General features: G+C 40.6%; 9 protein-coding genes and 3 long non-coding RNA genes across 33 annotated transcripts; 4 read left to right on the plus strand and 8 right to left on the minus strand.

The window, feature by feature from the left end:
• Positions 1-1,725: 1,725 nt before the first annotated feature.
• mad2l1 (MAD2 mitotic arrest deficient-like 1 (yeast)) lies at positions 1,726-10,838 on the minus strand. The gene is made up of 5 exons (XM_047386246.1): positions 10,667-10,838; positions 8,928-9,074; positions 3,065-3,185; positions 2,296-2,399; positions 1,726-2,204 (listed from the first exon to the last, which is right to left on the minus strand). The coding sequence occupies exons 1-5, from the start codon at positions 10,728-10,730 to the stop codon at positions 2,032-2,034; spliced, it is 609 nt and encodes a 202-aa protein (XP_047242202.1). The 5' UTR covers positions 10,731-10,838; the 3' UTR covers positions 1,726-2,031.
• Positions 10,839-13,254: 2,416 nt separating this feature from the next.
• Positions 13,255-27,968, minus strand: LOC124881107 (secretory phospholipase A2 receptor-like). Of its 4 annotated transcripts, none has more exons than XR_007041530.1 (4): positions 27,739-27,968; positions 25,519-25,663; positions 25,325-25,398; positions 13,255-14,401 (listed from the first exon to the last, which is right to left on the minus strand). XR_007041530.1 is itself a non-coding variant. In XM_047386617.1 (4 exons), exons 1-4 carry the CDS (start codon positions 15,727-15,729, stop codon positions 14,337-14,339), a joined length of 825 nt encoding a protein of 274 aa, XP_047242573.1. In that variant the 5' UTR covers position 15,730; the 3' UTR covers positions 13,255-14,336. The 4 variants fall into 4 exon arrangements, 1 of the variants encoding a protein (XP_047242573.1); XM_047386617.1 differs by lacking the exons at positions 25,325-25,398; positions 25,519-25,663; positions 27,739-27,968 and adding exons at positions 14,774-15,127; positions 15,219-15,599; positions 15,705-15,730; XR_007041532.1 differs by lacking the exons at positions 25,325-25,398; positions 25,519-25,663.
• A 17,490-nt stretch (positions 27,969-45,458) lies between these two features.
• On the minus strand, positions 45,459-48,945 carry LOC124881108. Of its 2 annotated transcripts, XR_007041534.1 has the most exons (3): positions 48,807-48,945; positions 45,803-46,169; positions 45,459-45,726 (listed from the first exon to the last, which is right to left on the minus strand). It is a non-coding gene; the product is annotated as an uncharacterized LOC124881108 (long non-coding RNA). The 2 variants fall into 2 exon arrangements; XR_007041533.1 differs by having other exon boundaries at positions 45,459-46,169.
• A 71-nt stretch (positions 48,946-49,016) lies between these two features.
• Positions 49,017-73,853, plus strand: arsj (arylsulfatase family, member J). Its single transcript, XM_047386616.1, has 2 exons — positions 49,017-49,337; positions 70,771-73,853. The coding sequence occupies exons 1-2, from the start codon at positions 49,024-49,026 to the stop codon at positions 72,170-72,172; spliced, it is 1,716 nt and encodes a 571-aa protein (XP_047242572.1). The 5' UTR covers positions 49,017-49,023; the 3' UTR covers positions 72,173-73,853.
• Positions 73,854-101,617: 27,764 nt separating this feature from the next.
• camk2d1 (calcium/calmodulin-dependent protein kinase (CaM kinase) II delta 1) lies at positions 101,618-244,985 on the plus strand. 15 transcript variants are annotated; one of them, XM_047386736.1, is made up of 20 exons: positions 101,746-102,068; positions 105,401-105,495; positions 167,826-167,885; positions 192,428-192,482; positions 198,823-198,888; positions 205,024-205,096; positions 212,287-212,389; positions 214,368-214,451; positions 219,111-219,205; positions 220,692-220,814; positions 220,908-220,991; positions 221,143-221,185; positions 224,538-224,578; positions 227,395-227,454; positions 230,522-230,566; positions 234,252-234,300; positions 240,676-240,751; positions 240,854-240,948; positions 243,350-243,578; positions 243,665-244,985. In XM_047386736.1, exons 1-20 carry the CDS (start codon positions 102,007-102,009, stop codon positions 243,666-243,668), a joined length of 1,542 nt encoding a protein of 513 aa, XP_047242692.1. In that variant the 5' UTR covers positions 101,746-102,006; the 3' UTR covers positions 243,669-244,985. The 15 variants fall into 15 exon arrangements, with proteins under 15 accessions (XP_047242702.1, XP_047242703.1, XP_047242705.1 ...); XM_047386737.1 differs by having other exon boundaries at positions 101,748-102,068; positions 224,541-224,578; XM_047386746.1 differs by lacking the exons at positions 205,024-205,096; positions 243,665-244,985 and adding an exon at positions 201,844-201,916 and having other exon boundaries at positions 101,618-102,068; positions 243,350-243,582.
• Positions 244,986-246,826: 1,841 nt separating this feature from the next.
• On the minus strand, positions 246,827-417,492 carry ank2b (ankyrin 2b, neuronal). 3 transcript variants are annotated; one of them, XM_047385949.1, is made up of 52 exons: positions 375,911-376,267; positions 341,667-341,768; positions 338,074-338,172; positions 335,037-335,135; positions 334,770-334,868; positions 334,460-334,645; positions 329,426-329,449; positions 325,455-325,463; positions 323,794-323,892; positions 319,662-319,760; positions 319,090-319,188; positions 315,230-315,427; positions 314,979-315,077; positions 314,391-314,489; positions 314,121-314,219; positions 313,804-314,001; positions 309,871-309,969; positions 309,409-309,507; positions 306,256-306,453; positions 306,069-306,167; positions 305,197-305,295; positions 305,021-305,119; positions 304,843-304,941; positions 303,577-303,649; positions 297,586-297,727; positions 295,552-295,563; positions 295,045-295,132; positions 294,478-294,581; positions 293,624-293,662; positions 291,142-291,366; positions 289,675-289,773; positions 286,378-286,532; positions 286,061-286,272; positions 285,630-285,834; positions 285,440-285,536; positions 285,088-285,316; positions 284,376-284,501; positions 284,139-284,261; positions 281,378-281,410; positions 281,066-281,087; positions 276,056-277,615; positions 273,017-275,062; positions 272,449-272,526; positions 272,187-272,318; positions 270,393-270,545; positions 270,055-270,289; positions 268,805-268,865; positions 254,506-254,589; positions 254,255-254,419; positions 252,885-253,073; positions 252,608-252,699; positions 246,827-250,107 (listed from the first exon to the last, which is right to left on the minus strand). In XM_047385949.1, the coding sequence occupies exons 1-52, from the start codon at positions 376,037-376,039 to the stop codon at positions 249,903-249,905; spliced, it is 9,513 nt and encodes a 3,170-aa protein (XP_047241905.1). In that variant the 5' UTR covers positions 376,040-376,267; the 3' UTR covers positions 246,827-249,902. The 3 variants fall into 3 exon arrangements, with proteins under 3 accessions (XP_047241905.1, XP_047241903.1, XP_047241904.1); XM_047385947.1 differs by lacking the exons at positions 295,552-295,563; positions 375,911-376,267 and adding an exon at positions 417,325-417,492 and having other exon boundaries at positions 273,017-277,615; XM_047385948.1 differs by lacking the exons at positions 252,608-252,699; positions 295,552-295,563 and having other exon boundaries at positions 249,961-250,107; positions 273,017-277,615; positions 375,911-376,270.
• LOC124880683 lies at positions 256,379-264,938 on the minus strand. The gene is made up of 2 exons (XM_047385950.1): positions 258,293-264,938; positions 256,379-257,924 (listed from the first exon to the last, which is right to left on the minus strand). Exons 1-2 carry the CDS (start codon positions 263,759-263,761, stop codon positions 256,971-256,973), a joined length of 6,423 nt encoding a protein of 2,140 aa, XP_047241906.1. The 5' UTR covers positions 263,762-264,938; the 3' UTR covers positions 256,379-256,970.
• A 55,445-nt stretch (positions 417,493-472,937) lies between the features above and the next one.
• LOC124880684 (basic salivary proline-rich protein 2-like) lies at positions 472,938-478,603 on the minus strand. The gene is made up of 2 exons (XM_047385951.1): positions 477,412-478,603; positions 472,938-473,362 (listed from the first exon to the last, which is right to left on the minus strand). The coding sequence occupies exon 1, from the start codon at positions 478,254-478,256 to the stop codon at positions 477,624-477,626; it is 633 nt and encodes a 210-aa protein (XP_047241907.1). The 5' UTR covers positions 478,257-478,603; the 3' UTR covers positions 472,938-473,362; positions 477,412-477,623.
• Positions 478,604-483,766: 5,163 nt separating this feature from the next.
• On the plus strand, positions 483,767-485,308 carry LOC124880685. The gene is made up of 2 exons (XR_007041430.1): positions 483,767-483,887; positions 484,115-485,308. It is a non-coding gene; the product is annotated as an uncharacterized LOC124880685 (long non-coding RNA).
• Positions 485,309-497,403: 12,095 nt separating this feature from the next.
• aco1 (aconitase 1, soluble) lies at positions 497,404-526,572 on the plus strand. Of its 2 annotated transcripts, XM_047386310.1 has the most exons (22): positions 497,404-497,474; positions 497,563-497,631; positions 498,179-498,311; positions 498,404-498,572; positions 503,118-503,255; positions 503,375-503,444; positions 503,522-503,705; positions 504,878-505,017; positions 505,116-505,287; positions 505,503-505,603; positions 505,783-505,899; positions 506,149-506,308; positions 506,408-506,543; positions 506,784-506,868; positions 510,291-510,447; positions 517,809-517,933; positions 518,027-518,131; positions 521,258-521,400; positions 521,552-521,699; positions 521,879-522,001; positions 525,064-525,249; positions 525,327-526,572. In XM_047386310.1, exons 3-22 carry the CDS (start codon positions 498,203-498,205, stop codon positions 525,441-525,443), a joined length of 2,685 nt encoding a protein of 894 aa, XP_047242266.1. In that variant the 5' UTR covers positions 497,404-497,474; positions 497,563-497,631; positions 498,179-498,202; the 3' UTR covers positions 525,444-526,572. The 2 variants fall into 2 exon arrangements, with proteins under 2 accessions (XP_047242266.1, XP_047242267.1); XM_047386311.1 differs by lacking the exons at positions 497,404-497,474; positions 497,563-497,631 and adding an exon at positions 497,652-498,053.
• On the minus strand, positions 509,034-510,299 carry LOC124880901. Its single transcript, XR_007041492.1, has 2 exons — positions 510,175-510,299; positions 509,034-509,151 (listed from the first exon to the last, which is right to left on the minus strand). It is a non-coding gene; the product is annotated as an uncharacterized LOC124880901 (long non-coding RNA).
• A 16,801-nt stretch (positions 526,573-543,373) lies between the features above and the next one.
• paqr9 (progestin and adipoQ receptor family member 9) lies at positions 543,374-549,617 on the minus strand. Its single transcript, XM_047386913.1, has one exon. It carries the CDS (start codon positions 548,655-548,657, stop codon positions 547,512-547,514), a length of 1,146 nt encoding a protein of 381 aa, XP_047242869.1. The 5' UTR covers positions 548,658-549,617; the 3' UTR covers positions 543,374-547,511.
• Between the last annotated feature and the right edge of the window lie 18,834 nt (positions 549,618-568,451).

Consider the following 568,451-nt stretch of genomic DNA (forward strand, 5'->3'; position numbering starts at 1 on the left):
TCTGAACAGTGTGTTATATTGATATTGGACAGTTACATTTATTTTTACATGTTAGAGCCATAAACAGGACCAGCAGCTTTAAAGGTTCTACAGGTTTCCACTGCCATGCTTTGGTAAAATAGGACCAATCCACAATCAAAAGTAAAGTAGTTTCTCATCATCTTTCCTTTAACCAGCCAACCACAAGCTGATTTAACACAATTGTTTTATTTCCCTGCTGGAGTGGAGGAATATCTGTTAAACTGTGAGTCCCATTAGTCAGTCGGCTGAGTGATGTGAACAAGCTAATAATTTTGGATGTGGATGTTGTCTAGCTTTATGTACATTTGAAAGGATACAGTTTAAGTGACTAACTGTTTTTACATCCATTGCTCATCAGATGGGGTCCCAGACTTGCTTACGTACCATCAGAGCACTTTCTAATCAGTTGACTAGTTTAGTTTGATTTGACAGTAAAACTCAGTGACATTTCTGGACTTCCACAGCAGTGGCCCTGTCCAAGTCCAAACTAGATTTCCTCAGAGCTCCCTTAAAGCTTTTAGAAGTCCCCTTCCTACAAACGTGCTGACAAAAGCAGCTAAACACCAGGTTAAAGGATGGGTTTATGTGGAACAGCAACTAGTTGCTTCATTGTCGGTTTGCATGGAGCTGGGAATTAGTTCCAGACAAGGCACCAGAGGGCATCGGTGGTGTTACAGGTTACCAGGGCATCTCATAGGGGTTTGGGGATGGCATGAAGGCAGGTGGTCACATCGTGCAGCTGTCTGGTATGTGAGGATGATAGCAGGTGCCTGGGTTCCAATATCTGTATTCTAAGATTTTGATGAGTTCCACCTAATAGCCTCAAGTAACTTCCACATGTGATGCCAACAAAATCTGTCAGGTGTTAATAATAGTGTCTAATGATCTTTACTCACGCTCAGTTGCCAAGATGTTCCAGCTGCTGGTTGCAGCACTCAGGGTGCCAACAGTTATGTCTCTTGGTTTCTAGGTGTGTCAGCTCCTTCCCAGGCAAATAACTTCTATGTGTTTAGCTGGTTTTGTCCTCGAGTGTAAAATGTCTCAGCTAATAAAACAAAATGGATCATATGGGCAGTTTATATGGAGCAAAATGAGATTCCCTTTCCATCTCTGTAGGTTAAGGAGATTAGTGAATGGACTGAATAAAGAAAGACTGTTTAACCATTCCTTGAAACATTTTACACTCCAACAAAAATGTAGTCCTCTTATAAACACAATAACAGGTGTCCATTTAAATGTAGCTTCATTACAGACTAACTAAAGCACTTTTGTAGAAGCACACTCGGAGTTCTTTGTACCAGTGGTTGTTTTGTATTATAAAGTCCCCAGGGCTGTGCTTCTTTTTACCTCCTGGATATCTCTTTCTGATTTCCCATGTTACATTTTTTTCTTTTTCTTTTAAAAGGTGGATTTCTAAACATTTTGACATGTTATAAGCTGATACATTATCATAATGGTGTTTCACATCTGTATCTGTCACCACTGAACACTGTGAACCAAGTAAACAGTCCAGCTGAATAAATAGTGCTTATTTTTCATGCTGTTTGTGGATTTAATTTAAAAGAGCCATCTACACCCAGCAGCCATTGAATGAGGTACATCTAGTTAGTCCTGCGTTGGACCTAGAATTGTCTTAATCTTTGTTCTAATTTAAAGATTGGCTGCAGACTCCAAAAACAGTAAAGCAAAAAGAACAAAAAAACATCTGGGAAAAGCAGAAGCTATTTTATTTGTGACAGTTTTTAAAAGTTGGACATATAAAGCACTATCTGATAAAACAGAAGAGGCTGAAACTTTGAAAAAACAGAGGCATTAAAGAAAACAGCTGTTCATGAGAAATATTTACATCAGAATGGAAAGAACAGAATTTCTCCATGTTGAGTCCAGACAAAATGAGGTTCAGAACAGAAAAACAAGTTCTATGTCCATCCATGAGGTGGACTGGGGACAGTAAAATCTACTTCAACCAGCAGGTGGCGGTGCCATTTACAGCTTGTGTGGTTCAGATAGTCACACCGAGTCGGTTCTCTTGTAAGCCACCATGCTGTTCACCTTGTGGATGGAGGTGGTGAAAGAGCGCAGACGCACCTCTTCTGACTGGTCAATAATCTGCGGGCCGGACTCCTCCCACTTATCTGGAACTACCAGGTCTTTGTCAGTGTAGACCAGGAGATCAAAGGCACCTGCAGTGGTAGGGTCAGAGGTCAGAAATGAACAGGCTCACAACAGTTTAATCCAAAAGTGAGCCTAGTTAAAGATTTATTGCAAACTCACATGGCGTCTCCAGCAGAGGGAGGAAGGTCACCGTGGCTGTTATCTGTCTGATGACAGAGCGGATCTCATCCTGAATGGTCTTGATGGATTTCTCCCTGGGAGCACTGGGTAACACATGACAACTCTGTGAAGTCACAACTAAATCACACACGTAAACATCCTTTATTGAACAGCTTTCCTCATCTAAACAGCTGCAGGTCATGGGAGGTTTTTTACTGCCCCCCTGTGGCAACAAGTCCACCCTGTTTGCCCCCTCTTCTGCTCAGGAAGTCTGGCTCCTGGTAATCGTTTCAATGCAAACAAGATGATTCTTTTATTTTATTTACAAATATTTAGTGGAATTTTCATTCTATAAATAATACATCAAGTCAAATATTTCAGTGTTGAATCAAAAAAAAAATGTAAATACAAAAGCTGAGGAAAATTCCCCTTAGACCAGGGGCCCCCCTTCCAGTCCTTGAGGGCAGCCGTCCTCCAGCTTTCAGATGCATCCCTGTTCCAACACAGATGAATCACATGAAAGACTCGTTACCAGGCCTTTGTCAAACCTGATGACACGCTGAAGAGGTCATTCAATCACTTGGTTCAGGTGTGTTGGAGCAGGGATGCATCTAAAAGCTGGAGGACAGTAGCTCCAGAGGACTAGAGTCAGAGACCCCTGCCTTAAAGCAATTTTAACCAATAGTTGCTTTCTGACTGAGGTATGACATGCAATGCACTTTGGGTACTGGAGTCTCTAAATGTAAAACTCTTTGAGCATTAAGCTGACCTGCTCTCCTTGGCTGACTTGTCACACTCGATGTCAAACTGCCATCTCTCTAGCACCTCGTTGGTTTCCAGGCACGTGATGACCAGCACCAGCTTCTGCACGGTGCACTCAAACAGCCACTCTGTGAAACACAGTCTGACAATGATGCACAAACACTGCAACCGCACCTTCTTGATGATTTCAGGTTCATAAACTGTTGCTTAAAAAACATGAATCAAGGAGAACGTCTGTAAAAAGAAGCACTGATCAGCTTTTCACAGGCAAACACTGATTCCAGCTCATCTTTGGAGGTCAGGGCTGGTTTTCACCAAAACCCTGAGGCTAAAAGTAGCTCCTAGTGACATCGTTCAAAAAAAAAATTAAAATCTTGGAATTTCTTTCATTTTAAGATTTTTCTTAGAAGAGGGTAAGATAAAAGTTATTCATGAAGCATCTTAGACCTTAGAGCTCCTAACGGGAGCAGATGTTAATAGTAGTGAGGAGGACTTTTAGAAAAGTGTCTTAAGCAGAGAAGATGGTGGAAAGACCGAGAGATATTCTCTGAATTAATAAAACGCTACCAGCTCGATCATGCAGAGATCCACCCCATTAATAATCAACTAAATGAGCACATAAACTTCTATAACAATCAAACAATTATTACTATAGAGATAAGGTCAACTTTAAATGAACTAGTTTCAGCGGCAGGACAAATTAAAGGTCAACTTCTAGTAAGGTAATATTAGGAAGGATAAATAATAGAAAAATAACAACAATGAATAAAAAGTGAGCAAACTTACAAACAATATAGTACAGATTAGCATTATTTAAATATTTACAGACTGTAAAATGCTTTCAAAAATTATTTGGAATGAAATGGAAAGATAAATTTCTCAATAGATTGATCCGTCTTAAAATAAATGCTTAATAATAATATTCATATGATTAAATAAACATAAAATGCAGTAAATAAATAACTGCAAATTATTCAATGAGACATACATGTATACATCTAATTTGATTAGCTGCTTTATTCGTTCAGCTTTATCCATTACAATTTAACTTTATTAATGACTTATTTTTGAATGTATTTATGTATATGTTTTAATATTTTCTGTCCATTTTATTTTTCCTCCATTTGTTCAATGTTATTTATTTTTGCCTCATTATGGAAATAGGAGGGACTTTGTCTTCAGGCGTCAACTTCTGCCGAACGTCTGCTTGCCGAGGTCATCATTGCTAAATGCTTTTTGGTGGGAACATTTTTACAAAAGCTGAATATATAAGGAAGCTAATTACATTAGATATATACGTTTATTTCACATTGAATTATTTAATTACTGCCTACATTTATTTATTTACTGCATTTTCTGGGAATTTAATCGTATGCTTATTTATTTATTACTGTATATATCCTTAATTACGGCAGGATTGGTCCTACCTGTGAGAGCCGGTAACTGGTTGTTAGGTGATTAAATACATTTGTCATCCAACAAAATGCAAATGACCTAAAAATCACACAATGTGATTTTCTGGATTTTGTTTTAGATTCCGTCACTCACAGTTGAAGAGTAACTATGATAAAAATGTAAGACTTCTACATGCTTTGGAAGTGGGAAAATCTGCAAAACCAGCAGTGTATCAAATACGTCCAGCATGGCGAGTAAAAATAATAAGCAAATCAAAATAATGATTAGGATGTACTTAAGCTACGTTCGAACATGTTGATGCTAGGTTTCATCATCATGATTTACACATTTCTGAATCCAGTCTAAATTCTATCATTGGTTCATTTCTCTCTATTAATCACCAGGAGTGCATTTTATTATTATTTTTTGTTTCTTTTAACAACCAATCACAGCTCTTAGAAGATATCGTCACACCTAGCAACGGGGTCAACCACATCTCCTCCCTAAGAAAGAATTTCTGTCCTCTCCTCGCTCAGAGTTGCTTTCAGCAGAGAACTGAATCCTACAAACTAGGAGCCCTAGCCAAGAATTTTCAGACTAAGATAGAAGCTCTCTGAGAATCTCTGTGAATACGGGCCCTTTTCTACCAATGTTCTAATGTTCTTTCTATAAACTTAACACACACAATAGTTTCTGAAACATACTTTCAGTTTAACAATTCAGTCTAACCAACATTAACCATTGTTTAAAACATTAAGATGCGGCACAAAGTTTTCTGGAACTTTCAAAATAAATTGCATTTGACCTACTTCCAGCACATTTGGAAAAGGGTGGTAACAGCGGACTTCCCATGATGCCACTACCCGTATAAAACCCCCACCTTCCCAAGGAACCGATCTCTTCCACGACGGTGATGGCCAGGAGAGGCCCAGCACGCTAATGTCTCTTTGCTGGCAAACAGACATAACTCTTCAACTGGATCAGAGAGTGTCATATGATCACTGATCCTATTCATTAAGTACGGATGAATTACTGTGTGTGTGTCCGGTATTCATTCATGAACGGGGGTAATAATTAAAGTACAAGCGTGGCGTGACTTTCCTCTCTGAGGTCTACAGAGATTACAGAGAGTTCCCAGCACGACGCCGAGTGAAGCAGTTTCCCAAGGAAGGACAACGGAACGTGTCACCATGGTAACATGCAGTTGGCCGGCGACATAAGCCCCATTTCTCCAGAAAGATTTGGCTCTTTTCCAAAATATTTTCTTAAAGATTTTACTATTTCCTTAATAATATTTCTTTAAATATTATTTTAATAAATAAAGGCAGCTAATAAGACCCCGTTGAGAATTAGTCATCCAGAAGGTTGGTTTTATTCAGCAGATCATTCTTTAAACATCATTTTATGAAATTAATATTTTATCTGATTGTGAATGGTTGTCTAAATGTAAGTTAGTTCCAAGACTAACTTAACTTCACTTCCAGATTCTTCAAGATAATCTTTGGTTCTCAAACATAAACATTGCATGATAATGTTGCATCACTCTTTTTGGTCAGGGTTTTCAATCATCTTTAATCAACTTGTTTATATTGTACATAGTCCATTAGTCTTCCCTATTCTTTAATTCTGCTTGGTAGTTTAGTTGGATTGTTTTAGCATAGTAAAGAGTTTGTTGATTGAAATATGTTTGACTTTGAGTTGACTTATTTTTGTTAATAAATTCTTGTATTTTAAGAAATTGTGTGAATTCATTCCATGAGTTTATGCTGTTCAGTAATGTCAGAGCTCGTCTCACACCTTTCTATTTTGTCCTAATACCATCACCTTACTGGGCTGATATTCACAGGACAACCCTTAACAGACCAAAATATTATTTGATAAAATATTAATATTAAATAATATTTTCAGATTCATTGTCACAACACCATAAAAGGTAACGATGAGCTGCAGGTTCTTTGAAATCCTACAGAAAAAGAAGAATTAGAAGATAATCCTTATTTCTGCATCGAAGCATCCGTCTATAACCCTCGATTGATTTTAATAAAACTGAAAAACTGATTTAAAGATGATGTTTATAGGCTAATTAAAGGGTTTAGCTTTCCAGTTTTCACCACCTGATCTGTGGATTCCAGGTCATCATAGATCGAGGGAAAACTGGCCAACTGGTTGCTCCGTCACTGGTAATGTGACTTTTGACGGTTGATCAATCTCAGATTTCCTATAAATTAGCCCCTCATGATTTAACATGAGGGTGCATTTTTTTTTTTTTTTTATAAACACTGAAAACCCAACTTTAGAAAATCCATTTTAACATGGTTTAATGCCAGACTTCCAGCAACATTTCCTAACACCAGTCCCGAGTTCCTGAACACACCACCAGGCATGTCCATAGACCACCCCTGAAGCTGATGCTTCAACTGCAAACTTTACTTTGACTAGCCTGGATCATCAAATCACACATAACCATAACCGTACCTTATCTGCCACCTACTGGCTGATAATATTACATACTTTTACTTTGGTGTGTGAATTACTGAGGGGAACAGGCTCTGATCTGGTTACTGATAATAACTATCTACCTTTAAGTTTCTATAGGAGCCTGAAGCTGAAGGCTGAGCAGGAAAAACAACTTGTGCACTCGGCAGAGCAGTGGTGGTAGAACACTAGAGGTATTTCTATTGGGACCTCAGGGACCTATGATACCGTATTAAAAATACAGGTCCTTCTCAAAATATTAGCATATTGTGATAAAGTTCATTATTTTCCATAATGTAATGATGAAAATTTAACATTCATATATTTTAGATTCATTGCACACTAACTGAAATATTTCAGGTCTTTTATTGTCTTAATACGGATGATTTTGGCATACAGCTCATGAAAACCCAAAATTCCTATCTCACAAAATTAGCATATCATTAAAAGGGTCTCTAAACGAGCTATGAACCTAATCATCTGAATCAACGAGTTAACTCTAAACACCTGCAAAAGATTCCTGAGGCCTTTAAAACTCCCAGCCTGGTTCATCACTCAAAACCCCAATCATGGGTAAGACTGCCGACCTGACTGCTGTCCAGAAGGCCACTATTGACACCCTCATGCAAGAGGGTAAGACACAGAAAGAAATTTCTGAACAAATAGGCTGTTCCCAGAGTGCTGTATCAAGGCACCTCAGTGGGAAGTCTGGGAAGGAAAAAGTGTGGCAGAAAACGCTGCACAACGAGAAGAGGTGACCGGACCCTGAGGAAGATTGTGGAGAAGGGCCGATTCCAGACCTTGGGGGACCTGCGGAAGCAGTGGACTGAGTCTGGAGTAGAAACATCCAGAGCCACCGTGCACAGGCGTGTGCAGGAAATGGGCTACAGGTGCCGCATTCCCCAGACCTGGGCTACAGAGAAGCAGTACTGGACTGTTGCTCAGTGGTCCAAAGTACTTTTTTCGGATGAAAGCAAATTCTGCATGTCATTCGGAAATCAAGGTGCCAGAGTCTGGAGGAAGACTGGGGAGAAGGAAATGCCAAAATGCCAGAAGTCCAGTGTCAAGTACCCACAGTCAGTGATGGTCTGGGGTGCCGTGTCAGCTGCTGGTGTTGGTCCACTGTGTTTTATCAAGGGCAGGGTCAATGCAGCTAGCTATCAGGAGATTTTGGAGCACTTCATGCTTCCATCTGCTGAAAAGCTTTATGGAGATGAAGATTTCATTTTTCAGCACGACCTGGCACCTGCTCACAGTGCCAAAACCACTGGTAAATGGTTTACTGACCATGGTATCACTGTGCTCAATTGGCCTGCCAACTCTCCTGACCTGAACCCCATAGAGAATCTGTGGGATATTGTGAAGAGAACGTTGAGAGACTCAAGACCCAACACTCTGGATGAGCTAAAGGCCGCTATCGAAGCATCCTGGGCCTCCATAAGACCTCAGCAGTGCCACAGGCTGATTGCCTCCATGCCACGCCGCATTGAAGCAGTCATTTCTGCCAAAGGATTCCCGATCAAGTATTGAGTGCATAACTGTACATGATTATTTGAAGGTTGACGTTTTTTGTATTAAAAACACTTTTCTTTTATTAGTCGGATGAAATATGCTAATTTTGTGAGATATGAATTTTGGGTTTTCATGAGCTGTATGCCACAATTATCCGTATTAAGACAATAAAAGACCTGAAATATTTCAGTTAGTGTGCAATGAATCTAAAATATATGAATATTAAATTTTCATCATGACATTATGGAAAATAATGAACTTTATCACAATATGCTAATATTTTGAGAAGGACCAGTATGGGGGAATGCATTGGGGCATTTTTCAAAAGAAGATAAAGAACATTAGGTGTGGGTTATGCAAAGGGTACCAGTTCTCTGAGGGGTCCACACAAAGATTCAACCTGGATACAATCTAAGTTCAGGTGACTTGTGCATGCCATCTCATGGGTCATTCCTCTAAGATGGATAAGGTCACAAGAGCAGAGGTACCTTTGAGCTGAGACACCACATTGGTCAGATAGTTCTTCAGCTTGGGGTCAGAGGTGAGCTGAAGGCTCATGTCATAGTGTGTGACTCTGGAGAAGGTCTCTGGAGGGTAGATGCCCCGCTGGTACAGGATGCTGTTGATGCCGAACGCTGTGGAGACATTTTGGGCCAGATCAGAGGAGATTCATCTAAACATGGCTAGAAACAATGGCTAGTGCAATATCAGACCCACTGGGAACTGCATGAATGCAATATTTGGTAGACAATTACATTTCAACTGTGAAGCGTTCTCACTCTGCATGCAAAATATATTTGGCCTGTTGGATGAACTTTTCCTTCCCTTGATGTTCACACTTGATCTAGACTTTAGTGGCTATAATGTTAAAGCTGAAAGAGATTGATGTGACATCATGAAGATGAACAATCATATAGAAGAGTGAGAAAAATGTGGGTTAATCACAGCTTACGTCACCAAAGTACGTTCTTCTATTTTATGCAGCCTTACTTTGAGGTCTAACCTGTTGCTTGAGGCCCTAATCTGAATTTCTTTCCGTAGACTACAACCCACACAAACTCCTTCACCAAAAAAGGAGCCCATACTGCAATAATTACATTCTAAAGCTTGACTAAATGTTGCAGCCGTTTAGGCTAGATGAACCATGGAGAAAAAATGCGACAAAGATTGAGCTGTTTGACCACAAAGACTCAAAAGAATAGTTGGAAGTGTGAAGGTGAGGCTTCCAGACCAACAGACCCCAGCACCTACTGGCAAGCACGGTGACGGTAGCATCATGCTGTGGGACTGTTTCCCTGCTTGTGGATAAGGTGGATGGAAACTTCATCTCAAATCAACAGCTAGATGGTTGATATAGAGTCATATTCAGTAAATTAAAATATGGGTTCAGTCGAGGCTCGTTTGTCACATTAAAAGCACCCTTTGACAAATAACCATTAAGCAGGTATTAAACATATTCTTCATTAAGTTCATGTTTCTGTATTAACAAATGCTTTATTTTTATTGATCTGATGTAATATTCTAATATTATTTAGCTGCAAGTAGAAAATAATCATAATGAACAGAAATAAAGGCTTGAAAACATCAGTCTCTCTGGAATGAATCTCTATGATGGGTTTCACTACCTGAACTGAGTTAATGAAATAAATTAACTTTCCAATAATATTCTCATTTATTGAATATGACTGCAGAGCTGCTTGTTCCAATGTGTTGTACAATTATCCAAAGCTGGCAAGATAATATTTCAATCGTTGTTTTGAGTTTTCTTGTTATCTGTTGTGCTGCTTTAATTCGACTTCACTTAAATCAGCAAACCCACCGCAGCTCTGTGCTGATGCCTCCTGCTACAATAAACTACTTAAACACCGATGGAGAAATGTATCTCCTACAGAATTCAGGATGAATATTATGTTAAAATATTAGCGTTAAGCTCTTTGTTTGCTTTTGTTGCGCTCGACTTCGCCACCAGCGTAGTGCAGGTGGGCGGTGCACGGACAAGTTAAAACTGCATAGAAATAGTTAAACGCGTCAGCTGCTCCAACAATAAGTTGCTTTTATAGGTCCGAGGCCAAACACGCTGCTTTCCGGTGTTTTATTCCACCTTGAACGCTGAGTGTAACAAAGCGACACAGCAAAGGCCCAGCAGTAGCACGTTAGCACAGCGTGTCGTGAGGAAGCTAAGGGAAGAAATGAGCTACTAAGCGATGAATTAGAACTGAATACTTACAGAAGAACTCAGCCACCAACTCTGCGCTTCCTTTAAGCGTGATTCCCTTCAGAGTACTGGTCATGGTACCAACTATCACTAACAGATTCTCCTCTAAAAGGTCTTTGTGACGCTACTCTCTTCTCCGCAGACTTGTGCTACCCGCCGTTCAGTTTGAAATTGTCAGCTGCGCATACACGCATGCGTAAAAGCATCTTAAGTTGCGTTTCCATTTCTTTGACGTCAGGGGGCAGTGCATAACAACACAACGTAAACGATTACTTTTCAGCGTTTTTGCTGCACTACAACCTGGAATTTAAACTTCAGATCTGATGTGATACTGATCATCACAGGACCTTCCTACAACAACTTCCTTTAACAACTATTTGAAAAAAAACTTAGATAGTATGGATAACAACATATCATTTCCATGTGGGATTTGGGATTGAATTGAATTGAACAAGTTCTGCAATGACTGCTGATTTTGTGAAAGACAACATTCCGAGAATAAGACCATCAGGATGGGGGTCCACCTCTGAGAAGCTGCTGATGTCTCCTGTGCCTTCAGAATTATGTCAGCAACTAAAGATATGTAATAAATTGGATTATGTATCTTTGACAGAAACACGTAATAACCTTAAATACACAACTTGTTGCTTTGATTTGTTGCCCACCAGATTTTAGCTATGTTGACCCTGAAATATTGAAGATTGTTAATATCCACAGGCCCTGAAAACCGCAGTTATCAGACTTCTTTTAAACCAAATCTAGATGCATCTAAGTGATTATAGGCCAATATCCAATCTAAAATGTCTGGGTAAGGTCATCGAAAAGCCGGTGTGTGAACAAATGTTCCCCCCTAAAGATGTAAAACATGATGTCTTCATTGTTTTTCCGTCAGGTTTTGGACCAGACTACAGCTCTGAGACTGCATTGTTTTGATCAATATGGGCTTAACAATGAATGGTCTAAAACCTCTGCTCTGATCTCAGTGCTGCGTTTGATGCAGTTAATCATAATATACTGTTTGATCAGCTGAAAAAGTTGTCAGGTACTGTACAAAACTGGTTCAGATCTTATTTGGCAAAGTGGGATCACTTTGTGTCATTTGGGAATTCTAAATCAGGGGGAACAAAAATTAATTGTGGGGCTCCTCAAGGCCACTTTTATTTAACCTCTATATGATCCCCCTAGCTCAGATTATAAAGTACTTCAGCATTTCTTACCATATGTGTACTGACGACACACAAATCTGGATCTCAGTGTCACCACATGACCCTAGTCCACAACACCAACTAAATATGTATGTGCATAATATCAACGAGTGGATGGGTCCTCCAGCAAGCTGAAGTTAGCATAAGATTTGTAGCTTCGGACAGATCTGTTTCACTATTTGTGTTTTCCACCTGAAACAGCTACGAACTGATGTTAGAACGGCCGTTTTTGAGCTTATCTGTAGAATGGTTGCTGTACAATGATTTCATCTGTGAATAGGCCAAAAGGAGGTCATACCAGGTCAAAAATGGAGTAAAAATAAATATCTTTGTACTGCATATCAGGCCCATTATTACTTACAGTTTGTATCCTCTTGTTGGCCAAAAAGCCAAAGTTTGATCATTTTAACTATTAATTTGTCTTGTTAAGTGTGATCAGAATTTGACTCTCTGCTTAGTTTTTCTGTCAATTAATTTAATTAACTTTCTTACTTTTACATGAAAATAAGTTGTGAGATAAAATATATTTGATGGTAAATATAGTTTACACAATGAACAAAGACTGCTTTTTATTAAAGTTTTCTACATAACATATTAAAGCTCAAATAGACTGTGTCTGCATAATTAAACCTTTAATATATACAGCTGCTACCCCCCCTTCCCCTGACATTTTGGGCTGGGAGCAAGGGAGGGCACCAAATTGGTTCAGGGTGCATGCCTTAATTTTCCTTAGGTTAGATCACTGCAGCAGTGTCTTGATCTCTGTCAAAAAAAAAACCAAAAAAACAATCAGGCAGCTGCAGCTCATCTAAAATGCTGTCCTAACAGACACCAGAAAAATGGATTATATCAGAACCCGTTCTTAAATAACTACTCTAGTTTCCTGTTTTTGAAATAATTCATTCAAAATTCTGCTACTGGTCTTTAAAGCACCACATGGTAATGGCCCTAAGTCTATACCTGAGTTGCTGGTCAAGCATGAACCAGACAGACCCTGGGCCTTTAAAGACCTGCTTACTCTGTTCCCAGGACCAGAACTAGGTGAGGCACTGATGAGTTTTTTGGTACTCATCTCTGAAAACCTGAGATGTGCAGAAACTGTTGGTTCCTTTAAATCAGAACTGAAAACATTTTTGTTTACAGCAGCTTTAGAGTGACTGAAGTTTGTTTTTAATTTCTTTCTTATCATTTGGGTAAAGTACTTTGGATTTCATTGTGTATGGTATTCTATTAATAAACTTGCTCTGTACAACAAGTACAACTGTTTACTGTTGTAAAAATGGGTTATTTGAATGATGTCAACACATCATGTCAAAATAATGCTGAACTGCAGAGTCACAAGAAGGGTACCATCAAACAAGAGGCCCGATCAAATTAATTCAGCCTGGTTTGAAATTCAGGTGCAAGGATTTTATTCACAATTTCATCTTTAAGTTCCAGCCAGTTTTGTTTGTTTAGTTTTCGTGTACCTCGTCCAGAACAATCCAGCTTATCCAGAAGTTTTTTTGAGTTGGTTATTGAATTCAGTTGTGAATCCCAAAGAGAGGAATTGCACCAAAGCAATACCTGTGCCAGATGAAAACAGCTGGTGCTTCTCTGGAGATGCAGCCTTGAAGCGAGGTCGAACAAAGAGATCCTCTTATCCTCTGAGCTGAGAAATGGGACAACCAGAATTATAGGTCCAGGGACTCTGTCCAGGTCATTGAGAGGTGACACAACAAGACTGCCCCAGTTATGAATTTACCTCTGAATACAAATGTGTAGGATATGTGTAGCAGGTGCAGTGTCCAGAGCGTGATCAAAACTGCTGCATGCCTCCCTGGACCCTAACTTTGTTGTGTTGGTAAATGCTGCATGTGTTGCTGCTCCATATGCTCTTTCTACAGTGTTGTTTCCCCAGCTTCTCCTCTACCTGCCCCACAAAGCAGCCAACAGTAGAGCTGCTCTCTTTCAGAGTCATCAAAGAGGAGTGTACAATGTTTCTGCGCACACCATTTGTTTTATCTGGTGGAGCTGGAGGTGATCAGAATGTGTGAGATAACATATCACAACCTTTTCTGAGCATTTCATAAGACATTTCCAAAAAAAATCAACAGCAAAGGAAAGAAAAGAAGCTACAGTTGTGTCTTTCCTGAACATGTTAACTAAAGGAAGCACCTGTCAGTCTGCAGACATGACAAGGAACATTTGTTTTATGCAAACTGGTACAGAGCCTCAACAGAAACAGCTATCCAGGAAACTGAAGATGAAAAATGAGGAACAGTTTGTGTTCACACATTATACAACGTACATATTACAATCACAGAAGTAGGAATTAGTTTTGATAACATCAATAACAGATTATGGTTACCATTTGGAGCTGGTTATTCAATTTGATAGCTGACGAGAAATTCACAGTACATATTGGTATCCAGTATGGATTTATATTTCAGAACTCAGCCCGTTTTCTTTTTCTCTCCTTGTGTAGGACCTCTCCATCACGCTGTTCTCTCCACTTCAGGGTGACTCCACTCATTCTGTTGTCTGTCAGTCTGTCCTGAAGCTGGGAGACAACAATATTTGCCATTATTAAAGATTACATTTGAAACCAGCAGCTTTTGGGACTTAATTCTGTTCCCAAAATTTAAATAATGTGAAATGTCTGACTTGCATTTTTCAGGATGTTTGCTTTCAGAACTGGATCATTCAGATCCATAGAATTTTTCATGTTCAGTCTCAGCTTCACTATCTGCTTCCTTACTGGTTCTAAATGCACAAGAGTCATCAAATGTCCTTTTACTCCCTGTTATTCCACATCTGATCATGTGAATATGCAAGCATAAAATGTATAGTTATATTTGTGTTATTCTAAATACTCTCTAAAACTATTATTCATCTATTTCTGCCACATACTACAGGTCAGTCAAACACTCACCAGCACTGCTGTAACAGACAAACTGTAATCGTATTTGAAAGGGCCTGAACCTCCACAGTCCTGATCTCTGGACAGATGTAGTTCCACATATGACCCGCTTGAATCTGATTGGATTGCTAACATCATCCCAGGTGGTGAAGAGGACACTGCTGCCATCAGACCAGTAAAAATTTGGATCTCTTAACATACCAATCCATGCGCTGTAACCACTAGACAACAAGCTCCTGACCCTCTGGTTCTCTGTGTCGTTTCTCACAGTAGCCAAGTTTATGTAGTTTTCTCTGCAGAACCTCTGAGCACTGGACCAGATCATTGTTTTATTCACAAGAACAAAATCAGAACCCAGTTGTGTTCCTGTGGTTACAGCAAACAGAGAAAAGCATGATTTCAAAATTCCAACTCATTTCATTCTAAAGACTGAAATACCTTGATGCGCTATATTTACCATTGTAACAAATAAATCGGTGGCTGTGGTTACAGTTAATATCCCACCATTTTCCATAATTATCCATTAACACACAGAACTGATTGGCTGAAATAAAATCAGGCTCTTCATCAGAAGTGTTCCAGTTCTTATAGTCTTCCTTGCTCCCTGTGAAGCCATCAGACCACCTCCAGATGATTTTACTATACAGACCAATCCAGATCTCAGACATGTGACCAGCAGATGAAAGTGTGTTAAGAAGTTGCTTGAGTTCTTCAGAGTTGTCGATGGTGGCCAGGTCTGTGTATGTCTGTCTGCAGTAGGTCTGAGCTTCAGTCCAAGTTAAAGACTGATCAATAAACTGGTACTGATGGAGGAGGCAGGTGGAGAGGATGAGCAGATCTGGAAACGGCATATAAATGTCTTAGGGTCTCTAATGTCACTCCAATATGACAACAGTTCAGAAGAAAAACTCACAGAAAGACTTTTAAAAAATGATTCACTGACCTGAGAGGAGCAAGAGACCTAACATGATCCTGTTCATCATGATGCTGCTTTCCGAGCTGCAAAACACACCTTTCTTTCCAACATTTCTTTATTTGAATATTTCTGTATTATTTACCCAGGAAAATGAAGCATATGTATCCAGGAAAATCCACCTTCATTTATCTCTCTGAGAAAGATCCTCCATTTATAGGAATTGTGTAAATGGCTGGCCAAATGTTTGCATAGCTGAACACCACAATAAGTGCATCAGAAAGTTACTCTGACCAAATATGCTGAAAAAGTATTTTACTCTGTCGCAGAGCTTGTTTCACATAAAATCCCACTTATAGCATGATACGGTGGTCACCAGAATAAATAGATTCCGGGTTTACAGTAGTGTTTGCACAATTTGTTCTAAAATGTTTGAGAATAGAGCAATGTTAAAATAGTAGAAATGCATTTCTGAAACCCCCCTCCTCTGATTAGCTATTAGCTTTAGCCTTTTGAATCGAATCTTTATTTCAACAAAATTACTAGAGCTTAAACGTGTTCACAGTTGCATCATGAGATGCATCTCAAATAATCATTCTCACCTTTTTGGTTTTGAATAATATCTACAATAATTGTAAGATGTTTTTAATGTTAAATTATTTGCTTAAAGTCTTCAGTAGTTTTATTTCAGCCGTGGAATATCAGTATTGTGCACTGTAGGAGCCATTGTAGTTAACTATTAATGTTAATTAGTTAAATATTAATGTGTCAGTTGCCAGCTAATAATTACATTTTTACTATACAGAAGCAGAATATCCTTTATTGTAGATTTCATGCTTTGAACATCATCATCATCATGATGAACATCATCAAAATCAATTTGTTGACACCACTGGTGTCAGTGCAACTGGCTGGTAGTCATTGAGGCTGGAAATGTGGGGTTTGTTAGGGAGGGGGAAAATGATAGAGGATTTCAGACAAAGTGGGACATTGTACTGGGACAGGGAAAAGTTAAAACTCTTGGTGAAGACTCCTGTTAGCTGGTCAGCACAATCCCTCAGCACCTGTCTTTGGAGACCGTCAAGTCCAACAGCCTTCCTCAGCTAGACAGCCTGCAGCGTACGCCTCACTTCATGCTCCTCCACATTGAGGGTGAAGATGCTGTGGGCTTTAGTGCATCTACCTGTGGTGGCATGACCTCAAAGCGGCCAAAGAAGAGGTTCAGTTCCTCTGACAGCTAGGCTTCACCGTCAGCAGCACTGAGGTTGGTCTTGGTGAGCTGCTGGATCCCAGCAAGCAACAGGCAAGTGTGGCAAACACTTGCCTGCTGTTGTTGCAGTCCAGGTGGACCTCGATCCTCCACTATAGTCTGAGTTGGCCTTTCCGATGCCTCTCTTCAGGTTTGCTCAGGCTGTGCTGTAGAGACCCTGTTTGCCTGACCTGAAGGCATTGTTTCTCTTCTTTAGCAGCTGCAGGACCACCCTGGTCATCCAGGGCTCCTTGTTGGGGTAGACCCAGGTATGTTTTACCACAGTAACATTGTCTATGCAGGTCTTGATGTAAAATAGAACACTGTCTGTGAATAATGTCTGGGTCTTAAAAAATCCCCCAGTTAGTCCTGTCAAAGCATTCCTGCAGCTGTTGGGAGACATCATCCGACAAACTTTTAACAGTATTTGTAATGGTAAGAACAGATTTCCTGAGAGGTGCATAAGCATGAAATAAAAACTGTCGTCAAACATGTCTAGGTGCTGTAGTGGCCTAGCCTGATAACTCAGCTTGATGTTCCTGTAGACCCTGTCCAGTTTGTTAGCACTGCCTTTAAGTCTGCATGATTGAAGTCCCCTTCTATAATGTGCACTGCATCATTAGCATCTGGTGGGATATAAACAGTAGTTAACAAGACTACAGCAAACTCAAGAAATAGATGAGCCTACATTTAACCATCACGTACTCCAGGTCCGAGGAGCAGTGACCATCACACAGTCACTGTGTTTGTACACTGGCTGTTATTACAGTTTTTCTTAATTGCTGAGACACATTTCTTGAAACCTGCTCTAACACTACATAGAAAAATAGAAAACACAATGCTCACGACATGAAGCTGTAGAAATAAAAATGTGTTGTTCACTGTAGGCTAAATGCATGTTGCAAAACAAAAAACCTGTGTATTTAGCACTTGTATGCAGTAAGCCTACGTGAAAATAAGACAAAAATATACAAATGAGAAGTGCATTACTCAGCCACAGCATTATTTATCTGTACCAGGTCAGGCCACAGGACCTCATCCACATCACAGGCCACATTTTGTCTGGCCAGGTAACAGGGGAAAAACCCCTGGCATGCCGTATCCAAGCTTAGCATACTTTCACACCTATGTCACCACAGGCTAGTTCCATGGCTTGTAGGAGATTTACCTTGGTGTAAGTTTGGTGTTCGTATACCTTCCGCTGTCATGAGGAAAATAATTCTTCAATGGGGTTCAGGAAAGGGTATGGTGGAAGGCAAAGATTGATAAAACCTTGGTTCATATTGAACCACTCTCTAACCTGGAGGGCTCTGTGAAAACTCAGTGTCCCAAAAAACAGCATAGATTGGATGTTAATCCTGCTGCCCTAACAAAGCATCTAGCACGTGAGCTGATGAGTATTGTAGGGCCCCAGGTTGGCATGATGGTGGACAATCCCATGATTGTGGCAGCACACAATGTGACATTGCACCAACAATGGCCCGTTAGCCAATCACGTTACGTCCTCTCTTTGCTCTTTGACTCTGTCTGAGTTACGATCAAAGAGCACTTTGTACAGCTGCTTCATGGGCAGTCTTTTTGCACTTGAGGAGACAATCAACAGTAGAGAGGCTGACACTGTTAATACTCTCAAAATGTACATTGTCCTCAATGAACTTCCGCTGAATTTTACACAGTATAGTGGTGTTCTTCTCACGAACCATGCTGACAATTAGGGTCTCTTGGTGTAGGGAGAACTTACCTGTCCTTCCACCCCTATGCAGCAGTCTTTCAATTTTACAAAAAGAGAACATGTAGTTACAGAAATATATATGGAATACTAGGCCTACAAACAGTTAGACTACCCTCCCTTACAATACTACAGTACATTGGCAGAGTGATGTACTAAAACATATATTTACGTACAGTATACAGTGGTACAGTATATAGTCTATTCATACAGTAATTGCTGTCAACATTTAATTCAGTTCAATTCAGTTTTATTTATATAGCGACAATTCACAACACATGTTGTCTCAAAGCATTTTATAAAGTCAATTCAATTGATTCATACAGATTTCAAGTAGGGTACATATATTCCAATTAATCCTAACTATCAAACAGCGCAGTCAGATTCAGTTTATTATTCATATTGTTTAAAAGTTTTTCTATGTAAGGAAACCCAGCAGAGTGCATCGAGTCAGTGACTTGCAGCATTCACTCCTCCTGGATGAGCATGTAGACAGTGGACAGTCACTGGCATTCCCTTTGACAACCGCTAATACTGAGGATGCATGTAGCGACAGTGGAGAGGAAAACTCCCTTTTAACAGGAAGAAACTGTCAGAGTCTGAGTCTGTGTGTGTGTTGTGTGTGTATTGTGTACTTGTTTATCTAACCATTCAGTGTTACAGTTGGTGCTGGAATTCTCAGGTGTGCTGGATGACAGGTGTTTTCCATCTGCTGATTGCTTGGAGGAGTACTTAAGTGGGAGGCTGCCAGCACTTCGATGCCAGAGTGTTTGCCTTAGTGGTAACAAGCTCAGCCACCACTAATATTGTGCTTTGTTTTTTGAACTCAAGTAATCTTGCATTTTGTTCCCACGCAGGTTTCTACCTGAGGCTTTGTTTACCTTGCTGAGTTTCGACTCCGTTCCAGAGTATCTCTGAGCATCTGGATTATTAACTACTGAGTTAAGGAACTACCTTCTTTTGGATTTCTTTCATTTCCGTCTGAACCTTTTGGACATGGACCAAGCTGGCGGCTCCCCGTTTCCTTCGACTCCAGTACCTAGGCATCAGGACAGCCTGCTTCTTCCTCCTTCTTGAACATCGGCACCTGAGCTCCTTTTTGTTGGCACCAAGCTCACAACAGGGAAGACAACTGGACAATCCTCCTTCGCAAGTTAAGACTCTGAATCTCTCTACCCCTGGCGGTTCTAGCAACAACAATTTAGTAAGTCATTTCTCAGATCTAAGTAATCAGTTGCTTCATATCATTCGTTTGTTCACCAATCCATTCTGCTTCCTTCCCTTACAGTTGGTGTTCCCAGTTCCCGTCCCAGACTACTTTATTGACAATAAAAACCATAAAACTTTTCCTTCTGAGTGTTCTCTGTATGTGGGTCAAATCTATACCGAAAATGACAGAAACCTCCAGCAGAACCAGGCTCAGTGTGAGCGGCCATCAGCTATGACCGACTTAGGGTTTGAGAGAACAGAGCAGAGACACAAAAAGAACACAGAAGCACTGATCCAGTAGTACTTTCTATAGGAAAGAAAAGTGAAACATTAATGATTATAGCTCCTTTAGTGGATTCATCTAGGAGAGAAAGACAGCTAAGCAGATGAACTCTGAGCCAGTTTTCAAGTGTAGCGTATGAAAGAGAGCACTATAGAGAACTATAGGTTTTGCCAAAAGAGTGACTGATTCAATTAGTGGGTTCAGGCAACTGAGCATTTGGTTCAGACAACAGGGTTTAGTGTTTTGGCAATTGAGTAAAACTGTAATGTACACACAGAACCACCCTCCTCTGCTTTTACTGGAGTCCAACATCCCGTCAATGTGCTGTTTAGCACAATTTAGTCACAATGGCGCTTTGTCTCCTTCCCCCAGGGATGGTAATGCATGAAGATCCAGGACTGCTAGCTATGTCTGCCGGGATTGTGTGTGTGTATTTACAAACTCATAACAGGCCATTTAGTCAGAAAGATCTCTATTTTAAGGAGATTTTGCAGACTGTAGATGTTTGTTGCTCTAAATCCCAGGCAACCAGGATGATGGGACATTTGAAATAGGATGGAACCTTACATAACTCCAGAGACTTGTTGATAAGTATTCCACCTTCAGCACATTGTCCTCCCTTGAGGGTAATGATGCCAGTCACTCTGCTGTACACTGAGCTCTTATCTGGATAGTCTGTGTCCACTATTCACTAAACCAATTTGATCGTCTGAGTCTCATTTTTGGCTTAATGATACCCTCCGGTCACTGCACGCCAACCGAGCAGCAAAAAAGAAATGGCACAAATCAAAAAATCATGCAGATCTAATTAAATTCCAGGTCCTCTTGTCATCATTCTCTGCCATTGTCGCTGATTCAAAAAAGGCCTTCTATATTGACAAAATTCACAGTACTACTTTCACCAGGAAACAACACTGCTCAAAAAAATAAAGGGAACACTCTAATAACACATCCTAGATCTCAATGAATGAAATATTCTCATTGAATACTTTGTTCTGTACAAAGTTGAATGTGCTGACAACAAAATCACACAAAAATCATTAATGAAAATCAAATTTATTAACCAATGGAGGCCTGGCTTTGGAGTCACACACAAAATTAAAGTGGAAAAACACACTACAGGCAGATCCAACTTTGATGTAATGTCCTTAAAACAAGTCAAAATGAGGCTCAGTATTGTGTGTGGCCTCCACGTGTCTGTATGACCTCCCTACAACACCTGGACATGCTCCTGATGAGACGCCGGATGGTCTACTGAGGGATCTCCTTCCAGACCTGGACTAAAGCATCTGCCAACTCCTGGACAGTCTGTGGTGCAACGTGATGTTGGTGGATGGAGCGAGACATGATGTCCCAGATGTGCTCAATCGGATTCAGGTCTGGGGAACGGGCGGGCCAGTCCATAGCTTCAATGTCTTCATCTTGCAGGAACTGCTGACACACTCCAGCCACATGAGGTCTAGCATGGTCCTGCATTAGGAGGAACCCGGGGCCAACCGCACCAGCATATGGTCTCACAAGGGGTCTGAGGTTCTCATCTCGGTACCTAATGGCAGTCAGGTTACCTTGGCATGTCTTTGGAGGGCCATGCGGCCCTCCAAAGACATGCAACCCCACACCATTACTGACCCACTGCCAAACCGGTCATGCTGAAGGATGATGCAGGCAGCAGATCGCTCTCCACGGTGTCTCCAGACTCTGTCACGTCTGTCACATGTGCTCAGTGTGAACCTGCTTTTATCTGTGAAGAGCACAGGGCGCCAGTGGCGAATTTGTCAATCCAGGTGTTCTCTGGCAAATGCCAAGCATCCTGCACGGTGTTGGGCTGTGAGCACAACCCCCATTTGTGGACGTCGGGCCCTCATACCATCCTCATGGAGTCGGTTTCTAACCGTTTGTGCAGACACATGCACATTTGTGGCCTGCTGGAGGTCATTTTGCAGGGCTCTGGCAGTGCTCCTCCTGTTCCTCCATGCACAAAGGCGGTAGCAGTCCTGCTGCTGGGTTGTTGCCCTCCTACGGCCTCCTAAATGTCTCCTGGTGTACTGGCCCGTCTCCTGGTAGCGCCTCCAGGCTCTGGACACTACGCTGAAAGACACAGTAAACCTTCTTGCCACAGCTCGCATTGATGTGCCATCCTGGATGAGCTGCACTACCTGAGCCACTTGTGTGGGTTGTAGAGTCCGTCTCATGCTACCACGAGTGTGAAAGCACCACCAACATTCAAAAGTGACCAAAACATCAGCCAGAAAGCATAGGTACTGAGAAGTGGTCTGAGGTCCCCACCTGCAGAACCACTCCTTTATTGAGTGTGTCTTGCTAATCGCCAAAGATTTCCCTTTGTTGTCTATTTCATTTGAACAACAACATGTGAAATTGATTGTCAATCAGTGTTGCTTCCTAAATGGACATTTTGATTTCACACAAGTTTGATTTACTTGGAGTTATATTGTGTTGTTTAAATGTTCCCATTATTTTTTTGAGCAGTGTATTTTCCACCTTTAAAACTTTATTTAACCCTTCATGTCCGCCACCTGCCACCAGTCCAACTGCAGAAACCTTTGAATAATTTTTTACTGACAAAGTGGAAGCTGTAGACAGACAGCTTACTCAAGTGTCCACACCAAAACCTTCCCTAATTAAGATTGCAACCAATTCAGCATGCAGAAGTCCTACTGCATCATCTTCATTACCCCTCTCACCTCACTGAGAACAGAATGACCAAATCTCTCACATATAGCCGTTTGACTGCATGCATGGTGGACCCTGTTCCATCTAATTTACTCCAATCCATAGTTGCTATGGTAACGGCAGCCGTCACACATATGATTAACGCTTCACTAATATCAGGTACATTGCATTTCCTACCACACTTAAACATGTTCGGGTAACACTGCTGCTCAAGAAACCTTCCCTCCTCCGACTCACATAGAGAACTATCAGCTAGTCTCTGTCCTCCCTTTTCTATATAAAACTGGTGAAAGGCCAGTCTTCAAGGAGGTCATAGAATACTGTCTCTGCTGCATTTGACATTGTCAAACAAACTTCTGGTTTTAATTGTTCCTTAATGTTCAGTCGTTCAATGTATCCTAGCTTGATCACATTTTTTCAGCACACCACTTTACCGTAGAGGTCCACCAAGGCTCAGTACCAAGACCTCTTTTCTTTTCCATATACAGATAATCTGACTACGCTGCTTCTCATACCACTATTATGCTTATGAATTCCAGCTCTAGCTGTCATTCCCACCTGATGACTACACAGTCTTCGCACGAGATTCTCAGCAAGACATCATTAATCTATCCTTTGTAAACATATAAGTACCACAGGCTTTTAAGTTTGGTGTCATTAAACGTTCACTTAAAATCTTAGACTCTAGGCCTCTTTTCAAGAGATCTGCTTAAAAGCGACATTGCCAAAATTACACTTTTTAAAAAATTGTTTTGGTACCACAATAAAGGTAACACTAACCCAGAGGTCTAAAAATCTATTCATATGTTGCTGAGTGAGAGTAATAAATGTGGCACACAGTGGGTAATAAAAAAATAAATAAATCATTTTTGCCTAAAATAATGCACTTTTTAATGACAATACAAAGCTCTCCCTTTTAAGATATGTCACTGCAATCCAAAACATCTAACTAACAACTGTACAGAGTCTGACCATTAGCTGTAACAAAATTCACGCAATAAAAGTGAAGCACAAACGTTTTAGAGAGGTATTAGTTGATATAAATCTAGGCAAAACTTCTTAAACAATATGTGTAAGAAGGTTTGCCTAGACATGTGTAATGTCTCAGGTTTTGTTCTTAGGTTTTTATTGTCCCACTCACCATAGATAGTCATTCAATCTAATTGTCTTTAGGGACTGAAAAAATCCACCAAACATGGACATAGCCATAAAAAAACATACAAAAGACCTTGTTTCATTGTGCAATAATAAGCTTCAATTATTTAATATTTAATTAAAAAATATTTTGTCCTATGAATTCCAGACCAATATGGTGGCAATATTAGAACAATTGATGAAAAAGTGATTCGAGCGCTGGCATTCTAAAAACGGCAAACTCTGCACACATATGGAATAAATTCACAACAACGTCTCTCCAAAATATTATATATTAACAAAAAAGTAAAACTCCAATTTAAACATATTGCAGTTAACAAACTCTTTACTAGGCTAGAAACATAGAAACAATGAAACTAAGCTACCAAGCAAAATGAAGCAATAAAGAAAACTAATGGTAATATATACAAATAAAAAGGGGACAAATAAAATTCATACAATGATATGACAGTGGATGTTTATGTTTAAGTACCAAGGTTTATCTTGAGGAATTTAAGAATAAGGTCAAATAAGATTTAAACTTAATTGAGAAAAACAATTGGCATGTTTTTCAAAAAACCAGTCACAATGCAAAATCAGAAGAGAAGTACAACATTATTTTAATAAAACAATATTTTAAAGAATGATTTGCCAAATTATAAATCAATAATCCTTTGGACAATTGTTCTTAATGTTATTCTAACTAGCCATCACATGGAGTAATGCACTACTGAAATGGCAGAGGGGAATGTCTATAGACTCATAAGATTGCGACAAGTCGGATTTAAATATTTGACCTTCCTGGTGCTAGCATAAGTGGTTTCAGCTAACAAAGGAAAGGAGCCTATTTAGCAATCCTATAAGTTTAATCCATACTTTAAATACCATTAATACAAATATCAATTAGTGTACGAGTGCTGACGGCACAGTATCTAATGATTACGGAGCAAATGAAATGAGCTCTGTTTATACAAAGCAGTGTTGGTATAACTAGAGCTACTAGCTTGCTAGCGGAGACAACATTTAGCATATTTTAAACAATATTCCAACCTATTTTAGGCAAGCTAGTTCAAGGAAATTAAGGTAAAACACACATAAGATGGAGCAAGCTCACATTACTGGACCATCAGTGTTTAAAACATGTAATTGAAATAAAGTTTGTATCAACTTCAAAACACAACAGAACAAATAAACTAGCCTTAAGACTTAGAGGCCTGTTCACATTAGCTGAGCAGATAGCCTGCTAGCATTCAAATAGTTCAACTTTAAGCACCACACACAAAAGCAAAACACCATGAAATAAACAATATTTAGATTGTTTCATCCTAAACCAATTTTCTCTGCCTAGACATCACCTCATACATGAATCGTTCTGAAGGATGGGAAGTCCGAAGGGCGATGGGTTGAGTAGCGAAGGTTGTGGCCTGGTCTGGTGGATAGCAAACAAAGAATTCGTCAGTAGCAGCTGGAGTAGCTTATACTGGTTTTGCACGCATCAGGTATGCAGAGCTATGAAATTTTTTTTTTATCATTTAGATGAGTCTCTCACCTATTTTGAGCATGTCTTTATGTTGACTATGTTAGCGGAAATGCTACTGCCCCAGTATTGGGGGCGCTTGGGCCTCCCCTCCTGCTGCCGGTAAGTCAGGAAGCTGGTGATCCATCGATAGGTGGAGCTTGGGACAGGGAGCTTCCTATAAAGGATATATTGGTTGATGGCGGTCAAAGCAGAACTGAAGTCCACAAGCAGAATCCTGGCATATGTCCCTGAGTAGTCAAGATGGTGAAGGATGTAGTGTAGCCCTTTGTTGACTGCATCATCTGCTGATCTTTTTTGCCCAATTGGCAAACGGCAGGTAATCCAACAGAGGGCTTCTCTTTCAGACTGTTCAACATTGGTCACTGCAAGGATTTAATGACCACATACATCAGGACAGCAGGTCTGTTGTCATTTCAGTCATACTCCTCTGGTGGTGGGTTTTTATAGTGACTGGGATGATAGTGGGGCATTTTAAGCAGTAAAGAACGTCTGACACACAAGCTTGGGGTGGGCCAGAACAAACAAGGAGAACACATTGAACAAAACAGTTCACTATATATAAATATAGACTCCAAGGGAAGGTAACATGACTGTCCTAACACTGTGAGCTCAGTACACAAACCTTCATTTGTATAAAAACAGATTTCTTCGGTTTTTTTCCTGAGATCTTTGTGCATTGTTCTGGTCAGAGAAGCTGGAACCCAAGCAACAAAAGTGTACAGTCCAGGTTGTGTTCGCTGAGCCAAGTTTTGGTGAAACTTAAAGTGGCAGATTCGCAAAAGTTTTTAGTTACGAAGCAGCAGTTCATCCATTTGTTTGCCAGGAAGTGGACTTTTGCTTGGTATATAGATGGGAGTGTGGTGTGCAGTCGCTGTTGGTGTATCCTGATGAGCATATCTCAAGGCAAACTTCACTCAATAAAATGCAACATAAGGTGTGTTGGACCATGTTTTGCTGAATATTGGACCATTTGCACATTGCTGGATGCCACCAGGCCTTCTGGCGTTTTCTGCCATTTTGTATACCAGGACAGTCCGCTACTACAAATCCCAGCGGCCACTGATAGGACGGGGACTTCGCAGCTCTGAGGCCACCGTCAACTATATAACAGAGTATGAGACGGCCCACCATTGCTTTTCACGCTGGAAACCGGACCAGCAACTGAAGCGCATCCCTCTGGAGAAGAAGTCGCACGTGCATTTTATTCATTCTCCTCTGTTAGCCAACGAGAAAACTAAGCGAATTAAGCTTACAGGAATAAGAAGGCTTGTAAGTTTTGAACTTTACCGATCGAAGACGTGGGTTTAACACGTAACCAAAAAAACCACGGAGTTTTCAAGGAGACGCAACTTTTCCTCCTTGTTTTTGTACCAGTCGACTAGTGACAGTCCGTCATAATTTTTCTACCTTTCTGCCACGGAGGCCACCAAGGAAGTAAACGGACTGCTTTGCTGAGTATCCGTGCACACGTGGAACTCTTCACCCCCCCCCCCCCCCGCTTTTATTTTTATTTCTTTAGGAATAGCTTGGGTGTGTGTGTGTGTTGTTTGTGAGAGAGTGTTTGATGTAATCCAGAAATCTGCATGTTTTTTTTAGTAACATGTCAGACTAAAGTTTGAGCAGCATCTTAACCACAAAGCCACACAGTCACCATATTTTGACACAGGGCCATGTTATGGTGTGTATGCAGCAGGAGAGAGTGAGCAGCAGTGAACAACTTCTTTTCAGCATGGTCATGTATGGAGAAAGAAGCTCAGTGTGCTGTGCAGCACCATTGCTCATTTATTTGTGTGAGAGCAGCTAGGCTGACACACACTCACACATGTAGGTTTGTACAAACTACTGCCCTCATCAAACATCTCCAGCCTAGAGTGGCATGGACTGGAGAGGCTAAAAATAGCCCAGCTGGTCTTCTGTGGACCTCCTTTGTGTGGTGTCAGTTAGATGTTATTGAAAATCGAGGGGAGGGTTAACTACCCAAGCCCCCCTAACCCTGCACCCTCACCTGCAGACTATCAGTCAGGCACCAAGTCGGCTGCACTGAGCTCTCATGGAGCCCCTTCTGAAGCCATCATACACAGAACCAAGCAGAAAAAAAACTAATGTGTTTTAAAACCTGATACTGTCATAAGGCTGTATTTGTGTGGTGGACCAGAGGCAGACAAGTACGGAGAGAGCAGAGTAGGATCAGTTAGAAAACTCCTTCTTTAATTCTCAGCGCTTACTTACAGGCGAGTGCAGGGCAACAGACTGTCCAGACACAGGCGTTGAAAACAGGACCCAAATAGGGGTAAATCCAAAACTCCAGCAAGACGTGGAAAACGTAACCCAAAGGACATAGCACGAGGACATGGAAGAGACATAACGAAACTGCGTGGAACAAAGGACGAAGGCAAACTTAAACACAGACAAAGGTGGGCATGAAACAATAGGGCAGGTAATCAGAGGAACAGGGAACAGGTGAGACAAGGAGGCAGAGAAGCAGAGAGGGCAGATGAACCAGATAGGGACAAATGAGGACCTGGAGGAGCTAGACGAAGAACAAACTGGAAACACAGAAACCAGAACACAGAACAGAAATACGAAGGACAGGGCAGAAAATAAACTTCAAACTAAAAACGGAGGAACAGATCTAAACAGACAATCATCAAACCCATAAAAACACAGAACCTAGACAAATCAATAAGAAACCCAAAAACACACCTGAAGCATAGAAACTAAAACTACCATCACCAGAAGTAAACAGGAAAAAACACCTGACTTAATGAAAGTAAACAAACACCAAACCAAAAACTTCTAGCTAAAGTAAACAAAAACCCAAAACAAAGTCCAAAATGTCACATCCTGACAGATACGTGATAAAGAGCAGTATATTTTTTATTTATATTTTAAAACCTAAGAACTGACAGAGGGTGTACTTTGATTTACCCTTTACTTTCATTTACCCTTTACGCACATGGTATGGATTAGTGATTCACAAACAATCCAATTCTTTTGAATGGCTTTTACCCTGAACGATAGGACATGATATATATAGGATGATATACAGGGGTTGGACAATGAAACTGAAACACCTGGTTTTGGACCACAATAATTTATTAGTATGGTGTAGGGCCTCCTTTTGCGGCCAATACAGCGTCAATTCATCTTGGGAATGACATATACAAGTCCTGCACAGTGGTCAGAGGGATTTTAAGCCATTCTTCTTGCAGGATAGTGGCCAGGTCACTACGTGATACTGGTGGAGGAAAACGTTTCCTGACTCGCTCCTCCAAAACAACCCAAAGTGGCTCAATAATATTTAGATCTGGTGACTGTGCAGGCCATGGGAGATGTTCAACTTCACTTTCATGTTCATCAAACCAATCTTTCACCAGTCTTGCTGTGTGTATTGGTGCATTGTCATCCTGATAGACGGCACCGCCTTCAGGATACAATGTTTGAACCATTGGATGCACATGGTTCTCAAGAATGGTTCGGTAGTCCTTGGCAGTGACGCGCCCATCTAGCATAAGTATTGGGCCAAGGGAATGCCATGATATGGCAGCCCAAACCATCACTGATCCACCGCCATGCTTCACTCTGGGCATGCAACAGTCTGGGTGGTACGCTTCTTTGGGGCTTCTCCACACCGTAACTCTCCCTGATGTGGGGAAAACAGTAAAGGTGGACTCATCAGAGAACAATACATGTTTCACATTGTCCACAGCCCAAGATTTGCACTCCTTGCACCATTGAAACAATGCAGCTAGCTATCAGGAGATTTTGGAGCACTTCATGCTTCCATCTGCTGAAAAGCTTTATGGAGATGAAGATTTCATTTTTCAGCACAACCTGGCACCTGCTCACAGTGCCAAAACCACTGGTAAATGGTTTACTGACCATGGTATCACTGTGCTCAATTGGCCTGCCAACTCTCCTGACCTGAACCCCATAGAGAATCTGTGGGATATTGTGAAGAGAACGTTGAGAGACTCAAGACCCAACACTCTGGATGAGCTAAAGGCCGCTATTGAAGCATCCTGGGCCTCCATAAGACCTCAGCAGTGCCACAGGCTGATTGCCGCCACGCCGCATTGAAGCAGTCATTTCTGCCAAAGGATTCCCGACCAAGTATTGAGTGCATAACTGTACATGATTATTTGAAGGTTGACGTTTTTTGTATTAAAAACACTTTTCTTTTATTGGTCGGATGAAATATGCTAATTTTGTGAGATAGGAATTTTGGGTTTTCATGAGCTGTATGCCAAAATCATCCGTATTAAGACAATAAAAGACCTGAAATATTTCAGTTAGTGTGCAATGAATCTAAAATATATGAATGTTAAATTTTCATCATGACATTAAGGAAAATAATTAACTTTATCACAATATGCTAATATTTTGAGAAGGACCTGTATTCACTAATGGAGAAAAACATGGAAAAATGGTGAACCTTCCCAAGAGTTGCTGACCTTTAAACATTACTCCAAGAGCTCATCAATGACTTATCCAGGAGGTCATAGAAAGACCCAGAACAAGTTTCAGAGTTCAAGGAACTTGCAGAATTATTTTCTAATAAGCTTTTTTCACCTCTCTAATCCCGCTTTTCAAGTTGTTCCTTTCTTTCCTTAGGTTTCCAGATTGAAAAATGCAGTACCACAAAACCTCTGTAGAGCACGAAGCTTTCTATGAAACATCAACTGCAACCTGTTTTAGACTTTTATCAGTATGGGCTTGTGCTTTTTGTCACTTTTAGACTTGTAAAAAAGGACAATGAAGGAGAATGTTGAAGAAACATAAAAGATTAAGTTTGTCTTATAGTTAATATATATATATATTTTTTCATAATTAGACAGTTGACTTGTCTTCTTTAAATACAAACCCCAGTGCAGGGACAGATGGCACAGTCAAGCTGACAGACATTCAGGTCCAGATTAACCTGTACCTGAAGCAGGTTCCTTGGCTCCACAAAGAACATAGCAAGGGGCTTTTGTTTTTTTAAGTAATAGCAATCCCTTCATCTCATTGCCAAGTCTGATATGTTAGATGTTCTACAAAGGCCATCTGGTCTGTGGTTGGGCCAAACAAAAACACATCTGAAGCCAGAATCATCACTAAAGTCTCAAAACAGAAGCTGGGCAGTTTTAAATCCTGTTCTTCAAATTTTATAGTACATTAAGACGGCAGTTATTGCCACTGAGGTTTTCTGTACTTTCGACGTGTGGGCTTTCAGACAGCTTTCTTGTGAGCTGCTGGGACCTGTTTCAGTGAAAGAAGGGTCTGGTAACTGATGTAAAAACAGGTTTTGTTGACACAGTCATCTGAGTCAGCTGGCTAACACATTCAGCAACAGCATGCTAGCTCGGTGGCTCACTAGGGACCAACCTTGCACTCGTGGAGTGCAGAGTTCACGGTGGAGCAACAGAAAGTAATAGGTATTACAGTGCCTCTGTGGAAGTGATTTACCAGACTGAGCCACTAGCTTATTCATTGTCCAGTCATCGAAGCTTAAAATTAATTGCAATGTGCTGCGCAGTGAATAGTGTAAGGTTATGGTTGCATGGTCATGTTATAATGTAACGCAGAAGAAGTGCTAGCTCACCTGTGTTTGTCTTGTACAAGAGAGGGCTCTTTTGTGTGGGTGGTTGGATAGAACGAGCTGGGTCAGAAACCAAATTTAAGTTGGTTCCATCACTCTGTCGAACTAAGGAATGCAAAAACCTGACCTTAAACATACATAAAAATACACAAAGGAACATATTCAATAAGTTAGAATATTATTGAAAAGTGAATTTATTCAGTAATTGTTGTGAGGCGACATCTTTGGACTTTGTTGTGTTTCTATGTTTTGACTTTAGTTTGGTTTTGTAGTCATGGTTGTTTGTTTATTTCCTGCCTACTAGTGTTTGTTGTTTTCTCTGCCTTCGCTCCTAGTTCCTTTAGTGGTTTCTTTTCTATTACTTGTTATGGCTTTCTTATTATTATGTTTGTTGTTTTTCTAGTTCCCTTGTCTTCCTTGTAGTTTCTAGTTTAGTTTCCCATTTAGTATATCTGTGTTTATTTATGTTTTGTATTTGTTCATCGCTCTTTGTTTACTTGTTTATTTTCTCTGTTCCTCCTCGTCCTGCTTCCCTTTCTGTGGTTTAGGTTTTGTTAAAATACAGTCAGGGTTCCTTTATGGGTTCTTTGTTAATTATTAGGTTTTGGTGTTTCTTCTATTCCTTTTAGTTTCTCAGTTTGCTTTAGTTAATGATTATTCTAGGTTCTTATGTTTATTTTTGGTTTATTATCTTCGTCTATAGTTTTGCTTTGATCTGTTTTCCATGAGTTTTGTTATTTGTAGTTTTGTTTTTGTAGTCAGGTTCCTTTGGTTATGTTACTGTCTAGCTTCCCTCATGTTTTCCCCTCTGGATTTATGTTACGGTTTAGCTCTTGTGTTTCGTTTTGTTTCTAGCCTTGTCACCTTAGCAAATATTCACTTTCCCTGTACTCTACAGCCTGGTCCACACCTGAATTTCATCTTCCCTGATTTCCTATCTCTCATTCTCATTGGTCCATACTCCACTTCCCTCTGTTCATACGCTCTCTGTTCTTGTTTGTTCCTCGCTGGTTCCTTCCGTTCGAATCCCCGTTCATATCTCTGTTCACCTACCTTTGTCTATGTACTTTGCCTACTATGTTCCTGCAGTATCAACTTTGTAAGTTTTTGGATTTCTAGTATGTGCAGTGATTTTGCTACGTTCTTGCTACGTTTGGAAAACCTTTTTGAACTTATCTTTGAATAAAAGAAGAAGACTCCTTTAAACATGCAGCTGCCGAGCTCTTGTCTGTGCTTTGGTCACTCCAAACCTCAGAACGCGACAGTAACCTAATAAGTAAAACCTATTATAGAGATCAATTCCACACAGACTGTTTTTAATCCTTTACTTCTGTTAAGAACAACGATTCTCTGTTTACAGCAAATGAAAACACAGCATTTAAAATTGGAATATTACATCAGACCAATGAAACAAACATTTGTTCATACAGAAATGTGGGTCTAATAAAAAGTTAAATACCTCCTCAAAGGTTGCTATTTTCAAAAGGTACTTCTAATCTGACAAACAAGACTCATCAGAACGCAGATTCTGATATAAAAATGTGACTGTAATTGGGTCTGAATCTAATTGGACTGTTCGAACCGATTTTGAACCATACTAGATTCTGTATATCTGGGGTTTGAATTGGATCTGAGTGTTTTCAGATGACATTGTTATGAACTGGCCCTAGATGAATATACTAAATCTATGATTTCCATGATGCAGAAACACAGAATGAATCATGGAAAAAGCAGGCTCTGTAAAATATGCAGATGTCTTCAAGCAAATCTGTGTTCATCACTTTTGACAATAGAGTTCAAAATGACAAAACAGTAAAAGAGACTGTATTGGCTGCTACAGCCCATGATCTGTGTGATGCAGCCTGTTCAGCAGTCTCATGTTACCCCACATAGGGTTGAAACAACAATCAGTAAAACATCAAAGTGAAGACATTTATTAATCAGAAGGACAACTGTTTTGTTGATTTTTGACCAGGGGTGAATGTAGTTTTAAAATCTTGCCGGTACTTAGGGGCGGAGCTAGAGTGGGGGCTAGGGAGGCATTGGGGGCATATATGCATATATATATATACACTGCTCAAAAAAATAAAGGGAACACTCAAATAACACATCCTAGATCTGAATGAATAAAATATTCTCATTGAATACTTTGTTCTGTACAAAGTTTAATGTGCTGACAACAAAATCACACAAAAATCATCAATGGAAATCAAATTTATTAACCAATGGAGGCATGGATTTGGAGTCACACACAAATTTAAAGTGGAAAATCACACTACAGGCTGATCCAACTTTGATGTACAGGTCCTTCTCAAAATATTAGCATATTGTGATAAAGTTCATTATTTTCCATAATGTAATGATGAAAATTTAACATTCATATATTTTAGATTCATTGCACACTAACTGAAATATTTCAGGGCTTTTATTGTCTTAATATGGATGATTTTGGCATACAGCTCATGAAAACCCAAAATTCCTATCTCACAAAATTAGCATATCATTAAAAGGGTCTCTAAACGAGCTATGAACCTAATCATCTGAATCAACGAGTTAACTCTAAACACCTGCAAAAGATTCTTGAGGCCTTTAAAACTCCCAGCCTGGTTCATCACTCAAAACCCCAATCATGGGTAAGACTGCCGACCTGACTGCTGTCCAGAAGGCCACTATTGACACCCTCAAGCAAGAGGGTAAGACACAGAAAGACATTTCTGAACAAATAGGCTGTTCCCAGAGTGCTGTATCAAGGCACCTCAGTGGGAAGTCTGTGGGAAGGAAAAAGTGTGGCAGAAAACGCTGCACAACGAGAAGAGGTGACCGGACCCTGAGGAAGATTGTGGAGAAGGGCCGATTCCAGACCTTGGGGGACCTGCGGAAGCAGTGGACTGAGTCTGGAGTAGAAACATCCAGAGCCACCGTGCACAGGCGTGTGCAGGAAATGGGCTACAGGTGCCGCATTCCCCAGGTCAAGCCACTTTTGAACCAGAAACAGCGGCAGAACCGCCTGATCTGGGCTACAGAGAAGCAGGACTGGACTGTTGCTCAGTGGTCCAAAGTACTTTTTTCGGATGAAAGCAAATTCTGCATGTCATTCGGAAATCAAGGTGCCAGAGTCTGGAGGAAGACTGGGGAGAAGGAAATGCCAAAATGCCAGACGTCCAGTGTCAAGTACCCACAGTCAGTGATGGTCTGGGGTGCCGTGTCAGCTGCTGGTGTTGGTCCACTGTGTTTTATCAAGGGCAGGGTCAATGCAGCTAGCTATCAGGAGATTTTGGAGCACTTCATGCTTCCATCTGCTGAAAAGCTTTATGGAGATGAAGATTTCATTTTTCAGCACGACCTGGCACCTGCTCACAGTGCCAAAACCACTGGTAAATGGTTTACTGACCATGGTATCACTGTGCTCAATTGGCCTGCCAACTCTCCTGACCTGAACCCCATAGAGAATGTGTGGGATATTGTGAAGAGAACGTTGAGAGACTCAAGACCCAACACTCTGGATGAACTAAAGGCCGCTATCGAAGCATCCTGGGCCTCCATAAGACCTCAGCAGTGCCACAGGCTGATTGCCTCCATGCCACGCCGCATTGAAGCAGTCATTTCTGCAAAAGGATTCCTGACCAAGTATTGAGTGCATAACTGTACATGATCATTTGAAGGTTGACGTTTTTTGTATTAAAAACACTTTTCTTTTATTGGTCGGATGAAATATGCTAATTTTGTGAGATAGGAATTTTGGGTTTTCATGAGCTGTATGCCAAAATCATCCGTATTAAGACAATAAAAGACCTAAAATATGTCAGTTAGTGTGCAATAAATCTAAAATATATGAATGCTAAATTTTCATCATGACATTATGGAAAATAATTAACTTTATCACAATATGCTAATATTTTGAGAAGGACCTGTAATGTCCTTAAAACAAGTCAAAATGAGGCTCAGTATTGTGTGTGGCCTCCACGTGTCTGTATGACATCCCTACAACGCCTGGACATGCTCCTGATGAGACGCTGGATGGTCTCCTGAGGGATCTCCTCCCAGATCTGGGCTAAAGCATCCGCCAACTCCTGGACAGTCTGTGGTGCAACGTGACGTTGGTGGATGGAGCGAGACATGATGTCCCAGATGTGCTCAATCGGATTCAGGTCTGGGGAACGGGCGGGCCAGTCCATAGCTTCAATGTCTTCATCTCGCAGGAACTGCTGACACACTCCAGCCACATGAGGTCTAGCATTGTCCTGCATTAGGAGGAACCCAGGGCCAACCGCACCAGCATATGGTCTCACAAGGGGTCTGAGGTTCTCATCTCGGTACCTAATGGCAGTCATGCTACCTCTGGCGAGCACATGGAGAGCCATGCGACCCTCCAAAGACATGCAACCCCACACCATTACTGACCCTCTGCCAAACCAGTCATGCTGAAGGATGATGCAGGCAGCAGATCGCTCTCCACGGTATCTCCAGACTCTGTCACGTCTGTCACATGTGCTCAGTGTGAACCTGCTTTCATCTGTGAAGAGCACAGGGCGCCAGTGGCAAATTTGTCAATCCTGGTGTTCTCTGGCAAATGCCAAGCATCCTGCACGGTGTTGGGCTGTGAGCACAACCCCCATTTGTGGACATCGGGCCCTCATACCATCCTCATGGAGTCGGTTTCTAACCGTTTGTGCAGACACATGCACATTTGTGGCGTGCTGGAAGTCATTTTGCAGGGCTCTGGCAGTGCTCCTCCTGTTCCTCCTTGCACAAAGGCGGAGGTAGTGGTCCTGCTGCTGCGTTGTTGCCCTCCTACGGCCTCCTCCACATCTCCTGGTGTACTGGCCTGTCTCCTGGTAGCGCCTCCAGGCTCTGGACACTACGCTGACACACACAGCAAACCTTCTTGCCATGGCTCGCATTGATGTGCTATCCTGGATGAGCTGCACTACCTGAGCCACTTGTGTGGGTTGTAGAGTCCGTCTCATGCTACCACGAGTGTGAAAGCACCACCAACATTCAAAAGTGACCAAAACATCAGCCAGAAAGCATAGGTACTGAGAAGTGGTCTGTGGTCCCCACCTGCAGAACCACTCCTTTATTGAGTGTGTCTTGCTAATCGCCAAAGATTTCCCTTTGTTGTCTATTCCATTTGAACAACAGCTGTGAAATTGATTGTCAATCAGTGTTGCTTCCTAAATGGACAGTTTGATTTCACACAAGTTTGATTTACTTGGAGTTATATTGTGTTGTTTAAATGTTCCCATTATTTTTTTGAGCAGTGTATTTTCCACCTTTAAAACTTTATTTAACCCTTCATGTCCGCCACCTGCCACCAGTCCAACTGCAGAAACCTTTGAATAATTTTTTACTGACAAAATGGAAGCTGTAGACAGACAGCTTACTCAAGTGTCCACACCCAAACCTTCCCTAATTAAGATTGCCACCAATTCAGCATGCAGAAGTCCTACTGCATCATCTTCATTACCCCTCTCACTGAGAACAGAATGACCAAATCTCTCACATATAGCCGTCTGACTGCATGCATGGTGGACCCTGTTCCATCTAATTTACTCCAATCCATAGTTGCTACGGTAACTGCAGCCGTCACACATATGATTAACGCTTCACTAATATCAGGTACATTGCATTTCCTACCACACTTAAACATGTTCGGGTAACACTGCTGCTCAAGAAACCTTCCCTCCTCCGACTCACATAGAGAACTATCAGCTAGTCTCTGTCCTCCCTTTTCTATATAAAACTGGTGAAAGGCCAGTCTTCAAGGAGGTCATAGAATACTGTATCTGCTGCATTTGACACTGTCAAACAAACTTCTGGTTTTAATTGTTCCTTAATGTTCAGTCGTTCAATGTATCCTAGCTTGATCACATTTTTTCAGCACACCACTTTACCGTAGAGGTCCACCAAGGCTCAGTACCAAGACCTCTTTTCTTTTCCATATACAGATAAGCTGACTACGCTGCTTCTCATACCGCTATTATGCTTATGAATTCCAGCTCTAGCTGTCATTCCCACCTGATGACAACAGTTGTGAAATTGATTGTCAATCAGTGTTGCTTCCTAAGTGGACAGTTTGATTTCACAGAAGTTTGATTTACTTGGAGTTATATTGTGTTGTTTAAGTGTTCCCTTTATTTTATTGAGCAGTATATATATATATATATATATATATATATATATATATATATACACAATACAGACCAAGTTTGGACACACCTCCTCATTCAAAGAGTTTTCTTTATTTTCATGACTATGAATATTGTAGTTTCACACTGAAGGCATCAAAAGTATGAATTAACACATGTGGAATTATATACTGAACAAAAAATTGTGAAACAACTGAAGATATGTCTTATATTCTAGGTTCTTCAAAGTAGCCACCTTTTGCTTTGATTACTGCTCCGCACACTCTTGGCATTCTGTTGATGAGCTTCAAGAGGTAGTCACCTGAAATGGTTTTCCAACAATCTTGAAGGAGTTCCCAGAGATGCTTAGCACTTGTTGGCCCTTTTGCCTTCACTCTGCGGTCCAGCTCACCCCAAACCATCTCGATTGGGTTCAGGTCCGGTGACTGTGGAGGCCAGGTCATCTGGCGCAGCACCTCATCACTCTCCTTCTTGGTCAAATAGTCCTTACACAGCCTGGAGGTGTGTTTGGGGTCATTGTCCTGTTGAAAAATAAATGATGGTCCAACTAAATGCAAACCGGATGGAATAGCATGCCGCTGCAAGATGCTGTGGTAGCCATGCTGGTTCAGTATGCCTTCAATTTTGAATAAATCCCCAACAGTCACCAGCAAAGCAACCCCACACCATCACACCTCCTCCTCCATGCTTCACGGTGGGAACCAGGCATGTAGGGTCCATCCGTTCACCTCTTCTGTGCCGCACAAAGACACGGTGGTTGGAACCAAAGATCTCAAACTTGGACTCAGACCAAAGCATAGATTTCCACTGGTCTAATGTCCATTCCTTGTGTTCTTTAGCCCAAACAAGTGTCTTCTGCTTGTTGCCTGTCCTCAGCAGTGGTTTCCTAGCAGCTATTTTACATGAAGGCTTGATTCACAGTCTCCTCTTAACAGTTGTTCTAGAGATGTGTCTGCTGCTAGAACTCTGTGTGGCATTGACATGTTCTCTAATCTGAGCTGCTGTTAACCCGCGATTACTGAGGCTGGTGACTCAGATGAACTTATCGTCTGCAGCAGAGGTGAGTCTTGGTGTTCAAGTCAATCACCTGACCTGAATCCAATTGAGCATGCATTTCACTTGCTGAAAACAAAACTGAAGGGAAAATGCCCCAACAACAAGCAGGAACTGAAGACATTTGCAGTAGAGGCCTGGCAGAGCATGACAAGGGATGAAACCCAGCGTCTGGTGACGTCTGTGCCTTCTAGACTTCAGGCTTCTGACTGCAACGGATTTGCGACCAAGTACTGCAAAGGGAAACTTTGATTTAAAAGTATTGCTTTGTCCCATTATTTTTGGTCTAATGTAAAGTGGGAGGCACACATTCAAATGGTTGTAATTCCTACACTGTTGACCTGATTTGGATGTAAATACCCTCAAATTAAAGCTGAAAGTCTGCAGTTTAAGCACATCTTGGTTCTTTAATTTCAAATCTATTGTGGTGGCTTATAGAGCTAAGAAGATAAGAATTGAGTCAATGTCCCAATATTTATGGACCTGACTGTATTTTAGCAAGTTACTGAAAGGAGATGGAGGGAAAACTCACAAAAATGGAGCAAACTCGTTGCCGGACGATTAGTGTTTAAAATCCTCTTATGGCCATAAGAGGGTTCTCTTGCACACAGGGCACTCCCCTCAGCCCATGCTGCAGAGCGACATAATGACCTGCTTCGGACAGCATCTCTTCCACCTTGGTGGCTGCATACATAACTTCCTATGGTCCCATGTCTGGGACCACGAGAAGGACTGGTCTTTGGTTCAGAGAATGGCCTAACAGTAAAAGAAATATAAGAAAAGATAACATAAGTAGAAATTCATACATAAAACAAACAAAATATGTAATATAAGCATGAAAAAATAAGCCAGATAAAATATAAAAAATAAAATGTGAAAAACAATATTTCATTGTACATGAAAAAAGAGAAATTCTGCCTGAAAATTAAATGTTATTTTCTGCAAAATAAATATCTACTGGAAATAAATAAAGAAATAATGCTGCAATGAAGCAGAATAACTTTTAGCCAAGTAGTTCTCTACTGTTTACAGATGGAAAGAATTAGCTTGTATATGAACTTGCATACCCTGATTTGCATGAAATCTGTTGATCCTCATAGTCACTGTCTTTAGCAGTGAGCCTTCTGGGAGATTTGGCGAGTCTGGTTGACTTCCTACACCTGATTTTCAGAATTTCATAAAATATTCCAAACCGCCTTCTGCTGCACTCCTTTTCACCTCGTCATGCAGCCCAATGCTGCACAACCACATTCACTTGCTCAGGCAAACTTTAGCGTAACACATGATACACTCATGCAATGTACAGTTGGAAAGCTCATCTTCTCTAGGTTCAGAAACCGTTTGAATTCTCTAAATTTGGATCAACCATTCAGAAGTTATTGTACAGAGATGCTCATGTGACAAATGACGTGACGGTAACAATTGTCTGTAACATGTCAAGCTTATTATTTGGAGGTCCCTAGGGCTACTGTAATCTATCGTATATGGCTTGAAAGCACTATTTCTCTCCTTTTTGGCACTTTGGGATTTTTCCTGATATCTTGAACGGTTCAGGAATTATGGTAAGGAGAAGTCTGCAAGCCAAATCCTGTCGGCGAAAACAGATTGGTAATTTAAACAACTCTTTGAAATAAAGTATGAATCACCAGTGGCCTCAGCTCTGGCTGGCTCTAGACTAAATGGTTGCTAGCATTAGCTTAGCAGATGACATATACACACAAATCACACCATAAAATAAACAATATTTAAATTGTTTTACCATAAATTAAATTTCTCTGCCCAGAGACTTCCTCTTACATGAACCATTCTGGTGAACAGGAGTTCAGGAGGTCCAAGAGGCAATGAATTGGGTGGCGTACGATGAGCAGAGGAGATGTGGCGGTTGCTCTCAGCCTAGCTGCCTGGGGCAAGCATCTGCTAGTCTACAAGCATGTGTTAGATAGACTACAAGCATGTCTTGAAGACATAAAAACTTGGATGACATTAAATTTTCTGCTTCTAAATTCTGACAAGACAAGTTGTCATCTTTGGACCGTAGTCTTTAAAAAAGAAACTGCTTAGTGAATCACTTATCCTGGATGACATTAAATTGACCTCAGATAGTAAAGTAAAAAACCTTGGTGTTATTTTTGACCAGGACATGTCATTTAAATCCCATATTAAACAGGTTTCTAGGATTTCCTTCTTTCATCTCACGAACATTGCCAAAATTAGAAATATCCTATCCAGGAGTGACGCTGAAAAACTAGCCCATGCATTTGTTACTTCAAGGCTGGACTATTGTAATTCTTTACTATCAGGATGTCCACAAAATGCAGTTAAAAGCCTTCAGCTGATTCAAAATGCTGCAGCAAGAGTTCTGATGAAAATTAAAAAGAGAGATCATATTTCCCCTACTTTAGCTTAGGGCCATGTGGATCATCGGTAGAGGGTGAGCATTAAGTTGTTGCCAGCAGAAGCTTGAATAATGCCCCTCTCCAGAAAGGTGTCACAGGTAGACACAGAGTCAGGCCAGGTTTAGCTTCTAGGAAGAGAAAAGAGAGAGAACAAAGTAAAAGCTGAAATAACAGCAAATAATGCAAAATTGGAGAGTAGTGTGAGAATGTAGCAAAGAGGGTGAAAGTGGTCATTATGTCCTCCAGCAGCTTAAGCCTATAGCAGCATAACTACAGAGATAGCTCAGGATAACCTAAGCCACTCTAACTATAAGCTTTATCAAAAAGGAACGTTTTTTAAGCCTTGCCATAAAAGTAGACAGGTTGTCCATCTAGAGCCCACCGATGGCCATTGTTATACTAAAAACCACAACGATTGGGATACCTTTCTCTGTCAGATTGACCATAACCATTGGAAAAGAGAGGGGGTCCTACAGGTAGCAGAATGTGCTGAATTAAAGTTTTTTTTAAAGAATAAATCAGAATGAAAGTATCTGAGCAACTCCAACATGCTGCCATTTTGAGCAGTGTAATTCTAGAAGACTCAAATAGATTTTTCCTCCTCATAACCTTTTAACAGAACTTAACTCAAAAAAGTTGTTTATTTAATTCTGGTGATAAGTATTAATGTAAACAATTTTAGCAAACTGGATTAAATGTTTTCCAGAAGCAGGGTTTCTATTGCCATGTTTGATTTAAAAGTAAAAATTTCATAGAAACATTTTTGAGTAGTTTCCAAATATGTTTATACTCATTTAAGGATTTATGAATGAGCATTGCTAACATGACGACGTGAAGAGAAGGAGCTTGAAGGAGCTTGAAAACACCAGACCTGGCCACCTTTTCCTTAGCCGAGCAATCTTAGTCAAAAGTACGTGTTCTCCAGCATAAAAAATACTTTTAGGTGGTATTATTTGAGTGTGTACAGTTAATTGTTCAGGAAGAAGAAGCAGAGCCTTTAACTCTTCTGAAACTGTACACGGACTCTTTCTAACTTTAGGACCAGTCTTAGTGAACTGGCAGTCAGTGCTGATTTTGCTGCCACTCAGCCTTCTACTGAAAGGCTTTGACTGGATTTCCCATGATGCATCCCCTCCTCTTTGTTTCTTTTTTTCTTTGTAGTATTGTTTTGTATTTCTGTCCATAAGCTAACTGTGAGGGTTTATTCTTTTTCACAGTATAGTAAAGTTTCTTTGATGTTGTTAGCTTGTGCTGGTTTCCACTGGTGATGAAGACAACTTTTGATTTAAATCATTAATAAAACCAAAGTGAATGATTTAGCTGTGAGCCAAAGTCTCTCAGCGATACATGATGGAAAGTACAACACCAGCTTCACTGTCCCCTGACGTCCCATGATAAAATTAAGCCTAGCTACTCTTTTTTTCTCATGCTTCATGTACTTAGAGGTCTGCCTTTGTGCTTGACATCAGTGACCATACTCAGACTCCAGCTGAGTGTTATGTCTGCAAGTCAAGTATGAAATAAGAGATTATACTTAGCACACATACCTTTGCTTCAACACTCCCACCTGAGGGGACAAGCAGTTGTCATAAAATGTCAGTTTGTCAAGGCAACTGCCAGTGCCATGATGGATTTTTTTCTTTACTTTTTAGGCCTTCACAGCTGTTGCATGAAGCCAGTTTAAAGGGCATAGAAATTTCATCTTTCCATTTCATTGTGCTTGTTTCAGAAAAGTGTTCAAATGAATAAATGAACAACGGAATTAATGTCCTATACTGTAGTGGGGTAGAAGGAATTGAGCCCAAACCCAACATTTTTAATTTACTGTTCCATCAAGATACGAACCATGACTAAGAGAAGGACATCCATGGTTCTTCTGACTTAGAGACAGAATGAGGAGCTCCACTAACAGACAATATGAATGTACTCGTACTCGTCGTCTTCCGCTTTATCCGGTACCAGGTCGCGGGGGCAGCAGATTCAGCAGAGACACCCAGATGTCCCTCTCCCCAGACACCTCCTCCAGCTCCTCCGGGGGGAGCCCTAGGTGTTCCCAGGCCAGCCGAGAGACATAGTCCCTCCAGCGTGTCCTGGGCTGTACCCTGGGCCTCCTCCCGGTGGGACGTGCCTGGAAAAACCTCCTGAGGAAGGTGTCCAGGAGGCATCCGGTATAGATGCCCGAGCCACCTCAACTAGCTACTCTTGATGTGGAAGAGCAGTGGCTCTACTCCGAGCCCCTCCCGGATGGCCAAATTCCTCACCCTATCTCTAAGGGAGTGCCAGGCCACACTACGAAGGAAGCTCATTTCAGCCGCTTGTATCCGGGATCTCGTTTTTTCAGTCATGACCCAAAGTTCTTGGCCATAGGTGAGGGTGGGAACGTAGACCGACTGGTAAATCAAGAGCTCGCTTATCGGCTCAGCTCTCTCTTCACCACGATGGACGGCCCCATTACTACGGCAGCCGAAACGATCAGTCTATCGATGGATCGGTGCAATATCAATGAATATGAATCGACAGACAGATCAACAATATGAATGTTTTGTTTTTATAATTTTACCAAATTCAACAAAAGTAAGATACATTTTTCTTGTTGAACCTAACTATAAACTTAATCAGCAGGATTACGTTTATAGTTTGATTTTCTGCATGTCTATCTTGTTAAAGTTTTACTCAATATTTTACCTTTTTGAAATCAAAAAAGCATCACTTTCTAAAGATCCCAGATTGGAATATATGAAACTGACTGCAAAAAAGTCTTTTCTGTGCCTGCCCAAGCTGAAGCTGTTTAGAAACCTTGCAGTTTTTATCAGCAAGGTACAGACAGATGGGAATGTTTGTTCGCATTCTCCCTCCGCTGCAAGTTCAAAGCAGAATCCACCATGATTCTATTTGAAGAGTACTGATGCTTAAAGTCAGCAAAGCAAGAACAAACGAGGACTTTTCTCCCATTGTGACACGATTTCTCTGCTGAGGCAAGTATGCCCCACCAACCAAACAGTCAGCATTGGAGGTCTGGATGTGATGGAGATGATAAAGCAATTATTTGGGGATCATGTTACAGTCCTCAACATCAGGCTCTGACTTGCTGATGTGTTTGTATCCATTTAATAACAGTAGAATCCTTTCTGAATGTTTTCTTGTTCTAGAATCTAACATTTTATTGGCGTAAAATTGCTGCTAGGCAGGAAATGTTTGTGCCCATTCAGGCCTATAAAACCCAGCAACCAGAGTTGGCAGATCATATGTTGTAAAGCATTCTACTTTTGGTGTTCTTATTTACTATTTGTTAGGACTGCCTGCTGCTGGTTAGAGCTTTTAACACCCTCTAGACAATTACTTTGGAGCATGAATCTGCTAAAAGGTCAAAAGACCATAGAATCATCAGTTGGAGGGGTCCTGTGACTCACAGACTTGGATTGAAAGGAAAAACAAGTTGTTTCCAGATGCTTGCTAATTATGTTTTAGAAAAAAATAACCAACTTATCCTGCATGTGAGACTAAAGAACCTTGACTAAAACATACATAAATCCCACAAATTGTCTTTAAACATTGATCTTCTGAGAGAGATCTAAACCAAATAGTACTTTAATAGCCTTTTTTGTGGTTAGCCTCACTGATTAGTGGTTTTCTACACAGCTGTTCAGTCCCAATCCCTTGAGTTCCCTTCTTATTGTGCGTGTGGAAATGCTCTTACTTTCACTATTAAACATAGCCTGGAATTTGACTGTTTTTCTTTGACTTGATTTCACCAAATGTTTAAGTGATCACTGATCACGATCATTCAGGATTTTTTTTCCGACCACATTTCTTCCTCAAAGACGGTGGGTCCTCACTATCCTTCCAGTTTTTAACTATGTGTTGGACAGTTACTAACCCAATTCTGGCAGTTTCTGCAATCTCCTTAGATGTTTTCTCTGCCTGATGCATGCCAATGATTTGACCCTTCTGAAACAGACTGACATATTTTCCACGACCACAGGATGCGTCTTTCAACATGGTTGTTTAAGAAATGAGAAACAACTCATTGCACCAGTTGGGGTTAAATAACTTGTTGCCAGCTGAAACATAATTGCCCATGCAGTAACTATCCAATGGGAGGCTCATACCTATTTGCTTGGTTAAATACAGGTGGCGACTTTTTTTTTGGCCAGGCAGTGTATTAGTTGCTTATGACCAAACCACTTGTTGCACTTGTTGTTGGGTGCACTTATCTAGAGGCTGATGCACATTTTACTGTCAAACTGGCCAAATGTAATTTTGCTTGGGTGACTGTAATATACAGTATATCATGTTCAAATAGATGGGTCTGAGAGGGACCCTCACCAAATAAAGCAGGAAATCTTGTACAACGGTCCCTAAACTCTGGCAAAAGATCTAATAAAATCTGCTGATCACCAAGGGATATAATAGGGCCTGTGCAGTGTCATACACCTGTGTCAGCAAACCATAAGAGCCATGAGAGGGAGCAAGGACTGAACTACACACAGAACAAAAGAGACTGGTAAAAACTCTGTCAGGAAGGAGGAGTAACATCTGTAATCTCTGTGACATCATAGAACTAGAAAACTCTGGATCCAAAGTAAAGTATGTCTTGCTTTTTGTGTGTAAAGACTGAACCCCGGCCAAAAATAATCCTAGTCAGCTGACCCTGGCAGTCTGAGCCTTTACAGAAAGAATTGGAGCAAAAGATTCTTCAACAAGAGAACAGTTGTGTCTAGTTGTTTCTCTTTTCACTGCCTTGAAGACGAGATTTGAAACCATAGCTCTTCTGTTTGTTGGACCTGCTGAACTCAATGCGCTCTCCTGTTTTTAGAATGGTTCACAGTAGGATGTTGAGTCTGGGCATAGATAATTAGTTTAGGATAAAACAATCTAAATATTTGACATTTAGCTGCGTTTCATTTTTCCTTCTTTTGTGACAGGTTGTTCAGAAAACCAGAAATTTCAACTGGACATAACTGATAAGTTTTAAAAGATTTATTGATCTTTCTGGACTCCTTCAGCAGGAAAACACCAGCCGTGGGCACAGGAACCTCTGGAGACCAAGAGACTGGTTAGTGGCTGAGCAAAGAACTGAGAATGTAGCAAAACTCAGAAATAAAGCCACTAACATTTTCAGAATCCGTGAGAGGATCAGGAAACTGAATATCGGCTCCTCAGTGTGATCGTCAGGAGGCAGCAGGACAATGTCCAACTGCCTGTCAGGTTTACAAACCCAATGACTGAGCAGAAGGCGGCGGTCAGGGGACAGAAACAGGGTCAGAGCCGGGAGGACAGAATCAGATGACAGGATCCGAAGGAGAGGCTTGAATAGTGGGTCGGGGCACAGAAGCAAGGTTATGAACGGGGAGGCAGATTCAGGCATACAAATCCAAGGGTTTGGCAGAGAGGGTTGGTCAGGAGGCAGAAGCAAGGTCGTTTGTCCAGAAAGCAGACGCCAATGACATATCCGACGTGGGCAAGGCAGAGTAGGCAAATCTGTGAATCAAAACGAGATCAGATCAGGCAGACAGGCAAGGAAGGAACGCTGGATACTACTCATACAATGGCCTTCGAAAATATGGCACTGGTTGTCTGTCAAAGAGCTGTATATGAAGGCAGGAGCACAGGTGGAGCAGATGAGGTGTAATTAGGAAGCTGGCTGGGAAAGAGCAGATGAAAACAATCCTCCTAAAAACTGCATCACAGAGCAGACAGACAGAGATGATGCACACAACCACTGCAGAATCATACATCTTTATTGTTTGTTTGCTTTTAGAACTAATTTGGCCTCATTCCAAATTTCTGAAAATAACATTAGCAACATACATATTCACACATATTCACACATATTCACACATACATATTTCAGTTTTATTCCCATTTATTGCTTTTTACTGTTTTCCTGTTATTTATTAGTTTTCCTTATTCTTTACATTTTATTTAGTAGTTTGGATTAATGTTAGAGTTTTTTGAATATAGTATTTTGACTTGAAATACTTTTTAAATAAATTATTGTATTTTTGACAGAAGGAATTCTGCACAAATTCCCTCCTTCATCTATTGTTCACAACTTTGTCATGAAGTGTGTGTTTGGAGTCACACCAAGACAGTAGCTTTTGATAAAAATAATGTATTTATATTTAATTGAGGACAAGAAACTTACAGAAACACAAAGAGAGTAGGACGAGGAACACGGTTGAGTCAAAGGCAGAAGACTGGGGAGAAAGACTGACAACAGGTGTAGAAGCTGGAAATATAACTGGAGATGCCTTGACCTCATAATTTTGATCAAAATTACCAACTTGGGGAATAATTGCCTTTGGCACTTATTAATAGCTATTCATAGCCAGACCAAAAATATTGTTCAACAACAGGACTGTACTCTCACCATTCCATTTCACTCCGTACACCTCAGACTTCCAGTACAAGACAGACTCCTGTCATCAGCAGAAATACTTGGATGATTCTGCAGTTGTGGGGTGGATCAGAGATGGACAAGAAGCTGATTACAGAGAGCTGGTGGACCGCTTTGTGGCATGGTGTGGAAACAATCATCTCATTTTGAATGTGAATAAAACAAAGGAGATGATTGTAGATTTTAAGAAAAACAAGAATAGATCAAACCCTATTTCCATCATGGGAGAAGAGGTGGAGGTGGTGGAGGAGAATAAATAACTCGGTGTTCACCTGGACAACAGACTGGAGTGGAGATGCAACTGTGAAGCCATCTACAAGAAGGGACAGAGCAGACTGTTCTTACTGATGAAGCTTAGGTTATTCTGTGTCCGCAAGAAGATGCTGAAAAATTCCTATGTGTCTGTTGTGGAGAGTGTGATCTCCTCTGCCATCATCTGTCAGGTTAGCAGCATCAGAACTTAAAAAAAGCTCAAGGAGCTGATAAGGAAGGCTGGTTCTGTTCTGGGGATGCGCTGGAACCTCTGGAGATAATTGTGCAAAAGGATGCTCTTAATAAAATGAAGAACATTATGGACGAACCTGATCACCCTCCCCATGAGACTGTCATACACACCCCTACAGGAGGTCCTTGCTGTCCACATCCATCACCATGTATACTGACTCTGAAGAAACTTGTAAATTTGAGTTACAACTTTTATTTTCTGATTAACAAAGTATTTTGAAATTGAACTGAAGTAAAGTAAACTGAATTGATTTGAATATAGACATTAATAATTTGAAATCTTTTACAGTTAACTTTAACAGAAAATAAGAGCTGTAGACTACTTTAAAACAATATAACTTTATGATAATGCTGCACAAAGGGTAATATCTTACTATATCTCGGTTTGTTACTTTTATTGTTATTTTATTGCTAATTTTTATTATTAACTTCATTTTTATTCCCTGTTTGTTTATACCTCTTTTTATCAGTAATGCAGTAAGTACTGTGCACCACTTTTGTCAGTTGAGGTTGTTTTAAATGTGCTCTATAATTCCTTTTTTATTTGAATTTGACCTCAATTACAAGGGAACTACAAATCAAGGCAAAATAGATAAACCACAGATCTAGGAGGCACTAATACTAAATGTAAAAAGGGCCACAAGAATAAAACAAAAAAAGAGGAAGAAAACAGCCAATAACAATGAGCACAGAGAAATAAAGCAAGACCTAGGGAATAAAATAAACGGCAAAAAACTGATGATTAAACCCAAACACCTCCGGATCATTACAGTTTTATCCTGTTAAATGCATTGGGAATGCAGGAAGGTTATAATGGGCCCAGAACACTTCTGGTTTCTAGAAAATGTTCCTGCTGTCGAAACGCACCTTTATGACTAAAAGTCAAACTAGTGCAGAAAACTGACGTTAAAGAGACATGATAAATATACAAACTGCTTGCCATATCATTGTTCAGCGCAGGCAACCTCTCCCTGTAGTTGTTGTGTTTGTGTTCTGTAGGTGCTTTAAACATGGGAGCATTAAGAGAAAGTTGTGAAGGCTTCCTGGCAACGAGGTGTTTTAACTGAACGAGGAAGACTGATATGGACCTGCTTGCTCCTGCGGAACACATCCCGTGTTCGGGCTGAGCCGCTGCAAGCTGGGCAGCAGCTCTGTGGCACAAGACAGCTGCTGTTTCACTGAGGTGGAACTCCACCAGAGTCTGAAGAGCTTACCGGGCGGAGCAGTGACTGACTGCAACCTTTTGGTTTTCCACCATGATCAGTTGCTGCCGAGCATGCTGCTGGTGTTGGACCGCTGATGGAGCAGACTGATTGAATGAGGACCGTGTGTCTGTGCAAACGCATTTCGAACCCGATCTCCAAGCGCTGCTGTCTCCCCTGGAACATGCGCACAGATCACCTCCGCCGCGGTTCCGAGTCTGGGTGAAGCATGTTCCTCCGGTGGCCGCTGGTGGCTTTCCTCCTCAGCTTCATCATCTCTCCGGCATGGAGCGTCCAGCACATGTCGTGGGAAAACTGGAAGTCCACGCTGCGTAACAGGGGAGATGAGTTCGAGGAGCCGACCTCCCAGCCGCATATCGTCTTCATCCTGGTGGATGATCAGGGCTTTCGGGATGTTGGGTACCATGGCTCCGAGATCAAAACCCCGAATTTGGACCGACTGGCGGCGCAGGGAGTCAAGTTGGAGAATTACTACGTTCAGCCGCTCTGCAGCCCGTCCCGGAGCCAGCTGATGACTGGCAGGTAAAGAACCTACCTGTGATTTCTGGGAGTATTTATTCTAATACAGCATCTGAGGCATTTTTCCAGTTTAGTATCAAGACTGATCTTGCTCTATATTAGTGACCCATGCTCATTTAGAACCTGTTGCTGTCAGATATCACCTCCTGCAGCAGCTGCAGGATTGTTGTAAAATGGAAAGCTGAGCATCATGACAGGTCAGGGGTCCTGGGTCAAGGCACCATACCCGCCCCCCGTCCCTCATCGCTGCTTTGAAAAAATTACATTATTACTTGATTTCTAATTCAATTGAACAGATTTATAAACTAAGTAACTAGGAGTCACAGTCTTCTTTAAGAAATAACCACTGGAAGGTTTTTGAGCTTTTTGCTGCATTATCTTGTACATCGCATGGTGTTTTCGAGCTCTAGGTGAAATGTAAACCCATAGGCAGTAGTTATGGTTTACAGCATAGTTGCAACTTCCCCCTGAGAATCCTAACACTTTACGCTGGTGTGTATTCAGACAATATGCAGAAATGCTTAACTGGTATTTCTGCATATTGCTGCCAATGTGCCTAACCAAACAATCTGCACAAAAATGGCATCTAATCCTAAATTTAGTAACAAATATTGTCAGAAGTAAAACTCAGATGACCCAAATTTCCCAGTTAACATGGTCTCAAGATGGCAAAGTAATTTTTAAGTACTTTCATGTTGAGATCCAGTGTTTCCTTCATATCTGTGAAAATTTTCAGTGGGCAGCTGGAAGCTGTAAAGGGAGCTTGGTTTATTATGTGCAGCGTCACAGAAATGCCTGTTGTGGTCTTGTTCTGGAGTACACATTCAAAAGGTTTTTTCTGTTGGACATCCACCATTGCAGGGCTTCTCCACTAGTTCCACTAAGTGCCTTTCTTTTATAAAATCTTAAGAGGCTTTCTGGGCACCACAGGTACTTGGCAAGCATCGGGAAACTTAATGGGAAAAGTGGATGCAGCCATGCAGACTTTCTGCAGTCTCTGTAAGGAGCTAACATCTGCACAGAACTGTAGGTATATGCTGTTTACAGACTTGGGCTCAGAATAAGAAGGTTGCACAATAGCAGGAGCGTGGTGGAGTGTGCACTACAGATGCAGTCTCAACCTTAGAAAATGAAAGCCAAATTTAGGCTGTGAAGTTGTTTAACACATATTACATACACATATTATCAGACTTTACACTTTATTGTCTGCTTGACCTGATAAATTGCACCTTCTCAATAGCTTGTCTGGGCACCAGCTACTGCTGTCATTTGTTTGTAATGCAAGTTATAGAAGCTGCCAAGAGAAGAAGTTTAAGATGGACATAGTTCTGGGCATTTACACTTTGATGATTCAACACTGGATGTCCATTAAATCTGCTGCATGGCTTTATAGGCATTTTAATTTAAATTCTAGAAATTAAAAATATTTGTTTTGAAAGGATTATGAAGACATTTCGAAGACTTTGGGACTCCAAAGAACCACAGTGAGAACCATTTTCCACAAATGGAGGAATTCTGGATCAATGATTCATCCAAGAGGTCCTAGAAGAAACTACAACAACATCTAAAGCTCTGCAGGACCCAAACCCATTGCTGACCAAAAAGAACAAAAAAGTGCATCTCACATTTACCAAAAAACATCTTGATAATTCCCAAGGGATTAAAAAAAACGTCTGTGGACTGACAAGACAAAAGTGGAACTTCTAAGGATGAACTTGTATGGTCCATCAGAAGCCTTCTCCTTTGCTACTGCTATGTTTCAGAATCAGAATCAGCTTTATTGCCAAGTTCGTACATACAAACAAGGAATTTGACTCCGGTACACTTTTCTCTCTGGTTTTGTTTATGCATTAAAGAATATACATATATACAATATACAAATATTCACATATATAAATAAAAAGGTGAACTTGCAACATCTGTATGCTGTTGTTTGGTTCTCTATTAAATGTTCATCAGAGAAACAGCCTGAGGGAAGAAACTGCCTTTGTGGCGGCTGGTTTTAGTAAACAGCGCCCTGTAGCGACGGCCTGAAGGTAAAACTCTAAACAGTTTATGTGCAGGGTGTGTGGGGTCAGCAGAGATTTTGGCAGCTCTTTTCTTGACCCTAGACCTGTATAAGTCCTGGATGGAGGGAAGGTCAGCCCTGATGATTCTCTCTGCATTCCTGATTATTCATTGCAGTCTGGACCTGTCCTGTTTTGTGGATGAGCCAAACCACACTGAGATGGATGAAGACAGGACAGATTGAATGATGACAGTGTAGAAGATGACCAGCAGCTCCTGTGGAAGGTTGTACTTCTTGAGTTGCCTCAGGAAGTACAGTCTCTGCTGGGCCTTCTTTCGAACAGTGTCTATGTGTGAAGACCATCTCAGGTCCTCAGAGATGGTGGTTCCTAAGAACCTGAAGTGGTCCACAGCTGACACGGTGTTGTTGAGGATGGTGAGGGGGGTGTATGGGGGTGGTGTTCTCCGAAAGTCCACCACCATTTCCTTAGTCTTGAGTCTAAATTGCCTCACCGAAGTCCTGTCTACTTCCTTTATATCTGTGACTATCCCACTCTTTCTTTGCTACCTTCTTCCTCTGAATACTTTTTTGCACTTTCTCATTCCGTCACCGACTTTTGTCTTCTCCCCTTTGGCCTGAGGTTTTGCCACACACATTCCTCCTAGGAGTGCCTGATATTGCGATGACGATATAGCCTGTGATATTTGCCTTTTATCTTCTTTCCTCTCCAGCGTTTTCATCAATAGCATTTGTGTTTGGTGTAAGCTTCTGCTGCTGCAGTGAGACTCTAACTGGCTAAATATCACATTTACATGTAAAATGCAAGTTCATAACACTTAGAAAATATTAGCCAACAAATAGTTGGTCTCCAAACAGTCCTTTACAATATGAATATTGCACACATTGATAATGGGATGATCATATATAGTGCAGCTTTAATTCCTATCAGTTTTCGATCACTAAATCATGCTCCTATGACAACTTTCTTCCCTCTAGGCACACATTCTACCACCTCATCTAGTTTGCTCCAGAAATCATTTTTCTCTTCCAACTGACATCTAACTTGTGCTGCATATTTACTAACAGAATTCAACAACACACCGTCAACTTTTAGTGTCGGGATAATGATCCGGTGTGAAAATCTAGTCACCTTTGTGAAACACTCTTCACAAACTGTTCTTTTAAGATGATCCCTATTCCATTCCTCTTTCTATCCAAACCATAGTAGAACGGTTTAAAACCACCTTCGGGGCTCCTTGTTTTTCTTCCATCTGGTGTCCTGGACACATAGAATATCTACCTTCTGTCTTTTCATCATGTCTGCCAGCTCTCTGCCTTTATCTGTCATTGTCCCTACATTTAAAGTCGCTACTCTGACCTCTAAACTCCTGCATTTTCTCTTGTCTTGTTGCCTCCTAACATGCTTTCTTCCTCTCCTTCTCACTGGATGTTAGCCATCAGCGGTCCAGCATCGTTCAGCACCATGTTGGCCAACAGCACTGGATGCAGTCGTTAACAAGGGTCTTATCTGATACAGCATTGAAGTAATGTAAAAATTATTACGGAATTATTTTGGTTCAAGTTTTACTTCGGGTGACTTTCCTGACAAGACACTTGCCAATTTATCCAATCCTGGGACCAGCACTGAGAGGACACATAATATACTTTATTTTTTTCTAACCTTTTTTAAGTAGTTAGATCTTGCTGAGATTAAACATCTCTTTTTCAAGAGAGACCCAAGAACAGCAGCAGCACACAGACATTTCCAATATTTAAACCACAGATACCAAAGCAGAATTAAAATAAATTTAATAATAAAATTAATGTACACTTACAGGAGGAACGAGGATAGGAAGCATGGACAGAGAACTGGACAGAGTAACAGACCATAAAGCTGTACAACACAACAATCCAGCTGCAACAATGAGAAAACAGGAGCTTATATACTGAGGGGAGAAAAAAATGACAAGCAATCCAGAAGAGCAATCAGATGAGATGTGGAGCGGCTGAAGGAGGGAGGCTAATTAACACAGATGAGCTGATCAGAAATTCAAAGAAACTACAACTCAAGGGAGGAAACATACACAGAGATTTGATTGGAATAATACCTAATGTAAAATTAAAGCTGCAAGCAGCATTGAAGGCCTAATGCCTTAACTGCATATTGACCAAATATGAAGCCGATAGCTCAAAATCCCTAGGAGGAGTTCGTTAAAGTCCGAGGTGAGTAAAAGTGAAAAACGGCCAAAAATTGGCCTTTGACCCAAAATGGCTGATTTCCTGTGCGTTTTAGGGCATACCCCCAAGAGACTTTTTTTCTAGGTTTGAGGAGCTCTAGCAGTGTGCCAAATATCAGATCTCTACGACTTACGGTTCAGCCTATCTCACGTCTGGGGGCGTAAGAGGTTTGGCCACGTCCACTGACGACGACACTAAGGAACAATAATTTCACGCAGGGGACAATTTTGGGTAAAATCGTGTGCATCAAGGGGCTTGCCAAAGTCCCCAAATTGCCCCGCAAAGACGCAATGGACCAATAATAAGAAATCCTACGATTTCAGTAGGCCCTTACAGGCCTTCCCGCTCAGGCCTAAATAACAGAACAGAAATACAAAGAAACCCAGGGGACATATTTATTAATGAGCAATAATGAGCACAGGGAATGAACTGAGGAAGGCAAGAAATTGGGAACATAAAAAACACACGCATAAAAGAAAATCAAAGCCTGAACACCTCTTGGTCATGACAGGCTTACTACTGGAACTGAAGTTCAGAAGCTTTGTCATTACTACATTATGAAATGCTTGAAAGAGAAACATTTAAAAAGTAATTTGGACTGCTACTGTTTTTAACTTATTGTAAGGTACAGTCATAACACAAGACTTTAGGGTTAGTCATATTACAGATTATTGAATGTAAAACAGTGGAGGTTGGGATACTCATTGATTCTTATACACCTGAGTAAATGAACGGATCTCCTTCAATTCTTGGTTCTGTATGAGGACATCCCTTGGACATTGTAGTTTCATGTTGTAAAGTAAAGTCCAAAGTAAAAATATGGTAAAGCTTTAAATTCCTTCGAGACGTGGACTGATAAGCATTAAGACACGAAGACAGTGGAGTGGCAAAGCTGCAGAGGCAGTTATGTAGAGCAGCTGCTATATGCCACCATAGCAAAGCTCATTAACCCTCCAGTAACATGAGCCTGGGAACAAATTTCATGCTATAGTCCCTTGGAAAAGCATTTAACCCCCTTGAATTTCTTTAAATATTTTCACATTCCAACCACAACCTTTGGTGAATTATATTGGGGCTTTATGATAGACAGACCCAGAGTAGCGCCTAATTATAAAGTGGGAGGAATTTGATAGATGGTTTACAAAATGTTTTACAGATAAATATCTGAAAAGTGTACAGCTGTAGGTCTTTTGGGGTATGTCTCGACCAACTTTGAACATCTACAGACTGACACATGCTTTGGTCTGAACTATCATAGCTCTGGCTGGATGTTTAGGGTTGTCCTGCTGGAAGATGAACCTCTGCCTCAGTCTCTAGTCTTCTGCAGCTTTCTTCCAGTTTGCAGTTGGTCCATCCTCTCTCCATGTTCAGATGATAGATTGAACAGAGCTCGGTGAGATGTTCAAAGCTTGGAATATTGTGGTAGAACCTAACCCTGCTTTAAACCTCTCCACAACTTTCTCCCTGACCTGTTTGCTGTGCTCCTTGGTCTTCATGATACTGTTTGTTCTCTAATGTTCCCTAACAAACCTCTGAGGCCAGGAAGATATTTAAACTCAGAAATATTTATACTTGCTGCACTGGATTAATTTATGCATTGTAATGAAAAGGAGGATGATTATATTTGAGGGTCACACTTTTCAGATTTGCAAATAATTTCGAAAACCTTGTATAATTTTCCTGTCACTGAATAATTTTACACTACTTTGTGTTGGTCAGTCAGTCATTTTCTACCGCTTATTCCATAGTGTTGGTCTGTTACATAAAATCCAATAAAATGCATAGTAGTTTGTGGGTATGAGGAAGTTAAAGAAGTATGAATACTTTTGCAAGGCTCCGTATCTGCCTGCAGGAAACTCATGGTACAAATCTTTAACCTGGCTGTTTTGCTTTAAGATGCACTGATGAGATTAGATACTTAAAACCAGTGCTTTTTTATAAATCCAGAGTTGAGCTGTTCAACCCCACAGCCTCCCTCCACCATCCCTTCCCAATGCAGAGAAAGACAAGAATGTGAAATATGTCTGAAGAATGTGTCTATGCCATTGTGAGACAAATATTTCTTTCTTAGTGCTCACTTTGCACACACTCCTTTAGCAACTGAATGTTTAAGGCTTGTCCAGACACATCCAGCTTGTGGACCTCCTGGTATGGTGTATGATGTACATTGCAAAACCCTTTGCATTTGTTGCAAAATGTGATCCATAGTATCATTTGTTTGACCATGGAGGTATGCTTACAAATGAATTCAGGCTATAAAGTAGGCATAACACTGAAAAATAATGCTCTCAAGCAATATAACAAAAAAATAAAACACACTTTGTTGAAAAGTAAATAGGGGTCACGCCATTCCAGACGACAGCCATGTAGACTGTACTTCAACTATTTTCTTGTTTATAAAAGTAAATAACAATAGCTATACTGTATTCCATGCAATTGGTAATAGTAAAACACAGAAGAAGTAAAGTAAAACTAAGACACCCAATAGTAAACATAACCTAAAACAAACAATAACTAAAAAAGAATAAGCTTTGGCCAACTTCTGACATTTCAATAAAAATCCAAACAATACTCCATACTAACTACTGCCACTCTATTCATTTGTATATCTGTCCATCCTATTCATTGAGCCAGTGGTTATAACTCAGAAGCAAATGTTTATCGAACCTCTCCTCAGAGAGCCTGTTTTTCTTTAGAGAGAGCACAAGCTTCCCCAGGCTAAACAGTCTCTCTACCAGGGCACTGGACAGGGTGGCTGCCTTATATCGAATAGAAACATTCTTTGAGAGGAAACCCGGGAAGTCCATGCCTTTTGCCCCTGCTTTAAAATACTCTGTCATCTGACTCTCAGCTGTTGCAGAGGTGTCCTCTTCATCCACCTCAAAATAAAAGAATTTGAGTTTAGATGTGCTGCAGTTCTTTATCTAGGACAATTTTTTGGCATTCTGCCAGCAGACTTGCTTTCGCATTGTCCTTCAATTGCTGTGACCAGAGCCATCATAGTTTGAACTTAGGGAAGCTCACAGTGGCCAAGACAGCATCTTTTTTTTTCAATCCAATATCCAATGGGCAGTCACACCAAGACAGCCTTTGCTGTGTGCCATCCAAATGTTTTCAGGATTTTTCTTTTAGCTGGGCACTCATTTTAGTATAACCATTGCTTAAGTATTTTGAAAATGTTTTTTTCTGCACAGGGGGGGGGGGGGGTCTACCTCTCCTCTCGCCAGAATTTTACCAATAAGGCTCTAATGAATTCCAACTCACCTGTTGGCGAGGGCAGCATGTTTTCAAAAACAGACTTGATGGTCAATCTTTTTAGCTCAGTCCGTGTTCTTTTTGTATGGCGTAGGATTGTCAAGTACTGCTCTGACTCACATGGGCCGCAGCAGGGCTCAGGTTCCTAGCCAAGAGTATTGTGGTAGGGAGAGACAATGCGAGGTGCTTCATTAAAATTAGAGTTGCTTGAAACTGATGTGGATTAAGTCTTGTTACCCGACATGATGTGCAAATAACTTTTGCCTTTGATTTCACGGCTTGCTGCTGGAGGACATAATGACCACTTTCACCCTTTTCGCTACATTCTCACACTACTCTCCAATTTTGCATTGTTTGCTGTTATTTCAGTTTTTAACTTTATGTTCTCCCTCTTTTCTCTTCCTAGAAGCTATACCTGGCCTGACTCTGTGTCTACCTGTGACACCTTTCTGGAGAGGGGCATCGTCCAAGCTTCTGCTGGCAACAACTTAATGCTCACCCTTTACCGATGATCCACATGGCCCTGTCTTTCAGTGTTTAACCCTTTCTCTCTCCTAGACATAGCAATTGACTGGGCTTTTACTGTAACTAATTATATGTGCTCTCTTTCAGACTCTAACCTTGAAAACTGGCTCAGAGTTGATCTGTTCTTTCTTTCTTGGTGAAACGACTAAAGGAGCTACATTCATAAACATTTACTTTTCCTTCCCATAGAAAGTACTCCTGGATCAGTGCTTCTTTGTTTTCTTTATGTCTCTGCTCTGTTCTCTCAAACCTCCAGTCGGTCGTGGCAGATGGCCGCTCACACTGAGCCTGGTTCTGCTGGAGGTTTCTTCCTGTTAAAAGGGAGTTTTTCCTCTCCACTGTTGCTACATGCATGCTCAGTATGAGGGATTGCTACAAAGTCAACGCCAGTGACTGTCCACTGTCTCTACATGCTCATCCGGGAGGGGGGAATGCTGCAAGTCACTGACTGGATGCAATCTGCTGGGTTTCCTTAGATAGAAAAACATTTTATCCAATTTGAATAAATAACTGAATCTGACTGCACTGTTCAATGGTTACGATTAATTGGAATATATGTACCTGACTTTTTGTGAAATGCCTTGAGACGACATATGTTGTGAATTGGCGCTATATAAATAAACTGAATTGAATTGAATTGAATTTCAGCGAGTATAAAATAGTATCTATACTTCCAATTTAGGAACGTTGTCTCTGAATTTGAGGGGTTCTCCGCCATTGCCATGCTTATCTTTTTTGTTAGTCTCAGTCTTGTGTGTACATCGTGAACACAAGCCCACCTTGCGCCTCTTCAGCCAATCGACATCAAGTATGCCTCTATCTCGTCACCCCTGCTTTTCTCATGCACTACAGAAACAGCTCCTAAAAAGCTGTTCTCTCCCGCAGCAGTGAGTGCTCTCCTATGAAAAGTCACTTTTAAATGATCGAGTTGTAGTAACGCGCAGCGTTATTTTAAAAATAGGCGTTGCCTAAATGAGAACAGTAATTAGGTGGAATTCTTTGTTACTGAAAAAATAACGCCATTAGTAACTCCGTTATTCTCCAAGGCCATTATTCACTACCAGGGGTCGCGTTAACTGAATATTTTCCGTTTTTTACCGTTTTTTAAAAATGACGTGAAATGTGATAATATTTCAAGTGACGGAAAATCTGAAGTCCATTCGTCATTTTGACAGATTGTAATTTATGCCCCCAACCATGTGGTGGTGAGTTAGCATATTAATTAGTTGTTTGCTACCCTGGGGGTGCTGAAGCAGAGTGCTTGCCGGATCAGGAAACCCCTTGTTCATAGCATAGACATTAATATACAGGGGTTGGACAATGAAACTGAAACACCTGTCATTTTAGTGTGGGAGGTTTCATGGCTAAATTGGACCAGCCTGGTAGCCAGTCTTCATTGATTGCACATTGCACCAGTAAGAGCAGAGTGTGCGAGTCAGGAGGAACGAGTCAGGAAACGTTTTCCTCCACCAGTATCACGTAGTGACCTGGCCACTATCCTGCAAGAAGAATGGCTTAAAATCCCTCTGACCACTGTGCAGGACTTGTATATGTCATTCCCAAGACGAATTGACGCTGTATTGGCCGCAAAAGGAGCCCCTACACCATACTAATAAATTATTGTGGTCTAAAACCAGGTGTTTCAGTTTCATTTTCCAACCCCTCTATATATTAATATATACACATATATAATAATATAATATTAGTATTAATGTCTATGGTTCAGAGAGTCTTGCCGACTTCTGATTACTTCAATTGGAAAAATGTTCCCTGATATCAAAGCTTTATCTGAAGTGGTGCTTGTAATTCCACTCTCTAGTGTGGCGACAGAGCGCAGATTCAGCCTCCAGAACAACATCAACACAGCCATGAGATGTCGTCTGTCCGAGGCAAAAGTCCAAAACCTATGACAATAGCCTCTGGAGCAATCCCACTTTGGACATTTGATTACACACATACAAGTCTGTAATTCATGTCCATGCGGACCAGGAGAAAGATGTGAGACTGTGCGTTCAGGTCACAGCAGGTGATCTGTTCATATTTTAAGTGCAGTTGTTTAATGTCATTTTTTATATGTAGTTACTGGGACCACAGTAAGTGTTTTTTGTCACTGCGGAGAAAAGGTTACATGTATCCATCTGGTTGATGTGAATTCTCTGTTCAGCTTGTTCGGACTGAATTTGATTAATTTAAATGATTGAAAATAAATGCTGTTGAATGTTTAATTATTATGATTTTACAAATAAAGTGATGGGTAAAAATAAATTATGACCGGATTTATTTGACCCTGTCAGTCAAAATGACTGACAACAAAAAAGGCTAGCGTAACCTCTTTTCCCAACACTGGCGACAAGCAACATCTGTTTTAGAGCTTCCTGTCAGCGCTGCACTGGTGGGCTGTTTAACAGTTTTTTATGAGTCTGGACTGCATTGGATCATCCCATTCAAGATCTGAAATGCTAAGGCTGATCAAACCTGAACTGCATGTTTCCAACAGGTTCTTTAAAACACAAAGATTTTTTGTCTTATCCCTGAAAATACAAAAGAGAGAGTTTTCCATAAGTTTGGAAATGACGCTAAATTGATTTATACAAACAAAAAACCTACAATATGTGGATGAGTCAAAACTGGACTGGAATATTATACATTGAATGGAAAACATTTAAAACAATGTAAATGGTTTTTAAAACAGTTACTAAATTTGTAAAGAAAAAAAGGGTCACAATTTCGACCTCCAACCATCATCTAACCATGATCATTTTGTTTTTTAAATAGGCCAATTTATGAAAAAGAAAAGTTGTTTTATTTAAGGTACATATGTTATGTAATCAGGGTGCTTAAATTATTTATTATTTAATTAAATAGCCATTCAGTCTGTCAAGCATTGTCCTGGGAATACCAGCCCTATATGGCAGTGGTATTAGAACAATAGATGATTTGAGCACTGGCATTAATGAACAGCAAAACTCTGTGCACTTATAGAATAAATTCACAACAACGTCTAAAAAATATATGAATTTAACTATAACAATTCAAGTCCAAGTTAAACATATTTCAATCAACAAACTCTTCACTAGGCTAGAATAATTCAACTAAAACTACCAAGCAAAATGAAGGAATAAAGAAAACTATGTACAACAAAAGGAACAAGAAAACCAATGAAAAAATAAAATAAAATAAAAATGTTTGAAAACTATTACCAGTAAAGGGATGCAATATTACCATTCAGTGTTATCTGTGTCTGACTACAAAGGTTTATCTTGAGGAATCTGGAGCCTTCTATGCTGGAATATCTTCTAAAACCTGATTTTAGAAGATAATCTCAAAAATTCAGAAATATGGTATAAAGCAGATAGGAATGGGAAGAAGGGAGTGAGGACGAGGAGAGAAGAAGAATGGGGGAGAGAGAATGTGGTATCAACTATGGCTTTAAATGGTAAATATTCAATAAAATCTACCAGGTACAGAATGCCATGGGTTGGGGCCCATCTAAGATCTTGTGCCAGGCCCAGGCAAGGCTGTCAGCTTGCCTGATCCCAGGGTATCATATATCCTTTCGCTTTTTGGAGCTGGATATGTTGTTACAGCCACACAACTTACAGTACTTGCCAGAAAGGCTTATGGAGTAAACGTATCCCATCTCTGTCCAGTTGGTCAAATAACTACTCTTCTAATGGAAAACGCGTTTAATATTCAATGACATGTTATTGTTGGGTTTGAACATTACTAAATAATTTGTCTGTCAAGAAAACACAAGACAGAGTATGCTTTCTGGACTCCATATGTATTTAGATGCTGGCTGCTTGGAAGGAGAGTAATTAAATCCCAAAAAAGCTCTTCTGTCATTGGTGAACACAAAACTATTTGGGTTGGATTTAATGAACAGAGAGAAGAGTTGGATATTTTTTTTTGCCTAAAATGTATTTATTTCAGTAAAGAAGCTGCTGAATAAAGAGCAAAAGAAGGAGTAAGACCTCAGAGATAGCAAGGAAATAAAGGATGCAGTTGCCAAAAGGAAGAGACAAGCCGCTGGAGGGTTGACTTTGATGGAATGCAGAGTGGCTTAATGTGGGCTGCTCATTTGAACCATATGTAAGAGGCATGTGAAGTAGAAGCCCGGTCAGCAGGTTTGTTTAGGAACTTCTATAACCAAGGCAGTTGGGGAAGCGGCCATTGCACTTGACTTATGGGATGTGGACATGTACCAGCACACTGTGATTTGAAGGTAATGGTGTGATTCATTGGTGTTGTAGATCAGTGCTTGTACAAATAAACCAGCATTATCAGCATGAATTCAGCTGCATGGAAAGTGGATGTGCTGACTCGGACATGTGATCACACATGGAAGTAAGCCACCAGCTGTTTCTCTGCTTTGCTGTCTGCATGCATCAGATAAATAAATGATGCAACAACGCGTAGGCCCTGGACTGTGGTTACCCTTTCCTGTTATGTTTAGTTTTAAAAGACCCATATAAACCAGTCAAGTGAACATATGGAGATCCCGCAGCAAAGGAGAGAGAAGATGTCAGAGGGCAGGAATAACTACAGCGATTGTTTTATGCTCCTGGAAGTAGACATGGGCCAGTGACCCGTATCAAGGTGCACCATGTTCAAAATCACAAAACATTTCCTTCATACCATTTCTAGGATTTACAGTACTTTTAATGTGATACCAGAGAATGTGAAGAAGTCAGTTTTCTCTGGCTGGGCATAGAATAACACAGGGCTCCCCCCACTCTTGCTGCACACTGCCAATCAGCTGCTTCAAACAAGGATACTACACCTTTCCTTCACTTACAGAAAGAGAAATTCTGTTGTTTGGAAACATTTCCCATTAGAAAAACCCAGACAGTCGTGGTATGGAAACTAAAGGAGCACCACACATCACATTTTAGCAGCAACTGCAGTTTTTGTTGATTTATTTTTTTTTGTTTAAATTTGAGCAAATAGAGCATTTTATACATTTATATTTACAGTTTTCTTTCAAATATATTAATACTGTAAACTTTAGGATTTTTGTGCACATTCATCATACAGTAAGAATCTCACACCCATAGACCCATGTCTACCTGGAAGTGTCCTTCATGTTGGTTAAACCCTGTAAAGTCAACCTATGTGCAGTTTGGAACCTATTTATAGCCTTTTATGATTTTCTAGTCAGAGACTGTAGGACTGATTTGTTGAGGTTATGCAGGCAGCAGTGAGCGTGACATTCCCTTTACATGGCTGGAACCTTTAGGTATTATAAAAATCAGAAGTGGAAAAACGTCCTTTTACAAACTGGATTAATTTATGCTGAGATTGAAGATAATTAAGCATATTACTTCCAAGAAGTTGTTTTATGGACATTTATGGTAAAATAATAAGGCTAAATTCATTCTGTCCTTAACTTGTGGAAACTATGTTCATTTTATTGAGTGAAAGCTATTACAAGTGCCCTCTTTTTACAGATATAAATAGGTTTTATATAATACTTTTTATGAAAAACTCTGGTTAGAATTATTTCATGTCATTTTACCGATTTGTTCAATAAGAACAGTGTGCATTGCTGAACATTTTAAGTAACAAAATGTAATTGTACCCAATTGTTAATCCTTCTGCCAGATGGTGTAAACTACAGCAATAAAATCCCTGAGATTCCCAAATATAACATACCTATAAGAGATCTTGTGCACATGCTGCATTCTAGGCAACAAAGCAATCATCATATTGCATATCATGTATATGAAAATAAAATATAACTGTTTTGCATATTTCATAAACCACAAACAAAAACATCATACATACACATATACACCAAATAACACATGCAAACCCAAATATATATATACATATATATATATATATCCTTACACAAGCATATGCATATGTGAACACATCCATGTACACACAGAAACATTTTTACCCTGGCATTCATTGCACAGAGCCTGTCACAAACCCAAATTTAATATGGTTAGTTTCAGAAGACTTAAGACATCCCTTCAAGCAGGGTGTGAACTATACAACAGGCATAAGGGGATCGACCTTTTTTTATCTCCACAATGTGGAAGTCAACCTGCATAATGCTGGACTGGATCTCAGTAAACTGATGTCTTATAACCCATTAGGACTTTTCTTGGTTTTACAGAATATCTGCCATCAGTGGTTTATATCGAGTCCAGCAGTTCATAGGGCCTAAACCACATGTTTGTACTACTTATTTTGATGCTAAAAAGAATCTGAACAGACAACCTGAGCAGACGTATGTTCTACATTCAAAAAGCTCTGTCAACATGAAACAGAGGGAGATAAACAGGATTTTGAGCAATTTCATCTCTCAGGTGTTACACATTTTAAATGTCAGAAAAAAGCAATGTTCCTCACATTTTGCTTCTACTTTTCTGTTTTATTAATAACAATATGTTACGACCCGTCTAGGGGAGGCTCAAATCGTAACATATTATGAGTGATCCCAGTGCTCGACAAATCTCAACAGCCACAACAATTGTAAGTTCCAACAGGCAGTCTGTTGATATATTAAAAGCTGTTTGTTAACACACGTTCTGCTTACAAAGGAGGAGATGCTTAGCCTTTAGAGTGAACCAAGGCCGAAAATAACAAACAAAAGGAACTATCCCCATAAGCAACACTTACCTAATGAAATAACCGATAAACCAAATGACAAGACGTTACCTCCCTAACTAAATAAACAGGAGAAAACCAATGCTACAGAAACAGTGGTTCATTCCTACAAACGTCTCATCACATCATTTACAAGTTTGCTTTTAACAGCAGTAGCAAAACAAACAGTCCTTTATACAGCTGCTGAATTGTATGCTAACTTCAGATGCTAAGGACGAAGCCTACAGAGAGTAACCTAAAATTAAACTAATTTAATGTGCTCACTTTAAGTCAGAAAAGTATGTGAGTGTGTTATCTTTTTGAGCATGTTTTTAAAAATCATACAAACATTTTTTAGGCATCATTAGAACATTTACTTCAAAGAATCTCCATGACCGATCCTCTTCCTCAAATACCCATCCACTTCATTGTTTCCTGCATTTACATTTCAATGTCTAATTATGGACCCACAATGCACTCTCTGTGTACCACTGATCCTGTTGATAGTTGGATTTCAGACTTGCCCCTGGACCACCAACTGACAAGACATTATTCCCATCACCATATGAAACTCTTTCTTTGCCCCCCTCCAGAGTCAGTGGGTTCTCACGATGAGCTCAAAGACAAGGCCATTAACCGAGGTATCAGGTTCCGAACAGTGATGTGTATTACCTTGTGAATAGTTAGACGTCTGAAGGTCCTGGGAACCAGCTGTTCATCTGTTTGGCCCAGTTTTGCAAAGTTTTAAACAGAGCTTTACAGTTTCCTAAGATGATTCAACCATTTTGCAGACATAAACCCAGATGGCATTTTTTTATTTAGCAAATCAGCAGCTGACCCCAAAATACTGTGATAAGTTTGATTTATGTGGATTAGGGTAGCTAAAAGAATATGGTTCTAGCAGCGGTGGTAAGGGTTGACCAACAACTATATTGTCAAAGAAAAGTTTGTTTAATCTAAAGATTGGGGGTCTTGGTGGTTTATGCTGCTGGGGGTATAAACCACCGCCATCTCCTGCACAGCAGGAGATGGCGGTGTGGCTGGGTCGGGGGGCCTTGCTGCCCCATGTCTCACTCTGCTTCTGCATTTTTTTTGATGACATAACTCAGTGCGGGGCGTATGGCTGCCCTGAAGGTGATGCCTTTGTGTCTGTCTGCTTAGGGCTGCTGCAGCCTTCAGGATCTGAGTCAACCTGTCCTTTGCTGTTCTTGGCCGTCTACCGCTCTCACCAACAACAACTGAGCACTTCTAGGTAGCAAACTTGTTTACACACCTCAACACAAATACACTAATTTCTACACATGCGCTCACCCCAGCCCTCCACGCACGCACACACACACACACACACCCATACACAACATAAAAATAATCAGGGTCATACAAACTTGTTAATGTGGCCTGCCTACTTTGACGCTGGATCCAGTCTTGATTTAATAAAGTCAGTCATGGAATTAGGATTCCATTTTGAGATATCCCTTTTGTAGAGCAAATCTGACCTGGCACCTGTAGTCAACCAGCTTCTCAATATGTTATGCCTGAAATGCCTTGACAGGACACTTGAAAAGAAGAAAAATGGGCCAGATGGTCCATATTGTTTGGAAAGTTGTCTGTGAAAACTAATAGGCGAATAGACGTCTCTTTACAGATGATTTATGGACATATGTTAAATCATAAGATACATTTCCACTGTTATGCTGATGATACTGAGATATATTTATCCAAATGCTGATAAATCTGTCTACTGTCTTGGAGACATAAAAACCTGGATGACGTTAAATTTTCTGCTTTTAAATGCAGACAAGACAGAGGTTGGACCAGAGTCTTTGAGAAAGGAAGGGGCTTCAACCCGTAAGTTCAGCCATCAGTGACTCAATGGAAATGAAACAAGTTCCCTGCTGAGTAAAGTGATAGAGCGGAGTAGGGACGTGTGGAGCTGGAACCTTCAGTGGAAAAGATGCATTAGTTTTCAGGCTTTTCTCCTGTGCAACCAGCTCCCAGTTTTGGTCTGTGAGGCACACACCCTGTCTACTTTCAAGCATAGGTTTTAAACAGTCCTTTTTGACACTCTTATGCCCCTTTTCCACTGGCTCGATTTGGCCCTACTCGACTCCACTCGGCTCTCTTGCGGGCGTTTCCATTACTGTTTTTTCGGTACCAGTACCTACATTCGTGGTCCCTGCTCCTGAGCAGGTACGACCGGGGCTGAGTAGGGACTACATGTGACGTGAACAGACTGCTGTTCACTGATTGGCCATGGGAGGAGGAGAAATGAGAAGGTTTTTGTTGAGAGCAGGGAAAAGGGAAAAGTTAATAAAGCTCAAGAACAACTACAATAATATTAAGGACCACTATGGTCGGAGCAGGTCATACATGTAGTTTCACGATTTACAGATAATAAACCATGCCTGAAGGCTGAGAGAAAAGAAAAAGGACACATCAGCTTTCTGAATTACATGCAGGCAGAGTGCTGCACTGTCACCAGATCTAAAAATTATACCTGTCATTATATATATATATATATAATGACAGGTATATATATATATATGTGTGTATATATCTATCTATATATATAGATGGATATATACTGTATACAGATAGATAGATAGATAGATAGATAGATAGATAGATAGATAGATAGATAGATAGATAGATAGATAGATAGATAGATAGATAGATAGATAGATAGATAGATAGATAGATAGATAGATAGATAGATAGATAGATAGATAGATAGATAGATAGATAGATAGATAGATAGATAGATAGATAGATAGATAGATAGATAGATAGATAGATAGATAGATAGATAGATAGATATTGTTTTAAAGCCCCTTGTTTTAAAAATTAAGGTGTGAGAGCGCAGCTTACTGAAGTAGGTCACAGCGCTGAGTGCTGCCACGCAGCTCAGAATCAACTGATCAGCTCACGATCTTGACAGACTATTATTACAATAAATGTAGGTGAGCATTATCTACTTACCTGTCACAAAATGTGCACTGCACACTCGGGCGTGGGTGAGATTCAAGCTGTCCAAATCCACCCTGGATATCTGATTCAGCCACAGTAATAGACATTGTGTACTCAGTGTTTTTGTTTTCTCACACTGATTTTCTATCACAGCTGGCAGATGGTAGAATGAACGTTGGTCTTGACCACCACATGCAGCACAACCCACAATTAAGCAAGTTTTCACCATATATGGTAGAATGGTCCGGAGTTTTGCTTCACTGATCACACTAAAACAAATAAAGCAGGATGCACCTGCCACCCAAAATGGTGATCCCGAGCTGTGGTCACGTGACCGTGATGTCATGTGAAAACCCCCATTAAAGAGCCTATTTACATTTCCACAGATATCTTTAGTGCTGGCAGGGAGTCAGAGGGTAGAGGGGAGGGGGTTGTAGAGTTGTTGGTGGGGGTGCAGATAGTCATTTTATGTGAGAGTGGGGTGTGGGCAAATGTGTTGAATGCCTGTTTTTCAAACCTTTAGAAGAAGGGGTTGAGGTCATCAGCCAGTCGGGGGGTCATCACAGTGTGTGGGGATGTGCTCCTGTAGTTAGTCATGTTGTGCGTGCTCCTCCAAACTACTGTTGGGTCTTTAGCTGAGAAGCTGCTTTTTAACTTTTCACTGTAGCTTCTTTTAGATGACTTAAACTTGGTGAGTGTGTTTATTGCCTGCTCATACAGGGCCTGGTCCACTCTGCTGTAAACGTCTTCTTTGGTCTTCCTCAGATGTCAAGTTAGCTATGTTTTTTGTTGCTGTATGTAAGAAAGGTCTTAGTCTATATGCACTTTCTCACAAAAACAGGTATAGGAAGTGAATGTTTCAGTGAGCTCATTTAGATCAGTGGCTGAAGCTTCAAAATCACTCCAATCTGTGAAGTCAAAACTGGCCTGTTACATTTACCTTGACTCATCAGTCCTAGCCTCTTGAACAGTCCTAGCCACAAGCTTAGAGGTTTTTAATTTAGAGGTGCAGTTTTTCAGCTGCACAGGGAACAGCACAATATGCTTCTGTTACTATTGTGTAACAGTGGTCCAGTGTGTTTGTGTCTCTCATGGGACACTTTACATGTTGTTTGTATTTTGGTACTTCATTAGAGAGGTTTGTGCTAATAAAATCACAAAGAACAAAGAGGGAGTCTGGATGTTTTTCTGCCATGACTGGTTTCCACTCAACAAGCTGTATTTCAGGCTCTGATGTGCAGGCTTGTGGTGGGATGTAAACACCGACCAAAGCACTGGAGTTCTGTTTAGCTATGGCCCCTTCCTAAAGAGGGATATCAGCTAAGCTACTGCTGCCAATAACTTCATGTTCTCTTATAGATGATACACTTGGCCCTGTATCTCTCCTAGACATAGCCATTCAACTTTTTGTATGACTGTTTTTCTGTTTAGCAGTGTTTCTTTCCTAGATAAATAAACTAAAGGAACTATCTGCGGCCATTAACTTTTTGCTTTTTCTTCAACATAGAAAGTACTCTTAGATCAGTGCTTCCTTTTTGTGTGTATGCTTTGTCTTCTCAAATCCCCAGTTGGTGTGGCAGATGGCAGCTCACACTGAGCCTGGTTATGGTTCTGCTTGGGGTTTTCTCTTATTAAAGAGTTTTCCTTTCTACCCTTACAACATGCATGCTCAGTGTGAGGGTTTGCTGCAAAGTTAACAACTCAATGCAAGCTACGCTACATGCTCGTCCAGTAGGAGTGAATGCTGCAAGTCAATGGCTCGATGTGATCTGCTGGGTTTCCTTTCATAGAAAACCTTTTACCTATTTGAATAATGAACTGAACTTCACTGCATTGTTTCATAACCAGAATCAAATTGAAATGTATGCACTTGACTTGGAATCTGACCATACGATTGGACTTGACATTTAACTTTAATCGTACTAATATCGTATCAAGTGCCTTGAAACGATTGTTGTGAATTCCCTCTAGATAAACTGAATTGAATTGAATGGAAAGTTTAAAGTCATTGCAATACCTCATTTGGTGTTTGTGTGACCACAGTAGCACAAGTATTAAAGGTTGTAATCTCAGGTGATTTTATGTATTTGGGTCAGCCTGAGTCACTCTATAAGCAGATCCAACTCTCATTCGAAAGTACATTGTAAAAGTTAAGCAAATGAAGATGTGAAACTTTTTGGCATTCTCTGCCCAGTTGAGCCGAGTGCTCTGGTCAATTCTGGTACCTACTACAAGGATGTACATTTCTCCATCAAAAATGCTCTGACCTAAAACAATCCAAAAACCTGCTAAGATAGGTGTCATTAATCTCAACCAGTTGATCACAAATATATTTCTAAAGGATTTAGTTTGGCCATACAAGCCACAGACAGTAACTGCTTTCAGTGGGTCTTTACCAGTCTGGCCTTTTTGTTTATCAGGACTGCTTCTGTGTTTGGGGCCTTATAGTCTTTTTAATTGGATCATAATGAGACTAATAAACAAAAATGCTGGTAAAAGGGGTTGACAGGTTTTATTGGTGAAGAAAGTTGGAAGAATGTTTAGTTTTTTCCAAATTGTAGGATTGGGTTTTCAATTTTTATAGTTGTGTTTGGAACATTGTACACAACACTTAATGGTGTAAACCTTTGTAGACCTTTGTCTTGTCCATGGGGAATAGTGGTTTCCTAAGCCTGACCAGTAAGATTCTCTTGTAATTTAAACTTCCTTTCTGACAACTAAACCAGATCTTTGTCTTATCCTTTTCTCCTTATGACAGTTTGAGTTCACACCACAAACCTCAGAGGCAAATGTGGTTTAGAACAGGAGACAAGGGTGAAGACACTGTGTTGGTTCTGTGTTTCTAGGGTGTCTTGCTTTCATTTAAAGTTGAAAAAGGGAGTCAGCCAGAATTTAATATGTTTGCTTCTAAAAGAGGCCTCCAGAGTTCCGGTCTGACTAAATGATGACAAGGGATAGCTGAAGAGGATCCTTTATAATAAGACCACAAAACTAAATTGTGGAATTCGGGGTTTCCCCCGAACAACTTGAAAAATGACACCATAATAAAGCCGAGTGTACTCTCAACTATTACTAAAGTCTGCTAAATTGTAACATTGCAGTATCTTATTCAACTACAGTGATTACGTTCACCTGAAATGAGGTGAAGCTGAATCTAGACATAACTGGTTCAGAGGAAAAAATGGCTAGTCTAAATCCAGCTGACTGTTGCGTTCAACCAGCCACCAACACAATGACAGTCTCTATAGCAACGGACATGTGACCTCACACTGGTTTGGTGTCGGGATAAGTCTGTCCCGGTAGGTGTTTTCCCGCAACCAGTGCTTCTATGGTGCATTCAAGTACAACTTGTACAATGGATTTTATGTTCTTTAAAACAACCCCAAAATGATTTCAACAGTTTATCATTGTCATCAATAGTTGACACAGTCCGATTCACAAAATCTTAAGCAACATCACTGACCATTTTAAAGAGGTTTTTTTTTCATTGTGTTTATGAACTGACAAATCAAACCAAATCTCCAGTCGGTCAGTTTTGGACACTTTTGAAATGCTAGAACAAGAAAATGTGAATATTCTTTGTTTACCGTGGAATAAAGTCAAAAAATATTTTGTTTTTATGTGATTTGACATAGTACATAATTTTAGGTGTATGTAAAGTTTTGCAAGGTACTGTAAGAAAGAAAGAGGAAAAACTGATCAAACTGACAGCACCACTATTTGAGGTTAATATCAGCCAAAAGGTGGACTCCATTCTTCCTGCTGCTTTTGTAAATACTTGAGAATTTACTGTTTGTATGTGTTCATCTTCTAATGGTTTTTTTTTTTTTTTTTTTTACAAAGGTATCAGATCCATACAGGCCTCCAACATTCTATCATTCGAGCCACCCAGCCCAACTGCCTTCCCTTGGAAAACATCACCCTTCCCCAGAAGCTCAAAGAAGCAGGCTACTCCACCCACATGGTGGGGAAGTGGCACCTGGGCTTTTACAAACGTGGCTGCCTTCCCACCCAGCGTGGTTTCGATACTTTCTTTGGATCCCTGCTCGGAAGCGGTGACTACTACAGTCACTACAAATGTGAAGGCCCTGGTATGTGTGGCTATGATCTGTATGAAGGGGAAGAGGCTGCTTGGGAACAGGACCGTGGTTTGTACTCTACTGTGATGTTCACTAGAAAGGCTGTCAGTATCTTGGCCAGTCACAATCCTCACATACAACCCTTGTTTCTTTACTTAGCTTACCAGGCAGTTCATTCTCCGCTGCAAGTTCCTGCTCGCTATCTCGAGCGCTACAAGGGAATTCCAAACCCACATCGGCGTAAATATGCGGCCATGGTTTCCTGCCTTGATGAAGCCATTCACAACCTCACTCTAGCCCTAAAGCAGTTTGGTTATTATGACAACACGGTTATAGTGTACTCCACAGACAACGGGGGCCAGCCATTAGCTGGTGGAAGTAACTGGCCCTTGAGGGGGAGTAAAGCCACCTATTGGGAGGGTGGCATCAGGGGAGTGGGTTTTGTTCACAGTCCCCTGTTGGTAAAAAAAGGGTCAAAATGTCAATCTTTGGTCCACATAACTGACTGGTTTCCTACTCTGGTGACCCTGGGTGGGGGCACCTTAGATGAAGATCTAAATCTGGATGGATATGATATTTGGGAGGCCATTAGTGAAGGTCGGCCTTCACCTCGCTTAGACATTTTACATAACATCGACCCAATTTACACCAAAGCCAAGAATGGCTCTTGGAAGGCGGGATATGGTTTATGGAACACAGCCATCCAAGCTGCGCTCCGAGTTGGCCACTGGAAGCTACTGACCGGTGTGCCGGGCTACAGCGACTGGGTGCCTCCACAGACTTTCTCCAATCAGCGGCTAACCACTCGCCATCATAATGAACGTGTGCGTTGGGACAGAGGTAAATCTGTCTGGCTGTTCAACATCACAGCTGATCCTTATGAGCGAATAGACTTGTCTCAGCGTTACCCACATATAGTGAAAAAGATGCTGATGCGGTTGGTGCATTACAACAAGACCGCTGTGCCAGTACGCTACCCAGCCAAAGACCTACGCTCCAACCCTCAGTACAACGGAGGGGTGTGGGGACCCTGGTATAAGGACGAGAAGCAGGAGCGAGAGGATGAGGAGGAGGGATACAATAACTTGTTTAAACACCATTTTGGTAAAAGAAGGTGGAAAATTAAATCAAAGAATAAAAAGCTGAAACGCAAAGCAGAACATTAGCTTAAAGCATTTATTATAAAGCCTCAGACTGCCTTTACTCAGGGATTCTAACTCCAGGCTGCCTAACTGGACTTCACAATACACTGCAGTGAAAAAGTGTTACAAATTTATGCTTTCTAGTCTCACTTAAATATTTCAGATCATCAAACACATTTTAATATCACACAAAGATAACATGATTAAATACAAAAAGCAGTTTTCAAATGATGATTTCATTTATTAACCTCTTAAGGTTAATAAAAGGGGCGTGACATAGCTTTTATTAACTGACCCTTTTTTACAGCAACTTAAACACTCACCTTTCTAACAAGGAATAACTTGTCTTTCTAGCACCTTCTCTGGTGATGTAATTTGCTTGCACATTACAGTCTGCTGGTTGCTGTCTGACGGCTGCTAGCTTGCATGCTACTGCGTTAGCTTTCAGTTATGTTTCCAACATTACATTTTGATGATACACAGGATAAATGTCATAACCAAAGGTTATGTCATATGCAGGACTCCAACAATGGAAATCAGCACATTTATTTGACCAGATTCTCTTTCCTTTTTATGAGGTGAAAAACACATTAGTTAAGGTTTTGGCACCCTTTGCTTAACTGCCATTTCCGTCTGGCACATTGCCCTCTAAAGCTTTTGTGGAACATATATGCTTCAACTTATTCAGTCCAAATTTGCAGCAGTTATATTGAAGATGTGGATGAATGCAACCGGGGGATCTCCTCGGAATTCCATAATGTTTTGCAATGTTCATTTAGAAAAAACTTTTGGCGAGGCTCAAAAATTTAAATTTTTTTCTTTGTTTAATCACAAATATGTCAAACATAGTAACAGTTACAATAGTGGTTCCACTGGAAAAACATAATTTTTTGTCTTACCTTTACACAGATCAAACATTTGCATGTAGGCCTAATAACTGTGAAACTATACTTGATATATTTAAAGTAATTTCTGGCGGAAATTCCTCTAAAACCTCTTAGGGCTTAACAGGTTAAAGGGAAAAAGCTATCCAAAACAACATGACTATATGTGAAAACATAATTACCTCCTAAACATAATAACTGGTTGTGATGGCAACTACTGCCATCAGTAACTGGTAATAACTGGCCCATGCTTTTTTTCTTTATTAAATGAAATCATCATTTGAAAAAAATTACCAAATAATAAAAGCAGAAGAAATCTGAAAGGGAGTACCCTAAATACTTTTTCACAGCACTACAGTGTATTAAATGTGCTGATGGAGCTTTCAGAGTGCCTGACAATGACTTGTTCAAATACTGACGCCATGCCCAGACAGTAAAGACCTCAGTTCAGTGTTTGGAGCATTTAATTGTGGCTTTTTTTTGTAGAATCTATTACATGAATGAACTGTTGTCACTTTAATAATTCATGTTTCACTTACAGTAGAACATCCATTTTTTCTTTTGTCAGTTACCATAAATACAGTGGTAGTAAAGTAAGAGGTAGTTCTATCATGTTGTTCATTGTGGTGCTACAGTATTGTCCTAGCAGATGTAGGATTCATGTGATGTTTGTGATCAAATATGTTGATTTTTATAAGTACACTCTGTTTGTGCTTTAGAACAATAGACTTTGTTCCTTCTTTCAGAAGACTTGCGTTTGGTCGGGCACCAGGCCAACCTGAATCTAACTCAAGGAGAGAAATAAAGCCTTAGGCATTGAACGTTTTGTCTCCTGCTATCTTTTAACATGTCTTTGGTTAGTTCATTGCAGCCAAATGTTCTTTATTCCATTTTTAAAACAGAAGTAATTTTTTGTGAAAAATATATAACAGACAGAAGTTACCACAAGCCTATTCAGTATTTTATAAACAGAAAATTCAGTATCATTGGAGCTTAAGTGTGATAGTCTTGGTCTTCTTCCAAATAGTCCTTAATATTGCCTTAAAATCACCAGTTAAGGTTTGCTTAGATGGTGCAGTTTATGTAAAAGGAGGAATGGAACTAATTACATGGAGCGATCATAAGTTTCAGACTGAAAGGCATCTGTTGCTTGGCACCTATGTAAACAAAGGCCAAACTTTTACACTCAAGATATGCATTTTGCTAGTGAATGATTAACAGGCCAGTTAACTCGTTTGATGATACAAGGTGGCTTAAATGTTCATGACCTCAGAACATCTGCATGTCACCTCCTGTAGGGTTCTGGCCCTGTCTAAAGGATTAAAGTACTTGGGAACAAGCTGAACAGCTGAGGGGCCTTCCCTTAGACTGAGAGCCAAACTGCACACCACATCTTTTCCATCCACCCTAACTGGGATCCCCCTGCTTCTGATCTGTACTTTGTGTCAGATTTTCTCTGAAAATTCATTCACATCTTGTTTAACTATTGTACATTGATACAAACATGGTGCTTTTTTACATTAAATGTTAAAGGAAAAGTTTTGATTTTTTTAACTTGGGCCCTATGGAGAGGTTTGCAGCAGTCGGTGTCGTTCACACAATAGTTAACTCTGGAGTGTTTTTTATTATGGAGAAACACTGTTTAGCCTCAACCAGAGTTCTGCCAACTCAAACACAATGTCAGAAATGGCTCATGTTATTCTATTAACATTCACACCACCATCCTGGTTCAATGAGAAGTTAATAGATATATGCATATATGCTATGATTTAGCGGGCTTGGACTAGTTTGTGTAATTTGGAATATTGTAAATGTCAACAAACAAAGATCACATGTGGGATTCCTCAAGGTTCCATTTTCAGGCCATTGATATTCACTATCTACTATATTCAATACAATTCAATTCAAAAATACTTTATTAATCCCAAAGGGAAATTAAATGTTGTTGTAGCTCATATTATGAAGGTTTCTTCAAAGAGCCATTGTAGATGCTGACGGCTGTGGGCAGGAAGGATCTCCTGTAGCGCTCCGTCTTACAGCACATCTGAAGAAGACTCTGACTGAAGACACTCTGTTGTTGTAGGACAGTCTCATGAAGAGGAAGCTCAGGGTTCTCCATAATGTTATTTATTTTATGAAGAATCCTTCTTTGTACAATGATCTCCAGAGGTTCCAGAGGAGTCTCCAGAACAGAGCCAGCCTTTTTTATCAGCTTGTTGAGCTTTTTTAAGTCCCTGGCTCTGATGCTGCTTCCCCAGCAGATGATGGTAGAAGAGATCACACTTTCCACAACAGACTTATAGAAGATATTCAGCATCTTGCTGCAAACACCAAAGGACCTAAGCTTCCTCAAGAAGTACAGTCTGCTCTGTCCCTTCTTGTAGACGGCTTCACAGTTGCATCTCCACTCTAGTCTGTTGTCCAGGTGAACACCGAGGTATTTATACTCCTCCACCACCTCCATTTCTTCTCCCATGATAGAAATAGTTTTTGACTTATTCCTGTTTCTCTTAAAATCTACAATCATCTCCTTTGTTTTAGTCACGTTCAAAATGAGATGATTGTTTCCACACCATGCCACAAAGCGGTCCACCACCTTCCTGTACTCAGGTTCTTGTCCTTCTCTGATCCACCCCACGACTGCAGAATCATCTGAGTATTTCTGCAGATGACAGGAGTCTGTCTTGTACTGGAAGTCTGAGGTGTACAGAGTGATAATGAATGGTGAGAGTACAGTCCCCTGTGGTGCTCCTGTGCTGCTGGCTACCTGGTTAGACTCTCAACCTTTCAGTCTTACAAACGGTGGTCTGTTTGTCAGGTAGTCTTTGATCCAGGAGATTGTTGAGGCCTCCACCTGAGTCTTCTGGAGTTTCTGACAAAGCAAATCAGGTTGGATTGTGTTAATATACACTATGTTTCTGTGTCACTAAATGTCAAATATCACACTAAACAGAAATAATTGTTTTTGGTCCCATAAATGCAAGATGACAGGTCACAACTCAACTGGTCCTAATGAGGCTAAAAACCAGAGAGCATGCTAGAAACCCATGGGTGTACCCTGCCTCTCACCCAATGACTCAGTTCCATTAAAGCTTGTGTTTGTAACATGATGAAATGGGAAAAGATTAGAGCGGTGTTAAAATCTAGCTGCTTAGCATTGATCAGTGCTTGATTGCACCCATAGGAACAGATTTATGTCTGCTATTATTGCTAACCATGAAGCACATATGCCTCGCTGTTGTAAGCCACAGCTGAGAGTAAAAGAATATCAATATCAGATTCTTACTTGGTTACACAGTGCAAAATTCGCCCTCCTAAGGGCCACAGGAACACTTAAACCCAAGATTCTCAGTGAATGCACATTTTCTTTCACTTATAACCATTAACGCCTTGCCTCTGTAAGAAACTAGAGGTATTTTCCCTGTAACTAAGTTCTAAGGCAATACATGAAGTTTTATTGTTTTACCACTTTACATGACGAATTCTTGGCAGAACAAGATAAAACGTAACCTCATGGACAGCAGACCACGAGCATAAATGCTGCCCTGGGCGAGCCCCTCGGTCTGCAACCCCATCTTCTCAAGTAACCAAACACACAGCCACTCCCCAAATAAAGACCCCTCAGAAACAAAACATCTGTTCCAACTGTATTGATGACCCAAATATACCTTAGTATAGTATTTTAAACTAGGGATGATCAAATGTTGGCCTTTAATTTAGTGCTGTCTTAGAAGCTGTGGATTACACACCAATGTCTGAGTTATGAGCCACAGCCTTTTCTTACAGTGTTTACATGCGGGGGCACAGGACAGTTTGCATGTTTGCATATGTGTGCAGGTGCTTCTGTGTGTGTGTGTGTGTGTGTGTGTGTGTGTGTGTGTGTGCGTGTGCGTGCGTGTGTGCGTGCGTGTGTGTGTGTGTTTACGCACCTTGCCTCTCTGATTGCAGGGTGTGACCAGCAGGTGTGTCCACGCTGCTGAGCTCATTCAGACCAATCTGGAGGAGCTTAAAGAGGAGTGGGTCCTCTGAAGCAGATATCAGATTGTCCTTACAGAGTGGTAGACAGGCCTCCTGTACCTTGTTGCACTTTGTTTCTTATATTCCTAGCTCACATCTTGTGTCCTCCTTCCAAGAACAAAACTCATACTCTAGTTCCATTTACTCTGGATATTCCCATTTTGAAGAATGTGCTCACCGCTCCTCTGCTTGCTCCTCTCTGGATCCCTGGCTTGGACCTCTAAGCATACCAGCACCATTGCCAGTCCAGCCTCCAACGCTCCACTGCTCCATCAATGTCTCCTCTCTCCTGGAACAAGATAACAAACAGCATCAGTAAACCACTCCACACAGCACAATCTATCAATCACAGCCCCTGTGTGTGCACTCAGGTTCCCTCCTTGGAACCTCTTCAACTCTTAACAAACTCCAGTTTCCTCTCAGTCCTCATTATATATTATCAAACTTCACTTCGTACAGTAATCACCTACATCTCCTCCTCAGTGTCATCCTGTTATCTGCTCCCTAACCTGGAAGAAACATTCACTTTTCTGTTGTATCAAAGCGTTTAAACCTTCCTCAGTTATCTGTAGTTGTTGCCTCCACAAGGGTCACATGTACAACCATTATAACAGGATATATTCACCCACTTTAAAAATCAATGGCAAGAGGGTTTTGATCAGACTAAGCATGCAACTACTAGTTGGAACAATTGTTCAGCTTTTTTATGATAGAAAAACTAAATACTTCCAGCGGTCATTGGGGAAGAGGTGGGGTACACCCTGGACAATTCGCAAGTCACAGGGTAACACAGAGACACATAGGAAAAACAACAACACAAACACAAACACCCAAAGACCAATTGACCTAACAGTCATGGTTTGTGGACTGTGGGAAGAAGCCGGAGTACCTTGAGACAACCCAGCCATGGCAAACTCAATACAGAAAGGCTTCGAACCCAGGACCTTTCTGATGCATGCATTAGTACTACCTTTTACTTTTTCAAAATGTTCTTATTTTCTGGGACACTAAATTTTGGGTTTTCATAACCTGTAAGCCATGACCATCAAAATTACAAGTAATAAAAGCTTTAAATATTTCAGTTTATGTGTGAGTTTCACTCTCTGACATGCGTTTTTCAAAATATTCAAATTGCTTTAGATTTACATGTAAGTTCACGATTTAAAGCCCAAATATGGCAAACCATGTGTAGACAGCTAGAATGTGTATACCATTTGAGCTGCAGCCCAAAGAAAAAAGATGAAAACCAGTTAGCTGTTGGTAAATAGATCAGAATTACATGAGAATCAGTGAAATGTACTGTAAAGACCACTCATGTTTGTAACTCAGCCACTCACAGCATTACTCAACTCAGAGCTGCACGCTCTAGCTACTTGGCAGAAGAAGGACATTCCTTTTTGGAGAGGTAGCCCACTTTTTTTCCAAGCTTTTGTACAAGTACACGAAATGGCTGATGTCATTTTTGTTAGTGATGTCACAGGAATGCCTGCCTGTGAAGTGGCGTGCAAGTCAGCATGAAGAGTGCCAAAAAGACAGATTAACCCATAAATTGGCCTGTGAGAAGCACAGGCATAGCTGGAAATTGCAGGCTGATTCACTGTGACACTTACAGGGGCCCATGAGGAGTTTCTAAGTGTGAGAAAAGACTGAAGCGTGAGCTCACTTGATGGTAGATCTTTTTTGGCTTGTAGTCTTATTTCAGACACAGGGATTTCCTGTACGGAACAATTTCTCCCATGCACAGCTGGAACTTTTCTTGGTCTTCAGCGGAGTTCCAGAATTCACACTTTCTCCAGTTTATGACACATGGTCCCACTTGGTGTTTCCCACCAGGCTACTCCCTGTAATGTTGTAATATTCCTGCTGTTTTCTTTCATTAATCGTTTCACAATAACATTCATGGCTGTTCTCACACTCACTCCATCTTGTTTCTCTTCCCCTTGCTCTTCAGAATATTTTATTGGGAGTTCATGTGAAACTTGTGAAGTGAAAGGAAAATGGTACACGCTTTTGCTAATAAAAATCAAAAAAAGTTGTGTATTCATACCTTCTTTACTGTGATGCCCCTAAATAAAATCTAGTGGAAATGACTGCCTTCAGTAAATAGAGTCCAGCTGTTTTTAATTTTGTATAAATGCAGCTGTTCTATGAAGGCCTCAGAGGTTTGTTTAAGATCATTAGTTTTCGACAACTAGTGCACCTCCTAAAGAGTTTATGGAATATCTGTATTCATATCCAGTCTTCTTCCCAGAGTTGGCTGCGGCGCTGGTCGCTTTTATTAGACTTTTTAGTATTCATAACTTCTTGCTATGTTTGAAAGGGTGGCTTTTGTTGACAATTCTAATCTATTTTGGAACCGCTACATCCCATTAAGTGTAAAACTACTTCAATTCAATTCAAAAATACTTTATTAATCCCAAAGGGAAATTAAATGTTGTTGTAGCTCATATTATGAAGGTTTCCTCAAAGAGCCGTTGTAGATGCTGATGGCTGTGGGCAGGAAGGATCTCCTGTTTCGGTCTGTCTTACAGCAGATCTGAAGAAGCCTCTGACTGAAGACACTCTGTTGTTGTACAGCAGTCTCATGAAGAGGATGCTCAGGGTTCTCCATAATGTTCTTCATTTTATGAAGAATCCGTCTTTCCACTTGTTAATCTAATAACAAAAAATTATTTAAATGTATCTTTACCAGCTTTTTATCTAATATTTATTTAATATTTATTTAGTTTATGTCCGATTAAATATCGAATAGTTTTTTTTGTTGTTTTTTTTTATATCCATGTGGATGTTAATGGGAATAGGTTTAATATAGACTTCATATCCATAGTTGGATTAAAAGGTTTCTGTTAAATAGAGTCAGAACCAACTGATTGCCACAATCGCATCCTTGATTTTGTTCTTACCTATGCCACAACAATCAATCGAATGGTGGTGTTTCCTTATAACCCAGAAAAATAAAACAATTAAATGTGGGTAGTTAAACATAAGACCTCTCTCTTTAAATACGTTATTAGTTAATGACTTGATTTGTGATAGATTGATTTATTTTATGTCACAGAAACTTGGCTACAGGAAGAGGATTATGTTATAAATGAGTCAACTCCTTCTAGTTATTCAAGTTTTCACATTCCGCGAAATACTGGGCGAGGAGGAAGAGTAGCAACCGTCATCCAGACCAATTTATTGATTAGTGCCAGGCCAATTACAGGTCCTTCTCAAAATATTAGCATATTGTGATAAAGTTCATTATTTTCCATAATGTCATGATGAAAATTTAACATTCATATATTTTAGATTCATTGCACACTAACTGAAATATTTCAGGTCTTTTATTGTCTTAATACGGATGATTTTGGCATACAGCTCATGAAAACCCAAAATTCCTATCTCACAGAATTAGCATATCATTAAAAGGGTCTCTAAACGAGCTATGAACCTAATCATCTGAATCGACGAGTTAACTCTAAACACCTGCAAAAGATTCCTGAGGCCTTTAAAACTCCCAGCCTGGTTCATTACTCAAAACCCCAATCATGGGTAAGACTGCCGACCTGATTGCTGTCCAGAAGGCCACTATTGACACCCTCAAGCAAGAGGGTAAGACACAGAAATACATTTCTGAACGAATAGACTGTTCCCAGAGTGCTGTATCAAGGCACCTCAGTGGGAAGTCTGTGGGAAGGAAAAAGTGTGGCAGAAAACGCTGCACAACGAGAAGAGGTGACCGGGCCCTGAGGAGGATTGTGGAGAAGGGCCGATTCCAGACCTTGGGGGACCTGCGGAAGCAGTGGACTGAGTCTGAAGTAGAAACATCCAGAGCCACCGTGCACAGGCGTGTGCAGGAAATGGGCTACAGGTGCCGCATTCCCCAGGTCAAGCCACTTTTGAACCAGAAACAGCGGCAGAAGCGCCTGACCTAGGCTACAGAGAAGCAGCACTGCACTGTTGCTCAGTGGTCCAAAGTACTTTTTTCGGATGAAAGCTAATTCTGCATGTCATTCGGAAATCAAGGTGCCAGAGTCTGGAGGAAGACTGGGGAGAAGGAAATGCCAAAATGCCAGAAGTCCAGTGTCAAGTACCCACAGTCAGTGATGGTCTGGGGTGCCGTGTCAGCTGCTGGTGTTGGTCCACTGTGTTTTATTAAGGGCAGGGTCAATGCAGCTAGCTATCAGGAGATTTTGGAGCACTTCATGCTTCCATCTGCTGAAAAGCTTTATGGAGATGAAGATTTCATTTTTCAGCACGACCTGGCACCTGCTCACAGTGCCAAAACCACTGGTAAATGGTTTACTGACCATGGTATCACTGTGCTCAATTGGCCTGCCAACTCTCCTGACCTGAACCCCATAGAGAATCTGTGGGATATTGTGAAGAGAATGTTGAGAGACTCAAGACCCAACACTCTGGATGAGCTAAAGGCCGCTATCGAAGCATCCTGGGCCTCCATAAGACCTCAGCAGTGCCACAGGCTGATTGCCTCCATGCCACGCCGCATTGAAGCAGTCATTTCTGCAAAAGGATTCCCGACCAAGTATTGAGTGCATAACTGTACATGATTATTTGAAGGTTGAAGTTTTTTGTATTAAAAACACTTTTCTTTTATTGGTCGGATGAAATATGCTAATTTTGTGAGATAGGAATTTTGGGTTTTCATGAGCTGTATGCCAAAATCATCCGTATTAAGACAATAAAAGACCTGAAATATTTCAGTTAGTGTGCAATGAATCTAAAATATATGAATGTTAAATTTTCATCATTACATTATGGAAAATAATGAACTTTATCACAATATGCTAATATTTTGAGAAGGACCTGTAGTTAAATAAAGAGGAGGTGTGATTAGTGAAACTAGATGAGTCCAATCAGGGGAATAATGGAACAGCTGGAGGAAAGTGCTGAGAAGGAGAGCGATGGAGATTAATAAACCCAGAGGACAAATAGGACGCTGAAACAAAATACAAAAGTAAAAACCAGTCCAGGGGAAACAGAATAATACTAATCTAAGATAATCTCTGAAAACCAAACACGGAGAAGATCTGGAGGCTGGACGGTTGGCCAGGTAAACCCACAAATGATCTTTTCTGGAGGCTGGCTCGTGGGCTGCAGCAACCTCTGGAGGAGTCCTGGAGAATGGTCCGGAGACCACAGAAACCCACAAGAAAGATCAGGAGTACAGCCTGGAAACCACTGGAACCCACAATGGAGTTGTGGAGGATGATTAAGGGACCTCACTGGAAATAGACGGGGTGCTTCTTGGATACTCTGAAAATTCTGGAACAGGAACATGACGTGATGTCTCATATGGTGGTTGTGGTTGAGACAGCAGCAGCCTGAAGCGAGAAGTGGGCTCTGGTGGTCTAAGACGAAGAGCGGGCTTGCTTGCAGGAGGCCCGATACATCGCTGGGGCAGGAGTGGAGGTGTTTTGGTTAGTTTTTCCGGAACAGAAGCCCAGACCCTCCAGAACAGGAGTAAACAACCGAGCTTACTAATAATAACCTAGAAATTAAAAAACCAGCACAAAAGAAAACCAAAAAACAAACACCCATGGATCATGACACAACCCCAACCCATAAAGCTTCATTCATCTCATTTATATTTATTAAATTTGGTTAGTTTCTAAATTAAAGTAGTACTTTTTTGTTGATATAGACATAGAAATAAACATTGCTTAGTTTCAGATACAGCTCTACATTCCCCCAGTTATGCACTGATGTAATCGTTTATCTGGTCCGGATATTAACTACTCATACAATCACATCCTTGTTTGGGCATCCATTCCACAATAAGCATGGGAGCAGAAACATGAGCTCATCCACCACATGTTAAGAAGTCTGGCTTGTGCTCAGTGTTTGAACATGCTGTTCTGCTGCATTATTTTGATTTAGTTCCACTTTAAAAGGCTTTTGAACACACCTGGTAGTGATTTCCCCACCTAGAAAATAAAGATTTATATCATCACATCAAATTTGGTGGGCTTTTCTTCTGCTTTGTTGTGTAAGCAATCTTATTTAAAATTGTTTCCTGTGGAAGAATTGATCTGTTGATAAAACCCTGGCTTTTTAACTTATAGTTTTATTACAGGACAGGATAAATGAGTCTAAGCAGAAACACACAGACAAAACACAACCCCTCTTTTTTAACTATTTGATCAGATCATAATTTAAGGTTAAAGAGTGTGTTTACTTTGTCATCTATGGAATAATGAGAAATGAAATTGGAATTTGGGAAATGGACAAACTGAATTCGGGATAAAATAAAACCAATCTTACAGGGTCCTTGGTGTACGTTTCCATACATTTATTTCTTGCTACCTGCAAGTTTTAACTCAGTTCTTCAGTTTAATTTCAGTGTAAAGTCAGACACTTTTATTTGTTAAGTCATGAAAAGTAAAGGTGTAAAGGTACATAAAAATCCAAGTTTAGAAATTTTAAAGTCATGGTTCAATACAATGTTGGTATGCATTAATCAAGAAAATACAGGAAGAATATGACTTTTTTTCACCTCAGTCCGCATTAAACAAAATTATTTTCAATTTCTGAAATCATTTAGATTTTCTTATCTTCTACAACTTAAAATAGTGGAAAGTATAGAACTGACTAGAGATTTGGTTGTTTGGTTTCCAGTGAATATAGTATAAGCAGGCATAGCCAGTGCCTGAATAGATAGATCATACAACAATACAACCACTTGAAAATGATCAATGTTAAGGCTTCAAAATGTTTAAATAACACTGTACCAATATTTGAGAATAAACATGTTTAAATTGTTCTGGAGGTTTTTTTATATTTCGACAAGAATCCAAGACGTACCTGAATGCAGCATAAGCAGCTGTTGTGAAAATCCCCTCTCATCAATGGAGATCCCTCCAACTTACATTTTATACAATGTATGAAGCCTGGCTGATTGGATGCTACAGGTAGCCATTTGGTCCTCAGTTGATTTTTCTCCAGTACCAGTGATGTTGACATTTGATTTGACCTTGTAAATAATTTAGTTCAGTTCAGAGTGAGCTAAGTACCTTATTGCTGTTGAAAAACACTGACGTAAGGCTTGGATGTGGTCCACCTTTCTTTCTCCACTGTAGCTGCAAGAGAAACCTTAATGTTCCCAAATAGCAGAGTTTGGCGATAGATGGGACATCTCTGTTTTGTTTTGGTGTCACTTTTTAAAGTTGAGCTACAGAACGTTGCATTGTGCAGCTAGATCCACACAAACACTCTGGATGCATTCAGGTTTAAAACAACATTGTATTTGTCCAGTATGCATTTTTTTGGAGTAAATTTGTTCACCATTACACCCCAAATGAAAAGTAATAAAGTTGGCCAAATTTAAGTTCAAATTACTTTTCTATAGTTAGAGAGCTTGTTGCATTTTACTGTAAGCTTATAGAGCAGCTTTGAGTCCAGAATAAACAATTGGAGGCATAAATGGCCATTTGTTTTGCTTTCAAGTTATAAGTAAATTTAATCAGTAGGATTTGCTCATCCCAGGCCTTCGACCTTAAACAGAAATCAAATAAGGTTAAGATCAAATTTTGAGAACTATGGAGCCAGGGGCGTTTTTAGGGTCTCAAAACATTGGGGGCTTTAGCCCAAATCCAAAATATTTAGATTTCAATAAGACAATTTATAGGTAATTTAAGGTTAAAATAATATAGGACATATTGTACCAGTTCTCTGTCTCGGCTGGTTTTAGACTGAATGTAAATGATTGTGAATCAAACAAAAAAGGTTTGCAATAATTGTACTTTTTATTTTTGTTAGAAGCTGAATGAAGGACACAGAGAAACAGAGTTTAGGCCTGATGAAAAACCATTTTGCTGAAGTAAATAATGACACATTTTGAAGTATTTAGAAAAGAACTAAATCTGAATTTTTGCTGACAAACGTTTTTCTTAAACTCAGATGTTTATTTTGGGCCAGATAAATGTGCTTCTTTTGTCATCTACATAAATTACCTTTTTAAATGTTACATTCTCATCAAAGTGTTCCCCTCCTGAGGCTCCATTGTCTTTATTCTTACATTTCAAAAAAGGAAAGTGGTATAAAGTTGATTTTCCTAAATCGTAGTCAAATGGTAAAATCCTAAAACACATTTATTTTATTATGCAAAGAGCTTGCCAAAGCTTTTTATTAAAATTGTTCCTTCTTTTATGAACCTGTTCTCTTTTATTGCCATCTTTTCAGCCCTTCATTCCACTTCTGGAGAAATGTGGCCTGCCAAAAATAATAAAAGAAACATTTTACAATGCAGTGTTTTGTTCTGCACTGAGCATGTGAGACATTAGTGCAGTTCTTTCTATTAAACACTGAGAGGAAAGGGTGTTACGGTGTGGTGTTTAAAATAGAGCATAGAGCCTCATCCTGGACCTTATCAGTACTAATATTACAGTTATTAATAAATGTATACATATGGTATGTATGTCTCACCTTCAGTAAAACTGTATCCTTGTTTAATAAGTTTAGTTTATATAATATTTCATGTGTAATTCAGAAAAATAAAATAGTTAACTAATCAATGGTCCACCTGTTATTAATTGCTATGATTTATTTCTTAATTATTCTGCATCTTTAAACCCAGAGCTTTATGTTCAGAATCAGCACAGAAGATTTGAAAGAGAAGAGGGAGACTTATTTTTACACTTTCTACTACGTCTTACTGGAACCAGGAGATATTTTCCTGGTTTATTGAGCAACACTTGGTTCTATTTACATGTAGAACTGGACTATAAGACTGGCTGCAGCAATGAGATGCAATGTGTTGATCTGCAGGACCTTTTAATGTGTTCAGCTACTTTAGGATTAAATGCTTTTATTTTGACTGAAGTAAAGGACCAGATATTTTCACATTATGATGCAGATCCAGCTAGAAGCTCACAGAGAAGGTTGCTGCTGTTTTCTATCACAGATCATTTAACTTCACCTGTAGCTCAGGTGAAAGTCCCTGATCATGACCCTGATGATGCTCATTAGAGTGAACCTCCACCTCATGTCATGCTGGGTGAATCAGTGATTAGTTGGAACTTAGAATCAGCCCATTCCGAGTCAGCATTCAGGTTTTACCGCTATCTTCGTCTGGGTTATACCGCTCAGCGTCCACTTGTTCCTGAACACACCCACTAGGCTCCCACTCTTCGGTTGGCTCCACAGTTGCTCTGAAATGAACCCTGTTCGAGGCGCTCAGTGTAACTTTTCAGGTAATGAAGGAGGCAGGTCGAACTGGAGTAAACTGCTGTTCTGGACTTCTCCAGAACGGAGTCCGTCTCTGGCTGTGCGCGTAGTTGCTCATTCGTGGTGCTGCGAGTGCGCAAATAGCTATTTTTTGTCTTCTCCTTTTAACTCATTGTCAGGTTAGGTGGAGCGGGACCTGATTATATGGAACACAACTGAAAAAGTCTGATTGTTTTTAAATAAAAATGTGAAGTCCAAAACCATTTTGTGGCTGCATCTTTTTAATACTTCTAAATTTCTTCTATCAAGAAGTCCGGGCCTATTCAGAAAACATCCGGGGCTTCCGGGGCCTAACTACACGCCTGTATGGAGCTACAAGAGTCTCAATATTCTCAAATGCACAGAACAAGATTCACTCATGTATTTCAGATCCTCACACAAATATATCTTGATTTACAAACTGCTTGTGGTTTGTGAACCTCACTTCATTTGTGTGTGGATTTTTGAGATTCCCCTGACTCCCCCTAACAGGAAATGATCTGCAACCACTCAGGTAGCTTCCTTGTTTCAGCTAATCGCAAGAACACACCTCATGTGTGGGATGATTTACTTATAAGCTAATCACATTAACCCATTCACACAGTGGTGCTGTATCCGTGTGAAAGTCAGACAGCTAAGACCTCAACATGGCTTCTGGCAATGACAGGGGAGCGATAAGTGAAACATCTAACTTAAAAAGTTTAGCTACTTATCTCTTGTTATTAGAAGTTGTTAAATTAGTAATGTTAATCTGTTTAATTCTGCAGCTATCAGCACAAGCTAGTGAGCTAACAGAGTAAGCTACGCTACCTGAAATGGCCTACATAAAAATAAAGTAATGGCTATTCCAGTGACAGACGGTTTAGGCACATTGAAAACCCAATAAAAGTTACCTTTGAAAGCTGTGTTGGTACAAAATGTACATTTGCAATCAGTGCTAAGGCACCAAAGAAACAATCAGACTTGTTTCTATGAACTCTACAGTGCAACACAAAAGACAATTTGTGTTACTACAAAACACAAATTCCTAATTAAGCACAACTACCACATCTCTGTTTACAAAACAGTACCTCTTAAAGAAGCAAAACTGGAAGCATCTAAAACTGCCGTCTAGTACATGTGTCCATGGTCCAACACGCATGAATCAAATGGCTGAATTACCTCATCAGAATGCTGTCAAGTTCTGCACAGACCTGGTAACGAGCCATACATTTCGTTCAGATGTGTTGGACCAGGAACAGATCTAAAGGTTTCAGGACACCGGCTCTTGAGGACTGGAGCTGCCCACCCCTCCTCTAGTCACTTGCATTATGGCTTAAAACCTCCTAGAGAAGACAAAATACTAGTGATCCTTCTGTGTTGGGGCTTCAAATAATGTGTTGAGTAATCCAGGAAGATTGTTGTGCAGTGCATATTGAAGCTTGTGTTGATGACACATGTGGTGACAATCAAAGCTTGTACCACATGACCGATTAATAAACTGGGTTGCCTGTTTGCCCAAATGGCTGCGTCGAGGACTAACAGTGTTTATATATAGTGCGCACGCTCTACCCCTACACCATGCGCCTCACCATCAGAAAAATAACTCGTACTCATCTTCTGCTTCATCCGGGACCGGGTCGCGGGGGCAGACACCTCCTCCAGCTCCTCTGGAGGTGTTCCCAGGCCAGCTGAGAGACATAGTCCCTCCAGCGTGTCCTGGACTGTCCCCTGGGCCTCCTAACGGTGGGATGTGCCTGGAACACCTCCAGAGGAAGGCAACCAGGAGGGATCTGGTATAGTTGCCCAAGCCACCGCAACTGGCTCCTCTTGATGTGGAGGAGCAACAGCTCTACTCCAAGTTCCAGATGTTAACAGATATAATGTGCTTAGTTTTCGTTTGTGTGTCTCATGCATAAGTATGAAGTCTATTCTTGGGTTTTTGTTGTTTTATTCTTGCTGTGCCGCATTACGCCAGCAGATGGCGGGTATTTCAGTCAAGTCATCTGAGCTGTCCGTCCACACCTAGCAACATGTCAGCAAAACATAACTGTTCTACCTGTGGTATGACTGCGTTTTTTAAAGGTGGTTTTAATAATCTAATTCAGCTTGTGTACGCTGGACAAAACCGGAAGTGCGAGTAGGTCATTGGCTCAAAGTTCATTTAACCAAGTAATTTACTTTTTGTTTAAATAAAATTTGAAATGCATCAAGCATTAATTTCTAATTTCTGACATTAAATGTAAAAATTTTCAAAAGAGCATTGAACGTTTGGCAACTTTGATATATGAAGTTCTCACGCAATGTCATAGGGATTGGCTCCACCCACGTAATGACCCAGTGACCTTGTTTTGGCGGTAATTTAAACTTCCCGTTCAAAATTTTCCACTGACCAGTAGCCTTTAAAACATCGAATAGTGTGTTTTTATGAAAAATGTAGGCTACATCCTTAGAATTTTTACTACACTGTTAAATTTGATCTTTGTACAAGGTAAGTAAACTATGTTGAGGTTTTAGATAAAACACTGTTGCCACTGCAATACAGCCCCCGATTAGCAGAGAGGGATGCATGGTTGCATGCCTCACATATATATTTCTGTAAACCCACAATTCAATTACATTTTAAGTCCAGACTTTAAAAAAATTTTGAAACAAAGATTCTGCAAGGCTTCATGTTGCAGCTATTCCATTCATTTTCAGTCATCGATGTTTAGGCACATCAGTAGACTCCACAGAACTAAGACACATTTTTAAAGTTGAACAGATACTTCAATTGAAAATTCAAAAGATAAGACAAGTACTAGTAATTTAAAATAAAAAATAAAAAAAAACATACTATAATTAAAGCACAGCATAAATGGCATACAGATTTGAGAGAAGACTAATTTAAACAGACTTTTTGAGTTGTAATCGAATGCTGGAATATCAATAATATTTTGATTAATGCTAATCAAAGCCTTTTCATTCTTTAACTAGATACTTCGAGGGCCATCAATAGACAGGGATTCCCTTGTTGCAGTTCTCTGCAGTTCAAAAGAGGCTATCCTTCTAAATGGCAAAATAGCCACTTCAGCTGCCACTATTTGGACAGAATTAAGTCAGCAGCTGGAAAACAAGATGTCTCCAAAAGCCCTGTACACTTTTATAAAGTCAAACAGACACAACATCTGGTCATGTTTGGAGATCAGTGAGCAGGAAAGTGATCGTGAGAGCATTGTGGACACATTGTTGGAATCTGGCTCCATTTCTCCTGGACAAGACGACTGCTCAGGTTTTCAGCTTGAAGTTCCTTTTGAGGAATGGATCAAATTTGTACCTGAGAAAGTGGAATATAATGACGGGTTTTCATCATCTGGCAAAAGGGAATATATGTTTTTGAAGCCTGGCACTTTGAGTCATGTAATTAACCATCTGATTTGGAAAGAAATAAACAGCACATGTAAATTTGTGTTCCAGAGAGCAAAGTTAATCCAACTGTCACAAGCAACTACATAGATATCAAAGGCTTCTGTAAAGAGTGTCAAGGCCATATTAAAATGACTGGTGCTAGAGAGCCAACAGTAAACAGCCCAATGCTGCTTCAGTGTTCCATCGAAGACACCGATTTCTCCCTGCACTCTGGGCAATCCAAGAGGTTCATGTCTGGAAACCTTGGTGCACAGATTTCAAAAGAGCCGTGTGAGGGCAGGATGGAGCCGGCTGTATGGAGGTCAGCGAAGGCATCAGATTTGATAGATATTGGAGATGCTGAGCCAAGTCACCTTCCAAATTTGGCTACCCTACGAAATGGTAAGCAGGAGAGAAGAGATTTGGAATTAGGTGACAAAGATCCCATTTTGTCTTTGCAGTTATTAAAATATAGCACACCTCACAGTGGTAGTATAAGAGACATTGGTCTAGACAAGTTCTTCTGCCACTATTGGAGTCAAACACAGCTACATGTGTATAAGGCATTGTCCAAAAAATGCCCCTCAGTAGTTTGCTTTGACGCAACTGGCTCAGTTGTGAGAAGACTGGTGAGACCAAATGGTACATCTGGCCACATCTTCTTATATCAAGGCGTTCTGACAGGGGACAACTGCTCAGTCCCAGTTGTGCAAATGCTGTTAGAGAGACACGACATTAATGCAATTGCAACATGGCTGACAGAATGGCTTCGTACAGGTGCTGCTGTACCAAAGGAAGCCATGAGTGACTTCTCTCTAGCTATTCTTGGTGCTCTGGTGAAGGCCTTCACTCCTTACCCCAATCTGAAGACATACATTAACATGCTTATGTGTGCTACTTGGGAACCAGTCTGCAAAACCTCCTCCTTGTTTTATCGGGGTTGATGTGGCACACTGCATAAAGATGATCTGTCAGTGGGACTGCCTGAAAAACAGGTCACACCATGTCAAAGATTTTCTATGTGCATAAAATATCTAAAAACCCAGCTTACAGAAGACACCATCATCATTCCAGCTGAAGACACAAAGGAAGCATCAAGTGGATCCTTTTGACGAGATCCAGACTGACCTATGTGGCTGGGTAGAAAAAAACTATATCAAAAAAGAAGAAGAAAGCAGCACAAACAAAAATTTCAATGGCACAAACCTGCACAAATGAGGCACTAAAAAATGAGCCCACTCCGGCTCAATTCGGAGCAAAATAGGGGGGTGGTGACCTCTGAATGACCTAAAATATAATATCTCAGAAGCCAAAACAGCACAAGCAAAAATTTTAATGGCACAAATCTGCACAAACGAAGCACTAACCATTCTGTCTATTTACCGAACTTTTTAGTGTGGGTTGGGTGTCAGCTTCACGCAGCTCGGTAGCCAGGGGTTGAAAGCCCGAGTGAGCATGTTGCGCAAAACAACTGCTGTTACAGTAGATGGTCACGCTGCTGTTAACGTTACAGACAAATGTTAATAAACCAAGCTTTTATGAACGAACAGAACAGCAAATAGGAAGACAAGAACAAAACTCCCTGATTTGGGAATATGGGGCTACAGTGTCAACAAGGATCGTCCAAAGTGTAATGTTTTAGAATTGATTGGTGACCTTTGGTTTATATTTCCTGAGTTAGTTATTAGTTGTTTTGCTACTTTCTTCTAGTGATTTGTGAACTCAGGCTGAGGGGTGTTTTCCACTCAGTTTGGACATATGAAAGTTACTGAAGGAGTCAGTAACAGGGAAAGCGAATGAAGCAAGAAGTGCATGAACTGAGAATGATGAGAAGGGAGAGAGCGAATCACCTAGTTAAATGTGCTTTTCTTCTGTTGTATGAGCCTGTAGCTCCAAGTAAAAATAGTTGTTTTTTTTCTTTTTGCTAAATATGGCAATTGTGGTATTTCATCAACTGAGGAAAATAGTTAAATAATTAAAGAAAAGTTAATATTTAAAGGATTATCCTAGATTCCTAGTATCTAAAAATATCCAACTACTAAAGGGTATCTGAAACAAAAATCCTATTTTATTTGTTAAATTGTAATTTTTCAGTATGTTATACACTCTGTTGTTTTTGGAGAGGATTGTGATTACATTATGTCTCTTTTTGAATAGTGAACGCCTAATAGAAGAGGAGAGAGGAGGAAAATAGAAAGACTGATAGAAAGAAGAGTAAAGATTACAGCAAGCCTTCCAAAGTGAATCAATTCCCAGAGGGAATCCTCTCGGCCATCTCTGTCTTCCATCATTCATCCATTCTCAAGTGATCCATTAGGCCCATACTCCCCATTTCTCCTGCCACCCTGAAATAAGCCACACTCTTGGTCTCCTCCACTGTTACTTCAGGTGGCCGTCCCTTATTAAAGATGTACAGGAAAATATATCTGCCTATACCATCTGTGCTAAGAAGAAGAGCTTTTATCGTTCCCATCTGGTCTCCTCCAATCTCTCTTGATGTCCAATCATCAGTTCTCCTCATTTCCAGATATAAACCTGTTATTCTTACCATCATTGACTGGTTTTCCAAGGCTTGCCATCTCATTACTGCCAAACTTCTCGTCCATCATGTATTTAGACTTCATGGAATCCTAGTCAAGTTTCTCTCTGATCATAGACTGCAGTTTATCTCACAACGTTTGGAAAGATTTCCAGCTCTGCCCTAGGAAACATCTGTTTCTGAAAGCTCTCTCCCAGGTTCCTAGGTCTCTTCATCATCGACTCTGTCATCAGTCCATCCATCGTCATTCAATTGACCAAACTAAAAATCCCATCTCACCACTGTGTCCACATTGCCCTCAGTGGGTTCCCCTGAGGCAAATGCCTCATGCTCAGGTGGGGCTAAGAAGTGTTATGCATTTTGCAAGTTAATTTGTTGGTTGGTGAAGTAGTTTGGGGGCGTAAGTGACGGATCTTAGGGCATTGGAAAGAGTTCCAGTAAGGTAAATATAAGTGTGGTAGTCAGAGCAATGACATCTGCAGGTTCTGCATGTAAGTAATGGTGTTTGTTCTTTCCTTCTTCTGCCTTCCAGGCAGCATTTCCATGTGGCAAGGTGAGTGGGGCGTCGAGAAGATGGACAGGTAAGTAGAATAATTTGCTCCTTGTAGAAGGTATGGCAACTTCACAGGTAGGTTTCTTTCATTTTCTCCCCTTCTGATGCTCAGTTTGGACCTAAACAAGTCATCTTTACCATGTCTAGATGGTTGAATGCATTCAGCTTCAGGCATGTGATTGGCTGATTTAATACTTGTGTAAACACCCTAAAACATAACCCTTAAAGGGGCCAGAAATCCTGGCAGAACGTGCTGAGATGTTAAGCAAGATAAGGAAAGAGGAACTCCCTCCTCCTGGTTCCTCCCCTATGCATGTGGTAGCGAGTCAGCCTCTCAGCTGTTCACTCTGCTGGCGGAGTCCTCCACGGCCCTTATTCTCCTCAGTCTGTGCCATGAATAAGGAAAAAATACTGGAAATATTTCAGCTGCAGGAACTTTGAAGCTTTCCACCTGTCACATACCAGGTTGTGTGAGGGAACCATACACAGACAGTGGAACGGTAACCTGCAGCTTCAATATTTCACAACTTCAGGCTCTGGATCTCATTCTATTTTCCACAAACAAGTCTTAAATGGTCTTGCCCCGCCCTACCTCTCTGAGCCTAAATGATTACATTGCCCCTTCCGTTCACTCAGGTCAGATCAGGGCCCCCGGGGGGCACAGAGATTTCTCTTTGACAGCTCCAAGGCTTTGGAGTCACTGCCAGTTGACATCAGACAGGTCTCTTTACAGGGGAATATTAAGTCTGCTCTGAAATATTACTTTTGACTCACCACGAGAGAGCTCATTTTATTTATTCGAGTTGTTTTATAACGTCTTTTATCTGTATTCTTGTATTAGTGTTTTAATGTTTATATTTCATATCTGTTCAACACATTGGTTATGCTGTTTTTAAAGTGCTTATAAATAAAGCTGGCTTGTCTTGGCTTGTGGAGAAAGGCCAGATGTGTAATTGTGTCTATGTGGAGACTTATCCCTTGTTAGGGACCACACTGAGGTCAGCACAGATCCAGTCTGTGCTGACCTCAGTTTGTAGAGTTTTGGTTAACGTTTGGTAAAAGATTCATCCCATAAATATGCAGATCAGGTTGAAATCTTTTTCCTGGAAAATCCAGAGCTAAGTCACAAACAGAAATGTTGCAACTTAACTCTGACTGTGACATGAGTTACAGTCAGGGGCGCTGCTAGACACAAGGCCAAAGTTCAGACCCAAGTATGCTTATGATGGGCGCGGGACATTCCATAGCAGTACAGCGCGTGACACAGATTTGGAGGACTCTGTCCTTGAAGCAGCCATCCCAGGTTTGAGTCCTAATCCCAGAGCCCTTTGATGCATGTCTTCCCACTCTCCCCAACCCAATTACTGACTGCCTACTTTGGAAAAAATTTAAAAAATGAAGGCCACTAGTGCCGTAAAAAAGTATGCCTATGATTCTTTACATCTTTTAAATACAAACATTTGCTCTACTTAGTCAAACTTTACTATCAATAAACTCCAGACACATAAGAAACTTCAACAAAGAAAGCGTTTTGATCTGCTTTAATAATGAACTGAACTGGATCTGAATCACAGGATTCAAGTCCAATTCAGCACATCAAGTGGATTTGGTTCTTGTCAGTTAAAATATACACTTTGACTGACTGACAGCTTGCTGGGCTGGATATGAATATGCAAGATATTTTACATGTTCAGAGAATTGTGCTCCGTTCCTACTTGTCTCTATTCCTGTAGATTTTCCTTCCCAGCAGACCAATGTTCTTGTGATCTTTTAAAGTGTATCTTTGGGTTGTTCATCAGTTAAGGACTTATGGTTATGGTTAACTTATGGTTAAGGAGATCAAGGGGCGTTTTTAGGGTTTTCTACAGAGTATACAAACAGGCTCACTTTACCTTTTTCAGACTGTAGATGGCGCACTGCAAACCACAGAATTCCTGGCTGGTTTTGGTCATTTTAAAAACTATCACAAGTTAAAATGTTATAGATAAACAACATAGATAAAACTTCATTTTAATATGAGGGGCTTAAAGAGTTACCAAAATTAAAAGTAGTTTTGACCCATACAATCATGTTTCAATAAATGAGAATATTATTCAGTAACTCCATCACTTAAATGGTAAGTGGCCTGCACTTGTATAGTGCTTTATCAAGCCTTCAGAGACCCCCAAGCACTTTACACTACAACCAGCCATCCGCCTCTTTACAAACTGACAGTGGAAGGCTACATTGTAGTCACAGCTGCTCTGGGGCAGACCGACAGGAGTGAGGGTTTCATACGATCGGTGCCCAATCGTAACCTGCTGGTTACTGGACGAACCTCGACCACTGTGGCCACTGTCGCCCACTTAGTGAAACACATCATATAGATGAATTCCACACAGACTGATGTTTTCAAGCTTGTATTTCTGTTAATTCTGATGATTTTCTGCTTACAGTCAATGAAAACATGACATTAAAGATTAGAATATTATAAATATATATTACAAATATAAAAAACATTTATCTCTCAGGGTACTGCGGGCTCCTCCACAGTCCAAAAACACAGATGTTAGGTTAAATTGTTACTCTAAAGTGCCCTTTAGACACGAGTGTGCTGACATGGTTTTTTGTCCTTGTGTCTCTGTGTCGAGCTGGTAATCTGTCCAGGATGTACCAGCCTCTCACCCAATGTTCACTGGAGATGGGCACCAGCCCTCCTCTCAACCCTGCAAGTATAAATAGGTATGGACAATGGATCGCTCGTTTATAAGTGATGATAACCAAAAATTCTGTTTGTCAAAAATGTTTATTTCAAATAATTTTATTACAGAATGTGGTCCTACTGATTAGTATGATCATGTAGTGTATGAATATACACTCAGTATTTGGTTGGGTCTTCAGGAAGACCAGTTTGTCTACATTGTCGGTTCTAATGTCATCTTTCTCTTGACAACAGCCCCCTTCTTTCTATGTCTGTGATTTTCTACAATAGTCAGCCTCAAAATAAACATGACAGGAGTGCTCAAAATGTCCTAGTGGACCAACAGCAGCAGATTACCTCTAAGATCATCACTGAATGTGGAAACTTCACACTGGATCTCTACTAGTTTGGATCCTGGGCCCCCTCTACTCCTTTACTCTAATTTGAAAATAGGACTTTGTACCACTGAGCAACAATCCATTCCTTTCTCTCCTTTGCCCAGGTAAGCCCTTTGTTTAGGAGCAGCTCAGCATAGATGTAACAGTTTTAGTCCATGTAATAGATGCATACGTATGTGGTGGATCTTCAAGCTCTGCCTCCAGCTGCTGTTTACATCTTGGGACCCGCCCCCAAACTCTTGAATGGGCTTTGCTTTTTAATAATCTCAAGGTTGCAGTTAACCCTCATTTGTACAACTTTTCTACCACACTTTTTCCTTCTCCTCAACTTTCCATTATTCTTGGATAGAGCACTCTGTGAGCAGCCAGTTTCTTTAGCAATGACCCTTTCTGGCATATCCTCCTTGTGGAGTGAGTTGGTGTCTGTCTGCTTGACAACTCCCCATTACATTCTGACATAACTGAACGTTTCTGTATTAAAATACTTTTATTGAATTGCTGTAATATTCATTTCTGTGAAATCGAATTGCGGTTTTCATTATCTGTAAGCCAGAATCATCTACAATGACACACATTTTTTTGTCTGGAAAAGTCCTCTTCTGTCCCAGGGTGGAGGGAGCTAAGCCTCTGTTATCAAACCAAAACACGTTTCTCTTTTGTTAAAACCATTTCCCACATCCATGAGAACTGCTGAGACTAGTCTGCCTTGCTGCTCGTCTGCTGCAGTCTCACCTAAAGTGGTTAAAGAACGCCCTCCTTCTGTTTTCAGTGTAAAAACAAGCAAGGCAGCAAGTTTCATCTCAAGTCTTTGCTTGTTCATGGCATACAGGCTGTGTAGAAGGGGTTACCTTGTCAATAGTCCCAGGTTTTCCCCATGCTTTATCAACCCAGCCACACCGACAGGGAAGCTGCAAAGAGAAAGGAGACATTCTTTACCAGTGAGCCAGGGAATGCCCTGGGAGCAAAGGATCATCAGTTGGCGTGACAAGATTTTTCCTTTTAAATGGTTTGATTAGATTAAACAATTTATCACAAAAATTTATTTTTGCACAAAATATTCAGCTAAATGCTTTGTCACTACTCAACACAGGTGAAGCTGTGCATGACTCCAGCTGAATTCACTTGATCGTTCTAATTAGAAGACTGATTGCTGTAAAGGAGGTTTTTAGTCACTTCTAAACAAAGGAGCAGTCCATCACTTTGCTTTTAAACAGCTTCAGTTGCAGGAAACTGCTGCTAAAAGAATCGTTTCTCTGGATCATTAAGAATTTCAAGGTGAGAGGTTCAGCTACGCTGTAGGAAATTTGACAATGTCCAGGAAGCACTCAGACTGTGTCTCCCTGAAGCAGTGCACCAGAGAAACATGCCACAACCAGTGAGTAACTTCTGGATGACAACCTTATGACGAAGAAGAGACCACAAAGAACCACATCAAGGGCAGAGTGGAGTTCTGCAGGAAGCCCAATAATGGACAACAGCACACGACTGATACAAAGTGATCCTCTCTGAAAATCATCCTAGTTATTTAGTAAAAGTGGAAAACTATTTCTTCCTGAGAAAAAAATATAAGTGTCTCTATGATTCCTGCATCACCCTAACAGTGAAGCATCCACTAGTTTACAAAATTCTCATCAGGAGGAATGATGGCATCTGCTCAGGACTTTCGTGGGATGCAGCTTCTTGTCATAAGACATACCCTACATGAACATTTACTACTAGGATGCAGGATGTTAAAAATAAGTTCTAATTAATTTGGCCTTTCATGTAGAGTTCTTCTCAAAACCAGTAGAAGTTTTAAACTGAGACCTTTGACTTAAGTCAAATTAATTTACTGGAGTAGAAGGAAATATGAGTATCTGCTAGACTAGGTTAGAACATTATGTAAAGAGGGCTCTGTCATGTGGTTTTAAAACATCGTGTGGAGAACTGTTAGAAAATCACATTCACAATGCCTTGGATAACGAGTCACCAAAAAAAGAGACCTCAGAAATTCCGCAGTTGATGCCTATGTTTAAAACCTTGCCACTAGATGGCAGCAAATTGAGGGACTGTCCCTTCTTTGGAGGCAATTTACCTCCTAAAAATAGCACCTAATCGTCATGGTGATGGTGCTGATTCAGAATTTAGACAGCTTGGGAAATCTTTTCAACAGTAAGAGCTTACAGGCAGCTATTCCTCCCTGAAAAATATAAATAACATTAAAAATGACTGAATGAGTGGAGATTACAAGCCTGACAGCACACATGTGACAGTGAACTAAAGACGATCATAGTGAGGACATACTGTGTCCGAAGAATCCAGGAAGAAGCCTGAGCTTTGTTTTGCAACACCACTTCCTCACTAGTAGATTAGCACAGATTAGACTAAATAGGGATTAATGGAGATCCATCTAACAGGAGGCCTGCAAGGTAAACCTAATGAGACCTCGGAAACATTTCTGCTCTGCTTCTGAGTTGGAAAAAGGTTTTCTGGGCCGGGGGCTTAAAATCAGTTCATTGTAAGAGGTGCATTTGATTAATTTGTGTTTGCCTAAAGACATTTTAATTATTCACAGTTTTTGTAATATCATGACCTAATTAGTTTGATTACCCAGCAGCCTCCCACTGATGACTGACCCAGTACAGTGAAAGTAGTAATCAGCTGAGAATGATATATCAGTAGTGGGCTTGGTGGCATCATTCTAACTAGATGGTAAGAGATGGTTGCTTGTCCTTCTGGAAAGATTAAGAAGGACAATTAAAACCAGGTTTTGTGGCAGCAGTTCATATTATTGTTGGATTACTGTTCAGAATAAAGAGATTTATTATTTTGAAAAATATACAAAACTTTTTTTTTTTTTGCATTTTTGCTCAAATAAAATAATATGTTCACTCATGTCACATCATCAGCACAGGTGAAGTTCTAAAAGAGTCCAGCTGAAAATCTTCTATTTGTCTAATCAGCAGATTGGTTGCTGTGAAAGAGGAGAAGATGTGCTGAAATCACTGTCTTCTAGTAAATAAACATGTTGCAGGAGAGCAACAGCTACAACAGCTGCATCATCCAAATATTTCTGAATATGGCCAGATGCTGACCTATATATAAAGTCAGCAGTGTATAGGCTGAATACACGGTGATGTATTTTACATCACCGCGTCACAAGGCCAAAGTGATAATAAAGTGACTCAAAGATCAGAACACTGACATTTTGAATCCAAGGTCAGGAAACTTCCAGATCTTAACCTCGCTGAGAACTTTGTTGCCCTGGTGACACATCCAGGGAGTACTCTGCCTCTTGTCTAATTGCCACTGGAATCTCCACCACTAACCTTTTTGTTATTTTTTCTTTAGCATACCCATTAAAACATTTTTACTTTTGTCCATGACTGCATCTAAACAATATAATAAGCTAATGAGGTACATTGTGACACATGTTCTAATAAAACATTGTCTTAGTGCTATGGTCATCTTATCACTGGATTTAAAACTCAGAATAATGCACACAAACCCATCTTGGAGGATAAAACATCATCCTTTTGATTTATTAGTCATGTCTTTAATATGAAAAGCTTCCCAGAGGAGTATACTTTGCTTTGTGAAAATGTCTGAAATCATCCTGAAAAATCATTTTATGAGCTCCAAAACTACTATCTACCAATGAAATGATAAAAAGGTTCACCAGAGGTCATGACCACCAACTGCCCTGCTCCTATGACCCAACATGCAGCCCCATATCATCATTAGCTGAGGACGTAGGCTGTGTTTTTACTCAGCCATCTTTACATGTTTTATTGGAGCTATGAAGGTTCCAGCATCAACTCCTGGTTCCACGTAGATGGTAATTCATCTCTAAACATCACTTTCATCCACCACCCAGGATCAGTATACAGTAATAATACTGCATACTAAAGAGAAGGACGTACTGTGGGGGGTGGGGAGATGACCATCTGTGTAAATTTGTTGCAGTCACTTACACTGCCCTCCCTCCAACCCCCAACCCCACTCAAGCCCCCCCCTGCCCCCACGCAAAAAAACACCCACACACACATTATTATATGCATAACAAGATTTTTGAGGTACAACATTTATTACTTCATTTCGGCTATTTATTTGTTCTTCATAATGTATTACTTCCAGATTTGGCCAAATATTTTGTTACAGTTTTGCTTTAGTCAGTGACCCCCTTCTGGCACCCCTTACAAAGTTTTCTGGAGGAAATTCCTCTGTAACAAACAAGTGCACACGGCTTCTCCCCTAGCACTTAAAGAAGTATGTCAAGTTAAGAGTGGCTTCAGCAGCAACTGAAAGGAAGCTAGCTGAATAAAGGAAACTAAACATGAACAAAACTGATCGACACTGCTGAGAAATGAGAAGATGGCGATGGTTCAGCTTGTGGGAAGGGGGTCTGCTGCCTGTCATTTACACCTCTAGAACATTTTGGTATCCAGAGGAGTCCACCCAGTGTCCAGGTCCTGTGGTTGTATGTGTTCTTGTGCAAAAATGGGTTTAGTTTGGCTATTAGCAGCTTTTAATAATTAACATTATTAGAAGTTAGAATATTACATTTTCATTCAGACTAACAAATCGGAGGACCACTGTTGGGCAACAGTGATTTGTTTAACTATTAGCAATTATTAGTATTTCCAATTAACAACTAATTATCAACAGAATTATTACTAGTAAAGTTAGAATATACAATTTTTGTCAGACTAGCAAATTAGGGCACTACCTGATCATAATCATTAGCCAAACAACTTTCAGTTTGTCAAGTAGTGTCCTGTTAATACTGTGGATACCAGCCCTGTGTGGCGGCATTATAGAACAATAGATGTGAGAGTGGACTGAAGCACTGGTGTTGTCTAACAGCAAGCTCTGAACACATATACAGAATAAACACACAACACCTTCTCTCCAAAATATCAACATTTATTAATAAAAAATAAATCAATTTAATGTAAAAATACTTTCATTTACAAACTCTTCTAGTAGACAGGCAACACTTTACATTACAAATAAAAACGAGAAGATTGAGGGGAAGTAACAAGCGACTAAATCTACAGAATCTACAGTGAAATTAATCAAATAAACTAAAATCCTTACACCTGACTGAATGAAACATGCTTTCAGAATGGCTGAAAGTAAAATGACTCCACTGCAGTTTTTTTATCTTCATTCAATACAGTTGTACAGTAGTGCAAAAGTACATCCAAGTACATATAAAATGGGGTCTTTTACTACAGTTAACTGAATAAAAATAAGAACAATACAGTAAATGGGTCTGTTTATGAGATAAAATAAAAGTGTCCAAGAAATGCTATTGTTTTTTCAATTTTCCGATTATGTCAATTAAGTTTTTGAACAGAAGCAAGATGTGTTTTTAATTCAGTTTCTTTAAAATTATTAAACGAGGGAATATTTTATTCCATTTCATCTTGTGGACACAATATTTTGCAAGGATTATAATTAGACTGATTATGTACATTACATCTGAAGAAAAGGCTGAATTGTCAAAGACAAACAATATTAGACATTTTGAAACTATGATATTTTTAGAAGACTTTGCTAAGAAGACTTTGCAAATCCGACCAAAATATTTCAACATAAATGTTCAAGTTTTTCACCCTCACATGGACAAAAAGAGCAGTTATTACTGGCATTTGGAAAGAAACAACACATATTATTTTTTACTTGATAATATTTATGTAAAATTTAACAATAATCTTTGATCCCATTATTTATAAGGCAATAAATAGATTGCACACCACTGTGTTTTGCTGAAATGACTCCATCTATGTGTGCATATGGGAGTAGTTGAGGTACCTAACTGAGCTCTGATAAACTTGTTCGTACATGTCTTATGTTCATACAAGTTCCTTCGGTTGAACCCGATGACTCCAGCGCTGGTCCTTCTGCAGCCCTCAGCATCAGTGCTTTTATTTTGAAGGGTCCCTACCGGAAATGCGACAGTGTACCTGTCAGAGAAACTTGACGGTGTTGAACTGATCTCCAAGTGTGAGCGCAGAGACAAACAGAAAGCAGGAGCGTCGTCTCTGTGGGGTCCACGAACCGGAGCTGGGAGCAGAGACAGCACCGCAACCCATTCAGCCCGTTGTTTTTATTTAAGCTTTAGTTGATTTTTGCTGTTCCAAAAAAGAACCAGAGGCATTCAGGACGCGAAGGGGAAGGTTCCCGGAGTATTAAGACAGCTTTTAGTTTCCCTGCTCACCTGAACATGGCTTCAACCACCTGCACCAGGTTTACTGATGAGTACCAGCTGTACGAGGAGCTGGGCAAGTAAGTTCTGTTCATTGTGTCGCTCTGCTGGGTCAAACTGTGGGCCGTATGGACGGATTGAGGGCTCTCCCTACCCCTACCTGCGCCCACCTGTGGGCGCCCCACGGCTCTGTTTAAAAGCCCTTGTTTTCGGGGACTTTTCTAGCATGGCTTGTTCTAGCTCATGCCCTCAGGGCTGAATTCTGGATCTGAAGTTTTTGTACCGATTCTGGAACATGAATACGTTGATTAGGGGTCAGAACAGGTCGAATTGAACGCGTCCTCCTCCTCACCTGTGTGCCAGCACTGACCGGAGGCGCGGCTCAGATGTTTCACCTAATCAGGGCCGATCATCTCAAGCCCCAGTGTATTTTAGGAGGGCGTGGTTCTCCAATCTCTGCCCTTTGAATCAGGAGCACCTTCTCCTTGAGGAGAGGTCACTTTCTACTGAACTGTTGAGCAGGTAGTTGTCTGAGTGAATTCCAACCAGGAGCTTATTGTTCCTCTTTGTCTTTAGGATTGTGGCTCAGTAGAAGGTTTGGAATTCCCGATGAAAATCAACAAGATATCAACATGTATGGATGTAAGTCTGAGAGCAGCTTAGACTTTAAATCTCATTTCTAAAGAAAAGTTTCCCTCCGGGTAAAAAGATTAGCTCCTCAAAACACCCCTGTGTGTTATTGGTGCTTTGCTGTAACTACGGAGTGGCAAAGAAAAAAACAATAGATCCGTTTCCCTTTATACCATCTTATGTCATTTTTTCCCTGCCTGGTATATAGGTATGTGTTAATGTGGAGCTTGTGCTTCTATCAGAACATCTGAGCCTGTCGAAGGCTGTCCGCAGAGTGCCTGTCTCCGCAGTCACTGGGTGAGAGGCGGGGTACACCCTGAACAGGTCGCTGGGCCATCACAGGACAAACAACCACATTTAGAGTAATCAATTAACGTAACAGTTTTTAGATCGTGGGGGGAAAGCTGGAGTACCCGGAGAGAACCCATGCATGTACGAGGAGATCATGCAGAAAGAGCACAGGTCCAGGATTCAAACCCACGACCCTCTTGCCACAAGGCATCAGTGCTTTGCAGCCCCCATCGAGATCAATGCTTCCCCAACTTATTAGACCTTCAAAGTAATGTTGGAAGAGATTTTCTGACCCCAACTTTAGAAACCTCTGGTTTTGATATTGCAGAATTACATTAAATGGTTTCCAGTTATTAGTGACATTGAACCAATTCAGCTAATTGGTGTTAGTTTTTTTCCTACTGAAGCCTCTACTTTTCAGGGATTTCAGGCTGTTTTTGCTCCAAATCAATAAGAACTACTATAAAACTTTTTAATCACTGCTCTGTAGGTTTCTAAATGCTTCCCAATGTATTCCACTTTTCCTCGCAAGGTTGTATCGAAAGGCTGCAGGCACTGATCCAGATGTGGTTGAACTGGAAGACAAAAGTGGGCCAAGGAGCATAAAATCATTTATGCAACTCTAATAATATGGTTTAGAATATTTAGTGTATTGTTAGATCATACAACAGGTAATTAAATTGTCAACTCTAGGATAACATGTTTTTTCTCTGCATGATTATTTTGTTCTGATTCTGATTCTCTGGCCATAATCTTGAACCAGCCTGAACCAGAACCTGTAGTACTGAATGATACCAGATTAATGCCATCTGCTAATCTGATGCCATGTTACTGCTGACATAGCCAAGACTTAGCAGACGCCTGGAGATGACGTTGCTTCAGTACTTTGGAATGCTGACACAAGAGTTTGATGGCGTTTCACCTTAACAGACCTTCTGTCAGGACTGCGTGGCCGTGTACAGCCTGCACCGCATTGCCACGTTCCCTGGAATGTGCTGTAAACTGGAACACCGCTAACGTTGGGCTAACGCTTGTGACTAAAAATAATGATTGGCAGTTTGAAAGTCTGCACGATAAAACTGTTCAAACGTTCTTTGCGTTGGTGATCTTATCTTAAATGAAAGCTTCTACAAAATGAACAGGATCTGAACATGTCAATAGAATAGAAAACCTCAACCTATGTCGGTGAACAGAACAGTACCTTTTTAGGAGCCTCATACAGGTCTTGTTCTCTTTCTGACCGCTTTATTATTACCCAAGTTTGGTTTTGTCAGTGTATAAAAACCTTCACACTGCAGACCTGCATAACTCTGGTGTTTTCCAGACTGGCGGATTGCCGGTTAAGTTGCAGATCAACAGATTTCAGCAGACAGCCGAGAGATCTTTGCATTCCTTCTTTTTCAGCATGAACATTAATAAAAAGGCAGGGCGAGGGGTCTGCATCACCTTTGGTCTTCTTAGATCAAAGGTCAGTTATCAACATGTGTGTGAATGAGAACAGATTGAGAACCACATGGTTCAATGTGTGGCTTAAACATGGAAGGAACACCTCTGCTGCAGTCCAGTCACAGTTGGACTCGCCACTGGTGGTTGATCCTGTCAGTTTTCGATTCTTTTGTTATGGTCTAAAGAGGACCTCTTGTGTTTTAGTGCAGTTTTAAACATCTCAGTAATTTCTAATCCTACAAAGTCTCTCTCCCTGCACCAGGACCTCCTGAGATGATCCAGTAGTTTCAACTGAACTACAACACATAATTACAGTTATTATAATAATCTTATAAACTGCATTATTTTTTTGCTAGACTAAGTTTAGTAGTTTTGATGAGGGTGTTTTTGCTGTTCTTTTAGTAGAACAACGCTGGGAGTCTTACATGCTAATACTAGCTTGTTTAATAGTCAGGCTGTCTGCTCTGGTAGCCAGCCTGCAGTCAGCTGCTTACAAATGTTTAAAAGTTAGATGTACCTTGGTACTAGTATCTGGCTCATGCCTACTTCAGATTATTTATTTGTCTAATTTCTTTGGGCTTAATAAAGTATTATTTTACTGAATGTATTTCAGAATTAACTCGACTTCAGGATGTCCTCTGAATGAAGGCCCTGAAGATCACCACACCTTAAACAGACCTGATTTTGTTGGCAGCATGCTTGCAGACCATGTTTCAGAGAAGACGGGGCTCTCTGTCAGCCACCATTTCATCCTGTTCTAGACGGGTTTGTTGCTCCCTGCTTTGAGCAGAAAGCTCTTTGTTTGACATGGTTTTGTTCGTGACGTGCGGTTGGTAGTTTTCTCACTGTACTGATATAATCTGAGGAACATGTTTCAGTATTAAAATGCATCCATCTGCTATCCAACAACACTAAATGTTCTCTTTCAGGAACTCATTTCCATAGAATTCCATAAAACAAGGAAGTGCTTGTCTGTGTGAGTTTTGTGCATGCAGTAAATGTTTGAACCCACAGCCACTGATTAGCCACTCTTTGTGTCCTGCAGGGGAGCTTTCTCTGTGGTGAAGAGGTGCATGAAGATTTCCATGGGACATGAATATGCTGCCAAAATCATCAACACCAAGAAGCTCTCTGCCAGGGGTAAGAAGCTCATAGCTGAGGAGAAGACACTGTTGCCGTATAACTTTGGGTAAAGTGAAGCTGCTCCAGGTCATCATGGAGCTGTCGCTCTGCTGGCAGTGCTTGGCTTTTTTAGCCATGTCACCCCTCAGAACGACTTCCTCTTGTGTTTTGAACGCAGGCTTTCTCACGCCTCTGCAGCCTCGTCATGTCTGTAGTAGCAGAAGCTGTTCGGGTTTCAGACTGATGCAGCTGCGCTCCAACCACAGCTCACTCCTACAACTTTAAATTCACTTTTCTTTTCCTTTTTTATACTTCTCTGTATTCATTCGCAGCAACCAGACCAGCTTTTTGTGACTCATTCGTCAAATACAGTGTGACTGACTTGCTGTGGGTGACTCAGTCACATTCCTCACAGACAGCAGCTACTAAAGGCAGAACAGTAAAACTGCTTGTTTCTCCTGTTTTGGAGCGTCTGTGCACACCGTTTTATTTTCCTCTTTTAGTCGTTTTATAATTAGGCGTGCAGCATGGGGAGATGCTCGCTGCTGTCTGAGGTTGCACCGCTGACTTATCCCTGAAGGAGAGGGACAGGCTCAATAGGAACGGGTTGCTTTTACTCTGCAGAGAGTCATGGAGGAGCAGGTGTTTCCTCTCGCCATTAACATCTGCATTAAGAAAAGCAAGATGTTTGATACGTCTGCATGTGCATTCTGTGCTGACAGTAACTGTGAGTCCACATGTCGGGACAGAAGATCATTGGCGAGTTAAAGGAAGCCAGATGTTTATGTGAGGATTCATGAATGTGAAGACCACCAGAACATTCTTCCTGCTTTCACAGCAACCTGGACCGGTGTTAGAAAACCTGCTTGAGTTGGAACTGAGGACAATCCAGGTTTTGCATCCTTTTCTGGAAGATATATTTATAACATTGTTCTTCTTGAGTAGTTTTTACCTACAATATAATTACTACAAAGCTGACATTTGACCTTTTGCACTTACTGCAGGTGTAAGGTTGCCAGGCAACTACCACAAACTAGAAGTCAACTATGTATTGCCAAGAAATGGAAAATCATGGTAAAAATGTATTTTTTGCACAGATAGACAAATACTGCATGTTGATTGGATTTTCAGGCTGTCGGAGCACAATGGTGCAGAAACTTGGTGACCTCTGCACACTTTGTGCCTCAGCATCAGACTGTAACCAGTGCAAGAATGGATCTAAATCTACCTGTTTATTAGGCTCTGCTTTTGATTTGGCACCTAAACATCAAAATAATGTAATACATTGAATAAATATACCACAACAAAATTTTATAGAAAGATGAAATGCCTTGAGCCAACAGAAGTAGAATTAGGTAATGTTTTATTGTTTTGTTTTCCTAACCACTGTGTTTTGATTATGAATATATTATTTAATTTTTAATAATATATTTAATATTATTTAATATTAATATTTTAATATTTTATCAAATAATATTTTGGTATGTTAAGGGTTGTCCTGTGAATATCAGCCCAGTAAGGCGATGGTATTAGGACAAAATAGAAAGGTGTGAGACGAGCTCTGACATTATTGAACAGCATAAACTCTGCACACATGGAATGAATTCACACAATTTCTTAAAATACAAGAATTTATTAACAAAAATAAGTCAACTCAAAGTCAAACATATTTCAATCAACAAACTCTTTACTATGCTAAAACAATCCAACTAAACTACCAAGCAGAATTAAAGAATAAGGAAGACTAATAGGCTATGTACAATATAAACAAGTTGATTAAAGATGATTGAAAACCATGACTGAAAGAATGATGCAACATTACCATGCAATGTTTATGTTTGAGAACCAAGGATTATCTTGAAGAATCTGGAAATGAAGTTAAGTTAGTCTTGGAAACAACTTAGGCAATAATCAGCAAACGTTTAGACAACCGTTCACAATGCAAGATCAGATAAAATATTATTTTAATAAAATAATGTTTTAAAGAATGATCTGCTGAATAAAACCAACCTTCTGGATGACTAATTCTCAACGGGGTCTTATTAGCTGCCTTTATTTATTAAAATAATATTTAAAGAAATATTATTAAGGAAATAGTAAAATAATATTTAACAAAATATTTTGAATAAGAACCAAATCTTTCTGGATAAATTGGTCTTAATGGTGTTTACTTAGTTATCAAGTTTAGTAAAATAATATTTAGGGAAATATTATTTCCTAGATTTAACTAACAACCGTTTTGGGTAAATGATCTTTAGCTGACTCACGTGTTCTTAGCCGTTAGCGGTTGCCGCTAACAAAAGAAGCTTATCATCAGAATCAAACACATACCTTTAAAATACCACTAATAAAAAGGTTAAAATGCATAAGTGTGGATGTCGCATTATGGCCGATCTTCTGTGTTTAAAAATCACCCTTTAAATAAAGTTTGTCTTAACTTTCAAAACACAAACACGGAACACATTAACTGAGCACATGCGCTGAGCAGGTAATCTGCTAGCACTAAGATAGCTGAGTTTTCAACAGAAACAAAACCAAACATCATAAAATGGAAAATGTTTAGATTATTTCATTCTAAGCTACTATTCTCTGCCCAAACACTACCTCTTATGTGAACCATGCTGAGGGGAAGTTGTCCGCGGCGACGAAGTTGAGGAAAGAATCCATTGTGAACAAAGGGTTAACTTGCAGCTAACCCCCCTAGCCGTGGGGCGGGGCGGCTCGTTCTGCCGGGCTGGCTGAACTGCACGTGACTGCTGTAGCCACAGTGGTGCGGTCCTCCAGAAAGAAAAGTCAAGCCACACTTGCACCTTAATTATCCCGTTCATGAATGAATACCGGATACACAAACAGCAATTCATTCCTGCTTAGCTTAGTGCATATGATCACGTGATCGTATGACACTCTTGGATCCAGTTTGTAGAGTTATGTCTGTTTGCCAGCAAAGAGACATTAGCGTGCTGTCTCTCCTTCCAGTTCCGCTGGGGACCTGCGTGGAAGAGGTCTGTTTGTTGGCGCACGGAGTTTTTATTCATTGATGTCACAGGAAGTCCGCTGTCACTCCCCCTTTTTCTTGTTCCTGGCTGTGATGGAAGTAGGTTAATGCAATTTATTTCCAGAAAGTTCCAGAAAAGTTCTTTCTGGCCTTTAATGTTGTAACCCATGTCTGGGTCCCAACAACTGTAATGTCATATAACTGTATATATTGATTTATTTAGTTAAACAGGACTATGCTTTCAGATTGTCGTTCTGTCCCTTGCGGAGGCATTGTAAATGGGGGCCGTCCTGTTCCAGCATTGGCAGTTCGGTTCTATCATGAGCCTTCTCCTGACAACACTGTTTGTGTTGGATAGTTAAAGTTTCTGATGTAAATAAATAAACAAAGATGTGGATATTTTAGTGTTTTGTTTTCTCTCCTGTGCAGAATGTTCAGATAACGAGAAAAATGTCCACTGAAGAGTTAGGTCTAATAAAGAGGAACGTGAAGTTATTTCTCACAGTCCTTCATCTTTTAGATGTCTTCTCCAGCACATCTGATTCCAATGATTAAGTGCTATAGAAACCTGTTAGTCCATTCATTTATTTCAAGTCAGTATCAGTAGAGAAATATCTAATATGGATAGTGGGCCTGTAGGAAAAGGATTGACAACCATTGCTTTAGATATTATAATCTAAAACCGCACGAAGAACGGAATTTAAAACAAAATATTTACTACAGATGATTCCTTCTATGCGTTTAGCGTTGTATTCTGACCTTCAGAGAAGGGAGCAGAGTACAGGCAGAGCAGAAAATAAAGGTCATGTTCAGTGAAGGAAACCCCTCTGTCCCGGCCAACGCTGCTGCCGCATGCTCCGACATCCTAAACAGGAAGCTCCAACAGATTAGTCAGGGCTTCTGTGCAAGTCTTGGCTTTACAGTGCTTTTCCAAGGAAAACTGTTTGGAAGCCAAAGTGCTTCAGCTGAAACATAACCCACTGACAGGAAGTGGTTGATTCCAGAGTTCCTGTCTGCAGACGTTGCTTATGGGACAAACACGCAGCTATAGGTAGTAATGGATCATCAGTGTTGCACATGTTGGCATTTAGGGTGTATTCACACTTGCCACTTTTGGTCCACTTTAAACGGACCAGAGTTCGTTTCCCCCCTTGGTCCGGACCTTTTGTGCAGGTGTGAATACACTCAAGCGAACCCTGGTCCGGACCAAACAACCGGACCGAGACCCACTTTTTGAGGTGGTCTTGGTCCGCTTCCAAATGGACTCTGGTGCGGTTCGCTTATGGTCTGAATACAAACCGGCCCCGATCCGAACCAACTACAAAAAGCGTACGTCTCTTTGGACATAAAAAGCCACCTTAGCTGGTAGCAAAGGTGTGTGTTGTAAGGTAATCATACCTGATAAGCTGTGTGTTACTTAGCAACGCTACTGGCTTGTTGTGGGACAAGGCACATAGAGAACGTCGGTGTTCAGCACGCATTCTCCGACGGGGTTCCAACATTATAAATGGAACGTCTCAAAATCTGTGTTGAATGAGCTGCTCTTCACTCTCACAATAATATTGCAGCTGAAATAACGGCACAAATATGTAAAACAGAGGTGCTGCACGCAGCACGTCTACAGATGTTTTCCTAAATTTCCGGGTCTGTGTTCTGTCCTGCCCCCATCATTTCTGTCCAATGGGAACAATGATCGTCACCCGCGTGGCTTTGTTTACAAGTAATAGTTCACTTGCAAATAGTACAATGTGAAAAAAAACCACATCAAATAAAAAAATAAAGTTCGCTTTTGGTCCGGACCAAACAAGCGGACCAAAGGACTTTCCTGGTGTGAATACACCCTTAGTTAGTGGTGCCTTGGCTTTACCTTCTGTGGACTTGATGCATTTTTCCACACTTTTGAGAAAGATGACCAGGAACACTGTTCACTGAGCTCAGGTTGTGCCCCCTAATGTAAAACTGAAGCTCTTTCTGAGTGTCCTGTTGATTGAGAACGGAAGACACAAACTCAGCAGAATGAGCGAATTAGCTCAGGCTGTTCTCTCTGGGTGGGAGGGAGGTGGTAAGGCATTTCATTTGGTGGGTGGCAGTAAACTCCAGCAGGCTACGAGATGTTTCAGCCGATGAGCTTAGCCCTTAAACATGAGATCCACTTTGGGTGCTTGTTGGTATCGCCGTGCACACTGAGCTTGAGCTAATGGCTGCTTTTGGTGAACAAACTGACAAACAGTGAAACCAAAATATGATACCTGAGGGAAAACAAAGACAATGGAATTAGTGGGTTGAACCACAGAGACTAGCAGCTCTGTATCCTCTTTGGTCAGTCTAGCAGTTAAACCACTTTGGTGAAAGTGGCAGAGAGTTAACATGTGGTTTTTAAGGTTATGGTTGAAATTAGCTTGTGGGAGGACATTCAGCTGCCTTTGAAGTCAGCAGGCCGGCCCCTACAGTTCTAAGAGTTTCTAAGGAGTTCTCTGGCAGGGATCTAGAAAGGAATATGTACAGTGGCAATCAGGTCCAAATACGCTCTGCAAACACATAAATGGCAGCACACTGAATCTGATGAAACGGTTTCAGAGTTGTTTCTGTGGGAAAAAAGCGTGTGCCATGTAGATTAGATCAGAAATAAGAAAAAAAATGCCATGCTGTTTATTACAGTGATGGACCCATCAGTCTTCCAGTGATTACATTATTTTAGTTGACTGACTCTGATCCCAGGTCAAGCTTCTTTTGTACAGTCATAAAAATTGTTAGACATGTAGCATCCGTGAATAAACCTGCCGCGCATTTTCATGCGGATGTTTGAATTTAATTGCAAATTTTGCACAAATGATTTTGCATGTATTAAAGACCTTAAATCTGTAATAGGTGGTTAAAAACTTGAATAAAGTGCCTAAAATAATCAGCAGTTTAATTTAAACACAATCCAGATGTGAATGTGGAGCCTGTGTTCAGTGGCAACACAGGCCTGCAGGAAGGGAAAACTAGGCCAGTGGTTAGCAGACGCATTGATGCTTGGACTCAGCCGAGTGGAAATGATCACTTGACAAACCCACAAGGATGTGGAAAAGCTAGCTTGGGTTAGGGGGGCCGGTCACTTTGTCGTTTCAACTTCTGGAAAATACCCGGGGCCCCAGCTGTATGCCGTGCATTGCTCATTCCCATGGAAAAAAAAACAACTGGAGAGCTAAATATACTCTGTGCTGTAAGAATAGAGCTAAACTGTACTGTATTACTGCTGTTTCATTATACATCTAAATGAACACATTACTTTCACAATGTTAAATGGGCCTTTTTGGTCCAAATGTACCCAGTATTGCGACCTGCATGTTCCCACAAAGCAGCCATGCTCACATTTAGAGGTTCTGTGTTGGCCTGGCTGCTGATGTCAGCGGCTCAATGAGCCATTTACACATTACACTAGGACCAGACATGAAAGATGAATCAAAATGAGACATTGTTTGTGTATGTGTGTGTGTGTTTGTGTGTGTGTGTGTGATTGTGTCATAAGAGCATGAATAGATGTAACACAAAGTAGTGCCATGAGCAGTTTGTACAGTGAATGTGTCTTCATACTATAGCCACAGCCCCTCCATCTGGTTCTGACTGACCCATATGGCCTGGACATGTTGACTCTGGGATAAAAGCATAAGCAATGACACTGTATTCCTGAATGTCCCTGAGAGAGAGTCCCCGTGTTAAAATCTATCAGAATCACATCAAACCATGTTAAAAATCTAACCTTTTATTTGTTTATATTTATTTAGTGAGGAAAAGATCCAGTGTTAAAAATGTCATTCTAGCAAAATCACAAATTGCACAGTTATTAGTATCCTAGCAATCAACAATGTGTACAAACCCCCTTTTCCCAATAGGACAGAAGCATACAGAGAGATGGATCTTTGACTATTCCTCTACACACAATTTTCCTCAGTTACCCAGAATCCAGATTTAGAGTTAGATTTAAGGCCTTAGATGCCTACGGAAGGTTAAGTCATTTTGTCTGAGGAACCATTTCTCTTTTGGTTTGGACATATGTTTGGATAATTATCCTGCTGAAAGACCAGATTAAATAAAACGACCGGGTATTGGTATATGGAGGCCATTAGAGTTATTCTGTTAGAAATGTCCTGGTATCTGAAAGATTTCACGATGCCAGTCTAACTAGGTTGCCGGGAACTTTGGAAGAGTTAGAGATCCACAACTTTAAAGGTCATTCACCATAAACTGGGCATGAGGTACTTTTCCACATATTTAGTATTTAGTTTAACACCAAAGCAAAGTGGAGTGTGCATAGCTAAAATTCATTCTAATGGCCCTTTTGTTCTGGTACCTGCTTGGCTTGGCTCGACTCAACTACACATGGTTCGGGTCGTCTTCCATTACAATTGAGTACCACCTCATTGCGAGTGGTAATGGTAAATGGCCTGCACTTGCATAGCTCTTTATCAAATCAGAGGACTCCAAAGCGCTTTACATTACAATCAGACATCCATCCATTAAAACACACATTCACATACTGACAGTGGTGAGCTACATTGTAGCCTCAGCTGCCCTGGGGCCAACTGACAGAAGTAGGGCTGCCATACAATTGGCACCATCGAACCCTCTGACCACCATCAGCAGGCAAGGAAGATGAAGTGTCTTGCTCTAGGACACAATGACTGAGATTACAAAGACTTCATGACAAATGGAATGCTATAGGAGAAAAAGCTCAGAATATTTTAACAGTTGGATGAATCACTTTTAAATTTGGTCAAAAGAATTCTAAAACATGAAGTATTTGGTTAAAACAAATTAAATTCCATTAAACACTAGCCCATTATCAGGTAATACAGATGCTAGTATAGCATATTTCTTAATGTTAAAGTTTAGTTATGGCTAAAGAGTACGGTTTCTTCTGCACTGGGACATCCCAGAATAAACTTGTTTGTGTAATGATGTCACCTAGTCAGAAAAATAACTGATTTAGGTTACATTTTCTTTAAAATGAGCCATCAATGCACATAAATGTCAATGCCAAATGCCTGGGTTGTACTACTGACTAACATGTAGGGGTTATTCAGATTATTTTGAAGGAGGTTCTGTGAAGTTCTTAATCTCTAAAGGTTTATTACCTGTTGTACAAAGATGTCACGAGTCTGTTGAAAAGCTAAGAAATCCTCAGAGTGCTGGAAGCTAACAGCCAGTCAGATGTCCTCTGTTTTAGCTGACTTCAGCAGTTTAAATGAACTGAAACTGTAAATGTTAATTTCAGAATGATGCAACACTCTGTTAGGGGATATTAGCAGTCTGTTAAATTGGGTGCTGTTTTGATCAGCTGAACATCTGAGTTCCTACGGGAATTATGTTGGTTTAGCTGTATCGATCCATAAGATCGGTCTGGGCCAGCTCCATAAAGAATGCAGCAAACTATTGGATTTTGTTTAAGTTGTGCAGCAGCATTACAGATGGTTTGTTACTGTTGCCTTTCAGGTGTCACAGTTGTTAGAAACTTATCCAGGTAGACTCACGATCAGCTGATGAAGCCGATGTCTGACTAGCTTGTTAGCTTTCAACTCTGAGGATTTATTTAGTTTTCCAGTAAGCCTACAATAAAATGATTCCATCACACGTCAGGAATGGATTACTAAATATAACTTTACAATATTTCTTGTTTTTATTAGAGTCTAAATTACTTCAATGATGTTTACTCAACTAAAATCAAAGGCTTTAGTTTTTAGTGACCTGCTTGAATTCGACATGTAGGGTATTCAAGACATGCCAAGTGAAGATGAAGTCATTTATTTTTGTAATAAGTCACCACAGACTTCTCTTTTCAGAACTGATGCACAGCTGCTTACATGTTTCTGAAAATATCTCATTTGCCCCACGCAAAGCAGCATGAAAAACAGAAATCAGGCTGCCGTGCAAAAGAGCATTTGTCTGTGGAAATAGTACTTCCTCTCTGCCTGCCTAATTTTCCCATCAGTCAGCTGGCAGGGGTTATTATTCTACCCCTTTTTAAATAGTTCTTGATGCTATTTGTACCCATACTTATAACTTATATCAAGCTGTTGATTCAACAGAACAGATGAGAACAGAATGAGAGGGATGGAAGATCAACCACATGCAGCGCTGTGCACAAACCTGGTCTAGTGAGTGGTGCTGACTTTCTGGAGAACCTGAAGGCTCAAGACTACTTTTTTACTCAAGGAGCTTAAACTAAGCTTAGATTACATGGCGTTCGGTTTGGGAGTGAACAGCTCCTGTAAGCTGAGAAGTTTAGAACAAACTATGGCTGCTTTATTTATTTCTGAATTGTGTTTATTACACCATACAGAAGGTAACCAAATGAAGAATATTGCAAGTGAAGACCTTTGTCCTCATTATCAGCTCTGAGAAGATGACGGCAGTTGTAAAGGTGTTAGTCTCGCTCTCTTTCTTCGGACATAGCTCAGTAACAGCTTAACATCAACTGACTGAATAACATGCCACTCAGGTCTTGGAGCACACATGGTCACAAGGACAGCTTTCATGGCAACAGCTGAACAATATGTTCTCTGATCATTCTTCCAAGTTTTTTGTGTAGTGATGCAAATACTCGGTAAGGCTAGCTGCCTCAGTTTCCATATTATTGGAAACAATGTGTGTCACGCAACCTTAGAGTGCAGGACTATTTCAGAAAGGTTTCACATTCGTAGATTTCTTCCAGTAAATTTTGAATTATGTGGCCTGACATCTTCCCTTGGCATTCCAAACACATCTCTTCCTTTATACATCATCCTTCTCAGTCCTAATGTCAAGATGATCTTTTTTCCACTGATGAAGAAAGCTTTCCAACCCCTGATGGGCGACACAAACTATTCATTTTAGTCTGGAACTGAGCAAATGTCTGCTGTGAACCATCTGAGCTTCATGCTTCTGACATTAAGCCATCATTGAAGGTTTCTGAGGATGTCTGAGCACCTCAACCTGTTGTTTCCTCAATCTAGAAGTGTAACTCATTTGCCTATTTATATCTGACATAACTTGATGGTAAAACACATTCACCCTCATACTATTCTAGGGTTGTGTACATCAGATAATTAAAATAAATTACTTGTTTTTTACCAGGTTCTGCAATTATCACTGTCATCATTTCCCAACCAAAGATGAAACCAAATTGAAAAAAGCTATATGTGGATAATAAAGTTCACACCATGAGTCAATGGTTCATTTCACCACCACTCCCACCAATAACCTCAAGTACTCATTTCTCTGACTTTCAGTCTCTTACTTAGTTTGGGGGAAATGTTGGCCAATTACTTGTTGGGTTTTATGACTCATTTTGAGCCAAACTTTAGCTTTTAGACAGATTTCTTAGCATTTGACACGGGAGTACTTTGTGACGTGTTCATGTGCAACTCATTGACTGCAAACTCCCCAAGTTCCGTGCCTACAAAGAAAACCCAAATAATTTCCACCACAATGCTGATGTGCTGTTTGGATGTCTCCAAACGATTTGAAATGCATTATGGCCAAACCTCTGGATTTTGTTTTCACTTGCCTAAAGGATATCTTTAATGAAGTCCTGAAATGTTATTATCTTTAGAGAAAAGATGGTTTCTTGTGGCAATTATTCTAATGAAGTCATATTTATTCAGTACAGTAATTGGACCATCTTGAACTTTACCATTTAACTAATGGAGGTCTGTAGAAGATGTAGCTCTTGGTAAGGTTTGATTTAGGGTTAGGGTGTTCGTAACTTTGGGAGATTTTGAAATGATATTCTGACACTAACATGCTAGAACAAAAGGAGGATGCTTCGTTTTCACTATGACTATGTATGTTTATATGATAATGAAATTAGATACTTTTGCTTCCCTAGCATTGGATTGGATTTTTATATGTAATATTCTGCTTGCAACAATACACCATCCACTCCTAGTAGCAGCTTTTTGTGAAATGGCAGGAATGGCCTTTTTTATACTGTACCAAAAAACTGTTGGTACTTGTTGTTTTGTCCATCCCTCCCCAACCATTAATAAGCTGTTCAGTTCAGTTCTTATGCCTTCCTTCTGTGGTTTTAGAGTTCAGAAATGGAAAACTGGAGATGCCTTCTTCTCTCTGTGTCTGAATCCAAGGTAAAGTGGAGTATTCTCTTTGGGCTTTATTCTCACTCCTCATTTAGCAAAATAGGCCACTCACTTGGGGGAATGCTTGCTTTAATTAGGGCCTATCTGTCTGTCACACTGAGTCTGGGCACACCCATCTACAGATGACATCTGTCAGAGGTGTCTTCTCCTGCCTTTAATAAAGCCCTCTGATGGCACTAAGAAGTCGAGGTCAGTTCCTCTCAGTCTCTGAGGCTTTCAAGCTCCTCAGAAATATGGTCCAGTCTCTCATTTTCCTACCATTACCATTGTTCCTAATGAGGTTCATGTATAAACTTGTTTTCTAAAGAAATCAAGGGAGATCATGAATGCATCAACATATAAGAAACAAGTGTGCTATTGCACGTTTCAGACACCCTTCCTGATTTGAATAATGGACTCTTGCTTTGCTGCTCCAGGGTGAAATGTGTGGAGATTTACATTTTCTTAAGGTTTGCCCTTGAAGAGGGTGAAAAGCAATGAAAAGTAGTCTTTCAGTGTCAGAAACCACTAATTTGCCTCTTCTTCCTTTTGTGCTTTTAGATGTATTGTACATTACTTTTTCAAAATGGAGCAATGTGCTACATGGCGGTGCGTACTGAGCACAGTCCGATTCAGTTTTTCTTTTTTGTTTTATTTATTTATTTAGTACCTGTCCTGTTCAGCAGAGTGGCACTCAGAATTGTGTCTGAGTGCCAAAAAGAAACCCAATAGGGCCACTTTAACAAAAGCTTATTAGAAACTGCTTTGTGATTATTTCAATTGCAATGGACACGGAGATGGAAATGAAACACCTTAATCCAAACCCCTGTGAGTTCAAGTGTGAGCATGCTTGTGTATATAAGGTTTCTCCATAAAAACATGCAATAGCGAGTGTGAGGAGCCAAAGACCTGCCCTCCTGGACCCGAGACAGACATGGAGGAGATCTGAGCCACAGACATCCAAAGGCCCCCCAGAGTATGGGAACCCCGGAAGGGCCATCGCAACCCCCCCAGAGAAGAGCAGAGCAGAGGAGAGCCACAGGGTAACCACCCAGCAGTCACAGTGCAGAAGCCCCAGGGAGCTGCAGTGACAAGCCCACATGCCCCACCGGCAGCCGCCATCTATGCCGGAGCAGATCGCCCCAGAGACCTGGGACCCCAGTGCATATCACCCCCCCCCCCCATAGGCAACGTTTAACAATAGAATTCAGTCTTCTGGGAAGGGATAGACACGTTGGTTTGATCAATACATATACATCCAGGGTTCTCGCCATTTTAGAGCGCCGATACGCTGAAAATTGTAACCGCTAAGCTGAAATTTTGGCTGACATCTGGGCTCCCTCGTGTGGTTTTTATGTCAGCTTTTTGCGCATGCGCTGAGTCTGTTCCCGTTTCCTTTCACCCTGTGCAATTGTAAAACTTTCTAAAATCGTGTCAGCTTCGAAGGGTGGGTATAAACGGGTCGTTATTGTAGCTCCTCAGGCGTTCATTTTACTCATTTTTTTTTTTACTGTCTCGTTTTGCTGCGGTCTATTTAAATGCAAATGAGGCACTTAACACCCCGCACCCCTCCAGGCTGCGAAGCCTTCCACTCCACCTCGTTCGGCCATTGCCTGCCTCAGTGCTATAGACCTCTGAATAAAACAAGTTTCCAGTACTTTACTTTCCCTCGATGAATAACAACAAATGTCCAAAAAAACAAGAAGTATATACAAAATCATTGCACCAACAATGTGCTACGTTTACTAATGCATGAGAACAACAGCACTAAAACTAATATTGTACCTGTAAGCTATCAAATCCAACAAACCGTGATGGTTGATTAACAAGGTTTTGCTGAGCTGCAATCATCTGAATCAGGTGTGTTAAAGCAGGGACACGTCAGGACCTCACGAGGACTGACTTTGAACACCCCTGCCCTAGTAGGCTACATGAAAAATGTAAATTCTTAAACAATAGCAGAGAAAGGTTAAGGAATTCACAGTAGTAACAAAAGTTGTAGTCCCATTACTGATGTTATTGACAATATATTTACACAAACTACATGTAAGATACCTTTTTAAAATATTAATGCTACTGCAAATTGAATGAACACAACTTTTAAACAAGACCCCAACATAGTTAACGCGTTAGCCAACGCTAGCATCAAGAACATTACTGAATGCATTTGGATCATGTGTTTCCCAAGGCAAAAAGGGCAACCAAACAGATTGCAAAACTGTTTGTTTAATATTGTTATTCAAAACACACAATTAGGTGATGTCCATAAGGAGCTAAAAGCAAGCGCACAGCGCTAACATTAGCAGGAGGCATGAAGCTGTGCTAACAAAACAACAGCCAGTAAGTTATATCAACACCTCAACAATCAAGCTTGCTGTCGTTTTACCATTTTCTACAGCTTATCTCTTTGCTCCATCGCATCCATAGACAGAAGGAACTGACCCCTCAGTGTCTTTTGGCTAATTTTCCTTCATTCTGACCGAGGTTGCTGAAACACTCTTCCCTGAAGTGCTTCGTGCAAACGAAGAGATGTCGGCACGTTTCCATGAAAAATAAATTTTAACCAGGCACTCCGAAGAGGTTCTGATCCTGGGAGACGGTGTAATGACTGGTGTGGGTTAATACACCCGACAACAGAACATTTTGATTTTTCCGCTTGCTGCTTCAGCATCCTTCAACTTAAACTACAAGAATACTGTGAGAAAAAAAATGGCGGATTCGCTGGATTGGTTAGCCGGAAGTCCATGACCATCTTTAGAGGTTCCACAGAAAATAGTGTGATGTAATAGAGAACGAAACGTAATAGATAATGGAAAAATTTGAACAGACTGACCAAATATGACCCAAAAAGCATCTAAATCATATCACCGCAGGATCTGGAGTGACTAAATAAAAATGTTCTAGACTTTAGAGACTCCCAATACATACAGTGCCTTGCGAAAGTATTCGGCCCCCTTGAATTTCTCAACCTCTTGCCACATTTCAGTCTTCAAACATAAAGATATAAAATTCAAATTTTTTGTGAAGAATCAACAACGAGTGGGACACAATCATGAAGTGGAATGAAATTTATTGGATATGTCAAACTTTTTTAACAAATAAAAAACTGAAAAGTGGGGCGTGCAATATTATTCGGCCCCCTTGCATTAATACTTTGTAGCGCCACCCTTTGCTGCAATTACAGCTGCAAGTCGCTTGGGGTATGTCTCTATCAGTTTTGCACATCGAAAGACTGAAATTCTTGCCCATTCTTCCTTGCAAAACAGCTTGAGCTCAGTGAGGTTGGATGGAGAGCGTTCGTGAACAGCAGTCTTCAGTTCTTTCCACAGATTCTCGATTGGATTCAGGTTTGGACTTTGACTTGGCCATTCCAACACCTGGATACGTTTATTTGTGAACCATTCCATTGTAGATTTGGCTTTATGTTTTGGATCATTGTCTTGTTGGAAGATAAATCTCTGTCCCAGTCTCAGGTCTCTTGCAGACTCCAACAAGTTGTCTTCCAGAATGGTCCTGTATTTGGCCCCATCCATCTTCCCATCAATTTTGATCATCTTCCCTGTCCCTCCTGACGAAAAGCAGGCCCAAACCATGATGCTGCCACCACCATGTTTGACAGTGGGGATGGTGTTTTCAGGGTGATGAGCTGTGTTGCTTTTATGCCAAACATATCGTTTTGCATTGTGGCCAAACAGTTCGATTTTGGTTTCATTTGACCAGAGCACCTTCTTCCACATGTTTGGTGTGTCTCCCAGGTGGCTTGTGGCAAACTTTAAACGAGACTTTTTATGGATATCTTTGAGAAATGGCTTTCTTCTTGCCACTCTTCCATAAAGGCCAGATTTGTGCAGTGTACGACTGATTGTTGTCCTACGGACAGACTCTCCCACCTCAGCTGTAGATCTCTGCAGTTCATCCAGAGTGATCATGGGCCTCTTGGCTGGATCTCTGATCAGTCTTCGCCTTGTTCGAGAAGAGAGTTTAAAAGGGCTGGCCGGGTCTTTGTAGATTTGCAGTGGTCTAATACTCCTTCCATTTCAATATGATTGCTTGCACAGTGCTCCTTGGGATGTTTAAAGCTTGGGAAATCTTTTTGTATCCAAATCCGGCTTTAAACTTCTCCACAACAGTATCTCGGACCTTCCTGGTGTGTTCCTTGGTCTTCATGATGTTCTCTGCGCTTTGAACAGAACCCTGAGACTATCACAGAGCAGGTGCATTTATACGGAGACTTGATTACACACAGGTGGATTCTATTTATCATCATCAGTCATTTGGGACAACATTGGATCATTCAGAGATCCTCACTGAACGTCTGGAGTCAGTTTGCTGCACTGAAAGTAAAGGGGCCAAATAATATTGCACACCCCACTTTTCAGTTTATTTGTTAAAAAAGTTTGACATCCAATAAATTTCATTCCACTTCACGATTGTGTCCCACTTGTTGTTGATTCTTCACAAAAAATTTGAATTTTATGTCTTTATGTTTGAAGCCTGAAATGTGGCAAAAGGTTGAAAAGTTCAAAGGGGCCGAATACTTTCGCAACGCACTGTAAAAAATGTGTTTAAGAGCTAAAAAAGTGGATTTTGTATGATATGTCTCCTTTAACTAATCTGCAACCTGAATACATAAATTGATGTGTGTGGGTGCTCCATTCACATTAACAATCTGTAATCTGAAATGTGTTTGACATTAGAAACACGGAGAAACAAAGGTTTTTTTTTATTCTTGGAGAACAAAAAAATAGATCAGGTGGCGAGGGGTTATGTGGGTGTGACTAAGGATAATATCAAGTGATGGCAACCCTACATTTAAAACAGTTTTTTGTGTGTGTTCCGGCATTTGTTACAGTCATCATGTTTTGTTGCAGTTGCTCTTAATCATGCGTGTCATAAACCTACAAACGGTTGTCCTACTGATCAATAAATGTAAGTCTTTGCTTTGATATTTTACCGATTGCTTCATGTGGGGTAACGTGAGACTGCTGAACAGGCTGCATCACACAGATCATAAACTATAGCAGCCAATAGTCTCTTTTACGTAATTTTTAACATCATTGTCAAAAGTGATGAACACAGACTGTTGGGGGAATAGTCTGATTTGTTTCATTACATCTGAATATTTTACAGAGCCTGCTTTTCCCACGCAATTTTTCTGTGTTTCTGCATCATGGAAAACATAGATTAAGTCTATTGATCTAGGGCCATTTCATAACAATGTCATCTGGAAACACTCAGATCCAATTCAAACCCCTGTTATACAGAATCTAGTTTGGTTCAAATTCAGTTCAAACAGTCCAATTAGATCCAGACCCAATTACAGTCATTCATTAAATTAGAATCTGCGTTCCGGTGAGTCTCGTTTGTCAGATTAAAAGTACCTTTTGAAAATCACAATCTTTAAGCAGGTATTAAACATACTTTTCATCAGACCCACATTTCTGTATATATACATCAGAAAATGATCATAATTTACATAAATGAAGGCTTTAAAACAATCTGTGGAATCATCATGTGTTTCAGTTAGTGATGGAGTTACTAAAAAATTTACTTTTTAAAAATATTCTGAGTTAAATATGACTGTCAATACTGTCCAATTTGATCCAAGTTCTATTACAGTTCAGTCAAATTCAGTTTATATTGCTCTACCACTGTGATATCATGAAGGGTTATGATGGATTAGTTTTTAGGTCATCATCAAGTTTTCTCAACAGACTTAGAAACTGCTGCGGACAGTAGCCTTAACACCAGCGCAGTGCTGGTTGGATGTATGTACCTAGTCATCTGAGCAATGAAGCAAGTGGACTAGCTGCTCCTCTATTTTTAAAAGCATGTATACATCAGGCAGTAGCAAGTCAGCTTTACAATTATGGAAAAGTTTATTTATATAGCAAGTTTCCACAGACAGATGTCACCAAGTGCTTTACAAAAAGGGTAAGTCCAAACTAGAGGCATGCAGTGTTTTCTATAGTCTGGGTGAAACAGCCTGAAAATGTCGTGGGTGTGGGACCGCTAAAAGCTCTGATTCCTTGACCTCAGATGTTTGGAGGAGGTACATTTTTAAAACAAATCAGCAATACAGAAATTAGCTTTTGATTGCATGCGGCACAAAACTGTATTAGTCCACTAAATATGGCATCCAAGCAGTCTCCTGGGATTGCAGCATTGCACATTGTGGGCGACTGTGGCTCAGCAGGTAGCGTGTGCGCTGACTGGTCAGTATGACTGGAAAAGTGCTATTAAAATTGAGTTATTTTACTATTTACCTATTGAAACTAAAATAATGATGCTCCACTTTAAAGCAGAGATAAGATTCTCTAAATAAAAAATCCAAAATAAGTTTTTCGCTGAAAACATTTTTTCAAAGTCAACAGGCTTCAACTTCTATTCAAATTCAATTCAATTCAATTCAAATATACTTTATTAATACGGATGATTTTCGCATACAGCTCATGAAAACCCAAAATTCATCTCACAAAATTAGCATATTTCATCCGACCAATAAAAGAAAAGTGTTTTTAATACAAAAAACGTCAACCTTCAAATAATCATGTACAGTTATGCACTCAATACTTGGTTGGGAATCCTTTTGCAGAAATGACTGCTTCAGTGCGGCGTGGCATGGAGGCAATCAGCCTGTGGCACTGCTGAGGACTTATGGAGGCCCAGGATGCTTCGATAGCGGCCTTTAGCTCATTCAGAGTGTTGGGTCTTGAGTCTCTCAACGTTCTCTTCACAATATCCCACAGATTCTCTATGGGGTTCAGGTCAGGAGAGTTGGCAGGCCAATTGAGCACAGTGATACCATGGTCAGTAAACCATTTACCAGTGGTTTTGGCACTGTGAGCAGGTGCCAGGTCGCGCTGAAAAATGAAATCTTCATCTCCATAAAGCTTTTCAGCAGATGGAAGCATGAAGTGCTCCAAAATCTCCTGATAGCTAGCTGCATTGACCCTGCCCTTGATAAAACACAGTGGACCAACACCAGCAGCTGACATGGCACCCCAGACCATCACTGACTGTGGGTACTTGACACTGGACTTCTGGCATTTTGGCATTTCCTTCTCCCCAGTCTTCCTCCAGACTCTGGCACCTTGATTTCCGAATGACATGCAGAATTTGCTTTCATCCGAAAAAAGTACTTTAGACCACAGAGCATCAGTCCAGTGCTGCTTCTCTGTAGCCCAGGTCAGGCGCTTCTGCCGCTGTTTCTGGTTCAAAAGTGGCTTGACCTGAGGAATGCGGCACCTGTAGCCCATTTCCAGCACACGCCTGTGCACGGTGGCTCTGGATGTTTCTACTCCAGACTCAGTCCACAGCAGGTCCCCCAAGGTCTGGAATCGGCCCTTCTCCACAATGTTCCTCAGGGTCCGGTCACCTCTTCTCGTTGTGCAGCGTTTTCTGCCACACCTTTTCCTTCCCACAGACTTCCCACTGAGGTGCCTTGATACAGCACTCTGGGAACAGCCTATTCGTTCAGAAATGTCTTTCTGTGTCTTACCCTCTTGCTTGAGGGCGTCAATAGTGGCTTTCTGGACAGCAGTCAGGTCGGCAGTCTTACCCATGATTGGGATTTTGAGTGATGAACCAGGCTGGGAGGTTTAAAGGCCTCAGGAATCTTTTGCAGGTGTTTAGAGATAACTCGTTGATTCAGATGATTAGGTTCATAGCTCGTTTAGAGACCCTTTTAATGATATGCTAATTTTGTGAGATAGGAATTTTGGGTTTTCATGAGCTGTATGCCAAAATCATCCGTATTAAGACAATAAAAGACCTGAAATATTTCAGTTAGTGTGCAATGAATCTAAAATATATGAATGTTAAATTTTCATCATGACATTATGGAAAATAATTAACTTTATCACAATATGCTAATATTTTGAGAAGGACCTGTACATCATGACACAAGACAAGGGAGACGGGTCACTGAGGCTTTGCTGCCCACTCACAGGCGCTGCCCTTGTTAGATGAGAAAAGAGGCCACATTAGGTAAGTAGAGGGAAAAAAAAATCATATTTCACACTTTATCCTTAGCAGGATACAGTTTGAGATTGCAAAAAACCTCAGCACAAAGAAGCAACAAGTTGACAAAACAACATCATGCCGGGAACGGTGAAGGTGGTGTGAGGGGTGCATATGTTTATCTTGAGCATGTGTGTGTGTGCGGGTGAGTGTGTGCAAGTAAGTCCATGAAGCACTGTCACAGAGGCCATTGTCCTTGATGGTTCGTTGGAATGTTCATCAACCGGCCACAAAGTTCTGAGCAGGTCCACAGGTGTCCTCAGGGAAAGGAGGGGGCAGAGGGAGCAGAGCGTCATGTTTACATAACTTCCAGGAGAGGTTGAAGATAGCCAGCCATCAAGGCCGCGCAGGGGAGCCAGATTCAGAAAAACAATAATTATTTGGGTTAGGCTGACTCTTAATTTTCAGTCAGCCTTGAGAGTCTCACTGGTGCTTCTCAAAGGCGAATCCAAACAGCCAAATTCCTGGTCTTTCTGCCAGATCCAAGCGAACAACTTTCTCCAATATTTATCCCATTTCACCCCTGAGTCCAGGAACCGCAACCTGCTTGCGATCCTGTATAAGGATCACATCCAGTCTGCGATTCAGCTCACGTAACATCTCAGTCTGAGTGTTGATCGCTCTGAAGATCCCATCACACATGCCAGGCAGCCTTACAATGGCCAGAACAGTTGCTGACATTCTCAGAATTTCTCGATATGCCAGGTAACCGCTGACACCAAAAAGCAGAAATCCTGATATCAAACATCCAATTATATACACATCTTCCACATCCTCGACCGACATTATCGACAAACACACAATCCTCCACTTCTGCCAGGAGTCCATCGTGTATCCGGAGAAAAATGTCCCGTCCGGGCAAGTGGGCTCTCCCGACCCCTGTCTTCTCGTTGAGAAAATTTGATCAATTGCATTGAGAGACCAGCTGACCAAATCCATATTTGGAAGAATTTGGAAGATGTGCAAAAAGAGGCTCCAAAAAGACAAGACACAGAGCTGAAGCAGGGCAGATATGGGAGGGGTGTGGAGACAGAGGAAAAGCGTCCACCTCCACCGAGAGCAGGAAATATTCAATTTGTTTGTGGCAATTCAGCACCATGCTCTACATGATGCTGAATTGCCATGGCAAGAGATGTTACCATGCCACTGGTAACACACGACTTTGGCCCTCCATTACAACCTCGACACGCAGAATAGCTTTAGAGCTTGAATGTCTTCATGGAAGCAGCACCTTTCATACCCAACCTCATTTTAGGCATTGCTCAGACACAAAAAGTAAAATAATCAAACAATCTTGACTATTTAGAGTAATATCATCATAGTTCAAATCTAATAAAATAGACTCCACAGAATGAAATGTGCTCAGAGCTAGGAAAAAGGACTACATTTTTCCGTCTTTTAGTGAAACAAAGCTGAACTGGAGCTAGAAGTACAATGACGGCATGCAGCAGATTGCGAGATTCCGAGGACAGCCTAAAAGTCTCTCGGTGGAGCAAAGTGGGGGAAAGGTTTAAAGAAATGTTGAGTGAGAGGTTGGAGTCTGAAATTGCAGTTTGAGCCTCGTAAAGAGAAGTAGTAATGTATGTCAGCCAGTGGGAAAATTATAAATGGATAAGCAAGAGTTGGAAGGAGAGTTGGATTCAGTGGACCTGCTATAGCAGAGTGTGGTCCAGTAGACATGTCTGACAGATGGTCCTGGGCTTTCATAGGTTCATGTTTAACAAAACAAGAAATAAGTTTTCCAATAAATGTTTCCCCAGGAGAATCTGATTACTGCAAGGATACCAGTGCTACCTGGCCTTCACCTGGTATGAGACAAGTTATTGTATATGACAAGATATTGTATGACACACACTCGATAGATTGCAGTGGGATCCCTTAGTGATCTATGGTCTAGTTTCTAACCCGTATTATTCTGGGATTTCCCACTTGGGAGTTTTTTGTCCCTCATACCAATAGCTCTCTTTAGCTACTTTAGCATCTTCATGCTCGACTCCAGTGAAGTGTTTTTATATGTAAATGTATCATCAATAGCACATGCTTCCCAAGTAGCTGTCTACCACAGTGACCAAAATGCAAAGGGTTTTAAGTGAATAAAATCAAAGCCAGCAACACATCAGAAGTTGAGTGTAGGTCACAAATGCCTTGATTGCCTGATCTGATAGGTCATCTTAGAAATATTTTTATTTTCCTTTTTATTGAAGCTACTTGGGACTGGTTATTGTCAAACAACAAATATTCCACTCCAACTCCCTCCAAAGCCCAGAGCTGACTGGATAAAGTAATTTCAAATGTATTTTAATGTTTCTTTTCTCTTAACTTTTGGCCAGAGTAGTTATATCTGATTGACACCAATCTGCCAAATGGATTAGATATGGAAATGAGCCAGCTTATCAACACATGTTTTTGCTAATTTTCATCCATATGTAACAAGAATGTAATTTTAACAACTAGTTTGTAAGGTCCAGTCTCCAGGTAGAAAAACATCCTGTTTCAGGAAAGATGCCATTCTCTCATTGATCTCATATCTACATGTCTATGGTACTTTGTTGTTAGAGCTGTTTCTTCAGAAGCTTTCTATAAGGACTGTCTATTGGCTCTAAGTGGACAGAACCTTATTGTTTGAGGGACTATGACTGTGTACATGTACATGACTTCTTTCATCATTAAAGTATCATATTGTGGGCAGATTTTCTGGACCTCAACAGCTCTTCGATGTTAGAATGTAAACGTGATGGTCAGTTTGATCTTTAATCTGGTTATACAACCAATAATTGACTGTCTATATCAGAAATGTTCTTGGCCGTTAGCACATAGGGAGCATCAGTGTGGCATCAACATGTAAACTGAACAAACATGAGATTTTATTAGAAAACAGCAGCCATTCTCAGTTTGGGATCCTTGTTCTGTTTAGGGCGCAGCACCGCCACTCCCTCAGTTTACCTTTTTAACTCCACAAACCATCAGTGTTGAACTTCAGAAGCGTTGTTATTCATCACATTCCTGGCTCTGAACCTTATCTCCTTGGTTACTCATTAGCTTCAAACATGTAGACTGGAGCACAAGCAGTGTTATGTTCACAGAGGGCTATATCTGATGTTGATCTGAAAGCGTTCTGTACAGATTAATAAAGTCCATGTCAAAGTTTCACATGTCAGAGAGGTAAAGTAACTCTGTGGGAACACACACCCTCTGATTGATCTGTAAATGCTGTTGGAGCAGGTGTTCTACGTATCCGAGCCACATCTTGAAGTCAGCTCCTTATTGTTGTAGGCGATAGGAAAGACCACCACCTCTACTGTACAAAATGTACAAAACTAATGTAAGATTTCCTTCGTTTTGAAATCAAAACTATAAGTTTATTGATGGTTTATTGTGCCAGCATTTCTGTTTATCACTTTTATCAATGTAATGTAGAGTTTGAAAAGCTTTATTTTTGATCTATTAAATTTGATTTCTTTTTTTTTTGTTATTATTTTTTGATTTTGCACCACAGGACATAACTGTCATGATGTTTCTATAGTTGAGCTGTGCCTCTGGTCTGGTAGCAGTATGATGGGGGTATCGTTAAAGCCTCCAATGATCTGATACCTTAAAGATGCAAAGGCAGCAAAAACCAATTCAACACGGTAGAATTTATCCCTGCACCATAATAATAGTCAGTAGGAGTTTGGTTTCAAAACCGTCAATTTGTCGCAGTACATAAGGGCAAAGGAAAAAGATGGTTCATGTAAAGGCATAAAAGGATATAAATTATTCTATATCTGGGTGTGTGTGTCTGAACTCCAGTTAACACAGGTATAAGTAATGAAAAATAAAATGTTGTACAATAATTAAATGTCAGACAGAAAATGTGTTTATCGGGCTTTTAGGAAGTGGCCAGTGATCGGATATATGTGTTTTCTGAATTATGACCAATCCACAATTAAGAGACAGTTATGCCGTAAGAGATTAAAACATTTATGTGTTTTAGATGAAATTGTTGAACTCCTGAGTGAATGAAACAGGAGGTGCTTTTATTTTGATATTTCTAGCCATAAGAAAATTCATTAATTTGGAGAGACATTCATGTGATCATTATTATGAAGCTAAAATGAACATGAACAGGTTGTTGCGAGCCATTAACATCCCCTAATAATCCGCCAACCTCACTGGCTAATAATCAAGCTAATCCTTTCACAGTAAAATGTGTGCAGCAGCTGCAGTCTGTAGCTCACATACCAGCTTCCTTGCACTCTTCATTCTTCACATGAGATAAAAACTGTTACTGAGACTCGAGTCTCAGACCAGGAGTCCAAGTCAAGTCTTTAGGACACAAGTCTAAGCTGAGTCTGAAGCCTTTTATTTTTGCGACTCATGTGTGACTCAAGTTGGAGTTTTAAACTTGAGTCGCCATCTCTTGTTGATAGTAACAGGCTTATATGTTATAGCCACACCAATCACATTTATGGGTTCATTAAGATAACCATTTGGGCCATAGTGATCACAGGCGTCACTGACCCTTCCCTCAATTCAGTTCAGAGTTTGCGTTGATGTCATTTGGCGAACCAAACATGTCCCTAATGAATGCCATGTGAGTTGTTTTGGTCACATGTCTCAAAGTGTGAATTATTGTTAGGGCTGCAGCTAATTATTATTTTAATAATCATGTATTCTATTGATTATTCTGACTATTAATTGTGTAATTGGATAAAAAAATTGCCATATGCTTCAGATTTTTAATTTAACTACTTAAGCTTATTTTATGAGTACGGTAATTGAAATGCACGAAAAGAAAACCTAGCATTTCACTTGCAATACCATAGCATGTCTTTAGTCCACACATAAACGTTGGTAGCAAAACCAGCATCTGCAGCTAAAACTTTAACTTTTCAGAAGCTCAGCCATTCCTGGCTGACTGAACATCCATACAGCGCCAGCTGCTTCAGTAGTGAAAACGGTCATAAACAAAAAAGTGATATAGCGTCGCTTACGTATCACTTTCTGGATTTCTAAAGACTTTTTCTTGACATTAAACAGCAAGATGATATCCAGAAGAAATTGAACCCTTTTAGTGTACAAGTGCCAACCGTCATCCAGTTGCGGGCAGCATGACTTTCTGAGTAATTTAGCATTGAAGAAGCCACTGACATTGATTGTTTTTAATAAATCAAGAATGCATTTAGAATTTATTAATTGTTTGAATATGTAAAAGAATACTTACAGGATACATCATAATGTCAGAACTTTTATAATATACATATTCAAGGGAGTGGGTGAAAGTGTAAACCTTTTTATATTCCCACTCATCTATATATCCTTACAGCACCTACATTATGTTACATATATAACATATAAATCCAATATAACATATATAACTCAGTCCATACATAATGCTCACGCATTATTTTAAAATAGTTTGTGTGACTGTGCAAAAAAAAGGTAAAAAATAAGGCACGTCGATTCAGTGTGGGGGTTTGCTCACAACAGTCAGTCGTGGCAGAACTGAGCAGCATGGTGTCTTTAGGTTTAGTTTTAGTTAAACAAGTGATGCTGTGAGCAGCTTCCAGCTCACGTCTGTCTATCCACATCAGTGTCCTTGACTCCTGAAAAACCTTTTAAAACAAGCTGGATTAATAAAGTGCAACAAAACTGTAAGAAAGATTAACTAGTAAGGAATTTAGAACCAGCACAAATAATAGAAAATGAAGTAAAATTGCATACATGGCAGATTTGACATTGACAAGTTGTCTCGTATCTCGTTTAATTGTGTTGTAACAAAGGACATCATCTATAGTTACGTGACTTGGAATAGTTTCAGTTCAGATTTGGTTTTCAAATCAGATTAGATCAGAGTTATGTCTGGTTCTACTGAACATGGTTTCTGTCACATGGGCTGAAACTAATCCAGAATTTTAGAAGCAGGTGTGTTGTTGTTTTCCTCTGTCCTCCAGCAATCCTCTAGAAGACTGTAATAATTCTATTCTATTGTATTCTAGAATTGCACCGCTCAAGGTGGCAGCAGGCTGGAGTATCTCTGTTACCTTTGATTCTGATTTATTCTTTTATGAGAACTATTCCTCTTGTGGTGGATACAGTTGATTTTTTTTGGATGACTGTCCACTCCAGTGTCAGATGCTGTGCAACTTGGAGGATTTTTCTTAATACTTTCTATTTTTGGACATTTGTTATGATGCATTGCCATGGCAACGGGGTTGTTTCTTACAACCGGGAGCAGCTGATTAATATCTCAAAAGCTCAAATAATACTTCAGCTACAACCCCAAATCCCTGATGAGTTGAAAAGGAGACGCATTGGATGCAGAGCAGGAGCTAAGAGAAGAGAGAGAAGGAGGAAGTTCAAACCATCTCTTCCGTCGATTTTGATGGGCAATGTGAGATCGTTGGGAAACAAGTTGGATGAACTCCAAGCCCTACAAAGGACCCAGCCAGAGTACCGGGCATGCAGTATCATGTGTTTTACTGAGACATGGCTGCAGGATCATATCCCCGACTCCAGCGTCTCTCTGCCGGGCTTTTTAACCATACGAGCAGACAGAGATTTAAAGAGGAGTGGCAAATGTAAAGGAGGTGGACTGGCAGTACTTGTGAACAACAGATGGTGTAATCCAGGACATGTTACTGTGAAGTGTCATCTCTGCAGTCCAGATATTGAACTGTTGGCAGTAAGTTTTCGTCCATATTATTTACCCAGAGAGTGTTATTTTGGCAACAGTTTACGTTCCACCTTCCGCTGTTGCTGACACTGCATGTAATGCCATCAGCTTAGTTATTGCTATGCTACAGACACAAAACCCCAATGCTTTTGTGGCAATTTCTGGTGATTTTAACCATGCTTCACTCTCTGCTACACTTCCAACATTTCAACAATTTGTCAGCTGCTCTACCAGAGAAAACAAAACATTGGATTTATTTTATGCAAATGTCAAGGACTCATACATCTCTACAGCAAGACCTCCTCTAGGCAAATCAGATCACAATCTTGTTATTCTCTGCTTGAAATATAAGCCCCTTGTTCAGAGGCAACCTGTAATAAAGAGGACTGTGAGAAAATGGTCACAGGAAGCTGAAGAAGCTCTGCAAGGTTGCTTTGAGGCTACAGACTGGGACGCACTGTGTCAGCCACATGGAGAGGACATCAATGCCATGACTGAGTGTGTAACCGACTATATAAACCTCTGTGTGGATAACATCATCTCCACCACAACCGTGAGATGCTTCCCCAATAACAAACCTTGGATCACCAGTGACCTGAAGGACCTGCTTAACAAGAAAAAGAGCCTTCAGAGAGGGAGACAGAGAATTATTGAGGAGTATACAGAAGCAACTTGAAGTCAAGATAAGAGACAGCAAGGAGGTGTACAAGAAGAAGCTGGAGAGCAAGCTCCAGCAAAACAATATCAGAGATGTGTGGACAAGGATGAAGAAGATCACAGGCTTCAAGCAGACGGATGATCAGACCGATGGAGGTCTGGACAGAGCCAATGAACTGAACACATTCTTCAGTAGGTTCAGTTCAGAAACAAGCTTCGCATCCTCCTCTCCTGCTCACAGCCAAACAGACATTCCATCTTCCTTTGACCCACAGGACCCACAGCTGTCCAGTAACACCTCACATTTTTTATCTTCCACCTCAGCCCTAGACCCTTCTGCTTCTACATGTTTGCCTTCAACCATATCAGAAGATGCTGATGCTTCCTTTGCTTCCCCATTCCACCTGTGTGTCTCAAGAAGTCAGGTGAAGAGACAACTGGAGAGACTGAATAGGAATAAGGCTGCAGGTCCAGATCATGTCAGCCCTAGAGTCCTGAAGGCCTGTGCAGAGCAGCTCTGTGGGATTCTGCAGCACCTCTTCAACCTTAGCCTGGCCCAGAAGAAGGTTCCGGTGTTGTGGAAGACCTCCTGTCTTGTTCCGGTACCAAAGAAAACTCTCCCATCAGTCCTCAATGACTATAGACCTGTTGCCCTGACATCTCACATCATGAAGGTCCTAGAGAGAATCCTGTTGGCCCACCTGAGTAAGCAAACAGTAAACCATCAGGACCCCCTTCAGTTTGCTTATCGCTGTGGAGTTGGAGTTGAAGATGCCGTCATACACCTGCTTCAACAAACCCACTGTCATCTGGACAAAGCCAGTAGCACTGTGAGGATCATGTTCTTTGATTTCTCCAGTGCATTTAATACAATCCAACCTGATTTGCTTTGTCAGAAACTCCAGAAGACTCAGGTGGAGGCCTCAACTATCTCCTGGATCAAAGACTACCTGACAAACAGACCACAGTTTGTGAGACTGAAGGGTTGTAGTCAGCAGCACAGGAGCATCACAGGGGGACTGTACTCTCACCATTCATTTTCACTCTGTACACCTCAGACTTCCAGTACAAGACAGACTCCTGTCATCTGCAGAAATACTCGGATGATTCTGCAGTCGTGGGGTGGATCAGAGATGGACAAGAAGCTGAGTACAGGAAGGTAGTGGATCGCTTTGTGGCATGGTGTGGAAACAATCATCTCATTTTGAACGTGACTAAAACAAAGGAGATGATTGTAGATTTTAAGAGAAACAGGAATAAGTCAAAAACTATATCATGGGAGAAGAAGTGGATGTGGTGGAGGAGTATAAATACCTCGGTGTTCACCTGGACAACAGCCTAGAGTGGAGATGCAACTGTGAAGCCGTCTACAAAAAGGGACAGAGCAGACTGTACTTCTTGAGGAAGCTTAGGTCCTTTGGTGTTTACAGCAAGATGCTGCATGTCTTCTATAAGTCTGTTGTGGAAAGTGTGATCTCTTCTACCATCATCTGCTGGGGAAGCAGCATCAGAGCCAGGGACTTAAAAAATCTCAACAAGCTGATAAAAAAGGCTGGCTGTGTTCTGGGGACTCCTCTGGAACCTCTGGAGATCATTGTGGAAAGACGGATTCTTCATAAAATGAAGAACATTATGGAGAACCCTGAGCATCCTCTTCATGAGACTGTCCTACAACAACAGAGTGTCTTCAGTCAAAGGCTTCTTCAGATCTGCTGTAAGACGGAGCGCTACAGGAGATCCTTCCTGCCCACAGCCATCAGCATCTACAACGGCTCTTTGAGGAAACCTTCATAATGAGCTACAACAACATTTAATTTCCCTTTGGGATTAATAAAGTATTTTTGAATTGAATTGAAGAACTCTAAGACTCTGTAGGCCTCAGTTAGGATGTTAATTATTAAAGTTCATCACTGTGCAATTAGAGCGAATAAGTGTCTTTGATTGAAGGGTTGACAGGGGGATCCCTTCTGCTTAAAACGAGGTATCCTGAGTTTTTCCAGGTTTTGATCCAAATCTGTGTTCTGGACTATTTGTTTTTGACAGATGATACCAAAGTTTAAATGTTTGGAGAAACCCACCCACAGCACACTATGAAGAGAATCTATGGTCCTAAACTGTAAAACAAGATGAGTAGTTTATCAAGCTAAATTCACCTTTCATCATAATTTATAGGATTATGGAGCAGGCCTGGAGTTTTTACAGCTTGGCCACAAGTAAGGGGTAGAAGGCAACCCTGAACATCTCCTGGTAAAGGCCATGACCCAGATCTGTTGCACATTTTAATGTTCATAAGAAAAAAACCTTACTCAAAACACTGTCTACATGTTGCTTATTTCAAGAACCTTTACTTGTTTACTGCCTTCTTTCTACCATTCATTCAATTTATGACATAAAAACACACACCGTTGTTAAATGGAAGCACTACTGCCATATTTCTAACAAGACAGAACCTATATTATCAGATGGAGCCTCATCCTGGAACCTTTCCTGCTCTCTCACTATCAAAGAAACATTGACTATGAAACACATTGCTGCCTAGAATTATTAGCTGGATCCACAGTATTGTGGATATGTGTTACCTTATAGGTTTCTTGGTTTTTGATGTATAATTTGTATGTTACATATACTGTTTAAACAAAACAATTAAAAACAGTTAATGGTTATATTATACAGTGATTACTCCCCATCCTTCATTTCTTTATAATACCGCAAGCCTGTAGCTCATTATCACTTCCAGTAAAACCCGACACAGCATATAAAGCAGAGCATGGGAAGAATCAAATATAACTTATGTGGAAAACAGTTTCAAACTGGTTTTATCTCCCTAAGCCTAGTTTAAACACCTAAATATGACCTCCGTTTGACCTTACAAGCATCTTTTCATGGCACCAGTAGATGTTATGTTTTCTAGGTTTATACTATTATATATTGTGTTCTGTCTAGCTGTAAAAATGAACTGGCTGCAGCAATGTGCTGATCTTCTAAATGGTCTTTTATGTTTTTAGTTAACTTTTTAAAATTTTCTTGACTAGGCAGTATTTTAATTTTGATAGCATTAAATAACATATTAAGTCATAATAAAAATGGAACTAGAAGCTCACTGAGAGGGATCCTACTGTTGTTCATCACTGCCTGGAGACTCTCTCTGTCACTCATCATGAGCAGCAGGGGGTAAACTTCCACCTGGTGTCCTACTGTGGGATGTGGTTGGTCCAGAAGAACTACATTAATAAGTTTCTTTTCTTTGAGCATTTCCTCCATCTTCCTCCTAACTGCTCACCATAACTCTGAATACAAATAGCTTACTGTTCTATGATGGTTTTTAAACCAGTTTTAAGTTCTCTTGCTTCAGTCTCAACATTTCTGTGAACTGGAGCAGGGATGGTTTCTTTATGGGTCCACACTGCTACCTGCTTCAGGATTAACTCCCATAACTGTATCTGAGGGGACATCTTTATGAGGACTTTTCACTGACTTCCATTGACTTCCATTCATTTTCATTCATTTCTATGGCCTAACCCTGAGCTTATCCCTAACCATTACGATACATACTTAACCCTAGCCAAATCTCAATCAGCGCTTTAGTCCTAAACCTAACCCAAGAACAGTATTTAAAAAAGTGAGGAAAATGCCCTCATTTTCCAAACATTTCCTAATTTTGCTGGTAAAATATGAGAAATGATTCTCACACAGCAATAAATACAAGAACACACACACACATATTCCTTGCTGCTGTTAAAGGCACAGCGTCCCCTGCTGTTGTCAGCTGCTAGAGGTGCTCGGTGCAGGCCGACCACCCTGAACGGGGCGGCCGCACTACACTTCTCCAGAAAGGATAGATTGCCAGTCCAACCCTGCTACAGGAACTCCAACCATTTTTAAAGCAGGTTGGACTTCAAAAAGATAGATGAACACCTGTGAAAGCAATACCTGTTAACCAGCCAGTGTTCTTAGACAATGCAAACAGAAGTAAAGACACTGGTGATGGCGCATACACTAGTCACTGGGAAGAATCTTTGCTCACGTTGCTGTTTATCTCCATCATTTAAACAAGGCAGTCTAAAATCACATCTTGGATACAATTACATACTACTACAGGTCCTTCTCAAAATATTAGCATATTGTGATAAAGTTCATTATTTTCCATAATGTCATGATGAAAATTTAACATTCATATATTTTAGATTCATTGCACACTAACTGAAATATTTCAGGTCTTTTATTGTCTTAATACGGATGATTTTGGCATACAGCTCATGAAAACCCAAAATTCCTATCTCACAAAATTAGCATATCATTAAAAGGGTCTCTAAAGGAGCTATGAACCTAATCATCTGAATCAACGAGTTAACTCTAAACACCTGCAAAAGATTTCTGAGGCCTTTAAAACTCCCAGCCTGGTTCATCACTCAAAACCCCAATCATGGGTAAGACTGCCGACCTGACTGCTGTCCAGAAGGCCACTATTGACACCCTCAAGCAAGAGGGTAAGACACAGAAAGAAATTTCTGAACGAATAGACTGTTCCCAGAGTGCTGTATCAAGGCACCTCAGTGGGAAGTCTGTGGGAAGGAAAAAGTGTGGCAGAAAACGCTGCACAACGAGAAGAGGTGACCGGACCCTGAGGAAGATTGTGGTTAAGGGCTGATTCCAGACCTTGGGGGACCTGCGGAAGCAGTGGACTGAGTCTGGAGTAGAAACATCCAGAGCCACCGTGCACAGGCGTGTGCAGGAAATGGGCTACAGGTGCCGCATTCCCCAGGTCACGCCACTTTTGAACCAGAAACAGCGGCAGAAGCGCCTGACCTGGGCTACAGAGAAGCAGCACTGGACTGTTGCTCAGTGGTCCAAATAACTTTTTTCGGAAGAAAGCAAATTCTGCATGTCATTCGGAAATCAAGGTGCCAGATTCTGGAGGAAGACTGGGGAGAAGGAAATGCCAAAATGCCAGAAGTCCAGTGTCAAGTACCCACAGTCAGTGATGGTCTGGGGTGCTGTGTCAGCTGCTGGTGTTGGTCCATTGTGTTTTATCAAGGGCAGGGTCAATGCAGCTAGCTATCAGGAGATTTTGGAGCACTTCATGCTTCCATCTGCTGAAAAGCTTTATGGAGATGAAGATTTCATTTTTCAGCACGACCTGGCACCTGCTCACAGTGCCAAAACCACTGGTAAATGGTTTACTGACCATGGTATCACTGTGCTCAATTGGCCTGCCAACTCTCCTGACCTGAACCCCATAGAGAATCTGTGGGATATTGTGAAGAGAACGTTGAGATACTCAAGACCCAACACTCTGGATGAGCTAAAGGCCGCTATCGAAGCATCCTGGGCCTCCATAAGACCTCAGCAGTGCCACAGGCTGATTGCCTCCATGCCACGCCGCATTGAAGCAGTCATTTCTGCAAAAGGATTCCCGACCAAGTATTGAGTGCATAACTGTTCATGATTATTTGAAGGTTGACGTTTTTTGTATTAAAAACACTTTTCTTTTATTGGTCGGATGAAATATGCTAATTGTGTGAGATAGGAATTTTGGGTTTTCATGAGCTGTATGCCAAAATCATCCGTATTAAGACAATAAAAGACCTGAAATATTTCAGTTAGTGTGCAATGAATCTAAAATATATGAATGTTAAATTTTCATCATGACATTATGGAAAATAATGAACTTTATCACAATATGCTAATATTTTGAGAAGGACCTGTACAGTGCCACTTCCAAAGCATGTAGAAGTCTTTCATTTTTATCATAGTTACTTTTTAACTGTGAGTGACGGAATCTAAAACAAAAATCCAGACAATCACATTGTGTGATTTTTAAGTAATTAGCATTTTATTGCATGACAAGTATTTGATCACCTAACAACCAGTAAGAATCCTGGCTCTCACAGGCCTGTTAGTTCTTCTTTTAGAAGCTCTCCTGTTCTCCACTCATTACCTGTATTAACTGCACCTGTTTGAACTCATTATCTGTATAAAAGACACCTGTCCACACACTCAATCAAACAAACAAACTCCAACCTCTCCACAATGGCCAAGACCAGAGAGCTGTGTAAGAACATCAGAGATAAAATAGCAGACCTGCACAAGGCTGGGATGGGCTACAAGAAAATAGCTAAGCAGCTTGCTGAGAAATATCACATCCATCAGGTCTAATGTCCATAAGTTTAATAATGTTTGCATTCACTAATTTATTTATTTGGTCTCTTATTGCATCTTGTTTTTTCGGATGATGTGATCTGCCTATACTTGATAAATTCTATGTTCTCTGTTAATGCCAAAGCTTCAAACTCCCCATTTAGAAATGTATGTTAGACTGCAGTTTTGTTCACATATGAAACACAGACAGTTCCTATCCTGGCTTTAATCTGACTAAGGTAGTGTTCACAGCAGCCTCTGCAAAGGATAATTTGAGGTTGTGTCACATCATTGAGATTTAACGCCTCCACTTGAGGGTGACTCACTCTTGGAAATTGACGCGATGAGCTACAGGAGAGAGATAAACATGGATGTTGGTCTTTGTTTTCTTGTGTGCTTATTGTTCAGGGTACACTTCATCCAATCCAAAGTGGTCTGTACTCTTGTGTAAGGATCTGTCCATCAAAGTAATTGAACAAGTTTAATATCAGATATGTAACACTTTGAAAGCAGTCATTTGACAGTCTCCCAGGAAGTCGTGTTGAGCAGCTGTATGGGACATGCTCATAATGTATCCAGGGATTGTGTAATGAAGATATTTTGATGCAGCGTTATTCAGGGCAAAGTGAGTGGAAGTAGAATGCGGAACACGTCCAGTGGCGGATTTGTGTTTTTCTGTGCTTGCATGTGTAATCCAGGGTTTATAATCCCAGTCTCGTGCTTCTGTCACTGCATCACATCGAGCACACCTCCTCCACTCTCACATCCACTGGATTAAGGCTGCTCTGCCTTTGTTTCTCTCAGTCATACAGCTTCAGAAAGTGGAGCCAAGGGAACAACAGCAGATTTCAAACTATTGAATCAGGAAGGAGTGATTGGATGTAGTTTTGCCAGATCAGGGTTAGAACTTTAGTTTAGTGATCTCAGTGGTCTGAGGCCTTGGCTCTCTACAGGATAAGGGTGGACTGCTCCTTCCAAGTCTAGGCATAGTCTTTGCCTTGAACCTCTCTGGAGGATTCCTGGGCATGTCCCACTGGGAGAAGACCACAGGGAAGACCCAGAACTCACTGGAGGGACTTTAGGCCCCTTTTGCGGTTAACACCTTTGGATCCCCAAAAAAAAGTTGGGAGTGTCGCTGGGATTCCCTCCTAGACTTCTTACAATCATGATCAAATCTCAAACAAGTGGAGAATAATAGTTATAATTTCAGTCTGATGCATCTGATTAAGCCCATAGTTTGTGCATGTCTGAGACATTCTCTGGCTTACAGTGCAATCACTTTCCTCTTTATTCCTTACGAATGGATCAGATTAGAGTTCTACTCCAGTGTTGGTTCAGCAGCTACTATATGAACTGCTGTGTTTTTGAAGTCTTCACCAAATGCACACTTGGAGAGTGGAAGAAGCTGAAGATCAGGTGTCTGTTTACAGCCAACATGACTCATAATGCAGTCAGTAGATCTCACGGTAAAGTCTTTCATAATTAAGACATGTTGGACAGGTGTTGAAAATTGCATTGGCAATCCAAACCAGAGAGTAAGCGAAACAAACAGTAATTAAGCATACTGGTTTCCCAGCTGGTGATTTCTCTCTGATGAAGCTCGTTGTCAGGAGTTGCTGAGTGTGATGGTAGGAAAAATATGGCAGATATGCATTCCTGAGCCATAACCTTTGGAACAGACATTGTGCTGATGTCTAGAGTAATAACAATTACTTTAGACTGATAGTTGTTGCATGAAGAGACACATTACACAGTTTCAGTCCTGCTGTAAAACCTGTGGAATGCTGTGCCTATTTGCTTCCAACCCATCAGTCTAAAAGTGCCTCAGTCCCAGAAGCCCTGTGAGGCTGAATGATATGTATATATATCGGTTGTTGAAATTCTAAAAAGAGATCCATTTTTCATTAGAATACACTTTATCTTCACATGATGTTAGATTAAATAGACCCACTTAGGCCCATTTAACCTGTGTTCATCATAGTAAGACCTTAGGTTGCCTTGTCATTGTGAGTTGGTCAGTGTTAGCCTCTGTCACAGATTTCTGATCTGCTGGACCAAATTTCTTGGGGTCCCCACGGTGCTGAGGGTCGCCTGCCCCGAAGGTTTCCAATTTCTGCTGGACCAAATTTCTTGGGGTCCCCACAGTGATGAGGGTCTCCTGCCCCGAAAGTTTCCAATTTCATCACTGCTTTTCTCAGATGTGGTTCTGCTGTGGCGCTCGAGGGGCCTGTAGTGAAGTTTTAAGCAGCTTGGATAATAATTGGGACCTTAAATTCTGAGGCCATAGAAAAGAGTGGTTTACCACCTTCAGGTTGGGAATGAGTTACTGTTCCAAATACGGGGGTTAAGTTTAGTTAAAGCCTAGGTATCTCACTAAGCAGTGATGGATGGATGGATAAAAAGCTACATAATGAAACATACAGTAAAATGTGTACCCAGGGTGTGCTGTGACCTTTTACTGTTGCTAGTTCTTAGATGCAAGTTGTCCAAAGTGACGTGGAGAGGCCAGATTAAGTTTTTCTGCTTTACATGAGCAAAGACTCAAGATGGAGCAAAAAGATGAAAGTGAGAGGTGTGAGTGGATGGTGTTGAATAAAGGTCTTTGGCATGGGATGTTCTCTAAGCCATATGTGCCTGGGGTGTGAGTAGCTTGTCATTGCTGCTATGTTTCCAATGTTAACCACCCCTCACCCACCTCTCCATTAGTTACCATGTAAATTTCAATGGTGACGATGGCTCAGGTGGTACGAACTCGTCTTGTAACCGGTGGGTTGCCTGGTCAAACCTCTGCTCTTTCGTCCGTCTTAGTCATTGTGTCCTTGGGCAAGACACTTCACCCGCCTTACCTGCTGATTGGAGGTCCTGGTGGCACCGATTGTATGGCAGCCTCACTTCTTTTAGTCTGCCTCAATATAGCCTACCACTGTCAGTGTGTGACTGAGTGGATGACTAATTGAAGTGTAAAGTGCTTTGGAGTCAATGGACTTGATAAAGCGCTAGACAAGTGTAGGCCATTTTACTTTTAACAATGTGAATTTATGCAGATGTAAAAATGAGTGACAAAGCTTATAGATTCCCGTTTCCATTAGAGGAAAGACTCTAGTTTTATCTCTGTTTAATCTCTTAAACCCTGTTGCAGCAGCTCTTATTGCCCCCTGCGTGTGTGTGTGTGTGTGTGTGTGTGTGTGTGTGTGTGTGTGTGTGTGTGTGTGTGTGTGTGTGTGTGTGTGTGTGTGTGTGTGTGTGTGTGTGTGTGTGTGTTTGTGTGCGCGTGTCCAAACAGCCATGTATTTTCCAGAGAATTTGAGTTTCTTGAAATAAACTGGAATGTTGTCACACCCAGTTGTTGGTATTTTTAGGAACAATTAGTGTCCTGCAGGTACAGGCTTGCAGAGACTTAAAGAAGGCTGCAGAAGGAGTCATTGCTTCCTTGGTGGAGGTTCAGTCTACGTTTGACCTGGAGTTACTGAAGTAAGTTTACAGTGTGTTCCAGTTACTGTAGGGAGTTTTCATTGTGACATTAAGACAACATTAAGACAGCTAAAGAAGATGATTTGTTTAAAATCAGTTGGACTATAAAAATCATTTTGGAAGTTAGAACTGAAAATAACCAAAACTCTTCACCAGCATTAGCTGAAACTGGTGAAACCACCTTAGACCCAAATAACCTGACAACATTACAGCGATTATCTAGTGTTCTGCTCAGTACATTGTGGCTGTGGCGGCACACACTGGAACATCTTCACAGAAACAGGTTTTGTAATCTTAGACTATATCAACACTTATGTAGGAAATATCAGTAACATGTCTGGGCATGCTGTCTGTTTTTTTACACCTTTATTTTAAATGGCATTTTCTAAAATTACATAGTTTTGACTTAGTCTCAACTACTATGGTTACTCTTCCTAACATCACATGTGCTGATGTACATGTGTGATAGAAGACCTTTTAATGGCAGTTTTATGTCAACTCTTATGTCAGAAAGCCTAAAAGATGAGTAAGCTGCTTCATAAATCACTAACTGGACCAGCCCGGTCCTAAACGCATCAACTCAACCAAAGTAGGACTCGAGCTCAGCAGGGTCATTATAGAGCACTGTGGAAAAAAAGGTGTTGGACATCTCCTGTTCTAAAGTGTCAAACACATCATTGATTTAACAAAGCCTCATAAGTGTTGTTCTGTTGTCAAGTATCATTGGTACTGAAAGAACTACCCCTGTCTGAAGTCCAGTGATGTCATGCCTGCCTTTCACTACAACCCACCCAGTGTGTGTTAATGGCAGGTAATGATGTGGCACATTACTACATTGCTGGTTTGTTTTTACCTTACACCCCTGGCCAGCTGGTCACACACACCGGCTGGAGTTCTGTTTTAGGCTCGGATCACATGAAACAGAACAACCATTGAAAAGCAACATTGTTTGGAAAGCTTGCTAATCTGTGGTGGCCATCCACACATAGATCGGACTCTTTATAACACGGTCAGCTCACACTGTTCTCTGCTATCAGCAGGACTGTTGGTTTACCTTCACTTTGCATGTGCTCCCATTAACACCAGGGCATAGATTGCTCCTCTGAGGTGGTGCTACAAGACATGGATGGATAGAATGGCTTACTTCCCTGCTTAACAAAGAATCTAGTTTTGTCTGGTCTAGGTCTGTGTGAAAAATGTTTGTGTCTTTCTTGCTTCAGGGAATTATCTTAAGTCTCAAATGTTAGTGATTTGGTGGACCCTGACAGCACAACGCCCCCTCAGTGACATCCTGTGTTTGCATGCTTTACGGCTCCTGACAAGGCACCCTGATATGATCTCTTGAAACCACATTGCCCAGAAACACACGGTGCACATGTACAAGTATAGTCCTCCTAATGATCATTTCAATGAATCAGTCTGGATGCTTAGCAGTTTTTGAATTTATTTAGTGCAAAATGATAAAAGACAAACCATTACATCAAAGTCTGAGAACCTTTACAGAGATATATAAACAGCTGCTGTTCCTAAGCTTAATATGACACACCCATGAAGGTCCTTTTTAGAGAACTGTAGTTTGAATACAAGATTAAGCAGTAGATTAAACTAAAATCATGATTACTGAACTGATTCTGCTTTCAGTGCTGTCAGAATCGTACTATTGGTCACATCTCTTCCAAATAACATCGAACTAGGAGTGCACAGCTCCCATTATGATTCTGTTTTCATTAAAACACAGCCGTGTCCTAGTCAGCTGCTGAACATGTCTTGTTTTGATGAAAATGTTGTTGCTGCCTGTTTTCACACTTCCTTTCTCTGCATAGTTTGTTTCAGCAGCATGTAAATCAGTGATGCATGAAGTTTGAATATGTGAGGCAGGTGCAGACCTCTTGATGCTTTGGGGATATAGGCAGATCTGTTGTGTTGGCTCTTTGTGCACAAATTTGCAGTTTGAGTGTTTACTCCAGGCCTACCCAGAAACTGATGTCTTCCAGATATCAGCCAACCTTCCGCGAAACAGGCCAGTTTTCTCACCATGACTTTTTCTTCAGTGATCATTACTTCTCTGCTGATGTGTTCTTGTCTTTTGCACGCTTTACTACTAGGTTTCCCTTTTTTTTGTGTGCACATAGAGTCCAGTTAAGATTTTCCTGCTTATGTTTCATCTCAGAGGAGAAGCCCTCATTCTGATCTTTACCAGATTAGAGGAAGGAGATCGGATTTAAGGGTCGGCCCTCTTCTGCAGGCACTAGCCTGAGAGTAAGGAGTGGGATTTTCTGGCTTTCTCCATCTTTATTTGCTGCCATCAGATTGTGAGATCCCAACAGCTTACAGCTGTCATTGGATTCACTTTCTAGTTCAAAAATGCTGCACTTCAACAAATGCTTCTTTAGTGCAGCTGAAATGTAATGCTATTTTGCATTTAAAAGATTAAAGTGTGAAAATCTGCCCTGGAGGCCTCACGGTGCTTTCAGAAAAAAGTCCATCCTTTTTGAGTTGTAAAGTTTATGTATCAGGACCTGACATCATTTAGTTCTCATGAACCACACTAAGCTTGTTGCGCTTGAATTATTTATTTCACTATAATTAAACAAAATGTGGAAGCAGTGTGTGTCACAGTGGTTATCAGTCCATGAGGGAAAGAGCATATCTCTCCCCTACCAACATTCTTCCTCCTGCAAGGTTCTGCCCACACTGCTCTGCTTGAGCTGTAGGGAGCATTCCACCTTTCTTTAGATGGCAAATGTCACCTTATGCTTTAAAAATTTGACTCCACATTCTGTTGCTAACCACTCCGTTACACTAAGTATTGAAGATGCCCTGGAGCTTCATAAATCTTCTCCTGATCCACAAAAAACAAGGATTGGACAATCAAACTTCAATTACCCTCTTTGTAATGCTGCAGTGGTGAAGATCTGATCCCATTTTCCACAATCACAGCAATAGCTGCTCAGCTCCTCTTGAGTCCAGGATTTAACAGTTGGAACATTTCAACCACTTCCAATACCATGGAACAGTAGTCCCAAAATGGAATGAACAAAATATCATCCGTTTTGTCCATGAGAGAGGGAGGAGAGATATGATTTGCTGCAACAGGCACATTAGAAGATGAGAGCTGTGGACCTAAATAGCACAGAAATTGGGCCCAAATCTTAAGAGAAGTTTAAACTATTTTTGTATCAGTGGAAGATTGAATTGATGAAGATGGCAGCACCAAGGGAGACACAGGTTTTACAGAGTTTGTCTCCATAACTAGCCAGTCAGAAGGAGAGGGAGTGCCACATTGGAGCCAAATTATAAAAACTCTGATATTGGAGGGCCAATAGTAGTGTCTAAAACGGGTTAAGCCACCCCCCTAATGATTTAGGTCTTTGCAAATATTACTTGGACAACTTAGGGACCTTGCCCTGCAAGAGAAAATCTGCCTGAATAAGGAGCTAGTTATGAAGACTAGGACACATTGAAAAGCATACAAAAAAGAGGAAAGACATTAATTTCGACACGGTTAATATGAGCAAACAATGACAACTTAAGTAAGGACCAGCACTCACACGTTTCTTTAATTTTCTACAGTAGAGGAGAAACGTTGGCCCTAAATAGAACCTCCATTTTGTGCGTTAGTTGAATTCCAAAATATAACTGTCGTTGGCTAAGAAAAATTAGTCCAGGGAAAAAACCCTTAGCTGCTAAATTAATAGGAAACACTTTTTTCTAAGTTCAGTCTATATTCTGACAACCCACAAAGTCTGAAAGCAAATGCAGGACAGCAGGAATAGATCTGAAATGAATAAAAGTAAATCATCAGCGTAAAGTGAGACATTCGCTTCTAGAAGATGTGGTTGTATGCCTGCAATAATTGGATTAGAGTGGACCGTGACAGCAGGCGACTCAATTGTCAAAGCAAATAAGAGTACTCAATGTGCATCCCTGTCTCATTGAATGATAGAGGTAAAAATACCCTGGCTGAGTGTTATTAGTCCTGAGTCAGACCTGTGGGTTAGAATAAAGCAACTTAATCTAAGACAAACAACTGTCACCAAAACCACATTTTCTGACTGTGTAAAACAGGTATGCCCACTCAATTCGGTCAAAGGCTTTTTGTATGCTGCTTTCTTTTATGGTGCTGATGCTAATTATGGCAGAGACCTGAGGGGCCTTCTGCAGAAAGGTTAGAAGTAAAGATGTACAAGCCCTGAAAAATGTCAAAGGTTAATTGGGTTAAAAACTGCGTGGACAGAGAGGTTTATGTTCCTTACTAGAACTGGACTCCATTTTGTAAAACTTTGGGTGCTGAAATAATCATAAAATGAGCAACCCTTTCCAGGTTCTTTATTGTAAACGGAAGTGAGGTCACTGATATGATCCATGCAGTCTCCCCACTGCCCTCCTAGATCTCTCTTCACATGTGTTTTTTGTTTTTTCATGAATTATAGTCCTGCTTAGCACCACCCTTGGTTTTAAACACTGCAGACTGCAGACAGTCCTATTTGCATTAGCCTGGCATTGGCTAAACTAATTTGAATAGCCAGGTGAGGGGGAGTGAGAAGGCTAAAATTAGATTACCAATAAACTAAAGCCATGTGGTTTACTGAATGTCAGGAGTGTGAAGAAACAAAGAAAAAAACACATACACCAGCCGGAATGACTTTATTAAAGAGTTTTTTTTTTTCATTTTGCTTCCTAATTATGAACATCAGCAGAATTCAAACTTCTTGTATACTCAATATGATGTCCTCTGATGGATTCAGGCCATTTCAAGTGAATTTGTACTTGAAGATCTGTGGACAACACAGATGGGCAGCTGAGGTATTATAAAGATGTGGTTCACTGATTGCAGCCGAAAATCTGAAAGAATCACTACAGTAATGATCCTGGCATTACATGCATGCTCAGCATGAGGGATTGCTACTAGTCAGTGACTTGATGCAATTGGCTGGGGTTCCTAAGATAAGATTTTTTTTCTTTACTTAAATTTTATTAAGGAAAAAGGTTTTTACAAGAAAAAAAACATCGTAATAGTAGTAAAGCATAGAAAAAACTAAAATATAAAAACCAATGCCTAAAATATATCCACATGATAACTTAGGGGTGCCCTCTATTGCAAATGTATGTAGCGTCACCCTGATCTCAGATTAAGTCTCCTAACCGGCTAGTCTGTGGTGTCAAACCCGTCTGTTTTTATATTCTACCCATTTATCTCGTTTTGCTTCAAACGTCCCCTCCTGTACACTCAACACAGGTCCCTGTCAAATATTTCCTCCATTGTTCTCAGCCATTGCTCCTCTGTAAGAGGGTGCCACTATACCACTGCCTTGTTATCGTTGTCCTGCTGGCTGCTAGCATCGCCTTTATTGGATACCTATCCCGGCTCAGTGTGTTTTCCTCTGTCAGTTTCCCCAAATGTAATGCCAAGCCTGTCTAAGGTACATCATAGCCTAGGACCTCCTTTAATACTCCCCACATTGTTTCCCAATATTTCTTCAGCTTTGGGCATTTCCAGAATATGTGCGTGGTCCGCCCCATTCTGTCCACATATCCTCCAGCACATGCTCTGCTCTCGTGCATAACCTCCCTTTTGTCTTTGGGGTTATAAAGAATTGAATTATATTTTTTCAATTATACTCTCGCTGTATTCTTGGCCCAATGATCGAATGTTTCACCCTGCCAATGTTAATCAATCTTCCTCTATCATCTCAATTACAAGTTCTTTCTCCCACTTTTTCTTTATATATATTGTTGAATTCCCCCTACTCTTGGTACAGGGCTGAAATCACCCCACGCACCTTTCCTTTACAGGTCCTTCTCAAAATATTAGCATATTGTGATAAAGTTCATTATTTTCCATAATATCATGATGAAAATTTAACATTCATATATTTTAGTTTCATTGCACACTAACTGAAATATTTCAGGTCTTTTATTGTCTTAATACGGATGATTTTGGCATACAGTTCATGAAAACCCAAAATTCCTATCTCACAAAATTAGCATATTTCATCCGACCAATAAAAGAAAAGTGTTTTTAATACAAAAAACGTCAACCTTCAAATAATCATGTACAGATATGCACTCAATACTTGGTTGGGAATCCTTTTGCAGAAATGACTGCTTCAATGCGGCGTGGCATGGAGGCAATCTGCCTGTGGCACTGCTGAGGTCTTATGGAGGCCCAGGATGCTTCGATAGCGGCCTTTAGCTCATTCAGAGTGTTGGGTCTTGAGTCTCTCAACGTTCTCTTCACAATATCCCACAGATTCTCTATGGGGTTCAGGTCAGGAGAGTTGGCAGGCCAATTGAGCACAGTGATACCATGGTCAGTAAACCATTTACCAGTGGTTTTGGCACTGTGAGCAGGTGCCAGGTCGTTCTGAAAAATGAAATCTTCATCTCCATAAAGCTTTTCAGCAGATGGAAGCATGAAGTGCTCCAAAATATCCTGATAGCTAGCTGCATTGACCCTGCCCTTGATAAAACACAGTGGACCAACACCAGCAGCTGACACGGCACCCCAGACCATCACTGACTATGGGTACTTGACACTGGACTTCTGGCATTTTGGCATTTCCTTCTCCCCAGTCTTCCTCCAGACCTTGATTTCCGAATGACATGCAGAATTTGCTTTCATCTGAAAAAAGTACTTTGGACCACTGAGCAACAGTCCAGTGCTGCTTCTCTGTAGCCAGGTCAGGCGCTTCTGCTGCTGTTTCTGGTTCAAAAGTTGCTTGACCTGGGGAATGCGGCACTTGTAGCCCATTTCCTGCACACGCCTGTGCACGGTGGCTCTGGATGTTTCTACTCCAGACTCAGTCCACTGCTTCCGCAGGTCCCCCAAGGTCTGGAATCGGCCCTTCTCCACAATCTTCCTCAGGGTCCGGTCACCTCTTCTCGTTGTGCAGCGTTTTCTGCCACACTTTTTCCTTCCCTCAGGCTTCCCACTGAGGTGCCTTGATACAGCACTCTGGGAACAGCCTATTCGTTCAGAAATTTCTTTCTGTGTCTTACCCTCTTGCTTGAAGGTGTCAATAGTGGCCTTCTGGACAGCAGTCAGGTCGGCAGTCTTACCCATGATTGGGGTTTTGAGTGATGAACCAGGCTGGGAGTTTTAAAGGCCTCAGAAATCTTTTGCAGGTGTTTAGAGTTAACTCGTTGATTCAGATGATTAGGTTCATAGCTCGTTTAGAGACCCTTTTAATGATATGCTAATTTTGTGAGATAGGAATTTTGGGTTTTCATGAGCTGTATGCCAAAATCATCCGTATTAAGACAATAAAAGACCTGAAATATTTCAGTTAGTGTGCAATGAATCTAAAATATATGAATGTTAAATTTTCATCATTACATTATGGAAAATAATGAACTTTATCACAATATGCTAATATTTTGAGAAGGACCTGTATATACATCAATTATTCCATTTCGCACCACAGTCCTTTCTATTTTCATTTCCTTTATATAATCATCTCTAGCCTGTAGATATCTGAAATAATCAGTTCAGTCTAAATTAAATTTGTCTTTTAGATTTTGAAAACTGCATTTTCCCTTCTTGTGACATTGCCCATATTGCTGTGATACCTTCTGTGGCCCATCTCTTAAAACCAGTGTCATCCCTTCCTGCTTGGAATCTAGTATCATATGTTAACCACCTCAAGATCTTTGTTTCTTTTGCTAATTTGTAACTCTTTAATGTTGTGTTCCAGATATTTAGGGTGAATTTCGTTATTGTGTCTAACTGGTTTTCCTCTATCTTATTTAGTTCTTTGTCCCCTAATAATTTTTTATCCTGGTAGTTTCCATCCTTCATTTTGATAGCTTTCCATTTGGCTACATAATTCTCATTACACCAGCAAACTACGACCCTGATCTGTGCTGCATAATAATAATCCTTGAAGTTTGGAACCGCCGTTCCGCCTTTCCCTTTGGGTATTTGTAGTGTTGCTAAACTAATCCTAGGTCATTACCCTCCCCTAATTAACCTTGAAAACCTTTCTCCAACTCCATAACTTGATTTTGTGGTACAGGTATGGCTAAGGACTGGTAAAGGTACAGTAGTCTTGGTAATATATTCATTTTCATTATTTCAATTCTTTAACTGAAGTCTAGAGTCTGTCTTGCCCATCTAGTCCCTTTTGATGCTTGTGTTGATCTGTTTGTAATTTGCAGTGTGTAATTTGTCTGTCTCTTTTGTAATATTCACCCTGAGTTATTTAATTTTTTCCATGTTCCATTTAAGTCTGTATTTATCTTTGATCCCTGTTGTTGGAGTTTAGTTTAGAGCCAATATCTGTGTCTTATAAGTCTGTAACAGAACAGTACCCTGAATATTGTTCATATTCCTTCAGTAAATCTATTAGCCTAGGAAAACTCACATCTGGTTGCTATCACTTCGTCCGCAAATGAATCCAATTTGTGCACTGAACCCTCTACCTCCACCCCCTTTAATATTATGGTTCTGCCGGGTTGGGCGGTATCCAAATTCTGATACCTTCATACCGTCTCCACATTTTACCTCGGTAAACGGCATTACCGTGACTAATTAAAAATTATGACTTAAGGCTGAGACGGCATCACCAAACTGTTGACTTGTGCCTACTTGTTCAGAAATTAAATACCAAACACTAATAATGAAACAATAACAACATAATGTGCACAATATTAACGTTTATTAGAAACTGCTTAAAAAGTACAAATATAACAGTCAAAAAAATTTAATTACCCTGACCACCCAAAATAGTTTTTGCGCAGAATGCGCAGACAAATCAATTAAATTAAATCACAGCCTGAACAACTTTAAATAACAAAAAGAGCGACCTTTAAAAAAGTGGTAAAAGTAAAAGAAACAAATAATAGCAGTGAGCTGGGTGGCAAGTGTCAACAGGTTTAGTCAAGATTTTTAGCCAGAAAAACCAGCATGTTAACTTTTTCTGGATTTAACAGGGAACGTTGGGGACTTACAACTTTTCCCGCGGTGCTGAAAACCCGTTCCGACGGCGAGCTTGTGGCACAGACGCACAGGTGCTTTCTGGCCACCCGTGACATCAGGGGAAAACGCCGGGCAGCACATTTCCACCACAGAAGTGGGTCTTTGTCTGCTTGGATAACGGGCTCCAAACAGTAGGCTGTTATTTCAGCTCCAACTCTGTCTTCTACGCTGCCGATGGGACCTGCCACTGCATCGGCTTGTTTTTGCAGAAGACTTCCCAGAGTCACCCTTTTTCGTGGGGGTTCGGGTTGCGCCTCTCCCTCTTCCACTCTGATGATGACCACTGGACCTGCTGGTGCTTGGTTCTCTAAGTTCACGATCTCAGCCTGTAATTCTGCCTTGGTCTCAGCCAATGCGCTGGCATCAGTCTCATATCCTCCACGGTAACGAGGGTCGAGGAAAGTGCATTTTCGCATTAATTTGCGCACTGAATCGGATTCATATTTGGCCTCTAGCTTTTTTAGAATTCCAGTTTTGATTGACTTTGTTAGCTGGAGGTCATATTCTGACAAAGCCAACACATTGTCCCTGCATAGCTGGAGTATGGGGAGGATAGAGGAACTGGTCACATAATGTTCTCCTGACAAAATATCAGTGAAGTCACCGACTGGTTTCAGTGCGTCGTGAACAGCTTTCAAGACGTCTGTGTCCTGCCAGGTCAGGGACAGGCTGCTCCTTCTGTCGTCAGAAAAGACGTGTCTGATCCCCTGGGCCTGCTCCAGGATGCGCTCCACCATTGCCAGTTTGGAGCCCCAGCGAGTTGCGCAGTCCTGCCGATGGATGAATTAATTAATTAATAAACAAACGAATTAATAGATGAATAAACAAATGAATTGATAAATAAATAATAAATAAGCCCCTTAATGTATATGATTATATTTTTAGTTTGCCTATGTTATAACAGATTCAAATTTTTAGATACAAATTTCTGCTTACCGTTATGAGGCTATGTTCTGGGAGTCCCAACTCCACTTGCTTCTTGTGGAGTTCACTCTTACGTTGCCAGCTATGTGAAAAGGCCCGACAATACAACGGCACACTCCGAGGGCGCGCTCGGTTTTTTGCCTATTGTCATGCATTGCATTTGTGACAGCCAGGTTTAGATTATGACCGAAGCAGTTAAGCCACGGCCACTCCAGGGACCTGATTGCTGCAGAAATGTTGGCAGCGTTGTCAGTGGTTATGGCTGAAAGTTTTTTCTCGTCAAGTTGCCAGTCCTGAAGTGCAACTCTGAGCGCTGCAGCAAGGTTGTCCGCCGTATGACTCTCAGGAAAATATGTTGTTTGGAGGCATTTGGATTCAAGTTTCCACTCAGGTGTAATGGTGTGGACAGTCAGGGACATATATGGAGTCATGTTAACTGATGACCACATGTCAGTTGTTAAAGAATAACTCTCGGCCTCTGACAGCAGTACTTGAACCTCGTCTCTAACTTTAATATATAAATGTGGGACGGCTGTTTGTGAGAAATGTTTCCGTCCTGGTAGCTCGTACTGGGCATCTAGGACCTTTACCATGTCCTTAAAGGACTTTTTTTCCACCGTGTGGAAAGAGACCATTTCCTTTGCCAAGTATTTTGTCACTGCATCCGTGCAGGTTTTCCAACGGACACTGTCCCTTTTGTACTTCGTTGTTTTCCCGAAGGCCCCTATTATTGTCGACTGCGTATAAGTGGCGGTGGACTTAGTTGTTGTTGGTTTTGGTCCTGCATCGGTATCAGCGGGAGGTGTTGAAACTGTTGCGCTTATTGAACTCGGGGCCAAATGCATCCTCGCAGCAGTGAGTGGATGGTTAACTCTGAGATGCGTCCTTAGGTTTGACGTGTTTCCGTCCCTTGCAGTCACCTTTTTATCACATAATTTACATATTGCCTCATCAGTATTTACTGGCTCCCCCTTCTCATTTGCTAGGAACCCGAAGTATTGCCAGACTGCAGATGTCGTGTTCTTCTTAGCGACGAGTTCATACGGTGCGCGACTTGCCATCTTTCTCCCTCTCCTCCTCCTCGCTGTCACGTGGTGACGTCACGTTCATAAACATCAAAAGTCTCACTACTGTGGAAGTAAAACTGAAAATTCAACCACATATAAGTGCTGCTGGACATAGATTAATTTTTAGACATTGATTTAATTATCTTATATTTAATCCTTATCTCCTATATTTTTTAATGATGTAATGACGGTATTGAAACTGATACCGTTGCTTTTGAAAGATACCGCAGGTATACCTTATTACCGCCCAACACTACTGCCTAATTGCTTGGGCAAGGGGTTCGATATAGATATCAAAAAGTGTTGAGCATAGACAGCAGCCCTGTCTTGTTGACCTCTTTAATTTGTTCGGTCAAATTTCCATTCACCTTCACTCTTGCTGTGGGTTCCTGATACAATGACTGAATACATCTGATAGGGTCCTCAGTTTTAGGTCAAACATTTTTAACACATTATACAAATATATCCATCTTAAACTGCATCCATACTCACTAGTAGCACACTTTCTCGCCTCTTTTTGGCCTCCTCCACCATATGTATTGTTTTTCTTATTTTATCCTGTGCCTGCCTTCCTCTTATAAAGCCAGTCTGGTCCTCATCAGTATATTCAGGCATTAATATCTCGCATCTTAAGGGGATTATTGACGTATATATTTTATAATCAACATTAAGTATTGAGATTGAACGGTGGCTGCTGCACAGTCCTTGTCTGCTTTTGGTACTATCGAGATTATTGCCTCTTTCAAGTATGGGGGAATTTTCCCATCTTTCATGGTATATTTAAATGATTCCAACATCATTGAGCTTAATTCCTCTTTGTATATCTTATAAAATTCAGATGGCAACCCATCACCACCTGGAGTGTTATTACTTTTTGCTGTACTAATTGTGTCCCTCATCTATTCCTCTGTAATGGAGTTTAACACTCTGTTCTGATGTTCCCCTATTGATGGCAGATCCAGCTGTTTGAGAAATGTTTTTATATTCTCATCTGATGCCTCTGGTTGTGTATATAGTGCCTTTTAGTACTCCTCAAATGCCTTCTCTATCTCCTCTGGTTCACTTAATAATTTTTTGTTTATGGGGTTTCTAATTTTATGTGTAATGTTTAATGCTTGTTGTGTCCTACTCCGCCTGGCCAATTGTCTGCTTGCTTTGGGTCCCCCTTCGTAGTACGTCTGCTTCACAAACCTGGCTTTTTTAACATCTCTGTCAATAAACCAAATCGATCTTTCTTCTAATTTCCCTTTTTAAATGGCTCTGGGTCCTTCATATTTTGATGTCGTCTTTCTAATGCCATTAATTGTCCTATTGACTGTCCTATTTTCTTTATGAAGGTTGTTTGTGTTTCAGTCAAACTGCTCATTATCCACCACTCCATAATAGAACAAGCACATCAATCCCTTCACAAATCTGAGACGGAGTGGAGCAGCTTTGTCAAGCAGGACGTGAGACTAGAGGCAAATTTTGGAAGACCGTGTTGGTCGGACCTTTGTATTCATTCAGACAGAAATCCCTCCAGTTTTTAAAAAGGCAGCTTGTGATGATGCAGAAAATATTGCTGAGGATATTACACTAAGAACACTGGATGTTCCGTCTGAGTGAGGTCCACTGTTTCCAGGCACATCCAGTTTGGTGGCCAAACATAACACTGTCATAAGGTAAAAGTTCTCCAGAACTGCCCAGGAACATCCACAGTGAGACAGCATGATACAAAGTAACTTCTGAGGTACTTCAGCATTGATCTTCATTAGTTTGGACCTCTCATTGCGAGATGGCTTCTTAAGGATCGATATCATAACTGACTTGTCTTTGTTGGAGAAATGTAAAACCAATAAAGTTGCTTATTTTGTGAAACCCATATCCTGAAATGGTGCAATGTTGATCGTGTTGGTTAGACTCTTGACTATGGATCAGGAGAGGGTTCAAATTAGTACTGGTAAGGAAGAAGCTGGTGTGTTGCGCTATGAAGTAGCTTTGACTTGAAAACCAACTCATACATTTCCTAAAACTAAATGTTTACTGAAGTTGTCTTTGATTAGCAAGTGGACAGCATCTTCTCACTACAGGTCTATAATTGATCAGAGTTGGTGGCCTTCAGATCACAATCATTTTATTGGATTATTAGTATTAGTTTTGACCTTTTGTACTGTGGAAATGGTAATGGTCATTCTGACGGATAAAGTTAGGCAGGAGAAAATGCTAGCTATGTTTGCAGATGACTTCCAAACATTTTGGATGAACTTCACTCAGTTTTGCTGTGCCAGTGTATAAGAACATTATTACTTCTGCTCTGACTAAAGGGGTGTAGAACCATTTGAGACCCAACAGGACAGCCTCCTTAACACAGGAAGCTCAGAGCTTTGAGCCTCAGTGTGAAGCTTTGGTCCAAAGATGACAGAGACGCTGCAATCAGCCTTTTTGAGGTGAAGACTTTCAGAGCTGTTAAATCAGTTTGACACCTCATTTCAATCAGCTCTCTCCTTTCTTGTATGCAACTGCAGGTTGGGGCTTTTCCTGCTAAACAAAACTTGTTAGGAGCATATTGTTAATTAGTCACTTTTAACTTTGCTGTGCTCTGCCCCTGGACAATGGTAAAAACATCAGCTGTGAAGCACAGCTGCTCTCCCCAAGCTTCCTCCCTTTATGTGTCTGTCCAGCAGCTGGGCCTGTCCTCTTCCTGTTTACACTACATCAGCTACATGACAGGGACCGCCTGAACCTGAATCATTGTGTAACTGCACCCCCCCAGTGTAACGGCTCTCACTTCCCAGCAGATAGGGGAATGATCCCCTCTTCAAACGCTTTTCAGTATTATCAGACTCCTTCGCTCTGGCCTGTTGTGTTAGTGTGGTTGGTGAGTGGCCGATCAGAACCTCAGAAATCCAGTCGTTTTCCAATTGGTCATCAAAACACTCTGTAACCACGACCAGGTCTTACTGACATTTACATCACAGCGTGCTGCATCTGAAAAAGATGCTGTCATTAAGTAATCCCCAGTTTCACACTGACCTGGGAGTCCCCAAACCAGCTGCCTGGTGACCATGGTAACTATGGCTGCTAATGACGATAATCAGCTTTAGATTGGGAACGGACCTTTGAGACAATTTTTGTGGCCCTCTGTGGGACTCAACAATGATTCGTTGATTGTAGGTAAAATGCTTGACTGAGTCTGAAATAACAATTATGGATTCAGAGGGAAATAATCAACTGTTTAGCAGCACCAAATAAACAGCAGAAAGATCAGACACAGTCAGTTCTGTTATTCTGACACTAATCTGACATTTTATTCTTGTTAAGGCGTGGTGTTTTTACTGTTTTTATCTTTACATTTGATTGATCAAAAACAAACATGGCGCTCACAATGTTTTGATTTGCTGCTCTTCCCTATGGGCCCAAGGCCAGCTCCTGATGAAAACATTTCTTTTCTCTGGTCCAGCAGTGAACTGGTGCTGGGATAGTTCTGGTTTTTCAGTTCTATGGCTTACGTGTGGCTGGTGGAACCATAAAGATCTGGTCCTTTTGTAGGCTTTACTTTCTGTCAAGTACTGGAACTGGTTAGGATTGAGATCTGGGAGTAAGAAGTTTCTTAGTAAAGACATTGAAGCCACATTTTATCATTTCTTTCTTGATTGCTTCTTGAACAGAAGGATGTTTTTGTTGTAAAAAAAAAAAAAACAACATGGTTTTTAATCACTGAGTTTTCAGATCTACTGTCATTCAGTCTGCTGCCAGAATTGAACAAGCTCTGCACTAGTGGGAGCATGAATCTGCATTACCTTGGTAAGGTGGAAATGGTTCTGCTGCCTTTTTGGTCATTCTTAGACTTCCTGAAGCTTCTTCACAGCAAGTCCACCTCTTTGTGTTCTTTAACTGCAGGAGTCTCAGCAGCACGTCCATGTAGTGTGAGGTCATTTTGATGCAAGTTGATGATGACTGCAGCTTTTCTTCAGAGGTAATCATTTTAAACGCTAGAAAAAAGATTTCAGCACATTTTCTCTGTTTTAGGAACCGGCCAACTGATTAGGTCGATAGTGACTCGGCACTGGATCACCTCACAGCTTCAACAGTGCTGATCTGCACAGAAATTAAGTTGGAATGATTTTATGCACATCGGCAATGAGAATGGTGTTGGGGGTTATGATTATTGATTGATTAATCTTGATCAATAATTATAATTACAAATCATAATTTGACAAAATCAATTTCTTAACCGAAATCCTCATTTATGAATCGAGACCAGAGATGTTTCTGGTGTTGTAATTGCGGCTCAACGCCTTTGACAATTACAACCGTTAAATACTCAGTAATAATTAATAACTATTACTGGAGATGTCACTGTTTAATCGACCGTTTCTGCCGAAACGTGTGGAACTTTTAACCTTATCTTGACTGACAAATCACTTTTTGCACACAATGAACACAAACGCTCTCTCTTTATCTATGTGGATATTTATTAATCTTCACCTACTCAACATGCAAAATTCTACATAACAAGGGTAACACATCTAAATAAGCAAAATAAAAACACAGCAGTGGGTGTTGAATCAACCAGCATTTATGGCAAAATTGAGAATATGGCGAAGAGGTGTGGGGTGAGTGGAGAGTGGGTGGGGGCGCAACTCCAACTGTATTCAGTGATGTCTTGATCATAAAACTTCCCCCAACTCCTGAGCAGACAAAGAGTTATAAACCTTTTGGCAGCAAGCTAGCAAGCAGTGAGATTGAAGACAAAGGAAAATGGAGAATTTTACCATGAGGTGATTTTAACAGTCCAGTCTTACCACACACCTGCATTGACTCTCATGTGGTAAAACACGCACAGAGCTAGGAACGCGGCGGCTCCAGATATCAAAATAACACATCAAAGTTTCAATAACAAGGTTACATGCACATATCGTTCAGAACACATGAGATCTTAACTAGCGATTCTGATCGCTTCTACAACCTCTGACCCTGCCCGGGCCTTCTAATAAAGAAATAAAAATAAAGGATGGGTTTTACTTGGTGAAGTTTCCTTCTGGGTTAGCGAGTGGGAGGGAAAGATGGGGGGTTGAAGCATTCGCAGCTCAACTCCAGGAAAGCAGTCAGTCCCGTCCTTTGGCCTTCTTGACGAAAAGGAAAAATATGATCTGACCATCAAAGTCGACTTGGGATGAAAACACGGTGGCGGTTTGTTCCTCGAACTCCGTGTTTTTAGTTACGTGTTAAACTCAAGTCTTCGATTGGCAAAGTGAAATTTCTGGCTTTCCTAGTCCAGAAACCTCAGTTATGAATTGTTCGTTGGCCAACGAGAGAGAGAAATAAATGAAGACTCCACGTGGGATCTCTTCTTCTCCAGAGGATGCTTCAGTTGCGTGGTAACCGTGTCAAGATTTCCAGCTGAAGGCGGGGTTTTCAACATGGAGGCCTCCATATATAGCGCCCTGTGACGTCAGACTTGGGGCGTGTCATATCAGCCGCCATGTCCTGGATACAAAATGGCCGAAAGCACCAGGAGGCCTGGTGTCTGTGCAAGTAGTCCAATATTCAGCAACAAGTGGTCCAACAATGGGTAAAGCTTCTAAGACAGTGATCTCAACTACAGCAACAAACCGACTGAGCAAACCACTGAACCAGAATAGGATCAAGTTGTTAGGGATTAGTCCTTTCCGAAAGGATTAGATTTTCATATGACAGTTGCTGAAGCTATTTGCATGTAAAATGAATGTGGTGCCCTGGTAAAATGCACCTACTTGCTTTTATAGTTTTTTAGAAAACAAAAGTGGTTCAGTTCTTTTTCAAGTTCTTAGTCGTAACAAGATGTTTGTCCTGTAGATGAAAGTATGTGAGGCAGCCTAAAAACCAGTCTCCCCTGCACCTCCATTTTAGAAGGATCAACAACACTTTGGACTACTACTCTGGAGACATTTACCGTCAAAGTCAGATAGAATCTGTAAACAGTGGGAATCAAAGGACTGGATTTTAAGATCTGCCTAGTCCTGCATGAGCTGAGGAATAAAGGTCTGGGACCACTCGGACATTTCCCTAGTGCTTTGCTATTGTCATATAGCTGGTCGAAAAGCCAGGGGAAACATGGTGCCTGATATAAATATATCACAGATCCCAATTCTTTCTGTCCTTTCTCACATTTGCTGCATTTTTGCTGACTTTTGTCCTTTGGATGGTGGCACCAAGTGAAAAAGATCGGCCCAGTCTGCTGGAGTGAACCTTTTTAATGGTGAGCGATGGGGAGTGAGGAGAGAAAAAGAATTTGCAGTGTGTGTGCGGCTTAAGTGGTGCTCCCAATGTTTCTTTTTCTGACACATTCACGTTTTCTTCTCCTGGCACCAAACTCCATTACTCATCTATTTATTTAATACCAGCAAGTTAAAAGTGAGAGGAAAAACAAAATCATCTTGTTTCTTGTTAGAAGCTGTTGCTTGTTTATCCACACATAGTGTCAAAAATCGTGATTATTTTCTTTGCTCTCAGTCAAATAGTGTGGGCACACAGAGGAGGGGATTACTCCACCTGCAGGAGGAGACAGCAGGTGTGCAGCTTTAACATGCTATGTTTTCAGATCATTTGAGCTGCGTTGAAACGTAGCTACTGCCCTCGTTTCCTGCAGCCTGATGACGCCGTTCTGGGCCTCATTTGGGTTGGCTAAATGGGCCGACCTCATTGTGAATCACACCAAGGACTTGGATTCATGAATTGAAAACGAGCAGCTCTATTGAGCTGTGTTTTAGATTACAGTCTGCAGACTGCCTGAGGCTTGTGAAGTGGGCCTGCACGTAGACTAAAAGCTGTGTAGCCTCATGCAGATTGAATCCTAAGCTACTGAGTGTGCCAAGATGTTCCCTATAAGCTGGAACGACTCCACATGAAGGCACGCTTTCCTCTCAATATTTCTCACTTCTTGCAAAAAATTCTAGATTCAGGAGTTTAATACAGTGACACAAAGTGTGTTCCACCATTTCAAACCCAATTTTAAGATGCTTGGTCACCATGTGCTAATAGTCTAGCTTGGTTAGATGTATATGTTGTGTTTTCTTAATTTTAAAGCAAAAATGTCAGTGAAAACAAAGGCTAGCCTCCCACTCTAATTGTAGATTTTAAGTCATCTTTCATATTGCAAAGAATATTATCCCTGTATGTTGTTCTGGTCTTTAGAGGAACCCTGGAAGTAGAACACACTGAAATTAGCTGGGTTCTTATTCAGACTGTCTCCTAAGGTCAGATCAGCTTGCAGTATGTCAGCGTAAACTGAAATTCTGGGCCCTATCTATTAACCATCTTGATGGACTCCCATGCTGACATGATCAGTATGTCAAACAAGTATTTTTCCCATGGTAAAAAGACAATGTAGTAAAAATGATCATAGTTTAACTCTAGATTGAGCTTTGCTTAGCCTCTTGTCTTTATGTCCTTTCCTCCTCCTGTTCCTCACTACCTTCAGAGCACCCTTTCCTGTCTCCACCGATATGAACTTTTTCATGTCCCATTGTTTTCATTATTATAAGGTGCCACAACCCATGTAAGAAGAATTGACACAGGATTAGCCTAACTTGTGAACACACAATGAAAAGATTACTTGATAAAAGTGCCACAAAGATCTTTTCAGTTCAAACAGCTACAGATGATTGCATGTAAATATAATAGCAACTGTCCACCTGTGAGTTTCCACTGCAGAACCAGGACCAAATCAGGCAAAAAAGGTAGAAAACAGCCCTGATGGGAAGAAAGGTGAACTAAAGGTGGAGCTACATGGTGGTAGGATGCTAACCATGTCTCCAAATCAAAATACGTTTTATTTTAAAGCGCTTCTTTTTTTTGGTCAGGGTCCCATCTGTTTTAAACCGTTTTTATTCTGAGATAAAGATTAAAACCATAAACTGTCCAGAGCTGTTAATCATTCACTGATTTTAAGTTTGAATGGAGCAGACATGTTGCTGCTGCTGCAGCATCATGTTTGTGGGTCGGCACGTCTCGCATGCTGTGATCATTGTTTTCGCACCGGTCCTATCTTGGTTTTTCTGGCATACCATATAGCTGGAGTTCCCAAACATTTTAGCCTGTGACCCCAAAGATAACAGTGCTAGAGACTGGCGACCCCCTAAAACTACATATTATTTCACACTATATTTGTTAAATATAGAGTGAAATAATTGTACGTATTTTTTTTAAGGGATTTTTTGTTTTAAATGGCATTTAATTATTTTATTTAATCATTGAAAGGGTATATTTAATAATGCATTTATTTAATGGAACATTTAATTGTACGTTATTTTATTTATATTACTTTTATATATTTTTTTATTTATCTAATTTGTTCCTTTTGGCCCTCCAGACAACAAAAAAATCATCTTGTGCCTGCCTGTGTGTGCCAGGGCAAATTTGCTCTACAAAAAGGATATCTCAAGATGGTGTCCATATTGCATTTTTAACTTCTTTAAATCAAGACAGGATCCAGCATCAAAGTAGGCAGGACATATTGGTGTAATGGTAACCTGTGTTTGTATGAAGAAGTTCAGTGGGTTTAAAGTTTAAGGAACAGATAAGGATACTCACAAGCCTATAGAAATGTGAAGTGCATTGTTACGGTAAAAGATCGAACTTCCTCTTCAGAAAGCACCAACTCAGTGTGCCTGGTTCACTGTAGTTATTCAGTGCTCAGAGAACGACCTTTCATAATGAAACTCATTTACCTTCATATTACAGAAATATCAATAAACCCCTTTTTGGAGATGGGTTAAACAGTTTTCACCGATGGCTGTTTTATGATATCTTTTGTAGAATACCTCAGTCCATGTTTTCCTTCTGAATGCTGCAGGTTTCAGGTAGGACCCTGTCTAAGGAGTGACCTGCGCAAATGCTTTAGATTGTGAGGTAGAGGTGATTTTGTGCAGATCTAACTCATTAAACAGTGAAATTCCCACTTTACCTCAGCTGTAAATTGTTTAGCCTGCTCCAGCCTTCAGATCGTTCCAGTTTTGTCCGACACTGTTCATTTCCACTAAGAACCTAAAATTCTGCCACACAAACCATTTCAAACTCATCTGCGCTTATTAGGATCTTTTCTGCTGACAGCAACTGGAAAGCACTTTGTTCATGTCAGGACATGTCACATTTTATTATCAGATTAAATATGTGTTGCCACAAGATCTCATAAAGCTACATTGGACCCCTATTAAGAAGAGAACACAGTGAAATATCTGTGGTTCGATTAGTAGGTTTCTATTCAAAAATCTGAGTAAATGCAGTTATTGTGTGCTGTTTAACTGTACAACTGCACTACGTCATGTAAACTGGATATCTTTACATACTCAAAAATAATTATATTGCCCCTTTATTAAAGGAACTTTTATAAGACACTATCTGTCTGGAGGCGACACTAACGGACTTAGACTATGTAATACCAGTCATGTCAGACCTAGCATTGACGTGCGTCCTGGCCAATAAAGATACAAGAGGTCAGCTTTAATCATAAGTGTTCTCACTTGGTGTTCAAATCCATCCTCTATTGTTGGGCCTTAGTTGTCCATGCCACATGCAAATAAACATGCAGCCACCCCACACAGTGGGCTGCCAACAAAGAGATCATCAGCAGCAGCAGCCGCAGCAGCTGTTTAATCCCCTTATCTGACAGCAGAGCCCACAATGCTGTTTATTATACATCATTTTTATTCACAGAGAGGAATCCAGGTAATAATTCATCTGCTTTGTTTTGTTTTCTGACCTTAGTTTGGATGAAAACTTCAAAATATATATTTTTTTCTTTATTTTTTGAAATCTTCCTTGTTAATGTGGTACCATTCCTTGGAATGTCTTTATCCTTAAGTTTATTCCAAAAACAATTGAGCTGGTAAACAAAAGTTTTTGTAACCCTTTCTAGACTGATAGATGTCAACAAATTTGGTTTTCTGACAATTTTTATTATTTTTGGATAGCTTTTTAAAATATCTCAGCTGTCAAGTTTTTTTAAATGATTGATCATGTCTGCAGGTCAGGTAATAATCAGGCACATCACACCTCAAAGAAAACTGGTATTGGGCCCCTGATTGGGCCGTCTCTTCTACTGGTCTGACATGCAGGGTCCTCCATGGGAAATGCAGTGACCTTTTTTCTGAAATGAGCAGCACATCCTCATACAAACCTATTGATCAAACTCTGAATTGCTGCTTTGCCTCCTATAAAGAAACCTGATTATCATGCTGCCACTTAGGGCCACTCTGTGTAGAACTGAGAGGAGGACTACAGCCTACCTGCTGAGGGACATGTCTACACTTACTCTAATATGCTCTTTGGACTACAGGGAGGCTGTATGCTGTAGGGGTTCTCTGATGGCTCACACCCTGCATGAGAGAAGGAAATAACAGAATCTGATCATGGAAGAAGGAACCATGTTCTCCATCATACCAGATAGTCAGAACATGTCAGCTGTTGAGGTTTTTTATTTGTGTCACTCAGGAAAAACAAACAGAACATGGGTTGTTTCAGTTTTCTGTTGCAAGACGTTAACGCTTCAGTGTTAGCTTTTCCACCCTAATGTCCAGCACTAGAAAAGAAGGAAGACTGCTCATTGTCATGTGTTGATCCAAAGGTTTCTGGCACAGCTTCATCGACTCCAGAGGAGCATGGAGTGGGACGGAGATCTGGTGAGGAGAAGACGCCAGCCACACTAAGAAACAACTTGATTAGCAGACCCAATGCGGCAGGCTTGTGGCAAGGCCTTACTTTCTCCCCACATTATGCGTTCACAGCATTATTACTGAAGCCCAGCTGTTCTATTGTTCTCTTTGGTCAGGATCATTAAATGGACCTTCTTGTCAAGACTCTGAGACTGTGTGACCTCTTCAGTGGGTTCCACCTTCTTTCATTTTGACTTAACTTGAAGAAAGTCCAGAAAATTCTTCATTTTATTATTTTTTGGGGTCAAGTCTTACCAAATCATTCTGATCTGTTTCAAAAAACTAAAACCAACAGCAGTGTCATCCTAAACACTTGGATTCAGTGGATTACAGCAAGATATTTCCTGATAGAAAAAATCTGAAGAGCAACAACTTGAATGGTACAAATTAACTGAATCATTTGGATGTTAATCACTGTCCAAAATAAATGTTTTCTTTAACAGTATTCGGCCAGCTTCCAACATCATGAGGCAACTGCATGATACGATATACACACCTGATCAACCTCTTAACAGCAGGGAAAAACACCAGTGAAATATTTTACACATTGCTGAGTAGCTCAGGAAATGTAGAAATATGACCTTAAATGCACCATGTAAGTGATTTTTATTTGCTAAACTGAATATTCTTTGGCTATAAAGTTCAATTGTTTATTTCATTATTTTCTCCAGTTGAATCCCACCATGTGATTGGTTGTTTTGCATCCAACTGAATGCAGTATTTGCAAGGAACACTCTGATTGGATGAACAAGGCCTGTTTGTGATTGGCTGGGGGCATGATTCATTTACATACACTTTATCAAGTTGCGAGTGCAGAGACAGAGCCGAGCCCGGGCACAGAGAAGGAGAGTCAGAGTTGAGAGCAGCCCAGAACACGTATTGACAGTGTTGAGATTTAAACGTACACACCATAAATTATTGGTTGAGGCACACAGATGTTTCTTCACTGGAACCACCAGGTAAAGGTTTTTAAGTCCGTAAAAAATCTTTGTCCTCAGAATCTTTTCTCCTCAGAACCAAAACGCAAGACAGCAGAACACTTTGTGATTGGATGAAAACCAGCTGCTTTGAAAGAACTCTGGAAATTCCAACACTTGAGGAGCGCTTAGTTTAGTTGTAAAGAAAATCATTTAGTAATAAATTTAGAAGATGTATAAACTGTTGATAACTGTTATAATGTCTGTTAAAATGTTTTCAAAATTTGTTAGAAAGCCCTGATGGTTCCTGATGGTCTTTCCACTGATGGAGCTCTAAGCGATGGTGCTAAATTCCAACCAGAGCTATGACGAGATAAATAAATGGTAGATATGCACGTTCAACATAAAACACAATCTCATCTCAGGAGTGTTTGCGGAGCTGGGAATGCCTTCACAGTAAAACATTCCTCTAAAGACCAAATGCCCCCAAGTGGATGAACAGTTATGTGCTTTAGATCCTCTGTTGTGTGGAACCACCCAGTCTGTACAGTCAACACTTTTTTTTTTTTCTGTAGCCAAATCTTGGCTGATTGTGACACCTTCTGGTCCCATTACGTCCTGGAGTAGATTGGATTGTTGGCTTTGTTCTCTTCCTGCTTTCAGGGAATTGTCTATAACCTGAATGCTTATGCATTGTTTGTTGGTTATGGTGGCACAGGTGTTCACATTTGTCCTACATCTCAGGTAATTGGATGGGGGGGCATGGTCGCACATTAATCACTTGATACTGGCATGCCTGGCAGGAAGCTGGTGAGTGAACTTTTCTGTTCACTGTCATTTTTCAGTCCTAATTACAACCAATGTAAGCATACTCTATTTGTTCAGATGGATTGCAGTCCATTGTTTTAGTTTTAAAATAAAAAAGCAAAACTTTCTAACAGTTTTGTCCTGGAACACAGTGCTCCATCAAGCAGGAAAAAACATTGATCACTAAATTATTCTTGGTTTGATTTATTGGAGAACGTCTGGATCCTCTGCTTTATTCCGTGTTTTTAAGCAGAATCGGGAGCAAGGGTGGTCCTTAAGATGAGAAACAACTCCACACATTGGACCAGGATGCCTCAATGTCGAAACCGCACACAACCCATAGTAGCTCTAACTTCTCAGAAATGATTTCCCAGATCTTCCAAACATTAGGAAGATGGATAGATCCGAGACAATAACTTTGCGTCAGTCTTCTGCTGTCCTTCCTTGTGCTACCTGCAAAGTTTTGGTTGGTCCTTGAAAAGAAGTGGCTTCTTTCTTGCTTTACTTTCCACAAGAATGTGCTCTGAAGGTGCAGATACCCTCACACTGACTAGCTGCACTGGTGAGAATATGGTTTTGTAGAACAGTCCTCAGGAGCAGGAAGAACTCTTGGACTGATAGGGATTTCAGGTCAAATGAAATGTAGTTAGCTAATCGTTAATATTAGTAAGCTGACAAATCCCTTAGCAGTAATTCATACGTAGCAAATTTAGCAAACCCAGCATTTGCTTGTCAGAAGATATTTCATGGAGTTGGCCTCTACAGTTGAGTGGTACCAAAGCTCCAGTAATGTTAGTGGGGCATTTATGCATAATTCTCGCGGAAGTAACATACAACACCTACTTACTATGCTGTTTTAGAAAATTTTTCAATCAGCTTGCATGAATATGCTCATCAGGGTTACTCCTGTATATACAGGTCCTTCTCAAAATATTAGCATATTGTGATAAAGTTCATTATTTTCCATAATGTCATGATGAAAATTTAACATTCATATATTTTAGATTCATTGCACACTAATTGAAATATTTCAGGTCTTTTATTGTCTTAATACGGATGATTGTGGCATACAGCTCATGAAAACCCAAAATTCCTATCTCACAAAATTAGCATATTTCATCCGACCAATAAAAGAAAAGTGTTTTTAATACAAAAAACGTCAACCTTCAAATAATCATGTACAATTATGCACTCAATACCTGGTTGGGAATCCTTTTGCAGAAATGACTGCTTCAATGCGGCGTGGCATGGAGGCAATCAGCCTGTGGCACTGCTGAGGTCTTATGGAGGCCCAGGATGCTTCGATAGCGGCATTTAGCTCATCCAGAGTGTTGAGTCTTGAGTCTCTCAACGTTCTCTTCACAATATCCCACATATTCTCTATGGGGTTCAGGTCAGGGGAGTTGGCAGGCCAATTGAGCACAGTGATACCATGGTCAGTAAACCATTTACCAGTGGTTTTGGCACTGTGAGCAGGTGCCAGGTCGTGCTGAAAAATGAAATCTTCATCTCCATAAAGCTTTTCAGCAGATGGAAGCATGAAGTGCTCCAAAATCTCCTGATAGCTAGCTGCATTGACCCTGCCCTTGATAAAACACAGTGGACCAACACCAGCAGCTGACACGGCACCCCAGATCATCACTGACTGTGGGCACTTGACACTGGACTTCTGGCATTTTGGCATTTCCTTCTCCCCAGTCTTCCTCCAGACTCTGGCACCTTGATTTCTGAATGACATGCAGAATTTGCTTTCATCCGAAAAAAGTACTTTGGACCACTGAGCAACAGTCCAGTGCTGCTTCTCTGTAGCCCAGGTCTGGGGAATGCGGCACCTGTAGCCCATTTCCTGCACACGCCTGTGCACGGTGGCTCTGGATGTTTCTACTACAGACTCAGTCCACTGCTTCCGCAGGTCCCCCAAGGTCTGGAATCGGCCCTTCTCCACAATCTTCCTCAGGGTCCGGTCACCTCTTCTCGTTGTGCAGCGTTTTCTGCCACACTTTATCCTTCCCACAGACTTCCCACTGAGGTGCCTTGATACAGCACTCTGGGAACAACCTATTTGTTCAGAAATTTCTTTCTGTGTCTTACCCTCTTGCTTGAGGGTGTCAATAGTGGCCTTCTGGACAGCAGTCAGGTCGGCAGTCTTACCCATGATTGGGGTTTTGAGTGATGAACCAGGCTGGGAGTTTTAAAGGCCTCAGGAATCTTTTGCAGGTGTTTAGAGTTAACTCGTTGATTCAGATGATTAGGTTCATAGCTCGTTTAGAGACCTTTTTAATGATATGCTAATTTTGTGAGATAGGAATTTTGGGTTTTCATGAGCTGTATGCCAAAATCATCCGTATTAAAACAATTATTTATTATTTAAGCAAATATGAGACATGGTACCATAACAAATGCACCATCATCTAAAGCTTTTATTATGAGTCATTCATTTCTCAGCTTTAGTTTTGATAAGCTTGCTAAAAATGATGGTCATTTGTTGGAATACTCTTTGGAAGTGTAGTTTGTCATATTACCTTTCAAGTGATGAAGAAGTCTGGACATGTTTATTTCTATCACAGTCGCTACTAAAATATGGTCTATTAGGAGGCATAAGCTGCTGATTACCAGACACTTTGGTTCTGGTTAGAACCTTGGTAGACAGGATTTCATCTTTAGCATTTTTCTTTTCGGCCTTGTAAAAGTATGTCTCTAGAATGAAAAATGAGCTGGAACAGACTAATTGTATCCTAATTTGATAGGTGGGATTTTACCAACCTGCCCAGTACGAGGAGTTTTACTTCAGCTGCAGAGTGCAGTAATAACTGCAGCAAATATTAGTTTTAACACTCATCTCATCCCATCCCAGGAGGACAGAACTGTCCTGGTGTTTAATTTGAGAGAAGTGTTGGGAGGTAGGAAACCTTTACTTGGGTAACACTTTTTTTTTTGTCCCCACAGATCACCAGAAGCTGGAGCGCGAAGCCAGAATCTGTCGTCTGCTCAAACACGCCAACATTGGTAAATATGATTTTCCAGTTTACTGCATCTCTCAGTCTTCTGTTACTTGTATGTGGATGTTGATATCAATAGTCTCCTGGTTTCTTGCTATATCGGGGAGGTATCCTTTATAATAATCAGATTGTCACCAGATATGCATAAATTTACAGCCGACATGAGAAAATGATTGTAGATTATATTTATACTGTTGACTTTTCAGGTAACAGTAATGCAAGCCTTAGGATCCCATCTACTACAATATTTTTAGACCTTAGTTTCAGGTCATTATGGCTGAATGCTTTACTTGCTGGGCTTTTGTGGACAAACCAGAATGGCTTCATGTTCACGCATTAGCGCCCAACTCCTACCTAACCCCTACAGGCTTAGTTATTAAAGATCTGTGGATTGTTGCAAAATATCTTCTGCGTTTAAACAGATTTTAATTATTGTCAGAGCTTAACTGCTGTGAAATTTTCATAAATGATGTCTCCACATAGCCAACTACATCTTTCACCTACAGTTTGGTGTTGGAATCAGAAAAAACTTTATTGTGTTGGGGTCATCAACAGGTATCGCAGCTCTGGCGTCACCCGACATTATAAAACTCGCGGAAACCAAACTTCCGTTGCCATTTCCAGCGTGTCTCACGGGACGATGCAATGGAGGCGCATATCTGGAGAGACAAAAGCTCGCAGGCGAACCTTTTTTCTCCACACAGCCATTCCCGGAAGAGCTTGAAAGCTGGAAATCTGTCTGATACAAGAAGGTCAGGAGATTTATAAACCGATTGAAGACCACGCCGACACTCCGGTACAGGTGAAAACTGACAGGTTTGTTGCCAAGGAGATGAGTTTTCCTCCTTGTTGATTCAGGCGACTGCAACGGTTCCTCATATTTTCCCGTTTTGGACAGATGACAAGTTTACCATTTTTGAGTTGATCACTGACGCGTAACACTCTGGCCCGGCCCCACCACGATCTTTTTCAGACCTGACCCACCCTCACGCCTGTGAAGAGAAGAAGTCAACGTCAAAGTAATTTTATTATTTTTATATTAAATTGGATGTATCTAGAGGTCTGGGCAGGATGAGGTATAGTTTATAATGATTTAGAATCACCAGTAGTTATTCCAAGGTATCAACTTGTTGCATGCAATACTGATTGAAGTGTTTTATGCTGAGCTGTTTGATTTGCTGTGCAGCTTGATCGTGCAGCGCAGATGCAATCAGCAAGGGGCAGGTTCATGTTTTTGTCCAGCTGAACCCAAATCAGCCAGGAGTTTTGGACTCTTTAAAAGTTTTCCATTCAAAGCAGCTGCGGTCCGGGCCTCATGGCCTGACCACTCCTTGGTCCCAGTTTTATTACTGGAGTTTTTCTACTGAGTTCCCGCCTCAGAGTTTTATGATCCTTTGTTCGAGATTTGGGGCAATCAGCTGCCAGTGGCTAAGGGCACGGCTCTACCTTTCTACTAGCTGATATCTGCATCAGCGCACCAAGAAGTGTACAGTGGTTCTGCTCCACTTCCCAAGTTAACCCAAATTACATATTTTGTCCATAAAACTGCTGGTTTGGTCTTCATAGACACTAAATGTGCCTATGTTTACTTTTATTGTTATTTTTAGATCATTTTACTCCCTTCTGTAGAGTAGTGCGTATTTAGTTAGGTGAAGATTTTTGGACCAGAATGGTAATTATTTTGCTTTATGGTTTCAATTAATGTTCACATATATAAAGAGAAGTGATTGTGTTTTTTTCGTGCAAGAGTGATATTTCTGTCAAAATAAGGTCAAAGTTCCCCCACCGATTGGTGAAGCACTGATTAAACAGTGGCATTTAGCATGATTTTGGTTAATAATTATCAGTTATTAATGAAAATTAACTAATTTTAATTAAATGCTTCGAACCCATAATCACATCACCAGAGGACAACCCTGATATCTATTTGTAAGCAATAATTTTTGGTTAAGAAATTATTTTTCTAAATTATAATTTTTGGTAAATATTCATTAATCAACAACCATAATCCTTACTATTGCCTGGCTGCACCAGGTCAACAGATGGTCAATCTCCCACCTGCAGGCAGACTCATTCCCTCAGAGATGAGCCCGGTGAGGGTGGTGTCATCCGCAAACAGGAGCTTAACGGACTGGTGACTGGAGGTGCAGCTGTTGGTGTACAGGGAAAAAAGCAGAGGGGAAAGAACACAGCCTTGAGGGGAACTGGTGCTGATGCTCCTGGGATCAGAGATGTGTGTTCTCAGCTTCAAGTGCTGCTTCCTGTCTGTCAGGAAGTTCATGATCCACCTGCAGGTTGAGTTAGGCACGCTCAGCTGGGAGAGCTTGTCCTGCTGCAGGGCCGGGATGATGTTGTTGAAAGCAGAGCTGAAGTCCACAAACAGGGTCCTGGCTTAGGTTCCTGGGGAGTCCAGGTGCTGCAGGATGTAGTGAAAGTCCATGTTCATTGCATCATCCACAGAACTGTTGGTTCTGTAGGCAAACTGCAGGGAATCCAGAAATAGTTCTGTGATGGATTTAAGGTGGGTGAACACAAGGCGCTCAAAGGACTTCCTTACCACAGAGGTCAGGGCGATGGCTCTGAAGTCATTTAGTCCTGTGGTCCTTGGTTTTTTTGGGGACAGGGATGATGGTGGATGCTTTGAAACAGGCTGGCGCATGGCATGTCTCCAGTGAGGTGTTAAAAATGTCTGTGGACACTGGAAATGGCTGATCAGCACAGTGCTTGAGGGTGGATGAAGAGACAGTCCGTTCTAGCTATACATTTTCACACAGTTTGGAGTGGGAATTAATGGCTTTTAAGGTGTAACTACTATGAAAATGTAGAGTAATGCTGTTTTGGCATTTCTTCAGTGGGCGTCTCTCAGTCAGAAGATGTAATTTACATATATGACCCAGTAAAGTGGAATCGCACACAAAAAACAATCCAGGTAAGAAAACAGTTTCCATGATAAAGGAGTAAAGAAGTAAAGACAGGCTTCTTGAGATTTGGTGTAATCTTGCCAATAAATATCTTGCTTTACTTAAACATCTATTCATTTTATGTATCTAATCACATTCATTCATTCACAAGAAATTCACTGTTTTTAGTAGCTGATGTATTAACACTGAAAAATAGATTTTATATTGAGTGAACAAAAGTAATTTTAACTTGATGTACCTAACAGAAAAGGTTCTTCTATTGTACATGAACTCAGGACTTCATCAGGCTTTAAGCACTTTTTCTGTCCCTCTACTGGAATTCAAAACATGACCTGCTGATATTAATACCATTGAGCCCATTCCAATACTTCCCTTGTTCTTGGTGCTCTGCCAATAAGCGGGATGATATTGTATAAGTATTGGCAATTGGTCCTGATGACACACACTTCTCCAGTTATTAAACATGCACATGTTTGAGCAGCAGTGAGGCTGAGCGTACCCTTCTGTCTGTCACGGGTAGACCCCTGAAGACAGTGGTTACTCTGTACTGCTGAAGTAAAGATTTAATTTCATTTTTAAATGTAGTTTTGTATACGGATGTGATGTGACTTATTTTAAGAGAGTAATATACCATATTGAATAAATAATTGACTAACCAGCCAAATTTTGTTCTGGGACCAGAATTCAAAGAAAAGAGATTCTTTTCTCTTGGATTATGTCTTTGTTAACCCAATTACTGTATCGGTGGGGTGAGAAGGTGTTTGTACATCAGTGTCCAAGCTAAAAGAACGTGTTGGTGAAATTTGGGCAAGTTTTCAGGGAGTCTGGCTATGTTGTAATTAAATCTTAAAATAAACTGTAAGCTGTAGAGAGGAATACAATTCCAAATGGAAGTAGGGTTTTTATATAAAGTTTTTAGCCCAAAATAATAATGACTATTAAGCCCTTCAGACTCATAATTATTCATAATGACACTTTATGTGGTGTGATTTCTCCAAAGATGAAAAGCATTTGATCAATGTTTATACTGTTTCTGCTGTCTAGATTTAGAGATAAAGCAGGATATGTTGGCAGTGAAATCCCCTCTGCTTTGGTTCCCTTTAAAGACACGTCCTGCTGTAACCACTGATTTAACGTCTCTTGGGTTTTCTGAATATTTAAAGTAAAACAATTAACATAACATGAGGATTTTAGTTGAATTCTTAGTGATTTTAGGGCCAAGATAATTAACCTCATCTTTTATAACAATATTACATATGAAGTGAGTCTTATGCTCTTTGACAAATAATTTTTAACTCTAAACCAGAAGCTTTAGAGAAATTAATAACATCTAAGGTAATAAGTTCTTCATTAGCATCTTCTAGAAATAATTTATCATCATTAGAGCTGTTGGTATCAGCACTTTTAATAGGGGTACAAAAGTAGTTAGCAAAACCAATTTCAAGGGATGAAGATAAAATTGTGTTGTAGAAATCCAGAAAGAAAATAAAATCATCTTCCAGTATTGGTTCAGAGTAGTCGAGTGTATCCATCACCAGTCTGTATTTTGGGATCTGACATTTCTCATGAAATCTGACTGTGTCTCATCTATAATTGTGTCCAATTTCTTTAAGTCTCTTTGCAAGCATTATTGCAAGTATCTTATATTTCATAATTAAGAAGACAGATGGGCCTCCAGTTATTATGATGGGCATCCTTGTCAGCTTTGGAAATTAGAGTCGGAGGCTTGGAGGGAGTGAATTACTTTCTAAAAAAACCTGTAATAAAATGGTGCCAACTGTTCTGAAAACGCTTACAGAATCCTGAAGTTATTCCATCCGTTAGGAGATTTATTGTTTTTAAGTGAGTTAGTGGGGTCCAGAGCTTCCTTTTAAGTTGAGAGGGGTGTGGCAATACACACTGATTGATTTTAGATTCCTAATACATTTTGAAGCTGTAGGTGCATTTAGTTGTATAGATTCCAGTAGAGAGTACAGTAAAGTAAGAAACAGAAATTAGCCATTTGGTTTGCGTTATCAGAGAGAGACCCATTAATATTTAACTGGTGGATAGAGTTGTGTTTTGAGCAATGTTTCTCCAACCTTAAAGAAAAATCAGCGGAATGTAGTTCTCCTTCCTCTAACCATCTCTTGCCGGTTGGGCTCCTTCTGCTTTCTGTTGATATAAATGATCAGATTTACTCTGCAGGTCTTGTAAAATCAGTCTGTCCTCCTGCAAGAATCCATCAGGAGACCTTTGATAAAATGCTATTTTAGAGATTATCTCAAGTTTTTTGGTGTTGGCAATGTGACTACTGTAACTTCTTCAGTACTTTCCTATTTCAAATTTGAAACGTTTCCAATTCATAAGGTATGAACCCTCGACTTTAGCTCTATTCCAATACTGCCCAAGTAATCTACTGATTTCTGTTTCAACTAGAATATGCTCAAGCAGGGAGTTATTTAGCTTCCAATATGAGGATCTGCACAGTGACCTTTGAGTTGGGAGAATTTGTATCCTAATTTAAATGTCCCTATGGTCAATCAGAGGAGTAGAGAGGAAGTGGATATTAACCAAAACTGAATGTGGGATTGCTTAGTTCCTGTTCTGTTGCTCCATGTAAAGCATTTAACATTAAAGAATTATTTCCTCCATCGCCAATGTGAATTTTATCCATTACTATTTTCTGCTGCTGCTCATTTGCTTCTCTGCCAAGGGTTGAGTTCACCTGGAGCCAGGCAAAGAAGCTAAACACTCTGTGTTTACACGCACACACACACACACACACACACTGATGTGAACTGCTTTCTGTGTGATGTTATCTGCATGTGTTTAGAGGTTTAGCAGAATGACTGGCTGAGCAACACGAGACCACTTGTACAGCTTCTGAGACAGAAGAGCTCTAGGGGGTACAACACGTCTCTCCTGTGTGGTGATGTAGCTGCTCTGCCTCACACTCACACACACTGCCATTGTGTATAGACGGTTGGCACTGTCTGCTCCAGGCTTACAGACTCATTCATAATAATGGTGTAGGAGAAACTTAATGATAAAACGCTGATTACACTGGACTGGAGCTGATGTAGAGTGAACATCATAAATGCAGCTTGTAGTTTGAATGAGATGAAAGGGGAGTGTGCTTGACAGATCAAGATACACAAAAGTCACTTGCTACCCACAATGGATCTTAAAAAATTCTACCATGTTAGAGGAGGGAGCAACAGTTGTAAACATTAAATGATGGTTTGAAGTTTTACAAAGTACTTATTTAAATTTAAAATGGTTTTCAATAAACAGGAAGGAAGTTACAAATGAGGGTGAAGTGGGCAAGAGCTGCATGCAGGGAACCAGTAGAAAAGATGCATTTTCCTTTCTCTGTCTAGACCCCTTGTACGAATGGGATGTGTTGTAAATGAGTTGAATCTATTTGTAATTTTCCTATATAGACCATTATTAAGGCCACAAAGTGTTAATATTGTAAACGACTCGATATGTAGATACGTAGTCAGCTGCCATTGACCTGATCATGTTTCTTATTGTTTAGCTGCTGGCCTCTGCTGGGTTTGTTGGCACCGGAAACTGGAAATACTGCTCCAAGGTGCTGGTATTTAATCACTTACTGACAGGTTTTACAAAATCAGTGGATTGAGCTCTGTGCACTCAGCTTTACTCATGAATAATTTCTATGTGATTCCAAACTGATGTCATCTGAACTGTGATGTTCTCCTTCTGGTTCCTGTAGTGCAAATATGAGAAAACGATCCAAGAAAAAATGTAACTGAAAGGAAATTGTCAAATTAAAAAGTAAATAAACAGTGACTGAAAAGGAAGCAAATTTCATGTGAAGAAGGACAAAATTCTGCCAATATTTGAACAGTATTGTCAAAAAATATTAGTAATTCGCTGCATTGAATTTTGAATATCGGTACTGGCAATAGAAAAACCTGGATCAGTCGAACTATTAAAGCATTAAAAATAGAATTTTATTGTGATCCAGTAGCTTTTATTAAAAACAGAAAAAAGCTTAAGGTTTTCCTCCTGCAGCTGCATTAGAACACATAATTACAGTTATTTTGGTAATGCTATCAACAGCACTTATTTATTTGTTCAATAGTCTAAATCAAAATATAGAAGCAAAACTTAATTAAGTTGAAGTTTTTAAAGTTAAGGATGATATTCTCTTTTTGCTGTTCTGCTTCTAGTAGAGGCACACAGGGAGTTTAACAAGCTAATATTAGCTTGTTAATTAGTCAGGCTGCCTGGTCTGGTAGCCAGCCTACAGTCAGCTGCTTAACTGACGTGCTACTTACAGCATACCAACTGTCTTTCTAAACCAGCCTTAGCTCAATAAAAGTGATGGGTGGCACTCTTTTAGTTCTACCACCATGACTGTCTATGTTTTTCATTATGAGCCCAAGGCAAAACTGTAGCAGCCCTCTTTCATCCTGCTCTCAGACAAGTATGCAGCAGCAGGTGGGGGGGCACAGCGCTATGCTGTTATGTTATCAACCGTAGAAAAACCCTTATCAGTTGAACTTTAGCCCCTTCACACTGGATGAAAACGTTTCCACGATCTTAAAATTCAGTCACATTATTGTTGAGATTCAGCGAGGCGTATTAAGAAGGCACCATTACACATAATGGTGGTATAGGTCCTGAGGGGTTTTCTATGCTTTCAGCGTCCCCATGACATAGGCCCCTTGCACACCTCCATAAATTGGTAATAGATTATTTGAAGGAGGAGCACAGATGGTAGGGGTGGTGGTGTTGTACTGAGAACCATGGTCTCAGATTTAGACAAGTGGACTCTCCCCCCGGCCTCTTCCGGTTGCTCTGTTGGATTGAGATCTGGTGATTGTGGAGGCCATTTGAGTACAGTGAACTCATTGTCATGTGGAAGAAGTCAGTCTGAGATGATTCGTACTTTATGACATGGCACGTTATCCTGCTGGAAGTAACCATCAGAAGATGGGTACACTGTGGTCATAAAGGGATGAACATGGTCATCAACAATAACTCAGGTATGCTGTGGCGTTGACACGATGCTCAATTGGTATTAAGGGGCCCAAAGTGTGCCAAGAAAATATCCCCCACACCATTACCTTTCTTTCTGCTCTCAGTGGAGGAGGACGCTTTTTCTCTGTCTCCCACCCCCTCCCATATCTGCCCTGCTTCAGCTCTGTGTCTTGTCTTTGGAGCCTCTTTTTGCAAATCTTCCAAATTCTTAGTTATGGATTTGGTCTGCTGGTCTCTCAATGCAATTGATAAAATTTTCTCGAGGAGAAGACAGGGTGAAGGAGAGCCCAACTTGTCCGGACTGGACGTTTTTCTCTGGATACACAATGGACTCCTGGCAGAAGTGGAGGATTGTGTGTCTGTCGATAATGTCAGTCGAGGATGTGGAAGATGTGTATATAATTGGATGTTTGATATCAGGATTTCTGCTTTTTGGAGTCAGCAGTTACCTGGCATATCGAGAGATTCGGAGTGTCAGCAGCTGTTCTGGCTATTGTAAGGCTGCCTGGCACGTGTGATGGGATCTTCAGGGCGATCAGCACTCAGACTGAGATGTTACGTGAGCTGAATCGCAGACTGGATGTGATCCTTAGGATCGCAGGCAGGTTGCGGTTCCTGGACTCAGGGGTGAAATGGGATAAATCTTGGAGAAAGTTGTTCGCTCGGATCTGGCAGAAAGACCATGAATTTGGCTGTTTGGATTTGCCTTTGAGAAGCACCAGCGAGACTCTCAAGGCTGACGGAAAATTAAGAGTCAGCCTAACCCAAATAATTATTGTTTTTCTGAATCCGGCTCCCCTGCACGGCCTTGATGGCTGGCTATCTTCAACTTCTCCTGGAAGTTATGTAAACATGACGCTCTGCTCCCTCCCTTCCCTGAGGACACCTGTGGACCTGCTCAGAACTGTGTGGCCGGTTGATGAACATTCCAACGAACCATCAAGGACAATGGCCTCTGTGACAGTGCTTCATGGACTTACTTGCACACAATCACTTGCACACACACACATGCTCAAGATAAACATATGCACCCCCTCACACCACCTTCACCGTTCCCGGCATGATGTTGTTTTGTCAACTTGTTGCTTCTTTGTGCTGAGGTTTTTTGTGTGAAATATGATTTTTGTCCTCCACTTACCTAATGTGGCCTCTTTTCTCATCTAGCAAGGGCAGCGCCTGTGAGTGGGCAGCAAAGCCTCGGTGACCTGTCCCACCTTGTCTTGTGTCATGATGTATGTTTGGATGGGTTGTACTGGAATTCTAATTTCCCCTCTGGGATCAATAAAGTATCTTTGAATTGAATTGAATTGAATTGAATTACACCACCAGCCTGAAACGTTGACCTCTGGCATCAAGGCATTTGCACCCACAGAACTGCCGCTCACTGTATATTTTCTCTTTTTCGGAAAATTCTCTGTAAACCCTAGAGATGAAAGTGCGTGAAAATCCCAGTAGATTAGCAGTTTCTGAAATACTCAGACTGGCACCAACAACCATGCCACCATGCCACATTCAAAGTCACTTAAATCACCTTTCTTCCCCATTCTGATGCTCGGTTTGAACTGCAGCTGATCGTCTTGGCTATGTCTACATGCCTAAATGCATTGAGTTGCTGCCATGTGATTGGCTGATTAGAAATTTGTGTTAATGAGCAGTTGGACAAGTGTACCTAATAAAGTGGCCGGTGAGTGTGTGTTTGTACACTGCTCAAAAAAATAAAGGGAACACTCAAATAACACATCCTAGATCTGAATGAATGAAATATTCTCATTGAATAGTTTGTTCTGTACAAAGTTGAATGTGCTGACAACAAAATAACACAAAAATCATCAATTTGCCAATCCTGGTGTTCTCTGGCAAATGCAAAGCGTCCTGCATGGTGTCGGGCTGTGAGCACAACCCCCATGTGTGAACGTCGGGCCCTCATACCATCCTCATGGAGTTGCTGGAGGTCATTTTGCAGGGCTCTGGCAGTGCTCCTCCTGTTCCTCCTTGCACAAAGGCGGAAGTAGAGGTCCTGCTGCTGGGTTGTTGCCCTCCTACGGCCTCCTCCACGTCTCCCAGTGTAGTGGCCTATCTCCTGGTAGAGCCTCCAGGCTCTGGACACTACGCTAACAGACACAGCAAACCTTCTTGCCACAGCTCGCATTGATATGCCATCCTGGATGAGCTGCACTACCAGAGCCACTTGTGTGGGTTGTAGAGTCAGTCTCATGCTACCACGAGGGTGAAAGCACCACCAACATTCAAAAGTGACCAAAACATCAGCCAGAAAGCATAGGTACTGAGAAGTGGTCTGTGGTCCCCACCTGCAGAACCACTCCTTTATTGAGTGTGTCTTGCCAATCGCCAAAGATTTCCCCCTGTTGTCTATTCCATTTGCACAACAGCATGTGAAACTGATTGTCAATCAGTGTTGCTTCCTAAGTGGACAGTTTGATTTCACAGAAGTTTGATTTACTTGGAGTTATATTGTGTTGTTTAAGTGTTCCCTTTATTTTTTTGAGCAGTGTATATGTGTGTATATCCTCGACAATAATCAGATTTAAAAATCACTAGTTCACAGCTCCTACTCGTACTCGTCGTCTTCTGCTTTATTCGGGACCGGGTTGCGGGGGCAGCAGACTCAGCAAAGACACCCAGACGTCCCTCTCCCTAGACACCTGCCCCAGCTCCTACGGGGGGAGCCCAAGGCGTTCCCAGGCCAGCCGGGAGACATAGTCCCTCCAGCGTGTCCTGGGCCATCCCCTGGGCCTCCTCCTGGTGGGACGTGCCTGGAACACCTCCTAAAGAAGGCGTCCAAGAGGCATTCGGTATAGATCCCTGAGCCACCTCAACTGGCTCCTCTCGATGTGTAGGAGCAATGGCTCTCCTTCGAGTCCCTTCCGGATGGCCGTGCTCCTCACCCTGTCTCTAAGGGAGTCCCCGTCCACCCTACGGAGGAAGCTCATTTCAGCTTATATCCGGGATCTCTTTCTTTCGATCATGACCCAAAGTTCATGGCCATAGCTGAGGGTAGGAACGTAGACCGACCGGTAAATCGAGAGCTTCTCTTTTCGGCTCAGCTCTCTCTTCCCCACAACGGGCCGGCACAGTGCCTCCATTACTGCGCCAGCTGCACCGATCCATCTGTCGATCTCCCATTCCATTCTTCCCTCACTGGTGAACAAGACCCCGAGATACTTGAACTCCTCCACTTGAGGCAGGAACTCCCCTCCAACCTGAAGAGGACAAGCCACCCTTTTCCGGTCGAGGACCATGGCCTCGGACTTGCTGATCTTCATCCCAGCTGCTTCACATGCTGCTGCAAACCGCCCCATTGCATGCTGTAGGTCTTGGCTAGAGTGGGCCAGCAGGACCACGTCATCTGCAAAAAGAAAAGATGAAATCCACAGCTCCCCAAACAAGACCCCCTCCAGCCCCTAGAAATAAAAAAAATAACTTTTATGGACAGGACCGGTGACAAATGGCAGCCCTGTCGAAGTCCAACATGCACCGGGAACAGGTCCGACTTAGTGCTGGTAATCAGGACCAAACTTCTGCTCCATACTCCTGGAGCATCCCCACAGGGCATCACGAGGGACACAGTCGAATGCCTTCTCCAGGACCATAAAACACATGTGGACCAGTTGGGCAAACTTCCATGAACCCTCGAGTACCCTGTAGGAGGGTATAGAGCTGGTCCAGTGTTCCACGGCCGGGACGGAAACCACACTGCTCCTCCTGAAGCTGAGGTTCGACTATTGGCCAGACTCCCCTTTCCAATAGCCTGGCGTAGGCTTTACCAGGGAGGCTGAGGAGTGTGATCCCCCTGTAGTTGAAACACACCCTCCGGTCACTCTTCTTATGAAGGGGGACCACCACCCCAGTTTGCAACTCCAGAGGCATTGTCTCCAACTGCCACGCAATGTTGAAGAGGCGTGTCAACCATGACAGCCCCACAACATCCAGAGACTTGAGGTACTCAGGGCAGATCTCATCCACCCCCGAATCCCTGCCACCGTGGAGCTTTTTAACCACCTCTGTGACTTCAGCCTGGGTGATGAAAGAGTCTAACCCCGAGTACACAGCCCACAGGGGTTGGACAATGTGTGTGTGTGTTTTTGTGTTGTGATGACCAACCCGAGGTCCAGATCCTGGACTGTGTCTTTCTCTCAGCCTAAGGATTTCAGGGCAAACTTCCAGTCGGTGATGTTGAGTCACTGCCTGAGAGGAAATTGACCTAATGGGGGATTTATATATATATATATATATATATATATATATATATATATACATATATATATACATATATATATATATATATATATATAGGTCCTTCTCAAAGTATTAGCATATTGTGATAAAGTTCATTATTTTCCATAATATAATGATGAAAATGTAACATTCATATATTTTAGATTCATTGCACACTAACTGAAATATTTCAGGTCTTTTATTGTCTTAATACAGATTATTTTGGCATACAGCTCATGAAAACCCAAAATTCCTATTTCACAAAATTAGCATATCATTAAAAGGGTCTCTAAACGAGCTATGAACCTAATCATCTGAATCAACGAGTTAACTCTAAACACCTGCAAAAGATTCCTGAGGCCTTTAAAACTCCCAGCCTGGTTCATCACTCAAAACCCCAATCATGGGTAAGACTGCCGACCTGACTGCTGTCCAGAAGGCCACTATTGACACCCTCAAGCAAGAGGGTAAGACACAGAAAGAAATTTCTGAACGAATAGGCTGTTCCCAGAGTGCTGTATCAAGGCACCTCAGTGGGAAGTCTGTGGGAAGGAAAAAGTGTGGCAGAAAACGCTGCACAACGAGAAGAGGTGACCGGACCCTGAGGAAGATTGTGGAGAAGGGCCGATTCCAGACCTTCGGGGACCTGCGGAAGCAGTGGACTGAGTCTGGAGTAGAAACATCCAGAGCCACTGTGCACAGGCGTGTGCAGGAAATGGGCTACAGGTGCCGCATTCCCCAGGTCAAGCCACTTTTGAACCAGAAACAGCGGCAGAAGCGCCTGACCTGGGCTACAGAGAAGCAGCACTGGACTGTTGCTCAGTGGTCCAAAGTACTTTTTTCAGATGAAAGCAAATTCTGCATGTCATTCGGAAATCAAGGTGCCAGAGTCTGGAGGAAGACTGGGGAGAAGGAAATGCCAAAATGCCAGAAGTCCAGTGTCAAGTACCCACGGTCAGTGATGGTCTGGGGTGCCGTGTCAGCTGCTGGTGTTGGTCCACTGTGTTTTATCAAGGGCAGGGTCAATACAGCTAGCTCTCAGGAGATTTTGGAGCACTTCATGCTTCCATCTGCTGAAAAGCTTTATGGAGATGAAGATTTCATTTTTCAGCACGACCTGGCACCTGCTCACAGTGCCAAAACCACTGGTAAATGGTTTACTGACCATGGTATCACTGTGCTCAATTGGCCTGCCAACTCTCCTGACCTGAACCCCATAGAGTATCTGTGGGATATTGTGAAGAGAACGTTGAGAGACTCAAGACCCAACACTCTGGATGAGCTAAAGGCCGCTATCGAAGCATCCTGGGCCTCCATAAGACCTCAGCAGTGCCACAGGCTGATTGCCTCCATGCCACGCCGCATTGAAGCAGTCATTTCTGCAAAAGGATTCCCGACCAAGTATTGAGTGCATAACTGTACATGATTATTTGAAGGTTGACGTTTTTTGTATAAAAAACACTTTTCTTTTAATTGGTCGGATGAAATATGCTAATTATGTGAGATAGGAATTTTGGGTTTTCTTGAGCTGTATGCCAAAATCATCCATATTAAGACAATAAAAGACCTGAAATATTTCAGTTAGTGTGCAATGAATCAAAAATATATGAATGTTAAATTTTCATCATGACATTATGGAAAATAATGAACTTTATCACAATATGCTAATATTTTGAGAAGGACCTGTATATATATATATACATACAGGGATTGGACAATGAAACTGAAACACCTGTCATTTTAGTGCACCAGTTTATTGCACCAGTAAGAGCACAGTGTGAAGGTTCAATTAGCAGGGTAAGAGCACGGTTTTGCTCAAAATATTGAAATGCACACAACATTATGGGTCACATACCAGAGTTCAAAAGAGGACAAATTGCCAATGCCAAAACGTCGGTTTCAATGGTGCAAGTAGCACAAATCTTGGGCTGTGGACAATATGAAACATTCATTGTTCTCTGATGAGTCCACCTTTACTGTTTTCCCCACATCCGTGAGAGTTACGGTGTGGAGAAGCCCCAAAAAAGCGTACCACCCAGACTGTTGCATGCCCTGAGTGAAGCATGGGGGTGGATCAGTGATGGTTTGGGCTGCCATATCATGACATTCCCTTGGCCCAATACTTGTGCTAGATGGGCGCGTCACTGCCAAGGACTACCGAACCATTCTTGAGGACCATGTGCATCCAATGGTTCAAATATTGTATCCTGAACGCGGTGCTGTGTATCAGGATGACAATGCACCAATACACACAGCAAGACTGGTGAAAGATTGGTTTGATGAACATGAAAGTGAAGTTGAACATCTCCCATGGCCTGCACAGTCACCAGATCTAAATATTATTGAGCCACTTTGGGGTGTTTTGGAGGAGCGAGTCAGGAAACGTTTTCCTCCACCAGTATCACGTAGTGACCTGGCCACTATCCTGCAAAAAGAATGGCTTAAAATCCCTCTGACCACTGTGCAGGACTTGTACATGTCATTCCCAAGACGAATTGACGCTGTATTGGCCACGAAAGGAGGTCCTACACCATACTAATAAATTATTGTGGTCTAAAACCGTTGTCCAACCCCTGTGTGTGTGTTTGTGTGTGTGTGTGTTCTTGTACTTGTTGTTGAGTGAGAACCATTTTCCGTATTTTTATCACAAAGTGAGGACATTTTCCTGGTCCTCACTTTTTCAAATTCCGTTCCTGGGACAGGGGTTAGGTTTAGGACTAGGGTATGAATAGAGTTATTGTTAGGGTTAGGGTTAGGTATTAACTGGTTAGGGTGAGTTTAGTGTTAGGGTCAGGGTTAGGCACTAAAAATCAAGGAAAATTAATGGAAGTCAATGGAAGTAACCGAAAAGTCCTCATAAAGATAGTAAAACACGGATATGTGTGTGTGTATATATATATATATATATTATATATAATATAATGTGTGTATATGTATATATATGTACGTATATGTATATATATATGTATCAGTGGCGGATGCTGGTCTTTTGAGGAGGGGATGCTCAATTTCAAGATCGCTGATTTGCTCATTTCGCTTTCAATCAAAAAGGGATTCAGCCTCAGACAGATCATCCAATCATCATGCAGACGGTGAGTGTCCAGGCCAGCCGATAGCCCCATAGACCCCCAGAGACGCTGAGTGTTCTATGGGCGGGACAAAGCCCACCATTTTTGCTTCACTTTTGAACTCACTGTTTAAAGCACGGTGGCGCAGTTGGTAGCACTGTTGCCTTGCAGCAAGAAGGTCCTGGGTTCAATTCCCGGCCGGGGGTCTTTCTGCATGGAGTTTGCATGTTCTCCCTGTGCATGCGTGGGTTCTCACCGGGTACTCCGGCTTCCTCCCACAGTCCAAAGACATGCCTGTTAGGTTAATTGGTCTCTCTAAATTGCCCTTAGGTGTATGAATGAGTGTGTGCGTGGTTGTTTGTGTGTTGCCCTGCGATGGACTGGCGACCTGTCCAGGGTGTACCCTGCCCCTCGCCCATAGACTGCTGGAGATAGGCACCAGCTCCCCCGCGACCCACTATGGAATAAGCGGTAGAAAATGACTGACTGACTGACTGTTTAAAGCACTGTGAAGCTGCAGGAATGAGTTAGAGAAAAGCCGCGTTGTTACCAGTGATAAGAAGCTGATTCTGAACAAAAGTTGAGCGCATTGTAGCGCATTTTTAGTCAATGACATGTACACACAACGGTATATATTTGATCACTATTTTGTTGCATTTAACACTAATTCATACACTACCGGTCTTTATTTTTATGACTATTTAAATTGTAGATTTTCCCTATAGACAACAAACCTGTGAATGAACACACATGGACTAATGTACTAAACAAGAAGTGTAAAGTAACTAAACATTTTTATATTTTATATTTAAAAAATAGCCACCCTTTGCTTGATTGACTGCTTTGATCTCTTGACATACTCTCGATGACCTTCATAATGTGGTCACCTGGAATGGTTTTCCAAAGAGTCTTGAAAGAACTTCCCAGATGTTTATTGAGAGACGGCCAGAGATTAATATTTCACTCATTACAGGAAAGGTTGCTACTTTAAGGATTCTAAAATATAACATATTTAGTTATTTTACAATTTTTGGTTTGCTACATAATTGCATGTGTGTTCATTCACTGTTTTGATGCCTTCATTGAGAATCTACGTACAATGTAAATAGTCTTAAACATAAAGAAAACCATTTAAATGAGAAAGGCGTTGCAAAACGTTTGACCGGTAGTGTATGTGTATGCTACTAGTAATTACTTAATTGAGTCAATTTTTTTTTTTTTTATGTATTCCTAATTATTGTAGGATTGGTCCTCCATATGGGTCACAGTGAACTTCATGGCTTAAAGACATCAAGAGAACCACATCATCTGCATAAAGCAAAGATGAGATGCTAAGGTTACTGAATGATGCCTTAAGATCATGTCCTTGAACACCACAAATAAGATCTGGACAAGGGTCTTGGCAGAGTCCCACCTGCATTGGGAACAAGCTCAACTTTGTACGGAGAATGCAGACACAGCTCTTGATTTGGATGTATAAAGACTAGATAGCCCTTAAAAGCATTTCTTGCACCCCTTATTCCAGCAGCCTCCCCCACAAAATGCCTCACTTGTGTGCATTCTACAAGTCCACAAAACACATGCAGACCAGATGATCAAACTCCTATGAGCCCCTCAGCAGTTCAGCAAGGGTAAAGACCTGGGCCCTAATGTACAAAGATTTTTAAGGATTTGCAGCTAAAACCTGGCGTACGCTGAAATGAAGACAAAGCCTACATTGGTCCCATATGGACCAATGACTCTAGAAACATGCATATGCAGGTCAAGAAGCATCTGTGGAGTTGTGCAGACTTCCATGCTTGGTTCATTGCTGATGCATCCCAAACACTTGCGTAGAAAACAGCATACGCTAGGTTTTTATGTGTATGCACTCTTTGCACATAATTCCCCAGGTCACTGTTCCACTGCCAGGACGCAAAGCCACATTACTCCTGGTTGTTCCAAGGAACAATGTGGTTCCTAGCATGCTTTCATAATATATGCAAGGCCTGCACTAGATTAAGTTTTCCCAAGCAGATAGTAAAGCAATATCCCTCAATAGTTTGAACAAAGTCTACAGTCCCCTTTCCTAAAAACTTGGATAACCACCACAGTCTTTCCAGTGTTCTCACAGTACATCTCAGGGCAAATGTTATGCGCCCCAGGATTAGAGGTTAGGAGACCCAGGAGGGACTTTAAATTTATTCTGGCCTAGAAGTGCCTTGGAGTTCCCCAAAATGAGCTGGAGAACATTACTGGGGAGGGGTTACCCCTACGTCTAACTGATGGAGCCTCTTCTTCGCCTGAAGGCGAATTAAAATTAACGCATTCTTTTTTTAATTTAAGTTAATCATATAAATATTAAACACTGAAAATCAAGAGCAATTTGTGATGTTCCTTTCAACAGTTCAGTGAATGGAGCTCTGTTTGTTCTAAAAGTAATGATGAAAAATACAAAGAGCCTGGATGATTCTCTGAAATAAGATCCAGTTTAAATCGATGGATCATTATCTAAGCTGAACAGGAGGACTCTCCAGGGCCAGGACTGTGCTACACTGAAGTGGATGAAAACTAGCAGCTTCTCTCTCATGACTGTGACATTCACACAGCAGCCTGCTCTGGGGAAGCCCTCATCCTTTAAGGTCATCACAGCAATATTTCCCCCAAATGTCAGTCAGTAGACCATCTAACGGAAACCCTAGAGGGACATGTTCCTATTTATCTCCTCACCCATCAGCTTACTCTCTGAACTACATGTCTGACATTTGATCAGCAGTATGATTGGAAAGTGCTTTTTCTACAAGCACATCATTAGTTTCCAGTCATTCAGCATTCCTTCATGTTCTCAGTTGGGGCCCATTTATTCAGGGAGAATATTGCTGTATTCATAAATTAGTGCTGTGGGTTATTATTATTGTAAAAATAATCAGTTTCTAACGGAGCTTTTTGTGTGCACTGTTTAGGTCTAGGATTGGGTATTGATGACATTTTATAAAAGATGACATCCCTTTTGAATTCAGAATGGGAAATACCTGGCAAGGTATTCACATCCCATTTTCTCTTTGCTCATTCTTTCTGGCCACAGAAGTTTGTTAGAAAACATCAGAGAACGAACAGCACCATGAAAACCAAGGAACACAGCAGACAGGTCAGCGAGAAAACTGTGGAGAGATTTAAGTTAGATTCTGAAACAATATCCTAAGCTTTAAACATCTGAGTTCTGTTCAATCCATCTGAACATGGAAAGATGATAGACCAACTGCAGACCTAACAAGACATGGATGTCCATCTAAACTGACAGGCCAGGAGAGCATTAATCAGAGAAGGCCCGTGGTAGCTCTGAAGGAGCCGCAGAGTTCCACAGCTTAGGTGCTAGAATCTGTCCACAGGACAACTATTAGTTGATCACTCCACAATCTGACTTTTTATGGAGGAGTGGTGAGAAGAAAACTATTTTTGAAAGCCAGAAGTCACGTTTGCAATTTTTAGCAAACCATGTAGGAGAAACGGCAAACATGTGGAACAAGGTCCTCTGATTAGATAAAACCAACACTTCTTGGTCAGTGTGCCCATTGACCAAGTATGAAGTATTTAATTATTTAATTATGAATTATGGTGGTGGCAGCATCATGATAACCTTGAATAAAAATAAAACTATTTCATGGTATGAACAAAAATAATTGAAATAAAGGGTTTAAGATGATCTAATATTTTTTAAACAAAAAAGCTACATTAAATTGCTGGTCCTGATCACGATCCGGTTCACCACCACAATTTCATGCATTCTCCCTTGGGTTAGACACACCTCTGGTAAAAAGTGAACATGTTGTGAGGGGAGACGCAGTAGTTAATGTTCCCAGAGAAGCTCTGAAGTCCTGAGCCGATGCTCCAGGTGATCTTTCAGCTGCTATCAGAGGGATCACGTTGGCTGACATTGATGCTCTTTATCACTTCACACCTCATTACTTCATGTCAGTTTGCTGTCCAGCTAATTGGCTTTGCACCACCAACAGAGTTCTTCCTTCATCATCTTGTTCAGCCAAGTGAAAGAGACGGCCTGGCATCCAGAACAGCCAGTGCATCACTTCCATTGCTCTATTTTTAGCAGAGTGCGACATCTGGCAGCTAACTCCAAGGCAGAGACATGCTGCTCTCTGTATGTTTCCCCCATAATCACATTATACTTGCAGCTTGTGGAGATGCCTAATGTTCTGGAGAAAACCACTGAGAATGGAATCTGTCTCTATTATGTACGTTTTAAACTTTTTTGCTATTACTGATTAAAACTTTGTGCATAAATTTAACATGGTTAACAATATTTCTATGGTTTTGTTAAAATGTGTTAAAAATATTGCAAAACTTTAGATTTTTATGCTGCTGTTTGCATGAGACAATAGCCAGAGGAACTACTGTTTTCCTGTAACATAAATGCTATCAACATCAAGACTTTCCCTCAGTCACACATCGACTCTCCCAGCATACAGAACGTTCTGTCTTACATTAGATATATTTATAACTATGAGGTTTTCAATTGAACACCCTGTCTCAGAGAGAGAACCTGAATGAATAAAGAAATATTGAAAACAAAATAAAATAAGATCCAATTAAATGCTAAACATATTGACAGCTGCTCTTTTCTAAATGATTTCATAAACAAATTACAGTCTCCAAGTACCCTCCAATTCAGACTGCTGTTTTTACAGGAAGAGAGAATACAGTAAGATGATTTATCAGCTTTAAAATATGTTCTTTTAAGGTTAAAGAGCATCTATGCTTAGGGCTTGTATTATGAAGGTTTTGATGGAAGTTATGGCTCAGTTTATCTGCTATATTAATGCTTTTAACAAAATAGTCTCTTCCTTATACTATCATAAAGCAGAACTACATTGAACACTTGGGACTTTTTAAAATATTGCTGCTTCACTTTCATTGACTTCCTGCTTTTTTATAGAGTGACGCCAAATGTGGTTTTAGAATTGAGTTAATTTTTACGAGTTTTCCTATCAATAAGAAATTTTATTGTTAATTTGCTTCTAAAACATGAATAATTATTAAAACAGGTCATCATTTCCACCCTAGTAGTAAATATTTATAAAACTGACCCAAGTTTATTATGAGACTGAAATCTTTTTTTCTCATAGCTGATAGTCTCAGTGGTGAACTTCAGGGTATTCAGAGAAGGTCCCAAGGAGAACCAGAAATAAAAAATTTAATGATTTCATTTCAATTAGATTTTTTTATATGAATAGAAATGATCATTAAGGTAATATATAGAATTGGCTTGATCCAGTGTTGTCAATATGTGCAGTGCAGGCCTGCTCCAGCTGACACAGATCTTTGTTGGTGACACTTGGTAAAGGTTTGTGTGTATTGCCAACACTGAAAATGGCAGCAAGCATATGATGGCCTGGATTATTATGGCTAATTTATAAGACAACCATATACAATCAACAAGGATAATGTTAAAAAGGTTTACCCAGTATATGGAGTCTAACTTGTTTGAAAAATGGAAGAAATTCAATTGTTTTTTTTTGGATAATGTTTTAACTAAACCAAAATCACCATATGGAACTAAGGTTGGACATTTTCATTGCCCAGGGTTGATGCATGGATTGTTTGCTGCCTTTTCTTTTTTCACTGGTTCTACTTTTGCTGCCTCACAAGCAGGCGGCCTTTTTCAGCAGCTTTCACTCTTTCCTGAGTTTTTCTTTTTAAATCAATTTTTTTAGAAGTGTTTTTTCCTGTTTTTCCGCCTTGTTATACACATGATGGAGCGGACTTTCTTGTGGACAACTAGTATTTGTGTTGCGAGACTGTAAGAGACCATGCTCATATTGTTTACTCCAGAGATCACCTGTTAGCTCTTGGTAGCAACACTGTGCCGCCTTCCACCGAAGCGGCACAATATTCCTTACAACCGTCTATTGTAGGAAATGTGAGATCCCTTCCCAACAAAGTGGATGACTTGGTAGCTCTAAGTCGGTTTAAGAGAGGCTACAGAGAGAGAGCAGCTTGGTTATGCTGATTGAAACATGGCTGACCACGCTAACTCACACACATGTATACAAAGATGGTTTTCATTTAAATTCAGCTGAGAGAACCAATGAGAGCAGTAAGAAGAAAGGATAGGGTCTGGCTGTGTGGTACCAGAGCAGAATACCACACATCTGAAGGACCTTAGCAATTACAGGCCTGTTGCACAGACCACACATCTGATGAAGGCCATCAGGAGGTTGGTTCTCAACTATCTTCGTCCCCTGGTTAGGTCTTTGTGGCATCTGCTGCAGTTTGCCTGCCAACCTGGCATCAGGGTGGATGATGCCATCATCTACCTCCTGCACCGAGCTCTGACCCACCTGGAGAAGCTGTTCTTTGATTTCTCCAGTGCTTTAATTACCATCCAGCCTGGACTTTTGAGGGACAAGCTAGAGCTGTCAGAAGTGGTCCACCATCTGTTTCAGCAGACAGTGGACTACCTCTAGCGACCTATAGTAGATGAGGACACGGAACTGTGTCTCTAACATTCTGGTCTGCAGTACGGGGGCCCCACAGGAAACTGTGCTGTTACTGTTCCTGTTCACCCTCTACAATGCAGAACTCTCCATCAACTCCTCAGGTTGTTCTCAGGAGGACGAGGGAAAATGCCAGCATGCTTAATTTGGTATATTTAAACATGGAAAGTGAGCAGAGCGATGCTGGTAGTTTAGCTATGGATATCTTTTGAGGTGGAGGATTTTTCACCCCCTTTTTCACCTAAGGTTAAAAGAAGATTTATGGAGTCCAGCGGGCATAAGCCTTATCAGTTCAAGCCACTGGCTCAAGGCGCTGTCTTGGCGATGCCTTAAGCCGCTACGGGTGCTTGTGATGGTTTCATGTTCGAACACGGGGGCTGTGACGTAAACATGTACGAAGCTGTATCGTTTGAACCAATAGGAAAATTCAGTTGCAATAACCACAGTTCAACCGAAAGAGCAGCACTAAGATGGCTTTTGGACAAATATTGCAGAATTAAATAAGTTCACATGAAAAAAAAAAAACCAGCACATTAACATAATGATAGCACACTTAAGGCCTAGTTTATTTGCAAAGAAAAGGTTGATTTGAGGTTTAGCGCTCAGAATTGTTGTCGGAGTGTCAAGAAAAAGCCCAACAGATTTACTTTCAAAAGTGGAGCATTACAGCTAACGTTTTAAAGCTTTGCTTGATATTTATAAAAGAAACTTTACTAGAAACTGCTTTGGGATTATTTCAATTGTTACGGACACAGAGACAGAAACGTAAAGGAAAAAAAGAAGCACAAAAGAGAGCGAGGTGGAAAAAAAGGAAAAGGAGAGGAGGAGAAAAGAAAGATGAAGAGAATACAAGATAACACCCTGCTTGCTTTTACACCTGCAGAAACATTGATATTAACAGCTTTTTTACCAAAAAGTGCACAGTACTTATGAATGCAAGATGCATTTAGTGGTAAATGTGGCTCAATATAGAACATTTGTGTATCTGTTTAAACCTGTGGGTCTGAATGTGAACACGATTGTTTATACAGGGTTTCTCCGTGAAAATGTGCAATAGTGAGTGTGAGGAGCCACAGAACTGTACCCGGGACAGATACGAGACATCGAAAGGCCCCCCAGAGCACAGGAACCCCGGGAGAAATCCCCCAGAGAAGAGCAGGGGAGAGTCCCAGGGGAACCACCCAGCAACCACAGTGCAGAAGCCCCAGGGAGCTGCAGTAATGAGCCCACAGGGATGACAGCAGCCATCTATGCCCGAGCAGATCCAGCCATGGACCCAGAGACCCAAGACTCTGGGACATATCAGTCCCCAAGCAGAGGCCCGACAGAGCCCAGGGGTCCAGGCCCTGGGCAAGCAGCCACCGGGAGTGAGTCGGCACACACCAAAGCACCCAGACCCAGAAACCAAGAACACTCACACTCCCCATACATACTCTATACTCCCACGAGAAGTAGCAGAGCGGCACACCAGAAGCCCGCCCAACCATCCGGGCCAGCGAGCAGCCCATCAGTCCACGAGACGGAAACATGCGCCAGCCGGGTAACTGGGCTGGGCAGGCCAACAGCACAGGCTGTCATGGAACTGCAGAGATGGAAAACCCCCGGCGGCACTGCAATGACGCATCCACACCCCAAGGCCCTACATGAATGGTAGTGTGATGGAGTGAGCGGAGGGAAGGACTGGGGGGCAAAATTTTCTCCCAGGGAGAGAAGAAGAAGAAGCGACCAAAAAAAGGAGCAGACCAGCCAGCCTAGTGCAACCAGAATACGCCACAAAAAGGAAGGCACATGACCAGCATGCCCAACCACCCCCGAACCCACGGGGCAGAGCCAACATAGTGCCTAGTCCCGGCACCAGACTGCAGCCACAACCAGGCAAGCAGGGCAATAAAACACATCCCACACCAACACAGAGGCCACCCTGGCAGTCAAGCAGACCCCGCGATGCACCACCCCGGCTACCGCCGTGCCCAAGGGAAAGAAGCCGGCCCAGCAAAGCAAGCCGAAGGGCGCCACAGAAAGGCCACAGCACGTGCAGCAAAAAGGCTGCCCAACCACCACCACCACCACACCACACATCCTTCCGTACATCGGTAGCATAGGGGCACAGTGAAGACCACCAACCCCAAGCACACACCACCCAGCAGAGAAGCAAACCCCACCTCAGTACAAGGCAGAGAGAAGCTTAATGCAACCGCTGAGCTCAGCGACGCCCGCCCTGCAGCAACCACACTCGGAGGCCAGAACCGCCGCGCACAGGACCACCACTCGAACATCACAGAACTGAGACCAGTCCACCCCGAGATTAACCCCAGCCAGCCCGACCACCTAAACCATGCAGACCCCTCCGATCCGCCCTCCCTCAAACATAACCGGGACTGGCGCCAGACCCCCCAGCAACCCCAGCCGGGGGACAACCCAAATACCCCAAACCCAGACACTCCCCATATCTGCCACAACACCCCACAGGGTGAAGCCAAATGGTGCCCCACCCCCACTAGGTGATGGGACCAATTACAGAAACCCAGAGAGATTGATCTCATGTGGAGGCAGAGGCTGTCTCAAGACTTATATAATCCAACAGAAGGTTTTTATTCTATAATAGAATGGAATAGAATAGAAACCTATTCTATTGTGTTCAAAGCAGCCAGTTTTAGACACAATCTCACTGAGCATGTTAACATTGTTTGACTTAGCAGTTTACCAAATCACCCCAAGAGATTACTGGGGCCGTGGAGGGCACATGTAAAAGAATCTGTAGTGCTACAGACTGAAACCTACTTCGAGGTATTCACAGAGCAACACCTTTCACATGTCTCTCTCTGTCTTCCTTTACAGTACGGCTCCACGACAGCATATCAGAGGAAGGATTCCACTATCTGGTCTTTGACCTGTAAGTGCTGCTTCTTAATTTTTACAAGTCTTATTAAAGCCACATTCAGAGACAGTTAAATTAGTATGGTTGGTCATGTGCAGAACACACTCTAGTTGTGCCTTAGGTCTGACCGCTTCTAGTCTGTTATTTGAATGACATGGGAGGCCAAATGAAATCATTTACTTGTTTGTTCATGATTTAGGATCACATCATCACAGCACCATGGAAATGAGTGTTAACAAAATGGAAAGCAGACTCTTTATTTGTTTAAATATCACCTGTTGCCTCTGATTCCTTAGAAGGTTTTATTGATGAAAGAAGAGAAGGCAAGTATAACACTGAGTAGGTTGAAATGTATAAACTAAAGTACAACATCTGGTATCTTTGCCAAATCTTTAATATATTACACTCATTACAGCAGTTACCTTTAGCGCGTTTTTACTTGGAGCCTTCTTCAAAATTCAGTTTTAAATACAGATATGTACTTTTATCAAGGAAAATCATCTAAGAGCTTGTTTGAAATGATGTGAAGTCCATGGATGTGCAATGCAGACCTTCTGTGTTTGGTTGCTGCAGCATTTTTTTCCTGCTCTACTCAAGAACTCTTTAAGGATTTGACTAGGTAAAAAGGGCTTTGTTAGCAAATAAAACCAAATGATGAAGAGTCCGTATCAGCAGGATTGACCTTTTTTCATAACTTCTGTAATTCTATCTGATATGCTTTATATTAACTTCTGGGCCCCAGCCTAGCTGATTCTTTACTTCTTAGTCCTTGGAGCCGATCAGTCTGGTTTCTGTTTCTCCACCTGCTTTTAGAAAACTTGTGGCAAACAATTTTTACTTTTGCTTTATGACATGTTGCTCCATCACCCTGAAGAAAGCCTAGGTTATCACCAATTGCTCCTGGATTTGTTGGAGAACATTACCTTTGTAGGGTTCTCCACTTTTTATTTATGACAGTGTTGTCGGGCCGAATTGGAATTTCACCACTCAAGGTGGCAGCTTGTTGTAGTTTCTTCGTTTCTTTCATTCTGATTTATTATTTTTTAAAAAAATGAAATCCTCCTTTTCTGGCTGAAACATTGCTTTTTTTGGGTGATTATCCCCTCTGGTTCTTGATGTTTCACAGCTGAAAGGAATTTTGCTGATACTTTTGAACAGCTTTTCAACATCTCAAAAGATATTATAATACCTCAACTACAGCTTCAAATCAAAGATGGTTCCAAAAGGAGGCACTGTTGATGCAGAGCAGGAGCAAAGAAGAGGGATAAAAGGAGGTTAACATCATCTTGCCCATTTAAAGGGGAGCAAAAAACACTAAGGAGGTGGATTAGCAGTGCTTGTGAACAGCAGATGTTGTTATCTAGGACATGTTACTGTGATGTGTTCTCTCTGCAGCCCGGATATTGAACTTTTGGCAGCAGTGTATCGTCCATATTATTTACCCCTAGAGTTCAACAGTATTATTTTGGCAACGTCTTATGTTCCACCATCAGTTGCCCACACTGCATTTGATGTTATCAGCTTAGTTGTTGCTAAGCTACAGACACAATACCCCAAGGTGTTTGTTGCGATATCTGGACAGGACAGGACATCAGGGGCCTCCTGTACGAAAGAGTGCACACCTTTCATACTAAAGGTTTGCGGTAGGGAAGCTTGCGGCACACAAAAAAAAATCAAATGTCCGAAACTCTGCGTAGATATGTCACCACACACGTAGCCTTCATACATCCCAACTTGAGGTGGATTTGATGTGACACTTGGACCACCCGGTCCCCGTCTCTGAATACATACAGGGTTTGGACAATGAAACTGAAACACCTGGTTTTAGACCACAATAATTTATTAGTATGGTGTAGGGCCTCCTTTTGCGGCCAATACAGCGTCAATTCGTCTTGGGAATGACATATACAAGTCCTGCACAGTGGTCAGAGGGATTTTAAGTCATTCTTCTTGCAGGATAGTGGCCAGGTCACTACGTGATACTGGTGGAGGAAAACATTTCCTGACTCGCTCCTCCAAAACACCCCAAAGTGGCTCAATAATATTTAGATCTGGTGACTGTGCAGGCCATGGGAGATGTTCAACTTCACTTTCATGTTCATCAAACCAATCTTTCACTAGTCTTGCTGTGTGTATTGGTGCATTGTCATCCTGATACACGGCACCGCCTTCAGGCTACAATGTTTGAACCATTGGATGCACATGGTCCTCAAGAATGGTTCAGTAGTCCTTGGCAGTGACGCGCCCATCTAGCACAAGTATTGGGCCAAGGGAATGCCATGATATGGCAGCCCAAACCATCACTGATCCACCCCCATGCTTCACTCTGGGCATGCAACAGTCTGGGTGGTACGCTTCTTTGGGGCTTCTCCACACCGTAACTCTCCCGGATGTGGGGAAAACAGTAAAGGTGGACTCATCAGAGAACAATACATGTTTCACATTGTCCACAGACCAAGATTTGCGCTCCTTGCACCATTGAAACCGACGTTTGGCATTGGCATGAGTGACCAAAGATTTGGCTATAGCAGCCCGGCCGTGTATATTGACCTTGTGGAGCTCCTGACGGACAGTTCTGGTGGAAACAGAAGAGTTGTGGTGCACATTTAATTCTGCCGTGATTTGGGCAGCCGTGGTTTTATGTCTTTTGGATACAATCTGGGTTAGCACCCGAACATCCCTTTCAGACAGCTTCCTCTTGCGTCCACAGTTAATCCTGTTGGATGTGGTTCGTCCTTCTTGGTGGTATGCTGACATTACCCTGGATACCGTGGCTCTTGATACATCACAAAGACTTGCTGTCTTGGTCACAGATGCACCAGCAAGACGTGCACCAACAATTTGTCCTCTTTTGAACTCTGGTATGTCACCCATAATGTTGTGTGCATTTCAATATTTTGAGCAAAACTGTGCTCTTACCCTGCTAATTGAACCTTCACACTCTGCTCTTACTGGTGCAATGTGCAATCAATGAAGACTGGCTACCAGGCTGGTCCAATTTAGCCATGAAACCTCCCACACTAAAATGACAGGTGTTTCAGTTTCATTGTCCAACCCCTGTATGTATAAGTAGCCGGAAGTCACCCATCATGTGTCCAAAAAACCATGGCAACGGTGCTGTGACAGTCAAAGAACCGCTCTCTGTCAGCGGAAAAACACTAAGAGAGACTGCGTCTGCACATCATGAGAGGGATGTTTGTAGTCTGTCACAGCAAACCAACAACTACTTGAATGACAACAGTGTGTATATCTAACCCATGCAGCCTCCCATAATTCTATTAGGAAGACTGTCACCACACACACTATGTGAAGTTCTTCATATCTTTACAACTATTCAGGACGTCACATTAAAAATTAAAAATTGCAAGTAGCCAGCCATTGGGCACGGAGTTTTTTTTCCCAACACAACTATTATTATTAGATTAATTATAATTATTTTTATAGTATAAAGGAATCATGAGTAGAGGTGGCCATTGTGCCACTGCATTTGCACATCACAAATAGGTTGCACATTTATTGAATAAAATTTCTATTCATGAAAGCATTGTCACTCACAGCTGGTGCCCTTATAGCAGAATGAGTGCATGAGTGGGATGACTGTTAAATACCCGACCTGTCACTTAGCTCCATCTGAAAAGCTCTGGTTGAAAGGACCGCAGCGTAGTGAGAACTTGAACTGGCACCGGTGATGCACGGTTCCTCTTGGTTTCCTGCTGTAACACTGAGGCCAGCTCCATGCAGAGCTCCAAAATAATGAACTAAACTGGCTGATAAGCCATGCATCATTATGTGCCAGCAGATCAGTACGATATCTGAAAAAAAACAAAAACACTCTTCTTCCATTGGTGATGTCCTGCAGCTGTGCGAAAGCTGCCACCTTTGCGCAGCTGTTTATGGACATGTGTGATTGTCTCGAGTTTGTCAACTTGTTAGGAATTATTCTGCCTATCTGACCAAATTTTTCTTTTTAGTGAGAATTAAAGTGCCCCTTAAATGATTCACATGTACTTTATGCTGCTTAGCTCACAAACCGATGCGCATTTACATCTACAGGTGACAAAAATGGGAAGTTTCACAGTTTCCATCCAACTAAGGTTGTTTCCATCATTTTTTGAGGTGTGTTATGTTATTGTATGAGGATAAATGTGATTCAGTTTCATTGCTCTGGTTTATACCATAAAAGCTCAAACTTGTGAAAAAACATCAGATTTGATGCACTAAATGAATAAAGCTAAATGGAGTCATTTCAGTGGATTTGGTGAGTTTTAGTTTTCTGTAGTTTATTATTGTCGATTGAAAAGGTTTGCGTGGCTTTCGCACATTTTCATAGCAGGTCAAAAGTTTGCATGGATTTATGCACACTTTCACGTTGCATGCAATTTTCTACATACCAGGTAGTGCGTAAAATATTGCGCGGCAAGATTTTTGTGCGGAGGTATACTTTGTACATCATGCTCCTGGACAGGACAGGACAGGACATTACTTTTGACCTGTGTCATTGACTATATAAACCTCTGTATGTATAACACCATCCACACCAAAACAGTAAGAGGCTTTGCTAAAAAACAAACCCTGGATCACCAGCAACCTGAAGGAACTGCAAAGCGAGAGAAAGAGGCTTCAGAGAGGGAAACAGGGAATTATTGAGGAGTTTACAGCAGCAACTTAAAATCCAGAGTAGAGACTGCAAGGAGGTGTACAGGAAGCTGTGGGGCAAGCTCCAGCAAAACAATATCAGAGATGTGTGGTCAGGGATAAAGAAGATGACAGGCTTCAAGCAGTAGTAGGATCAGACATATGGATGTCTGGACAGAGCCAATGAACTGAACACATTCTTCAATAGGTTTAGTTCAGGAACAAGTTTAAGATCATTCTCTCCTATCCACAGCCAAATGGCCGTGCTGTTCACTCTGTATCCTCAGACTTCCAGTATAGGACAGAGTCATGTTATCTACAGAAATAATCAGATGACTCCGCAGTTGTGGGGTGGATCAGAGATGGAGAAGAAGGTGAGTCCAGGGAGCTGGTGGACCACTTCGTGTCATTGTGTTGAAACAATCATCTCATCTTGAATGTGAATAAAACAAAGGAGATGATTGTAGATTTCAGAAAAAGATGCTGCAAACCTTCTATAGGTCTGTTGTGGAGAGTGTGATCTCTTCTGGCATCATGTGGTGGGGTAACAACATCAGACCCAGTGACCTAAAACAGCTCTACAAACTGAGAAAGATTGCTGGTTTTATTCTGGGGACTCATGTAGAACCTCTGGGGATTATTGTGCAAAGAAGGATTCTTCATAGAGTGAAGAACATTATGAAGAACCCTAAACATACTCTTCATCAAACTGTCATACAACAACAGAGTGTCTTCAGGCTGAGGCTTCTTCAGATCAGCTGTAATACTGACCACTATAGGAGATCCTTCTTGCCCACAGCCATCAGCAACTATAACAACTTGTACAATATTAGTGGCAACAACATTTAATTACCCTTCGGGATTAATAAAGGCTTTTGAAATGGAATTGGATTGGCTTTAGAGGAGGTCCCATCCATTGGGTTAGAAACAACCCCATACATGGGTTTCTATCAGAATGCTTCAGACAAGGTCAAGTGTTTGATAAATGTATTTACATCTTTTACAAAAGTTCTGTGTAAATTACATAATACAAGAGGTGCTGTTTATGCCACATACACTGATCGGAGTTTCTCTACAACCCAGTTGGGGTGATGGAGGACAACATTTTTGCACATCAGTAGGGGCAGTAGAAGACGTCATGAACTAACATCACTGTATTTTGAAGTTATGTGCACAGTCTGCAAATATTTAAATGATTTCATTTTGCTGCTGCTGTTTAGATACTTGCTAAACTGTTCATGCCTAACAGAGTATTATCTTCTCTGACTTTGTGAGGTTACCCAGTTACACACCAGTCTTCATAAGCTGCACATTATTCCTTTTGTATTTAATGTGCTCTGATTAAATCAGTTACCAAATATCTGCTAGAAAAAAAAAGGATCGAGCTCTCATTTTCTCTTGGCTTCAGTCATATTTTAGTAGGATTACTGTCTGCTGTTCATGACCACCACAGGCTTAATCACAGCATGGAATACAATGTAGTGCTCAATTATTACTATGCCTCCCCTCTATTATGCATTTTCCCATCTGTGTTCCTTGGAATTGCTGGTAAAAATGCAAACACGGAAAGGCGATATCATTTCAGCACATGGACCAGTATGCATAGCATTCAAGGAAATCAGTGGTTTCTTCTTCTGCAGATGCAGGAGTAACCATGTGATTCTACTCTTTGCTAGTCTTCCACTTTATCTAACTGTGTTATGTTTTCTCTTGTCCCCAGAGTTACTGGTGGAGAGCTGTTTGAGGACATTGTTGCCAGGGAGTACTACAGCGAAGCTGATGCCAGGTCAGTGTTGAGTCTGATCTCATGATGTTTGGATTTTTTTATTTTTTATTCCGAATTACTGAGAATCTGGTAAATATTTTTTATTTTATTTTGGGACTTTAAAGGCATATAAAAGCACAAACCTCAGATTTCTAAAATCTCTGACTTGTCAATATGAGTTGTTAAAAACTGTCCACCTTATATGTGTCTTTCATGCCTTTGATACCAAAATTAATCTCTTCTTTCATTAAGGGCTCTCTTCTTTCACTCTCTACCGCCCTCTGATTTATTGGAATCCCTCAAAACAGAATCCTTATGGACCTATGAAGGGTCATTCTCCAACAAAGATCCAGCTTAGTAGAGTTTAATTTGATGTAACATGTTTCACGCACGTTATATGTTGTCTGAATGAGTAACTTTGAAGTTTATCATCATCAGTAGATGACAGTTTTAGATTCATCTTAAAAACTGTTCTCTGATAAGATTCTGTTTTGCTGTGGGTTCACTTGATTAAAAAAGTTTAAGAAATGGAAGCTGCCAGTTTGTATTACTTGAAGACCACATACATGTGTCCTAAGTGTTTTTGTCTGTTACTGACTTGAAGGAATAGTTCAGCTTTCTGCCTATACCTGTAGAGTTAGTGTTAAGATTGGCTCCAGAAAACCAAGACATATACAAATTCACCTAAATGTACATCAAAATGACTAAATTTTGGCCCTACTCTATTGTCATTTTGTCTCAGCCTTGTCTGGATTTGGTCAGGTCAGAGTAGTCACTTGGCTAAAAGACATATAATCGTTATTAGGTCCTTTTCATTAGTGTTCAGGATTGTAGCTCATAACTGTTATATTTATTTTATTCAACAATCTAAAGCTTATATTGAATACTGAACTCCAACACGATGGCAACTCGAGACAAAAGTAGAAATGTCTGATAGACAGACTGGCACCCTCCCCAGGGATTTAAGAGCGCTGAGGTAAGCCTGGCCTGCTTGTAATTTCTTGAATTGGAACAGTGGTTGTATAAAACATAGCAGTCTTTTTTACCCGTGAGGGTTTAACTACGCTAGTAAAGTAACATCACAGAACTCAAGCTCCGCAACTCATCTTAGTTTTCTCAGTCAGCTATTTGGCCCTGAAAAAGTCACTTCAAGCTAGTGCTGCTTCACTAGGGCCCCATGAGTTCCACTATACAAAAAAGGCAGACAGATTTGTGGAGTTTAACAAAGTACGCTACAAGACGCGGAATCGCACAGATTTTGCTCATGTTGGCAAGTAGGGATCTGTCTCCACACAGAGTAGAGACTGTGAAAACAACATAAGCCATGGTGAAAAGGCTCGCTGAAAAACACAGACTTCCTTGAAGTTGAAGCTTAGCACAAAGTTTAGGAGAGAACACTAACTCCACATTTTTTATGAATCTATAGAACAACCTTTCTGTAAGTTTTGTCAGCTGCTGATTGGATAAGGATACATTTGATGACCACTTTAGTCAGAGTCACATCAAAAACTGGGAGAAGGGGCAAGTTAGCGGGAGCCAATCATGTACGCTAACTGTTGAACATTCAGCTAAATTGGTGAAGCAATGTGTGATTTAATGGAGTTTATGTTGCTATGTCCCAAATCAGATTTTCCTTTTGGAAAAATGATAAAGCTTTGTTTCTTTTTGCTAAAGAACTGTAAACAAGGGGGTGGGGGCTCACTCAGATATATTTCTGTGTGTAGTTAATAAATGGCCTCACTTTTATTATTGATATTACCGTTTCTATCAGGAAAACACTTTGTTTTTGTTTAAGGTATAGATCCTAGCACTGTGCAGTTCCAGATACCATGTTATCCATATCCATAGAAGGTAGTGACTTTCTGTTATAGAGATACACTCACCGGCCACTTTATTAGGTACACCTGTCCAACTGCTCGTTGATGCATATTTCTAATCAGCCAATCACATGGCAGCAATTTAATGCATGTAGACATGGTTAAGACAATCTGCTGCAGTTCAAACCGAGCATCAGAATGGGGAAGAAAGGTGATTTAAGTGACTGTTTCTGGTTCAAAAGTGGGTTGACCTGGGGAATGCAGCACCTGTAGCCCATTTCCGGTCACCTCTTCTCGTTGTGCAGCGTTTTCTGCCACACTTTTTCCTTCCCACAGACTTCCCACTGAGGTGCCTTGATACAGCACTCTGGGAACAGCCTATTCGTTCAGAAATTTCTTTCTGTGTCTTACCCTCTTGCTTGAGGGTGTCAATAGTGGCCTTCTGGACAGCAGTCAGGTCGGCAGTCTTACCCATGATTGGGGTTTTGAGTGATGAACCAGGCTGGGAGTTTTAAAGGCCTCAGGAATCTTTTGCAGGTGTTTAGAGTTAACTCGTTGATTCAGTGATTAGGTTCATAGCTCGTTTAGAGACCCTTTTAATGATATGCTAATTTTGTGAGATAGGAATTTTGGGTTTTCATGAGCTGTATGCCAAAATCATCTGTATTAAGACAATAAAAGACCTGAAATATTTCAGTTAGTGTGCAATGAATCTAAATTATATGAAAGTTAAATTTTCATCATGACATTATGGAAAATAATGAACTTCATCACAATATGCTAATATTTTGAGAAGGACCTGTATGTGGCTCAGCAAAGTGTTTAAAATACCTTATCTGCTTTAAAACAATAGAAAGGTCAGTTTTGATTTATTATTTATTTATTTCTCCAAAATGCGGTATTTGCACTTTTAAATTAAATGAATTTAACCCCTCCGCTTCGATTAAATCTGGTGAACTTTTTTTTTTTGTTGCACAATTAGCCCCATAATAAACTGACTATAAAAAAAAGTGAACTTTGGAATCATATTCCACGGAAAGCTGAACTATTCCCTGTCAGCCTTATTTCCCGTGCTTTTGTATTCTGTCAGCCTGTTACCTAAACTCTCCCTTTTCCTCTCCTTAATGCTTCTGGGTCGGTGTCTCTGTCTCCTCCACAGTCACTGCATACAGCAGATTCTAGAAAGTGTAAATCATTGCCACATAAATGGCATAGTACACAGGGACCTGAAGGTCAGTGAGTGACAACGGTCTGCCCTCCTGTGGCACCTTCCCTTGCTTCTAAACTGCCTGGTCAGTCACCCAATTAACCTTCTTCTGAGGGTCGCCTCCGGCAAAGCCACAACCTGCCCTCTGCTTGCACATCTGCTGGATAGTTTTCCCGCTCACCTGTGGCAGAAAGTTGCGGGCAGGTCGGCTGGAAAGTATGCGACAGATCGAGTGTCGCCATTGGGCCGGGTAGATGTCATTGCTTGCCTTTCCTTTATACAGAGCACAAAATGCATGAAGCCCAATGTTAAAGCCATGATCTGAAACAGGCAGGGACCTGAGAGATGATGGGGCCAAGGAGGAAGGACAGCTTGTGGTTTAAACATAATAATTGTATCAAACCCTAATGAGAGACTAGTATGACATAGTTGTGGAGATAAAACAAACAGTTCTTCTCTTTCTCTGATAAGAAGCAGCACCTGTGCCAAGGGCTGGAACAGTTCAATTACAACTCCATGCACTGTTACAGAGACGTTTCCACAGCAGGCAGTAAGTCAGAATCAGCTTTATTGCCAAGTTCGTGCATACAAACAAGGAATTTGACTCCGGTACACTTTGCTCTTTTGTTCTGTTTTTGTATTACAGAATATACAAATTTACAATTTACAATGTACAATATACAATGTACAATGCAATATTCTGCATTACAGAATATACAAATTTACAATTTACAATGTACAATATACACATATCTAATAGAAAAGGTGCATTTGCAACATCTGTATGCTGTTGTTCTGTACTCTATTGAATGTTCATCAGAGAAACGGCCTGGGGGAAGAAACTGTCTCTGTGGCGGCTGATTTTAGTGAACAGTGCTCTGTAGCGGCAGCCTGAAGGTAAAACTCTAAACAGTTTATGTGCAGGGTGTGTGGGGTCTGCAGAGATTTTGGCAGCTCTTTTCTTGACCCTAGACCTGTATAAGTCCTGGATGGAGGGAAGGTCAGCCCTGATTATTCTCTCTGCAGTCCTGATTATTCGTTGCAGTCTGGACCTGTCCTGTTTTGTGGATGAGCCAAACCACACTGAGATGGATGAAGACAGGACAGATTGAATGATGGCAGTGTAGAAGATGACCAGCAGCTCCTGTGGAAGGTTGAACTTCTTGAGTTGCCTCAGGAAGTACAGTCTCTGTTGGGCCTTCTTTCGAACAGTGTTTATGTGCGAAGACCATCTCAGGTCCTCAGAGATGGTGGTTCCTAAGAACCTGAAGTGGTCCACGGCCGATACAGTGTTGGTGAGGGTGGTGTATGGGGGTGGTGTTCTCCGAAAGTCCACCACCATTTCCACAGACTTGAGTGGGTTCAGTTCAAGGTAGTTCTGACCGCACCAGTGTACCAGCCGATCCACCTGCTGTCTGTATGCAGACTCATCACCGTCCTGGATCAGTCCAATGACAGTGGTGTCGTCTGCAAACGTAAGGAGTTTCACGGACGAGTCTGATGAGGTGCAATCATTTGTGTACAGAGAGAAGAGGAGTGGGGATAGAACACACCCCTGGGGGGCACCAGTGACTCAGCTGTAGCCCTCACATCTGTGGAGTGTTCCTATATGGAAATAAGACCTACAGCTCTCATTTGGCGTACATATAAAGGTTCAGTTAAAGCTGTTGGTTCTGGTTGTGAAAATCAAGTGTTCATCTGGCCTGGGTTTGGAAAACAATGCCAACAAGAAGTTCTGTGAAGTACAGGTGGTGCTGGAGTTGGGCCACATCTGTTGAAGAAAGCATATCCCATTACTTGATTAATCATGGAATTATTTGATAATTACTTTATTGTAGTTATGTATGTAATGCTGTTAATCTACAGATGAAGGGATGACAATGTTGAATTGTATTGAATAAACATGTAAACTATAAAGAATTATGATGAAAGAAGAATTGAAAACAAAATACTTTCATTTATTCGCTGATCTTTGTCACTTTTGATTTTGATTCCACTCTTCATTCATGGCAAAGTTCTTCTGGAGATCTATAAGGAAACCCATTCCCTTTGACAAGAAGAACCTCTCACTTGGATTATATCAGGAGTTGCATTGCTCCACCTGGCACTTGGTGAACACACATGAACATCCTTAAAATGTTCTTTACTGTAATGAACCTCTAACCCTGAAGTTCTCGATAATGTGACGCAGTTTCCTACATTAGAGTGTGGGAATGAATGGAGGGGATTAAGCGGGACTGTGGTCAGGTGGACGAGGGAAAGCGACAGCTAGCTTAATTTGGGATATTGACAAATGGAGAGTGAGCAGAACGATGCTGGTAGTTTTGCTATGGATAGATCTTTTGAGGTGGAGGATTTTTCACCCCCCTCACCATCGGAGGTTAAGGTAGGTTTTACGGAGCCCAGCAATCCTGAGCCTTATCAGTTTGAGCTGCCGCTGGTTCAAGGCGCTGACTCGGCGGTGCCTGAAGCTGGCGCCGTGGCGGCAGTGGAGGAGCAATTTCAACTCCTGACTCACTACGGGGGCGTGTCTGAGTGAGATGGTTTTATAGCTGAACGAGGGGGCTGTGACGTAGACATGAACCAAGCTGAACCATTTGGAAAATTCAACTGCAATAGCCACCGTTCAACCCAAAGAGGGCGGTGTTAGGACAAAAATTGTGGGATTAAACAAGTTTAAGTGAAATTTAAAAATAGCACAGTGACATAAAGATAGCACCTGTAAATGGCCAGTTTATACATTTTATCTGCAAAAAAAAGGTGATTTGGGATTTATTTCCTCTTTAAGTTGGGGCACAGATCAGGAACAGGAAATAAGTTGACCACGACTTCCTTCAGCTCCTGCCTCCCTCCTCTCTTCCATGGTCCTGCCTCCGGTTGGTCAGGTTTGTTTTGAAACATGAGCAGAGAATTGGCTGTGTTTGTGCATGAGTGTAGGGTGCTGATATTATAATATATCTAGAATATATAGAGTTAACAGAATGGCTCCTGATTGTGGCCAATCAGACTTCACATTCCTGCAAGGTCTCACCACTAACACAACCAGCAGCTGCTCAAGTGTCAAAGCAAGCACAGCCATACACAGTATGCGAGTTTTTCACTAATCCGACGCCCCCTGGTGTTTGCATGCAGTCATTGCATTCAGCAGATCCTAGAGGCTGTGCTCCACTGCCACCAGATGGGTGTGGTTCACCGTGACCTGAAGGTAAGTAGACACACTGTGAAAACCGTTTACATCACTGTCCTGTGACCTCACACTCTCACTTCTTCTCACTTTCAACTCATAATACTTCCCTTCTACCAACAAACCATCTTTTTTGGCCTATTTATCAAAACTGTTTTCTTTTAAAATTGAGCTAATGCATAATTAAAATAAACTCTTTGAGAGCTCTTTGGGTTAAAAGGATTTTGTTGCTGTATTGAACATGTTTATATTTTTCTCTACATTTCTAAAGTCAGTGTTTCTCAGTGTGGTTTGTTCATAAAGATCTTATTTGGTAACCAAATGCAGTGGGTGTGTGCCAGGTTCCGTTTACTTTTAGGAATAATAAACTTGCATTTTGCATTGGATGACTGCTGCGTCTCAGTGATCTGATTGGCTGTTGCCAGGCAGCTGCCATGGCTCATTGTTGAAACTCTAAGACAAACAAACACTGAAAAACAAATGGGCTCTTCAACATATTCACTGTGGAACACACCATGGTATAGATGTGTCTAATATTGATGGTGAAAACACACATACGCACACACAGTTTTTTCATCTTTTTGTGTTTGTTTGCAGGCAACCCAGACAAATTGCTCTTTGACCTTTGCTTTGCATAACAATTTATTTAGAAATACATAACCAGAATCACACTTACAAATTCCCAGAGACCAACAGATCAGTTTTGGATTATTTATCTATTCCATTCTAAATGTCCAGTTATAGATTGGTATAACTTTTATAAGTTAAGAATTAGTGATTCAAATAGAAAAAATGAAAGAAAAAAAAAACAGCTCCAACCTTAGACTCTTAAACTTTAAAACAGCTATCTGTACAGTAAATGGGAGAACAAAAACGTCTCTACAGTTTTAGACAACATTTGTTGTGGTAAATTTCTCACAATGATTTCATGAATAAGTACTTGTCTGCCATTGGGTCATTAGAAACCCAATACAAACCATCAGGGGCTGGGAATACAACAGCAAAGGATTTATATAAGGAACATAGTGGCTAATAAAGTTGTCAGCAACACCTCAAACCAAATCATTTGGCTTGATACTTTATTACACTGCACTAATTCTATCTAAATGATTGTCAACAATTAATAAACAGATCTTCCTCAGAGTGTTTGCTTTTTCTTTTTGGCCAAGATCTGTCAAAATGTTAAACTGCCTTTCTAACTTCCTTCAGTGTCTGGCTGTGCTGTAGTGAATCTTCTAACTTTTACATTAACAACAGGAATCATAAGGATTTGGATTCAGTCCAGTTTAAAACTGTTGTATATGTATCAGTTCTTTTGCTAACCTTTGATACCATCGTTTATTATTAAACAGTGACACTCTGGTGCTTTATGACTGTATATGCAGTTGTTTTGCTGAAAGAAATACCCTATAATGGTTCAATAATTTGGACCGTAAGAACAGAGAAAAAAGTCAAATTAGGAAATTCAATTTTCAGAAAACCTATTCTAAAGTGTGACGTCTGCAGGCTACTCTTAGGTTGCTATACTCTCCAGACACCACATGTGGGCACTGAAGCCATGGGCATCATAAGACCCTTTGTCCCAGTAATGTGCACCAGGATACACATAGTGATTTAAAATACATTTTCATATTCAAAACTCAAATCCCAGTTCAGTGAAGACAGTCTGTCACATGCAGGACTCACACTGTGGGAGGAGTGTGCAGGGTCTGTAGACCAGTTTCTTTTTGACTCTAACTACAGTTCATGGAGACTGTATGTAATAATGGTACATTCTGATACATTTGAGTTTAAAGCTTTTTGTCTTCGGATGAATCAGTTTAAAAGAATGAATCACTCCACCAATCTCCACGCAGCGATCAACTAAAACCTTTCACATCTGTTCTGATGTAGAACCACCTTTCCAAACATCACCTGCTCCAGAAACATTAGTTAGTTAGTTAAATGGACTGTTGGAGCAAACACCTGACACACATGAAGGGAGGAATCATCCTTCAGTTTGTTTCAAGCTGGTTTAACATAAAACTTTATATAAATAGTGTTATGTTTTATATATCAACTTTAGAGGAGATAAAGAAATATTGGGTGTACATGTACCCCTTTGGGCGTCCACTGATCAACACCTGGTGGTGAGTTGGATCCAATGGAAGAGGAGAAAGCCGGTCAGACTTGGCAAGCCCAAGCGCATAGTGAGGGTCTGCTGGGAACGTCTGGCCCTCGGCCAGGGATGTATTCAACTCCCACCTCCGGAAGAGCTCTGACCAGATTCCGGGGGATGTTTGAGACAAAGTCTGAGTGGACAATGTTCTACGTATCTAGTATCTTGGGGTCTTGTCCACTTGTCCAACTCTTGACCACGAGTGAGGGGAGAATGGAGCGGGAGATCGACAGATGGATTGGTGCAGCTACCGCAGTAATGGGGACGCCGTGCCGGTCCGTTGTGGTGCTCTTGATCTACCGGTCGGTCTACGTTCCTGCACTCACCTATAGTCAGGAACTTTGGGTCATGACCGAAAGAATAAGATCCCGAATACAAGCGGCTGAAATGAGCTTCCTCCTTAGGGTGGCTGGGCACTCCCTAGAGATGGGGTGAGGAGCTTGGCCATCCGGGAGGAGCTCGGATTAGAGCCGCTGCTCCTCCACATCGTGAGGAGCCAGTTTAGGTGGCTCAGGCATCTATACTGGATGCCTCCTGGACACCTTCCTCAGGAGGTGTTCCAGGCACGTCCCACTGGGAGGAGGCTCAGGACACGGCCCAGGACACGCTGGGGGGACTATGTCTCTCGGCTGGCCTGGGAACGCCTTGGGCTCCCCCCGGGAGGAGCTTGAGGAGGTGTCTGGGGAGAGGGACGTCTGGGTGTCTCTACTGAGTCTGCTGCCACCACGTTCCGGTCCCAGATGAAGCAGAAGAGTACAAGTATACCCCAAGATAAATTTTTAAAGGCACTCTATAATAGTGCGAACATGCTAATTTTGTTTCCCAGAAGAGTAGCTGACTACTCTGGCTTCAAGGTGTTCATCTGAGGGACCGCCTGAGGGTGTCCTTGTGGCAGCTGGTTTTGAATCTTGAGGAAGTTAAGCTCCAGTGGGTTCTGACCACAACAGTGGACTACAACAGTGGACTACCTGATCAACTTCTATATGCTGTTAGGATTATGAACCTGAGAATATTATTTGATATTAATATTTTAATATTTTATCAAATAATATTTTGGTCTGTTAAGGGTTATCCTGTGAATCCCAGCCCAGTAAGGCAATGGTATTAGGACAAAATAGAAAGGTGTGAGCCAAGCTCTGACATTATTGAACGGCAAAAACTCTGCACACACGGAATGAATTCACACAATTTCTTAAAATACAATAATTTATTAACAAAATTAAGTCAACTCAAAGTCAAACATATTTCAATCAACAAACTCTTTACTATGCTAAAACAACCCAACTAAACTACCAAGCAGAATTAAAGAATAGGGAAGACTAATGAGCTATGTACAATATAAACAAGTTGATTAAAGATGATTGAGAACCATGACTGAAGGAGTGATGCAACATTACCATGCAATGTTTATGTTTGAGAACCAACGATTATCTTGAAGAATCTGGAAGTGAAGTTAAGTTAGTCTTGGAACTAACTTAGACAACCATTCACAATGCAAGATCAGATAAAATATTATTTTAATAAAATAATGTTTTAAATAATGATCTGCTGAATAAAACCAACCTTCTGGATGACTAATTCTCAATGGTGTCTCATTAGCTGCCTTTGTTTATTAAAATAATATTTAAAGAAATATTATTAAAGGAAATGGTAAAATACTTAAGGGAATATTTTGGAAAAGAGCCAAACTTTTCTGGATAAATATTATTTGGCAGCAAGCACGTGTCCTTACATGTTAGCAGTTGAAGCTAACAAAGGAGGCTGATAGCTTAGCACCAGAATCAAACACACCTTTAAAAATACCGTCAATAAAAGGGTTAAAATGCTTAAGCGCGGACAGCACGTTATGATCAATCTTCTGTTTAAAATCACCTTTCAAGTAAAGTTTGTCTTAACTTTAAAAACATACAAACAAAGAACACAACCTGAGCACGTGTGCACCGAGATAGCGGAGTTCAACACAAACAAAACCAAACTTCATAAAAATGAAAAACGTTTAGATCATTTCAATCCAAATCCTTCACTATTACTCTGTGCCCAAAACCTAACCTCATGAACCATGCTGAGGAGTTGTCCGGGCGACAACGAAGTTTGAAGAGACGTCCACAGTCATTAAACGGTTAGCTACAGCTAACCTCCTTAGCTGTGGGGAGTGGCGGCTGTTCTGTTGGCCGGCCAAACTGCACGTTACCGTAACCACGGTGATGCGGCTCCTGTAGTCCTTCTCTGAGGCAGGGAAAACCGCTTCACTCGGCTTGTAGAGACAGCTTCTCTACTGGGGCTCCTCTGGAACACCGTTTGCTTCTGCCTCAGAAAGAAAGTCAAGCCAGGCGTGTACCTTAATTCCCGTTCATGAATGAATCTACCGGATACACAGAGTGATTCATTTGTACTTATCTTAGTGCATATGATTGATGATCGTATGACACCCTTGGATCCAGTTTGAAGAGTTTGTATTTTTGCCAGCAAAGAGACATTGGCGCGCTGTTCCTCTCTGGCCAGTCTCTCAGCGGAGTCCCGGTGGTAGAGATCGGGCCATTGAAAAGGGGGGTTCTTTTATACAGCCAGTGGCATCATGGGAAGTCCGCTGCTACCCCGAATTTCTAAGTTGTGCTGGAAGTAGGTTAATGCAATTTATTTTGAAAGTTCCAGAAAAGTCCATACAGCATTTCCTGTTGTAACTCATAGCTGTGGGTCCCAACAATGCAAATTCATCGTTGGGCTGGATCAGGCAAATAACAGTCTTGAGTGAGTCTTCTTCACTACTGGATTTTACCAGACTGCTCTGTTGAGGTGCCGTCATTTGTTTACAGGGAGAAGAGTGGGATGAAAACCCACCCCTGGTGGCACCAGTACGAATTGTGCTGCTGCAGCTCAGTTAGAATGCTGGTGTTCCACTGACACGTGGATGCCGGCACTGTGAGCCAGGTGAGCTTCTGATGGAGGATGTCTGGGATGTCACAGTGTGGCAGGATGGGCTCCTGTGGTGTGCAGGCTACATCAGACTGCTGCTAGATCATTAGCTGAGAAGCTGCTTGTAAGCTCAATGATAAACCTCCTGGCTCCCCTCATCTTCTTGGTCAGTTTGTTTCTTCCTTGCTTTTACAGAGCCTGATCTAAACTGCTGTAAGCCTCTTCTTTGGTCCAACATGTCTTCCGCTGTTGTGAACTATGGTTTGTTCTTATATGTGCAAAGGTCTTGGTCTGCACACATGTCCTTACAAAAACTTGTTTATGATGTCATAGCATCAGTAAATCTGTTTAGGTTCATGGAGGCAGCTTCACAAACACTCCAATCTGTGCACTCAAAGAAGGCCTGTAACATCTGCTTTAACTCGTCAGTCCACTTCCTAACAGTCTAAACCACCGGATAGGAGGCTTTTCAATTTTTGCCTTTAGGTTGGAGTAAGATAAAGCAGACCGTGATCAAAGAGTCCTAAAACTGTACTTTAAGATTATGTAGCGTGGCCCAATGTGTTGTTTTCTCTGGTGGGATACTCGATATGCTGTCTGTATTGGTCGACCTCTAGTCATCATCCTGCTGGAAGATGAGCTGCTACCCCAGTCCCGGGCCTTTTTTGCATCCTCTAACAGGTTTTCTTCTAGGATTGTCCTGGATTTAGCTTCATCCATCTTTCCATCAACTCTGATCGTCCTCCCTGTCCCGGCTGAAGAAAAGCATCCCCACAGCATGATGCTGCCACCACCATATTTCTTAATGAGAATAGTGTGTTCAGGGTTCTGCACAGTTAGTTTTCTGCAAACCATTTTGCGTGGTGGCAATAAGTTCAGTTTTGGAATGACCTCAGCAGAGGTCCTTCTTAAACGTGTGCTGTGTCCTTTACATTGTTTGTGGCAAACTGCAAACAGACTTCTCGTGATTTTCTTTGACCAGTTGATGTTCCCCTAATCAACACAGGTCCGATTTGTGGAGTGTGCAATTAATAGTTGTCCCGTCAAGAGATTCTCTCAGCAGCTCTGCCAGGGCTTTAAAAATGCTTCTATGATCATTGCTCTACTTGGCCAGCCTGTCTTAACTAACCTACTGGGTTTAATTACATTACGTCACACATGAAGGCTATTACTTGCAGTGGATTAAATTTAAAAACCATCTATTAGTTCTACTTCCATTTTACAGTAATTCTGTACTTTGTGTTTTGTTTCATGAAATCTCAATTAAATAGATTGCAGTTTGTGGTTGTGATGTGGAATGAAAGTTTAGAGTATGAATGTGTTCATTTGTATAGATTCAACACATCTGAGTCAGGTTAGTTCATAAATGAAAGCTCTTCCCTTTATCTGCCAGAGCTGTCCTTGTATTCAGAGCTCTTCCTATTGCTTAGCTGGGGTCCACACTGCTTTTTAGTTTCAGAATGAGAGCAGTTTCTGCTTTCACTACTGATACTACTCAATCAAAGAAAATGCTTTGTAAATGTCAAGAAGTGTGTGACTTGTACATACACTTGTTGACACTTCACCCTATTTTTGAATTGCTTTTTGAAGCCCTTCCCTTTCTTCAGTCTGTTTTTTTTTTTCGGCACTAGTGGCCTTTATTTTTGACAGTAGGCAGACAGGAAAAGTGGGGTAGAGAGAGGGGGAGACATTCGGCAAATGTTGCCAGGTCCGGGACTCGAACCCGGGATGGCTGCTTCGAGGACTGTAGTCGCACGCTTAACCCCTACACCATCAGCTCCACGCCCCCTTTCCTCAGTCTGTTTAAACGGAGTCCATCAGCAGGTCCCTGTCCAGCTGATCTGAGATCAGAAGCTTAGGACTCCTTACTGAAGTCAACTTATGAGTATGAAGCATCTTTTTGCATATTGGGCTAGACCATAACTGTACAATGCCATCATTAGAGGTTTCTCGGTTATTAAGCAGCTTGGACTCTAGCTCAGCTAAGCACTAACTTTAGTCATCATGCATCTGTCTCATAGCTTCACAGCTCTGTCTGTAACTAGCCTATTTTCTGATCTTGTCCTTTATTTTCCACTTATATTTACATGACTATGCTCCCATGAGACATTAAAGGATATTTCTGTTTCTCCAACCCAAGCCAGAGAACTTGCTCCTAGCCAGCAAGCTGAAGGGGGCAGCGGTTAAACTGGCTGATTTCGGCCTGGCTATTGAAGTGCAGGGAGACCAGCAGGCATGGTTTGGTAAGTACATACTTACTGAAATAGATCTTTGGTAATTTTTTTCAAACTTTCCATACATCTATGTGATTGAATTCATCATACCTCCCAGTCTAAGAAAGAAACGTGTTTGGATGAGGTCCACTTTGGGTTGAATTGATGTTATCCACAGGTGGAAAATATGTTCCTGAGGGGACCACAATAAGTAGAGAAAATGGTAGATCCCTCTATGAAACACTGTTCCAACATACGTTAAAGTTATCCATCTTATTCCTACTAACTATGATGCCTGAGTTTGCATGAGTTTTGTGTTCAACTTGTGGACAAAAATTATTACCTGTAAACAAATGGTCTCTTGAGGAAGAAGTACAGATAAAACATTTGGAAACATTAACTTTTAAACCTTAAATGGGGTAAAATAATCACATCTAAATCTTCATCTTTGTTCTACGAGGCTCACAGCTGCAGTAATATTAAAGGGGACTTATTATGCAAAATAATATTCTTCGTACTCTTGGTTGCAAGAAGAACATCTTAACACTGCAAAGGGAATCAGGTGTTCTGACTTGAATGATGCTGAAAATTTAGTTCAGTTCATCTCACCTGTTAATGAATGATAATTTTCATGTAGGTGAAATCTAATTTCACATGTTTCAAAGGCCATTACCATCCTGCCAAGCACAGACAATATTCATAGCTTTTCTATATACAATTTGTTTCACATTTAGTTGTCACACACTCTTGGACTTTATGTTTATTGTTTTCAAGTATTTTTTTGTGAAATACATAAGCCTTTGGACTTGGGCATTCATCTTTTTGTTTGTTTACAAAATGTGTTTTTTAAATATTATGTGTCTGTGGCTCTAATAAAAGAGAGTAAAACCAACAAACTACAGTGGTTGTAAATATATTGTTTCTTAACTATGTTTTGATGATTGGATATTAATCTTTGAAATGGATCCCCCTTTATTTCCGGAGTGCAATGGCACCATTTCCAAATATGGTATGGTGTGGTCCGTCCTTTCTGTTTGCTGCACCAAGGTGTTGGTTTTTGCAGCCACCCGGCCTATGTAGACAAGTCCTTCGAAGAATGCAGCCCCTGAGTTTAGACACAGCACTCAGACACTCAACCAACAGATGGCATGTGCAAAAACAAAATAAAAGTGGAAATGTTTCTAATGTTCGGTATTATTTCCCTGTCTCTTCATGAGAAGTTCATGTATAGTTGCCTTCAGGTTTCTGCAGTTAATGTGTTTTAAACACAATGATTATAATGCAGTGCTGATTATTACTGATTAATTACTCAGCATTTTAAGGTGATCGACGTACACTTGCATGTCAGTGTTTAGGTCATTATTCTTTATCATGTATTAATAAACAACATGGTTATTTCATTTGAAGGGCTACATAAATGTTTTATGTATTTATATTAAATAAAAAAAATCCCCCCCCCCCCCCCCCCCAGATGCTTTTTCTTATAACACAGCAACCTGTTTCAGTTCATTGCCAGTTCCTATGCTGCTGTCACAGTTTATCTAGTTTTCTGAAGGGATTAGGTGTGCCACAGCTCTTGGCTGTTACCTACATATTGGTTTCAGTTTCACTTCAGAACTATTTCTCTCTCACCATTCCCTGTAGACCAGAAAAATAATTAGTCCAATCCCTGAGCACCAGTTTTTGACTGGAACCAGTTCATGTTGTGGTTCAACTTCACTGTAAGCTGTATTCCTTCTCTTTGCCTCAGGATGTGGCTAGTTTAAAAGTAGGCTGCATGTTACTGATGCTGAGCCAGGCGTCCTACATGATACTGGGTGTTCTGCTTTGATCCAGCTTGTAGACCTCCACTCAAATCTGGCTTTATAGGGCCAATAATCCCTGGGTCCTATGAAACTTAATCCTGAGGTTTTTAATGGACTTCCTCATATACCAAATGGCCCAGTTTAATTATAGTGTGTGTGTGTGTGTGTGTGTGTGTGTGTGTGTGTGTGTTTATCTGTTTCAGGTTTTGCTGGTACACCGGGGTACTTGTCTCCAGAAGTCCTGAGGAAAGATCCATATGGCAAGCCTGTGGATATGTGGGCCTGTGGTAAGGTTTTTTTGCACATTTGTCCTTAATTAGGAAAATATATCATTTTTGAACAATACATTTTAAAGGAGCTGAGCCGTTTCAAACAGTAGCCTGTAGTTTGTTTTAGGGCTTTTGACTTTAGGAAATCCTGTTGATTTAAAACAAACCAGTGAAAGAAATTAATTCTCATATTTTAGTAAATCAACTCTAAAACTGTTCCTATGTACAGGTCCTTCTCAAAATATTAGCATATTGTGATAAAGTTAATTATTTTCCATAATGTCATGATGAAAATTTAACATTCATATATTTTAGATTCATTGCACACTAACTGAAATATTTCAGGTCTTTTATTGTCTTAATACGGATGATTGTGGCATACAGCTCATGAAAACCCAAAATTCCTATCTCACAAAATTAGCATATTTCATCCGACCAATAAAAGAAAAGTGTTTTTAATACAAAAAACGTCAACCTTCAAATAATCATGTACAGTTATGCACTCAATACTTGGTCGGGAATCCTTTTGCAGAAATGACTGCTTCAATGCGGCGTGGCATGGAGGCAATCAGCCTGTGGCACTGCTGAGGTCTTATGGAGGCCCAGGATGCTTCGATAGCGGCCTTTAGCTCGTCCAGAGTGTTGGGTCTTGAGTCTCTCAACGTTCTCTTCACAATATCCCACAGATTCTCTATGGGGTTCAGGTCAGGAGAGTTGGCAGGCCAATTGAGCACAGTGATACCATGGTCAGTAAACCATTTACCAGTGGTTTTGGCACTGTGAGCAGGTGCCAGGTCTTGCTGAAAAACAAAATCTTCATCTCCATAAAGCTTTTCAGCAGATGGAAGCATGAAGTGCTCCAAAATCTCCTGATAGCTAGCTGTATTGACCCTGCCCTTGATAAAACACAGTGGACCAACACCAGCAGCTGACACGGCACCCCAGACCATCACTGACTGTGGGTACTTGACACTGGACTTCTGGCATTTTGGCATTTCCTTCTCCCCAGTCTTCCTCCAGACTCTGGCACCTTGATTTCCGAATGACATGCAGAATTTGCTTTCATCCGAAAAAAGTACTTTGGACCACTGAGCAACAGTCCAGTGCTGCTTCTCTGTAGCCCAGGTCAGGCGCTTCTGCCGCTGTTTCTGGTTCAAAAGTGGCTTGACCTGGGGAATGCGGCACCTGTAGCCCATTTCCTGCACACGCCTGTGCACGGTGGCTCTGGATGTTTCTACTCCAGACTCAGTCCACTGCTTCCGCAGGTCCCCCAAGGTCTGGAATCGGCCCTTCTCCACAATCTTCCTCAGGGTCCGGTCACCTCTTCTCGTTGTGCAGCGTTTTCTGCCACACTTTTTCCTTCCCACAGACTTCCCACTGAGGTGCCTTGATACAGCACTCTGGGAACAGCCTATTCGTTCAGAAATTTCTTTCTGTGTCTTACCCTCTTGCTTGAGGGTGTCAATAGTGGCCTTCTGGACAGCAGTCAGGTCGGCAGTCTTACCCATGATTGGGGTTTTGAGTGATGAACCAGGCTGGGAGTTTTAAAGGCCTCAGGAATCTTTTGCAGGTGTTTAGAGTTAACTCGTTGATTCAGATGATTAGGTTCATAGCTCGTTTAGAGACCCTTTTAATGATATGCTAATTTTGTGAGATAGGAATTTTGGGTTTTCATGAGCTGTATGCCAAAATCATCTGTATTAAGACAATAAAAGACCTGAAATATTTCAGTTAGTGTGCAATGAATCTAAAATATATGAATGTTAAATTTTCATCATTACATTATGGAAAATAATGAACTTTAACACAATATGCTAATATTTTGAGAAGGACCTGTGTGTGTGTGTATATATATATATATATATATATATATATATATATATATATACATACACACACACACACAGTACACACCAAACGTTTGGACACACCTTCTCATTCAAAGAGTTGTCTTTATTTTCATGACTATGAATGTTGTAGCTTCACACTGAAGGCATCAAAACTATGAATTAATGAATTATATGCTGAACAAAAAAGTGTGAAACAACTGAAAATATGTCTTATATTCTAGGTTCTTCAAAGTAGCCAACTTTTGCTTTGATTACTGCTCTGCACACTCTTGGCATTCTGTTGATGAGGTTCAAGAGGTCGTCACCTGAAATGGTTTTCCAATAGTCTTGAAGGAGTTCCCAGAGATGCTAAGCACTTGTTGGCCCTTTTACCTTCACTCTGCGGTCCAGCTCACCCCAAACCATCTCGATTGGGGTGCTGGGCATATACTGCCGGAAAGGACAACGACCTTTGGACAAAAGACATTAGCATCAGTGATTAGTATCAGTGTCACAGAAAACAGTCAAAGAAATCAATAGTGAAAATCACTTTTATTAGAAATATGAAAACAGATTACCTCTAAATGGAACCAGTTGTTCATCCACTGTTACGTCAGGCCCTGGATTGCAGAGGTAGGGCAGCCGCTCCACCCACTTGTCCCATACCTCTCTTATGGCTGCAAGTTTGTCTGTCACACGTCTTGCTGGTCTTGACTCACGGTCATCAAATCGTAGCAGTCTTCAGTAGGTGTGAAAGACTTTGAGTGGCATTGTGGCTTGGAAAGTTGGCCTTCCACTCTCAGCATCCCATAGACTAGCTGCAGCCTCACCTCGGGACCTGTATACACCTGCTAAGATTAGCAGCCCTAAGTAGGCCTGCAGGTTAATCTCATCCGTCTTTTTCCAGCTGTCTCCATATTTGTGAAAACCCTCCAGATTTGTCATCCCCAGGATTATTTTTCTATTGCTGGTGTGATAAATAGGTAGAATGAGACAATATCATGGGCATGAGAAACGGCATACCTTGTGGGTCCTGGGGTCATCTTTATGATGTTTTGTTCTGCATGCCTGCCGTGTTGGTCATTTGCTGCTGAGGACCATGTTATTTTGTCATTTTTTGAAAGGAAAGTCTCTCTTTCAGCTTCAGGGTTTTATTCTTCTTCTGAAGATGATTCATCATGCTCTGGGTTGTATTCCTCCCCATCTTCTTCGGATACATCCTCCACTTCCTCTTCTGAATCGGAGTTGTCTTGCTGGACATCTGAGAAAATCAGCTCTACAGCATCTTCAGCAGTATAATGCACACTCATGGCTTCAGCACAGACAGAATTTGGGGTCCTGTTATCTGCAGCACCTTTATAACCTCTGGAAATAAACAGGTGGTCTTCTGAAGCCTGCGAGAACACCACCTGATTTGCCTTTTTACTTTTGCTACTGATTGATCTGAAACACATCTAAAACATTGTAACATTCTGTGGTGTGTAAATAACTCTGTGACCTTGATTTCAACTCTATTTGTCTCACGGGTCATTTTAACCCGAAGACCACCTTTGTACCTTTTTTTTGTACAGCTTATATGGAAATGTGAATAAAAGCAACATTTCACTGTTTCTATTGTTGGGGCCAATCTAGGAAAAGTCATAATATTTCAAGTTAAAAAAATAGCATTTAGTGGATTTTTTGGGGGGTTTTAACACAGTGGCGGGTCATTTTGACCCAAGGACAACAGGAGGGTTAAGAACAGCTTTTGTCAGATAGAATGAGCAGAAACTTACACTTTTTTAAAATATCACAACATTTATCATTATCTGCTTCAGCTAAAAGTTTTTTTCATCAATTCTAAACTGTTTCTCTTCATCCTTCACCTCAGCTTCTAACAAAAAACTAAAACCAAGTAAAATTATTGTAAACCTTTTGTTGTTTGATTCCCAATAATTTACATTCAGTGAAACCAGCCACGGCAGAGACCTGGTTCAACATGTCCTACATTAGTTTAATTCTAAATGACTTAGAAACTGGGCCGCTGTCTTATGAAAATGAAACTAAATTGGTTCTGGGCTAAAGCATTAAAAATCGCCCTGGCACATGATCAGAGTCTTTCTGTTCTGTAGATTTCTGTGTGAGTGTGTGTAAGCACAGGTTGGAGAACAGAGAACTCCAACCTCTTGAGTTAATGGCTGCTGACACTCACTCCACACGTGTCTTGATAGGCCAGGCCACCTGGGCCTGAGATGTTCACCTCTCGCACACTCACACACATACACACACACTGTAAAACACACTTGTGCTGACCGACTGAATTGACAGCAACAAAAGCCTTTCATCTTTTCCTGGCAACCAGCCAGCCATTCAGAAACAACATTACTGGTAACACAAGCACCAAGCACATGGTTCTTCTTTGATATAAATGGTACAGTTGCTGCTGTTGGGTTCCTTTTTTCTCTTCTGGCTACACAATAGTTTGCTCTGTGTACAAACTTGTGTCAGACGTCTGACTGGCCTTTCATTTTGTACCCATGGCTGTGGTCCCAACAGACTCCAGGGATTAAATAATAAGCAGCAAATATTTGTTGCTAAGTAAATGACCAACTCTGCAATAAAAACAAATGTTTGAACATGAATTATTTTGCACACCATGAAGTCTCCCTAAGTCACACCTCTGCTTGATGCTCTGCAACAATGAGACTAACTGGACTGTAAATTTAGGTTGATAACCTTGTTAGAAAAGGTCTCTGGATAGAAACAGATGTTCATTAGAATTTTCTTGCGTGCACCTTTTAGTGCATGCTTTGACTTGGAGTTTCTCATCATAATAAAGCTCCATTTTCACTAATTTGTTTGTTTTTAGGGGTGATCCTCTACATTCTGCTGGTAGGATACCCTCCATTCTGGGATGAGGACCAGCACAGACTCTACCAGCAGATTAAAGCTGGAGCTTATGATGTGAGTTTTACGTGTGTGTGTGTGTGTGTGTTTTTGTGTGTTTTTGTGTTGTGATGACCAACCCGAGGTCCAGATCCTGGACTGTGTCCTGTCTTTCTCTCAGCCTAAGGATTTCAGGGCAAACTTCCAGTCGGTGATATTGAGTCACTGCCTGAGAGGAAATTGACCTAATGGGGGATTTCTCTGGCACTTTGTTATAGATGTTTCTGTACCTTTTTCACTCATATATATATATATATATATATATATATATATATATATATATATATATATATATATATATATATATATATATATATATATATATATATATATATATATATATATATTGGGGTTGGACAATGAAACTGAAACACCTATCATTTTAGTGTGGGAGGTTTCATGGCTAAATTGGACCAGCCTGGTAGCCAGTCTTCATTGATTGCACATTGCACCAGTAAGAGCTCAATTGGCCTGCCAACTCCCCTGACCTGAACCCCATAGAGAATCTGTGGGATATTGTGAAGAGAACGTTGAGAGACTCAAGACCCAACACTCTGGATGAGCTAAAGGCCGCTATCGAAGCATCCTGGGCCTCCATAAGACCTCAGCAGTGCCACAGGCTGATTGCCTCCATGCCACGCCGCATTGAAGCAGTCATTTCTGCCAAAGGATTCCCGACCAAGTATTGAGTGCATAACTGTACATGATTATTTGAAGGTTGATGTTTTTTGTATTAAAAACACTTTTCTTTTATTGGTCGGATGAAATATGCTAATTTTGTGAGATAGGAATTTTGGGTTTTCATGAGCTGTATGCCAAAATCATCCGTATTAAGACAATAAAAGACCTGAAATATTTCAGTTAGTGTGCAATGAATCTAAAATATATGAATGTTAAATTTTCATCATTACATTATGGAAAATAATGAACTTCATCACAATATGCTAATATCTTGAGAAGGACCTGTATATATGTATATATATATATATATATATATATATATATATAAAGGCGGAGGTAGAGGTACTGCTGCTGGGTTGTTGCCCTCCTACGGCCTCCTCCACGTTTCCTGGTGTACTGGCCTGTCTCCTGGTGGCGCCTCCAGGCTCTGGACACTACGCTGACAGACACATCAAACCTTCTTGCCACAACTCCCATTGACGTGCCATCCATATTGTGTTGTTTAAGTGTTCCCTTTATTTTTTTTGAGCAGTGTATGTATATATATATACATTCTTTCTCTGATTCTCTCCCTGATTGTGCTCTAACATAAACAATGATCTGTTTGAGCCTTTGGATCTTATAAAGAATGCTCCTTTTATCCAGAGCATCTGGTTAAAGATATCCTCCAGTTCAAGCTCCCCCAGTTTGAACCTAAACTGGACCTAACTTATATCCACAGATCAGCCGAGGGACACTTTGTGAGCTCTTCAGTATTTAATAAATAAAAAAAACAGCAGGGAAAAAGTGCGTGTAGCTGAAATATGTGTTTTCTTCCAAACAGTTCCCATCTCCAGAGTGGGACACAGTGACTGCTGAGGCCAAAGACCTTATCAACAAGATGCTGACCATCAACCCAGCTAAGAGAGTCACTGCTGCAGATGCTCTCAAACACCCTTGGATCTGTGTATGTGTGACACACAACCTCCCTGACTATAGTCGAGGTTTGTAATAATTTCCTAAAAGCCTTTTCTTGACGCTGTGGTGTCTGTGTTCACAGCAACGCTCCACCGTGGCCTCCATGGTTCACAGACAGGAGACAGTGGAGTGCCTCAAGAAATTCAATGCCAGAAGGAAACTAAAGGTAAGAGTCTGGTTTGGACTTCTAAACAGGTGCTGTTCACTTTGCTGCTTGAAATAAGAAAAGCACACAGTGTTTTTTTACTGAAGTAGTTGTTCACACACCGTCCAAATCTTGTCCCACTAAGTTATTTCTCACCTATTTTTTTCTGAAGGGTGCTATCCTGACGACTATGCTCGCCACTCGCAACTTCTCAGGTAGGACTGAAAAAGTTCTGAATAAATTCTGAGCTAATAGTCTTCTCCCCAGTTCCACCTGTAATATTAAATCCCCTGTCACTTGTCAGTGTCTGAAATGCCAATAGGGCTGGTCTTCAGGGCCTGTTGAGCCCCATTTGTTCTCTGTTTAGCTGCTACAAACACTGAGGCACCGAACAGATCATTAAAGCTAGAGCTACAGATCCTTTCAAAAGGCAAACCAGCAAGACATGAGTGTATTTCTGGGACAAAGAGTGCTCACTGTTATCATTGAATTAAATATTTGTGATCCCTAACCATGATAAATATGTGTTCAATGTTCCTAGCAGTGACATGTTTTCATTTTCTTCCCTCCTTCTCTTGTCTGGTAACATATTTGGAAGGTAAGAGTCCTTATTGCAACTGGTACTTCTCTGCAGAACTGAACTCCTCCGCCAGGTTTGGTTTTGAGGCATGTCCAGTTTATTAAAGTAACTGCATAGGGCTTTCATGTGGCACAGTCATTCCATTGGTTACCATATCAGATAAAAATGTTAAAACTAACCTAAATTGCTGTGTTGTTATTAATTAAATGTAAATAGGGATGGCAGGGTGATTGTAGTAATATTTAAATCATACGTATAAATTCCAATATGGACATTTCTATAAAAATTTCTTTAAGAAAACCTTCAGCTTGCCTGTGTCATCAAAAACATCTCTGGAATCATTTATTTATAGCAAGTAGTTTTTCCCATCAACTTATTTATATAGTTTTTACTTAAACACACACACACACACACACACACATTAATTTTGCTAACTGTTTTTTCATTTTATTTATGAACATGCACTATATTGCCAGGGGTTTTTGGTCACCCATCCAAATAACTGAAATCAGGTGTTACAATACTTCCGAGGCATTTCTTAAGCACCTAGGCATTTCTTCGCTCCTTAATATTGCACCTTCTACTGTCAGTGGTATTATAAGAAAGTGGAAGTGATTGGGAATGACAGCAACTACAGCCATGAAGTGGTAGGCCTCGTAAACAGAGGGAGAGGAAGCAGCAGAGGCCGACACTCATGGTGCGTGGAGGCTGCCGACTTTCTGCAGAGTCTGTCGCTACAGACCTCCAAACTCCACGTGGACTTCAGATTAGCTCAAGAACAGTGCATAGAGAGCTTCATAGAATGGGTTTCCATGGCTGAGCAGCTGCATCCAAGCCATTCATCACCAGGTGCAATGCAAAGCGTTGGATGCAGTGGTGCAGACGAAGAAAAATAACAATAATGCTTCAGGATGGTGTAATAAGGACACTAAAACTGTATCACATCCCGGTGAGAAATAACTGACATAATCTGTTCAGATCTTCTTCTGATCAGACAGTTGACAAATGTTTGCCCCCTATGTCTGGTTGGAGTGAAAGTCGTCTGTGGAATGCTACAGTTCACTGAGACAATCCTGCTAACAGAAGTTCATGTTAGCGATACCAAATTTACAATGATCCTCCTTTATTATGGTCTGTCTCGGTTTGAGGGACAAGGATCATGGAATTTAAAGCCGTGATTTTCAGCAATGAAATGAAAATAAATGATTCTGTCGCAGTGACTACCCTTCGGATGTTAAAGAGGCCCTACACACTCCACAGACAGGTGTAACACTAACAAATATTAAAGAGATTTCACTGACATGGAGAGACTGATCTGGTTGGGAAGTCTTCTACCTGTAAACTGGTGATCAATTCAGTGTTTACACAGTGAAACTGTATTATAATCATTTTTATTATTCACAGATATTTCATAAATAAAGCCTGAGAGATGTCTCCCAGAAGAACATCTACCACACACACAATAGCAGAAAAGCATTTTACAGGCTTTGTGATTGTTTTTATTTGTCCCTCAGAAATCTATAAAACCCCAAAATCTAGTTTTGATCAACGATGTACCCTCTCTTTCACCACTGACGGTGTAAACAGCCATCACTGATTTCATATTTACTAAATTAATTAATGTTAAGAGTACAATTTAGATTATTTTAAACTGATGTGACTGAATTATAATGTTGGAAAAATTCAAACAATTCGAAATTCTTGGCGCTCTCCCGCATCAAAACTCCCCTGTGGTAAAGGGAAATAAACAACCTTTCTACCGTCACTTTTTTCTGAGCTAAATTCCTACCCTGCTAATCTGTTTGTACCCTGGCATCAGAGCAGGTTTTCCCATACTGCATTTGTTTCTTCTTCTGTTCATGATTTTTAACTTTTCTTGTGTATTTGGAGTCACCCTTTGTTGAGCACATTCAGTGCAATCTGGGCCACATGGAGATGTCTGAAGAGTCCTGGCAAACTGTAGCTGGAAGGTGCAAAAAATGTTTAGGCCACAGTGCTGTGCTGTGGTGCAGGCAGCAGGACACACTGGGAGGTTTACCTTACCAGTGCTGTCTGTATCTATGAGGTCTTTACTGTTCTGACTGTCGGGCGCTACAGAAACTGCCTGTGACATCTCGCCACCATTTTTACCCTCTGGTGCCTGTTTCACACGTCTGCTCCATTCTAACCACAGGTCTGCATGTGCACCAAAAAGGCATACTGGGTGTAGGACTATTTTAGTAAATCAAATTCAGCCTGGATGGAAGTGATGAACTAAGATCCTTAAAGTCTTGTAATCGAACACATTTTTACACACTGACCCTGACAGCTGTTGGTACAGTTAAATTTTTGACCAGATTAATGCTCCACTTACATGGCTACCAGAGGAGATCTGATGCCACTCTGAAGCTCTATCAGTTCTTAAGATGGACATGTCTATGGTGTGATGTCCCCTCTGCTTATAAACCACCTCTCATGTGTAAAGGATGCACACATGTCCTCTACCCCTACACTACCTTCACTGCCACGTTTGATCATCTGCTCCATGTCTCACTCTGTCCATGCATGTTACCTAAAGCGTAGGTAGTTTTTTATCTGCCACAGAAGCCAGGACAACCAATCAGCTTTCATGATTTCGGGGCTCCTTTCTTATCAAATACTCACTCCTTTTCTGGTTAGATTGAGATGAAATACCAGCACATGAATGAAAGCTATGATAGAAATGAAGGAGCTGAATACAGCAAACACTGCTACTGCTGCTGTGTCTCTTACTGTCTCATCAAATGAATCTTTGCATGTTCCAGACTGATGATTCTGTATATTTAATTCTAACTCCCAACTCAATCTGCATATTTTCCTCCGCTTCCAACTGCAGCAGGGCCCACCCTGAGGCAGCCAGTAATTGGCCAGCCTTGAACAGACCTTGCGCGTGTTTGTTAATGCTTGTGTGTAGTTGTTCATTCCAGCTGGTTGCTGATTTTCTCGCATTGTTATTTTTGTCTTTACAGCAGCCAAAAGCCTGCTGAACAAAAAAACAGATGGTGTCAAAGTAAGTGTCCTCCCTCTCTGTCTTCTCACTTCTCTTATCTTCTCATGCTCGGTCCTGAGTACTCATTAGCTATTGTTTTTCTCTGAGCTTTTTTTAAAACATGTCAGCCCACTGTTGTTCTTCAAATATTGTTATGGCGTAGATGATGAAATGGAGCGGAATGGAGCTCTGGGTTTACCCAGTTAAATCTGAGTGTCCGTAAAAGATTTTCCCAGTAAAGATCTGCCTCCACACGGTCACTGTGAAAGAGGAGGAGCACCTGCTGTAAGAAATGAGGATACTGGCTGGGAATGAAGAACTGATGATTAACGTGTGACTCAGGGAAGGAGGATCTGCTTCATTTCTGTCACCGTTCTCTTTGCTGTCCTCACATGAGAAAAAAAAAAAAACTCACTCATGCTGAGAAAGTGTGTGTGTGTTATTTACATTCGCTGCTTTTAAACCAGACATTTGATTTTACCTGTTTAGCATGCTGAAGAACTAGCAGAAGTTCTCTTTGTTCGTCAATGAGCTCAATGAAAAACCAAACCTCCTACCTGTAGATGTTCTGTTCTACACTGATCCTGATATTTTAGTCATATTGCTCTTTCATTGTTCTGTGGCACAAAATGAAAACTGATGCAGAGGTTTTATCCTTGGTCTGACTCCTGCTTCCTGGTGCCTGCATTGAGAAGTCAGGGACACAAAGCTTATTATGTTTCAGTTCAGTCATGAGGAGTCACTGCTTAAGGCTGAGGAGACTGCTGCAGAAACATTGTACAAAATGGGGTTCCAGGTAATCCTACGAAGGGTAATATGGAGATGATCATGTTGGTGCAGAGTGGGTGTCAGTCAGCAGCTGGGGGAAAGAGGGATGTAACAGTATCAGGGTACACAGGTCCCTGTTCCTATGGTGTAAAGTCCTGTAAATGACCAGTGCCGGAAAAAGTGGCGGAGCGACCATCGTTTTTCCCTGGCTGTATGGAGCATAAAGTAACACCGCATCCCCCTAACTGTTACTGTCAGTAAGCAGACCAAAGGAAAGCTCCCAAACCTTTTTTCTTGCTCTTAATGAATACAGATTTCTGTTCACAGAAAACAGACACCTGAACGAGTGCTAACCAACGCTCTTGTTTTTGTAGAGCTGTTTGGGCAAGCTAAGAACTGGTTGGGAAACTGTTTCCACGAGCTGTGTGAGACTTTAATAACAGCTCTGGATTTCTTCTTTCCCTCCTCGTTGTTTGACTGATTTTCAGTAGTTTTGCATTTGACCAGGGTCAGTGTCACCACTGGGAGCTTGAGGCGATACCTGGACCCTACAGAGGTTGCACAGGCAGTCCAACTTCACCAGGATGGTATATGAATATGTGCCACTGCCTGAAGGTTGGCCGTCTCCCAGCACAGACTGAAGATCATGGAGGGGATTCCAGGAGACAAACAGCTACTCTAGGAGAGCTGGACAGGGCCGTCATCAGCAGAACCATTATCTGCTCCTTTGTGCATGGAGGAACAGGATGAGTACTGCCAGAACCCTACAAAGTGATCCCCAGTGGGCCACTGGTGTGAACATCTCTGACCAACCAATTAGAAACAGACTTCATGAGGGTGGCCTGAGGGCCTGACGTTCTCTATTAGGCCCTGTGCTCACTGCCCAGCACCATGGAGATCAACTAGCATTTGCCAGAGATCAACAGAACTGTTAGGTTCTGCACTGGCCCCCTGTTGTTTTCATAGGTGAGAGCAGGTTCACTATGAGCTCATGTGACAGACATGAAAGGGTGTGGAAGGGCTGTGGTGAACATTATGCTGCCTGCAATATTGTTCAGCATGATTGGTTTGGTGGTGGGTCAGTTTGGTCTGAGGAGGCGCGTCCATGGAGGGACACGGACCTGTACAGGATAAAGGTTTTCCTCTCGTGTGTCACTACATGCTTGTGAATGCTGCAAGTTACTACTGGGTTTCCTTAGATAGAAAACTTTACTTTTAATAATAAACGCACTTTAACTAGAATTGAATGGAATCGATGGACTTGAATTGGAAACTGTTTGTATGATTGGATTGAATTGAATTTAGTTCTGTGTACAAACTTTGTGTAAAGTGTCTTGAGACAACTTTAGTTGTGAATTGGTGCTTTATATATAAACAGAACTGAATTAAATTTGGTAGCTTCTGATGTGTGTCTAAGATGGAACATTATTCAGACTTTAGGATTGCTAATAATAAAAATAACACAAAGCACACTGGACCAGTAAAGTAATTTAATGAACCTGACAAATTAGTTGATTTCCTCTGATGAAGTTTTACACCCTTCCCTGTATAAGTGCAGGTCAACATGTAGTTTTGAAATGAATTTAGGGTTATAACCTAACACCTTCAGAAATAGTTGTTTCTCCCAGATTAATATGCTACTAATGGAAAGTTTAGTTTATTCTGGAAACTCTGTGTGTTCTTGGTGATTTTCATCTTTGGAATACAGAACTAATGAAAAACAAAAGTGAGATTGAGTTTTATGCAGTTCTTCATTGTTTTACAGAGTTGCTTCAGTCTTTCTCTGAACAGTGTTACTTTAACACAAGGAGCTGCTGAGTTCTGCTGGGTTCTGTGTCAATGCTTGATTATTAACTGTTTATTTGTTTTGGGCTTGACAAGTAGATGTGATTCCTTGATGCTGATCATTCCTGTGGTGATGGACATTCTTCAACACAATATCCCACCCTTCCTTCTATTCTTTCTCTCCTTCTTTCCTTCACAGCTTCTGTTTGAGGAGTGAATGTTTGGACACTAAGCCTTGTCACTTCTGCCCTGTTCTGTCTGTCTTTCTGTCCAATGTCCTCCAGATCAACAACAAGGCTAATGTGGTCACCAGCACCAAAGAGCCTGTCTCCACTCCTGCTCTGGTACACTGTCTGCCTGCCTTTCTGCCTCTGTGTGCTTGCATGGCTGTCGAATGTTACAGCCCACCATAACATCAGTGACCTGTGTATGGATTACTTGTTCAGCTCTTCCACTGTGTTCATTTATTTCCATTTCTTCATTTAAGCAGCTTTATTGTATGTAACATGGACTGCTCCACCATACTTTATTACATTCCTGTACATGGGCTCCATTGTTGTTGATACTGGTTGTAATGGCAGTGGGGCCATTATAAGCCAACTGTGGCTGTTGTTGCTGCAGGTCCCTAGTCTTGGCTTGGAGTTAACTTGGTCTCATAGACTCCAGTTAGCTGAAGTAGTTGGGAAGCATGCCTAATGATATGACTTGTGATATAATTAAAAACATTTGATATGTTTCTGCTTTGGGCTCATAGCATTGCCTAAATGTAGTAAATGCACATTATTCTGCTCTGTGACAAATGAGTGACACTGACACTGAGCTGTTTTCACCTACTGCTGGGCTCCCATGTACAGGTCCTTCTCAAAATATTAGCATATTGTGATAAAGTTCATTATTTTCCATAATGTCATGATGAAAATTTAACATTCATATATTTTAGATTCATTGCACACTAACTGAAATATTTCAGGTCTTTTATTGTCTTAATACGGATAATTTTGGCATACAGCTCATGAAAACCCAAAATTCCTATCTCACAAAATTAGCATATCATTAAAAGGGTCTCTAAACGAGCTATGAACCTAATCATCTGAATCAACGAGTTAACTCTAAACACCTGCAAAAGATTCCTGAGGCCTTTAAAACTCCCAGCCTGGTTCATCACTCAAAACCCCAATCATGGGTAAGACTGCCGACCTGACTGCTGTCCAGAAGGCCACTATTGACACCCTCAAGCAAGAAGGTAAGACACAGAAAGAAATTTCTAAATGAATAGGCTGTTCCCAGAGTGCTGTATCAAGGCACCTCAGTGGGAAGTCTGTGGGAAGGAAAAAGTGTGGCAGAAAACACTGCACAGCGAGAAGAGGTGATTGGACCCTGAGGAAGATTGTGGAGAAGGGCCGATTCCAGACCTTGGGGGACCTGCGGAAGCGGTGGACTGAGTCTGAAGTAGAAACATCCAGAGCCACCGTGCACAGGCGTGTGCAGGAAATGGGCTACAGGTGCCGCATTCCCCAGGTCAAGCCACTTTTGAACCAGAAACAGCGGCAGAAGCGCCTGACCTGGGCTACAGAGAAGCAGCACTGGACTGTTGCTCAGTGGTCCAAAGTACTTTTTTCGGTTGAAAGCAAATTCTGCATGTCATTCGGAAATCAAGGTGCCAGAGTTTGGAGGAAGACTGGGGAGAAGGAAATGCCAGAAGTCCAGTGTCAAGTACCCACAGTCAGTGATGGTCTGGGGTGCCGTGTCAGCTGCTGGTGTTGGTCCACTGTGTTTTATCAAGGGCAGGGTCATTGCAGCTAGCTATCAGGAGATTTTGGAGCACTTCATGCTTCCATCTGCTGAAAAGCTTTATGGAGATGAAGATTTCATTTTTCAGCACGACCTGGCCAACCACTGGTAAATGGTTTACTGACCATGGTATCACTGTGCTCAATTGGCCTGCCAACTCTCCTGACCTGAACCCCATAGAGAATCTGTGGGATATTGTGAAGAGAACGTTGAGAGACTCAAGACCCAACACTCTGGATGAGCTAAAGGCCGCTATCGAAGCATCCTGGGCCTCCATAAGACCTCAGCAGTGCCATAGGCTGATTGCCTCCATGCCACGCCGCATTGAAGCAGTCATTTCTGCAAAAGGATTCCCGACCAAGTATTGAGTGCATAACTGTACATGATTATTTGAAGGTTGACGTTTTTTTGTATTAAAAACACTTTTCTTTTATTGGTCGGATGAAATATGCAAATTCTGTGAGATAGGAATTTTGGGTTTTCATGAGCTGTATGCCAAAATCATCCGTATTAAGACAATAAAAGACCTGAAATATTTCAGTTAGTGTGCAATGAATCTAAAATATATGAATGTCAAATTTTCATCATGACATTATGGAAAATAATGAACTTTATCACAATATGCTAATATTTTGAGAAGGACCTGTACTGTTCTTACAGCAGCCAGTTGGGATGCTGTAATCCCCAACATCTCCAATGAAAAACAATAAATATCTCTAAATGTTGTCACTTGGCAGTTTCTGGGATACTTTAGAAACAAAAAGGAGCATTCTGTACTTAAGCTAATGTACAATCAAAAAGTGGTTCAGCCATGAATTAGGCCATTTTTGATCAAGGGTCTTCAACAGAACAGTTCCACCATAAAGCTACAAAGATGAGCCCCTCTTTAAGCACCATTTGGCCATTCATGAATGACCAGTTAAACGGTACATGCAAAGTACACAAATTTTGGACGTTGACCTGGCTTCCAAAATATCCGGATCACAGCTCTGGTTCTTTTGTTCAGACATTTTGTAGGTGATAATCCTCCTGTTAAATATGTGGTATTTCTCTGTTCAGTGGACACCTTAACATTAGTCAGCTGGTGGTGGCTAGAACTAGGCCAAGAATGTTCATGAATGAAATACTGCACCAGTGTATGGCAAACCATTCTGCGGTATCATGCTGTACACGTAAATGGGCTGGACTGCCATTAGGTTCTGCCTGTGTTATGTGTTTGAACTGATATGTTTGTGAAGTTGTGTGTAGCGGATCGTTCGTTTTCACTTGTTGGAAAATGTTTGTTCTGCTGCTGATGGGGGGGATGTCCAATGTGACATCTACTAAGATATTTTACTGTGTTTCTTTGTTTAAAATCATCATTGTTTAGTATTATGAGCTCGTTAAACCTGTGAGGTAAAAAACTGTTGTTCTGGTTACCTGTCCAGCTTCTACTCTTACATTGTTCCATCTGTCAGTTATTCTGCTGCACTCTGTTGTAATTCTGCTTTTTCTTCAAAAGTATTTTTTTCTTTTTCCAGTTATCCCTTTACCTGTCTTCTCATCTTTCTATTAAATTGACCTCCTAACATTTAAATTTTACACCAACCTTTTCTCCTCCTGTGGGTCCTTTCGAATTAGGAGCCTCAAACCACTGTTATCCACAACCCAGCTGATGGAAACAAGGTATCCAGCTGATCAGAAGCTGATCTGAAGCTGTAGTTTACTGCTGCCATGTTCTTTAGAGCCAAGCTTTGACGTTGCGGCTGAACATGTTTGTGTTCCATTAGTTCTGAAAATGTAACGTCATGTGGGAATATAATGAAGTCTGCACGCAAACTGTTGCATGTGTCTCTTTCATAGACAGAATGTTTTGTATTGCCACTGGCCTCCATATTGATTCATTCTTTCATGTTAATGTCTAAATGGTTCACAGAATGATTCTCACCTCCCGTTTTGGATTGTTGAAACTATATATAGCTTCATTATTATGACATCAGTCTTGCAGCGTTGGGACAAAAGGATTAGGCATGCTTGGAACAAAGTAGGAACCATGCAATGGCATGATTACCAAACTGTTCCAGGTCAAATCCTTTTCAGACCAGCACAAGTTCATCTACCATGTGTTGATGTTAAACTTGTGCAGACATTTGGACCTATTTCATCATGCATAAACCGACATTGTGGGAACACATGCATGTTTGCTTTCATGCTTTGTACTACTCTGCTATCTGATGGTGTTTAGGTCATAGTGTAGCATAGTGTTCTTGTGCATAGTAGGAGTGTCGTGTAGATATAACCAATAAAAGATGCTTGTTGAACACGTTATCACATCTATCACTAGAATAATAAAATCAATCCCATGTATAAGCTTAAATGTGTTAGCTTTTTTTCACAGTACACCTCAGGTTTTGCTCCTGTTTATACAGGTCCTTCTCAAAATATTAGCATATTGTAATAAAGTTCATTATTTTCCATAATGTCATGATTAAAATTTAACATTCATATATTTTAGATTCATTGCACACTAACTGAAATATTTCAGGTCTTTTATTGTCTTAATACGGATAATTTTGGCATACAGCTCATGAAAACCCAAAATTTCTATCTCACAAAATTAGCATATTTCATCCGACCAATAAAAGAAAAGTGTTTTTAATACAAAAAACGTCAACCTTCAAATAATCATGTACAGTTATGCACTCAATACTTGGTCGGGAATCCTTTTACAGAAATGACTGCTTCAATGCGGCGTGGCATGGAGGCAATCAACCTGTGGCACTGCTGAGGTCTTATGGAGGCCCAGGATGCTTCGATAGCGGCCTTTAGCTCATCCAGAGTGTTGGGTCTTGAGTCTCTCAACGTTCTCTTCACAATATCCCACAGATTCTCTATGGGGTTCAGGTCAGGAGAGTTGGCAGGCCAATTGAGCACAGTGATACCATGGTCAGTAAACCATTTACCAGTGGTTTTGGCACTGTGAGCAGGTGCCAGGTCGTGCTGAAAAATGAAATCTTCATCTCCATAAAGCTTTTCAGCAGATGGAAGCATGAAGTGCTCCAAAATCTCCTGATAGCTAGCTGCATTGACCCTGCCCTTGATAAAACACAGTGGACCAGCAGCTGACACGGCACCCCAGACCATCACTGACTGTGGGTACTTGACACTGGACTTCTGGCATTTTGGCATTTCCTTCTCCCCAGTCTTCCTCCAGACTCTGGCACCTTGATTTCCGAATGACATGCAGAATTTGCTTTCATCCGAAAAAAGTACTTTGGACCACTGAGCAACAGTCCAGTGCTGCTTCTCTGTAGCCCAGGTCTGGGGAATGCAGCACCTGTAGCCCATTTCCTGCACACGCCTGTGCACGGTGGCTCTGGATGTTTCTACTCCAGACTCAGTCCACTGCTTCCGCAGGTCCCCCAAGGTCTGGAATCGGCCCTTCTCCACAATCTTCCTCAGGGTCCGGTCACCTCTTCTCGTTGTGCAGCGTTTTCTGACACACTTTTTCCTTCCCACAGACTTCCCACTGAGGTGCATTGATACAGCACTCTGGGAACAGCCTATTCGTTCAGAAATTTCTTTCTGTGTCTTACCCTCTTGCTTGAGGGTGTCAATAGTGGCCTTCTGGACAGCAGTCAGGTCGGCAGTCTTACCCATGATTGGGGTTTTGAGTGATGAACCAGGCTGGGAGTTTTAAAGGCCTCAGGAATCTTTTGCAGGTGTTTAGAGTTAACTCGTTGATTCAGATGATTAGGTTCATAGCTCGTTTAGAGACCCTTTTAATGATATACTAATTTTGTGAGATAGGAATTTTGGGTTTTCATGAGCTGTATGCCAAAATCATCCGTATTAAGACAATAAAAGACCTGAAATATTTCAGTTAGTGTGCAATGAATCTAAAATATATGAATGTTAAATTTTCATCATTACATTATGGAAAATAATGAACTTTATCACAAATGCTAATATTTTGAGAAGCACCTGTATTCAGCCTGCTTGCTTTGCTGAAGTGCTAGGCTAACATTATCATGTTTTATCTAGAACTCATTAATCGGCCCCTCATAAATTTATGGTTGTTCCAGTGAATCAAGTACAGACAAAATTTACAGAAAAGCTCCTTCTTATAGCTGCAGTAGGTAACTTGTAAAAATTCTTAGTTTTAACACACATGTAAAAAAATTTAAAAGTCACTATATATGATACAGAGGATCAGTGAAGAAACCAAGCTCCTCTGGCTCCTCCCAGTGGTCCTACTGCCATTTGCGGAAATACACCACTCCAGGTCAGAAACAACCAATAAGAGCTTGGAGGAATGTCTTGGCAGTGTCAATCATACTTGTATACGCACTGCTCACATCCCTCCCCCACACAGCGCGCACCGTTGTTCAAGATTGCTGGTGTGCTGCAGCTGTACTAATGGTATGGGCAGGTCATAGCCCATGTAAAGCATATCATTGATGTTTCATTCCTACCAGTGAATGTGCCATAGCTGTTTATCTGCCGTCATCAGTGGCCCTGCTTACTAGCTTGTGCATTCACGGCAGGCTCCGCTGTGGGTGAGGAGCTGCCGAGGGAGGGCTGCAGCACAACAGAGAGCAAGGATGAGGGACCTGTAAGGTGTTCTTGTTCAGACTTTCAAGCAAAGTCCATGTTTTTTTCAGAACTCCTTACTACAGCTTAAAGGGGTGATAACATTTAGGAAGTAGTGTTTCAGCTTCTTTCTGTGCAACTATCTCTGCTACTTCATGAGCTGTTTGTACAGTGCAGAGCAGATCACATGACACAGACAGACCAGAAGCTGAAACAGTCAGTCAGTAGAGTTGGCCTTTCATTGTAAATGTTACTATAAAGGCTAAAATACTAATTCCTTAGAACCACAACATCAAACTATAGTTCTGCAAGCCACACAGTCAAAAGGAACCGTGTTGGTAGTACACCACCAATGGGTATCAGGAGTTATGTTTCGTCAGAAATTCCAATACCGATATTTCGAATCGGATCAGGACAGACCAAGTTCAAATACATTCTAGAAATGTCATGCAAACTCAACCTAAAGCAGACTTGTTTTGAACAGTTTAGGCTTTAACACTGAACCTGGCAGAAAGGAGCAGTGTCATATTGCTATTAGCAGTATTTAGTTGCTACAGAACTCTGACCATTAGGATCATAAACAAATTATTTCATTAACTGAAGTTAATCTATCATCACAAAATAATGTATTTCAGATTACACCCTCCATCTGTTAAGTGCTCCAGTAGATGGCTTTAATTGATCCATCTGATATCTGCGGAAGCCTGGTGTCTGGTCCTTACCTTTTCCTTGTGGTGACCAGAGCTCAGTCATATGTCCTTATTTGTGCTTTTTACAGGAGTCCAGTGAAAGTGCCAACACTACCATTGAGGATGAGGATGTGAGAGGTAAGGATCTGTGGACCTCCTCCTCCTGCTTAAAACTTGGCTTCGTTTTTCTCTGAGCTCGTATTCATGTTTGTTGCATCATTCTGATGTGTTGCATCATTCAGTATTCTAAATGTTATGTTTCTTCATGTCTTTTGGTCAGTTTGTATATCATAGCTAACACAGTTCAGAAACATGGATCCACAAGAATGCATAGTTCTTGTTTGGGTTATACTGGGTGAAGATAATCAGTAGTACCAAACCCTGCCTGAACAAGTTTTATTTTGAGACATTTACCTGACAACGTCACAACTGAACTGTACTTGAAAAGAACCACATTGGTTTAAAGGTCTTACTGAAATCATGGCAACATTAACATCTTCTGAAGGTTTCCAGTGGCATTTGTTGGATCTGTATGAGGTGAGGGACACAGCTAGGAGTTTGGCTAGTGGAGCTTGTGGAGTTTGGAAAGGAAAATGATCAGTGGTGTCTGAAGTAGTCAGTGGTGTTCAAGCTCTCTGCCATGCAGATAAAAATAAGGTTTACATGACCCATGGGTCACAAACAGTCACATTTTTGTGGAAAAGAGATGCGTAAATATTTGTGGTTCCAAAACATAAAGAGTGTTGCATGTTTGTATTCAGAAAAGCAAGGTCTTTCTCTGATTGATTTTCTATTTTCTTGGTCCAGAAAAATATTTGGTAGAGCAGTTGTTCTGAGTTTGAGTCCTGGTCAGGATATTTCTGCATGGAGTTTGCATGTTCTCCCTGTGCGGGTGTACCCCACCTCTCGCCAAATGACTACTAGAGATGGGCAAGAGGTGGGACCCTGCATGAATAAGCCTGTATAAACACTGGATAGATGAATGTATAGAAAACATTTTAGACTAGTCTCATGAACAATAACTATATATGCGTCACTCTTGCTTAAAAACACTTTCTGTATGTAAGGAATGTGTAATAAATGGGTATACCCAACTCTGCTGTTTGTTTGTGGTCCTGCTTACTGTGAATTATTATGAAAGGACAAAAGCTGATTCATGAAAGATTAATAGTTTGTGTTGTATCTAACATTTTCCATTTTAAGGTTTAAATGAGGTCAGTGAAATTTAAGGTGTTCCTCTGCATCAACCAACCACCAGTGCTGGGGGGCCAGATCTGTATGTTTTTGACCCCATCCTTAGGTCTTTACGTTGGGGCGCTCCCTAACACCCATCACATGAAGTGATGCTGCATTTTGGTGCTCCGGGCTTCTCACATCAACACTCTGGACACAAATGTTTTCGAATAACATATGTCTTCCATTACTCTTGTCTCCTTCCTGTTGTCTCTGTGTGACTTGTTCTTAGCCGATTAATGAATTAAGAGCTTTGAGCAAATTGTCATTTCCTGCTCACACTGCATGTATTTCTTCATGTTTACCATATTTTCATCTCATTTTTTTGTCATCCCTGCTGCATCTCCATCTCATTCCCTGTCATCCTCAGCATATTCTCCTTACTCCAGTCACCAAATATACCACCTGAAGTACCTAAAGTACTCAGCTTCACTCCCTTTAGTCTCACATTCTTCCTCTTCCTCCTCTTCCTCCTCCTGCTGGTACTCTCCAAGTGTTTGGCCCAGTGGTGAAGAGTTCAGCCAGTACATCCTATGGTCACTGATGACTGCCTACCTGCTTCTCTTCATCACATCTGTCTACCTGGTCTTTTTCTCTGACCATTCCACTACATGCCACTGCGACCCCCAATACACACCCACGCAGGGCACTGGCCCGCAGCACAGAGCACCCCTGGCCAACCAAGGCCCCATCGACTCCCACTGTAAGTGTCATGGTAACATAGCTGAAAGGAAGCTGCAAACTTGAACTGAGCTTTGAGTGGAACTAAACCCTTAATCAACTTCTTTTTTTTTTTTTTTTTGCGGATAAACTATAAAATGGGCCTTAAGGGTGCTATCTTTGTGACTGTGTAATTCTTTTACATTTTCATGTAAACTTGTTCAATTCTGCAATATTTGTCTTATTGCTGCCCTCTTTGGGTTAAACGGTGTTTAATGCAGTTGAATTTTCCTATTGGTTCAAACGGTAAAGTTTGTACATGTCTGCTGCTTTTTATTTCCAGGTGTGAATAAGTTGGAAAAAAAAAAAAGATCAAACATGGTTCCTTATCTTGTGTCTTAAAAGATTAAAATCTGAAATTTACCTAGATAAACTGACATTACTAATTTCAAGAACAGTAAAGGCAAATGTATTTAATTAGTTTAAAGCACTTTCCAAAATTCTTCAGACCTTTTGAAGCTTTTCACATTTTTTTCTTATTTCAACCCAAACTTCAATGTATTTTATTTGTATTGTATGTCACAGACCAACACCAAGTAGTGCATAATTGTGGAAGGAAAAAATGATTTTTATAATTTTAGTCCACAAATTGTTCTTTTTCAGTCTCCTCTGATCAGAGCAACTTCTCCCAAATGTTGTCTGTTGTATGGTTTGCATTAAACTGCAAACAGGACTTATTAAAAGGGGCATATGATGCTTTTAAATCCTTCATTTTCACCCTTAAATGATTCAGTTGTGGTCTATATAAAGTGGACCAGCAATGTTTTGATCTGAACTCCTTGTTCTTGTAGCTCCACAGGCTCCTCTTTTACCTGTTCTGAGGTGAGTCTGAGAGCAACTTGTTTTGGTGCCATCTCTTTAAATGCTGTTGAGGCACTTCACAGCCCGTCCCCCTCGAGGTGAAAGAACGCTCCACTTTGACCTGTTCGGTCATTTTTGTAGTTTGATAACAATTATCCAGTGCCACAGAAAAAAGACAAAAACGGCCAAAACATGTAATGAGTTGTGTGGGTTAATACACCCAACAGCTGAACAGAACTTATCCTCTTGCAGCGTAAGCATACTTGAGCTTAAACTACAAAATCACAGCGAGAAATAAATATAGTGGATATGCGAAAACAGCCTGTAGTCCATGACCTTATTTAGGTGTTCCTCGGCAAGTACTGTGACGTAACAGTTGGAAAAATGTAACAGATAGAGAAAACTGAATGAAATGAAAAATATGACCCAAACCGAATATAAAGAGCTATCCTCAACACCTGGAGAGACTAAATTCAACTTTTCTGCAATCCTACAGACTCGAAGTACACGATAGAATGTATATAAAGACTACAAAAGTGTATTTTGCATGATATGTCCCTGTTAAAGCTTGCTTCTTGCCACTCTTCCATTAAGATCAGACTGGTAGGTAGCACAAATAATAGTTGTCCTGTGGAAAGATTGTGCCACCTGAGCTGTATATCTCTGCAGCTCCCCCAGAGTTACCACAGTCCTCTTGGCTGCTTCTCTGAGCAATGCTCTCCTTGACCAGCCTGTCAGTTTAGATGGACTTCCATGTCTGCAGTTGGTCCATCCTCTCTCCATGTTCTGATGATGGATTGAACACAGCTCTGTGAGATGTTCAAAGCTTGGGATTTTGTTTAATAACCTAACCCTGCTTTAAACTTTTCCACAACTTTGTCATTGCTGTGTTTCTTGGTCTTTGTGATGTTTTTCCTCTAACAACCTCTGAGACCAGAAACAGAACTCAAAATATAGCGAGATCAAATAAACCACCTTTTGTCCAATAGCTGCTGGAGAAAGTCACCAGTCCCCATGCAGGGACAAGCAGGGTAAGCAGGTATAGACAATGGATTTATTAAATTACATACAGGTGGACTACTTTTACGTAGGTGGCTCCTGAAGGCAGCTAATGCTCTGGGTGTAATCTTTTATCAGTATCGGAGTATAGGGATATGAATGCAAATGCATAAAGATACAAATGTTTAAAGTAAAAATATGTGAGAACCATGTCTGTCTTCCACTTCACAATTATGCTTAACTTTGTGTTGGTCTATCACATCAAATCCATCCAGACATTGACATTTCTGGTTGTAAAATGACAAAATGTGGAAACGCTACAGTGAGCACTTTGCAAGGTGCTGTATGCAGACCGTTAGTCATGTGTTGCACAGACTTGTGTTCCAGAACAATCCAGGACTTCTACACAATATATAATATGGCTTTTGAGAAGGTGGACGGGTTAATCCCACCTCCTTGGTTTGCCATCATTAAAAAGCCAAACCCACAAGACTTCTCTTCCTGCTCTCCTCTTCTTATCCCCAATGCCCTCTGCTATCTACAGGTAGGATCATTTCATTATGTTAAACACCTAGAGGATCTGGAATCAAATTGGAAAGTATTTTGCGCTCCTACACCCCTAGGTACAAGCTCGAATTTGGCTAACCTGCGGTTCTCTTGCACATATTGCCTTTTAGGGAGTGGAGATGTATGGGTATTGTCTGTTCAGGGGACCTTTGTGTCAATAAATACATGGGTTCCCTGTACAATTACAGTTAAAACTTTCTCTTTCAAAATCTCAGCCTTTTAGATATTCACAATTAAGATACAATGTCCAACTACTAAGACTACGACTACTAAGTCGTATAAATTACCGTCTGAGAATAATACATCGTTCAAATCTCTCCTTGGACCCCTGGAGCAAAACATAGATTTTTATTTTATTTAAAATAAAACTAGCCTGGGAAGGTGATATTGAGATTGAGGAAGAAAATTACTTTTATTGTCTGTCAGTGCTTGTGGCATGGCACTGCGGGTTTGCCCAGAGGTTTAACAGACATTTCTTTGGATCTAACAGAGCCGTAGTTTTCACTCCCAACCACACTACATAGGCCTACTAGCCAATCAGTTTATGCATCGAGTTAGCACAGGATAAAATCACCCTTATGCACCTGTCTGTTTTGAGGCAGCATGTTGGCTATGTTAGCATCTTACCAGAGTAACAAAAAAAGTCTAGCCAAAAAGCTGAAGAGTAGCATCTTTTCGCTCAACATCGATGAAGCTGTGGACAATATAATGGATAAAGTTTTAAATGTACTAGTCCAAATTTATGAGGATGCAGGCAGGGTTTATGACACCCTTATGTCATCCTCTTCAAATAAAGTATTACTGTCATTGTTGTCGCTCTTGACAATAGAAAGTGAATTACTTCTGGTGATTTTACAGCTTTGATAGCTGTTGAAAACGCACAGTAAGAGCCAAGGGTAGGCACTGCAGTAAATAGTTAAAAGCAATTAACGGATTACCGAACGGGTCTACCAGGTCCAGAGGCCTAAAAGCTCAGGGGTCCCTGAAGCCTGGGGCTCTGCCCAAATAATCTACTGGATATGCTCTCATTGGGTTTGTTCATATCCTGTCTGAATGTTGTCCACTTATATCCACAAAATTCACAAGAATCTATCATTTACGGGGCTATTTATTAAACATTTCTCCTGGGTTAGCATATTCTCAGATACCCCCTTCCCCCTCGACGATGTATGGATGACCAAGGTTATACATAAAAGGCTTCTTATATATCTGGGCCAGGAGCCTACCAGATCACATTGGATGAAAGGGCTCATTTTCATATATTAATGTAACAATAATAATATAACAATGTTTAAGTGTGTTACATACGCATACCTCATGTCTCCACCTCCCAGTGTCCCCTTCTCAAAGTACAAGCTCTCCAAACAATCATGCTCTGCTGTAGTTTGAGGTCAGCTGTGGAAATGTCCTGTTTTTTACCTTATTATGCCACTTTCAAGGAGGAAAAGCTTTCTTTCACACTACTTATAGGATGTATTTTATTTGTTGAAAAGTTCAAGGCTTGAGTTTTAGAATGAGCCATTTCATCAGTGAACCTATTTGTTGTCTTTATTTGCAAAGTAAAGTCCATCAGGAGATAGTGTTTAGTTGTCAGACTTTCTGTTGAAGCAGCCAATCAGAACAGAGTGGTGGTGTTGGGTTTTAGCTAGATATATTCTGTGCTCCCCCTGCCTCTGTCTCAGCCTGTTTGCTGACATCAGAGCAGTTTGTTTGGATCTCCAGCAGAGAAGCATGTTCCAGGTGTCAGTAGGTAGTTTCCTGGTCTTGGTGTCTATTGTGGGACACGTGGCCAGCTGGCCGGCTGTCAGTGTGCAGCTGGCTGGGAACAACACTGAAACTGTCCAAGGTAAAAATGGTTTTTGTGTGTGTGCAAACGTTGATCTCACCATGTGTCCACACTCTACAACAGCACTTACTGTTTGCATCCATTGTTTCCTAGCTTACCTCCTTAGCATGAAAGGTAATGTTGATGTTGTGTTGAGTTATGTCACCTTCACCTCCAACCGGCCTCTTCTTCATTCTTCTCCATGTGACTCTGTGTGATCTGTCCCTCTGATGTGAGCTTCACTCCCAGAACATGATCATGCTGTGATGTTGGATCAGTGCTCTCATAAAGCTAACATTCTAACTCAGCTTGTGTCTCTGTTCATTTTACCACATAGACAATAACTTTTTTGAGTCTGTCTCTCTCAGCCCGTAAGCAGGAGATCATTAAAGTGACAGAGCAGCTGATTGAGGCCATCAACAACGGAGACTTTGAGGCCTACACGTAAGTTCACCCAGCTTCATTTAGACATCCATCTCTATTTGTGTTACTGTAGCTTCCCATCTCTGTGCAATGCTAATGTGACTGCTTGGTGCTACATTTCAGGAAGATTTGTGATCCTGCCCTCACATCATTTGAACCTGAAGCGTTGGGAAACCTGGTCGAAGGAACCGAGTTCCACCGCTTCTACTTTGAAAATGGTAAAGATCGTCTTGATATGCTGATGTCAAGGTTCAAAGTTTCTTGTTGAAATGATCATTGGCTAATTAAAATAAACACACTTGGTTGGTAATATTGTCTCATCCTGTTGTCATTGCTTACTGCATTGTGAAATATTTAATAGTAGTTCAAAGTCCACATTATAGCTTCTTAAAGGGATATTTTGTCATTTTTTAAATCAAGGTTAGGAAGTAGTTGTCAGTAGTTGCTACCTTACCTGTAGCAGACAGATGTTTTTTAAAAGTGAGAAAAACAGAGAAAAGAATGTAGCTGTGAGAAGATGAGAAGCTGGATAACCAGTATAAAAACACTCATTTTTCAGGACTGTTTATTTTTTCAGTTCTTAACGAGGACTCCAAAGCTGAGCTGTTGTAGCCTTTTCTCACGTTAAACCTTTGAGCTCGTCGTATGCAGCTTATGTGTACTAAAATGCTGTTCCGTGCAAAGGTATTCATATGCTTTAAATTATAGAATATCTATACTATCCCCCTAGCTCAGAGTATTACAACATCTGTTATCATTTTATGCTGATGAAACAGAACTTTATATCCCTGTGAGATCAGCTCGACTAGACTCTGTGGGACCAAAGACCACAGAGCAAACAGAAAACTGGATCATAGTACCCCAGTTCCTAAATCAGAACACTGGCTCCCTGTCTTTCAAAAGATACTTTAAAATGATGTTATTGGTCTATAAAGCACTAAATGGAGTTTCCAGTCACATTTGATTCATGTAGACTCGTCAGGTCATCAGAGACTTTCTTACTCAGTGTTTCCAGGACCAGAACTAAACAAGGGGAGGTAACATTTATTTGTCTACTCTCTGAAAATCTGAGATGTGTAGAAACTGTTGGCTCTTTTAAATCAGGACTGAAAACGTTCTCTACAGCTTTTGATCGAAGAGTCTCACCAATGCCTGATCACTGTTGATTGATTGAAGCATAAGCTTTGAGACTGGAAAATAATCTTTGCATTTTCAAATTTTTTTGTTGTGCTTTTGAAGGTGTTAGGAATAACCTTTATTAATATGACTCATAGCTCTTTTTCCCATTTATACCATAGTGATATAAAACATAAGTTCTAATGTTTCCCTTTTGTTAGAATAGGATAAGAATGCTCATCGACACACATTACAAGGATAAATGGCCCAAGGGTTGTCATGAACGACCTGAGGCTGGGGCACTGGGTTTGATGGTGGAGCAGCTGGTATAACTGGTTTGATTAGAAAGCCACACTTAGATTAAGGATGGACACTCGCTACTACACAACCTACCAGATAGACACCACAATGGTGACACATAGTCTACTGATAATCACTGAGGGAGTGCACATCCATTGCATTGGAGTGCCAGATATAAAACTACATGTGACCTTCTATGGAGGCTCTTCGTCATCTTTACACAGACGGCAACGGTTTGAGACGGGAGCCTCATCGCTGATCTCTGTAATCATTCCTCTGCCTAATTTAGATTAAAGGAGCTAAAAGTTAGAAACTGTTTGAGAGTCGTTCTTTTAAGAGTCTTTAGATGGTGTGTGATCGCTTCTGGGATCCAAGGACCGGAGGAGCTCCGAGGCGTCTGACCGCCAACAGGGTGCGGTAGCTCGGACAAAGGTTTCACATATTGTGCTCTGTTTAGGCAAAGCTCAGATGTTTTTATTATTTCCTTTATCATTTCCTGTAAAGCACTTAGGTGATATATAATTAAACTTCCCTTCAAACCTTTTCACTTTTTTTACATTACAAGATGTTTTACTGTATTTTATTGGGATTTTCTGTGACAGATGAACACTTCTAATTGGTTTTTACATTTTTTCACAAATAGAAATCTGAAAAGTGTCATTAATAGCTACTCAATCTTAATAAACTGCAGTGCAACCAGATGTTATAAGAAGTCACCTAAGCAGTAAATAGTCTACCTGTGTATAATAAATGTTTTATAAATGTAGCTGTTCTGTGTTGACCTCAGAGGTTTGTTAAAGAACAGTATGGCAGAACTGTAAATCTACCAAGACATGGACGTCCACCTAAATTGACAGGCCAGCCAGGGAGAGATTAATTCATAGAGGCAGCCAAGAGGCCCAGAGACTATAGGGGAGGTCTGAGAAAACCCACAGCTCAGGTGGGACAATCTGTCCTTAGTGTGCAACTGTTAGTTGCACACTCGTCAATTCTGGCCTGAATGGCAAGAAGAAAGCCATTGTTGAAGGAAATCCAAAAGTCTCATTTAAAATTTGCTGCAAGCTATGTAGCAAACATGGGAGAAGGTTAAAGGTGGTTCTGTCTGGGGGGGGTGATACAAAGATTGTCAGTTCGTTCTTATCCCTCGTATTTTCTGTCATGTTTCCCTGTTTAATTATTACATTCTGCTTTTGTTCTGTGTAGCCCTGTCTAAGGGGAAACTGCCCATTCACACCATCCTGCTGAACCCCCATGTCCACCTAATTGGGGATGAAGCAGCCTGCATCGCTTACATCCGCCTCACGCAGTACATCGACAGCAATGGTATGCCACGCACCATGCAGTCAGAGGAGACGCGCATCTGGCACCGCCGCGATAGCAAGTGGCAGAACATCCACTTCCACCGCTCTGGCTCACCCACAGTTCCCAGCAAGTAAGATCAACTCCCAAAGTACAAGCATATTGTGACTAATCAAGTGAAAAATATTTTATCTAACAGTCATGTGACCTTTGTTGCAGTTAAGATGACACTCTTGGAGCACAAACTGACCAAACCCCACCCATCATGTGGCCATAACACCCCAAAGCCAATCCCTGCCATCCTTTGCTCTGGCTCCGCTCTCAGTGTGTTGTTTACATATTGTCGCTGCTGTTGGACTCACGGATTATTGTTCATGTTGAAAAGCCAACAGAAGTTACGTAAGGGATCTATCATTTTGTAGTGAGAATGCGTGCCGTTTATATCAGTTGCATGTTTAGAATCTGAGCTTTGGTTTCATTACTTTTAGATCTGTCCCTTTTGAATAGGAGTTCTTTCAGAGGTGCCGCTTGATCCTTTTTATGGACTACTGTAATATGTAAAAGTTTATTTTTTGAGCTTTCCATACCTTCATATATTGTTATGGCACAATGACCAGTATGTCACACACTGTATCAACTTATTACTTACGTATACTTTCAGCACTGCCAACTATTTAAGCCCAGACTCATGCTTGCTTTGTTTTGATGATGCGTAAGTTTCAGTAATTAATGCATTTTTTTCTCACATCCATCCATTAAAAAAATCCTTTCAGCTCTCTGTGGTTTGCTGTTGCCACCAAGTGTATTTACTAGGAAGTGTACATGTCTAAAGGGAAAGCCGAGCAAAACCTGATTTCTTGTCTGCTTCGACTGCCACCACTTCCGAGCAGCAGGGGGAGACTCTTCTGAGAGAATGTAAATGGACATGGAGTTTTTAGAGGCTGTTCTGAGTCTTACAATCACATATTTTCATACAATGAGGAGCCCTTGATGTGAATTTTCTCTGTTCCGATTTGTTACATTTTATATTGTGATGTTGATGCTTGTCTTTCTTGATAACCTATTAGTAGACTCGTTTAGGTTGAGTTTTATCTGATTCCCTCTTTTTAAGTTCCCGCTGTTTGCCAACATTCCACAGCACCTGATCTGCACACATTTATACTGTTCACATGTCCAAAGTAAAAGTTCTCCTTTTGGTCAAGGACTTCACTTACCATGGAGTTCTTGTTAATGGGGACGTAGCACCATCACCAGTTTAATTATTGTCTAATTATTGTCATTGTGGTACCTCCATGGGATTAAAGGGAAAAAGGTAACGGGCTCAGACGTTGAGGCGTACAGCGTCTTTTCTTTATCTTTAGGATGTTTTTTTTAATTCTTACTACTTCACTGAGTTATTTGGTGTAATCACATCACACATTTTGTTTTTATCTTTCTTCAATATATTGATGGTACATAGATGTTTAACCTGAATATGATGTGACATGCCTGATGTACATTAAAGGAAATGTCAAATAAATTGTCATTTAGGCCAAATTGACCAAATGTGCATTTTGTTTTTTTGCCTAACAATTTCCATGCTTGTCCTAATTACTAAAAACCTGTCACAGCAGTGTGGTCGACTAAGTTTGACATGGCTTTATATACTATTTTATTCTTTGACCTGATCCTCTTCGGCAGGCTGCGGAACCCATTCCTGGGAGGTTAAGCCCTGATCCCTCAGATATATTTGCTTAATTGAAAAGATACTATTAAACTTGAGTTTCCAGAAGCATCATCCGGAAACACTTTATCATTTCAACTACTGTACCTTTTCAACAACTGCTGGTAAAGGACACATCCTTCCCAAAAACCTTTATTTAACTGAAATTATATGAAAATAGCATCAAAAGGTGGAATCTAATGGATGAAAGCCCCGTGATCTCCAACTAAACCACTAAAACTGAACTGCTCATCTTCCCAACCAAACCAACTATACACCACAATATCTGCATAAAACTGAATCACTTTTCTCCACTACAGGTAGCTGGATGTCATGATTTTGTTTTATGAGCAAATCCAGAAAAATGAAATATTTTGATGTGTAAGTTTACTAAAACAACTGCTGCCCTCCCTGATCTGACCAGGGATGACCTGTTTAGCCGGTGGTGTCCTGAAAACCATGTGGGCTACATTGATATTGGAGAACATTTTAGAGAAATCCAGGTTCAATCTGGAGAGGCAACAGCCATCCCACTTTACACGGAGCAGCTCTTTTTCTCTGGAAATCTGGCCACATTAGTTCTGTAAAGCTCTGAAAACCCAGGGTGCAGACAAGGAAGCGGCCGTAATTTAACACTTCTCTCTGCAGCTTCAGTAGTGTTATCCACCCATTATTTTGTTTGCCACAAATGAAGTCATTATCAGATTGATTTACTGGGTCTTACAGAATCTTAGCTGCAGCAGAAGGATTAGTTAGAATACACGAGTCAACTTCTAATTGTTGAAATGTTCTAATTCCTAGAAATACTGGGGGAGGAGGAGTAGTAGCAACTATCTTTCAGTATAATTTATTGATTAGTCCCAGACCAACTCTTTGGAACATCTAATATAAGTTTCTCTCTTCCATATAGCAAAGCACTAAAACCTCTTTTGTTTCTTGTTTTATAGTGTCCACCAGGTCGTTTTCTCTTACGACTGATAAGGTCATTATAATGGGGGATTTTAACATTTGTGTTGACAGCAAAAATATTAAAACCTAAATGTTTTTAATTCTGAGATTCAATTGGTTTTGTTCAAGAAAAAAACGTCCCTGAGAGAAATTTTTATTATAGTAGGTCTTTTATCAGAACAATGCTGAAACAACAATGCCGTCCAGAATAAAAACCCTGAAACCCTGACTTGTACATTTGTTTTCTCAGATGTATATGCCAGTATCCAATCTGAAGTCCTTCAGACTGGAAATCCGTAAGAGCAAAAGTCATATTTGTCACTGATCTGGTATTCACTAAACCCATCCTGATAGACACTGACTCGCAGGCTTCGTATTGGGCAGAGCGCGCACCACAGGCCACAGATTTTGCAGATTCGCTCATCGCCAGCACAGGAATCCAGGAACAGGCACAAAGCCTGAGATGTTGGACTCAGTTTGATGACAGGAACCAGCAAGGAGTCAACAGGGTGCACCATGGGGCCAGTAGCGAAGGGAAAGACCAGCGAAAAGACCGACATTCCCCAGGAGGGCAGGACAGCCAGAGCTTCAGCTTGGCGAGACGCCTGCCGTGCGTAACCCAGCCTCTGTGTCCTTCCTCCGGAGAGAAGGGACTGGAATATGGAGAAGTGATGAAATACTTTTGTGTGATAAAATACCTCCTGCTGTTTAAAAATAATGACATCACTTCCTTTTGGGCTGATGTACAGTTTTATTGAAATGCCATGTAAACACTGCAACTGCTATGCCTTTTAGCGTGTATTTATTTTAGGAATAATTCAGTCATACATGCCCACATAGATATTTGTGTTGTTAATATGGATATATTGATATCACCATGGAAACAAGATGCTCTTTTATCAAAGTCATGGACTGTTTTGGACATCACAGGTTCTATTCTTCCATTGGATCACACTCAAAGTAAATGGCAGAGTGCAAAACAGACTTTATCAGGCTGGTCGACAAAACCAAACAACCGGAGCAGGAAAACACACCATGTCATTCTGTAGTATTTACTGTCAGCTTTGGAACCCATTTATGCACACATCCAAACACACACTAACCACTGTCAGCTCGAGGTGCTGCAGATACCCTAATCAAAACCAGATGGCAATAAATTAAAAAGGAAACAGAGATGTGATAATGAAGTTAAAGGTTGCTGGATTGAGCCTGGATTCCAAATGGTTTTTGTGTCGATGCTTTGATAGTGAACAGTGATAATGTTACAATCAACTTCCAGTAATGGCAAAGCAGGTCTACATTAATCAGTGAGGCAAATTAAAGGATAGGTCTGGGTTTTTCTTAGACAAACAACAAATCTGGTGTGAAATCTGTGACCAACCGTTTTAGACAGACCTCAGGTCCATTTTACAGGCTCTTTTAGGTTATCTTATCAAACATGGTTCGGACTTCAGTTGGTTTTCTGTAAAACGGCTTCAATCTCCTCTTAGTACACCACCTAACCCTTATTCATCCAGAAGCTGTGGCAGGAGCAGCGCCATGTTTAAGGTGGCTCAATATCATTTACAATCCCTTTATGAAATAAGATTTTATGTTCAATACTGACCAAAAAATCCTTAAATGAGTATCTTGTACTCTAATTGCTGTAGTCAGAGGACCAGTTTGACATATCTGCAGGTTTCACCAAAAGATCAGAAACCACATAAATCTAAATTGTTTTTTTCCAGAATTATCTTTTTCCTAAAAAAAGCACTTTGTAGTTTTGTTGACATGTGACAACATGCTGTTAGAAAAGCATTTGTGCACAGAACAACTTTTATTACACACAAAATAGAATAAAAAAAAACTTTCCTGTTTCCAAGGAGTAATATTTGGAGGTTTAAAATAAATATATCATACAACAAGCTATATGGAAACAGAGTACTGGTGTAACACAAGAAAATCTAAAACAGCTTCAACTTCCAATCATCCTGAATTCTCTGGATGAAGGAATTTAAAACTGTTAAAGGTATAGTCATGTGTTTTTTTTAAGCATTTTCTGTGAACTAGTTATCTGTAGTCAGTACTTTACCTGCAGCGAACACAGGTGTTACTGTAGTGAGCTGTCTTTAACAGAAACACACATACACGAGGAAGGCTAACAAGTCGACCAGAGCATCTTGTAGAACAGATTTCAGCCACATAACACTAATCAAACTAAAACATGTTAAACTGGTATTTTCACAGATTTTTAAACTGAGCGGTTTACCACAAATCTGACTCGCCAATCAACCGTTATTATTACACGAATGTAGAAACTGAGTGATTATATGACAGGAACAAGTTGAATGTTTCTGGGAAGATCTGTAGATATCTCTTCGAGCCGTAAAGAGAATGATACGATGCTATTTAGGAACCTGTGGAGGCAGATATAACTGCATTCATCATGTCCCGAGCAGGGCACAACTCAACATCGCTGTTCGGCTAAGCTAAAAATAGCAGAGAAAGGGGCACATTCTTGTCCATGAGTTTTAAGCGGCTCACCTTCACACAAATGGAGAGGTACGTCAGATCCTTGAGGTTGAAATTTGCTCTGTTGGGGGGCCCTAGTCTTATTAATCAGTCTTCTGTAAGTATGGTAGTGACTACTGATAGCTACCTCACACAACCCCACTTCAAAAAATTTTAACCATCCCCTTCCAGGTCAATTCCAGTCAGCGGTTACATAATTCCCAGAACTTCAGAGAAATATGAGCAGCAGGTCTGACTTGGTTTTTCTCTCTGTTGAAAATTGGGAATTCCAGTTTTGGAGATCTAAAAAAAAAAAAAATGGTCAGAATTTAAATCTCAGTACAATAAAAACCTTTTTGGGTCAGTATAGTGGACTGAGTCATATCTGTTCTTGTCTCGGTTTTGGAGACAGCTTCTACTGTTGTACACAGGATACACACTTTGGGAAAGTACTAAATGGTGCTACACTGTCTTTAACCTGAGCTGACACACAGCTGTGCAGCCTTTATAATTCCCAGGAGGCCTTTGACAATAAGGATAAAACAGGTGAACAGATCCTTTAAACATGTTTATGGAGGCAAGCAGCTGCAGTTGGGGTGGGGTGGGGGGGGGGGTGGGTTTCTGCACACTGAAACTTTCCTTATCACTACTCTCTTTCCTTAAACATACTATTTACAGACACACAGAGGGGTAGGCTTTGCAAAGCTACAATGTGGATGCATGACACACTGGGCTCAAACTGAAATAACAAGGGTCGATGCACGATGAAGATTAAAGCTATGATCATATAGGACTGGTTCAGAAACACACACGCACACACACACCTACCCATTCTATTCTCTGTGGAACAGTAATTTCATCAGTACAGTGGGCTCTCTCCAGCTAAATCAGTGCCTGTACAGCAGGTTTGTGTGGGCTTTTGTATTAAATGCTTTCAATTTGTTGATTTTCTTTCCAGTCAAACCTTGATTCCTTTCATCTCCTCTATGTACAAATCTTTACAAGAGTTTTTCTAGAAGAGGCCCATAAGTGAGATGCAAGAAGCCCCCTTTAACTCCAATGTGCCTGTTGGCGCGTCGTCCCTCCATCATATGACAGCAGCTGAAGACTTTCAAATAACAGATCTAAAGCAATGAGGAGTGCTTTCTTTGGTCAGAATCAGAGCAAAGGAAAAATTTGAAGCACAAATCCTGTCCTGAAATCCACAAAACCAAAAACAGAAAACCCTGACAGGAGAGGAAAACATCTGGCTCTGAGGAAGAACGTCACCAAAGGCTTCGGTGGAAGATGTAGTGGGGGATAAGTGGAAGTAGCCACTCAGTCATTTCTCTCCTGTTCCTGCTCCTCCTCCTCCTCCAGGTTGTCCTCACAGTAACGTTGGAGCAGGTGGTGCAGGTGCTGCTGGAGGGCGTCGGGCTGCAGAGCGTCCGGGGTGTCGTCCACACGCTCCAGGTGTACATGCTTCCCCTGGGCATCCCTCACCACGGTCCTCTTCTGGGTGCGTGACTTATGCATCTGGCTTCTGTAGGAACAAGCAAATATGAAGAATAATTAGGCTGACTGTCAGATGTTGGTTTTTACCTGGAAACACACACATCATATCACTACTGACAGACTGTGAGGGAAAAAAACAGCTACAAAAGGTGGAGTCAGAAATAGATATTTAATCATCATGCCATTATTTTTCTGATTTAGTAAAGTGAAATTGAAATTCACTGTTCAACAGCTGGTTACCATGGAGACTAAAGGCAGGCTGGAGTACAGACATTATTTCTGACCAAGATGTTACACTGACATCTTAGGCAACCACTGCTATGTGGGTTTCAGGAAATATCCTCCAAAGCAGCTTTGCTGTATTTTATATTTTTGATGTAGATGAAATGACAATAAATTATTACATCACACCGAGTTTTGTTAATGGAACTAAAGTGCCATCTCACACAGAACACCGCTGACTGTAACCCTGACAACCAACCCCATGGGGTTGGAGTGAATCAGGGGCTCTGATGAGGTTCTTTCACTCTGATTTCTGGCACAAAAAGTGGATGATGTGTGAACGAGTTAAAGCATTAAATGAAGGACAAGCAAGAACACTTTGGTGAGTTAATAGGTGGGTGTCATATCAAAATATGATTTTCTCCAGAATGCCTTACAGTTTCTGTAACCCCTTGTACTAAATATAATCATAAATATCAAAATCATAGCATTTTAAATTTTTTTAGCAAAGTTTACAAAGTCACCATGGGTTTATCTGCTGATTAAAATTTGTCATGACCTTAAAAACATGGGAAAACCTAAAGTTTAGTTAAAATATGTTGAATTGTCTTGAAACTGATTATGAAATGAGATTAAAAGCTAATATTAAAAAGTGCACAGAAAGACCCGATCCTAAAAGTGCTTGCAACCATGAGGAGACTGTATTTCCCAAACCTGACCCTCTTGGTGTTCATGGAGAGGATCTCCATGAACACCATTGAACTGATGAGCCAGCTTTAATGGAGTCCCACATTGCATTGGGGATGAGTTCCACATTGTGCCAAGGATGCAAACATGGTTTGCCCTCTTTGAATAAATAGACACACACTACCCTGCAGCTAAAACATATGTAACAACAATCAAAATCCCATGCAGCTACACCAGGCTTTCAGGATAAAGATCTGCTGTTCGCTGTTTCACCAAACAAACGCCACACTGCTCCTCCTGAATCAGAGGTTCAAACATCAGTTGGAGCATCCTTTCTGACGTCACACCGTAAATCTCTCCATGAAGGCTAAGACGTGTGATCTCCTGACAGTTAAACAAGCCCTTGGCTCCCTGGTTTGGACACACTGTTTCCACTATAGCAGAAAAAAGTGGAGATGCTGGTGGAGTATAAATATCTTCTATAAGTCTGTTGTGGAGAGTGTGATCTCTTCTGCCATCATCTGTTGGGGTACCAGAATCAGAGACTTAAAAAAGCTCAACAAGCTGATAAAGAAGGCTGGCTCTGTTCTGGGGACTCCTCTGGAACCTCTGGAGATCATTGTGGAAAGACGGATTCTTCATAAAATGAAGAACATTATGGAGAACCTCGAGCTTCCTCTTCATGAGACTGTAAAACAGACCCCCATAGGGGAGCCTTGCTGTCCGCTGCCATCACCATATACATTTTGATAGTTTGAGTTACAGCATCATTTTCTTTGGGAGTAAGAAAGTATTTGTGAATTTAATTGTTTTACAAATTGTGTATATCAATCCAGTCTGCCATTCCACAGCAGTGTACCAGTTCACATCTGTCAACCTTATTACATCCAGAACCTTTTGGATCTTGAAGGAAATTTTATCTACTCCTGCAAGCTGGAAGATAAATACCCAAAAAGACCAGCATCTATTCTACAACATGTTGAGTAAGTGGAGCTTACATGTAATGCTTGCCAGATTTTTAACTGCAAAATATTTGAAAATTATTGATGATTTTCCTTTCTCTTCACAATTATGACCAACTTTGTTTTGGTCTGTTGCATGAAATCTGAATGAAACACAGAAGTTTTTATTGTTCAATGACATGTCTCCATAGAAACCAATAATACACCAACCTCAGTATAGGAGCTGTGACAGAACACTGACCTGTGCAGATTTACAGCAAAACGTTTTGAATCTGACTTAGAATATGCATCTTTTTTTAACAATCATGTAAAAAAACAAAGAATATGATTATGAAGAGAATAATCTTCTACTTTAGTGCCCTCAGGTGGCCATTTGAGTGACACTGCAGCAAACAGCAGCTAAAATCACAGACCCTGAGTCAAAATCTAAAAGTAATTAGTTAGTTCTCAGCAAAGAGAATGTAATAAATTGTAAGAGTAACAGCCAAAGCTTTGCTTTTTGCATTCATTCAGCAAAACATGAGTTTGAATCAAAGATTCATCACTGGAGGTTAGAAGGTGAAATCACAGCATGCCTTCAACCATGTGCCTAACAGCTACTCTTAGTGTACAGCCAGGTCTGCCTTCCCAGTTTTGCACACTCCAACACAGCCAAACCTTTTAACCACAGAACCGTCCTCCTGTACAATCTCCTTCTCTACCACATGAGGCAGGAGCACTTTGCCAAAACCTCCAGCATAACCCAACGCCTGTTTGGGAAGAATGATGGAGAAAGACACATCAGGAACATTGAGCAGTTGAAAAGCTTCTGTTCAGCAGCAGGATAACTAAATAACGTCACACCTTGTACAGATTTTCCCTAAACCATATGAATCTCACAAAAAAAAGAGGAAGATCATCACGAATCTCATTTTTTGTATTTGGACGTACTGACCTTCTCAAAGTCCTCCTGGGCTGAGGGTAGGTCTGCAGCCAATGATGGGTCTCCCCTCTGCTTCTCCATCCGCTCGCCCCTAACCACAGTCGTCTTGACAACTTTGCTGACCTTTCGACCCTGAACAGGCTCCACTTCAAACTCTGACGTAGTGGTGGCACCCAGACCCAAGGGTTTAGAGATGGTCAGCTGGAGACAGAATAAGGAACTGTTGGGGATCTCCCACATGTAGCACAATATTTTATCCAGTTCTGTGATGGGTTGAACATGGCTAACGTTCTGTGGTCAAAGTACTACAACCACAAAAAAAAAAAACATGCATTTATTTTGTAAAGTCCCTGTAAATGATATTTCTTGTAAATTGATGCTGTAAAAATGAACTGTAATGAATTATTTTATTGGGCTTTCATGTGATAGCCCAACACAGTGTAGTAGCAGAGTGAAAAGTAGGCACTGTTTTCGCTACATGTGGAAAATGAAATGTTTTCAGTATTTTTTACTAAAAAAACCTGAAAAATGTGGGCTTTTTTCAGCCCCTCTGAGTAGAACCACCTTTTTAAGCAGTTCCAGCTGCAGGTCGTTTGGTTCTTGTCTATACCATCTTTGAACATCAACAGACTGACATTTTTGCCCATACTCTATTGAAAAATAGTTCAAACTCAGAAAGGTTAGATGGAAAAGATCTTGTGAACATAATATTGCAACTCTTGCTACAGATTCTCAATTGGATTTAATTTCAGACTTTGACTAGGCCATTCTAACACATAAATATGCTTTGATCTAAACCATCCATTGTAGCTTTGGCTCTATGTTTAGGGTGGTTGCCCTGCTGGAAAGTGACCCTCCTCCCCAGTCTCAAGTCTTCTGCAGCCTTGAGACAGATTTTATTCCAGGATTGTTCCAGATTTAACTACATCTTCCACCAACTGTGACCTGCTTCCTGTGATCCTTGCTAAAGAAAACCATCGGCCTCTTGGCCTCTGCTGTGTTTAATGTACTAATGTTCTCTAACAAAAGGACTTCACAGAACACTAGTATTTATACAGATATCAATTTACACATAGATTGAGTCTACTTAATCACTAGGTGACTTCTGAGGACTTTTTTTTTGTGACATCAGAAAAAAAGGAGCTGAACATAAAGTCATGCCACAAGTTTTTAGATTTTTATTAGAAAAAGACTAAAAACAGGAATAAATTTCCTTTCAGTTCACAATGTGGTCTGTCACATTAACCCCCCCAAAAATACATTGAAGTATATGGTTGTGATAAAATGTGAAATGTTTAAGAAGTGTGAATATTTCTACAAAAGCTCTGTAGTATTAAAAGTAAACTCATTTAGATTTAGGAAAAGGAAGTAGATGGAGTCACCTCTTTCTGATCTCCCTCACTGTGAAGCACAGTTCTCTTCACAACTCTGGACACAGCGTCTCCTTCCTCTATCTGCACCATCTCCTGGTGGGAGCCCTCAATGCTCACTTCCTGTGTTTCTGAGCCATCCGGAGACGCATATTTACGAATCACCTTCCGTGTGATCTGGTGGTGAAGAATGCAAACCAACTGTTATGGTGAAAGCGCCGGCAATCTACTGTTTGGATCTTCTGATGTCTTTGGTTTCTTACTTTCTTCACTACCATGTTGCCATGCTCATCTGTGTACTTCTCTTCAGTCACTGTCTGTGGTGGGATGTCTGGCAGGATGTCTGCCTGCAGAAACACATTGGGTCACAACTTAACAGCACAACCAGCTGCATGCCGCATCACAGAAGCTAAGAAGCCTAAATTTATTTCAAAACATTACCACAAATCAGATGAAATTTGCATCATGAACTGATGCATTGAAAGCTAAAAAAAACTGCTGTTTGTACCGAATCTCAACTGTCAATACCAGGACCAGGATCTGACAGCGTGGGGGACACCGGGACAATTTTCACAGGGCCATAATGAGAGATGTCCAGAACTGGGCCCTCCAACCATCAAATTATGATCAAGAATTTCTTTTTTTCAAAATAAGCCAGTTTGTGAAATAAATAAAGGCATAATATTTAAGTTGGTGAAACCTTTCAATAACTTTTCTTCCTAATTGTCTTTGGGCCAGGGTTCCGGAACAAACCCATGACAAACACAAACATGATTTGGTCAACCTTGTCGCTGTAGTAAAATGTAAATATTTTGGACCACTTAAATCCGGCACTCAGGAGCAGTGAGGATGTGCCAGGTAGAATGTCCATTAGCGAAAGACAGAACCTGCTGAGTTTATTGGCGCCATCCGAACAGATGAGAGAGGTCCAGCTGTAATCTGTAGGTATCAGTAGAGCAGGAGAGAGAACTGAAGGGCTAGTGGCCTGTTTTTCAGTGACAGTCACCATAACTGGGAGGAGGAAAAGGTTCTGTTTGTTTATATATTGTACATATATGTATGTATATATAAGTGACGGAGTGGCTGCTTGACCCGAAGCGGATGGGTTGGATTCTGGCTTCATATTTCTCTACCTGCAGCAGAAGGTTAGCAACTCATCCATAAGATGAAGATCCTGCTCCACAAAGCAGCTCAACTTACCAAGAAACTAGACTGCTAAAGGACGGTTCGGCTCATGGCTTTGGGAGCCCTAAATCTCCTTCTCCCTTTTTGGCCTCTTAGAACATACCGAAACAACTCTTGTTCTTGAAACGGTTCGTGTGCCTTCGAACTTTGGTACTTTGTTGAGCATTTCCACCAGTTTTGGAAACCAAGCATGAGTAATCAAGAGTGGCCGTTACACAGCGAGGGTGGGGGGAGCTTGGTAGTGACACAGCGGAGCTTGCTGAGCTGCGCGTAGTTATAAAATTACTGTTTAGTGTGTTTTTCCAAACATAAATAATGTTTATGCGGTACGTTCTTCGTCATTGCCGCCGTACGTGTTGCTTTTATTGTTTTCGGTTTTGACCCGTCCACATGTGACGTTACGGTTTGCGCAGAAGAACCAAGTATTCTGCGGTGCCCAAGTTGAACCAGAGTTTGTGCTTTGGAATCTCTTTTCTTTGGCGGAAGCATACGTCACTGGTTCAAAATCACGTTCAAGAACCGGCACGGGCTCTGAACCGTGTTAGTGTAAACGTGGTACCTGTGCTTCGTGTAGTGTGATAAACAAATAGCTCCCTGCAAAGCAAAGCTTTTATTCTTCAAACTGACTGCTTGATTTATGAACATTAACATGTAGCATAACCTCACTAAACAGAGGAAGAGGGAAGTTGGGCCAGCTATTTCCTAACAGAGGATTTACCTTGAAAGCTACATTTTACATTATAAAACCTTAAAAAACCGGTGGAACCCCGCCACCCACTCCATCTCTCTGCGGTGTAACAAGACTGCACTGCTGCTTCATGCTTTATTTTACCTGAATGATTATTCTTCGTCGGACCACCCTGGTGGTCAGCACCTCCTCCTCTGAGCTATCAGAGGACAGTGCTCCTAGCTCCTCTGCTATCTGCTGGAGACAGCACACAACCCGCATGGATGAATATGATGGCTGTCTGCAGTATTACTACAGCACTCTGCTGCAGGCAGCCTGGGCTCAGGCTTTTCTCTTAACCTCACTTTCATGTTCTCTCTTTGACAAAGGCAAATGTACAGGTCAAGGGAATAAAATCAAAGTTTAAGGGCTGTACGTGGAAGTAAAGTGAGATGAAGAGAAGGCACAGTGAAGCAAAAAAGTTCAACAAAAACAAACATGCAGCAACAGGAAGAATTGAAATGTTGAATGAGAGAAAGAAATGGAGAGAGATAAATTCAGGGCATCGATTCTTCACACTAATGGGGAAAACAACATGCAGAAATAATAAAAAAAATACAGCTGAAGATGTATATGTAATAGGACTCTTCACAGCAGTTTGTTAATATCATCAGTGCATCAAACTGAGCAACTGCCAATAAATCCTTACAGCTGAAACACTTTTCCTTTTAAGTTCAAGCTCTCATGCAAATACAAGCCCTCAGTCTCATAAAATCTAGGGTATTTTTTAATCTTTATCTAAATATTGTAAGCAACACCACTGCAATCTGTCTGAAACCAGGTGAGTCACCAGCCAGGGCGGCAATGTACTCATGCTCATCCTCTTACCATTCCCAGGAAGTCATCATCATCGTAATACCCTGCCTGATCTCTAGATGGCAGCTCCTCACACACAGGAAGACCCCCATCTGCATCACAATCCCGTGAAACATCTGAATCATAAGCAAATTCACCAAGGCTTTCGCTGCCAGAAGAGAGTCGCCTTTCAACTTCTACTTGAAAGAAATGTTCAGTGGTGCACGCAGGGCTGTCTTTCAATAGGCCCATATCTAGACTCCTCCTTGGTCTTGGTGAAGGGGGCTCAAAAATATGATAGGTTATCTCATTTTCCGGCATTGCATATTCTGGTTCAGAAACTTCTTGTTGGCAGTCAAAGAATTCCAGATCTGAATCTGAGGGATGTGGAGACTCCACGACTTTACTTGGCTTCTTCTGCATGATATTAGGAGTGTTTGATTCAAATTCTGATACTGTTGTCTCAAATTCAGAGAGGACCCTTCTAAAGCCTTGAGAAAACTCAATGACGTCTGACTCTATACTAATGGTATCTTGAGAGACAAATTGTGCTGGACTGGGAGCACTAAATGCTGGAGACACTGGACTCAAATCACATGAGGATGCTTGGCTACATTCATAAACTTCCAGGGTTTGTTGACTTGAAAATATTGGCTCATGATCAGGTGGTATCAAAAACTGATTTGTGTTGACTGAAAAATGTTCATTGGACTGTCCCTGTTCAGGAGACAGATCCCACTCTGGGCACTCTCTAGACAAATGGGACTTTAAACTTGAAGCTTTCTCATACACAGGTAGAACTGGAGTGACAGTTCGGTGTGTTGTGTATGAAGGCTGGCCAGGTAGACGTATGGGAACTGATGTGATTGGCTTATCATCAAAGAACAGCACGGTTGTTTTCCTGTCACTGTCTGTTGCTGTTGTGGCAGGAAATGGCTTGCTTTGGATATCAAATGCTTGAAAGTCTGTAGGAACCTGGAAATAAAATGATTTATGTAAGTTTACTCAATCAGCACAGAGATCCCATGGACCTCTGAAAGACATGAGCAGTTAACTGATTAGTGTCACTGCACTAAAATTGTTAGTTTTTTTCTATCACCCAACACGTGCAAGCAAATTTGACCATCAACACACAAAAGTGAATCAGAGGACATTAGGGAGAAGTTAGTTAGGTTTTTTAACAACCCTAAAAGATCCTAAACTCATTCCAAGTATTAAAGGCCACTGTTTCTATGAGATTAGCAGGGCACACCTTGGGTTAAATGTTACGTTTTCCAGTTTCTTGTTACTGAGTTATCCAAAGGTAGTGAGTCATTGCTGCATTCTCATGCTCTCTGTCTTACCCTATGAGGGGCTGGTTTGCTCTGCAGTTCTTCACCATAATGTTGGATCTTTGTTTCCTTTTGTTTCACATCTTTAACTGGTGATGGCTTTGGAGACAAGTCTTTTCTGACATCTTCATCTGCTTCTGATCCATGCAGAATTTCTGTTTTGTACTTGAATTCTGTAATTTCTTGCCAATCAGGGCAAAAATTTTCTTTAGCAGACCTTTGATGAACAGATTGAATGAGTGATGGTGACATGATTGCTGACTTTGTCTGAGGAAACTGGTCTGGCTGCAAGGAAGATGTCTGAGTGTGGGGTGAAACATTTGAGCTTAAGACTAATATTTCATCATCCGAACAGAATTCCTTTTCAGATCCAAGGCTTGCAGGGCTCTGAGGTCTGGGGTTTTCATCAATCCAACATTCAACAGGCAAGGCCACAAACTCAGAGTCGGATGACAAAGACACAGGTGAGGATGATCTTTCAAAGGGAGTAGGATCCATAAAATAAGAAGATAATATTCTCATAAACTCAGGTACCGGTGAATCGGGCAATAGCCAACCGAGCTCACTGATGGATGAAACTGATTCAGGTGAGGAGGGTCGGTTAGTGTTCCCATCTGACATGATGATGTCATCACTTGAATCAGTGGATTCAGATTCTGAGGATGAGCATGGGACATGATGTTTTGTGGGGTACACCTGCAATGCTGGGATAAACTGAGGGATGGGAGAGTCTGGAGAAAGTGACCTGTTCTGCACAAATTCTGGAACTGATTCTGGAGATGATGCTCGTTGGTCAGCAATGTACATGGATGGTAGGAATGACACAGGTCTGTAATCAGGCAGTGACACTGATGACAAAGGCCTCTGACTCTCGTCCTGATTTTCAGATGGAGCAGATTCTGGAGATGGTGGCCTGAATTCTATAAAGTCAGACTCCGAATTGAGTTGCAAGTAATTAGTATCTGATGCATGAATTTCAGGGGAAGACGATGTAGATCTGAGAAACGTCACACATTCTGACAATGCCAAACTACATTCTGGTAAGGGGGAATCTGATGATAGGGGCCTAAACTCATTGATAGATTTGGGTCTTGTATCTTCCACCTTGGGTAAATTTGGACCCAGGCATTCTAGGGAACTGTACAGATGATCACTCTCTTTCTCAGATACTGATGTAGATACCAAATGATAAGACAATGACCGTGCCTCGGGTGATTGAAACATGTACTTTGACTTCCTGTAAAGAGCTGTTCCTGATAACAAAATGTGTTCAATCATTGGCGGTGGCGACTCTGCAAGGTATCTTTCAGCCATGACACTTTTTGTTTCTGTAGACGTGAACTGATGAGTAACATCTGAAGGTTTTAACATGGATGATTCATCTTTGTAATTTTGGTTCTGTATTCTATTGACCTGTTCATTATTTGTCACACTCCTCTCATATTCATTTGTGCTACCAATAACATGCATGAAAGCTGTTTTACTGTTAAAGGTTTCTCCTGCATACTGAGGATCACGTACCTGAGAAATCAGCTTCCATAGCTCAGCATCATAAACAAGACTGTACTCACCTACATTAATGGCTGACTGATCAAATGTGAGAGGCTCCACTGATGTTTTCAAAACAGTGCCATCACTGGTTTCATCCAGTGAGGACTTAGGTGCTAATAGCTCTTTTGTCCCTGACTCCATTGATTCTGGTGTATCTGTCCTCTCTTCTGTATAAAATGGGAGAGACGTCTGTGATACTTCATCAGAATCTAAAAAATCTATTGATGAATTGTACATTACAGTCATGGCAGCTTCCACAACTGTCTTTGTAAAATCAAGTACTGGAGATTCAGGAGTATATTCAATATCTGATCTTTCTGACTGAGGAGACAGTGTTATTTTGTCAACAAGTCCTATGTCAAATGAAGAATATACCAAGTCATATTCCATATCTGACAACAGAGAGTCTGGGGATGAAGTGCCAGTGTATCTTTCCTGAATTACAGTCTCAAGTACATTCTGAGTAAAAGAAGGAAGAGGTGAGTCTGGTGATAATCTGGTGTTTTCCTCACCTGACTCTGGAGATCCACCTCTAATGTTTCTAAGTGAGGTCAATGCATCAGGTGACATGGGTTTGTATTCTGCAATGGAGTCAACTGAAGATGACCCATCGTGCATGTGTGACTCTATTGACAGAGGAGAATCTGGCCTATCTTCAACACCAAATCCCATTGCTATCAAAAGTTCACCTAAAGCGTACTCAACATCTGACTCAATGGACTCAGGGGACGTTGATCTATATCCAGCATTTACTATAACATGTTCTCGCACGACTTCGTTGTAATGAGGTATTGGTGAATCTGGAGGCAGAACCCGAATTTCATCTCCAGATGCTCCTGAACCTGGAGAACATGGTCTGGTGTCAAACAATATTGACCCTAAACTTAAAACAATGTATTCAACATCTGAACATGTTGACTCAGGGGACATCGACCTACTTCTAAAAAGGGTTTTAGGTAGTTCAAACATTGGTTGCACAAAGTCAGGTAGAGGGGAATCAGGCGAAAGTCTGATTGATGTTAAAGATTCTGGGGAACAAGGTCTACTGTCAGTTAAGTTTGGAAACTGTGAAGGCATTTCTAAATCTGAAAACACTGATTCGGGTGATGTGGACCTTAGCTCATAGGGTATTGTGGAATCATGGTGTCTAAATTTGGGAATAGGTGAATCCGGTGAAAGTAGTCTCAACTCTTCTTTGGATGTTGTTGAAAAAGGAGATGCTGCTCGGTCTTCAAAAAGCCAAGTTATACACCAGTCTGTCCTCAAATCTTCATCTGAAAATTCTGACTCAGGAGAGGTGGACCTGTATCTGAACCTTAAATTAGAGGATGAAGCCATGGGGTACTCAGGTAAAGGAGAGTCAGGAGACAAACATCCCAGCTCAGTATAGTGTCCTGATGGGCTGGATTCTACTCTGTCCTCAAAATCAAATATCTGTGAAATTAATGGGGCACATTCCATTTCAGAAGCCTCTGATTCATGTAATGATGACCTGTTGGAATTTATCCTATAAAATGTATCATAACATTCCTGTGCAAAGTCAGGAACAGGAGAATCTGGAGAAAGGAATCTATATTGACTTTGAGGTGTTAGGGATAGAGGTGATAAGGCTTGATCTTCTATGGCCACAAAGGAAGATAATTCCATTTCTAAATCTGAATACACAGTTTCCGGTGAAGTAGATCTTGAAGCTAAGAGCAAAATGATGGATTCTTCTTGCGTTTGAGAAAATGCGGGAATAGGAGAATCAGGTGAAAGAGGCGCAAACTCCTCTTTGGATGTTCTTGAACCAGGAGATGTTGCTCGGTCTTCAAAAAGCCAAGTCATACACAAATCAGTCTCCAAATCTTCATATGATGCAAATGACTCAGAAGATGGAAACATTGTATTCATGTGACATATTCTAGCCCGATTAAGTGTAAATTCAGGAACAGGCGAGTCTGGCCTGAATTCATCTTGTGATGTGGTAGAACCAGGACTTACTGCTTGGCCTTCAAAAAAACAGGGTATAGACATGTCAGACTCTAAATTGGTTTCTTCATCTGAAGACATTGATGTGGGGGATGTGGACCTTAAAGTAAAGTGTCTGTTGAAGGACTCTTGTAATGCCTGACTAAAATCAGGAATAGGGGAGTCTGGTCTGGAGTCATATTCAGATGTTGACAAACCAGGAGATGCTCCTCTGTCCTCAATAAGCCAGGTGTTACAAACCTCTATCTCCTCATCTGAATACACTGACCCAGGAGATTCACATTCAAGTGTTAATGTGTTTGCCTCCCTGTGTGTGTATTGAGGTATTGGTGAATCTGGGGACAAATGTTGATATTCATGCAAAGATAGATTTAATTCTGGAGAATTTGGTCTTTCTCCAACCTCATCTTCAAACAACTGAGAAAAAAGGGGAGCAAAATCCAAATCTGAATGACTGGATTCAGGTGATGATACCCTGTAACCACTATCATTAACATGAGTAACTAACAAAAATTGTCTAAAGTCAGGTACTGGAGAATCAGGTGAAAGTTTTTGATAATTACTTCCTGAGAGTACAGAGTCAGGAGATGGGCATTGCTCCTCAAAAAACATCATATCCCAATTGGTTTCCACGTCTAAATCTGATGACACTGACTCTAGGGAAGAAGATCTATGTTCAAGGTATCTGTTTATCGATTCTTGGAGCATTTTTCTAAACTCTGGAATTGGAGAATCTGGTGAGAGAGCTCTGAATTTATTTGGAGAGCCAACTGATTCAGGAGATGTAGATTTAAAGATCAAAGTTAGAGACACAGGTGAGAAAGTCCTACACTCTGACTCAGAATCAGGTGACAAAGGTCTCCTTTCAAGTTTGGCTTCTGACTCTGAAGTATCTGGTATACCTTCAGTTTGGCCCAGTATACTAATTAGAGGAGCATAGTCCATGTGTGAAGAAATAGATGTAGGAGATGAGGACCTGAACTCAACAAATGAGGGAAAACGTTCTGTTGCTCTTGCTTTGAACTGGTTTATAGGTAAATCCAGTGACAGGGTCTGCCATTCACCTTCTGGTATTACTGAATCGTGCTCTACATCAGAAAAACAACCCACCTCAGGTGAAGCTGACATGGGCTGCATCTCAGTTTTGGATGACACTGAATTTGGGGAACATAGTCTTTCCTGTATCGAGAACTCTGCTGGAGTAAATCCAGATAAATCCTGTATATCTACAGAACCTGATTCAGGTGAGGAACACCTATATTTGCCGATTATCTGACCAGGTTTATGAAACTCAGACACATCAAATTCCTCAAGTTTTGCATTTAATATATAATGATGGGATGATGTCTGGATATACTGGTCTGAAGCTTCCAAATCGGACACAGAAAACTGGGGAACTGGGGAATCTTTAGACAACTGACAATTATCATCTTCAGAGTTTTCTTTGTCCTGAAAATCACACTTGATAGCACTTGTTAAGTGTATAATCTCTGGTGAGCGGGATCTATGCTCAGAGTCAGGTGATATTGGCCTGCCAATGTTTTGTGTACCTAAATCCAGTGAAACATCTCCTATACAAGTCTCTATATTATCAGACAAGGCAGCCCTGCTTCCAGAGACGTCACCAGCATACTGAGAGTCATAAAGCTGGCAATTTAACTGGTATACCCTCGGCATGGGACCATCTTCTGATTGATTCTGTTCAGAACTGAATATAATTGAATCACACGAGTCTGGTCTGGGCTCTGTGAAGGCCACTGGAGTTAAAAAGCCATATTCAACATTTGAACATTCTGAGTTGGTTGAGGAGGTCCTGCTCCCTGGACTGGTTATTACTGATTCTGATACTACAGACCTGACATTTAGTAAAGGTGAATCTGGTGATAATCCACTCCTGTCATGTACAGATAATGCTGAACAAGTTGATGGAAGTCTGCTTTCACTGAAAATTGTGAGCATGCAATGCTCTGATTTTTCATCCGACACAGCTGATGTTGATGAATCTAGTAGAGACTGGGAAATGTTGAGGTGGTCACAGGGAAATCTGGAAACTTGGGAATCCAGACATTTGTCTTTCAAAGGAACAGGAGAATCAGATGTTTGATCATTTGTAGTCAATTTCAGAGGACACAAAGACCTAGATTCTAACTCTACATTGCTGGACTTTATGTTATCATCTGACTTGCTCGGTCTTATTTCTGGGGCTTCTGGAACATACTCAATTCTAGTTCCAACATACTTGAAAACTCCTGTTTTACCGAAAAATGTCTCCCCAACATATTGAGGATCATGTATTTGAGAAATAAACTTCCAAAGTTCTGCATCATAAACAAGTCTGTAGACTGGCACCCTGATTTCCTGTAAAGAAAGAGCCTGGTTCTGGGGCCTCACTGTGGTCTCAGATGCTTGTGACTCTGGTGAGTCAGTTCTATGTTCCGAAATATGTGTGCCTGCTTCTGATGCATACTCAACATCTGAAATCACAAATTCAGGAGATGAAAATCGATGTGCAGTTAAAGAAAGTAATTCAGTGAACCCCGATTTGAATTCAGGAATTGGTGAATCACCTCTGAAATAATCCCCAGAGAGCACTGAGTCAGGGGATGAAGGTCTGATATCAGAGCTGTGTGACAGAGACAAGGATCTCTGTAGTGTGTTCACATGGATTTCTTGGAAATTTTGTCCATACTCTAGAATGGATGAGTCTGGTGAAACAGGACAGCTTTCATGAGCAGAATCTACTAGTGTAAACTGATCAGTTTCTACAATAATGTCTCCAAACTCTGCAATGGGTGAATCAGGTGCAAGAGGGCCATTTTCATCAATGGAACTGATAGATGGAGGTCGGCTCTCACCAAGTAATGATACCAAAGAGACAGAACTAGACTGCGTGTCCGAATCCACTGAAACAGGAGACACGGACCCGTTCAGTGTGGTTGAGACATGGCGGTCTAGTAAAACCTGGCTAAACTCTGGGATAGGGGAATCTGGTAAGATGGGATCATTTTCATCAACAGAATCTACTGAAGAAGATCTACTCTTATTAAATAATGGCGGTAAAGAGTTAAATCCATACTCTATATCTGAAGTAACTGAAACAGGTGAATATCTATTCTGTGCAGACAGCTCATAGTTTAGTACAATTTGTTCAAACTCTGGGATTGGTGACTCAGGTGAAAATGACCTATCTTCATCAAAGGAACCTATGGATGGAGGTCGGCTATCACCATATAATGATTCCATTGAGACAGAGCTGTACTCTGCATCGGAGCACAGGGAAACGGGTGAAGAGGATATCTTCCAAGTGGTCAAATAAGTTTTTGTTAAGCTTTGTCCTAACTCCGGTATAGGAGACTCATGTGAAAGCGGTCCATCTTGATCAACAGAATCAACAGATAGAGGTCTGTTCTCACTGGATAATAATGCCAAAGGGACAAATCCATACTCAACATCTGAGGAAACTGATTCGATGGATAAAGAGAGGTCAGACATTGGTCTTATAAAAGACTCTGTTGAAAACGTTCCCAAACTGGGAACATGAGAGTCTGCGACAGATGATGCTGAATCAGGAGATGATGGTCTGTCCTCAAAACGTTTTTCACCTGACTGTATTTCCAGATCTGATAGAACTGATTCTGGTGACACTGATCTGACACAAAGCGGTGAAGGACCTGTGAAAGAGGTCCTGAACTGAGAAATGGGGGAGTCTGGTGTTAATGCTTGGTGATTACCTGAAGATCTGCCTGATAGAAAAGAGTCTGATCTAACTGTTTCTAGCAGCATTAGCAATTCAGATGACATTGGCTGGGATTGTGCTTTAGAGGCAAGTGATAAAGACTTTCTGTACATTTCTGATGGCAAAGCACCAGTTTTATCAACAACAGCTTCTCCTGATTTTTCCTGATTACAGTCTGACAGTGTGCCGTAATGATGAGGTTTTCCTGCTTTGTTTCTAAATGTTTCTCCTGAATACTGTGAATCATGGATTTGAGAAATTAGCCTCCAAGACTCTGCATCATAAACTATACTGTAACCTATTGGGGGTTGTTCTGTTTTGGCTGAATGCCCGAAAGCTGAAAGCTTTTCAGGTTTGTCTTTGGATGACAGTACTGATAATTGTAGATCCTCAGATGTATGTTGTTGAGACAAAGACGGTAAGAATGGCTCATCAGACGTTTGTGTTCTGACTAAAGTTTCTGTTGTAAGATCTCCTTGATCTTTTCGAATTTCCATTAATTTTTCTTTTATAACACATTCAGCTTTCTCTCCTACGTAACCATAAACTTCCTCATTAGGTTTTTTTGCCCCTGACAAAACTGGAGATAGTTCTGTTTTAATGCCATCAGTTAATAATAGCTCTGATTCTTCAAGGGCTGGAGCAATGTTTTGGTTAGACTGAGTACTGTCAGCTTGTAGTGACTCTCTTTGGGGCAAATTTTCTTTTACCAGTCTGATTGGGTTTTCTTCTCTCTTAAACTTTACATCTCGTGTAGTTTTGAACTTGTTGAGACTCAAATCTATCTGAAACACTGCAGCTTGTGTCAGTTCAAGTGCAGATTCTTTCTGAAGAGTTTGGTCTGTTTCAGGATGACCCTGTAATCCATAATCTGTTACAGAACAGCAAGACTCAGGAGATAATGGCCTATCCTCAAAACGTGACAGCAAAGGCATGGCTTCATACTCAGCATCAGACAACACAGATTCTGGTGAAGATGAGTGATCATTTTCTATAACAGCATGCTGGACAAAGGACATATTCTGTGGAATAGGATAATCTGGGGACAGGCATTCATTTACTATGTCAGATTCAGGAGAACGTGTTCTAATGTCGATTAGTGTTGACTGTGGTGACATTGGTCTGTATTCAGGCACTGAGTCTGTAGAAACAGGCCTCTCTTCAACATCACACAGAGAAATAATAACCCAGTCATCTTCATTTTCACGACCTAATATAGTCAGTGTTTGTGCTTTGTTCTCTGCATCAAATAAAAGCGATTCTTGTGCCTGATCACCAGGTTTGGAAGCCAAAGTTACATATGAAAAATCTGTTGTTTTAATAGAGGAAGCTGTATATCCTTCTGAATATCCAACTGAAACAAATTCATCCCCAGATGTAACAGAAGAAGGCGATAAAACTCTGTCTTCATGATTAAATGGCACTGGAGACAACGAGCCAGGTTTTACACGGGGGCCTGCAGACTCCAATGAGCCGGAACTGTGTTCCGTGTTTTGAAAAGTTGGATCAGGCCAGTTGTGACTGAACTCTGATACAGCTGAATCAGTTGACAGAGCTTTAGGTTCATTTACATAAGCTGATAATTCTGGAGATCTGGACCTATCAGATAAATGCACCATTTCAAATTCAGTCTGTGATGAGTGTGGCTTTGGTAAAGATGATATACCTTCACACAGAAAAGGCTCAGGAGGGAACTTTCTAAAATCTTGGACAGGAGAGTCTGGTGGAAGCCAGCAACATGGAGCAGTGGACACAACAGATTCAGGAGATAGTGACCTGATCTCATGGAAACCATGAGTGTCATAATGATCAGGTTCATAAAGCCAATATGTTGTTTCAGCAATAATGGATTTAGGAGATGATGCTCTGTCTTCCATGTCAAAGGTTAATGACTGAGGTGACATGGACTGCTCACTACTATAGTCACTGACTGGAGATACTGGCCTTCCAAATGGTCTTCTGTTTGAAACCATTGGTGTTAATGGTCTTTCTTCTGCATCCGATGTTAACTGTAGTACAGAACCCTTTGACCTTGGGGCTGCAGTCCCATCCTCTCCAAGTTCCCATGGTAAGAAAGGTGGTGGAAGTGGGGATAAGGGCCTAAACTGTGGTACTGGAGAATCTGGTGCAAGGAAATTCAGCTCATTTAGCGATGAGACAGACTCAGGTGAGCAGGCCCTGAATTCGGTCAGGAGTATTACAGAATCTGGAGCACACTCAGGTGAAGCCAACTTGTCAGGTAATACGCTTCCAAGGCCAGAAACTATTTCAGGCACTGATTCATATTCAGGTGCTTCAAATTCAGTTGGAGATGCTTTTAGTCTGAGCGTCATCATTTTCTCAAAGCCATACACAACATCAGGTATGCCTGAAACAAAATCCATGGAGTGAAGAAGCTCCTTCTCAAATCCTTGGCTGTGTGACACTTGAGTCACTGAATCTGAGGCCTTTTTACATCTGACAAAGGGATCAGCTAATTCCTGACTGGTTTCATTCAGAGTTTGATTCATACCACGATTAGATTTGACATTAAGATCTGAAATCAAAACCTGATGAATATCAGCACCAACCGTAGAGTTTGAAACTTCATCACTGCCCTTTGTGAGGGTGGCAGCCCCCTGAACTTCTTCTTTCCTGACTGCTTGAAGAGATGAACTCACACTTAATACAGACACATCCTGAGCCTCTGAATTCATAGATTCAACATCATACCCATACAGGACTTTATAAAGCCGATGTGACACTTCATCCACACCTCTCGTGGTTGTTTGCTTGGAACCCGTGCATTCTGTCCTGACTGTGAATGCTAACGCAGGTAGAGAAAACTGTTCATTTGTAGGTTGTTGTGCTGGTGATCCTTTTTCACAAACCTCATCAGGTTCTGTGAGCTCCACTGAAAGTTTTCTGAAGTCCTGTTCAGCTTGCTCACACTCAGACAAGCTGTCACCAAAATCACTCATGGACAGTGGTCGATCTTCACAAACACCTGTTCGAGAGCTATTGGAAGTCTCTCGCAAAGCTAATCGGGATAAGTAATCTATGCTGTCTCCAGTAAAAGTAGTTCGTAGACACTCCAAGCTCCACTCCTCTCCCCCCTCTGCTCCTTCATTTTCAACAGCTCCTTCATCTTCGTGTCGTTCAAACATGGGTTTGGGAGATGGGGTGACCTGGGTACACAACTTGGCCCCCCCTTTGTACACAGGGTCTATCACCTGGGAACGGAGATTGTAGGGAGAGGTGCGGTACAAAGTGAAGAGAGGACTTACTTGCTTAAAACTGCCCATGTGAACTGGGTCTGTCACTTCCTCGTATATATGTTTTGATGAGCTGCAAGAAAACAACAATAAAGTGTCTGACTTATTAGAATTTGTTTTTTATAACAGATAAGCTGTTGATTACATTATACATATTAAAGTTAAACAGAATTAAATTACTTCTTGATGTGAAAACTGGTGATGTGACTTATTTTGGTGCAGACATTTGATCCAAAACTTTTCCACTTTTTTGTTCTTCTGGAAAAATTTGATGATATTGCTGAGTCATAGTTTTAGAGACTGGAACTTGAGCCTGCATCTTAGACTCGAGTCGCATTTAAAGGGCAAAAGCTTGACCTTGACTCCCAGTCCAAAGACTTAAGAATTGACTTGAGCTTGAGGTCTAGGACTCGAGTCTAATGAGTAGTCTTTAACTAATCTAATCAGGGGTTAAACTTAACTGGTGAATTTAAATCAGTTGAGTAAATTATTATCGATGTCCCTTGAGTTGCTGTATTGCATACAAATGACTGGTTGACATGAGTAATTTATGCACAGCACACATTAGTTGTGTGTTATGTTTCTCAACAGTTATTGGGAAAAATTGTTTATGAGAATAAAAGCAGTTCTTGCTAAGTATATTAAGATAATAAATATTTATTCTCAAAGACTTGAGCTTAGTTTATTTTATAAACTTTTTTGTACCATGGAACATGCTTACTGCTTAGACCCTAAACAGAGCATTGCTCTGACTCCATGTATGAAGAAAAACCTATATATGGTAAGTGAGGGAACTATTTTACCACAGGAAATGACACATCTCTGAACTAGCCATCTCTCAGTACAAGGGCATCCCTTAAATCAGAAACTTAACATTGCCTTTCTCTGCAGATTTCAATTGGGTAATAAATGTTATAACTTATAAATGCTCAAAATAATCCCAAGCAATCCATAACAGGGTTTTCTGCATGTTGAACTAAACATTTGGATAAAGGTAAAGATGTTAAATAAGTCCATGGATAAAGATTTAAATTCATTACCTACAACAACTCTGTGTTTTAGGGAGATTTAATATCATGCATCCTGATGTAAGAATCCTAATTTCTGTCATTAGAGGCATGAGACTCAACTTGCCCGTGTAAGATTTGGGGCGACTTGAACTTTGGAAAAACGGCATGTGGACATCTCTACACTGTTTTGCTTAATAGTACAAAATAAACTCTCACTTTAAAAGTCAATCACAAATCTTTTAAATAACTTACTTTGTTGTTTCCAACTTCATTTGTAGTTTTTCTTTTTGGGATATTTTCAGAAGTTCTGTAGCTGTGGCACCTGTCTCATATCTTTCTGATGTCTCGTGAAGCGATGACAAACTAGTAGATAGCTCCTCTGCTGACACCACGGGCACTTCTTGTTCTGAAACTGAGCTTCTGCAGGCAGCTTTTTTACGTCTGTCTGGCCGTGGACTATCAATATCTTCGTGAAGAGCGGAGAAACCTGGAAAGCATGTTTGTCTAAATGTTTAAAGATTCCCACACAGGCTTGATAAAATCCAGATCAATTGTCTGCATTAAAGGAAAACCATTGCAACTATGTGCACCTTCACTGTGGTCCAGAGTGATGGTCTGTTCGATCTCTGCGTAGGTATGTGAAGATGTCTCCTCTTCAGCACTTTTGTTTATCTTGGTTTCAATAAGATGAACAATGTCCATTCGGTTGATCTTTGTCAACGTCTTTATAAGTTTTGCTTCTGCTGAAACAAAAAGAAATACTAGGAAAAAAGATTCACTTTAAAAAAAGAGTGAGGTGAATTGTCCATATACAGTTAAAACCAGATTTACACCCTCTCTGTAAAAAGACACAAAGCCATTTTTCCTCATGGTTTGAAAGTAAGTCATAAAAACCTTTTCCTGTTATAGGTCACTGAGGATTACCAAAATTATTTCTACTTGTCAAATCCCAAAACAATGGGAGAGAGTGATTAGAATTTTTTTGAATATTACTGTGTTCAAAGTCTGACATTTACGTAAACTACTTGTCTTACCTTGCCATTCTTGCCATAAGTGTTGGTTTGATTTAATGTGAAAAAGTTGTTTACAAGAATGTGAAGAATACAGTGACTAACACGATGGTTTCAAACAATACACAGTCATAAGCTCAGAATGGTGCAAAACAAAGGACTGTGCATGCATCATGCTCCTCAGCACAACGCTAGAGGGCAAAATAAATATAAGCAGTTTCAGCCATGTATTTACATGCACTGCATAAAAAGACATTAGGTCTGACTAAACTTTTCCTGTCTTAAGTCAGTTAGGGTTACAAAAATTATTTCTATTTGCTAAATACCAGAATAATGGGAACATTTTATATTACATTCTTAAAAGTCAGTTAAATAAACCAAGGTTACTATGTCTTTAAATAATTTGGGACAACCTGGGTGATGAGGTCATGTTTTTTTGTACCTTCAGAAAGGTTAAATCACAAATTTTGAGAGTCTAGTGGAGTCACACATATGGATGTATTTTAAGGCAACATCATAAAACACTCTGACTCAATGGAATCATATGGAAATCAGCCAAGCTCTCAGGAAAAGAGTTGTGAACCTGCATAAGTCTGGTTCATCCTTGGGTCCAGTTTCCAGAAACCTCAAGAACACTCTACGCTCATCTGTTAAAACAATTATATGGAAGAATTAACAACACTGAAACATCCAGACTTCACAAGAACATGGTGTTCTGAGTCCCAGAAATGAATGGGTTCTGGTGTAAAATGTGTAAAACAATGCTAGCACAAACAAGCCAAAATTGCTTCAAGGCCAACTGGTGGTCCTTCTCCATGGCCTCACCAAACTCCTCCCAGGCCCGAGCTTTTGCTTCTGCCACAGCCCGGGCTGCAGCACCCTCTGCCTCACGGTACCCGTCAGCCGCCTCAGGAGTCCCACAAGACAACCACAGTCGATAGGACTCCTTCTTTGGCTTGCCAGTGTCCCTTACTGCCGGTGTCCACCACCGGGTTTGGGAATTGCCATCGCGACAGGCACCGCAGAACCTCCAGCTACAGCTACGGGCAGCAGCATTGGCAATAAATGCGGGATGCCAAGAAGGCCGGGTACTCCACAGTACCACTCGGCCCGTAGGTCAAAACGACAGTCAGAGACTTGTCCCCAACTTGAAGACGCAGGGATGCGACCCTCTCATCCACTGGGGTAAACCCCAACACGAGACGGCTAAGCTGGGGGGCCGATTGTTGATTGTTAGCAAACAAAAATAATTTTGGTTATCCCAACTGACCTAAAGAAAAAATGATTTCATGTTAGTATGATAACAATGTTTATGTGTCTTTTTATATAGTTCATGTAAACATCTGGTTTCAGCTGTACTTGACAATTATTGACCTGTGGCACTGTGTCCCTCTCTCACAGTCCAGAAGTTCAAAAGGGAATGGCTTTGGTCTTGCAGTGAGTTTGGGTTTTCAGTCCTTATCATGTTGATATTCTCCTCGCTGAAGTCCAATTCTCGTGCTAACTCTGTTGGCAGGAAAGAACTTAGGTAAAACAATCAGTGGTTACAAGAACAAATTGTCCAGTCTTTTTTTAATAGAAAAGAACATACATTTTGAAAGATTTAACTTGACTGGTGCTATTAAGTATGACTCACCCATCCAACTGAAGCCCAGGTGGTCGGCTATAATGGCCATCCTTTGCTCATTTCTTTCTGTTTCATCCTGTGGATCTACTGCAAATACCACCAGACAGCCATGAGCAGTCAAAGCCGCAAGGTAAGTCACAATTATAAACATGACCTAAAAAGAATTCACTGGCTTTCTTGTTTTCTTGCTGTTACCAGTTTGGTTTCATAATAACTTCATTGCAATAAATAATTTCTTTTTTTTTTTTTTTTAAATAAACGTACAGTTTTTGTACAGTTTGGTAAAAATAAGAATTAAGATGTTTACTTAGACAGATTCTAATTTCATATTTCTAAAAATTGGTTAAAGGTTTTCACCAGTTTTATAAAGCCTTAGGTCAATTATGAGATTTTTTTTAGGTCAATCTTGAGATTTTCAAAACACACAGAAGGAAAGAGAGATGGCAATACACAGACAACAGTGCTCCAGTAAAACAGCAATGGGACATAACGACAAGAGACAGAGAGGCAGCATCTTTACAACTAGTGTACTAATGTGGTACAAAAGATAGATAATAGCCCCTTTAACTGGGGGTACCTTGACTTTGGACTTTATCGTCTGGAATTCGCTGCATCTGTGTCTCAACAGGGTCGTCCCACAGTGGTCTAATGGGAAAGACGTCTCCTGAGGGTGGGAACCGCAGATCTGGGAAGGGTTCTCTTTCTATGATTGATGGATCAATAAGACTGCTCTCATCATCTGAGAGAGCAGCTACAGCCTCTTCCTCTGCCTCTGCCTGTGCCAACCTTGCCACAAGTTTTGCTGCTTCATCACTGATCTCTTCAACGAACTCAATAGACTGTCTCTGTGGTTTGCTTTTTTCTTTACTGGATGTGGTTGAATAAGATGACGGAGCACTTTTGCCACGGACTGGCAACCTGGACTGGAAACCTTTAGATCTTGTTGACTCAATATTCATGGGACAACCCTGATCCTTTTTAGTAGGTGATCTGGTAGACTCCCCATCACAGAAGCTCTTGGCATTGGAAGACTGTGTCTTGGGTTTGACATCCACAGAAGGACCTGCATCTGTCTCAGATTTTCTCCTCATGCCCTTTTTTACAGGAGCCTTAAGCTTTTTCTCTTTAGTGGATTCCATACATTCAGAATCAGCTTTGGCAGAGCTAGCCTTGATAGGAATCCTAGATTTAGATTCTGAAGTTAAGATTCTTGAAGATTCTGAAGAGTCTTTTTTAAGAGCTGTTGAGGGCGATGTTACATGAGATGGTGAAGGAATCATAGATTTTGCCCGACCTTGGGGAACAGACTTATTTTGTGCTTTGACTGTGCTTTGAGTTTTCTTACTGTTATGGAAAGTACTTTTAACTACCTCCTTGCCTGTTGTTTTTGGGGTTTCTACCACAGATTTTGTCTCTTCTGGGGAGGAATCAGAGGACTCTTGGCCTTGCTCAGAGTAAACTGATCTAGTAACAGTAGTTTCTGCAGTCTGTACATTTGTTATTGGTTGTTCATTTGAAATAGTTTCTAAATCTAATGATACTTCATTTATGTCGTTTTCTGCTTTAATCTCAAGAGGTTCAGGGGATGTCAGATCTTTCTTTGAAATTTTGGTTGAAGCTGAAATGCCCATTTTAGGGATTTTAGACTTGGGTGCATCAGCTTTACAGCCTAACTGATCTCCGTCAGGTGGGGACTGAAGCTGTGAATCAATTTTCTTTTCTAATATAACATCTTCCTCTGTATGAGGCTCTAGTGCTAAGTTGAGACCTACTGTTGATTCTGCAGCTGATCTATCTTCTTGCCTGGACTCATCTAAGGTAGGCTCCTCTAAAGACTGTTCACCTATCTGAAAAAAAGCAAAGCCACCCCCCTCCTCCTCATAGCTTCTCTTAGTCATGTCAATTGCACCACTCCGAGTCATTTCAAAGAGCTTCCCTTCCTGGAAAAGAAAAGGATTTGGCTCACTGGTAGGAGTGCTCTCTTCTGTTGGTGTTCTACCAGGTGTGGTGTCTGGAGTTGCTTGCAATGACTGACGATCCACCACCAGATTTAGGATCTTCTGTTCCTCCTCTTTTACACGGGCTGCAAATGTTTCATCATCGTCTCGCATGGCAGACCATGACTCAGTGTCTACTCTTGCAGTGACTCCTTTTGATTCCGTTCTAGGAAGATTTGATGTCTCATTTTCTACTTCTGTGTCATTATGAGTACAGACCTGATGTTTTGTTTGACTTGTGCCAACATCTGGACAGAGTCCAGGTTTTGCTGCATGACCCCATCTATCTTCCTTCACTTCATCTGTAACATTAGAACTTGTTTTTTGCACATCTTTCTGTATCTTGCTAACAGCCAACATCTGACTACTATTATCTTCTTTATCTTCCCTTGACCTCTTCAAGCTCTCCTGTTTTTGCTCATCTGTCCTGTTTTCAATGTTTGAAGTTGCCAATGTGGCATTAGAAACATGTTTAACAGCTTCAGCAGATGATGGGATTGTTTCCCATGAGGTTTTCAGTTTGGGTTTTGAATTATGCTGGTCTGAGACAGAGTGAGATCCCTCTGAAGTATGAGTTGCTGATGTGTTCTTGATTTCTTTGCTCTGGGTTCCATCATGTATACCTGCTGAAAAAGGAGAGGGAGGTTGTACTTTAATATCTGGACCAATAAAAAGAGCTAACGTTGACTCTTCTGTGCATCTATTGAGTCGACATTCACTTTGTGAAAGCTTCTCACTGCTGGGGTTTAATGTTTCATAGCTGTTATCCCCTATCTTGTCATCTGCTGAGGAAAACACATCTTTGCTAGACTTCCTGTTGCTCTTTGGGTCTTGTTCCATTTCATTAAATGTTTTTATTTTTGCAGCCATCTTAAACATTTCCTTCTCTGGAGTGATCTTTTTCTTAACTTCATAGCTGTCTGTTGCATCCTCGTCTTCTGGGTCTTCTGGGATAAAAGCAGGTTTGAATAAAATAGACAGGAAAGTATTTTCAGGGAGTTTGGGGTTTACCTCATAACTTACCTCTTCAGAACTAGGGGTATCAGGGGAGAGGGCACTCTTACCCGAACTTGTCATCTGAGATGTCTGCTCACAACTGTCATCATCAGCACTAGCTTCAGGGTCTTGAAGCAGCCTACCATGGAAAGCATCTTGGGGGAGGTCTTTGGCCTTAGAGGGTGATGTGTGGCTAGAGGGTTTATTAGCACTGGGTGCTGGTGGGAAGAATGGGTGGGTTTTTTGCTCTACAGGACTGCTGTCCAAGGAATCACGAGGGGGTGATTCTCTGGTTGGACTGGGCTCAATAGAGTCTGGAGATTTATGGGAAGAATTTTCTTCCATCAGAGGACTACCCTCTAAAGAGTCTCTGTGGCTTATTGTCAAAGAGTCATCAGCTAATGGACTGAGGGCATCTGATTCTTGTTTTAAAGGCAGGTTAAAGCTTGCATGATGCTTAGATGGGGATCTAGAGCCTGGAGAACCAATTAATGACAATGCTATCTGTTCACCGGGGCTGTCATCATCACTAAGAAATGTTTCTACAGTTTCTGAAACTCTCTTAGTAATGTTTTGAGGTTTAGATGATTTAGACTCAGTCCTCCTGAGAGATATTGACTCACTTGTTGTGTGGTCATCTGCAGCCTCACTGGAAGAGACAGGGAGTGTGAAGTCTGTAGATACCTGGTCACCAGAGGTCCCTACACCAGAGTCTCCAGAGTTCTCTTTGTCTGTAAGGTCTTTTTTAACTTTTGTGGAAGTTGATGCCAATGCTGTAGATGGCTGTTGTACAGACAAACTCTCAGGGCTCGTGCCTGCACTGGCCAATCCTTCATGCTTGGAACTGTCCTCTGAGCTAAGGTGATGGGTTCCATCTCCAGAACTACCACTTAGTGATTCTGCCACACCCTCATGTTTACAGCTGTCAGAGCTATCATCAAGGCCACCATTTCCAAAGTCTACAGTTTCAGATAGATCGGAGCAAGCGCTTGATTTGATTGCTTTATCTTTATCCTGTAAAGTTGTCTCTTTTTTTGCATTTTTGGGATCCAGCAAGACTTCGTGAGCTTGTGAGACATGTAAGGTCATTGCTTTGCTCATAGACTTTGACTGGACAGATTTGGATTGTGCGGTTTTCTCTGATCTTGATGTAGATGTTTTGAGCTCAAATAACCCAGACTTCCTCTTTGAGGGGTCCTGTCCGGTCTGGAATGCTTGCATCAGCTCTTTAACTGACATTGTCTCCTCAAGTTTTTCTGATTCAGCTTTCGGGGTTTTGGGAAGGGGGTGTTTGGATTTAGGGGTTTCTTTGGCTTTTGGTGATGATTTATTTATAACAGGCAAATGTGAAGGCTTGCTTCCAGTGACCTTGTTGCTCTTTTGTTCAGCCTCAACTTTTTGCTGTAAGGCTTTCACTTTGTCCTTTATTGACCCAATGGGCGTTTCTTCTATCACTGGGGATACAGGTGATGTTGGAGCAGGAGGTGTTGGCACACTAAGATGAGCTCCTGCTTCTGTTGATTCCTTTGCCTGCTCCTGGTCTTTTTCCTTCCGTCTCATTGGCTTTTTAACATCAACAGTTATAATTCTTTCATAGGACTTTGCTTGAGCTGAAGGTTTTGCACTTTCCCGTAGTACAACATCAGTGAATCTTTCTTCTGCACCATTCTCTTTCTTAGTCTTTGCTTTGGACCTCACTGGTGCATCCAGGAGGTATTCTTTAAGGTCACCACTACCCTTGATGGCTTTTGGTCTGGGAGCCCCTCTCTTAGCCTTACTTTCACGTAAGATGGGTTCCTGAACTTTTAGGGCAGCCATTTTTTTAGCCTCTTTTATCTCAGAGTCTGTGAGGAGAACCCACTCCTCAGTCATTCTAGCTGCTTTAGCTGCCTCCTCTGCCACCTCACCCTGATATGTTCCACTTCTCAGTATCTCACTGACTTTCTCAAGGTCCTCCTTGACTTTCTCAAGGTCCTTCTCCATTATTTCTAATGGTTCTCCAGAAACATCCTCTGTCCCCTTCTCTAGACCACACCTTCCTAAGGAAGGGGATTTCTCTGTCGAGTCTGCAGTCAAGATGGCAGTCATTTTAATCAAATCCTGTTTCATTTCCGACACGTCGGACAGAAGATCTGGTTCTCGAATCAGCTCAGATTTCAGGATTGATGTATCCGTCTCTTCATCTTCCAATTGGAAGAAGAACAAGTAAGGAGTAAAGAAAAGTAAAAATTCAAATGAAAGGAGACAAACATTGGAGAAGGTGGTCAGGATAAGACTGGAACAAGCTGCAGGGATCATAGGACATTCTACAGTTGGTATCAGAGGAATTAGGCTTATACTTTCTCATGTTTGGGGAAATTGTGAAGCTAATTCCAAAAACAAACAAACAAAAAAAATAATGACAAAGGATATGAGCAGGAAATAACTTGCTTAAGCTCTCACACACACACTCGCAAGACAAGACTATTAAGCAAAACAAAAACACTTAAAAACTATGCCAAGTATGAGGAAGAGCATAGTCAATATGTACAAAATAAAAATGAACAACACAGGAAATAAAGAAACAACAATGAAGAATCTCAAGATTGCTCAGATGTACAGTGCCTTGCGAAAGTACTCGGCCCCCTTGAACTGGTCAACCTCTTGCCACATTTCAGGCTTCAAACATAAATATATAAAATTCTAATTTTTAGTGAAGAATCAACAAGTGGGACACAATCGTTAAGTGGAATGAAATTTATTGGATGTCAAACTTTTTTAACAAAGAAAAAACTGAAAAGTGGGACGTGCAATATTATTCGGCCCCTTTACTTTCAGTGCAGCAAACTGACTCCAGACGTTCAGTGAGGATCTCTGAATGATCCAATGTTGTCCCAAATGACTGATGATGATAAATAGAATCCACCTGTGTGTAATCAAGTCTCCGTATAAATGCACCTGCTCTGTGATAGTCTCAGGGTTCTGTTCAAAGCACAGAGAGCATCATGAAGACCAAGGAACACACCAGGCAGGTCCGAGATACAGTTGTGGAGACGTTTAAAGCCAGATTTGGGTACAAAACGATTTAACATCCCAAGGAGCACTGTGCAAGCAATCATATTGAAATGGAAGGAGTATCAGACCACTGCAAATCTACCAAGACCCGGCCGTCCCTCTAAACTTTCATCTCGAACAAGGAGAAGACTGATCAGAGATGCAGCCAAGAGGCCCATGATCACTCTGGATGAATTGCAGAGATCTACAGCTGAGGTGGGAGAGTCTGTCCATAGGACCACAATCAGTCATACACTGCACAAATCTGGCCTTTATGGAAGAGTGGCAAGAAGAAAGCCATTTCTCAAAGATATCCATAAAAAGTCTCGTTTAAAGTTTGCCACAAGCCACCTGGGAGACATAACAAACATGTGGAAGAAGGTGCTCTGGTCAGATGAAACCAAAATCAAACTGTTTGGCCACAATGCAAAACGATTTGTTTGGTGTAAAAGCAACACAGCTCATTACCCTGAACACACCATCCCCACTGTCAAACATGGTGGTGGCAGCATCATGGTTTGGGCCGGCTTTTCGTCAGCAGGGACAGGGAAGATGGTCAAAATTGATGGGAAGATGGATGGGGCCAAATACAGGACCATTCTGGAAGAAAACCTGTTGGAGTCTGCAAGAGACCTGAGACTGGGACGGAGATTTATCTTCCAACAAGACAATGATCCAAAACATAAAGCCAAATCTACAATGGAATGGTTCACAAATAAATGTATCCAGGTGCTGGAATGGCCAAGTCAAAGTCCAGACTTGAATCTAATTGAGAATCTGTGGAAAGAGCTGAAGACTGCTGTTCACGAAGGCTCTCCATCCAACCTCACTGAGCTCAAGCTGTTTTGCAAGGAAGAATGGGCAAGAATTTCAGTCTCTCGATGTGCAAAACTGATAGAGACATCCCCCAAGCGACTTGCAGCTGTAATTGCAGCAAAGGGTGGCGCTACAAAGTATTAATGCAAGGGGGCCGAATAATATTGCACGCCCCACTTTTCAACTATTTATTTGTTAAAAAAGTTTGACACATCCAATAAATTTCATTCCACTTCATGATTGTGTCCCACTTGTTGTTGATTCTTCACAAAAAATCAGAATTTTATATCTTTATGTTTGAAGCCTGAAATGTGGCAAGAGGTTGACCAGTTCAAGGGGGCCGAGTACTTTCGCAAGGCACTGTAGGACATACACCATGTGTTGGTGGACAAAATGGCTTTAAAACAAATGAAAACAGAATATTTTACAACTGAAGCAAGCCAATGTAGTGTTAGCAAACACATGATAATTTAATATGGTGTTTATTCAAACAGAAATCAAATCATGCACTTTTAAAAATATAAATGAAATCATATTTTGGGAATTTTGGAAATTCCGTTTGTCATCTATTGTGTTTCTTGTCTAACTTGAAATTGAATCATATCTGAAAAAACAAAAATACAACATAATGTACAAACCTGTGAACATGTTCATTCAAGAGCAGACATTTAAAAAATAAAAAGACAAAAACTAAAAGAAGAAATGAATTCTCAGTAATAATACTGAATTAAACATTCATACAAACACACACATACACATTAATGTTAAGGCAAGTTATTTCCATGCAAAGCAAAGGGAAGTGCTGATGGTAAGGAATGGAATGAACAGACAACTTAGTGGACAAATTTAATCTGAAATAGAATGTAAAGCGCCACTCAGGATCAAAAACTTATTGAATTAATCCAATTCAGCAATGAGTTGAGTTTGTGGTTAATTTAGAACACCCTTCCTACATCTATCAGTGTGTAAAAATGGATTCAGTACAAAATAATTTATGTGCATTAAGTATGCTTAATGTACTGATTAGAGCTGTAACAACACTAAATACTTAAAGGTGTTAGGATGGGAGGGCAAGGCTTTAGAGGTGGTCAGGAGGGGAACTGCTGCTTGCTCTACTAAAGTACTAGAAACTACAGCAAGTACTAAACTAAAAGCTTTACTTCCTTTGTTCTTGGATGGAAAACATGAAGCATACATTGTTGTTTGGGACAATTTAGATTATCCCTATTTAAATGATCATAAAACACTATACAAACCACGATGGACATACACCTTTCTACTAATTTAGAAAGTATGCTGAGGAATTTTTATGTTAGGCCTGCATAAGAACAGAGACCATCCCACAAAAACCCTTTTTTTATGCTTATAGGTAAATGACAGGTAAATGGCCGATCTCAAATTCTAAAGATCAAATTGTTGAATTAATAACCAAGATGAAGGTGAAACCAAAAAGAAAAGACAGAGAAGTTAAGCCTCGGGAAAAACAGAACAACAACATAGGGATGGGCGGGGAAAGGCTTTGAACTGGAGTGAAAAACTGATTTTAAAGGCTTGAATAACAAGGGACTGTTCAATACTGAAGCTAAGAGCAGGCTGGATGTGTTAATGTATCAGTTTAGTTATTTTTTATGCACTGTTAAACCACACTAGACACATTCCTCACACGGTACCAACATTCTTGTTAGAATATGTGATAAATTAAGACAATAAATATCAGTAGTTATAAAAGGTGTTTTTGCCCTATATTTTGTTAAGGATAGAACAAAACGGAAACAATAGCTTACATCTCTCAAAGGTTCTGCCAGTCTGAAAGAGAAAACACAGTATGGGTTAGAGTTTGTTTAGAAGACTATAGCTGTGCAGACTTTTTAAAAAACACCAACACAACAGTATAATGAAGGCTACGCAAAGGACATACTGTACATCACATTCATTAATATATCTTTGAGGAATTCTTATCTCATCTATTATATTTTAAACAAGCTATATGTAGCACATTGAAAAAAATAATTTAGTGCTAATGGTTAGGCAGTGGCACAAATGATCAGCTGGGCTTATGGGAGGAAAACAGAGGGGGAAGCAGTGGCTGCTTTTACCTGTTCTTCTTGCTCTTGGTCTGAATCTGAGTCCTTATGAGAGCAAAAAGCAGCAGGAAGCAGAAGGGAGTACAGATATAAACGGCAGGAACAGTAAGGACAGGTGGCAGTGCATGCTCACTGTAGTAATGAACACAGCTTATCAGGTCTGTCAAACTGCAACTGAAAGACATGTTGGATAAACACTGACTCGTGTCTAGTCCGGGGACTGGACTCTTTGTATTACAGCTCAAAAACAGACCAGTACTTTTACAATTCTACTTCTTCATACCTGGAGATGATGTTGTAAGGTGCAGCAATAATGCTGGCTGATTGTGGCAACGATGGTTCGCTGCTTGTTATGTTCAGATTTATATACAGTACTGTAAAAATACAGTTTGCCCCCTTTCTGAATTCCCCTACTTTTTTGTCAGACTTAAATGTTTCAGATAACAAACAAGCTTTAAAATTAGACAAAGATGATCTAAGTAATCACAAAAAACAGTTTTTAAATAACGATTTCATAAATTACATGGAATAAAGGTCAGTCCAAAACCTTCCTTTTCTTTGTTTGATTCATTCAGAGACTTTTAGATGTGTTTTGGATCATTGTTGTGCTGCATAATACAAGTATGCTTGAGCTTAAGGTCACAAACTGATGGTTGGTTCCTTTAAATATGGCAATTAGTACAAGTCTTGAAGAAGCAAAGCAGCCCCACATCGACACACTATCACCACCACGTTTAACTGTCAGTAGATGGTCTGTTTCTGAAATACTATGTACTATACTACTATACTATTATATAACATGAACCACGAATTTCTTCAGTCTACCAAATAGTTCCTCAAAAGCCATGAGGATCATCAAGATTTTTTTGTTACGTCTGAGACGGGCCTTTGTGTAGCTTTGAGTCAACAGTGGTTCTGGCTTTGTACGTTTCCATTGGAGGCCATCTTGAAATTCTTTACTATCAGGATGTCCACAAAATGCAGTTAAAAGCCTTCAACTGATCCAAAATGCTGCAGCAAGAGTTCTGATGAAAATTAAAAAGAGACATCATATTCGTCCAATTTTAACTTCTCTTCATTAAATCCAGAGTAAAATTTAAAATTCTCCTCCCCACATATAAAGCCCTTAATGATCTAGCTCCATCATACATCAGAGATCTGATGGTTCCATACGTTCCTAACAGAGCACTTTGTTCTCAGACTGCAGGTTTACTGGTGGTTCCTAGAGTCTCTAGAAGTAGAATGGGAGGCAGATCCTTTAGTTATCAGGTTCCTCTCCTGTGGAACCAGCTCCCAGTTTGACCCTGTCTACTTTTAAGGCTAGACTTAAAATGTTCCTTTTTGATAAAGCTTATAGTTAGAGTGGTTTAGGTTATCCTGAACTATCTCTGTAGATATGCTGCTATAGGCTTAGGCTGCTGGAGGACATAATGACCACTTTCCCTCACTCTGGGTTATCAGCTGAGCTGCTGCAGCCAACAACGTAATATTCCCATCTATAGATGATACACTTTGTCTTTCTATGTTTAACCCCGTCTTTCTCCTAGACAAAGCTATTGGCTGAGCTTTTGCTATAACTAACTATATGTGCTCTCTTTCATCCTATATACTTTAAAACAGGTTCAGAGTTCATCTGCTTAGCTGTGTCTATCTCCTAGATGAATCCACCAAAGGAGCTATAAGCATTAATGTTTCACTTTTCTTTCCTATAGAAAGTACTACTGGATCAGTGCTTCTGTGTTATTTTTAAAGGGAGTTTTTCCTCTCCACTGTCGCTACATGCATGCTCAGTATGAGGAATTGCTGCAAAGTTCACGCCAGTGACTGTCCACTGTCTCTACATGCTCATCCAGGAGGAGTGAATGCTGCAAGTCACTGACTGGATGCAATCTGCTGGGTTTCCTTAGATAGAAAAACTTTTTAACCAATTTGAATAATAAACCGAATTTGACAGTATTGTTTAATAATTATGATCAGTTGGAATGGATGGACTTGACTTGATGGACTGATTTTCTTTGTGTAATATGCCTTGAGACGACATGTTGTGAATTGGCGTGATATAAATAAACTGAACTGAACTGAATCTTGCTTAGTCTATGTTCCCTATAATTGAATCATTAACTCTGATCCTAACTTATGCCAGTGAGGTCTGCAGTCCTTTATATGTAGTTCTGTGTTGTTTTGTAACCTCCTAGATGAGTCGATGCTCTCTCTGAGTAACTTTGGTATCCCAGCCACTCCTGGGAAGCTTTCCCACTGTTCCATGTTTCAATATTTGTGAATAATGGTTCTCATCTGTTCTTGAATTTCTTTAGATCAGAGCATTATGTATTGCTTTTTGAGAGTTTTTAACCTACTTCATACTGCGTGACAGGTTCTGTTGATTCTACAGGGTAGGCAGGAATCAGACCTGGGTGTGGCAAGTTTAATCAAATCCAAAACATAATTCCTGATTTACCAAACGGTGGCATTTACATTTTCACATAGGACCAGGTTGATTTGGATAGCATTTTTCTCTTAGTAAATGACATCATCATGCTAAAACTGCTTTCTATATTTATGCAGATTGTCTTTGTCAGTTGTGTTTTCATGACACTTTGAAATCTGAATGTAAGCCTTTGCGTTATTATCAACAGACAAAGATTGCCACAAAGTCTGACTTTATAAAAAATAAACAATTGTTAATATTGCTTTGCATGAAAACTGGATGCCATGAGTTTCATTGACATAGTAAAGTGGGCATGGGGAAGTACATTATTTGTAATGTTCTTACTTTGCTGTATGAAGGAAGCGTGATATTGAGGTTGCATATGGCATTTTGGTGAAGTGACCTGTAGTTCCTGGGTTCCTTCATAAATGACAATCGGCCGCATGGCTCCTGAGTGTTGTCCCGTATCTACATAACCAAGCAAATTACAAAACAAGGCTATGCTTTCTAAAATGTAAGAACACGTAAATGACAAAAGAGCTCTGTGTTTTGTGATATAAGCAAACAAGAAACAATCCTTACTTTGATGAAGAGTGCTAGCCTGTTCTCCTTAAAGGCATAAAAGCTGAACAGATGATGTTGGCCACTTTTGGTGAGTGGAACCAGGTTTCCAAAGCAGTCTGCATATATAGGTTTCCCTTCCAAAACCTGAAATAAATAACAGGTACAATGTGCAAGTACCTCAACACAGGTATACAAATACAGCTCTTTATTTAAAAAACAAAATTATAAAAAATTGTTACTGATAGTGTTACAAAAGCTGTTATTAGGCTATAAAAAATTAAGCAAATGTTTAACAAAAACGTATAAATTAAATTTATCCCATCCACTTGATCTTTCCAGTACTCTGTCTTCTTCTTCTTCTTTCAGGTTTTCCCTTTCAGGAGCTGCCACAGTGAGTCACCTGTCTCCATCTAACCCTATCTTCTGCATTTTATTCTCTCACACAAAGATGTCTTCTTTCTCTTCTTCTATGCTTACCAATAGTAGCCCAGTTCCCACTCGTAACCTGTTGGTCATCAACTCTAATTGTAGTCATTGTTAACCCCGGTCTCAACCAACCCAGTGTAGAAATCATGTTTTTGATTCGCATGGCAGTTTTATGCCGGATGACCTTCCTGATGCAACACTCTGCATGTATGCAGAGTGCCAAATAGACCACAGGACATTGTCCCCCCATTGAGGCTGCATGTATCAGCCTTTGGTAAATTCCAGGTCCATTGTTCTTTCTCACCTCTACATCACGGCTCCGAGCCACCTCAGTGAAGTTCTCCTGCTGTTCCAGTGTTTTATCAATCTTGTCATCAGTCATGCAGAAACAGCGCAATCTGGCTTCAATTGGGTCATGGGTTTTGGCAAAGATCACAAACTTGGCCATGTAGGGAACACAGATGATCTCTCGATACACCTGAGTGGAGAAGTTGACAGATTCCTGGACTTGTCGACAGTCTATAAGCCAGAACCTTGAAATAAGAAGCAGCACAGCAGAAATCAATGTGGTGTAGGCATTTAATATCTGCTGCAGTGGAATCACCAAGAATTCAACAATGGATATGTCATAAACATGATTAAACATTTTATTTTACCTTGCAGAAACATTGGTAGTGAAGGAGACACAGTCATTAATAAATGTTAATGGAGTTGTCCCTGTTATATCCTCCCATTGTGCAGGCGTTGTTCCACCTGAAAATTGACACAAAATAAACTGTTTAGAGTAGGAAAGGGTCTTAAGTGGCATTATTTAGTTTTGCAGATGTTGTGTTAGCATTCTCTGACCAGTTATGCTACAAAGCAGTCGTAATGTGGGTGTGTCCCCCCCAAAACCATTAAGAATTGGGTCAGAGTTGCTCTTGGGAACAGGGATGGTCATTGTAATGGGTTTATGGAACTTTCTCCTGCGAGGCTCCAGGGTGACAATGGGACTGAAGGTGGCCTTGTTACCAAGGATCTTCCTCACTACATCTACATTCACTGGCTGGGCCTGTGAAAGAAGAAAGTGCACAAGGATTTTCTGGAAATTGGCAAAACACTTAAAGCGGGCTACTGTCTGAGAAGACAAGGATTTCACAGTCAGTGCTAATGAATAATGATTTTATACATTCTCTTTTTCTCACTGCTACCTCATTACCTGCATAATATACTGATAAAAATGAAAGAAAAGCAGGTGGTTAGGTAGCAAAAGGTGACCACAGGCATTTATAAGTTACCTGCAGTCCAACTTTAATCCTTTTGGTGAGCGCCCCCTCAGGAAAAACTGCCTGCACTTGAGGCACAACGGTACTGCTTAGGATGCCTCCCTCAGGACCAATCAAATTACTGTCCTGCTTGATGCGTGACACCACTGCAAAATACTGTGGGAAGTCTCTGGTAATGATTCTGCAAATGCGTTTCCTTTCCAGCTCTTCTGGTGGGTCCAGTTCTAGAGACAGGGGGCAACAAAGCACATGTGTCAGTGCCAGTGTGGTGTGATGGGGATGTTTTTTGGTTACTGCATGTTTCAGTCCACTTGCACCAATACACTAACCCTCATCCATGCCATTCAGTATCTGATTGAGTTCCTCTGGAGTGTATTCACACTGATGCTCCTTCCAGCTCTCTCCTGTCTCACTTCTGAGGATCACTAGCTCCCGCTCCTTCCCTCGGAGTGAGGCAAAGTGGGGGATTTCAACAATTACAGGACTAAAGGAGATGAGGGGAGATAAAGCCAATTACTTAGATCATGATCTGATGGAAAATAACAATATCTCAATGAGTGCCTTCCAAAATACAAGTGAGCATTTAGTCTGTTTTCAAACCTTATCTTTAAGTTAGGCTTAAATATTAATTTATTGGTTTATTTGAATATTTGACCATCCAAAGTTAGCAGCACGTTTCACAACTTTCTAGACATGGTAAAAGCTATATTTTCTTCTACAATGTTCTACTATTTCTGTACTTCACTAAAAGTTAAGTAGAACAACAACTCGTACTATGGAAAGCAGCTAGAGACGGCAGGTAATCCTTGGATGCTCATTATTCACATCCATCATCCATGCAAATGGAAGGTTCTGCTGAAGGTGCAGAAACTTTTCTGTCCACACTGAATCAAACCAATGGTTCTAGAGGTCAATTTATTTCCATAGGCTGATGTCACACTGTTTCTGATGATGTAAAGCACATCTCGAAAAGCCTTGAAGAGCAAGTCCTGTCACAGTTAAAGAATAGGTGTCACCCTTGATGGGTCTCCATTTTGTTTTTTTCTGGTGTATTGGGATCAAAGTATAAAATGTACTATGCCATATGTCCCATTACATCACTGTATGTTTTTTCTGTCATACTAAATACTTGCCAGACTATTTTTGGAAAAGAAGGGTAGGTGAGTGCCCCCACAGTGCTGAAATAATAACAGATCGGACAGCTGTCCTTTTGCTGAGGTAACAGAAGTTTTATCAGTGCAGACAGAGCGCCGGCTTAGCTTATCAAAAGATTGAGTAATGCTATTATGGGTATAAATTACGTAAATGACATAGCAATTGTGCATATGTGCAGTATGCAGGACATCTCAGGACTGGGATGCAATTTGTTACAGAATTCTTTGACATATCCAGATAATTGGTAGCAGCCTGGCTAAGCTGTAGATCAAAGTGCTAAAGATACAGTGACAAAATGTGTGGAAAGGCAATGCTGAAGCATTACTTACTTAAAGTCATTTTTTATGAATTCTATTGAAATGGAAGAGAGATATTGAATAGTGTGATTATGGTATTATTTGTAGTACTTCTGACAAATTAGCATTTTTATAACTGGAATAAGATCAAATAAGAAAATGTATTGAATATATATAAAATTGAACAATTCCTTCAGCATCTATCGAGAAAAGATCATATATATTATTCCTAAAATGCACAAAAATAGCCAATGCCCATATGTGAAGCTCATTCAGGATGGAACTAACACATGGAACCAGCATAACCCAGTTGCTAGTGAGCCAAAGTAAAAAATAAACTAAGCTAGTTTTTTGCTGTGAACTGGTGACATAAAGCTAAATTACAACGATTTAAAGCTTATTAATCATAAAGGACTTTGCTTGTGTGATGCCTTATTTGGTTTCACTGCAGTAAAGCATAATGCAGCTTTTACTCCAGTCTTTGTACACAGTCTGTGTTGTTATAGTTTGTAGTTGAACAGCAGTCAATCTTAATATTCTGAATTAATGTGGATGGTCTTTATATATAATACTTAAGATTTAGAATATTACTCTGGTACCTACCTGCCCTGCATAACAACATGCTATTTACAACACATATTTACAGATACACTTGTTCCAAAACAAGAAAACAGGCAATTGAAGTCAAAGTTATTTTTCATGTGAAATGGTTATTTGGCCTGGCAGTGAATTTTCAAATCGTCCACTGTTGCTGGTAAATACAACAAGGAATCAATCATTGACTGCAAGACTTTCATATTTATCTAGAGCTACAGACTAGACAGCATACATAAACTGTTTGGATAATGCTGACTCGGTTAGTGGATGAAATAACTAAATATCAGCAGCTCACAAATAATGCCAGAATGACTGCAGCAGAATAACACTAGTCAGCATACCACAACCAAACAACCATTTCGATTTTACACACACACACACACACACACACACACACACACACACAGGAAAACAGAAATATACACTCAGTGATCAAAAGCTAAGCACCCAGACAGAACGGTATAAATCTAGTGCATGTGTTGAAAGGTCATATGACTCCAATGATTACAATATTGGGAAAAACAGATTGGACGTAGATGTTAAAGCTGGTAGTATGAGCATATCAATAGTCCTACAAGAGTGAGGGGTTTAATCTTGTCATGTTGGCAAAGAGCTGCTAGAACTGGTCCAATACGTGTTTAAGACCTTGTTGGCCACCATGAGGCAGTCCAAAGATTGTGCCATGATTGGACAGGTGAAGTAAGTCAAAGTAAGATGTGTGAATAGAAGTTGACACTGACATAGTGCTGGGACATCAGAGTCCCATGAATCACTAGAGATGACTTGAAGTGAAACCCTGTGGTGTCACACAACATGATGCCAGGAGTAACACTTGTGCATCTTAGATTTTACTCTAGATGCGGAGAATGTAAGGTTGCTAATATTCTGTTGGTCTGCATGAAACCTCCCACACATCAACGTCACAGAAAAGCCAACTGGTAAAAACTTCCAAACAGATTTGTGGAGAACATGCTCAAACACAACATCCACCAGGGTGTTTTGCTCTTTGGCTATTATGGCCTCTGGTGTTGTTCTGGGTCAGTCAGCTCCTTGCGAATCAAATCAGTTCTATACTTATCAAAGATCTGCACGTGCATCAAAGAGTGGTTGGCCAGTCAGGGTCTTTAAGGAATTCATGGAAGGCCCTTAGTACTACCATAAATAAATAAATGACCCAATGCAAACAAACTGGTTTGTAAACTTAAGAGTGTTGCTTTAGTATAGAGTTTCAGCCATTGGGTAGAGGAGGCCTAATTGTGAGATGAAATGCTCGCCACCGGTACCAAATTATGCTCAAATCAACCAATCCTTCTGGGTGTCTGACTTTTGTTGTCAGTGGGGGGCTTTACAAATGACAAGAAAAGTTTCTAAGAAGAAACAAAGTATGAAGCACACAGACAGGGGTGAAAAGCAATAGAATACTGCAGTGCAACACAAGTGAGGTACTGGGACACTAGGGGAAAAAGTGACAAATGCATGCAAAAATAAAAGACAAAGTGGAAGGCAGAAACTAAGGCTGGCATCCATTGATTGTTTCATATGCAATAATTTATCCTTCATGAAACCTTCTCATCCTACCCAAGAAATTTTGTCCCTGGTGGACCAAGCTGGAGGATTCTGCTAACCAGACTCTCTCCCTCGTTTAAAGGTGGAGGGGCAGTGGGGAGGTGAAGTTTACTGTGTGATAGGCCAAGCATCCATCCGCAGCAGAGTGGAGGAGAAAGCACACAAATTGATTTGGTTGAATGGAAAATCTAATAATTTTGTCAGCATGTGATTATTCTCTCAAAAAGGAGAAAAGATTCATTACTAAGACACTGATTTCAAAGAGACTATAAAAAGGCATAAGGTTACAGCACCTGCACAAAGATCGTTAAAATATATACTTCCTACTGCTGTAGCAATATCCAAATGGACAAATCCAACCTTTAATTTGACTACAATTATCCAGTCAAGAAAAAATCCTATAACATGGATTTCATTTTAAATGTTACAGCAGTGATTTAGTGGCAACACTAACAATTCATTTAAAATTTATAAAATTAAAGCATCATCACACTCAGAGTTAAAAGGAACTTAATCAGTAATCCGTGATTTTCTGTTTTCCTGGGGTATAAATATGAAATGACACAGAGGTCATTTCTCTTCGACACTAGAGACAATATAACATGTTTTTTAAGTAAGGCAGATCTCCTAAATCTGCTCAAATCTACAGTAGGAGCAATATTTTAAAAGCTCACAAAACTGTGACATCCAAGGCTCGGTGAGGAGTCATTTTTATTTATCACCATGGAGCCCACACTGTTACAGAACTGAAGTAACATTTTTAGCCACATTTTCAGAGATTATTCGGCTGGAATCAGTTCTCAGGCCTTTTACACATTTTTACCAGAAGTGCACTGTACAACCTTAAAACTTAAACATGAATTAGATCAGTACATTCTCTCAGTACATAAATGCTAACAGTCCCATGGATAGTCAAACATAATTTACAACCTGCTATGACATTATCCCACGTTACCACTAGAGGACAAAATTTGAGACCACATATAAAACCAATCATGGTGCATTATTGGATGTGCAGTTAATAAGAAAAGCTTTTTTGTTAAGGTTCAGGAATTCCAGTTGAACAAAGCTAGACTGCAGCTGTTAGGAAATCAAACTGGGCATGCTGAAGAACAAGGGCTGGCAGGCCCTGGCACTGGGAGGAAGCAAGAGCAGATACATGAACAACTGAAGTTAGGCAGAAACTGGGGAAAGTCAGTCTGAAAGAAAGAGGCAGCAAGTTGTAAGTCTTAAACAATCGACTATAACAAGCTGGATACAGAGGAAGGTCTCCAGAACGTTCTCATACTGTCAATGCTTCTTAAATGTTGAGCACTTCCTTTCATTCCAAATGTGCTTGCTGTCTAATATCCAAGATTGACACATACTAAAATGATCTAACATATTTATGTAGAGTCATTGTTTTTTTCTGCTGGCATAGCTCTTCTACCTTCCGTTGCCTTCTTTGAGTTTTAGGTGTCTACCTCCCTGCAGCCTTACCCGAGAAACTGGGCTCCAGATGGCCCCACTTCTATGACCCTGCTGGCCAGCCCCTCGCCCTCCACCATGGGGGGCATGGTGGCCAGACGGTGCCGTTTCACCAGCCGACAGGTGACCCGCGTTGGGGCGCTGCACTTCTTGGGTGGAACAATGATGCGGAGGCCGTTGTGTCGGCAACCGCACATGGCTCCGCCCCTGGCGTCCACCATGAAGCTGACCAAGAAGCTGGAAAAGGAAATATTTACACATGTAAAATGATAGCATTTGGTGATGAGAGCACAGACACCAAAACTAATAAGGTAAACTGTTTTCATTAATAAGTTATCCACATTAAAACTCCCCCAGATACAAACAGGCTATGACATAACCACAATCATTTGTATGATGAAGGGAATCTATACTCTGGATATTATATACCCCAACAGCTAAGTTAATGATATGCCATTCAACTAACTGTGCTCCAGTTGCAACTCAGGAAACAGTGTGATCTGTGTATCAATGTACTAGGGACCTGGGAAACCACAGTAAGTAAGGCAAGCTGATAGTGTATTTTTTCAGGATTTATTAAGGGGTGTCCCCATCTAACCCCAGATATCGGTTCAAGCCCATTTTCACGTACACAGCTTGGGAAACTGTACCATAGGTTGTGAGCATTCATTTGTTAAACTAATAAATGTGGGGTTTCCCTCATAATATAAGAGTCATTCACTCTTCATATTGAAAGAGATAATTTTAGTTTCCAATCTCAAATTTGGAACTCATCACCAAAGGCAAATCATTAAAATACCAGTGGAAACATGCAAAAAGCTGATCAGCAACTAGAAGAAGGCTTTGATGTGATGGCAATGAAGATTTAAAAATGGAACAAATAATATTCAACATGCCTGTTTTAAAATGAATCTAAACAAAACTAAGAATTTTATTCCAATTAGATTTTCATTTTACATTGCGATATGTCTTTCTCTGCTTTTTGTCAGAAGCAAACTTCTTGATTGAATGAAAATCTAAATCTACCAGTATGAATAATTTTGGGCTTTACTGTAAATTTGTTATGATAAGAATTATCAACGAGTCACATAGCAGCATAGACTAAATCGGCTCCACCTAAAGAAATAGTCAGGAGGAGAAAGACTGTAGCTCTGTGTGTGTGTGTGTGTGTGTATGTGTGTGTGTGTGTGTGTGTGTGTGTGTGTGTGTGTATGTGTATATGTGTGTGTGTGTGTGTGTGCGTGTAAGATATATCCTTTGAAACAAATGATAAAGCCATGTGTGTTTAAGGAGATTTATTTTCTGAATATTCACATATGCTGCTTAAACAAATTAAGAGTTTAAGCAGCATATTAAGGCTGAACTGTATAAACTCAGGTTAGGGCAAATATCTGTCCCTGTCAGTAAATTTCCAATAGATTAGAGGCAGACGTGTAACAAACTTTGGCCCTAAGCAGTCATAAAGTAAAAGAGTAAACAATTACAGTTGGCAGTTATTTATTTAGGTAAACCCTGCAATCTAATTCAGGCAGTCAGCCTGAGCTGTCCTGCTGGTTTGATACACAGAGCAGAAAAAAAACAATAACACTTTAATAATCTAAAGCTTCAAACCAATTTGCTGCTCCAGCATCCTCTTGGTTCTCTTCAGCCTCTACTAGACATGGGTTGTCAGATTCAGATCAGTTAACTGTGTGTATAATGGTGATGCCAGGTGGGAAAGACTGTAGGAGCAAATAAATGACTGCTGAATCTACCTAATTAATTAATTAAGGTCTTGTCAAAAATGTCCACATCTAAATATAGAGCAGAGTCTGGTGTCTGTTTCTCACCACCCAGAGAACAAAATTACTTTCAGGTTTGTATTCAGTAATCTCCATTTAGCCTGGGGCTCCTTCCTCATGCAAAATAGGGGGCGGTGCACATAGATCAGACATTTTAATATGGGAGAGACTGGTTGGGGTGAGGTGATAGTTCCATATCACACCAACATAGATATTCTCTTGATCTCATCCCAGCTTCAGATGGACAACACTCACAAGACACTGTTATCTGATCCTACAACACACCCAGAGTTACAAGGCTCAGAATAATGTTATCAAAACATACAGAGTGATGCTTATTTCACTGTGGGACACAGCAACATGGAGGCCATGTTAGTGGAAATGCACAATTCACAAGACAGTGTAGGAAATCAACAAACATGTCCTCAACCTTCAGCGCCTCAGTTTATCTGGACTTTCACAGTTTCAAGTTTTAGCTTGCTGCCTCAAATGGTGTGAAAATGTAGAGACAAAAAGTCTGCAGATTAACACATCCATAATGTTTGGAGATTTTAGTCCAATTTACACACCAGCAGAAATATGTGAGGCGATGTCTGCTGAGGACAGAGACACAAATATACACCTCTCCAAGAGGAGAGCACGCTGTGAGAGGAGGAAGAGTTTGGTGATGATGATGAGGAAAAATATGATTTAAGCAAGGTGCAGAGGGTCACCTGCTGTGGTCTCCATGATCATGGCACGGAGAGGAACGGCTAAAAACAACAATCACATCAGACAGAAGGATTCAAAAGTTGAGCAGAATCAGCAAGAGAATGTTGTGAAAGAAAGAAAAAGCATGTTTTTGCTCTTTATGTACAAACTAGCCTTATAGGCATATTACCCTGTTGTTGAAAACATTTATACAAACATATATTCAAAATTACTTAAGATTTGTTCATTGAAAGGAAAACTACCTGCAGTAATCCACCAAGGCTGACAGAAAACATCATCAAGTCAAAGCCAAACCATCTACAAGGCAAGTCTGGTAACAACTAGAGCTCTAAGCATATGAAAACGAAGAGTAATGAGTTGAAACTCTGTAGGAGAGGCACAGCTTGCTTTATGGCTGGAAAAGCAGATCTTATTCCTTCCACGCGCATTGGCTCCTTGTATATCTCACCACAGCACATAGGAACATTAGACTTTAGAAAGATGGAAGCTGCCATCTGGTTGGGAAATTGAAGACAATGCAGAGGTTCTTTGAAGCTCAGTCTTAACTAATATGGATACTGGCAGCTGTGTAGTAATAGGGTTAGATTGTATGAAGAATGTGCTTTTTGTACAACGAAGAGAGGTCTGCCTGGATGCCAGAGAATATCTCCACCAGAAACATTTGTTCTCCTCTGTAATATGAGCTATCTTCACTCTACCCTCCTGAAACCTCCAACCTCTTATCTTGTACTGGTAAGTTGACTGTTGAAAGTTGGACTATGTATATATTTCTGCATTGGCCTACACATTTGTATTTAATATAGAAGGAAGTAATATTGTTTGTCTCATTCTTAGCCATTTTTTCCACTTGACCTACCCTGAATGGATGGGGCTGCAGGACAAAGCCACGTTATCCAGGTTCTCTGTTCCCCAACTCAGTCTGAAGGAGTCCCTCTCATTCTCCCTGGCAAGTGATAAAACCTAAAATCAAACAAATCTAATTAAAATTCACTCAGAAAAACCTCTCATGAGCCACCCATGACAGTCCTCTGAGAATTCTGTTCTGTCAAAGTAATATTCAGGTTACATCTCAACAAACCACAAGACTTCTAAAACAAGGTCCTGTGGAGGAACAACAACAGATTCAAGAAGTTTGGCCAGAATGCTCTGCACCATGACTGGCTGTTGTAGCAGCTGATAACCCTGAGAGAGTTAGGGTTGGAGGTTTTGGATTGTTTTGCAGACACAGGACTTGGGCACTTGGGTATCGCAATGGTATAGCCAAAGTCTAGATGTCAACAATCTTTTCTCTGTCCTGATTGGTTGTTTTATGACAGCAGCTAGGCTTCTCAAAAAAACATTAACAGCATTAAATTCAAACACAGGAAAGTCCAATAAAAGACATTTTGGCTCCTTCTGATATACTGTTAACCAGTGGTAATACCTGATGACTGGAGAGCATCTCGTCCATCATGCCTTCATGTCTTGGAGAGTAGTAGCTATGGTGGGTGGGTGTGAAGGACCTGTCTGAACTGGAGCACAAAAAAAACAAAAAAAAAAGTGAATCCAGTGAAGGTTGAGAGCAGGGAAATGTATTAAAAGGACAGATTTTGTAACTAGCATAACATTTAACTCTAATAATTTCCAACACAAACAGGCATCAATGTCCAATAACTGACTAGATCAGTTTGTGTGGCTCAGAGTTGGTTATTTCTGACCTGAGCTCCTAAATTCAATGAATAGCACATGCGGAGACAAATGTCATTAGGTGAAAGGGCCCACTTTAAACAAACAGTTTGAAGCTGGATGTTCCTTAGTTGAAAATACTGATATTAGTCATTAGCATTGTGTTCACATGAACAGGATACAGTTAGGATTAGAGCTGAGTGAAAGAGAGAGAACATTGGTTCCTATATGTAACCTAATGCATCAGGCCTGAGTCAGAACATACCTTTGCATTCGACTACGGAGTTATAACAAGGGAGGCCAACCATCACACATGAAGAGGAGAGACACATACAAATACAGACTGTTAGTTATTGCATGCTCAAGAGGAAGGTTTTTGTCATAAAGCTCTGTGCAAAAGTCTTGAGCCATCACTCATATGTTTAAATTTTAATGAAGGTTGATCAGTTGATCTTTGGCTTTTCTAAACGGCTTTTTAAAGTCTTCAACTGGACATTGTCTTCTTTAACCCTTCTTTTTGGCCCAATTGTTGCTTAGCCATGTCGTGGCAAAAATGAAACACAACTTTCTAGGGGAAAATAGCGGAGAATGTAAACTACAACTCGTGTATTGTATTATGGCCAAGGAGTAATCCTAGCCCTACCTTACTTTCACGATTTTTAGAGGATTGTACTTTAGCCACGTGACTTACAATATCTTGTTTTACCGATGTTATTTTTGAATAGCAGTGAATTAGTTATGAGCCAATTTCTTATTTATATCATATCTTTGGAACCTTGTTACCAACCACCTTTTACAAAGATCCATCCATCCATTCATCCATCCATCCATCCATCCATCCATCCATCCATCCATCCATCCATCCATCCATCCATCCATCCATCCATCCATCCATCCATCCATCCATCCATCCATCCATCCATCTATCCATCCATCCATCCATCCATTCATTTGCTTGTAACCAGGATCTTGTTCTTTCAGTCATGATCCATATCTCATTTGAAAAATCTCGGGTGAGGGTTGGAACAAAGACTAACCCGTATTTCAGGAGCTTCCCTTTTTAGACCACAGCAGCACTCTTGTTGCAACAGACAGGGACCCAGTATGACTATTCATCTCCTACTAAATCCTGTATTTACATGTGAACTCCTCTACTCGAGCCAGACAATGATCCCTGACCCAAAGGTGTTGACTCGGGTGTACATTGAAGGTCATGGCTTAAGGACGCCATACTAACAACATTTTCTGAAAAAGCAGGGGTAATACCCTGAGGTTCCCCAATAGACAACCTTCTCTCCTGACAACACTACGAGATCCTATCCATGAACAACACTAACAAAAATCGGTGACAAAGAGAAGCCCTGCTTGGAGAACAACACACACTGGGATCAGGGTCAACTTTGTGCCAAGAGTTCGGACACAGCTCTGGCTTTGGTTAGTCGAAGACTAGGTTGCACTTAAACATATCCTCAGCAGCTTGTACACACCCCTGGACAGACAGACAAGAAATGGATTAAATGAAGGATTTAGTTCTAAAGACAAGAGGAATAAAAGTAAATATAAGCAAGACAGTATATACTGTATGTGTGTGAATAGGAGTGTGAGAAGGGAAGGTGGAAGAGAGAAGGTTCATGAAGTAATGAAGGATATGCAATTGAGACCCTTAAAGGGAGCAGATAAAAAATGAAGGATCAACTTAAGCATGATACATCTCTCAGGTTCTTTTCCAGGACTTTGCTGGGTTTGTTTCCTATTTCTTTTTCAATTTGTTCAGTTTCTTCAGTTCTTGAAGACACACAGACCATGTACCTTAGGGTTACATAATAGGACTTGAAAGCAGACAGGTAAAAACAACCAATCGTTAGAGTAAAATGTTGTAATACCTTTAGAAAGCCCGATCACCAATTGCTTAAGAACATTTTAAAGATTATAAGAAATTCTGGTCCTTTGTAAGTAATGTAGAAAAATCTCAGGCACATTGGTACTTTTGCACAGTACTGCATACATATACTGGGTGTTGTTCTAAAAATGTCAGTAATATTGTAAAGTGCTTAAAAGGATGCTGATGAACATAGATTTAAAGGGACTGAATAGTGTTAGAAGTGAAAAGAGTTATGTGAAGAACATGTCCTGTAACTATATGTGACACATGATAGAAATATAGTCTGTATGTATATGTATGAACCTTTGACTGAAGACCTATTTATATGTATCACTGTTGAGCTTTCACTGCATTCTAGTTTTTGTCACATTGCGCTAGCTGTTGATCGGTGAAGTTTTGTGGTGGAACGTCACAAACCTCTCAATGCGAGCCCCCTCCAGGCTGAAGCGGAGGTAGTTCATTCCATCCAGGTATTGTCCAGGCAGGGAATCATCTCCCAGCTCTCTGAGGTCCTCGGGCCTAAGGTACTCTCCACCGTCACCTGTCATTGTGTCATCACCTTAAAAAAAAAGAGTCATTTTAAATCAAAACTGCTTTTAGGTGGAGTTCATACATGCTGATTAAGAATAATAAGACATTTTGACATTTGTTTTGTGTCAATTTAACTTTTCTGAGGAGCATATGGTTTAAGCTCAACAAGCTCAATATTTAACTTCTTCAGTGCTTTTATTGCAGGTTCTTCTGCACCTTGTGTCATCTGCAACACTGATACAAAGCTCTACTACTACGCAGCAGCGTCAGCATGATAGGGATTCAGATATCACTAAACGTTTCCGTTTCACTGGCCTTATAGTTTGCAGCAAAATAACAATTTGTGACAAGCATCAAAGCATCATACTTTAAAACGAAAACTAAAGGCTTTGTCAGAATTTTCTCATACTCATCTCTCAACAGACAAACAAGCTTAAAATAAAAAAAAATAAGGCAATGCTTTATTTATTTCTTTATTTTTTTTATCTAATGATGAGTGAGTGCTGACATGGCATCAAGATCATGGTGGAGCTGATATGTTAACTAATTCGTTTATTTGTTATTATTTATTATTCGTTAATTTGAATTTGAATATAAATCTTATTGTTTTTGATGGAACCACATTGAATAACATGGAGAGATTAAAGTCATTTGGACTAAATTAGTTTGGATATGATGAAGTTATAAGGAAGTTCAACCTCAGTCAATTCTAGATAATCTGATAATCTTCTACAGGGTCCAACCCTAACCCCTAACCCTTGTACAGTACACAAAAGCACACACCTTATATATTGTCATCTCATCATATATTAAATAATGCTGCAATGATAATAATAATAACAATAATAGATAATGATAATTCGTTGCCATACAACTTGAGAAATCCTGAAACTTTTAAAGCAGTGTGATTTTTTAACATATCAACAGTAGCTGGATATGAATTGGATGTGTTTGTCATGTAAAATGCCTTGATGACCTTTGTGGTTGTTTGAATTAGGATTATCAACTAAAGCTAGAGCTGGTTTGAGCAGATCTCAACTAAACTGAAATGAATGAAATCAAACTGAACTGAAGTGATTTGAACGGAATCAAACTGAACTGAACCAGACTGGTAATCGGGTGCTCACAGCAGGATCTTTGGGTTCTGTGGGGTGTGGTTAGGTTCCCTAAGAACTGGTCCTAGCCACAGTACAACAGGATCCTGGCTGGTTCATATTTACTGAGTTGGGAGGCAACAAGCAACAACAAAAGCAGGAAAATGGCAAGCATAATGTTTCTAGAAATGTGCTTCCAATTTGTTGACTTGTTTGGAAATAAATATAAGAATGAATGAATATAATTAAATAAACCCTGCTTAGTATGTCAAAAATTATTGTTCATCTTTTCTTTGGATGAGCCTAGCCTAAGCATTACAGACCTAAGATTGAAGCTGCAGGCTACAATGGAGATAAACTGGACTATAGGTCCAGGTCTGCCTGAAAGCATGATGCCAGGCCAGCAGAACAACAGAAAAACATACTGAAGTAAGACCCAGATGTTTTCCTGCCGATAGTATACTGGCTTCCTAGAAAAGGAAAAGTGTCAGAAGGTAGAAAACATGTAAAACAATGCACTACATAAAGGTACAATTTGCTGTTCTAATTAAACAAGCTTTGCAAACAAATAAGACCAAGCAAAGTCCTTCTGGAATTCACACAGATCTTTGGTTTGATAAATACAGCAGGTGATCTGATCTTATATTGATGTACAGATCAAATAGAGATGGTTTTCATTGCTTTTATCTGCTGGGGTTTGGGGGCTAATTGCATGCTGGAAAAAAAACTGCACTGATTTAAACGATTGGTAAGTGGAACTGTACAGTGTGAAGAACATTAGTAAACATTGACAAGAAAATATCCTGCACACCATACTGAGGCCTACTCTGTAAGATGGTATGCATTAAGGATGAAAGGGTACACAAAAAGCTTGGTTCGGTACGTATCCGGATTTTAAAGTCAAGGTTTGGTATGACTTGGATACACTTGATTTGAAAAAAATAAATGAAAATATGTTACTCCATTGAGCAGTAAATTTGAAAGTGAAAGTGAATCTTTTTAAATTTCTGAAATTAAAAACTTAAAGTGGAAAGTATAGAACTGACAGGACATTTGTTTGGATAGAATAAAGTAGTGTAAGCAGGTGTAGCCAATGTCTGGATAGATAGATTGTACAACAATATAACTACTTGAAAATGGTCATGGTTAATGTATAGGAATGTTTAAATAAAACTGTGCTCATACTTGAGACTAAAACATGTTTAAATTACTTTGAAGTGGTTTTGATTTTTAGAAAACCTAGTGTCTGTGGAGATATATTATGTGTGTGCATTATTATTATTATGTTCATAACCAGTGTGGGAAATAAAATGTATAACCTCTGTTAGTGGCCTGCAGAATTGTTATTGCACAAACTTGGCCTTGAGTGTGGTGAAGCAGAAAAATACTGAAGAACTGTAGGGGTGGGAAAAGGACGTGAAAAGATTAACGGGCCAAGTACTCCCTTCTTATATCAGTAGATACGGGATGCAGCTGGGAGACAGGAATATGTCCTAATATGGTAGGCAGGAAAAGTTTGTACGTGACTATTTGTGAGAAAAAACTGTAAACAGGGCGCTGCCCATTTTCATGTGTGTTTTAATAAAAGCAATGTACCCAGTGAGAAGCTCTGAAGTCGTCTCGGTGTGTGGCCTGATAACGAGAGCTTCCCTGGTCCAGGTACTTTGAATAACATACAGCTGTCTCCGTGTGATTTATTATAATGTGTGTAATTCCTCCAGGTTATGGTGAATAAACGAACTCGCAGAAGGCCTCTTTAAAGAGGAACTTCAACATGTCCGAGCTGTACCTGAATCCAGCATAAGCAGCTGTTGGGAACATCCCCTCCCATCAATGGAGATTCCTCCAATTTACATTTTATATATGTTAGGAAGTTTGGGCTGACTGGAAGCTACAGGTAGCCATTTGGACATTAGCTGATTTTACGTTCAGCTTGATGTTGTTTCAGGTGAGTAATTCAGTTAAGTGCAGAACAAGCTAAGGACCTTATTGTCATTGAAAAATGCATACACTGACATAAGCTTAGGTTCGGTTCAACTTTATTTCTCCCCTCTAGCTGCCATCGAACCAACAGGGCTGTACCAGATATTTCTGGTATGTGTACCATTACACCCCTAGTATGCATTCATGAAATGCCAGAGAAAACTGACTTCCTTCTCCCTTATAGCAAATGCCAAAAAGACTGTCCTTCCCATTCCTCATTCTGTGCTTTGGAAGATTAATGATAATTACTGTTTTAAATTGGCTTTACAGTGCTATTTTATGGTGTTCATCACATACTGCAATGCATCGAAGTTAGTCGTTGTAACATAAAATGTGAAAAGGTTCAAGAAGCGTGAGAAGTTCTGCCATGCCCTGTATTTAGAGCTAGTGAACGGTTGTTCAGAGCATGTTAAGGCTACATGGCTTTTTTATACAAACACAGTACAGCATGCAACAGCTCTCTCATTTTTGCAATAAACAACAACAAATCCTTTTACTTAAACACCATGCAGAATACCTTCTTCATCTGTCACGTCTGAAAGAACATCCTCATCAATGGTTTTCCATGCTGTAGATGGACAACTTGGTCACTAACTGCATTCGGAACTCAGAATGTTACCAAGCGGTGTTGGCAAACTATTGAGAGCTATCATCTTTGGAGATTAGGCACATATGTGGCTTCATCTCAGGCATGTTCAGAACAGTAAAACACAAATAACTGCTATATAATCCAGAATTTTATTAGGCTCCTCCTATGACACTCCTTTCTCAGATAAAGAAAAAATGGTTTTAATGGTAAAATTAGTTAAAACTGGATTTGTTCCTATAGTCATTGTTAGTATCCTGGCTTCTATAGCATAGACAACAAAGTGCCCAGTGTTGTGCCCCAGTCATGGATGAAGCATGGACTGTACCCAGTCCATGTTTCATCTATGACTGAGAAATAGGACTGGTAAAAAAAAACAAAAAACAAAAAAACTCTGAATCCCATACTGCACAGCGTTAATCAAATTTTTAGGCCAGCCCCAAGAAGGAGGAGTCACAACTGAAATCCCCTTGACGTCAGAGTATAAAACTCGCACGTAGCAGAATTATTTCTCTATCCTTCTGCTCACCACTGGAGCAGCATAAGAAGAGGCAACAGGCGTGAGGGTCTGAAACTCACGATTAAGTAAGACTGCTTCAAAGAATCCTTAGACCCAACATAAAATACAGTTAGCTGTCAACTGTATACCGGCTGAAATTAAGACAAACCGTCTAAAACTGTTTTGTCTGAGTTCCTGCAGGAAATAATCTGAAGGCATTACAGAAAAACCTTTTAACTGATTTGAATAATAAACTGAATCTGACTGCACTGTTTGATAGAATGATTTATTTGAAATTGACTTTGTAAAGTGCCTTGAGAAGACATGTTGTGAATTGGCGATATATAAATAAAACTGAATTGAAATAAATTCCCCAAAAAACATTAAAGAGCAGTTTCCTTCTACTGCCCTGAGAGAGGACGGCGTAAGAACCATATCCTTGCCCGCCTGCTACTTGTGTCAGCTGTGCAGGGGTACCCCTAAGCGGCTAGAGCAAATTCCACTCAACCCGCAATGCAACCTAGCTGCCACCTTCACCACGCAACTCAATGCTCTTCAGACCTTCTTCCTTTCTGTTTATAAGAACAGTTAACGTAAGAGGTGGTGTCTGAACAGAGAAAATTAGTCTAGGATAAAACAACCTAAATATTGTCTATTCCATGGTGTTTGCTTTTGTTTGTGGTTTGAAAACCTAAACTATTTGAGTGCTAGTAGGCTACCAACTGAGCTAATGCTAACGGCTATTGAGACTTTAGTTGTGTATTAAAGTTAGGACAAACGTCTTAAGTGGTTTAAACACAGATGCTCATACGCACATTAATATTTGAATTAATGGTAGTTAAATGCATTTGCTTGACTTAAAGAGTGGAGAATAAGCCATAAACTTTCCTATGTTTGCTAAAACCGTTAACCCTGGTGTGATGTCAACACCCCTGGCATTAGGAGGGTCAAATAGTTATATTGGGTTCGTTGCCATTTTGTGAGTGTCAGCCCATCCTAAATCATCCACTAAGGGCAAATCAACACAATATTAAGTATCAATTGTCCTAAAGGTTATTGATTCCTAGTTTGGCAAATCATTCTTTATTATTAATAATTATTCAAATTATTTTATTGAACATATACCAGTTGCTGTTCTACAAACTAATTTGACCTCATTTCCAAATTCATCAAAATAAACCTTGGTTCTTAAACATAAATATCCACACTCAACAGTGATATCATTGCATCATTTTTATTGGTCCCCTTTTCCCTTGTATTTGTATATAGTCATTAGTTTTCCATATTATTTTATTTTGCTTGGTAGCTTTAGATGAATTGTTCTAGCCTAGTTAAAAGGGTTTAATTCAAATATTTTAACTTGGATTTGAATTGTTTCGTTAATAAATTCTTATATAATGGAGAGAAGTTGTCTGTGTTTTTTTCCATAGGTGTGCAGAGCTTGCTGTTGTGAAACGCCAGTGCTCAAATCACCTCCTTCAGCTATTGTCCTATAATACCTCGCCAAATTGGGCTGGTATTCATAGGACAATACCTGACAGACCGAAAGTTGTTGAAATGATTCCTGATCAGGTGGTGCCCTGATATGTTAGTCTGACTAAAATTTAGATTTTTACTTTGTTGGTAATTTTGTTAATAATTGATTACTATTATTTCTAATTATTAACGGTTGCTAAGAGCCAAACAATCATGATTGCACAACACTAGGGACTTACCTTCTTCATCTGAGACATCCAGTACTTCAGTCATGGTTTCAGGCACATTCAGCTTGTGTTTCTCAGTCACCGTCTGTCCACAGAAGAGGCAACATGCATCATTAAATATTGTTGACACAGAACACTCAAAAGCCTCATAGTTTATAAGATCAAACATTAAGTAAAATTTTAATAATATTGATCCCATCTCAGGAGCATAAAATAAATTAGCTAAGGACACTGATCTCCATGCCATCATAGAACCTGGTGTTGGGATCAGTCTAGAAACCCCCAGATGCAAAAAGGCCATTCTTCTTGTCAATCTGAGCAAACCTTGGTTTCTCTTATGGCCCATCAAAGATGCCTCTGGGACCTTATCATGTTTTTTTTTTTCCATCAGCTCATGATGACAACCTACCGATCAGCACTAAACTGCCCTCATCCCAACTTGTCTTCTAACCAGTGGCTTTGAATAAATACTGATGATGAAACAAAGTTTCTGAGACTTAATTGTAAAATAATTTTTACCTTACAGAGAAAAATATTCACACACCAAGAACTTTTCCACATTTGGTCACATTACAACCACAAACTTTACTGTGTTTTATTGGGATGTACAGTACAGACCAAAAGTTTGGACACACCTTCTCATTCAAAGTTTTCTTTATTTTCATGACTATGAATATTGTAGCTTCACACTGAAGGCATCAAAACTATGAATTAACACCTGTGGAATTATATACTGACACATAAATATGGTTTGATCTAAATACTTTTGAACTACTAAAGAAAAACATCTCACAGCATGATGCTTGCATCACTTTGTTTCACTATGAGGCGAGGATGGTTTGTTCAGGATGATGTGCAACCTTCCATCAAACATGACATTTTGGTTATGGACCAAAAAGTTCAGTTTTGGTCTCTTCCGATCAGAGCACCTTATTCGACATGTTTGCTGCATCTCCTATATGGTTTGTGGCAAACTGCAAACAGGACTAGACGTGGGCTTCTTCCATCCATGGGTTTCTTCTTGCCACTCTTCCATGAAGGCCATTTGAGTGCATGAGTAACAGAACTTTTCAGATTTCTATGTTTAAAGGTTTTGAAAACCACTGCACAACTGCTTCTTCCATTGCACAGCTTGTGCTGGTTGATCACTTAAAAATGCCAAAACAATACATTTAAATATGTGGTTTTAATGTGAAAATGTGGGAAAGTTCAAGTTGCAAGGTGCAAATCCATTCAGAGTTTAGTAAACACAGCCTTAATTCTTTGTTTGTAACATACCGTAGTGGTGGTAATGATCTCCTCGGTGACGACCCGCAGTGTGTCCACCACAGAAATGTAGCCGAGCCTCCGAGCTATACCCAGTGCAGTGTTACCATTCTGGGGACAGAAAACAGATTTCAGATACCTGCCCTTAAATCTGTGAGCTTGCATTTGTTCTCTGTGTGTTTTTACGAACCACAGTAATTGCATTGGGTTTGGCACCATACTGCAGCAAAACATTTATGATGTGTGTGTTTCCTTGTTGGGCAGCTTGATGAAGAGGAGTGTATCCACTCTGGGAGGAGAAATTGAACAATGAATCAAAAACAACTGAAGTTGAATGCTCTGAATTAACTTAAAAAATATCAGTACCTTGGTCTTGGCATTGACACTGGCCCCATTTTGCAGCAAGAAGTTCACCATCTTGGCATTACCATAGTGACATGCTACGATAAGTGGGGTGTAACCCAGCTAGAAAAAAATAAATCCTTCTTAATTTTACAATCAGAAACATCATGTAAACATGCATGGAGGGTGAGTCCAAAAATATTCTGAATGTAGGGATTAAAACTAACTTTAGATGTGGACATGGACAATTCTGAATCCTCTTTACAAAAGTCAAAACCAGATAATCTTAATGTTAATTAATGACCTAATTTTGAAGAATACGTTTAAAAAAATTAAAAGAGTATTTATCATGTCCAGGTGGACCACAAAATAATGGGACGATAAAAAATTATACTGCAACTGTAAACTCAGTGACATTCAAACAATGTAAAAACTAGTCTCATTGTTAAAGAAATGATAGAATAATAATTCTCGCTGTGGTGAGAATCTACCAACACTCTCAGAACACCTTGTGTCAAATCAGAAAGAACTACCCAACAGCACTTTACTTAAGACACGTCCTGTACTATGAGGTTCTAAAGGTCCTAACAAACAGTTTTAGTGTTTTAGCTAACTTGTTGCAGTTCTCGTCTCAAACCGTACCAAACCAACAACTGCTATTGATTCCGCACACTCAACGCTACAGCTGTGAACTCTTCTGTCTGTTTTTGTATACTGTTTTGAAATTTCATTGTATGTCACGCAATGACACGCAATGACAATAAAGCCTCAGCCAGTATCAGCCAATGCTTATGTTAAATGAATCTAGTCTGTAACAGGGACATCAAATCTTAACTGGGAATATCAGTAACTGATATTCAAAAGTGGGAACTTTGGTTGTTATTCTTTCCTCATACTTTTGTCTGGTGGTCCAAGTTGGCGCTGTTCTTAGCGAGGATCTCAGCAACAGATACTCTGTCCTCTTGGGCAGCCAGATGTAGGGCAGTTAGGCCACTCTGCTCGAGCAAACAGAGCATTAAAATAAAGAAGTGACAGAATTCAATGGCTAACATTGGCTTACAGTGGCTTTGAGCTCAACATTACCTTTGTGGGGACATTGATTTGGGCTCCCTTGCTGATTAGCAGGGCTGCCATGTCTGCGTGGCCCTCCTGGGAGGCCAGATGGAGTGGTGTGACACCCTGCTTAGTCAGGATGTTGGTCTCTGCGCCGTACTGCAGCAGCACTGTGGCAATGTCCATCTGGTTCTTCTTAGCCGCAATGTGCAGAGGAGTATAGCCATTCTAATTCAGGAAGGAAGGACATTAAGGAAAGTGCTGAATGTTTTTAATCAATGTCCTTTACCGACCCAAACAACAGCATCGACCATTTATCAGTATCTAAATATCCCAAGCTTTTAATAAGTATAGGACTAAACAACTTTGAGACCTCAGGTCTGTCGGAGTGCCCAGAGTGGAAATGCCAAACGTTTTGTCAGGGGCACAAACTTGGTGTTTAGTAAACTGTTAATCATCTGCTTTTACACATTGCTTTCAAATTAGAATCCAGAGTGATCAGATTCATGTTAGTTCTTTGAAAAGAGTTTTTTAGCTTAGAAAACGTTAATTAAAGGGCAATTTCCACTGTATTTCTGCACAAAATGATCCGCTCATTTCCTCTAAGTACAGTCATATCATCAGCAGCTGTGAAAGCTTTGAAAGAGTCCAGCTAAAACCACTGTCCCTCTAATCAGAAGATAGATTGTTATAAAAGACAGGCAAGTGACTTGTGTTAACAAAGGTCCTCTCCAAAGAAAAGCATACTGCTGCTGCTGCTGCTAAGAAGGTTGAAGCAGGAAGAACAGTTATATTTCAATAAGAACTTCAGATTGAGAGATTCAGTGGTATTGAAGAAGCTTTAGGTCATCCAAAAGTTTCCAGCAAGTATCAGGACTGTCTGCCCCTGAGGAGCATGCTGCAGAATTCTGCTACCATGGGTACAGAGCTTACTCAACAAAGGCAACCTCTGGTTGTCAGGGCATAGGCACACACAGACAGCTAAAGACATTTGGAAGTAAGGACCATGTTTCCTGTAGGGTGCCAACTTCAAACCAATCCATGTTGGAGGTTGGTTTTCATTCAAGAGAGAGAAGTTGGTCACAATTCTGCCAAGGAACACTGCCATTAATAAAGAGGAGGATCAAAATATGCCCCAAGAGCCACCTTTACCAATATTCCAGAACAATTTGATGATGATGTGTTAATTCTTCAGCCTGGCAGAGCACCTAGTAACAAGGTAACACTGTTAACTGAAAACAAAACAGTAAACCTTTTGAACCTGTAGCCAGGCAACTCTCCAGATTTTAGCTCATTAAAAACCTGTGGACTGTTCTGGACTGTTCTGAAAAAGCAGGTGGAGAAACAGACACTCACAAACTGATCAACCCCCAACAGGTACAGTTGGGCATTGAGTCTCGAGAATCGATTGGAACCGGGACCAACATTCCGGTTCTCCCAGAGTCGTTAAAATTTTTAAATTTTGATTCCCAGTTTTGATACGTAGTCCACTGACCCGAAAAAGAAGCCACAGAACACTAACAAAGAAGAATCCACAAGAGGTATGTGCAAAATCATGGACAGTGTCCCGTGGGTGCACGTTTGGCTTCAATAAAATAAATGACCAGTTGGCTCAGTGCAACACATGCATTAAGATTACATCATGCTGAGGAGGGTTCACGACCAACATGATTAAACACCTCCAGATTAGTGGTGTAGAAGTAACAGAGTGGCCCGTCTCTGACCTTCTGCACCGGATGTTCTGTCCTCCTCCTACAACCGCACTGCAGTCAGAATCAGGTAAGTAAAACAATAAAACATGTCTTATACCGACATTGAGGCAGCTAACAAGTTATACTCGAACCAAAACGGTGGGTCAATTGAAATGAAAACAATTAGCTAATGATAGCCCATGTATTTTTTCAGTGACCTGAAATTGCTAACATTAGGCAGGCTGTTGACCAGACTCCATAATGTTTATATTCAAGCTCATAATGTTGATATTTATACACAGGTTGACAATAGTTCAATTCAATTCAATTCAATTCAATTCAGTTTATTTATATAGCGCCAATTCACAACACATGTTGTCTCAAGGCACTTCACAACAGTCAGGTACATACATTCCAATTAATACTAACAATTGAACAGTGCAGTCGGAGTTAACTTTTTATTCAAATTGGATAAAAAGTTTTTCTATCTAAGGAAACCCAGCAGATTGCATCCAGTCAGTGACTTGCAGCATTCCCTAGTCTAGTAATTGAGATCATAAAATGTAAAAAGTTCAGACTATTTCATCCAGAACGAACTCAGCTTAGCTAGCTCATTTAAACTATGGAAACTTTATTGACCCTGCCTTTGAAAAGAATTGGAATCGAGAATTGCTAGGAACCGGAATAGTTCGAATTCAAACAATGCCCAACCTTACTAACGGGTTAGGCATCGTCAGTCAGAATCTGGCCCAAAAGTTGATATTCAACTTATCAGAGAGGACTACAGAAGTTATACACAAGGGTCAACCCCAGAAATGTTGACTCTTTCCATAAATGTAGTAGGGCTGCAATATTTCCCATGCAGCAAGAAGGTCCTGGGTCCGAATGCCACCCTGGGGTCTACGTGCATGGAGTTTGCATGTTCTCATGGGAAAGTGTGGGTTCTCTCCAATACTCTGATTCCCTCTCACAGTGTAAATTGCCCTTAGAATGTGTTGTGTTTGTGTGTGCATGATTGTTTGTGCTGTGTAACTGTTGGCTGATGCCATGTCCAGGGTTCCTCGTCTCTTCCAATGACTGCTGGACATAGGCATCAGCCACCCCCCAGCCGTTTCTGTGAGGATTCATTTGCTACCAAAATTGATGTATCACTTTAATGATTGCAAAGATTTTGCAAAATAATTATTAGTATTGCAAAATAAACCAAAAAACTAACCAGACTTTTGGCTGCACTTTAAGAGAACCATCATTTTGGTGACAGTTTAACATTTAACCTCTTACAATACTTCTTAAACCAATCAGGTTGGAAAATAAAATCAATGCAGACATTTAGTAAGTTTGTTCAAAAGCGTAGAAACATCAACGAAACTTCAGTTCTTTGCCAAATTTTACCTGCAGACAGTTTTTGTGATTGAAAGAAGAAAAAGACATGTAGTGTGAAATAAATGATCCTTTCTCATCCTGAATTACTGTATGTGCTAAAGACCCTCACCTTGGCCATTGTGTGGGGAGATGCTCCTTTGTCCAAAAGCAAGAGCGCCACCTTTTGGTTATCGTAATGCGCTGCAACATGAAGGGGAGTGAGGCCGTTCTGTTTGGAAGGAACGGTGAGTGCATGATGATTAAAGAACAACTACTGAAGCACGGACACCAAACACCAACACACTGTTAGACATGTAGACAGCAGGCTGAGACATTACTAGGACAATCTGCAAGTTAGAAAGCCTCTGTTAACCTTTTACATTAATGTCTGCTTTGTTAATGCAAATCAAGTAATACCTGATTTGGTTTAACACATAAGCTTACCAGTCCTCTGGCAGTCAACTGAACCTCAATACAGAAAACCACTCTTTTACATTCACATACAGGACATATTGACACACAGTACAAATGTCTGATAATTAAATGTTTGTCATTAGAACACAAGTAACATGGATCTATGTTGGATGTTTACCTTTCCAGCAGCATCAGGAGGAGCACAGCGCTGCAGCAGCAGTTTGGCTACATCTAGGTTGCCATACTTGGCAGCCACATGCAGGGGAGTAAACCCTTTCTGTAGAGACAGGCAAGCAGAGAATGAAAGACTAAGAGATGTTTCAAACCAGGGATGGCTCAAAATATATACTCAAAATTAGAGGAATACATATAGGATTAATTCAGATTTTTTGGGTTTAAGTTAACTGTAAATGGAAATCCTCTGATTGCTGGAAGCTAACAAACTGTTGTCTCTGGTTTTCCCGATTTAAAATGAAGCAAACTTCATAAGTGTTCATGTCAGAGATGTACCGCACAAACAAACTAGAGGAACACAGAAGTGCTGTGTTCCTCTGTTGAGTAAAATTAATTGAACCTGACAACTGTACCAACCTGCCTCATCAACTGCAACTTTTCTTATATATAAATGTAAAACGCCTCTGGAACAAACAGCATGCTCTGTACGAGGAGTTAACATGTAGAGTTCCCCTCCTGTAGAACTAAAACTGAACTCAGACTGGCAACAGTTCAGGTTAAAGCTGAAGCCGTTCCTTAGCGTGAACAGCTATCATGTGGCATGTATGATTGCCATATTTCTCTTCTTTATGGCAATGTAAGTCATTATTGTTCTGACGGACATTATTTAGTTCTGTATTTAAAATTTTATGTTATGTTTTTATTGCTTTACGTAATCAAATGCAAATTAGCCTAGACTATAGATGTTAAATGCATCGGATCTGCATTTTGCATGGAGGCTGAAGAAAATAAAACTGAAGTAATAGGCTGTGGAACAAACCACTGATCAGAACCAAAATGTGGGTTTAGTGATGGACCTAGACCCGAACATTCAGAGGCACATAAAGACAATTACTAAATTGGCCTTCTTTTGTCTGAAGAACATTTCCAGGATTAGTGGACTAATGTTCAAGCAGGATCCTGAAAAACTCATCCATGAATTTATCTTCAGTCAAGCTGATTACTGCAGCGGCGTTTTCACAGGTCTACCTAAAAGGTCAATCAGACAGCTGCAGCTTATTCAGAAAGCTGCTGTCTGCATCCTCACAAGAACTAAGAAAGTAGAGCACATCACACCACTTCTAAACTCCTAAGACTGGCTCCCTGTATATTGGAAAATAGAATTTAAAATACTTCTGTTAGTTTATAAAACAATAAATGTCTTAGAAGCTAATTACATTAAAGGTCTATTACTGCTGAATAAACCTTCCAGACCACTCAGATATTCTGGTTAGAGTCTACCCTGCATCCCCAGAATCAGTATCAGTATCTCTTTATTGTGTCCCCTTAGGGAAATTCTCCTTACAGCAAGGTGGGACAAAAATAAATAAGGACTATGACCATGTACACAGAAATAATCACACAATGAATCGGCAACAATAAAATCAGTTGCTGATTCATTGTGTGATTGTTTTAGAACCAAACATGAAGAAGCAGCATTCAGTTCTTATGCTCCTCTAATTTGGAACAAACTCCCAGAAAACTGCAAAAATGCTGAGTTCATCCAAATCCGGGTTAAAAAGCCATTTGTTCAGATTGGCTTTAAATTGTTCTATTTACACTATAAAAAAAAACATAATTAGTATTAGTCTGTAGACCAACTTTTCTTTACCTGCTTTTATTATGCTACTGCAATGTCCTTCAGACAGACAGACAGACAGACAGACAGACAGACAGACAGACAGACAGACAGACAGACAGACAGACAGACAGACAGACAGACAGACAGACAGACAGACAGACAGACAGACAGACAGACAGACAGACAGACATCCAACTGTAGTTTACAGTACAGCCTGCAGAGGGAGCCCTGACTCAGTTATTTTAAACAAGCGAACAGACTCAGTGCTGACAGAAACCACATGATCATTGTGTTTATGACCAAGCCCTGCCCATGTCGGGAGCAGTCTTTTGTTAAGCCACATATTCTGTCAGATGCCATAGTGACCAGAAAGGCTGGGATGGGAACAGTGGTGTTGTTCCCAACCCAACAAGCACAATAAATGCAAGTATCATTAGAAGGAGGCTTGGAGGTGACCATATATACTTGTGTGCCTCGATAAAAGCTAAGGACTGGTTTCCGTTGGGAGAGGCACACTCTTCTCCCCAGAGAGGAGCAGAATGCGACATAGTGTACAGACTACAGAGGACCCAGCTGAACTCTGCCTCTATGCATTTAACTGAGAACACAGGGTCAGGATTGCAACAGCGTGACATCTCCAATGTCATGGATATGGATAAGCCACGGTTCAAAGACACGTCATATCTTCACCTCTTCATGGCCCCACCCATCATTCATAAGTGATGCAGATTTGCAGATGCAGTATTGCTATCTGAGACCATCCCCATTGGGATCCTGCAAAAAATTTCAGATTTGCTCTTTGATTTACATTATTCATTAAACACGTAACAGTATCATGTTTGTCTTCTGATCTTTGGAAACTGGTCTTTTATGCCTTTCCTGGTTTAAAAAGAAGAAATAAAGATCTCACTGTAGCATGACTCATCTGAGAATGTCAAGGTAGGTACTATATAAAATAATTAAGATTAAGAATATGCATGTAATGATACACTATGTCATTAGTTTTCCACAAAAAATGAATGAAAAAACAAATGAAAAGCAGCCAAATAAAAAATAACTAAATTTCCAAACAATCTTATGTTTACCTACAGGTAGAAAGATTACTTGCAAGTGAAACTCATGTAAGACATTGATTTTGTTTTCTTGGAGTGGATGTCCCAGCATATTGACTCCAAGGTCAGACCATGGATGTTTCATCTGGCATGTTATGTGTTATCATGTACAATCTGAGAAAGAATGAAAAAAACCTTCCTCTCTTGAAAAACCATAATAATTTTAAGTGGCCATAATGCACATTGCCATGTTTAGCAAAACAAAACATAGCATATAAGCACAAACATCTCATACCAACTGTTAAGCATGAGGGCTGATGATGTGGCCTTGTTTTGTAGCCACATGATTAGGGCACCTTACAGTCAGTGAGTCGAGCATGAGCAACTCTATATACCAAAATGTCCTACAATGAAGCTTGGCTCAAACCAGTTGATGCAACAGGACAAGCAGAACAGCAGAAAATTTGCATTCATATTCAATAACTTAGAAGATGTGTTCTGATGAGGCTCGTTTGTCTGATAAAAGTACCTTTTAAAAATAACAGTCTTTAAGCAGGTATTAGACATACTTTTTAAAATTGAATGTCATATTTTCATTATAGTTAACAGAAATGAAGGCTTGAACACACATCTGTGTGAAATTAATCTATATCATGCGTTTCACTTAGTGATAGAGTTACTAAAATAAATGAACTTTACAATAATATTCTTATTTATTGAATACGACTACAACACAATGGCTAAAACAGGTGCAGTCAAAGTCCAGACCTCAGCCTAAATAAAATGCTGTGGGGGGCCTTAAGAGAGCTGTGCAGAATTGTTGTCTACAAACCTCAACAAACTGAAGCCATGTTGGCCCACAGAACACTAGACCGATGGTAGTAGCTTTTCACACAGTGAAACTGCATTTTGGATAATCTCTGTAAAATACATATTAATAAGGGAATGTGTTGTGCATCTAGGGTTGTTTGTTTGAGGCCTGTTAAAGAATATAAGTTTTTTTAAGTTTGAAAGTACATTTTAGATAGGTTGTCATTTTCTTTCCCATAATAATGGCTGAACAACTGTTGCATTTTGGATCAAGCCTGCTGACAGCTTGAAGGTCCTCAGTAACAGTGTAGCCACACTGATATTAACTGCCATCTATGTGAAGTGTGGAAGTAAATAAGGAGGTTAAAGTTCAACCACCTCATCTCCCAGTATTGACCCTATACTTCTACTTTTTTTAAGAGTTAGACGGAGCTTCAACGGCTCCCACACCCACCTTTGTAGCCAATGAGTGTGAAGCCCCAGCCTCCAGCAGGACCGAGGCGGTCTCGACCTGCCCCTCCCTGGCAGAGATGTGGAGTGGGGTATAACCGTTGGTTGTGGAAGCATCAGGATGGGCCATGTGCTGTAGCAGCAGCTGCACGATCTCTGTTTTCCCCAGACGGGATGCAATATGAAGAGGAGTCTGGTCCTCCTGGACAGAATGAGGGGGGGGGGATCATGACAGTTTTTATAAAATAGCAAAGCGGTTCTCATTTGGTACTGATGACACAGTCATTGCTAGGTGGAGTTATGTGATAAAAGGAATCTCACCCGTGCGCGAGCATCCACCATCGCTCCGTTCCTCAGCAGACATCTGACCACCTCCACCTGACCGGCTCTGGCTGCCATGTGTAATGCTGTTTCTCCACGCTGTGCATAGCAGGTAAAACACGGTCTTATATGATCCAGCCAATATGCTTAAAACCACCAATCACAACCTTCTCACATGAACAGGGATTCATTACTAAGATTTGCCTTTAAAACCCATTACTGTGTCAGCTCTCCCATTCCTCTGCCAACCCCTGCCCCCCAATCACTCACTATGTTGCAGACATCCGCCGAGGCACCGTTCTGCAGCAGAAGCAGGACGATGTTCAGGTGACCCATGAATGCCGCTACATGTATGGGAGTCAGACCAGACTGAACACAAGAGGCAGCACAATGAAGAAACTTGGTGTGAATGGAAGATAAAGACCAATTAAAAGGCAAATTATTAAACTCAGGTCACTTCTTGTGTTTATATCATGCACTGATATAAACTAATGTACATTTAATAGATCTACTTGTATATCAGAATAAATAAATCTTTAAGTTGCAAATATGAAGCAGAGATACAATGAGAAATCAACTGTTGACTGCCAGGTCGAGCTGATAACAACACTCTTTGTTGTAAAAGTAATTACTGAGCAAAGAGGACTCAAAGTTCAGTATTAATGAGATTTAAAAATCAAGTCTGATGAAGCATTAAAGCTGTAAGAAGCTGGTTAAAACTAATATAAGATGCTAAAATCTATTTAAAAAGTCAACTCTGAAATCATTTGTCTTTGTTTAGAAGTAATGGTGAAATAAAGATTACTTCAAGAATCTGAATCTGTGGTAGTCAGGGCAGGAAGAAGGTGTTTAAATTACCTCTGTAATGGCCTGGATTGATGCTCCATATTTAACCAGCAGCTCCATCACTTTTACTCTGTTCTTCTTACAGGCTATATGGAGAGGAGTGAAGCCATTCTGTGGAGGACATGTGGCAACAAACAACATCACATACAGCTATTATGTATGTCTCACTCATATATTGTATTATTCCAGGACTGAATTCTCCTGCTGACTCATATCTGCTACCTGCTGGCTGAATATTTGTGTACATTGTCTTTATAACCCACCAAAGCCCTGGCGTTAGGATTGGCCCTCTTATCCAGCAACAGTTTGGTCACTCTGTAGTGACCACAATGAGCTGCCACATGCAGCGCTGTCAGGTAGTCCAGTGTGACATCATCAACGGGAGCCTTGTGCTGCAGAAGGTGTTTGACACATTCGACGTGGTCACCTTGGGCCGCCATGTGCAGTGGGGACAGGCCATTCTAAAAGGTGAACACATGAGCCAAAAGACAAGTCATAAGTTGAAGATTAAACATCTTTGTGGATCAGGATGACATGTTTCCTCTCAGCGTTACTGAGCTCAATTAGCATCTTTTAGGTATCAACGTTGGTTTTAGACACCAAATCAGTAATCATGGTCCTTAGGTTTTTCTTGCAGCAGCCCATCTGTTAAAAATCAAACCAGAAACGGCTGCACCCTCCCTGCAAACTCTTCTTCACCTGTCTGTTATTCTGCGCTTTGCTCTGGATGACTGACTCCTGGAACTGGAAGCCTCAGTTTCTGCTGTTTGCTGCTAGCTTTCATACACTCTGCTTGCTTCTTCCGCCTTTCATTCTTCTTCTGTTCAAAGATTCATACTTACGAATTCAAACTTTTGACAGTTAAAGCTGCAGTAAGGAGTTCTGAGAAAACCATAGACATAGCCTGAAAATTTGAACAAGCACACATTAGGGGTCCTCCCCCCTTGCTCTCTGCTGTGCTACAACAAAAAAGGGTAAAAAGAAGAAGGCTAAAGGGGGTCCTCTACTTTTTGTTTTCTGAGCAGGTGCCACTTGAGAAATTGGCAGTTTTCTGGTAAAGTTAGTTTTTTTCTCCACCATTTGCAAAGCTGCAGCCCACCAGCAATCTTGAGCTTGGGCAACGGTACGCGCTCTAAGGGGGAGGTGCGTGAGCAATGCTTATATGAACATGACTCACACTGCTAAGATATTCCTCCTGGTACTGATTGGTTGTTTCTGATCGGGAATGGTGTATTCCTGCAAATGGCAGTAGGACCACTGGGAGGAGCAGGAGGAGCTTGATTTTTTCACAGATAATCTGTCTCATATTGTATTGTCAGGACATAGTGACAGTTTTAACAAATATGAAAAAAAAATATTTTTACAAAAGTTACCTACTGCAGCTTTAAGTTCCAAACTATTCATACCCCAGGAAAACTTAACACATATTTATGTCCCATTCTCAAATACCTGGAGTTCACCAAAGATACATCATCAAAATATCAGTGGAAACATGTAAAAAGCTACCCAGCAAATACAGGTCCTTCTCAAAAAATTAGCATATTGTGATAAAGTTCATTATTTTCCATAATGTCATGATGAAAATTTTACATTCATATATTTTAGATTCATTGCACACTAACTGAAATATTTCAGGTCTTTTATTGTCTTAATACGGATGATTTTGGCATACAGCTCATGAAAACCCAAAATTCCTATCTCACAAAATTAGCATATTTCATCCAACCAATAAAAGAAAAGTGTTTTTAATACAAAAAACGTCAACCTTCAAATAATCATGTACAGTTATGCACTCAATACTTGGTCGGGAATCCTTTTGCAGAAATGACTGCTTCAATGCGGCGTGGCATGGAGGCAATCAGCCTGTGGCACTGCTGAGGTCTTATGGAGGCCCAGGATGCTTCGATAGCGGCCTTTAGCTCATCCAGAGTGTTGGGTCTTGAGTCTCTCAACGTTCTCTTCACAATATCCCACAGATTCTCTATGGGGTTCAGGTCAGGAGAGTTGGCAGGCCAATTGAGCACAGTGATACCATGGTCAGTAAACCATTTACCAGTGGTTTTGACACTGTGAGCAGGTGCCAGGTCGTGCTGAAAAATGAAATCTTCATCTCCATAAAGCTTTTCAGCAGATGGAAACATGAAGTGCTCCAAAATCTCCTGATAGCTAGCTGCATTGACCCTGCTCTTGATAAAACACAGTGGACCAACACCAGCAGCTGACACGGCACCCCAGACCATCACTGACTGTGGGTACTTGACACTGGACTTCTGGCATTTTGGCATTTCCTTCTCCCCAGTCTTCCTCCAGATTCTGGCACCTTGATTTCCGAATGACATGCAGAATTTGCTTTCATCCGAAAAAAGTACTTTGGACCACTGAGCAACAGTCCAGTGCTGCTTCTCTGTAGCCCAGGTCAGGCGCTTCTGCCGCTGTTTCTGGTTCAAAAGTGGCTTGACCTGGGGAATGTGACACCTGTAGCCCATTTCCTGCACACACCTGTGCACGGTGGCTCTGGATGTTTCTACTCCAGACTCAGTCCACTGCTTCCGCAGGTCCCCCAAGGTCTGGAATCGGCCCTTCTCCACAATCTTCCTCAGGGTCCGGTCACCTCTTCTCGTTGTGCAGCGTTTTCTGCCACACTTTTTCCTTCCCACAGACTTCCCACTGAGGTGCCTTGATACAGCACTCTGGGAACAGTCTATTCGTTCAGAAATTTCTTTCTGAGTCTTACCCTCTTGCTTGAGGGTGTCAATAGTGGCCTTCTGGACAGCAGTCAGGTCGGCAGTCTTACCCATGATTGGGGTTTTGAGTGATGAACCAGGCTGGGAGTTTTAAAGGCCTCAGGAATCTTTTGCAGGTGTTTAGAGTTAACTCGTTGATTCAGATGATTAGGTTCATAGCTCGTTTAGAGACCCTTTTAATGATATGCTAATTTTGTGAGATAGGAATTTTGGGTTTTCATGAGCTGTATGCCAAAATCATCCGTATTAAGACAATAAAAGACCTGAAATATTTCAGTTAGTGTGCAATGAATCTAAAATATATGAATGTTAAATTTTCATCATGATATTTTGGAAAATAATTAACTTTATTACAATATGCTAATATTTTGAGAAGGACCTGTATAAGAAGGGTTTGACTGATGTAATGTCAATAAAGAGTTTTCCATTTATTCTTGAGAAGCGTATAAATCATTTCTGACATGCCATTTTTTGCAATGCAAATAAAAAAAAACAGAACACCGAATTGTGTTTTTTTTTTTTCAACACTGATAATCATTTTAGATTTTTTTATTATCCTTTGACAGATGCCTCTCATTTCCATTAGGAAACAGACTTCCTGATTGAATTTAAATCTTTTAAATGTTATAATAAATGTAATATCCTCAGTAAGAAAAGCAGATATTGGCTGTCCTGAAAGTCACAAGAAGCCACTAAGTTATGTTATTATCCCAGGTCCCAAGCCTGATTTTTACAACGTTTCAATCACAGCATCTAGTTTTTATTGTAGAATGCTGAAAGACTTAATGCAGAAGATGAAATAAAACACGGCATCATTAAAAAGCACATTTTTCATAGAATTTTAAATCCAGCATAATGTTATTGTCAAATGCTAATTTTCATATGGTCATTATCCAATGGTATAATATGAGTGTTTTTGGTGTTTTTGTGAGTTTTTTTGCCTGTGTGATCGAGTTTGTTTTACAAAGTTTTACGACCTGTAAGAAATGTAAGAAAGATATTTGTAATACCAACATTTTCTAATTAAATTTAAACTTCCTGTTTACCCAAATCAAGCTTTTTGTGAAAAAGGTCTTTAAATATTTGTTTATCCATATCCAAAACCAGTAACAGTTGTTTTGGGACAATCCTTTTTCTCGGCTTAACCCTGCTTTGCCATGGTTAGGGTTTTCTTCTTTTGAACTTTACTGCTGTTATTGTTGACATTATTGCCACCTGGTATGCGGGGACATAAAGATTCCAGCATTGTTGATGCCTTTTATCATTTTATGACTGAAACACACAGACCACAATAATGCAGATTTTATTTGGAGAGTTTTGGATGGATATTTGATAATGTGTGATTACAACCGACCACAAAGATAAGAATAAAGACCCACCTTGGTCCTGGCCAGTAAAGGGGCTCCTCTTTCCAGCAGCAGCTCCACAGCTGTCTCATGTCCACTCCGCGCTGCACAATGAAGGGGTGTCAGACCATCCTACAAAACCCATTGGACAGAAATGTCTTACTGTTGGCAAGCTTTATGTCTTGACACTAATGTGGCAGAATGTCAATCAACTCAGCTCAGTTATGTATGATGACCTACCCTACAAAGACCTTAACAGCTGTTATAACACTGTCAGGTGGTTCTGTTCAGATGCTGCCAATCCAATAAGAGCTAATAACATGATGGTCCAGCTATCTGGCATCCAATCAAACAACATAATCCACTGCTGTCTAGCTAAACTGGAAAAAACAAATGTTCTTCACATCTGCTGTAAATACTGAACATTAATATCACGCTTTGTTTACTGCCAACAAATGTTTTCTGCATTTCCTGAAAAGCTGAGAGAAGAAATGGACCCGGGAAGCTGGGAACAGTAAGGAGATGCTCATCTAAAGAGCTCTATGACTGATAATAGAATCAGGAAAGAAACAACTTCGTCTCTGTTCTGTCTCTGTGGTACTAACCCGTGTTTTAGCATCAATCTGAGAGCCTCGATCCAGTAACAGGCGAACCATGTTGGTGTTGCCACGCTTAGACGCCACGTGTAAGGGAGTTATTCCATTCTGCAGAAGAGACAAAAGACAAATAAAAAAAAAAATAGAGCTCTAATAACAATTTAAATGCTGCAAAACAAATCTCTATAAAAATTATATCAAGAATTGATGCATGGTTCCAAACATTTGCTGCTGTGTTTTATTCTAACAGAGTGTGTATCAGTGCAGCTATAAATTACAAGGTTGGAGCACAATTAAATGCTTCAATGTTGGACTACTTTGTCATTTAGGAGCAGAGGAGGCGTCAACAACCTTTCCTTCTCTAATAGTTGCTAATAAAAATAAACTGGCCAATTGGTTGATCCTTTCAATAATTCATTAAATACAAAGCAGCACATTTTGAAAAAGACTTCAGGAAACAAAGCAACCATATAGTGAAATCCGTTACATTTTATGTTGTTTGCTTTCAAACTTAATAAGTCAAATCCAAACCTTTGCCAAAGACTTTCATACACACATAAATATAAAGGCGAAGCCGGTTCTTTATTTTCCTGATCAAACTGGAACCTCTCAAAATTAGATACCATGATGAGATAACCGGACCTATCTGGAGTCAGCAATGACATCTTGACCACCAAAGTTGATAAACTTCCTGCAGAACATCTGCCTAATTCTTATGAGAATCAACTCATATCTATAAAAAATAAGTATTTTATTCAAACTTAATGTTGTCAAAACTCTGTAAACAACCAATCCTCCTTTTGCAAGCTAAAAAGGTGACAAATACAATAAATGATTGTGCATAACACAATCCACTGATCCTTGAGGGATTGCACAGATATTCTTCTGAGATAAGGCTTTTCCAACAAACCGATTCCTTTTCTTAAGCAGGGCTGGTTCTTAACAGGTTCTGTAAAAGAACCTGCAAACAGATGTTCTAATATCACCATCTTAGTTTATTGAAACAGTTTTAAACAAGCAGTGATTGTGAATGATTCAGTTCTGATCAGGTGATCTTTCATACACACCAGCAGTTGGTAAACAGGAGTTGAACAGCATTTAGATTTAGTAACACCTTCTGGTGAAACCAAAAGACCAACAGTGTTAAAGGACTGAGTCTGAAATAACGTTTATGGATTCAGAGGAATATAATCAGCTGTTAGCAGCACATTGACATACTTAAACTCTGTGAAGGGTCATCATGTGTTGGGCTTTGTTTTTATTACGTTGTGTAGTTAAATTCTTGCACTCAGGATTGTGTTTAGCTTCTGGGTTTCTTATTGGTAGTTTCCTGTTTTGTTTTGGAAAGTCTGACCCTTTCAGTTCTATGTTCTTTTCACTTCCTGTTTTCTTCTGGTTTCCGACTCACCCAGTCTCCTGTTGGTTGGAACTCTTCCTCAAATATTACAAAAATAATTTTAGCTACAATAATAAGAAAATAAAAGGCAGAGTTATGTATCCTATTTGAAAAAGTCTATAATAGTCATTTTCTTTCAAATACTGGACTCTTCAACTGGAGTTGTGCCATCAACCGCTCCATAGTGTAGACTTGTCTAATTTTCTGTATCCATTGTGCAATTATTGAGTCAGGCTTCAATCAACGGATTGTTATCATTTCACTTGCAATCAATAACAGAAGATGAAGTACAGTTTTTTGATCCTCGGAGAACTTGTACGGGAAGATATCTGATGAAAATAGGCGAGGGTCCAGAGTGAGGTAAACTTTCAGGAGGTTTTCCAAAGGTGCTTGATGTCCTTCCAAAGGTTCTGTATGGTGGGACAGTCCTAGAAGATGTGAGCTTGGTCACCCACCCTTCCACAGTCTCTCCAGCACTTATTGTTCACAGTGCCTCCAAAAATGAAAGATTTTAACAGATTCTGAAACATTTTAGTCTTCTAGTCAAACTCCTTCCAAACTTGACTCCCCACTCCTCTGACAACTAGAGCATACATTTTCCCAAACATCATCATCCAAGATGCAATAGCTTCTCTTATTCTAATGTAAATACAACATTTTATTCTAGCTGAAGCGTGGTCTTTCTACAGTTTTTATACTTTAAATTTGACTGATTGAAAGCAGAGCTGAACTCCAGTGTTTTTAACATGACCCTCCTCCATGGGCCAACCCGTAGCTCCTGACACAAGCAGTTCTTTCCTCTGGTTCAGCTGCTGGGATAGTTCTGGTCCAAAAAGACATGAGGCCTTTTAAAAGAGTGACAATTCATCATTTAGGGGACATTCGCTGTTGGACAATGTCTCCCACCCCATGCATGAAGCTGCTGCAGAACTGCAGTTTTGTTTGCTATTTTTAATAACTGTACACTATTTATTTCGTATGTTGTAAATGGTCCCTTACTGGTACTCATATTCTTTATCTTTGTGTTCATCTGCATGCTTTAATTTGCCTTTCACTTTGCTGCTGATACACGTAAATTTAGCAGAACCAAGCAGAAGGAGCTGATCGTCGTAAGGAACTGATTATCTGTTCCCAGACAAACGTTCCCTTGTCTTCCCGGTTCAATCCTTACCCAGATGTATTTGTTAAAAGAACAAGCTACACACGCGGAAGACATCTGGCATACACACGTGTTTCTACATGTACGGGCCCGTTGGCGACACCTAGGAAGGATGCTGTGAAACCACTGATGATGTGAAAACATTTATTGTATACATCAGAGACAAATAATAAACAATTAATTTATCCACATGTTAGCAATTAACATTGTTATTATTAATATTATACTTCAAGGGGGATCCTAACAGAACAGAGCTCAGAGCTTCTGTTGGTTCTGGCTCGGTGAGTGGCCGTGTGCACTCCCCCAGCTGCTGGACCAAGCTGTGGTTCCTAACTAGAACTGTCCAGGATGAAATCATCCATATGTCAGTCATGTTTATCAGATTCCTAAAGAATGCCTCTGAACAGGCCAATTCATTCACAGCAATGAACAGCATGGCTTGGAACTGATAACAAGCTGGCTCTGTGTTATAACTAAACAATGAATTAAATTAAACAGAGTTGAACTTAATGGAACCAAATAATATAAAACATTATTATCAAATAGTGGTATATTAAAACTAATTTAAAATAAACCTCACTAACCTGATGTGAACTTATAAAAAATAAACTGAATGAAAGTGAACTATATTGAACTGAACTGCTTTGAACAAAAGTTAAAATGAACATTGAGTCACTGACTACAGCAGTACTGAGCATGCATATGACAGCGAAAAGGAAAACTCCCCTTTAACAGGAAAATCTCCTCCAGCAGAACCAGAACCAGGCTCAATGTGATCTGGCCTACTGACTGGGGATATATATACATACAGTATATATAATGTATATCTACTATATTGAGCCTGAAAATGTATATGACTCAATTGGATTAGTATGGTTTTATAATACCTTTCTATGTAATTTGATAAGAATTGGACCATGTGTCTTCTAAGATCCGCTGAGATAACATTTTTTGCTATGTACACAACAGTCAAAAGTTTTAGAAACACTTTCTCGTTTTCCAGGTTTCCTTTGTGTTTATGACTATTTCCATTGTTTATAGATTTTTACTGAAGGCATCAAAACTGTGAATGAAAAGAACTTTAAATATGTTTTATATTTTAGATTCCTTAAAGCAGCCGCCCTTTGCTGTAATAACTGAAATATTAAACTTTGACCGTCTCTCAATGAACCTCTAGGAAGTTCTTTCAAGACTCTTTGGAAAACCATTCCAGGTGACCACCTCATGAAACTCATGGAGAGAACACTGAGACCACAGAGGTAATCAGAGCAAAGGGTAGCTTTTTGGAAGAATCTAAAATAAAAAAAATGTTTAGAGTTATTTCATAGTTTTTGTTTGCTTTATAATTCCATGTGTATTCATTCGTTTTTTGTTGCCTTTGGTGAGAATCTACAATGTAAATGGTCATGAAAATAAAGAGACTCATTATGTGAGAAAGTCTATCTGAAACGTTTGACCGGTGTATATAAACTAAACAGAACTGAGCAAAATTAACCTCACTTATAAGGTTCAGTCCTCTTTGTATATAATTACAGTGTTCTTAGCTAACTTTTATTGACTTAAAACTTTGCAGTGTATCATCTCACCCTGGCTGTGAAATCCACGGCCGCCCCACGATTGAGCAGGAGAGTGGCCACATTGACATTTCCATAGTGGGCAGCGATATGCAGCGGGGTAAATCCACTCTGGGACACAGACATGAAAAATAGAGAAAGACAGAAAGGAGAAGAAAGGTAAGCATCAGATCAGCCAAAATGTCCTGCAATGTTGACCCTGAGCAGCTTTTGGCTTCCCAGCATGCAGTGGTCACTTCAAGCATCAGTTGTGAAGAGAAAGTAAACTGGATAACATGGAATAGAAAGTGAAAAAAATATGCAAGTCATACTTTGTAGCACCCACAAAATTTAGAAAGACAAACATCCCTTTTCATGCAAGTTGAGTACAAATACATCTTCAAAAATTAGGCTATCATGAAAATGTTCAATATTTTTTGTCTCTCATTTTAGAAAGTGAAACTCATATTATATAGATTCATTACACATACAGTGAAATATTTCAAGCTTTCTTGTATTTTTTAAGATTATGAATTACTGATAATTAAAACCCAGAATTCAGTGTCTTAGAAAACTAGAATATTACATAAGATCAATAAAAACTAATACTTTAAACAGAAATGTCAGGCTTCTGAATAACATGTTAATGTTTATGCACATAATAAGTGGTTGGGGCTCCTTTTACATGAATATCTGCATAAATGCAGCCTGGCATGGAGGAGATCAGCTTGTGGTTCTGCTGAAGTGTAATATAAATCCAAGTTGCTTTGATATCAGCTTTCAGGTCAGGTCTGGTGTCTCTCATCTTCCTCTTACAATACTCCACAGGTTCCTCTATGGGTTCAGGTACGTTGATTGGCCAGTTTCTTTAATGGATTTTGGTTTACAATCCACTCAAGGTTGCATTTATCCCTGTAGCTGGTGCACTTTTTCCGACCACCCTTTTTCCCTCCACTCAACTTTCTATGAAAATGCTTGAATACAGCACTCTGTGAACAAGCAGCTTCTTACAATTACATTTTGTGGCTTATCCTCATTATAGAGGGTGTCAGTGACTGTCTTCTGGATATCTGTTTAGTAAGCAGTCTTCCCCATGATTGTGTAGCATACTGACCCAGACTGAGAGACCATTTAGAGGCTCAGGACCTTTGCAGGTGCTTTGAGTTAATTAGCTGATTAGGGTATGACACCATGACTTTTCATATTTAACTTTTTCATAACATATTAAAATTTTCTAAAGCTCTATATTTTGGTTTGCATTATCTGCAAGCCACAAGCATCAAACTTACTAGAAATACAGGCTGGAAATATTTCACTATATGTGTAATGAATCATGACTTTCACTCTCTAAAACGAGGGACAAAAAATATTAAACTTTTTAACGATACTCTAATTTGTTAAGAGGTATCTGTATTATAGAAATTAACACCGCCTCCTTCAAAAAATAAATATGTACATGAAAACAAACACTAACATTGAAATGATCATGGACAAAAACTTTATTCAGTCAAAATTAAAATCAGCTAATAACAAAACTCAATATGTAGCACAAAGCAAGTATTATGGTTCTCATTAACACCAGTGCACTACGTTGACAGTACATCATAGAGTCATTAGAGCTAGCAATGAGAAATATATGGGGTAAGTTAGAGATTGCAGAGCAGGTTTGAGGAGTTGTGAAATTCTTGCCTTACCTTGCCATTCTGTAAGTGTTGGTCCGATTTAATGTGAAAAAGTTGTTTACAAGAATGTGAAGAATACAGTGACTAACAAGATGGTTTCAAACATTACACAGTCATAAGCTCAGAATGGTGCAAAACAAAGGACTGTGGATGCATCATGCTCCTCAGCGCAATGCTAGTGGGCAAAATAAATAGATGCAGTTTTAGCCAAGAATTTACATGCACTGCACAAAAAGACATTAGATCACACCAAACCTTTCCTGTTTTAAGTCAGTTAGGTTAGAGATTTTTATATTCTTTAAAGTCAGAAGTGTAAATACAATAAGGTTACTATGCCTTTGGCTAAGCCCGGTAGATGATTTCATGGTTTCTTTTAGCTTTAGATAAGTTCATTTACAACATTTGACTCCAGTGGAGACACAGGTATTTAAGATCACAAGTCAAACACACTGATTCCTTCTGTGACATCATGGAAATCAGCAAAGATCTCAGGAAGAAAGTTGTGGACCTGCACAAGTCTGGTTCATCCTTGGGTCCAATTTCCAGAAACCTTAAGAACGCTCTACACTCATCTGTTCAAACAATTGTATGAAAGAATAAACAGAATGGTAATCCTAAATGACCTAAAACAGGAAAGGTTTGGTCTCAGAAAAAATGGTGGTGTGTCCTTGTACAGTGTATGTAAACATCTGGTTTCAACTGTAAATCTGTTATACACATTAAGTGTCACAAGCTTCCTATTATGAATTGACATCATTCAGAACAGAATATCAGCCAATGTTATTTGCTAATTGTCTACAACAAGCATGCATTTAAAAAGGTCCAATTAGTATTTATTAAAGAGAATGACCAGGGCTGCCAATGTAAAATAATAAGACCTTTCATATATATTGATTTTACTGATTATTTAATTTAGTTTTCAGCAAGCAATAAAATGCATGGAGTGACTTTAAAAGGCAATCATCGCAAAAACAAACTTGACTCAGCGATGCTTACACAGGATTTAAGAGGGTGATGGATGCACCTAGCCAACTGATCAGCATGTGTGACCATCTCTATAAAAGCAAGAGTTCTGACAGGTACTGGTCTGTGGCATACAGCTATTTGGAGGAGTAGAGACATCAGCGAAATCCTAAGAAAAGCAATGTTGCTGTCCATCAATCTGGTAAAGAGAAAAAGGCAATTTCTAGTTTTCAGTGCTGAGAGAAATTACAAAGAACCAAAGGGCTACGTCTCAGATTGTGGAGGCATGTTTTGGCATGTTAAATGTTAAAATTAATGACAGTACAGTCGGAAAAAGACGGAACAAGTATGAAACCAAAGGAGTACTGAACTTTGTAGGGTTCGGGCAGTACTCATCCTGTTCCTTCTCACACAAAGAAGCAGATACCGGACTCTATTCTTAGCAGAATAGAGTCTGAAGTAGTACAAAAAAACCTCAGCAGGGGTAAGCAACACACACATAAGTAAAGATTTAGTAAAGGTACAGTGGAATCTTGAGGGTGCGAATGTAAGTCTGAGTGTGTTTGAAAGAATTAGACTGTCAACACTGATAGAAGCGCCATTGTCCTTGAGAAGAGAGGTGGAAGTTTTATCAATCGGCCACATAGTCCTATTAGCACACAGCTGGTAGGGGAGTGCTGGGGGAGAGTGTCGTGTTTATATAACATCCAGGAGATATTTTGTCGATAGCCAGTTAGTAAAAGTTGCCAAGGCCATATTGGGGCGCCAGATTTAGAAAAACAATAAATGTTGTGGTTCAGGCAGTTGTTAATTTCCAACTACCTTAAGAGTTTTAGTGGTATGTCTCAATTGTGAATCCAAATAGCCAAATTTCTGGTACTTTCTGCAGATCTCAAGCGTACAACTTCTCCAAGATTATATCCTTTAACCTCTGAGTCCAACCGCTGCCAGGCTGCGATTCTGTTCAAGAATTGCGTCCAGCTTGTGATTCTGCTCTCTTAACATTTCAGTCTGAGTGTTGATCGCTCTACAGACTCCATGCAACATTGCTGGCAGCTTTGGAATGCTTTGAACAGCCGCCCACATTTTGCGAATCACTCGATAAGCCAGGTAACAACCAACTCCAAAAAGCAGAAATCCTGTTATCAAAAGTCCAAATATGTACACATCTTCTACGTCCTTGACTGACATTGTAGTCAGGCACACAATCGTCCACTGCTACCAAGAATCCATCATTGTGTATCCAGAGAAGAACGTCCCGTCTGGACAAGAGGGTTCTCCTTCACCCCCGTCTTCCCGTTGAAAAAATTTGATCAATTACGTTGAGAGTCCAGATGACCAAATCCATAATTTACAAGTTTGGAGGATATGCAAAGCGAGGCTCTGAGAAAAATACAGACAAAAAGCAGAAGCAGGGACCAGCAGGGAGGGAGGAAGAGAAAACGTGTGTGTCTTCCACCGAGAGCTAGAATAAAGAAAAATTACCCTTTTATCTCTACAAGAGTAACTGCCTGTCTCCTGGAATCTACTGCATGATCTTCAGACTGTGCTTTGGAGACCCAGCAAACCCTCAGGCAATGGGTGGTATTGATGTGACATCCTAGTAGAATTAGACTACCTGTGCAACCTCTTTAGGGTCTAGGTGTCATCTCAAGCTATGAGTACTGACCCTGGTCAAAGGCAAAACTACTGAAAAGCAGCCAAAGAAATTAGGAGGGTAAGAATGTCTGTGGCCTCCACCGGCAAAACCATCCCTGTTTTTGTGGTCGTCTCATTGTTGCCCCTTTAGTTAACCTGTTGTTTAATTTCAACACCAAAACAGCTGACACTGATTAATAAATCCCTCTACTACTGAATTGACCAGATCAATATAAATTTACCTTACCTAATATCATAGTTGTACTCAGATTAAAAAGTGTTCCGTTAATGTTTTGAGCAGTGTATTTTAGCTTTTTGTTAATAGGTTATTCCATTTTGGAAAGAACTTGTTTTTGTGTATTCTGTACATGTGCAGTGCTTTGCCATTTCAGAATGCCAGTGTGTAAATTTACTCCTCCATCTATTGCAAAGTGACTTATGAGCCATCTAGGACCTCACATTGTGTGAGCAGTGACCTCTATAGACAAAATGTTGTCGTTAGTTAAGTATCACTGTGTGGAAGTTAAAGAAGCGAAGTGTAGTTCTGAGTTATTTGCATCCCTCAGACGACTAAAAGGAAACCAACCTTTTAAAAGCTCTGCTCTGTGTGGAAGAATAACAGAAATAGCAACAAGCATCACTGGGTCATCGAAACTAATGTTTAGTGATCAGTACATTTCAAGCTACATTCTTTTGATCTTTCCTTTTTTCTGAGTTTTCTAAAAAAAATTCTTCTGGCAGCATACAAGCAAATATATTTTTCTCCAATCTCAGTAAGAAAATCAAATAATTTGAATGTAAAATATTTTGTTTTTATTTTGGCAGCCTCGGTCATTCATTAATGGACTTGTTTTTATTATATCAGTCATGAGTTTATACATTACTACTTTAAATCTTCAGGAACTAGTTCATAGTGCAACAAGAAAGATCATGCAACACCAACAGAAATAGACCATAAGACTAATAGAGCTTTCCCAGGACAGCATCAGCACAATATGCATCAACTTAAAACCTCACATAAGGAAAGTGCATTCATGTCAAATCAATATGCTATTTAGAGATGTTGATGATATTTATAAATGCACCGAGGATTACAGATGAAAAGGGAATACACATAATAAAGAGTCTGTGACATAAATGCAAAATAATGAAACTTGTAGGCTGTGCAGAGAACATGCGCTTAGGCATTCCTGTCAGCCATAAATGGTGGCATCTGAGCAAACAGTACCAAACCAACTGAAATGGAGAAGGTATAAAATGAACAAAATGATTGTTGATTTTCAAGACAGGGTACGGTAGTGGTGAAAGGATAAGGTGGTGAACAGAAACCAAAGAGAGATAATAAAGAAACATCTGTGTGAATTAAAGAGGAATGTGTATACCTCAGTAGTCCTATTGACCATCATCTGTTGCAGAGAGAATGAGGGAGGGAAAGACCAGTTCAGTTAGGTTTGTTTGACACATAACTCCATTATACTCCATGCACAGCAGAGGAAGCCGCGCAGCCATACACTAAACTGGGCAGTGACATGGCTAGAGTGGCTCATCCTGTTTCCTTCTCAGTGTAGCTGATGTCAGAATAAAACTGGTGTGAGATCCATCCTGATATCTGTCTTTGCAAATAGTTGATATTCAAAATTTTATTCAAAATGTCACAAATTTATCTGGCCTACAGAAATTAAAGTGGAAAAATATTACACCATATTGCTAAAAATAGTTGACATAACAATACAGTTCAAATTTACACATTGCTTTCCTGCATCTTTCAGTTAACTTTCCAAGAACTTACAGGGTCCCTTCAAGGACCAGGGCAGTCCAGCTCAAATAACTGTTCACTAAATTGGTTAGCTGCTATCTCCTACTAATAAGTTTAAATATGGGTAACAATTTTGTTATGTTGCAGCCCAGTTTCAGAAACCATTCTGAAAGTACATCACTTTACATTTTGCACCCTGGTTCCAAAATATAACGTATAGGTACCAGGACAGTCAACAGTAAGTTCCTTTAAAGTACTGTACAAACTCTGGAAAATATCTTGTAGGTTTGGGGAAAATAATGTGTAAGTTGGGAAAGTACTCTATCAACCCCTAAAATACTCTAAAAAGTTCCAGAGAGTATCCTGTAGGTTCAGGAAGATAACATACAAGGTGTGCGAAAGTACTCCTATTGTTTCAATGAAGCACCCAGTAAGTTTCAGGAAGGTAATCTATGTTCTAGGAAAGTAAATTCACAAATGTAGCCTAAATAAACTGTACTTGGTAAGGTCTGGAAAATAAGCAGGAAGTTTTAGTAGCCGCTTTCCGATATATTAATATACACGTGATGACGTGATGCAGAGAGGTATCTGCTATTAGTGCTGAGTTGCATGCTTGCTGACAGGTTTGCTAGGCCTGGGACAGCACAGTCTTTCGGGTCCATAAGCTCTAGCAGATGCATAACTATATCCTATTTTTACAGCATGGAAATAATATCAACAGTCAGAAAGATGGAAATAAGCTCTGTTCTAGCCACGTCACTTAAAGCTACAAACTATCTCAGATTCAATTCTTGTTTCAGATTCAAGCCCCACCAACACCGGGTTATCTTTCTAACCCCTCCCATCCCTAGCTGATGGTCAAAAAACCTTATTAGATAACTTTTATCCCCAGCTGTTTGCATGCAGCCATAGATATGACCACCATACAACCTGGAGACAGTGGCACACTCCATGCACTGGACATTGCTACACTTAGACATCGGCGCAGCAAGGAAGGGGGTGATGAGGGGAAGTGTGCGAAAAGGAGCATTTAAAGAGAGAAAAGGGAAAAGAAGGAGAGACCTGGTTAGTGGCAGGACCAGGAGTGACGTGGCAGGCATTGCGACACTGAATGACAGACACAGAGAGAGCGATGCATAGAGACTGATGGAAAAACAGACACAGATTTGTACCAAGAAGTACATCACAACAAGTTAATGGTGCTGGCATAAACTAAATATAGAAACTTTGGTGGTACTGTTAAAATATGCTGTGATTAGTATCTGGATATCATGATAGCATAAAAAAAAAAATCCTGTATCTGATTTAACACTTCTAGTCATTCAGAAAGAAAATGTATCAATCCTGATTCTTTGAAAATTCCCCACAGTTGATCTGTGCTGCACTAATCTGGTTCAGGTTGTCAAAACAAGAATATGTATGCAAAGGTCGCTAAAATGACGGAATGAATGCAATTCAAACCCGTTGTAGCTGTAGGTAGAAATTGCCTGTTATATTGTCATTAATTTCATCCCTCTAAGAAACAAGAATCATTCGGATTAGAACTGAAACTCAGCCAAAAGGTCCTTGTCTTTCCTTTTAGTTGAGTTACAGCCATGTCGGTACTGACTCATGTGACAAAGACCTTATTTGCAGTTGATAGGTGTCAACAGAGCTGGTTGGAATCCAGTAGAAAAGATTACAAAAAGAGCAAAAGATCTTAACACAAGGCACAGGATAAATAGGCAGGCAGAACAAGAAGACTGTTTCCCAACAAAAAAAATATTGCAGTTGGTTCATTTGTGCAAGGTTGATGTTAAGATCTGAACTTAGCACAAATTTAGGGAAATGTTTCTATGGTCAATTGTTTTCTTTGTTGTGAGCTTCTTGGCAGTAAATATTATCCTGTTGGAAAGCCTGTTTATTGACTTAAATTGTGCCATATTTGTAAGGAAAATGCATTTGTGGTTTTAGCAACAGAGGTGAGCATGTGGAAGGCACCAATGAAAACGTGTGAAGCCCTCTCAGCCAATGCCAAATAGGTTTTGGTGGAGGCCATGTGATGGTGCGGGGCGGAACCCCACTCACTGGGAAAACAAGGCTTATCATTGGAGGTAATCTCAGTGCAGAGATATTGAGATGAGGTTCTGCACCCAGTGGTAATCCCATATCTCCAGCCTTAGAAACCAAATTTTATCCTCCAAGATGCCAACACTGTCCTCTCAGAGTGGTTTTTATTAGAGACCATCTCCAGAGTGTAGCAGTGAAAAAGATGGAACATCCTAATCTCAACAACTCTGAACACATACTGTATGTGGTCAGCTTCAACATGATGTTCATCCCAGAATGACCAAAACAAAACACATTGGCTAACGTGTGAGACCAAGCTGGTGGTCACCATGAAGAGGAGGTACCAGGTTGCTGAGGTGCTGTATGGTTCTCACACACACTACTGAAGCTCCTGTGTTGGGCCCAGCCATGGATGGTGAACAACATCTGAATTACACAAAGACACTGGTAAAAACAAAAAAAACATATTCTGAATCACAGAACTCACTGCATTAACCTTTTCTGGACAACTCCCTCAGAGAGAAGCATCACAGCGGGAATCCCTGTGATGTCATGGAGCCACTAACAAAACACTTCTCCCATTGCATTGGGGTCATGAGGGTCTGAAACCCACTGGCAGGACGATCTGACATTTGAGTAGCCCATGATAAAACGGCCATAGGTTAAGTTATGATATGCTGTATGTGGATCCAACGTTCATTTCTCGAGAGTAATTAAGACAAGCACTCGCCCGCCACACAGCCCACCGCCTTCGGACCCCCTGTCTTCCTGTTCTTCAGAACAGTTCATGCAACAGGTTGTGTCTGGGCAGAAAATATTAGTGTGGCATAAAACAATTTAAAGATTTTTTATTTCGTTGTACTTTGCTTGTTTTTGGTGTTAAACTATTTCAGTGCTAATTTACTGCCAACAAAGAAACAATCAATCAAAAACAAATTTCTTACTTTGCGTGTAAAATGAATGTTTATGTATAAAACCGATTATGTCTTGTGAGTCTAACTTCAGCCTAACCAAAACCATGATTGTCTCTTAATCCAAACTCTGATGTTTCTTTAACATAAGTAGTTTCCTTAAGTGTTCCTTAAGTTTAGTTCCCTTCCTTAACTACTTTATAGGTTTAAGTCTTTAACTTTTTTTGGTAAGACGCGTTAAAGTCAGGATCTATGCGTGTTGTGCATGCCTCCATGTGTAAAATGTAAGGACTAATATGTTGTGGAGGGTAAAGTTGCTGTTGCATCTCTGAACCACCAAAGGGTTTGTCACAGAGTCCAGTTTGTGAGTAGGTGTGAAGTAGGGAGGTTGTCAGCATTATAACCCCCGTTGCACTCTATGATGTGAAGTGCAGTTAATTCTTTAAAGCTGTGCAGGTCAGTAACTGAAAATTGCTTTTGTTTCACTTGGTTTTGATGCAGGTTTTTGGTAGTTATCCCTTTTTTTTATAATTAATTTAGAATTGCATGCAGCTAGATCTATCAAACTTGTTGGTTCATGTTTTCAAAATGCTGAATGATTCATCCATGGTATGGATGAACAGCAAATCAAGGCTCAAAGCACACACTGACCAAGAAAAGAACCAGCTAAGGGGGTAGAGTTGTGGACGCCAAGATGTGTCAAAGACGGTTTTGTTTTGCAGTCATATTAACTGTCTTGTGAAAATATATTTTCAAGACGAGATGCTTTTGGATTTGTCAGATAAGTAATAAAGTGAGAGTTTTGGGTTAAAGTAGAATGTAATGTTTTTTACCTTAATGAACCTGATTCTAAATAGTTCATCTTCAAGCACATGTAAATATTAAAGTAATTCCTTCAAGCGAAAAATATCACATTCACAAGAAAAGAACAGACAGACAAACTACAGCTTAATGCCTACAACTCTGTGGCTGTAAATGGACATGACCCAGACTCTGTTGATAATTATCACAGTGGGTACAAGTACTCTCATTACTGTGATCCTAAACAAAAACTGGTTAGACCTGGTAGAAATGTTGTATCCTGTTTTACACTTTCAACAAAACTATCAAGACCCCATAAAGCTAAGAGGGTCATCTCTGCGGGCTTAAATATCATCACTTGGGGTAGGAAGAAAACCACATGCATCATAATCACTATCATTGGGATCAACACAAGTCTTAGTTATTCTAGTGGATCATCATATACAGTTAGACTGTTTCTGGACTACTTATTAACCCTTTAGTATACCAAACGCTTGATTCTGAAGGCTTGTTTTAAAAACAACAGAATGATGAGAACGTTGATCATCAGTAAACATATCCAGATACTGACCACAGTTTGATGGCTCAAGGAAAATAGTTATTACTTATGTGTTTCAATGATTGTGGCGAACCTCTGCTGAGAGTGAGCTACAGCTGCTGACATTCAAAAGATACTCAGAATGGTTGAATGATTTCTGTACCTATTACCAGATCTAGAACCAAGGACAGTCTCAAACAGTAGCAACATATCAATATAATACCTCTACATATTTTACATAGCTTCTTGTACCCACAATATTACACTGGAGAAACATTGCCAAAAGCACCAAGCACCACAGGAGCTAGTGTACATCCACACATGCCAAGCATCACGCATCACAGAAAATGAAATACCATACCTTCGACTGGACATCGGCGTTGTGATCATTCTGAAGGAGCAGGGCGGCTGATTTTGTGTCATCCTTGCGGGCAGCAATGTGCAATGCAGGCAGGCGAACCTTGCCTTTGGTATCATTTTCCAGTAAGATGGAGACCACCTGGTTGTGTCCCTGCTGGAGGGCAATGGCCAGAGGGGTAAAACCATCCTAGAGGGAAGAAATTTGGTAAATATTCAGCATGCATCCAGGCTACATGGTTGGATGGAACATGGTTGACAAAATACCTACTAAGAATTATGCTGGTTTTAGCTTTTGGCAAAGGTGTACTCACTTCTGTTGCAATGCTCTGGTTGCCTCCATTTTCAAGCAGGTAGCGCACCACATCCATGTGATTCTCCTGGGCTGCCATGTACAGAGGAGTGAATCCATTCTGGAAAACCCCAAACCCAGAAGCCTACTGGTTATGAGGATGGTTTTAAACATCTACCTTATTTAGTCATGCAGAAACAATTAATGCATGTGGTCCCAATAAGTCCCCATGGACAGAGAGGAAGGCATTATTTTACACCTGCAGCAGGTAAGGATAGGTGGAATTCACCTGAGACTGTGAATTGATGTCAGCTCCACGTTTGGTCAGGATCTTCACAACTTCAGCCTGACCAGCCAGAGAGGATATGTGAAGGGCTGTGTTTCCTTTCTGGATGAACAAGGAACAGGTTAAGTTGAGAGGGATTTTCTTATGTTCTGTGCTGTTGTATTTCCATAAATTAATAAGAAACATATTAATAAGTACTGGTGGAGGCAACACAAGTAGGATGCAGAGGGGGCTTCCTCTTCCACACAGTTAGATACCATCTATCTAAAGTTCTATTCTTTAAATAAATGATTTATTTTAATAATAGCCAAAAGGCAAAACTGTAACCTCTTTAAGTATACTGACCCTACCTTAGTACTGGTACCCTACCTTAGTACTGGTAGACACTCAGTTTGCTGACTACTACTGGTGCTATGTAAAGAAGGATGATAAGATCTGGATGAAAGGCACCAAAATTCATAAGGTGCATACTCGTTATATTACATTTACCTAGTCCTGAAACTGTCAGAAATTTTCTGAATCAACCAACCCAGCCTTCCACTCATTCTTTCATCCATCTATAAATCCATGGTCTTCCACTCATCTATATTAAATGGGAATTACTGGTTCAGAAGGAAAATCCAGACATTCCTCTCCAAAGATCCTCCAGTTCGCTGTGTGGGATCCCAGAGCTTACTTCAGACAGTTGTATCCAGGATCTAGTTCTAGGATTTATTTATGAGATTCAAGACTAAGATGGTCCAGTAAATTAGGAGCTGTGCCTTGTGGCTTCTTTGATATAACAGACCTGAGTGCACTCTAATGCACCCATTCAATGTGTCCTTTTCCTGCCATCACTCAGTAACAAAACTCCAAGATACATAAACTCAACTTGAGCCTCACTACTGACCAAGAAAGAGCTGTCTAACTACTTCTGATTGAGAACCATGGCCTCTTACGAGCAGGCATCCCTTCTACAACTGTCTTTGCACATGACTGTGAAAAGCTTTAGTACACAGGTCATGAGATCATATCCATAAACATCCCACAGAAGATCAGAAACAACAAGAAGCTCTGGTAGAGTCAAACATGCACCCAAGACATTTTCAGATTTGTACAGATAATGCAGTCCAGCTTTTGCCTTGTTTAGAGGCACACAAAAACAATCACTAAGCCTGCCTTCTATCACCTGAAGATCATTTCCAGGATTAAAGGACTAATGTCCCAGAAGGATCCTGAAAAAACCTCATCCATGTGTTTATCTGTTTACTGCAGCAGTGTCTGCACAGATCTGCCTAAAAAGTCAGACAGCTGCAGGTGGTCCGGAACTCTGCTGCCCGCGTCCTCACTAAAACTGAGAAAGTGGAGCACATTACCCAGTTCTAAAGTCCTTACACGTGCTCCCTGTATCTCAGAGAACAGACTTTAAAATACTTCAGTTAGTTTATCAATCACTGAATGTCTTAGCAGCAAAGGTTTTTAGAGTTTTTCATTAAAGATTTATTGCTGTTGTATCAACCTTCCAGATCACTCATCTTCTGGTTCAAGTCTACTCCGCATCCCCAGAGTCAGAACCAAACATGGAGAAGAAGCTTTCAGTTCCTAAGCTCCACTAACTTGGAACAAATTTCCAAAAAACCGCAAAAATGCTGAAACCCTGAGTTCTTTTAAATCAAGGTTAAAAACCCATTTGTTTAAAGTGGCTTTTGATTGTTCTATTTAAACTAATAACTTAAACATAATTATTTCAGTCTGGAGTAATGTGTTTCTTTTTTTTCCCTTTATGCTTTCATCATGTAAAGCACTTTAAATTGTTGTGTTGCTGAAATGTGCTACACAAATAAACATGCCTTGCCTATATAGCTGTTAAAACTGATTATGGTCATAAGCTGCAGTATAACGGAAAGGGTTTAATTGAATATAGAAAAGATTACATGCACACAATAATCTTTAATTGCATTGTATATAAAGTATAAAAAGTATGCTTATATTCTTTAATCTGAAACATCCATTCATTTTCTATACCCACTTCCATACAGGGCCATCGGGGAGCTGGTGCCCATCTCCAGCAGTCCACCGCCTACCCTGGACAGGTCGCCAGTCCATTGCAGGGCAACACAGAGAAATACAGGACAAACAACCACGTACACACTCATTCACACCTAAGGGCAATTTAGAGAGACCAATTTACATAACAGTCATGCTCTTGGACTGTGAAAAGAGACTGGAGTACCTGGAGAGAACCCACACATGAACGGGGAGAACAAGCAGACTCCATGCTGAAAGACCTTCGGCCAGGAGTTGAACCCAGGACCTTATTGCCGCAAGGCAACAGTGTAACCAACTGTGCCACAGTGCAGCCCTTAATCAGTTTTAGCCAAAATGTATACTTATCTGTTTACATTAAGTGTATCTTTCACATTATTCAAAGCATTAGAAAAACATTCCTGCAGAGTCTGCTAACAGTCGCACTTTGTACCATTGCCAAGGATAGTTGTGACATGGCAAACCAGAAGCTACTCCTTCTCTTATTGCAGCTTTTCAGCATGATCAGTATTCTCTAAGTGGAGCCGACCCCCACAGCAGAGACCGTACTACACATATCACTTTCCTTTAACTCTCCAACTTTACTCTGTAGCTCAGTTTCAGGAGTAAAAACATGCAGACCTTGTTTTTCTCAATGAATGACATCAGTCATGAATGCAGAGGTAATGCAGAGGTGCATTAAATGAAAGAGGAGTTGGTTAAAATAGTGGTGGACTACATCTGTTTTTTAGTTTAGTTTAAAAAGAAGCTAGATAAAGATTGAAGTGTCTTGCTGGTGTCAGTTTTCAGCCTCTCAGAGGAAAGGTCAGTACTCACGGAGCTGTAGGTCAAGCTTGGCTAAAGAGCCGAGCTTAAACCTGCAAAAAGCTGGCAAAAATGTGTCTGTTGCTGTGATAGAACAGTGAATGAAAACAGGTAACTTATCTATAGAAACATGTTAGAACTAGAAATGTAAACCTGTATACTACCATTACAGCTGCTGTTAGATGTTTTGCATGGATATATTGTCTCTTGCCTTTGTGGATGAATCCACAGCTGCACCTCGATCTAAAAGCTCCTGGACCAGGTCCACATGGCCCTCCTTGGCAGCCAGATGCAGTGCATTCAGACCATTCTGAAAAAAGAATAAATCATCAGAGCTCTGGTTAAAGGGCACGGCAACAAGAATGTGTCAGGACGAAAAAAAAAAAACAGTTACTACCTCTTCTTCTAAGTCTAAAACTAAAGGAGTCTGATTGTCTTCTTCTGTGTCCATCTTTATAGCAGTCTCTTACCCTGACATATGGATGGGGAGCAGACCGAAAAGCTGGCTTTCAAAGTTGGACTATATGTGGAACCTTGTATCGCTGCAGTGGATCAGAGCTGTTACTAGGAATGAAGTTATAAATAGCTGGGTGTGTTTGTGTATCTCTGTGTGTGAATGCCGAGCAAATGTTTTTTTTTGTGTCTTATTCTTAATTATGACATCTGAACTATGACAAATGTTATTGCACCAGTACTGATCACTGAAATGTAAAGCTTTAAGCAAAGAGGGTAATAGGCACTTCTTAATAGTTTATCCTTATAGTAGTTTTTATGAGCTCTGTTAATATCTTCACTAGGCACAGCAGCGTCATGTGGTGGTGCAGCAGCTCATGAATGACTCACAAACACAAAGGCAAAAAAGGGTTAGACAAACAAATGAGGGACTGCTATTAAAAAGTGTTTGATTGATTTAATGTGAAATAAAACATGATATATATATATACAGTATATAGTAAAAAAAAACAAAAAAACATTCAATTGCCCTCAGAAATGCTGACAAGTCATTTCTTCCAAGTCTTTAGAGGGCTATCCCAAGTCTCATTTGAGTCCTCATCTCTGCTAGCCATCCATCAGAAGAAAACATTGTTGCTATGGTTATGCATCATAACAAATGTAAAAATAATTTCAGCTGCACAGCCTCCAATAATTGTCCCAAAAATTATTTTCATCCACAGAAGGAGGAATTAAAGCTTTAAAAACCAAGAATATATTACAATGAAACTGACACAGCTACTCCAATATGCTCCCACCTTGAGCGATGCAATTCTCGGGTAAATCAGAGGTTTTAGAAACTCCTAATAAGTAAAGCTTCTAATGACAAAGCTTTGTTCCTGTTTTCCTGGCGTATGTGACACAGAAGTCCATTTCTTTTAGCCACCAGGCTGGATAAGAACCCATATTTATCTACTGTGTGTGTCACCACATACAATAAGCAGGATGGTGATGGAAGTACAAACATCTCCAAACATGGAGTCTTACTGTTAGAGAACTGCAGCACAGAGTGGTATCTTGTGCTCCTTTACCATTGGTACCCAATCTATTCGGGTCGGGTTAGTTTAACACGGTTTGTTTCATTCTCCATCACAATTGAGTGCCATCTCAATGCTGGCAGGATTGTTAATAGCGAGGTGGCCCCACGGTCCGAAGTAATGTGATAGAGACACAAAAAACACAACAACAACCCAGAGTGCTGCTCTGTTAATGGGTGTTGTCAGACTCAGAGTGGAGGAAGAGAGCCAGAGGAGGCTGCAGGCAGCAAGACTGGAAGCACTGTGGATAGGTACAGAAGAGAGAGAGGGAAGCCATGGAGCGGTATCAAGTGGAAGGACATGAACTAGAGGACGTGTGAGGGTAGGCTAATGCTGCCTAATGCTAGCTTACTATAATAGTGCTCATATACACTACAAGCCCAGTATAAAACAATTCAAGAGTTAAAGATATTAGTTACTGACATTTAATGTGACTAGCGACACCACCCCCTAGCCAATCAGTGACCAACAGTCTGCTGACGTCACGCTTTCAGTGTGACTCGGGATGGTTGGAATAACTAGCAAGCAGGTTCTAAAAATAGTAACAGCTCCACGTAGCCATACTAATGGAAAAGCCAAAAAAGCAGAAAAAGGACATTGGAGTCACCAGGTTTCTAAAGCAACCATTAGATATATCTAAAAGCCAACTGATTGTTTGGGAATGTTGGCTTTTCTGTCCAACAAACACAAATGTAAACATGTAGAGTTTGCCAGACTACTACGATATTAACTGGAATCATGCCTGTTGTTAAGCAAGGTTGAAGATCTGGAATGCTGTGGGCTTAGTTCTCTTCCAAAGGTCCTGGGAACCTTTTTAAAGTGCACACAATTTAACATTCTAAGGTGCCAGCTTGTTGGGGTAGCTCTGTTCCATTCATTCTGATTTAAACTTTTTAAAAGCTTTCATTCTTCCCTTTCTGGTTGGGACATTTTTTTTTAAATTATTCCTTCTGGTTTTGGATGTTGTGTGGCAGAAATGATTTTTGGTGTTACTTCTTTACTTTTGGACATTTGTTATCATGCGTAGCCATGGCAACAAGCTGTTTTTTTACAACCAGGAGCAGCTGATTAACATCTCAAAAACACAGACAATAGTTAAACTGCAACCCCAAATCCCAGATGAGTTGAAAAGGAGGCATCATGGACGCAGAGCAGGAGCAAAGAGGTAAGAATAGAATAGATACTTTGCAGGGAAATTTTTCAAGTGAAGACTTAAATAGAAAACGTTTAACTCATTTGAATGATAAAATAAACTGCAACTTCTCCAGAACCTCTCCTCAACTTCTTCAAGAACTGCTGGACAAGCTTGACCCCCTTACTGATTGCCACCACAGCAATATCTGGGCGCAAGTGGAGGTACCACAGCCTGTTGGCTCGAGTGGTGGACCCCCATCTGTCAGCAGTCTAGTGGCGAGTATACAGGTCCTTCTCAAAATATTAGCATATTGTGATAAAGTTAATTATTTTCCTGGGCTAAGTTATTTCTTATGTCTGTGAAGTTGGATGGACCATAAAATTGATAGTAGCTTGTGAGTTGTGTTGTTTTTCAACATACATGTAGTACTTGTAAAAACAGTAACAGTGCACTTGTAGAAAATCATATCACTAACTTCACAATAATGTTATGAAATGGCAAAATATGCAGTGCATGCCACAACTCTTAGTAGTGTCTCAGAAGGTCATTTCAAAAACAGCTTGAGTCCCTGTTGCTGCTGCTGCAAACCGACCTGTTACACATTTACTTCTGTGCACCTCTGTTACACTTTGCACTTTTCCATCAGTTTAACTTTTCAAACGTGGCACCTTGTGTAAAGCATGTTCTCAAAATATCGTCAAGGGTGAGAATGATCAGTGCCAGTACTAATTCCTACCATATTAGCTGATAATAAAAAATCCCCACACACGTGGCAAATCTTACATTTCCATTCCATGTGACCTTTGTCTACTTGGCAGATCATTATGGCTGTTGCCAGGACAGGCCTGTTTACCTCTCATCAGGTTTCACCTCTCTCCTTCCTCCATGGTTGGAATGCTAATGGCCTTAGAGGAGACAAGATAATGTCCAAGCCTAAATAAAGAGCCTGACTGATCCACCAAACTTCTCACCATCAGAAGTAGAGAAGTAGAAACAACACTGTATACAGAAATAACGTACATGTAATACGTACCTTATAAACAAGACAGTAAAAAATACATTAAAATCGGATGCCTAGCCCCAACCCTATACTTGGGTGGGTGGGAGGGATGGATGGATGGATGGATATTTATTTCTTACCTGATTGCAGGTGCTGATTTCCACTCCTCCTTTAAGAAATTCCAAAACCTTGTCGATGTTTCCCGCTCTTGCTGCTCGCAGAAAACTGGTGTTACTATCCGACTGGAAGAGACAGAAAAGCAACAGAAGGAAAACATGTTATCCTTAGATCACAGAATAGTTGGTGGATTTAGCCAGTGTATAAATATTATTCACTAATATTAGTTAAATTTATCAAAGCTACAACACTTACATGCATTATCATATGTTACCACTTTCAGTAATGGTTTGAGGTAAGTACGTACAAAATGTTTCTGAATAGCAACCTTAAATTATGTGCTATAGTAGCATGCTTCTCTTTCTCTTTCAGATCTGCTTTTGCCAGGGGACCCACCTCCTGGAAAAACAAATAGCTGGTGGTGGGTTTCCGCAGGTGCAGACCCACCACACTAACACCTGTTAACATCCAGGGAACTGAAACTGAGATAGTGGACTTTGATAAGTCCCTGGGTGTTCACCTGAACAATGAAGTGGACTGGACTCACAACACTGATGCTCCTTACAGGAAGATTCAGAGCAGACCCTACTTCCTGAGTACACTGGGGTCTTTTGGAGCCCAGGGGGCCCTCCTGAAGACCTTTATTGACTCTGTCCTAGGATGCCCCCTCTCAGTACAGGTACTGAGAGGCAGAGGGACTCTAGCAAAAACATCATCACTGCTGGACAATGTCTCCCATCCCATGCATGAAGCTGTTGCAGAACAGGAGAGCTCTTTTAGTGACAGACTGCTGCATCCTAGTTGCACAAAGAAGCACTATAGGAGATCCTTCCTCCCAGCAGCTGTTAGACTTTAATAACCATCACTGCTCATAAAAAACAAGTGTTTACATCCCGGCTGTTATTTTCACAGTTTTTCTGTTTCTTGTTAAAAGTGTGTTGTTGTTTTTTATGCACAAATATATGATGCTATTTTGAATAACTGCACAATTTTGTATGCTGTAAATTAGCCCGTACTGTATAAACTTTCTGTTTTGACATTTTTACCTTAGTGTGAATCTGCATGTTTCAACTGTTGGTTCACCTGAATTTCTTCACTGAATGACAAAGTTTTTTTTTTATTTCTAGGTCATAACCCATAGCTTATGATCATACAGGTCCTTCTCAAAATATTAGCATATTGTGATAAAGTTAATTATTTTCCATAATGTCATGATGAAAATTTAACATTCATATATTTTAGATTCATTGCACACTAACTGAAATATTTCAGGTCTTTTATTGTCTTAATATGGATGATTTTGGCATACAGCTCATGAAAACCCAAAATTCCTATCTCACAAAATTAGCATATCATTAAAAGGGTCTCTAAACGAGCTATGAACCTAATCATCTGAATCAACGAGTTAACTCTAAACACCTGCAAAAGATTCCTGAGGCCTTTAAAACTCCCAGCCTGGTTCATCACTCAAAACCCCAATCATGGGTAAGACTGCCGACCTGACTGCTGTTCAGAAGGCCACTATTGACACCCTCAAGCAAGAGAGTAAGACACAAAAAGAAATTTCTGAACGAATAGGCTGTTCCCAGAGTGCTGTATCAAGGCACCTCAGTGGGAAGTCTGTGGGAAGGAAAAAGTGTGGCAGAAAACGCTGCACAACGAGAAGAGGTGACCGGACCCTGAGGAAGATTGTGGAGAAGGGCCGATTCCAGACCTTGGGGGACCTGCGGAAGCAGTGGACTGAATCTGGAGTAGAAACATTCAGAGCCACCGTGCACAGGCGTGTGCAGGAAATTGGCTACAGGTGCCGCATTCCCCAGGTCAAGCCACGTTTGAACCAGAAACAGCGGCAGAAGCGCCTGACCTGGGCTACAGAGAAGCAGCACTGGACTGTTGCTCAGTGGTCCAAAGTACTTTTTTCGGATGAAAGCAAATTCTGCATGTCATTCGGAAATCAAGGTGCCAGAGTCTGGAGGAAGACTGGGGAGAAGGAAATGCCAAAATGCCAGAAGTCGAGTGTCAAGTACCCACAGTCAGTGATGGTCTGGGGTGCCGTGTCAGCTGCTGGTGTTGGTCCACTGTGTTTTATCAAGGGCAGGGTCAATGCAGCTAGCTATCAGGAGATTCTGGAGCACTTCATGCTTCCATCTGCTGAAGATGGAGATGAAGATTTCATTTTTCAGCACGACCTGGCACCTGCTCACAGTGCCAAAACCACTGGTAAATGGTTTACTGACCATGGTATCACTGTGCTCAATTGGCCTGCCAACTCTCCTGACCTGAACCCCATAGAGAATCTGTGGGATATTGTGAAGAGAACGTTGAGAGACTCAAGACCCAACACTCTGGATGAGCTAAAGGCCGCTATCGAAGCATCCTGGGCCTCCATAAGACCTCAGCAGTGCCACAGGCTGATTGCCTCCATGCCACGCCGCATTGAAGCAGTTATTTCTGCCAAAGGATTCCCGACCAAGTATTGAGTGCATAACTGTACATGATTATTTGAAGGTTGACGTTTTTTGTATTAAAAACACTTTTCTTTTATTGGTCGGATGAAATATGCTAATTTTGTGAGATAGGAATTTTGGGTTTTCATGAGCTGTATGCCAAAATCATCCGTATTAAGACAATAAAAGACCTGAAATATTTCAGTTAGTGTGCAATGAATCTAAAATATATGAATGTTAAATTTTCATCATTACATTATGGAAAATAATGAACTTTATCACAATATGCTAATATTTTGAGAAGGTCCTGTAGATCTAGCGAAACATTAAAAGCTTCCTCTTTTGGCTTAGCTCTCTACTCAACAGGACAGACCAGTGCCATGTCCACATACCGAAGACTACTTTAACCCCTCCACTTGGGGCAATATCACATTGCCAACAAAAATTTAGCAATGAACCTTTTTCTGGGTGAGGCCATAATATCTGATTCTCGTGTCTCATGTAAATGTAACAACATGTTGGACAGCTCGTCACCTCACCTTTGCTCACACTGGACAGTTTCTTGTTATAGTGCCCAAAACAAGCATCGGTTGCAACTGCCTGATGCTGTCCGGGCGTCTCGGCCTGCTTCAGAAGTGCAGTGTGAAACTAACATACACCAAATAAAGGTGTTGAAAATTTTGGTATCCCATGCCCACTTGAACTGAATCTTTCTCATTATTCTGGTGTGAAAGAATCCAAAGACTCAACACAGATTTGAGGCCCCACAGGTCCAAAATTCCTTATGATTTATGAATGACATCTCCCAATAGAAAAAAAATGTCTAAGTTATCTTGCAGAATCTTTCAATTTAAAGATTTAAAAATGTACCAATATGGTTTATGTTTAAGGGTAGGTTTAGGTACCAAGGCTTGGTTTATGTTGAGCCTGACAGGCATGCCTACAGCTTTATACATCTCAACATCTCGAAGGACCATGGCCAAAATCTTGGAGGTGTTAATTGCTCACCTTTATCTTTTCTGATCTATAACTTTGTTAAATGGTACAAACTATACTGATCTGTTGAGTGCTTTTCCTTAAACATTTCCTCAGTGTAAATGGGACTCAGCAAATGTTATATAAACATATTAGTCATTTAGAGTAACTGTATGCTTGTAAATAGATTGTAATCAGCCTAGTAGCGTGTTTGTGTCCCCGGTTGGGAAGGACATGTCCCCTTTCTGTTTCTGGATGTTGGGTGAGCCGCAGTTGGAAACTTTCCAAGAGTGGAAGGAGGCAGAATGATTCAGCAGTTTTATCCTTTCTGTGTCTTCACCAAAGCTAAATCCTGGCTTACATACAGCTTGTTCAAAGCCCCCAGATCTCTGCTCCTCCTGTGGAAAAACACTGTGTGATGCTTATTTTTACCGCATTCATGCTGCTTTAACCAAAGAGCCCAGACTCAGTTACAGGAATACTGTAACACCACTCTGAGAAATGAGAGGAAATCATTGCCTTGCTAAATGACCATCTGAGCAGAAACTTTGTTCCTGATAAAGGTCAAAGATTGTACAAAATGTTGTATTTTCCTTTATTGTATCCTGTCAGCAAGACAGCATCAACATGCCTACAGTCTGTCAGAGATCAGAGAAAAGGACGCAGTACTGACACTGCAGCACTCATGTCTACTTCACACGCAAACAGCTCTGATCTGACCTTTTAAGCTAACTCGCAGTCAGCTATTGTTTGCTTGCTGCAGAGGACTGCACTGCATAAAGGCTCAGCAACACAGGACTAATAACGCTGGTGCATCTGTATAGTCCACAAAAGTTTTACTTTTCTTCCTCAGCAAAGCACAATTACACTTCTATGTTACCAAAACATCTTATTTTAGTTAGGAGTAGAAAATATCCTACAGTAAGAATAGTGATTAATAAACTGTGCATTGTTATGTTTAAATAAAACAAAATGTGATAAAAAAAAAAAGTTAAAGAGTTTTAAAGAGGTTCTGTTCACACATCCACAGATTGAATAACAGTCTATAAGTGCAATAGCAGGTGTGACCTGCCCCCTAGGACCTGAGAGGGACCAGGGAGCTGCAGCAACGAGCCAGCAGCCACCGACGCCAGAGAACAGAGAAGCAAAGACACCAGCCACCGGCACGGAGTGTGGCGGGGAGGAAATAGGGACATAGGCCCTATATTTAATGGGGGCCTTAGATGATCCAGGAGAGCGAGCAGCTCAAGAACCAACCTGACACAGAAACTGTCGCACACAGTCACAATCAAACATTCCCACCCTTATGCGTACACATAAAAACACTCACACCCAACGTGAAGACACAAAACAATGGATGCCGTACACTTACTCGCACTACCCGTACATACTCTATACTCCCAGGTCCAGAAACTTATACCCTGGAGGGGCATCCCGCCCCAGGACCCAGGAGGTGGTCCACTTCATTCTGAGGTGGTCACAGGCAGACCACCCGAGCCACCAGTCCAGACTAGTGCCGACATGCCCAAACTTGAACGACCCTGGCCCAGACCCTGACACCCTGCCCCAACCCACCTTTAACCAACATTTTTTAAATCTGCAGTTAACAGGACTATTCAGTAAATACATTAAAAATAGCATATTTTTTCCTGGCATGTTTTAAATACAGGTTTAAAATATATTTTATTTTCATTTTCTTCTTGACCAAAAAACAAGTTAAAATACTAAAACTCATTGAACTACTCTGAAAAAAGAAATATTCACATAGTCACATAGTTTCTACAGAATTACAGTACAAACAGCTTAGCCCGTCAGTATAGTCACTTCCTCCACATAGCGGCAGAGTCATGGTTTGCAAAACCTTAATTTAATCATTCTTGTGTAACAGACTGGTTGCTATAGTGACACTTAGACCAAGAGAACTCTCAGACAACCAACATCTTTGAATAAAAAATACACAATGCAGAGAGTGAAAGGTAAGCTGGATCATACAGAAACTGTTTCAGAAGTCAGAGATATTGTTAGAGCTTAGTCAATTTGTCACTCTCAATGAAACGAGGTGGATGTATATGGTCAGACTGTTCTGAAGGTCATGTATGGGCTGAATAAAAATTCCAGCCCTGTAAAAACATTTATATAAGTGAGGTTTAAAGAAAAGTCCCCCAACAATCACATTTGCATCCTTCAAAAGCAATCACACATGTCCTTTCTTTTATCCTGCTTATGTTTCGTCTTGTGTCTTGACATATTAGCCCTTGACTTAATTAAACCTGCCAAGCATGACAAATCTCTGTTCTGACGCTTGAGCGTGAACGTTTTACATCAAACATTCATTTACAAAGTCACTGTCTACTTCTCTCAAGTGCATCAATAATGCAAAGCCACCGCCTTATCGTCACCAACGCATACACTCTGAAAGATGGGTGTTCAGGCTGGGAGCATCTTACCCCCACCTACTTAACACTGAGACAAGCATTGCCTTCTGAGGAGGTAACCATGACAACAGGGGTTTCTGTCTATCAGAGAAGCCTCTAGGGTATACACAGAAAACACGAAAGTCAGAGTTGTATTTCCAGTCTGTATGGAATGATCTCTTTATACTGGTCCTTCTCAAAATATTAGCATATTGTGATAAAGTTCATTATTTTCCATAATGTAATGATGAAAATTTAACATTCATGAAATTTAGATTCATTGCACACTAACTGAAATATTTCAGGTCTTTTATTGTCTTAATACAGATGATTTTGGCATACAGCTCATGAAAACCCCAAATTCCTATCTCACAAAATTAGCATATTTCATCCGACCAATAAAAGAAAAGTGTTTTTAATACAAAAAACGTCAACCTTCAAATAATCATGTACAGTTATGCACTCAATACTTGGTCGGGAATCCTTTTGCAGAAATGACTGCTTCAATGCAGCGTGGCATGGAGGCAATCAGCCTGTGGCACTGCTGAGGTCTTATGGAGGCCCAGGATGCTTCGATAGCGGCCTTTAGCTCATCCAGAGTGTTGGGTCTTGAGTCTCTCAACGTTCTCTTCACAATATCCCACAGATTCTCTATGGGGTTCAGGTCAGGAGAGTTGGCAGGCCAATTGAGCACAGTGATACCATGGTCAGTAAACCATTTACCAGTGGTTTTGGCACTGTGAGCAGGTGCCAGGTCGTGCTGAAAAATGAAATCTTCATCTCCATAAAGCTTTTCAGCAGATGGAAACATGAAGTGCTCCAAAATCTCCTGATAGATAGCTGCATTGACCCTGCTCTTGATAAAACACAGTGGACCAACACCAGCAGCTGACACAGCACCCCAGACCATCACTGACTGTAGGTACTTGACACTGGACTTCTGGCATTTTGGCATTTCCTTCTCCCCAGTCTTCCTCCAGACTCTGGCACCTTGATTTCCAAATGACATGCAGAATTTGCTTTCATCCGAAAAAAGTACTTTGGACCACTGAGCAACAGTCCAGTGCTGCTTCTCTGTAGCCCAGGTCTGGGGAATGCGGCACCTGTAGCCCATTTCCTGCACACGCCTGTGCACGGTGGCTCTGGATGTTTCTACTTCAGACTCAGTCCACTGCTTCCGCAGGTCCCCCAAGGTCTGGAATCGGCCCTTCTCCACAATCTTCCTCAGGGTCCGGTCACCTCTTCTCGTTGTGCAGCGTTTTCTGCCAAACTTTTTCCTTCCCACAAACTTCCCACTGAGGTGCCTTGATACAGCACTCTGGGAACAGCCTATTCGTTCAGAAATTTATTTCTGTGTCTTACCCTCTTGCTTGAGGGTGTCAATAGTGGCCTTCTGGACAGCAGTCAGGTCGGCAGTCTTACCCATGATTGGGGTTTTGAGTGATGAACCAGGCTGGGAGTTTTAAAGGCCTCAGGAATCTTTTGCAGGTGTTTAGAGTTAACTCATTCAGATGATTAGGTTCATAGCTCGTTTAGAGACCCTTTTAATGATATGCTAATTTTGTGAGATAGGAATTTTGGGTTTTCATGAGCTGTATGCCAAAATCATCTGTATTAAGACAATAAAAGACCTGAAATATTTCAGTTAGTGTGCAATGAATCTAAAATATATGAATGTTAAATTTTAATCATGACATTATGGAAAATAATGAACTTTATCACAATATGCTAATATTTTGAGAAGGACCTGTATATGTTTCCACACATAAATATGTACACGAAAATAATTAAAAATTCTTAACATTCACACTCCCCTACTCTGGTTGGTTGGACGTATAGATGTGTCCTGATCAGCACCGTAAGGTTCTCTATTGAAAAAAAAGCCAAGTAAGATTGATTTCTTTTATTTCATATGGTCATAATGGGTCAACTGCCTACATGAACCATCACCTTCTGGTCAAACATGTGTAGGTAATTATTATGAAATGATCTAAATGCACAACCTGAAAGGTGCAGAGAGCAGAAGCATTTCATCATCCTCCAGTGTTTATAAAATCTGAGAAATACTGTTTGTTGATCAGCACAATCTGATGCAGATACTAACATGGTGAGGATGATAGACAACAACTTTGCTTTTATTTAAGAAACCAAATGCGACTGGACTGCCTGCATGCTTAAGGATCGAGCTCAACATTGTCTGATTCAGGTGAACGGTATGAATTGTACATCACACCCCTTTGATTCTGCAACCCCAGCTGCATGATCTGAAAGTCTACATGGGCAGTAATTTCGGTGGATTAGTTTGTATGATGTTAAAAGACAAAGGGATTCCTAGTGGAGAAGTTTGTGGTTACATGTTTTTTTGCAAAACTGATCTGAATGGGGCTTTTTTTGAGACTCTTATTTTGAAGTAAAACCCTTCCTGCTTTTCCAATGCTCCTCATGACAATAAACTTTACAAAAGCACGGAAGAATCCACCAACAACTATAAAATGTTTTTCTTTTGGAGTTACAGACAGAATTGGAAGCACTGTCAAAGCACCACAACTGGCTAACTGCTAGCCACTAGCATTGCTAAAATTGCGAGTCCATTCAGAGCTTTTAATTAATACTAAATTAAAGGGTTATTTCCCAGTGTGTACTGATTTAGGATCATTAGAAAAATATGCCAAATATAGCATCATTAATGGTTAAAATTCTGAATTGCTAAGAGCGACCATATCTAAACTGTATAATTCTACATCAAACAGAGATCAAGATTAATGACATTGATTTATTCTGTTTATGAAAACACAAAAAAAGCATTTTCAAAGCATCTTGGCATTAAGACCACCTTAGAATTAGATGAGCACAAGTCAAGCTGGAGTTATTGTGCACTGATTGTAGCTTCTTTAAAACACGGCTTGAAATTTATTAAATCTTTACTCTATTTGTTTAAAAAATTGGGACAATGAAACTGAAATGTCATAAAAAGGTCTGAGCAACTTTAATTTTAACTCAGTCTAGCTGGATCAATACAAGCCTGCTCTGGGCTAATGTTTGACACAGATCTGCATTAGTGAATCACCATGCCTGTTGCCATTAAACAGCCCTTGACATACAGGGGTTGGACAATGAAACTGAAAAACCTGGTTTTAGACCACAATCATTTATTAGTATTGTGTAGGGCCTCCTTTTGCGGTCAACACAGCGTCAATTCGTCTTGGGAATGACATATACAAGTCCTGCGCAGTGGTCAGAGGGAATTAAGCCATTATTCTTGCAGGATAGTGGCCAGGTCACTACGTGATACTGGTGGAGGAAAACGTTTCCTGACTCGCTCTTCCAAAACACCCCAAAGTGGCTCAATAATATTTAGATCTGGTGACTGTGCAGGCCATGGGAGATGTTCAATTTCACTTTCATGTTCATCAAACCAATCTTTCACCAGTCTTGCTGTGTGTATTGGTGCATTGTCATCTTGATACACAGCACCGCCTTCAGGATACAATGTTTGAACCATTGGATGCACATGGTCCTCAAGAATGGTTCGGTAGTCCTTGGCAGTGACGCGCCCATCTATCACAAGTATTGGGCCAAGGGAATGCCATGATATAGCAGCCCAAACCATCACTGATCCACCCCCATGCTTCACTCTGGGCATGCAACAGTCTGGGTGGTACGCTTCTTTGGGGCTTCTCCACACCGTAACTCTCCCGGATGTGGGGAAAACAGTAAAGGTGGACTCATCAGAGAACAATACATGTTCATATTGTCCACAGCCCAAGATGTGCACTCCTTGCACCATTAAAACTGACGTTTGGCATTGGCTTGAGTGACCAAAGGTTTGGCTATAGCAGCCCGGCCGTGTATATTGACCCTGTGGAGCTCCCGACGGACAGCTCTGGTGGAAACAGGAGAGTTGAGGTGCACATTTAATTCTGCCGTGATTTGGGCAGTCATGGTTTTATGTTTTTTGGATACAATCCGGGTTAGCACCCGAACATCCCTTTCAGACAGCTTCCTCTTACGTCCACAGTTAATCCTGTTGGATGTGGTTTGTCCTTCTTGGTGGTATGCTGACATTACCCTGGATACCGTGGCTCTTGATACATCACAAAGACTTGCTGTCTTGGTCACAGATGCGCCAGCAAGACGTGCACCAACAATTTGTCCTCTTTTGAACTCTGGTATGTCACCCATAATGTTGTGTGCATTTCAATATTTTGAGCAAAACTGTGCTCTTACCCTGCTAATTGAACCTTCACACTCTGCTCTTACTGGTGCAATGTGCAATCAATGAAGACTGGCTACCAGGCTGGTCCAATTTGACCATGAAACCTCCCACACTAAAATGACAGGTGTTTCAGTGTCACTGTCCAACCCCTGTACATTCGATCTTTTACCTGAAGCTGCAGGAGCAAGAACATAGTTCCTTCTGGCCAGGACATTTCATACTTCGTAAGACCTCAAGTTTAAAACTCCTGGGAAGTCTTCACTGGCCCTCTTACTGCAGCATGCAACCCTTCTATTTTTCAGACACTACTTACGAATAAAGGTCTGCATAGAGTACGCATCAAGAACAAGCTGCAAGAACTCCCACATTTCAGCTCAGGATTCAGTGCATCTAACGTTTAATGGTGACAGCCAGAAAGAAATGACACACGTTAAAAAACCCATCATTGTTGTTGTGGTGTTAACAAGAGAAAGTCATAGCTGGCATATGCAAAGTAGGCTACAACGTCATCATTTTTAAAAATAAATATTTCATGGGTCTTTGTGGATGTGCCAAAAATAGATGCAAATTTTAAAAATGTCCAAATTTAACTCTTACACTATGCTACATTGCTAGCATGATGTTTTGGAGCCTGGATATCTCCTATCACAGCAATTAACCTTATGATGAAATGATCAAGATTTATTCTGCTGGATAAGGACAACACCAGAAGCATCTAGACAGGATAACAGTGTCTCTCTTTATTACAGGTCCTTCTCAAAATATTAGCATATTGTGATAAAGTTCATTATTTTCCATAATGTAATGATCAAAATTTAACATTCATATATTTTAGATTCATTGCACACTAACTGAAATATTTCAGGTCTTTTATTGTCTTAATACAGATGATTGTGGCATACAGCTCATGAAAACCCAAAATTCCTATCTCACAAAATTAGCATATTTCATCCGACCAATAAAAGAAAAGTGTTTTTAATACAAAAAACGTCAACCTTCAAATAATCATGTACAGTTATGCACTCAATACTTGGTCGGGAATCCTTTTGCAGAAATGACTGCTTCAATGCGGCATGGCATGGAGGCAATCAGCCTGTGGCACTGCTGAGGTCTTATGGAGGCCCAGGATGCTTCGATAGCGGCCTTTAGCTCATCCAGAGTGTTGAGTCTTGAGTCTCTCAACATTCTCTTCACAATATCCCACAGATTCTCTATGGGGTTCAGGTCAGGGGAGTTGGCAGGCCAATTGAGCACAGTGATACCATGGTCAATAAACCATTTACCAGTGGTTTTGGCACTGTGAGCAGGTGCCAGGTCGTGCTGAAAAATGAAATCTTCATCTCCATAAAGCTTTTCAGCAGATGGAAGCATGAAGTGCTCCAAAATCTCCTGATAGCTAGCTGCATTGACCCTGCCCTTGATAAAACACAGTGGACCAACACCAGCAGCTGACACGGCACCCCAGACCATCACTGACTGTGGGCACTTGACACTGGACTTCTGGCATTTTGGCATTTCCTTCTCCCCAGTCTTCCTCCAGACTCTGGCACCTTGATTTCCGAATGACATGCAGAATTTGCTTTCATCCGAAAAAAGTACTTTGGACCACTGAGCAACAGTCCGGTGCTGCTTCTCTTTAGCCCAGGTCAGGCGCTTCTGCCGCTGTTTCTGGTTCAAAAGTGGCTTGACCTGGGGAATGCGGCACCTGTAGCCCATTTCCTGCACACCCCTGTGCATGGTGGCTCTGGATGTTTCTACTCCAGACTCAGTCCACTGCTTCCGCAGGTCCCCCAAGGTCTGGAATCGGCCCTTCTCCACAATCTTCCTCAGGGTCCGGTCACCTCTTCTCGTTGTGCAGCCTTTTCTGCCACACTTTTTCCTTCCCTCAGACTTCCCACTGAGGTGCCTTGATACAGCACTCTGGGAACAGCCTATTCATTCAGAAATTTATTTCTGTGTCTTACCCTCTTGCTTGAGGGTGTCAATAGTGGCCTTCTGGACAGCAGTCAGGTCGGCAGTCTTACCCATGATTGGGGTTTTGAGTGATGAACCAGGCTGGGAGTTTTAAAGGCCTCAGGAATCTTTTGCAGGTGTTTAGAGTTAACTCGTTGATTCAGATGATTAGGTTCATAGCTCGTTTAGAGACCCTTTTAATGATATGCTAATTTTGTGAGATAGGAATTTTGGGTTTTCATGAGCTGTATGCCAAAATCATCCGTATTAAGACAATAAAAGACCTGAAATATTTCAGTTAGTGTGCAATGAATCTAAAATATATGAATGTTAAATTTTCATCATTACATTATGGAAAATAATGAACTTTATCACAATATGCTAATATTTTGAGAAGGACCTGTATAATCTGCACTTGTCTTTGCTTATAATATGAAAAGCTACTTAGGTTCACATTAGTCTGTGAATATACTTCCATCCATGGAGATTATTACAGTAATTCAATCTGCGCAGCAGTTTATCAGAAGGTGTCACACAACTTTAGCAGAACGGTTGGACCTGAACAGTCAGTCAGTCATTTTCTACCGCTTATTCCATAGTGGGTTGCGGGGGAGCTGGTGCCTATCTCCAGCAGTCTATGGGCAAGAGGCAGGGTACACCCTGGACAGATCGCCAGTCCATCGCAGGGCAACACACAAACAACCATGCACACACTCATTCATACACCTAAGGTCAATTTAGAGAGACCAATTAACCTAACATGCATGTCTTTGGACTGTGGGAGGAAGCCGGAGTACCTGGTGAGAACCCACGCATGCACGGGGAGAACATGCAAACTCCATGCAGAAAGACCCCAGGCTGGGAATTGAACCCAGGACCTTCTTGCTGCAAGGCAACAGTGCTACCAACTGCGCCACCGTGCAGCCCTGGACCTGAACATTGTAACCTATATATATTATTATTACATACATTATTATTTTGCAAATGGTGATGTTCATAGCAACCCTAAAGTCTAAATGACTGTAATCATTAACATGAGTACCAGAGGGAATAACAGTAACTCAATTTACACAAGTTCTTCATGTATGTCACCATTTTGCAAGGTTTGGAAAAAGACACAATCTCTCCACCTCCTATGGAAAGAAAAGGGATCACCAAGACTCAAAACGTATGTTTGGAGTAATCAAAGTGAAACTGTCAAACCTAAGATACCCACAACCTCTGTCAAACGTGGTGGTGGCAGCATTGGTGCACTACGCAAAGTGCACAGAAATACTGGCTTTGGAATGGATCAGGCTGGAGAATATTACTGTCTCAAAGCTCCAACCCCCAGATCTATTGTTAATGTGTGGACTACACTTCAAATCAAGTTCCATCCCAGCAAATCAATTAACTTTACTGATGGCAAATGGTGATCTTAATGGCAACCTTACAGTGTACATTAAATTATTACTAGATGGAAATCCAGTCAGAATCTTACTAATGGCTTCATAAAGTGTGTGGTCGCGTTGGGATATAGGCATACAGTATGAATAATTATGACCCTGCAGAGATCGCAGAAAAACTTTAAACTGTGCATCCAATTCTTGTGCAAAAAATCTTTTAATTTGAATATTATGTAATCACTCAATTGTGGTAAAACAGTGGTTCAAATGAATGATTTCAAGTCCAGCATTACTAATGGGATTCATGCCCATATCTACACTTCTGGTCACAACTGTGCATAAATTTGTACTCAGCCTCTAACATCACACACGTTATAAAAACATTATCTACTTATCCTTATCCTGCCAGTCACTACACAAAAACTTTGACATGGTCTCAACTCTCTTTCAGCATCCAAAGTATTGGACTTAGAATATAAATGTAACTTAAATAATCCCAGTACAACCTATAATGGAAATACAAAGACAGCCTTTAATTACACTTAATTTAATCACACTTAAGTAAAAAATACTTTACAATAATGTATTAGTTTTCTGTTAATTTTAGGCCATTATAACATAGTTTAAACAAAGATTCTAACAGAACTGAAGAAACCTGCTCTAGACAACAACAGATGATACTGGTTCAACTATGCGATAAGAAGTGAATTATGGCTGTTGATTGACCAAAAGAGTGATAGCTTCTGCATTCCAAAACATCAATGGCATGCCTCTAAAGTCAGCTACCTGTGTTTTTTCCACATTAGCATTTGGAGTCTACATGCTGCTGTACTACTCCACTAGAAGAATTTCACATTGGCGTTTAAAGTGAGATGCAACTTCCCAACCCACTTACACACTTTTACAGACCAGTGCTGGAACAAACACTTCTGAAAATGGTCTCACTAAAGGGCTGGATACCAAAGGGCTTCTATGTGAAATAAAACATTGCATGCAGGCGAACCACTTTGTCAGTAGCATGTTCAAAGAATCCTACCATCAAAATAAAAATACCATTAACTTTTAAAAGGAAGAGCTGGTTTAAATCCCTGTTGTCTGCGCAAACTTCCTAAAATATCCTAAAACAAGCATTTCTTAGTACTGCACCTTTTAATGCTAGCTCTTACCTGCATCAGTGATGGCTTAACAGGAAAATGTTCAGGGCAGAAGTACTCTGGGAAAGTGTTCTTGTCCAGGTCAGACTGGCTCCCAGCAGTTCTTAGGCCCTTGTCTGTACCACATGCCTTACATGTGGCTGCATTGCCCATGGTGGAAGGCATTCAGCTCTATCCATCGAAACGCAAAGAAATCTAACAGAGTACATTTAATAATTTGGATAATCCACTCTTTGTCCCGGCCTCCCCCTTAAACCCCTGCAAGTTGGCATCCAGGGTTAAACCCCTCAGTCTCAGTACTACCCAACTTCGCTTTCTCTGATGTAGCACCTAACTGGAATCAAGTCATAATGAGACCGTACAGCCAGCAGTGCTAACTTTTCCTCACTGCTAATTCCAACTCTGACCATTGACTAATAACCCCCTACTCCCCACCACCTCCATGCCCTGCTATTTTTACACCCACAGGCCAAGCTATGCATGTAGAGAGAAGGGCGAGAGGGTGGTCCACATAGCACAGCCAGCCAACCCAGGGGGAGGTGGCACCACAGACACACTAAACACGGAACAGGATGAGGCCCATATGATACAATACATTACAATATTCAGTGTATGAAATTACCTTTACTACATCTGAAAATAACAGAAACTTTTAAGATAATCATACTCAGTGTATTTAAACAATAAAGGAACCTGTTCAGCAACTGAACATTTTACTGTATTAGATTTAATGAGACACCCAACAACTAACAGAAGTGCAAATAAACACTTTATTTGCACTAAGCACCATGTGGCAGGTAGGTAATAGTGAGAACATTCAACTTTTCCACTTGAAACATGGACTTCCTTTGTAATTTTCTAACTTGAGCATAGAAATTGTGACTTATGAGTTAAAAACCAATGCACAATTAAACAGCATTATTGCAATCAAAAATGGATAACAGTCAATTCTCTCTGGATACATTGGTTTCTGCAACAGTTCAGTCATGATCCGCACCTGTTTTGTGTTTGTTTGATTGCAATCTTCTGATTTTTGTTGTATTCAAGTCTGTGTTTTCTGTGTCTTCATGTCAGGTCATCTGTTTATCCTTCTGTTGATCCTGCTGTCCTGTTACTCCTGGTTCCTGAGTTTTCCTTCGTACCCTGTAAGTTTAGTCTGTTTTATTAAATGTATCGTGCCACCATGCGCATGTCGATGTCCTGCTGCTGCTTTGGTCCTTCACAACCCCAAACTATAACAAATGCAGGTTAAGTTTATTGGCCTCTTTAAACTGCCCATGGGTATAGCTGTGTGTGCATGGTTGTTGGTCCTGTGTGCCTTTATGCTGCCCTGTGATGGACTGGTGACCTGTTCCAGGTGAACCTACCTCTTGCCCAATGACTGCTTGAAATAGACACTACCGCACCTCAACCCGGCACGGATAAGTGGGTATATATACAGTCATATTTGATAAAGTACAATATGCGTACCGATGAGGCTTGTTCATCAGACTAAAGTTACCTTTCTAAGCTAACAACCTTTAAGCAGGTATTAAACATACTTTTCATTAAGCCCACATTTCTGCATGAAAAATGTTTTTTTTATTGGTCTGATGTAATGTACAGACCGCTACAAGAGATCCTTCCTGCCCACAGCCATCAGCATCTACAACAGCTCTTTGAAGAAACCTGCATCATACGAGCTACAACAACATTTAATTTCCCTTTGGGATTAATAGTGTTTTTGAATTGAATTGAATTGAATTGAATATCTAATCTTAAAATGTCTAGTTTTCTAGTTGTAAGTGGAATATCATCATAATAACAGAAATACAGGCTTTGAAACATCACTCTTTGTGTAAATAATATCTATCTAATTTCAGTTAGTGAAATAAATGAACTTTTCGGTAATATTCTAATCAATGGAATACGACTATAAAAATATATATACGAACAAGTTTTACTTTTCTTCAACATAAAAAGTACTCCTGGATCAGTGCTTCTTTGTTCTTTTTGTGTGCATGCTCTGTCTTCAGAAACTCCCAGTCGGTCGTGGCAGATGGCCGCTCACGCCGAGCCTGGCTTTTGGTCCTGCTGGAGGTTTCTTTCTGTTAAAAGGGAGTTTTCCTCTCCACTGTCGCTACATGCTCATCTAGGAGGAGTGAATGCTGCAAGTCACTGAATCGATGCATTTTGCTGGTTTTCCTTAAAAAGAAAACTTCTGAAGCAACTTAAATAATAATAGGAATTTGACTACATTATTTGATAATTAGTATCAACTGGAATGTATGCATTGACTTGAAATCAATGACTCAACTGAATTGACTTTTTACTGTAAAGTACCTTGAGACGACATGTGTTGTAAATTAGCATTATATAAATAAACTGAACTGAATGAGTTTAAGTCTTTCTACATACTTGCTGAAGTGTTTTCAGTCTCTGAAGACAGAAAGGTCAGGGGTAAGACATAATTCTTTCTGGCATTAACGTTTACTCTATCCTTTTCACTGACTTTTATGTGGCATCGGAATCATCAGCCCTTATGTCAAGGGCTGTTTAATGGCAACAGGCATGCTGATTCGCTAATGCAGATCTGTGTCAAACGTTAGCCCAGGGTGGGCTTGTATTGATCCAGCTAGACTGAGTTAAAATTAAAGTTGCTCAGACCTTTTCATGACAATCGACTGCTTGTGCAAAATTAATGACAAGCTGTTTAATGAGGGGCCTTAGACATGGCTATGTCCTCCTCATCTAGTCACATGTTTAAATTATTCCAGTGTACATGTGTGCTGCTTAGTGTTTGTGACGTCAGGGCGCTAAATGTGCCTATTCTTTGTGGTTCATGATCCACACAATAATTCCACTGTTGAAAATATCAACCAAAGGATTCTCATGAATATGTGCAAAGAAAAAAGAATCTTCTGTCAAGATTTACAGGAAGAACATGACAAAGCAGCTTTCAGTTTTCAGTGAATGAATCAATATAAACTGAGTAAGCAACTGAATGATAATGTGTGTGTGTGTGTGTTTTTGTACTTGTTGCTGAGTGAGAACCATTTTTCGTATTTTTATCGCAAAGTGAGGACATTTTGACAAAGTGAGGACATTTTCCTGGTCCTCACTTTTTCAAATTCCGTTCTTAGGACAGGGGTTAAGTTTAGGACTAGGGTATGAATAGAGTTATTGTTAGGGTCAGGGTTAGGTATTAACTGGCTAGGGTTAGGGTTAGTGTTAGGGTCATGGTTAGGCACTAAAAATCAAGGAAAATGAATGGAAGTCAATGGAAGTAACCGAAAAGTCCTCATAAAGATAGTCAAACACGGATGTGTGTGTGTGTGTGTGTGTGTGTGTGTGTGTGTGTGTGTGTGGCCCTGACAAAGTTGGGCATATAGAATGGATGGATGGATGAAAGGGTGCTAAAAAATTTCTCAGACTGTGAAATGATTAAAATTCAGTTTCCTCTTAGCCAGAACATTGATTTTTAATGCTGACTGAGCTGTCTTTGTTTTCTCCCTCCTGTACCACCAAGACTAATAGAACATAGAAGTCTGAATTGGCGATCCCTTCAAAAGTTGATGCTTGATGACACACCTTTTCATGGACTTTGTAGTGGTAGTTAATTCTGGGATTGGAATCTCACTCCCACATTCAGCTGATGTCTGAGCGAGACTGTCAACACTGCTGTAGCTTGAGGATTTACCGCTCAGGGTCTGCGAATGTAATGACACTGCTCCACTGTGGAAACAAAAACTGTTGTGAGGATAAAAGAAAGTTCCAGGTCTCGAGGTCGAAATGTGCATTTTGGTATAAAAAGGAAAGTAAACTTGACTCTGTTCAGCCAAGCTACACATTACTTCACAGGTTCACTTGCTCACATCATCAGCTTTCTCCAATGTGCTCAACAACTGGTATGGGGGGGCTCTGATATGCTGTTTGGATTTCATTTCATATTTGCAGTGCATGATGGCTGCAAAAATATTACAGATAGTAAATACTTATTCTCAATAAGGTTTTCTTTAATGGAGCCTGAAAACTATAGTGATTAAACCTCTTCTAAACTGGCCCATGTAAGCTAACATTTTTGGCAAAGGTAATCGAACAGGCAGGTTATCAACAAATTATTCTTTAAAAACACCGTGACTGTATTTATTGCACGACTAAGGTTTTACATGACAGTGACAAAAATTAAAATCTTGGTTTAACTGGATCTCAGGGTCCAGTGGACTACTCAAAAAAACGATTTATGCCCCCGGCAGATTTAGGTTTAAAATAATGTTTTCAATTGATCAACATGTTTCTTCTGACTGTCGGTAACATAAATGTTTTAGAGTGATGGTAAGCAGAATGGGCTCTGGCCATTTTGGCACCCTTGGCCAGATTGTGGTTTGGTGCCCTCCCATGCTTCAAGCCCAAAATGTCAGAGGAAAAGTTTAAAGATTTAGCCATTTTATTGGCACAGTAAAAATGGACATTCAAAGCCTCCATGTGTAGACAGGTGTGTTTAATGTGTCTTCAGTGCATCTGTCCAGAACAGATGTAGATTAGATTTACCTGTTGCTGAACAGAACATGCATAACATGCAGCTGCAGCAGATAGGATGGATTAGATGTGTTCAGCATAGCTATTATTTAGTTTAGATTATGGATTTGTTGAATAAATGATGTTGCACATTACTTATTGAGTTCCACAGCAGCTGCAGTATCTACAGCAGCATTATTAGGCCACCAATAATTTAATCTGCAACTATTTTCTGAAGGACATTTTAATTTCTTTCAGTAGCACTTATTATGATGTAAAAGAAACAAATGAAGGAAATTAACTGACAAAAGAAAACTAATCAGAGACTGTCATCTTGTTCACACTTAACAAGTGACTATAAATAATAGTTAAAATAATATTCGGGTAACAAGAGGATGCAAACTATAAATAATAATGGGCCCAATATGGAGTAAAATGATATTTGAGTTTTTTTTATTTTTATGAACTATTAAGTTTATTTTCATCCAGTTATAGTTTTTTCCCTGTGAATAAACCATTTACTTTGGCTGTTCTAACATCAGTTTACAGCTGCTTCAGGTGGAAAACAAAACACTGAAGCTAGCCTCTTTATGGGGCATCGAATTCCCCATAAATAGGTGAAACGGTCCTTTCAGAAGGTACAAATCACATGTCAACCTTAGCTTGTAACAATACAAGAACCAGCCTGTTAACATTATTTTGCTAAACTATAACTTAGTTTAGCAAAATAAAGGTTAGCATTTATTCTCAGGCACTCTTTATTTAAACTTTTCTTTAGATACTTATGTTGGTTCAACTGATTGCGGCACATCTGTAGGTAGGTTCATTTAAGCTCTGTTGTGTTTAATATATAGCCAGACTGAACAGTTCTGACAACTCACAGCCCTTTTCAATTTCATTCACCTTCCCCTGAATGTAATGTCATTAATGTCTTTTCTCATCTCTGAATATCCATCATCTGGCAGAATGTGTGTTTTTACCGGTCAAATGTCACATTTACCTCAGAGGTTACACTTCAAATAACAGTTTGAAGAAGGTTGTTTTCATTCTTTTTTACCCATGAGTTTGCGGACATAGCCCCTCCCCTTCCGTTACATCTAACACGCAAACACACCCAACCCAGTGGTAGGTAATCCACTGAGTGGGGCAGGAACGGACAACACATGACTTTAATCTGTGTGGGGCCATATGGCTCGCTGGCTAAGGGATAAGGGGGAGATGTTAGATACAACCCCTTGGAATGCTTTGTGCGTCTGCTGTAAACGTAAAATGTAATGTGTCTACATGCGAGTTGTCCTGAAATGAAAAAAACAAAAACAAAACAACAAATCTAAAATGAAAAAAGAAAATAACTGTGTTGCTATGGAAACTGTGATTTTGAGAAGCGTTATGCAGAATTTTATATTTGCTTGAAAATAAGATGTGTATAAAATTGCCTTTTCTTTGTGAAACCTTAGCAACACAGACTGATCTGCCTGGTAGAATCACTGAATGCCTCACCATTCCAAAGGAAATGCCAGAAGTTATAATCTGAGAACACCATCTGCAAGATTTCAAATTCAATTCAAAATTCAAACATTCTTATTGGTCAAAAAGAGAGATGTCACTCAAACTATCCAAATGTCTTCACATAGTCCTTATAGATGCTGATGGTGGTGGGCAGGAAGGATCTCCTTTAGTGGTCTGCATTTCAGCAGCTCAGAAGAAGCTGAAGACAACTCTACTGTTTTAATATTATGAAGAGGATGCTCTGGTAGTTCATCATGTTCATTATTTCTTTAAAAATATTTCTTTGTACAATCATTTCAAGAGGCTCCATAGCAATCTCCAGAACAAAGGCAACCTTCTTTATCAGCTTGATGAGCTTTTTCGGGTCACTGTCACCTCCACTTGTTCTCCCATAATGGAAATGGTGTTAGATATATATACATTTTTATGTTGAATTCTACAATAATCGCCTGTGTTTGTTCACATTTAGGACATGATGATTGTACCCACCATGCCACAAAGCAGGTCTTGTACGTGAAGTCTGAGGTGTACAGAGTAAATGCACTGGAGAAATCAAAGAACATGATCCTTACAGTGCTGCCAGCTTTGTCCAGATGACAGTGGGTCTGTTGATGCAACTATATGGTGGAATATGGTGAAATTCAACTCCACAGTAATAAGCAAACTGCAGGAGGTCCTCAAGGGTGCTTGTTTGTTACTTAGATGGGCCAACAATTCTCTCCTAGACTTGTGGTGTGTCAGGACCACAGTTCTATAAATCATCCTTTTCTGGCTGCTTTTGGATGATTGTTCCCTCTAGTGTTAGGTACTGTGCAGCTGCAAAGATTTTGGCTGATTCGCTTTTTTATCTTTTGGAGATTTGCCTTCAGGACTCTTGGACTACGCATAACAATAGTAACATGGTATTTCTGTTTTACAAACAACAGCAGCTGGTTAACACCTCAAAGCTCAAATAATACCTCAACTATAGCCCTAAATGAGAAATAAGTTTAACATTAGGTGCTGTTAATGCAGAGCAGAAGATAGAGAGGACGATGGTTCAAACCATGTCTTCCATTGATCATAATGGGTAATGTGAGATCTTTGGCAAACAAAATGGATGAACACCAAGTGCTACCAAGGACCTAGCCATACTTCTAGGAGTGCAGTTATGTGTTTCACTGAAACATGGCTGCAGGATCATCCTGCAGCCTCAAGCCAAAAGAGCCTTCAGGGAGGGAGACAGTGAATTATTGAAGAGTATACAGAAGCAACTTAAAGTAAAGGTGAAGAAGGAGGATCAGACAGATGGAAGTTTCAACAGAGCAAACAATTGAGCACATTCCTTAATAGGTTCAGTTGAGGAACAATTCCAGCATCCTCTTTTCCTATCCCCAGCTACTAACAACCCATTCTCCTTTGACAAGAATACTCAAAGTCAGCTTTCAGTGATGTGTTTAACAGTAAAATCAAAACACGCATCATGTCTAGACATGACTGCAGTTCATTTAGGCTACAAGAGAGCAATTCTTTGAGCAGTTAACAGGAAGCTGAAAGGAGTACAGCACAGTTCATCTGTTTTATTCTTTTAAGCATTGGACTTTCTCTTTGTATTAGAAAATGATAGCAGGCTTTATAAAGTTTTAGAGTTAAGGTGAGGATCTAAATTCTCCAATGAAAACACACAGACTACAGTTTTAGTAATGATAGCTGCTCTAACCATGCTAATAACTAATATAAGATGCTAAAGACTCAAAAACTCCGGAATATGTCTTGGTTTTAAAAGAATGCTCAAACCCTTGTCTTACTGGAACAATTCGTGAAGTCTCATCTAATTTAAATGATTAATATTGACGTTTGGCAAAAAGGCTATCAAATATTTTGAATGTTGGTTTTATATCTTAATGTGTTGCTGTTCTTGGCTATTATCTATTTTGGCAGGTTAAATTTTTACAAAAACCATCTGGAATAAGCCACAGTATTCTGATCAGATGAATCTTATCATAAAAAAGCTGAATGACAATAGTAGTTGGACAAAAGGGTCAAACATGGGCGTAATGGAAGTTCCACAGCAGTTTCAGTGGCTATATGTCTAGTATGTTTTTTGTCTATTTACAGATAAATAACTTTCTTTATTATAGAAAGACTGCTTCCAGGGTTTTAACTATTTTTTTAGTCTAAACCAATCAATGAATTCAAAGAGAACTGCAAGTGTGTCTCATTGAAATGGAAAGGTAGGGAGTATATAGTTTTTGCTGAAATCAAATTGGTTAATTCTGATTGGCTATAATATCCTTATTAATGCCCTTAATGTCAGAAAAATGCTAACTTTGAAAAAACAGTTTCTTCATATGATGTGGAGATTTATTGCAGGGGTAAATTCTTATTGACACCCTTTGTCTTAATAACAGGTAAATGTGGTGGAAAATTGACAAGTGAAAACTGCCTGAATTTGGTTGAAGGTGTTGTGGTCGAACAAATGGGACAATAAATCCTGTAAGGCTAGGGTAATACAGGGCATTCGACTGTGTCCCTCATTGTGCGCTGTGGGGGGTGCCCCAGGAGTATGGAATCAGGGCCCTTTATTAGGGGCCATCCGGTCTATGTACAAGCGGAGCAGGAGTTCAGTCCGCATTGCAGGCACTAAGTCGGACCTGTTCCCAGTGCATGTTGGACTCCGGCAGGGCTGCCCTTTGTCACCGGTCCTGTTCATAACATTTATGGACAGGATTTCTAGATGCAGTCAAGGGCCGGACGGGGTCTGGTTTGGGGACCAGTGGATTTCGTCTAGTCTTTTTGCAGATTACGTGGTCCTGCTGGCCCCTTCTAGCCAAGACCTATAGCACGCACTGGGGCGATTCGCAGCCAAGTGTGAAGCGGCTGGGATGAAGATCAGCTCCTCCAAGTCCGAGGCCATGGTTCTCGACCAGAAAAGGGTGGCTTGTCCTCTTCAGGTTGGAGGGGAGTTCCTGCCTCAAGTGGAGGAGTTAAAGTATCTCAGGGTCTTGTTCACGAGTGAGGGAAGAATGGAGCGGGAGATCGACAGACGGATCGTTGCGGCGGCCACAGTAATGGGGGCACTGTGCCGGTCCGTTGTGGTGAAGAGAGAGCTGAGCCGAAAAGCGAAGCTCTCAAATTACCAGTCGGTCTACGATCCTACCCTCACCTATGGCCATGAACTTTGGGTCATGACCAAAAGAATGAGATCCCGGATACAAGCGGCTGAAATGAGCTTAGAGATAGGGTGAGGAGCTTGGCCATCCAGGAGGGGCTCGGAGTAGAGCCGCTGCTCCTCTACATTGAGAGGAGCCAGTTGATGTGGCTTGGGCATCTATACCGGATGCCTCCTGGACGCCTTCCTCTGGAGGTGTTCCAGGCACGTCCCAATGGGAGGAGGACCTCGGGACGGCCCAGGACATGCTAGAGGGACTATGTTTCTCGGCTGGCCTCGGAACGCCTTGAGCTCCTTCCGGAGGAGCTGGAGGAGGTGTATGTATTCTCTTCAGCTACATTTTGTGCTCAGGCTTTTATGTCATATCATCAACTTTTCTACCACCATTACATCACAACTTCAGACCACACTTCTATGCAAATTCTCACAGAGCCTTGTTTGTTTGTCCAAACCTTCCAGATACCCAGATGGCCTATAATAATGAGCAGCAATGCTAAGCCACTTACCAATCTGTACCATAAGTACAAATTGTATTTAATTTAGGGTAAGTGGAAGATATCGGATGGGAATCACGAGAAAACACTAAAACTCCAACAGTGATGTCTCTACTCTTCCTCCTAATGCTGCTAAATCGGGTGCTGTTAACTAGTTTGTGTCAATATATGTCCACAGCAGACCCTGGAGCTGTTTACTGCACTGGATCTGCCCCCTGCCCCACCGTCCACACCCCCATAAACAACATTTTTAAAATGGTGATGGGATTGGTATTTTTGTTGAGCTACAGAGCTCCAGAGTGCAACAGCAGCCAGATTATAAATGCTCTAATCCGGGATTTCACCAATCCCAGTTCAGTACCAAACTGTGGTACATGATCAGCATCCATGTACCACTCAATGAGGGGGTTTGCATATATGGGAGGCTGGCTTTAGTGGCAGGTTTCAAGTTGCTTGAAAAATGTACTCTCAGTAAAAAAATGAATTTACTACAAACAAGCTCTTCCATGCAATTTATAAAGAGCCAACTTTTTCAGTAATGTCATATAACTTTTGGCACATGCAAACAAAAACATGTTTTAGAATAATCTCCTAGGAAGACCACAAGATTACATCTACCCAACCAGGAAACAGGTGCAGCTCATTCTGAAGGTATCTGTATGATCTGATTGAATTCACTTCGCAAAGTGCCTTGAGACCACAATTTGTTGTGAACTGGCTGTATATAAATAAAACTGAATTGAATTGAATAAAACTGTCAACATAATCAAAGTTAAATTTTTGGTATAATGTTTGGCCTAGATCCAGGTATAGGTCAGCAGCAAAGAATACAAACATCCCCTGAAATAATCCATGACATTAGAAGAACAAGAGATAGAAAGAGAGGTGCTTGTGGGGGGGGAGGAAGCATAGCCGAGATTAAAATCTACAAATGTCTGTCCATGAAGTCCATCAGCTGTGCATCCAGCTGTGGCCACAGATTAGAGAGACAGAACAGGGGTTTTACCACTGGGACAGCACAATATGGGAATGAAATGGAAGAGGGTGGATAGTTTTGTAGCCCATCCAAACCAGTCCACAGAAAATACAAGGCAGGGCTGATAAAAAATGCAATTTTTGTGCACACTGTTTATTCTAGTCTTTGCAAAGCCATTAGCTTTTTAATACAATTCTAAATAGATTAGTACTGAATGTAAGGCCACAACAGGTGCAACTTTTATCCAGCCTCTCAGGGGGGGAAATAATTCTTCAATCCCCTGCAGATTTTTTGATTCGCTTACAAAACACTGAAATGAACAATCTCTAATTTCATAGTGGTATCATTATAATGTGGTGAGAGACATAATATCAACCAAAACTCCCCCTGAAGAAAACAAAATGATAATAAAAATGTATTTCCATGTCACTAACTGAATTAAATAATGACACTCCAGGAACACATGAAGTAGAATTTGGTGGTAAATCCTTTGTCAGCAAATATGGTTTAACAAAGTAAGGCAGAGCAAAGACGTGAAGACAATAGTTTAACAACAGGTACCATGATGAGTTACACTTGAGCACAATGTTAAGCCCACAGGCCATTTAATCAGAATTATCTGTCAATCTCGGTTCTTTTACTTTTTTTCCTTCTGTCTTTAAAGCTCTCTGGGATAGTTGTTATGTAAAACATCCATTATGAATCACTCATGTATTACTACACCATCAGCCTGTTTCAAGACTCATAAAAATAAAATGCTCCAACTAATGTTTAAGTTAAAGTCCATTTACTGAACAAATAATACACTCAGAGGGTCAAATTGCAATGCACAACAGGCTGCAGAAACAGCACTGAAGAAAAAGCAAATGGATTACTACTGCAACAGGACCCTGTAACAGATTAGTACCACACATTCAATCTGCTGCTATCATTCAATAGTGACAGGAAAAAAAAGAAGGGGTTTGGAAGATTAAAGAGATAAAATATTAAATTATGTAGTTGTTGGATCCATTTCAATTATACTTTTGACTGAGCTTCATAATAGTTCCTTTGTGGGCAATAATTAACTAAGAAGGCATGACACTGGACAGTCAAATAAGTTTGCGACATATCAGCTGGCTCTGTTGTCAAGGTGAATTCCTCTGGCTGAGGTACTTCTGCTAAAAATAAAATAAGAAGAACCAAAACACACAAACTACCTGAACAGAGCAGATGGAGGGGGTCTCAGAAGGAGGGCAAGGACCAAAACACAAAATAGAGTTCAGGCATGTGGAGGCACAGAGTTCAGGGAGACGGCCGTGAAGATGTCCCAGTGAGGCACAGAGTTCAGAAGGACGGCCGGGAGGACGTCCTGGTTAGACACAGAGTTCAAGGACCCAGAGGTGTTGAGATCTTGGCAGCCGGCGACAGTGATGAAGATAAGGACCTATGGGCCAGTGACGAAAGAGCAGGTGCCAGGGCGGCCAACAATGACGAGGTAAAAATAGGTCTGGAAGCCAGCAATGAAGGAGCAGGAAGTCTGGAGGCTGGTGACGATGGGGGAGGTGGTTCGGTGGCCGGCTGTGCGGGTGGTGAATGGGGAACCGACGAAGAATCCGACTTGGAGACTGTTTGTGGGCGAGGCACAGGAACCTTAGAGGTCGGCAGAGGCTGAGAAAGTGCCTTGGAGGTCAGCGGCCGCTGAGTAGGTTCCTTCAAGCTGAAGCTGTAGCGCCCTGGAGGCATGCTGCTGGCGGTGCCGTAGCGCTCAAGAGACATGATGTACAGAAAGATGATGACTGAGTCAGGAGTGTAGATCCCAGTGCAAAAGCAATAGAAGAAACTGTTTTCTGGGATAGTGGAGCTGGGAAAACAGACTCAGTTATTTTTCACTGAAGTTCACTGGAGGGTGCTGCAGGATCAATGGACTATGGTGGAGAATCCAGGCCTTGAGGAAGCAGCGCAGAGACCTGAGACGTGGAGCATGTCTGGAGGCCAGAAACCTGAAGCCAAGTCGGAGATGTCAGGGAAAGTATGAAGATCTTGAGCAGACCCTCCAGAAAAGATGCGGAGGCATTGATCCGAACCTTTGGAGCCGACAGAAGAGCTTTGGTGTGACCCTTCGGGTAAAGATAGGAGGCGCCAGCCGAACCTTTTGGAATAGGGACGGGTGCGTCTCTGTGACGGCGTCGCCTACGGCAGGACAAGGTGGAAACATGAAGTGTTGCAGCTGACTGAATAGAGCCGTCTGGAATCCTAGAGGCTGAAGCGGACGTGTCAGCCTGACTCTCCGAGATCACGCCGAAAACATCACTTAGATCCTCTGAGGTTCAGGCAATGGTGGAGGTGGTTGAAGTGGTGGCTGAGATGGAGATGGCTCCTGGAAAATTTCTTGCCATGCCTGATGGCAGTGTCCTTCTGCTTTGTCCAGTAACTCTTAACCAGGATTATGAGTTTATCACACTCCTCTACTGAAACCACCAGACAAAGATCTAAATCTTAAAGACAGATAATACAGTGGGATCAAAGAATGTAAAGAATTGAGTACTCTAGGTTTCTTATGCCTGCAAACACAACATGTTGTGTTTGATGTCATTTCTTCTTCACTTCAGGGCAATGGACTGTTCATACTGATGTCTGATGGAGGTTACATTAAAATTACACTATGAACATACCCTTAGACCACATTGAGTCTCAATTATTTCAAGGACTATCAGCCAATACTACCAGGCCAGTACCACCATATCTGGGCTGTACACAACAAAGCAGGTTCGACATGAACAAGTTTTGTTTTAAGAGATCCAGTATAACACATCTAATGTTCAAGATCACACTTAAATGGTACTGGGAAGCTAGGTGTCAACTCTGTAACCCAGTGACACTGAATGTGGAGACATGAACACTCATACAGGTTGAAATAAGGTGACTAATCACATTCAAGGGGCAGAAAGGAAAGAAACACAAGGAACAAAAAACTTGCAAATGAGCAAATGAATACATTTATCATTATAGCAACTGTGTTAATAAAACACGCATTTATCTAACAGTTTTGATAATAATTTTACTCTCCCTGTCCAACAGTCCCAACTGTTTTAAATCCTCCTAGCACTAAATGGTCTATGATGAAATACAGGTTTCCAGGTTAGGCAACCCACATAAGTTACCATGGTGACAGACACAGGTAAGAAGTCATCCAGTTCTATAATGCTAAAAATCCCAATTTGAACTTGAGGTTCCCTCGTTTTAATTCTGGTTTGTAGTAAGGGCCCTTATTCAAATTAGATGTTTGTCTCCATCAAAGTTTTACAACTGCCCGTTTATAAAACTAAACTTGTGATATTAGTTGTGTTCAGGATTAATTTGCACAAGCTCTGTAGTCAGTAAGAAGCCAAACAGCTGAGCCCACAGTCCTATATAAAGTCCAACTGAGTCTTTTATTACAAAGCTAATGGAGTTAGCTCAGCTCACTCAAACAGCCAATCTTTAAGCTAGTTTAACAGAGATGGGGCCTGTCTTCATAAATCCACACTGCTCCTTACAGTGCTTTCAAAAATATTTTGTTCTGCTTGATAAGTAACATAATAGATTTTCCATAAGCTAAACTGAATGTCTAACGGAGGTTGTACTAAAAGTCCTGTTAAATGGTGGTCTGCAGTACTGTGAGTACACATACTTACTCATGTTGTTATTGACCATGTGTCTTAAATCATAAATTATTATGTTGGGTCACAAATATGAACCACATCTGATGTGGTGGAGGATGTAGTTAAGACAACTACTAAAAATGAATTCAACTAGCATCTACTTTGGACGGGTGAGCAGGTTACCAGGGGTGTACTGATATATTCGCATGGTTGCTACCCTCATCTCAATGTAATGCTAAAAATATTTTTTCACAAACAGAATAATGGTTTCAATCATTTCAAACCCTGCTTTGAAGAAATGCTGAGTATTCAAATTCAGCTTTCATCTGTCTTAAGTATTTTCAACTTTTACCTACAGAGTATCTGATGTAGTCCAGATTCCTTCATTTGGAAGCTACAAATCAAAATTGTTTTCTAACAAATTGTCTCACAGGGTCCTGATTGGTCTTCCAGCTGTTTCTGAAATGCCCATGTTCATAGTCTTTGCTGTCACTGTTTTCATCTTCACAACCCAAAGTCACAATGACACCACTGAATAGAACTTTAGTTTACATGCTTCACCTTAACCAGCAGTATCACTGAGTTTTAATATTTGGTAGTGTGTTACAAAATGCTCAATTGCTACTTTAAATCCAACATAAACAACAACAATGGCAAAACATGCATTGATGATGCTAAAATGTTCACAAAATGACTACTAATCAATGTTAGAGTTTTGGGTAAAACTTTAGCCTGGATGGTCTTCGCAAATGCTACTTAGCAGACCAATAATAATAAACAATGAAGACTGTTTCCCATGGAAGCAGAGGGAAAGTCTGGCATACAGTCTGAATTTGACCGGAGTTCTATAAGAAGACTTTACAACATCTGGTTAGGAGCCCACACCATAACACCTACTTATACAAGCAGATGGTTTTCATGTCAGCAGGCCTGAAGAAGCATACCATATTCAGTCACATGTAACGTCATCTTCATGATCTCATTGAAAAAGATGATTCAGAAATAGGTCAGCTGATAATTAGAGCATGATGAAGCTGATGATGAAGTACCTACACTAAAAAACACAACAAAGGCGATACAAACAGTGCACCACTGACTGGCTGATTTCTGTGTTCTGAAAGACTTCTTTATATGCTTGGAGACTACTTACAAGTTTATGAATATTTCTGGTATCCTGTTGACATAAACATGAAGAACTTCATCCAGATGGGCTGTCTTTTCCATCTAATAGTGTATAATACACCAATCCTTTAACAGCACAGTTACCTGCTTTTCAACAGGACCTTATAACCAGTTGTAAAACAGTAGTAAAACAGCCGTGTGCAAGTGGTTCTGGTTTAAATCTCTGGATGGAGGTACCTGCTTAGTAATGCAGTAACCAGAATTGATTAATCACCTTTAGGTGGGTACGTGTGCAGAAGGCAAGGTTGGAAGAGGAAAAGAGCACGCCACTAATCTGTCAGGATAATCACCCTTCCAGTTCAGTTAAATTAAAGAGCAATGAACAGCAGAGGGGTCAAATAGACCACTAAAATGATGAAACAGATAAGCTGCAACAAAGATTTTATCTGAACTTTCAAAGGATGTTTATGCCTTTACAGAACACTTGGTAATCAGCTGGAAAAAAAGAAAACAGTATTTATTTGCACAACATGTTCCTGAATAAACTACTTTCCATATCCTGCTAGCATGAATTGACCTGCTTCATGTTGGATTAGAAAGGTTTTGGGCGCGGTGCCTCAGTTCTCGACATTGCCGTCCCAGGTTTGAGTTCCGCCCTAGAGATCTATGCCGCATGTCCTTCCCCTCTCTCCACTAAACTTCCTGTTTGCCTATTTTGGAAAAATAAACAATAAAGGCCACTACTGCCGTGAAAAAGACAAAACAAGAAAGCACAGCATTTGTTTCCTTTACTATGATGGACAGGACCAAACAGGCTATCACTAAGACATGAAGGTTAATAAGTGGAGACAAAAGGAGAACAATGGTTTGTTAATCACGCTACAGCACAAACTCTTATTGTTGAACCTTCAATCGCAGAGAACTAACAGAACAATTCTGCACCCAAAGTGACAAAGGCTTTCCTTTATGTTCTGAGAGAGGCATGGATAGTTAATGTAAAAAGAATATATTCATTCTGTTTAAGAATTTTAACATATTAATAATCAGGTCTTCATGTATAAATGGCACATACCCACAAAAATCCGCTATATGCCATTTTTACGCAACATTTCAAATGTGTCAATAAAGGCCTGAGCGTGGCAAGACCTGAAGCCCCACGGCTATTTAATGGCTGACAAACACATGTTTCTATAGTTACGAGCCACTTAGCTGGGATGCAGGAAAACTACTGATAATGTGAAAACAAATATAGTGTACACACCAGGGGCATATATTAAACAATTCTTACATGTTTGAAGTGACTAGATACTGCAGACTCAATGCTGTTTTGTTAGGATATTGCAAATAGAGCAGTAGTGTTTTAGAGATTGGGAGGATTCTCAAGATGACATCTGGCTCACCAGCCACATTAGATTTCAAAGGGCAGGCAGCTGTGGGCTGCCTGCAGCCATCCACACTGAAGATCTTATGAACATGGGCATTTCAGAAACAGCTGGAAGACCAATCAGGACCCTGTGAGTCAACCCTGAGCACAGCCCAGCCGGATAGGGTGAAAATATTTATGTCACTCAGCTATATCACATTTTCATGCCACTTAGACGAAAATAAAAGATAAGAAAGACCATAAATAAATAAGTGTGGGTTACAGAAAAGTTTGTTTTCCTGAACCAATTGCAGCTAGTGATGGCACACAAGCCGCTATAAAAGCCTGGTACCTATAGAATGATATATGTATGGTAACAGGAAGTATCATATTTGATGCATAAATTCAACTAGGAAGCTGTCTATAGTATTATTACCAGTGAGTGGTTCCAGTGAGTGACTTCCTGCTTTTTGCTAGGTAAACTACAGTTTCAGGGCATTTTACTCAGTCCCTTAGAGGCTCTGGGTTTACTGTAGTTATGTCAATAAACACATGAGTAGGTCTGAAAAGCCTCCACCTAACCTTGTCTTGGTGCACTTCTGCATTCATTTACAATAATTAAGTGTGTGATGTATGTACATGCTATATAACATTTAAGGAAGAGAGTCTGATTTTCCTCAAAAATATAACTTATTGTTGAGTGTACTTCATGTGTGTCTCCAAATCACTTTGTGTGAAGTTCCTGTTTGTGCAAAGAGGACATGTCTAGGCATATTTACATCATTTTCCTTATTTTACAGAGGTGAATCAAGTGAGGAGTGTTGGGGTCATCCATTTTGGGGGGATAGACCAGCTGGGCTGCGCAGTTCGACATGCATAGCTCAACAGACGTCGCAGCTCTGACGTCACCCAGGATTATTAAACCCGTGGAAAATAAACTTTCGTTGCCATTCCCAACGTGTCTCACAGGACGACGCAACAGAGGCGCATATCTGGAGCGACAGAAAGTCTCAGGCAAGTTACTTTTTTCCTCCACACGGCCATTACTGGAAGAGCTTGCAAGCTGGAATTCTGTCTGATACAAGAAGGTCAGAAGATTCATAAACCAATCGAAGACCCCGCCGACACTTTGGCGCAGGTGGAAACCCAGAGAGGTTTTATTTCAAAGGAGACCCCTTGTTGATTCAGTCGACTGCAACGGTTCTTCATATTTTCCCCATTTCTGACGTATGAGACGTTTACCGTTTTTGAATTGATCACGGATGTGTGATTCCTCCCCTGTTCATCTTCAGAACTGACCCAACCTCAACCGGTGGAGAGAAGAAATAAACGTCAAAGTAATTTTGTTCTTTTGTTTTATTTATTAAATTGGATAGGTGCATTTAGAGGTCTGGACAGGATGAGGCATAGTTAAGGTGATTTAGAATCACCAGTAGTTAATCCAAGGTATCAACTTGTTGCATGCAATACTGATTGAAGTGTTTTATGTTGAGCTGTTTTGATCGCGGATGCGATCAGCAAGGCGCGTGTGTTTTGTCCTGCTGATCCCATATCAGTCAGGAGTTAGACGTTGAACTTTAAAATTTTTCTATTCAAAGCAACTGCGGTCTGGGCCTCGTGGCCTGACCACTCCTTTGTTCCAGTTTTATTACTGGAGTTTTTCCAATGAGTTCCCGCCTCAGAGTTTTATGACCCTTTGTTCGAGATTTGGGGCGATCAGCTGGTTGTGGCTAAGGGCACAGCCCACCGTTTACCAGCTGATAGCCACAATCGAGACATCAGCACACCAGGAGGGCTTTTCTTTCCAAGTTAACCCAAATTGCACATTTTGTCCATAAAACTGCTTTATGTTAACTGCTAATTTTCTTTTATTATTGTTGTTAGGTAGTCATTTTTATCCCCTTTGTGTAGAATAGTGCTTGTCAGTTAGGTGAAGGTTTTTGGACCGGAGCGGTAATTATAAAAGTCCTTTAAATGATTTGACAATGGAAATACAGACTACCTTATCTTTATTCAATTTTACTGGTTCCTATTCAACAATGTTGTTCCTCCATGTTGACTGTTCTACTCAATCAGATGTTAACACAAAGCAGACTCTACTGTTTTTCCTTTTATAAAACAAGCTTAGTTTAGATTATATTTCCTTTGTGCTGTCAAAAATGCAATAATGCAAAGACTATCCTGCATTAAATGCATTAAATATTTAATAAATGGAGACCCTGCTTTAAAATGACATATGTTAGAGGTGCAACTCTACCAATGAAAGCACAGCAGAGAACTGGTTCTGTGTTGAATAATAATGCACCTAAAACCTTACCGCATTAATACACCTACAGATGAATGGGGCTTTATATTGAAATTCGTTATGATTGAGAACAGTTAGAGACAGGTGGTGTAAGGAGAGAACAATGCCATCTGAAACCGATCGATGACCAGAACAGAGGTGATACATAACACTCTGTCAAGTACATCAGAGTAGAATAGAGAGTGCGGTGTGAAAAGGATTGAAAATTATTCACACTATCAGTATCAGGGATCAAGCAGACTGCAATCAGCTCTTTTTACCCAACTAGAATGTAAGCTGGCAGTGATCTTAGTTATATGAGGTTGTATGGCTGGGAAATGTTTCTGACCACAGAACAAATTTGATGCATCTGGATCTTGTTTTCTTTCCTAAGAAGTAGGCTCTTCAGCATGTTCAGGTTTATATCCCCAATGATCTCACTCATTCCCATGTGTTCCCACTTCTACCTCGATGATCACAGAACAATGAGGATGGAAATGGAAATTTCCAGTCAGAATATACACAATATTACAAAAACACATGAGGTTCTTTATATTAGACACTTTTGAAGATTCCTTTGGTTTCAATGGGTGAGGTGGTGTTTGATGATGATGAGGTGGAAAGGTGACTGGAGACTGGAACTAATAACCAGAAAAACACTGGTCCGTAAGAGTGGGCAGGGATGGATGGGTCTTATGCACTACCTTCCGCTTGCGTTCAGCCCGTTCCCGGGAACGGCGCCTCCTCTCTCTAGCTTTCTCCAGAGCTTTCAGATCCGGAGGCTGGTCCATCTCAGACCTGGCCTTCTTAAGTTGAGCTGCAGCATGAGCCATGGTCTCTCACTGTTCCCACACAGATAAGAGCTTTAGATCAATTTCAGAAGTCTTCTCAGAAACCTTGCCTGTATAGCTCCGAAGGCCAGTCAGTCCACAGATACCACCCCGAACTCAACAGTGCAATTTCCAAGGACAAACTGTCCCGCTTGGTCCTGTAACCCAGCAGATCTCCTCACCCAGACACGGCGTGAGTATCTGTTGAAAGCCTCCCTCCCTGCTGCCTGGGCAACCGCATCTGAGAAAGAACAGTGCGGGTCTGGCAAACATAACCGAGAGGTAAGCTGAACAGCCAATTGGGAAGCTGGGAAGAAATAGAAAAGCAGGGGAGAGCTCCACCCCTCCTTCCCAGCCCAGGCTGCAGAGGTAGGAGCAGATGCTATGGAAACATGGGAAGTCCCTGATTTACTTTTTAAATACACTAACTCCCCTGTGATCTCCGATCAGGCACGAGTCAGGGCTCTATGAAAAATGATAGGGAAATTGTTGAGGGAGGAGCCAGAGGAAACAATGTGTGGGAGGAGGCAGAGGACATGGAAGCATCAGCATGTTTCCTTTAGAAAAATAGGTAGGGAGGTACCACTCTGACAGAAATCAGAGGGGATCAGATGAGCTATGTTGTTTCTGAGATCTCTAACACACAGCTCCCCTGTTACAGAGTCTGTTCATGGTACAGTCTGCTTGCGTTCTCTGGCTCTGGAGATTTCACAGCTCCAGAGCAAACACACAGAAACATACATGAATCAGATTTATCTAAAAGAATGTGCATACAGCTTTGTGGATGTTAAGAAAAGTACATATATGTAAACATGCAAAAGGCATGCATGTTTTTCACATCATAGACTCATCAGGCAGTCCCTGTCCATGGTGCTGAAACCAAAAATTGCAAATGGTAGCTCATGTTATACAGGTTTCTGATCATCTATACAACTTCACATTAGCCTGCAGTATTATTTTTATTATAGCTACCATTATTATAACATTAGTATTATACCACTGGTACTAAAACAGCTTCTAAGTGTAACTGTACGAAGTCCTTGACGTTATGTGAAGTCATCTACTGCAGTTTTCTTGATGGCACCACCCCTGTTAATTTTTAATTGCATGCTGCCACCTAATGGTCTAAGCAGAATTTACAGTTCTGAAGCTTTTAAAACAAGCAGCTTCATCAGAGAAGAAGTACTGGAGTTGCTTCACATAATTATGCTCCATTCACAATAATCATTAATACACATTAATGCCGACTTACTTAACTTTTATGTAAATCTTTGACTGTGACTCCTAACCTATCTGGAGAAGGACAACACCAACATCAGGATGATGTTTATGGACTTCAGTGTTCCCTTTAATGTCGTCATTCCCCATAAATTGGCTAATAAACTGAGCAACCTGGGCCTGGGGAGTTCACTGTGTAGGTGGACTCTGGATTTTCTCAGGAATAGACTACAGATCATTCGAATGGGTAAGCAAACATCATCAACCCTCACCCCAAACACAGGAACACCCCAGGGGTGCTTCCACAGCCCTATGCTCTATTCAATACTCACTCCAGACTGTTCCCCCATTCACTCCACCAACACCAAGTCAAGTTTTCTGATGACAAGTTGTATGTCTATTTTAAAGCATGTTCATATTCCTTACCAGCTGCTCAGGAACTTCTACAGGTCAGTGATAGAGAGCCCCGGGGTGTATTGCTATACTATGTGGAAAAACCTGGAGCAGGTGGTGAGGGCAGCACAACATCTTATTGGATCACAGCTCCCCTCTGACAGACATTTTAACACCTGAAGACTCCAGAAGAAAGCCAGGGCCATTGCAATGGATTCCACTTATCCTGGAAACATTCTGTTTTCTCCACTTCCATCTGGAAACAGGTTCAGGACTTTATAAAACCAAAACCAACAGTTTTCATTCCTGAGTAGTCCAGCCAATCACCCTACCACATGAAGACACCTTATGTACAGAATGTAGTAAATATCCTGAGGGCTGCTAACCTGTATTATCTATTGTATTGTTTTTTTTTGTTTGTTTTTTTTTTGTATATGTATTTGTGTGATATTCCTACTGCCAAATGAGAGCTCCTAAGCTCTTTTTAATTGTGTGAAAGAAATGACAATAAAATTCTATTCTACTTTATACTTTTTAAGAAAAGCCAAACGACCCTTCCCCCAGAGACACACTGCAGCTCCTTATTGGGATCTCAAGGCTTTCCCACAATGGAAGGGAGTGCTTTTTGCCTTTTAGCTCAGCTTGTTCTTCACCAAAACAAACAGAAAAAGTAACTATCTATCTCATCCCCCACTCCATCCTGCTTTCAAGGAGAACAAAATACTATATATTTTCCATGGAAACACCTGAGAGAAGGATTCCCCATAAGAAAAAGTAAATTTGACACAGGCGCCCCATACCCTGCAGCCCCTTCCACAGAATGGGTTGGGGGATACGGTGAGACACCTTTTCCAGATCCACAAAAACTTGTGGACTGGAGAAAGAAACTCCCATGAACCCCTTAGCCACTCCATGAAGGTAAAGATTTGGTACTCTCTGTCCAAACTCTGTGCAGAAAGACCCTGGCAGGGATTCAAACCCAGGACCTTCAGCATTGCTGCAGGGTCAACTGTGCTAGAAGTAGTTCATCTGAGAACAAATATTTTCACAGGTTTTGAGAGTTTTTGACTACACTTTCCATCCTCAGTGTGTTGCAACTCCAAAATTAAGCCTGTAGGTGTGGATTAACATACAGCATACAGTATGCCTGGGGCCAACTGCCCGGTCACTAATCTTAATCTATAGTATCTCAAACAGAGAGGAAGAAGTCTCTGGCTCTTACCAATAATCTATTGAGACCCTCAGAGTGATTAAAGGACCCCCTGCTGGTTCTGTCTCATAAATAAACCCCAACATGACAACAATCATACAGACCCTGACAGAGCTGGAAGTGCTGAGTTTTTTAGGCCACGTAACATGGCTGGAGGAAAGCATGGCAATAGTTATCATTTTGTGAAATAGTTAGCAACTAAGCGTCAACTGGGCCATTTTAGTCACAGTTTCTGGACTGAACTGGTTTTATGCTTGTGTTTGGCTTTTATTTGATGGTCTGAATAAAGGTAATTTGTTTATTAAAGAATTAGAATTTCTAAATGTCTGCAGTTACGATGTGTATGAGGATAAACAGATGAAGAGAAGCAGCATGAGTCTGTTCAATGACCAAGGGCGGACTGACCCTGAGGATGTTTGGTTGACTCAATCAGAACACTCTCTCACACACACACACACACACACACACACACACACACACACACACACACACACACACACAATTACTACTCAGCTGTAGATGTGCTTATCCAAGTCTTTCAGTCGATATTGCAGTGAGGAGCAGATGCAGCTGCATTCCACAGCAGGACCAAAGCAGCCAACAAACAAGCACTCTGAACATCTTTCTCCATCCACGTGAACTTTCCTGGAAGTGATTCTGACCTATCTTTGCCAACAGATATAGAGCTAGATCGAATTTAACATGCATGTTTTCAAGTTGACTTCTACAGTACAGCTTTCCCCCTTGGCGCTTGGCTTATGATCCTCTTCGATTTGCCGGGCCCGCTGTGGGCCATAGGGACTTCAGTGGGCTGTGGTGAGCACACCTCTGTCTTGACCTCCCAGGGACTAGCTCACCAGGAGCGATGGTATTGTCCTTCCCTACCATGGTCCAGCTGCTGGCTGGTGCCGACCAGATGTGTTGGGGCCTCTGGGGGGGTTCTCCCCTGCTTGGTGCTGGGCAGCAGGGGAAACTGGGTCCCAGGCCTGGCCCAAGTGGTGGTAGGTGGTTGTTTGGCTGGGTCGGGGGGGGGCTCAGGGCCCCGTGCCTCATCCTGTCCCTTTTTTGCCTGGGGGTTGCTGCTGCGCTTCAATGACAACCTATCTCTTTGCTGGCCGTATGGCTGACCTGGGGTGATGCCTTGTGTCGGTCTACCTGGGGCTGCTGCAGCCTTCAGGAGCCGAGTCCACCTATCGTATGCAGCTATTGGATGCTGTGTGCTGCAGGAATTCTACTGTTCTCATCACTCTTACAACTGTCCAACTCCAGGTGACAAACTCACTCACATACACCCATTCAACACAAACACACTTGTTTCTACACATATGCTCACTTTCCCGCACGCACACAGACACAGCAACACACAAATAATCCCCAATAGTTAAATGTGAAATACAGGTTACTCTTACATCCAGCCTACTTTGATGCTGGATCCAGTTGATTTAATAAAGTTAAAAGCAATTAAAATTCTCTCTTGATATATCATGTTTATAGAGCAAATCTGCCCTGCCACATGTAGGCAATCAGCTTCTATGTATGGTATGCCTGAAATGCCACAAAATGACATATCAATGTCTTCATATGAAATATGCTGCTGGATTACAATGCTTTTTACAGATGCAAGTGTAGTAACAATCTTGTGCTGATAGGTACACATACAGCATGTTTTTCATTTGTGCAGACATGTGAGAGATGCATTAAGTTCAGTTAGATTTTAGTCAAAGATTGGCTTGTTAGCCTTCAAAGAAAATTTGTATCACCGGATTTTATTCATTTATTTTCTATTTTATTCTATGGACTCACATGTGTTCACAATAAAGTTAACTAACTAAGTAACTAAGTTATTGCTTCAGACTGGGATGAGATAAGATAAGATATTCAGATTGATAAGACTGAAATTGAAGGTTTCTCTATATTTTTTCATATTAATAGTGGAATTTAAGATCCAGTCCAAATTGAACTCTTGAGTTTAACATCAACCCTCAACAAAAGTTCTATGTTGTCTTCTTCCTGTCAGTTTCTCTTTCTGAAATGTTTCAGACTTGACTCGCCTCTTTTCAGGGATTTCTTAAAACTAACCGCACAAAAATACACTTTTATATTGATGTATTGGATTTATTCCAAGGCATTTGCAAAAGAACCAAAAACGAAAGTAGGATGTTGCTGTTCTACTTTATGTATTAGAGCCAACAAAAATAAAACAAGTAGACAAATTGTAAGCTATTGGTTTTTTTCTGCCTCTTCACAGTGTTCACACCTCCTCCAGCTACAGATGCTTCAGGAAACAAAAGCATCCTTCCAGCCTTACTGGTAGGCGACTGGTTTAATGGAAATAGCTGTCCTTGTGGGGGTTGGTGGGCTATCTCCAGAGTGTAGAACAGACATTGAGGAGCAAATTTGTGGCCACCTTCAAGCTTCTTCAACAACAGCAAAACACCATCATAAACAAATGTAATAAAATCTTCGTGTCTCTGAGAGAATCTGATAATCCCAAGCATATGTTATGCCTTATAGGTTATCATTCCTATTGGTGTGTGATGCATTCAAACCTGAAATGCACAAGGTAACCTAGTCTGCCGGGGGTTGGGGGCTGTATAAATATGTATTTTACATGCATCTTTTGGTGTTTTGTCCCTGCTCTGGGGGGATGGTTGTTAATTCATTAACATTTAAATCCAATGCTGTGGAGACTGAGCTGTATCATTTTACTAATACAGATAGCAGCTGCAACAACAATGTTATTAGACTCTTTACATGTTCAGGTCTCTCTCAGCTGGCTGATGAACCCCAAGAGGCCAATGCAGATTAATCTGGCCAGGAATCATATTACAGATGCAAGTGCAGTAACATTCTTAATGCGTCTCCACTTTTATGACACAACAATCCCTACTTGTACAATTTTAATTATTGACAATGATTAAGGTGATACCATTGGGAGTGGCCTCAAGATCATGACAATCCTTTTCCGTTACTGTTACAATGATGTTAAACCATAAAACTCAAGTCCTAAAAACTGTTTATTTCAGCTTCAAACATTAAGATACAGATTAGACCGGTGATGTTAAAACCTTTTTGTCACATGGGCCAAAATCAATGTAGTCAAAAGTTAAATAAAAGTAAAAAAAAAACTAAACTAAAATCACAAAAAATTATATTGCAAACCTTTATTATATACTGCTCAAAAATATAAAGGGAACACTCAAACAACACAATATAACTCCAAGTAAATCACACTTCTGTGAAATCAAACTGTCCATTTAGGAAGCAACACTGATTGACAATCAGTTTCACATCCTGTTGTTCAAATGAAATAGACAACAGGGGGAAATCTTTGGCGATTAGCAAGACACACTCAAAGGAGTGGTTCTGCAGGTGGGGACCACAGACCACTTCTCAGTACCGATGCTTTCTGGCTGATGTTTTGGTCACTTTTGAATGTTGGTGGTGCTTTCACTCTCGTGGTAGCATGAGACGGACTCTACAACCCACACAAGTGGCTCAGGTAGTGCAGCTCATCCAGGATGGCGCATCAATGCGAGCTGTGGCAAGAAGGTTTGCTGTGTCTGTCAGCGTAGTGTTCAGGGCCTGGATGCACTACTAGGAGACAGGCCAGTACACCAGGAGACGTGGATGCAGAATGTGTCTGCACAAACGGTTAGAAACTGACTCCATGAGGATGGTATGAGGGCCCGACGTCCACAAATGGGGGTTGTGCTCACAGCCCAACACCGTGCAGGATGCTTGGTATTTGCCAGAGAACACCAGGATTGGCAAATTCGACATTGGTGCTCTGTGCTCTTCACAGATGAAAGCAGGTTCACACTGAGAACATGTGACAGACGTGACAGAGTCTGGAGACACCGTGGAGAGTGATCTGCTGCCTGCAACATCCTTCAGCATGACCAGTTTGGCAGTGGGTCAGTAATGGTGTGGGGTGGCATTTCTTTGGAGGGCTGCACGGCCCTCCATGTGCTCGCCAGAGGTAGCCTGACTGCCATTAGGTACCGAGATGAGAACCTCAGACCCCTTGTGAGACCATATGCTGGTGCGGTTGGCCCTGGGTTCCTCCTAATGCAGGACAATGCTAGACCTCATGTGGCTGGAGTGTGTCAGCAGTTCCTGTAAGATGAAGACATTGAAGCTATGGACTGGCCCGCCCATTCCCCAGACCTGAATCCTATTGAGCACATCTGGGACATCATGTCTCGCTCCATCCACCAACGTCATGTTACTGTTGTTACATACACTGTTGCCTTGCAGCAAGAAGGTTCTGGGTTCGATTCCCAGCCTGGGGTCTTTCTGCATGGGGTTTGCATGTTCTCCCCGTGCATGCGTGGGTTCTCACCGGGTACGTCCCCCGCGACCCACTATGGAATAAGTGGTAGAGACTAACACAACACAACACAACAGACAGACAGACAGGGGTTGGACAATGAAACTGAAACACCTGTCATTTTAGTGTGGGAGGTTTCATGGCTAAATTGGACCAGCCTGGTAGCCAGTCTTCATTGATTGCACATTGCACCAGTAAGAGCAGAGTGTGAAGGTTCAATTAGCAGGGTAAGAGCACAGTTTTGCTCAAAATATTGAAATGCACACAACATTATGGGTGACATATCAGAGTTCAAAAGAGGACAAATTGTTGGTGCACGTCTTGCTGGCGCATCTGTGACTAAGACAGCAAGTCTTTGTGATGTATCAAGAGCCACGGTATCCAGGGTAATGTCAGCATACCACCAAGAAGGACGAACCACATCCAACAGGATTAACTGTGGAAGCAAGAGGAAGCTGTCTGAAAGGGATGTTCGGGTGCTAACCCGGATTGTATCCAAAAAACATAAAGCCACAGCTGCGCATATCAGCAGAATTAAATGTGCACCTCAACTCTCCTGTTTCCACCAGAACTGTCCCTCGGGAGCTCCACAGGGTCAATATACACGGCCGGGCTGCTATAGCCAAACCTTTGGTCACTCATGCCAATGCCAAACGTCGGTTTCATTGGTGCAAGGAGCGCAAATCTTAGGCTGTGGACAATGTGAAACATGTATTGTTCTCTGATGGTCCACCTTTACTGTTTTCCCCACATCCGGGAGAGTTATGGTGTGGAGAAGCCCCAAAGAAGCGTACCACCCAGACTGTTGCATGCCCAGAGTGAAGGATGGCGGTGGATCAGTGTTGGTTTGGGCTGCCATATCATGGCATTCCCTTGGCCCAATACTTGTGCTAGATGGGTGCATCACTGCCAAGGACTACCGAACCATTTTTGAGGACCATGTGCATCTAATGGTTCAAACATTGTCTCCTGAAGGCGGTGCCGTGTATCAGGATGACAATGCACCAATTCACACAGCAAGACTGGTGAAAGATTGGTTTGATGAACATGAAAGTGAAGTTGAACATCTCCCATGGCCTGCACAGTCACCAGATCTAAATATTATTGAGCCACTTTGGGGTGTTTTGGAGGAGCGTGTCAGGAAACATTTTCCTCCACCAGTATCACGTAGTGACCTGGCCACTATCCTGCCAGAAGAATGGCTTAAAATCCCTCTGACCACTGTGCAGGACTTGTATATGTCATTCCCAAGACAAATTGATGCTGTATTGGCCGCAAAAGAAGGCCCTACACCATACTAATAAATTATTGTGGTCTAAAACCAGGTGTTTCAGTTTCATTGTCCAACCCCTGTACATGACCAATGATAAACTAAGCATTCAATATTTTATTTAACCAAATAAAGAAGATTGATATTTTGCAGGAAAGAGATCCAAAACATAAAAACGGAACACATTCTGTCTATGTTTAGCCTTAAGAACATGTCTTTGGTCACGTTTTGTTTCAAAAAGCTTGTCGTATTTATCTAAGTTTAATCCATTAATTTAAAGCATGTGGTCCTGTTTACAATGAAAGCTCTGTTATAAAAAGACAAATATTTTGTGTTGTACCTAATATTTTCCATTGCAAGAAGATTTTAATCAACCACTTGTGCTGGAGGGCCAAATTTGTTTCATGGTGAAATAAGGTCCACAAATGCTGTTGCCCCTATCTGATGGATTGGAAAGCTAGATTCCCCCGTGCTGCACTTTGGACACCTCTGGATTAGACCATCTATAAAGCAAAACATTCCAGCAGGCAAAATATTCCACCTCTATTTAACACAAAGATTGCTCTCCATCCCCCATTGCCTAGCACCCAGTTGTGGGGTGTTGCCAGTGGCGACAGAAGGGCTGAGAAGAGACTCTCTGCTGTATAACCTGGTCCCATGGCTTTCATTAGCACAGCCTCTCCGCATCTAATGAGCACTGATGGTGTGCGTGTGTGTGTGTGTGTGTGTGTGTGTGTGTGTGTGTGTGTGTTTGTGAGGCAGAGGGCACTTCTGCCATAAATCTCATCATCTTTGAATCAGGTGTCATGAAAAAAACAATCCACCATCCTCATCTTGTTTGACTGTGGACACAAAAGGCCGATGGAACATCACACACAGGAGAAACGTAGGTGCAGCAAGAACAATCGACTCACCCCCCCATACCAAATGAGCTATCCCAGATTCCCCTGAGGTTGTGATGACATCATCCACTACAGGTCTACTTTCTGCTTCAAGCATTATTTATTTTTGCACTTCTTTAACATTTCCCACATAAATAGACAAACACACACATACACACAAATTTCTTCACATAGCTATTAAAGTCTGCCCCTCAGTGGACAGTTTCTAGAAAACAATGCAGAGACTTCATAAATCTCTTAGTAAAATCTGGACATATGATTAAAAGGACTGGTCTGTTGATGTAGAGATACTGAAGATCTGACAGGTCATTTCTGAGTTACTGAGTAATGTAACTTGCCTATGCATCACATTTCTGTACTACAGTGGGTACAAAAATCACTTTACCGATAAAGCCAAAAGATTTCTTAACTAGAACAAATGTTTCCAGTGCCAGTTCATGTCAGAGAACAACCATTTATCAACTGAACAAAACACCCCCAGGTTATCCAGAGTTTGATTACAGTCATACCAGATTCTTGATTCATTTAACATTAATCATACTGGACAAAATATTAATCTGCACATACATTGCCCACTAAATGGTCAAACTCATTAATAAGTACAGATAAAAAGTATATATGTGGCAACTTATCCCAAGGTTCCACAGTTTTATAAAAACAGGGCTTGTGTACAGCTGAAAAGATTTCATTTGCAGCTTCAATAAGGTTCTGTCGCTCCATGTTTTGTTAAACTCTATTTGTATTGAACATTTTAAAGTTACATCAATAGTCCATGATCAAAATTTTGAAGTTACAGACCTGATAAAACATGACATAATATGTTATACAGCATCAACCATAAAAGTCATTGTACATTATTATTTCCAATGTCAGTATGACATCTGGGACCCCAGATCCTGCCTAATTTTAGAAACTTTTTTACATTTGCCATTAATGTTCAACAAATGGTCCTAGAAAACAAATGGACTGGCCTAATTCAGTGGTTGTCTTTGTCTTTTATTTAGTCAAAAGTCACATATGTTAGTGTACAATATTTTTACTAATAAAACTGTGAAACTAAATATCATCTTGAATCAAAGACACTCTGCTTACATTATTTTTCAAAGTAAGCATAATCATTCAATTCTGAAGTTAAAATGAAACATGTTTCAATCAACATTGATTCAAACTGGCCCCTGGTTGGCTTAAGTAAGCCTGTGATCAGGCATCAAATGAATTTATTTTTGACTTGTAGGTTATTAAAAACATTACCTAACACAATATTTGGCTGGTTTAAAAACATTCTAGTCATCTATAGATAAATCAAACATGGTTTTGTTGGATCAAAACTTTAACAAAAAACTCAAATAGCTATGTGGAAAACAGAAATAAAATTAAGTAAGGCTGCAAGCAGCGTTGAGCGGCTCTCACACCTCAGCACCATCTCAGTGTGTGTCGCAACTTTGGCAGTCCCACATTGTCACCTAAATATCTCTGCCACAAGGCAGTACCGTAAGCAAACCTCGACATTATGTTCAGTCAGGCTCAGTTAAGCTTCCAAATTTGGGCACAATCTGGCGTCCCAGGTGGAAGGTGTAGTCACATCCTGTTTATAAACAAAGGATGAATTAAGACTACCTGTAGTATTATAAAAATGTCATATGAAATTATTATGTTATTAGACAAAGTTTGAAACTTCTACAGACTGCCATTGAGAATCACTCACTACAGAAACTGGACTTTCCTCTCAGTGGGCAGGGCCGATGTCATACATTTACCATATCAGTGTGTTGAACACTCATCCTTGATGAAGCACAAAAACATTTGGTGTGGATATGATAATGAATCATGAAGATATAGCTGTTTAAAATATGCTAGAGGGTGCAGTTGAGTCAAATTCCAATGTATGCCAATTGAACTGTTTGTAGGTTGACAAAGATCAATAATATCTAGGAGCAAATCGAATCATGCATGTGACACCAGATTTCACCACACCGCCACAGTCACACCCTTCAACGAAAGGCCTCTGTGTTTAAAAGCAAGTGAAACTAATTTGTTAGATGGACAAACTTTATCAGTTTATCGTTTTTACTTAGTGCCCCTGGGCTGGCCGGGCTCTCGCACTCGGTGGTTTGGTCTGGCCTCCCCGGCGGCCCCGCGCTGTTCCGGACCCTTTGTGGGATGCCTTGAGACGACATTGTTGTAAATAAGCGCTATATAAATAAATAAACTGAAACTATTTCTGTAGTTATGCTGCTATAGGCTTAGGCTCCTGGAGGACATAATGACCACTTTCACCCTCTTCGCTTCATTCTCACACTACTCTCCAATTTTGCTTTATTTGCTGTTATTTCAGCTTTTAACTTTATGTTCTCTCTCTTTTCTCTTCCTAGAAGCTACACCTGGCCTGACTCTGTGTCTACCTGTGACACCTTTCTGGAGAGGGGCATTGTCCAAGCTTCTGCTGGCAACAACTTAATGCTCACCTTCTACTGATGATCCACTTGGCCCTGTCTTTCAGTGTTTAACCCTTTCTCTCTCCTAGACATAGCAATTGGCTGAGCTTTTACTGTAACTAATTGTATGTGCTCTCTTTCAGACTAACCTTGAAAACTGACTCAAAGTTTATCTGTTCTTTCTTTCTAGGTGAAACGACTAAAGGAGCTACATCCATTAACCTTTACTTTTCCTTCCCATAGAAAGTACTCCTGGATCAGTGCTTCTGTGTTCTTTTTGTGTCTCTGCTATGTTCTCTCTAACCCCCAGTCGGTCGTGGCAGATGGCCGCTCACACTGAGCCTGGTTCTGCTGGAGGTTTCTTCGTGTCTCATCAGAGAACAATACATGTTTCACATTGTCCACAGCCCAAGATTTGCGCACGATTGAAACCGACATTTGGCATTGGCATGAGTGACCAAAGGTTTGGCTATAGCAGCCCGGCCATGTATATTGACCCTGTGGAGCTCCTGACGGACAGTTCTGGTGGAAACAGGAGAGTTGAGGTACACATTTAATTCTGCCGTGATTTGGGCAGCCGTGGTTTTATGTTTTTTGGATACAATCCGGGTTAGCACCTGAACATCCCTTTCAGACAGCTTCCTCTTGCATCCACAGTTAATCTTGTTGGATGTGGTTCGTCCTTCTTGGTGGTATGCTGACATTACCCTGGATACCGTGGCTCTTGATACATCACAAAACTTGCTGTCTTGGTCACAGATGCGCCAGCAAGACATGCACCAACAATTTGTCCTCTTTTTTGAACTCTGGTATGTTGCCATAATGTTGTGTGCATTTCAATATTTTGAGCAAAACTGTGCTCTTACCCTGCTAATTGAACCTTCACACTCTGCTCTTACTGGTGCAATGTGCAATCAATGAAGACTGGCTACCAGGCTGGTCCAATTTAGACATGAAACCTCCCACACCAAAATGACAGGTGTTTCAGTTTCATTGTCCAACCCCTGTATGTACCTGACTTTTGTGAAGTGCCTTGAGGCGACATGTGTTGTGAATTGGCGCTATATAAATAAACTGAATTGAATCATCCGTCTTCTGACACAATTTCAAGTGGATTAGGTCAGGAGGGTCAGAGAGACACCTTTCCAAGTGTAAAAAGTGATTTCCTGTTCTGAGGGGGTGGGGCTTTAATGATGCCAGCATATGACACTTAGTATTGTTAGAAACCCAAAATAGATCTATAACACCAACATTGGTATAATTCTGCCTTTCTATATGAAAGTACCAGTGTTTCCAATTTTTTGGTGAGAAGGCAAAGTTTGAGGCCTAGCTTATTCCGGCGTCCTTGACACCAAGCTGGTCGTCTGCACTGTGATGGAGGAGGTGATATTGCCAACCTAAAGCCAAGAAAAGCAATAGCTCCTCCACCTCGTCCTCTGACTGGCGCATGTTTATCGTCTGCCGCCGGAAGTAGTCGAAAAGAGTGATTACTTCTATCCCTGTTGCTTGGTCCTTTCTCTGGTTGGGTTCTTTTGTCACATTTTGTGGTTGTGAACGACCAAAGCAGCAACAGAACATCGGCAGACGCATGTCGGAATAAATACTTTAATGAAAAGAATGATTAACTCACATTAAACACAGGAACCAGGGAGACAACCACCAAGAACCCAACAATGAACGGACAGAAAATAGGAACCTAAATACAACTAAGGTGAAATTAATTATATGGAAAATTTGTGGGTACAATTAACAAAACACAAACAGGTGCAGATCATGACAGTAAATGCATTTGTATGTATGTGTACTACTTCAAACCGACGTGAGTTAAAATGGAGAATGCTAAATGTAATTAGTGCATTAGAATGCTAGCGGACTTTAGCATTTTGCTGGCACGGTAGCACCTAATGTTACAGTATGTTAATTAGTAATGGCGTGATGAAGCCTCGTGAACGCTGCAGCTTTTCATCCAATAGCTCGACTCTTAAGCCAAAGTATCTTGGTGGTTTATTTGCTCTACTACGGCATCAAGTGGACAATAAACGTAAAACAGGCAGCCTGATCATAATGACATGACTGCTGAGTGAAGCTTTAAATTAAAAAAACATAAATGATAGGTTTTAGTGATGCCAATTCTGAATATGGTCTCAATATTATCTTAATTTGTCTTTATGATATAATGGCCAGATCAAAAGGGAAAGTGGAAACAAATAGGGAGAGGGTTGTGAAGTGAATTTGCTTATGTTAATTAGTATAATATAGTATATATAATAAGTATTATTATTATAATGACCTTTGCCAATGACCTTTATTTAACCAGTTAAAGCCTCATTGAGATTAAAAATCTGCTTTCTTAGATAGACTAGATAGATAGATAGATTCTATAACCAGGAATCAAACCCAGGCCGCGATGGTGAGAGCGCCAATCCAAACCACTAGACCACCAGGGAACACTTGTTCACCTGTTCAAAGGATATCACCTTCTTTAGAAAATACCCTTTCACAGGCACATATGGAGCGGGGAGCAAGAGAAGCAACAAAACGTTTATACAAGATGTAATAAACATTTTTCTGTCTCTGCCAATACTCTACTCTTTCTTGGTGATTCCAAAGCAAAGAAAGATGCTCAAAGAAATTGCTAACCCACATGCAATAGACCCCAAACCAACAAAATGTGACTGGGGAATCAGTAGCGTTTTGCTTGTCCCTTCGAATAACGCGCCCAAGTTCCTGAGTCATTCCTCAAACGTCACCACATACGTTATCAACACGCAATACGCGCCTCAGAAAAAGCCAGCCTGGATTACTCGACACACGCTTCAATGCATAGACACACTGGACACCTCACTAATGTGTTACATGCTAGTTAAACTCTCTCATGCTCGACATGAGAAGTAAATGAACTTTATAAAAGACTAAAATAACTATTCTTATACACAGTGGACCAGGAAATGGCTGCAGATGAACTCCGCCATCTTTATTTCCCAATTCCATCTGAACTGAGAATTAGTGAGTAAACCAAACCAAGCAGTGCACATGCTTTTTATTGTAGTGGCTTGCTTTGCAAGTGAACTGACTGTTTTGGGTCCCACCGCTCCAAGGCAACAGCTCAGACCTGCACTGTTTATTTTCTTGGGTTTAGAAAGTGTTAATTAGTGAAACAGATTACACTTTCATACTATTTGTTGGAAACAATGAAAATTTATGTTTTTGCAAATAAATTTTATTTTAGTGTGTTTGTCTTTATATTCTTATATTTTTTGTTTCTAAAGGTTGAAAGATTGAAAGTTAACTCCTGTAGTCATTCTTGTAAAATGCTTGAGGTATGTTTATATTTTATTGGAGTAGTTTAACGTTAAGATATTGAAGTAAACATAAAATTTTTTGCAGGTATTTTTAAGGTTACTAACTTCCAAAATTACCATACTAAGTTGAGGCACCATCATTTAAATGTTATTTAGTGTTAAAAGGTATTAAGATCCAATTGTTTCACCAGTTTGCCAAGTAATACATTCCATTATAAGATCCTGAACTCAGGGCTCCATCCATAGTGCTACCAAACCCCATTCAACATCTTAGTTAATAAGACAGCAACTTGGAATGGTTGTTATACAAGCGAAGAGCAATTTAGCTGCAACTCAGAAACAAAAAAAAATTATTTTTGTTGTGGTGTCTAACTACTTGCAGTACAAATCACTACTAATATATTTCTTTCTATTGTATGTGTTATAAGACAAAAGGAAACATGTTGATAAAGAGATATTTTACAGCACCGTGTGTGGCACTGCATAAATGAAATAAAAACCATCAGATGTCTTAATAGTTTATATTAGCCTCCTTCACTACATTTTATATGCATGGCTGCCATATTGAACACCAAACCCAGGTAGGTCAGTGTACAGTGATTTTCCCCATTCGGAATTCCAACTTTGGCAGCTTTTGTTGCATTTCCGACTGGAAATGTGAAAAGTCCTACCTTCATGAACAAAGCAAATACACCACATGCTTATAGTATCACTTTATTGCAAAACATGTGAGCATGATGGTGATATCAGAGCTAAGATTAGCAATGATAGCCCACAGCAGAGCAGATGACGGGGCTTACAGCCTAAATAAAAAGTCTACGTTCACAAATCTATGGAAGTCTATTAATAATACAGTCATCAACTAAAATCTCTAGAATATCCGAACTCAAAAATCATGACTGCTCTTTGTGTTAAATATTGCTATTTGATAAAAAAAAAATTTATTAGCTTAGATTAATTTAAGATTCCCTTATTTAAATAGACAATTGGATATTTTTATTTGAACTGCACCCCAGCCGCTATTACCTAAACCCAACCAGAAAGTGATTAACGTTTTTTCCTAACGTGGTGAATGTTAATTCTGGTTCAAATTTAATATATCAGGATAGAGAAAACACTGCTGGTCTTCTCATTCTGTCCATGTAAACAAACTGCATCTGGCCATGAACAACATATCATAAAAACAAATGCAAATATTACTGCAAACTTGCCCAGAAAAAGCACTCTCTACTAATAACTGGAATATCTGATTGAATAAAAATTACTTTTCCATCACTTTGGCCTCATGATTCCTCATGAAGACTAGTTTCAGTCAGCGTGATGTGAAGACCTACTAAGCTAGCTGCACAGCTTTTGTCTAGCTAATGAGTTTCTAGGATTTTAATCCAGGGTGAAAAGACAGAGCAGAGAATCCCAGTTATGAGAGATTAGGGGCTGTAAACCCAGAGGGAACTCGGTGGTTTCTCTTTGAAACAAATAGAAATCTGAACTGCCATGTTTAGAGGCTGTGATGAGCCTTAAGGGCACAAAGTCCTGAATGTATCAGAATCTGTAAACCTCAGAAAATACACAATTATCTTCAGTGAACATTAGAAAATTTATTAGAAAAGGTCCTGAGGAATAAAAGCATATCCTCCGGTCATTATATGGTCCTTATCGGAAACAAAAGTGAAAGCAGAATCTCCTAAATTTCCAAATATAAAATTGCTAAATACAAATTACAACTCATCCTTAAACAATACAAAAAAGTCAAATAAAAGTAAAGTCAAAACAAGCATGTGATAAGATGTTTAAAATGCAACAAAAGGTTGCAGGATCAACTTTATTTGCTATACTCAAAACACTTAAGAATTCAGTGGTAGTGCAGTTTACTTTTTAGCCAAAGATCGTGCCAAGTTAAGTTAATCTAATCAGGGTAAAAATGTGCTGTTAACCTGTCGGTCAGAGCCTACCTGGCCTGTTACTCCTACCACCATGGCTGCGCTCATAGATGCTTCCAAAGAGGCTCCAACACCCCTGGGTCAAATATAGCTGTTTCCGAGCCAACATGGAAGTGTGGCTGCCGCTACTGATGACGGTGTGTGTGTGTGTGAGAGAGATGGAGAATGTGTGTGTTGGTGATGGGAGGGAGTAAGCAGGACAGTCTTGCCGATGGTTTGTGGATTAGTGTGTAACGTGCTGGAGGTATTAACACACTGCAATGAACTTCACACACAAACACACATGTCTACGTACGCCCTGTGAGGGGAGTGTGCATTCTTAAAGGGGATTAGGTGGACAAAAATAGAGAAGTCTTTTCAACTGACCTAGAATTCGAATATTAAGATAGAGAAACAATGAAGGGTGGAGTATACACAGAAACAAACACACAGTCAGGTACTGATTAAATAAGCTGAAATAAAAATAAATGAATGCTATTATGTTGGAGATCTCTCAGCGGACTCTCTTAAGAAAGTGAAAAGATCCAACTAATGCTGAAAATCTTTTGTTTATACCAAATTTGATTTTAAAATCATTAGCTTAATCAAGCCCAGCTATCTGCACAAATAAAGTAACATTAGCACTGCCTACAGCCTTTTTATTTAGCTAACGTCCATTTTGCTCCATTCAGTGATTATTTTTATCCAGTAAAGTTGTCCCTGGAAATTAAGTCCGCTGCTTGGTTTAAACCACAGTCGACCCAAAGTAGAGACTAATTCCCTTTCATATCTCAGGAACAGATTAACGTTCAGGGGACATGTTAATCAAAACCGCCTATCCTGGGTCCGGGGATTTATGTTGCATCATGCAATCTATCAGAGTTTACACTGAGACATAGTGAAAACCTTCAGTTTGGTTAATGAAACCAACCAGCCTCTAGAAGCCAGAGAGATCATTACAACTAACCATAAAAATAGATCTGGTTATCCTTGGAGACTCACATACGGATCTGAAATGTATTACTTGTTCTAGGGGTGCAGCAAGCAGGTCGGTTTCATTAAAATGTCTCTTTCATTGTAGTCAGTTTAACGCAGCATCACTAATATGAAGAAAGTATAGAAAAGTCAGAAATAATAAAAATGTCAAAACCACTCAAAGCCTAAAGCCCATTTCAGTATTACCAGTGGCTCTGCTCACCCCCATGCACATTATTCTAATAAAAACAAATCAGTGCAAAATGGGATCCTTCTTTATTCAATGCAACTTTATTGATAAAGCACTTAAAAACAAACACAGATGCCAAGTGCTGTACAAATACAGTATCAGTAACTAAACATGTTAAAACAACAAGGTCACTTATATACTTGTTAGGCAACTTCAACAATAATACCAAACATAATAATATGGAAAATAACCATCTAGACCATATGGCGTTTTTTGTTAAGTTATAGCAGTTTTGCAGCAGTATTCAAACTTCTTTCATGTTTTTTTTTTTATGTTAAATCACACAATATTCATTATGTTACATGTCACTGACAAACACAAGGTAGTACATAATTCTAAAGAGGGTGGTAAATAATACATGTGTAAATAATACATGTTTTCCCCTTTTTACTCTGATACCCTTTAAGATAAATGAGTCCCCTAATCAGTCAAGCTGTGCAATTTAATCTGACTATGTATATATATATATACATAGCTCTTTTCTCATCTAACTAAACCTGGACAGTCAAGTGTGAATTTGACATCCAATCCTAGTTTCTCAAAAAGATGCTGAAAAATTATATTTCCAACTGAAGTAACCCTTTTAAGGACAATTTAGACCAACTGTGACTGTGGGAGGAAGGCAGAATACCTGGATAGAACCCATGCATAAACAGGGAGAACATGAAACATGAGTCCTAAGAAATAGCATAAAGTTGCAATAAACCACAACATTACATCTTCTAAATATTTGAACTCATCATTATAAATATAAGGGAGCAGTGGAATACTACAGAAGTATTAAAATGGTCTTAAAAATATGGTTGCTTAAAACATTAATGAGACCTTTCTTAACATATGAAAACATAATATTTGTGACGAAATCAAATCTTATACATAAACTCTAAGAAAAAAGGATTAAAATTGTCCTTTTTTCTCTTAAAATTAAATATACTTGCAAATATATTTAATGTAGAAAATTCACATCTTCTTGTCTTGAAACCAACATGTTTTTCTAATATTATTCATCATCAGAAGTAATCAATTACTTCTGAAAGCACACAACAATATTTCCCTGTAGGATTCATGTTGTGAAGGGTCCCTGTCAGTAGGGGACAGCAAAGCAGAAGCCACAGACTCCAAGGCAACCTCTTGTTGCTATGACGTAAGACTTTAACCCAACACTAAACTGGTCTCTGCTTCAGTGTCATAACCTCTCATTGTAAATAAACTGAGACCTAACCCTTCCACAGCCCAGGCTGCTATACGCTTCAGTAAGGTTGACATATGGCCTCTACACTTCCATACTGCATGTATCAACAGCAACACATTCTCATACAGACAACAAAACATACGTGTCAGCACCTACACATGAAACACAAATAACATCCAAAGGTGCTGCTCAGGCTCAGACTAGCACACTGCAGACTCCACTGGGGACTGAATAATGGATGAAGGCTAAGGGGGAGAGGTGGGGAAGGTAGAGGGGATGCTGATGGGGGGTAGGGTGGTCATTATTCACCCTAACCTCCCTGCACGCAGAGTTGGGGGTAGTGGGAGCTGAACAGATGCAGAGGCTCTTTTCCATCATCAGAACACATTTCCATACATTGTGTTAAAGGGTTGGATAAGCAGGTCTTCTTTCAAAGTGCATCCAGGGTGGAACACCTTCATTTTTTTTACTGAGTAGCTGATATCAGGTAAAGGAGGCAGAAAATGCCCAGGTTGAGAGTCACCTGGGTTTAACATGAGAGACCAAAGGTGACTGAACAGAAACTAAAGAAGTGGAAGAGAAAACTACAAAAAACAAATCAGATTGTCCCCATTAACCTTCCAAACGGTTTGTCCCAGTGCACAGCAGACTTTGATGAGAGAATTATCTGTACTGGCTACTGCTGAGACAGGCATTGGTTTGTGCGTTACGGCAGTAATGATGTGCCTATAAATTGTATACCACCAAAAATAAAAGAAATCCTCTACCAAATCCAGTACTTCATCATCTGAAATTGATGAAATAATCCTAATCAACATCAAAATACCCATAGTTCCTTGATTTTCCATGCCACAAACTTTATGAAAGGTGTTTCTTTCTGTATGACAACCCTGAGTCAAAATACCACAGTTTCATAATAATCACACAAAAATATCAAACATAGATGTAGAACATGATGGTTTTTTGTTTTGTTTATATTTCTAAAAGAAAAGCAAAGTAGCAAATAAGTCCTGCTGCTTTTTGCAGTTATATTTTCTATAAACATTTTTTAATATATGGATTTTTAATACATAGACTTAAGCAGAGATATGTAGTAGACACTTAATGAATATGTACTAGTTGTGCTCATTGTGCTGAATATTCTACCTTTTTAAGTGCTCCTCTTAATAGAGCAACACAAGTCCAACCATCTGACAGTAGCTGAGTAAATAGTCAGGTTATAAGCTCAGGTAGAGCCTGCAGTCAGCTGCCGAACAGACATGCTGCTGGCATCTAGCCAACTGTAGTCCTAAAACAGTGTTATCTAATAAAAGTGATAGGTGGTGCTCTTCCTGGTAGCAAGGGCAAAGTATAGAAGCCTTCATTTGGTCAGCTGACAGATGGTGGACAGCAATAAGTGGGGAATGGGCAGCGCTGCATTATGATCCATGTAGTGTAGAAAAGTTCTGGTTACTCTGAGACTTTACTCTGGCGTCTCAGACTTTAAATCATAGGAATGGTATGAAGGACAATTTTAGCAGTTTTGAACTTTAACCTTATGAAATATAGTATGCCATGATATCTTTAAACCCATGCCTCATGCAGAGTAATATGTTTTTGAAAAAACTTGCTGGCTGACAGTGATCGTAGGAGACATATTTCACTAATCAGAGCCCTTCAGCTCTAAAAATGGCTGCGGGTGGATATGTGGTTGTTACATTGTACATGTGCTACACATGTCAGCATGTAGTAATCAATTGTGAATTCAGACAACATTCTGACTAGCTCCATCAGAGATATCTGCCATGCTGGTTTCATCCATTGCTCACATTTAATCCTGATGCTTCCCACCTCCTCCCCTCACTCTGTCACACTTCAGTGATGTATATGGTGCATGAAATACAGATTTAGGACTGCATATGAAAGTGGGCTGGGTATGATAAGAGTAAAATTTTATTTTTATTGTCTAGACTGCTGTTCATTCACACTATAGGCAAAAATGGCCTAAATCTGACTTGTTGGCTCATATGTGAGCTATAGTAGATTTTTCTGACTTAAGTATTAGCTTCTCAACTGAAGCTGGACAAAAACACAAAGACACAGGAAGAGGTTTTAAGACAGTTTCTTGAGAAATTCACCCACTTGGACAGAAGGATGTTATCTCTTGTTCCTGACCAAAACAGATGTGTTAGCTTAACTGGAGCCTGGAGAAGGCTTCACGATGTCATCCAGCCTTTGTCACTGGAGAAAACACAACTAATTGGCCTCAGTTGCTCCGTAACAACTCTTTCAGGGAATTTGGCCAAACCTAGAACTGAAGTGGGTAGTTGCTGATTTACTGCGTGGAATTTAATCCCGAGGAAATATAAAAATGATAAACCAAAGGAAGCACTAAGGACTTGTTACCTGGATGCAGTAGGTGCATCTCCATCAAACATAAAGAAAGGGTTGTAACATTATGTACATTTACGTTCCATCTAAAATGCCACTTATTACAAATTTCACAATAGAATGTTATTACAATTAACTGCACTGTTAGAAGGTTATTGCTCCTCTTTATGTAATATATGTGAATTATATTTATTACTCTGGTCAGTGACAGTGTGAGGCCTCAGGCTTGAGATGACACCTCATATTACCAGTTACTCTCTGACCTCTTCATTGTTCTTGTGGAAAAAGCAAAAAGAGCCTCCCATTCATTCTTTGATACAGATATAAACATCCACACAGATCTCCAAGATACAAATAACAGCACTGCTTTGTCCCTCTTCCCAATCTGTCACTTCTAAGAAGCAGTGAGTGGAAAAAGGCAAGGTGCACTGGAAGGTCTTGCATAACAAGAGAATCTTTCTGTTCTGATGAATAGATGGCCCTTTTTTGTCTTTCTCTCTTGCTGCTCAGTGAGCTGTTATGTTTCCAGTCCTCCTTTCAGATGGATGATGGATCTTGTCATTTAAGACTGGGCTTCAGCGCCTCCCGTCAGATTGTGTGGACTGAATCCAACCTTATAGCATGCACAGATTCTGGACAAGATGAAGTAGTTACCACATATACAAGAAATCTGACTGCCAGGCTAATACTTTGCCGACAACCTCAGTGGTTAAAGCTAATTATTCAGAAACAAATAAAACTAGCTGACATGTTCCTCATGCTCACCTTTTCTACTTGTCACTTTTCTTTCATTTCAACCCCAATACCATTGACGTTGGGATGTTGTGTAAACCGTAAATAAAAACTAAATACAATGATTTGCAAAACCTGTTCAACCTATATGCAGTTTAATACACAACAAAGACAAGATATGTAATGTTCAAACTGATAAACTTACTAGTTTTTTTTGCAAATATTCACTCATTTTGAATTTGATGCTTGCAACACGCTCTAACAAAGCTGGGACAGGGTCATGTTTACCACTGTGTTACATCACTTTTCCTTTTAACACTCGTTTGTGAACTGAGGACACCAATTCATGAAGCTTTGTTGGTGAAATTCTTTCCCATTCTTATTTGTCTCTGTTGTCCTATTTTGCATTTCACGATGCACCACACAAGTTCAATGGGAGACAGGCCTGGACTGTCTAGTCCCCGCCACACTGTTGGAACACATGCAGAATGTGTCTTGGTATTGTCTTGTTGAAATAAGCAGAGACGTCCCTGAAAAAGACGTTGCTTGGATGGCAGCATATGTTGCTCTAAAAGCTCTATGTACCTTTCAGCATTATTGTTGCCTTCACAGATGTACAGTTACCCATGCCATGGGCACTAACACACTGCCATACCATCACAGAGGCTGACTTTTGACCTTTGTGCTGATAATATTCCAGATAGTCCTCCTCCTCTTTGGCTCAGAGGACACGACCTCCATGGTTTCTAAAAACAAATGTGGAGTCATCAGACCACAGAACACATTTCCACTTTGCATCAGTCCATCTCAGATGAGCTCTGGCCCAAGGGAGCCAGCGGTGTTTCTAGGTGTTGTTGATATCTGCCTTTGGCTTTACATGGTAGAGTTTTAATTTGTAGATGAACGGTGTTAACTGACAATGGTTTTCTGAAATCTTCCTGAGACCACCTCATATTATCTGTTACAGAATGATTTGACCCTGTATCACCAGTTATGAAGTAATGTTCACGTTTCGGAGCATGTAGGCAAAACAAGAGAGGAAAACCCCTGTCTGCTCCTTTCTGCTGCTATCCCTCTGAATGAGCAAAAACAGCTATAGATTTCGTTTCTATGGCAAAACCCGTTATCCATGGGTATAACTATCCTTTTTTCATCCTCATATAGCGCCTACGTTTCCCTGTTTTTCAGTTTTTTGTCGTTTTGTTTACACTAGTCAAGTTAGCGTACGTTGGTGGGTTGAGTTTATTATGAAATTCACTGGAACTTTCTCCTGTCTGGCTTCGTGTTTAGCTGGTAAAATTCAGGAACTTGATACAGAAGCCGCTGCGGCATCTGGCCAAACTTCCTTCTTGCGGAAACATTTCGTTGAGCCGTACGGCCTCAGTAATCGCAACCGCGCTCGCTTCATCGTGGCAGATGTGAGTGTATACATGGATTTTAATGATTTGGGTTCCTTACGGCACCCGCACCGCAGCTGCACCGCATTTAGTGTGAGCCCGATGTTTCTGACAACTACCTCCTCCATGACTCACAATTACAGGCACAGCTGAGCCGCCTCAATGTCATTATATTCAACTTTCATGAATGATACTTGTGTTGCTTCGCAGCAACATTTAATATTTCATATATTTTAAAGCAAAACGTAATAAAGGAAAACTCTTTGAAACTTAATTTCATGTTTCATTGCAGATAATAAAAATGCTGCTACTGAATGAGTTTTAATCACATCTGCAGCCTGAACAGTTGCAGATGGATGGACTTCTAGTACTGCTAATGCTTGGCAGTATCTGATGCCAGTAACTGGGATACAGACAGACAGATGTGTGAGGAAAACGTTTAAGTTATGGTCACTGTTCTCGAAAAAGAGTCGTTGTTGACCAGTTGGACAACCCATCTATATTGTGACAGACTACAGAGACTACTGAAGAGGCCTACCAGGTAAATATCTATAGGCATCATATGTCCCTTTTTTAATCATGTAAAAATGGCTAGAATGAAAGCCTAGGTGTTCTTACCAACATTATTACAACATTATCTTGTTTCTGTTGGGTGGCAGGACTGCCTACTGTTACTTAGACCCAGACGGACATCAGAGAGCAGATGTACTGTTAGAATAATGATTTTGCCAGTTTTTCTCTACATATTCTATGACCAGTAGTGTATAAATGGAGCCCTCCCCCCTATCTGTCCCATTAAGGCCACTTGACAATTTGTTTGTTTCAAGAAAACCATAAAAGCTTTAAATACTATTTTGATGTTTTTACACATAGAATGAAGATTTCATAAATCTCAAACTGTGTTTTAAAGAATCTCTGTTCAGCGCTGAACTATGCTGCTTGAAGTCTGAGCTGTATTTTCAATGTGGAATCAGATATGGTCAAATACAGTCCAGACCGAAAAACACTAGAAAGGCCCTTAAATTCACCACTGAATTATAAGATGTGAACTTCAGTGTGATCAGCTGCCCATGATGCACAGCAATACTTTTTTACAGTGCTTACACTGTTCACACCAAAGGATTTGCTTTCGCATTTATTATACTGGCAAATAAGCAACATTGTTAGAGGGACAACAGATCATTTTATTGGTAGATGACAACGCCACTGGGCTTTCCGCTTGGGCAGAAGGCCATATTGCCCACACAAAAAAGTGCTGTTGTTTATAACTCAGTGACTCACCCATGTTTAAGATAATTCAAATCAAACAATTTTCTGCACACCGGATTCACGTAATTCATTCCAGACACTTTCTCTCAAGGCCTGATGACAGTTTGTTAGCTCATCATTTACACTTTAAAGCTGTTCACTAGCAACAGAGAAACAAGAGAATATTGAATTATTGTTACATATTTTTATATTGTTGACTAACAAACGGTTTCAGAACACAAAAATTTGAAGCAGTCATGGTGTTTTAATTAAAACATCCTTTCTCCACACAGAGAATATGCTGGTTTTATTAGCAAGCACAATATCGGGAAGGATTGTATTCTTTTCTCTGTGTCTGGGTTCTCGTCTGTATGCGAAAGGTGACAGTCGCTTTCAGATTTATCCGTACAGACGCTTGTTTGCATGTGGAGTGTGGCATGGCCGTGGCAATGGGATTAGTGGAAACAAAAGTGATGTTGGGCGGCAAGGCACAATGACAGCCACACAGCTGAGCTAACTGGATTAGCCTCAAGCACTGCAGGCAGTACTGTCAATAAGGCCTCATGGCTTCATGCATCCAAACCCACAGATGATCTCTGGGAGGAGGGAGACAGAAAGTGTAAAAATGAATGTAGAAATAACTGTATGACTGAGATGTTGGGATGGAGATGTGGCAGTGGGGATGAGGGATTAAAGGAAAGATTAAGAAAGGGAAGGACGTGGCTAAATAGAGAAAGTAAACATGTTTTTGTCTCAACTACTGCATTTGTTTTAGAGCCTGTCACTGGAAAATGTTACCCACATTTATAATGATCTGGCAACACATTTTCTTCTCTTTTCGTCTGTGGCCCCAGCTTAGTTTTTCTCTTTACCAATTTGTGCCCACATTTCAAACCCAAGCACTGAATTCCATCCCTTCCTTTATCCACATTAAAACCAGGGTATTACACCCAATTCAAGTGAAAAATAACACAGATTTGGCCAGCCAGTACAGGCATTTAATGCAAATTGACATATTTTTAAGGTGATCTTCTCCAAATTCAAATGTTAGGTGCAAATATTTATATTTTATTAACCACATTTATTTTCTTTCATTTTAATTTCTTAGTAAATAGATTCACAAACTTCCACTTTTAATCCTAAGAGCTTAATTAGAAAGCAACTAGACTTCACTCGTTTCTTGAAGATGTGTTGTCTCGCACCCAAAATCCTTTTTCATGTCTTAACATGGCAAGAAAATTTTATGCCTGTCTTTTGATCAGACAAATGTGTGAGACTATTTTTGTTTTTGATCTATTTACAGATCTCTTCTCTACAAAAATCAGAATACATTACTTTTATTGAAATATTATTGCCAAGTAAAAACAAAAACAATTAAAATATTTTTGCTTTTTAAATGTTCTACATTTTTTTATTTTAGTCCATATGCAAAAAGGTTTGGACGCCACTGCCATAAACAAACCATCTGGTACACATGTACTTAAACATACCATCTTTGTTGAAGTTAATTATTTTTGATAGATTTAAATAAATATAAATACATTTAATTTAAATTTCATTGTATATATGTATTATAGCCTGGTTCTGTTTTGGTTCCTATCCTCCACTGGCGAGAGTTTACTTTAAAATTAGTGGTGTCAAAGCAGATACAAAATGTATCCCTGGAGGTTATAAAATTATGCACAGTGTTGAGCCACCATTACTGGTAAGAAGGCTGATCAGACTACACTTCCCAGCATTCACTGCAGTTCTGTCCTGTTTGAAGTGTTATAAAAACCCTTCACATTTCTGAATAGATCTGAAAAGGTAATTAGGCTTTTAGACCTATTTCTTAAAACGTGGCAAATTGAATGGGGAAAGTTAAGAACAGTTTTGTTCAAGATATTCTTTATCTCTAAATCACATGCCATAAAAAAAAGTATATATTATCAGGCATTGATTCTCCAATCAAAGAAAAGTAAAGTTAAAAATAGATCATAATATGAGGAACATCTGATGATTTCAGAACTTATTTACGACCAAAACAAATTTTTGTACCTGTTACTGGCAACACAAAGTGTTAAAAATGTACAGAGCTTCACAGTCAAACCACAAAGAATGCAATACAACTAATACTGACACAGATAAAGCACTTTCAAACAGACAGCAATGGTTTCATGCTCTGGAATTATTGGAAATTCTGCAATGGATAAGGTTTATAAAAGGACCCAAGCGCAGATGCTGACAGTGATGGAAATAAGCAGAGATTTTGATAACAAATAAAGAGAACTTACAGGAGAAACACAGGGAGAGCAGGACATAGAGCACGGGACTTGTAATGGAACGTACCAAAGGAAACCAGGGAGCTTATACTGAGGCAAGGGAAGGAGTATGCCATTGGAATCAGATGAGCTTAATCAGGAAAATGTGGAACAGCTGAGACAGAGAGCAAACAAGGAAACTGAGGGAAGGTGAGTACCATAAATTCCGGACTACAGAGCGCACCTGATTAAAAGCTGCATGCTCTAATTTTAGAAAGAAAACCAATTTTGTACTTGTACAGGCCGCACCGGATGTTAAGCCGCGGGTGTCCCACGTTGTAATATGATTTACACAGAAAGATATTACACCTGAGGATTTTTTAACTTTTAATCTAATCTGTATGGTAATATAAACAGATGCATATTGCAAATACTTTTTTTCGAACAGTGGCTAACACGACTACCCCATACGTACGTTATCAGTAACACACAAATTTCGTTGCTAATGCTTTTTTACCGAACAGTGCACAAACAACATTCCAATATCTCCTAACTGATATGCACTGCAGCCTACCAGGTCAAAAGTCATTGATCGCCTTCTTCCTGCGCACTGAAACCATTAAAATCCTCTTCTTCAGTGTCCGAATTGAACAGCCTCAGGATCAATCCAATAGAGCACCTTTGGGATATGGTGGAACGGGAGATTTGCATCATGGATGTGCAGCCAACAAATCTGCAGCATCAGTGTGATGCTATCCTGTCAATATGGACCAAACTCTGAGGAATGTTTCCAGTACCTTGTTGAATCTATGCCATGAAGGATTAAAGCAGTTCTGAAGACAAAAGGGGGTCCAACCTGGTACTAGCAAGGTGTACCTAATAAAGTGGCCAGTGAGTGTATTCATATTATTGTATATGCAAGAATGTCTTATATATGTTTTTTGTATATAAAATTATCCACTGGGAGAATTATCTGGACCACAGCCCAGCCAGAACTTATAAAATAAAGCTTAGCGGTTCTGATGTGAGGGGGTGTGGCAGGAGAAGCACAGAGGAGAGACGCTGCTGTCTGGATTGGTGAAGCTCAAAAGTTTGCCTGAAGAAATTACAATATTGGGCTTTATGAGGAAGTTTTTGTCTCGGCCATGGCAATAATGTGGACAAGTCCTATGAAGCACAAAACCATGGACATTTGACTGCAGCGAAGTTAGTTTTAGGTTGATTATTGAATGCTCGTGCACCAAGGATTCAGTGGAGTCTTCCTCCCGTTTGATCCGATGCAGGCAGTCTGATTATGAGCAGCTCCTCTCTGCCTGCTCCATCCTCCTGCAGACGCAGGTTCGCTTAAGGACGGTCAATAAATTTCCGAAACCAAGCACCCTGTTTCATGGTGGAATTGTTTTGTGTGTTTTGGGGGAAATGTTTGTTTGTCTAAACAGCTAAATTTATGTGTAATCAGCTGGTTTAGGATGTTATTAAATACAGCGCCCAGCCTGTGTGTAATTCAGAAATCTGACATGGTGTCCTTTTTATTTTCTTTATTTCCTTCAGGCATGGTTTATGATTTGTAAATAGTAAAATTATATTTCAATTTGACCCGCTAAAGCAAATGTCGTCCTTGAAATTATTGTAGTCGCTCTTGAGTCTTATTAACTATCTCAGCGAAAACCTTCAAATTTCTCCTGGTCCCATGGCTAATCAGTGAACAGCAGTCTGTTCACAGCTGTTCCAGATTGTACCTGCACAGGAGCTCAGGAGCAGGGACCAAAAAAGTAGCAACCAGTATGGAGAAAACAGTTATTGAAACATTTGCAAAGCGGGCCAAGTGGAGTGGAGCCTCGCTAAATAGAGCCATTGGAAAAGGGGCATAAGAGAACACACAAATCCATCTGTGCTTGGAGTAGCTAATTGTCTGTTCTGTGGCTACATTAGGGACAGACATGCTATAAAGCAAAGGAGATAGTCCAAAACAAGGAATTTATCAGTTAAAATATAAAAAATATGAACCACATTGTCCTTTGTGAACGTAGGTACCATAAAGCACACTGGAATGAATTAGTTAGAAAAAAAGCCACTGTGGATTCATAGCCTGCAGATCTCATTGGATGGTGATGAGTTAATGCAACAAGATGAAGGATGTAATAGAATGACGTGAACAGGAAGGATTGGAGGATTAGAAAACACCAAACACACAGAGACACCTGTCTACAGTTTGAAAGCGAAAGGTTATGGTTTTAATCAACACGGATCAGGGACATTTAGAGCTCAACGTTCTGTCTGCAGAATCAAGACCCAGCCAAACATGAACTGTCCAACAGTTCTGTTCAATGTAGTTTAAGTATATCAAACTATTCACACAGATAATAGGAGCAAGGGATTAAAACAGGAAACTATAACAATAAAAAAATAAGGCAGCCATTAACCAAGACATCTGGTATTTTTCTTTCCTGAACTTTCTTATAAAAAACTGAACATGACCCAATACCAAAGACTGGTCCAATGTCAGAATATCTAGGCTAAACTATTTACTTAACTGACATGACAAATATATTCTACATCCACATTGTCTGTTATTGACATGCACAGTCGCCGATTCAAACAAACGAGATTAAACCCAATACAATACCCAGGAAATAAAGGAAGATGACACAAACAAACCTACAGATAACTGAGGACTATACTATGAAGCAAGATTTGTGACCGAGCCAGTTATGTTGAGCTAAAAGCCTGAGTTCACAGTTGGTAGTATTACAAAGATGGATCTCTTAGAGTTTTGGTTTAAACAGTTTTTTTTTTTAAATCCACCCATTACATAAACCCTTCCTCTCAGGCAGAAAAAAATAAATAAAAAAATGAAACAAATTGTGTTTAAAACCATCATACTGTTTGGTGCTGACTTGCTGATGAACAGAAAATCCTTTTTTAGAAAACTACCAAGCTGAGCTTTGTTGAAGCTGCCTTGCTGTATAAGACTAGGCCAATGCTTTAGTTACAGGTTGTGATGTAGATCATTATTGGGTGTGGCTCTGCTCTCTGTGTCCTATAGGTACCAGGTGTGCCAAATTACCTGACTCCACTCTGTTCATTAGGAACATGAAAGAGGAGCTTCTTCTTCTCCCACCGAGCCACTCAGCAGGCTGTGGGAGGTACTGGTGTTATGAAATGTTTCTTTTGGGAGTTACAAATTTAATACCGGTTTAATGTAGCATGTCACTTCTAACATTACTCTCTGAGCGTATACGCAAGTATGGCCAAAATAAAACATGGGAAAATCACCTACATCAGCATCTAATGCGGGATTCCAGAATTAAAGCAATACTGATATGGCAATATCTCCTAATCTTTTAGTGTATTCATAACACCATTAAAAGAAAATTGTGTCTTTGCAGAAATAAGCTACATCATCTCTGTATGTCACTTCATTCAAATCTAATGTGGAAATTTAAAATGACACCTCTGGAAAATTCTAATATTACTTATATTTACACTATAATCATCAGCTTAAAAGAAAAATGTCTGCCAGAGACCAATTCCTGTTAAGGTTAGGAGTTGACCATCTTTCACTAAAAGTATACACATCTGCTGTTAAAATCTGAAGCCATATCTCTCAGCATACATGCAATATTTTGTCCAGAGGTGTAATACCTGTAGGGTACTCAGACTTGCAAACACGAGTTCCAGTTGTACTTTGACATATAGTATATAGCATGGGGTGGCTGTGGCTGAGGTGGTAAGAGTTTGTCTTATAACCAGGGGGTTGCTGGTCCAAACCCAGTTCCATCTGTCTCAGTGGCTGGGTCCCTGAGCAAGACCCTTAGCCCCAGAATGCTCCCTAAGGAATGGGTTAAATGCAGAGGACAATGTCGTTGGAATGTACAATTGCAATGACAAAAATAAAGATTATTCCAGATTCCTTGTTTCTCCAATAACTTTCTCTACATGTAGGATTACTCTGATTGACGCAAGTTCTATTTTGGCCTTTACTTTCCCAGGGGGCCGGGGCTGTAATCTTTGAATAATTTTCCCATGTTTATGAGGCTTTAATTTAGAAATGCCACATGAAATATAAATAAAACGTAGTGACATTTATAGAAACTGAACTCTTAATCAGGATAGAAATCATCCTTGAGTGACAGTTTATGGGTAAAAAAATATAAAAGGGGTATAGAGTGGAAAATATATCAGTACTTAAGAAATAAAAGGACAGTAAAATAATTTGAAAAAGAATATATTTTTAAGGAAAAAACATGTTTTAAATATATTTCTGTGGTAATAAACTTGAAAGAAATAAAAGGGGTTGAAAAAATAAAACTGCAAGAAATCCACTTGTGTTAAATAAAGGAAAAATACAGAGTTCAAGAAAAAAGCATACTTTGAAAATTAGTGGTTGAAATAAAAATAGTGGATTAAAATTTAAATATATATATTTATATCTGATTAATTAATCAATAATCTGATAAATCTCTTCTTTTTATTATTTTGTTGCATTTAATGTTACATTCATTTATATTTCTAGCTACTTTTTGGCCCAGTAATTATTTTATTGAGTCATTTATTTATCTCTGTATTTATTCTTAATTATGGCAGGATCAGTCCTCCATAGCTTGGCCTACCTTTAGCAGCTACAACAGCCTCAGCCCTTGTGTGAAAGCTGTTTATATGGTTGAGGAGTGTTTATAGGAATATGTGGCCATTCTCCTAGGAGATTATTTATGGGCTGAAGTCTTTTGGTTTGCATAACACTGTGTGGTTACAGGTCAATGATTTGCTGGCCCAGCTATGCAGTTACCCATCTGTGATTGGCTAGCCTTTCCTGACTTCTCCCAATGAATGCTCTTCTTAATCCTGATTGGACTGTTTGTCTCCTGCTCCTCCAATCACAGAAGAGACTCTTCTTTTTAAACCCAGCTCACCTGTCAATTCGGGTGGCTGAGACTTCACCTGGTTAGTTTGCTTCTTGGTTTGGGTGTTTTGTTAGTGATGTTAGGTAATGTAAACTACTTTATTGTCAGGTCTAGTTTGTAACCAAGTATTTGGTTTTAGGCCTGTCTAGTGCTGACTGTGAAACATTTGTAAGTTTCTGAAGGCAGACTCAGACATTTCACTTGTAAAAATGTTTTTTTTTTTTTAAAGCCTTTTAATTTAGCTCCTTTGGTTATTCAAACTTTTGTAAATTTGTCACATAGTTTTGTCAAGATCCTAAACTTTAGCTGTTGAATGCCTTACTTCTTTTCACTAGATTCATGATTTTATTTATTAGAAGTTAAACTTGTAAATCACAACTGATGGTAGTTTGTACTAGTTCTGGTACTCTCCTTGTGTTCTCCTTTTGGCAAAGCCTGAAAAGACAAAACAATAAATCTCTTTTTTGTCTGAAGACCTTTTTCAACTGCTTTAATGTTACTTGCCCTTTTCCTGTGCCCCCACCCCCACACACACACACACACACACACACACACACACACACACACACACACCCATCCTCCTCTGGTTTAAGGTCAGGACTCTGTTCAGACCAGCAAAGTTATGACACAAACTGTTCCCTCAAAGTTGGAAGCATTGCATTGTTCAAATTTTGTTTGGCATGCATTATGATATGTTTTCACTGGGATTAATGGTCTGAACCCAACTCAACAGTTGATCAGTGGGTGGAGTAATTGTCTTACAATCAGAAAGGTAGGGGTTAAATTCCAGTTTGCTCCTACCACATGTTTATGTGTCCCTGGGCCAAACACGTAACCCCAAGATCTCTACTGATCTGTGTATCAAAATGTATGTGAATGTGACTGATTGGTCAGCATGACTAGAAAAGCACTATATAAATTCAGTCCTTTCACCATTCATTCACAAAACCCCTCCACCAAATTTGATACTTGGCAGTCAGTCTCTCTTGGCAACTACCAAACCGAGAGGCATGATTCTTCCCTCCAGAGAACAAGTCCAGTGCTGGGTGCAATTTGAAATGGACTTGGACACAACACTCAAAATGCAAAGTATGTTTCTAAAGTAATAGTATAAATATTGAAACTATAAGCTCACATGTCCTGAATTAATGTAAGTAAATGCATTTGATTCTATTTGCCAGCTGATTTTTTAGAATACTCATAACTTGTTAAAAATCATAGGTGGGGGCACGTTTTCTCATCTTCAATCTATAAAAAGTAGCTGTCTGCATGTCTGAAAGCAAGAAATAGGCCACAGGTGCCATGGAAACAAGCCAGATGAAATATTAACGGAACCAAACTGGAGAAAACACAACAGAAGCAATAAAATACTACAATGACACGTATTTTTCTTCTTGGCCTGAATATTGGCTGAGATATACAGCAGCAACATGGAAGACCAGAAGACGCCTCACCTGGAGTTCTGCCAGTGGTCCAACCTACATAACGCTCAACCAGATGAGCCAGGGTTGCACATACCCACAGGCATTTTATTGGTAGTTCACTTTGGGAAAGCCTTAAAATATTTAGTAATGCCTGTTTGACAACAAATCCAAGAAAATCAAGTTAGCAGGATCAGTGTCTATAGAACTGCATCACATTAACGGATCAGCTTGGCAATTTGAGCACGAGACTAAGAAAAGCTTCAACCCCAAACTAATGTCTTAAACAAACCATAAAGCTTTCTAGAAGCTACATCTGACCTGGCTCGGTTTTTAGCTGTGACACCTTCCTGGAGGGCGACATAGGCCAAGCTGCTGCTGCTGTCAGCAACTTAATCCTCACCTTTTACCGATGATACATTTGGCCCTGTCTTTCAGTGTTTAACCCTGTCTCTCTCTTAGACATAGCTACTGGCTGAGCTTCTACTATGACTAACTCTATGTGCTCTCTTTCATACTCTAGACTTGAAAACTGGCTCAGAATTCATCTGCTTAGCTGTCTTTCTATCCTAGATGAAGCCACTAAAGGAGCTATAATCATTAATGTTTCACTTTTCTTACCTATAGAAAATACTACTGGATCAGTTTGTGTCTCTGTTCTCTTAAACACCTAGTCGGTCGTGGCAGATGGTCGCTCACACTGAGCCTGGTTCTGCTGGAAGTTTCTTCTTGTTAAAAGGGAGTTTTCCTCTCCACTGTTGCTACATGCTCATCCAGGTGGAGTGAATGCAGCGAGTCACTGACTCGGTTTCCTTAGATAGAAAAACTTTTAATCAATCTGAATAATAAACTGAATCCGACTGCACTGTTTGATAGTTAGGATTAATTGGAATGCATGGACCCGACCTGAAATCCAAACTCAAAATCATTTAGCTTTCTCAAACATCTTGCAATATGTGAAGCAGGAGGAAGCTCCATTGATCTAGATGTCCCCTCTTCTCAGCCTTCGCTAATGGATGGATCTTCTCATAAATAAATAATCCCTGAATGAGACAGTTAGACACCTGCTATGTGTTAGACTGAGCATTTTCACTCCAGCACAAAGCTGCATTTTAAACCTGTCACTCCACATCAGTGCAGCACTAATACGGGCCTGAGGCTCTATGAAAGCCAGGGTTCTGCTGTATCATCTCCACCAGTGCAAGGTCTTTGTAGAATAGGGCTGTATTGAGGGTAGGTTCAAGAAGACTTTGCAATGGTGAAATATTTTATTCTACCCAAGCAAAGGTAAATAATATTGAAACCTCCATTTCACACCCTGAAAATATTAACTTTTGAACTTGAAAGGGATACAGAAGCACCAGCCAGCTCCAAAGCGATTTAAGGTTTTTATTTAATCAAATGTTGCCATCGTCTTTTTAAAAAAGTCCCAAACTACAACAGTAACTACTTTCAAGAAGATTTATTGTTGTGTAATGATTATAAAAATACAGGGGTTTTGTGTACCAAAGTTGTCAGTAGATGATAGCTGCATGTATCCTAAACTGAAGCACTGATATGGGCAGATTTGCCCTTTTTTTCTCACTGTGCATCTGTTGTAGCAAGAGGAATCTAAGCAGAAGAACAACTAAAGTCAGATCCTAGTACAGGTGCACAGCTACCGCTGCTGCATTCCCTTGCTCTCCTTCAGGCATTTGATAAATCCAGTTTCATTCTTAAAGACAAAATAAACTAATATGTTACCATGTCATCATGATAGCCTTGCTCTTACATGTTGCACAAAACAACCAGATTGTCAGTTTTTAGACAAACAAATTAAGTTGTACATAATCTATTATCAGGGCCTGAAATGTGGCCTCAGATGTTTTTGACTAAAGGTTTTCCTCTAGGCGCCAAGTCTCTTGGTTGCCATGGCGACATCAGGGTGTCATCCTCACAGACCATCTGTGGTTGTTGTTTACTGTCCAAAAAAGAGGCAGCATGGAAGGGTCAAACAGATGCACACTGGCATTCACACCAAAGGAGCATGAAATGCTACATCTAGATTGAAAAATGTTAAAACATAAAAAACATCTGCACACACCACAACAATCCACAGGAAAACAGCTGACTATTCAAGAAATCAGCCCACAGTCACACTGGTGGCCTTTATACACCCACATCATTTCAATGACATGCAGAAGCTAAAAGCATACCCCCAACTGCTTCCAGCATGGCCAAGGATGTGGCCTGAGTATATTTGCACAGAGCAAACACTCACACACACTCATTCTTAATGTCAATCCATACTGCACCCTAAACCTAATCCTAATCCCAGCCCTGAGGACTGCCTCAGCAGTATAAGTGTGCAAGGCTCAAAATCCGGATGAAATGTACAAACACTACACACACATTTCAAGTCTAATTTATTTGTCTGCTGTTGGAGCTGGGTGGCTGCTTGAAGAGTCCCCCTAAAGCAGCTAGACATCATGAGTACTTCTCCGTCATCCTTTAGAGTCATTTCAATTCAATTTCAAATCAAATTAGACCAGAGAGCAGAGAAGTAACCCAATAATTGATGATCAATAGGTTACAATTGATCTTCTGTTCCCTCTCCTGCAGTAAACTCAATCCTCTCATTTGTCACCGCCAATCAAATATTCATCATTAAATAAAGTAACAGTACATTAGGTCTAAACCAGTGATCCAGCCCCAAAGAGGCTTCCAGGTTCAATTCCAATAAAAATGGTGACTATTTGTTCCTTTCAGGAAATGTGCTGTTTTACAAGTTTATATCACATGAAGAAATGTATAAAAGAAAAAAGGAACATGGCATACTCTGCTTAAGTCCTTATTTGGCTCTTATCCTACCAAGTGTTTATATACGATATTCCATTTATATGACTGTATCATATTCTCTTTCATGCTCTTACACGACTGACATGCTTGTTTCCATATGACTGAGTTTTAACCAAGTTTCATATTGATTCACAAATCATTACTTTTTGTTACATTTGGAAAATTCCCGATGATCCAGTCCAGTGAGATGTCCATACATCCAAAAGTATTCCTAATTATCCCTGGGCATCTGTTGCAATATTTAATGTTACGTATGAGTGGATCTAATTCTAGAATAAGAGCCTTTGTCTTTAGAGTTGCACCCTCTTTGCTTCCATGTGTGAACTGAGCCGTCAGAAAACGGCTCTTACTGAGACGGACACTTTAAAGCAGAGGAAGCTGCCATTTAAAACTCAACAGAATATTTAATGAGAAAAACGTAGTATTTGTTTGTGTATCACTGCATTTTAAGTGCAAGTCAGTTTTTGTTTGTAGTCTAAAACAGAGAAGAAGGTTAGAACTTCACCGAAAGGTAAAAAACATGAGGTTTATTGTGATGTTTGTTGAGTAAAACCAACAAGAAAGCTTCTACATTACAGTGGGTGAACAGTCTATGGAGGAGTCACATGATATTCAGTTTAATCTTCCAGCTGATTGCTTATGAGTCACAAATAGCATTTATAGACATGCCTTGGAGTGCAACGCCAGTCAGAGAGAATTTAGCTGGAAAAGAAGATTAGGCAGGTGTTGTAAGTATCACCCAATCTTTAAAAAAATTTAACCGGTGACTGAAGATCTGCTCATGGTGTCAGCTGCCGACCAGAATCAACCAATTTTCAGCTTGACCGGGCCTGACTGGGGACAGGCTGGTCAGAAAATCCAAAAATCCAATCTTTTTCCAGTCAGGGAATGCAGCATGCTACATACCATGCTAACAACACACTGCAGTGAGTAAGCCATTTCTGCAGAGAGAAGCGTAAGAGTTTGTAAGTTTTTGTATCAGTGGGATGTTTAAAAATCAAGTTAGAGGAAGCACAAAAGCTGTAAAAAGTTATTTACAGAAAAGAGGTTTTCTACGACTCTTTTTCAGGCTAGAACAGAGAGCTAAACTTCAGCGCATCCTGGTCATTTTAATCTGTCGTCTTTTCATGGGTTGGCAGTTTGGTCGTTTCGTACCCAACTTGTATTTGAGTGGGAAAAGAGAAACACATATGGGAACATTTTGTCAAATTGGTGAAGAAGAAAACTGATAAGGAGCTGGCTTCAGCAGATAACAGAAAGGCTGAACATATTACAGTTCTGTTGTTGTCTTTTATTCTTTTGAACCTTCACACTCTGGGCTTTTTGGAAATACCAAAATTAAAGTCTGGCTCTATGTTCTCTTCAGAAACACTCAGCCTGATGTTCACAGTTACACAAGTAATACTAACCATGCTAACTGCTAACATAGAATGGTAAAGCCATTTAATGTGAACGCCATAATCATTTTGTCTTAAATTAGTAAAACCTTGATTTACAGCAATCTCTCTCTCACATAGTTGGGATGTTACCTCTGCTTCTAATATAAATATTGAATAAGCCCTGATGGCACAAAGGAACAAAAGAAATATTATGAAAGTGATTTAATTATAGTTCTTCCAGAGAAATTCAAATCAGTTCAAATTGGTATTGGCGGGTCAGAGTTGAACAAAGACCAGTGATTAGAAATCAACCACGGGTCCTTGATCAGTGCATCACTGAAAACAATCTCACAGTTTTATTCCCACTCTTGCAGAGCTTACAACCTTTCACATTTGTTCAAAAGTGAATCAGTTTTCCTAGGAAGATGTTTCTCAGCCTAAGAGAAGAAGCATCAGTCCTGAATATGTATGTATAAAACTGCTGAGTTACAGCAACTATCACACCGAAAGCTCCCAAAGCCCCCTTTCTGCTGAGAAACAGCACCAATCTGTTTTTCAAATGGTCTTTGCCCAGCTGGACAGACACTCATAAACCTGAAACCTTCCTGTGCTCATGAAGCAGGGCTGTGGTGCAAACGTCTTTTAGGTCAGCAATGGGGAGGAAATGGGTTTTAATTGAGGCAGCTGAAGATTAACATGCTAAGGGCTGTCATGAGGAAAACACTGTATTAACCTGCAACTTTCTGACAACAGCAACCTGAGCACACTTTGGGTCAAGAGTGAAGCAGGTAGTGGATGTTGGATTTATTGCCTTAGCTTAACTCTTGTAGGTCACCATAAGGGTGTGTGTGTCTGTGCTGCAGTGAGCCTATATAAGCATGGGGGGAGGGAACATATCAATAATTCATCAATTGATCCTGAATGCCCCCCTGCTGCCAAATGCTTTGCCTCTGCTTCCACCAACAATTTAATTACTAGATTCAGCATTACTGACTTGCTTACCTGCCTCTGACTGAGGCTTTGCTTTCCCTCATTCTGTCTAACAGTCATGCAGAACGATATTCTGACTCAAGTCACTGTTGCTTCCCCTGGTTTGTCACAACATAGAACTGTCTCTGAGCTCCAGCAGCTTTATGTACTCTTCAACATGTGCAAAAACTGGGCCTGACTGGTTAAAGAAACTTTCAGCTCTTTCACTTTAAAGCCATATTGACCCATCCACCAAAGATCCACCTCCTCCTACGAGAAAAAGTCAGAAAAGATTATTTGTAACCAGTTGAAATTTGCCTTTATACCACAGAACAAAACCAAAAGATCATATGAAAGTACTGGTGAAACTGGTATGAGAGTGTCATCATCCACAGGGACCGGTGCTTTTCACAAAATACATGGCGTCATGAGGAAAGAACGTTACGTTGAACTACTGAAGCAACCTCGAGACATCAGCCAGGAAGTTAAAGCTTGGACACAAACGGGTTATCAAAAATGAACAAAGACCCTAAGCATACCACCAAATTAGTTACAAGATGTCTGAAGGATACCAGCCACTCTTACTAGATGGTTTTTAATGTTTTTGGTGTCCCAAGCAGTAGTTATTAGTCCAGATAGCTATAGCCATTGATATCTGACATAGCTTTAGCTAGATGAAGCTGGAGCTGTAAAGACTAATGGGTGGTGGCGATACATGCATCCTGAGTGAAAATGATTCTAACATCTGACAGCTTGCTTTTAGAGTCTCCTGTGTATAAAGCTGTGGAGAAAGTAACAGTGTCCAAACACAGAACATTCATCAACTTGCTGACTCTATTTCCCGAGCAGTTATTTAGGACTGAATATGTATTGGCAGCATAGAAAAGTTAATTTATCAAACTATTGTTTAAAGCAATGCTTTCTCTGTCTGTTTCACTGGCGCAAAGCACATGTATGGAAATTTGTAAAGTAAATGTAGACATGCAATGTCTCCTGAAAGGATCCTGAAACTGCTTGGAAGCCAGTGCAAAGATGACCAGACAGGACTGATATGACAAAATTGAAAAACACAAAAGTAAAAGGACTATAAAAGCAAGCATAAAAATAATGAAATCAATAAAAGCAGTAACTATAATGACCAGTTAATAAAATAATAAATGTTATAGACCACTTTTGGTCTTTGGGAGCACTAAATAAGCAGTTGGTGTGTCTGTTACACTGAAGGACCAAAGATCACGATTTAAACTTACAACTAGAGATTTTAAACTTGACAAAAGATACAGTGTGAACCCGGCTTTAAGGCCAAAACACGCTGTAGTTTCAAAAATTGTAAAGAATTCGTACATACCCAGCTGCGCAAGATTGATATCAAAAAGTCTTGACATTAACCAATGACAGACTGACAATAGACCACTTTATAGATCCAGAACTGCCTGATTTCCTTCTTTTGGCAGAATTACAAACATCCAAAAGAGACTGGATAGATAAGAGGATGGAAGAAAGAACTCATCTGGACTGTTGGATGGATGGATGGATGGATGGATGGATGGATGGATGGATGGATGGATGGATGGATGGATGGATGGATGGATGGATGGATGGATGGATACATTATTGCAGACATCTAAACCACTGATTTGAAAATAAATGTAAGTCAAATTAATCAAATTTAAAATATGGGCTAAGAATAGAAAAATATTGAGGAGCAAATCATTTTTACATGGTGAAACAGAGTGAAAGGCTCATTGTGATGATACATTCTGCATTGTTTGTTTTGTTTTGTCTTTTTGCAGTTCCACTGAGACCTTTTCATTATTTCAATATTTTTAGGAATTGATGGAGAAAATAGTTTTGATGCTCTGAGTTATTATGCATGGATTAAAAAAAGCTCTATTGTAGATTTTATAATATACTATATTGGTCATAAAAATGTGTCCCAGTCGAGGCTGATGGGAGTGTGCATGCCTTTGGTGTAGCAGAAATCCAATAAGCTGTCACACATGTCATCAACATCCTCTGTGAGGAGGCTGATCGAAGTTAATAATAGGAGGCACACAAAGAGCGCACAGAGGAGAAAAGCAGGGACCCACCCTGTCAGCATGTGAGAGGAGCCTCCTCCTACTACTACATGGAGGTATCCTCATCAACAACAACACAGAGGGAGACGGAGGATAAGAGAGGGCAGGTTCAGCTTGGATCAGCAGGGATCCGCACACAGGAAAAAGCTTCATATTGTACAAAGATAAATTATGGAGACAGGAGATAAATCAAGCCCTGAACAAAACCTTGGGGCCAAAATGAGAAAATTAATCCATCACTGACTTCTGTCCACCTGCTCCACCTCACCATCCTCACACTCAGCACCATGTGGAACCACATAAAATAACGTACCTTCTTGGGTCTCTTTCTCCGCTGCCCCAGCCCATTAAGGCGATCGCTGGGGTCCAGCCTGTAGTGGGAGTGGTTGTCCTCACTCATCCTGTCCCCCCAGCACCAAAACAACCACCACTAACTCCAGTTTATTCCACCTTTTCTTAGTCCCTCTTCTTCCTGTCCACTCCTCTACTGTGTGAAACAAAGTGCTTGGCTTTCGTCTCTGGTCCTCACTCCACGGCTGAGCCGAGCGCGGACCCAGCCAGAACAAGGGTGGGGGGTGGGCCGAGGATTGGTCGTGGAGAGGGAGGCAGGGGAGGAGGGAGGGAGTACAATGGTGTTGCCATGGTAGCAGCTGCTACCACTGTTTATCTGGAAACCTCAGTAAGATACTGAGCACACGCAAATGAACACACAAGAACACAAGTGTTAGACGTGTGCGCGTGTGTGTGTGTGTGTGTGTGTGTGTGTGCTGTGAGCTCTTTTTTCCTTTTTCATTCAAGCAAATATAGAACAACAACTCAAATATGACGTAGAAAAATTGATGATTAATGTATTAAATGTAAAATAAATAAATAAATAAATATTAGAAGAAATGTTCATTGAAGGGATGAAAGCTCAAAGAAGCATCCATGGTCCAAAAGAATTTCAGTGAGTTGCATCACCAAATATTCACTCCATAGCAGTCTTTTAAACTGATACACTATAATGGTGCCCCAAATAAAGTGTAATGTGTTACCATTCATTTCAAATAACAGATACAGTTTTATTATTTTTCTATGACTGTGAAAAAAAGAACAGTAAAAACATCAACTTATCACGTTTTGTGAGTTGTTACCTCAAAGCACTACTGCATCACCTGCATCTGAAAGGTCAATGACGTGAGAAGAATTATTTTAAACAAATCATCATTCCCAACACTGGACAGCGACTTGTACTGCAAGTGTTCCCTCTCTGTTCACCCCACTTCCTGTCTGCCCACTTTCAAATAATAAAAATAGAGACTGTTAGTGCTACCTAAAAAGTAAAACAAAAGTCCAACTGGATCAGCTCATGAAAACCATCTGAAACACCTTTGTACCACATAGACATAATTAGACGCATTTAATTTTACGTTAAACCACAATTTTTGTGAAGCAAACATCGTCTTTACTGTGTATTCAACAAAGATTGGTTGGGGGAAGAATCAATGTACATTTATTTCTAGGGTGAAACAATACATTAAGCCTGTACAAGATATTAAAATATTGGTATTTTGGGTTCACAAAGAACAAGAGAAGACCTGACCATATGCTTGGAGAAAGCAAGAATCTCCTTTAGTTTAAATTGTCCCAAATAGGGTAAGGATGTTTTAAAGTATCTGTAATCAGGTGTCAACTGAAGCATTATTACTGGTTGACCATCCAGGTGTATTTTACAGGGTATAAATTGTTCGTCTGGTTCTTTTTCTATGCTTTCAAAATGCTGAAACACAAACAATTTAAAAACAACTGATTCCTAATCAACTCAAAATGTTTTTTGTCTTATTTCAAAATAAGAGACTCAGGGCAGCAGCCTAAAATTTCTATTAGAGCGCTCATACTAAAATTTGAAATTTGTATGCGTCATTAATCCAAAGAAACACATTATATCTCGGAGATAACTATCCAGTGAAATACTAATTGGTTAAGTGATAGAGTTTTAGGTTTAAATTATTTGCTTGATCCTGGCTTGAATAATAAGTACATATTTTCTTTCGGTCTGTGTGATTAACGGATGTGATTACGGCAGCGCCTACTCAAGTTGTAAAGTGAGCATGTGGATTAAACTAAAAGCTATTTATTAGATCTGAGTTCATGTTTGTGTGGAAGTATCGTGCCACCTACACTTCATATTTTATAGTATTCACCCAGTAGTTTGTAATCTGAATAGCAACTAAGGCTGTAAGGACAAACTGAGAGAGAATCAACAGAACCTTTAAAATGGAGTTTCTGGGTCGTAAAGAGATGTTAGGCCATGAAACTGTCATAAACATCCAACATCAAAACAGCGCAATATTCCTTGTCAAAGTGAAGTGTGTCTCACCAAGTAGCCTTAATGGCCTCCTTACGCAGTAGCTTATAAGACTCTTCCATGACACACTATGCGACATGGATCTAATAAACCATCACACACTGTAGAGGCTGGTATACAGTGTGTGATCTTCAGCTGTCGCAGACAAAAGACGAGTATTGTATGAAACCCGGGGAGAAATCTTTGGTCATGGTTCTAAATCTGTAGTTTTACATCACACTGTGAGACAGGTTTAAGGACGGCCGTTGTTAGCGTCTTGCGACCAAAGATACCCTGCGGTAAATATCTGAGAGTGTCAGATATTTAGAACGACTGTTTCAGTGTGACAGCTGCTACGACCTACCTCTACTAATCTGCCAATAGAATTACGGCATAAAACCAATGTTGAGCGAAATTTAGTTAATGTGAAATGATGTGGTCTGACAGCACCGGTGTTACACCATGGGGGCGCTATGTATATTTAACCATATAGTGTTTCCACAGAGATCTTAAGATTTAGGTATGGGTCCGGTGAGGTTAGAGTTAGTGGATAGCAGACTGGTGAGGAGAATCAGCTTGTGTAGGGCAGCACATTATTTCTAGGCACATAAATGCTGAAACAAGGGCTGCGTTCTTCATTATGTGTTTGTTGTGGTTGTCTCTGGTGGTACAGATGGACGGTGTAAGTTGATATGGCGCACGCTGATTAGTAGTAAACGGTCATCACACAATGTGCACACATCAAATTTGATGTCGTACTAATGTTTATTGGATCCATGTCGCATAGTGTGTCATGGAATAGTCTTATAAGTTAGCTACAGTGTAAGGTGGCCATTAAGGCCACTTTGTGAGACACACTTCACTTTGATTAGGAACATTTATGCCATTCTAATGTTGGATGCTTAGGAGCTACAGTAAATTGGCTGTTTATTGTTTTGCGCTTCCAGCCTCTATCTGTCAGGAAGCATGCTGGATTTGGGGATGTTGGTAACCTTTTGGAAATCTTAGCGTTATGGACTACACACAGATACTTCTATTTACAGTTAATAATGCTAACCATGCTAATCATGCTTATTGTTGATAACATGGCACCTAAAATTTTAATGGTGTTGTCCTTGTTCCCTAAAGTTAATATTAAACCCTGTTTAATAGTGTGGACTCACTCACAGACACACAGTATGATGTCACTTCCTCTCCTGATCTAAAACAGCATTGTTCTCTCTCAGAGAGGCTAGAACAACATGTCCTTACTGAGGTGTAGTTGTAGTTCTTAAAGAGAAATCAGAATTGGTTGACATCAGTATCCACATTTCAAACCTTTACAAAAACTAGTCAGTAGAAATTGGCTGCTAAAAATGTGATCTGAAATCTTTCACAGATTTTTACAAAGTGAACAGAGTGTATCGAAGAAAATACTGTGCTTGTTGACAGACAGAAACAAAACCATATGTTTATTGAAAGGCAAAACAAGTCACATTTTCCAATAGTTGAGCTGCAGCTCACCGTTCAGTCAACTGAAGTTAAAATTGGCCAGTTTGGTTCGCTGCATGTTTGATTGGTGCAGCGCTGCACATGAACCTAAGCTTCTTCTCAATGACATGATTAGAAATGTTTTCTGTGCAGCTCAAATTATAAAATAGAAGATAAATGTTGCAGGAATGCAGTGTTTTTTCTCCATTTTGGGCTGTATTTCACTTCTCTTTCTATTAAATCTTTAAAGTAATGAAACAACACATTTAATGTATGCATACACAATGTTGCATGTTTGGTGAAATTGCAAATTATTATTATTTTCAGTACATTCTTTTATCTCTAAAAACCTTAAGTAACTTCACTCAGAACAAATGTGACATGTCCCGCACCTCTGGATGGCTAGCAGTGGATTCCATTTTAAAGCTGCAGTCCGGTAATATTGGTGACATTGGTGTAAGCTCCTTATTCAAAGTATAAATGTTTGTAAGTCTGACTGCATGAAGGGTGAGCTAAAAGCAGCCAGATTGGTCATGACAAACAGAGGTATAGCAGTAGTGTTAAAACAGTTAGCATGGCTGGACACCTTGCCTCTGAGATTCAGCCAAGGAGCTCCCATCCACACAGGACTACACACTGAGACAAAAACATACAGCAGTGTTTCTGTCTTTGTTGTCTGAAGGCAGCCAGCTTTCAATCCATGTGTACTCCCCTCTCTCACCCCCTCTCCACATGCTCACATCGCTTTATGAGTCCCTTTTGAAGAAACACTAATTGCCTGTATCTTAATCAGTGCCCCTGGCTATGAGGTCCCAGACACAGCAGGTAGAAGCATCTGCCCATATCTGGGGATAAATCATGGAACCATGGCTGTTTTTCCACCAACTAGAATGATCTGTAACCTGGAACCACATGGATCATACAGAACATTACCATCCCAGTATCAACTGATAGCACAGGAAACCCATCCCACCCAAACACACTTAAATAATGGGTAAATGGACTGCACTTGTATAGCGCTTTATCAAGTCTCCAGAGACTCCAAAGCCCTTTACACAACAATCAGTCATTCACACATTCACACACTGACAGAGGTGAGGCGAGCCCTCTGACCGCCATCAGCAGGAAAGGAAGTGTCTTGCCCAAGGACACAACAACTGAGATGGACAGAGTGGGGGTTTGAACCGGCAACCCTTGGATGAAGCAGAAATACTGAAATAATCAGTGCAATAAAATCTATTTAAATTGAGATTTGGTAATGTGCGCAGTAGTGAGGAACAAGGTAGGGAAGTATAGGCGCTAATACTGAAAACTTATATCACTGTGGGTATTAACACATCACCACACCCCAGCTTTACAGGGATGTAACACAGACACACACACACACAGGAAATGCCAAACTATACCCTGCCTTTAACAAGGTTCTTACACATTTTCCACCTCAAAATTCCAGACCGTTCAAAACTAATATTTGGAGTCGTTGCAGTCAACTTTAATTCCACTTCGAAAGTATCAATACAAAGGTTCACGATTAATGTGGGGCTGAAGTTTCTAATACAGAACCTGCAAAAACAAAAGACTGTGAAGAAAGACGGAGACATGGAAACACATAGATTAATGGATGGATAATGTGTGCTCTGATTGGAGCTATTTCTTATATAGAGGGATTAAACTCTGAAAAAAAAAAAAAAAAATCTATATTTTTCGTTTTTCCTACCTATAGAAACCTGGAAAATAATTAAAAAAATTCTACACTTTTCAAGTCTCTGTAGGAACCATGACGATATCTGTTTACCAGGACGTAAAACAATGCAATACCAGGACATTTGATAGAAATGTGGTGAGAAAAGTGTTTTTTATTTAAGCTACTGCTTCCTACTGCTACCTTTATAGCAGTTTGACCAAATAAAGTCTCTTCTCTTTGTGTAGGTACGAGCTAGCTCGATCTTCTGCCTTTTGTAACTTGTTTTGATTCCATGGAAATGACTTAGGTCAAACCATGAACAATGAACTCTTTCTTTATAGGAGCTTTTGAACTAACATGTAAACATAAAAACATTGCCACAGCAAAACCAAGCTCATTCAGAGCCTGAAACCAATTAAAAAACACATTTTTCTCAAATTCTGCACACACAGAAATAATTTCAGAGCATTCAGGGTAATGTAAGTGAAGATGTGTTTGCCTTGCTTTTTGCAATACTAAAACTAAAATAGCTTAATAATTAAAAATGCTGTGTATATTTTACATTATTTATTATAATTAATTTTTGTGTACAACGTCAGAAAACAGAGACCCAAGGAAACCCAGAATGTTGTTCAGCTTTGGGAATTTATGGGCAGTTTCTTAACATCAGCAGAAACCATCCCTACAAACCATCTCAGGGATTGGTCATTAAAATGTAACAAGAGCAGAAAGTTTGTGCAAAGGATGCAATTATTTTCTAATGAGACACAGAGCAACTACACACACCTCTGTGTGATGTTTGGCAAACACACCACCCGACGCTAACAGCATCGATCAGCCAAATCACAGCACACCATTTAAAAGAAACTAGTCAGGGTCAAATATGAGGTGGTATAATTCAGTCTCATACAGTTCATCCCACGGCTGTGGCACTGGTGACCCAGTAGCAATACGGGGAAGGGTGTTCTTTTTTTCTTTGATAAAAACAACAACAAAAAAAACGTCATTGACTCTTTTTGTTCAGAAAAGAAAGAAACTGCATGTTTAGACAAATTGCATTCCTAAATATTAACTCGGTTTTAAATCATCTGTAATCAGTGTAGAATAGTTCCCTCCAGGTTTGACATGCCTGTTTTTGTATTTTTACAAACAGAATAAAGGTTTTCATAAATCTAAAACTGTTTTGAACCATCACTGTTCAGCATCCAATTCAAGTTTGAGCAGGTATTTATTTAGTACTGAATAGGATTATAGAATCAGACAACCTTAGCATCATTAGGTAGCTGTGGTGTACAGCCATGTTTTCTGACACTGTGTAGAACATTGAGGGGCACTGACTGAAAGAAAATTCTTTTTCCAACTCTTATGCCACTCCCTGTTAAGTGCAGTGGCACCCTGGGCAACGAGCCATATCAAAAATCTTCTCATTTTGGGTATGGCATTGGTGTAGGGGTAAAGACTGTGACCCATTTACAGAGGTCATAGTCCTCTGCTGTCACAGGTTCAAGTCCTGGCCCCACCAACCTTTGCAGCACATCTTCCCTCTCTCTCCAACCCATTTTCTGTCTGCAACTTGCAAAATAAAAGCCACTGGTGCTACTAAATAAAATAAAAAAATCTCCTCATTTTTAACTCTGGTGTGTGTGTGTGTTCTTGTTCAAGTCACTGGCACCAACTCAAGCATCACAGTAGGTTTCACCACAATCTTGTACAATCCCTTTTACTCTTACAGCCGTCTTTCTGACTCAGATCAGCCCTGACACTCATCTCCATCTTGTCTGGCTTGTTCTTTTGATAATTCACACCTGAGCATGATAATAGTCTTTTCTAAATCCCAATTCTCAGATTCTTCAAAATAGAGTTAACGGAATAAATTTGTTCTCAAGTGGCGACCTGTCCAGGGAGGGCACCAAGTTTAACCCAAAGACCGCTGGAAATAGGAACCAGCACTCCCACAACCCCAAAAAAAAAAACGGGTATACACGACGGACGGACGGTCGTGTTCTCACCAAAATCCACAGATGTGATAAACTGTATGAAACAGATCTATATCAGGATTAACTGTTGAATTAAGTGGGGCAAATATTCCCTAACTTAAATGTGAAGGTTGCATGGTTTTCTGTACATTTCTTCTGAGGGTTTTGCTGTTCCATCCCCTCAGTGCAGTTATCTCCAGCCTTTGTTAAAGGGGCAACAGACCACAAATGATGCCATTAAATTCACTTGTTAAGCTCTAGATGCTAAATTACTTTTATTGCACTGGAAAGCCTTTCATTCTTGTCACTATGGGTCAATGTGTGTGTGTGTGTGTGTGTGTGTGTGTGGCTTCAGTGGCACAGTGGAATGTGGGAATGCTCTTTGTCCTACTGTGGATTTGTGTGCAGCACAGACTTCTCCCCTTTGAGCCAGGCTCCTGATGGCCCTGATGGGCCAGGTCAGTGTCACACAGGCCTGGGTGAGTGTTTTCAGTGTTTGGTTGGGAAATGGTTTGAGAGGAGCTTTTTCTCCTCAGTGAGTCATAAAGTGAAGAATCTTAATGTCTTCTCTGGGTTTTAACACATTGGGAGCAGAACAAAACACCTCCTTGTTCATTCTTTATTTCAGCACATACCAGACTCCTTCCAGTGGATGTGTACATATGCGTAAAAGATGTTTTTTAGCATTCACACCACAACAGAATAAGAGTATGTTAGTCATGTAGAAAATCAGGACACCCTATCACAGCCTGTTTTTTCTAACACATTTGGACATATGGTTTTTATATACAAATTCCACAAAAATCAAGAAACATTAAACCAAAGAAAAAGACCATTTAAAATGTTCAGCCATTTTTCTCACTTAAATTGCCTAAAATCACACAGCTGTATCACATTAGGTCATTGGTTCAGATCATCAAAAACATGTTCATCAAGTCATCCAACACCTACTGGAGAACTCTCTCTATGTAAAAGCTAAAAGATGCAAATTCCATGTTCAATTGACCATTGATTCTTCTGTATCAAGTTCCTGAATTTTACCAGCCAAACAGGAAGCCAGACAGGAGAGAGTTCCGGTGAATTTCATTATAAAATGAACCCACCAACATACGCTAACTTGATTGGTGTAAACAAAACGACAAAGAACAGAAACACGAGGAAACGGAGGTGCAGGATAATGAGTTTTGCCATAAAAAACTAAATCCATAGCTGTATTTGGAGGGATAGCAATAGGAAGGAGCAGACAGGGATTTTCCTCTCTTGTTTTGCCTGCATGATCCGGAACGCGAACATTACTTCATAATTGGTGACACAGGGTCAAAATACCATAGACATTAATACGTAGATGCCCTATTGAACACTGAACGGCGTTCCGACGTCACCGTCGTTTTTGTGGATTCAAGGCGGAAAGTCAAAATGCCTCTTACGTGTGCGGCATGGACTTGTTCGAATCGTTTAGATGTCCACATCAAATCGTGGAAAGCTGTACTTTTTTGTAAGAGTTCTCATAAACATTCTGACTTTATTCTTGATAAAAAAAAAAAAATTATCTAATCCTTTCCCTGATTCTCTGTCGTACCTACATACACAAGTGTGTGTGTGAATAAATAAGGTGAGGCATTAATGTCAATGTGCTTAATGGAAAAAAGTCCCTTTATTTGTATTAGTTCATATCGCAGACTTGCCTCTAGCAATATGGCGGACACACGGTTACGTCTCAGCAGCGGGCCAACCCATACGGCCAAATACAGGACTAGTTCTCGCGTGAACTCCCAGAACCCACGTGAACTTCTGCTCTCGGGAGAACCGTTTCCGCAGCCGAAGCCGTAGCTGGGCCGGGCTGCCCGCAGCGCAGTGTGGCTTTCTGCAACACAACTGCACCGCAGCTGCACCGTGTTCAGTGTGAGCCCAGAGTTATGGCCTGCTGGGTGGAAAAGCTTTGAAATGGACCTGATGCTAATTCGTCATACACTGTCATGTAACAGAGACATAAACTGTCACTAACTGTCAAATGAAGTACTTCATGTACGAACAATACTTTATTATTAATATTACTATAAAACAACATGATTCCAGTGAATCATTGTGTGGTATTTAACATCAGTATTTATCAGTAATACAACCATATCTTTGGAAGGTGGTTTCCCTCGATGCCTTAATAAAAAAAAGTGCTGTTTATGTTTTAGAGTTAACAAATGGCATTCTTTTTATTTAATAAAGGGCGTGCATACAGAATTAAACAACTCTTCTTTGTACCGAGTATGCTTGTTTACCTTTCCCTAAGTTGCAGCTCTTCCACCTGTAGGTGAGGATATGGCAGAGTGCTACAGGCAATCTCCTCATCAGCCTGCTGAGTATTTTGGAGCTGCCTGAAGGACACTCGATGCGCAATCATTACTGGTGGAGTCAAGTCCAAACCAAGCTTTTCCTAAAATCATCTTCTAGAAATTTCACATTTCCTTGTCTTTTGTGTTTCCCCAGGATGGACCTAAGTGATCTTTTACCTCATCAAGCCTCCTGAGTCCTCGAGCAATCACCCTAGTTGTAGTGGTGCAATTATAATGCTGAATAGAAAACATGTTCTGTTAAATAACTCTAATCCCTAATGAAAGAGAGACCAAAGTATAATATCATTTGTAAACAACTGAAAGCTGATGCAGGACTGGAACCTGCATTTCCTAGAAGAAAGTGAGGAGTGGCATGTTACATTCCTTTTAAAAGAACTAATTATTTTTAATGGGATGTCCTCAATGTTGCACATGACTGTATAAGTCAAGAGTCCTATTTGCAGTTTGCAACAAGTCATGCAGGGTTCACAGCAAACAGGGAAGAAGGTGATCTGGTGAAATGAGACCAGATCTTTTTGGCCTACATGAAACATGCTATGTAAGGTGACAAACTAACACTGCACCTCAACCTAAAACACTTTTGAAATGACGAAACAAGGTTGGCAGTATGAGGCGGTGGGATTTATTTCTTCCGCAGGAACAGGGAAGCCGTTCAGAGCTGAGAAAAAGTAATAAATACAACCAAGTAGCTTTTTGTGTTTATATTTAACTTGAATGGGTAGAATATGTATATGATAAAGTCCTAAACAGGGATATTTAGATAAAGAAATGAAGAAGATAGCACCATAGCTATGAATAAATAAATAAAAAACGTAGCATAGGAACTTCCAATATATAAACAATTATTTTGTGGCTCTGCGACATAAAACTGCTCATTTATTTTGAACATCTATTCCCCTGTTCTGAATGTTAATGCTGAATCGCTTTTTACTTTCCTTGCCCTTTGTAAACCTCAAAGGACCACATGCCCTGGCTGCCTGCCAGGCATATATGGAGGGGGGAGCTGGCTGAGTGCCACACTCTCTGAATATTTCATGAAGGGGTAGAGAGCCAGGGATGTGGAAATGATGGATGGGCTTGCTGATTAAATAAATTAGAATACTTTTGAAAAGTTGTTTGATTTCATTCATGCCAATCAAAAAGTGAAACTGTACAGTATGTAGCCTCATCATTTGGTTGGGGCTCCTTTTGCATGAATTCCTGGATCAACGCAGTATGGCATGGAGGATATCAGACTCTGGGTTTGCTGAGGTGTAATGGAAGCCCAGGTTGCTTTAATAGCACCCTGCAGCTCATCTGCATTGTTGGTTCAGGTGTCTGTCATCTTCCTCCTGACAACAGTCCATATATTCCTAGTGGAATTTAGATCAGACCAGTTTGCTAGTGTTGCAGGTATCATTCTATAAGCAGGTACTGGTACCTTTAGAAGTGTGGGCCGGTAACAAGTCCTGCTGGAAAATAAAATCAGCATCTTCATAAAGCTTGTCAGCAGAAGGAAGCATGAAGTGCTCCAAAATGTCCTGGTAGATGGCTGAGTTGATTTTGGATTTGATAAATACATGCGGACCAACATGGATCCTTCGACCATCACTGAAAAGACCATCTATTTATCTCATATTCAAGAGCCCACTGCACTCAGTCATGACTGAACAGAACCTTCTGAGAACCACAGAAACTACAGCAAAGGTTGCCACTTGCACAAACACTTGAGAAGATATGTCCAAACTATACAAACCAAATTTATAAACATTATAAAACATACAACAGAATATGATGGTCTACAGAGATATAGGGAAAATGAGATACCAAGTTCTCCTTGGAGGACCAACTGTAAGACAAAGAAAGATTGAGATTTTTTTTTTCTCTTCTACTGCCATCAAATAAGATTCGGTTACAACCTTTTGCCTTTATAGAATCCAAGCAAAGTATTCGAGAAACAAAAATCACATTACTGATCAGCAAGTGTTTTTCTTCATTAAATTTATTTTCTTCATTAAAATCTCCTCATCACTATGTTCCTTCCACCTTAATATGACAGAAGAATCCAGTTGTGAAAAGAGCAGACAGCCTTACCACTGATGACTTTATATCAAATTAAAATCTGTGGTAAACTAAATTTACAAAGACAGGGCCCAGCTTTGTTCCCTCTGGAAGAGTCAGGCTTATTGACAGAGTTTTCCTGCTCTTCGCCGCAGCTTCCCTAGATGACCCGCCGCCATCGTCACCATGGATAGACTGCCTCCAATCCTGCTCCACCACCTCATATTCTACCCTGATCTCCTCAGAACGCTCCAATCTCAAGGTGCTCAAGAGCCTGTGCATCACCTCCCGCACTCTGTGCACCATTACAGCAGCCTGTATGTTCCTCAGCTACAGCAGCAAATACTTCAGCAGTCACAGAACCACCTGCTGAGTCAAGTACACATAACGCACCTGATCCACTTCAGCACAAGTTATCTGCTCAGTGCTGTAGACATCATAGACATGTTCACAATATTTATTCTGCTCCTACAACACTTGCCTGCCTGAGCATCATGAAATGGTTGTGCAATACATTTTAAGAGTCCCTGTGTGTTTCAACCCCCAGAGACTTTCCCAAAGCAGCCTTCAGTAAGTTAATCTTCATCATCACTTGCACAGTGTACATCATCCTCCTCATTAACCTCACCTGCGCTGTCTTCCTCATCCTTGCTACTATCATAGTATTTCTGTCCTGCACTGACTCAAGTACATCATCATCATTTTCCTCTCATCTGCTGACTTAAGCATCATTGCCATAGAAACCTATTCACCACCTCTCTTGCATCAAATATCACCATCATTGCCTGCAATGTCTGCATCGGCAACCTCCCCGGCGCTGACTCCAGAAATGTGTTCTTCATCTCCAGAGGATTTCCGAAGTCCCTGTTCCAGAGTTCTCTGACACTGCAGCTTTAGGGCTAGCACTCCTGAACAAGTTCCTCATTAGGTTCTTGCCGTCTTCTGGGGCTTCTTCATGGGTTTCTGTGGCCTCCCAGCCGGTCACAAGAGCTCCTCTTGTGCCTCCAGAACCTCCAGAGCTCCCTCGTGGGTTTCTGTCGCATACGACAGTTCATCATTGATCCTCCAATGCTGGCCTCAACGTTGTTCCTCTGAACAAGTGTAACCCCGACTAAACAAACCTCTGACAATCAAATAAATTGTAATGGTGAAGCTCACGGTGTTACCTGAGACATTTGGTGAGGTATTTTTGCCTCATCAGCCAATATTTAAGTATAGACAGGCAAAAAAAAATTTTGGCAGTCGTACATCAGGTCAATGAAGTTATTTTAAGGCAACCATGGACCAATCGATATTAAAGCCTAAGTCTTCCGCAGCCAGAAGAAGAATGATGAGGGACACAAAGTCATTTTGCCAGTCAGACCGCAGAACACATTTCCACTTTGCATCAGTCCATCACAGATGATCTCGAGCCCTGAGAAGCCGGTGATGTTTCGGGGTGTTGTTGATATATGGCTTTGGCTTTACATGGTAGAGTTTTACTTGTAGATGCAGCAATGAACTGTGTTAATTGACAAACACTGGTTTTCTGAAGTGTTCCTTAGCCCACCTAGTTGGGCTAAGGAACATATTCTTCAACCTCACCCCATCCTATCTTGTGAATGACTGAGCCTTATGAGAGATGCTCCTTTTATACCTAATCAAAACACTCACCTGTTTCCAATTAACCTGTTTACATGTGGAATGTTCCAAACAGGTGTTTTATGAGCATTCCTCCCCTTTCCCAGTCTCTTGTTGTTTCAGCTTTTTTGGAACGTGTTGCAAGCATCATATTCAATATTAATAAATATATGGAAAAAAAACAATACGGTTTATGAGTTTGAACATTAAATATCTTGTCTTTGTAGTGTACTCAATTGCATATAGGTTGAACAGGATTTGCAAATCATTGTATTCTGTTTTTATCATGTTTTACACAAGGTCCCAACTTTATTGGAATTAGGGTTGTGAAACTCATGCTTTATGCTTCAGTGGCCTAAGGGCTAAGGGTAAAAATAAGAAAGGGAAAATAAGATTCATCTTTAATAAAGGTGATTCAAGACAAAACAAAGTAAAAAAGCAAAACTTGACTACTGAACATTGATTATGAACAAATCATTTAGATCATCTCATTTTTACTTTAATTTAGTATTTATCTGTATTCTACCAACGTTTAGAGAAATATCGATCTGGACACAGAGCAAAAACATTAGCAGAGGCTAATTGGCAGTGTCTGCAGCTGAAACAAAAGCTGATGAAAGTGAAGTTTTTTGAGTGAAGAAAAAAGGATAATAGATCTTAACAAACAAACAAATAATTGTAGACATTAGGGTACAGAATAGCATTGCAGTTTTACGGCAGTGATAATGCACACTGTGTAGTTTATGGCAAGGCAAACAAGCTGCAGGATGTAATGAAACTGATGACCTGAATAGGGCATGGCTATAAAATGTAGTGATTTGAAAATGATTGCACTAACAAGCTGATCCATTATGTTGCAGTTTTGTAAAGAACCTGATCTGGCCTCTGATTGTGCTGGTCAGGCAGCTCTGAGTGATGATGGAGGGTAAGATCACTTACTTATTGATTCATCCCAGAGATGATGTAGGAGATGTCTAAAAGGGGCCGTGATTTCTGTAATTCAGTTTAAAATAAGTCAGAGTTGAAAATCAATTTTATGCCATGTCCTCTTCATTTAATTATGTAAGTAATGAATTTTGAATTGCACTGATAAATTCCTGGTCTAAATTGATCCTAAAACCGAGTAGAACTGATTAATGTAGCAAAAGATAAACATAAGACAAAGGTTATGGATCAGAACATGACACACAGCATGGTTTGCTTCACATACAGGTCCTTCTCAAAATATTAGCATATTGTGATAAAGTTCATTATTTTCCATAATGTTATGATGAAAATTTAACATTCATATATTTTAGATTCATTGCACACTAACTGAAATATTTCAGGTCTTTTATTGTCTTAATACAGATGATTTTGGCATACAGCTCATGAAAACTCAAAATTCCTATCTCACAAAATTAGCATATCATTAAAAGGGTCTCTAAACGAGCTATGAACCTAATCATCTGAATCAACGAGTTAACCCTAAACACCTGCAAAAGATTCCTGAGGCCTTTAAAACTCCCAGCCTGGTTCATCACTCAAAACCCCAATCATGGGTAAGACTGCCGACCTGACTGCTGTCCAGAAGGCCACTATTGACACCCTCAAGCAAGAGGGTAAGACACAGAAAGAAATTTCTGAACGAATAGGCTGTTCCCAGAGTGCTGTATCAAGGCACTTCAGTGGGAAGTCTGTGGGAAGGAAAAGGTGTGGCAAAAAAATTAGATACAAAGGATGTCTTAAAATTACAAGGGGATCTAAAATTAGAAATAATGAAAACTAAAAAGAGAAAAATAACAAAGAACAATGGGGAAGGGACAGAGAAAAAGCTCTGATTTAACAGAAATATGTACACGATGGCATAAAAATACGGATTTTCAGGTAACTTAATTATCACTGAAATCCTAAAACTACACGGGGATCTTAAACTGGAGATTATGCATTCAAAAGATTCAAGAGACAATAAAAAACCTTGCCAGATTATAATTTCAAAGGGGACTTTTCAGTCCCTGAGTGCACACAGTTGATAAACAGATTAAAGCAAAAAGATGAATTAAAAAAAACAAAACAATAAGAGCAGCTTTTAACTGACATAGCCATAATACTGAGGCCTTAAGAAAAGCACAGAAAAAAACTTTCAGCTTAACTGAAAACAAATAAAGGGGGGCGGACCGCCACCCATCCCAGGTTAGAATACCAAGGTAGCCCCAAATTATAAAGACTAAGAGGTGGTTTTAGAGGACGTGGTAAAAGAAGTTAAAAGAGGAGGTGACAATGTGGACAACATGGAAACTGTCCAACTGGACAACCCAGTGAACAATGACTAGAGTTGTTAAAGAAGTAATCTGAGAGTAAAAGATTTTGTAGGCAAGCATTAGTGAGAAACAGGTGCTTTAAAAATCATTCTATGGTGTTATACTACTAACAATATCATGATAAAATGCAAAAGATTCATTTTACAGGGAAATAATTCCATATTTGGCTCAGATTGTTTGCATTCTTGATTTTTTCTCTTTGTGAGAAGTTAAATTTCAGCTCTGTGAAACCACCTTGACAAAGAGATGCAGCTGCCTGAAAACAAAGATAAAACTTCTGCAAACAGCAGAAGCCTGTCTCTGCTGAAAGGTCTGAAAACAAAATTGTAACTCTACCCTGCATGTGTCAAACTCAAGGTCCGCGGGCCAAAACCGGACCCCAGAAGTTTAGTGATTCTCTAGAAGTAGAGCCTTTTAATATGGTGATTGTGTGCTTGAATCTGCCTTTTGAAAATGTTTTGAATCTTGCTCTTTATGTATAAAAAAAAAAAAAAGAAAAGAAAAATTGGCTAAAGTCTGCAGACACAAAATGAACCTGGATTGAAGCTCTAACTAAGTTTATTTAATCTGAGATCCTCTCCAAATGCAACAGTATATGTTAGTCTACATGAGATACTAACAACTTCACCTACTGGTATAATATAAAGATGTGATTGAATATGTGAAACAAACAATGATGAAAGTTTTTCAACAGGTGATGCTCATCCAGGAGGAAGACAGTGTTCCTAGGAAATGCAGCTCATTCATTAACAATCAATTTTTCTCCTATAGGTGGAAGTTTTGCTGACTAATCATAGGCTGAATCTATGAAACATTATGAGCACAGACCAAATGACCAAGGTTCTGACTGACTTATGAACCTCACTGACCTGACAATGATAACATGACACCCAACAGATAACACCTTTAAGATGGACCCACTAAGACCACCTTATTGATTCTTGGTGAATAAAAAAAAAGAATTGAAGCGTTCAAAACAGACCTAGTGGAAACAAAAGGGGTTATGAGGAAACAATGTACATTTTAAGAATAATAGAAGTCAAATTATGTTCAAATTTTTGCAAATAAAAATGACTCTGACAGAGAAATAAGTAAGTAGTGTGTGAATGTGTGTGAATGGGAATGACTGATTTCATTGTAATGCATCTTTGAGGGACTTTAAAAGCACTAATAAAGGTCTGATGTTCTGATGATCTTTGCCAAATTTATATCTTAATAAGGTTTCCAGAATCTTTTTCGAAAAATCATATAAAGATGGCAAAGGTTCTACCTGTATTGAAAATACTGATAACCATAGGAAAGTTCATAGATCTGTCTTCAATTTTTCACAATTCTTTTACAAAGAGGGTATTTAAACTTTCATGTGGCCAAATGTCTGTGTTTGACTTTCTGTTTTTGTGAAATAAATGTCTGATTCATGTTATGTAAAAATTAGAGTCCTCAACATTACCATAATAATATTAGGTCAGTTTTCTATGGTAAAACAAAAAGATTTTAACAGACGTTTAGACTTTTTCCAGTCAGGTTCAAAATGATTGAATTAGACTCAAACTTAACATAAGATGAAATGAACCTTAACAGAATTACTGGATTGGACTGAAATAGAGAAAACTTGAGTTAATTGAAACAAACTTTAGTTACTTGAACTAAATACAAAGCTGACTGAAACTGTATGTTGTATCTATAAAACTGGGTAAGATAAACTAAGATTATAAGATATAATATGCCCTTCATTTTTTGTGTTCATCGGTGAGTGAGTTTTTATTTTTTATTTTTAATAAGAACTAAACCAAGCATTATTTATAATAATAGCAACTACCAAAAATATTGATCTCATTTTTAAATGTAATAAGGACTTACTTTATAAAATATGATAAAAAAGAATAATAAGAATTTGGAAAAACAGAGGCTTTAAACCTCTGCAGGAACAGCACTGACACTGTCAAAGGTAGATCCTAATACAGGAATCTGGAAGCTCACTCTAGGGTGGACAGTCAAAGTCCATCCAAGGACACATTTAGATGAGGCAGAGGGACAAATACAGGGTTTAGCTGAGAGCAAAGAGAGCAACATGCATCCTGCCCTAGCTGCTGTCCCATCTGAACTGTGGTCCCAATCATCAACTGATGTAGGACTTATAAAGGGGTTCCCACCATACAAGGTTAAACTAATATCTGAAAAAAGGCCATTAGTCCGCCAATACCCCTTAAAGCCAGAAGCTGAAGAAGGTACTAAGCCAGTAATACAAGATATGTTGAAGTCAGGAATATTAAAAGAAGCACCTGACGCTACATGCAAGACATATCACACTGACATCACTATTATTATCACAGCCAAACATAACTCTAAAAAGATGTGCCCTTTAAATCCAAGTACTCTAATACCTACTGCAGAAGATGGAAAACCACATTCTTATAAAGCAAAAGTTGAAGAAGACAAAAAACCCAGACAAGACATTTCTCAAACCCTTATACCAGATTCATGTGTTGTGTTTGTAGATGGCTCAGCATCTAAAGATGAATATGGAAAGAATAGAGTTGGTTATGCAGTAACAACCATCGACAGAATAATAGAAGCTAAATCTCTACCCAATACATGCTCAGCCCAAACAGCAGAATTATATGCTGTAGTAAGAGCATGTGAATTACATGAGGGACAAATACTTACTATATACACAGACAGCCAATACGTTTTCAGATCAGTACATCACCATGCTAAGATTTGGCAAAATAGAGGTTTTAAAACATCATCAGGAACAGAAGTAACTCATTTCAACCCATTAAAGAGAAAATGTCAGATCTGCTATTTATAGACACAGACGTGCTGAAAGACGCCCAACAGTCAGCAACCAAGACAGAAATAAAGGCCTGGCTAAAGAGAGGAGCACAGAGAAAAGATGACATCTATCAGATAGAAGATAAACCAATCCTCCCAAAAACATTTATACAACACAGCAGCTACAGTGACACATTGGGAAGACCCACGTGTCAAGGGGGGAATATGTCACATCTGGTAAAGCATTAATGCTACACTATAAATGTTTCTGACTATGCAAAGAATTTTTGCAGATCATGCATAATTTGTTGCAAACACAGGGGAAGAAATATTGCCTAGTTGTAATCGATGAACCTAGTGACACATTTCTTCCCCACATATGGTATCCCACAGATTATAAGGTCAGATAATGGAACTCATTTTGTAAATAAATTAATAGAACTAAGTTCTAATGCATTAGGGTTTCAGTTAAAGATTAAGGAAAACAATGGAAGAAACAGGGAGGCCATGGCCCGAATGCCTATCCCTGGTTAAATTATGGATGAGAATAACTCCAAATCAAACTGGTCTTACTCCATTTGCCACCTACTGTACATCATTTTATAACTCCACCCACTATATTCTGAGTCTGAGATCATGTGACACCAAGTTGCTGATGTAAATTTGTATTCTCAAAGAAATAGTACATGGCAGACCGTTTTCTCTGCCCTCTGACATGAATGAAATAGAGAAAGCCCAACAGGAAACTTCATTAACTGAGTGGATGAATAAAATGTTGCAGACAAAAGAAGAACAAATGTCCAGTGGTCTGCCGATAATCTCTGCTCCTATCCCACAGAACAACCTGAGGGCTGGAGACCTGATCCTGATTAAGACACTCCACCGGAAGGATTGGAGCACTCCTCGGTGGAAAGGGCCGTTTCAAGTACTCCTGACACACAGCTCTGAAAATAGCAGAGAGGCCTTCCTGGATCCATAAAAGCCACTGTAAGCCAGTTTTGCCGTTACAGGAGCCAAACCAAATTACTGGTATCGTTATGTGTATGACACAGCTAAAACTCAAAATAAAACTGATTGTTATGTGTGTTCTATAATGCCCGTGCATTCCCAAGGCCCCACCATATATGTCAAAGCTATGAACCTCACCGAGACAAGTTGCACCATATCAATGGGCCTGATAGGATATACAAATAAAAAGTTATTTCTTATGCCAGACCAATCTTTCAGTAACCAGAGATTAAATTACAGTTGTGACCCAGAAAACTGCACTTGCGACAGAAAACAATGGCAACCTCTCAACATTACAGGGAAATCAGAAGCATTCAAAGCATATGTAACAGACCCCGGAAAACCATCGACACTGCATAAGACAAAATATAAGACAAAATATTACAGGGAATCATACTCATTTTGTAGGGAATAGTACGAAATGTAACTACTTCTACACTTACAGGAATAATCCCGGAAACGGCACATACTGGATAGAAGGGGTGGCATGGTTATGTGGTAATAACGCTTATTATATACTTCCACCCAGTTGGTATGGTGTATGTGCCCCAGTTTTTACATCAGATCACACTGTGGTACTTAGTAAGCAGACTATAGTTATACCACATAGGAGATCAAAAAGGGAAATAGATGTTAAACCACATGACCCCATTTGGGGAACAAATGTCCCAGATGAATTTAAACTTTGGTCTAAAGATGATAAAACATTATTATCTCTCTTACCCTGGTTAGGTGTGGGCAAATTAATGCTGCACGTAGAAACTTTAAGTTATCGATTTGGATTGTTTCTAAATAACTCCATAATAGTAGAAGAGGGTCAAAACACAGAAATAAGCGCTATGCGAGCCATGATAATTCAGAACCGCATGGCTTAGGATATTCTAACAGCATCAACGGGGGGCGTTTGTGTTCTATTGAATAACACCTGTTGCACATATATCCCAGATAATATACACTCTGCAAACATAACGGGAGCATTAAACAACCTACGGAATCTGTAAAATGTCATGGCACATGACCACCCAGATCCTAACTCTTCTTGGTTAGATTGGATGCTCACAGGGGGATGGATAAATCTGTTTAAGGTTCTCTTAGTTGCAGTAATAGCATGCATGGGCCTTCTGTGTCTCCTGTCAATATGTATTATCCCATGTTGCAAATGCATGGTACAAAGAATAGTAACTCAGTCAGTCACGGTGGCATATGCAATACTGAACCAGGTAGAAATGCACGAAAATGAAGGGGACGATTATGATGACATGTTGTAAATAAATCACATCAAAAGCCTGAGTGTACTCATACATTGTATTTCATAAAATGACCTTACAGCAGAAAATCGAAAGAAGTTGTTGCTTAAGTGAAATGAGAAAAAGTACAATGATGACATAAACAGGGCAGATTTTTTAATTCTTTTAATTTTATGATTTCAAGTATTATTCTTTTATTTTTATAATTTCAAGTATTATTCTTTTATTTTTATGATTTCAAGTATTATTCTTTTATTTTTATGATTTCAAGTATTATTCTTTTATTTTTATGATTTCAAGTATTATTCTTTTATTTCTATAATTTCAAGTATTATTCTTTTATTTTTATGATTTCAAGTATTATTCTTTTATTTTTATGATTTCAAGTATTATTCTTTTATTTTTATAATTTCAAGTATTATTCTTTTATTTTTATGATTTCAAGTATTATTCTTTTATTTTTATGATTTCAAGTATTATTCTTTTATTTCTATAATTTCAAGTATTATTCTTTTATTTTTATGATTTCAAGTATTATTCTTTTATTTTTATGATTTCAAGTATTATTCTTTTATTTTTATGATTTCAAGTATTATTCTTTTATTTCTATAATTTCAAGTATTATTCTTTTATTTTTATGATTTCAAGTATTATTCTTTTATTTTTATGATTTCAAGTATTATTCTTTTATTTTTATGATTTCAAGTATTAACATTTAACTTTTAATGGTTGCCGAGGGCGGCGGGACCGTATGAGTATTTCCCACAAAATATAATCTGTTTACCATCCGTGGGTTTCTGCTCATACAGAGTATTTTTCTTACTCGTTTTTATATTAAATGTTTTTACTTGTGATAAAAGGAGGGACTGTTGGATGGGTGCAAAAACTTGTTATCACTCATGTAAAAACTTTGTGTTGCAAGGCACCTGCACTATGCCTTCCTCCTTGTGTGTGTGAGATCATTGTTATCTTCGTGAGAACCAGCCTCCTTTCTTTCTCACACACATACACCCTGTCTGAACTGTCTGTTGAACTGTGCATATAAATAAAGAGATAGGGTGTCAAAACTTTGTAGTTTCACTGCAAAGTGGGCTACCCTTGCTGCAAGTAACTCTGACTGTATCGTTCTTACCTCTGAGTTGACTAAATAATACCTAACATACACTTGGCCCTATCTTTCAGTGTTTAACCCTGTCTCTCTTCTAGACATAGCTACTGACTGCGCTTTTACTGTAACTAACTCTATGTGCTCTCTCTCAGACTCTAAACTTGAAAAATGGCTCAGAGTTTATCTGTTTTTTCTTCCTAGATGAAACGACAAAAGGAGCTAAATCCATTAACATTTTACTTTTCCTTCCAATAGAAAGGACTCCTGGATCAGTGCGTCTTTGTTCTCTTTGTGTCTCTGCTCTGTTCTCTCAAATCCCAGTCGGTCGTGGTAGATGGCCGCTCACACTGAGCCTGGTTCTGCTGGAGGTTTCTTCCTGTTAAAAGGGAATGTTTCCTCTCCACTGTCGCTACATGCATGCTCAGTATGAGGGATTGCTGCAAAGTCAACGCCAGTGACTGTCCACTGTCTCTACATGTTCATCCAGGAGGAGTGAATGCTGCAAGTCACTGACTCAATGCAATCTGCTGGGTTTCCTTAGATTGTAAAACTTTTAAACCTATCTGAATAAATTATTGAATCTGACTGCACTGTCCAATGGTTAGGATTAATTAGAATGTACAGGGGTTGGACAATGAAACTGAAACACCTGTCATTTTAGTGTGGGAGGTTTCATGGCTAAATTGGACCAGCCTGGTAGCCAGTCTTCATTGATTGCCCATTACACCAGTAAGAGCAGAGTGTGAAGGTTCAATTAGCAGGGTAAGAGCACAGTTTTGCTCAAAATATTGAAATGCACACAACATTATGGGTGACATATCGGAGTTCAAAAGAGGACAAATTGTTGGTGCACGTCTTGCTGGCGCATCTGTGACCAAGACAGCAAGTCTTTATGATGTATCAAGAGCCACGGTATCCAGGGTAATGTCAACATACCACCAAGAAGGACGAACCACATCCAACAGGATTAATTGTGGACGCAAGAGGAAGCTGTCTGAAAGGGATGTTCGGGTGCTAACCCGGATTGTATCCAAAAAACATAAAACCACGGCTGCCCAAATCATGGCAGAATTAAATGTGCACCTCAACTCTCCTGTTTCCACCAGAACTGTCCGTCAGGAGCTCCACAGGGTCAATATACACAGCCGGGCTGCTATAGCCAAACCTTTGGTCACTCATGCCAATGCCAAACGTCGGTTTCAATGGTGCAAGGAGCGCAAATCTTGGGCTGTGGACAATGTGAAACATGTATTGTTCTGTGATGAATCCACATTTACTGTTTTCCCCACATCCAGGAGAGTTACGGTGTGGAGAAGCCCCAAAGAAGTGTACCACACAGACTGTTGCATGCCCAGAGTGAAGCATGGGGGTGGATCAGTGATGGTTTGGGCTGCCATATCATGGCATTCCCTTGGCCCAATACTTGTGCTAGATGGGCGCGTCACTGCCAAGGACTACCGAACCATTCTTGAGGACCATGTGCATCCAATGGTTCAAACATTGTATCCTGAAGGCGGTGCCGTGTATCAGGATGACAATGCACCAATACACACAGCAAGACTGATGAAAGATTGGTTTGATGAACATGAAAGTGAAGTTGAACATCTCCCATGGCCTGCACAGTCACCAGATCTAAATATTATTGAGCCACTTTGGGGTGTTTTGGAGGAGCGAGTCAGGAAACGTTTTCCTCCACCAGTATCACCTAGTGACCTGGCCACTATCCTGCAAGAAGAATGGCTTTAAATCCCTCTGACCACTGTGCAGGACTTGTATAAGTCATTCCCAAGATGAATTGACGCTGTATTGGCTGCAAAAGGAGGCCCTACACCATACTAATAAATGATTGTGGTCTAAAACCAGGTGTTTCAGTTTCATTGTCCAACCCCTGTATGTACCTGACTTGAATCTATATGATTTGATAGAATTGACTAAGCCCATTTTAAAGTTACCCACCCTTCACACAATGTGACAGGAAACAACACTCTCCAATTATTTTTACTTCTGCCTTCTTCCCTCCCTGTTGGATGGAGTAAGGGGGAGTCAGGTTTTGCCTAAACCGGGTCAGTTATGGTTGAGGTCCAAACACACCCTCCATTTCTGCTACCTGTGCGACCCCTTCTCTTTTCCAATGGTTATAATCAGTCTGACAGAGAGAGGTATCCCAATCCTTGTGGTTTTTAGTATAACAATGGCCACCAGTGGGCTCTACATGGACAAACTTTATTAGTTTATTATTTTATAGTACCCCTACACATAGCCCATTCTAAAATGGCCAAACTCTAACACTCAGTAGTTTAATCTAACCTCCCCAATAACCCTACACCATTCCAAACCCTTTGTGAAGTGCCTTGAGAAGACATGTGTTGTAAATTGGTGCTATATAAATAAAACTGAATTGAATTGAATATGATAAGAGACTTCCAGTAACTGTGCCATATTATCAGAGTGGGAAAACGTTATATCATTTAGCAGTTTTAAATCTGAGGAAACAAACATCCCCTGTGGGGTTCCCCAAGGCTCCATTCTGGGGCAAGTTTTATTAATTTGTTACCGGCTTATCTATTACACAATATATATATGATTCCTCTGCCTTTTAATATTATACAGTATATCATGTTATGGCATGGACAAACCATACATATGCTGATGGTACATAATTTCATATTACTGTGTCGCCACATGACTGGAATCACTTTAGGTCAACCAGCAAGTGTGTCAATAATATCAATAAGTGAATTTCTCCTTCCAGCTTAATTCAGAAAAAATAGGAGACATGTTTGGTCTCAAAAATGCAACATTAGAAAGCAGCGCTTAATAACGCAAAAAACAACAGATATGCCTGTGTAGCTATTGACGTAGACTTGAATTTTTACCACCTAGATAAAGTGCATCATCAAACTATCATCTTAAAAATATTGCATAAATTAAGAAAGCGCTTTTAAAATAAAGAAAAGCGTGTGTATGGTTCAATGTTAGCAGCTGCATCTCATTCAATATGCTGCTGCCAGAGTCCTGGTCTACACCAGGACTCAATTTACATATAATTTAACTCTTTTTTTTTTTTGTGAATACGTTATTGGCCTTGATTAACCTTTCATTGCCTTGTGCATGAATCATTCCACACAAATAAACCATGGATTTTCACAAAAAAATTAAAAAATGACTTAAGAAAATGCCCTATCAGTCAGGCTTTTACCAGCCATGTGTTACTGTACAGAATGTGTGTTTCTACCTGGACTCCTGTTGAGGACTGCTGCTGTGCTTCTTCCCCAAGCCGCTTACAAAGCAATGTTGCTATAGTAATTATATCTAAGTGAAGAACCATAGCAACCATAAATAGGGTTTTATGGCACAGTGGTGGCTATGGGAGAGCTGGAGCTCAAATTATGGAGATGTTGTTAGAAGACGATGTAAACAAAAAAGAAAAAGCATCAATAATAAAGAGAGAGCAGAGCAACGAGAACAAGAAAAACAAAAGGACTAAGAGAAAGAAGGGTTAAAAACAAAGAAAAGTGAAATAAAGAAAAGAAAAAAGTAAAGATACAAAAGATAAAGGGAAAAGTAATAAACATCTTCCCTGAAGGCACCACCACATTCTCCTCATCTCTTTACTAATTACCTGCCAGGGATCTTTGGAAGTAGAGCAGCACCTGTTTTCCAGTTTGAAGTGTGAGGAGGTGGTAATAAGTTGCTGTTTCACCATGCTGCATTAATTCAATACGTAATCTAATTAGGGTAAATAGATTTCTCAAGAGACCAGGGTTTACATTGTTATTTGATATGGGTGGGGTGGGGGAGGGGGCTACCCTGTTCCTCACTACTACACACATTACCAAATATCCATATAAAATAGATTTTATTGCACTGATCATTTCGATGCTTCTGCTGTCTGTTGACTCCTTACGCTACAGCACTCTGCACAGGTCTAAACCACCACTAAAGGTCAGGCTTCCTCTAAAGTGGTCTTGTTCAATAGTTCTCCATGTTTCTGAAGGTTGTCGGAGCTTCTGTTTGGACTTTTACTGCTTTGTACTCTTCTTCAGTCCCTCACCTGACCATTTCTGAAGATACTGTTCATCAGTATTTTTATTTTTATTTCTTTCAACTATTTTATATTAGAATTTTTACAGAACTCTATACCTTACTCTTCTATCCACAGCTCTGCACAACTAGGTAGTAACACTGACCTACCCATTAAAGAGCTATTTCACTCCTTTTAAGGGAAAAACCGAATATAGGAAAATTTTTATCTTTTAAACAACAATCTTTAATTAACACAGCTTGTGTTTTAGTAGAAAGCAAACCACAAAGACTAAATAATTGTACCTTAAGCCAGCAACGTTCAACCATTGGTGCCTACATTTTTTTTCATTACATATTTTATGATCGTAGTTTGCATTTAAACACAGTCTTTGAATAAAGAAAAAACTCCACTTTCTGTGGTGTGCTATATATTATTTTGACAAATAAAAACTGTGTAAGTCCAGGAAGGTGATTTGTTGGCATGATGCTAATTGAATTAGCGCTCATTAAAGAATTCAATGTGCTGCTTGTTAACACCGCCATTAATAATACCAGGGCGGTGCGTGGCGGGGTGTGGTGCGGTGGGGTACAGCACGTGAACAATGTACGGAGGCCTCAGTCCTCAACACAGATGTTCCGGGTTCAAGTCCTGACAAAGCGAAACCTTTACTGCACGTCTTCCCCCTCTCTCTACCACATTTCAAGGCTGTCCATTTTGAAATAAAGGCCACTACTGCCACAAAAAAAAGACGTGTAATACCTACCTACTGGCTTTATAATATTTTGATCCCTGCTCTTGTCATCTATTTGTAGTATGAAAGAGAAAATAGGGAGAGTGAATGAGCAAACTGACCTTAAAGCTGCTGTCACTCTGTTTCCTATCTTGCCACATCGTTGGTGTATCTAAAAACATAATGTTATTGAAGTATTTGTGGTGCATATGCTGAGCCCTCATTTTGTAGTCTATAGTATTGGATACACTGTTGTATTGGGATTAAAGGTGTAAAATACATTATTTTGTTTGTCATAGTAATACATTACTTAGCAGTTGTGTATCTGTGTGGCAAATATCCCCCTGAATCTTACATGGGGATAGAAGACCTAGAGATGCTCCTGTCTGTGATTATCTAATGGTGTGTTTTCAGATTATTGCGCATAATTTGTGTCAGAAATATAGCTATATTTTCCTAGCACCTTACACTCAACTGTGGGTAGATTCTCCTTCAAGACACACCCAGTAGAATAGGGGGGTTGGGTGGAGTGGCTCATTCCATCCTTTAACCCAGATGCCATGGAAACAGCTTCAAATATATGGTTTAAAAGAAAGTTATACTGCATCTTTGTTTAACTGTATCAAGCTGTGAATTAAAGCTCGTACACTGGCTGCTAAAAATGTCAAACACAAAGCAGACATCAAGGGTTGGCATTTATTCTGTAAATCTGACTGCACATTTCCAGGTGTTGCTGCTGCCAGAGCAGGGAGCCCACATCTGCCCCATCTCCAAGGAAACCCTCTGTTCGTGTGTCTGTTGTCAGGGCAACAGGGCAGAGGGGAGGATAGAGAGGAAAATTATGATGAAGCTGAGACATGGAGAGGTGGAGACAACAAAGACAGGCGGGGCCACAGATATTCCATCACCTGGAGCCCTCATGATTTTACTGATATAAAAAAATAATGCAGAGAAACGTAAACAGAAATATGAAGCCTTGCAGTAGTGCTTAAATGAAATTTACATCCAAAGTGTACTTAATGAGATCCAAAAACTGAACAAAATTACACAGGTAATAAAAGACCCTGTTCTTATTAAAATGCAAAATTCATCCTTGATCATTATTTTAAATAGATTTCATGTTGTGAGCTCATTTATCTTGTTGCTCATTAAATGCCTCCCCTCCCCCACCCACGCCCTCCGACATGTGTTAACAGCTCCAGGAGGAGATGCTGAAACAGGCTTGTTTTCATCAGAAAGGATCCCAGCTCACTTTAAACTAAACCTTTCTACAACTCATATGTAGGTCATCCATTCTTATCCGTCACCATTACCCATTTCACTGTTTACCCTAACCAAGTTCCAGAGAACCCTCAAAGCTCTGGGTTGTCCAGAAAAAAATAACTTAAACGTTTCCTGTTTCATTGAGAAAAGTCTCTCTGACAAGTGAAACGTACAGACAGAAGAAACTATCCTCCTCTGAGTAATAACAGACAGGGTAGGAACAAACATTTTGTGGAATGATCTAAAGGTGAGAGTGTACGCTGGAGTATTAGGGCCAGGCTAAAAGAGGAGGTTTTTTTTGGAAAATATGAGAATAAAGACGTAAGATGTAGAAAATAAAGTCGGAGCTTTACGATAATAAAGTTGTAATATTGAGAGAAAAAAGTGATGACAGCTCCTCTTCCACATAACAAGCAATTTCTTCCAAGTCCATGTGGTTCTTTTTTCAAAACAGACACAGTTGTATGCACAATCATTTCAAAGTCCTGATACGGGTAATAATCTGATGCTGATGTGCTGAAAGATTAAGAATGTCCTTATTTGTAAAACTGATACTAAAGTATAACTTCACAAGATGCCTAACATTCCTCGTTTTAACTCATGGAAGATGCATTTTTTAAGAGTTCTCATAAGATTTACAACTTTATTCTTTTCAAAAAATGTATTTCTCTTAGCCTGCCCCTAATAGTTCGTTGTAAGAGTGACCTAAAAGGTGGGATGGGTCAAAACACAAGACTAGAGTTGCATGAATGCCAATATTTAAGCAGCAGGTCAAGAAAAAAAAACTTTCTCATAATCTCTACTAACTTAAAGGAAGAGAGAAGTGAGAACTAATCAAACAGACGCTTGAATAAAACATCTTTCAAAAAGAATTTTTTTAATTTATAAAAATTATATATTCATCAGTCTTTCATGCCGCATTTCTTATGACCATGTCTTCTATAGTATTTGATTCATATATCACTAAACCAAACTGTGCATTTAGAAAAAAGAATATAGAAAACCTATATTAAATAGGGCTGCATGGAGAAGGGAAAAAAGGTCCTGGTTATCCTTCCCTAGATGGACTTTGCATGCAGAAAGCATGAGTGGATTCTCTCTGGGTCCTCTGATTTTACGAGCTGTCTCTGGTACAGTGGGCGTGGAAGATAAGTGCTGGGAAGAGTCCTTTGAGTCGCTCCTGGCCAGTCCAGCTATATAGCTGATATGCTGGACTGCTGCCCTGCCCATTTATTTTCAATGTCTTTCATGTTTTGTCTGTGAACATCTGCAGCCATTGACTATGAAACATCTTATCTGTCTTCAAAATGACTGCGAAACACATTTTTTTCACCAACATGGCACAGTATTATGACCCCTGACAGGTGATGTGAATAACACCAATCATTTCTTTTCATTTGGCACCTGTTAGCACCTGTTAGTGAAATTCAAAAATACTCCAAAATATAATTTATAAAATACTTTAAGAAGGGAAATAACCATACCAGGAAACAATTAAACATTTTGTTCAGTCGATGTGTTAGAAGCTGAAAAAATAGGCAGTTTAAGGATTTGAGTGAGTGTGACACATTGTGTTGATAAAGGTTGGTCAAAGCATCTCCGAAAGTAGCTCCTGTGGGGTGTTCTTGGTATTCAGTGGTCACTTTCTATCAAAAGTACTCCAATAAGGGAACAGCAATGAAGACGAAGCAACCTATTGATGTACATAGGGAGAACAGAATGGCCCAAGTGGTCCAATCTAACAGATAAGGATCTGTTGCTCAAATTGCTGAAGAAGTTGGTGCTGGTTTTGATAGAAATCACAGTTTGTACGTGTATGAGGCTGCATAGCTAGAGACCATTCAGTGAGCTGATGCTGGTCATAATGTTATGCCTTATAAGTATTCTGTTTTGCTTATTTTTATTATAAAAACGCTTTCAATAAAATACTTCCAGTAAACTGATCAGTCAATTCTGTTTTATCTGGTGAATGATGCCATCTTGTGGAGGCTTTATAGCATTACACCACCACTGTGTCTGAATGACGTTTTATATGGAGTTTTTATTTTATTTTATTTTTTTGTCGAAACAAATTAATAATGTTAGGATAAATGTGATGTTAGTGATGGTTAATCAGTAAACCCGAAACCATCCATGCATTGTTCCACTGTACTGTGCGCTTGTGTAGTTCCCCTCTCCTGACTTTGTTGACTGCCCTCACATTTATTGTTGCTCCATATTCTTGGCAGCAGCTCAAACTGTGTTCTGTCAAAACACCTGACAGGCACAAATAGAGGTGAACAGGTAAAGATAGTTGTACTCCCTGGATGAAAATACCACCATTGACAGGTCTCTATAAATAAGTGGACCTTGGTCTCATTTGGACCAGTGGCATGTGACTGGCATCAGCTGGCATGTTCCAAGTCCAGCTCCTGCGGTGGTGTTCAGATACTGCAGCACAGAATGTGAGTTCAGGGAGACGGAACCACTGTAATACATTTGTTTATCAGAAGGTCAAATAAGAGTTCCAGAAATTACATTAGTTCTGTTAAAGGATCAGTCAGTCAGTCAGTCATTTTCTATACCGCTCTTTCCATAGTAGGTCGCAGGGGTTAAAGGACCAGTCAGTCATTTTCTACCGCTTATTCCATAGTGGGTTGCGGGGGAGCTGGTGCCTATCTCCAGCAGTCTATGGGCGAGAGGCGGGATGCACCCTGGGCAGGGGTTAAAGGACCACTTCACTGATTTTAAATGTCACAGAGTCAATTTGAAGTATAATTTATGAGGGTGAAATATGAATTAATATTCATATTTTTTAGATATCTTTTTTCATCTGGTTCCTCGTATAATTATGGTAATGTCAAGATCTGTAGTATTTTGACTTTCTGTGTAGTTCTAGTGTTTACTGTATTTTGTTAGTGGTAGTGATCTGTGTTCCCTGATTAACAGAGAACCTTCCCTCAGTGTCTGGCTCTTTGCACCCCCAGCTGTCTCTAAGCTGATCAGTAACTCACCTGTCTAGCATTCTAATTATCAGACACCCCAGCATAAATATTATTTAGTTTTTTTGGTCTGTATCAGATCCTCCTATGGTTGCCACTAGCCACCTTTACTGTTTTCCCCACATCCGGGAGAGTTACGGTGTGGAAAAGCCCCAAAGAAGCGTACCACCCAGACTGTTGCATGCCCAGAGTGAAGCATGGGGGTGGATCAGTGATGGTTTGGGCTGCCATATCATGGCATTCCCTTGGCCCAATACTTGTGCTAGATGGGCGCGTCACTGCCAAGGACTACCGAACCATTCTTGAGGACCATGTGCATCCAATGGTTCAAACATTGTATCCTGAAGGCGTTGCCGTGTATCAGAATGACAATGCACCAATACACACAGCAAGACTGGTGAAAGATTGGTTTGATGAACATGAAAGTGAAGTTGAACATCTCCCATGGCCTGCACAGTCACCAGATCTAAATATTATTGAGCCACTTTGGGGTGTTTTGGAGGAGCGAGTCAGGAAACGTTTTCCTCCACCAGTATCACGTAGTGACCTGGCCACTATCCTGCAAGAAGAATGGCTTAAAATCCCTCTGACCACTGTGCAGGACTTGTATATGTTATTCCCAAGATGAATTGACGCTGTATTGGCCGCAAAAGGAGGCCCTACACCATACTAATAAATGATTGTGGTCCAAAACCAGGTGTTTCAGTTTCATTGTCCAACCCCTGTACAAGCTAGAGATAACGGATGATGTCATTGCTCTGACATATAATGTTGAGCCTAACCCCTGTATTTTTAAGACTTTAAAAAGTAATTTGTCAGTGTGAATGGTCTTGACAAGTTGCCATTTTCTTACTTTAGCTACTGCCTTATCAAATATTAATCGCTTTAACAATAGAAACATGAAATCCAAACCTATTTAAGACTTTAAAAAGAAATGACCAGTTTACTGAGATGAGCGTCACCTCTGCATCTACATCATTGCTTCAAAATTCCTTCAATGTTACTCTTTTTAATTTGATTTATTACATGTAAGACAGTCTAATACTGTCCTGGATCCACCTCTGGCGCGTAAACCCAGTTTGTTCAAGATTCATAAATTTGGGCGTAATTACATCAAGTCATTTGGCTATTATAGGTGTAAATGTTATATCTAGATTTAAGACAGATATTGGCAGGTATTATCTACAATTTGTTTTGTGTTTTCCGTCCTTTGAATGACTGCAATGGTCTCTACCCCTTAGAGCCCAATTACATTCTGGCTTTAGTCTAATAGCATTCAGAGGTGAATCCAAGCACTCCTGGCCTTTTATGCATCTTTAGTCAAGTAATTGCTGCAGCTACTTCTGTATCTGTAATTTTTTAAACTAAAATATTGCTCTCTTCCTCCGTAACATTTGGTAAGTTTAGGGAATTCAAAAAGTTCAAAGTATAATTATCATTGGTTAGTTTAGGTTGGGAGTACAAGCCTTTGTAATAGTTCCCCAAACACTCCTGTATCTTGTCTATTTCAGTATATACTGTGGCTGTTTTTGAAAGTTCAATTTTATATACAGTCCTATCAGCTTGCTGTTTTTGTAATTTAAAAGCCAACCATCAAGCAGTCCTGGAGGGGTCACATGGACCCCATGTGTACTGACTACTCGAGTTTTCCCATCTCTTTTGCGGTTTTCCCACACGCCGGGCTGCACAAAGACCTCCACATCACATTTCCGACCACTCCCCTAGATTTTTGGTCCTGCGGGGGTCTTAGGAACCCTGCGTGCAGTTCTTTCTGGCGCCTCCTGTGAGATCCGCCTTGCTCTGGACTAGCGCTTAGCCAGGACTGCATTTGTCATTTTAAAGACCTCCAAATTCACGGATTCTAATTTTCACAGAGGTGATATTAATCAATGTTGGTTTTTATGGCACTCAGTTTTACCATGTTCAGTATTTCACACCTCCAATTCGTTTCAAATTAATTTTTGTTATGTTGACCCCTCATACTCAGGAGGTACTTTGATAGTAATGAAGATGTCCTATGAGGGCCATTATACACTTGTGTTTGTGTGCTATACATAACCTATGTCATATTAATAATACACTATGGTAATAGCAGTTAACAGGATCTCCATTACTTGACATTATGGAGAGCATTTTTCCATGCTTCCTCTCAGACGTAAAGATTGCAGATGATAATGTAAATAAGTTATAAATGAAACAAACCATACTTAAATCATAAATTACCTAGTGTTCTTTAAAAATAATACATAGAAATAGAAACTTGAAAACGGCACAAAGATCTCAAATGCATAACAGAAAGAGAACAACAAGAAACTGCTAATGAAAGATCTACAGAATGAAATTGATATAATTTATACTAAAGATATACAGAAAAAGCTATTTGTCCTTAACCCTCCCGCAGTCCTGGCACCAACAAAGAAAGCTGTTGCAGACGGACACTTTTTCTAATTTTTGATACCTGAGGTTTTCAGTGAACAATTTAAATCTTCTTAAATGGAGAGTGTTAGGTACAAAGCAAAGTATGTTCTTTTATTAGCCATGTTTTTTTGCTTTCATTTTAATGTAATATTACATAGGGCCACACACATCCAGTGACTTTTTAATCCAAAACAGACTTGGGCACACCCAATCATTAAATTTCATTCATCAAATACATTTTCAAAGAGAGTTCTTGTTCGTCTTGCTGAGAATAAGCAAAAACCAATTTCTTGACCAACAGAATAGAAAATATTTAACCTAAACATTTAGGAATCTGTTCACATTTCTTTTATTAGGGTAAACTTGTGAAACCCTACTTCCGACCTACAATAATTTGTTCTTTTCCACTTTGTTTCAATAAAAAATTGCATTCTTAGCAGATGAAATGAAAATGGCCCCTGAGTGCTTTCAACTTGCCAAATTTGCACCGTTCTAATCTTAACAACTAGTTGATTCACCCTTGAGAGCAACAACTGCCACTGCCAATGAGTCTCTTAAATAAATAAATGTAGATGAATTGTGTCTCACTCCTCTAGAGAATGTGTCATAATCTGCCTGTGTTTTGGGTTATTAGTTTGAGTTCTGTTAACTTTCTATAAACTGCCATGTTCTCACTTGCTTTGTTTCAGTTCATTCAGAATTATTAGATTTCATTTTTGAGTTTAGATGACATCCTGGGATTCCTGAGTTAGATGTTTTGGTATATACTTTCCTTATAGATCTGGTTCCCCCCTGTTAATATTCTTTAATTATTCACTCTCCCTTTCTTTAGGCTCCCTTCCAACAGCTGCTCCTGATTCTCTCCATGATCAGCCTCCTCAGTTCATTGGTCTGGTTTTCATCGTTTGCCACTGGTTCCTCCTGATTTTCTACCTGATGTCAACCCTGCTTGCTACCCTGATTCTATGTCCTCTGTTCCTACGCTCCTGTTAGCATTCTGCTCATGTCACTCACCTACCTGTGTTCTTGTACCTGGACAGAATTGTTTTAATTCAGCCACACTGGCAGGTTTGCCAGCATGAACAGTCTGTTAAAGAACAAACCACAACATCTCAATGTGACTTCATTACTGAGCATAATCTTGATGTTGTGTTTTTAACAGAAATATGGTTAGACGAAAATAGTAAGACACATACACTGAGTCAACGCCTCCCAATAACAATTTTCTAAGTGAGGGCAGGGAGCATAAGAAAGGGGAAGGGGTGGCCACCTTGTTAATATAAAAAAAAATATTTTCTTAAGGACAGTCCAACTGAAACCTTCAACCTAGTTTACTCTTCCATTTCCACTTTGTCCTGTAACTCAGTAAATGAGCTGATAGATAACGTCCATCCTAAAATTTCAGACATATTTGATTTAATTACTTCCATTTATGTGAAGGTTGCCTCTGGTGAAAAGAAATCTCCATGGAAAAATGCTCTACCGGTAAAAAGTGTTACAAGGGAGTGTTGAAAAACCGAACAGAGGTGGCCAAAAACCAGACAGGTTTTTATGACACCTATAAAGAAAGATGTTACAGATATAACTTTCAACTGAAAAAGCAAGGGAATCTTTCTTTTCTGAAATCATCATCAAAACCATTAATAATGCTCATGCCTTGTTTGCTATGGTCGACAGGTTAACAAACCTCCTGTGTCATCTGAACTCCATTCCAACATGCCCCCTAGCTCATATCATAACAAACAACAAGATAAGCTCCCATAGCTACGCAGATGATACACAGCTCTACATTACAATGTCACCAGGTGACTATGAACCTATTCAAGCGATGGCTAGATGCATAGAGCAAATTATGTGTGGATGTATTCTAATTTTCTTCAGTTAAATAAAAACAAAACTGAAGTAATAATTTTTTAACCAGAGCAGCAGTGATCAAGAGTCAGCACACAGCTTCAGTTACTACAGCTAGAAACCTCTGATCAGGCCTAAATTGGGGTGTAGTGATGGATTCAGACCTGGACCTCCAAAGGCACATAAAACAGTCACTAGTCGGCCTTCTATCACCTGAAGAACATTTTCAGGATTAAAGAACTAATGTCCCAACAGGATCCTGAAAAACATCAATGTGTTCATCTTTAGTTGAAATGATTACTACAATAGTGTCTTCGCGGGTCTGCCTATAAAGTCAATCAGACTAGCTGTTGACTGTAAAAGACCTGTCCATGACAGACTGGCTGGGCTTGGCTCTCCTAGAAGTTAGAAAGAAGGTACAGAGCACCAGGAAGTCTTTGACTCCAGACGTGTACCAGTAAGAGGAATATTTCCCCATTATCGAGATGCCTAAGGGTCAGAACAGTTGTGAGGAGCTGCCTCTTCCCCAGGGAGAAAAATGTCAGTTTCATCCTACAGTGCCTCCTAAAGAATGGCCTTTATGTTAAAGTGGAGAAGTGTAACTTTCACATGCCTGTCAGGGCCTTTTTACGATACATCCTTGAGAACAGGCAGGCAAAGACAGATTCGTGTAAGGTGGCTGTTAACTGGCCCACACCCTCCAACCACAAACAGCTTCTATGATTTCTCCATTTCCAGATTTTGATCCTCCAAACAGGTCATATGTTCTAGCTTCAGTTCAAGGAAAAAAAAATTCATTAGGCTCACTCAGCTAAATTCTCTTGCCAACCCGGAATACGTAGATCCATAGTTTCCTAAAACTAATTTTCTCTAGCCCCTGGCCATCCCAAAACAACCTTGGTCTCACATAGCTTTAGACTTTGGGACTATTTTGTGCCCCAGTCATGGGATGAAACATGGACTTGACTGTACACAATCAGCTGGTAGGAAACTCTGCATCTATCATTACACAGACCCATAAGAGACAAAAAGTTGAGTGCAGATAGCTGGTGTCCCAGTTTGTAAATATGAACAAAACAAAGCAGGGGGTTGTAGACTTCAGGCGAAACAAGAATATGTTTAACACTATTTCCATCATAAGAGAAGAGGTGGAGGCAGCGGAGGAGTATAAATACCTCGGGGTTCACCTGGACAACAGACTGGATTGGAGATGCAATGGTGAAGCCGTCTACAAGAAGGGACAGAGCCGACTGTACTTGAGGAAGTTTAGGTTCTTCAGTGTTTGATGCGAAATGCTGCAGATCTACTATAAGACTCTTTTGGAAAGTGCGATCTCTTCTTCCTGTTTTCCGCCAGTGACTTAAAAAGCTCAACAAGCTTACAAAGAAGGCTGCAGGTTTTTCTGCATGGCAGCCATAGTGGATTTTGATTTGATTTTCTAAGAGCAGATGGAACACCCTATAAGGACAGAAATAAACTAATTATACCAGTTTCCTGAATTACCAAAAGGGAAGCAGTTAAATGAAAGGTGTCTTAATTCCCAGACCAGTCTAAACTTCAAAGGTAAACAGATGTCAGCTCAAAGAAAAACATTCTGACGGTAGATATCCGCACTTTGTTTATAACTTCCATCATAATGACACATTAAAGAGACTTTTGTGTGTCTAATACATGATCCTCAGGCAAGCTCTGCCTCTAAATATATTTGTGCATTTAATTTACGCCCAGTTCATTTCTCTTAGCCTCAACTAAAACACTTATTAAAATGGTTTTTAAAAAATGAATTAAGGAAATGAATTACTTGTGTGCAAACTACCATAAAAAGGGTAGGTTGTCTTTAAGCAGGACCCTAACCACTGCATTTCTTCTGATGAGCTCAATGATGTGCAAGTCAGCATGAAAGGGAAAATGAAAGAAAAATAGACTGAATGAATGGGAACAAAGCAACTGTATGAATGTGTGTGTATGAATGAGACCAGTGCTGCACAGTGCTTCAAGTGCTCAGCAGGAACAGAAAAGCACTACACATAAACACACTACTTTAACCTACTTCACCTAATCCCAACCTCTGTAAAGAAATGAACGTAACATGTGCTCCTCTGCTGCTCCAGTATGGTTGTGTGTTAAAGCTACATTTAAAATGCAGAAACAAAACACACTGTCTTTAGAGTATCATTGCATAAATGATCTGGCCTTAAATGTTGCTAAAATCATTGAAACTTAGCTAACATTGCACAAAACCACTTACTACCGATTATGCCATGTCATTATGTATTGAAAAAGATCATTTTAAAATGTAAAAGTATGTAAAAAACTGAGTACATCCCAGAAAATTTACAAAATCTGTCAAATCTAAGAGTAAAAAGGGTATGTATTTTTTTAACATGAATATGTGCTCTAAAGGTCTTCTGAATATTCTCAGAAATTGAGCTATTTGGCTAAAGTAATAAGAAGCATGTTTGGAGATGTCAAGCCTTTTACACCTAAGGACCCTGTGCCAACTGTCACTGGCCCCATAGCATGATGCTGGGGCTGTTTTGCTTCCAGTGGTAATAGTTCATTGCATAGTGAATGTGATAAAGACAGAGGGTAACCGAAACTTCTTAAAGCAACAGTCATACTCCAAAACTTGTTTGAATTCTGGAATGGCATCTTTCAGGCACTAACGTCCTTCCTACTGAAAATGTGCATACTGTGAAGTAGGGTCAATGAGGATGCATTTATATTTATATGTACTCGTACTCGTCGTCTTCCGCTTTATCCGGGACCGGGTCGTGGGGGCAGCAGACTCAGCAGAGACGCCCAGATGTCCCTCTCCCCAGACACCTCCTCCAGCTCCTCCAGGGGGAGCCCAAGGCGTTCCCAGGCCAGCTGAGAGACATAGTCCCTCCAGCGTGTCCTGGGCCATCCCCTGGGCCTCCTCCCGGTGGGACGTGCCTGAAACACCTCCCGAGGAAGGCGTTCAGGAGGCATCTGATATAGATGCTCGAGCCACCTCAACTGGCTCCTCTCAATGTGGAGGAGCAGCGGCTCTACTCCGAGCCCCTCCCGGATGGCTGAGCAACTCACCCTATCTCTAAGGGAGTGCCCGGCAACCCTATGGAGGAAGCTAATTTCAGCCGCTTGTATCCGGGATCTCGTTCTTTCGGTCATGACCCAAAGTTCATGGCCATAGGTGAGGGTAGGAACGTAGACCGACCGGTAAATCGAGAGCTTCGCTTTTCGGCTCAACTGTCTCTTCACTACAATGGACCGGCACAGTGCCCCCATTACTGCGGCAGCCGCACCGATTCGTCTGTCGATCTCCCGCTCCATTCTTCCCTCACTCGTGAAACAAGACCCCGAGATACTTGAACTCCTCCACTTGAGGCAGGAACTCCCCTCCAACCTGAAGAGGACAACCCACCCTTTTCCGGTCGAGAACCATGTCCTCAGACTTGGAGGAGCTGATCTTCATCCCAGCCGCTTCACACTCGGCTGCGAACTGCCCCAGCGCATGCTGTAGGTCTTGGCTAGAAGGGGCGAGCAGGACCACGTCATCTGCAAAAAGAAGAGACAAAATCCACTAGTCCCCAAACCAGACCCCCTCCGGCTCTTGGCTGCGCCTAGAAATCTTGTCCATAAAAGTTATGAACAGGACTGGTGACAAAGGGCAGCCCTGCCGTAGTCCAACATGCACCGGGAACAGGTCTGACTTACTTCCGGCAATGCGGATCAAACTCCTGCTCCGCTTGTATAGAGACCGGATGGTCCCAAATAAAGGGCCCCCGATTCCATACTCCTGGAGCACCCCCCACAGCGCACAACGAGGGACACAGTCGAATGCCTTCTCCAGGTCCACAAAACACATGTGGACCGGTTGGGCAAACTCCCATGAACCCTCGAGTACCCTGTAGAGGTTATAGAGCTGGTCCAGTGTTCCAAGGCCGGGACGAAAACCACACTGCTCCTCCTGAAGCCAAGGTGCGACTATCGGCCGGACTCTCCTCTCCAATACCCTGGCATAGGCTTTACCAGGGAGGTTGAGGAGTGTGATCCCCCTGTAGTTGGAACACACACTCCACCACCCCAGTCTGCCAGTCCAGAGGCATTGTCCCCGACCGCCACGCAATGTTGAAGAGGCGTCTCAACCATGACAGCCCTACAACATCCAGAGACTTGAGGTACTCAGGGCAGATCTCATCCACCCCGGAAGCCCTGCCACCGTGGAGCTTTTTAACCACCTCGGTGACTTCAGCCTGGGTGATGAAAGAGTCTAACCCCGAGTCCCCAGCCTCTGTTTCCACCAGGGAATGCGTGATGGCAGGATTGAGGAGATCCTAGAAGTACTCCTTCCACCACCTGATAATATCCCCAGTCGAGGTCAGCAGCCTCCCACCCCCACTATAAACAGTGTTTGCAAAGCACTGCCTCCCCCTCCTGAGGAGGACGGTTTACCAGAATCGCTTCGAGGCCAACTGGTAGTCCTTCTCCATGGCTTCACCGAACTCCTCCCAGGCCCGGAATTTTGCCTCTGCCACACCCCGGGCTACGGCACGCTTGGCCTCACGGTACCCGTCAGCCACCTCAGGAGTCTCACAAGCCAACTACAGCTGATAGGACTCCTTCTTCAACTTGACAGCATCCCTTAATGCCGGTGTCCACCACCGGGTTTGGGGATTGCTGCCGCAACAGGCCGCAGCTACAGGCAGCAGTATCGACAATAGATGCGGAGAACTTCGTCCAGAGACTATATGTCTCCAACATCCCCAAAAATCTGGTCAAAGCTCTCCCGAAGGTGGGAGTTGAATACATCCCTGGCCAAGGGCTCTGCCAGATGTTCCCAGCAGACCCTCACTATGCGCTTCGGCCTGCCGAGTCTGTCCGGCTTTCTCCTCTTCCAGCAGATCCAACTCACCACCAGGTGGTGATCAGTGGACAGCTCAGCCCCTCTCTTCACCCGATTGTCCAAAGCATGCGGCATGCGGTCTGACGATACGACAACAAAGTAATCATCGACCTCCTGCCTAGGGTGTCCTGGTGCCAGGCTCACTGATGGACACCCTTATGCTCGAACATGGTGTTCATTACATACAATCCGTGACTAGCACAGAAGTCCAATAACGAAGCACCGCTCGGATTCAGATTGGGGAGGCCATTCCTCCCGATCCCGCCACTCCAGGTGTCACTGTCATTTCTCACGTGGGCGTTGAAGTCCCCCAGCAGAATAATGAAGTCCCCGGGAGGGGGACTATCCAGCACCCCCGACAGGGACGCCAAGAAGGCCGGGTACTCCGCACTACCGCTTGGCCCGTAAGCCGAAACGACAGTCAGAGACCTGTCCCCAACCCGAAGGCGCAGGGATGTAACTCTCTCATCCACTGGGGTAAACCCCAACACGAGATGGCTGAGCTGGGGGGCAACAAGTGTCTTGAACCGCTCTTTGTCTGACCAGTCACCTAGAGCCTGTTTGCCATGGGAGACCCTACCAGGGGAACCAGAACAATGAAGACTTTAGCCTGTTTCTTGGAAATGTAACATATAATGCTAATGAAGCCACTAAAATGCATATTAATTTACAGAAGACCAAAAATTGTGTTTGTAAGTTTAAAACATAAAGGTGTGTTAACAAGCCCCAACTAATCTAGGAACAAATACCTCAAAAATTCAACCTTCTTACATGAAAATATTTTCATAGAAAAATCAAGCAAAAGGAAATTAGTAGTGTAGGATGTCAGGGATTCTATTGGCGCACATAAATCAATGTTTGGAATACGCATGACAGTTTCAGGTTAACTTATTTTGAACAATAATTATATCTATCTATCTATCTATCTATCTATCTATCTATCTATCTATCTATCTATCTATCTATCTATCTAACTATCAACTCACAACTCATTATTATTATTAAAATATACATGCAAAAGACATCTATTGCTTTTATCCCGAGTGGAGCGAAACAACTGTGGAAAAGGTAAAACAGGAAATAGCCTCCCTGTCATCCCCCATCTGAGCTGATGACGCTTTAGTCTACAAAGCTTGAAGGACTTTGTTTTATCATTTCTTTAGTCAACACAGGAGCTGTGGGAGCAATGCTGAACTAAAAATAAAGCCATGGACAATAAACTAAAATGCATGATTTATTTGACAGAAATAGAGCAAAAGAAAGTAGCCACTTAAAATGAAAAACATGACTACCCTCAACATACAGCAATCCAGCTGACATTTGTAAGATATTACTAAATAACAAAAGAATAATCCATTGCTTTGTTTAGACTGAAATATATTCATGGTGGAGATGATTTTACAGGAAATGATGAGGAAACGTTTGTAAGTAAAGAAGATGCTTGAAACAGAAGACTGACCTTCACATTTCTCTTCAGTTTTTAATATACCTCTTTATCTGTATGTAGGGCCTACAGCTCATTACAAAAATCATTTTGAAGTTTTGACTGTGTACAGAGATGGTTAGAATGGTCTTGAATTTTTTATTTTATTTAATTATTTGGGGCTAATTGCCCCAAAGAATTATAGAATCTAGAATCATAACCAACAACTCTAGTTAATGATAAAAACGAGGCAGAGACAATGATAGAACTTCAGCCATTTTATCCAAGCATCTGTTTTTTCTGGCCAATGATCATGTCCGCAGTCTGTCTTTAAAAAAGACAAACACAAAGACAATTAGAATCCCATCATGCATTTTACAGCCACCGTGATGTCAAACATGAAGAGTGCCATACAGAACGCAGGAGAAAAAAGCTGAGTGGAGTCGGCACAGGTTACACATGTAAACATGCTACACTTATGTACATCATCACATATGGGCTGCACACACACACTGTGCTAAGTGAGCAAGATGAATGGATTATACAGCCACCTGCTGCAGAAATGTTGTAGCAGCCAAACCTCCTGCAACTACTGGCAGACTATAGAGGTCTGGGATCTTATCTCTAAAGAATTGAAATGTTACATAGTTGCAGCTTACACACAAACACACACGGACAGCTATGTCAGAGAAATGTCCAAACCATTACATCAGATGGACCAAGCTCATACATCATCAAAGCCTACAGAGAACCAGAGTTAAACGTGATGAACCTGATCTGATTGAACAAGATAGGTAGCAAATATCATGGGAGAATAAGGCCTCCAAGATCCATTCAATTCAATTCAATTCACAAATACTTTATTAATCCCAAAGGGAAATTAATTGTTGTTGTAGCTCATATTATACAGGTTTCTTCAAAGAACTGTTGTAGATGCTGATGGTTGTGGGCAGGAAGGATCTCCTGTAGGTCTGTCTTACAGCAGATCTGGAGAAGCCTCTGACTGAAGACACTGTGTTGTTGTAGGACAGTCTCATGAAGAGGATGCTCAGGGCTCTCCATAAGGTTCTTCATTTTATGAAGAATCCTTCGTAATCTTCAACTTGAGCATGAGCCTAGCATGTATGCAAGATCAGACAGTGAGGACACATCCAAAGCTTGTACTACTTGTAATGGAACTAAAGGCAAGTCCTGAGTCCAGTCCAGTTCCTAAACTTAAAAATGTAACCTGTTAAGCCAGATATTAAATAACTGAAATAAATGTGTTAAAACGTAGGTATAGTTCCACACAGTGGCACCATATAGGGGGGCAAAGCAATGAAAACATATTTGCATTAGTGATAGACATACTGCAAACGTTTTGTATTAGATACGTTGTGTTTTTAACATTTTAATGTATAAAAAGAAAATCCTTGTGAGGCCTCCTGTCAGCTGGTCAGTGCAGTCCCACTTGTCTGGGGGACACCGTGGGGTCCAACAGCATTCCTCGGTTTGACAGACCACAGTGTGTGTCTCACTTCATGCTCCTCCACAGTGAGGGTGAAGCTGGTGTTGGCTGTAGGGTGTAGTGCAGCTGCCTGTGGTGGCACCACCTCAAAGCGGGCAAAGAAGAGGTTCAACTCCTCTGACCGAGAGGCGTCACTGTCTGCAGCACTGAGGTTGGTCTTGTAGTAGGTTAGCTGCTGGTTCCACTGCCACACCTGCCTGCTCTTCCAGGTGGTCCCTCAATCATCCTCCTATTGTCACGATGTGCCACGTCTGGTGTTTGTTTTTGTTTATTTCTCCTGGTCTGGTCCTTAGTTTACACTTAGTTCTGTGTTTTGACGTGTTAATTGGTTTATCTCCCTGCAGTCTGACCCACACCTGTTCCCTGTTCCCCATGATTACTCTGTCCCTCTGTTCACTGATTCTCCCTGTTCTCTCTGTTTGTATTTAAGCTCTTTAGTTTTCATTGTTCCCTGCTGGTTCCTTGTGTTAGTCCTGTGGAGCATGCCATACTCCAGTTTCTGTGCCTGGTCCTGTGAGTAAGAATATTAAAACCTTCTTACCTTCATTCCCCGTGTTCCTGGAGTACTTATCTGCACTTTGGTCTTACTACAAACCCAAATTATGACTCCTATAGTTAGACTTGGCTTCACTGATGCCTCTCTTTAGATTTGCTCGGGCTGTGCTGTAGAGACCCTTGTTGCCTAACCTAATAGTGTAGTTTCTCTCCTTCAACAGCTGTTGGAGCTCCAAGGTCATCCAGGAATATAACAGAACACTGTCTTTGAACACTTCTAGGTCTGGATCTTCATAAATCTCCCAGTTGGTTCTGTCAAAGCAGTCCTGCAGCTGTTGGGGGACATCATCTGGCCAGGTTTTAACAGCTTTTGTGATGGTAGGAGCAGATTTTCTGAGGGGGGCACAGGAATTAAAAATTGTGAACTGTGAAAAAAGTGGTCAGACAGGTCCAGGTGTGGTAGTGGCCAAGCCTTATAACCCAGCTTGATGTTGTTGTAGACCTTGTCCAGTGTGTTAGCTCCTATTTTAACACATTATTTAACACACATACATGCTGCTGGAGTTTGGGGAGCGCTGCCTCAGGTTATCCATCATGGAGCTCTGGCACTGGTGAGAAGCAGTGCTCTGTGTGGCTGTCCCATTTGCCTAGCTGGCCTGACAGCTTTTCAACTTTGCTTCTGCTTCTGGTCATGGTGACGCCTTCATCTCCTTCCCAGGGTGATGGTAATCCAGAGATCCAGGACTCCCAGCTATGTCCGCCGGGATTGTGTGTGCTTTATGTACTGTAATTGCATACCGTTCAAAGCAAACTCCTATTTTAAGAAGATCAATGCTGACTGTAGATGTTGGTTGCTCCACAGAATGAGAGTCGAATGAGAAGCAACACAAGATTCTTTACTGGTCTCTAAAAAAATCATTCAGGCAACTCCACCTCCTAGCCACCACCAGGAAAATGGATTTTATCAGAACAAGTTCTTAAATTCAGAATCAGAATCAGAATCAGAAAAGCTTTATTGCCAAGTACGTTTTTGGACATACAAGGAATTTGTTTTGGCGTAGTCGGTGCAATACAGTACAAATTAAACAGTATAAACATATCTACAATATAATATAAATATATGTGCACAGTTTTAAGTGAGTGAGAGTAAATATAGAGCAGTATAGGATGCAAGAGCAATACAACAGTGCAGGTGATCATTGTGCAAGTAAAGCAGGAGTCCAAGCTGAGCGTTAATGTAACGCATAGAGTTGCAGGTTACAGGTGTCCTGTCAGCAAAAAAAGGGAGGGTGTGGGGGAAAGGGAGAGTGTCAGGGTGGTTTCCGGGCTTTGTTAACCAGGCTGGTGGCAGATGGGAAAAAACTGTTCTTGTGGCGTGAGGTTTTGGTCCGGATGGACCGCAGCCTCCTGCCAGAGGGGAGAGTCTCAAAGAGTCTGTGACCGGGGTGGGAGGGATCAGCCAGAATCTTCCCGGCCCGCTTCAGGGTCCTGGAGGTGTACAGTTCCTGGAGCGACAGTAGACTGCAGCCAATCACCTTCTCAGCAGACCGAATGACACGCTGCAGCCTGCCCTTATCCTTGGCTGTAGCAGCGGCGTACCAGATGGTGATGGAGGAGGTGAGGATGGACTCAATGATGGCTGTGTAGAAGTGCACCATCATAGTCTTTGGCAGGTTGAATTTCTTCAGCTGCCGCAGGAAGAACATCCTCTGCTGGGCTTTCTTGATGAGGGAGCTGATGTTTGGCTCCCACTTGAGATCCTGGGAGATTATGGTTCCCAGGAAGCGGAAAGATTCCACAGTGTCAATTGTGGAGTCACAGAGGGTGATGGGGGCAGGTGGGGCTGGGTTCTGCCTGAAGTTCACAACCATCTCCACTGTCTTTAGAGCGTTGAGCTCAAGGTTGTTCTGGCTGCACCAGTCCAACAGATGGTCCACCTCCCATCTGTACGCAGACTCATCACCATCAGAGATGAGTCCGATCAGGGTGGTGTCGTCCGCAAACTTCAGAAGCTTGACAGACTGGTGACTGGAGGTGCAGCTGTTGGTGTACAGCTGCACTACTCTAGTTCCCTGTTTGTCAAATAATAGATTTTAAAATGTTGCTGCTGTTCTAAAAAACACAAAATTGTTCTGGACCTAATTACATTCCCAAGTTGCTTCTCAAACATGAATCACATAAACCCGCCAGGTTCTTATAGACCTGCTTACTCTGTTCCCAGGACCAGAGCAAAACAAGGTAAGGCAGCAATTAGTTCTATGCTCCTCGGCTCTGGAGCAAACTCTCTTAAAACCTGAGATGTGCAGAAACTGTAGGTAACCTTTAAATCAGGACTGAACCCTTTTTATGTACAGCAGCTTTTGATCAAAGAACCTGACTAACTTTTTAAAATGTTTGTTTCTCTTATGCCTTTAACATTTGTATTTTAACATCTGCCTTTTATTCGGTGCTTTCACACTTTGTTACTTTCTTTCTGTTTATCCCGTGAAGCACTATAGATCGCCTTGTGTCTGAATGGTGCTATATTAAAAAAGCCTTTCCTTGCCTTAAAGAAAAGCTGCAATGCCTCCAAACAGAAGCACTGAGATCTCATTTTAATGTTTTGGAAACATCGATCAAACCTTCTGTTGGGCCAGCGGACAGTCACTAACGCCACAGAACTACTGTCACAGTTAGTCTGGTTATTCTTTTTTTCATATTTGTAGTATTTCAAACTTTTTTGCTCCAGTTGGTGCATTAACACATGAATTAATGAAGGCTGTCATTTAATCGCCAACTGATAGTTCCCCTCCTCTGGTACAATTACTGAACCACAGCTATGCTGCAAAACTGGAAAATGCTTGCTAGATGAAATAAAAACCAGACTGTTTATGACAGAACACAAGAGGTTTCTTTGTTCCCAATAGGCTGCAGACCACGCCTGAATACACAGACCTCTATTCAAATGTCTAATACAGCCCCTGCTCTGCAGTTTATTCCATTAATGTGGTGTGAATTACATGTCCTGCTCATGCTCATTTACACAACAGGTCCTGACATAGACCCACATAGTGAGTCAAATTTTACACCCCTAGGTGGCACAGAGTAGTGTGGAATCAGTGTAAAAATGCTCACAGCTCTGTCCCTGGGAGGACCTTCTATACATTCTCTGTGTCATGAAGTGACACTGATAGAGTACCAGAACTGCTACTACAGCACCATCAACTTGAACATAATACAGGTCCTTCTCAAAATATTTTCCATAATGTCATGATGAAAATTTAACATTCATATATTTTAGATTAATTGCACACTAACTGAAATATTTCAGGTCTTTTATTGTCTTAATACAGATGATTTTGGCATACAGTCATGAAAACCCAAAATTCCTATCTCACAAAATTAGCATATTTCATCCGACCAATAAAAGAAAAGTGTTTTTAATACAAAAAACGTCAACCTTCAAATAATCATGTACAGTTATGCACTCAATACTTGGTCGGGAATCCTTTGGCAGAAATGACTGCTTCAATGCGGCGTGGCATGGAGGCAATCAGCCTGTGGCACTGCTGAGGTCTTATGGAGGACCAGGATGCTTCGATAGCGGCCTTTAGCTCATCCAGAGTGTTGGGTCTTGAGTCTCTCAACGTTCTCTTCACAATATCCCACAGATTCTCTATGGGGTTCAGGTCAGGAGAGTTGGCAGGCCAATTGAGCACAGTGATACCATGGTCAGTAAACCATTTACCAGTAGTTTTGGCACTGTGAGCAGGTGCCAGGTCGTGCTGAAAAATGAAATCTTCATCTCCATAAAGCTTTTCAGCAGATGGAAGCATGAAGTGCTCCAAAATCTCCTGATAGCTAGCTGCATTGACCCTGCCCTTGATAAAACACAGTGGACCAACACCAGCAGCTGACACGGCACCCCAGACCATCACTGACTGTGGGTACTTGACACTGGACTTCTGGCATTTTGGCATTTCCTTCTCCCCAGTCTTCCTCCAGACTCTGGCACCTTGATTTCCGAATGACATGCAGAATTTGCTTTCATCCGAAAAAAGTACTTTGGACCACTGAGAAACAGTCCAGTGCTGCTTCTCTGTAGCCCAGGTCAGGCGCTTCTGCCGCTGTTTCTGCTTCAAAGGTGGCTTGACCTGGGGAATGCGGCACCTGTAGCCCATTTCCTGCACACGCCTGTGCACGGTGGCTCTGGATGTTTCTACTCCAGACTCAGTCCACTGCTTCCGCAGGTCCCCCAAGGTCTGGAATCGGCCCTTCTCCACAATCTTCCTCAGGGTCCGGTCACCTCTTCTCGTTGTGCAGCGTTTTCTGCCACACTTTTTCCTTCCCACAGACTTCCCACTGAGATGCCTTGATACAGCACTCTGGGAACAGCCTATTCGTTCAGAAATTTCTTTCTGTGTCTTACCCTCTTGCTTGAGGGTGTCAATAGTGGCCTTCTGGACAGCAGTCAGGTTGGCAGTCTTACCCATGATTGGGGGTTTGAGTGATGAACCAGGCTGGGAGTTTTAAAGGCCTCAGGAATCTTTTGCAGGTGTTTAGAGTTAACTCGTTGATTCAGATGATTAGGTTCATAGCTCGTTTAGAGACCCTTTTAATGATATGCTAATTTTGTGAGATAGGAATTTTGGGTTTTCATGAGCTGTATGCCAAAATCATCCATATTAAGACAATAAAAGACCTGAAATATTTCAGTTAGTGTGCAATGAATCTAAAATATATGAATGTTACATTTTCATCATGACATTATGGAAAATAATGAACTTTATCACAATATGCTAATATTTTGAGAAGGACCTGTATAGTGTCCGGTCACATTGCAGCATACACTAAACTGATATTTGGACAATATGGTGCTGAATGGGATCCCAGATGGTGTTATCATACAGGTAAATTACTATTTAGGCAAGGCAAGCTTATTTGTGTAGCTCATTTCAGCAACAAGACAACTCAAAGTGTTTTACATGATGAAAGCACAAAAAACAGAACACATTACTATAGACTAAAACAATGATTCTTCAGGTAAAAGTTTAAATAGAACAATAGAAAGCCACTTTAAACAAATGTGTTGTTAACCTTGATTTAAAAGAACTCAGGGTTTCAGCATTTTTACAGTTTTCTGGAAGTTAGATCCAGATTAGTGGAGCATAAGAACTGAATGCCGCTTCTCCATGTTTGGTTCTGAATCTGGTTCTGGGTTCAAAGTAGACTTGAACCAGAAGACCTGCGTGGTCTGGAAGGCTGATATGACAACAAATCTTTAATGTACTTTGTTGCTAAGCTATTAAGTGGCTTATAAAATAAAATAGCTTTTAAAGTCTATTCTCTGAGATACGGGGAGCCAGTGTAAGGACTTTAGAACTGGGGTGATGTGCCCTGCTTTCTTAGTTTTGGTGAGGATGTGGGCAGCAGTGTTCTGGATCAGTACTTAGATGCTTCTAGAACTGTTACCATGTCCAGTAGCATCTTCTTATACAGATTCACTAGTTTCTGTTTTTCATTCATGTAAATTGGTATTCTGTTATGTGAACCTTTTTAGAGCCAGCGATTGCTCACATCTTTGTGTTTCAGGTGGACAGCAGTAACTACACATTATCTTCATGCAGTCAGGATACAAGGCATCTGCATCTTGGTATGACTATTCAAGTCAGCTACCTTAAGGGCTCAGATCATGGCTAGTTTGTCTTGTAATGACCAGTATGTAAAGGGATGGGTAGGGCTAAATGGATGTGGAGAGGAGACATTGCTGGCTCTGTAATGGCGAGACATCAAAGCAAAATAATAATAAAGCATGTAAAAGTATGAACTGTTATGCTAATGTACTGTGAGGCTTGATTGACTAAGAAGCGAGGGAGGCAACTCTTTGACTGTCCAGTCCTGACAAGCATCTCTGTATCTACTACATGTCGTCATGACAAAGAATACTAAGCTCAGTAGTTGCAGCTCCTGCCTCCTCCATCCATCCAGCTCAATTCAAACCAGTTTAGTTTATTTATATAGCACCAATTCTCAACTAATGTTTCAAGGCTCTTCACAAAACCCTTACCCAATTTTTTAATTATAAAGACAAATATTTGAGGTAAGAAAAAGAGCCCCGTTTTTGATTTCTTATTTTCTCATACTGAGCATCCATGTGGTGTGAGCGGAAAGGAAAACATCAAAAATGAAACCATGCATCCATTCAACCATATATCCATCTGTTAATCCAGGCAGGCATCCATCCATGCATCCAGAATCAGAATCAGCTTTATTGCCAAGTTCGTACATACAAACAAGGAATTTGCCTCCGGTACACTTTGCTCTTTTGTTCTGTTTTTGCATTACAGAATGTACAAATTTACAATTTACAATAAACACATATCTAATAAAAAAGGTGCATTTGCAACATCTGTATGCTGTTGTTCTGTACTCTATTGAATGTTCATCAGAGAAACAGCCTGGGGGAAGAAACTGTCTCTGTGGCGGCTGGTTTTAGTAAACAGTGCTCTGTAGCGGTGGCCTGAAGGTAAAACTCTGAACAGTTTATGTGCAGGGTGTGTGGGGTCTGCAGAGATTTTTGCAGCTCTTTTCTTGACACTACACCTGAATAAGTCCTGGATGGAGGGAAGGTCAGCTCTGATTATTCTCTCTGCAGACCTGATTATTCGTTGCAGTCTGGACCTGTCCTGTTTTGTGGATGATCCAAACCACACTGAGATGGACGAAGACAGGACAGACTGAATGATGGCAGTGTAGAAGATGACCAGCAGCTCCTGTGGAAGGTTGAACTTCTTGAGTTGCCTCAGGAAGTACAGTCTCTGTTGGGCCTTCTTTCGAACAGTGTCTATGTGTGAAGACCATCTCAGGTCCTCAGAGATGGTGGTTCCTAAGAACCTGAAGTGGTCCACAGCCGATACAGTGTTGTTGAGGATGGTGAGGGTGGTGTATGGGGGTGGTGTTCTCTGAAAGTCCACCACCATTTCCACAGTCTTGAGTGGGTTCAGTTCAAGGTAGTTCTGACCGCAGGAGGGGGGGGGGGATACTTTGGAACAGCTTTACTCAAGATCGCCAACCAACGCTCCCGTTTCCCAGCTAGCATTAGGGTTAGAGCTACTGTTCCAACAGCTCCTTTGTGGGAGCACCGCATGGCTCCACTCCGCTCAATCTCGCTGTACTCTACTGTACTCTGCTGTGTGCTGTCAGCGTCATGTTCTGTGCCGCCATTAAACCTTACTCTCTTATGGTTAGGTATGAGCCTACCAAACATGAGATAGGTTTCAAGTACCAACATGCAAAGTAAAATAAACATTCACCGTCGCACATCATGTCCTTCAACAGCGATTGCGGACCACTGGCTTTCGGTTTGACCCACTGCGGCCATTGTGGTCCTTAATATTTTAGTAATCGCTCTTGAGCTTTTTGAACTTTTCCTAGCACTGATTTTTTGTATTTTTTCTAGCCACAGATTTTACTGCATACTGTGCAGACTGAACAAACTCCAGCTCTGCTGTACACAACAGTTTTTCTGACCTAGTGCAGCTAGTTATTCTACCTTTGTGTAATTTCTTCAAACAAATAGAAATTCACAGATGGCTCTGTGTCAACTAGCGTGACTGTATACGAAGCTTATTTAGATTGCTGGACTATGTACTACGTGATTTTACTGAGTTACAGTAGATGTGGAAACTAGAAGCATATAAATCTGAGAACAGGTAGCAGTTTACTCTTTAAACCCACTTCAATTTCATGTTCACATTGGCTGAAAGCTGCCAAGACACCAATATACCTTTCCAAGAAATAGACAACGATAGACTGTAAAATTGAACTTAAAAGTGAGGGAAACTCTGCACTGTACCTATAGTTTTTTTATTTTAATAGTTTGTCTTTTTGATTTACTTTGTCCTTCTACTTTAATCACACTGACATCATAAAATGTGGAGTATTGTATTATTTTTTAGTACTAGTTTCTGTATCAATTTAGTATCTCTATATCTATCATAATGCTGGTGAAAGTGTTCATTCATTCATCCAAATCATTGAATTCTGTTGTTACTAAAGTATGTAACTACAGTATGTCAAGCATAAAGTTTGGTTGAGGAAGGATTATAGTGAAAGGCTACTTTTCAGGGGCTGAGCTCAGGCCTCTTAGTTACAGTAAAAATAACGCTTTTGGATAATTGTATGCTTGTAACTCTGTGGGGACATTTTGAGACTGTCCCTTCCTGTTATAACTATGTTGCTTATAAAGGAAACCAAAGTTCAGAGAATGCCATCAACTCTACCCTGCACCACACACTCAGCTACTTAGAATACTCGGGAAATATGTCAGGATGCTTTTTGTTGACTATAGTTTGGTATTTAACACTATTATTCCAAGCATACCGATTGATTAACATTTGCTACTGGCATCCCGCTCTCCATCTGTGCCTGGGTCTTGAACTTTCTCTCTGATTAGAGCCTGTCAGGATTGAATCATACAGCCCTGTGTCTCCCCACAGGGCTGTGTGTTGAGCCCACTCGTCTACACCCTGTACATTTATGAATGTACACCTGCCCACCCCAGCAACAAAATTATTAAGTTTGCTAATGTTACAGCGGTGGAGGGACTCATTAGCAGAGGTGATGAGGCTGCATGCAGGGACGAGGTAAGGAGGCTGTCTGTGTGGTGCACTCTGAATAATCTATCACTGAAGATTGACAAGACAAAAAAATGGAGTCCTGTTGGAGAGGAATTTCAAGCTGCTGGGCAGTCGTATCACCAACAACCTGACCAGGATTTTAAACAAAAGGCCATAATCAGAACATCCTAGCAGAGACTCCACTTTCCTAAATGCTAAAGAAAGTGGAGTGGAAGAAAAAGCTTCTGGTTACTTTCCACCACTACTCTACTGAAAGTGTTCCATCATAGTGCTTAATAGCTTGGTATGTCAGCTCTACAGCAGCTGACTGGAAAGCCTAACAGAGGGTGGTGACCACTGTTGCTCCATGTCCTCCCTGGATCATCTCTCCCTTTGCCAATGTATTCACAGAACCAAGAAAATTATTCAGGATTCCTCCCACTCTGAACACTGTCTGTTCTCCTTACTTCCCTCAGGGATATGCTCCAGAAGCCTAAAGAGCAGAACAAAACCACTGGTAAACAGCTTCTATCGTTGGACCATGAGAACTGTAAACTCCTTATTCCACTGCATTTTTATTAATGTTACCTTCAGCCAAAGAGGATGTCTGATTGACACATCCTCTTTGGCTGAAGGTAACATTTGGCTGAAGGCTTCGTTCACTGCAAGCAAGTGCTTGATGCACAAGGATGTTTTATTTTATAGTTGAATATTAGAGATTTATTTACTGCGCTTTTAGTCTGATGTTTATGTTTTGAATGAGCACACCACTGATGTATACAATGACATTTTAGTCTTCAATTCAAAATGCCTATGTACCAGTACACAAAGCAAGGTCCATAAAGATATGTATGGATGATTCAGTTTGGTTTTTAAGAATTTGACCGGCTTGCTCAGAGATCTGGCAGAAAAACTTCAGAGTTAAACAGAGTGCAGACCTTTTTCAAAGTTTACTCATCAAGCACTAGAGTCTGACCCCAAGGGTCCCTCCTCAAGTGTTCAAACAACTATAAGCTGAAAAAAATCAGAAGGAATTATAACAAAACTATCAAAACTTTTCTCATGTCAAACTAATCTGCACAATTCTAAATGAAGAAAGCAATTGAAAGCAAAGTGGAATATGTCCCATAACAGACTTTTTCCTGTCATTTAACAGAACAATGTTTTTGGCATGTGCAAAGTGTCAGAAAAATAATTTTCATCTTAAAAGTGCTATTGAAGGATGTCTTGTATAAAATACTCAATCAAGCCCATGAGGTTTTAATCAAAGGCAATATTTTATTTAGTCCCTTTTAGCATCCATTATAAAAAACGTTATTCTTTTAGTTTATATTGTATGGATTAAACCAAAGCATAATTTCCTAAGATCAAGCATTGCTAATGTGTGTTTTTTTTGTCTCCCCACAAAACAAGACAACTCCACTCCATTTCCTGCTCCATCTTCTGTATGTTGCAGCATACAGTACAGACCAAAGGTTTGGACACAACTTCTCATTCAAACTGAAAATATGTCTTATATTCTAGGTTCTTCAAAGTAGCCAACTTTTGCTGTGATTACTGCTCTGCACACTCTTGGCATTCTGTTGATGAGCTTCAAGAGGTAGTCACCTGAAATGGTTTTCCAATAGTCTTGAAGGAGTTCCCAGAGATGCTTAGCACTTGTTGGCCCTTTTGCCTTCACTCTGCAGTCCAGCTCACCCCAAACCATCTCGATTGGGTTCAGGTTCGGTGACTGTGGAGGCCAGGTCATCTGGCGCAGCACCCCATCACTCTCCTTCTTGGTCAAATAGCCCTTACACAGCCTGGAGGTGTGTTTGGAGTCATTGTCCTGTTGAAAAATAAATGATGTTCCAACTAAACGCAAACAAGATGGAATAGCATGTCGCTGCAAGATGCTGTGGTAGCCATGCTGGTTCAGTATGCATTCAATTTTGAATAAATCCCCAACAGTGTCACCAGCAAAGCACCCCGACACCATCACACCTCCTCCTCCATGCTTCACGGTGGGAACCAGGCATGTAGAGTCCATCCGTTCACCTCTTCTGCGCCGCACAAAGACAAAGGTTGGAACCAAAGATCTCAAACTTGGACTCATCAGACCAAAGCACAGATTTCCACTGGTCTAATGTCCATTCCTTGTGTTCTTTAGCCCAAACAAGTCTTTTCTGCTTGTTGCCTGTCCTCAGCAGTGGTTTCCTAGCAGCTATTTTACCATGAAGGCTTGATTCACACAGTCTCCTCTTAACAGTTGTTCTCTGTTCTCTAATCTGAGCTGCTGTTAACCTGCCATTTCTGAGGCTGGTGACTCGGATGAACTTATCGTCTGCAGCAGAGGTGACTCTTGGTCTTCCTTTCCTGGGGTGGTCCTCATGTGAGCCAATTTCTTTGTAGCGCTTGATGGTTGTTGCGACTACACTTGGAGACTTTCAAAGTTTTCCCAATTGTTCGGACTGACTGACCTTCATTTCTTAAAGAAATGATGGCCACTCGTTTTTCTTTAATTAGCTGCTTTTTTCTTGCCATAATACAAATTCTAACAGTCTACTCAGTAGGACTATCAGCTGTGTACTGTATCCACCTCCTGCACAACACAACTGATGGCCCCAACCCCATTTATAAGGCTTGAAATTCCACTTATTGAACCTGACAGTGCACACCTGTGAAGTGAAAACCATTTCAGGTGACTACCTCTTGAAGCTCATCAACAGAATGCCAAGAGTGTGCGGAGCAGTAATCAAAGCAAAAGGTGGCTACTTTGAAGAACCTAGAATATAAGACATATTTTCAGTTGTTTCACACTTTTTTGTTCAGTATATAATTCCACATGTGTTAATTCATAGTTTTGATGCCTTCAGTGTGAAGCTACAATATTCATAGTCATGAAAATAAAGACAACTATTTGAATGAGAAGCTGTGTCCAAACTTTTGGTCTGTACTGTATGTGTGGGATGCACACTGAGACAGGAGGGGCAAAGGCTGAATGGCTGGGTTTGTCTGCACTGGTGGGCAGAGAGATGAATGGGATGGGATTTTACAGCTATCTGCTAATTTCAGTTTGCCAGAGTCTATGAGTGCACAGTCTTGTTGCCATAAGTGACAAATTAAATTATGCATGCCAACTAAGCGGGCACCGGACCACTTTTCTTATATTGTTTAAAATGTGATCTGCAGAAAAAGGCTTAGTCATGACTGGAACACTGAGGGTAGAGCCAGGGGAGACAGCTTGGTGCGGTTCTTTCTAATGTGACAGGAAAAAAATATATAATTCATACATGCACACAAAGCTTTGCATTTGTGTAAATTCCTGGATTATATTTTGTTCTGAAACAGTTCACCTTTTTAAAATTATTGGACTGAGTTGGTGCGTTGCATCCAGTGACAGCTCTTCGGATGATACATCACAGTGACAACAGCAGCAGGAAGCACTCATTAAATACAGTACGTTGCAAGGGTATTTATACATCTATTTCAGATTCTATCACGTTATGACCACAAACGGTAACAGATTTCGCAGAGATATTATTTGATAGACTAACTCAAAATAGTGCTTTAATGTTAAGTATAATGAGACAAATTATTGACTTCTAGAATTTAAAATCTAGAAATTTTAACGAGCATTTGTATTCAGCCACCTTTATAATGATACCAAAAATAAAATCCTGTGCAACCAGCTGCCTTTTAAAGGCGCCTAATTGGTGGACAGAGTGCTCCTGTGTGTAACTTAGTGTTTAACTATAGCTTTTCTGTTTCTGGCCTCAGAGGTTTGTTAGAAAACAGTAGAGAACAAACAGCACCACAAAGAACACAGCAGACAGGTCAGGAAGAAAGTTGTGGAGACGTTTAAAGCAGAGTTAGGTTTTAAAACAATAGGCCAAGCTTTGAACATCTGAAAGGGCTCTGTTCAAATCTATCATCTGAACATGCAAAGAGGATGGACCAACTGCAGACCTAACAAGACATGGACGTACAACTAAACTGAAAAAAGATGTCCCTTTTGCAGTTTCCAGCAGGCCATGTAGGGGACAGAACAAACAGGTAGAAGAAGGCTATCTGGTCAGATAAACACACCATCCATCCTGACTGTGAGACATAGTGGTGGCAGTATCATGCTGTGGGGATACATTTCTTCAGCAGGGACAGGGATGTTGGTCAGAGTTGATGGGAAGATGGACAGAGCAAAATCCAGGACAATCCTGGAAGAACACCCGTTAGAGGCCGCAGAAGACTGGACACTGGGGTGGAGGTTCACTTTCCAGCAGGACAACGACCCTAAACATACAGCCAGAGCTATAATGGGATGTTTTAGATCAAAACATGTTCAGAATCTGAGAATCTTTGGCAAATCCTGAATACTGATCTTCACAGATGTTCTCTACGCAATCAGACTTAGCTTCAGCTCCTTTACAAAGAAGAATGAGCAAAAATGTCTGTGGATGTTCAAAGCTGGTAGAGAAACACACCAAATGAATGCAATTTCAAGTTTTCTATATCTATATATAAGTTTTTTAAATGCCTGCAAACACAAAGCATTGTTTGGAGGAACTTTCCCTATGACAAAGACTGACAAGAAAAAAAAGAAAAAAATGAAAAGCCAAATTATGCCACATGCTAGCTGTGGTAACACTACAAGCTAAAGCTACGAGACTGATGTTTGAGAGCAACTTCAGAAGGTCAGTAAAGCTTCTGTATTTATAACAGTAAAGTAGAAGACCTCCAAGACGACATGAGCTAATGCCATCTGAGATGCGCATTTCAGGTGCAGAGTTCGAACCACACATAGCTCCATTCTTTTTTATTTCAAAGTTCAAAGTTAAGAGCAACAAAACGGAACATGGCACACATCAAGTTGACAAGAACACAGATATTGGAATCGGTTGAGTGACGATGGTGGTGCTGAGCTGGTAATTGTTTCTTCTTGGGCTATCATCGCAGTGGCGGTGATTTGTGTGTTTGTGGGGGGCGTGGTGGGGGCCGCTGGCCCCGGGTGCTTGCTGTTGTGTGAGTTTGTCACGTCTTGGTGTGGGGTCAGGGCTTTCATTGAGGGTATGATGCTCGGTGGTGTCTGCCCTGTTGCGCCTGTGGGTGGAGGCTGAGGTGGCGTTGCACGGTGTCCTTGCCGTCGCGACTCGCTGTGTGGTGGGGGGTAGAATGCGGTGGGGTGCTTGGAGCGAGGCTGTTTGTGGAACTTGCGCTTTGTTGGCTTTTTTGCGATGGCGCTCATCTGTGGGGTGTGGCCCTGTGGGGAGGGGATTCATTGCATTTGGGTTTGGGGGCATGTGTTTGACATCTGTGTCCTGATTGTGGGTGGAGATCATGGGGTTGAGATTGGAATTCATTGGGAGGTTGGGACTGTTTCATCCTATGGCAGCTCTGGTCGGCGAGATCATTTGGACCATGTAGACCCCTCTTTTGTACATTACCTCCTCTCTAGATGGGGATGGTGGTCATTGGGGACTGGGGTCGGGGCGAGGGTCGGAGTCCGGGCCAGGGTTGGGCAGTGCCAGCACTAGTCTGGGCTGGTGCGGTCTGCCTGTCTCCACCCCGGAGGGAAAGAGACCACCTCTTGGGCTAATTTCCCCTATGGGGTATCACCTGGACCTGGGAGAATAGACTACAGGTCCTTCTCAAAAAATTAGCATATTGTGATAAAGTTCATTATTTTCTATAATGTAATGATGAAAATTTAACATTCATATATTTTACATTCATTGCACACTAGCTGAAATATTTCAGGTCTTTTATTGTCTTAATACTGATGATTGTGGCATACAGCTCATGAAAACCCAAAATTCCTATCTCACAAAATTAGCATATTTCATCCGACCAATAAAAGAAAAGTGTTTTTAATACAAAAAACGTCAACCTTCAAATAATCATATACAGTTATGCACTCAATACTTGGTCAGGAATCCTTTTGCAGAAATGACTGCTTCAATGCGGCGTGGCATGGAGGCAATCAGCCTGTGGCACTGCTGAGGTCTTAAGGAGGCCCAGGATGCTTCGATAGCGGCCTTTAGCTCATCCAGAGTGTTGGGTCTTGAGTCTCTCAACGTTCTCTTCACAATATCCCACAGATTCTCTATGGGGTTCAGGTCAGGAGAGTTGGCAGGCCAATTGAGCACAGTGATACCATGGTCAGTAAACCATTTATCAGTGGTTTTGGCACTATGAGCATGTGCCAGGTCGTGCTGAAAAATGAAATGTTCATCTCCATAAAGCTTTTCAGCAGATGGAAGCATGAAGTGCTCCAAAATCTCCTGATAGCTAGCTGCATTGACCCTGCCCTTGATAAAACACAGTGGACCAACACCAGCAGCTGACACGGCACCCCAGACCATCACTGACTGTGGGTACTTGACACTGGACTTCTGGCATTTTGGCATTTCCTTCTCCCCAGTCTTCCTCCAGACTCTGGCACCTTGATTTCCGAATGACATGCAGAATTTGCTTTCATCCGAAAAAAGTACTTTGGACCACTGAGCAACAGTCCAGTGCTGCTTCTCTGTAGCCCAGGTCTGGGGAATGCGGCACCTGTATCCCATTTCCTGCACACGCCAGTGCACGGTGGCTCTGGATGTTTCTACTCCAGACTCAGTCCACTGCTTCCGCAGGTCCCCCAAGGTCTGGAATCGGCCCTTCTCCACAATCTTCCTCAGGGTCTGGTCACCTCTTCTCGTTGTGCAGCGTTTTCTACCACACCTTTTCCTTCCTACAGACTTCCCACTGAGGTGCCTTGATACAGCACTCTGGGAACAGCCTATTCGTTCAGAAATTTCTTTCTGTGTCTTACCCTCTTGCTTGAGGGTGTCAATAGTGGCCTTCTGGACAGCAGTCAGGTCGGCAGTCTTACCCATGATTGGCGTTTTGAGTGATGAACCAGGCTGGGAGTTTTAAAGGCCTCAGGAATCTTTTGCAGGTGTTTAGAGTTAACTCGTTGATTCAGATGATTAGGTTCATAGCTCGTTTAGAGACCCTTTTAATGATATGCTAATTTTGTGAGATAGGAATTTTGGGTTTTCATGAGCTGTATGCCAAAATCATCCGTATTAAGACAATAAAAGACCTGAAATATTTCAGTTAGTGTGCAATGAATCTAAAATATATGAATGTTACATTTTCATCATTACATTATGGAAAATAATGAACTTTATCACAATATGCTAATATTTTGAGAAGGACCTGTATTGTAACTGATCACATTTTTTTCTCTCAACTTCAAACAACCCTGTGCCTTCAAAAAATTTTGTAGCTGTATCCAAAAAAGGTATTAAGTATTTTTCTTAGTATCAGTATTGACTTTTGAAATTTTAGCATCATGATAACCCTAGTAAATAGGGAAAAAACAACCCTGTATATATGGCAGATCTAAACAGTTTATTCTTCTTACCTTCACTGAACTTGTTTTCTCACTGATACAAGTTTTTCAATTAGCTGACCTAGTTCTGTTAACTCAGATCAGCAGGTTTGAAATTTTTAGAACTCATATCCAGACAAACTCTAACTGAAGTTATTTAAATTAGATCCTTAAAGTAGAGCAAAGCTGGCTTGTATCGCTCTGACCTTGGCTGAGAGAGAGAAAAAAACAAGTGGCAGATGTTCTTCTCTACAGGGGCAGACCCTGTTCCAAACTGCATGCTCACCCCCCTCCTGCCATTCTGTCTATCTTCACATTTTGACCTTACTGTTTGCAGTATTAGTCAAGTACCTGACAGTGAACAACACAAAATTCTGATTTGAAACAAAGGGACTAAGCTTCTTAAGAATGGCACTGCACAGAGTTCATGTAGGTAGTTCACAGAAGTAGTCACAAAATTCCCATGACAATCATGACTTCATGAGGAGAATGTATGAGATTTTCAAGGCACAAGTTAGAAATCCTAAAAAAAGTTTGGAAAATACGATTTGATCATAGTATCTTTTAGTTTATTAATTTCAATTAGTTTAAAACACATAACACTGGTGGATAGTGCTCTTCTGCTTCTACAGGGAAACAGTTTAAGAGAGTTCCCATACCTTCATGCATCAGAAACAGCTGACTGACGGCTCACAGCAATAAGTGGGGGAGGGGAGGGTCGTGGTGATACCCTGTGCTCTATTAAACCAGAAAACCCCATGCTTTCTCTGCCATCCCATTAAAGGAAGATTAACTTACATGAGTAGTATGTTGCAAAACGCTGTGGTTTTAAAACTGTGGGCTGCATTAACACTGAAACCGGACCATGCCTAATCAGTTATTGTGCACGGAAGACCAACACTTAACGATCACTTCATACAGGTTTGAGACTGCAAAGACATTTACAAGACTCTCACAAACTCACCAAGAATCTTTGCAGAAAAACCATAAGGTGTTCAGGACCTGGTTGTGGAGGCAGCCTGCCCACGGGCTCCTCCGGGATCAGGCGAGGAAGTGGAGGCAGCCCACTCACGGGCTCCTCCCGGATCAGGCGAGGAAGTGGAGGCAGCCCACTCACGGGCTCCTCCCGGATCAGGCGAGGAAGTGGAGGCAGCCCACTCACGGGCTCCTCCCGGATCAGGCGAGGTTCTGAAGATCCGGCGGCGGCGGCCGGCTGAGTCTCTGTAGACCCGGCGGCGGCGGCCGGCTGAGGCTCTGTAGACCCGGCGGCGGCGGCCGGCTGTGGCTCTGAAGCGGCCTGCTGTGGCCCTGAGGCGGCCTGCTGTGGCCCTGAGGCGGCCTGCTGTGGCCCTGAGGCGGCCTGCTGTGGCCCTGAGGCGGCCTGCTGTGGCCCTGAGGCGGCCTGCTGTGGCCCTGAGGCGGCCCGGACTGGACCCACGCCAGAGAAAACAGCTGCGAGGAAGCCGTGGCAGGTGGACCCTCCGTGGAAGCAAAGGAGGCGTCCACCCGAAACTTCCCAGTGGCGGCTGCCCTCCGGCGATGACGTCGTCCCGGGCAGGAGGGAAACCCAGCCGGAAACCTTGCTGCGGCTGGCGGAGGTGAGGATGGCTCTGCTGGAGGCTCAGCGAGCGTGAGCTGAGGCGATGCTGCTGTGGGCATGACGAGCTCAGGCGCTGCGGAGGAGGAGGAGGAGGAATGCTTGCGGCGAGAGCGCCGTCGCTTGGAGGAGGGGTGAGCTGGGGAGGAGCGGTTCCGACCCGGCTCAAAAGCCATAGCAGCCCAGTCGGTCTCACAATAACACTCTTCCATCTCTTCCAGCAATAGAGGCGAAGGTAAAATCTCCACCTTCTCCCCATACAAAGTGCGCAGCGTCTCATCCTGCTGCTCAATCCATCCTTTAGCTCTGTAGCTCTGTCTGCTTGGTCCTTGTGGTGGGTTCCTTCTGTCACGGTGGGGCTTTGGAGTGGACCGAAGCGCAGACAAGAGCGTGGAGGCAGCATTTCAAAAAGCAGTCTCTCAGCTTTAATCAAAAAAAGTCAAAACGTAACAAAAACACTGCAGGTACTGAACAGGGTCGAGATCCAAACACTTACATTACAGACACTGCAGGAACCTGGAGACTGAAGGCAGGGACGAGGATAAAGGGTCGAGTTGTAACGCAAGGAACCCACAAAAACATAATGAAACAAACCAACTAATATACAGAGAGAAAACAAAGGCAGGTAATCAAAGGAACTAAGGACAGGTGAGGCAAGGAGGCAGGAAGGCAGAGGGAACAGGTGAACCTAATACAAGTAATTAACAAGACACCGAGCAGACCTAAAACAAAACTATAAACAAAGATAAAAATAAAGCATAAGAATCAGGGATAAACATGAACTGAAGGAAACTGAGAAACTGAAGGGATAGAAAAACTTTTTATCCAATTTGAATAAAAAGCTAACTCCGACTGTACTGTTCAATTGTTAGGATTAATTAGAATGTATGTACCTGACTGTTGTGAAGTGCCTTGAGACAACATGTGTTGTGAATTGGCGTTATATAAATAAAACTGAACTGAATTGAATTGAATAAGAAACACCAAACCTAAGAACGAACAAGGAACCCATAAAGCAAACCAGATTACAGAGTAATGAAACCTAACACCACACAGACTGAACTGACAGGAAGCAGAGAACACAAGGACTAGGATGTAAACAAATAAAATGTAAACAATAAGTAAACACAACCTAACCAGAGGGGCTGGAGAAATATGATAATCGGTAAACAAAACAAAACACAAAGTCCGAAATGTCACATCCTGACATGGTGGGGTCCTTTATCAAGATATTAAGAACACAGTGGGTTCCCTCATTATAGAAGATACAGTTTAATAGTGTCCCTAGTATTTGGAGAATGCAAACAACCTCTGCAGCAATGTTGTATACGATTATCATCATGGTGGCAGCGTTTTAGAGTCCTGGTGGGAGCATAGGGAAGCCCAGTGGTAGCATGTGGAGCTTAGATACGTAGCTTCATTGTCAAGAATATGAAGCAGGAGCAAAGATGGGTTACTCACCATGGCAGCATTGTGCTAGAGTGGTACAATCTTCTTGCATACAGCTGCATTCTGTCACAGTTGGAAAATTTGTGCTAGTGTAAGACTTATTGTTATGAGTAAACGTTGTAGGATCAATGTGTACAATTGACATATAGAACATTGTAGCACATCACAGTAAAGCAGGATTTCCAAGAATTGCATCAATATGACTAAGTTCTATAAGTTGCTCCTGTGTGAAGGGAACCCCAACTCTTTTTCACTTTCTTTATGGTATGCTGACAAGAGAATGGACTTTGTCACCTTCTGACTGTCTCTGTCTGTTTACCATAAAGACTGAGGTAGTAATCAAGGGTTGAAGTCAACCTGCATCAGTTACACCTCTGAGCTCAAAGCCCAGTACTGACTGACTTTTGTTAGGCTTAGTTGGCTTTCTGCCTCAAGGGTGTGATGGTGCAATGACAGCTGGTCGGTTTAATCCAAAACCATAGTGGGACCCATAATTTCCTGTCACATGGGTTGTGGTGAAGTATACAGAACAGAACACTGAACTTGTGCCAAGGGTAGTTCTTTTAGTAGTGATGATAATTAAAGATAGGCTGAAGCTGATAAGGAATTATACTCCACAGATGTGTTTTATCTTTCAGAATGTAAATATGTCCAACACAAATATTTAACACTTTATACTGAACCTCTTGAGTAACACAACATTCCTGCTTGGGTTCCACAATGCCAGATTTCATTTATGAAAGCTCACATGTGCTTGACATGGGCAGTATGATTAATGATTGAGACATGTTCAGAGGAAGCTTAGAGCAGGTTCATCTTTGCAACTTTATAATAAAACTGTTTTGTAAAAAGAGTCTTATCCTTAGCCTTTCACTCTCAGTGTACCTTTCAGTATACTAAATCGTACATTGAGAGAACCAGAACCAGAACCCGAGATACTTATAAGTATCTCGGGTTCTGGAGCTCCAGATCTGTTTATACAGTTTCTGTAAAAAACAAGGTGCATCCCCTATAAATACCAGTCACAGTGCCTTGCGAAAGTACTCGGCCCCCTTGAACTGGTCAACCTCTTGCCACATTTCAAGCTTTAAACATAAAGATATAAAATTCTAATTTTTTGTGAAGAATCAACAACAAGTGGGACACAATTGTGAAGTGGAATGAAATTTATTGGATGTGTCAAACTTTTTTAACAAATAAATAGCTGAAAAGTGGGGCGTGCAATATTATTCGGCCCCCTTGCGTTAATACTTTGTAGCGCCACCCTTTGCTGCAATTACAGCTGCAAGTCGCTTGGGGTATGTCTCTATCAGTTTTGCACATCGAGAGACTGAAATTCTTGCCCATTCTTCATTGCAAAACAGCTCGAGCTCAGTAAGGTTGGATGGAGAGCATTTGTGAACAGCAGTCTTCAGCTCTTTCCAAAGATTCTCGATTGGATTCAGGTCTGGACTTTGACTTGGCCATTCCAACACCTGGATATGTTTATTTGTGAACCATTCCATTGTAGATTTAGCTTTATGTTTTGGATCATTGTCTTGTTGGAAGATTAATCTCCATCCCAGTCTCAGGTCTCTTGCAGACTCCAACAGGTTTTCTTCCAGAATGGTCCTGTATTTGGCCCCATCCATCTTCCCATCAATTTTGACCATCTTCCCTGTCCCTGCTGACGAAAAGCAGGCTCAAACCATGATGCTGCCACCACCATGTTTGACAGTGGGGATGGTGTGTTCAGGGTGATGAGCTGTGTTGCTATTACGCCAAAGATATCGTTTTGCATTGTGGCCAAACAGTTTGATTTTGGTTTCATCTGACCAGAGCACCTTCTTCCACATGTTTGGTGTGTCTCCCAGGTGGCTTGTGGCGAACTTTAAATGAGACTTTTTATGCATATCTTTGAGAAATGGCTTTCTTCTTGCCACTCTTCCATAAAGGCAAGATTTGTGCAGTGTATGACTGATTGTGGTCCTATGGACAGACTCTCCCACCTCAGCTGTAGATCTCTGCAGTTCATCCAGAGTGATCATGGGCCTCTTGGCTGCATCTCTGATCAGTCTTCTCCTTGTTCGAGATGAGAGTTTAGAGGGACGGGTCTTGGTAGATTTGCAGTGGTCTGATACTCCTTCCATTTCAATATGATTGCTTGCACAGTGCTCCTTGGGATGTTTAAAGCTTGGAAAATCTTTTTGTATCCAAATCCGGCTTTAAACTTCTCCATAACAGTATCTCAGACCTTCCTGGTGTGTTCCTTGGTCTTCATGATGCTCTCTGCACTTTGAACAGAACCTTGAGACTATCACAGAGCAGGTGCATTTATACAGAGACTTGATTACACACAGGTGGATTCTATTTATCATCATCAGTCATTTGGGACAACATTGGATCATTCAGAGATCCTCACTGAACGTCTGGAGTGAGTTTGCTGCACTGAAAGTAAAGGGTCCAAATAATATTGCACGCCCCACTTTTCAGTTTTTTATTTGTTAAAAAAGTTTGACACATCCAATAAATTTCATTCCACTTCACGATTGTGTCCCACTTGTTGTTGATTCTTCACAAAATATTTTTATTTTATATCTTTATGTTTGAAGCCTGAAATGTGGCAAGAGGTTGAAAAGTTCAAGGGGGCCGAGTACTTTCGCAAGGCACTGTATATGGTTGGGATGGTTTTGTGTTCTTCATATATCTACGGTTTTACGAGTCTACCTAATTTACTGGATCGACTAAATTGTTTTAGAGCCTTGCAAAAAAACTATCATTTATGTGTCTAAACCCTAATGTTGCTAGAGAATGTACTGGCTCCATCTGATTATTTTGCTGCTAAAAAATTGCCCAACCTGCACAGGAACACTTGGCTAAAATTTGGAATAGTGTTTGGCTATTCAGCATGTGAAGTCCTTATAGGTTTTCTTTTTTAATCTGACTTGGTCTAAAAGTACAAAATCATTTGTAAAAGGCAAATAGACAACCACTTAAAAACCTTTCATTTTAAAGGAGTCATATTCCATATTTCATTTCAACAATGCATCTGTATACCTAACAGAATCCTGTTAAAAAACCAAATGTAACATTTTCCTACAACTGACTGTGCAATGATTTGCACTGGTAATTTGGAGTGTCTACGGGAAATACTGTGACTGTGGGTAAATGGAAAATCTTGGCTATTAGACAACAAGCACAAAACAGGCATGTTTTTCCAGTCCATGACTTCCCAGTCTATCCTGTCTCAGCTCTGGAGCACGTTTACATAATGCTGTCTTGTTGTAATTATATATATTACAACAAATACATAATGCAGTACAGTTACTAGCTGAAAGAGGTCTATTGCACCATGTTGTTGTCTTATCTGTGTTTAAGCTGTCGGCACAGTAACATGTATAACATGGTGTGGAAGGTAATCTGTATTAAAATGGTAAATGGCCTGCTCTTGTTTAGTGCTTTATCAAGTCCCCAAAGCACTTCACACTACATTCAGTTATCCACCTATTCACACACACATTCACAGTGGTGAGCTACATTGTAGCCACAGCCACTGACAGAAGTGAGGCTGCCATACACAGGCACCACCGAGCCCTCTGACCACCATCAGGTGGGTGAAGTGTCTTGCCTAAGGACACGACTGAGACAGACAAAGCGGGGGCTCGAACCAGCAACCCACCGGTTACAATACAAACCCCTGCCACCATTGCCACATTTTCCTAGGGCAGCACAACCTGTGGGACGCCAGGGGTAACAATGTTCTCTGTTCGTTGCCACAAAAAAAGGTATTCCATTGCTTATTTGCATGTGCAGGCAAAGGGCATGGTGGGCATTGGTACAAAACCCCCCACCCCTAAACTCACGCTCACCTCCCTGTGGTATGCCCAGTATACGTACTGCAAGAAAATACTATTGCTGTACAACACAGGTGTCTGCTTCCCAACTTATGATTTGATGCCAAATTAAACAGCTGTTTCTGTGTTTTTAGGATGCATTCTCTGTTAGGTTTGGACCAACAGCTTTCACTATCTTCAGCTCAAAATCTTAAATACATAAACCATTTAAACCTCAGCTGGATGCCTCAATCTGGAATTCATGAAAGCTTCATCCTATTTGTGAAAACTAACAAAATAAAGCAGTTATTGCTGGCTCTTAACACAAGAACCACAACCTCGTGGAATTAGCACTGTGTGGACTTCATGACTTTCTTTTGACCTGGGAAGTGTCACTTTCACGAAAAGGCCTCCTGTCCAACAGCCTGCTATCTTTAGAGGTAACACGCACTACTGTCTACGTCACACCAAGCTCATTGACAATCTGTCCGGTTCATTGTTTCTATCTAATAAGCCAGAACACACACGTGACAAGGGGTGACTCAGACACATGTGAAGTCTGCACAGCCTATATTAGTTGAAGTAGGTGCAATGTTATATTTTTATTGCTTGCAAAACAGACTCATGAAGTGCTTGAACATGGATTGTATGACAAATTCAGATTATTAACAGCACTGATTTAAGAACTGATTTTGCTGAGTCAGACAGCTGTAACAGAAGTGCTCCTGATGGCAAACATTTGGGTCGTAAATATTTATACTTTCAAATGCGGTTTAGTTTGTATTTTTCTGCTTGAATAAACCCCACAGGACACGCAAAGGGGGCGGCAAACTGTTTACCTGACGGGTAGTTGTGGGCTCGTCACTCCCATTGGGCGACGGTGTCCTCCCTTCCAGCGATGCTGTGGTGACCGGAGAAGAAGCCATAATCCTCCCAGCACCTCCACCAGCAGCAGCAGCGCCTCGTCACTAAATGATCCTAACAACACTCCCCGCGCTGTCCCCCAGCATGCAGACACGCTACTTCTCGCTGCTGCCCCGCAAGAAGACCGAAGGCAGCGACTGTTTCCTGTCCGAGTACAGAGACTCTCTGTCCGGCGACACAGTGGAGCCACTGCCCCTTCTTCGACTGGTGCTCGTATGTTCGTAGTCTAGTCCAAGTCCAGTCCAGTCCAAGCAGATGACGTTTTTACTGGTTCTCTGTCTCAGCCTTAAACACACGCACACACGCCAAACACACAAACACTCTCTCTCTCCTGTCACACTCTCGGCACCTAACACCGTGCCGTGGAACATTATATAAATAACAAGCAGAACCTATTTTATGAGGACATCTCTTTCCTCCTGCGTGTACCCTGGAATGTGCGTGAGTGCGCGCATGTATGTATGTGTTGCTTTTACAGTAAATCATTTGTTGTTGCTCACTCATATCATTTATTATAACATGATAAAGACCAAGCTGTCATTTGAGGCTGTGCGACAGATATTCGTGTAAAAGCACACGGGCATTAACAGAAAGCACCGGGATCCTGTCAGAACCACCCACATATATACCCTGTTGTCTCACTTAGTCAGAACTGTGACACTTCTTGCAGAGAATGTGTCCTAACATTGCATGTCGGCTATGGAGAAGCAACATCAGCTACTTGTATGGCAAGCCGTCTGTGTAAATATTAGACACAACAGCAGTCCTTGCGTGAATGCGCCCAGGAGGAGCCTCTCTTATACACTCCCAGAAGAAGCCAATTCTGCAGATTTTTTTATTTATTATGTAGCTTATTAGAAACATTAAGGAAGATTGCTCATAAACCCCTTTTTGTCATGATCCTCACCTGTTCATGTTCATGTTAATTACACTCACCTGATTTCCGTTCCATCTCGTTTGTATATAAGTTCCTGTTTTTCTGCTTCTTGTCGAAGGATTCTTCTGTTGATCTGTTCTTCCGTTGGCAAGTTGCCTGCTTCATGTAAATTCTTCAGTCTTGATTAAATGATCCATCCTCACCATGCACCTACCGTGGTCCTTTTGCCGCTTTGGTCCTTCCCAAACTCAAAACATGGCACTTTTAGGTCAGAGCTCCACAATAGAAACGCAACCACACAGTTATGCTCCGATCAATCTAAATATGTGAGCTATCATTTCTGTCAACGAGTTCACTGCTAAACTACACTACAATTATGCCCAAATTTATTCATACACCTATAGATTAAGATGTGAAATTTCTTTCCATCAAGTTAGCTTCTAACAGGGAATGAGGATCTCTCAAAGGATGAAAAAACAATGTAAAAAAAAAAACAAGAGTCAGTTTTGAAAAGAAAAAGTTATTTTTTTTACAACTTGTTTACCTTAAAAATCACTGTAAAAATCATTTTTGTCATTGGCAATCAAACCCTTCTTCTAAATGCTGAACAGCTTTTGCCTTTTTCCACTGTTAATTTGATGATTTAGAACTACAACCCCAACTCCAATGAAGTTGGGACATAAAATGTAAATAAAAACATAATACAATGATGTGCAAATCCTGCTCCACCTATATGCAATTGAATACTTTACAAAGAGAAGATATTTAATGTTCAAATTGATAAACTTTAATATTCCCTCATTTTGAATTGGATGCTTGATGTACAACTTCAGTTGCTCAACAGTCTGGGGTCTACATTGCCATAATTTGCTCTTCATAATGAGCCACACATGTTCAATGGGAGACAAGTCTGGACCGCAGGCAGAACAGTCTAGGTCCATCACTATTTAACTACGAACCACGCTGTTGGAACACATGCAGAATGTGTCTTGGTATTGTCTTGCTGAAATAAGCAGAGACGTCCCTGAAAAAGACGTTGCTTGGATGGCAGCATATGTTACTCTAAAAGCTCTATGTACCTTTCAGCATTATTGTTGCCTTCACAGATGTACAGTTACCCATGCCATGGGCACTAACACACTGCCATACCATCGCAGAGGCTGACTTTTGACCTTTGTGCAGATGAGCTCTGGCCCAAGGAAGCCAGCAGTGTTTCTAGGTGTTGTTGATATCTGCCTTTGGCTTTACATGGTAGAGTTTTAACTTGTAGATGAACTGTGTTAACTGACAATGGTTTTTTGAAGTCTTCCTGAGACCACCTGATATTTTCTGTTACAGAATTATTTCGGTTTTTAATGCAGTGCCTAAGTGCCTATGGGGTCGAAGGTTACAGGCATTTAATGTTGGTCTTTAGCCAGCTGCTTAGGGTTAGGGGGCTAATCATTAGCTCCCTCCAGTCTCTATCAGATTCAAGGCAGGACTGGCTGTGCTGCTCCAAAATATTAATATTAATTCCAGTCAAAAGAAGCATGTTAGTAAAATTAAAGATCCCTTTGCACATAAATATTTCAGGGGTATGAATAAATTTGGACTTAACTGTAATTTGACATTTGTTCACACTAGTTGGATATTTTGCTGCACCAGTTAAAAAAAAAACACTCCTAGCAGTAAGATGCCATCTAATGGCACTCTTTTTTGACTGAAAAGTATAAAATTCCTGCTGGTCTGTGAAACCACTGCTCAAAAGCCCCAACTAGTAGGTTATTTTACACACTGCTGGACAGCTAGCATAAACTAGTAAATATCCATATCACACTAGCAAACTAGTTGGCATCAAAAATTATAACATGTCAAATAGGCAACACAAATTCTGCCTATTCTGTCTACTAGTGACACCTAAATGACTGCAGTGGTCCAGCTAGTTGATTACTACTACTCTGAACTTTACCTTGTAGGGTGAATAAAAGTATGACAGGTGAACTCTCAATCATTTTGAGCAGTACTTGTCCATTAATGCAAATTTTGGCAAACCAGTTAAAAATAGACCTTTGGGCATTTAATAAGTTCAATGTGAACGTGCATTTATTTTGACTGTGATTTTGATGAATTTCCTCATTTTATTTATCTTACTATAAATTCCAACAGAGAGCAGTAGCTACTTTAATTCATAGAAGGATACAGTTTACATGCAAATACAGCATATTTGATCCAGAAGGGAGATATTTAGTTATTAACCTAAACACACACAAAAACGATTGGTGTATCACTAATGTATACAATCCAAATGTGGATGATTCCAACTTTTATTAATTGTGGTGGCAGGAGATTTTAACCTCACGCTAAAAACAGAATTAGTCAGGCTCGGCAGATCACCTGCACTTCAAAACTTGCTGTCAGTTGATACACTAAAGGAGTATATGAAAGATTTTGGTGTTTGTGATGCCTGGCGCTCATGTCACCCATCAGATAAGGCGTTTTTCTCCCCTGTCCACCCCTCTTACTCCCATATAGACCTTTTTCTAATCAGCAACTCTGTTACGAAGGAGGTATATAAGACACAAATGAATCCCATTTCCTTAAGCGACCACACACCACCTATTTTTTCAAAGTAAATGATCAACCTCACATCTCTTCTGGTGTCCTCTGGGAGGCAGCAAAGACTTAGAAACAACTTTTGCTACATCCCAAAAAGACATTGTTTTAAATGAAATAATAAAAAAAAAAAAGTAGAACTTAATAAAATAATAGAGGCAAGAATAGAACTCCAAATACAGAAATTGCAGTTGAAGAATTTTGATCCAACAATAAATCTAGCAAACTTCTTGCAAGTCGATTAAAAAGAATATAGAAAAGGTAACAATTTCAAGAATAACTGACAGTAACATTATACCATCTGATGATCCTAAAGGAATTAATAAAATTATTCGAATTTTACAAAAATCTGGACTCAAATAATATTCCATCTCTGACATAGATGAATTTCTAAATGAGATCAATCTTCCTGAATTAAATGAGGAACAGAAAAAGGCTATGGAGTTACCTTTAGCAGCAAGTGAACTCTATGAAGCAGTTAAAATTATGCTCAATGGCAAAGCACCAGAACCTGATGGCTTCCCTGCAGAATTCTACGAAGAGTTGTGGCCACTGCTGGCACCCAGCTTCCAACGGGTGGTCACAGAAATTGAGGAAACCTCGTTACTCTCGAAACATGAATTGTGTTTACATAAATCTAACCATCAAGCCAGATATAGCTGGCCGCAAGGCTTGAAAAGATAACACCTCATATTATACATCCTGACCAGGCTGGGTTTATTAAAAACATTATGCAATAAGTAATACAAGAAGACTCATCAATCTAATAAACTATTGCAACATTCAAGCGGTTTAATTGTTTTATTAGGTGCAGAGAAGGCTTTCTATTCGCTACCTTACACACATTTGGATTTCTCAGTTTCCCTGGTAAACTGAGGACAGCTCAGGGGTGCTGGAGAAGACTGATCTTAGGTTTGGTGAAAATAATGAGATTGCGGATGCATTCGGTCAAAATACGTTTTCTCCACAGGGTGACTGGGCTCTCCCTTAGCCAGGAGAGACTCAGAGTACACCCGCTTCTCTTCCACACCGAGAGCACTCGGTTGAAGTTGAACAGGGATCTGGTAAGAATGCCCTCTGGATGTTCCCAGGGCAGACTATGTCTCTTGGCTGGCCTGAGAACTCCCAGAGAAGCTAGAAAATGTGGCTGTTGAAAGAGATGTCTGGGCTCCCTCTGCCCTGGATGGATGGATGGATGGATGGATGGATGGATGGATGGATGGATGATGGATGGATGGATGGATGGATGGATGGATGGATGGATGGATGGATGATGGATGGATGATGGATGGATGGATTTGAAAAAAAAATCATCAGACAGTCTACAGATAGAAATTGAACAAATGCTATGTAAGGAAATCTGTATCTCATATTTTCCATTTATTAGCCCTTTAATTAAGCAGCAGAGTTGTTTTAAAAGTATCAATATCAGTAGAATCTTCAATTCACGTAGACAAACACCCATGTGGAACAACCCAGACATCCTGCAAAATAAAAGGGATCTTAACCACTTCCTCCTCCCTCACATATGCAACACCACACAGTAGGATTTTATGGTGAGGGGCTTGTGGGCATGAGGAGAGCACCATACAGTGCCCCCCAATTTTAATACACCAGAGACATTTAGGGCATTGGGGTTGGGGTTGGTGAGACTCTGCTGTCAACAAGAAGTGGGGTGTCATACACCCCAGCCACAACCCCAATTTTAATGCACTTTGGACATACACATCTGCATTTATCACATCACTTCTCATTACCACAGATACAAACACCACATATAGGGGGCTGTGCTGGGGGTCTCTGACAGTATCATGGGGGTCCAAACTGGGGGCTGCCCGCCTTGGTGGGGTGTTGTCTGTGTGGGAGCCACTATTACATTGGTCCCTCCGGGTTCTGTGCTGTGGTGAGCCAATAAGCTGGTGCCTGCCCGATGTGTTGGGGACTCTGGGAGGTCTCCCCCGCTTCTGTGTGGGGAGTATGGCTGTCCTGAAGTGATGATTCATGTCTGGCTGACTTTGACTGTTGTAGCCTCCTGTAGCCATGTGTACCTGGCTTTTGCTACTCTTAGGTACTGTGGATTGCAGACCAATCACACTCACATACACATACTCAACTACTCAACACCAACACATTTATTTCTATGCATATGCTCACCCACCCACACACACACACAGACAGACATACACTCACCCATGCACCAACACACAATTACTCCAGATGGTTATAGGTCGTACAAACACAGACAACATAGATAACATCAACGTGGCCTGCCTAATTTGATGCTGGATTGAATCTGGAATTAATAAAGTTAATCACATAATTAGAATACTGTCTTGAGATATCCTTTTTGTGGAGCAAAACTGATCTGGCACACGTAGGCAATCATCTGCTCTATTTGGAATGTCTGAAATGTTGCAACAGGACACATAAAACATTTACTTTTTTCTACAGCATCAGTTCACAACTATGAATATACTGTCAGCTAAGTAGCTGTTGCAAAAGCCTCACTCCCTTACTCAGTAGCTGAACAATACATCGGTCAACAATGCTTCCAGTACCCATGTTCCCAGACTTTGTTTCTGAGTTGACGTCTTCGTGGAAATAGCCACTGTCCACCCGCGTCACGGTGCCGGGTTATGGACAGTATCTGGACCAGGAAGGTGCTGAAAAAGCCGGCCTGGTGAATATTCCGCCTTTGGAACCATCTTTGACAGCATATCTGGCCCCAGCCAAAAATCATGGGGTGGGGGGGCACTGTGCGATGGCATGGCAGTGAGGGGAGTTTGGACACCTCTACAATCCAAACTCCACATAACTACTTGGAGCTCTTCGCGGTTTTGCTGGCTCTGCAACATTTCTTCTAGGTTATGTCAAACCAATATGTTCTGGTCAGGACAGACAACACCACCGTGATGTCATATATAAACAGACAGGGAGGGACTCATTCGCTTCCTCTCCTGAAGCTCTTACACACCCTTTTGCAGTGGTGCAGCATACACTTTCTGTCTATCAGAGCTACTCATGTCCCAGGATGACTGAATCTGGGTGCAGATTTGCTCTCCCGAGGCGGACCTCGGGTGAGTGGAGGCTTCAACCCTCTGTTTGGAACAGCAGCAGTAGATATTTTTGCCACCAAAGCCAACACCCACTGTCCTCTGTTCTTTTCCAAAACAGATCAGGACGCTCCACTGGGAATGGATGCTCTGGCCCTTCCATGGCCCAATGTACTCCTGTATGCATTTCCCCCAGTGGAAATGCTACTACCTGTACTGGACAGGGTATGCAAACAGGGTCTGTCCCTAATTGTGGTAGCACCCCATTGGCCAGCAAAGTCATGGTATGCCGTGATAGTCAGCCTGCTGGCAGCAGAGCCCTGGCAACTCCCTGTTCACCAGGTTCTTCTCATTCAGGCAGGGGGGGAGACATTTTATCCACACCCAGATCTGTGGAAGCTGCATGCCTATCTGTTGAGAGGTCCAGCTGATTAGCCAAAGGCTTGCCTCCTGCTGTGGTGGCAACAATCCAAAATGCGAGAGCATCCTCTACTAGAGGCTTATACGCTTACAAATGAAGAGCTTTTGAGCAGTGGTGTGAGGAAAAGCACATTGTTCCATTTCAGTGCTTAATGGTAGAACTTTTAACGTTTTTGCAGGAACTGCTGGATAAAGGTCCTTCCTGTTCCACAATTAAGGTCTACTTAATGGTCATATTGGTTTTAATGGAGTCACACCAGGTGCTCATCCTCTGGTTGTACACTTCTTAAGAAGGGTGCGTAGACTCGGACATGTGAATAAACCCAATTTTCTTTCCTGGGATCTCACATTGGTACTAGAAGCTCTTTGTGACCCTCCATTTGAACCTTTGGAGTCAGTAGATATGAAGTTACTTTCATATAAGGTTGCTCTGCTTCTTGCTCTGACAACTGCAAAGGGGGTTTGGGACCTCCATGCTTTTTCTGAAAATCCCACCTGCATACACTTTTAACCTGATGGTTCCAAGGTCTCCTTGTGAACTAATGCAGCTTATCTTCCTAAGGTTATACCTTTGGACTATAGCTCCATGACTATGGAGCTTTCTAGTTTTTGTTCACCTCCTTTTGCATCTGAGGAACAAAGGAGGTTACACTTCCTGAGCCTTTTACGTGCACTGCGTAGTTACATTGACCGTACACAGGCTGTGAGGTTGTGTGATCAACTGTTTGTGTGTATTGCTAACCCAGCAAGGAGGAAAGCTCTGCCCATTCAGAGACTCTCCCAATGGAGGCTATTTCTCTAGCTAACAGCAGCAGGGGTCTCCCAATGCCCCATAGCGTGAGGGCTCACTACACCAGGGGCGTATTGACGTCCTGGGCACTATTTAGAGAGGTGTCACTCCCAATGAGTGACATTTGTGCTGCAGCCAGCTGGTCTTCGCCACACACATTTGTAAAGGTTTATCGTTTATATGTGACAGCCCCTTCTGTGGTTCAGTTCATTCTTTCTGCTGGGTCTGAAGTTCTGCACTGGTATACTGTGCATGACCCAGGTTTAATGGCAGTTCTGCTGGGCGTTTGTATATGTCCCATACTCATGTGTAGTACTGAGTGAATCAACTGAGAGGGAACGTAATGTTATGCATATAACATTACTTATATATATAACATATGTATAAGTACTGTTCCCTGAAGGAGAGTAACAAAGTACAACACACGGCTGCCCTGCTACTCAGCTGGGCTTGTCGGGGGAGGACTGTGGGTCGGACCAAAGCGCAGACAAGAGCTCGGTAGCCGCATCTTAGTACTTCCTTGTTTATTCAAAAAAAAATCCAAAACGCAACAAAAACACTGCAGGGATGAATCATAAGTACAGTCCAAAACTTACATGAACTCTGCAGGTCACTTAAGGCAAAAACGTAGCAAAAACGTAGCATAGTCTCCAAACGAAGCAGAGACAAAGCATAGACATGGTAAACGTAGCATAAAAACAAAGCGAAGCAAAACAAAGCATAGACATGGTAGGGAAAGGGGTAGTAACAGAACGAACCAGCGAGGAACTAAGCAAACAGAACAACTAATATACACAGAGCACAGAGAGGGGAACAAAAGGCAGGTAATCAAAGAAACAGGGAACAGGTGTGACATGGACGCAGGGAGACAGAGGGAGCAGGTGAACTTAATAAGACTAAGACATGAGGAAAGGGACTGATAAACAAAACAGTGAAACAGACCTAAACGAAAACTACAGACCAAGATGAAACAGAATCAAGAATAAACATGAACTAAAGGAAACTGAGAACTGGAGGTAGCACAACCTAAGATCTAAGGACTAGCAAAAGAAACCATAAAGTCCAAAAATGTCACTCCATGACAGGGCTTGGTGCATAGCAGCTATCGAACTGAGTAATGATGGTGATGACGGACAGGTATATAGTGCAGGCGGGGCCTGTCACTTGTCGTCATCACGTTATTTGCCTAGGAGGCGTGATTAGAGGTGGCTTCAGCCAGGACACGCAGGGTGTAATATCCCATACTCATGTGTTATACTTTGTTACTCTCCTTCATGGAACAGAACTTATATGCATAATATTATGTTTTTTGCATAGAATGCACCTAGCCTCGTGTGGGTCAGCAACAGAAGTGAGCCAGCAGTGAAAATGAACATCGTCCAGCCAACTAGCGATTAATTTGCACTTACCTATTATAGTCGCAAAAAAGTTTGCTAGCAAGGGTATGTTAGCAGCTAGTTAGCTTCAACCACCTCGAGTGGTTGCAATGAAGATGTCTGCTCCCGGCTCAAACTTTCGTTTGATAGAAAAGTCCCGCAAGAAAAAATTACATATACGAAGAATATATGAGATTTAACTAGTCCGGCCACAACAAAATTTAAGACCTGTGATTTTTCCCTGAATTTAAGCCATTTTAAGGCCTTAGTTTTAGATACATGAATTTCAGACTTTTTAAGGATGCACAGACACCCTATATTAAGACAGCTAAGGGGGTGTCACCTCAGCTGCAAACAATGTAGTCTGAAGGTTGCGGCTTAAACATGCCAGCAGATCTGTCACCTTCATGTGAAGTTAATAAAATCAACTTCATTAACAGTCAGTCAATCATTTTCTATTACTTCTTCCATAGTGGATTGCGGGGAAATGGTACCTATCTCCAGCGGTCTATGGGGGGGGGGGGGGGTACACCCTGGACGGGTCCCCAGTCCATCGCAGGGCAACACAAACAGGCTAAAATTTGAATTGCGTAGACTTCACTGCCACAGAGTCCTAAGCAAATTTCAGAGTTTCATCAGGGTTGTTGGGGCCTACACAATGTGTTGGCATTAAAGACTGAAAGGGCTTTGACGTTGATGCAGATGACACCTGCTTTGGTTTCACACACATACAGTAACATCAATGTTTATTGTGTTTTGTACTTTATTTCAGACTTTTGTGCTGTTCCTGAAAGAAGATTATATGGTGTAGAACCAGTACTGAAACAATACACAGCAGATTGGAGAAAAGATACAGTTACTCAAAGTGGAGGCTGCTTTGTGCACTATCCACCCTTTGAGGGTGAGATCCAGCTGTATGTGGTGAACCACGTTTTGTTTTAATTTTCATGTGGTGTTTCTCAAGGATTCATCACAGGCCCAGTTATATTCAATTAATATGCTTCCTTTGGGTGAAATATTCCTCAAATTATTTATTTCTTTTCAACACTATACTGATGACGTACACATTTATATCACCTTGGATGGAAACTTTTGGTCCTCAAAACACATCTACAAACAAACATTGGGAACTTCCCTCTTGCCTCTCTAAAATATTTTTAACAATCTGCCAAAATCCCTTGTCACTTTTCTTGTTCTATATATTTATTCATAGGTCTTTTTGCCATACCAGTTTAAGACCTGTGGATTCGTCACCAAGAGAGTTTTTTTTAAAGTTGTATTAATTTATAAAACTGGGAAGCCATGCAATGTTTATGTGGTAATTTCAGATAGTCGAACTTGGGGTTTTCCAAGCAAATCTGGTTTCTAGATTTCACTGTTTATTATATGTAAGTATTTCCAGAAGTGGTATTTCTCCTTTAATTTGTATTTACTCCTTGGTTCTTTATATGACTTAAATTGTCCATTTTTATATGCGTCAATTATCGCAGATATATTACTTGATTCTACAAATGACAGGATCCACATCAAGGGGGGCATACTTCTGCTAATGATGTGATAGTTTGTGTGTTAGGCCTATGAATTCTTAGGATAAATGCGGATTGGGTTTGGTGTTGAGACAGTTTCTTCTTTGGGCTAAATAATAAACATAACTTGCTCTCGATATCTATAAAATCTAGTCTTTCATCCAATTGTTTCCAATATTTAGCCAGTTTGGCCATTTCAAAAGATAATCTATCCTTGGGTCTTATAAATACAGGCCTCCTTTTTCCTTATGGGAACATTGTTTACTCAGTTTGATTCTGTCCCTGTTTTAGATGACCTGTCCCGTGCTAAATGTCCCCAGTTATAGAGTTTTCTGAATGATAAAAACAAAATGCGTGTAGACTGTTATTACGGTAACTAGGAGTAGAAAGCGCAAGTGAGCATGTTGCGTGCAACAACAGCTGTTATGGTAGCTGGTCGCAATGTTACAGAGTAGAAGAAGAAGAGGTGAGTACACCCCCTTGAAAGGGCTGTCTTACTTTGAAAAAGGTTTGGTTCGTGGTAGAAAACGTTAATAGTGTTTTCAACTTTCCCTGTGGCCATGTAAAAAAATAAAACAGGGCTAGGATGTATTTTGTTTTGCTAATAGTGAAGACCCAAATGCAAAATAAACTAAACATTTATTAACAAACAGAACAAAAAAGGCTAGATAGGAGCACAGGAAGTAGCTGCAGCTGTGTGAGGGAGAAAGGGAGAACAAAGGATGACTTTGTTCTAACTAACAGGATGACTAAAAAGACATTTTTAAGTGCTGCCTGATTTAGGAAAGTGGGGCGCTACAGTGTCAACAAGGATTCTTTTAAAGTAAGATGTTTTTGAATTGATTGGTGACCTTCGGTTTATCTTTTCAAATCTAGTTGTAGATTGTTTTGTTAATTTGTTGTGATTTGTGAACACAGACTTTCAGGCTGAGGGGTGTTTGTCTACTCAGTTTGGACATATGGACATATCCTCACAAAAAATAAAGGAGCCAGTAAAATGGAAACTGAATGAGGCAAGAACTGCATGAACTGAGAATGGTGAGGAGGGAGAGATAACCACCTGGTTAATTATGCATTTTGTATGTTCCACGTAAAAATAGTTAGTTTGTTTTTGTTTTTTTTTTGCTAAATATAGCAATTTTGGCATTTCATCAGCTGAGGAAACTGGCTAAAAATAATTAAAGAAGCGTTAATTTTATATTACGATTACCCTAGTTTCTCATCTAAAAATAACCAACTTCTAAAGGGTATCTGAAACAAAAATCTTATTTGTTAAATTGTAAATTTTCAGTATGTTATATGCTCTAATGTTTTTGGAAAGGATTGCTATTATATTATGTATCTGTTTTAGAATAGTGAAAGACTGATAGAATAAGAGAGAGGAGGAAAAAAGTCTGATAGAAAGAAGAGTAAAGCTAAGAGGAGGGAAAGAGCAAAAGTGTTAGAAAAAAAAATTAAGAGGGAAGAATACAGATATTACTACTAAAATTACTTTATTTGTTTTATTACTCTTAAGAGATGCAGTGTGAAAACAGTGTGGATAGACACTTTCCTGCTATTGCACTTGATTCTTATTGTTTAATTATAAATAATATTTTAAGTAAATAAAACCATAACTGTACCAATGTTTTTATTATATCTTGATAACATTTAATTATTTTAATCTCCCAGCTGTAAATGTCCCCGAATTTGATTTCAGAAATCTGGTCACCTTAATGTAGGCAAATGGCATCCATTGGGATTTTGTCTTTTGACAGAGTTTCCACTCCCACTGATGTTTTAAGACTTGGATTTAATGTTTTAAGGTTCTTTTGTTTATTGAGGTTTTTCAACATTTATTCTGAAAGATAATTTCCAAGTTAAATTGTTTAAAACAAGCCAAAAACGTACAAACAGAGCTAAAAATCTTTTACTTTTTACTGTGGAGTTCCAGCATAAGGGGGACAAGATACTGTATGTTTTGTATTGACATTTCAAAGTAGTCAGATGTATTGTGAAAGTTTGACATTACTTCCTGTTAAGGGTCTACACCGGAAGACTTTCGCCAAATGAGCGTCATGAAATAACATTGAGTGAAATAATTATATTTATTTTTAAATGACTTCATATACAAAAAGACATTTAATTATTTAATTTAATAATCTAAAATGTATTTTCTATTGTTTAATAGTACGTTTAATTATTGAATAGTGCATTTCAAATTTTAATGGTACATTTAATAATTTAATGATGTATTAAATAAATGGTACATTTATTTATTTCATGGGACATTTAATGGTATATTTATTTTTATCACGTCACATTAATTTGTTTCAATGGATATTCACTTTTTATTTATTTGATGGTATATTTATTTATTTAATTTTGTCCCTTTTGTCCCTCCACAGGCGACAACTCCCAGAGTAATTCCACTTTAACCCTCTAGCATGTACATATTTGTCAGGATTTGTTTTAAATTTTTACTCTTTTTCTTTATTCTTCATTAACAATTTAACACAAGTACTGTTAAGGACTGCGCCTTGGAAATGCTTTTATTGTGAAAAAACGCAAGCTGGAAGTTGAGCCACAGGCTTCCAAACATCAGTGAGCTGTCAGAGTGGGAGTCTGAGGGGTTTGTTTTGGGTTGTCTCTCTTCTACAGATTTAATTAAGTAGTTTACATTCACAACAACCTTTAACTAACGGTTTAACTCTGTTTAGGAGGTGTGTTGGAAGTTACTTCTCTCGCTACTGTGGTGTTTAAACGCGCCAGTTAATTTGATTCATAAGGTAGGTTAGCTAACATTACCTTTCGAAATCCACTTTATGCTCATTTTGAAGCGGTGTTATTGTTATATAAATGATACGCAGTGATGTTTTTGCGGTTGTTGTGCAGCAGCGTTTTTCTTATCCGTTCAACTTTGACACAGATGAACGCCTCCAACCAGGAAATCACATGTGGCAGAGCCTGATTTAGGAATCTCCATTCCCTTTCTCTCTGTGCTGAATTGTAACAAAGGGAGAACGTGTCTCATATTTAGCAGAGTTTTTTCCTGTTTAAAGTTTTCACTGATTGGTAAAAAAAAAAAAAGCTGGGTTATGTAAGGTTTGCAACACGTCGACTGAGAGTTCATTGACCACCTGTTTCACCTGTGTGTGCTCTGGAGTCTTGGCTTATCCATTTCCACACTGGGAAGAAGTTCACACACTAGGTCTGTGGATTAACCCTCCAGACACTGTTTTCTTTCTCTGTATTACCTTGATCTACACAACCTGGTCCACTTAAGTCCATACAGTGTTTATAAGAGGCTTATTAATTGTTTCTCTCTTCATTTAGATATCCACACACAGATACAAGAGGATGTCTGCTACACTAAGCAATCCCTTTCAAAACATAGTGGAGCCTCTCAGCCCCGAGGTACCAAGCCTGAAGTTTTTCAACCTTTTGAAGCTTAGAGATCCCAGATATGGTAAAAGCAAACTGGGTCTTGTTAAAAGGTCAAATTCAAACCTGCTATAGCTATCAATAATCCTGAGTGTTTATTGTCAATCTGCTCCTCAGAGAGGCTGCCGTTCTCTATTCGGGTCCTGTTGGAATCTGCCATCAGAAACTGTGATGAGTTTCTGGTGAAGAGCTCAGATGTGGAAAACATCCTAAACTGGCAGCAAACCCAGACTCAAAGCGTGGAGGTACCGTTCAGGCCTGCCCGTGTCATCCTTCAAGACTTCACGTAAGTCCAGTCTCTGCTGCTTGGTTTTTGTTACCAGCTCTTTGGGGGAAGATTGCATGTTTTCTATGCAAGCAGCGCTGGAAAAGCAGGCAACCTTTCTACCTTTTAGCTTCTGAGGGAATAAATAATAGACTTTCTTTTCAGTTGCCCTCATAAGCTTAAAACGACTTGTTATAATAAACATGATCATTTAAGACTTTTAATAATTTATTTGACAACACCTCTTTTCAGGATTGTAGTGATTTTTAACTACAATTTGGTTCACAAGTTTGAATGAATTGTGGATTTTCCCAGATCCAAACAGGCTGAAGATTATACATTCATCCAATGTATGCATTGTTTCATCTAAACTATCTTTTAGCTCAACAAGGCCAAGACTTATTAGCTTCGGCTTGTTGATCATGAGTGGCTGCAGTGGATAGTCTCTCTTTGCCCACATAAAACATGTTTGTTTGACCAGTATGCCATGGTATGGTAAAGTACAAGGACCTAGGGCAAAGGAGAATTGCAGATTTTGATTTCGGGGAAGGTATTTTTGTGCCATTTTGAAACAACTGTAGATTCCAAGATCATCAGGTAAAGCAACCATACATACTGTAAATGCAGGTTCTTAGTATGTCTCACCACTTTGCCACGGTCTGGAAGAAGACCCAAACTGTCTCCCTCAGATGAAAGAAACCCTCATCTGAGACAAAGAATGAGCTAGTTGTCCACAAGGACAAAAATGGTGTTTCAAAGGAGTCACGGTGAAGCTTTTAAATGTTGGAACATAACATGCACTGACTTAAAAACACTATTCTCTAAAAACACTAGATACAATGTAGTATCCTCCTGGTTTAAAGAGAATTAAAACAGCCCAAGCTCCTCCTGCTGCCTTGAGTACATGATCACAGAACCAATAAAGAAGTAATTATCCACATGACTTTATAGGTGTCCTGGTGTTACTGATGCAACTTTGCCAACAAGAGTGCTTAAAAACCCATTAAGACTTCTGCTAGAAGTGTGGTAATGGCTACATGTGGTTGAGGTGCAACTCGCTACAGAACTATGAACCAAATAGTAGTGGGGGCGCCTTTATGCATCATTGTTATTTTGTGTAGATTATAAAAGATTAACAATAATTTCAAACTTGTACACCTGATTCTTATTTGTTAAAGTCATTGCTGATGTTTGCTATTAAGTCATTCAGCCTGGATTAAAAAAGGTCCAAATGAATTATTGCAAAAGCCTAAAGTTATTCTGACATTCAAGCTCATGACGAGTGGATGTAAACGTGTGACCACACTCTACAGGTCCTTCTCAAAATATTAGCATATTGTGATAAAGTTCATTATTTTCCATAATGTCATGATGAAAATTTAACATTCATATATTTTAGATTCATTGCACACTAACTGAAATATTTCAGGTCTTTTATTGTCTTAATACGGATGATTTTGGCATACAGCTCATGAAAACCCAAAATTCCTATCTCACAAAATTAGCATATCATTAAAAGGGTCTCTAAACGAGCTATGAACCTAATCATCTGAATCAACGAGTTAACTCTAAACACCTGCAAAAGATTCCTGAGGCCTTTAAAACTCCCAGCCTGGTTCATCACTCAAAACCCCAATCATGGGTAAGACTGCCGACCTGACTGCTGTCCAGAAGGCCACTATTGACACCCTCAAGCAAGAGGGTAAGACACAGAAAGACATTTCTGAACGAATAGGCTGTTCCCAGAGTGCTGTATCAAGGCACCTCAGTGGGAAGTCTGTGGGAAGGAAAAAGTGTGTCAGAAAACGCTGCACAACGAGAAGAGGTGACCGGACCCTGAGGAAGATTGTGGAGAAGGGCCGATTCCAGACCTTGGGGGACCTGCGGAAGCAGTGGACTGAGTCTGGAGTAGAAACATCCAGAGCCACCGTGCACAGGCGTGTGCAGGAAATGGGCTACAGGTGCCGCATTCCCCAGGTCAAGCCACTTTTGAACCAGAAACAGCGGCAGAAGCGCCTGACCTGGGCTACAGAGAAGCTAGCACTGGACTGTTGCTCAGTGGTCCAAAGTACTTTTTTCAGATGAAAGCAAATTCTGCATGTCATTCAGAAATCAAGGTGCCAGAGTCTGGAGGAAGACTGGGGAGAAGGAAATGTCAAAATGCCAGAAGTCCAGTGTCAAGTACCCACAGTCAGTGATGGTCTGGGGTCCCGTGTCAGCTGCTGGTGTTGGTCCACTGTGTTTTATCAAGGGCAGGGTCAATGCAGCTAGCTATCAGGAGATTTTGGAGCACTTCATGCTTCCATCTGCTGAAAAGCTTTATGGAGATGAAGATTTCATATTTCAGCACGACCTGGCACCTGCTCACAGTGTCAAAACCACTGGTAAATGGTTTACTGACCATGGTATCACTGTGCTCAATTGGCCTGCCAACTCTCCTGACCTGAACCCCATAGAGAATCTGTGGGATATTGTGAAGAGAACGTTGAGAGACTCAAGACCCAACACTCTGGATGAGCTAAAGGCCGCTATCGAAGCATCCTGGGCCTCCATAAGACCTCAGCAGTGCCACAGGCTGATTGCCTCCATGCCACGCCGCATTGAAGCAGTCATTTCTGCCAAAGGATTCCCGACCAAGTATTGAGTGCATAACTGTACATGATTATTTGAAGGTTGACGTTTTTGTATTAAAAACACTTTTCTTTTATTGGTCGGATGAAATATGCTAATTTTGTGAGATAGGAATTTTGGGTTTTCATGAGCTGTATGCCACAATCATCCGTATTAAGACAATAAAAGACCTGAAATATTTCAGTTATTGTGCAATGAATCTAAAATATATGAATGTTAAATTTTCATCATGACATTATGGAAAATATTTTGAGAAGGACCTGTATTATGTTCAAGTTGATGGTGCTGTAGTAGCAGTTCTGGTCCTCTATCAGTGTCACTTCATGACACAGAGAATGTATAGAAGGTCCTCCCAGGGACAGAGCTGTGAGCATTTTTACACTGATTCCACACTACTCTGTGCCACCTAGGGGTGTAAAATTTGACTCACTATGTGGGTCTATGTCAGGACCTGTTGTGTAAATTAGCATAGTACTGAAATATTTCAGTTAGTGTGCAATGAATCTAAAATATATGAATGTTAAATTTTCATCATGACATTATGGAAAATAATGAACTTTATCACAATATGCTAATATTTGGAGAAGGACCTGTATGTGTCAGAACAAGACAAAACCCTCAGTTAAACCCAACATTATTCATACCCTGGATAAAGATTCTGGTTTTATTTGACCAACACATTCCTTCTGACTGGAAGTAATATTATTGCTTTTCCAGCCAGAGTCCAGGTGCTGCTGATCATAATGCATCAACTGGTTCTGTTCAAACATGTAGACAGAGTCAAGGATTTGGTGCTTTAGAAGCACTCAGATGAGCTGGGAGATCCCACAGAACACAGGTCCAGGTTATGAATTGCTAATGAGACTAACCATTGATCATTTTGTAGCATATTAGGATGTATTTATAATTCGACTAGGTAAGTGGGAGCCAACATGGAGCAGGAAACAATACACCTTCAAAGTTCTAATCTGTTTTATTGAAAAATATTCAACAAGACCCGGAAAACAGTACAAACTTATTTTAACTGCACACGGGGTAGTGCTCCCAAATATAAATAAAATGTTTAAAGCATTGCAGTTTTTTCACATTTTAAAAAGAAATAAAACTTGCACAATAGGTTAGACACGTAGATAAGATTGGTTTCACATGTAAGTATCAGCCAATCACCGATCTCCCAAAACGAAGAAAATTAGCCCAAATTTCCTTCATTTTGTTTGTACTAAGGAGCACCCCTTTTACAAACATTTGAGTTCTCGTGTTTAGCCTTGGTGACCTAACACAGAGTATGCAGTGGAGGTTCTCATACAGCAGGGATGCAGGAGACAAGAAAAGGGTTCACGTTGTAAATGTTTGCAGATATGATGCTGACACTTGGTATCTGCTTATGCTTTTGTTTGGATGTCTGCATCATATGTTGAAAATCTTTAAAACATTTAAAATGATTAGTATTTGTGATAAACCCTTGTGTAAAGCCTTTTACCCTTCTTCACCTCAGAGCTCTATTTTTGTTAAAAAAAAAGCTGAAGAAAAATGCTTTGGGTGGACTAGAAAATGATGTTTTTTGTTGAAAATATACCGTTCCTTCATTATATTACTGGAAACATGTGTGCTATAATAACTAGAGCACTTGTATCATTCCATTGTAACATGCCCTATATAATCTACGTGTCACATTTATGGGATCTGATCCTTTGGTTGTGTTTTTGCATTATCAACCCCAGCCTGTTCTCATCTAGGATGTCAAACTCATCACAGGAACGGATGGTTTTAAGTGTTTTCCAGTGGCTTTCGTCACAATAACAGAAAAAAGTTGGAGATTAGAACAAAAACGGTGCCATTAAAGTTTATATTTTAATTGTTCCAGAATCTGTTTAGGTAAAGGTATTTATAATGATGATACTGTGTTTGTCTCTGACCTGCACTGTCTCTTCGCAGCGGTGTTCCTGCTGTGGTGGACTTTGCTGCTATGCGTGATGCTGTGATGAAACTAGGCGGTGACCCAGAAAAGATTAATCCAGTGTGTCCTGCTGACCTCGTCATCGATCACTCCATCCAGGTGGACTTTAACAGGAAGTAAGACCATCAAGCTGCTTTCATCATCATCATTCTATTCTGAAGACAGCTGCTTAAAGATTTTTGCTCAAGTCTGGAGAATTGTCTTATCTCTTGTTTGGTCTGGCTTCTTCCTCCAGGTCTGACAGCCTTAAAAAAAACCAGGATTTAGAGTTTGATCGCAATAAAGAAAGATTCCAGTTTTTGAAGGTGTATATTAAAAAATGTCTCTCCATTCATGGTGTTTTAAATGATTGGTTTATTAACATGATGCCTGTTTTTCCCAGTGGGGCTCTAAAGCCTTCAAGAACATGCGGATCATTCCTCCTGGTTCAGGAATTGTTCACCAGGTCAACCTGGAGTATTTGGCCCGGGTGGTGTTTAACCACCATGGCTTCTTCTACCCAGACAGTCTGGTGGGCACAGACTCCCACACCACCATGATTGATGGCCTGGGTGTTCTGGGCTGGGGTAAGACAGTAACATTTACAGTTCATGCTTCATCTTAAACTGTTTGGGTTCTTTTTAAAGCACTGATCTAGATAAGTACCTATTCTTATACTCCAGAAGTTGGATTTTAAAGAGTTCCATGAAGATTAATATGTTTTGAGGCTGTTTTTTCCAGAAACATCATTCCACAGAATTTTCTCCTGGTGGTTTTTGATCTTTAGAGAATCAGAAAAAGGATTGTCTTGGCTTGGCCATGAAAAGTGTTTCCATGGGTGCCCCTCTGTCAGAGGTAGACACACTGATAAACTCAGAGAAGGTATGCAACGAAGACACAAGCGAGTCAAAGTTATCTTTGGCCGCCCAGGGAGAGACAGTCCATTCTCTCAGAGGAGCTGCCCTGTGTCACAGCCTTTTATTAAGGAAAGAAAAAACACTCATGTTACGGCATCATGGGTGTGGCTACACACAGTTTCACAAATACAAGTCCTACTGAATAAAACTGGTTCTGGCCAGATACTGATACAGCACACGTCCACATCTGGCATCCAAGGATACCAAGATTAGCTGGGGTGCGAACAGCCTGCTTCCCAAACTCCTCCGCACACACAAGTTCCTGCTCAATCTGCATAGCAACCACCCAAATGCAACTCTTAAGACAAGATGACAATTCTGTTAATAGTTCATAAAAGTAAAGATCAAAAAACATATGTGAAAAGTATTCAAACCACTTCTATCAAAGTTCACCAAACTAAATAAATGAAATTGTCTTTTAATGGCAAATCATAAAGATAAAGAATATTTTTAAACTAAGTAATGATAATTCATGTACAAATCTTCCAACACTCTCCTTTAAATAATAAAGACAGGATTATTAGTAGTAGTAATAATAACAATCTTGCTTGAATGTTTTGTTGGATATTTACAGTAGATATTGAGTAAAGCAACCAATTGTTATATTGCTGTTATAAAAAAAAAATTATGTCTTATTTAAGTGTTCTTTTTGGTCTAAAACACATGACCTGTTTCATTTTTCACTCAGTACTTTTACCATGCTTTGTTCCCTGCTCTCAGCTCCTAATCTGCCCGGGATTCAAAGCAATATGTTATATCTCGGATATACAGTACTAAAAACATCACCTTAAAATGGATTTGGATGATTATCTGCTGAATTAAAGTCATCCTTTGATTGTCAGGTGTTGGAGGCATTGAAGCGGAGGCTGTGATGCTGGGGCAGCCAATAAGCATGGTCTTACCTGAGGTGCTGGGATACAAACTGCATGGGACCCCAGACAAGCTCATCACCTCCACTGACATCGTTCTTACTGTGACAAAGGTAGTCACAGGGTTTTCTGCAGAAATTACAACAAAATGCTTTGTTTTCATGTTCAGTGTCCCTGATATTTTGTCTTCCCTCGCCCCTTGGACTTTAAGCACCTCCGTCAGGTGGGTGTAGTAGGGAAGTTTGTGGAGTTTTTTGGCCCAGGTGTGCCCCAGCTGTCCATCGCCGACAGAGCCACCATTGCCAACATGTGTCCGGAGTATGGAGCCACGGCGGCTTTCTTCCCGGTGGACGAAATCAGTGTAAATTACCTGGAGCAGACTGGTAAGTGTCCAGCTGTGGGAACGTTTGACAGGAAAACACTGGAGTTCTGATTGGGACTCAATGTTGTAGTATTGGTTTCATGTTATTTCTGGGCAACGATTGTTGGAATAAAACATGACTTGCAGCAGTTAATGTTTTTTATGCACCGTAAGTTTGAAGTTGTTGATATTAGACTTTTTCTGATTCATTAAAGTAATGATAGTGTCTTGTTTTAGGACGGGAACCAGAAACGCTGGCTTACATTACCAAGTACCTGAAGGCAGCAGCCATGTTCAGAGACTATAATAATGTTGCTCAAGATCCAGATTTCACTCAGGTCAGTCAATTTATTTTCTTCCTCAAAACATTTAATAAGACAAATCCTTCCATATTTGTTTCAAAACCGAAAATAAAAGGCATGTTTTTTATTTTAATATCAGAAAGTCAAACTGCATTATGAGAAGTGACAAGGCTGACAGAAGATTTAAGGATATTTGTTTTTCTTTTGTCTTTAAGGTGGTAGAGTTAGACCTCGGCACAGTGGTTCCTTGCTGCAGTGGTCCCAAAAGGCCGCAGGACAGGATTCCTGTTTCTGAAATGAAAACAGACTTTGAAACCTGTCTGGGAGCAAAGGTTGGTTGCAGAATACTCACATTTCCATGTATATCCATGTTAAATAGCAGAGTTTATCAGTTCTTATAAAAAAAAAAAGAAAATCTGAAGAAATAATGGTGCTCCAGACTTTAGCTTTTTATTTTATACAACTTTGCATTTCATATCATTTTTCAGATCATTAAACTGGGATGCTTCTGTTTTTGTAATGGCTATACAGGACCTTATAATTTACCCCTTCAACCCCTTTGTTCAATTTTGATTTTTTAGCAAGGATTCAAGGGTTTCCAGGTGGCCCCTGAACGCCACAACGCTGTGGTCCCCTTCCAGTTCAATGACAAGGAGTACACACTGAGCCACGGCTCGGTGGTGATTGCCGCAATCACCAGCTGCACCAACACCAGCAACCCATCCGTCATGCTTGGAGCAGGTGGCTGTGCTTATTTTGATTATAGATCAGTTCATGGTTTTTATACTAATATGACCCGTTTTCCAGATCAGAACTGACTGATAACATCTGTTGTTCCAGGACTCCTGGCTAAGAAAGCAATAGAGTGTGGTTTAAGTGTAAAGCCGTACATAAAGACCAGCCTGTCACCCGGCAGTGGAGTGGTGACCTCCTACCTGAAGGAGAGTGGTGTTATGGACTACCTCTCTCGGCTAGGGTAAGCTTCTTAGCAGTTCTGAGTTTACGGACTCTTCATTTCTAGATCTACCCACTCATGTTGATGAGCCTTTTTTCACATTATACGTAATACGTTTAAACAAACATTTTAAATCAAAAGACTTGAGTATTTTCAATAATTTACTATTTGTGAGTGATATAGCAAAATAAGTATCTATTTGCAGAAAATTGCAATACAATGCCACATTCTTCTGTAACGGTTCTTTTTGTCTCCTGTTAGCTTCGAAGTTGTTGGCTATGGTTGCATGACGTGTATTGGAAACAGTGGTCCACTCCCAGATTCAGTGGTGGAGGCCATAACTCAGGTGCTAAAACACTATTGCTCATTTAGTCTTCTCAGATTGGTTTTACATGTTATTAGAGATGTGTTTAAACTTTTCAACTTTCAACTTTGTTTGCATTGCAGAGTTTAAACACATCCTATTTATGAAAGTTTTCTAATACCAATATATTCCTTAAAAATGATTGAGATAACATGGGTCCACTGCCTGCCATGAGAGGGTGCAGTGCGTTCTGACCGAACGCCAATAATGCGAATGGGGCAAGCGATTTACATGTTAACAATATGTAAAGGCGAGTTCAGCAGCAAGGCGACACGAAGGACTGAATGTCGCGAATAGAGCGAAGCGAAACCCATAATGAACGCGAAGCGCACGATGCGATCAGGGTGAATAGGGGATAGTTGGTGTAAAGTAGTTGGTGTCCCAGAGGCTGATTTGTCCCCCAACGCGGGGCAGCAGATCCTCAAACTGGGACCTGGATAGATGGAAGTACCACTGAAAGCGACCGTGATCCAGATGCTGCTCCTCGAGTAGGTGGTGGTACTCTCCAAACTGGTTCCGTCTCTGTTGAACTCAGGGATGTTGACGCCGGAGGGGTTGTTCAGCTTGCCTTAAATAAAGCACAGTGACTCACTCCATGTTGAGTTGAATACAGCAAGCAGCAGAAAGAAGCTCCTGCTATTTGATGACGCTGTGAAGTGAGTGGAGCGTTGTCACCCGTTGGCCACGCAAATTGCTGGCGTAATGTCAGGCGAGCGACAGCACACAAATGAGGCCAAAAATTTGCTGAATCGCAGTCAGTCAGATGGCAGGTGAGGTAAATAAGATGGCAGGTGAGGTGAGAGGCCACTCACAAGCACCTGGAGCTTTCCCCATTGGGTGAGAGGATCGTCTCATTGTGACTTTAGGTTGCAAGAGAGAAGGTTCTGACTGTTGTCAGGGCTAATGTGGTGATTAGCAGTTGTAATTTAAGAGGAACAACCTCTCCTATCTGAAACCAAGTGGTGTTTTGCTATTGAAGTGTGTTAGGCATGGGAAGTCATAACAAACACCATGTTTGTGCTTGACATGATTTTTAAATGTAACAAGTTAGTGGCAGACTGAGGTGGTGGTTGAGATCTTTAAGAAAGAGGACTGGAGAGTCTGTTCCAGGGCTCTGATCCAGAGAGAACAATGTTGCTTTTATCCCAGCCAGTGAACAGGGAACCACATCTTTTCTTGCGCCAAACTGCTGGGATGGTCATGAGAGTTTGGTAGTCCGGTCTATATGAGTTTTGTGGATCTGAAAGTGGCTTACAAGTGAGGAATTTTGTGAGGGCTGGTGCTGAAATTTGAGTATGCCCAAAGCAAGAGTTGTGTAGGCATTCTCGACATAAAGTCAAACTTCCTCCAGTAGGTAGGGATAGCAAACCAGTGCTTCCCCTTGTCATGGATCCTGATTGTGGTGTTCGTGGACAGGATCTCAAGGCGTGGTTGTGGTATGATGTAAGTACTTAACTAAGATGTAAGTATTTAACTAAGACTTAGCAAAAATATAAGAATTGTGGGAATAATATAATAACGTTGCAAACGGAATGAGATAAGTAAAAACAAAATCACAAAAATATAAGAAATCAGATAAATAAAAGCAAATAAATTCAGGTCAGTTCATAAACACTTTATTAATCCCAATTGTAAATTAAATGTTGTAACTCATATTATCCATGTTTCATCAAAGAGTTGTATATGTAGATAAGACTGTGGGTAGGAGGTTCTCTCCTTAAATGGTCAGTATTACAGCAGATCTGAAGAAGCCTCAGACCGAAGTTACTCTGTTGTTGTATGACAGTCTGATGAAAAGGATGATCAGGATTGTCCATAAGCTTCTTGATTTTATGACGAAGCCTTTTTTTGCACAATCATCTTCAGGAGGATCCATGGCTGAAATGGAAGATGAAACATGTGTGAAAGGAAAGCTTTGGCTCAAAGTAGGGACGGAGGTCTTTTTATTTGGGTCCAGGAGAGGAGGATGCTGAGCTCTTTTTTGAATGGAACCTAATAATGTTTCAGTTCATTGGCTCTGTCCAGATTTCCATCTCTCTGATCCTCTTTCTGCTTGAAGCCTGTGATGTTTTTTGTCCCTGATCACACATCTCTGATGTTGTTTTGCTAGAGCTTGCTCTCCAGCTCCTTCCTTTTTGACTGCTTGCTGTCTCTAATCTTGACAGAGTTTGTTAAACCTTTTGTATGCTCCTCAATAATTCCGTCTCCCTCCCTAAAGTCTTCTTTTTCTTGCTTGGCAGTTCCTTCTGGTGATTCATCACTGTTCTGGTGGGGATTAAGGTTATATAGTTAGTCCCAAACTCAGTCGTGGCATTGATGTCCTCTACATGTCTCTGGCACATTGTATCCCAAACTATGGCCTGAAATACAATGCTGCAGAGGGTTTTCAGCTTCCTGTGCAGAGAGACAAAATCTCCAAATATCGCCACAAATACATTGGGGTGTTGTGTCTGTAGCTTAGCAACAACTGAGCAGATGACATCACATGCAACAGCTGATGTCAGAATATATACTGTTGCTAAGATAGCACTGTCAGGTAACCCTTGTTAAATATAATGGATGATAAATTGCTGCCAACAGTTCAATGTCTCGGCTGGACGACATTTTACAGTCGTGAATGTTGTAAATGTCGTGGATTACACCATCTGTTGTTCACAAGCACTACTAATCCACCTCCTTTGCTTTTGGTGCTCCCTTTTAAATCTCTGTCAGCTTGTATGGTCATCATCGACTTATTATGAGCAAAAGTCTGAATACTGATGCAGATAAGTTGCGAGTCTGTCGTTTATTGATTTTTCCAGTAAACCATGCTTACTTCACCTTAGGACTACATGAGATTGTGAAATTATTGTTGGCTATTGTGTTGATGATATTGAATTTACCCATGTTGCTAATTTTTCCATCATCTTAATGCCCCCAGCTCTGTGTGAGCTTTAGCATTTTGGTCACAAAAACTATATCAAGTGTACAATGGGAGTCCATTTAACTGGCCAAATGTGTTACTGATATCATACAGAGCATGGATTGTATTAAAATTACCCAAAATATAATAAGCTTTTACAATTATTGCCTCTAAGCAGTCCTTTACAAATGCACAGTCAACTAAGATGACAACAGCAGTTTAATATATCAGACAGCTTTATTTGAATCTTAAAATTTTATTTTCTGCAGCAAAGTATTGTGTAAAGTTATATAAAAACAGCACAACTAAAGATTTTATGGTGATCTGCTCTGATTTAATCTCAGACTAGCAAAGTGTACCAGGTGTAGGAATAATTCTGGGTTTACCTGTAGTTTTCTCTGTAACAATTGGCTGCATTAACAGATATTTTCTCTTTCTTATGGTAGATCAAATTTTTATTTTTCTTCATATTGTGAGATTCCAACTCTGGTTTGTGCTTCAGGGGGATCTAGTTGCTGCAGGGGTCCTGTCAGGGAACAGAAACTTCGAAGGACGCGTCCACCCCAACACCAGAGCCAACTATCTTGCTTCTCCACCACTCGTCATTGCTTATGCAATAGCTGGAACGGTGAGGATAGACTTCGACAAAGAACCTATTGGTGAGTTGTGCCATTACGTAGTAGAAAACAAAGGTAGTTATATAATACTTAAAGACCTCATTTGTAAGGCAGCTTAACTGCAGAATCTGACATAAATGTTAATTAGGTGATTCTGCGGGTGTTTAGGTCAGCATCAGGATAAAAGATAAACTCCCAAGTAAAGATATATCAGCATCTAGTCTTATTTTTGGTTCATCAAAGAGTATTACTTTTGCTTTAAGACAACCTGCTATATTACAGTGTCCCAGGAGTATGTTGTTTCATTTACCCAATTATTAGTCTGAGGTGATTCACTGTAGCTTCATCAAAAATGGATGTAGGTCCAGAAAGACACTAGGTCTTGTCCAAAATCTGACAGAATAGAATAGAATAGAATAGAATAGAATAGAAATATATTTTATTGACCCACAGTGGTAAAAATCAGGCATATCATCAGCATAGTAAAAGACAAATGGAAGCATATGGGGATTCGTAAAGGTAAAAAAGTCTTAAAATCAAAAAATAAGGGTAGACTGTACAGTAAAGGAAGTAAAACTTTTACACTTGAGTTAAAGCGTCAAGTGAGTGGGTTTTGGTACAAAGTAACATATGTTAAGATCACCCAATATTTAGTTTGCTCTGATAAGCAGCACTGACTGCTTGCATGAAAACAACTCCCTCGCCTCAGGAAGCTGCTCATATAATGAACACAAATATTGATCTACTTTATTGGGATTTTATGTGTTAGACTTCTAAAGTTGGTGTTGTGTATTTCTGAAGTACACGTGCATGCCTGTCAAACTCTCAGCTAACTCTGTCAAGGATGGAAATATTTCCATACAAAATCTCAAGAATCAGAATCAGAATCAGAAAAGCTTTATTGCCAAGTACGTTTTTGGACATACAAGGAATTTGTTTTGGCGTAGTCAGTGCAATACAGTACAAATTAAACAGTACAAACATATCTACAATATAATATAAATATAAGTGCACAGTTTTAAGTGAGTGAGAGTAAATATAGAGCAGTATAAGATGCAAGAGCAATACAACAGTGCAGGTGATCATTGTGCAAGTATGGCAGTGCAAGTAAGCAGGAGTCCATGCTGAGCGTTAATGTAACACATAGAGTTACAGGTGTCCTGTCAGCAAAAAAAGGGGGGGTGTGGGGGAAAGGGAGAGTGTCAGTGTGGTTTCCGGGCTTTGTTAACCAGGCTGGTGGCAGATGGGAAAAAACTGTTCTTGTGGCGTGAGGTTTTGGTCCGGATGGACCGCAGCCTCCTGCCAGAGGGGAGAGTCTCAAAGAGTCTGTGACCGGGGTGGGAGGGATCAGCCAGAATCTTCCCTGCCCACTTCAGGGTCCTGGAGGTGTACAGTTCCTGGAGCGACAGTAGACTGCAGCCAATCACCTTCTCAGCAGACCGAATGACATGCTGCAGCCTGCCCTTATCCTTGGCTGTAGCAGCGGCGTACCAGATGGTGATGGAGGAGGTGAGGATGGACTCAATGATGGCTGTGTAGAAGTGCACCATCATAGTCTTTGGCAGGTTGAATTTCTTCAGCTGCCGCAGGAAGAACATCCTCTGCTGGGCTTTCTTGATGAGGGAGCTGATGTTTGGCTCCCACTTGAGATCCTGGGAGATGATGGTTCCCAGGAAGCGGAAAGATTCCACAGTGTCAATTGTGGAGTCACAGAGGGTGATGGGGGCAGGTGGGGCTGGGTTCTGCCTGAAGTTCACAACCATCTCCACTGTCTTTAGAGCGTTGAGCTCAAGGCTGTTCTGGCTGCACCAGTCCAACAGATGGTCCACCTCCCATCTGTATGCGGACTCGTCACCATCAGAGATGAGTCCGATCAGGGTGGTGTCGTCCGCAAACTTCAGAAGCTTGACAGACTGGTGACTGGAGGTGCAGCTGTTGGTGTACAGGGAGAAGAGCAGAGGAGAGAGAACACAGCCTTGGGGGGAACCGGTGCTGATGGTCAGGGAGTCAGAGACGTGCTTCCCCAGCCTCACGCGCTGCTTCCTGTCAGACAGGAAGTCAGTGATCCACCTGCAGGTGGAGTCGGGCACACTCAGCTGGGAGAGCTTCTCCTGTAGCAGAACTGGGACGATGGTGTTGAAGGCAGAGCTGAAATCCACAAACAGGATCCTGGCATAGGTTCCTGTGGAGTCCAGGTGCCGGAGGATGAAGTGAAGGGCTAGGTTGACTGCATCATCTACAGACCTGTTGGCTCTGTAGGCAAACTGCAGGGGTTCAAGGAGGGGGTCGGTGATGTCTTTTAGGTGTGAGAGCACAAGGCGCTCAAAGGACTTCATCACCACAGAGGTCAGGGCGACGGGTCTGAAGTCATTAAGCCCTGTGGTCCTTGGCTTCTTGGGAACAGGGACGATGGTGGAGGACTCGAAGCAGGCTGGCACATGACATGTCTCCAGTGAGGTGTTAAAAATGTCTGTGAAGACTGGAGACAGCTGATCAGCGCAGTGCTTCAGGCTGGCTGGTGAGACAGAATCCGGACCAGCAGCTTTCCGGGGGTTCTGTCTCCTGAAGAGTTTGTTGACGTCCCTCTCCTGGATGGAAAGAGCCGTCCTCGGCGTGGGTAGGGGGCTGGTGGGGGGGAACTTCAGGGTGGGGGTTGGAGGTGCCAAGGCCCCTCTTGAGGTTGGGGAGGTGGGGGTGGTGGATTGTGGCTGCAGCTGTTGGGGGGCGTCGTGGGAGATGGTTGCAGGACTGTCCCTTTGTCTTTCAAAGCGGCAGTAGAACTCGTTCAGGTCGTTGGCGAGGCGTCGGTCGTTGATGGAGTGGGGGGCTTTCGGCTTGTAGTTGGTGATTTGCTTGAGCCCTTTCCAGACAGACGCAGAGTCGTTGGCTGAGAACTGGTTTTGGAGCTTCTCAGAGTACAGTCGTTTGGCCTCTTTCACTGCCTTGCCAAACTTGTACTTGGCCTCTCTGTATATGTCTTTGTCCCCACTCCTGAAGGCCTCTTCCTTATCCAGTCTTAACCTTCTGAGTTTAGCTGTGAACCAGGGTTTGTCGTTGTTGTAACTCACCCTGGTGCATGATGGTACACAGCTGTCCTCACAGAAGCTGATGTTGGAAGTCACAGCCTCTGTGTACTCGTCCAGACTGTTGGTAGTAGTCCTGAACACATCCCAGTCTGTACAGCCTAAACACGCCTGGAGATTCTCCACAGCCTCACTGCTCCACTTCCTTGTCGTCCTCACAACAGGTTTGCAGAGCTTAAGTTTCTGCCTGTATGCAGGAATCAGGTGGACCATGATGTGGTCGGATTGGCCCAGTGCAGCACGTGGGACGGCGTGATAAGCGTCTCTGATGGTGGTGTAACAGTGATCCAGAATGTTGTCCAACATTCTGGACAACATTATAACAACCCTCCATGGTTGTTATAATTATATTACTGTTGGGCCATCGTCCATTTGGACAGGAAACAAACAAACTGCTACACCTCCCGGCGTGCACTGCAGCTCTGACATCACCATCAGAAGGAGCCTGAGCTTGTGCGGGAGGTCAAGAGATATTGACTAGATATCGGGCTCACCTCCATGCACAGCGTGGGCTCTGGAACCCATCTCCTTGAGAGGGGCTGGATTCTTTTCTACTCTGGGGTGGCCCACGGGGAGAGGCAGCGGGCTGGGGTGGGTTTGCTTGTTACCCCGAGGCTCAGCCATCTCGTGTTGGGGTTTACCCCAGTGGATGAGAGGGTCGTATCTCTGCGCCTTCGGGTTGGTGATAGGTCTCTGACTGTCGTTTCGGACTACGGGCCGAGCGGTAGTGCGGAGTACCCGGCCTGCTTGCCATCCCTGTCGGGGGTGCTGGATAGTGCCCCTCCCGGAGATTCCATTATTATGCTGGGGGACTTCCCACGTGGGAAACGACAGTGACACCTGGAGAGGCGTGATCAGGAGGAATGGCCTCCCTGATTTGAATCTGAGTGGTGTTTTATTATTGGACTTCAATGCTAGTCACGGATTGTCCATAATGAACACCATGTTCAAGCATAAGGGTGTCCATCAGTGCACTTGGCATCAGGACACCCTAGGCAGGAGGTCAATGATCGACTGTTGTCGTGTCGTCAGACCTTCGGCCGCATGTTTTGGACACTCGGGTGAAGAGAGGGGCTGAGCTGTCCACTGATCACCACCTGGGGGTGAGTTGGATCCGCTGGAAGAGGAGAAAGCCGGACAGACTTGGCAGGCCCAAGCGTATAGTGAGGGTCTGCTGGGAACATCTGGCAGAGCCCTCGATCAGGGATGTATTCAACTCCTACCTCCGGGAGAGCTTTGACCAGATTCCGGGGGAGGTTGGAGATATAGAGTCCGAGTGGACCATGTTCTCGACATCTATTGTCAATACTGCTGCCCGTAGCTGCGGCCATAGGATCTGCGGTGCCTGTCGCACCGGCAATCCCCGAACCCGGTGGTGGACACCGGTAATAAGGGACGCTGTCAAGCTGAAGAAGGAGTCCTATCGTCTGTGGTTGGCTTGTGGGACAAGCGTGCCACGCCCCGGGCTGTGGCAGAGGCAAAAAGTCGGGCCTGGGAGGAGTTTGATGAGGCCATGGAGAAGGACTACCGGTTGGCCTCGAAGCGATTCTGGCAAACCATCCGGCGCCTCAGGAAGGGGAAGCAGTGCTTCGCCAGCACTGTTTACAGTGGGGGTGGGAGGCTGCTGACCTAGACTTGGGACATTATCGGGCGGTGGAAGGAGTACTTCGAGGATCTCCTCAACCCATCACGCATTCCCTGGTGGTAGCAGAGGCTGGGGACTCAGGGTTAGACTCTTTCATCACCCAGGATGAAGTCACTGAGGTGGTTAAAAAGCTCTGCGGTGGCAGGACTTGGGGGGTGGATGAGATCCGGCCTGAGTACCTCAAGTCTCTGGATGTTGTGGGGCTATCATGGTTGACACGCCTCTTCAACATTGCGTCATGGACAGTGCCTCTGGACTGGCAGACTGGGGTGATGGTCCCCCTTCATAAGAAGGGTGACCGGAGGGTGTGTTCCAACTACAGGGGGATCACACTCCTCAGCCTCCCTGGTAAGGCCTACGCCAGGGTATTGGAGAGGAGAGTCCGGCCGATAGTTGAACCTCGGCTTCAGGAGGACGAGTGTGGTTTTCGTCCGGGCCGTGGAACACTGGATCAGCTCTATACCCTCTACAGGGTACTCGAGGGTTCATGGGAGTCTCCTGGAGTCCACATGTGTTTTGTGGACCTGGAGAAGGCATTCGACTGTTTCCCTCATGGTGCCCTGTGGGGTTGCTCCAGGAGTATGGAATCGGGGGCCCTTTATTCGGGGCCATACGGATTTCCGGGCCAGGGGATTTCGTCTCTTCTTTTTGCAGATGACGTGGTCCTGCTGGCCCGCTCTAGCCAAGACTTACAGCATGCGCCGGGGTGGTTCACAGTCGAGTGTGAAGTGGCTGGGATGAGGATCAGCTCCTCCAAGTCCAAGGCCATGGTTCTCGATCGGAAAAGGGTTGCTTGTCCTCTTCAAGTTGGAGGAGTTAAACCTGAAGAGGAGGAGTTTAAGTATCTCGGGGTCTTGTTCATGAGTGGGGGAAGAATGGACCGGGAGATCGACAGACGGATCGGTGCGGCTGCCGCAGTAATGGGGCACTGTGCCGGTCCGTTGTGGTGAAGAGAGAGCTGAGCCGAAAAGCAAAGCTTTCGATTTACTGGTCGGTCTACGTTCCTACCCTCACCTATGGCCATGAACTCTGGGTCATGACCGAAAGAACAAGATCCCGGATACAAGCGGCTGAAATGAGCTTCTTCAGTAGGGTGGCCGGGCACTCCCTTACAGATAGGGTGAGGAGCTCGGCCATCCGGGAGGGGCTCGGCGTAGAGCTGCTGATCCTCCACATCAAGAGGAGCCAGTTGAGGTGGTTCGGGCATCAATACCGGACGCCTCCTGGGCCCAGGGGACGGCTCAGGACATGCTGGAGGGACTATGTCTCTCAGCTGGTGTGGGAATGCCTTGGGCTCTCCCCAGAGGAGCTGGAGGAGGTGTCTGGGGAGAGGGATGGCTAGGTGACTCTGCTGAGTCTGCTGCCCCCACGACCCGGTCCCGGTTAAAGTGAAAGACGACGAGTACGAGTATTTTGCCAGTGCTGCGCTCGGAGTCGATGACTGGAGAAGTAGAAGCTCGTGAGCGGGTTTACTTTTCCTCCACACTGGTCATTCCCGGAAGATCTTGACAAAGCTGAAGATTAGAGGATTCATGTCCCATTTGAAGTTACTCCATTTTTCCTACTCAATTCAAATTGTTGTCTCATTCCCACTCTGTTCATAAACTGCTGGTTTGATCTTCATGTATACTCAGTACACATCTTTATTTGAGATTGGTAATTTACCACTTCTGGAGGATAGTGCATGCTTGATTAGATGAAAGTTGTACCGGGATAGAGTATTGTAATAGTGGACTATCGGTTTAATAAATTTCTACATAGATAAGGAGACAGCGTTTGTGTTTATTTTGTGTAAGTGTTTATCTGTCAAGATACGGATAGGGTTCCACACCATTCGGTAAAACAGTTGATAACATAGTGACATTTAGCGTGGTTTTGGTTAATAATTGTCAATTATTAATGCTAATTATCTAATTGTAATTATTAAGTGCTGTGAGCCCAATAATCTCACCACCAGAGTGTACCTCTGACCTCTATTTGTAAGGAATGATTTTTGGTTAGAATTTGTTTCTTCTGAATTATGATTTTTTATTATAATTTTGATAAATATTTATAAATATTTATAATCAATAATCCCAACGATACCTTGCACATGAGAGCTATCATTGTGAACACACTTTTCAAACTAATGATTCAATTAGTAATCCTTCGAGAACAGCATGTTCTTTAAAAATGTGACAGTAATAACTGGTAAAAAACAGAGCTGTAAATGAGAGAGGGTTATTTAACCATCTACCTTTCAAACACAGAGAAAAGACCCGAGCAGGCTCCTTTACCAGATAAAGCCCTTAGCTGTGTGCCTCACTATGGCAACCACCTAGAAACATTAGAACTGACCATCTAAATTGACCTAGGAAGAAAAAGGAAAACTAAAAGTGTCACATCTGGCAGAAGCTGCATGTTACCTAATGAAGTAGGAGGGAAATGATTCTTGATTTTCAAACTGTCTTATAAATAAAATCTAAATCGTGTGGTGTGCATTTAAATTCAGTACCTTTTTTACTTCTTTTCGGTTTGTCCAGATCATTTACCAAGAATAACCCACTATACAGCTCAACATTTGTATTCTATTTTTTTCATTTCAGACCAGACATTAGTACATTTATTAAAAGGTGGCTAAAAACGTTGAGGTAAAATTAGTCTCAGAATGTCATCCTTCCTCTCTTTCAATACAGCCATTAACTCAGAAGGCAGACAGATCTTCCTGAGGGATATCTGGCCCACTCGGGATGAGATCCAAGCAGTGGAGAGAACATTTGTCATTCCCTCGATGTTCAAAGAAGTCTATAAGAAGATTGAGGTGCTATGAATTTCATTTTATAGTAAATGGATCTTTAAAAAAAATCACTTTTAGGGTCTTAACATGTTTTTGTTTTGTTTGTTTTTTTTGCAGAAAGTGAATGAACGTTGGAACTCTCTGGTGGCTCCTTCCGACAATCTGTACACCTGGGATGAAAAATCAACCTACATCAAGTCACCACCATTCTTTGATGGATTGGTAAGGAAGTTTCATAATACATCTCAAATATAAACATACAATGTTCTGGTGCAACCAAAGACATGGAAACCATCTGTCTCTTATTGATCTACTGCTTGTAACAACATGCTAAAAACTAAGACTTATAGTGCCTGAATGACTCTCTCACTGAAAAGGCTTACAGTGCCTTGCAAAAGTATTCATACCCCTTGATCATTTTCATGTTCCAACATAAACATCCATGTATTGTATCAGTATGTGAATAGTTTTCTATTTTCATTTCTTTTTAATTACAAACAACAATCTAAAATAGTGTGTTATGCATTTATACTCAACCCCTTCTCAACTCTGATAGACCTAAAAACATACATTAGTGAATAGTGCCGGGCAGAAGGTTTGCAGGGTAAAGGTCAGTACATACTTTGCAAGGAAAGATAAATTTGTTTTTTCACCTGGGGTTGCAAGAAAAAAGTTCTTTCTGGCCAGGAAATGTCATTCTTCAAAAGAACTCAAGTGCCAAACTCCTAGGAAGTCTTTATAGGTTTGCCCCAGTGCAGCACAACACCTTCATATTTCTCTGACACCTCACGGGAAAAAGGTTTTGCCCAAAATTTGTGGCAAGAACCAGTGGCAGAAAATTGAAAACCAGGGCTGCAACAACAGAAGAGACAGAGAACAAAATCCTCTGTTCTTGTGGAGTATGTACAGGTTTTTAGATTCTAAAACAAGCATTAATCAGAGAAGCAGCCAAGAGGCCCATGGTAACTCTGGAGGAACTGTAGAGATCCGCTGCTCAAGTGGAAGAAACTTTTTACAAGACGGCTGTTATGACAAGATGGATGGAGAAAAAGCAGGTGAACTTCAAGAGGTCTTAATAGAAAGGAGAATAGAGTGGATTAGGATGTGACCATGGTCACTCCCTGCTGCAGTGATGCTTACTTTAAAATCCTGTTTTTATTTTCCTGCATGCAACGTTTCTGCTGCATGAAATAAAATAGCAGTAGGGGAGAAATTGTTCATGAACCTGGTTCAGGGCAGCGTTTTTTGAACAACAGCCTGGTGTTTCTGGAGCTGAATTCATTCAGCATCATGTACACTGCTGGAAGTAGGCTTCATGGTTAACTGCAGATATACAGGTCCTTCTCAAAATATTAGCATATTGTGATAAAGTTCATTATTTTCCATAATGTCATGATGAAAATTTAACATTCATATATTTTAGATTCATTGCACACTAACTGAACTATTTCAGGTCTTTTATTGTCTTAATATGGATGATTGTGGCATACAGCTCATGAAAACCCAAAATTCCTATCTCACAAAATTAGCATATTTCATCCGACCAATAAAAGAAAAGTGTTTTTAATACAAAAAACGTCAACCTTCAAATAATCATGTACAGTTATGCACTCAATACTTGGTCGGGAATCCTTTGGCAGAAATGACTGCTTCAATGCGGCGTGGCATGGAGGCAATCAGCCTGTGGCACTGCTGAGGTCTTATGGAGGCCCAGGATGCTTCGATAGCGGCCTTTAGCTCATCCAGAGTGTTGGGTACTTGAGTCTCTCAACTGTTCTCTTCACAATATCCCACAGATTCTCTATGGGGTTCAGGTCAGGAGAGTTGGCAGGTCAATTGAGCACAGTGATACCATTGTCAGTAAACCATTTACCAGTGGTTTTGGCACTGTGAGCAGGTGCCAGGTCAGTGCTGAAAAATGAAATCTTCATCTCCATAAAGCTTTTCAGCAGATGGAAGCATGAAGTGCTCCAAAATCTCCTGATAGCTAGCTGCATTGACCCTGCCCTTGATAAAACACAGTGGACCAACACCAGCAGCTGACACGGCACCCCAGACCATCACTGACTGTGGGTACTTGACACTGGACTTCTGGCATTTTGGACATTTCCTTCTCCCCAGTCTTCCTCCAGACTCTGGCACCTTGATTTCCGAATGACATGCAGAATTTGCTTTCATCCGAAAAAAGTACTTTGGACCACTGAGCAACAGTCCAGTGCTGCTTCTCTGTAGCCCAGGTCAGGCGCTTCTGCCGCTGTTTCTGGTTCAAAGGTGGCTTGACCTGGGGAATGCGGCACCTGTAGCCCATTTCCTGCACACGCCTGTGCACGGTGGCTCTGGATGTTTCTACTCCAGACTCAGTCCACTGCTTCCGCAGGTCCCCCAAGGTCTGGAATCAGCCCTTCTCCACAATCTTCCTCAGGGTCCGGTCACCTCTTCTCGTTGTGCAGCGTTTTCTGCCACACTTTTTCCTTCCCACAGACTTCCCACTGAGGTGCCTTGATACAGCACTCTGGGAACAGCCTATTCGTTCAGAAATTTCTTTCTGTGTCTTACTCTCTTGATTGAGGGTGTCAATAGTGGCCTTCTGGACAGCAGTCAGGTCGGCAGTCTTACCCATGATTGGGGTTTTGAGTGATGAACCAGGCTGGGAGTTTTAAAGGCATCAGGAATCTTTTACAGGTGTTTAGAGTTAACTCGTTGATTCAGATGATTAGGTTCATAGCTCGTTTAGAGACCCTTTTAATTATATGCTAATTTTGTGAGATAGGAATTTTGGGTTTTCATGAGCTGTATGCCAAAATCATCCGTATTAAGACAATAAAAGACCTGAAATATTTCAGTTAGTGTGCAATGAATCTAAAATATATGAATGTTAAATTTTCATCATTACATTATGGAAAATAATGAACTTTATCACAATATGCTAATATTTTGAGAAGGACCTGTAGGTCATGTCCTGTGACAGAGCTGTACTGACTGGTACATACCTGGTTGTAGATATAAAAACACATTTCACTGCAAACTGTACTATGCATGACGCTGCATCTGACAAACTCAGAGTTCAAACACTCTTCAAACTGAATATTTCCATCTTTTTTCCAACACCAGCAGCAGCTTGGATGAACTTATCTAACTTTCTGCTCAGCTCAGCAGACCTGGTCAATCCTTTTCTTCTCTGCCTGCACTACAGGTTTCACAATGAACTCTACAGAACTCATGTGAAAACCTGATACTCCTGACTTGTCTACAGGATATATTGCTCTGCTAATATATGAAACTGCATAGAAACAGCAGGTGTTACTGTGCAGCTTCACGTATATTCTGTATCCCCTCATCTTTCTTCAGACCATGAAGCTGCCACCTCCTGAGTCTATAAAAGAGGCCTACGTGCTGCTGAACCTGGGTGATTCTGTTACTACAGACCACATCTCTCCTGCAGGGAACATCGCCAGGAACAGCGCCGCAGCCCGCTACCTCACTGAAAGAGGGTGAGTTATCTGCAAACATCCTAAAATCATCAATGTCATCTCATCAGTTCTTTTAATCAATTTAGTCTTGCTTTGGACTGAACCCCTTATTTCTGTGGTTTGTAGTCACCATGATTAGAGTTTCTGCTTCAATCTGTTTGTGTTTTGACAGTCTGACCACTCGAGAATATAACTCATATGGCTCTCGTCGAGGTAACGACGCTGTCATGGCCAGAGGGACGTTTGCCAACATCCGCCTCTTTAACAAATTCCTCAACAAGCAGGCCCCCCAAACCATTTACCTTCCCACTGGAGAGACGGTCTGATTCCAAACCAGTTTGAGCCTAAAACTAGAACCGTAGTTATTGGTTGCATGTCTTTTTCTCAATGTGAAATGATGATCACGTTTACTGAATAAACCTATAAATAATCTCGGAAAACAACAATGCTGTTTGGCTTTGTGATTGTTGAAGTGACGGATGGTTCCTTTGTATTTCAGTTTGATGTGTTTGATGCTGCGGAGATGTACAAGCAGTCCGGTGTCCCGCTGCTGGTTCTAGCTGGGAAGGAGTATGGCTCGGGGAGCTCCAGAGACTGGGCGGCAAAGGGCCCATTTCTGTTGGTGAGCTATGCATTTCATCATTTCTTCTTAAGAAACAGAAAGATGTACATATGTTGTAAAAATGATATTCAAATGAAAAATAGAAATACTAGAAAAATGTGGCCTTTTGACACAGTGCTGAAACAGCGTTTATGCAACAGGAGATAACTCGTGACATTATGCTGATATAATATATTTGAGACAAAGTAGGGGTGTGCTATATGTCAGAAATATTATTTTACAGTAAAACCAGGATTTTATCACCATTTCCCAACATAAAAGCATATTTCCTGGAAAAAGAAACTAGTCAGTTTGACAAAACTTTAAATCAAACAGAATTTCCGTATATATGAGCGGTCAAAGTTACAAAAATTAACTTGAAATGAATTGAATGTGGGTTGCACGGTGGCGCAGTTGGTAGCACTGTTGCCTTGCAGCAAGAAGGTCCTGAGTTCGATTCCCGGCGGGGTCTGTCTGCATGGAGTTTGCATGTTCTCCCTGTGCATGCGTGGGTTCTCACCGGGTACTCCGGCTTCCTCCCACAGTCCAAAGACATGCCTGTTAGGTTAATTGGTCACTCTAAAATTGCCTTAGGTGTATGAATGAGTGTGTGTGTGGTTGTTTGTGTGTTGCCCTGCGATGGACTGGTGACCTGTCCAGGGTGTACCCTGCCTCTCGCCCATAGACTGCTGGAGATAGGCACCAGCTTCCCCGCGACCCACTATGGAATAAGCGGTAGAAAATGACTGACTGACTGAATTGAATGTGTGAAATACTGAACATGGTAAAATTGAGTGCCGTAAACTGTGAGCCTGATGAATGATAAAACTGAAGTGGTAAAAATGGAGGCACGAAAATCAAAGCAGTAAATTGGAACGGGCAACGTTAAATGTGATAACTTTAATATTTATAACATTAATATTAACCATTTTATCATTTTAATGACTTCCAAATCCATGGATTCTAATTTTCGCAGAGTCAAAATAATCACGTTGGTTTTTACAGCACTCAATTTTACCATGTTCAGTATTTCACACATTCAGTTCATTTCAAGTTAATTTTTGTTACTTCGACCCCTCATATCTCGTCAGCATTTGGTAATCATCTAAAACGGTCATATGACCCATGTCTAACACAGAGTAAGACCAAATCTAAAGGAATTGTGGGAAAAACAAATGGCCCTGGAGAACCACCTTTAGCAGCGACTTTAACTGATCACCTTCTGTATGATCTCATCATTTTCACATTCACACCACTCTTCTCTACACTCTTGGTTCAGTTCATCAAGATATGCAGACATTAAGGTCCCACAGTCTGCCTATCGGTCAGGTTTAGGTCTGGACCACCTTCATTTCTTTTGTTCAGCTATTTTGTTCTATATTTGCTGCTGATTACAGTTATTGTCCTACTGTGGTACCTGATATCACTCAGGCTGTTGCACCTCACTGATTGTAAGGTTCACAGGTCTACTGATTGCAAAACAAGGTTAGATGACCATACCTCCCCCTACATGCTTGACAGGATGTGTTTGTGCTGATATGCTGTTTGGTTTTCTCCAAACATGCTGTTAGGCATATCAACCAAATATCTCTGTTTTGGTCTTATTTGTTCCAGAAAGCTGTCCTTTTATGAACTTTAAAGTTGAACATACTAACTGAGAGCTGTTAATACTAAGACGGAGCTCGTGGTTTTTATAGTTTCCCAGAATGTTGCACGCCCTGACCTTGGGGTCAGTTCCCTGGGACTTCCACTTCTTGGAAGTCCCAGGGAACTAGCGTGGATTGTTAGTTGTTGGAAATCTTTTCTTCTTGTGAATAATTTTTTTCACGATAGCATGATGGACTTCGCTTTATTTGGAAATGGTCTTAAAACCTTTTCCAGTTGCTTCTCTGGAATCAATGCCTATGTCTTTCCGCCCTGGCATTGTGTTAACACAGACCTGTATGTCGCAGAGCAGCAAACGTCAATCAGAGCATTTGCTTGGCAGCACCTGGGTCCTCCTCACTTGTTCCATCCTAATCTGAATGTAACCTGTAACTGTGGGTTTTACTTATTTAGTCTAGTGCAGTTTATTTTCACCAGTTGTGAAGTCAGGGGGACTTTAAAAAAATGTCATCCAACAGAAACCCAATTACAAACGTTTCATTTAAAGCTGTTTATTCAGATTCCAGTTAGAACTCAACCCAACACTGTAAGTTTCAAAATCCAGATACAGACAGTCCAGTTCTTTCTAATTACTGAGCAACACTGAGCAACAGTCCAGTGCTGCTTCTCTGTAGCCCAGGTCAGGCGCTTCTGCAGCTGTTTCTGGTTCAAAAGTGGCTTGACCTGGGGAATGCAGCACCTGTAGCCCATTTCCTGCACACGCCTGTGCACGGTGGCTCTGGATGTTTCTACTTCAGACTCAGTCCACTGCTTCCGCAGGTCCCCCAAGGTCTGGAATCGGCCCTTCTCCACAATTTTCCTCAGGGTCCGGTCACCTCTTCTCGTTGTGCAGCGTTTTCTGCCACACTTTTTCCTTCCCACAGACTTCCCACTGAGGTGCCTTGATACAGCACTCTGGGAACAGCCTATTTGTTCAGAAATTTCTTTCTGTGTCTTACCCTCTTGCTTGAGGGTGTCAATAGTGGCCTTCTGGACAGCAGTCAGGTCGGCAGTCTTACCCATGATTGGGGTTTTGAGTGATGAACCAGGCTGGGAGTTTTAAAGGCCTCAGGAATCTTTTGCAGGTGTTTAGAGTTAACTCGTTGATTCAGATGATTAGGTTCATAGCTCGTTTAGAGACCCTTTTAATGATATGCTAATTTTGTGAGATAGGAATTTTGGGTTTTCATGAGCTGTATGCCAAAATCATCCGTATTAAGACAATAAAATACCTGAAATATTTCAGTTAGTGTGCAATGAATCTAAAATATATGAATGTTAAATTTTCATCATGACATTATGGAAAATAATGAACTTTATCACAATATGCTAATATTTTGAGAAGGACCTGTACTGTCATGGATCATGCAACATTGTCAGAGACACATTCTGTCCTCTCCTTTTCTAAACTTTATTTAAAATGTTGCTTCTTTTTGTAGGGAATTAAGGCAGTCCTAGCAGAGAGTTATGAAAGAATCCATCGTAGTAACCTGGTTGGAATGGGGGTAATTCCTCTGGAGTATCTTCCAGGAGACACTGCTGAGAGCCTGGGGCTGACCGGCCGAGAGCGCTACACCATCATTATCCCCGAGCAGCTCGCCCCTCGCATGGTCGTTGATGTGAAGGTGAGTGAAGGACGCGTTCTTCGTGTTGACAGATCTTTGAATGTGACGCCTGACGAGCTCTACTCCTGCTTACACAGCTGAACACAGGGAAGACATTTAAAGTGCGCATGAGATTCGACACGGATGTGGAGCTGACTTATTTTCACAACGGAGGAATTCTCAACTACATGATCCGCAAGATGTCACAAAACTGATCTGTTAAATTGTTCTGATTCTCAGCCATGAAAGAAAGCACAGCTGTAAAGTCACCGGTCAAGAATAATCATCAATATGTCCTTATTATGTTTATTATTCCTGTTCATTAAATGCATTAAAACTAAGAATTCCCACCACTTTAAATCTACACACCCATTAATTTATAGCTTGCACTTTGTTTTGAGTTTAATAAAAATCAGATAAAGGTTTCCTTCATTTTTCCATTGGGTTCAAAACTACACATTTATTCTTGTCTTAGCGCCTAGAATAAAAAAACGGAAACAGTCAAACTGAATTTGGCAGCACCAACCTCAGAGAAAACCAGAGGTTGGCACTGGCCTGAAAATCCTGATTGGTGCATCAACAGTAAGTTTCACAACTGATCTAAATCCATATCACTTACTGCAATATTATCTGAGATAGCGGAGTATAAACAAGTTATTTGTTTGGTCAAACTGGTGCCATTTTCTGAAAGTTCCCAGTTACAGCTATGACATCTGGGCAGACCTGATGGGCAAATATCTGATCCATTTCTGAGGAGTTTTTCATTCTTTAACTGTCCTGCAGGTGGCATTCAGTGCATTAGCATGGACTGAAAGCTATTCCTTGTGTAAATGTATGTTTTTTTTGTTTCTAAATAATGAAATCTGAAGTGCAGGATGCATGTTGTGTTTCTGCGAAGCTTCATAAGAAATTATTCTTCCTCTGTGCAGTTTCAGGAACAGTTAAAGCACTTAGTAATCTGTGGAGCTCCTACCTTGACAGGAACATGATCCAGACTGTGAACACTAGACACTGTTCTTTCCTTTCATCCCAATAAACATTTTTCACCTGAGTTTTTTGGACCAAACTATGAACTGTAAAAAGCTCCTGAATGGACATTATGTGACCAGCGTTTGTTCTTTATGGTGATGCACTAAGAGAATGATGAAAGCTGAACCCACACCTTCCCATCAGACATTTCACACCACATTATAAACCTGCTGCTCTGTGCAAAGTTCATGTCAATGACTGTGTTAATCGCTCACTGATTTTTTTGATGTTCTGTCTTGCTTGTGATTCTGTGAACGTGTTTCTATGATGAGCTTTAAGCTAAAGGCTCCAGATAAAAATAAAAACTAAAATGATTTCTTTGGGATGATATTCTTGTCATTTGTTCCTTTTATGGCTTAGGTTTATTTTTATCAAGGGCTGAAATGAGCTTAAATCTCACTGCTATATACGTCCCCTTTAGGATCAAATAATAACACAATGAGAAGATTATGTTGGAATGTTTTCCTTCCTGTTCCATTGGCCTAAAATAGGCCCTAAAAGCCCTTCATCAGCTCCAGAAATAGACTCCCTGCTGACTGCATGCTGTTCACGGTGATTGGAAGGTTCTCGCTCCTTTGCAGATAAAACTGAGTCAGAAAGCGTCTCTCTCTGCTCTGCTGTAGAACTGCTGAAATGTGACCTGAAGAGGGGAAATGAAAGCTTTGTGGTTGTGTGTGTTATCTGATGCTCCTTCCTGTTACCCAGAAGAGTCTGAACGAAGCAGAGTTGTTTCCTGTTCTCATGTGAGCAAACATATGAATAATTTGAGCCCAATGGTTTTATTTGTTCTGAGTTTTTTCTTCATGAATGTTGGGAGTCATGTTTAGCACCAACATGCCCCAGACTCAGATGACAAACTCATAATCCTACTGTGGCATAATTAGGTGAACAGTTCTGGTTCTGTTGCTCCCAAAAAGTTGAGACCCCACGGGTTCAAATAATTATTAGCCAATCAGACTGTACTGGCTGAAGTATGTGCATCCCTTATTAACGGACTCTTAAAGCAGTTACTCACTGATGTGCTTTCTAGACGTCAGTCAGGCTATAGCTCAATTAAAGCACCAATGCTGTTTACAAATGATGTCATCACCTCAGATAATAAAAAGCACAGTGCAGTTTGTTTATTTAGCAAAAGCATTTGATTCTAAAGATCAGAAACGTTGCATAATGAGGAATGTTTCTTAGTGAACTGGTTTAGAAATTATCTTACAGCTTGTTTTTTTCTGTGTAAAACAATTTATAAGCATCACTTCATTATTTAAGGGTGTTCCTAGAGGATCTATTTCAGCCCCCATTTTATTGTCTTGTTGGGGGACAGGCTTGAGCCCTGATGGTTCCTGGAGTGGTTCTCATCATTCTGAACCATTTTTTTTCATCTGCAGGTGACAGTTTGGACCAGACGGTTAACACTTGGACACAACTGAATGTTCCAACAGAACAATAATCTCAAACACACATCAAAACAAAGCAGGCTAACCTGAACAGTTACAACAAACCTTCATTAAAATGATCTTCATTTACTATCCATTAAAGACAGGCAAGTGCCAGGAAACGATTGAATTTAAATGAGCTCCACTGTTTCTAATGAGAAGAGCAGTCCAATATCTTGGTAGAATTATGCCAGGACCTTGTTAAGTTGCAGACAAAATTGTGCTCTCATCAGCTCTGTATGCATCCTACTCCTAGCATGGAAACCTCTAAGCTTCCTTAAAGAGGACAATTTCCTCTATTCCGTTATGTAAACTGCTGCAGGTGAACACCCCAGTATCAGTGGTCATTAAACTCCTCCTAGAGGGCTGGAAAAATGTCCAGCTTATTCCCACACCTAAAATCTAAAATCACCTCCACCATCTGGTACATTTTGTGAAGTGATTGTTTGTACATCATGCTGCAAAGCATTCAACAGTACACCAAAACCACATAGTCTCACAGCGACAGGACTGCTGGGCGATACTGGCTCTGGTTCAAAGTGCAACTCAGTTTAAATGAATAAACGTTAGCTGCACATTAATGGTGTTGTTTTTTTTATCTTAGATCATTCATCGATGTGTCCAATTTAAACAGTGGAGTCAGAACTGAGTACCATTACAATGCAGCTGATGAATGTGTTTTAATCACATGGTAGTCTTTTTTTCTCATACCAGTTGGATGTTATATGTGAAAAAATCTGAACCGTTGAGCCAGAAATCTGTTTTTATGGCAGCATTTTCACACACAGATCTATATTTACATGTTTTAATTGGACCATCCATCGTTTTAGAAACAGGACACCTATAGTCAGGGGCCTTTTTCTTCCTCAGATCAAATATAGAACATCTGGATCCAGTGATATCACCAAACCATACAGGAGACCAGATATTTACATACAGTGTTTAAAAAGGACCATAGCCAAACACAGCCAAAATAACTGGTTTGCTTTTTTCACAACAATAAGAGTTGTATAAAAGTTGTATAACAAGTATTAGTTTGCATACTTGATAGATTGCCCTTTGAACTGTGGAACTTGGGTCAAATGTTTTGGGATTCTTTCTACAAGCTTCTCACAATAGTTTTCAGGACTTATTTCATAAGCATCTTCATAAGCTTTTGTTCTTGCATTGATTCAAATATTTCACACTAGAACCCATTCATCTCTGGGACACAGAACACATCTCCTTCCTGATCAGTATGATGATTCTGTTCAAATAGCAGTGTGTTTAAAAATGTGAGTAAAGTTCTAAATCCTTGGAATAGTTTTTATTTCCATGCATTGGGAACACTGCACATTATCTTCTAAATCAAACCATGAAGAAAATGTTTCAATCATTTAATCACTTTAGAGAAAAAGAATAAAAATGAACATTGGGCTGTTCAACATGTTTGCATTTTTCTTTGCGAACTCAAATATTTACTCAAATAAACAGAAAAATCTTTAGTATTTATCCTTCCTGTGCAACACTAAACTAATATTTAGTTATGTAGGCACCGTTTCTGAGAACTGCTTCACATCTGTGTTGCATGGAGTTGACCAACTTCTAGCCCCTGTGGACAGGATGCCCAGGATGACTTGACAACATTCTACAATTCCTTTGCATTTCTTGGTTCTGCCTCAGAAACAGCAGTTTTAATGTCACCCCACAAGTTTGTAATTGGATTAAGGTCCAGGGATTGGGCTGGTCAATCCAGAACTTTGATTATGTTGACCTGGAACCAAGATGCTGCTCGCTTACTGGTGTTTGGGGTCGTCTTGTTGAAATATCCATGTCATGGGCATTTCCTCTTCGGCATTAGACAACATCACCTCTTCAAATATTTTGACATGCAAACTAATCCAAGATCGCTTGTATGTGATAAATAGGCCCGACACCATAAGAAGAGGACCATTCCCATATCATGATGCTGGCACCACCATGCTTCACTGTCTTCAGAGTGAAATGTGGCTTCAATTCAAACTGTCTTACTTTCATCAGTCCACAAAAGGTTGCTCTTTAGGTCAATTAATGTGTTCTTTGGCAAATTGTATCTTCTTCAGCACATGTCAACAAAGTGGGACTTTGTGGAGGGTTCTTGCCGATACATTAGTTTCATACATGCGTCTTCTATCACAGTCCTCACCATTAGCTTCAGACCTTTGATCATCCTGGAGCTCATCATTGGCTGAGTCTTTGCCATTCTGGCTATTCTTCTATCCATTCCAATGGTAGTCTTTGGTTTTCTTCCACGTCTCTCTCGTTTTGCTTCCATTTAAAAGCTCTGGAGATTATTTTATCCAAGCAGCCGATCATTTTCTGCACTTATTTTTATGTTTTTACCCTCTCCAATCGTTGTTCTAATCAAAGTATTCTATTCTTCTGAGCAATGCCTGGAACAACCAATTTTTCTCAGGTTTTCAGAGAGAAAAGCATGAGCAACATGTACTGGAGTCATCCTTCAATAAGGACCATCTGATTGACACCTAGTTCTTCACACAGTCAATGACCTCAGTGACTGAACTCCAGGCTGCTGTTGTTTTGAACATGCGTCTTTCAATCAGTTATTCAATGACACAGACTCAGAAGCATTCATGTACTTAATGTTGCTTCTGTTGGTTTTCTATGACTCTACTACACCTACTAGTGAATTATTTGCCATGTGGTGAAATGATTTCTACCAAGAACAGTGATTGTTCACATGGAAATTGGATCAGAGTTGTACTGGTCCACAACTCTCTTCCTGAGATCTTGGCTGATTTCTGTCACACAAGGAAGCAGCGTGTTTGATGTGTAGCCCATCAGAAACTTACAAATCCATGACATCATCATCTGTTTCATTACCCTATTAAGACAGTGTCTCGCCCACGGCCAAAATTGAATAGGTTAAAAAATTATCTAAAAGGAGGAAATCAGGAAAATCTCAGACAAATAAACACAACTCAGACCGAAAAGAAAAATAAAATAATTAAATGTGGCTTACTGAACATAAGATCTCTCTCTTCAAAGACATTGCTAGTTAGTGACCTGATTTGTGACAATCAGATTGATTTATTTTGCCTCACAGAAACCTGGCTGCAGCAAGAGGATTATGTTACTATAAATGAGTCAACTCCTACTAATTATTTAAATTTTCACATTCCTCGAAATACTGGGTGAGGAGGAGGAGTGGCAACCATCTTTCAGTCGGATTTATTGATTAGACCCAGACCAATCAATAGCTACATCTCTTTTGAATATTTAATCTTTAGTTTTCCTCGTCCAAATTGCAAAGCACTAAAACCACTTCTGTTTGTTGTTTTGTACTGTCCACCAGGCCCTTACTCTCAATTTTTAGATCAGTTTTCAGACCTTTTATCTGATTTAGTGTTAAATACAGATAAAGTTATTATAGTGGGGGATTTTAACATTCATGTTGATGCTGAAAGTGATAGCCTAAATATATCGTTTAATGCTATCTTAGACTCAATTGGCTTTGCTCAAAACATTAACAAACCTACCCACCTTTGTCTTCATTCTCTGGACCTTGTGCTGACATATGGTATTGAGTGTAAAGACATAACAATATTCTCTCATAACCCTGTCCTGTCTGACCATTTCTTAATAACCTTTGAGTTTAATTTAACCAAGTACTCCACACCTGAAAGAAAATTTCATTATAGTAGATCATTATCAGACGATGCTGTAACAACCTTTAAAGAATCTGTTCCACTTTTAATTTCCTCATTATCACTGAAAAGCACAGTGGAGGGCAATAATTCTGTTTCTGCCCCTTCACAAATTGATTCTTTTGTTCATAGTGTTTCTTCATCATTGCGTGGTGCATTAGACAATGCAGCCCCCTTGAAAAAGAAGGTAATCATTCATAGAAGGCTAGATCCTTGGTTTAATTCATAGCTGCGTACTTTAAAGCACAATGTTAGAAAATTGGAGAGAAAATGGCGCTCTACACACCTAGAGGATTCCTACTTAATCTGGAAAAATAGCCTACTGTTGTATAAAAAGACACTTCGCCAAGCTAGAACAGCTTATTTCTCATCATTAATAGAAGAGAACAAGAATAATCCTAGGTTTCTCGTTAGTACAGTTGCTAAACTTACACAGAGTCATAGCTCTGTTGAGCCATCCATTCCCTTAGCTCTTAGCAGCCATGACTTTATGGGATTCTTCTTAAATAAAATTCTATTAAAAAGAAAATCTTTGACATACTCCCGGAGATGATTAGTTCATCCTCAGCAAGTGAGACAACATTGGAAATAACTGCAGAACCTGGTTTGTGTTTGGACTGTTTTGATCCTGTGAAGCTTCCTGAGTTATCAGAAATATTAGTTTCATCTAAACCTTCAACTTGTATGTTAGACCCAATCCCAACCAAATTATTTAAGGAAGTGTTCTCTCTGATTACCAGCCCCATTTTAGATATGATTAATTTATCCTTAGTAAATGGATATGTACCACAAGCTTTTAAGTTAGCTGTAATTAAACCTTTACTTAAGAAACCTTCGCTTGATCGAGATGACTTCAAAAATTACAGACCTACATCCAATCTTCCATTCTTATCTAAAATTCTTGAGAAAATAGTTGCTAATCAAACGTGTGAGCATTTACACAGCAATGACCTGTTTGAAGAGTTTCAGTCAGGTTTCAGAGCTCATCATAGCACTGAAACAGCTCTGCTGAAAGTCACTAATGATATTCTTATGGCCTCAGATAATGGACTTGTGTCTGTTCTGGTTCTGTTAGATCTCAGTGCTGCATTTGATACAGTCGACCACAATATTCTCTTAGAAAGCCTGGAATATGCTGTAGGGATCAGGGGAACAGCGCTAGGCTGGTTTAAATCTTATCTGTCTGACAGATTCCAGTTTGTTCATGTAAATGATAAATCATCTTTAAACTCCAGGGTTAATTGTGGAGTACCACAGGGTTTAGTACTTGGGCCAAATTCTCTTTACTATATATATGCTTCCAATAGGTCAAATTATCAGGCAGCATGGGATACATTTTCACTGTTACGCTGATGATACTCAACTTTACTTATCTATAAATCCTGATGAGCCCAACCAGTTAGATAGACTACAAGCATGTCTTGAAGATATAAAAACTTGGATGACTTTAAATTTTTTGCTTCTAAATTCAGACAAGACAGAAGTTGTCGTCTTTGGACCGGAGTCTTTAAAAAAGTAACTGCTTAGTCAATCACTTAACCTGGATGGCATTAAATTGACCTCCGGTAATAAAGTAAGTATGAATCTGGTCAGCTGGTCTCTCAATGCACACACTGACATGCACACACACACATGCTCAAGATAAACATTTGCACCCCTCACACCACCTTCACCGTTCCCGACATGATGTTGTTTTTGTCAACTTGTTGCTTCTTTGTTCTGAGGTTTTTTGCAATCTCAAACTGTATCCTACTAAGGATAAAGTGTGAAATATGGTTTTTTTCCCTCTACTTACCTAATATGGCCTCTTTTCTCATCTAGCAAGGGCAGCGCCTGTGAGTGGGCAGCAAAGCCTCAGTGACCCGTCCCCCCATTGTCTTGTGTCATGATGTATGTTTGGATGGGTTGTACTGGAATTCTAATTTCCCCTCGGGGATCAATAAAGTATCTTTGAATTGAATTGAAGTAAAAAACCTTGGTGTTATTTTTGACCAGGACATGTCAATTAAATCCTATATTAAACAGGTTTTTAGGATTTCCTTCTTTCACCTCCGGAACATTGCCAAAATTAGAAATATCCTATCCAGGAGTGACGCTGAAAAACTAGTCCATGCATTTGTTACTTCAAGACTGGACTATTGTAATTCTTTACTATCAGGATGTCCACAAAATGCAGTTAAAAGCCTTCAGCTGATTCAGAATGCTGCAGCAAGAGTTCTGATGAAAATTAAAAAGAGAGATCATATTTCTCCTATATTTTAGCTTCCCTTCATTGGCTCCCTGTTAAATTTAGAATAGAATTTAAAATTCTCCTCCTCACATATAAAGCCCTTAATGATCTAGCTCCATCATACATCAGAGATCTGATGGTTCCATATGTTCCTAACAGGGCACTTCGTTCTCAGACTGCAGGTTTACTGGTGGTTCCTTGAGTTTCTAGAAGTAGAATGGGAGGCAGATCCTTTAGTTATCAGGCTCCTCTCCTGTGGAACCAGCTCCCAGCTTTAGTCCGTGAGGCAGACACCCTGTCTACTTTTAAGGCTAGGCTTAAAACTTTCCTTTTTGATAAAGCTTATAGTTAGAGTGGCTTAGTTTATCAGGGAGGGAGGAAGGCTCCCTCCCTGTTGGCTGGAGTAAGGGGGAGTCAGGTTTAGCCTAAACTGGCTCAGTTATGGTTGAGGAGCAAATACACCCTCCATTTCGGCTACCTGTATGACCCCTTCTCTTTTCCAATGGTTATAATCAGTCTGACAGAGAGAGGTATCCCAATCCTTGTGGTTTTTAGTATAACAATGACCATCGGTGGGACCCTTTGTGGGGTTCCTTGAGGCGACATTGTTGTAAATAAGCGCCGTTTAACTAAATAATCTGAACTGAAACTATCTGTGTAGTTATGCTGCTATAGGCTTAGGCTGCTGGAGGACATAATGACCACTTTCACCCTCTTCGCTACATTCTCACACTACTCTCCAATTTTGCATTATTTGCTGTTATTTCAGTTTTTAACTTTATGTTCTCTGTCTTTTCTCTTCCTAGAAGCTACACCTGGCCTGACTCTATGTCTACCTGTGACACCGTCCTGGAGGAGGACATTGTCGAAGCTTCTGCTGGCATCAACTTAATGCTCACCTTCTACCAATGATCCACTTGGCCCTGTCTTTCAGTGTTTAACCCTTTCTCTCTCCTAGACATAGCTACCGACTGAGCCTTTACTGTAACTAATTATATGTACTCTCTTTCAGACTCTAACCTTGAAAACTGGCTCAGAGTTTATCTGTTCTTTCTTTCTAGGTGAAACGACTAAAGGAGCTACATCCATTAACATTTACTTTTCCTTCCCATAGAAAGTACTCCTGGATCAGTGCTTCTGTGTTCTTTTTGTGTCTCTGCTGTGTTCTCTCAAACCCCCAGTCGGTCGTGGCAGATGGCCGCTCACACTGAGCCTGGTTCTGCTGGAGGTTTCTTCCTGTTAAAAGGGAGTTTTTCCTCTCCACCGTCGCTACATGCATGCTCAGTATGAGGGATTGCTGCAAAGTCAACGCCAGTGACTGTCCACTGTTTCTACATGCTCACCCGGGAGGAGGGAATGCTGCAAGTCACTGATTTGATGCAATCTGCTGGGTTTCCTTAGATAGAAAAACTTTTTATCCAATTTGAATAAATAACTAACTCTGACTGCACTGTTCAATGGTTAGGATTAATTGGAATGTAAGTACCTGACTGTTGTGAAGTGCCTTGAGACAACATGTGTTGTGAATTGGCGCTATATAAATAAAACTGAATTGAATTGAATTGAACTGTGTTTTTACATATTGTTTAAAGGTATGGTAATCTTAGTTTATGTACATTTCTGAATTTAAAGAAGGTAACAAAAGTAAGTATGTGGTCTTAGTTTTCTCTGGTTTGACAGGCAGAACAACAAACACCAGTTGGTGCATTTTACTCCCACTTTAAGACTCAGTGAACGTAGGATGTTTCTACTGTTTGCACTGCCTACTATCAGTGAAGACCATCCTGTCCCACCCCACAGCAGACTTCCAAGAAGACTATCTGTACTGTCAGCCTGCTGAAAAAACTGGGTGCAACAGTAAAAAGAGGCCTCATCAAGTGTTTTTAGAGTTTAGGTGTCTGCTTCTTTTTTATTTTTTTCCTAGCTACAACTAAAGGTTTATTTGCTGAAATGAAATGTTGTGATCACCCCACTGCTGTGTCCACAGATAGGAGGTTTGTGATGCAACTGTGGTCAGTGGGGTCAAGGTTTAAAGGTAACATGGCGTATGTTGAGCTTTTATCACTGATCTGCATGTCAGAGATGGGAGTTAAATGTCAAGCATACTGTGTCTCACTTTGAAGTCTTTTTGAAAGGGATTAACATCTTGCACACCCAGTACAGTAGTTCTAGACAACTCAGCAGAACTGATGTGCAGCAATGAGCCTTGATACCAGCTAAACCTAACATGCCGAAATCTTTTAGCTTTGTTACCCGGACCCAAGGACGTGACAACAGGGTGGGATTTCAGCTCGCCGTGCCCCATAGGCAGATAAACAAAGTCACACAGAGATCGTGAACTTGTGTCGGATCTTGCTATAAAGCATCTTATGAAATGTGCCTCTAAAAAAGACTTATTTTGTATCCTAAAGTATCAATATGAATCAATGGGAGAGACTGAAAAGGCCATACAGAACAAGAGTGTTTCATTAAGTTGTCACTGCTTCAGTTGATCCTTCATGTCCCTGAAGCAGGGGTGGGACTTGGTTATTCAGACACAGCGTCTGCATTTTGACTTAGATTTAGTTATTAATAAGTGGGGCTGTGAAGAGCAGATTACTATTCGTTCTCTCCTAACATGTAAACATGCAGCAAAGTTAGGGTGTTTTCTTCATCACATGATTGCATCAGATCGATGTGTTATTATTATTTATGGTTATTGCTGCATTTATTATCATCAGTGAAGAAGGAAATGATAAGGTGTACTTTTCCAAGCGTTTGACAAGCAAATACTGCTGACTGCTTAGAGCAGAACATCTGGCATGTTGCCACAGTTTCTGGTGAAACTGTGGCAACATGCACCCTCACGAGTCCACCATGCCCCTGCAAAATCTTTGCTTATGTGTGTTGCTTTCCCATGCTCCTTATTTTTTTACTGCTGACTTTAAGCAGTCAGCAGTACAGGTCCTTCTCAAAATATTAGCATATTGTGATAAAGTTAATTATTTTCCATAATGTAATGATGAAAATTGAACATTCATATATTTTAGATTCATTGCACACTAACTGAAATATTTCAGGTCTTTTATTGTCTTAATACGGATGATTTTGGCATACAGCTCATGAAAACCCAAAATTCCTATCTCACGGAATTAGTATATCATTAAAAGGGTCTCTAAACGAGCTATGAACCTAATTATCTGAATCAACGAGTTAACTCTAAACACCTGCAAAAGATTCCTGAGGCCTTTAAAACTCCCAGCCTGGTTCATCACTCAAAACCCCAATCATGGGTAAGACTGCCGACCTGACTGCTGTCCAGAAGGCCACTATTGACACCCTCAAGCAAGAGGGTAAGACACAGAAAGAAATTTCTGAACGGATAGGCTGTTCCCAGAGTGCTGTATCAAGGCACCTCAGTGGGAAGTCTGTGGGAAGGAAAAAGTGTGGCAGAAAACGCTGCACAACGAGAAGAGGTGACCGGACCCTGAGGACGATTGTGGAAAAGGGCCGATTCCAGACCTTGGGGGACCTGCGGAAGCAGTGGACTGAGTCTGGAGTAGAAACATCCAGAGCCACCGTGCACAGGCGTGTGCAGGAAATGGGCTACAGGTGCCGCATTCCCCAGTTCAAGCCACTTTTGAACCAGAAACAGCGGCAGAAGCGCCTGACCTGGGCTACAGAGAAGCAGCACTGGACTGTTGCTCAGTGGTCCAAAGTACTTTTTTCGGATGAAAGCAAATTCTGCATGTCATTCGGAAATCAAGGTGCCAGAGTCTGGAGGAAGACTGGGGAGAAGGAAATGCCAAAATGCCAGAGGTCCAGTGTCAAGTACCCACAGTCAGTGATGGTCTGGGGTGCCGTGTCAGCTGCTGGTGTTGGTCCACTGTGTTTTATCAAGGGCAGGGTCAATGCAGCTAGCTATCAGGAGATTTTGGAGCACTTCATGCTTCCATCTGCTGAAAAGCTTTATGGAGATGAAGATTTCATTTTTCAGCACGACCTGGCACCTGCTCACAGTGCCAAAACTACTGGTAAATGGTTTACTGACCATGGTATCACTGTGCTCAATTGGCCTGCCAACTCTCCTGACCTGAACCCCGTAGAGAATCTGTGAGATATTGTGAAGAGAACGTTGAGAGACTCAAGACCCAACACTCTGGATGAGCTAAAGGCCGCTATCGAAGCATCCTGGGCCTCCATAAGACCTCAGCAGTGCCACAGGCTGATTGCCTCCATGCCACACCGCATTGAAGCAGTCATTTCTGCCAAAGGATTCCTGACCAAGTATTGAGTGCATAACTGTACATGATTATTTGAAGGTTGACGTTTTTTGTATTAAAAACACTTTTCTTTTATTGGTCGGATGAAATATGCTAATTTTGTGAGATAGGAATGTTGGGTTTTCATGAGCTGTATGCCAAAATCATCCGTATTAAGACAATAAAAGACCTGAAATATTTCAGTTAGTGTGCAATGAATCTAAAATATATGAATGTTAAATTTTCATCATAACATTATGGAAAATAATTAACTTTATCACAATATGCTAATATTTTGAGAAGGACCTGTATTTGCTTGCCAAGCATTTGACAAGCAAATACTGCTGACTGCTTAGAGCAGAACATCTGGCATGTTGCCACAGTTTCTGGTGAAATAATTACCTTTTCATTGATCATCTAAATCTTATCAAACAGTTAGTCAGAAAGTGACAAGGGTTGTCTATAAGCCACAAACTTAAGGGTATTTTCTCTGGATTTTATATTACAGTCAAATGCAAAATTGTGCGGAAATGTTAAGTGGAAGCAAATTATTCATGGCTTAAAAAACATTGTAAAGATAGAGATCTGAAAAGTTTCGTATTCATTTGTAATCACCTCTTTTTACTCTGATGCTTCTAAATATAGTTCAACTAACTGGCTTTAGAGGTCACCTAATCAAGAAACAGAGTCTAGCTGGTTGTCGTTTAATCAAAGCCAAACTGCAGATGTTCTATTTCTGGTCTGAGAGGTTTGTTAAAAAACATCAGAGATCAAACAGTTCAGATGGAAGAATCCATGGACAGAACAACATTTTGTTGTGAACTCCACAAATCTGATCTTTGTAGAAGGGTTGACAAAAAGAAAGTCATCATAGAAAGAAATCTTTAGTTATATTTCCATTTTATTTCAATTGTCAAAAAACTAACAGTACATCACTCTGAACAGACCTTGAAACATCGTGTTGACTGCATGATGCTGATGCTGTCTTCAGCAGGGACAGGGAAGCCTGTCCAAGTTGATGAGAAGATAGATGGAGTTAAATCCAGGACAATCCTGGAAGAAAACCAGTTACAGGCTGCAGAAGACCTGAGACTTGGGTGGAGGTTGACCTTCCAGCAGGACAACCACCCTAAACATATAGCCAGAGCTGCAATAGAATGGTTTAGATCAAAGTATATTCAAGTGTTAGAATGGCCTAGTCAAAGTCCAGACCTAAATCCATCAGAGAATATGTGGCAAGACTTAAAAAACTGATGTTCACAGATCTTCTCAATATAATTTGACTGAGCCTCAGCTGTTTTACAAAGATTGATGGTCTGTAATGATGATGTGATGGTCTTTAGAGCTCTCAGCACTCAGACTGATATGCTAAGAGAGCAGAATTGCAAGCTGGACACGATCCTTGAACAAAATCGCAGGCTGGTGCGTTTCCCGGACTCAAAGGTGATATGATTTAATCTTGGAGAAAGTTGTTTGCTCAGGATCTACTGAAAGTACCAGAAATTTGGCTACTTGGATTTGAAATTGAGAATGCCAGTAAGACTTTGAAGGCAGGCGGAAAATCACAGCCGGCCTGAACCAAAACATTTATTGTTTGTCTAATTCAGGCGCCCCGATATGGCCTTCACATGCTTCTTATCAAAACATTTCTCCTGGATGTTCTGTAAATACGACGCTCAGCCCCAGCAACCCCCCTCATCTGTGAACTGAACTGTATGGCCATTTGATAAAACTTCCATCTCTTCTTCAAGGACAATGGCACCTTCGTCAGTGTTGACAGTCTAATTCTTTGCACACATGATCATACTTAAATATTGGCACCCTCACGAGTCCACCATGCCCCTGCAAAATCTTTGCTTATGTGTGTTGCTTTCCCATGCTCCTTATTTTTACCTAAATGTGGATTTCATTTCTTCTCCTTTTCATAGATTTTTAGATTTACCAGTGAAAGGAAAATAATACTAGTCTCTTAAAAATTTTAACAAAAGTTGTTTTTACACCAGTGACTCAGCTTCCTTAGTCAGAACTCAGTGATTGCTTAGTTAAATTCCAATGGATGCAAATGACTGTTATTAATTTTTAGATTTCTCAGAAGGATTCATAGATTTTTTGATTTCTTAGAAGGATAGTAGTATCATTTGATTTGTTTTTCTGTGTCTGTATCTGTGTTTATTTTCTATGTGATTGTATTGTAATTGTATGTACAGCGCTTTGAGTGTCTCGTTACTGAAAAGCGCTATAAATAAATAAACTTACCTTACCTTACCTTACCTTTACCTGCTCAAAGCTGGTACAGAAAAACCCTAAAAGACCTGCAACCAAAGGTGGTTCTACAGAATACTTACTCAGGGGAGATGAAGACAAATGCCAGCCACACTTTATAGTTTGTTTTATTGTAAAGCATTTAAAATCTTGTATTCTTTTCCTTCCACATCTCAATTCTGCACTATTTTGTGTTGGTCTGTCACATCCAATCCCAATAAAATGCAGTGAAATGTGGATGTTATGTGACAAAACATGGAAAGATTCATGAGGTAGGGATACTTTTACAAGGCTCTGTAAATAACACCAAGAAACTGAGCTGTTGCTGGCAGGAGAATATGGTGAAAACAAATACATTCATCACCACCATCCTCTTTCATTTCTCATTCATTCTTAATAATTTGACATCAGATATTTTAACTCATGTTACTAACATCAGTCTGCTGTTCTGGTTTTACCTTATGCTGAGTTGTCCAAAGAGATCTATCAGTATCCATGGCTGGAAATGTTTGACCAGGAATGTGATTGACGTCCTGTCCAGAGAGAGCTACATGGCGCTGGACATGTTGCTTCCCATCACAGGCTGATCAGCTTCAGCAGAGGCCTTCCACAAATGAACCCCCATGTTGTTCCTCAGGAACTAACACACCTTCTCTGATTATGTTCTTATAAAGGATATTGCAAAGATGAAGCAGCAAAACCAAATGATTTTAGGATGACACTTATTGCTCAGGCGTGAGTCTAGGTTGTTGTGGTAGCCCTTGAAGCTTTATTCAAATCGGTCTGTGGTGTCAAGTCACCATTTTGTTCTTCCACACCACTGCAGAAGAGGAACTGTCTGACCTGCAGGGTACCGATTAAACAATGAGGTTTTTTAAAGAGAGAAGTGGATGAGTCTCTGTGTTGTGGTGTTATAGTTCCTCACGTTTCCTATTGATTTCTGCTGGATTTGTATTTCACAGTTTAACACAATTGTAAAAGACATTTTAGTTCCATTCATCATGTTTACTAACTGTGTAATTAGATTTTGTCCTTCCAACATCCTTGCCTTGTTCAGTGCCATGTTTCCTACTGATAGCAGACATAGCTCCTGGCTAAGGATCTTCTCACTGAAGGTCATGTTTTACATGATGTTTGTTTGCAGCTTAAGACAGAGGGATTGGAAAAAGCCAGTGTAAAGGGAGGAGTGGAGTTTGTCATAAAAAGCCAGCTGCATGTGATGCACACATGCATGATGCTGCTCAAGGTCCAGTTCACCTACAGGACATATCCAGAAATAAATAATCCACCAGCCTGAGAGGAAAGAAGGAAGAACTGCACTTGCAAATCAGCACAAAGAAAGGACTTTCATGTGAGCACATTTGAATTATTCAAAACTGTGCACCTACATATAGTTCAGGCAAAAAGATGTCATATGACCATGACCTGGTGGATTGATCCAGCTAAACCAACATAATTCCCCGTAGGAACTCAGATGTTCAAAACAGCAACAAACTTAACAGACTGCTAATATCCCCTAACACAGTGTTGTATCGTTCTGAAATGAACATTTGCAGTTTCAGTTCATTTAAACTGCTGAAGTTGGCTAAAACAGAATACATCTGACTGGCTGTTAGCTTCAACCAGTCTAGGAATTTATTTAATATCCAACAAGATCATAGAATACCTTCACAGAACCAAATTTGTCAGGTTTCACACAACAAGAACAGGAATAATTTTGGAGCATCCAGAAAAGACCTGAGTGGAGCTGCCTGAGGATGGAGCCTGCAGTGGAAGCTTCTTAGTAAATCTACAAGTACAGAAGTTCTCACAGGTTTGCAAAGCCCTGTAAAAAATATTACCCACCTATAATGTGACATGTACCCTGCACATATTCCCTAGAAAGCAAATAAATCTGTTGGAGGGCAAAATGTAAAAAAAATAAAAGCTGAAATGTCCATACATGTGCACACCCTTTAACTAAGATGTTAATGTCTTCCTCAGTAGAAGTCTGTCAGCGTCCTACATATTGAGTTGGCAATATTTGTCCACTATGCTTTGTAAAAGTTCTCCAGATCTGTCAGTATGAGGACATCTGTTGTCCACAGGTATACACAAGTGATCGAACAGGCTTTCTGTCAGATTTTCTTCAGAACTCTGGCTCCAGGTCATCCTAAAACTAGACGTCTCTTCTGAGGAACTCAGTCGGTTTGGATATATGCTTTGATTCACTGACCCTAAAATACAAACTCTATTTATCTTCAGGTCTCTAGCCTGAGGCTTTTGGTTCAGAACTCACTGGCATTTTGAAACAGTTCATGATTTTATTCACCTTGATAAAAGGGAAGTAACCCCAGAGCATGATGCTGCCACCACCATATTTCACTATGAGCATTGTGTCCTTTTAGTAATGTGCATTGTTGTTTTTGTAGCAAACATACCTTTAGGAACTGTGGCCTAAACATTCAAATCTTGGTTCATCACACAATCATACATTCTCCCACAAGGTTTGGGGAGATTTAAGCCAGAACACGATTCTGTCTTTCAACCCACGAAGAACACAGCCGACTGCTGTCACATTTAGAACAAACCCAGTACTTCACAGAAGTTACTGCAGCTCCTTTAGTATTACTACAGGCCTCTAGGCAGCCTCCCTGACCAGTTTCTGTCCTGGTCTCTTCATTTAGGAGAAACATCCAGTATTTGTAAGGTCCCTCCTGCTGATACTTATTTTACTATGACTCTGATACTCTATAACCTCTCTGCAACCTATGGGTTTAGCTAAAGGTTAAGAAAAATCCTACTGGGACACTTTAATCTTATTGTAGGATAATCGTTTTCCTTTTAATTGGTGTTAGCAATGCACCAAGGAGTGTTTACGATCTCTAAGTGTTTAAATTGGATCAAAGGTACACACATATGCAACTAGGTTATTGCTGTTGTTTTATTTTTGACAATTTTCCATCAAACAGATTTGTTTGTTTTCCAACTGAATTTTGCAGAATATTTGTAACATTAAAGGTTGAAAAGGTTTGGAAATGATTGATCATGGTCTTTAGTTTACATCTCAAAACCCTGAAACTTAAAGAGGTGTGTGTATACATTAGAGCACCACTGTACAGAACAAATGAGGCTGGCTGGAATTTCATTGCTTTAAAAAAACTCACTCATTCACTCATTGCATTTATTTATATTAAATTTGAACTCCTTCTCTGAAATATTAGTATAATGGAAGATGCACAGGTAGACATCAACACTAAACAAACGTTCAAATAAAAACACAACAACAGTTATCTATGTCATTTATTGAAAACAACTTAAATGATAAGTAATAGTGCTATTTAATAAATGAGTTAACATGATTTTTACAGCAATAGCCAACACTGTGCATTATCCCCTCCCTCGCTAGTAATTCATAATTAAATGCATGTCTAAATAATGCATTAGAGTCACTCTTGAGTACATCACTAAGTAAGATAAAGTGGTCTGACACTAACATTCACATACTGCTTAAACATTAATGGATTCGATGAAGAGGAGGGAATAAAGGGTTTCAGTGATGCTTGCACTCAGTCACAGAATGATGACACAGATGTTGTTTTGAGGTAGATACATCGCTTCAACATCAGCTGCACATCTGATGAATCCCTCTGGCTACCTGTTAAATATTAATAGTTAACCTGATATGTGTTGACATAATACAGTACCTCTGAGTTGTTTTCTAACACCTCGTTTCCACATGTTCAAGTCAGTGACATCAGATGACATTATGATTCTTCCTGATAAATTTAAACAATTGAAGCACAGCAAAGTAATGTATGTAATTTTAGCTAGCAGTTTGAGGCCTTTTGCGCTCTCAGTGAAAATTAAATACCAGTGCAAGAAAAATGGAGCTAAGAATACTGTCAACACTGATACCGTGCAGGGCTTCCTATACAAATGAATGGACTGGCTGCTAAAATGTATGCATTTAAATCAAACACACTGTTGGAATTTTTTGGTAACTGAACGATTATCAGTCATATACAAACTTAGCAACCCTGCTTTCAAACACACTATGGTGGCAGGCACCTTGGGCCATTATTGTCACCATGTGTTGTTGAAAGAGCGTTGCTACCAGGTGTGGAAAAAAGGCAATTGTATAATTAACTAAAATTCTGCCCTTTATTGACTATTTAGATATTCAAAACATTCCAAACGTCCCTTATATCCCTTATAGAAAACACAAATGTGTGTGAAAACGAGGCATGAAAACATTTTTTCTGAGCTTTGCAGAAGTTTTACAGTGCACTATAACACTTAGTTTTTAAACTAACAGCATCCATTTTTTAAATGTTCTTATGTTCAAGTGATTGCAATATGTGCAGAGTTCTACACATAATTTCTAGATTTAAACAAACATCAACCAACATCAGCACTACACTATGTAAGATACTGTTAACAGGATATAGAAGAATTACCAATAATGGAACAGCATCTGTGAATATATGACAGAAAAGACATACATTCCATCTTTAACCACGCAGACAGTCCTAGTTTGTGTTTTGGGAGAAAATAGATCCAGTTTTCACTTCCAGTGTTACTGAGTGTTTTCGGACACTTCAGCAGAATAAGCTACCTCCAGACGGAGAACATTGGAAACATGTCGACTTTTTTCAGAAGGTAGAACATGTAGAATTTACTAAACAGAACCAGACATGCAGTTGAATGTCACAACAGAAAATGGTTGCAGATCACGTTTGTGAGATGTGAAACACCTCATGCTTCACATTTAGAAAGTGCAGAGGAGGAATTAATGAAGAGATATAATAATAAAACTTATAAGTAAACCTGTTACCTGTTCCTTTAGGAGACTTAAAGTAGTCGTTTTTTAAACGTGAACGCAAGGCTATGAATATAAGCACGCTAGCTGTTAGCTTACAGAGCTAACTCTACACATTGGCTCTCTTTCCAGCTTTGTCATCAACATAAATGGATGCAATTTTGGACAACCAATCCCACACCTGGAGAACTAAATAAAACTCTGAATGCTTTAAAACAAGATGGACTCAGAACACAATCTTTCAGCAGAGAAACATTGGTAGCAGCAAGGCCTAGCCAATTTCATAGCAGTTACAAAGAGGTGCCTTCAGTGTCTGCTAAAGTGAGGTTAGCATTTAAGTTTCCTAATATCACAGCATAAGATCACACCAGTATCATTTGCAAATCATCCAGGTGAGCATCTGCCTGAAAATATGAGTCCAGTCAGCAACAAACATGGCTCTATTCACTCATTTTGTATGAGCTACAGATGTTTGACATGACGACTGTGGCGATGACTGATTCTCTGAGCTGTCTTTCAAATGCAGTTAAAAGCAGGGTTGTATGGAGAATTTATAACTAGTTAATGTCTTACCTGCAGTAGATAAATCATTCACAGACTATGACAATACCTGGATAAGATAGAATAATGGCTAGTCACGGTATCAACCACACCAGTATGGATTTCTATCATTTTAAAACATCTCCATAAAGTTTCACAGCAGTTTATGCTAACCTTGCTTTTGCAATGGAGGTTCATTTACATACAAATGTAGAACTCTTTACAATAAAGACTAGAATAGGCTGCAGTCCATACACATAGAAAACTATTTTGCAAAACGGAATGTAAAGGTGAAAGCGATGTAAAAATGAATAAAGTGTTAACTTGTGGTTGACTGTGGATGAGTGCATAGAGTAGTCGTCCTGCAATCAGACAGTTGTGGGTTTGATTCTAGCTTCCACATGTTGATATGCCCCTGGGCAAGGCACTTAACAACAAGTTGCCTACCGATCTTTGTATCTGTGTGATTGGGTAAATATTATAGTGTAAAGTGCTTTGAGTAATTGGTACAACTAGAAAAGCACAATAAAAATGTGTGATCAATGTCCATTTGACCATAGATGGCTGTAATAGTTTTAATATTTATTTTTTCACACCACATTACTATTAACCAGATAGGCTCCTCGCATTGTTTTTCAAAAGAATTTCATTGGTTAAGACTGGGGATTCCACAGCCTTTATTGTGAATAAGTACAGATATCTATGTAAGTAACAAAATAAGGTCTTAGAAAATAGTGTTGAACCCCCATAAAGTTTTGGACTGCAGTTGTTTAACATGGGCGGAAATCAGTTTTGGTCTGGACCCAAACAAAGCTGAGGTCAGTAAAGGAAACATCTACAGCAGACAAGATAATAACCAATGATACATTCTCCAGACAACAGCACTTAAAGAATCATCCCTGAACTCTGAACTACCCCTTCAGGTTTCTGCCAATGAAGGGCAACAAATACAACCATTTCCAACAACCACTTTTCCAAACAACTAATTCTAAATTGGAGATTGTTGTAAATCACATAGTAAAAAAAGCTCAGTGTACAGCTACCTCCGTGTATTTTTTGTTCAACAGACATAGGAAAGACAACCTTAAATTTATTCTAAACAACATCAGAGTGGGTGATGAGTAAAAGAGGAGAAGACGTCTACGTAAAGACACAGAGTGGTGTCTAACTGTGATTAAAAGACAGCATACAAACAGCCAATGCATTAAATGCAATGAATATGTTTCACATCTAAATAAGCCAATGACTTATCAGCAGGACATCATAATATTCTTGTCAAATGCAACACATCCATTTAGTTTTGAACGTGTGCATGGCTTTTTTAAGACAGGGCTAGTCTGACTGCCCCCTCTGAAAGTGCTTCATTATAAGAGTCATATGAGGTCTCAGCTGTTTGTGTAGTTGCCTTTAAGGCCATGCAACTTCCTGCTGCAGGGCTCAAGAGAGAGGAAACAAGACAGACTAAGACATCCTGAAAGCCACAGGAGTAGCTAACCGACGTCGTAATAAAGAAATGGTTTAGCAAGACAATATAGGTTCCACTAAATTAAAAGCTGAGAATAATCAAGGACATAGTATAGCATGAGTGGAACCGAAAGTGCGACAAAAGAATGGACTTCACCAGAAAAATTAGGAGAAAGGTCCAGCCCACTGACAACATCACCAAAATGTTACCATAAACTCTAACTAGAGTTCCTGCAGGAAACAAATCCCAACATTTATCCTCAAGTGTCCAGCCCACAGAGGTAGTTATTATCCTCACTAGTTAGACACCCTGTTGGAACATGCTGAAGCTGCTCTGGGGAATAAAACTGGCAAGGACATTCAATATCCACTCAACAAGACAGCTTCCCTGTGGTTAGCCCAGAAATAATCCTTTCATCTCCTCCTGTCCTCAGTTTCTCCGTATGAAAGCTTCATAATGGGCCCAGATGGGCTCAGATTATATGAGAGACATGGAATCAAATGGGCAATATTGTTTTCTTGTGCAGGTCTTATTAAGGCATGGCTTTGTAGGCATGTGCAAATAATCTTTGACATTAACAAAGAAAGACTTCTCTTGGATTAGGTGACTTTCATGTGTTTCATTGAATGCTCCTTCTTTAGTTGGTCTCTCTGAGGGCCGTAGATACAGTTTGCACGCCAGGAGAAACACAGGATGATTGAGACAATGGTGGTCTGGAGGAGGAGCATCAGTCCGTAGGTGGAAGCAATGGTAGGTCCAGGTAGGCGGGAGAGCGTTGTGGGGGGCAAGAGGAAATCAGGATTGAGCAGGATGGCCCTCACCTCAGCCTGGATCATGTGAAGCTCGTCAAGGATGGACAAAAATGTGCAGCAGTGAAACCACTGGTGGCTGTGGCCCCAGATGTCAAAACATCCCGGGGCCAGCCTTTCGGGGAACTTGCTGATGTTAAACAGGGCCGACACAAGCAGCCAGAGAGAGTGGCGATAAAAGAAGCTGGGCATGGTGGTGGAGGCAGCAAAGGAGGATGAGGTGGTGGAGTAAGGCGATCTGGTGAGGACGCGGTAAAAGACAGGTGTAGAAGAGATGAGGAATGGCAGTAGGAAAACCAGGGTCCGTATGATGTACCGATGCTCCCTCCACCTCTGGCGAGTGTTGCAGCAGGATAAGATGCATATGATTGCTATAATACATGCACAGGGCATGTAGTAGGTGTCAAAGAACAGGTTGAAGAAAGATGTTATAATCCCTTTATGCTCATGGTTTAGGTTCAAATCGGAGCTGTTCCGGTCTCCTTTCTCCACTATCCCTGCCCGAGGATGAATGTAATAGTAGTACGCCAGTGATGAGCCAACTGTGTAGGCGCTGATGGTGCCATAATCAACAAAGAAGCAAACCTCCCTTACAACCAGAGACATTGAGTTCAATAGGTGGGCCATGCTGCTGGCCATGAGCAAAAAAAAGACCCCAATAAAGTAGTTCCACATTGGATAAAAGAATGGGGCATTGGCATCAGGCGCACCATCCCAACCAAACACCTCCACAAAGTAGTAAGCAAAAATAAAAATGGGCAGGAAGTGTGTCCAGAAGTTGCCTGTTTCATTGGTGGGCCTGAATGCTGACAACAAGCAGTCCCTCAGTCTGTAGTTTGGGAAGCGGTAGCCTGTCAGGATGAAGCTTTCCGTAACACGAGGGGGTACATCAGTGTGGCTCAGCAGAGGCAACGGTTGATCACAGTTCAGAAGCATGATGAGGTAAGAGTATTTTGCACTCCCAAATAATAACAGCCAAAAAACTTTATGTTTTACTGCTTTGCGGTTCTTGGTACTGCTGATCACAGCATGTTACGATCTGTTGGTTATAAGCTGGTAAGGCATCTACAGCCTGCAGAGGTTCAAAGGGACAGCTCAGTCCAGCTCCTTTAGGATCATTGATTCCAGCATCGAGCGCAGGCCTCATGAGTTCAAGGCAAATTCAAAAACCAGAGTATTATTCCAGAGACAGAATGGCAAGGGGTGTGCAATGCCCGGCACACACAGCCCTATAGCTTGGTTCACTTCCCCTTTGATCCCCTCGTTGACCCCCTCAGAGTATTATAAAAGGTCATCAAAAGATCCAGCTTATGTAAAGCTTATCTTGTTGTGGCTCCTGTTCTGTTGCATAGGACTTCTACTGATGAGTCTCTTTTTTTATCAGGTGCACATTCACCTGTTCTGTTATGCATAGTTTTTCGGCAAAAAATAAAGTTCCCTTATTGCAGGACTGTCCTACAAAGTTGAGCAGCACATCAGCAGCTGTCTGATGGATTCAGGAGGAATGTCCCAGAGATGCGTCCATTGAGCTCTGCAGTATGTAGCTCAAACTGGCCATTAGCAGTAGAAACGGCTTCCTCAGGCTTCTATTATTTTTCTACGTCTTCATGGTCCTTGGGCTTGTGTCCATATCCGACTTTTAATTCATTTAGCCCAACTGACATTGCAGCGCACAGTGCTGCAGAGAGAAATAACCGCATGATTGCGGGAGAAGACGCTATGCCCCGGTGTGAAGTCCTTCATGCCGCAGAGAGACTCCTGAAAGTACCGTTAATACGTTGTGTAAATCCCTGCCCGGGGCTGGCACGCCGACTCCAGCGCAGTGCCCCGTGAGGATGACGGTAGCCGGCATTTCAGTATAAACGGACAGATACCAGCATTTACAAAAGCAACCACAATGCGCTTCCTGCGGATTTTTCAAAATAAAACGCAGAAAGTGGGATGTAACGTTGCAGAGGTCATGTTGCCCCTGGACACTTTCCAGCTACACTTTCCAAAGTAATACGATCCAGATTTTGAATAAAGCTTTTTTAAGACCAAATATAGTCATTTCCATTTTGTCAAGGTTAAGGTGTAAAAGTTGCAGGACATCCATAATTTTGTGTCTTTTAGACAAGCTTCTAAATTACCTAATGGTTTCTGAAGCAATAGTTTCAGACTTCTTGTTTGCTCTAAATCCTGAATCATCAGTTATTTTGAGTGAACAAGAATTTGCTTTCGGACCACTTGTTCTACAATTTTATTCAGGTTAACTTTAATATCACCTGTAATGTCAAATTGACTAACATGAAGAAATGACACAATACATTAAAATAATACTAACATAAACTGTTAGAAATCAGTTGTGTTTAACGTTCACTGTGTTGACTGGCAGCAGGAGCTCAGTGCTGATAGTCCGGTCAGATCTCTACCGGACTAGCTCGCCCCACCGCCGGTAGGGCTGGCGAGGCAAGCCGGGAGTTACTACGGTGGGAGCGGAAAACTCCGAACACGTCGGAGCACGTTTGAAATTAAGCGATGTCTTGATAAATCAAGCAGATTTTTCACGTCTACACAGTTATATTCCCGCACTAAAACATTGTAAAAGTTCATTTGTATCACAGAAAGTGTAATTTTTCACAGTTTACTCACAGCTTTTGCCACTGTGGTCCACCATGGCTGCCCCTGTTTGACCAAACCGCTTCGACCTGCAATGAATCATGGGAAAAGATGGACCACGAAGGATACTCACAACGCATTCTTCAAATAGGGCAAAAGAAGGACACATTTGTCTGCTGCATTTGACAGACCTTCCGCTCCGCGTTGTGACGTCATCGGCCCGCAAGTACGCACTTGGAAGGATCCAGCCCCTGAATTGGGACACACCCTCGGCCTGCACATGGATCCTCCTTCTTCCTGTATATTGACCAATAGGAGAGGAGCTGGAGAGAAGAAGGCAGCCCCCCTCATTTGCATAATGAAGCAGAAATGCATACGGTAAAGGAAAAAGAGAGACGAGGAAATGTCAAAAGAACAAAGGCATGTGTAAGGAAAAGGAAAAAGAAAATATATATATTTCTGCTTTTATTTTTAATTATGTCAGGATCGGTCCTCCATAATAAATACCATACACAGCAATTAAATGGTTTATGTGCTGCGTCATTATGAATGAATGAATGAATGAATGAATGAATGAATGAATGAATGAATGAATGAATGAATGGCTTCATTGTGTCAATGATAGCAGGCTACAGAAAAATTAGGAGTGCTGCTCCTTCAGTGCATGTCACATTCAGACAATACTTACGTGCACAATATGTATATCCAATAATTACTAAACAAAATAAAACATAAATGCAATACAATTATAATCATATAAATAAAATTAGACACAGTAGACATAATTATGTTTTATGTGTATTTGCAGCTACAATGGCTCTAGGAAAAAAAATTGTTCCTGAATCTCAATGATGCAGTGTTGTCAAGATTGGGCAAAGAGCAACCAATGATTTTTTTTCCCTGCAGTGAGAATCATATTCTGCAGGGACGTTTTTCTACTGCTGTGCAGCTCTCATACCACACAGACAAGCAGGACATCAGGATGCTCTCTACTGCAGAGAGGCTGAAGGACACCAGGAGCGTCTTCTTCAAGTTGTTTCTTTGTAGCGGTCTTACAAAATACAGACACTGTTGGACCTTCTTAATGCGGTGGTGTTAGCAGTCCAGGACAGATTGTCAGAAATGTAGACCCACAGGTACTTGAAGGTCTGGACCCTCATCACGCTGACGCCATTAATCAACAGAAGAGCCGGGTCCACTTCCTCCTGAAGTCCAGGATCAGGTCCTTTGTCTTTGTTGTGTTCAGTTGTAAATTATATCGTAAATTATTGCCTCAGAAAAAGTCATCTTCTGACTTAACCGTGTACAGTTTACCTTCTCTTTGTAGGTTTGAAAACTGATTTACTGACCAGGCTAGTTACCTATAGCAATCCAAGCCAATAAAAATGAACTTTGGTCTATTTAGGCATTTAAACACTGTAATAACATGCTCCCTAACAGAGGTTTGACAGTCCAACGACTAGGAACACATGTCCCTATAATTGCATTATGTAAGTGTAACTGCCATATCAGAATCAGAATCAGAATCAGCTTTATTGCCAAGTTCGTAAATACAAACAAGAAATTTGCCTCCGGTACACTTTGCTCTTTTGTTCTGTTTTTGCATTACAGAATATACAAATTTACAATTTACAATGTACAATATACACATATCTAATAAAAAAGGTGCATTTGCAACATCTGTATGCTGTTGTTCTGTACTCTATTAAATGTTCATCAGAGAAACAGCCTGGGGGAAGAAACTGTCTCTGTGGCGGCTGGTTTTAGTAAATATTGAAATATTGAGACATGATCATGTATTCCTCAACAGCCATCCATCCATCATCCATTTACAATCATATGTCACAATTCTGGTGTTCCAAGTCGGAAAATGCAAGTGGAATGCCCCATGAAGTTGGAGTACTGACTTGGAGAGTTGAATGTTCACTTGTCTGTGACTGCAAACTCAATGTGTATCATTGAAAGTCCTTGTCAAAGAACTGTGGTGACAACTACAGGAATAAACTGTTTATGATTTGCAGTTACATTTAGTGCAGTTATAGCCACTATATAGAGTCATTATAGTTATTATATCTTTTACTATTCTTGAAATCTATTCAAGAATGATTTTTTTAAACGTTTGATTTTGAAGGGCAAGTTTGTCGAGCTTCCGGCGTGGTGCTGGCACACTGCGTTCCTTGAGGCAACTCGACTGAGTCCCGAACTAATTCTAAAAGATTCGGATCGTTCTGTGTCTTCTTCCTGGACTAAATGAACTGTTCCCGCTCTGTGCACGAGGCAGGCTGAATGTGACCATAGACAGAGGAAAGCAGCAACTCGCGCCCTGAACTGCTTAAAATGCTCGTCCCCGCTGGCCCTATTAGGTAATCCCCGTTACTCAGTAACCCCGCCCCCAATGCCCGCTGCAGCATACGTCGTACGTCACCAGTGGCGGTCTTTCTAGGACACAAACAGATGAGCAGAATTTTATTTTTTCAAATCACATTTAGTAATGAACAAATAATGCAATTTTTGTGGAAGTTTTCGGTTTTCATAAATAGATTAAGCTGACACACATCAAAACAATTTTTAAGAATGTGGACTCAAGTTAAACCAATTCAGGCCAGGTTTGGCTGGTCTGTGTGTTTTAATTTAGACACTTTTTTAAAAGAAACTGTGTCCTGCTGGAAGTTGAACCTCCACCCTAGTCTCAGGTCTTCTGGAGCCTCTAACAGGTTTTCTTCCAGGATTGTTCTGGTTATAGCTTTATCCATCTTCTCTGACAATTGAGATTGAAAAAGGTCAAAGGTTAACTTCACAAAAATAATAGAGTCAGTTGAGGTAATCATGGGCAACAAAAAATAGGCATGAATATGCAATTCACTCTAGTGTATTGCAATCTAGTAATTGTTTGGCTTTGTGAATGACTTCAATGCTTCTTGAAACTTAGGACTGTACATGTCTGATGTAAGGTTTCCAACACGCCTGTTATCTATAATAACCCCAAGAAATTTATTTTCATGCATCCTTTAAATTTCCACACCATCTATTTCTATTCACACATTTATGGTTCCTGTGCACTAACCATATAACATTAACCTAGTCTTATTTATGTTTAATGATAATTTATTCCAGTCAAACTACATTTTTAGTTTTTTCAAATGCTCATTTTTAACTGTCTCCATCAATGTTTTTGCCTGAACCAAAAATATTTGTGTCATTTGCAATGTTGACCAATTTTAACTGCCCAGACACTTTTCATGTCATTGATGTAGAAGATAAACAGTTTGGGGACAAATACTGACCCCTGGGGGACACCACTAACAATGTCAAAACATCCAGATCATTGTTTACCCATCTTTACAAACAGTTGCCGCCCATTTAAATAACTCTTTGCCCAGTCTGATACTTATCCCATATTTTCTTATTTTATTGAGTAGTATGTTACAATTAATTGTATCAAGTGCTGTTTTTAGATCGCTGAATGAATATTTTCCTCAACTCACTCCATTATTGTTTGTGAGGTTGACCTGTTTGCCTTAAACCCATATTGATTCCTGGAAGTAATTTGTTTTTCCGAAAATGCCTCCATTCTATTGTTGAGAAGTTTTTCCAATATTTTCCATACTTGCAGCAGAATGAAACAGATCTGGAGTTTGTAACATTGTGTTTGCTCCCAGTTTTGTATAGAGGAATGACTTTAGCAGTTTTCATCTGGTTTGGAAATGTGCAAAGCTGAAAAGACAAATTGCAGATATTTGCCAATGGCTTCAATACTCCATCAATGACCTGGTTAACCTATAACACATCAATTCCATTGTAGTCTGTAGAAGCTTTACATTTTACATTTTCTTTTCATGTTGTTGATTTTGTTTTCTTCCACTGATTTTAGAAACATTGAGTGGGGATTCCTTTCTATTAATTCCTTCATTTATTCTGCATCTAACTCTGGATTCCAAATGTTTTTCGCTAGTTCAGAACCAACATGTGCAATGAACTGATTTAATATTTAGGGATTTTTTTTTTGTTTAGCACCATCTCTGATAATAATGTTTTGTATATTCCATATCCCTTTGATATTGTTTTTATTTTAAAATTATTTTTTTTCTGATATCCCGTGCTGTTCACTTGAAAAAACAATTCTGTTAGACAGAAAAACCTACGAAAAAAGGTTCAATTACCTACTGGTCTCATAAATGTGTATAAGCTTAAACTACTAAAAAGGTGTGTCAACATCTTTTGATATAAATCCAGCCTTCAGTGTTCTTTGGTAGAAATCTGTCAGCATCCCACATCTTGACTTGGTAAAAGTCACTTCAACCTACTACAGTTCTTTTGTGAGGACATTTGTCATTCATAGCCCTCTTTAAGTGAACCCATTGATTTTCTGTTATATTTAGCTCTGGAGCCTGGGTCAGCCAGTCCAAAACTTACATTTTTCACTCTAGAAGACATTCTTTATTTAATTTGGATGCATGCTTGGACTCCCAGTTTTGCAGAAAAATAAAACCCCTCTTCGTCATTAGCTTTCTAACAGACACCTAAAGGTTTTGGGTTGAAGTCAACCTTTATTTAGAACTGTTCATAATTTCATCCATCTTGAAAAAATCCCCAATTTCCTCCTGAAGAAAGTAACTCCAGATTATGAAGCTGTGAGTGTGGTTTTTCTTTTGTAACGTTCCGTGTTGTATTTCTTCCCCAATTTGTTTGTGTTTCGGTGGGATTGAACAACTGTTTGTCACTTTAAAAGTGAAAAAACATTGAAATGATTTATGGGGTTTCCTTTTTTACGTCACACAAATTTACACTTTTAACAGGGGTGTGTAGACTGTTGGGAGAGATTAATAATAATGTGATTCTTGCTTCTGTTAATTATTGACTCCAGATTATTCTTTTTATAATCTTTTGATTATCTTTGACTGACTCTCTTCTCTCTCAATGTAAAGGTCAACAGTTCACTCTTCTTTTCTTTGTGGCACCATGTATCATTTTCTGTTCATTTCCCAGGTATGCACTATTTCTGCTGTCTGTCACAAAAATCTTGTAAAATATACTGAGGATTTTGATTGTTATATGACATAATGTGATAAGGTTTAGGGGTATGAATGGCTCTGCATGGCTCTGTATCTCATTACAGAAATGCATGTTCCCTCTCTAAACTTCCTGTCTCTCTGCAGTGTTGGAAGCTGCTTTCCCGCACTTAAAGTCAAAATGTGATCCGACTTTATTAAAATCAAGAGCTGGAATTATTGACTGATGCTCACTGAAGCTTAGCATGATATTATCATCAGAATAAATAAAGTGTGAAAGAAAACTAAAATTAAAGGCAAGATGAATCATGAATTGACCTAAAACGTCATGCCTACGGGTATCTCTGCACTCAGCACTGTCACAACATGTTTAACTTCCAAGAAGTTTTCAGATGAATCCTTGAGCTTACAGTATGAACCCTATTGTTTACTCTTACATTTGTCTGGAGTTCCACTGAAAAATCACCAGTGATGAACAATAAAAAAGAACTCATGAGTTTGACCATAAAGGATTGGTTTGCATTTAGAAGCAAGAGATTAATTCATTTCCACTATGGAGATGAAAGAACCTACCCCAGCCTAAAAACAAAAACGATAAAGACCTGCACTTAGATATTGCTTTTCTTGCCTCAAAGACCGCCTTATGAGTAACATTCACCCATTTGTACACTCACGTCCATCCACTAATAAACAGTATTAGTAGACAACCGGACTTTACAACTCACAACTTCAGTCAGATGAATATTCTGTTCCACTGAGCCACAGCTGCTTCAAAGTGGCAGTAATCTAGCCACAGAGTGACCCAGTTAGCAAATTCTGTTTGGTTTTTCAACTTACAACTGGAGCAAGGTTGGGCTGGGTGGGATCTTTTTCCTCGATCTGAGTTCAAACCATGTTGCAAACTAAAATCCAATTACATCACATTTTGTTCCTAACTTTATTTCCAACTTTTTTAGTTATTGAGTGTATATACAGTTGTGAGAAAAATAACTTGCTCCCTACAGATTTCCTCTGTTTTGGCTTTTCTCCCACTCTTACCAATTTTTTATATCAGAGATAGATAACCCGAGTAAATACAAAAAGCAGCTTTCATATGATGATTTTGGTTATTATAGAAATTCAACAACAGATGAGAAACAAGACCATTCACATCTATCAGTCTAGAAAGAGTTAGCTCTCTAGAGTCCTAAAGCTAAGGCTTTAGGACTCTAGAGAACCACAAAGAGAACCATTATCCACACATGTAAAAAAAACATGGCAATTAAAAGCAACTACCAACATGCCCACATTTGGCCAAGGAAGTTCAGTCTGAAATGCCTAAAATGTCATCATGGACCTACAGCAGGGTCTTGCTACTGTTGATTTGAAAATTCCTGTCTGTACAATCAGAAAGAGACTAAAGAAGTTTAACTTTGATGGGAGGAATCCTTTAAAACATGAAGCTCAGAGAGAACGTAGACAAAGACTAGGATATTTGGAATAATGCTCTAACAACAGATTAGTCCAAAACTGCATTATTTAAACACCAGAACAGAGAACATGTTTGGCATAAATCAAATACAGCATTTCAGAAAAAGAACCTCAGACCAACTGTGAAGCGTGGGGGTGGAAGTGTAGACTGGTAAGAAGCATCTCACTGAAGGATATTCAAACAATGGGTGTCCCACTAGTTGTTAGGGGGTAGTGTCCTAACCTTTTCCATACTTAGAATACATATTTCTGATTAGTTGTTTAATGAGTAAAACTGGATCCAAATTCTGGTTTTTACCTGTAATTAAATCACTTTCTATCCTAGAAATAAGAAACACATTTATATGGGAACATTACAGTATGGAATATTTAATGAACTGTTCTAATTTGTTTCACTCAGGGATTATTTCATAATCCCTGAGTGACTATGTTTGGTTGCTTTGTGTCTCACTCTGACAGATATGTAGAATCGAATGAATAAAAGTGCTACCAAAACTTCTCAGTTCCATCACTAAATCCTTCAAGTAACCCTGCAACATTGCAGCAATACAATTTGTTACAAATTATATTTATCTGATCACCTGTTAAAGAGCCTAACATAGGATCTTCTGGCATGGTGTAGCAGCGCTCATGCTCAGCATCTGCTTGGCAAAATCTGCCTTGGAGCTGTGCAGACACAGAGCCAGGTCTTTAGAAACAGAAGAAAGGGAGGGAGAAAGGGGTTGACACTGAAAGAACATTCAGTACCCAAGCCCACAGAGGAAAGAAGTGAGATATAGAAAACAAAGAGCAATGAGTGGAAAAGTTCCACAAAAGATAGCGGAAAATGGTTTCTAACTGAATAAACCCTGTGGTGTGTAGCTGGCATTTGCCAACAGGAGCCAAACAACAGGGTGGAAATAGCTAACCTTACTCAGTACATACTGTCCTTTTGTTTAACACTTGACCCAGTTTCCATGTTAGGCTCTGGCGCAGGTTGTATACTTCCCTAAGAATGTGATAATGTAAAGCATTCAGTTGGCTATCGCCCACATGCATCTGTTTGTACTATTGCACAAAGTAACAGGATATATAGAGCCATGCTAAAGTATTTACACCCCTGAACTGTGCCCATTTTGTCCTATTAAAATCACAAACCTTAATGTATTTTATTGGCATTTTATGTGATAAACCAACACAAAGTAGTGAATACTTGTAATGTGGAAGGAAAATGATTAATGTTCTTTAACCAAAAAAAATCAGCAAATTGTGGTGCGCATTTGTATTCATGTCCCTTGAGTCAATATTTTGTAGGACCACTTTTGGCTGCAGTTCCAGCTGTAGGCCCATCTACACACTACACGTTTTGCAATTATTTTTTTAAAACTCAGTCAGATTAGATAGAGAGTATATTTGAAGAGCAAGTTTCAAGTCTTGCCACAGATTCTCAGTTGGAATTAGTTCAGGACTTTAACGAGGCTTCTGCCTCTCTGCTTCCTCGGACGCTTTCTCCATTTGCTCTGTTTGCTTGCATTCATTTACAGAAACGTTGGACTCAACTATTTTGAATCAGTGACTTTCAAGGATTTGTCAGCAGTGTTTTTTCTTCTTCCTTATTTTAATTGCTTTCGAGAGAAGGACTGGACGTTAGGAGAAACTGCACAGTAACGCAAGCTAATTAGTACTATTTTATTGGTGAGAGCAAGGAGCATATACGTGGGGGAGGGGTGACCACTTTCTTTCACAATTTATTAGTGTAAAAGGATTTTAATCTTTTGACTGTCCAGGTGAAGGGCCCTGCTCGAGCCATGTTTATGAATGTTTAAAGGCCTCCGAAACCCAATGCAAACATTTTCAATGATATCAATGATCTTCCATCGGTGATATGTTGATTACAACTCCGTAATCATTGTGGGAGACTTCAACATCCACGTTGACAACCCTTGTAAACTTTGTAGTTTGACTCATGTTAAACAGCCAGCACACAATTGAGGAAATGCTTTATTTTGGACCTAATTATCGGAAAGGGTCTGAACATTCCCAGAGTCTTTTGTAACTGATGTTGCCCTATCTGACTACTTCCTGTTGTCTTTGAAAGCATCAAATTCAGAAGATTAGAAGGGTAGTCTGCACATCAATATGAGGTCCAGTACCAATGTTGTCTCCAATTAAAATAAATGTGGGCAAAATGACACAATTCTACCATGTCAACAACAAAAGCTTAGCAGAAATTATACATCAAATAAGCTCTTCCTCCTGCTGTCTTGATATTTTACCTACAGATTTCTTTAAGAAAGTTTTGTCTGTCATAGATTCTGATTCGATTCCAATAGAAATCCCTTTTGTCATGTGTTTCAACCCACGCCTCAAAAACAGCAATTATCAAACCACAGCTGAAAAAAACAATCTGGACAAATTGGTATTGCAAAAGTAAAGGGGCCATTTCAAATCTCCCCTTCATCAGTAAGGTTATTGAGAAAGCTGCTTCAACAATTAAATACCTTCTTAACAATGACAAGATGCTTTGCCGCCTTCTAGTCAGGTTTCCAATCTTACCACAGTACAAAGTTGTTAATGACGTCCACATACATAGAGACTGTGGAAGAACCACAGTGTTGAAGGACTGGTACTTCTTTGTGTGAATAGATAACTTTTGAAGATGACCAAAATCACATGCAGTGTTCCCCAAGGTTCCATTTTGGGACCCTTCTATCCAATATCTACATGCTCCCCCTATTTCCAATTATAACAAACAACAAGATAAGTTAGCATAACTACGAAGATGCCACACAACTATACATCACAATGTCACCAGGTGGCCCTGAAACCATTCATGCGTTAGGTAGATGCATAGAGCAAATCAATGCATGGATCTGTCATAATTTTTCTCAGTTCAATAAAAACAAAATTAAAGTAACAGTTTTTGGAAAAAAGAACGAGCAATCAAGAGTCAGCACACGTCTTCAGTTACTAGAGCAACAAATCACTGATCAGGCCCGAAATCTGGGACTCAGACCTATACATTGTTGGCCTTCTATCTTAGATAGCTGAGTTTTCTCAACACAAACTAAAAACAAACGTCATGGAATAAATATTTCGATTATTTCATTCTAAAATAATTTTCTACGCTCAAACACCACCTCTTACGTGAACCGTGCTGAGGAAAAGTTGCCCTGATACCTCTCAATCAGGTGGTGAGGGAATACCGCTTCAATTAGAACTGCTAAGGGGACTTCTCTGGGGAACAGCTCGCTCCTGTAGTACTCAGAAGAGAATATCAAGCTCGTGTCAATTACCCACTTTTTATGAATGAATGCTGGGTACTCGAACAGCAAATGATTACTTAACTTGGGTCAAAGATTCCAGCTCTGACACCTCCTCTTCCTGGGCTGAGCTGGAAGTAGGTTAATGCAATTTATTTTGAAAGTTCCAGAAATTTTCCTTTAATGTTGTAACCCATGGGTCCCAACACATGCAGATATTTTTTCATAGTTGTGCTATTTCTAAAGCTGATCATGTGAACGATCTTTCTAAAAAGGGGTCGAGATAACACCTCAAATCACTGGCAATTATTATATTTGAATAATGGGGCTGTACGGTGGCACAGTTGGTAGCACTGTTGCCTTGCAGCAAGAAGGTCCCGGGTTCAATTCCCAGCCGGGGGTCTTTCTGCATGGAGTTTGCATGTTCTCCCTGTGCATGTGTGGGTTCTCACTGGGTACTCTGGCTTTCTCCCACAGTCCAAAGACATGCCTGTTAGGTTAATTGATCACTCTAAATTGCCCTTAGGTGTATGAATGAGTATGTCTGTTGCCCTGCGATGGACTGTCCAGGGTGTACCCTGCCTTTTGCCCATAGACTGCTGGAGATAGGCACCAGCTTCCCCATGACCCACTATGGGATAAGCAGTAGAAAATGACTGACTGACTGTTTCTGAGAAAATCTGGTTCATCTGTATTCATAACATATAAATTAAGAAGGATGTGAGTATATGTTACCAGAGACCAATATGTCTCTACCTAGGGGGTCGTTGACTACAGAAGTTGCGTGAAACGGGATATTCTTTCTTAGTAGCATCACTACCCCACGAGCATGTGATGTGAATGGTGACCGATATATCTGAGACACCCAGTTACACTTTGTTTTATGTTATGTCCTTTTTAATATGGGTCTCTTATAAAATTATAATGTCCGCAGATAAATATTTCAGGTGTTTGAAAACTTTTCCCCTTTTTACTGCACTACTAAGCGCTTTTATATTCCATGAGATTAGTGTATCTGAGCCACAGAACAAACCCAATAACACAACGCTGGTTGGCCCCCACCCTCCCACCAATCACAACCCCAGACCCCGACACGTATCTTCCCCTCAAGCAAAACAGGAGCTGCCGGACAAATACTAGACCTGATCTAGTCAAGTGACGGCACCCTCCACCACAACAAAATATTAGTAATATAATTACCCAACTCTACCAGATATTCTTAGAACAAACTTTCTGGAAGGGATGATCTGCGCCAAGGTGTATTCATAATTAGCATGCAGGCAGAAAATCAATACCTTTTCAAAGCAGTGGGATGCCGTCTGTGAAGTAGACCACAGAATGACGCTGTACAGTAAACAATGAACTCGCTCACCTCAAAAAGGCTAAAAAAAAGTTGTGTTCACATGCCAATTTGCACATTATTCCTTTTCAGTGACGCTTTGTTTCTTCTGTAGGTGAGCCACCATTGCTTGTGCCATATCACTGAAAACTCCCCTGACATTTCCATCCTTCCAGTGCACATGCAGCTTAGCTGGGTAGCGTAGCTGGAACTTAATTCCTTCTTCTTTCAGGGCTTGCATCACATTCCAGAAGGCATAGCACTGGCTCATTACTCTGCGGGTGTAGTCTGGAAAAATCTGAACGTTGTTCGCCTTGTAGTCCATCAGCTGCGTCCTGGCAAAGCATAGAATTTGCTCTTTCAGCTGAAAGTGATGTATGCGGGTTATGATGGTGAGTGGTTTTGCACCCACTGCAGGCTTGGGCCACAGAGAGCAATATACATGGTCAACTTTGAATAGATGTGGAAAGTGTTGTATACCCAGTAGTTCAGGCGTGAGTTGTTATGTTTCTGAGAACGAGTCTCCAAATCCAGAAATTTGGTTTGGAGCTGGTTGGCAAGCTTTGCAGGGTTCTCACATTTAGCTTCAAGTGTTCCTAGCGATCTTCAAGTGCATTTGTTACTAATTCTTGACCATCCATGCGGTTTGTACAGAGATCACAGATTGAAGCGTCAAAATGTTCATCAAGTTACTCCAGTCTTCATTCTCTTGCATATAGTGCCCCTCTCTCCTCCCATCAGATTAAATGTTTTATAACCTGTGTTTTCTTGAAAACAATTTTCTTTCCATTTAAACATGAATGCATCATTTCTAAAGGAACTGAAATTCATCCAGCAGGATGTTTATAATTTTACAGGCCTGTAACAGTCGGTAAGCAGAGTCCAACAAAGCTGTTCTGTTTTATTTAATTTTTTTAGCTTTAAACTCTGTGTGTTATGGAACGTTCTGCATATGAAAATAAGAGTTAAGGTAAGGATCAATATTCTCTAGGGATGTCATGTTCTCCAGGTGTTTGGGTTTCTTTTATGTCTGTTAGGTATTATTTAGTCAACTCAGAGGTAAGAACGATACAGTCATAGTTACTTGCAGCAAGGGTAGCCCACTTTGCAGTGAAACTACAAAGTTTTGACACCCTATCTCTTTATTTATATACACAGTTCAACAGACAGTTCAGACAGGGTGTATGTGTGTGAGACGGAAAGGAGGCTGGTTCACACAGAGATAACAATGATCTCACACACACAGGGAGGAAGGCATAGTGCAGGTGCCTTGCAACCCAAGGTTTTTACATGAGTGATAACAAGTTTTTGCACCCATCCAACAGTCCCTCCTTTTATCACAAGTAAAAACATTTAATATAAAAACGAGTAAGAAAAATACTTTGTATGAGCGAAAACCCACGGACGGTAAACAGATTATATTTTGTGGGAAATACTCATACGGCCCCGCCGCCCTCGGCAACCATTAAAAGTTAAATGTTGATTAATACTTGAAATCATAAAAATAAAAGAATGATACTTGAAATCATAAAAATAAAAGAATAATACTTGAAATCATAAAAATAAAAGAATAATACTTGAAATCATAAAAATAAAAGAATAATACTTGAAATCATAAAAATAAAAGAATTTAAAAATCTGCCCTGTTTATGTCATCATTGTACTTTTTCTCATTTCACTTAAGCAACAACTTCTTCCGATTTTCTGCTGTAAGGTTATTTTATGAAATACAATGTATGAGTACACTCAGGCTTTTGATGTGATTTATTTACAACATGTCATCATAATCGTCCCCTTCATTTTCGTGCATTTCTACCTGGTTCAGTGTTGCATATGCCACCATGAACAATACCAGAAATTCTGTAGGAATGGATGTGCGTCATGTTCTTCCGTCAGTGTTCTGAGATGGGTCCCGTCTGATGTCCATCTCTTCTGGTTCGGTATCACCTCCTGTGGATCCTGCTTTAGATAGAGAAAGAGTCCTGCTACCAGAATTAAGCTCAGGCTTATCAGTCCTGTCCACATGTTACAGAGAGCCATTTTATAATTGGGCGCAGATCAGCTGTTTTCTTCACCGGTTTGAGACGCTGGGCCATCTTTGAACCCGGACTTCCTTCTGCTTACCCCGTCGGTTGGTTTGGCTCCTGTAATGGCAAAACTGGCTTACAGTGGCTTTTATGGATCCAGGAAGGCCTCTCTGCTATTTTCAGAGCTGTGGGCGTTGTCAGGAGTATTTGAAACGGCCCTTTCCACCAAGGAGTGCTCCAATCCTTCCGGTGGAGTGTCTTAATCAGGACCAGGTCTCCAGGCCTCATTCTGTGGGATAGGAGCAGAGATTATCGGCAGACCACTGGACATTTGTTCTTCTTTTGTCTGCAACATTTTATTCATCCACTCAGCTAATGAAGGTTCCTGTTGTGCTTTCTCTATTTCATTCATGTCAGAGGGCAGAGAAAACGGTCTGCCATGTACTATTTCTTTGAGAATACAAATTCACATCAGCAACTTGGTGTCACGTGATCTCAGGCTCAGAACACAGTGGGTGGAGTTATACAATGATGTACAGTAGGTGGCAAATGGAGTAAGACCAGTTTGATTTGGAGTTATTCTCATCCATAATTAACCAGGGATAGGCATTCGGGCCATGTCCTCCCTGTTTCTTCCATTGTTTTCCTTAATCTTTAACTGAAACCCTAATGCATTAGAACTTAGTTCTATTAATTTATTTACAAAATGAGTTCCATTATCTGACCTTATAATCTGTGGGATACCATATGTGGGGAAGAAATGTGTCACTAGGTTCATCTATTACAACTAGGCAATATTTCTTCCCCCGTGTTTGCAACAACTTATGCATGATCTGCAAAAATGATTTGCATAGTCAGAAATATTTATAGTGTAGCATTAATGCTTTACCAGATGTGACATATTCCCCCCTTGACACGTGGGTCTTCCCAATGTGTCACTGTAGCCGCTGTGTTGTATAAATATTTTGGGAGGATTGGTTTATCTTCTATCTGATTGATGTCATCTTTTCTCTGTGCTCCTCTCTTTAGCCAGGCCTTTATTTCTGTCTTGGTTGCTGACTGTTGGGCGTCTTTCAGCACGTCTGTGTCTATAAATAGCAGATCTGACATTTTCTCTTTAATAGGTTGAAATGAGTTAGTTCTGTCCCTGATGATGTTTTAAAACCTCTATTTTGCCAAATCTTAGCATGGTGATGTATTGATCCGAAAACGTATTGGCTGTCTGTGTATATAGTAAGTTTTTGTCCCTCATGTAATTCACATGCTCTTACTACAGCATATAATTCTGCTGTTTGGGCTGAGCATGTATTGGGTAGAGATTTAGCTTATATTATTCTGTCGATGGTTGTTACTGCATAACCAACTCTATTCTTTCCATATTCATCTTTAGATGCTGAGCCATCTACAAACACAACACATGAATCTGGTAGAAGGGTTTGAGAAATGTCTTGTCTGGGTTTGGTGTCTTCTTCAACTTTTGCTTTATAAGAATGTGGTTTTCCATCTTCTGCAGTAGGTATTAGAGTACTTGGATTTAAAGGGCACATCTTTTTAGAGTTATGTTTGGCTGTGATAATAATAGTGATGTCAGTGTGATATGCCTTGCATGTAGCGTCAGGTGCTTCTCTTAATATTCCTGACTTCAACATATCTTGTATTATTGGCTTAGTATCTTCTTCAGCTTCTGGCTTTAAGGGGTATTGGCGGACTAATGGCCTTTTTTCAGATATTAGTTTAACCTTGTATGGTGGGAACCCCTTTATAAGCCCTACATCAGTTGATGATTGGGACCATAGTTCAGGTGGGACAGCAGCTAGGGCAGGATGCATGTTGCTCTCTTTGCTCTCAGCTAAGCCCTGTATTTGTCCCTCTGCCTCATCTAAATGTGTCCTTGGATGGACTTTGACTGTCCACGCCAGAATGAGCTTCCAGATTCCTGTATTAGGATCTACCTTTGACAGTGTCAGTGCTGTTCCTGCAGAGGTTTAAAGCCTCTGTTTTTCCAAATTCTTATTATTCTTTTTATCATATATTATAAAGTAAGTCCTTATTACATTTAAAAATGAGATCACTATTTTTGGTAATTGCTATTATTATAAATAATGCTTGGTTTAGTTCTTATTAAAAATAAAAATAAAAACTCACTCACTGATGAACACAAAAAATGAAGGGCATATTATATCTTATAATCTTAGTTTGTTTTACCCTGTTTTATAGATACAACATACAGTTTCAGTCAGCTTTGTATTTAATTCAAGTAACTAAAGTTTGTTTCAATTAACTAAAGTTTTATCTATTTCAGTCCAGTCCAGTAATTCTGTTAAGGTTAATTTCATCTTATGTTAAGTTAGAGTCTAATTCAATCATTTTGAACCTGACTGGAAAACGTCTAAACGTCTGTTAAAATATTTTTGTTTTATCATAGAGAACTGACCTAATATTATTATGGTATGTTGAGGACTCTAATTTTTACATAACATGAAACAGACATTTATTTCACAAAAACAGAAAGTCAAACACAGACATTTGGCCACATGAAAGTTTAAATAACCTGTTTGTACAAGAATTGTGAAAAATTGAAGACAGATCTATGAACTGTCTTATGGTTATCAGTATTTTCAATACAGGTAGAACCTTTGCCATCTTTATATGATTTTTCGAAAAAGATTCTGGAAACCTTATTAAGATATAAGTTTGGCAAAGATCATCAGAACATCAGACCTTTATTAGCGCTTTTAAGGTCCCTCAAAGATGCATTACAATGAAATCAGTCATTCCCATTCACACACATTCACACACTACTTACTTATTTCTCTGTCAGAGTCATTTTATTTGCAAAAATTTGAACATAATTTGACTTCTATTATTCTTAAAATGCACATCGTTTCCTCATAACCCCTTTTGTTTCCACTAGGTCTGTTTTAAACGCTTCAATTTTTTTTTTTTTTTATTCACCAAGAATCAATAAGGTGGTCTTAGTGGGTCCACCTTAAAGGTGTTATCTGTTGGGTGTCATGTTATCATTGTCAGGTCAGTGAGGTTCATAAGTCAGTCAGAACCTTGGTCATTTGGTCTGTGCACATAATGTTTCATAGATCCAGCCTATGATTAATCAGCAAAACTTCCACCTATAGGAGAAAAATTGATTGTTAATGAATGAGCTGCATTTCCTAGGAACACTGTCTTCCTCCTGGATGAGCATCACCTGTTGAAAAACTTTCATCATTGTTTGTTTCACATATTCAATCAGATCTTTATATTATACCAGTAGGTGAAGTTGTTAGTATCTCATGTAGACTGACATATACTGTTGCATTTGGAGAGGATCTCAGATTAAATAAACATAGTTAGAGCTTCAATCCAGGTTCATTTTGTGTCTGCAGACTTTAGCCAATTTTTCTTTTTTTTTTTTTTTTTATACATAAAGAGCAAGATTCAAAACATTTTCAAAAGGCAGATTGTGGCAGAATGTAGACAAAACTGCTTATTGATTGACAAAATAACATTCAAGCATACGACCACCATATTAAAAGGCTCTACTTCTAGAGAATCACTAAACTTCTGAGGTCCGGTTTTGGCCCGCGGACCTTGAGTTTGACACATGCAGGGTAGAGTTACAAATTTTTTTTTTCAGACCTTTCAGCAGAGACAGGCTTAGTTTTATCTTTGTTTTCAGGCAGCTGCATCTCTTTGTCAAGGTCGTTTCACAGAGCTGAAATTTAACTTCTCTCAAAGAGGAAAAATCAAGAATGCACACAATCTGAGCCAAATATGGAATTATTTCCCTGTAAAATGAATCTTTTGCATTTTATCATGGTGTTGTTGGTAGTATAACACCATAGAATGATTTTTAAAGCACCTGTTTCTCACTAATGCTTGCCTACAAAATCTTTTACTCTCAGATTACTTCTTTAACAACTCTAGTCATTGTTCACTGGGTTGTCCAGTTGGACAGTTTCCATGTTGTCCACATTGTCACCTCCTCTTTTAACTTCTTTTACCACGTCCTCTAAAACCACCTCTTAGTCTTTATAATTTGGGGCTACCTTGGTATTCTAAACTGGGATGGGTGGCAGTCCGCCCCCCTTTATTTGTTTTCAGTTAAGCTGAAAGTTTTTTTCTGTGCTTTTCTTAAGGCCTCAGTATTATGGCTATGTCAGTTAAAAGCTGCTCTTATTGTTGTTTTTTTAATTCATCTTTTTGTTTTAATCTGTTTATCAACTGTGAGCACTCAGGGACTGAAAAGTCCCCTTTGAAATTATAACCTGGCAAGGTTTTTTATTGTCTCTTGAATCTTTTGAATGCATAATCTCCAGTTTAAGATCCCCGTGTAGTTTTAGGATTTCAGTGATAATTAAGTTACCTGAAAATCCGTATTTTTATGCCATCGTGCACATATTTCTGTTAAATCAGAGCTTTTTCTCTGTTCTTCCCCCATTGTTCTTTGTTATTTTTCTCTTTTTAGTTTTCATTATTGCTAATTTTAGATCCCCTTGTAATTTTAAGACATCCTTTGTATCTAATTTGCCCAAAAACCCATGTTTTTTATTTTTTATTCCATCTATGACAGATCATACCTGCTCCTTTTACATAGTTCTCCATAAACTTTACCTCCCATTCTAAGTCAATTAGTTTACTTTGTTTCTTCCCCATTATGTTTTATGTTAGTTTAATTATAGTATAAATGTCCCAGATAAAAGGTCACTGGCATGAGACTTTAAGGAGAGGACATTAACACGCCCTTCTACTGCGACTAATTCGCAGCGGTGTTAATTTTCTGGAATGAAATCCGACCTGAATCTCCAAAGTCACCAGTACGTAGTTTTAATCTGGGCAAAAGAAAACACAGGACTAGCAGAATCCTGCTATGATTCTATTAAAATGCTTAGTCCTCCATACACACACAACACAGTCACACAGTTAGTTTCAGGTACCTTGTAATTTTTCTAAGTTAACTTGGTGTTATTTTATGAGCTCAATTTACTCCGTTCTTTTTACTTTTATAGCGCTTATTCTATTCCCTCGCAGGGGAATAACCCTTAGTC

Source organism: Girardinichthys multiradiatus, chromosome 14 (assembly GCF_021462225.1).
Source record: "Girardinichthys multiradiatus isolate DD_20200921_A chromosome 14, DD_fGirMul_XY1, whole genome shotgun sequence".
Classification (NCBI taxonomy): domain Eukaryota; kingdom Metazoa; phylum Chordata; class Actinopteri; order Cyprinodontiformes; family Goodeidae; genus Girardinichthys; species Girardinichthys multiradiatus.

Bases quoted from the DNA above. Each gene is read 5' to 3' on its own strand.
- aco1 (XM_047386310.1), top strand. From the start codon at position 498,203: ATGTCTGCTACACTAAGCAATCCCTTTCAAAACATAGTGGAGCCTCTC. The intron at 503,445-503,521 runs GTGTATATTAAA...TGTTTTTCCCAG, and splicing joins AAAGATTCCAGTTTTTGAAG to TGGGGCTCTAAAGCCTTCAA. The intron at 518,132-521,257 runs GTAAGGAAGTTT...ATCTTTCTTCAG, and splicing joins CACCATTCTTTGATGGATTG to ACCATGAAGCTGCCACCTCC.
- LOC124880684 (XM_047385951.1), bottom strand. From the start codon at position 478,256: ATGGAAGAGTGTTATTGTGAGACCGACTGGGCTGCTATGGCTTTTGAG.
- LOC124881107 (XM_047386617.1), bottom strand. From the start codon at position 15,729: ATGTTAGGTCTCTTGCTCCTCTCAG. The intron at 15,600-15,704 runs GTCAGTGAATCA...TGCCGTTTCCAG, and splicing joins AGGTCTCTTGCTCCTCTCAG to ATCTGCTCATCCTCTCCACC. The intron at 15,128-15,218 runs GTAAATATAGCG...CTGTAACCACAG, and splicing joins CCGATTTATTTGTTACAATG to GAACACAACTGGGTTCTGAT.
- mad2l1 (XM_047386246.1), bottom strand. From the start codon at position 10,730: ATGACCAGTACTCTGAAGGGAATCACGCTTAAAGGAAGCGCAGAGTTG. The intron at 9,075-10,666 runs GTAAGTATTCAG...ATGTCTCCACAG, and splicing joins GTTGGTGGCTGAGTTCTTCT to CGTTCGGCATCAACAGCATC. The intron at 2,400-3,064 runs GTCAGCTTAATG...TGTGTTACCCAG, and splicing joins AAGTCAGCCAAGGAGAGCAG to TGCTCCCAGGGAGAAATCCA.
- camk2d1 (XM_047386746.1), top strand. From the start codon at position 102,007: ATGGCTTCAACCACCTGCACCAGGTTTACTGATGAGTACCAGCTGTAC. The intron at 219,206-220,691 runs GTGAGTTTTACG...TCTTCCAAACAG, and splicing joins TTAAAGCTGGAGCTTATGAT to TTCCCATCTCCAGAGTGGGA. The intron at 230,567-234,251 runs GTATCCAGCTGA...TGCTTTTTACAG, and splicing joins ACCCAGCTGATGGAAACAAG to GAGTCCAGTGAAAGTGCCAA.
- arsj (XM_047386616.1), top strand. From the start codon at position 49,024: ATGTTCCTCCGGTGGCCGCTGGTGGCTTTCCTCCTCAGCTTCATCATC. The intron at 49,338-70,770 runs GTAAAGAACCTA...TTTTTTACAAAG, and splicing joins AGCCAGCTGATGACTGGCAG to GTATCAGATCCATACAGGCC.
- LOC124880683 (XM_047385950.1), bottom strand. From the start codon at position 263,761: ATGCTCACAATTTTCAGTGAAAGCAGACTTCCATCAACTTGTTCAGCA. The intron at 257,925-258,292 runs GTAAGACAGAGA...TTTTATTTCCAG, and splicing joins GCAAACCAGCCCCTCATAGG to GTTCCTACAGACTTTCAAGC.
- ank2b (XM_047385947.1), bottom strand. From the start codon at position 417,411: ATGAGTGAGGACAACCACTCCCACTACAGGCTGGACCCCAGCGATCGC. The intron at 335,136-338,073 runs GCAAGAGACAAT...TTGTTCATCCAG, and splicing joins CTGTGGATTCATCCACAAAG to AAAGGAAACACAGCCCTTCA. The intron at 334,646-334,769 runs GTGAGTACACCT...TCTTCCCTCTAG, and splicing joins ACCAGAGCATTGCAACAGAA to GATGGTTTTACCCCTCTGGC.
- paqr9 (XM_047386913.1), bottom strand. From the start codon at position 548,657: ATGCTTCTGAACTGTGATCAACCGTTGCCTCTGCTGAGCCACACTGAT.